The 490,000-nt window shown below is 38.4% G+C and overlaps 7 protein-coding genes across 8 annotated transcripts; 3 read left to right on the forward strand and 4 right to left on the reverse strand.

Moving 5' to 3' along the window:
* Positions 1 to 51,598: 51,598 nt before the first annotated feature.
* Positions 51,599 to 111,537, reverse strand: LOC139744998 (uncharacterized). Its single transcript, XM_071655403.1, has 8 exons — positions 111,019 to 111,537; positions 104,607 to 104,812; positions 101,804 to 101,911; positions 85,722 to 85,810; positions 70,684 to 70,832; positions 55,726 to 55,839; positions 52,877 to 53,020; positions 51,599 to 51,735 (listed from the first exon to the last, which is right to left on the reverse strand). The coding sequence occupies exons 1-8, from the start codon at positions 111,094 to 111,096 to the stop codon at positions 51,694 to 51,696; spliced, it is 930 nt and encodes a 309-aa protein (XP_071511504.1). The 5' UTR covers positions 111,097 to 111,537; the 3' UTR covers positions 51,599 to 51,693.
* An 11,147-nt stretch (positions 111,538 to 122,684) lies between these two features.
* Positions 122,685 to 140,536, forward strand: LOC139744999 (josephin-2-like). The gene is made up of 4 exons (XM_071655404.1): positions 122,685 to 122,817; positions 133,835 to 134,305; positions 134,875 to 135,000; positions 139,294 to 140,536. The coding sequence occupies exons 2-4, from the start codon at positions 134,190 to 134,192 to the stop codon at positions 139,592 to 139,594; spliced, it is 543 nt and encodes a 180-aa protein (XP_071511505.1). The 5' UTR covers positions 122,685 to 122,817; positions 133,835 to 134,189; the 3' UTR covers positions 139,595 to 140,536.
* A 12,382-nt stretch (positions 140,537 to 152,918) lies between these two features.
* Positions 152,919 to 185,702, reverse strand: LOC139745004 (4-aminobutyrate aminotransferase, mitochondrial-like). Its single transcript, XM_071655408.1, has 15 exons — positions 185,123 to 185,702; positions 181,082 to 181,182; positions 178,816 to 178,848; positions 177,561 to 177,678; positions 172,529 to 172,578; positions 165,910 to 165,990; positions 163,254 to 163,346; positions 162,338 to 162,397; positions 161,278 to 161,341; positions 159,943 to 160,091; positions 159,305 to 159,442; positions 157,439 to 157,606; positions 156,633 to 156,779; positions 155,137 to 155,248; positions 152,919 to 154,621 (listed from the first exon to the last, which is right to left on the reverse strand). Exons 1-15 carry the CDS (start codon positions 185,199 to 185,201, stop codon positions 154,503 to 154,505), a joined length of 1,512 nt encoding a protein of 503 aa, XP_071511509.1. The 5' UTR covers positions 185,202 to 185,702; the 3' UTR covers positions 152,919 to 154,502.
* Positions 185,703 to 199,803: 14,101 nt separating this feature from the next.
* Positions 199,804 to 233,971, forward strand: LOC139745003 (4-aminobutyrate aminotransferase, mitochondrial-like). The gene is made up of 15 exons (XM_071655407.1): positions 199,804 to 199,879; positions 200,418 to 200,554; positions 223,417 to 223,449; positions 223,706 to 223,823; positions 224,295 to 224,344; positions 224,856 to 224,936; positions 225,866 to 225,958; positions 226,913 to 226,975; positions 228,465 to 228,528; positions 229,010 to 229,158; positions 230,466 to 230,603; positions 231,133 to 231,300; positions 231,962 to 232,108; positions 233,201 to 233,312; positions 233,853 to 233,971. The coding sequence occupies exons 1-15, from the start codon at positions 199,804 to 199,806 to the stop codon at positions 233,969 to 233,971; spliced, it is 1,548 nt and encodes a 515-aa protein (XP_071511508.1).
* A 4,651-nt stretch (positions 233,972 to 238,622) lies between these two features.
* Positions 238,623 to 414,907, reverse strand: LOC139745005 (uncharacterized). Of its 2 annotated transcripts, XM_071655409.1 has the most exons (11): positions 414,678 to 414,907; positions 377,709 to 377,835; positions 348,685 to 348,927; positions 346,775 to 347,567; positions 276,626 to 276,691; positions 270,474 to 270,532; positions 249,370 to 249,445; positions 248,336 to 248,497; positions 245,508 to 247,504; positions 244,957 to 245,065; positions 238,623 to 244,183 (listed from the first exon to the last, which is right to left on the reverse strand). In XM_071655409.1, the coding sequence occupies exons 3-11, from the start codon at positions 348,832 to 348,834 to the stop codon at positions 243,441 to 243,443; spliced, it is 4,155 nt and encodes a 1,384-aa protein (XP_071511510.1). In that variant the 5' UTR covers positions 348,835 to 348,927; positions 377,709 to 377,835; positions 414,678 to 414,907; the 3' UTR covers positions 238,623 to 243,440. The 2 variants fall into 2 exon arrangements, with proteins under 2 accessions (XP_071511510.1, XP_071511512.1); XM_071655411.1 differs by lacking the exons at positions 346,775 to 347,567; positions 348,685 to 348,927; positions 377,709 to 377,835; positions 414,678 to 414,907 and adding an exon at positions 305,137 to 306,050.
* Positions 414,908 to 415,113: 206 nt separating this feature from the next.
* On the forward strand, positions 415,114 to 438,180 carry LOC139745000 (ubiquitin-conjugating enzyme E2 S-like). Its single transcript, XM_071655405.1, has 4 exons — positions 415,114 to 415,223; positions 423,435 to 423,585; positions 424,795 to 424,985; positions 437,289 to 438,180. Exons 1-4 carry the CDS (start codon positions 415,155 to 415,157, stop codon positions 437,580 to 437,582), a joined length of 705 nt encoding a protein of 234 aa, XP_071511506.1. The 5' UTR covers positions 415,114 to 415,154; the 3' UTR covers positions 437,583 to 438,180.
* An 18,697-nt stretch (positions 438,181 to 456,877) lies between these two features.
* On the reverse strand, positions 456,878 to 482,392 carry LOC139745001 (TGF-beta-activated kinase 1 and MAP3K7-binding protein 1-like). The gene is made up of 6 exons (XM_071655406.1): positions 482,163 to 482,392; positions 467,721 to 467,863; positions 465,480 to 465,720; positions 463,349 to 463,487; positions 459,900 to 460,128; positions 456,878 to 459,327 (listed from the first exon to the last, which is right to left on the reverse strand). Exons 1-6 carry the CDS (start codon positions 482,223 to 482,225, stop codon positions 458,439 to 458,441), a joined length of 1,704 nt encoding a protein of 567 aa, XP_071511507.1. The 5' UTR covers positions 482,226 to 482,392; the 3' UTR covers positions 456,878 to 458,438.
* Positions 482,393 to 490,000: the final 7,608 nt, after the last annotated feature.

Below are 490,000 nucleotides of genomic sequence, written 5' to 3' on the forward strand. Positions count from 1 at the left end.
ATCAACAGTTTCTGCCGTTCCAATGAGACCAACTACAGAGATTGTGTAAGTTGTTCCTGGCTGCAAATTATCGATCACTGCGTTCGGCTGGGTTGTTGTTATCAATGACGGGGTCGTCTGACCAGAAGCCAGATAATCAACGCGGTAGGACGTAGCGCCATTTATAGGAGTCCAGTCGAGGCTTACTGTCTGTGCACTGGTGCCCAACACATTTACCACAGAATTCAGTTCTGTTAAAAAGAGAGAGGTTCACACACACTGAGATGAATAATTTCTCAAGAAGGAGGAACGCACACAAACAAAAACCCTATGCCTTAAAAAAGTAATTGGCTGCCTTTCTTCTGAATATTACACGTACAAGCCATTTCGCAGGTCTGCCAATAAAACGTCAAATATTCTTTATCTTGATCGAAAAAGTAAGACCTGGCAATTTAAGAAAAAAACAACATATTTTTCTTGTACTATTGTGACATTCACGAATATTTTCATTTCAGCTAATTTCATTTATTTTCCATTGTAAACAATACAAAGTCATTATGAAGTCACAATACTCGTTTGTACAAGCACGTACAAAGGCATTTTTCGGAAAGTACAATAAAGGAAATAGAAATACGTATATGTTTATGAAATGTTTTTATGAACTTTTTATAATGTATACATGTACAAACGTACACATATATGCACATTACATAGACATCATAATAATCATTTTAAAACTTCGTGAAATCAATTAGAATTGAAGTAGCACTTATATAACTGCCCAATTGTCGAAAATTTCAAAAGACTTCAACAAATCAATTGATAGATAAGATTGTGATTTCATCTAATCGTGGAAGTATCATCATAGAGCCACTAAGTGGCACACAAACCACCCCTTCTGCCACGTAATGGCCTAAAATGAAGCCTCAGAATACCAGGAGAGGCTAAGTAACTCACTTACTCAATTAACCTCTCATCACAATTGTAGAGAAAAGGTTTGAAAAAAAAAACCACTTCAGGTTATAATGTGCCATATGAACATACACGCACACGTATTAAAAGCATACAGGTACAGTGTATATCATTGATAGGCAAATATACAGTTGGATACATTTGTGCCACACTTATGCATTTGGATACATTTGTGCCACGCCTATGCATTTGGGTTTTCGAAGAAACAGGTGAAACAGGTGCGGCTGTACAAGCTAATGCTTTTACGCAGGCCCCATCATATTTTTTTTCGCATTATGACCACAGTGTAATTCGCATGCATACAGACCTCGTGTTTATACCAAATCAAACTTCTGTACATTCTGATGAAGTCTCATCTGAATTATGTTTTGTATAATTTTCGTATTTATATACTTTATTGTGATATATGTGAGAAATATGAAAATAAATTGAAATGAAAATTGAAAAACATCTTATGTCGTGGATGTAATTTTTGTTATTGGGTATGATGACTTCTGTGTTATTTATATACTGAATCGATGAATTATTATTGTGTGTTGTTTAATTATCCTTTGTGCTTCACTTTGGATGGTGTGCTTTATGTATGGGTTATTATGTATGCCACTTGATTCATGAAGAGTTTCCGTTTTATGGGCAAGAAATGAAATGAAATGAAATGAAATGAAATGAAATGAAATGAAATGAAATGAAATGAAATGAAATGAAATGAAATAAAATGAAATGAAATGAATTAATATTTCGTTGGTTTCTTACATTTAAAGCACACATGTGTAGAAGTGATGAAAATGCCTTTGTGTACGATAGAGTATCCTCTAATAGTGCTGATGATTATGACATGCACAAACTAATATAATTAATCATATGAACAGGAACATACCATATACATGTAAATGGATAAAACCTTCATTCTAAATATCTCTTTGAATAGCACATTGAGCTTTATATACAGACCTTCATTACACCCATTTATCAATGTTTACATGGGCGTCACCAGGGGGGGGGGGGGGTGCGTTGGGTGCGGACGTACCCCCCTTCGGACAACAACAACAACAACAAAAATCACCACTTCAATCTGCGAGCGACATCAACGCCGGACGCTACATAATTATTCTTGGGGTTTTTCTTTTTTACTTTTTTTTAAAATGTTGCACCAGGGACAACAAAATCGTGGGCAACAACAATTCTCATCCTGGGCTCTGTCAGCACTCATTTTATACATATCAACGAGTATTCTACATCAGCGTTTACTATTCATCGACCGTACTGTACATCCGTACGGTACGGAGCACGTATACACGATTGCATGTACGTGTGCTACTTACAAGTATGTAGGGTCAGGGGCGTCACCAGCTTTTTTTCAAGGGGGGTGCGTTTTGACCCTAATGTAACGAGATTTTTTATTTTTTTTTTTTTTTGACAGACATTTGGAATATAGGAAGCTCTCAATCCCTAGACTTTTACTGTTTTTGAGGGAAACCAAGCGGGGAAAGGGCACCGGCGTAGCTAGGATTTCATCTTGGGGGGGGGGGGGGGGGGTGGTGTGTTAGCATGCGAGGGAGCGAGCAAGGGGGGGGGGGGAGGGTGTGGAAGTGCCTGTTGTCCACCCCCCCCCCCCTCCCACGATGAGAACTTTTCTTGCATTTTGATGTTGTAAATGGTGCAATTTGATGCAGGCTTTTTGCGTGTTTTTATCGACTTGAAACAGTCCCACTTATTTAAGGTAGCAGTACATTTTGATGGAATTTGTTGTTGAACAATGTGCCTATAAATCATTTCAATAAACCTCTTGTATTGATTCTTACATTGATGTCATGAACGCAACCGGGCCCGAGCAAGCGGAGAGAGCGAGGGGGGATTTGATGCATGTTTTGCTTGTTTTATCGACTTGAAACAGTCCAACTTGTTTAAAGTAAAGCAGTATATTTTGATGCAGATTAATATCGAACAATTTACCTATAAAATAGTATCATCCAAATAAACTTCCTGTTTTAATATTTACACTGAATATCATGAACGCGGTCAAGCAAGAACGAGAGGAGTGAGCGAGGGGGGGGGGATGTGGGAGGGAGTGTCCCCCTCCCACGGTGAACACTTTTTGCATTTTGATGTTGTAAATGGTGCAATTTGATTCAGGTATTTTGCGTGTTTTATCGACTTGAAACAGTCCCACTTGTTTAAGGTATCAGTACATTTTGAAGTAAATTGTTATTGAACAATTTGCCTATAAATGGTATAATTCAAATAAACTTCTAGTAATAATTCTTGCACTGATGTCATGAACGCGACCGAGCCCGAACAAGCGGAACGAGCAAGGGGAGGTTGTGGGAGGGGGTTGTCCCACTATAAATGAATTATGGAATGACGGTGTGAAACAAAAAATTACTGGCAGCATATCGGGAGAATGGCTTAACGATTACATGCGAGCGAGCGGAGCGAGCGAGCTTCAAAATTTTGACATTTTACAGTCCCAAAATTGCCGTTTGTAGCCATATTTTTTTGCCTTGGAAATTAAGGGGGGAGGACACACCGGGCGCAACTGCCAGCAATTACTGGCAGCAACATCAGGAGAAAGGCATAACAATTAAATGCGAGCGAGCTTGAATATTTTGACATTTTAGAGAAAAAAAAAACCTGCCGTTTGTTGCTCTATTTTTTTCGCTTTGTAATTTAAGGGGGGCGCATCTGGCGCAACCCCTAGCAATTACTGGCAGCAATATCAGGAGAGCATAACGATTACATGCGAGCGAGCGGAGAGAGCGAGCTTGAAAATTTTACATTTTACAGTCAAAAAGCTGCCGTTCTTAGCAGTATTTTTTCGCTTTGGAAATCAAGGGAGGGGGGCGCACCGGGCGGAACTGCTGGCAATTATTTTTGCAGCAACATCAGGTGAATTGCATAACGATTAAATGCGAGCGAGCGAAGAGAGCGAGCTTGAAAATTTTACATTTTACAGTCCAAAAACTGCCGTTCTTAGCCATATTTTTTCGCTTTGGAGATAAAGGAGGGGTGCAGGGCGCAACGGGCGCAACTGCCGGTAATTACTGGCAGTAACATCAGGAGAATTGCATAACAATTAAATGCGAGCGAGCGAGCGAGCGAGCTTGAAAATTTTACATTTTACAGTCAAAAAGCTGCCGTTCTTAGCCGTATTTTTTCGCTTTGGAAATCAAGGGAGGGGGTCGCACCCACACCGGGCGGAACTGCTGGCAATTACTTGCAGCAACATCAGGTGAATTGCATAACGATTAAATACGAGCGAGCGAAGAGAGCGAGCTTGAAAATTTTACATTTTACAGTCCAAAAACTGCCGTTCTTAGCCATATATTTTCGCTTTGGAGATAAAGGAGGGGTGCACGGCGCAACGGGCGCAACTGCAGACAATTACTGGCAGTAACATCAGGGGAATTGCATAAAGATTAAATGCGAGCGAGCTTGAAAATTTTGACATTTTACAGTAAAAAAAACTGCCGTTTGAAGCTATATCTTTTTTTGCTTTCGAAATTAAGGGGGACGCACCGTGCGCAGCTGCTGGCAATTACTGGCAGCAATATCAGGAGAATTTAAATGCGAGCGAGCGGAGCGAGCGAGCTTGAAAATTGTGACATTTTACAGTCCAAAAACTGCCGTTTCTAAAGCTATATATATATATATATATATATTTTTTTTTTTTGGCATAACAGTGAGTGAGCGAGCTTGAAAATTTTGACATTTTACAGTTCCAAAACTGCCGTTTGTAGCTATACTTTTTCACTTTGGAAATTAAGAGGGGGCGGGGGGGGGGGGGGGGACGCCCGGTGCGTCCCTCCCCCTGGATCCGCCACTGGTAGTCAAGGGTGTCGGTTTATGTTCATGACTGGGGGAGGTATGACCAGCGGGGTGGCGTCGAAGTGACCAAGCATGGGAAGGATGTCCAAAATCTATCTAAATAGTATACACTTGTACTAGTAGATATGCATAAAATCAGTGCTGCCAGAACCAGGGGTGCGAATTGTTTTTGCCCACTATTTTTTTTTCTTTTTTTTTTTTTGTCCCCGATGCGAAATTTAAAAAATGAATAAATAGATAAACAACCATAATTATTTAGGGTCCGGCGTTGAGGTCGCTCGAAGACTGAAGTTTTTTTTTTGTTTTGTTTTGTTTTGTTTTTTTTTTTTTTTAGGGTCTGAAGGGGGGTGCGTTCGCACTCAACGCACCCCCCCCCCCCCCCCTGGTGACGCCCATGAGGGTCTATGTACAGCACGTTACTTCTGACCAATCCATATTGATATGAATGCGAGCCCAAGTGCGAGCCTTAGCCTCATTTTAAAAAAAAAATGGAGGGGCAAGTATATCATTTTGCCCACCCCAATAATTCCCGAGAGGAGAAGATTTTCATGCTTTTTTTGCCAGAAAAAAAAGTTTACCCCCATAAAAACATTGGAAGGGCACGCATATTTTAATTTAGCCCCCCCCCCCATAAGAAATGATTAGTGAGATGAGATTTTCTTGCTTTTTTGACAGAAAAAAAAAAGTTGCCTCCATAAAAATTTTCGAAGGGCCAGCGCACCATATCTGCCCCACCTCATATGATTATAACTCCCGAGATGAAAAGATATTCTTGCTTTTTTGTAAGAAATCTGTCCAATCATTTCACCCAAAGTGTGCACTAGATAGCAGGTTGCTGAATTTCAGTTCTAAGCATTGTGAAGCAAAGTCTTTCTCGTGTGGGAGGGGGATACCTCTTCCCACACCTTCCCCCGTTCGGTCTATTTTCCATGGACTTAATAACCTATAGATTGACAGATTTACAAATGTTTCATCGAAAGTGTGCACCAAATCTGTCACTTTATTTAATGAATAAAAAATGCAAAAGTTCCGTCGTGGGGGAGGGGATATTATCTCCTTTCAATTGACAATTAACCCTCTTTCCCAATGGCGTAGCCAAGGGGGGGGGGGGGCGATGGGGCAGTCGCCCCCCCCTAAGATTTTGACCGGGGATTTGGAAGGCGGAAAAAATATAATAGAATATGGGAGAGGTATCTTACCACCCTCCCATTGCCTTGTCCCTTCTATATACTGATCGAGTACACTATGGGGAATGACAATTTCCGGATTTTCCACGAAAGGTATGCTTCAGATCGCTTTATTTAAATTCTAAAAACTCAAAAGCTCCGTCGAGCGGGAGGGGGTATCCCCCTCCCACATCCTCCCCCTAATCTCTACCTCACTATACTTTGTACATACACACAGATTATGCACACTCGGAATAAGAGCCATTAACATTTCACCGAAAAAAAAAAAACAACAATTTTTAAAAATGATTATTTTTGGTAGGGGGCTGCAAAAAATTCAAGTACAGTTGTATTGCACCAAAAGTTTGCACCAGATCGCTGAATTTCAGGCCTGAAAATACAAAATCATCTTCTTTTGGGAGGAGAAATGCCACTTATGTACACCCTCGTGTGCATGCTTTTTTCTGTTTGATTGCTTAACAGACAGCGTTCGTAATATTCAGTGTAAGAATTAATACAAGAAGTTTATTCAATTACACCATTTTATAGGCAAATTGTTCAATAATGATTTACATCAAAATGTACTGCTATTTTAGTGGGATTGTTTCAAGTCGATAAAACACGCAAAAACCAGCATCAAATTGCAACATTTACAACATCAAAGTGCAAAAAGTTCTCACTGTGGGAGGGGACAACCCCCTCCCACGCCCCAAACCCTCGATCGCTCCGCTTTTTCGGGCTCGGTCGCGTTCATGACATCCCCAAGAATTAATACAAGAAGTTTATTTAAATGATACTATTCTATAGGCAAATTGTTCATTAACAATTTACATTAAAATGTACTGCTACCTTAGTACATTTTGATGTAAATTGTCTTTACAAGTGGGACTGTTTCAAGTCGATAAAACATGCAAAAACCTGGATCAAACTGCACCATTTACAACATCAAAATGCAAAAAGTTCTCACCGTGGGAAAAGGACACCCCCTCCCACACCCCCCCCCCCCGCTCACTTCCGTTCGCTCTTGTTTCGTCGTGTTCATGATAACAGTGTAAATATTAAAACAGGAAGTTTATTTGGATGACACTATATTTTATAGGCAAATTGTTCAAGAATAATCGACATCAAAATATACTGCTACCTTAAACAAGTGGGACTGTTTCAAGTCAATAAAACTAGCAAAAACATGCATCAAATTGCACCATTTACAACATCAAAATGCAACTAGAAATGTCGCTAAGGCGACTGGTATGCCTCCGCCATAATGCACGATTCTCCTAATAGGTCTATAGTACATGTAGACAATGTGTGATTACATTTTTACAAAATTGGCAAAATATTAGAATGACAAGTTTGTCACAAATGTGTTGAATGTTCACCTTTCTTGACCTAGGTTTAATTGAATGAATAGGAGAGCATGTACTTGGGGATTTAAGGACTTTAACTTGACTTCATAAGTTTATGCATTGAGTAATTTTCAAGGTATGGAGAAAAAGTGCAATTTCTATAATGAAAAGTTCATTGTTACCATTTACATCTGGCCTTTGACCCTAAAATTCATAGGATAATCACTGTCAGGTACAACATGTATAAATATGTAGTAAGTTTGAAGATAACTTGAGCCACTTCTGAGATATGGAGGAAAAAGTTAGTTCGGCACTTTCCCTTAATCTTTGACCTTTTGACCTTTGAGGCAAACAAAAAAAAAGAAGAAAAAAGAAAGCTTCCTGAGAATCTCTATTAGTTTATACATGCATACACCAAGTGTAAAAAAAACAAGATAATCCTGCTGGCATTGCATAAATATGAGGGAAATAGTACAATTTGAAGTGTTGCCCTTGACCTTTGACCCCTGACCTTTGACCCATGAACCCTAAATTCTCTAGATATTCACTGCCAGTCACTACATGTATATATACTATGTTCCATGAAGATACCTTGAACAATTTCCAAGAAACGGAGAGAAAAGTTAAGTTTTAATATTTTTACTTGACCTTTTGACATTTGACCTTTGACCTCATGACCCCAAACTTTCACCAAAGAATTTTAATTGGGTAATACATGTATGCACTAAGTTTCAAGAAAATATCTTCAGGCATTGCATAGATATGGTGGAAATAGTGAAATTTTACGTATTTGAGCTTGACCTTAGTGACCTTTAACCTTGAGCATGTGCACCCAAAAGTTGATAGGCACAACTTCACCCCCTAATACACATACATGCCAAGTTTCATTAGGATACCTCAAAAGGTTTTTTAGTTACGCTGTCCACAAAATTCATTACGGACGGAAGGACGGACGGACGGACGGACATCCCGAAAACATAATGCCTCCGGCACCACTTCGTGGCGGAGGCATAAAAAGTTCTCACCGTGGAAGGGGGGACAATCCCCTCCCACACCCTACCCCCCCCCCCCCCCCCCCCCTTGCTCGCTCCGTTCGCTCGGGCTCGGTCGCTTCGCTCCCTCGCATACTAACAGCCCCCCCCCCCCAGAAAAAAAACAAAACAAAAAAACAAAACCAAACCCAAAAAAAAAAAGAAATCCTTGCTACGCCGGTGCCCTTTCCCCCCTTGGTTTCCCTAAAAAATCCTAAAAGTCTGGGGATTGAGAGCTTCCTGAATTCCAAATGTCTGCCCAAAAAATCTCGTTACATTTAGTGTCAAAACGCACCCCCCCCCCCCCTTGAAAAAAAAGCTGGTGACGCCCCTGGTTTATGATATTACGAGATGCAACATCCTATATTCTGACGCTCATTCACAAACTCCTACAAGCGCTACGTCATGTACATGCGTGTAAACACTGACCCTTTGCCGAGAATTAGAACCTTACTTCTGAGCTTAATGACATAGGCCTATATATGTCAGCATTGATGCTTTGTCTGGTAATTCCATTCAATAGCGCTCAACATCTATACCCGCCTTTCCATTCCGCCTACCTGTTTGTACTGTTGCCGTTCCAACGTTAACCGAACTTGGAGCATTGCCCAATACGTTCACTTGGTACTGGTTCCGTGGTGTCAAACCTGTCACTGTGATAAAATTGTCGGTGGTGGCCAGCTGCCGAGTGCCTTCGGGGCCCGACACAATAATCTGATACACGATGTTGTTCGGTATGGCTGTCCAGTTCAGAGTGGCGGTCGTAGGAGTTTGAGAAATGACTTCAAGCACTGGAACTGTGTTAACCAAAACATGTTGCGTTATACGGTCATTACCAGACAGGTGGCTTAATTTACGTTTACAGCGTTAACCCTAAGTTCCGTTAATAAGCAAAGGAAATAAGGTTTGTTATCGCGAAGCTTCGTTGATATGAAAAGGGAAAAGGGTTCCTTATTTCGAAAGTTTGTTATTTTGATTGTTCATTTTTCCGCAAAGGTGTTCTTCCTAAGGTTCTTTAAGCAGAAAATGAAAAGGCTCCTTATTCCGAAGGTTCGTTAATAGTATGAGAAAGAATAAAGATTCGTTATTCCGAGTTTTGATAATGAGAAAATGTAAGAAGACTTGGTATTCCGAGAACGAAACAAGGAATAAAGAACCTTCAGAATAACGCCACAAATGTTCGGAATAACAAATCTTTTTGTCATTTCCAGGTTAAAGAACATCTAATTAGAGGGAATTTGTATGTTTCGGAACAACGGTACGAACCTTCTAAATACCGAAAATCCCCCTTAAGCCCCCGTCACATTAGAGCGGATCGAGCCAACGAATGCCCAGCGGATCCGAAAATTTGCAGATACGCTCACATCCGTTGCTCGTCGTTCTTGACCCGCTTGACGTTCGTTGTATCCGCTAGCTGTTCGCAGAGATTCGCAGAGATCCGCCGGAGCCAAATTTTGATTTTGGACATGTCCAAAATCTTGAGCGGATGACGAACGGAATGACAATCCGCTCTGTGTTCGCTTAGCATCCGCTGATTGAAAGTTTTGGTCGCTCTGCATTCGTTTCTCATTCGTCCGCCGTTCGTCCAAATTCGCCCAGCAAATCTGCTCAGCAACACACGTTAATCAAAGGTAGATAAAAAATAGATATTCATATATAGCACACATAATAATAAAAATGATAATCATAATAATAAGAAAAAAAAGGTCTTATTTGTCCAGGGTAGTCTCTTCAGTGTTGCCACTGCTCTACCAGAGGGCCCTGCCATTATTATTACCCCAGCGTTGCCAGGTACCCATTTATACACCTGGGTCGAGAAGGACATCGTGGGTAAAAAAAAAAAACCAAACAAACAAATCTTGTCCAAGGATGTAAGCACTGGGCGGGATTCGAACCCGGGTCCTCGGTTTGGGTCAGTCGGATCCACTATGCCACAGCCCCCCCCCCCCCCCCACATGACATTTTATTATACGTATTCTGACATTAAGTAATAAGAAAACATTCTTCTAAACCACTGCTATAAAAGTCAACCTGTAGTAAATGGGAATCTCTGAATGGAAATTGGGAATTGGGAAAGTTCGACTTCAGTTGGAGGCACCAGACGCAATGGAGGATGTTGGACTACCAACATCATCGTCACGTGATCATCAGAAGGAAGTACACTTTTAGGGGAATCTTGAATGAGCGACATCAGGAGTACTTGGTGGTTACTTCTGCTTCCTTCTTTTTGGGGCCATTTTTACAGTCACAACTATCTAAAAAAGAAGAGTGAAAATGTTCAATCTTTAAGGAGTGAATAAAAGAAAAGAGTTAGTTTCGAGTGAAATTGGAGTGACTTTGGAGTGAAAATGTTCATTTTTCACTACTTTTGGAGTGACCTCAGGGATCACTCCAAAATCTTCGAGTGATCCCTGAGGTTACTCCAAAATTAGTGAAAATGAACATTTTCACTCCAAAGTCACTCCAATTTCACTCGAAACTCACTCTTTTCTGTTGTTCACTCCTTCATTAGTGAACATTGTCACTCTTCTTTTTTTAGAGAGACAACATTACTTGACACTGTCACTGCTCAAAATGATTTGGTAAAGTGTGCGTCATCCGAGATCCGTCACGTGATTGCCGCAGTATCGCTCTGCATATGTTGGGCATTCGCTGCTCATTCGCTTTGTCCGATCAGCATCCGTTGGATGGACTGTACGCATTCGCTTTCATTCGTTACTTTATCCGCTCGTCACACGGTTAGCATATGCCCATCATTCGTTAGGCGAACGTTCGAAAACCACACTTTGCTTGCGAATTCGAGCGGATTCGAACGTATCTGGACTTTGCCAAATTTTGCCCATCCGCTAGGCATTCGCTGATTTATACGCTGTAGTGTGACGGGGCCTTTATTTCACTCATGTTGACAGTTAGAGTGAGACAGCTGAAAAAAAAGAGAATAACAAAACAAAGCAAAACACTCGTAAGAATTCGCAAACGGTTGAATACAGTGTCGCTAACATCTTTTTTTATTCGCCACTGCTATCCAACAAGTAACCATATGGTTCCTATATAAAATTGACCCATTAAGAGAAATTTGTCATATAGAAAGTTCATGACTTTTGACATCTCCATCATGTAATTGCTACAAATGCTTTACATATCGACTAAAGTCTGTCCTCTGCAACAACCACTCTCTTTGCATATGTTGGGCATTCGCTGCTCATTCGCTCTGTCCGCTCAGCATCCGTTGAATGGACTGTACGCATTCGCTTTCGTTCGTTACTTTACCCGTTCGTAACACGGTTAGCATATGCTCATCATTCGTTAGGCGAACGTTCGAAAACCACATTTTGCTTGCGAATTCGAGCGGATTCGAGCGTATCTGGACTTTGCCAAATTTTGCCCATCCGCTAGGCATTCGCTGATTTATAAGTGTGATATGGCCTTTGTGAAAATGTATAATCATTAATGACTCAACACGATAAATGTGGTTGTCTAGTTTACTCACATGTTTTGTTTTGTTTTTAAATAATATGTCAGCCAACTTTGGGTCGTCACATGTTCGTTTTGCTCAAGGGAAGATGTTGGTTGAATGAAAATATACTCCTGCCTCGTGATTCAAGAGACTTACGTGTTGAAGCAGTAGCAGAGCCGACATCCATGCGATTGGTAAGAGAGCCGCCTTGTACTGTGAAAGTGTAAGTACTGCCCGGGGTCAAGTTGGTGATGGTAGCACTCGTCGTTGTGGACGGGACTGTGGCGCTGGTCACCCGTCTGTGTAGGTGATTGTGTAGAACGCAGTGCCTGCTATTTGATCCCACACCAATACAGCCGTGTCCGACGTTATGTTTTGAACAGTCACTGATGTTTGACGTTCTTGTGACAAAGCGATCATCAGAAAAATAACGAGAAGTGGATCGATTGCATTATTATAATCATGACCTTTTTCCCCTAGCTTTCGATATTTTTGTCCAATGTTATAAACGTTAAGTTCCGACTGAACAAACATAAGATCTATTCCTTTTTTCTTTTCTTTTTTGGCTTAACAAGGCGAAATTTGTCCCTGATCTTGCATTTCAGACCAGCAGAGAACCCCCCCCCCCCCCCCACACACACACACACATTTTGGCGTGAATAGTTCACCGGAGTTTGTGGAACGGAGATGAAAACTACTGCCGTTTTCCTTTTCTTTCTGTTTCTAGCGCGAAACATGTTAACGTCTCTCTTATTTTTAGCTTACACTCAAGATACACTGTACATCAGTTTACTCGCTCCTGAGAATATGGATATAAACGACTCATATCGCCATGCCATTTCAAACCTAATTCTCCTCAGTCGTGAAAGTTCGCTTGTTTGAATTTTCTTCACCGAGTGAATTATGAAAGATCACAGTCCGATGAATCCATTTGTGTTGGTCGAAAACCAGGTCTTAGAGTTCTAGACGTACCGGCATCAGGCATGATCCGATTATAGGCAAGATTGTCCGACATTTGAATCTAGCTCAGCGCTTAAGGCCCAATTCCACTGACCATCGGAGACTCATCTGATCCCCAAATGCCAAAAATTCGGCGTTCCGCTGAGTTCCGATGAAATCTGAGCCGACAAGCGGTATTTATGGGTCCTGTTTCCTAGCAAATCAAAAAAAAAAAGAGAGAAAGAGAGAGAGAGAGAGAGAGAGAGAGAGAGAGATCTGACTTTGATCGGGGTAGTCGGATCGAAGTCTGGTAGCCGCCTGATATCTGTTATCTGTTCATCTGATTATGATTATAGAGGAGGATCTGACGCTGACACAACACTTCCAACAATCGCAGGACACCAGTTCAACTAATCGGTCATATATCGAATGACAATCAGACTGAGACCAGATACTCGACTGATTTGCGCCAAAACCGTTAATTGTGTATGTAAGTGGGTTAAACAGACTCCAAACCAGTACACCTCCTGACGATAGTGTAAGTTTTATTTATTTTTATTTATTTCTAATCTTTTGTCAGGGTAGTCCATTCACCAATAAATAGTGGTCTTCCATGGAGCCCTGAATAATATTGATGAACATATGTACATTAAATAGCAAAACGTATATACAGAAGATGACATAATACAGTGTAGATACATACCAGCATACTGTACATTGCAAAGTAACATAAAAAGTACATGCCACAGCAAGAGTTCACCAGAATGCCGAAATAACAATTAAAAACGCTATTATACAGGAATGATAAAGCCCAGAATGAATTTCGTGTGTTACTTACAAATAGCAACTTTGCTTAAACAATCTCTTAAATGAATATATGGAAGAAGCTGATCTAATTGAATGATCTAGCCTGTTCCATTCAAGTACAGAGGATACGATTGGGCTGCACTTGTGACAATCAGAGCGAAATCTTGGCACACATAGATTTCCACTGTCTATTAGCCTTGTATGATGTTCATGTACATCACTAGGCTTAACTAAGTGCACCTGAAGGTACGAAGGTGCTAAGTTATGGACGCATTTATATATCATCATAACGCGGCTGAAATCAAAACGTTTGTCTAGTGTCATCCATTTAAGACTTTTGAATAAATCAGCCGACGGTGTGTCATATGTTTTGTCCAAAATCATTCTTGCTGCCCTCTTTTGAATTTTTTCTAGCTTAGTTGTATGGTATTGAAATCTGTTTGACCAAACAACAGAACAGTAATCAAATTGTGGTAACACTAGACTATTATAAAGTAATTTTAGGGATTGTTGGGGCAAAAAGGCCTTCGCTCTCTTTATCATGCAGACACTTTTTTGGGTACGTTTACATACATTTTCGATTTGTTTAGACCATTTCAGTTCTTCATCTATTAAAACACCTAAACATTTAGTGAACTGAACTCTTTTAATCCGACTACCATCTAATGAAATACTGAAATTTTCAATTTTCCCGAGATTAGCACGGGAGCCGATAATCATGACAGAAGTTTTGTCAGTGTTAAGGACGAGCCGATTTTTCTTAATCCACCCCATTACTTTATTTAGTGCAACAGTTATCTTTTCTTCTAAAACTGTTGCGTCATTAGCACTGACAGTGAGGGTCGTATCGTCAGCGTATACATATCTATAACACCTTCTGAAGTACACTCGGGTAGACTGTTGACATATATTGAAAATAAAAGGGGACCAAGAATTGACCCTTGAGGTACACCCAATTTAATAGTTGAAGGGTGCATGGGACTTGGCTCCTTTGAATTGCGTCACTTGCTGTCTGTCACTTAAATAGGATTTAAACCAATCTACAGTCGTCTTACTACACCCTATACACTTTAATTTATGTAAAAGTAGGTCATGATCTACAGTGTCAAATGCCTTCCGAAGATCTATGAAGGCAACTCCAGAAATTTGATTATTATCTATATTCAAAGACCACTGATTCACAAGTTTTGCAAGAGCAGTTGATGTGGAATGAAATGGTCTAAAACCAGATTGATTAGGGTGTAGTAAATCATTCGCATTCATGAATTCGCTCAGTTGTTGATGTACGGCCCTTTCGATAATTTTACTCACTGTTGGTAAGATTGAGATGGGGCGGTAGTTATTCAACGAAGAAATATCTCCCGCTTTAAATATCGGTACTACCCGAGCCTTTTTCCATTCACGTGGAACAACTCCCGTAGACAGGGATTTGTTGATAATATCGCAAAGAGATTCTGCAATAACATTCTTTGTCATCTTTAAAAGTTTGCAGCCGATGTGATCTTCTCCGGTTGCTTTATCTATGCCAAGAAGCTCGATCTGTCTCAATACAAAATCTCTCGTTATCATACTTAAATTAAATTGAGAATGAGATGGAACAAAGCCTTTGTCCTCATCAAATATCATTTGCGAAGTATTCCTCTGCAGGTCTTTTGTAATTTTTGTAGCATTAGATATGAAAAAATTGTTGAATGCTTCAGCAATACTTGCGTTGTCCGATACTTCTGCATCATCAACCTTTATGGTATTGGGAGAAATGGGTGATGATTTAGGCTTAAGTTCCCTCAAGCTCTTCCACATTTTCTTACTGTTGTTACGATTTTGTAAAATTTGGTCAGTGTTATACTGTTTTTTTCTTATTCTCATGAGATGAGTAACTTTGTTTTTTAGATATTTATAGGTATTCCAAAGATCATCACTATTGTTAGATTTAGCAGCTTTGAGAACTTTATCACGTTCCGTCATGAGCTTAACAATCTCATCAGATATCCATGGACATGCATGTTTTCTTATCCGCTTTTTGCGCAAAGGTACGTGCTTGTTGATAACATCATTGAAAAGAGTCAACCACATATCCCACGCATCATCAACGTCGTCTATATCTTTTATGACCTGCCACGGAGCGCTTCTCAAATCACTATAAAATTCCTCCTCATTAAGATTTTTGAATGAGCGAAATTCCGCACATTCAGATTTTTTATGGATCTTTGCACTGAAGTCCCGAATAGCATATACCAAATAATGATCGCTAATGCTAGTCTCAAATATTCCCCATTCACTGTAAAGTTCTTTGTCTGATACAAATATCAAATCAATTAAAGTAGAAGCAGTATTTGTAACTCTTGTGGCAGTATCAATTAACTGACTTAGTCCGTACATATTTGTATAAAACATAACTTTTTCGGCATTCACATCATATTGGTGTGGCATACAATTACAATTGAAATCACCTAATATAATACAACTCATATGTTCCGAGAGAGCACAGTCCAAAGTCCTGTCTAATTCGTCAAAGAAATCGACGTGAGAATTCGGAGGTCTGTAAAATTCCCCTACAAGGATGGAAGGCTTATTTGGATAATACAATTCAAACCAAAGGCATTCTAAAGTAGATGAATTCAAATCGTCTCTTATTTTATAGTTGAATCTTTTGGAAATATATACAGCCACACCGCCACCATGTCTTGTACGGTCTCTACGTAATAGGACATAATCATCGATATGCAATTCAGAATCATCAATCATGGAATCACAAAATGTCTCATTCAAACCAATGACATCAAGTGATGTATGTCTCAGAAGTAATCTAAGTTCATCAATTTTAGAAATTAAACTACGAATATTCAAATGGGCAAATTTTAGACCCCTCTTTCTGAGCGGAGGAATTGAACCATTCATCAAATTATTGATTTTACTTTTGATTAGTTCATGTGGTCGCTCCTGAAGAGAATTTTGTGCTTCGCCAGTGTTAACATTATCATTGCAATTCAAATTTTCGGTACAAACTTTCAAGGCACTGTTAGAAATTGGTTGTGATTTTGACTTCAATAAACGAGAACCCGCACAGTGTTCACCAAAGTTAGAGCGGGAGGTTAACAGCATGTTGCCGTCACGAGACGTAGATGCTCGTGCCAACCCTGTTGAGCTTTTGTCAGTGGAAGCCACGGGTGGGTGGGGGTCGATTTCAGCCGCCCTCGAGGTGGAATCATCCTGAAATTCGGTGTTGAGGATCCCACCACTTCAGCATACGATCTCTGTTGAGAAGATGCAGTGGGTTGCTCTCTGGGTCGCCTGATGAAATTTCGCATATTCGAAGCAAGAACAGCTTGCCCAGCCTTGTTGATGTGAACCCCATCTCGCCCAAGATGCCTATCACCGATGCTGTTGTTGTCAATGAAACCCCAGCTCCGTTCACGGGCAGCGGTATGCAGACGCTCATTCACCCCATCGACGAGGCGCCTCTGATGAGCTGATTCCCATCTACGATGCACGATACTAAATAAGGCAACTTCACATCCTTCATTTGAAATCCCGTCTGCTAAGGCTATGATGTCATCTGCGGTGGATGTACTTCCATTGCCATGCGAGGGGTGCGAAACGTTGTTTGACCCGATATGTAGAATGACGTCTCCTTTCGCCTTTACACCCTCGGTAACCTTCTTAGCGGAGATATCTGCCACCTTCGCACCCGGGTGTGGATGGCAGAACACTTTGCGTCTTCGACTCAGAAGACGGCCGTCGATGTGCTTTATCATAGAGTCCCCTACGATGACAACATCTGGTAACTCAGTGACATGGCGTTGTCTATTGTCTTCCGGGCACTCACTTACCTGGCCGAAATGCCAAGTGAAATGCCAATTCCATGTATCTCTGAAGTCTTTAGATTAAAAAGAAACAAAAACAATCCAAACAATATTTGTATTATAAACAGATACCTATATTATTATTCTTTATTCTAGTTTCGTAAACTCCACTGTACTTCCCAGCGCATAAGGGGTGACATGGACCAGAGTAGTATATCCTCCGGAGCCGTAGGCCTGTATAGGTGTGGAAGTGTTTGAGTACGATCTTGTCCACCGGCACTTAGGTTTGTAGTGGCGCAGGAGAGTCTGTTTGTTTGTTTGTTTATTCATTCACCGTATAAAATCACAAAAATAACAATGATACAATACAACTGGGATAAATGTCTGAAGAAAAACGGATGGATTGCCCTGCTCAGCTCGGCCTTCATGGCCGTGCTGGTCTTCCGAGGAGTCTGCAGTCTCTTAAAGGAAATATCCAGTCCAAATATGACTTAGTCTGATAAGAAGAAGTAAAATATTTCGAGTTAAACGGTAAGATTTTGATCGAAATCGGATGAAAACTAAGGAAATTACATGGCATTTTGAAGTTTCGCTAATTTTTGAGGAAACAGTTCTTGAACGGTCAATATGAATATGCAAATGGCAAAGTGAACATTTATGTCATTCCCTCACAACTTGTCATAAGTGTACATAAAATGTTGAAATTTTCAGTTTTTTATTCAAACACAATTATGCCCGAGGCTCAAATTCTGATATATCTAAGTGACCACAATATTCTGAAGTTATTCAACCAGGAATAACATGTTTGAGACTTCAATGACGCAAACATTGAATTTTCGTCATTTTTTGTACATGATCAATGACAAATTGTGAGGTTATGACATGGTCAGCTCACTCATTTGCGTATTTATTTCCACTGTACGAGAACTGTTTGGCAGAAATTTCATAACTTCCTTATTTTTCATCCAATTTCAGTCAAATGTTTACCTTTGAACTCGCAAAATTGTACTCTTTCTTATCAGACAAACTTATTTTTGGACTGGGTTTCCTTTATAAAGAAGAATGTAATTCAAACGTCTCTAATGCAGCAATATTAGTAGAGAACGTTAGTGAAATGATTTGGAGGAAAATCGTTCCATCACTTGAAAAGTTATGAATCCTCAGGTTTCGGTGCTGTTAATGCTGGATGAGAAGTCTGCAACATTTTGTGACGTCGCCTATGGAAAACGAAGTAAAAAAAAAAACATAAAAAAAGATGAAATTAAGTTATTTACCTCACAAAGAAAGCGCGGGGGGGGGGGGGGGGAGGGGAATAATTTTTCTCTTATCATATGTTAGCAACAAGTCCAGGGAATGTGAACTTTTCACAAAAGAAAATCAATTTTGTGGAATTGGCTATATTGTTTTCCCGTGACGTCACAAAAATAGTCCTCTTATCCATGAGTAGCGGTAGTAGCGGCACCGAAACTTTAACAATTTAAAACTTATGAACGGATCGTCCGATTTTCCTCAAGCTTTCTGTGATGTGTTCAGCTAATATTGCTACATTCATTCAATCTATATTTTTATTTACTTAAAGTGTCATTTCGTATTAGAACACAGAAGGGGACTTGTCGTCGACTCCCAATCTTCACAATCAGGATGTAGCTAACAGTTTTTGCCCAGGCGCCCGTGTTGGCTGACTGTGGGATCACCCTCCTTTTATAGACCGTTGGCCATCGGATGTCACTAGGTTTGTACGATGAGTGTACGATGAGTGTCGGGTGACAGTTGAATTGATAAACTTTTAACCTTTCGATCTCACAACAGATAGTAATCGAACGGTGCAGAATATCGTTTACCCTCTGATGAGTGTTGCATTGGGCTGGGCGACTCTCGAACACGTCGGGCAGACCGCAGATTGGAATCAGATGAGCGTCTGATGACGGTTGATTATCGGACACTCCACAGATTGTTGCCGGAAGTCAGCCAGAAACGCCCGATACCTGCGCAATACAATCTGACACACAACAGACTGACTCGACACTCATCCGACACTAATTCGACTTGCGATCGGGAAAGGCGTCCGATGACGATCAAAGCCCTGAGATTAGTTCCTTCATCGGACGATCTTGCCTCATCGGAACACACCCGACATGTATGACACTGACCCGATAGTCTACCAACACAAGTCGGATTCATCAGACTGTGATCCGATACACTTCGATGAGTGACTGGAAGCAACAAACCTTGCTTCCGACGAGTGACAAAAAAACACCTCTGTGGAATGGTGGTATCAGTTCGCCATTTGTCGAAAGTGTCGAACTCAATAGTGAGCGATCATCCAAGAATTACCTCCCCCCCCCCCCCCCCCCACCACACAATCAGATGAATCGGACGCTTCGGATGAAAGCTTCCGTCAGATATATCGGGCGGTTACCAGTCTTTCACCCGATAACCCCTATCAATGTCGAATCTTTACCGCAGGGCCCCTATAATATGCTTCTCGGCTCAGATTTTTTCGGAACGTTAAAAGTTATGCATTTAGGGGATCAGATGAGCCTCCATAATTATTGTCAGCGGAAGGAGGCATTAGCCAGATTAATCATTTCAATGATATGAAATAAGCAAGGCCTGTGCGGTTTTGATTTTTGTTTTTGTTTCTTATTTTTGTTTTCTTTTTTCTACCAGTTCATGAGTTTTATGAAGGGATAAGAAATTATTGCTTTGTGAAAATATCACACAAAGCAGTTGCAGTTGTCGCATACCTCTACGAAGCCCACGGGTAACAGGTGTTTCCGCGCAAGCATGATAGAATTATAACCTTTACATGGGTGGGATGGGGTAGTTTTAGTTTGTCTGCTGTTATCTATTAATCAAATTCAGCCTCCTTATTTCAAATAATTCCCCTTTCTTACCAGTAGTGGCAGTGTCTGTGCCAACCTCCAACTGGGAACCGTCATTTCTGAAAGCCACAACTCTGACGCTATACGTCGTCCCGGGGATGAGGTTACGGATAATGATTGAGTTCGCTCCGTCAGACACTAGTGAAGTCTGTGAGTTATCAGAAGTGTAAGTGATCTGATACACACTGGTATTGGGGACTGTCGTCCAATTCGCAAAAATTGTGGTTTCTGATGTCGCCGTAGCAGTTGTTCCCAACAAAATATCTGGAAAAAAAACACCCAATAATATGCAGGAACGAAGACAAAGAATTACGGTGGCTAATGAAGCCGGAAGAATGAGAATGCTAATCACTGGGATAATTCTGATGATGGTCATCATCATAATCGCACAAAACGGAAATGGAACACTTGAGCTGAACAATAGACACATTTGCCTTACCATCCATTGCTGTTACTATCTGCACTTACTTTTTTTACGCAAGGGTTTCTGAAATATGACGTAGTGATGAATGGTAAAGCAAATAACTGTGTTCATTGTCCAGGATGATGTCACAGCTGCAGGGGCGGATCCAGGAATTCTGTAAAGGGGGCGCAACTAATATTTCTGGTGCCACTTCCGGGTTTCATTTCATTTTTCTTTTTCTCTTTTTTTTAACGAAAAAATAAAGGGGGGGGGCGTGCGACGGTTGCGCCCCCCTCTGGATCCGCCACAGCGGCTGGAAAATGAATAAAGATAATCGAGAGGATTTTAGTTTTTAGTGGTTGGCTTAATCGTGCACAGAGGAAAAAAAAAGAGAAAAGATGTTGAACTAGAAATGTCGCTATGGCGACTGATGCCTCCGCCATAATGCATGATTTTCCCAATAGGTGTATGGTACAATGTCTTCACAATGTGTTATGACAGTTTCACAAAACTGACAAAATATTGAAATGACAGGTTTGTCAGAAATATCTTGAATGTTCACTTTCCTTGAACTAGGTTTGCTATAATTGTCTAAGAGTGCAGGTACCTGTATTTGGGGAATTGAGAATTTTTACTTGACTTCTGACCGACCCTTTTATAAGTTTATGCATTGAGTAATTTTCAAGGTATGAAGACAGAGTGTAATTACAGTATAAAACATATATATATTTTTTTTGCATTCAAACCTGGCCTTTGACCCTTAACCTTTGACCTTTGACCTTCTGGCTGGAAATTTCTCAGAGAATCTCCGTTAGGGAATACATTGGTTCTCACAAAATTTCGATATCACGCAAGAAAACGGCTGGTCCCAAGCATTACGCGTTCAAGAATATTTACAAGGCTTAGCTCGAACTTTATCGAATTTTACCAGTCTCACACGGCTCAGACATACACTTTTTCTTCCTCGACGTGTTCTCTGTTCACATTTATGCTCATGGAAAAATACACTTTTAGGGGAAACTAAATGCAACACTGTAGTCATATTATCGGCCCTCTCCGTTTTATTGTAACTCTCTTAGGTTCGTACTGACTAATATCTATGATGTTCTTTATGAACAAAAAGGGACGATGCTGGGTTCTAAGGCTGATACCGTTTGTCCATCAGACAGTGACAGATTTACCGCTGAGCTGTCTCCACTTGACAATGCACCTTCAATAAATATTGGAACGAATCCTACGCGCTATAATTTAATTTCTGTCCTGTTTCTTCCATGAATAGGATCTTAAGGATTGCATTAGAATAAGTGAAAGAATTATTGCATTGCTTGCATCACATGTTGAATGAATAGAAATATGCAAAACATTGGAGAAATAAATTTCGTTGCCATAAAATTGTTTTAAAATACTAATGAAAGCAAACAGAAAGGATGTTTTCATTGTTGTATTCTTATATACATTATATTCAAATGTTAGGCCTAACTGATTTGTATCACCCTTTCTCACCTTGGGAAGAATTGAAAGAGGGAGCTAGGATTTGAAGAGCTCCAGGCGTCCTTAGTCCATTTCTCTGACTATAAAGCTCGAATAGATAGTCAGAGTTGGCGATCAGGTTTGTAGCTAGGTATGAGTTTCTCGTAGGAGTGAGGTCAACACTGGTTACAGAATCTCCACTGGAGGTAGCAAAGACGACAACAAAGCCATCTACTCCTGCAGGTATGTTCCAGTTGACTTCAAAACTTGTCTCAGACACCTGTTGTACGGTTCCACCAGTAGGAGCGACCGGCAGGACTGGGTTAGACAGAGGTAACATTGATAAGACTCATATCTCTGATACAGACGATCCTCTCCAAAACTTAAATGAGAAACCTTTTGGACCGCCCCCTCAAGTTACAAGAGCGGGAATGACCTGTGAGAAACTAACATTTATGGTTCGACAATATCTGTGCATGGTATAATTCTTCTGTGTTCTTCATATACTTTATTTCAGGAAATATCGAAGATGAAAATGTTTTCGTCGACTTCATCATGCAACAGCAGTTTACAGCATGCAGCTTTATGATTGTAATGCTCCACCGATATTTTTCTGAAGCTGTTCTTGTTACAGAAAAAAAAAAACACCTTAACACAACGACAACATCGCCATCTGTAGCTGCCAGGGAAATGAGGATTATGAAAATGTAATTGAAACAATAAATATTTGAGTCTTCGGTTTTTGAGCTAAAAATGACATACGGGCGTAGACTGTAATATTCCATGCTAATTTCGTATTTACCACTACTCAGTTCACATCTGTAAGTTTCATTAGTACTAAACAACTTTGGCATTTATATACATTACTCATTCCAGGATACCTTTACGTGAAGATGAAGGTGGCTGTTGTGAGTGTCGACATTCCAATCGTATGATAAAGTATAAATTCAGCGATGGTGATTTTTTTTTTTTAATTTAACAAAGCGAATAAAATCTAACTCTGGATGCCTTTATCTGTTATCTCACGCTTTAAACTTCAAAATACAACTTACGACCAGCCGGCGGATTAGTTGTTATATCAGTGGCCTGCACGGAATTTTCTGGCAAGATACCTCCAGTGGTGATGGAGACAACAAAAACATTAGTAGGCCTAGCTCCATTTAGAGTTTCGTTGCGTAGTGTGACTGTTGTTCGGGTTCCATCGAAGATGTACTCGTCGAAGATGAGTACATCTGTACCTATGTTGTATTGCACAACGAACCCGATAACTGGGTTTACTGGGAGAGTCCATGACACTGTGAAGAAGTCGTATGAGTGGCCCTGAAGGTATGCATCCCGTGGAGCTATGACGACAAATAATCAAAGTAAACATTAAGGTAACGTTATTTTATTTTGAACTGTGAATATAATAAACACAAAGTCTTTGGGGATAAAAAAAAAATGATCACATGACTCTAAAGAACATAAAAGTATATAGGGAAAGTATGTTATTGTCAGGTGTATTGGCAACTCATGCCTTGAAGCAATTTTTGCCATTATTATGACTCCGGATCTCAATATCGCACGGTGAAATATAGAGTGGCAAATAAGTTTATGTCGTGAATAATTTTTGAAATATTTTATCCTTAGCATTCGTTCATCCTTCCATCTGGTTATCTTACGTTTCCCTACTGTTTATCTCCCGATATCTTACAATTTCATTAAATTGCGTAACCAATAAATTGTTTCCAAAACATCGCTGTGGGGTAGTTTACTATCTTTCTTTCGTCCAGGTATTTATAGATCTTTATCAAACTGTTAAGAAATGAAAAGAGAAGGTTCAGTACAAACCTTGTTGAGCCGTAACTAACCCTGGCAGAACTATTGATACCAGAATGACGCAGATTACTGCGCCAGACCGATGTCCCTTGCTGCAGGCATCCATTGCTCATCTCCAGCAAAGACAACTTCGATCCCCGTCGCACTGCCACTGTCCTTCCAGCTCCAGTAATCGCTGGGGAGTGGTCAAACCCTCTATTGCCAATACTATAAATACCCTTGTAGGGGTGCTAAATGCTTCAAGTACATTGTACTATCTTTCGTTTAATACCGTACATGACGTAAATGAATGCAAATCTGATGATTGGCGCGTGCGCAATACAAAGAATGGCGATACATTCACACGTCTGAACCATTTTCTATTTATGTCGTCCATTGGTAGGCGTTACTGCATGGGCTCCACTCTGGCATAAACAAGATAAATCAATATCTACTTATGAACGAACCAACTGCATTCTCTAGTTAAGATTGCGCAATTGACAATGAACACCTGTTAGTGGGAATAAAGTGCCCCAAAGTGGATAAAGAATGATTTTATCTTCCTGCCTTACACACGCCAGATCATATACAATTATTTTCGTGAAAGTTGCTTATGAAGAGAAATTTACCACAATGGATAAATATGAATTTATTGACGAATGCAGAAAGATTAGAAAGCACTTCACTATAGAGGTTGAGAGAATTTGAACGAGGCGGTCCAAAGTTATGAATTCTAAACTTTTTGTTAATCAATATTTCGTCATCGCTGGATAGGAAGGCTACAGTGCGTAATGTCATGGCAATACAACGATAGAGAGAAAATACGAATAAAAAAAAATGCATTTCAACGATACTTACATAATCCTACTTCCCCGACTTCTTGCCAACATTTATTATGGGTAATATAATTTCCTGATTTTATTCAAAAGATGAATCAATCCTTCAACTGATGTATTTGAGCATCGAGTAAATGAAGACTTGAATTTCGAGTAGGCTGCCTTGTGTAATGCTCGTATTTAATGTGGGTTTTTTTTTTTATTCATCATTGATAGAAACAAGTTGTTTTCCGTTGGATGCACTACCGCCGTACCACTCTAAGGCCTTCCCACGGATTTATTCGAAGTATTTCATTTGTGTACGGTATCGTGGGTCTGAGGGCCTGTTCACACATACGCAGACTGGTTGCCGACCTCCATCAGCCTAAAAATTATTGGCGACAAAACCCAACAATTTGGGATTGGCGGCGGATTGCAGACCAGTTATAGACCAATTACTGTCGACCGATCGCCGCCCGTTTGCAAGCCATTTGACGACCAGTTAGCGAGCGCCTTGCGAACATTTTAACAACAACAACAACAACAACAACAACAACAACAACAACAAAACCATAACAATCCTGATGATGATGAATTGACGACTGCTGGCAGAAAATTTTGCAAATGGTCAGCAACTGGTAACCAACTACATGGTCTGCAAGTTGGAAATTGGTTGCTGATTTTCGTTTGGAACTCGGCAACAAGTGCTGCAGGATTATTGAATTGGTAGGACTGTTGAGAAGAACTACTAGCTGTCAATGAGGAGTCTACAGGGTTTTGCCAAGACAAGTCAAGATCACAGATTGAGTGTTTACTCGCGGGGGGAAGAAGAGCAAGGTCATTTGTATGTCATTGTATGTAGGGATCGCTTTGTGTGATCTCGGGGGTGTTTCACGAAGAATTTACGTCTGGCTTAAAAGTTAAGATCGACCTAAAATTGTGGTATGCCGTTGGTTTCCCTTTTCAGTTTTATGATATGATCCACTTCAAACTTTAATCAAAATTTACAAAACAATCCTTTGTCTCTTACTTTATTTTGTTAATTGATGCCTGTACGAAAAAGTCTCCCAATTCTCATTCTTACGACGAAACTTACAAGACAAAGGAAGTCACACTCAGTCTACCATAATCTTAAGTTGGTCTTAAAATTTAAGTTTGACTTAGTTAATACGGTAAAAGTTTATCAACAACCGTAAATATTTTCCAAAATTGACCATATATATATATATATATATATATATATGTGTGTGTGTGTGTGTGTGTGTGTGTGTGCGTGCATTGAAACACATGCACAAGCACACACACATTATACATGTGAAGAACAGACACAATAAAGAATTTACCTTAATGTGTGTGAATGTGAATGTGTGTCCCCACAAAAGGATACGACAATGGCTCACTATACAACACAATAAGGAGAAATTTGGCAACTCTCAACCATCTATACGCACAACAAGACTACTGATGACATAGCCATTATAGACTCACGCTAGTTAGATTTATATTGTTACGAGTGTACCCATACGAGTGAGTCATTTTTGTATCATTACAGCCCTGATGAAGGTCCTAATGAGACCGAAAGCTCGGCAATAAACACGCACGTTGATCACTAGCTACGTCCACGAATGCTCTTCTTCTCGCACTGTATATATATATATATATATACAGGGCTCGACACTAACGGTGGCTCGGTGGCCCAGGGCCACCAAAAATGAAAATCGGGCCACTAAATTTCAAAAAAGGGCAAATTTGGTCGCCCGCCTCGGGCCACCAAAATTTTTTTGAAAAGTGTCATTTATTTATGTTAAGATGCTGCAACCCATGTGCCTGTCAATGAATATTCATACTTAGTCTTACCATTCAGCAGTCAAATTTGTTTAGAGGATGGATGAAAAGGACTGATTGAGTGCCTGAGAGTGAGTGTTGCGAGATTGTTGAGGTTTATTTATGAGTAGACATGTCCAGCTTCCAGTTCTTACTATGATAAAACGTAAATATTTGACTTATCAAAAAAAAAAGGAATTTTAATGTTTTTATTGTTTTTGGGGGGCCACCAAAAATTTGAAATTGATTATTTTGGTGGCCCCATCGGGCCACTAAATAAAAAAGTTAGTGTGGAGCCCCGATATATATATATATATATATATATATATATATATATATATAGACAGTATATGTGTGTGTGTGTGTATGCATATACGCATACATAAACATCTATATGATAAAGAGAGATACACGAAAATTAACACAAAGGTTGCCATTATTGTGAAGTGCTGAAATTCTGTTCTGCACCAGATAACTTTTTTTTTCTTTTTTCTTTATTCATTTTTCACTCATGAAAAGGATTGCCCTTTCAGCCACAAATATATATAATTTTCATTGGGGTTCCTGTCGTATATTCAGAACTAAAAAACAAACAAATGTAGGCTACAAATAACATTGTTTCATAAATAGAAATAAATATTCAAAATACAGCAAATTTCGGTGCAGTTACTCAAGATGTCGATACACACACACGAAAGATAAATACAATGATGCAATATTTAATACTAAAATCAAAAGGAAACCTCTACTATTATGCGAGTAAGGGGCATAGTACCATACACTGTAAAAACATCGGTGTTAGATTTAACACCACGGGTGTTAAATCTAACACCGATCAAACTTCAATAAAGGACCACACCCACAGGTGTTAAAAATGCACTGTGATGGTGTTGAAAAGTGTTCACCTGACACTTCGTGGTGTTAATTTGACACTGTACCTGGTGTTATTTTGACACTGTACTGGTGTCAATTCAAAAATGACACCACATGGTGTTGATTTGATATTTGTTGGTGTTAATATCAATGGTTTAACACCCGTCCAGCTTCAATAAGAGACCACACCAGCTGGTGTTATTACTTTGGTGTAAATTTATTTTCACATTTTTTCAAAAATCTAGTATTTTAATGTAAAATTCTTGATCGTCTTGTTTAAATTAAAAATCAACAAGAAGTGCAGTTACTAAGAAACTCTTCAAAAAACAGTTTAAAATTTGGAAATGACACCCGGAGGTGTTAATTTAACACCATAAATGAGCACCGAAAATTTGACACCAGCTCGGTGTTCACTATTTAACACCGGACTTTTTGCAGTGTACAAAAACAAACCTCAATCATACACTTTACAAAACAAATAAAATAGAAAAGTAACAGCAACTATGAAAACATAATATGTGAGAAAAGAGATGAATCATAACCTATAGAAATTTCATGTGGTGCATATTTTGTGCAAAATTAGGATTATAAATATGGTTTTTCATTAATACGGGCAGAACTGACAAATGTTACGTTTAAATGATACAATTAATACAGATGCGGACTCTGGATATTCGAATTCATTCCAGAGTTTCGGTCCTCTGTACGTGAGGGCTCTTTTACAGTAATTCGTCTTGGTTGTTCAAGATATAATTTCCTCGGGCCAGGTCGTGTACATTACACAGATTCTCGAAAACAACATAATTCACTCAAATAAGAAGGACACAGCGAATTAGTCGCTAGATACATTGTTCGTGCAAGTGTAGACCAACGAACCTGCAGTCTGTCTCGGGTCATACAAATCATTTGTTGGAAATTTGTAGTTTACATTCACCACAATGCGACGCGATTGTTTTGCAATACTTACATAGGATTTAGAGCCGTTTTACCAGACGAATTGCAATAATTAATTGTATGTATAACCGATACATAACCCTTTAGAAACTGAAGATTTTGCACAAAATGGCCTATGGTTCCCTGGAAGGCACATCATTTCGACAACTTTCTAATTTGATTAAAATTAGCTCATCGCATGCTTATTTTTGTCTATCATAAGTTATGTTCATTTGAAAATCTATTAAGACTTAACCAAGAGAATGGTGTGTTTCAGAAATATTTTTGACATACTTTTACTGATCTTTGACGTCTTACAAATTACATGATTATATATTCTATAAGAAACTAGAAATGTCGCTATGGCGACTGATGCCTCCGCCATAATTCATGATTCTCCCAATAGGCGTATAGTACAATGTCTTCTCAATGTGTGATCCATGACAGTTTCACATAACTGGCAAAATATTGAAATGACAGGTTTGTCAGAAATGTCTAGTGGGTTTGTTATAATTTTCTAAGAGTGCAGGTACACATATTTGGGGAATTGAGACGGACCTTTTTATAAGTATATGCATTGAGTAATTTCCAAGGTATGAAGAAAGAGTGTAATGACGGTACAAAATAGATTTTAATTTTTTTCTTTTTTTTTTTTTTTTTTTGGGGGGGGGAGGGGCATTGAAACCTGGCCTTTGACTCTTAACCTTTGACCTTTGACCTTCTGGCTCGAAATTTCCCGGAGAATCTCCATTAGGTAATGCATGTATTAAGTTTTGAAACAAATAATGCAAGCATTGTATATACTAGTATATGAGGGAAATAGTAACATTTTGAGGAGTTAACCTTGACCTTTGACCCCTGACTATTGACCCATGACCCCTAAATTCCCTAGATAATCCCTGCCAGTCAGTACATGCGTATGTACCAAGTTCCACGAAGATACATTGAACCATTTGCGAGAAAAGTGATATTGCAACATTTTCATCTGAACCTTTGACCTTATGACATGAAACTCTCTCTGGAGAATCTTTACGCAGCATTACATGTCCACACCAAGTTTCAAGAAAATACCTTTGGGCATTGCATAGATATGGGGGAAATTGCAACATTTGTAGCATTTGACTTTGACCTTTTGACCTTTGACCTCTTGCCAATGTCACTAAAATCTACTCAACTAATTGTCCCATCATATATCATCCTTGGACCAAGTTTGGTGAAAGCTGCTTCATCCAGTTTTGAGTTATCACGTAAACAGATGAATTTTAGGATATGACCTTGATCTTTGACCTTTGACCTCTGTCCGATGTCACTGAAAAACTAATCAAGTAATTGTCCCATCATACATCATCCTCCAACAAAGTTTGGTGAAATTTGCTCCATCCAGTCTTGAGTTATCGCGTAAACGGATGCAATTTCATGATTTGACCTTGACCTTTGACTTTGAACTTTAGCCGATTTCACCCCAAATCTAATCAAATAATTGCCTCATCATACTTCATACTTGGACCAAGTTTGGTAAAATTCTAGTAAATATTACTCAAGTTATCGCGTAAACGAAAGCGGACGGACGTACGGACGGACGGACAACCCGCAAACATAATGCCTCCGGCACCACTTCGTGGAGGAGGCATAAAAAATGGTAACGCATAAAACTACTGAATAAAACGGACGCGGGCAGTTTCGGGCGTTTTAGTGAATATAAGACAGGGCGATGGTTGATGAACTGACGTTATCTCTTCTGTACATTTTCTATAACTTTCTTCTTGATATGTTCGATATGATTGTGCCACGAAAGATTTTGGTCGATATCTACTCCTAGATATTTGCAGGAGTCCATCTTTTTTTATCTCATTACCATTCATGGAAATGCGACAACTTTCAATCTTATTAAAATTCAATTTTTAAGCGATGCACATTCCAATAAACAATGTTGCACATTTTATTATAAGCACCGTAAGCTTGTTGTTATATAACCAGTGTGACAATTTCAGTAAATCTTCATTCGACTTTGTTTCAATTTATCTTAGCTCTTTTGATGATATGAGTAAACAAGTATCATCTGAATACGTGTATAATGTTTATTCACCCGTTTCAACGCTACGTGGCATGTTGTGAACAAACATAGTAGATAACAACTGGCCGTTAATGACGCATATGACACCTGTAGCTATTCAAACCCACGCAATCCGTTATTTAGGCCTACATAGGCCCCTACTATTGTTTACGCATAGATTCTGTGAATTCAACATGTGTCGGGGGCAAAATAGTAGCAAGAAAAAATGTAGGTAGAACGGGGATTCCCAGTCTCTTTGCTAGCTGTGATATCATTGATTTTTGTTTTCATTGTTAACATTTATGTAGGATAATCAATGCTTTATTCTACCCTATACATTTTGCCCTACTTATTTGTTCTCAGAATAGCCTTAGGGCCTTTACACCAGCACGCGTAATAAAGAAGTATGGGGATGGGGTGAGGGCATTGTCTCACTACAAAGAATACTATTATGTTGAAGAAAAATTAAAGAGCCGTGATTAAAAAAAAAAGAAGTCCTCTGAACCAAATGCCACAGAGATTTTAAGCAACTGTTCCACTGACATCACTCTCTTTCAAATTGTGCATTTTGTATATGTTTTAACTTTACTACCACCCTCTTTTACGATGACATAGTGAGTTTTGAAGATTGTACCAGCATGCCTGTGTTGGTCACCAATGATTTCTGTCACAGAACTGAAATGTTTGATTTGATTGCTTTATGAAATTATCCTGGGTCAAATAAGCCAGTAAGAAGGAACCTCGCTGCACATGTTGATAGCGTACTGTCCAGCGATGTCGCACAGATTAGTTACCTCATGTCGTCGCTCGGGGCGCCCTATACGGAAACTCTCGAATGACACGTTCAAGGCCACCTAGAAAAGAAGAGAGAAATCATGAAGAAATGTTTTTGATTTTTGCATAAGGCAATTTTTCGGCAACACCGTGTTTTGTTTTTTTATAGATCATTTGACCTCTCAAATGAACAATGGGAAAGCGCCGTTCTACACTGAGGAAATACACTCAAACTCTAGATTAGTCCTTCGTTGAAACTACGTAGTGAGTTAGACCAGGTCATTGTTTATCTATTTATTTATTTTCTTTTCTTTTTTTAAGCCAGAGTGCTCTTCTATGTCAATTTTGTTCTTTACATGTCAAGATTTTTCTTGCACATAATCTAGAAGGGATCGCTTGAATATCGATATATCGATATAAGGGTATATCTCCGTCAAAGGCTATGAAATAAAAATACACAATATTATTATTATTATGTAAGAACGGGGCTAACTGGATTTTATTCCAAGAGTCCACGTTCTTGAGTACAGTACAATCTTTTTGTCAAACAGGGATGAAGTTGCATTTTAAGTGTTGGTATTATGACCCCGATGATTCCTATTTATTGTTTTGCATTTTCTAAATTAGTGTTAACCTTAACATCTGACAAGTAATGATTGCATGACAGATGCGATATTCTTGAAGAACACATAATGAATTAGGAAAGACCGGTAGCATAAGTGAAACCCACATGCATAGACCTATAAATCGCATGCCAGATGAATTTCAAATGAAATGCATTTTCTCTTTAATAACTTAATTCGATATATATATATATATATATATATATATATATATATATAATGAGAGAGAGAAAGAGAGTTGCCACGGAGCTGGAGGGCTTGGGGAACTTTGGTATGAAGTACATTTTTATCATAAAGCACAGCGCATGTTAAAGAAAGGACACTGTGTAATTATGATTCAGGGAAATGAAATCGCGTCGATCTCTGTGAAGGCCAACATGATCTCGAACGTGAGAATAACATATGTTATAGCACGGGAGAATAAATACTTGATATCAAAGAATACAAAGGTCATCAGCAGGGTCTCGGATAGACCCTGATGGAAAGAACACAGTGTTCCACAGTGTGAGAAACACAGTGTGAACACAGTGTGAAATCTTTTCACACTGTTAAATTCGAGCGTTTTAACAGTGTGAGCACAATGTGAGTCATCAGTTCACAGTGTGAAACAAAGCATTAGGAGACCACAGCACAGTGTGAAATCATCTTCACATGGTTAAATTCGAGAGTTTTCATGTAGTCGACCATTTGAACACACTGTGAACACACTGTGAACACACTGTGAACACACTGTGAACACACTGTGAACACACTGTGAACACACAGTGACCACACTGTGAACACACTGTGAACACACAGTGACCACACTGTGAACACACTGTGAACACACTGTGAACACACTGTGGGACACTGTGTTCTTTCCAGTAGGGAAACACGTTTGTCGCCACATCAAAATGATTGCAATTCTAGAAACACTTTCCTACGTGATCAGAGCACCCTTTCTCAACGTTTAAATATTCTTTTGGCAATCATCTTTAAGTTGACAAAGTCTGGCAATTTTGAAGGACATTTGTCATGACATGTGTGTACAGTCAGAAAAACGTACTTGCAATGGACATAAACCATATTACAGTCCTTTGTTAAAATAAATCTAATCTATGGATAATGCTCATATAGCTTGAGGAACACACTTCATAGCAGTATGAGTCTATCGAAATGACTTATTAGAAATCATACAGAACCACAAGAGCATTTGTTTTTCATAGAGATCAGTGACTTTTTTTGATCGGTACTCAATAGAATTTAAGAGTGATACGATTAGAACCGCTAGCTGCAATGTAAATTTCAGCCAAACTTTGACTATTTGGAGTCTGACTCTTACATGCTGAAGTTAAGGGATAATGTGAAAGATCAACATTTAAGTTAATATTAAATCATTGATATTCGGTCAAATAAGATAATAAAGACATGGAATCTCTTTCAGCAAGGAGAGAACCCATTGATACTTAAAGAAGCGTGAATTATATCGTTAATGCAAGTGGGGTTTTTTTCTATTCAAGGAGACAGAGAGAGAGAGAGAGAGAGAGATGCTCTTGTCTAGACAAATCAAGCGATGAGTTTCATATATCAAAATCAACATTGAGCAACGGTAATGATGATATTAAACTGATGTGAAGTGATCTAACTCCCAATTATAGCAACAGACATTGAATTCCACACAAAATATATTTGCCGAGATTTTCATATTACAGTACTACAGTGTGTATTGTGATGGCATTGGCGGTAATCAATAATTTTCTGACGCTGCCTATTTTAAAGCAGTAGGGATTTCCATATGAAATCAATAAGTTTAATAATACATGACACAAAAGGATTTATAGCATGCACAATCTTGTTTAAAAATGGTTGTTTCATTACATCTGGTCATGGTCGGCAAACATGTTTGCATTTAACCTCTGCGTAACATGCACTCACCAGATGAGATTTGATCGCTTGAAGAAGTCGAGGTATTGAGCTGTTTGTCACGTGGTACCTGTCTAGAAAACACGGACTGTCATCCATCAGGAATTCTCGAGGTTTGTAGACAGTCAGGTTCTGTAAGAAAAACATTCCAACAAAATGTACGCGTGTATCGGTTCGGTGTCATATACATGTACTTGATAACAGACATGATAAGCGAATACAGAGTAGTTCTATGACATTTGCTCCTGCGACAATAATTACTGTCATGAAATATCTGCATGCTGAGCCAAGCACAGATTATACCCCATAAAATAACCCTAACCCAGATCCTAATCTTCATATCAAACTAAACCTATAACCTTATCACAACCATAACCCTAACTCTAAGTCCTTTAAGAAAATAAGACCACAGCAGTTGTTGCAGGAGCAAAAATGTTGTGTCTTCTAAAGACTGACATACCTTTCGCCTTTAACGCTCTTTAAAGAATTTCATGTAGGTAGGAAGCAGCCTTTCAAATTTCTAGAATTTTACCTTTATACGATTCATACCACCGCATTTTTCAGAGGCGTATTAATAGTGCATTTAACAGATATTGTAATAAGAAAAGAACAATTTGATATAGTGTAAAATAAACACAATATTTAATGATAACTTACCACCCCCACCCCCTTATATGAAAAAAAAAAATCAATTTCCAGGATGACATTTCGGAGAGTTATGGGTTCGTGAATTTTATCATCCCTATTATCCATATTATCATTTCGATTCTTTTTATTCCTGTAAAAATGAGGGAGTTGGAGCCCAACCCCTCTCCCGTTTTTGCCCCCGATTTCAAATTGCACATACACATTCACAACATACCCCAAACTTAAACATAAGTGCTTTCCGCTTTGCCGATTGAAACATAATTATCTCGATACGTGTGCTCACTAACTCCATTCATTCCTGGTCCTACTCCTGCAGCAGGGGATTTATTTGAGATCATAACGCACCTTTATTTTCTTCTTACATTTTAGGCCATTATTTAAACCTGTCACCCCATGAAAAATACAGTAATAATCTTCACGTTTGGCGGTATTCAACGTTTTCTAACATCATTAGTTTTAGTCCTGTATATTTCGTTTCGTGTTGATCTCCTCTTCATTATTTATGTGTGTTCTGAAGCATTGGCGCAAAACACATTGACGAGATAAAATGAATGATGGAAGCAATGGTGATGGACCGGTGCATTTTTTTTTTTCTTCACAAGAGGGCGCCACTCCCCCGGTTTCTTACAGCCTCAGTAAGTCGGAGGTTGTGTTCACTACATCATGTATGTAGAGGTCACAAACAAGGGCGTACCGAGGGGGGGGGGGGGGGGGGTATTTTGGGTGTTCAAACACCCCCCTTTGCCAAAAGGGGGGTGTTTGAGGTGTTCAAACACCTCCCTTGGGCAAAAGGGAGGTGTTTGAGCTATTCAACACCCCTCTTCAGCAATGTCTAGATGTTGACAAATGAAACAAAAGCTGTCTTTACCGCTTTTATTTCCGTTTTGAATTCCGCCTTTCCTTTCTTTTGCTTTCATTTTCTCTCTCTCTCTCTCTCTCTTCCTTGTTTTATCTTTAATGTTTGTGTGGATGATGATACATTATGGAGTTACATAATATCATACGCACTAAAGAACTCGTGTACAGTACGTGTTAATACTACGTTACTGCACCGCGCGCGAAGCTGACGCGCAAACAGTAGACATTCCCGATCCCTGCTTTGCTTTCTGACCGAATCGCGAAGATACATTGCGCAATAATGTTCACCGTTTACAGGTATTATACCGTATACGCGGTACCGTAAATTGTGTATGATGCATAATATTATGTGTGTACAATGCATGCTGCGCTGCAGCCTATTTATAGGCACATTGCATGCTAAGTTAGTAGTATCAGCTACCAACAGTGGCGTATCTAGGGGGGGGGGGGGGGTTGGCAAGGGGGGCACGTGAAAAAAAAACGAGAAAAAAAAAAGAAGAAGAAGAAGAAAAAAAAAAACCCTCGCCCGGACGGGGGGAAGGAGAATGGGGGGGGGGGGGGGCAGAAAACCAAATCAAACAAGATAAAAACAAAACATGGATTCCATGTTTTGTAACGCTGAAATATGAAAATTTTCGGCTCGCTCGCTGCGCCCGCTCGCCAAAATTTATCAAAAAAAAAATAAATAAGAAGAACAAAACGTAATGATGACGTGGAAACATAAAAATTTCGGCTCACTCACTCGTAGTAATTTAGAGTATTTTTCTAAGTCCTTAGATTGTTGGTATAAATCGTTATTTATGAAGCCGTCACTATATCTTGATTAGAATTGTGAGATTTAATAACCAAAAAAATGACAAGAATTCCATGTTTTGTAAGCTGAAATACAAAAATTTTCGGCTCGCTCGCTGCACTCGCTCGCCAAAATTCTTCAATATCTATTACATTTGAATCACCCTCAAAAGACCCCTTCTAAGTGCTTGAAAAAGCATATCATGTGGACTTTTTTTAAGTCCCTACCGGGATGGGGTTGGACACTGTTGGTATAAATCGTTATCTATAAGGCCGTAACTATGATTAGAATTGTAATTCGAAGATTTAGTAACCAAAAATGACAAGAATTCCATGTTATGTATAAAGCTGAAATATAAACATTTTCGGCTCGCTTGCTGCGCTCGCTCGCCAAAATATATCAAAATTTAGGGTTGCCTATTACATTTAAATCACCCTAAAAAAAACCCTCTTAAGTGCTTCAAAAAGCATATCATGAGGACTTTTTTTAAGTCCCTACCGGGATGGGGTTGGGGTTGAACACTTTTTCAGAAATTAGGGGCGCAATTTTCGCGCTTGCCACGGGCGCCGTTTTCCCTAGATATGCCAGCCACTGACTACCAAGTACAGTCAGTATAGTAGCCTATACTGGAAGCAGCAAGCTCTGGAAGCTCTGGGAGTAGCAAGTTACTTGCTACTCAATGTAATTAGTAATAGCACATGGACTTGGTAATCGTTAGTAATAGTAGATATGAATTTTTTCAATGACTGAAAGTTAAAACTGAAAGATAACTGAGTGTGAGTCTACAAATTGTGGTTGGATGACTTTATTGCGCCTAAAATTCACTAGATATCTTGGTCTAGGAACAGTGGCGTAACTACGGGGGGCATGGGGGGGAGGCACGTGCCCCCCCCCCCCCCCAATCCGCTGGTAAAAAAAAAAAAGAAAAAAAGGGGAAAAAAAGGAAAAAAAACCCTACGAAAATGGTAATTCAAGGGTTAGTAAACTGCTTTTGAAATTGACATGAAAGGATGATCAAGAAAAAAAGATATTTTTCTAAGATTTCTTTTAACCATATAATTAAAGAGGTATAACATTGTTCAAAAAGCCCGGAGACGACAAAAGATTGTGATTCAGCGTGATTCCTGGTTGGCATATTGAATACAAGCAGGATGTGCGCAGTGTACTCAGAATATCGGAATGGTAAAAAGAGTCGCTGTAATGTTGCGCAATGTTTGATAGGTTGTACACATTTGCTATCAAAGCTTGATCATTGATTTTGCAGTGTTGCTTTACATACTAGTCTATATTAAAATGCCTTGCATTGCCAATAATAAGACTTGACCTTGGCTATTTCCTAACTTTTCCATCTACAAATGTATATGAAACACACACACTCACAAACACAAACAAATTAGGGGATGCTCTATATAAAGTGCAGATTTTGGACATCCTTCTCCCGCTTGGTCACTTCGACGCCCCCTCGCTGGTCATACCTCCCCCAATCATGAGAATAAACCGACACCCTTGACTACAAGTGGTGGATTCAAGGGGCGCACCGGGCGACCCCTCCCTCCAATGCGAAAAAAATATACATGCAGTTTTTGGACGGTAAAATGTCAAAATTTTCAAGCTCGCTCGCTTCGCTCGCTAGCATTTAACCGTTATATGCCATTCTCCTGATGTTACTGCCAGTAATTGCCAGCAGTTGCGCCCGGTGCGCCCCCCCCCCCGAATTTCCAAAGCGAAAAAATATAGCTACAAACGGCAGTTTGGGGACTGTAAAATGTCAAAATTTTCAAGCTCGCTCGCTTCGTTCGCTCGCATTTAATCGTTATGCAATTCTCCTGATGTTGCTGTCAGTAATTGCCATGCAGCAGTTGCGCCCGGTGCGCCCCCTAGATTTTTAGAATTTATTGTGGTTCTTGAGCAGAGAAACAGTACTTTCAAAAACCTTAAACAAATTACACTGAACAAAGATGATGACATAGGAGCCTCACATATATCAGAAATGTAGCAGTGTCATTCCATTACAATACCGCATGCTTGCAAGCTCACCTGTGTGTAATCTATGCATGCCTTCTTCTTTTGTTCTGCTTCCTTGAGCCACATCTCATGCATTCTTATGGTGAGGCTGCCATGTCATCATCCTTGTTCATTGCAATTTGTTAGGAACTTCGAAAACATTCTTATTTTTCATCCCAATCATTATAAATCCTGAAACTCTGTACCCAGTATAACTAATTTATATATGTTCAAATGTAAAAATTTGAAAATCATCCGGAGGTCTCCTTTAATCGTTATGCAATTCTCCTGATGTTGCTGTCAGTAATTGCCAGCAGTTGCGCCCGGTGCGCCCCCTACCCTTAATTTCTAAAGCGAAAAAATATAGCTACAAACGGCAGGTTGGGGACTGTAAAATGTCAAAATTTTCAAGCTCGCTCGCTTCGCTCGCTCGCATTTAATCGTTACGCAATTCTCCTGATGTTGCTGTCAGTAATTGCCAGCAGTTGCGCCCGGTGCGCCCCCTCCCCTTAATTTCTAAAGCGAAAAAATATAGCTACAAACTTAAAATGTCAAAATTTTCAAGCTCGCTCGCTTCGCTCGCTCGCATTTAATCGTTATGCCATTCTCCTGATGTTACTGCCAGCAACTGCCAGCAGTTGCACCCGGTGCAACCCCCTTAATTTCCAAAGCAAATATACTGTATATATATATATATATATATACATATATTATCATATATAGCATACAAACAGCAGTTTTGGGACTGTAAAATGTCAAAATTTTCAAGCTCGCTCGCTCCGCTCGCTCGCATTTAATTGTACAGTTATGCAATTCTGATGTTGCTTCCATGAGGTGCGCCCCCCACCCCCCCCCCCAATGTCTTGACCCACGGTACGCCACTGAACACCCCCCTCTAAAAAATCCTGGGTACGCCTATGGTCACAAACGATACGGTCTAAATCTAATATTTCGAATCGGAATAAAACTTAACACAAATCTAATTTTTTATAAGCAGCTATGTGTTTCAATTTCATCCTCAAATCAATAAACGGAGACAAGAATGCCAAATATTACTTATTTCCGACAAGAAGACGACCTCGAAGTGTTTGTAATCAACTGCGTAGCAAAGATAGGGTAAGTCTGTTTCTATTGTATGGTCAGGAAATGAGTATCAAGTTATATGTCCTAATTAACATACTGCACCATGATAACAGGACATCATATGAAATTCATATATCTATTTCCTTATAGATGGTGAAAAACTAAAAAAGGGTTTCACCCTAGTTCGAGGGTGCTGGATCCAAAGTGGACGATGCAACGTTTGTACCCATGGGGATTTTCACATTTATTCAAAATGGCCACCCAAATGACTGCAAAGATGGCCGCCAAAATCTGAAATCCAGGTGTACATGTGTGTAATTAACGTTATAAATCATGAAACTATTCTAGTTTTACTCTGCTTCTAAATTCTACCAAAAACACTCTCCCCACATCGGCCCACCCCATCAGACAGTATACATTAAAAACACACACAGTCACGGATCTGTGTATAGGGGTGACAGATACCGCCTGTTAGTTAAAGGTATCGTATAGTTTTGGTTGAGACCTAATTTCAGGTTTCTAACATTTTTTTGAGAGATAATGATAAACCACCTATAAAATATGAAAGAGCATGCATTTCCATGAGGAATTCAATGTTTATTTGATGGAAATTGGTTTTGAAATGGCTGAGATATCCAAAACAGAGCGATTCTAATAAAGACGTGAGTGTGAGACCCACCTTTTATTGCGATCGCTTTGTTTTACTTTGCTTCTGGATGTTTCAGTCATTCCAAACCCAATTTTCGTCAAATAAACCGTGGATTACTCTTAAAATGGTATGCTCTGTACTATTTCATAAATCTTTTCTTGGAATCTCGCAAAAAATCAAAAGCTCAATTATCATCTCCGCCAATACTTTACTATCACTTTAACTATTCATATTACCCTGAATATTCATTTTCCTTACTTTTTCGATTGGGAATTTTCCAGATTTTCCTCCGAGGGTGTGCATCAAAATGTCGAATTTCACTCCTAAAATGCAAAAGCTCCCTCCTGCGACAGTGGGATATCCCCTCCCTTGTGTGTCCCCTATATACCCCCCCCCCCGAAAACTTTCTGTGTATGGCCACGCATGTATGCATAATAGGGGTATCATATGCATACGATGTCACTCCCCCCCCCCCACCCCCCCTCCTCATTTGTTTCATAAAATCGCCGCCACTGATTGCCGCCATTTCTGGTGATGCTACAATATGATAACATACAAGTCTTATAAAAACACAAAACGAGTTTCAACATTTAAACCAAAAAAGTCACACAGTCATTGACACTAGCCGAAATAAACTTCACATCTTGGGAGCCATCTTGGCGGCCATCTTTTTGGCCATTATAAAGTTATCACAAACATATTTGTGTTCGCAAGTGTTGGAATGACATCTCTTGAAGAGGATGTTAACATCAATCATTCCAAGATACGCATGCAAACATCCTGACATTCAAGACTGGGAAATATTAGATTAACATTGTGGAAACTATTTTGACACCGTTCTTGCTGATTTGTCAAATTCATTAAACTGGAATGTAAATGAAATACCATCATCGGTTCCATCATTCGAATAACCCTATCAGAGCACAATGTTTCACCATTTGTAAGGAAACAATAGGCCTAAAGGAATTTTAGGTTTTAGAAGCCATGAGAATATCTCAAAACCTTTCAACATGTTCAAGGACAAAGGAGTTGCGTCGCCCAGACTCGGATTCAGCGCCATAGAAAACGGGTAAAAACTTTAATGTGTTTCAATTTTCACCATTTATTAAAAAGATAAAATCTTCAGATATTGAAGCTGTTTTGACGGCCATTTTGGTGACAAGCTCGTCGCTCATCTTAAATATCTCAAAACATTCAAAGATGAAAGAGCTGCATCATCCAAGTTCAGATTCAGTACCCGAAATAGGATTAGATTTTTTTTTTTTTCAATTTTCACATTTATAAGGAAATAATGGGAATTTCAGATTTTGGCAGCCATTTTGCGGGCGTTTCGTATATCTCAAAGCCCTCAGGGATGCGCAAATTGCACCATCCAGATTCGGATTCAGAACCCTTGAAACATGACAAACCCTCAGAAACCAGTTGGCAGAAGGTAAAGAGAGGTTCAACCTCTGGTACCCATACAATCTTTACCTGTGAATGATAATGAACTATACGAAGAGCGTCGATGGGGGTAGAACCAACGAAAGGAATAGCCAACAAGCTGATGTCATCTTCATCTATGGTGGAGTTCTCTGCTGTTGTACTATCAGGCATCCTGTACAATTTTGCGTATGAAATACGGGAGAGCTGCACAAAGAGACAAATCAAACATGTCGGGTCACGTGAAACCAGACTTTATGTGTAACTGCATTGATGTGCACTTATGAGGACTTGCGTCTAAATAACGAATTCTGAGGATATTGCATCTGTATCGATACTTGATTTTATTCTCAGTGCTGTATCTTTATTTTTACTCTTGACATTTTTCTCGTGACGTCTTTAACCAAGTTAACGCTGACATCTTTACCCCGAACCCACCATCCTTTTGTAAATCACTGCGATTTATACCCATTTTCGTTCTTTTCCCCCTTGACTTTTGAAACGAAACAAATTGCTATAAACTTGTAAGAACATAAGACTTCTCGAATATACAATGTATTGTATTTTGATATGGTCATCATTCACTCTGGGCGTGTTTTGATACGCCAAATCGGTCACAAAAATGAGTATAATCATAACTTCATAGGAGGAAGCATTAACTTCGTATACGTATCAGCTAAACAGTATTTTGACAAATAAGAACTGAAATAATACTCCATGAAATCCGTGTAAATGATCTTTCTCTGAGGCTTAATCCTTTATCCTCGTAAATAGGCAAAGTGACTTCCCTTTATTACCTACTGTGGTGTGTGCTCTTAGCAAGCTAAGTGTCAATCGATACCATTACGTATTGCCAATCTTTTAAACATTCAACCTCTTACACTTTCGTTTCTTCGACGTTCACATTCACTTTAAAAAGTGAGGTACTGGAAGTACCTCCTCACTTTCAGCAGAAGTCAAACCTGGCTATAGCGGCCACTCAAAGGAGAAAAAAACGCTCGTTACAGACAGGTGGCTGCTATAGACGCTGTCATAAACATGGCTTTTCTGGGGGTGTTATTTTTGATTGGCCGTATACCGCAGGGGTCGCTATAGACAGGTGGCCGTTAAGGCAGGTTTTGACTGCATGCAGGACTCATTCTTGGAAACCAAATCAGCCGGGATCGAGGTGTCCACCCTTCTCCGGAGTAGCCTGACCCACCAGAAGAGGTTTTTGGGTTCTCAATTTGCATCATAATCTGTTCGTCACGACTGCTATGTCTGTTTCTATCTTTCTAAAAAAAAAAACAGGATTGAGTTGAATTGAATTATTGATCTAGATCCCTTGCCATAAATTTCATTAAACAATGTACGAAGAATGTTATTGAAACTCTCATCACACCTTACTCATTACACATAATACATTGTAGGTCTACTTGGAGCACGTGGAAACGTTATCCGAGAGGCTTCGACCGGGGCTTCCAATGAACAGACAGTGTTGTATCCAACAAAAAGAATCCGGACATTGCGTATTCCTAACGATGAATGATTATTGAAGGCTTTGTTTGCAGATATATCATGCGAGCGCAGCAAGTCCGTTTTTACATTCTTGTACAAATTAAACTAATTAACTTACAAATAAAATCAAAGAACTTACTCTACTCTTCTTCCCCGAGCTACAGTAACTAAGTTCTGACTTTGTTTATATCGTTTTGGTTGGTTTTTTTTTTTTCTAAATGCATTCATAATACATAATACGGCTGTACTTACATGGCAATTAAACACGTCGATGGAATGTGTGTGTTGGCTGCACTCCGCTGGGGCAGTAAATATGACAGAGTACATGCGAGCATACCATATCACAGAGAGAAGCAGCGAAACCAACGTCACCATGCAAACGAATTTGACTGCCTTCAATTGCCCATGAACCAGAAGCTGTCAAGTGTGTATAGAGAACGACTTCAGTCAAGTCGGATATATCTGACACTACGAGTATGAATGACAATAATGGCGAGTGTGATAATGCTGGCAAAGGGAACAATGACGATGAAAAATGGTTTGAAATTTAGGGGGAAAAGAGAAAAAGATGGCGGTGTTGGTAAAGAGTAGACAGCGTATTTAGACGGGTTTGAAAGAAGACGTAATACAAATTGAAAAGGCAAAGTTGGAGACACTAAGGAAATACTAAACATACACAGCGAAAAATTCAAACCGCTTGCCATCATAATATGAACGTATTAATAACATGCAACACTAAAGATTACTAAAGAAACGGGTTTTCATAACATGTGATAACATTCTATTTTTCAAATCACGTTGGCAATAAAAACATCGTTTTCTAGTTAATTCCTAATGACCGTCGCTCCAAAATACATTTTACATAATTTCGTTTTCTTTTAATTCTGGACATAAAAGTTTACAAATACCGGTAATAACATCAGTAGACATGCAATGGCAAGCATCGTTGTATCACCTCAAACAATTATCTATTGAAGTGGGAAAATATATTTTGCTGAATTAAAAATAACATGCGTGTTGATTATTAAGATAGGATTGTCATCCTCACACAAAACACAATATTTGTCTTTCCGAAACAAGGATTCTGAGTCGACCGTGTCTCTTAACAAACGTAGGAAACGAATTAACGGTAGAAAACCTTCATAAATGAAATCTTGTCAGACCTTGTTATCAAATGTATAGATGAACTTACCTCTTGAGATTGACACTTCATTGTTTGCGATCTCTCCTTCCCGCGGTTTCTCGTAAGAGATGACGAATTAAAAAAAAAAGGCTTCTAGGTTATCTAGAAAAGCAAGATTGTGGTGTACAATAAAAGCTGTTTCGCGTTTTGACAACTTAGTCCACAGTCGTATTCTGTGTATATTCTGAAGGAGTCGCTAAGTGAAAACATCTCATATAACGAATGCTGAAAGCACCAAATAGGCTATGCTTTGGCTTTGTGCAAATTGCATGGTACGACTGACGTTGATACAATACATAGGCACATCATTGAATGGAAGCCATGTAGTGTAGGGATATGCAAATTTCTTCAGCATCTGCTGCAAACATATGGCTTCACTAAATATGGCTTTCTCCTCAGTACCTATATGAAAGTCATATGCAATACATGCATTGTCACACATCTTTCATGGTATAAGACTACTGTATTACATAACAAAAAACAATGACAAATTATATGGTTATAAAAGCAGTTATTATGCACTGATACTTCTGAAATGATACTCCTCGCACAATGTACATCTAGCATTACACTGTATATCCATTGATAATTCCTGTTTACCGGTACTTCTTTGAGAGACAACCCGTAAGTGTTATTCATTTTCGGTACATGTACGAAACAGATTTCTTCGAATATCCTCGTTCCTAACAATATTATTCTTGGTTTACTCCATAAAATTGCAGCTTCACTGCAAAAAGTCCGGTGTTAAATAGTGAACACCGAGCTGGTGTTAAATTTTCGGTGCTCATTTATGGTGTTAAATTAACACCTCCGGGTGTCATTTCCAAATATAAAACTGTTTTTTGAAGAGTTTCTTAGTAACTGCACTTCTTGTTGATTTTTAATTTAAACAAGACGATCAAGAATTTTACATTAAAATACTAGATTTTTTTTTTTAAAATGTGAAAATAAATTTACACCACAGTAACACCAGCTGATGTGGTCTCTTATTAAAGCTGGACGGGTGTTAAACCATTGATACTAACACCAACAAATATCAAATCAACACCATGTGGTGTCATTTTTGAATTAACACCAGTACAGTGTCAAAATATCACCAGGTACAGTGTCAAATTAACACCACGAAGTGTCAGGTGAACACTTTTCAACACCATCACAGTGCATTTTCTACACCTGTGGGTGTGGTCCTCTATTAACACTTGATCGGTGTTAAATTTAACACCCATGGTGTTAAATCTAACACCGATGTTTTTACAGTGTTGCATGTTATTCTGTAGTTAACTGTCTCTCCCTCTCTCTCTCCCTTTCTCCCAATCTCTGTCTCTCTCTCTCTCTCTTCTCTTTCTGCTCTGATTAGCAGATAAATAAGTTAGTTACTCTACAAAATTTAGCCTCATCGGATACTGTAGTTCTCAGGAATGTTTTCCATGTACGGGGATCATTGTTGAACTGAAGTCCAATCGAACCTACCGAGTGATAGGTTAGTTCCTAAAGAGATAAAGAAACTGACAGTCAATGAATACATGTCGTGTGATTCTTAACACGTCATGAAGTGATCTATGAGGGGTGGGCCACGGTCCTTTCATTCTCCGATGTAAAACAAAGTTGTGATAACATCGATTAATATAAATTTAGTTATATTCTTTAATTGAACATAGTGTAGGCTTGCATTCAAGGTCCTACGAGTGTATGCATGCATGATTGCGAAAACGATGTTTCAGAAATGTCTTCTTCTTTGGGATTGAAATTGTATTGGAAGTAAAACGTTGGTCTCATTCGTTACCTTTCACAGAAACATACACTCACACACAACATGTAGCGTCTGATAAGACAGTTCGCATAATTAGCCCAAGTGCACATTGGTACACGTCATGACCTTTCGTTTTGCTCAGTTAGTTAGGCACTTCACACGTTTTCAAAACGGCATAATTAATAAGCTCGCCAAATGTAACGATTTATGGAATTCATGTCAAAATATGGAATTAATTTGCGTAGACCAGATGACCAGAATGATCCGTCTATTAACTCTTGGAAAACATCCATTTCATTGGTATGCATAGAATGCATTTAACAAGTTGTTTGTTATATCAATATTGTCAAATATCAGGTTTAGAATCGTCAAGTGGATGTGTCGGCAAGCACCATTTATGTATAAGGATAACACGAATGATCATTGCTTCACAGATTCTTATTTCAGTAAATTTACAAACCAACATACATGTTGGCACAAACGACCTTTTGTTCTGCTCATGTACAAACTGTAACTACGATCTAGCTTATTCACACTCGGTTTCCCATGCCTCTCTCACCCCTCACTGTTTTACGCACATGAACGTTCTCCTCTACTCTGTCCTAACATGAAAGAACGACGGAGACAATTAGGATGGAATTCAAAGTATTTATTTAGAACAGTTCTCATTTGTAAGTCAATGTTACAGTTTTATTTAACCCTAGTATACAGTAATACAACAGAACAATTTGAAATAGTATTACTTCCAATTAAAATGTTCCAATAATTACATCTAAACGTCAGTTTCATTTGAAACACATGCATATCTTCAAAACTTTCATAAAGAAAATGCGTTGACAATTTTTATATATCTGATAACTTCTCATAAACTTTTTGAATACACTTCTTATACACATGCAAAAACATATTCAAGACAAACAGCGCTTGGCTGAGATATAGTCACTATGCGTGAAAACCAGATATTAACGTCAAGAAATAGTCTATGAGAGCGGAGGTTGCTTTTCCTTGAGAAACGAAGATATTTGGTGGAAAAACTCTTTACAACTTTTTAAACTCACATCACGATAAAAATGATCTATCCCAAATAGTTTTGTTGCTTGAACATTTTGTCACTGGATTAAAACCTAGAAAATAGACGTTATACTAATCTAAAAAGTGTAGTGTGTTAATCAGGATTGAAACGGACACGAGACAAATTCTTCACTCCTTACAGAGATGGAGAGAGAGAAGTAAAATAGAGATTAACAAAATAATGTGTGTCCCTCCCCCCCCCATAAAGGATCTTCAGGTAAGTATCTATGTGTGTGTGTGTGTGTGTGTGTGTGTGTGTGTGTGTGTGTGTGTCTTAAACATTCAGAACAGACTACCATGTACTGCTTTCCATTGAGGTACCTCAAAGTATCTGTAAAAGGATTTTAATAACATTTAAAATAACTTTACAATATCGTCCATCACACACACACAAACACACTCACACACACACACACACACACACACACACACAAATAAAAGATGAATTGGATCTAAAACAAATTTGGAACAAGAAATCAAGTCTTAATTTGCTATTATCTATCAATCAGTTATCCTATTGCCTGTTGGAAATATCACACACAGCTGGTATTACAAACCAGGCTCTTGAAGGAAAGATAGCCTTCAGACATCTGTGAGAATGAGGGATGGTAATTCATGACGTATCACTTTAAGCAAGCTGTGTATGCCAACATGTGTATGGGGATCACGAGTGCTTGATTAGCCTTGTTAATTCCAATGGCTACCGGAATTCAGTGTTACATGCTGAGGCCTATGCCTTTCTGACATTTCTGTTTCTGTGTTGAATTTCACTATCTATAAAATCCTCTACAATAACAAAAAGGTAATAAAAAATAAATATCAATCAGGCAATTTTGCTCTTCATCTTGATGTCATCATTAAGTGGTTTTAACAATTGGCAGTACTTCATTTTTCTCAAACAAAACTGAAACATCAATATTGCTTTTTGTTTCTAAAATGACATAGACATCACAAATATGTCAAGGTAGGATTATAAGTTTGAAGAAGCCACAAAAACAAACTGTAAAGAAAACACAAGAAAGATACATAGAAATATGCCAGTCCATGCAACTCCTACATTTCAGTAAGTGAATGAAATAAACAATAACAGCTGCATACTGCACAACACCAAAATGGACATGGGACTTTCTCAGGAAACGGTAGCAATCAATGAAATTTTGATGTTGTTGCTGTTGTTTTTGCTGCTGCTGCTGTTTTGTTGGCAAAACCTCATATCCAGTGATGCAGAAGGAAACAGGTTAATAGTGTTCACAAACATGCTTTACCTTAAATTTCAACAATTGTAGTACACTATTCAAATTCTTCTAGCATTTTGATAGGTATCAAGTAGCATTGTGACCATTTTATCAACCACGAGTTAATCAGGCATATGAATTTAACACAAACGACACACTGCCAAAAAACTATACAGGATTATTGATACTAAAACTGAACCCCTTATAAGCGGGAAAAGTAATATCAACATTGATGCATACTTGCTTTTAGTAAACAAAAGGTGAAAGGTATGTGAGTATTGAAGTATATTGTTACACTCGCAAAGAAAAAAACGAACAACAAAATAATTTGAAGCTTTTTTTATCTGCTGGTAGTTTTTACAAAACTGCCATGTTCATAGAGCAGTGAATTTTCTATTCAAATTTAGTTTAACATTACACTGAGGAGTGATAAACAGAAACACTTTAAATCTGAAGATTAAATTAACTTATTCCAAGATAACATAATCATTGAATTGCATGTATACAACACTTCTATTTTAATTGTACTTTGTACCAAGTTTTCGCATATATTTGTAAGAAAACGAAAATTGCACTTTTAATAAAACAATAAGAACATGCACTTGCTGTCAACAGCTATGATGCTAGCGTATCAAAAACTCTAAAATATTTCAGAGTTCATCCTATCATTCCACAGCAAACATATTGCTTTAGAGGTTGTGAAATGCAAGAGAATACTATAGGCAAGGTCTAAAACTGGAGTGGCAAATACCAAGTGAATGAAACTATTGTGCACACTCTTGGAATAACACTACTGATTACAGTTAACAATATTTGACGAAAGTTACTTTCAGCAGTAAAATCTACCAGGTTAAGGTACAGACGATGCAAACATGTTGAGAACTGCACTAGTACTTGTAGTTCCCATTCGTACATTGTTACAATGCTATAGAGCATTACCATTCTGATTATCCCTTTTCTGCTGTAAAAAAAAAAAAAAAAAAAAAAAAAAAAAATTCAAGTAGTTTTCACAGTTAAACTTTAAGAAGGGCAGGTGTCGTGGTCTTGCTGCCCTGAATGTGAATAGCTGAAAATGCCAATACTCCCTCAAAATTTTGTACAAATATAGCCAAGAGGTTTGCTATAAACCTTCACCTCCCAATAAAGTCATACCAGCCTTTTCCATGTTTGCTTATTTTACCAGGTCTATTTATTTAATTTTCTGTCAGTTTACACTTTAAGTTCCAAGAATTGTGGAAGAAGTTTTCAGTACTGATGCACTCTGAAACAAGACTCCATTTAGTAGAATCCAGTGTTTATCAGTGATAGCCTGAAAAAAAAGGTAATATTTTGTCACCAATTAACACCTGCATTAATAACTTTTAATAATATCACAAGCTCCAATTTCATGAGAGGTGCATATAGCCACCAAGGCAGGCTAAACTGTTATTTTAGATATGTGAACTGAGAAAAGAGGCTCTGAAGTACAGTGTCTTTTCAAGCGCTTAATCTTTACCAAACCGTGCTGGCTGTGCGATGAATGGGACAAAAAACAGGAAGTAAACCACCAGAGTGACAACAATGAAGGGATTATCAAATTAAACGGAAATTGAGCATGCCTCATTAACACATTCTGTCCATAATCAATGCCAACTTTCAAAGCAGTAGCACTATCTTTTCAAAAGTTATTAGAGTTGAAAGTGAAGAGTGTGGACAAGGTTTTTCAGAAATGAAAAAGGGATTCTAAAGAAACGCCTAATCACACTATTCTACCAAAAATGCTCGAGATAAACTGCTAAAAAACACACTTTCCTGCCCGTTTTATGATACCGAATTTTTGCATAATGTAGAAGAAGACCCGCTCTTTTAGAAAATATGAAAAAGTCAAGTTTGGCTAGGTTGACCCATTTCACTTATTTTCAGTCCTCACACAAAATCAGTGTGTGCGACTTTATGTTCGTTTTGAGGTGCACGGTCACAAATACTAAATTATATTGGCACAAACATTTTCAGATATCATCTCTTTCTTACACATACTTCACCCTTCAGGGTTGAGTATATCCCCCCCCCCCAAAAAAAAAAAAAGAAAAAAAAAGAAGAAAGATAATGATAGTGTACATTAATGCTCATGTTCAACCTGTTTGATATTTTCCATCAACTAGAAAACTATGTCCACTTGTAATGGGTACTTATAAAAATTGTTTCTCTTACAAACAATTTGTATGTTCCTTTCATACTTTTCAAATTTAAATCAACCAATTTAAACCGATATACCACAACAATCACCAACTCTACAAAATTCCATCCACTTTTCAATGATGACATTTCCATATATGAATACGTCAAGTAACTTTTAACTCTCAACTTGAAACTAGTAAACAACAAAATCAATAACTTGATAACTGAATATTATACAATTAGTACAATGTAATACACATTTTCTTTTCAATGTATATGTATTATGTATATATATATATTATATATATAAAGCTATCCTGTGGTCACACTTCTCTTATTGGTCTCTAAGTTTTATGAAAGCCTTTGATTATGAACAACTATAAACCTAAAATCACCACACAAGGTATGCTGAACAACCACACATAAATGAAATATTTGCTATCCTTCAAACTTTACTGCTGCAGAACTTACTTCATGAGATCTGGGTAAAATGCTCATCAAAATATTTGTGGCAAAAATTCAACTAACGTCTTCTGCAAATCTGCAGCATGTTAGCAATTTGAAAATAGAGAAATATCATCTCTTTAATAATGACAGATTACCATTTGCTATCTTTTTCTTTTATCCACACATCGGTGGTCAAACACTCTATTGATCACCAAACTATGCTGGAAAAAGGATAGCACTAGTTATTTCCCACATCAAATGAGATGGATAATCTAACTCGGTCAACAGAGTTCATCTTTGGTCACATGGTACCTCGCAGAAATATTCATCTCCAGACGAGTAAGCAATGAATAATTACAGATTGGACACTACATCCTTGAAACAGGACCAGAAATGCACCATTAATAAAATGGTAAAGAGAGCTAAAGTACCTTTTTCTCCAGGCTTTCTCCAGAAAACCAGCCTTGTTTAGATCTAGTGCAGACATCATTTTCAGCCAGGCAAGATAATAAGAGAAAAGGACTAAAAAAATCTTCAAAGATGAATTTAAGTTTACAAAAGAAAGACTAAAATCAAAGTGCAAAAACATAGTTTATCTCATCCCAAAGGTTTACTTGCATCTTGATTCTTTTGGCTTTGTTTTATGTTTTTTTTTGTCAAATATGAAAAACAATGCACTACTTTTATTTTGCACTAGGTTAGCACTGTCTTTCTCAAGCTGTTGAGTCACTTTATGCCAAGTTTCTCAAACTGATGCAATAAGTTTATACATCAATGCAAGTATTTATGCATTCAGAGAGTGTTTGTAAACTGAGATGTTCTTTACTTCAAAAAGTAAATCTAAACAATGAATGTCTTTTCACAATGAACCACAGATCATATTTGAATCTTTCCCTTCAGCAGATCAAATATATACTAAAAGTATGCTAAGTATCAACACTGATCAAAAGGTGGAAAATATCAACATTTTCATAAAACTCTGAATAGATCAAATAACTTTCTTACAGGTACCTTGCTATACAATGGCAGAGAGAAAGATTAATCATACCTGTGTCTTTTTCTGAAAAATTTACTTCAGCAGAAGACATGACAAAAACAAAAAGAAAAGATGTCAGCTATTAAATCTGGCATACTCCAATCAGTATTCTTGGAAGAATCCCAGCTGATGTGATGGATTCCTCTGTAAGTCCAGGAAAGGTAGACAAGAGAAGCTGAAACATCATTTCTTCTTTGATTCTTGCTTTGGTCCATTTCCTTGTGGCTGACAAAAGAGAAAATAAGGATGCAGAGAGAACCAGAGAACATGAAAATATACCCCCCCCCCAAAAAAAAAAAAAAAAAAAAGAGAGTATGGTGGACTTTTTCTTCTTTCTTTTCTCTTTTGACCAGCCACAAGATGTTGATAAAGTCATTGGTCATTTATGGCTGGTGTAGAATGAAGCAATTACCCCATACAAAGCTCACTGTGTGTTATAAACTAATGCATGCAGAGTTATTCTACCAACTGATATCAAAGACAGCAGGTTCAATGCCAAGAAAGAAAATGGCAATAAAAATGAAGTGCATGTGTGAATGGTGAGCTGCCTGTGCTGGATATCACTGCCAGCATATTAATATTGAGAAGTCCCACACACTACCGCCTACTGGTAGTTGGTAAATGTTTTGGTTGCACAATCGGCAATTCTGTCTGAAACTGGTATGAAAATATTCAGTCTGGTAGGGAAATGAAATCCCTGTGATTATCTCTCTAGACTTAGTTTTCATGTATATTAGACATAGATGACCAAAAAAAAAAAATGGAAGTGTTTTAGCAAATCTACACATGTATTTCCTGATAAACTGTTTCTGTGCCACAGATTTAGGACAGTGTGTACAATACTTGTATGAGGCTTTTTGTGCCAAACGGCACTCGAATCACATGAGGGTTTATCCTCAAGTTTATCCTCAAGTTCATCCTACTTTAAACAGGACTTGCTGGTGTGATATGTATGATTAAAGTCGTTTTCTATGAAAAAAAGAGAAAACGTATCAGAAATTCACCAAGAACTTTAGCAAAAATGTCATGAAATAAAAAAAAAAATATATATGGTTACTCCTTTCCTTCATTTAACATCTTAAAATGATTCAGAGCTTAACAGTCAGTAGGATGTTTCTGAAATTAATATGCCCAAATATCAAACTACAACAGTGGGAATTTTTTGTGCATTACACATGACATAAAACTAGCACAAAAATAAAAGCAAGCACATTTTTTTTTTTTTGTAATAATGAATTAAGTAATGATAATTCATTTCTTTGATTCCATGGAATAAAAGAAAAAAAATTGTTTTTCCGAACTGAGCACAGAAAATAACCCACACAAAAATGTTCACTTTAACAATAAAAGACAGATGCCTCTTTACCTGTAGAATGGAGAACGAGCATGTGAGGTCTTGTGTAACAATCATGACTCCACCGGCATTGTCAAACTCTCCACAGTAGTTTGGAGCACTGAACAGCGTCACCAACTTTCTTTTCTGGAAGAATTGGTAGCCATCCTCCACAACCTGCAAGAGAAAATACAGATGAAGATAATTAGTTGTGAAAGTTGCTAGATAAGAATTTTTAGCTGTCAGATCCTGAGAGAAGAGATTCTCAGCTTTAGTATAACTCATTAGCTTTGGAGAGCATTTATTATTGTAATTATTATCATTATCACTATTTATATCACTTGGCATTTCATTCGTCTCCACATATACAATCAAAAAACAAATTTAATTCAGCATAACAAACATCAAAATAAATCATATCATAGTCATTAAGAAAAAATGGAAAAATAGGCCTACATCGCGACATAACAAACTGGGCTGCCAGGGGCAAGAAAGGAAAACGTATTTACCATGACCCACAGGTCTTCTAGCCATCCAAATCAAATGATAAAAACTGAATCATGGTATGTTGGAATGCTACTTCACACTAGAAATATCACTGAAGGTGTTAAAATAAATACACCCTAGCAAACACTTCTGTACTGGTACACTGCTGACAATAATAAAGAGTGTTGTTTTACCTTGGAAACATTCTTTCAACTTCTATCAAAAGCAAGGTATCCTGCAGAACTACATATCATTATGATCATATGTGCTTAATTTCATATTGTTCAAAAATGAGGGAGTACAATGCAGTTTGATCGACAAGACTGTGATGTTTTGTATTAAAAATAGATGCTACTATGGCAATATATTTCATGATACTGACAAAAATGGTGTCTGTCACAACTGCTCAATATGGCAATCATATGTGTAAAATCCCAGCTCAACTACTTGAAAATTTGACCATTTCCATCTACAAGATTCACATATAAAATGCTCTAGCTTGCCACGCAAAAAATAAAAAAATAAAAAAATGTGTATTTCTATCAAAATTTTGTATGATTTTGATCGTATGTCCCGAATTCCATGTCCCTAAGTTTCTCAAAAAACTAAGAGTATTTTGATCAATTAAATTCTGTATGATTTGTATACAAAGTGCTGTCTGGAATGCACTACCTCAGCATGTTCATAATTTACAAAAAATAGTTACTTTCAAAAGGTCGATCAAACATATTCTATTATCAGCTTCACGCTGAACTCCTGGATATTATTAACTATTAAAATTGCTGTGATCATATATTTCCCCTGAAATCGACATTTGAATGGGATTTATGAGAAATTTAATCAATTTAATCATAGTCTGAGAGCTGGCTGCTGGTCAATTTACCCCATCAAGCCCAAAAGGTTTCACCCCTCAGAGTTGCTGGGGCCACCCTTCTCATTAAAAAAATGCCTGTCAGCCTGGTCCCTGAGGGCGGGTTCGGCCCCCAGGGACCCCCCGAAAAGGCCCTCCGGCGGGTGTAATTTACCCCATGGAGCCCATGGACCAAACTTGGCCTATATGAATGTCCTATGGGTGTACATAATCAAAATATAAAAACTGACAAAATATCTGGTCGGGAAAGGGGTTGCCAGACCGCTTGTTTGCAGGCATAAAACCTTGTTTTTGGTCAAGGTGTCTGCGCCAAGACTACACTGTCCCATAGGCCCTGTACTGTAGCGTCTCCCTACAGGCTGACGGACAGTGCCGGTTAGTGCATGTAGTAGTCTTGGCGCAGACTCCTTCACGCGAACAAGGGTTTGTGCCTGCAAACTACCCATTATACCCTTGGACCCAGGGTTGTTTGCATGCACAAATTGACCACACACACACACACACACGCACACACACGCACACACACACATTCACACATGACTCTATGTATACTAAGTATACCGTATTAAACACAAAACATGTTCAGTGGTTTCTCCATACAGCAATGATACCTTGCACATATTAAATGTCAGACCTATAATTATTATGTTCATAACTTTTGAATGTTTTACATCGATACTATCAGTGAACCTTCAAGCAGGAACACTGAAGAGATTTTGAAATTTGTGTGAAATTGTATTGTGTTTTAATGGCCACACAACCTGCTTACCCTTTATTATGTACCCACCATACAAGACAAACATGTATATATTATATATATACACATATTTTTGGAATATGCTGAAATAAACCCTTTGTTGTGAGTAGACTTCAGTTTCTCAAATCATGCATTATACTGTATGATAGACTAAAATGTGAAATTATGTTTGATATTATATGAAATAAATTCATGCCAAATACTGGTCAGTTCAGGAATCATAAGACTGCAACTGAAACATGTGCAATGCTTATTATGGGCCTACATTATACATAATTTATGTAAGCTTTAGTCTTCCATAGAGTATGATGCATGGTTTGATGTGTAATTGCCATGGTTTTGAATGGCAACTAAATTATAAATATGAACTAGGACCTGCATTGTAACTGTATGTGACACCCTGGAAGTATTATCTTTTTTTTTTTTTTTTTTTTTTTTGGGGGGGGGGGGGGGGTAGACAAAGTATCTCAATGAGGAGTTGACAAAAATTCTGATACAAAAGAGAACACAACATGTAAATGCTCTCAACGTGTATGCCATATTTTTTTTATTTAAAAAAAAAATGTGGTACTGATGCAGACAAGTTGGTAAGAAACTATGAAAATTCTTGTTTTTTTCAGTGTCTTTTGTTTTGTGTGCATGTATATATTGTGGGCATCTACATATATGTCTCTGTCTGGCTGTGCCCAATGTACCTTGATGAGTTTAGAGGTAGTGCATTAATTATCCAAAGCAAAAAGTAATTTTTCTGTCTTAGCTTGTGTTTACCTGGTGTGCCCTGACAATGAGACTGAGGTCATTCTTCTTCAGGAACTGTCTGACCACATCACCACCAAAGGTGTAGGAGACTCCTCGGTCATTCTCACCCCACCCTGTGATGTCCTGTCAGGGTAAGATGACACAAAGAAAATGTGAAATAACATTGAGACATCACACACTCATGGCATGCTGAAAAACAGGGGTGGTATTCTGAGACCGTTTTATCTCTGTTGTAAGTCTGTTGTAACAAATCGGTATTCTGAACACCGTTTTATCTCTGTTGTAACTTCTGTTGTAACTTCTGTTGTAAGTAGTGTTTTATCTTGCGCACTCTTTGCCTGCGCATACCATTGTCTTAGGGTATGCGCACGCGCGTAACAGTGGGCGCAAACCTGAACACCCATTAGATTACACGGTATTCTGAAAACTGTTTTATCTTCTGTTGTAAGTCATGCCCCGTGCAAATTTATGCTTCTGAGATAAAACAGGGTGGAAGGTGTTATAACTCCGTTGTAACTTTCGTTTTAACTTATGTTAGATAGTGAGATTATTCATCAACTCAATATTGTGGTATGCGAGTTCAAAATAAAAAAGATATACAAAAAATAAAAACAATGTATGTACAGAAAGGCATTTGCCTTTCTGTACATAGCAGTACATAGCAGTTTGACAAAACGTAAACTCATTCCACAATACAAAATTTGGTAACAGTAACATTGCAAGTACATACGCGTAGCATAATTATGCACATAGATAAAAACACAAACACATGAATAGAAAGGTTACCGGCACCGTCGGCACTAACTTGTTTTAAGCACTATCTATTTCAAAAATATCTTTCAAAATATTAAATATTTTTTAATATGATTTCACTATCTTCACCAAAAAGAATTCATTATCAGTACCTTTGGGTGTTTCAAAAATATTTATTGCTGGGGATGGCGCGAATCCTAAGAAAAGTATTAGAAGTCTAAGGTTCCATGATGGAACTTTACGCGATAATGCTCTCCAAGAGATATCTTGTGAAGATAGTGACAACAACAACAACAATAATAATATTTAATGATAATAATAACATGGCATTGCAAGGGCTTAACTTAATTTAGAAGCGTCTAGTTCCACATAAACCATGAAATTTGGGTTCCTCTTATGAACGCCAGATATCTTCTTATTTTTTAAACAAAATTTCAAATAAAAAGACTCAATCTGAGATAGCTTTGTGAATCCCCTACTGCACCAACTATCCGTCAAAACCGGTAAGAAGGCATAATGATCAAGCTTCTGTTGTAACTTTATTTTATCTCTGGCTCTCTTTACCTGCGCATACCATTGTCCTATTTGTGCGCACGCCAGAGAATGAGCGCTTGTTAAAACGCGCAGAGTTAAGCAAGGCGCACTTGCCCAAGGGAGAAATCTTATTGGTTGAAATGTCTTAGATGCTACTTCTAACAATATTTCCTATTGGATATGATTATTGCGATGGGCGTGGTTATCATGACTTACAACACCGTTAAAACAGTTTTCAGAATACCGATTTACAACTGTTTTAGCGGTGTTATAACTCACAGGCTTACAACACAAGTTACAACACAAGTTACAACAGAGATAAAACGGTGTTCAGAATACCACCCCAGCTGTCCAGCTGAAAGCAGACTTGTAATCAGTGTATGAATTAAAACAAGGCAATCGCCGAATTGTGTCTCGCCCATTCGCGTACAAGGAATTAATATTTTTTATAACTCCCACAAGTTAAATGACCTGCTTTAATATGACCTTTGACCTTGTGGTGACCTTCAACACCCTAAGGGACATTCACCATCCAAGTTTGGTCACAAACGGACAAAGGGATCAAAAGTAACGAGCCATAATCGAAACGTGCCATAAAAACTTAACATTGGGCCCTAAAGATTTGTTGACCCCTTTCTGTGACCTTTGACCTTGTGATGACCTTTAACTCCCCAAGGGACATCTACCATCCAAGTTTGGTCACAAACGGACATAGGGATCAAAAGTTATGAGCCACAATCAAAACGCGCCCTAAAAACATAACATTGGGCCCTAAAAGTTTGTTGACCCCTGTCTGTGACCTTTGACCTTGTGACGACCTTCACCTCCCCAAGGGACATCTTCCATCCAAGTTTGGTCACAAACGGACAAAGGGATCACAAGTTATGAGCCATAAACGAAATGCGCCCTAAAAACTTAACATTGGGTCCTAAAAGTTTGTTGACCCCTGTCTGTAACCTTTGACCTTGTGGTTACCTTCAACTTCCCAAGAGACATCTACCATCACCTAAGTTTGATTGCCATTGTAGCAACATGTGCTGAGTTACGTGTGATAAGAGAGTCTTGCAAGTAAACTTTAACGTATGACCTCAAATGACCTTTGACCTTATCATGTGACCTCTTACGGCACCATAACATGAAGGTACCCCCAGTGCATTCATCACCCAAGTTTGATTGCCATTGTAGCAACATGTGCTGAGTTACATGTGATAAGAGAGTCTTGCAAGTAAACTTTAACGTTTGACCTCAAATGACCTTTGACCTTATCCTGTGACCTCCAACGGCACCATAACATGAAGGTACCCCCAGTGCATCTATGACCCAAGTTAGGTTGTAATCCAAGCAACTTATGTGAAGTTATTTGTCAAAAGAGAGTCTTGCAGGTAAACTTTAACATAGAAAAGAGTCTTGCACATACTTTTTAATATATGACCTCAAATGACCTTTGACATCATCACATGACCTCTGACAACACCATAACATGAAGATACCCCTAGTGCTTCTATCACCCAAGTGTGGCTGCCATTGCTGTAACAGATGCCAAGTTATGCATCACAAGAGAGTCTTGCAGGTAAACTTTAACATTTGTGACGGACGACGGACGGACGACGGACGGACGACGGACGGACGACGGACGGACGACGGACGGACGACGGATGGACGCCATTTGGATCCCTTAGTCTCGCCTTCACCTCCGGTGGGCAAGACAAAAACTAAAACTTTAACTGATTTTTTTTTTTCTACTCACATCAGGATATTGTAATGTGTTTTACTGCAAGTTTCTATTTTTTCAGACCGAATTTACTGTTGGTTTTCTTTGTAATGCAATCAAACAAAAGCCAAGGATTTTGCTGAGATTTAAGGAAATATGAATCATACTCACTATTTTCTTGCCAACACAGATTACCATATCAGCATTATTTTAATACTGAACCTCAAGAAACATCACAGATTCAGAAATCTCACACCCTGAGAAGACATGGAGCTAAACTCTTTTCATTATTCCTAACAGAGCTCTGTCAAAACAGAGGATTTGACTTGCATATAAATGTGCTGTTGTATTTTACTATTGCCCTTGCATGATGATTGGATACAGTATGCTCCCCCCCCCCCCAAAAAAAAAAAAAAAAAAAAAATTACAAGTGGATTTCCATATAAATAACATTGCAAATAATTTGAACAATCTGAATGCTACTTCAGGGAATGAAACTATATCTTCCTACCCGCATTTTGCAGAAACCCCATTCATTTTGGTTAAGTGGTCACAGAGAAATGTGAATCTTTGTAGAGCATGTCATGGGTCTACTTCTTCCAAGTTCAGCACTTGGATGCTCTTGGAATTGTAAACACAATGGACAAACTTGGAGGGAAGGGATTCCTGACATGCTCTACAAAGATCCTCATTTCTCTTTGACCACTGAAGGTTCAAAACCACTAAATATGTACAATTTAGTGAAATACTTGTCGCAATAGTTTTACCAAAGAGAAAATAAAGCAACGACCGATTGTTATAAGTTTCGGGTAATAGTTACCGTTAGTACATTGTTAACTAGAACTGCCGAGAATTTGAACATCCAGTTATGATTCTTTCGGAAGTTATGCATTCATAAAGATGGTAAACCCGCCAAAAACAGCATGTCGCAAATTAATAGTTTTGCCGATATGTTACTATTATGCAAATGAAAGCATGATCTTTTTTCATTAAAACTTGTTCTAAGGCAAATTAAGCCATTTGCCTACACGTTAGAATAAAAAGAAATATAATTGAAAACTGTTCAGTTGAATTATTTTACAAGTCAAATTTGTCGCAAAGGCCTGTGAAACATACGTTACCATGATTTCAAGTTTTCCTTTAAAACATTCCCTGGGGTTGAAATTGTGAATTATCCGTCCTAAAAACTTAGAAAATGTCTCGTCCAATGCTGTAAACAATAGTTGTGCCACCTGGTTATCTGCTGCAGAGAAAAAGCTTCAAGCACTAATATGTGTCAGACCGTATGGTTAAGAAATGAAACATACGTTACCACCGCTATGGAAAATTAAAAATGAAAATGTTACAAGGAAGATGCCAAACATAGGCATACGGTACCCCAATCTCTCCACTGAGTTTTCAGTTTTGAGCCATTACTAATCGCTTGAAAAAGTCACATCGAAGGTCTGATGTAACTTACGTTACCGAAACATACGTTACCCCCCAAAAAATAATCTTAATTAGATTCACTAACATTGCAACCATTCATCGATAACAAGTGCTATCTAGAGCTATCTTACTCCATAGTTGCATAGAAACAGTCATTGCGACAAAATGGCACATCACGTTGACGACTCACAGGAAATGGACTGCACGAGATCTTTCTCAGTATCTGAGCGAACGGTATATATATTTTCAAAGTCATGTTTAGCGTAATCACATTCAAATATTGGTACTTTTTTACTATAAGCAAGTACTTTGGTGTTTGTTTTGTCGAGGAGAATAATAAGTTTACATCACACTCAGATATTTATACAACATTAAGGTACTTAAACATAGGGTCAATATTGTAACGTAGGTTTCACTTAAGGTAACGTAGGTTTCAATTTTACATATGCATGTACACTGTCGTGCTTTTCACCAAAGCTTTATCCTAAAAAAGACTAATATCCATAAATAAACAGATGAAAAACATATTTCAATTTTACGCTTGCACTAACCATTCTTTTTGGCGATAATCATTGTCAATGAGGCCCTGAATACCCTGGTAACGTAGGTTTCAATCACTCTATCAAAATCAATCCAATATGTATGTTAATGATATATGAATGATGAAAATAATGGTTTTCATTTTAATTATCATATCATTTACTTCAAAGTTACAGTGACTGTAGTCTACCAAATTCATTATGTGACACTTCATTCCTTGTAATTAGAGGTAACGTAGGTTACGTAATTATGTAAGAATATCTTATTACTGATTTGCAGTATGGATTTTCTGGAATCTTATCATTACTCCTTCGGTTCCTAGAGGTCAAAATGGGAAAATAAAGAGCCAAGATTCAGGCCGATTACTGAAGAAGGAAAAAGGAAAAGATTGGAGAAGAAGCCTTCCGTACTCTCTTAAAAAAAAATTGAGTGAAAATATTCACTCTTCATGGAGTGAATACAAAAAAAGAGTGAATTTAGAGTAAAATTGGAATGAATTTTGAGTGAAAAAAAGTTCATTTTCACTCATTTTGGGGTGACCTCAGGGATCACTCGAAGATTTAGGAGTGGTCCCTGAGGTCACTCTAAAAAGAGTGAAAATGAACATTTTTTCACTCTAAATTCACTCTTTTTTTTTATTCACCCCATTAAGAGTGAATACTTTCACTCGATTTTTTTTTAGAGAGTAAATCCGAGAAACAATGTGTAAAAAAGTATTACGTTCCTGTGGAAAATCTTAAGAGTTGGGAAAAACAAGAGCGCAGAAAAAAAATGAAAGAGTTAAAAAGCACAGAGCGTTCGGCAAGAAAATAAAAGAAGACTTAAACCGATCTCAGCAAAGGGTGAATGAAGGTGATAATGTCGACTTGATTGACAAGGATTGACAAGGAAATTGATTCACAAATTTAAAAATTTGCTAATGATGTATACTTATGTATGCTTTACAATGAAAGGTACTGTATAAAAGTGTTGGCTTGTAGATATCAAATTGAAAGGATGAAATATATGTAAATTTCCTTGTTTATGCACCGAAAATCATCCATGAAAATTTCTACCCAATCTAACTATTCCGAGATATTAATGAAAATATGAAGTTTAACCAAGAAAATAGACGAAAGCGTCATACTAACGCTCTTATACCAACTTTTATATAATTTCACTATAATACAACTCGCCACTTTTGCATTATTCTCTCCTATACACTGGCTCTTACCCAGTATGCCTTTTATTGAAAGTTGCCTTTTGCAGAAAAATACTAGATTGTGAGTTTACAGTTGTCTTTTATAATGATGTCCACTGAAAACATTTTATAGGTCACCGAACTTTTATTCTATGTAATGGAAATAGAAGAACTGCAATTTGTTCTTCTGACATTTCTATGCCTTTTCCATTGCCTCTCCCCCCCCCCCCAAAAAAAAAGGGGGGGGGGGGTATCCAAATTATGAAAGGTGCGCCTTTTTGTGTTTATCATTGTTGTCTTTATAGACTAGTGTGTCATAGGTCAGTTATACTCTCAATCTAAAACCGTGAGAAAGCTGTCTATTTACGTGACCACTCTTAAATTGTTCATAATTCTGTATTTTTGTGACTATTACCCAAACCATGCATTATTGTTGCTTAAAACTTACAGATTTTTTAGCACATTATTGAATAATGTGCCAAGAAATCTGTACGTTTTAAGCAACAATAATGCATGGTTTGTTCATTAATGAAACTTGTGATAATCATGCATTATTAATCATAAAGCAGTGCTGGTGTTTGCATTTTAAACTTCATAGGCTCGATGTGATTTATTTCACATTTTTCACTCTTATGCCTGATATATCTTATTGATGTAAACTTTAATATGCTAAACAGTTAAGTGCTGACCAGTTTGTGTACTCACACTGTGCAATGTTGTTTAGCGATGCATCATTCCTTTTTAATGCACTTTCCAATGCATCTCCACTTTCGAGTGATTAATATTTCAATCTGGAAACATTTGAAACATACGTTACAATTGTTTATAGTACACACTGATACATTTTAGGGGTTCTTGACAATGTCTTTTGTGACTCTTATATAAATGCATTCCTTTGGTTTTAAACAGGGCACTTCAACAGGTAATTTTGCAGTGAAACTCATGATATTCAGACAAAATAAACTCTTGAAATCTAAATATTGTATTCCAATTTTTCATTTTTGGCCAAATGTATATACTATCAGGACGATAAAATCAGACGACAATTAAATAAATCTGCTTCCAGAAGTACTGAAGGTCTTGCAACGCTGGTACTTTTGATATTTATTAGAACTCTTAAAATTTATCTTCTTTTTTAGTGTTTAATATATTCATGTAACATACGTGACTCATATGCGTAACAAACGTTACCAAGGTTTAAACAGTCACATTTTCATTTGTCATATGGTGACTGAGATTGTTTGAGAATATGTGCAGGACAAATCCATCTAAAATCATTTGGCAGTTTTCTGCAAGTTCTATGTGTACGAATAAAAAAACCACAGGAAACAATCTAACTTTACATAGTAAACAACCTCCATCATATCTATCAATATCTTAATTCACGGTTACAGCAACTCATCAAATGAATGGAAAATATAGCAGGCACATTGAAATAAGAATGGTCATATCTTCGAAACTATCCACCAATAGAAGGATAGTTAAATTGTCCATCCCTAAACAGAATGAATATGGTCAAAGAAAAATAAGCGCAGTAACGTAAGTTACAGTGGTGAAATTTTCATGTTCAACTTCAAATTTCAGAACATAAAAAGTTTGCAATATTTGTTGCTCATTTTTGTTTAAGTTGAAATTCAGTGTATCCTCTAGCAATTTTTCGTTGTCGGAATGTTTTTGAGAAAACTTTATTTTTTCAAAATTTCAAAACCTGAATTGTACATTTTTAATGGTTTTGGCCCTGAAGCACATCAAATGGGGTTTTCTGTATAGATGTAGACAGTAAATTATCATTCCTTGAAATTGCATTTGGATTGATTCACCATTTTTACAATTACCGGTACCGTTGCGGAAAGTCCACTTGTATTCTTTTTTTGTTCTTTTTTTTTTGGGGGGGGGGGGGGGGGGGTGGAGGGGGGAGGACATACTGCATAGTGCACACATCATTTTACTACCAGAGAATTAACATATGAACAATCGTACACTACAATCTAATTATTTAAATATTGACTTAACACCATATTTACAAGCATCGTATTGGGTTTTTTTTTCCCTTTTCAATGTAGGTACTACTTGGTTTAATGCCTTCAGGTTTGAGTCACTGTACACACCATATATTTAGCCAGTCTAATTTTTTCGCGAATTGGGACTTCCTGACAATTCTGTGAGTGGTTACATTTATGATTGTGTAGCACTGAACAGAGAAATGTATGCGTTCATGTTGCATTCATGTCGGGATCAGAGTTAACAACTTTGGGTGTTTTCAAATTCGCGAATGGTACCTGACTTGTGAAATTTATGGAAATAAAAACCTCTCATAATATGTGCAGTATACAGTACCTGACGGAATCTATAGCACAGAAAATGAAAAATAAAAATCAATTAGATTTGATTTTCACTTTGCAAAATGAATGTAATATGAAATTGGAGAAGAGCAGAAGGGCTTTGGGCAATATTTAAGCTTCAATCTTTCCGTGCAATGTGTTCCTGACTAAACTAGAACTATCACTCAATGTGATGAATACCCCCACCTACATGTAACACTGAGAGAGTTACGTGTAGCTCTACTAGCAAGTCAAATGCTCAAAACCTGAGGGAGCAAGATAAGTAAATCTGCAATTTCTATGATTTTCATTTTAAAAAAATGCAGTTACCATGGCAACACAATGTTTGACATAAACAAAAAATTAAGTTTGCACAAATATATATCATAGCTGTCACATGTGCCAAATTTCAAGTCAAATGCTCAAAAGCTGAGGGAGTTAGCTGAAATCACACTATCGCATGATTTTCATTTAAAATATGCTGTTACCATGGCAACATATTTTTCAACAATTAAGAAACATAAATTTTGCACATCTAGGTAATATAGTGGTCACATGTGTCAAATTTGAAGGCAAATGCTAAAAAAAAACTGAGTCAGCTGAACCAAAATTGTATAATTTTCATTAAAAATATACTGTTACCATGGCAACATATTGTTCAACGATGACGAAATATAGATTAAACCCTCGCAAAAATAACCACTTTATATAGAGTATACCCCCATACACACTATGTGTTGGTGGGGGTATAATAAATTGGTTATGTTCGGTTTCCAGATAAGGGAATATCAGGTATCAAACAGCATGCTATATAAACCAACTGGGCAGTGTTTCACAGCACACCTAGCATCAACATATACGCCACATCCCTTTGGAAGTTATGAGCAATTATCCTATAAAAGCTCTCTATGACAAATTAGCCAATTATGGACGATAGTTAATCAGCAGGGGAGGAGCTACATAAACATTGACTGTCATTCGGATAAAGTAAAGGTAACAGGCTTTTGACAAATTGGCACTTAGTCGAAGCAGCATTAAAGCAGCCATACCACAATTCACACTCCGATGAACTCTAACATACAGCACAATTTCATACTGTTCTCCTGCGGACTCTACAGAACAATGGCAGCTTATGGTAGTTTACATTTGGGAAATTCAATCTGGTCATTAAACACCAAAGTCACACAGAAATAAGATGGCAAATTCAATATTTTGCAATTGGTGGTGTCACCCTCTTGTGTTATGGTGCACTATGCTGGCCATGTCTGTGAGTTGCTTCCTGGAGAACTGCAATGAAATTGTTTAATTGTGTCCTTCTAAACTAGCATGGTGGCAGCAGCGAAATTGCAATAATCAGCATCAAACTGAAATGATAAAGGATTATGAGAACAAGCAGGCAATGCAATTTGCACTTAAAGGTAGAAATTTATGTCACTTTACATTTCAATTTAAGACACTTGTATGAATAGCTAGGGGATTTTTTTAATGTTCTAATTCCTTATCGTAACATGGACAGCACTAAGCTTTAATAGTATCCATCTAGATAGCAGAGGACACTGTTGAGGTATCAGTTATGTGCCAAATTGTGTAACAGCAACACAAACATTTCCCAGAATCAAAATAAAGAATTTAAAGCTAATAAAACAATTGCACAGTAGTAAGGTTTGTGGCAGTTATTGTCATGTTCACAGAAAATGCCTTCAAATGACACTTCTTCTTTACATCATGTAAAATCTTCATCAATTTCCCAATTCTTGCATTGACAGCTTTATAATACATATACTTAGACAAACTTTTAGGTGATGTGTGTAACAAGATCACAAAGTATTCAATGACTCTGCCACGACTAATCTTACTATAGACTGGTTTGCCTTTTAATAGGAGATGTAGATGAACTGCTGAGCAAAGACCATTTGCCTGTAGGCCTTGCCTTTCTCGTCTCTGTTTACATAGGAACAAGCTATATATAGCTGCAGGAGGACAGATACGTTTCTAGTATGCTCTGCAGCATACAATTACTTCTAGATCCACAATCATGTGATCAAATTTTTTTCAGGGGAAAACTATAGGACTGCCATACTGCATGAAAGTTGAGACATATACACCACAGTGAATGGTATAAGACCCAGTCAGGGGCCTGTTGATTCTACAAGTGTATGAATGCAGTGTTAATGCTCTGTGCATAAGTCTCCATTCTTACAGTGTACACATATGTTGTTCCTTTGTTAATTGTACATTTGTCCACAAAAAGGCCACAAAGCAAAATATCATTGCCTGAGAACAAGAAGGGTGTTACCCAAATTTGGGGGTATCGAGTTATTGGTATCACACTGTAAAGCTTAATCTCCTCTATGTCATAGCGTAAATTTTTGGTTGTTTTCATTGTCATTAAAATGCTAAAGATAAAAACCTACAAGAATAATATTTTGACTGATTTTGGGACAATGTTTATAAATCTACCCACTTTTGAGTTAGTAAACTTTTTATTTCATGAAAAGTGATTGTTCTGTTTTTGTTTGTGCTGAAATATTAATGCAATACTGCCCAACTGGTTCTCAGCTGATGATATGTGATTTAGTGATTTAAACACTCAAACTTGTAATGAAAATGTATAATTTTGACGGCAGTGAACAGGTGAATCATGACGCACTATGTGAGAAGTAAATGTGAGGACTGCAGCACTTTGGTCTCACCTTGACTGATGATTTAATTACTGGAGCTGTAGAGAGCTCCGGCACATTCAGCTTGTAAGCTGCTAGATTTGCAGTTAAGTTATGAGGGGATTTCTGTTTTTCTTCCAATATGAACAGTCACAATCATTAAAACTGTGCATGGAATTAAAGTATACTTTGACCACAGCACTTTCCAACAGCAGCAGAGGTAATTGAAAACACAATGCAAACAGAAGAATGTTTCCAGCTCTTTTAATAATCATAAGAACAAAAAAAACAAACCTTTATAATAAGAGTAGTATAATGTGTTCGAGCTTGAATTTCAATGTCTACCTCAAGGAACATGTTAATTTCAACAATCTTGTTTGAAGCATACACACTCAGTCAAAACTACACTGCATGCAAACAAGGCCAGAATTCCTTTGTGATGTAAATTCCCTCAATGAATTTAATACTGCATTTATAAGGTTTAAAAGCTTGCACGAACATAAGGTTCAAAAAGTGCAATTAGATGGCACAGTATTCTATCAGAAATGTGTATTTTGTCTGTTCAGCTGAGAAACTGCACGCAACAGTACTTTTCAAAGGAATTACCCATACTGCATGAAAGCCAATACTACTGCAGGTAAATATTTGACATTAGTGTGCATCTAAGGTCATTTCAAATACTACTGTGAGAATACTGCCATTAATAGAAGATAACAATAATAATAGTAATGAAGATTTTTAAAATTCCTAAAAGGCTTGCTAAAGATAGCATGTCACGTGATGGAAACAACTGAACTCATTAATGCTAGAAACTGACCTGACATTTACAAGCAAAATTCCTGCTGCAAATATGTTTTACTCAGGTACATTCAAATTTTTATCAAACATCAAATGCATTTCCCATTAACCTCAGCCCAAGGATACTCTGGACTAGTCTGCAACGGGTTACGGCCCTTTATTAGTCAGTCTCAAATCGGTTTGCCTGTTTTCCAGCCATGATGTGAATGTACAAACAGTACAATACTGTAAAATGTCAATTTTTTGCGTGATCAAAAACATATTTGCGGGTTCTTGAATTCTCAACCCAATCAAATGTGCAGAGAAAGTTATGAAGATATTTTTGCGGGTTTTATAAATCATGCTAATCAGAAGTAGCACAAAATATGCACACACAAAAATGTACCACAAAAATGTTTGTGTTTAAAGTAACCAGCAGCTATGAAATTTGGACATACTCATGAATAAAATGTCGCTACAGCATGAACCAAGTCTTCAGAGTGGGTAATTCCACTCATTGTTCCATGAACAAGAGTCTACTAAGACTCTTACATTGAAACTATCTATATAGAACTCCTGTGTAAGAATTTTCATGAAACATTTTGATAGGAAGAGAACATCCAGTCTGGATGAGTTAATTGAATATGATTGTAATGCTGAGAATTTTTTTTTTCTTTTTCTTCTTCTTCTTTTCAATTTGTCCTTAACTTAGAAGTCTTACCTGGCAGGATTTGTAGATTTTGTGATGCAGCTTAAGCACACACACACACACACACACACACACACACACACACACACACAGACATACGCATTCCTTCTAATACCTTTGAATTTAAAGCAAGATATTATGTTAAGAACTGCTTGCACTTCATGGAACAGCATAATATAGGTTCTTTATAACAAGCTGAACCTTGTTGTGTTTTGTTGTCTTTGTCAATGAATTTCAGACAATTCTCCCATTTGAGAAATGGAAACCAAGCAATGGTTCTCAGCTTATCAATAAAAGCTATTATATATCTCAATGTGTCATAACTAAAGCCCTTGCAATCACTCCAAGAGAGCAATTTACATCTGTTTTATCACATTTTTTCTCCATTGCCTAGGGCATGTCTCATTCCAACACACAAGACAAATGTGAATTTAGGTACATAATGACAAACAGGTGCTCTCTGTAAGACCTCAGAACTTTTACCTCTTGATCAATGGCCTATTTTTTGAAAATCTGCACCTTAAAGCCTTTTTCCATCAATCTCTAGTGAAATTGCTTTCTATTGAATGTGTACACATTCCTCCTTTTTTTCTGATTTTCTGAGAGATTTTTGTACTTCTATATAGAGCGTCCTGTCTGTCTTTCCAAATATGTCTCAACAAATGTGTAATTGTACACATTTGTTTATAAACAACTCTAATTACTGCAAAGTGTACCTATAATTTATGACACATCCTGCAGTTATTTTCATGTGTTTGTTCCCCATCAAATCTTTTTCATCACAAGACAGTAGAAATGTCTGTATGTTCATCTTGCAAGCAATAATTTTTTGGGTATTGTCTTCATATTTGGTTTTGAATCTAAATTTTGTGCTGGCTAAGATAGAGTTGTTTATCAATTGGTAACATAACATTGGTTATAAACATTGATTGTGAGCGCTTTGAGCAACTTTGTGTGGAAATGTTGTGCGTTACAAATGTCTAGAAATTATCATTATTATTATCATTATTATTATTATTATCATCATCATCATTATCATTATTATTATTATCATTGTTATTATTATTCTATCATTCCAGTATTAAGAGAAAGCACTTGCAGATTCTGTATCACCTTGTATTTATGCTGTATATCAAAAAAAAGATTTTTTTTTTTTTTTTTTGGGGGGGGGGGGGTTCCCTACCTAATCTACACAGAGAAAGTACCTCCTTTGTATAAACTGTTATACTGCTGTACACTGCAATACAATCCTATGGTGTACAATGGAGTTTTTTCCCCCCTCTCTCTTTCAAGCACTGGCTGTCATTTTAAATCCAGAGGTGCATTTCTCTCATCCAATCTATCCATTCCCTTGAATCCTGGCCGATACAGTCAATCCATCTGTCTCCCTTCCTGATGAGAGGCAGTGGGGTGTCTACTGCTATCTTGGTACCCTGCTTCTTTTCCCCTCTATGACATGACACATGTGGTAGGAGCAGCACACACCAGATATTGATGTTGGATTTGTGTTGTTATGTAGTATGAGAATCCACCAAACCACAGATGCAACTAAAGCAGGGTCCATTTACAAGGGTACTCTGCCTAAGCACAGTACACGGCGGCTTGTGGTTATACTATTCCCCTGTGGTGTACACAAATGCCCTGCATTCCTAAATGTCATTCCTTCACAAACAGGTATCTTGTTTCCAGATGGAACGTTGCAGTAAACAGGGCAGCCATTCAGCTGGGAATGATAACCACTGCATTAAACAATTTACACAGCATCGCTATCACCAATCCTCAATCACAGTGGTAAAATGTTTATTTGGACACGTCTGATACAGTGTGAAGTGCTTGCATGGTTAGGACTGTCAATACTTGGTAGCTGCATCTTTGAACATTCAAAAATTTATACCGTTTAAGCCACTGAAGCATAGGATACACTCTACATTGACATAACTTATGAGGTACACTGTATGCTACAGCAACTGTTGCACATGAGGCAATGCCATCAAACCATACTGATCCAATGAAATGTATCTACAGCATTGGTGATTCCTTGGTAGCTACATACTTATACCAAGGAAATAGTTCAAAATTGTACAAGATCAATTAAATGATTTCTCGAGGTGTTTTAAAACATTTGTGCAAGGATTGTTTTTTTCCTTCCTGTGTAGCACACTACCACAGAGCATGGAATAAAAGGCTAAAATTTTAAACTTCTCATTCATTACAATTGATACACAAACTGAAACCCTTCGACTATCAGCATGTTTTCATCTGAGTTTTTTGTGATTTTATTTTTAATAGAAAACGAATCTCCATACCATAAAAACCAAATAAAACATAAAACCATAAAAATCCTCTTTACTTACCTCATCTGGATCTGCCCAGAGCAGATCACACACTAGCCCATGGTCTGGGATGTCCAGTGGCCGGTTGATGTGTCTCAACTGATCAACATTGCTGAGGTCAGGAGAAAGACCTCCATGCATACAGAATATGGTCCCTTCAACCACAGCAGCTGTACAATAAAGAATCAATGTCTTGGCATTAGACAATCAATATAATATACATCAGTGGGCTTTATAATACAGATGAGGGGATGATGCACAAGAAACATGGATCCCACTCATGGTGAATGATATAAATTGAAATCATTTATGTCTGAGCAACTTTAATGTAATCAAGACACCACAAAGTACTTACCACAGTTACCATTTATGTCTGATAGGAGGAGGCAATACTCTCATCTTAAATAATGTGCAAAGCAAGTACACCACAGGTTCTTCTACAGCTGAAATGATACCGAAAAATTGGAGAGTTCACAGATGTCCAAAGTAGTTTCACTTCTATACAGCATGTTTTGCTTTCGTCTAGGAGTAATATTGTTGGAACTCAACAATAGATTTGCTCTTGCACAAGTATTTTTCCTCTGAATAGATGATATCTTCTAATGCCACGACAGACTGCCACAGTAGATTGTACATTGTTTCACATCTTCATTAGACGACAGCTACAAAAGTTTGTAACCACATAAATACTGTATTCCTCCTTTCATCTTTCAGTCATCCTTAAAGAATAAATATAATAGGAAACTACTGCACAATATGCAAACTGAATTATCTTCTCCACTCTGGACACACGAGGTATAATTTGTGCATAAATCTGCGTGTTTCCATAGCAGGTCTGTCATGACATCATCTTCTGACCATGGTTTCAGTTGCTGTTGCCATCCATCACACATGGTAGCACCTGCAAGTACACTAACATGCACGCGAGCCTTTTATCCCACTTCAACCATTGATGGACGTGTAAAATGTGATGGGATAGGGAGAGAGCCTGTTGATATGGATTAATATTGAATGCCTGTATGATTAACAATTGACACTGAGAAATTGTTACCAGGAGCCAAATGCAAAACACAAGCAAGCTGTAGCAATTTAACTGCAGAGACTCCAACTCTACTGCTTTGATGCCATTTTCACAAAATCTCCCACCCTCGTACTTGAATTTTTCCCTCTCTAGTTGTGTGTCTTCCACTTAAGACATACTTTCTCCCAGTTTTTTGTAAGTTAAATATGTGACAATGCATCGCAAAACCAACAAAGAGTCACATGCCCTGATTTTACAATAACATGAGGACTCAAAATAGGTGAAACAAGTCAACCTCATCAATCTTTACTTTTCATATATCCTCTGAACGAGCATTCTCCTACATAATTCTACGGTTTGGGATAAAGAAATTAATGGGAAATCACGTTTTTTGCAGTTTTTCTACAACACTTTTTTTTTTTTTTACAATAGCGTGATAAGATAAGTCTTTTAACAGAGGTACCACTTAGGAGAAAATCCGTGGAGCAGGCTTTCTAAAAGTCTGCATAGCAAGATATGGGACAAACGGATAAACAGCTCCCTAAATACAATACCTCTGGCACCCATTTGGGTAGAGGCATAACAATGAGAAACATCTCCTTTAGAGAGAGAATGAGCTGTTTGAATACAAGAGCTATCCAAATATATACTGTGTGACATGTGCTTAATGTCATGCTCGATATGACCCTTGATAGCCAGTTCTAATGATAAAGAATAAGAGTTGACAGCATTAGTCATATCAACTCATGAACATGACACCCTCATGTGGTGCTTCAACTAATGGAAATGGCTGAATTATTTTTTTTCCACTGTTTGATCTACCATAATTCATTTGTTTCTGCAAAAATGGAAAATCTTCAAGTAACTACAGATCTATCTCCTAGACACTGTTCTATTTTGATTTTTTTTCTTCAATACACTGAACCTGGTTTGATAAGTATTTTGCCCTTTTTCTGCTTTCCGCATTGAAGCTGCACTGCAAAAAGAAAAGTACTCTTACGTTGCATTGAAAAACAAACTGAACATATGGATCAATCATGCTAACAGTCAATCATTGAATGTAATTCACATGGCGCCAAACAGCTACATGTGTATCTACACCCCTTGAATCTCATCTTTCCTCTCTATTCTATACAACAGGAAAAGACGCAAACCACAGTGCACAGCATTACATGAACATTTGGCAGTGTTCATGGTTTCTTTAATGCCACCACTGTTTCTGTGTCAGTATACATGTACAGTTTTTTTTTTCATCAATACACTTAGTAATCATACATTAAAGACATACTGTACTTTGACTACTGGCTGTACATTTAAACACTCAAAAAGTGCTTTAATTAGATCACCGAATTGACAAAATAAAGGCCATAACAATGAAACACTATACATCAAACTCAGAAATCAATTCCCTCTCCTCCATTATCTTCAAAATGATGAATGTGGGAGGAAAACAAATCAAATGCATGGCTCTCCATTCTATCTTGGGCCGTGCAAACCTAAATAATCATGCCATAGCCCTCAGTGTCTGGCAAAGTCTAAGCTGCACACAATTTTACCTCTCCGTTTCAATTCACTGCATCATGAATTCCGCATTATTGCACCCCGCAGACCACGAAAGGCCGCTCTCAATTTTCCGGTCGAAGTATGAGAAGGTATAAAGCTGGCGGCCATGAAAGGCAGACTGACCTGCTTTGTTAATCAAAGGCTAGACCTGCATCATACACACAGCTCAATAACTGCCACCACCCCCTACTCTGAATTTTCAAATCAAATAATATCTATAATTTGCTGATGACCCTCCCCAACAAAGGACTGCAGAGCTGCTTTAAAATGTTTTTAAAAAAGTCGAATTTTTTTTTTGGTTGCTTTGACCCAAACCAAACTTGTCACAAATTCTCCATCATACTTTATTCCCATCTTTTGACCACTGACATTTTGAGACACTAAGCCCAAAACAGAATCACTGGTAATACAACTTCTATTTAGTTGGTAGCTTTTCTCAATATCAAACTTCATTTTTGACATGTTTCAGACATTACATAATGAAGAATTCTTGCAGAACTTAATTTTTTACTTCCAGCCTTAGACATACATTTTGTAGAAATGGTATCCCACTAAGAATATCTATACACATTTCTGACTTTTTCTAAAAGCTTGATTTGGCAGGTCTGTTGATCAAAATCTAATTAACCTGTTGAGGATGGGCTGATTTTGCTACAACACGCATTTCCCATTGACACTTGCCCGAGTATACTCGGGACTCGTCCTCAACGGGGTAAAAGCATTGTACAGAAAGAGAAATATAAGTCAAGACTTTGATTTGTCCAAAAATGGATGTAATTGATGTCTTGTGGTTTATTTAAGAACATGCAACTTTGTGATTTTGAATATACGGGGTACTTGTCTCGTTCCTGTTAACGTTTGAATGGGTTAATAACAAATACTGAAGCATAGGTGGACGAAAAACAGACATCCTCAAAATATGTTGGTATCACATGTCATATTACACATGAAAGACAAAAACAAAATCACTTCTAGAGTAGTTAATCTTGTGCTTAGCTCCCATTCTATTAAAGCCCTTAATATTGACACTTAGGGATCAATGCTTCAATTTCCCTCAACGGCTTCAGTACATTAAAGCAAATATGATCATTAACTAAAATAAGGTTTATACAAAAAAAAAAGTAGCTTGTTGCCCCCATGCATATTTGATTTTGGCTCTGCATCTCTCTCTTTTTTTTTTTTTACTATTTACTATTCTTCAAAATGCCAATGAAAATATTTTAAAAAAATTGTGTTTCATGTCCCTGCCCGCATTCTTTTTGAGTTGCCATCAACTTTATTCCTATTTACTGCTTTTGGGCAGCTGTAAAAAACACTGGAAATTCACCTAATGATTGTGATGTCATGCATGCATTCTGATCGTGTGCATGCACTATTGTGCTAGGCAAGAATGATCTACAAACCAGCCATGGTATGTAATGTTTGTGGGCATGGACGAGACATGCTGTAAGAGAACATCAGCACGTACTCAGTGCGTCGTGAATGGACACGTTGTCTCCACACACTTGTGTACATTGTATGCATATTATGAGCCTGGCTTGGTTACAATGGATATGATACTCATGCCCGCTACTGCGCTAGGACGCAGGGCCTCATGAGTGATTTTCAAACATGTCCAAACTCACCCTGAATATTTCCAAACCTATCACACTTGCATCTGAGTCTGCAATGTCTGGTAGAAGACACTTTAAAACTCTTTCACACATTACAGAATGACTGTTGTTTCAACAGAAGCTCTGTGCTGTACTGGGCAGTTAGTCATAGTATGATACCTGCTACCATGATTTATTACATGTACACGATAGTGCAGCTGTCAGTACAATACGTACAACGCAGACAGCAGCATTGTAAAGTTATTCTGAATGTGTAAAAAGTGTCAAAAGTGTCAAAAGTAACAGCAAATATGAAACTTTTACCTAACTTTTACCTACACATATGTGTAGTGGCTTCACATCTGGAGAATAGATATCAAATAGTTAAAGGATCTCCAGTATCACCTCTCTCCAAAAATCTGACAAGAAATTACTTTTTTAACAAAATTTGGTTTAACACAATAATTGTTGAATATCTGCTGTATGGTTATGTGAAAATGAATGCACACTAAAATTTCTCGAAAACATTGAAATGTTAGAATATTACCTCATCACAGAAATTACAAACAAGAGAGAATCCTCTAGAATTGGCCTAGCATGGTTGCTTAAAGGGCATTTGCCACCACGTAATTGGGATGCTGCAAAAGTGGATATTTTTGCGTTGTAGAAATTTTGATGCATTTTGTGCAACAGGAAACTAGTGCAAAAATAGAAGCACACAAATATATATATATATATATATTTCTTTTTTTTTTTTTGGTAGTATGATATACAAGCTTGTTACATACAACATTTATGACTGGCTCAAGTCTGTATACATGGCTTCCTGAATGCTGTTGAAAAAGCTAGGCAAGTTAAGCTTAGCGCCTGCACTCGTAAAGGGCTAATATGAACTTGAACAAGAATCACTATGCACAAATGTAAGAAACTTATTTCATCAACATGATAAGAAAGTTGGATCCTATGTACATTCCATGTGTAAAATGCATGTATGATTTGTCTGGCTGATACAGTGTATATCTCCATCAAAGGTTCACTTAACTATCAGTGTAATCTATTGATACAGTTACCCAATAATACTTTACAGACAGCAAAAAAAAAAAAAAAATTATAATGTAGTTATTATAATTGTATTCAAAGGAGAAAACTCAAGGACATAACAAATCCCATCTACAGTGTACCACTAGCATGCACAAATGGCCGAGTATTTGAAATGACTGAAATATCAATAACTGCGACTGCAAGCTGCTGTTAACTTCCTCCTCAAGAGTGCACTGACCTGCAGGCAGGCTAGAAGAGAGCTATCTGCATAAAGCACGCAGTAGGGCTGCCATTGCTTTGAATGACCCTTGGTTGTACTTGAGTGCTAAATTTGACAGCACTAAGCTGTATTTGATTCCCTCTCTTCCATGCCCTTTCCTCCACTTGTAAAAGTTGCTTTTATCCAGCATTCATGAATCTTGTCTGTCAAGGTTTCCTCATCTCCTTTCTGAACTATTTCTATTGACTTGTGTTATTCTTCTTGCAATAAACCTCACAAAAGACCTCTTTAAGGATGAAATCCCAGACAAAATTGTGAAAAATGCTTATTTATCATATGAACAATTATAAAAACAAATACAACTATAACAGTCATACATGTACCATAAGATAACTGTTAGATTATGTATGATTCATTCAGCTTCTTCAAAATATTAAATATTAATTTTTTAATCATTTTTTATAGACAGCTGAGCAATAAACATAATATCTCAATAAATTTCTGCTATAGTAACTCAGCGATACAATTAGTACATGAAAGTGCTTTATATCCAGTCAAAGTGTGTGAGGTCCAGACACTTAATACATAAAGCAATTGTAAACACTAGAGCTGAAAATACGGTGGAATTGATGATTTGGTTAAAATAAGCATATTATTATCTATCAATGTACTAACTTCTGAAAATAGACATTACACATTAAAGGCTTCTCGTGTGTCAAGTCACTTCCAGCTCAATGAAACATTTACTACTGATAAGAGTAGTCCGCAAAAGTCATTAGATAGCAATCTACAAAGGCACATGTTGTCCAGTATCTCCATGTTCTCCGGAGCTATTCCTCTCTGCTGAATGGTTGTGAATATGTGACCCGCTACAACAAAAAGGTCCTAAAGTCGCGCACGGTCGAAGCCGTGAAAATCGAGTTTGAAGTCAGAGCATTGAAATTGGTCAAAACTTACGATTTTCTGATTTTGATATACTATTGGAGTCTAACATGTCTTCTATCATCTGTCGAAATTTTGAAGCAAAATGATCAAAGGAAAGATTAAAAAATAGTGTTTTTCTGAGCCATGTTTTTTGGCGTTTCAACGAAGCAGAAACTGGTTCGAAAATTTGGATTGAGCACCACAGATAGGCTCCGCCCCTAACAACGACCAGGGTGATCTCATTGGTCAGTTTGCTGCTTGCTGCTAACCGAAGCGTGAAGCTCGCACACTGCCCAGTCGACTGGTGCGTGCGGGCGGGGTGCGCTATGCTTCTCACATCCTGGTCACTGATTGGTTGGTGAGGAGACTGCCGACGCTGATGTGCTTGAATGAACTCTTCGGGGGTTGCTAGGGCTAATACCGTCTATTGTCCAGAGGTGAAAAATGACTTGCGTGTCCCTTGATCGCGATTGCGTCAAAAGGAAGACTTTTAGGACGCTTTTCTCGAAACAGTGATTTTCTAGACGTCTCGACATGCTCATTTTTAAACATTGATATCTCCGCAGCCGATTATTTTTATAAAATGTGTTATATATCAATTTAAAGCACAATGATTAGGGGATTATATCATGCAATTTTCAAATAATCGACCTCGCCCGACTTTAGGATCATTTTGTTGTAGCGGGTCACATATGTCTATTACAATAGCCATAATCAGGTTTTCTGCAGTCTTTGGTCTCCAGCACTGGCCTCAAGGTATATCAAGACAGTGTGCAGCTTGGAGATGATTTTTAAGGTTTATCCTTTATTCTAATAGTTTGAAATCTTACCCATAAATCAAAAATTGGTACATGTATTAGCAGTGGCCTGGGGCCATCAGATATGTCTACATACATGTGGGTTATTTGTGAGTGTATGAGCTTGAATATGTACTCTTCTCATCAGGAAGATGGGAGAATCACAGGCCATCAAAATTTGGTAAGTGTGTACGTAGATTTTGTGTTTTCCTCATCCAGGGAGGGGGAGTAGAATTTATAACTCATGGCTCAGTGCATCATAACTGCATGCATTCCAGCAGCCGCAGCGAATAGTGTTGCAAAATAATCTTTAGGGCCGATCTCAGTCTGCTTTACAAGCTCTTTTTTTTCTATCTTTCCTCTAAATCTTATCTATCAAACAATAAAAGTTTATAGTCAATCCTACACATGTATCTTAAATATGATAATTTCATGAATATGTGGTGTCATGGATTCATGTTCATGCCTCCATTCAATATTAAACATCTGATGTTAGACTTAGCTACAGTAGACCTATAATGTGACATTTGAAGCCCCTTTAAAGAAACCTGTACTGACATTTTCTACTTGTCTGATAATTCTAATCTACATGTTTTGATGCCTACAACTGGAAAGAGAGGATTCTAAAACCCAGGATAAGCCTGTAATGATTTTTTGAAAAAAATGAAAACGAGCAAGCCAAGGAACGATCCACACAATTTGGCATACGTCACAGGTGCCAACCTCCGACTTTAGCAAAACGAACTAGAAAGGTTCTACACATGTCGATTTACTGATGAAATCTCACACGAAGTACTGCAAAAACTGTTATTTAGTAAAATTGCAATATGGAGCTGAAATAAACATGTTAAACAATATTTATTAATTTTTAAAAGGAATCTCTTCTAAAGCTTTTTATTTAGATCAAATTTTTGGGGAATATTCCAGATATGCAAAATGAAATTGGCATCGTTGTCCGAACATTCTGCCCATATAAAACTGTGTGTAAGTAACGTTGCACTAACTATGCATTGATGATGAGCGATAAATAATGGCTCGACATCACAGTTCAAACTATCTAACGAAGATGAGGACTGAGTGATTCTTAAAATCTAAATCCAAAAAATAGTCAACGGCAATCACGGTTTACGCCTAGTTAGAAGAAAACGGCACTCAGTACATATAGACTCTAGACTAGAACTAGGACTAGGACTAGTGAGCAGTCAAGGACCGAGAAGATTCTACTCGCCGCTCCGTCGACAGCTGTACGTGCACAGCGCTAATAATAGGCACAGCGTAAACGTTTCGTATGCAATACATAACCCTGCTGCCAGAACTTGAAGAAAGTCCAGACGAAAGTCCAGATTCCAAGGTCTAGCGTTGCCGCTAGAGGCCCTTGTGCTGCAGGCCCTGTTGTTTCTGTGCTGAATTTTGCAGGTAAGGTATCTGCTTTATGGATTTTCAATGTTTTTGTGGTCGAGATAAATCTCACGGTGGTCGTATTAACACCAAGGACTATTAGATCTAGTTTTAGTAGGACCCATACCTCGGAAGAGTGGCCCGACCACGTAGATACAAACAGTGCCACCGCTTCGCGATCCAAGCGCTGGTGTAGGCATAGTGCTAGTACTTCCGTTTCCATGTAGATATCTCAAAATTCACCCAACCAAATTGCAACAAAATCACAAGAAGTATTTTATGACTCATGTCCACTTGCTCACGCTAATTGGAACCAAATTGCAAGTTGAGAAGCGTAAGTGAAGTTGTCGACTTTCCTGTCGTCGCTAAAAACATCTGCTCTGTACGACTAAACAAGAGTGATCGCGGCGTAGTAGCCCTACTTGCCTGCGCACGCACAGACTGAAGTTAGCCATCTAATATCATGAGACAAATCTTTCAAGTAATCGGGAGCAAAAAATCAATTTATAAATTATTTGAGCGAAGTTGAATGAAAAATAAAGTTTGTAAATCACACAAATCGCTAAAATCATGACATTTTTAAATTTAGTTCCCGCATAAATTCCCCGTTCGCACAGCACTAGTCGGCTAACTTCAGTTCTAGATTGTGCATATCGCGTTTACCAAGATCTCTCGCGAAGAGTGAGGTTTTTTTTTAGTGACAACTTGAAATTCGGCGTCAATATTGATACTTCTCGATTACCGATTTCGTTCAAATATAATACGGTATTTTGAAATATGCTTAGAAGTATATCCTGTAATTTTGGTGCGATTTGGTTCAGCGAAATTTGAGACAGCTGCATGGATAGGACAGTACACATGTGCCGCCTGCTAGCTAAATTGGGCCTAAGCGTCGTCTGCTACTCGGCACGATTTAACGCACGCGGGCAAGTCCAAGATAATGCGCACGTTACGTATGGGACATTCAGAGACTTTTATGACCTGAAAAATAGTGTTAATGGCCTTTGATCATATTGAACTTTTTTATGGTGACTGATATCTAGGAGAAGTATAATCATGTAAAAAATGGAGAAAAATGACCTTGACAATTATATTCTAGAGGAGAAAATATGTGCCGTTACGTATGGGACCAGAAAAATTTTGTTTTTTTGAACATTTTTTTCAACCTCAAAACTCTCTGAAAGTATATCATTCTACGACTTGTAACTCACTGTGACGAAAGTCACAACACTCAAGATTATCACAGGTAAGTTTCATGTCATTAGGCAAAAAGCTCTAATTACAGGTTCTAATTAAAGACAGACATGACGTGTTACGTATGGGACAGTTACGTATGGGACAGTTTGTCCCCCATTCATTTAGTGTGTGAAGAACCATGTTTATGGGTATTTTGCATAATTATTAAAGTAAAATCAGTTGAAACTACTCAAATACTGATCCAGATTGTCAAGGAAACAATATTCCCCAAATATTCACCATCATAATCATATTCAATCATATTTTTATATTTTTATGACCAACCTGGGTATGCATGTCCTCTGTCCCCCATTCGTTTAGTGTGTGGAGAACCATGTTTATGGGTATTTTGCAAAATAATTTTGCAAAATACCCATAAACAAATTTTTGCATAATTATTGAGGTGGAATCAGTTGAAAATACTCAAATACTGATCCAGATTGACAAGGGAACAATATTCCCCAGATATTTACCATCATAATCACATTCAATCATATTTTATATTTTTTATGACCAACCTGAGTATGTATACCCTGTTTTTATCAGGAGAGTTACTCCTGAAAAATTGAATAGTTTAAAGTGTTTACTTCCATTGATGAAGGGCAGTTTGCCATTTAGTTTCATTCAAAAACAACTTGACACAAGAAATATTAAGTTTAATAAATAAGCAATACCTGCTGCGTGGAACCCCAGTGATCGAGTAGATCTGTCTAGCAGTCAGGTCATTGATTCGAGTCACACCTCAGTATGTATACCCATGAATTTTGTTGTGGCTACTACTGAAAACTGAATAAGGACAATTTGTGTATCACTTGCAATAAAAAAAATAATTTTACTTTTTATTTTTTTCTATATATATCACAACCGTTTCAAATTGGGTCTCCATCACATAAACTTTGAATTCCTCTAGTGTTAGGATTTTATGCTCTTAAGTAATTCATATAATTGGTTTCCAATCATCTCTTTAAATGTTGAAAACTGAATCCCCATTTCTACAAAAAACTATACCATCCCTTTAATACTGATTTTTCATCGTGTATTTTGCCATTTTCCCCTCCCCCTTTCTAAAAATTGTTCAGTCAAGTTCATGTATTGTTTCAAGTGTCTGTAACTCAAAAAGTAGCTACAATGTTGGGATGCTTTCTTCAGGATGATTGACCATTTGTGTACTGAGAGACCTTCCCAGCTAGCTACATGCATTCACATGCAATATGTATGAGGATGTCCCATACGTAACGCATTTGTCCCATACGTAACATTATTTCAATGCCTAATAAAAAATATTTCTTTTGCTTTTTTTTCTTTTTTCTCTGGTATTTAATTTCTCTAAACAATAAATTAGAACTTTCCAAAAGGGCATTAAAATAACCTTAGCAATTTCAGAAAAAACCTAAAAAAATGACCTCATTTTGTTACGTATGGGACATCTCATGATAGGACACGAGCTAATTTGCATAATCATTTGCATAATCCCTAAATTTTCATACAAAGTTAAACTATGTGATGAAGTTCTTATGTCCACATATTAATCAAATATCATTTGCTTTCCTTTGAATTAATATGAATTTTTATAAATGTCCCATACGTAACGCTGTGTTTCACATTTATGCAAATGAAGCCCTTGAAATTTGCATAAATTTACATAATATCATTTTTTCCTCTACGGAAATCAAAACTTCAACTCATAAGCTTCAAAATGATACCAAACTTGTCAATATTGAGCAAAGATGAAATTTTGCCTTCTGAGGGGACCTTATCTTGGACTTGCCCACGCGTATGCAAGGGCCTGTAATCAGTGAAACATTTGGCACCTGTGACATCACAACATCCGGGCTCTTCAGCTCATTAGCATAATTCTCGCCCAAAAATTTCCATTTTCAACATGAAATTACGGACTAAATTGTTATGAAATTTTGATTCTGTTTGCACCGCTGGGTCTTTTAGAATTAAAAGAACAACATATAAAAGAATAAAAAACCGGTACAATGCCCTTTTAAGCATACAAAGTACCTGCCAATTTTTCACATACATGTAAAAATAACTTTTTCATAATTTCAATGTTTTATCAAAATCATTGAAATTTTTATTCCTTACTTCTACTTCCTAACCTTTTTCACTCTTTTTTCTTCTTTTTTTTTTGTGGGAGGGGGAGGGCACCAAGAAAACCCCCCCACCAATCCAATGGTTTGGGTGGCCAAAAAAGAAAAAAAGTTCATGTCAAGCCTTACACGTGAATTTAAAGCTTCTGTGTGGCAATCAGTATATTTACGGGTGCTGTTCGGTATTCCGAAGGTTCGTTATTCCGAAGGTTTGTTAATCCGAAACACACAAATTCCCTATACCTAGAGGTTTGTTAATCCGAAAATGAAATAGGGTTCATTAATCCGAACATTTGTGGCGTTATTCGGAAAGTTCGTTAATCCGAAAATGAAATAGGGTTCGCTATTCCGAAGGCTTGTTTATCCGAAAATAAAAAAGGGTTCGTTATTCCGAAGGCTCGTTTATCTGAAAATGAAAAAGGGTTCGTTATTCCAAAGGTTCGTTAATCCGAAAATGATATAGGGTCCGTAACAAACCTTCGGAATAACAAGCTTTGTTTCATTTTCAGATCAACGAACCTTCGGAATAACGAACCTTATTTCATTATTGGATTGATAAACCTTCGGAATAGCAAACCTCATCACATTATCGGATTAACGAACCTTCAGAATAACGAATCTTCGGAATAAGGAACCTTTGGAATAACGAACCTTCGGACTAAAGAACCTTCGGAATAATGAGCTGTAACCATATTTACAATATGTTGAATCACGATATCTAGATTTTATGATTGTAACATAAAGAAAGCATAGAGGTACAACTGTACATGTAAGGGATTGCATTGCAATAGGAGTTAACACATATAATACCAGGAATGCACAGATGCCTATAAAGTTCCTAATAGATCACACCAGTATGTGGTAAAGGAATGTTGAATTTGGTGAGGATTTAATACCTTTACCTTGAATGATTTATTCCATCAATATACATTCTACAGCTTCTACTCCATGCGATTTCTCTTGTCAAATTGCAACAACTTTGCCTTGTAGTAACCGTGTGATGATACTCACTAGCTCATTACCTAGTGGTGAGAAAGTAATTACATTTCACACACTTCAAACATTCGTCTGCATCCTCTTTACTCATCTCACATGGCAGATACTGTCTTCACTGCTTGCCAGCTCAAAGCCATCAGTCACTCACTGGGATTTCCTTCCTTGCCTTATGACTCTATTTCAGGAATTTCCCCTTGCTGGCTATTAGGTCAATCTTTATTTCTCTCCATCACTATTTACTGCTAGTGTCATGCAGCTCAAAGGCTTACAAAAAAATAAAATGGATACCAAATCTGGCCATGGTATCCACAATGCACCTTGAGCTAGCATAGAAAGAGCATTTTACTGTGTTGTAATAAACTGTGTATCTAGATGGAGGCAGCTGGTTCACCTCATGACAATTTTCTGCCAAAGAGAGGCCTTTAAAGTGAGCTTCACTGTTTGGCTAAATCGTGTGTGGATGGGAAGAAAATTGAGTGGGAGGAATGAGGGAGGCTATAATGATAGTGGAGTAGAGAAGGAAACTGAGTGCACACTCACTGGGATATGGAGACAAGCCATAGAACTGACTGTCACATTGAAGGTATGTTAAGTGGTGTGGGAGTCTTGGAGGAAGAGGATTTGCTCAGCAAAATGTCACCAGAGTCGCAAATCTTACCCTGCTTTAGGCCATTTGGAAAAGAACAAGAAAACTGCATCCTGCATTTAATAAAACTGTTTCAACTTAGGTATTTATCTGGGGCATGATACTAGTTGCCTTACTTTTTCACAGTCACCAAGCCAAGGTATCACTTAATCATACATTCATTACACTTCAAAGAGTAATTTACCACAACCCTGAATAATTCATATTAATTCCATGAATGCAGAAAACTATGATGCATCAGTGAAGTTAGAGGAAGTTGAGAAAATCATTTTTTTTTTTCAGGTTTAAACTTATGTGCTGTAATCAGTGTATCATGTAGACTACAACAATCCATGATGCCAGGTACAGTAGCAGTAAAACAATCAGGTGCAAAATAACAAACAATAAACAAAAAGAAAGCAGGTTATGTAAGAAAATTCCACACATTTGGTTTTTCTAGCATAATGAAAGAGCACTTTAGATACATCTCCTTCAGAAGACAGAGGGAATACTATTTCCCAATACATGACAATAACTAATCAAGGAAATATGCACTTTTAATTAAAAAAAAAAGAGAAATTCTATGGAATTCTCTTGATATTTTCTTTATATCATTGTAATGTAATGACATCACTCATTGTTGTAGGCCACCAATCTAGGGATTACTGTACATAGATTCTACCATGACATCAAAGAATTCAGGACTGCATTCTTTTCTGCATGATGAATTCATGTTCATGTGAGAATTGTTGAATCCAAAGTATCTTGTGGACTCTCCGTCATCTGATCTGGGGGATACAATCAGCATGCATGCATTCATGTGATGCATTATTTCTCAAGTGTCAATGAAAGATTTATCAGCATCATATTAATTATATATCATAATTAGGAGAACCACTCTAAAGAATGATTGCCAAAGTATTGAGGGTCACTGAATGACAAATGGATAGGAGATGAGCATGCACAATCAACTCCTCTCACAGACTACACGTGAACATCCTCTGTATATTGCAAATCAAACCGTCCTCAACGTGTTAACATCGTGTAGATTGGTCACTTAGCCAGAAAACAAATCAAAACAAAAAGAATTCCAACTGACTGCAAATGTTGTGCCTGAATGATTATTAAAATTATTTCTGACTCTGTCTCAAATCATAGCAATGTGTTCTCAGTGTGATGCAGTTTAACATGACAAAGTTAATAAAGCATGTGATGCATGCTGTTATTCAATTGCATAAAACTGTACATTGCCAACTCTCAGGAGTGATTCAAAGTGGATCAGTGTGATACAAATTGGACATGAGATCTTTAGATTAAAATCCCTATGACTGCAAAATTGTCACAAGTGGTTGTTCGGATGTGCTATAAACCAATGCTGCATACTGGCACTGGTCTGATGGTCCCTAACTAGTAAAAATCACTGTCGGACCAGAAACTTTTTCGGGAATGGACCAGTAAAACATGGAAAAACTGGGTACCTACTGGTCCAACAGACAGGTTGGACCAGTAGAAAAAATGAGTTAGTGTGTAGCCCTGTATAAACTTACCAATTGGCAGGCAGTTGAAACAGTCTGTGAAGGTTTTCCATAGCTTGATGTTATAGCGCCGCTTGCATTCATCATAGAACCCATATATCCTGTGAAGCATAGAGAATTATATTTTCATGTTATTGGGAGCGAGGATGACAGCTGATGCATTTTGTGATATCAAAATGAGTACATTTCGTACACTGTTATGCCATGAATTGCTTCCATAGACAAAGGGATACAAAAAGGGGTGTATCCAGACTCTGATCTACACTGGATGTGGAATGCTTTTGCTGGACTGATGTTTGTTGAGATAAGACTATTTCATCCACCTGACTAATGGAGAGAGTCATTGCTACAAGCTGTATCTTGTGCATTGGATTTAACAATTTCAGTTTTAATCTCTTTTTCTGTTCTCAAGTCAACCATAGTTTATATCTCTTTTTCTGTTCTCAAGTCAACCATAGTTTATATCTCTTTTTCTGTTCTCAAGTCAACCATAGTTTATGGAAAATGTGCTGGAGATTAATTTTTTTTCTGCTGCAATGTTTATTATTTTGTTTAATAACATGTAAGCTGCTATCTAAATCCATAATAGCTGATTGCTTGCCAGGTATGATACTTACATGCATACGCAAACATTGATGATCAGTTCAAATTTAACTAGTTGTTTGTCAGGTACATCATTCATTGTGCCATCAAATGCATCACTTTACTGTAGGTAGTAAAGCTTAGCTGTCGATACAATTCACAAGCAAGTTTCTAAAGAAAACATTTTTATTCACACTGATGTATATCAACTGCCTGGAAATGATGCAGTGTACAGTATTTTGTGAGAATTGTCAGAATCTATAAGGATACAGCAACAACAATGAAAAAGAATACATTCAGTGTGCATGCATTCCATTTGTATGCACAATGCTGTTGTCCATTTAACCTGAAAGCATGGTTTTTAAGGCATCGTGTAGCCTTAAAAGCCTGAAAGGGAGGACAAAGTTAAGATGGATGAAGGTTTTGCAACACCTTTGTGTACAAACATGTAACCATACTCTGACAATACGAACGTCTGGGCACTTTGATGTAGTATGTGGGTAATTCCATGAAGTTGGGGCAGTGTCCATGTAGCATCGTGATATTTGAAAAATACATTTCAGCATAACTCAATATTAATTATGCTATACATTTATTGTTTGTAGGCTTTACATTTGCATTGAGGCCACACATTTTCCCGGAAATTTTGTGCCATTCAGACTCAATTTTGATGAAGTTATTAAACAATATGTAACGGTGTCCTGTAGCATCGTGATGTGTCCATGTAGCATAGTGAAATTTTAACATTTGGTCGTAAGAGACAAATTATGGCAATTAGCTTGACCAAAATTTGATGCAATATGCATATTTACTAGATTAGTCAGAAAGCTAAATATCTCAAATTTCCTGTACACAGTTTTAATTTTAAAAGAAAATTACAAAATGTATCACGATGCTACGCGGTGTCCTTTTTTGTTACATTTGGTGGACACCGTGTAGCATAGTGACACATTGTGTAATTTTCTTGTAAAAGTAAAACTGTGGAAAATAGAGTTAAGATATTTAGTTATCTGACTAATCTAGTAATTATGCATATTATATCAAATTTTGGTCAAGCTAATTGCATTAATTTGTCTTTTAGGACCAGATTTTAACTATCACGATGCTACATGGACACGTCACGATGCTACAGGACACCGTTACATTTTTTTTGAATAACTTCATCAAAATTGAGTCTGAATGGCACAAAATTTCCAGGAAAATGTATGGTCTCGATACAAATGTAAAGCCTATAAAGAATATATGTATAGCATAATTAGTATTGAGTTATGCTAAAATGTAACACTTTGTGCCCCAACTTCACGGAATTACCCTCGTATATCACAGCTTGTGGGTCATGAATAATACTAGATGCACATGACATTAACTTTTAGCATTAACATTTGACTAAGCAGTGTTTCATGATAAGGCACTGAACGCGTTTGCACTTAAAACTATTGGCGGTCTGTACTGTACATTTGCCTGAATACCATTTACATTTATATGCACATAATCTGGTGAGTAGACATCTTCATACTTTATATACCGTACCATGCGGGAAGCGGTAAGAATCCTATATGCATAATGTGCAATGTGGTGCAATGCACATGTTTTACTTTGCATGTTTTTTGTTCTCTCTATTGAAACAAGTGTATACCTAGAGCTAGGATGTCATTATACACTCGTGCCGTACTGTCCATGGATACCAGTACATGTACTTCAGTGTATACTCTTTTTAAGTTTAGAAGGGGAAAAAAGAACAGGGAATTGAAACACTCGGGGGAAAAAAAACCCACACACACACACACAAGATCAAAGAATTCTAGATCTGTATCCATCAACCAATGTATGACACTTTGTCTCATGGATATTTGGCAAGAACTAACAATCATTCTCCTACCCTTAAAATACTTACTTCTTGCTACTACAATTTTCATGGTGTAAAAACTGTTATTTTGGCGTACAGGATATTTTTACGAATGAGGTCACAGATATTTTCACGAGATGTTGTTTTTGTGACTTGACACCGAGGCTATCATAAGTGCACTAATGCCTTGTCCATTCACTCCACAAATTTAATGTGATCAAGATCAGGTGGTTATATTCTCAAGTGTTGTAAAAGTTGCTGCCCAACTGTGTTTTGCAAAATTCATGAAAATTAAATCCTCATGAAAATAAGTTTTTACACGAAAGTGAAATATATTAGGGTATACAATTAAAGTTAATCCTATGGCTGTACACGTACACTAATATTTGACCTGTTACTAGCTGAACTTATTTTCTATTTTGAAAAAAAAAAATCCTTTTCAAGACCAATGTGCAAGGTAATCAGAGCTCTTTATTCTCTGTAACAGCTGTAGAACATAGTGCAATTTAATGCACTTTTTCCTTTAGGTCCGAGAAAATTGTGGTACAGCTGTACACAAGACAGATGCAATATCAAGGCAAATGTTGTGGTTCACACATGATCATACACTAGCTTTATTGCTCTTCAGCTGCGAAAAAAAAATTATTATTATATTGTCATATTACCCCCGGTGCATTTCTCTTCAGGTTATAATGTTTTTACAAATAACCATCCTCTTCGCAGTCTCTCAAAATAGGAATGTCATACTGCCACAATACATAACAAGCTGCTGGGAGGTGTGACAATCGCTCAGGGTGGTGTACTGCCAAACATCCAGGCCGTGCTTCTGCCGAAGAAGACTGCAAAGTCCAGTTAGAGACTTCACGGCTCTTTTCAACCAAACGGCCCTTATCAGGGCCACCACATTTTCCAGAAAGAATACATTCAATTCATCATGCTATTTTGTGTTGTGTTGAGATTTCCGTTTTTTTTTCTTTCTCTCTCTCTCTCTCTCTCTCTCTCTCTAATTATCCTTACTTGAATCACATATAAATAGGAAATGTAGAGAAAGGAAGAAATACAATGATGACTAGAGAGGGGCCGTCAAAGGCGGCAGACCCACGCCTAAGTACAAAGTCGGGGTAAACATAATGTGCATTCGGTCATCTACCAGAATTCGGCCACTTAATTGCCAGTGTGCTTTATCACCAGCCAGTGAGTTCTACCAAAGATCGTACACTGAAGTGTACGATCTTTGGTTCTACAGTCACATCACACGCAAATCACATCATTACACATACGGTATTAACACTCATTCACGTACAGGAAAGTCCTTAAGTCTCCTCCAAAAATCCATCGAAAATCCCAAATTCCACCGTCAAAAGTGCAGAATCGGAACTTTTCCAAGCGCGCGCGAATTAAGAGTATTGTCTACGCGACGGGTCGCGGAAAAAGCGCTAAAAATCGAGAAATACGCCGTTTTCTTGCGGGATATTTTGATTATAGCAAGCCGAGAGTGTGATGATATCAAAGGTCGTATGAGTGTACGATCTTTGATGGTATCCACAAAAGCAAAAAAGAAAAACAAAATTTACGTACCCCCTAGGCAATTACCCCTATGATTAGTGTCTACGGGAATTATTCAATGCAAGGGTTGAATGCAAATGTCTACTGCACCAGTATTCGGCCACCAACGAGCGCCGCAACGTCCGCGGTGCAATTTTGCACCAACAGTGTAGAGCGCGATGCATTTTCAGCGGCCTTGCACACGCATTGACATTGAGCACGCATATCGTGCAGTGTGACTGCGACCGAGCAAAATGCTCCTCCAACGAAAAAAACAATCAATGTTAATTTGAAAAATCATCAAATATCAAAGGTCGTATGAGTGTACGATCTTTGATGGTATCCACAAAAGCAAAAAAGAAAAAGAAAATTTACGTACCCCCTAGGCAATTACCCCTATGATTAGTGTCTACGGGAATTATTCAATGCAAGGGTTGAATGCAAATGTCTACTGCACCAGTATTCGGCCACCAACGAGCGCCGCAACGTCCCCGGTGCAATTTTGCACCAACAGTGTAGAGCGCGATGCATTTTCAGCGGCCTTGCACACGCATTGACATTGAGCACGCATATCGTGCAGTGTGACTGCGACCGAGCAAAATGCTCCTCCAACGAAAAAAACAATCAATGTTAATTTGAAAAATCATCAAAATACGGGCCAGTTTGTGATGACGGAGAACGAACTTTCATAAATCTAGAAGGACATAGTCCCTCAAATAGGCCTAAACGTAAATTTTGGAATTCTTACGAACATTTGAGCAGCGAAGTCGGATCGTTGGGGAGTTTATGTTTTCGTATGGTAGCGGAAAATCGCAAAGTGAGAAACGGGAAATTTTCGGAATGGTCACTATACCATGGGGTCAAAACTTCAAGGTCACACAGAATTTGCAAGGGTCAACCGATTATCACCAAAATCTAATCGATTCTCACCAAAATCTAATCGATTCTTTCCTGTCATTATCCAAACATTCCCTGAACATTTCGTGCAAATCCGTTTACCCGTTCTCTTGTTATCTTGTACACAAACAAACAAACAAACAAACAAACAAACATACAAACAAACAAACATACAAACAAACAAACAAACAAACAAACAAACAAACAAACAAACATACGGAACCCTTTACATAACCCCCTGCCGATTTTCATCGGCGTGGGTAATAATATTGTTCCTACATTTGAGTGCAGTTTGTGACTAGGTGGCAGAATGACAAGTCCTTCAAAATTGAGGGTGTTGTGTAGACATGTTGTACACCGTGTAGCTCAACACTAGTGTCAGACAGAATGTATAATGTGACATGCCTTGAAACTGTTGAACTGATTTTGTTCTTTAAAAGAAGCATTCCCTATATATTATACATATGACCCCCAATTAAACAGTGATAATAGCATTAGGACATATATAATTTAATTGTATTTCAACCGTTTTTTTTTCTTTTTATTTCAAGTGATGCACATTTTCTTTAAATTAGAATAAAAGACCTCATGCTTTGTAATTTTACCATGAAAGCATACCATCAGGCTGAGATTTTGTTTTTGCAACATGACAGATACAACAATCAAAATCATATATCACATTTTTTTTTTCTTTTTTATCTCAAAAATTCCTACCAGCTTCACAGGACAACATTTGCAAAAAAATTTTTGACACCCTGTAATGACACATCAGTTGATGCAATCATGTAACATACAAACATAGATCGATATATTCTTCATGGCTCTGTGTGCTTTCATTCGCAACCAATGCAAAAGGAATGTCTGATAACATAACTAGTTTATATATCTATGGTACATTTGTGCCTGAGTTGTGACCCGATGTTCTGAGGCATGTAAACTTGGTGCTGCTCAAAATTACCCATGTTTTGTTGAATCAACTACACTGTATGTGACTTGTAAACAATTACACCCGTTCAAGAAACCTCTTTACGAGTATTGTTTTCTACATTACTAGCAGTCCCATATATACATTGTATTTGATGTCTGTTCATCAGAACTTTCACAACTGCATTCAATCATCAACAAATCAAAATCAACTATTTACATGGTCTGCCAAAGTGGTACACCTGTGATAATTCATACTATGCATTAAAAAAAAAAAGAGCACAGATCTATGAAAGTCTGAGATAGAATAAATGAGGGGAATATAAGACCTCAATATTTCCTTTTTCTACTGCATTTTGCCTACCTCTGCTGTTGTTGCAAAAGTACCAAGAGATGAGACACAGGTGAAAAATGCATGAATAGGAAAATTACACGATATTCACATATATATATAACTTGACATATTTGTGATAAATTCCGTAAATGTCATCGATCATCACCCTTTTTTTCCCACAGAAATTATAGCCATGCTCTATTTCATTGGCATGTGTTTTTAAAGCAAAGCTAAATAAACAATAACTCTTGCTTGGCCTGGAGGTCCAGCCTATAATCTAAAGTAGAATAAGGCAATAAAAATAATGACGAGACCATCTACACATGCACAAAATGATGTATCAGTGTAGTTGCTATTAGCTTGGATGCCAAAATTTGTATACTTATAACTTGCTCAGGGATCCTGTTGTTTAATAGACATAAAAGAATAGGGGAATGACATGCCTTGTGCACTTTTTGCACACATGATCACATCCACCAGTCAGAGGTAGCTACGTTTAGGTAGGTTGTATCAAATGTGACAGAGACACAAGGGATGAACATCATATCAAGCCACCTAAGTAAGACTAGCTGTGCTGGCCTGCTTTCATGGACAGAATTAAGGCTCATCTGCACAGAAATGTGCACAGTATACATTCAGAACAATAAAATGCCTAATCTTACATACTGGTACTGTATGTGTACAATATAATCTATCTGTTCAAGCTAGGCCTCTTGACTTCAGCACACATCATATGTACACACAGTATGTGTACATGTATATTTGGGGGGAAATGGCTATAAATCCAGACATGCTACACTGAAATAGGGTCAGAGAATAAGCCTACACAGGGAGCAGTTTCTGTGCACATAAACTTTCCATGCTCTGGCTGCAGCAAGCACCTGCTCAAACCCTGTATACACTGTAATGAGTTGATAACACATATATTTTTAAGATGCCCCCATTAATCCCATCAAACTCTGTGATAGTGTCCACGGTACTATAAAAAATGCACATCTCTTCCATCATAACTATACGGTACTGCACTCTCAAACACATCTATTTTTGTAAGAAAGAATTCTTTCATTGAGAAATGCTATTACCAGAAGGAAATATTCTTTGCAAAGCATAACAAATCTGTGATTTAAACATTGCCATATACGGCTGATAAGAAATAAAATAAGAATGTAATATTGATATCTTTAAATGGAAACAAACATCCATAGTTTTGACATACATTTTGTTACTGTTATTGACAGAAACAACAAGATAGTAGCAGCGGTAAAGAAACCAAAACCAACTGATGAGATTTAAATCACAGTAGATGAAGAATAAGGATATAAGATTTTTTTTTTTTTTTTTTTTTATATACACTGTATGTGCCAAAGAGGACAGCAGTTCAGCTGAATGGAACATAAAGAGGAGAAACATGGGTAGCTGAATAACTTTGTCTTTTTACTGCCCAAACATAGATGAGGTATGACATCTATACAAGCCTCCAGCATCCAGTACTGTTTCCGGCAGCATTTGTGGATTTCACAGGGCAACTAGCAAATGGACTATTAATCCAGTGCTCAGAGGGATAGCAAAACATCTGCCCAGATGCCTGTTGAGTTATACGTGACTTCTACTTGGTAACAACACTTACGCATCTGATATGTACGTCAGATGTGGGAAGAGAGGGAGGGAGGGATAGCAGAAGTTTCTGAATGCTCCTTTTTCTAGCATCACATCAAGTACATGTATGTGCCTGCCTCACATTATAATTGGATGTATTAAAATGCTACCCATGAATGTATAATTTACATCACAATACCATAGAGCAAATTTACCGTCAGTGTCGCTGATTAAATTACAGCTGTATGCTGAAAAGGTGGAAATTTTTGCACTCAGCTATTAAAGAAAGACAAATATCCCATGTAATCACATCAATTTCACATGCTGTCAAGACAATATGATATAGTACAGAGTATACTACAGTAGGAGAGCAAAAACCATTTATATGGAATAAGTATGAACTACATGTATATTAGAAGCGACATAGAAATTCATTCATGAAGCTGCAAATTGCACTATCAAGGTAACACATTTTTCTTCCCATTTATTATATAGCACATGAACTGTCACATAAAGAGAAGAATTTATGTCCAAAATAAACACTATAATAGATGTATGCAGTCGAAAAAGAACATACAGTGTACATGTATAATGTAAATTATAACAACCCATATGCATTGGTCAACTTCAATATGATCGTTTATATGACAACATAGTGTGCAAGATTTACAAAAGAACAAAGAGAGCGGATTTATAACAAACAATGACGTTAGAGCAAAAGCAAGTGCAGTTTATGTATTATGGTACAATTAGGGGGCATACTAGGAATGCAGGTGCCATAGTCCTGGATTGAAGAGTACCTTACATACTATTGATACTGTAATCATACACTGTATCTCAGGAGAGAGAAGTCAATGGATTGCATTAAGGACACAATCAATGGCTAGTGGTTGGGTCCGTACACTGGCACCATACGCTATGTGCAAATGAATGAGGTGATCTCATGCACCCGCATGCAACACACGGAGTCACACTTTTGTGGTTTGGATCACATACAGCAATTCCAGTAGGAAGAGCGAGTTTACTGTGCAGCAGGTACGGGCATGAGTGCACATGCAGTAATCACGTCTAATTTTTCTGTTTTTATCATTACTGAAATATTCTCACTTCTGAATAGAAATACATTTTTCCTAACACGTTGCAGTTACTACGAAAATCTACATTATTGCAGTTTCGAGATATTATATAGTACTCTGTGTTATTTGTGTATGATCAAAAAGAGCTTGTGCTGTGCACTAAACATACATACCGCGTACATCTAGTTGATTCATTTTTATGGAAATTTGGAAATTAAATAGTGCTGTCACCATTTGAGTTTATACACGTTGTATGTAATAGTGGGAATTGACAAATACTACCCATGCTAACAAATATGCCATCCATGATTTACCACTTATTGACTTTTGGAAGATTTGTGGCAATACTGTTTTAAACCAGGTCTGTGTGATGCACATGCAACTTGACATGGCTTTTCAGTTTGGCTGCAACGACTGAAGTGTATCTAAGCCGACAAGAGTGAAATGCAATGTGATATAAAGCTGAAACATAGTTCTTCTATTAGGGCTCAAAATTCATATACCACCATTTGGTATTTTCATGTAATACCACAGGACTCTATCAAAAAAAAAATCGTCTGGCTGATGTGCTTTGCCAGGATAATTAGTTGTTTTGGAGTGTTTTGGGATCAAAGGTACGAAATAATAACATTTGGTATACCCAAATTTTATTCTTGAAGCGCCCAGCCTGTTCAGTAGTGGGTACGTAAAAAGCTGCTAGTATGTAAGGATCAAATCGCACCCTGCCAGTAGTACTGAATTGCATGCTACTACAAAAGTGTATATATGATGCATCACGCGTTACCCCGGGGTACCGTAGTACCCCAGGGTACCACGTTATGTAACGCACCTCACGTCCACTCGAGGACAGCCACAGAGAAATGCATGCACTGTGTGTGCATGATTGTACAATTGTACATAGTCAGAGACTCCAACTCTCCCGTTTTCGACGGGAGATCTCCCGCCGAAAGCCCATTTTTGCAAAATCTCCCGTTCTCCCGCTTGAGATTTAATTTCTCCCGCCCTGGCTCTGTGTCTCCCGCTTGAAAAGATTTCTTACTTAATATCATTGTATGTTAAAAAATAAGCCTTAGATAGCACGAGAGAGCATCTAGAACCCTAGAGCTTCCAGGGCCCTTAAATGGGCCCTGGACTCCGGCCGCAAGGAACTTCACGCTTTGTGCTCGTGATGTGCGCTTCGTGCACATCAAGTTGGAGTCTCCCGTTTGCTAGGGGTTTCAGGCGGGAGAATCTCCCGATCAGAAGGTGCTTGGGGTTGGAGTCTCTGCATAGTCATTCCCATGCCACTGCATGTTATACTACGCATGCATGGCATGCTGTGCTAGCAATAGCGTGCAGTGACTGCAGTGCAGTGCAGTGCCTAGCGTGCGCTAGCTCCAGCACCAAAATAAATTCCACTTTTTGGCAACCCAGGGTATAACCTTTTTAAAAAAATAAATAATTCAACAAAATGGCCGATTTTTATTCGGTGCCTCGGGATACCATTTATGTCATCATATGCTGCACACAATGCAATTTATTCTCATATGTGAATGATGGATACTGCTATGGCCCGATAAATTGTTGTAATTGATTATGAAACATCACATAGAAGCCACAATCGGGAATGCTCTCAGACTGCGATACTTCTGGTGTACCTTGTGGGCAATGCATCAATTTTTTGTTCTCATTAGTCAAGTGAAATTGTGTTATATCCAACATTATTTCCAGCATTTCATATGCATAAGAGCATGCAAGAATCAACAGTTTCTGCAGTTGCATTAAAAATTTGTTTAAGCTTTAATCAATTCTTCAGAAACCTGCAGGGTTCCATGAAAACCGTTGATGGGATATTCACAATTTCCTTTTTTAAAAAAAGCAAGCAATTGTATGGTATGACCCCAGAATCATTTCCAAACAGCAGCTCACTTCGAAGTGCATGTCATTCTAAACCACATCCCTGAATCATTTTCAACCTATCACAGGTATGACTGCACTCATCATGATCGAGTCAAACTGCCATACACATGTATCATCAATCAAATCCAGCAATCATGGGATTATCTCAGTAGGAATCAGTTATACAGAAGACACACTCCTCTAAACCTGAACCTATCGAGTTGTAATCACATGCTGTATCTTTAGATATCTTCTCTGACAGTTTTTCACACTGATTCATTATTCTCTTTCTGCCTGCATACATGTGTGAAATTAAGGGTTCCTTGGATTAAAGTACCTGTTATTACTGTTAAAACTGTATGTGTTGTTTAATGCAATAACCTTTGAAGTAGTAAGTTCACCTCGGGAGGATAAATGTTGAGTTCATGTCTTCCAACTTTACAGGATCTGATATACACCTGCAAATAAAATGGAACATTCCCACCCCATTGCTTTGTAATTTACCAAATGATATATCACAGTCAGGAGATTATTGGTGAAAAATCAGTAAAGGAAAGGATAAAAAGAGACTGAACAACTGGAGCACTTTAAAGTGAAAACATAGTTTTGGTAAGGGTCTGAGAACCCGGCCGTCTAATTGCACCATTTCATATTTGCTAGCAATATATTGATGGAGTCTACCAAGAAACTTACCTGGCTGACGCGGTTTGCAAGGATGATGAGTTGTTTCGGAGTATTTTGAGATCAAAAATAAAAGTTGGTATACCGACTTTCATTCCAGAAGGATCCAGGTTAACTCGGTCTCAGGGACAACTCAGCCCTATTTCAGACAATTTTTATGCAGTTCGTAATCGCCATTATTCTATACATAGGCGCACGTTCATTTTTGTAGGCACACCAAAGGTTCTTTGATGCATGCGTTGAATTAACTCAGCCCCTAACAGCGACCAGCAAGAACGCGAAACACTTCCATAGTACAACACTGACAAATACAGAGGGCCGAGTTGTCCCCGAGTCAGCCTGACCCCCATAGGGTAAGTTCTGAGATGCGAACATTTTTAGTTGATATTTCGCATATTCGTCATTACCCAAGGAATATCTTGTTATTACAGCATTATTCCACTCATTTCTTAGGCATAAGTGTACATTTCGGAGCAAAATTTGACAATTTTGCTGGCGTACCAGAACTATGTTTCGGCTTTAAGCTTCATGGCACTCTGAGGCAAACTACTTGAAATATCTTGAGTTTCATGAAATATTGCAAGCTTCTTTGGCAATAATATCCTCCTAATTTGGGATATTAGGGCCCTGCCCTAGGGGCTCCCGAGGGCACTCCCATCATTTTAGTGTAAACCACCATCCTCTTTCCCTATACAACTTATGATTCCTGCCATGTATGGCCGAAATTCAGCTTCCAGCTGATGCATGTAGACAATTATGAAAAGTAGCTAATTTTGCACACTTCAGCTCTACCATAGGATTTGCAATTTGCAAAATTTTGACATCATATAAACCCACCTTTGTCACATCACAATAAGAATGCACAAAATAAGCTTTTGATTGATGGTACAGATTTCCCTTGACTTTGGGTAAGAATCAAATGGCCTGTGTGTCTGGTACAATACAAGAAATCCTTGAGCAGCACAGTCCATTTCATATTTGGACATGAAGTAAAAATCAATATCGACAGCTGCTACCATGACAACAGACAGGCTTTGATGCTTTGTCCCAATGAGTATAGTCTGGGTATTGATCATGAATAGAATACTAGGATGACAAAATGAAGGCTCAATTTACCTGTGCCATTATCATCATGACACAATTACACATAGTAGGGTGCTCTTTTCAGCTTTTTATTCATAACCACATGAGAATCTATACTGTATGCATGTTCTTAATGTTGGGATATCATAAGAGTAATACTATTCAACTACAGTTTTCATAATTCAAAGATAAATTGACTACATCGTGCAATATTTTCCACGACAAGAGATGTTTTGCACTCATCACCAGTTACGTATGTACATGTACTCACTGCATGGCCTGAAATTTGAAGCAATTTTCTGCATGTACACTAACAGCAGGTCCTTGCCATCTATGATATCTTACTGTAGTGAAGGTCAAGTCATTCCATAGAAACACGCACTCTGTTCCTACATATCCTATCTGTGATGCTGACAAACTTTGTTCACATTTCACATTTGTAGATCATACTCATATGATAAATGTAATTGATGAATAAAACAAGAACTGAAAATCCAAATTCTAAAGGCAGAGTAGGAAAGGAGAAAAACAAATTTCATGCCAAAGTCACAGGATTGGAATAGAAAGGTTGTTAAATTTGCCAATGTGTAATCCACTGTATGAATTCAATTCATTTTATTGACAGTTTATCCAAATTAAAGACAGTTGTCAAAACTGATCATTATTCTACATGGCTTTCATTACATCATCTTTCCTAGAAATGGTATGCTGGACAGACTCCATTTTAGTCTGTTCTTGTATCCACATGGCAATAATGCCTACCAATGCTTGGTAGACCTACACTCTTCAGAAAAAGGGTTAATTACTCTCTTACTATATACTGTGTACATTGTACATTCTCTTTATCACTGCAGTTGACACCAATCATGAATCCTTTTCATGGACAACCAGTTGTTTCCCTATTTTTTGCTAACCCTATCCCAAAACTGAAGTTTGAAATGACAATTATTAAACACATTTGACATTTAAACCTGAACATGTGTTGCTCCTATCCCAAGACAGAGTCCTCCTTCATGATGTAACTACCTTCCTTCACAGTGATAATGACATACACTTGACTGCTCATCCTGTTTTTAGATAATAGGGCATCATTAACTAGTCTCTGAAGACTTGTTAGATGTTTCTACTTTAAATATGCACACTGTACGACCTATCGATTGCAGGCCTACCGCCCTCTCTCAGTCTCTGAAACGATTATGTGATATAGACTGAGCAGGTGCAATGTATACTTTGAAATAATTCAATTGCCTAGGGTCTCAGCTTTTCTAAATATTGAGACCCAAAGCTCCATGTCAATCAACATCATTCTACTGACTTGCCTCACTATTGAAACTTGCCCTAAGGAATGCAATCCTGCACAGCTTCCTTTGAAGAAACTTGGAAGTAGACAAAGGAACATCTGTCTAGAGGCTTCCCTGTACTCCATCATTGTATACGTGCATGCATACATATGTGTGTATGTGTGTGTATGTGTGTGTTTGTATGGTGTTTACTCTACTAAATGCAATTACTGTATACGCCACATATCTAGCGGGTCTAGTTTTTCAGCAATCAAGACTTCTCGACAATTTCACGAGTGATTAAATTTGCTCTCAGTATGGAAATTGACATGTCAGTTTAAAATCAGAGACCAAAAAGTGCACATTTTTAATGTGTATGCCTGTGAATGTGAAATCTTTATGTACAGCTGTAGTTAGACATTAAATTTCAGAAACGTTTGCAAAGGTGTGTATTTCATAAACATCTAGGCTTACTGTGCAGTATACATTTTATCATGAAAGCTACAATACATGAGGAAAAAAAGAGTTCAGTAGATTTATTACTGTACATCACAAGAGTGAAAATGGATGATACCATTTCCAAGGTATCCTGATTGTCATGGTCAATCCTACTTGAGTGAATCACGTATGATAATCAGATCTGACGAGACGGTAACTAGCTAACCTGATTGTACCATGGAGCTGCTAGCTCCATGATTGTACAAAGCCATCTGCAGCTAACCCTTTATCAGGCGAAGATATGAATATGCTAACACTAGATACACTGTAACTCGTAGCTTGTACAAGTGAACATTGTGTATTATAACATCACATTAAGTGCCAAGACACAAGCTGCATCATGTATGGACATACATAGATGTACATTGTAGCTGGGCAATACTGCGCACATCTTCCATTCGGAAGCCCAGCAGGAATACACACTGCAAGCCTGAGTGACAGGATTTATTAACAGTTGACATCAGCTAAGACAGGTCTTCCACTATCAGTACATGATGTAGCCATGTCCAGTGTGCAGCTACACTGCACCATGCAGGTCATGCTGCACTGCAATCACATGCTGCTACTCCAACTCTGTACATACTTGTATTGACTGCCATGTTTTGAGGCAACACTGAATAAAATGCATCTGCACATGAGTCATACTCAACTTATAAAGTATGTTCATATTCACTGTTTTGGTAAGCATTTCTTTAATTAACATTACTGTGGCTACCGTTTTTTATTTCATTTCATTAGTTCAATGGTCATTCTGACTTCAAGTCACGGACATGTACATGTGAAATAGTTTAATCAGATTTTGATATGCATAAGACTCAGTACAAATTCATAAAAAATAACAAGAATGATATTCCAAAAACAAATGAGGTACAACGATGACACAATGCATTATGACGCCTGTACCAGATTTATCAAAAGCTATTGCTGACATGGCTCAGGCCTCGAAATAGGATTTTGGAGGGGCAAGGCCATTTAGAAAAGGGCACTTTTACCAAGAGGCCAGGGCACTTGGGTCAGTCAGAGGGGCACCAAGGCCACATTCGAAAGGGCATGTTGAGTGTTCGAATACGTGGTATGAATGCCCCATAGAGCTGTATGCTATCGATCGTGCTGCTACACTCCAGCAGCGCACGCACGCATAAGATCTCTCCGCAGCAGATGACGTTAGGCAGTAGGCCATACGCAATACGATGTAGGTTCTGTAATACAGTACGTTCTCAACGCACACGCCGTGCTCGCTTTGGAGCACTTCAGGCGCCATTTTACTTTGAGCATGCGGCACGGGTCGGGCGGGCATGAATGCAGAGGGTAGCGAGAGAGATGGCAATGCTCGCAGCCGTCCGACAGGCCTGGCATTTTTTAGCATGGCTTGCGAACACTTGCTCCGGTTCGCCGCTGCCTAGCTAGTAACTCTATGGCCGCTGCGCTGCGGAGGCAGTCGGGACGGTAAAAGCCGGTCGGGTGTAGACACATGTACGTACATGTCGTCTCGTATCTCGGAAAGATACTTTGAGTTTGAATCAGATATACTGGGACGCGAGTGAACTGAAGGTATGATATTTGAGTAGACTATGAGAAAGGGCATATTATACGTCATAAATGATAACTTTCATTCTAAAAGGGGCACCACTGCCACAAGAAATAGGGCACATTTTTTTGGCCGTAACTTTGATCAAGGAAAGAAAGGCATTGCGGCCAACGAGAGAGGCATCGACGGCCATGGCCATCGGTGGCCGTCAGTTAATTCGAGGCCTGATGGCTACTCAGAAAAATATTCAAGCTACTAGGAATGGACAATTTATATTTCACTGTTATTAAAAAAAAAAAAAATGAATATAATGTAGTACCCAACCATGACACTAGGCCAGTCTTACCTATTGATGCTAGCACACTCATGATTTCCACGCAGTAGGAAGAAATTGTTTGGATACTTCAGTTTGTATGCCAGCAACAAGCAAATGGTTTCCAGGGACTGCTTTCCTCTGCAACAAAGACATGGTAAAACAAGTTCAGATTTAGTTTTACTGCTGAAGTTTTCTTACGTCACGATATTCACCAGTATGATTCTGCAAGCAGAACTCACATCCTACAGTATGTTATTCTGCCTTCCTGGGTGTGAGGACAAGAGAGTACATTGCATCTCTTTCAATTTGTGTGGAAACATTCACATCTCAGGAGTCATCACATTAGATGGCAATAGATGGGAACAACAATCATGCAAGCTGGCCTCATACAAGTGTAAAATATTGCATGAGTTTGAAGCAAATATGTGTACCTACAGGCAACAATATTTTCTGGTATTTCAGGAAAGAAGATCATCCACTAAAATCATAAGTCCTTTTACCTCATGCTTTACCCTGTCAGAATTACAACTACCAGGTAGTTTTTCCCTTTTTCAGAGATTGAAATTAGCAGTAGGATATCAACATTATTTGCTGTAATGTACTGCATGTGTACAGGCTGGTTTGCTCATGTTATGGAGCAAGTCTGGACATTTCATACATGATCTATAACTCTATGGGAGTCCTATAAACTACCATAACACAGCTTTTAGGTGGCGACCGGGTAATAGTCACCCTAAAAACTCCACTATCTCTGCGCATGGATATTATGAGATAATGCAAAATATGCATGTACCACAGATGCTGACCTGGTAATTAGTACAGTGGTCTCTGGGGAAAACAGTGTTGTTATTCTGTCCATATTGCACATTGCTTTGACATAGCACACAGACAAACCAAGGACAATGCATACACGATATATCTTAACATATGATATAATAATGACCCATATTTCCCTTTTATGTTTTGTCCCTTTTATGTGCACAATTGTATTATCACGCAAAGCTCTTTCAATTTCTAAGTCAGACAATATCTCCAATGCCAAAGGCTTCTGAAATCTATTGGAATGTAAACAGCATATGGTACTGATTAGAAAACATTAGGCACAATGATAGTACTTTATGTTTGTGTTCTAAGAGAGTTGATGTTGCACTGGCCAGCATTGTATGCATCACAGAACATATTAGTACAGATAGTCATAGCAGTCTTCAACACCATGGTGTTCAGCATACATGTGTCATCTAACATGGTAGCCCATGCAATGAGGTCTTGCTGCTTAGTTTTTGCTATTACCTTCTTCTCTGCGTACCAGTGCAGTTTCATCAACACAGTCCTTCTTGTCAAGATGGTCATACAAGTAGGGGAAAGTTTGTTCTGGTTTCATCACTATAATTGTAAGTATGGGGTGAATATCTTCTGTGGGAGAATAATTTGTTCACATCAACTTTCTTGTTATGTATGATTTTACAATCAAAGCAACAGGAGAATATCTCCAAGTCATTAGAGGCACGAAAAATTACATATGTGTACACATGCATATCAGAATGAAATATTCTTGAACAAAAATGTAGAAACAATCAGCATTCATGCATTGTTACCCTACAAAAAATCATTTCCTCATTTGATGTGGCCATTAGTTAAAAAAGAAAGGTTTTAGCTCTGAAAATGAATGTGCATTCAATATTCAACATCAGTGTAGATGGACAGATTTCCTGCCTTCCTTTCAGTACTAGTCACTCGTCATTATACATTTGTGTACATGTCATCTGTCTTTGAGTTGTTTGTGTGCTTTGAACTGTCCTATGTGTAGCATGTCTCTTGCCTGCTACTTTATCAGTGGGATGTAGAACACTTTGAGGTTTTTGTCTCTCTGCTCAGCAGCACTAGGGAGCTTTAGATTTTGATGCGCGGACGTTTGAAACGACGAGTGCGCTGGACGTTCTCCTCTCCCCTGCGTCGCGTTGAAAAGTACCTTTAGATTATGCTGGGACGCAACGTATCAAAAATAAAATCGCGCCCCCATACGATCGGTGCATGAAGTAGTTCTCTACGTAGCAAACTGTGTGGACGTAAAAATAGCCCAGTACGCATAGTGAAAAATTCAGGCGACGCAAACTAAAAATAGATCGACTTGACGCGCGCTTCTGCGCACGCTCAGAACAAGTTTTTTTCCCTCTGAACGTCAGCGCGTCTAAAATCTAAAGCTCCCTACTGTCTCAACCTGCAGAACTTATAAATGATCAGGTTTGATTACCAGGTACTGTCCTCATCACATTGATGAAAAAACTGCAACAGGGGTATAGATATACCAATGTATAAAAAATAACAGAGGTCGGTACATTGCTGAATAGGGGAGACTACAATGTATGTTGACAGAGAAGCATTTTCTTTGGTATATCAGAAAATAATTGAGATAAGAAGAGAAAAAGCCTAGATTTTGTCCTGAAAAAGACTAAATATTAAAGTTTGATATTCCTCCCACAAAATTCCACTTAACTCTTGCAAAAGTGTTTTTTATCCTTTTGAGTTTAATTTTGATTTAATGTTATAGAAGACTATCAAATCTCTCCAGGTATTAATGATTAAATAAAAGAGTATCAAATTCAAAGTTTAAATTTACGCAAAACTGATCTGCCTGGAAAGGAGTGATTTCCTGGGATGGATACGTAGATTTAGGCAATTTGTACGACAGTAATGCATACAAACCAAATGTATTAGTGTGCATGACACAGCAGAAATGCCTTTATATTCACTGCACACACACACACACACACACACACACACTCACACACACAAAAATGCACCCTTACTTCTCTCCAATGCTAGCGGTACTCACCGATCAACATAATCACCCAAGAAGAGATAGTTTGTATCTGGCGGGAAACCACACTTATCGAAGTGTCTAATCAGATCACCATACTGGCCATGTATGTCACCTACTATGTTGACAGGTGCTTCAAGCTCAACCAGCATGGGTTCCTCCAAGAATTGCTCTCTGGACAGTTGGCATAGGTGTCGAATTTGGTTCTCTGGTAACTGAACCTACAGGCCAGACAGGGAAAACATCAAGCTGTTTTACAACCACAACATTCGAACAGAAGATCTGCATACTGCATGTGGAAGTGATTAGGCAGATTGATACATTAATACTGCTCTACAGGGACCTACCTAAATGCAAGTTCATAAACTCAGAATGTTGCAAGAAATGCAATGTTCACAAGTAATGACATCAACACATACACAATGACACTACATATCATGACCATGTTTTCAGACCTATGTTTGAGACACCTTGCAGGTACAAGGATTATGCGATGTTTGCACAGTAGTAAATGTCAACACATAGTTAAGAGCATAGCAACAGATTGGAGGATTCAGCATCAAACAACCAATGCATACAGTTCATACCATTTCATCATCCAAGAGGTAGACCTACCATGTGATTTATTTTCTGGTGAAGTCATCATTTCCAGAAAGTAAAATTTATGCAAAAGTAGATTTGATATTGATGTCTCCATAGTCAGTTCAAGCAGGATTGTGTTTGTGGAGGGCAAACAAGCAAAGACACTTAATGGAATGTGTGTTTGCTGTACATCTTCATAAAGGGACAAACTGGTTGTCACTTTAGGCTGTAACACCTTCACACGCTGCCCACCTGTGTGACATTTCATTTCAACACTACCTGCGCACTTCCAAGCTTGATGGTGTTTAGCTACCACCTTTTGAATGCTTGCTTTAAAAATATTTTCTAGGCATTGCCATTGACCACCATAGTATGCAAACTTGAAAGACAACAGACATCTTTGTATTAGAAGTATTAACCCGCTGAAGGCTAGTCCCGAGTATACTACCTGGGGCAGGTGTCTATGGAAAATGTGTGTTATATCAAAATCAGCTCATCCTCAACAGATTAAGACAAGATGTCATCTGTTTCAAACAGCATACTATGTCCTCCATAGTCCAGTTCCAAAGAAGACTGTTAAAATCATCACTTTTAAAAAGAGTTATCATTTTTCACTGCAATAATTGTATAATAAAATCCATGTAATTCATCATAACACAGACACTAAGAGCAGGTTGCAAATCATGCAGCCCTCTCAGTCTATATACAAATACACGTGTAGTGCATGCACAATCAAGCATCATATCCCTCACAAAATATTTCTTGTCCTCTGGTTTCTTGAGAGCATTGAAAGAGACAAAACATATTTCTGCCATGAAACTCCTTGTCCCGTCAGAGTCCAGTTAATTCCCTGGGGAAACAGTAAAAAGAAGACTATATCACACTGATGATTTACTATTAAATACAAAACGTACCAACAATACGTCAGACGGGCGTATTTTAGTGTATGAAATCCCGCTCATTGCATTGACACAAATAGAATACGTTTTTTTCCACCAACTCACGAGAAGACTGGTTAGGTAGGTTGACCCATAAAAACATTACATTTAGTATTGCTTTTGCTTCAATGTTCAACATTTGAATAACCCTAAAGATGCAACTAAAGTCAGTTGTGCATACTCTGTACATATCCTGTCCTAAGGCTGATTTTAGTTTAAAATCATGACAAGTCTTTGATAGCCTTAACTTACACACAAAAAAAAACTTAATGATGTATAATATTCTCAGAAGGGTTCAAAATTCATATTCCACCATTTGGAATTTGCTTGCAATACATCAAGAGGGTCTACAGCTGTACCAAGAAACCTACCTGGCTGACACAATTCGCCAGGATACAATGCAGGGTTCGAAATTGGCGATGGTCCGCTGGCCATTGGCCACCCAAAATCACGTCGGACTAGCTAAAAATCATAAAATTCTGAAGTTACTAGTCCGTCTGGCTAGCCAAAATATTGTTTCAGTGTCAAAATTGATTCTACACTTGTAAGTAGTCCGCCTGGCTAGTTAAAAAAAAAGTCAAGTGCGACCCCTGCAATGACAAGTTAAGGAATTTGTTTTTGAATATTTTGAGATTAAAGATGTAGAATTTTGATCGTAGTACATGACTTTTATTTCAGGAGAGCCCTACCCATTCAGCATTGTGGGTAGACCGTACCATACATGACAATCGATCATGTCCTAGCACTCATATTTTCCAACAAGCTCCATGCAATCCAACTAAGCACAGAAGATTGGCGAGTACTGCTGTTGCCCTATTAATACAGTATGTCAATTACCGATAATGTAGATAACAAACTAGAAATGTTGCTATGGCTACTGGTATGCCTCCACCATAATGAATGGTTCTCCTACAGAGGTCTATAGTACAATGGCTTGACAATCTGTGATGACAGTTTCACATAATTGGCAAAATATTGAAATCACAGGTTTTGTCACAAATGTGTTGAATGTTTACTTTCCTTGAACTAGGTTTAATTGGATGAATGACTACCGTATATTGTCCAAGTGCAGGTTTTTGGGGGTTTGAGGATTTTTACTTAACTATTGATCTTTTTATAAGTTTATGCATTGAGTAATTTTCAAAGTGTACAGAAAAAAAGTAAAATCAGTATTAAATAGTAAAATTTTGGAATTTAAACCTCGACTTTGACCCTTGACTCTTGACCCTATGACCCTAAAATTCCCAAGAGAGTTACTGTTGGCCCTTTGCAGGCACACCAAAACTTTCTCTCTTCGATAAAACACTCATCTGTGCTGAAAACCGCATGTTGATTCACCATTGCTAAGGTTTTTCTTTTCTCTCTCTCTGTGTAATGATGTGTTTGATTATTAGGCCTCCATTTATTCATTTATTTCTGATTCTATCTCAATTTTTTCTCACCTGCAAGAATTTCTAGCTCAGTTTGATTGCCATATCATGTTCCTCTTTTCTGTGTCATGTGAAATATGAAGTTTTGTATTTTGAACAACTTTATTGATATGAATTCAGTGTTTTGTATAATACATTGTAATAGTACATTTTTGATGAATGTAATATTGATTGATGTTTTGTAATAGAGAGTAAATGGAAGTTTAATTGTTATGATGAAAAATATGTGTGATTATGGTAATGATAATTTTAGGGAATAAGAAGAGGTTGAAGGAGGGAAAGTGAAGAAGAGGATGGTAAAATTTGTAGCAGCTAAACTTTTCTCCATTTCTGTCTCCTCCACAATCTCCCCCTCTCTCTGTGGGTCATTGATCCTCTCCACTGGTTCTCCTCAATGTAGGGCTATTATTTCAACATATTATCTAATGATGATTTGCGAGCCTCTGCTCACCAGTGTGTCTGTCCGCAGCGTTATGACAAATTCAATTCCTAATATTCTAAGCAGAACAAATTCTCTCCCACCTGACGTCCACTCGTCTCTTTTAGGCTGCCACTGTAATGTACATAAATAAGGCCACCCATAAATAATCTCAAAACAAGGTAATCGCTTGTCAACACTGACCACTGCTTTCTAACTTTCTTTAATCCCCTTGTTTTACCGCTTGATACCAGAGAGGTGAGTCACCTCTCTGCTGATATGCTTGTATAAATACTGTGCTCTTTGTGTGAAGATATCACAGTGTGTCACAATTCCATCAGTTACTCGTACTTGCTCCGACAACTCGCCTCGGTGCAGAGCCTCTATTAAAACCTCCTATCTACAATGCAATCCCGGAGTGCCTGATGTCTCATTTTTCTATATTCGACTTTGATTAGTGAGTAGGTGTTGTTGTGGAGTGTATACTTGCAGCTGTGCAATACGAACAATACACAAACACATACACATCTATTCTCACTAAAAGTTTATAAGGAGGGGAAAAGAGAAGATGAAGAAGAAGATGAGTAGATGAAAAAGAAGTTGATTTTTAGTCAGGTTATTTGTATAAACAATAGAGATTATTTATGAAAATAAGAACGGAGGTGTTAATAATTATAATTGTAATATTTGTTTTTTGTTTTGTTAATGGTAAAGGTTAGCTCTATTGTGCAATAGTTAATATTTTTTGAATGTATGTTTGTATATTTGAATGTATTCATGCTGATCCTTGTAAAATGTCTGCAAGGGATGTAATTCAGTAAATACTTTCAATCAATCAGGTAGAGCATGCATAAAATTTATACAAGATTCACAATACCTTGAGTCACTTTCGAGATATGGAAGAGGTGAAATTTAGCACTTTCACCTGACCTTTGACCTTTTGGCAAGAAACTTCCCAGAGAGTCTCTATTGGGTAATACATATCAAGTTTCAAGAAAAATCCTGCAGGTATTACATACATATGAGTATTAGATAGTAAAATTTTGAGGAGTTGATCTTGACCTTTGACCTATGACCCCAAAATTCCCTATATAATTACTGCCAGCCAATACATGTACATGCATGTACGAAGTTCCATCAAGATACCTTGAACCATTTGTGAGATATGGAGAATAAAGTGAAATTTAAACATTTTCACTTGACCTTTGACCTCATGGCTCAAAACTCTCTCTGGAAAATCTTTATATGGTAATACATATGTACACTAAGTTTCAAGAAAATACCTTCAGGCATTGCATAGATATGGGGGAAATAGTTGACTTTGACCTTTTGACCTTTAGCATGTCCACCCAAAAGTTGAAAGACACAACTTCACCCACTCATACAATGTGTACATATCCCCACATGCCAAGTTTCAGTAGGATACCTAATACATTGTCCACAAAATTGATTACGGACGAATGAAAGGACAGAAGGACGGACGGACGGACAGACAACCCGAAAACATGCCTCTGAGCGACACTTGATGGTGGAGGCATAACAATCATGTTGCAATCATCATCAACTATGCTCTGAGACTGCACTACGATCAGGGCACCTTTTCTGCTAGTATTTCACATTTTCGTCATTACCAAATGGAAATTGTGTTATTACCCAATGGAAATTGTGCTATTACAGCGTTATTTCACACATCATACATTTAGAACATCTATATGTATTAGTGCTAAAAAAATGGACAGATCTGCAGGCATATGAGAGCTATGATTTCACTTCGGGTGTCACAACAAAATGATTCCTTTTAACATCTGAATGATAATAATATTAAATAATAATGTCTTATTTATCCAGGGTAGCCTCTTCAGTGTTGCCACTGCTCTACCAGTGGGCCCTGCTATTATTATTACCCCAGCATTGCCAGGTACCCATTTATACACCTGGGTCAAGAGGGACATTGTGGGTAAAAACATGTTGTCCAAGGACGTAAGCACTGGGCGGGACTCAAACTCGGGTCCTCCGATCGGGAGTCGGGAGTCTTATCCACTATGCCACAGCGCCCCCACATGTAATAGATGGTTGATTTAGCAACTATTGATATTAATCAACATCAATAACTGGAGAAGCACTCTGAGAGTGCAGACCTCTGCCAAGCAGCTAATTTCCATCACTGATTTAATTCTTCCACAGAGATCAGTGATTTCTACCCAAACGTATGCATGCTGAAAATCGCCTGATTTCCCAATGTAGAAACCTTTTGTTACGTCATCAATGCCAGCTGCATGTTGTGCCATGCCCTGGACCAGAAACTAGTGCACGCCTCTAGTGCACGCATGAAGACCTCAAATATATGTAGCTTGAACTCCCAAGTTCATTGACCCTAGTCCAAAAATAAAAAATCCTTCATAAAATCAATAAAAATTCAAGGATCACTACCAAAATTCAATCATCTGTTTCTTGTGTTATCAACCTTTCCTGCAACAGTGCAAGTTGAGTTTATTTTGCACACTGACAAACAAACCAACCAACCAACCAACCAAAGGTAAGGAAAACATAACCTCCTCCCTTATTTTGGCGGTGTTAATTTTGTATTATATCTATAGGTCCAACTATACTAGTGGTGGTACCATCAGTGTTGTGTATGTACCCTGGGGTACCGTCGTAACCCGGGGCACGGCATTGTGTAGCGCCATCTTGTGTCCATTATTATACAGTCATGCAATGTTGTCATAGTGACCATTTTCTCATCATCAGCGCCGACATAAATCCACGCGGAGATAACGTAACACACACTTGATCATGCATTCTCTCAATGCAAGAACAATAATGAAAGAAAATGAGTAACACTGTCAGTTGCTGCATAATTACAAACACGAAACCATTTTTGTGCATAACTACTCTGATAAAAAGCACTGAAAAAATGATATAACAAAATGGTAAATTTTCATTGGGTACCCTGGCCTAGAGTACCAAATATCACATCAAATGCTGTGGCTAGACTGTATGGTATTTTAATACACGATTGTAAATCCTAACATACCAGAGCATTTATTGTTCAGCCTCACCTGCTTTCCTGGTGTGGACTTCACTGACAGCAGCTGTTCAATGATGCGGTCCAAATTGACATCAGCCTTGGTATTCATGATCGATGCCTTATTCAGTTCCTCTAATGTTACCTAAATAGTATATTGCTCAATCACTTTCCAATAGATTAGGGGAAAAAGTGAATGTGAATAAGAATTTAAATGTCTCGCTTGGCAAGGTCCCAAGGACCCCACAATTACAAGTTTATGGCTGGGTAGGCCTATAGGCTATGTAACGTTTCAGATTCAAAAGTTCCAAAGCACTCTTGAGATTCTGCACCTCACCGTATTAAATGCTGGTTTGCTCTTGGTCAACAGGTGTAGAAAGAAATGCTCTTTCTATTCTAGTGTTCACGGAAGGTCACATAACAGAAAGCCCGTTCGAATTCAGCATCAACAAACATCTCAATATTGCATTTCTGTGTCATTTCCAGATCGACTCACGACTACATTGACAAATGCCAGTGACAGTGTACTGTACGCACGTTTCCCCCAACAAAGTCTTCTCGACGAACGTCTACTAGTATCTCATGATCTGTATGGAACCTTAGAACAGTGGATAGACACTATGTTTAAGAAATTGATGCCATTCCGTTTTAAGCCTGCATTAAGCTGATCCTTCGAATGTGAAACTGCTGCTTTGCGGCATTATTTTGTACAATCACACTGTACAAACGCAACAATCCGTCACCTTTAGGGCTTTACTATCTTCATAAGATGTGAATATGCGCGTTGTTGGTGTCGTCGTACCCTTGCCAAGCATGCAACGCCACGGTATCGGATCTGCGAACCTAACCCGTCAATAATGCAAGCGTTGTTAGGGAGCAATTCCAAGCTTAACGTCAGAGATACAATCGGTTGCAGAAGTACAACAATGAGACATATTTTCCTTAAATTTCTCCACGCACCGCTGGGACTACTGTAACACACTTTGTTTGTGATCGCTTAGGTCCGTACCCTTCAAAAGAAGAGAAAAGCAGTCGCATGTACCAAATTCGTCCATCGGTTCCCGAGTATTTTATCCGCGCCTTTCTTCGTTGACCGACGACGCGACACGTTACACATATGCATACTGCATCCACAGCAGCTGTGTGAGGAGTAGTAGTGTACTCTGCATGCTGATTGCTAGCTAGCTAGCTGCTGCTAGGTAAAGCTCCAGCGCAGCGCCATCGACCATACCACCGGCCAATCATCCACAGTATACAGTATGTACACAGTACTGTATGTATCGCGGATTGACACGATCACGATCGTCCGCGCGTACGTACATGTGCATTCCCCTACCTACGTATCTCGATGGATTCCGACGGCGCATAGAAAGCCGTATGTATGTGTTGTAAAGTGGTGTTGTGGACGGGGAAGTACGGCACTACACCGGCGCATACAAAACGCTCATCGTCTGGTACACGGTGTACCACCATAGTACACGACGTATGGTCTCCGTCTCATCAGGCATCTCTTTGGGCACCCCATGCCCACACTGTGTGCGCGCTTTTGCAGTCCGCGGATGCTTTGTACACTGCTCTGTCGCGATAAACGTCCTATCAGTACACGGACTGTACGCATACCCTTCACCCCTCCTCCTTCTTCTCTTTCTCCTCCTCCTCCTCCTCCGCCTCTCCTCTAGCACCGTTCGAGTCAAGAAGTCTCAGATGTGTGTGTGTGTGTGTGTGTGTGTGTGTGTGTGTGTGTGTGCGTGTGTGTGTGTGTGTGTGTGTGTGTGTGTGTTTAGGCCGTTTAGATTATTGATTACTGGTTATTGGTTTTGTTCGTCTAGTTTACAACACTGTGAAAAAAAGTGTGAAATAATAACGTCAATAACGCCTGATCACTCTGGTGTTTTGTTACAGGTTGAACATTTGGTAGATATATGAAGAGTTTGTTCGCAAAAACCGATAAGTCCATTTTTGAAGATTTTGAAGTACTGTCTCTGTCATAAAGTACAAAATAATACCTTTCAAATGATATATTAGTCACTACATATAAAGGTACATTTTTGAAGTTATGATCAAAAGAAGCAAAGATTTTCTTATTATTCTCTTTATGTATCTTGACCTTTAATCGCAAATATCTCCATTTGGCAAATATGGACTTATCTGTTTTTGCGAACAAACTCTTCATATTTTGTTATGGTAAGTCATATTGGAAATTTAATAACAGTTTATGTATGGATAGAGAATTTGTTTTAAAAAAAAATTAGTGATGAAATAATTAGACTAAGGGAAGAATTGATTTTGAATATTCAGGATAAACGACTGTTATGGGATTTTATGAAAATGAAAAAGAGGGAATATATTATAAGTTATTCCAAAGATAAAGCAAGATTGAGAAAAAGTAGAATAGAGGAGTTAGAAAGGGACATTACAGACTTACGAGCTCAGAATACCACCCCTGAGAATCAGATATTAGTTTCATCTCGCAATGCGGTGATATAGAGAAGAAAAAAAATCGGAGTTATGAAAAATATATGAGTATTCTTGACAAGGTATGAGAGTTCTTTCTCGGGCCGAATGGTTTGAAGAAGGAGAAACAAAAACACAATATTTTGAACAATTATTGTTGAAATCTAATAAAAAGAAAAGTGGAAATATATGATAATAATGAACAATTATTGATAAAGGATATAAATGGAATAATGAAAATAATTAGGTTATTTCATGAAAAGTTGTATTTTAATAATGATGATAATTATGCTATATAGAAATTGTGTATATTTTTTAATGATATTCTGAAATAAGTGAGGAGAGTCGAGAAAGTTGTGAAGGGAAAATTAATATAAATGACTGTTTTATGGTTTTAAATGAAATGAAATGTATAGTAAAGCTTCTGGAAACGGTGGTTTCACAGTGGAGTTTTATCTTACTTTTTGGCCCGTTCTGGGGCAAATGGTCGTATGCTCTGAATGAGGCATATGATGAAGGGGAATTATCAGTATCAGAAAAGCAAGGTGCTATTACTTTATTAGAAAAAGAAAAATAGGGATGTATTATACATCAAAAATTATCGACCAATTACACCGTTGAATGTTATACATTATAAGATATTATTTAAGGTGTTGTCAAATAGAATTAAAGAAGTTCTGGGAGAAATTATTCATTTTGATCAAGTTGGGTATATTAAGAATAGGAATATAGGAGAAGCGGTAAGATTAGTAGATGATATGTTATTTCATTCTTTGCAATACACAAGTGGGTTGTTGGTCACAAAGGATTTTGAAAAAGCGTTTGATTCAGTTGCTCAAGAATTTTTATTTCGGGTTTTAAATAGGTTTGGATACGGCAATTCGTTTTGTTCCTGAGGTGCTTTATAAAGATATTAGCAGTTGTGTTATGAATGGAGGGCACTCTACTGCATGTTATTTCAAAATCAAGAGAGGGGTATAGGGTGATCCTTTATCTCCGTATTTGTTTTTATTAGTTATTGAAACACTGGCACAAGTAGTAAGGAAAGATAATGCTGTTAAAGGAATATGTTCGGGGGGAAATGAAATAAAGCAAATCTATATGCGGATGATATCTCGATGTTTATAAAGGATACGAAATCTTTAAATATGACAGTATATTTTTGAAACAAAAACAGAAACATTAAATTTTTTGTGGATGGGTAAGGACACAGAGAAACCTGTATTATCTGTATCTGGAAAATATGTTGATGCAGTTAAAATTTGGGGGGTTTATTTTGCACGCGATGTGAGGGGGAAGAATGAGATAGATTTTAAAGAAATATTAAGTAGAATAAAAAAGTTATAGGATGGTGGAAACAGCGTGATTTAACACTCATGGGTAAAATTCATTTGTTGAAAACATGCAGTATCTAGGGTTAAATCATGTTTCATGACTATTAGTGGTTCCTCAATGGATATTTTCCGAATTGGATAAGATGATTTTTGATTTTTTTTGTGTGTGTGTAATGGTCTGTTTGTGTTAATGGGGGACTGCGAATGATAAATTTCAAGCTGTTTGTCAAAACGCAACGTATTATGTGGTTGAAACGTTTATTGTATGGTGAGAAGAAATCTGGGTGGAAAATGTATTTTGATTTTAGTTTTCGATCAGTAGGAGGAAGGTTTTTATTTCTATGTGATTATGAATGGTTTAGATTGACACTGATAAACCCAGTCCCACCTTTTTATATAGAAATGGTTAAGGTATGGAAGGAAATTGATAAATGTAGGAATTTTGAAGATGAAGTGATGAATCCGGTAATATTTAATTATAGAAAAATATGTATAAAAGGGAAGAGTATTTTTTATTGCGATTTATATGAAAAGGATATTTATAATGTGATACACCATATTTTACGAGGAGGTTTTATTAAACCCTTTGGGCATTTTCAAAATTCAGGTATTATGGGAAATGGTGTACTTAAGATAAATTATATTTACAATGTTTTTCCAGAGAAGTGGAAAGAGTCCACAGGTAGTGTAAGGTTCCAGCAAATTGATGTACTAACTTATGATATGCAGGTGAAGATTTTTGGTAAAACATCAGAATTTCAACATATTAATGCGTGTGCCTCTCTGCGGGTAATCCCCCGCGACTCACCCAGAACAATTTTGGGCATGCTCAAGGCCTTGCCAAACCGTGTCTGGGGAAGCCTTGCGAGTTGACTGGCGTGGAAAATTTTTACTACCCGGAGCTCCCCGCAGTTGGCCCGCACCTGACAGTGCACGTATACTTACAACGTATCTCGTATGTAGTTGCCCGGAGGTGCGCACGCTGTAGTCCAATTTACCCGCAGCCAAGTTTTGAGCATGACCAAAACTTTTCCCAGGTGAGTCGAGGGGATTGCCCGCAGAGGTCCACGTGGAACACCAGTAGGAGGCCCGTAGCTGCCCCAAGTCACAAGCAGTTAATTGACGCGGCGCTTGAAGTACGTAAGTTGCCCGTGGATCTATATGCCTATTTGCGACGGGCATTCTACAAACGTAATACGGGTATTTTACTGGCGAAGAACGTTGTCGAAACTGGCAATATACGCGTAGCTTGTGAAGTTCTGCGTGCCATCTGAGGGTCAGTTACTGCCTTTCTGCTGGTGAGTTGTTAGAGTCGGCTGCGGCAAAGATAATGGCATTCTGTGGGAGTTCTGCTGACTGGTTCTGCCATATCAAATTCCTTCAGAGGGATTCCTTCACCAAGTTGTCAGCCCTCACTCGCCACGCGCCTGAGACGGCGCCTGACACGCAGGTCACATGAAATGCACGTAAGTAGAACGTGCGTAGCACGGGTCCTGCATGTAGAACGCACGCGAAACTCGTCCAAATCCTCGTCCGCCCGCAAAAATTTTCCTGCTTGCTGGAAAGTCCCCACACGCAACAAGCCCGAGTAGCTCGCCCGAAAGGTGTGACAGGGCCTAAACTTGACTGCGAGTAAATAGGACTTGCGTGCACAACGCCAAGTACCTACGGGCGAGATCATATTATACGCAAGCAAGGCTTGCCCGGAAAGGTGTGACACGGCCTTGAGGCCCTATCACACCTTTCCGGGCAAGCTATACGTGACTTGTTGCGTGTAGAGCTTTTCAAACACGCAGGATAGTTCTGCGGGCAGACAAGGCGTTTCGTGTGTATCTTACCTGCTAGACGCGTGCTGCTTACGTTCTAGTAACGGGCGACATACGGGCACTGCGAAGCATACAGGCCTATACCTTCGTTGCTGCTAACTGCGTGTTACCTGAGTGGGAGTTGTCTTCGAGGTGCTGCCGCTATGGTACGTCCTCCTAGTGTATATTTTATAGTGGTGTTCTACGTGGAACTCTGTCGCTGCGGGCAATCCCCGCGAATCGCACGGAACAGGTTTTGGGCATGCTCAAGGACCTGTCACACCTTTCCGTGCAAGCCTTGCTTATGAGTTGCGGGGGATAATTATTTTGCTACCCGGAGGTCCCCGCAGATGGCCCGCAACTGACAGTACCTAGCACGTATCTCGCCCGCCCGTAGTTTTCCAGAAGCAGTGGCGGATCCAGGGGGAGCGCACCGGGCGCCCCCTCCCCCCTTTTATTTTTTTTTGTAAAATAGCAAAAGTAATAAAAAGAAAAAAATGGGGGAGGTGTGCTGCGCCCCCTTTGATTATGTGAAGGCGCCCTCTCTTTACGGAATTCCTGAAAGCGCCCCTGAGAAGTGTAGGCCTACAGGCAAGTCATATTACCCGCAGCCAATCTTTATACTTTCACGCAATCCTCATTTTGTATTTGGACTTTGATTTCCTGTAGTGTCTCAGGCTGTATTATGTCTCTTGATATCTCCTATAGGCTTTGTATTAATTTTATTGCACTTTGGGCCCTAATTTTTTTCCATAGGGCCTATTTTTCCCCTCAGACTTTTTCATAATTTGTTTTCTTGGTATGATTATGCTTTTACTTATGTTCACTTGTACAGTGATTCGTTTTATACAGCTATACTTCATGGCATGTGCACTTTTTTTTTCACGTCAGCATAATTATGTATATCATATAGGCTTTTGCATAGTGTGCACGTTTGAGCCCCCCACCCCCCCCCCCTTGATTTTACTATTCTGTTCTTATTCTTTCACCCGCTTGATACCCATCATCTTCTATGTGAATTGCTCCTGATCTTGGGTGATCAGTTGCCTCCCCATTCATCCTTACACTGTAAAAACATCGGTGTTAGATTTAACACCATGGGTGTTAAATCTAATACCGATCAAACTTCAATACAGGACCACACCCACAGGTGTTGAAAATGTATTGTGACTGTGTTAAAAAGTGTTCACCTGGCACTTCGTGGTGTCAATTTGACACTGCGCTAGAGTTAATTCAATAATGACACCGCATGGTGTTGATTTGATATTGGCGGTGTTAATCTCAATGGTATAACACCCGTCCAGCTTCAATAGGGGACCACATCAACTGGTGTTACTGTGGTGCAAATGTGTTTACGCATTTTTTTCAAAAATCAAGTACTTTATCGGAAAATTCTTTATCGTCTTGTTGAGGTTCAAAATTAACAAGAAGTGCAGTAACTAAGAAACTCTTCAAAAAACAATTTTGAATTTTGAAATGACATCCGGAGGTGTTAATCTAACACCATGAATGAGCACCGGAAATTTAACACCAGCTCGGTGTTTCATATTTAACACCGGACTTTTTGCAGTGTATCCTGCGTATGGCCTTACTGATATTACAGTTGTACCACTATTGGGTCTTAGTATTGTGATTGCTCTCTCTCTCTCTCTCTCTCTCTCTCTCTCTCTCTCTCTTTCGTGTTATTGCTTTATCTCTTTCTATAACTGATTGGCTCCTTGCTGATGACATCCAATTTTGCCCTTTTGTTTTATTGTTCTGTGTCCCCAGCCACTCCCAGTCTGTCCATGTTCTCTTGTTGTATGTTTATTTGGGTCCCATTTGGGTTCCATGCTCCTGCCACGAATATTCTCATGAAATATCTGCATGCTATAGACCAAAACCTACCCACAGCATAACCCTGACCCTAATCCTAATCCTCACATCAAACTAAGCTTAATACCCTGTGACAACCGTCAACCTATATACTACCCAATGTCTTTGTGGATATAACACCGGCAATCATGTCGCATCAGGAGCTAAGTTATACGTCGTGTCACCGTGCGTGCAAGTGTGCCTTTTCATCTTGTCACTTTGTCTCTGACAAAGAGTCTATTTTGGTCGAAAGCCCGAGTCCCCTTTTCTCTTAAATACATACCAACTTATGCTAATCATTGTTGATTTGGTCACTGTTAAATTCCTCAACCATACAACTTTTTTTTTTTTGAAGTCGGAAGGTTATCATTTGTGTTTTTCAGTGATAATCCGTGATAATTGTGCCATACTTCATAATGATTATTGTAACCTGTACATGATACCCTCGTGGTTTGGTGTAACCTTTGAGCACATGCGTGGTCTTAAAGATCATGCTTCCCTTTTAAAGTCTTATATATTAACATCTTCTGTTCCTTTTTAAAAATGTTGAATGTGTTATGCATATATGAAGAGTTTGTTCGCAAAAACCGATAAGTCCATATTTGCCAAATGGAGATATTTGCGATTAAAGGTCAAGAAAAATAAAGAGAATAATAAGAAAAATTTTGCTTCTTTTAAAGTCTTATACATTAACATCTTCTGTTCCTGTTAGAAATGTTGAATGTGTTATGCATAATTATTTTGATAATCTATGTTCCATTTTTCACATAGGCCTATTCATGATTTAATATCGTGCTCTTAGAGAATGTTTGAAAAGTGGAGAAAGTGACCTCTTTTCTTATCTTTTATGAAATTATCCCGTTTTATATCTGTATCTTCATGACAACAAATTGATAGTGTTCGGGGTGGGGGTGGGGGTCCTTTTTATGAGGTGTGATAACTCTAGCAATCCGTATCGAGCTTTTTACTCTTCATTAAAACGCCTCACTCTCAACAGTAATAGTGCCGTAATTTTTACTGAGCTTTATAGGCCTCACGCTCCTAATTCAACTCGCGCATTGCCTACCGGGAAGGCAGTACAAAGATGAGGTAATGTTATTTTTTACCAAAAAAATCATTAAAAATCAGTCAAGTGGAAAATTGCCACTTTTGGTAGTGTTTGACATTGCTTGAGGACAGGAGCTTCTGCAGGTTATGAAGAAGTTGAATGAATCAGGGTTTTTGTATTTTTAATGATTTTTTATTGATGTATGAGGTAATTTGCTATTTTTATCATTTTTGAGAGTGACTGGATGACTAGTCTCATATGGAGGCTCTTAACTTTTTTTAGAGCTGGACAACATCCCAAAATATGTTGTTTGCTTGAAAGCAGAGAAAATCTCCCTTCATCTACTTCAATTTAAAAAAATTCTACGATTCGATTGATTTTTTATGATTCATGGAATATGCTGCATTTAACACAGGTTTATATGGGAGCCCGGAAAAGGAGCGTGAGGCCTATACTGTGAGACTGGTAGGCAGTGGGCATGAGAGTCGTCTGCTAGAATGCGATGTTCTCGCCAGCAAACGGCGTGCAGAGTGTACGGGAAGGTTACCGGGGTTACTGCCATGGTACCTGCTAGCTTACATTCGGAAATATTCTTTAAGGGGTAAGTCAGACCACTAGTAGACAAGTGTAGTCCTCTTTCTAAGGTAGCCCTTGCCCTCAACTCTTACCATAGAACTAAAGTTGAATCCATTGCCGACCCAAAGTTAGATTTCAGCCCCAAATCAGATTCTAACCCCAAATTTAACCCTAACATTAGCTTTTAAAACCCTTACCCTAACCCTAACCCAAACCCAAACCCTAACCCAACTCTAACCATAGCCCTAAAGTTGAATCCATTGCCGACCCAAAGTTAGATTTCAGCCCCAAATCAGATTCTAACCCCAAATTTAACCCTAGCTGTTAAAACCCTAACCCTAAAACCCTATTAACCCTAACCCTGTACTAACCCTAACCCTAACCTAACCCTAACCCTAACTAACCCTAACCCTAACTAGCCCTAACTAGCCCTAACCCAAACCCTAACCCTAACCTAACCCTAACCCTAACCCTAATCCAAACCATAGCCCTAAATGCTGACCCAAAGTAAGATTTCAGCCCAAAATCAGATTCTAACCCCAAATTTAACCCTAGCTGCCTAGTAATATGAACAAGGCTCAAATTTAACCCAGTCTAAGCTAGTGTAGAACTCTAGTCTAAAGTTAGACCGAGTAACTTACGCCCTAGCCTTCACCCTGCCTAGCTTCCCCTCGTCCTAACTGTGGGCCTATATCCTTAAGTTTACTTGTACACCTCAAAACTAGCACCCAGTGACAGTGTAACTGTATTGTTTTCACTTTTACTGTGAAAATGGAGAGCTATGTGTGTAAAAACTGTGATGGACGTGCTTGGTCCCATGCAGACAGTGGTTTTTTGTGTTGGAAGTTTCCTTGCTGTACGAATTCATGTTCACGCACCAGCCATGTGCCATTTATTCACCACTCATGGTCTACACATTCACTCCATTGCATTTCATTCTAACAACGAACTCAGCATCATTCTCTCAGAAAAATGTAGCAGGACTATCAGTTTTCAAAGTGTCATAGTCATTTACTGACATTTAATGAATAATATATCTGTGTTGCAGGTTGTCATACACAATATTCTGGTCCTGGATCTGAGGGAGCCAGCAGGTTTGTTCATGAACGTTTTTATACAACAGTGTTTGTTTGTTTGTTTGTTTCTTTCTTTCTTTCTTTCTTTCTTTCTTTCTTTCTTTCTTTCTTTGTTGTTGTTTTTTGAGGGGGGGGGGGTGTTTTATGGCGACAAGCAAGAAGATTTGGATATGAATGCGGAAGGGTGGAGCAAACATTATTCCAAACAGTTAGAAATTAAGATGGACAAGAGTGCGGGTGATGATCCAGTGGTATGCTGGCTTTTTACAGGCCGAGTCAATAAGGCTGTGACCATGTACAGTGTAAATGTGTTGGAATAATAATACTGGAGAACAGTGAATAAAGAACACTTGCATTCTGACTCCAGATCAAAGCAGTCAAGCATCTCACTAACCCCACAAAACATAAAATGTATAAACCTGTACTCATGCTCTCTGTTGTTGCCCTTATGTAGGGCCATTCTGTAGGCATGTCCTGGAACCCCCCCCCCCCCCACATTTCCCATCCTATCTTATTCTATCCTTCATATTCTAACCTCTGTGAACTCTAATCCCTACCTTATATCGAGTTTTACAGTGATATATATTTTAAAAGTACATCATAGTATATTTATGGCCTGGTGGTGGGCTCAAATGCTCCATGGAACAGTGAAATTGAACTTCCCTTTCTTGCTCATTGAACTTAAATATTTACCTTGATATAATATGAATAATTATTTTGATATTTTGAGAGGTTTTCAGGGTATCCAGCATTTAAACCTTCAAATTGGACTGAATGAATGTCATTGAATTATTGTCTATTTGGGCCCTACATCCAATTTCACCGAACCCAAGGTATAATGCCAGCAAGGGTGCATTGATTGGATTTCAGTACATGGTGCATTGTAGCTTGATGGGGTCCACTCTGCTGAAAACAAGCATGAAATGTAGAAAGTTTTATATCGTTGTAGTCGGAATTAATATCTCTACAAGATGAAAGCGTTCAAAAAGTGTTTGGAAGCACTTGACTGCTCTATAGGCCTCACGCTCCTAATTCAACTCGCGCATTGCCTACCGGGAAGGCAGTACAAAGATGAGGTAATGTTATTTTTTACCAAAAAAATCATTAAAAATCAGTCAAGTGGAAAATTGCCACTTTTGGTAGTGTTTGACATTGCTTGAGGACAGGAGCTTCTGCAGGTTATGAAGAAGTTGAATGAATCAGGGTTTTTGTATTTTTAATGATTTTTTATTGATGTATGAGGTAATTTGCTATTTTTATCATTTTTGAGAGTGACTGGATGACTAGTCTCATATGGAGGCTCTTAACTTTTTTTAGAGCTGGACAACATCCCAAAATATGTTGTTTGCTTGAAAGCAGAGAAAATCTCCCTTCATCTACTTCAATTTAAAAAAATTCTACGATTCGATTGATTTTTTATGATTCATGGAATATGCTGCATTTAACACAGGTTTATATGGGAGCCCGGAAAAGGAGCGTGAGGCCACTAAAGTGGCACTTGCTCACACATCCACACCAGAGAACGCCCTCTTCAGTTCGTTACTTGTCAATGATGAAAATACATGATGGAAGGTTGAGTAAAGTCGTCCTCCGTCACGAATGCAAACAAAATTGATCCTTCTTCTGAAAACATCAAGAAGCTGTGGCAGGAGTAACAACAGAGGCAGGGAAAACGGGAAAACCAAGGTAATGCTGTAGTGATTTAGATGTACTATATGTGAATATTGTATTTGCGAGCTTTGAGATTGAGTTGCACAGGAATGTACAGGGCTACAGTGTGTAAATACAACCCAATGAACTCTTCACACTCACAACAGGGCGCTCGTGCAGTGCCAGTCAGTTTGTAGTAGGCCAGTGCAGTGCAGTGGCAGTGACCATCGACGCGAGGCTGGCATGTTTTGATACGCACTAACCATGCTAACCGCTAACTCAACGCCCAATAAACAGTACAGTAAGCTCTACAGTGTGCTACTTGCTTTTTTTCCCAAAATCTGCCAAAGATTGGAACTCCCTCCCCCACTCATTAATTTCCATCAAGGACTCAATGATATTCAAACAAAAGCTAAAGAGCACACGGCTCGATTAGATACTGTTCCCTCACAGACCGCGACCGCTATCATTAGTATCAACATTGATTGAGAGGTTGAGTGATGTTCCTGATGGAGCTTTTCAACCGTGATACCGTGAAACCGTGAAACCGTGAGTCAGCTAATGTTAGATTTGACCGAAAGATCGGTCTGTATCTGTCCGTCGGGGAATGTTCCGCGGAGACTGCGTCTGGCTTCACGGATCCCCTCCGTATACAGACCGAAGTCAATGATCCCGGCTCCTGTGTGGAGCATCGCGCACCGATCAAACGTTACGATAAACCAAATTTCAGACAGCTTTTTTACATTCAAACAAGTTTGACATGACATGACACATTATGCAGCAATATTTGGGGTTAATTTCTCACATTGTGCAATCGAAATACAGTAACTCGGTTATAATGCAGAAATTTTATCCATATCGCAACATCGCCGTTCGCTAGCCGTAAGTCGCCATTTTGAATCTGTAAACCAATCACATGCGAGGTACGTGTTTTAGTAAAAAAAACATGTAGAAACTACCTCGCATGTGATTGGCTTATAGATTCATACTGTATATGTTTCTGCAGTTTGAACTTGACGACGCGAAGGGCTGGTTGATGTGTGTTTTACGTTGAAAATTCTACCGAAATGTTGGATTATTCATTAATCTGGTGAGTGTAGTCTATTCTTGAATAGTTGATTTAACTATACAAGCTTAAATTTGCTGACCTAGGGCCGTGAATTAGACGCAATCGAGAAGGGTGAGGTACCTCACCCAATTTTCCATAGAGACAGTGGTTAAGAATATCCACACAGCAATGGGTACTGGTACCTTCCGTCTGTCTACGGAGGACAGCGTTAATGGCAAAATATAAAAGAGTCCTCCGGACAGACGGATCTTTCTGTCTAATGTTAGATATGTTGGCACTAGGGACCAGATTGTCGGCTAGTAAACTTTACCACAGACCCAGGCCAGGGCAAAATCGTGATCGTGAAATCGGCCCCACCGCCTGCACCCAGTGCGCGTGCATGCCTTTGGCAAGCAAGGTCAGGTTAGGCCTAAGTTAGGGTTAGGTTCGGGTTTTATTTATGATTGAATTGGCCATTGAATTAGTCGAGGGACATTAGGGAGTCCTTCTGGGACTAAAAAGTTGAAGACCAAAGAAAAAAAGAAGTCTGACCATATCTCTCCAATACTTTGTGAGCTTCACTGGCTGCCTGTGCAATGCAGAGTGCAGTAGTAAGATCTACTGTAGCCTGACCTGACATGTGTTAGTGTTTAAACGTTGTAAACGATCGCCTTTTATTTTGTTTGATTTTAAGAGGAATGATAATTTTTACCACTCACCTACATCGTATTTTCCTGATGGTTGAGTTGAATTCAGCGTTTTGTTGGTATCCAGACCTTATTGTTGAATTTTTCGGAGTAGATTGTGCGGTGGAATCTATTCCTTCGAGAGCTTCACAAAATCAACAAACTACCACGCATGCAGAACCGGAAGTGGTTGCGTTTTACGTACGCCCGTGCCCCCGTGCGCCCGTGCGTTTTATGTGTTACGTACGTAAAGCTACAGCACTCGTATCCGCGCGTGCTGCGCCGGCAATGATTTGACCTTTTTATGGGTCATCCCGACTAGCTATGTTGTAGTATAGGAGAGTGAATGCCATTCAAATAACACGCAGATGAGGAGTGAAGCAATTTACGGACGTTTACAGACCTGACTTTAGCCACGGATTTCGGTGAGTTTTTGACGTAATTAAACAAAAAATCGCATACCGATTATTGAATGATTATGATAGATTACGGGATTCCTTATATTTTAGTTTTCCACGATTAATAAAGATATTCATAAAGGAAACGCACACCCACCGCTGAAAAATAACGTCTGCGAAGGAATAGACGTGCAGCCGCTGTCGCTTCACGACGATGGCGTGTGCTGTGTAACACACGCCCGAGATATACATACACACAGCATGCACACGCCCGAAATACTAGTACAGCATGTACACGCAATACTGCTCACGCTGTAAACGCCATGTGGCTGTGTTGCGTGTTGAATTTATGCATGAGCCTCAATACGGGAAAGTTACCATGGATCCTTGCATATGAAGCCACACCTACAACGTTTGCTGCAGCCGGAAAATCATTGCAAGGGTGGTTTTCAAGGCAAAATACACAGTCCAAGACGTGGAGGAAGCGAAAAACTAATCTCACCATTGGATTCAGCATATCCTAAACTGCTCACATGCTACACGCTGATGCAAGTACCGAAGCAGACGCTGAGATATGGGATTCATGTACCAGCGCTCTAATACGATATAGAGACAAACTTCTTCTTTCATATGATACCGAATTTGTTAGGATTTGATATCAGCATGGATTGTGTCAAATGCAATAAAGGCGAAATCTGGCTCAAAATCGCATGTCAGAATCGGGGCACCGCGCATTTGCACTGTGTCCTGTGGGAGTTGCGTGTTATAAGATAGGGCGCGCAAAACGTTCGAAGGTACAGTTTGTAGGAAGCACACGATCCGACACCCTACCCTAACCTTACGTGCTAACGCAGTGGATGCATGCGCCCCTGGGGTGGGGGCTATTTCACGATTTTGCCGAACTCTGGCCAACAAACCAACAAACTTAAGATGCCAAGTTTACAGCAGTAATTTTACCATAGATACAACCCTACACTACCCTAACCTTGCTCACTAACGCATGGATGCACGCGCCCTGTATGCGTTAGTGAAATGAACTTGCGATGTTAAGTCTCTGACCAATGCACATAGCAACAAGCACATCACTTCGTAGGTTGTTGGGTGACCAACTACGGTACTTACTCAGGATGGCATATTCTGCAGTTAACCCGTGTTCTGCCTACTACTGTAGTATTCATATCAGTCCGCTCATAAGCATCTATGTAGTATAAGCTTCTGCTCATAAGGCATTCCAGATACAGTATGTTAGAGATCTTCCCCTCATGAGCACCCCTGGAGTGCTGTGCTCATTTATTTGAATGAGACCTCTTGGCCTGGGATGCTCATGAGGCCTCCTCTTCACTTCTCATCAATCTCACAACTGACATAGATTGTCGCAAGTTTGCTCAGTGATTTGTTGGTGGACACACATGCCCACTTTCCATGATGAAAAGAAGAAAAAAAAAATTGTTTGTTCGTTTTGACAAAAATCAAGTTTTAATCAACCAATGGCCAGCGACTCATCAAGCATGGGCACTAGCGGGTTCGCTCAATGCAAGGCTGCCGCACCTATTGGCCTGATCCAACTCTAAATTTTGGTGTTTTTTTCTGCGGCTCTCACCTCTCCAGGCACGAATCAGCCCTATGAAACTGAAATCTGACATCATTTTACAAATATTCGTAAACAGAGAAATAAAATCAGAATTATCATGATCTTGTGCGTGTGTTCCAAATTACTATTTCACACTAATAGTAATAGAGTAGGTGGTTACTCAATTTGTCAGCAAACTAATCACTTTGCAGTGGTGGATCCAGGAGGGGGCGCACCGAGCGCACACCCCCACTTTATTTTTTGTTAAAACAAAAGAAATAAAAAAAAAATAGAGGGGGCGCGTGCGCCCCCCTTTAATTTTGTAAAGGTGCCCCCTCTTTACAGAATTCCTGGATCCGCCCCTGCTTTGTACGTATTGCAGGTTCACTTTCTTTGTGAATTCCGCCGTCCTTCAGCCTTTTGGTGCCTTTTGTGCAAGCGTCATGCGCATCCAGCAGTCACATAATTTAGGTTTCATCTGTGAATATCCTAACTGTAGTGCCAATGAGAAAATTGTGTATGCAGTGATTTCATGCTGCCTGTATTTCAGCAATGGCCTTTTGTTCTTTGCCTCATAACTCACTAGCAAAACTTCAAAAAGTTCAAATTGCAGACCCTGCTGGTGCTGTAACTATTTCCAACAAAATCACAATACATGCACATCACACCAGTTCTGAAATCTCTCACTTGGTTGCCTATAGATAAAAAAAAATGCATCGCTTTTAAAACTCTTCAATGTTTGCTTTTATTTCACTGTTTAAAGGACAAGTTCACCTTCATAGACATGTGGGTTGAGAGAATGCAGCAATTATTAGTAGAACACATCAGTGAGAGTTTCAGGAAAATCGGACAATCCGTTCAAAAGTTATGAAATTTTGAAGTTCCTGCTCAGTCACAGCTGGATGAGAAGACTAGTACATGTATAGCTTGTGATGTCAAATGTGTACAACGATATAAAGAAAGAATAGAGAAAATTCAACATATTTTCACTTTTCTCTCATAACAATTTAAGAATACTTGACTTCTCTCTTTCAGAAGACAGGGGGAATAATATTACCCTTAACATACGTCAGTAACAAGTCAAAGAAATGTGCACTTTATTAAAAAAGTAAAGTTTTGTGAAATTCTCTTTTTATTTTTCTTAAATCGTTGCACGCATTTGACATCATACACTGTAGTAGTCTTCTCATCCAGCAGTGACTGCACAAATACTTTAAAAATCCATAACTTTTGAACAGATTGTCAAATTTTCCCCAAACTTTTACTGATGATGTGTTCTACTAATATTGTTGCATTCACTCAAACCACATGTATATGATGGTGGACTTGTCCTTGAAATGGCTGTGTTCCACACAGTGTAACTTCAGCCTGGTTATCCAATGCGTCCCCTCTAGACATCTTCGTTCTCAGAATTCTGGCCTGCTTTGTCATCCCTAGGTTTCACACAAAGTGGGGGAAACAAACTTTTGCTTGGTAAACGCTGGGTCTTCAAAATTGGATCTCACTCCCTCAATTCATTCAACAGTAATTCTGTTGAAGTATATAAGAATAATCTCAAGAAGTATTTCTTAATTTGGCTTATATTGATTATGATTATTCCATGTACAGCTGTATGTCCCGTACTGTTTCACTTTGTCATTTCATTTCTCTTATGTACCTGCTTGTATGATGTATAGTTGGGTGACCCGCACCTCGCCATATTTAATGTTTATGCATATTTGAATCACATTTCGTCACTGAAATTCTATGAAATCCCACTCACATTTAACAGGAAAAATGCTGAAGATTCCAATAGAATCACAAGCTCACTGATCGATACCGGAAATTTGCAGCCATCGTCCTCAAACGCAAACGATGCAGACTAGTTGTGCGCTAAGGAAGGGTCCTGCACCTCGTCACCTGCGCTCCCATAGACAAAGCTCGTAAAAGACGTGTGCGGGTGACCGTGATGCTCCCATAGACAAGCACGTAAAAGATGCGTGCGGATGACCGTGATGATACTTACAACACATGTTCCTAATATAAATTTAAAATTTTCGCACAAAACTGCTCGGTTTCACCACAGTTTGCTTGGTTGTGGCAACCCTGCCGCGTTTCAAGTGTACTGAACGCAGTCCCAGGCATAATTTTTTGTTCAGTGCGTTTGTAACAATTTTAAGCAGGGTGGCGGTATTCGGGCTCCTGGCGAGGTGCGGGCACCTCACTACTAGTATATCTTGCACATGGTGCATGATAAGTCCCATGTTTATACTGTGATCATTATCTTATAAAGGAACCACTGTGTGTGTGCATTTAACATTGACAAAATTAGACCTTTTCTAGAACCACACGTTCATCTGACTTGGATTATTTTGTGTTAAACTTTATTTCATATGTAAATATCTTTAATGATTTTTTTATTATTTGTTAATTGTAACATATTTATTCATTTATTCCTTGAATGTGTGTGTATGTGGGAAGGGGGAATACTCAATAGGGCCATGACGGTTTGGATGGAAGATATGACTGCAGAAAAACAAAGAACAAAATATTTTCATAGGGAAGAACAAAGGGAAGGGAAGAAAAAAGTATTCGTCCTGGGATACACAGCAGACGTGTACAGGGTATCACTGGGAGATGTCTCACACCTCCCATGTGTGACATGGATTCATGAATGTTGTACTGCATCTCAGCATGCAGGTGAATCTTGTTCCAGTTGGGATCATGTGCACACACAGTTGTAATGGCCATTCACCATGATTCAGTCACTATGGCTTTAAACAGTTACATGAATCTTCTTCGTCTTCTTCTTCTTCTGGTAAAGTGCTGCCCTCAAATGGTCGAGGATGAACGCATTGTGGATTTGCTGAAATGTGATGATATATGACCGCCTAAACCCACAATGCATGTTTACAGTGATACTTTAAAGGAAACCCAAACCCAAAGAGCAATTTGGATTGAGTTAAAGCAGCAACATTAGTAGAACACATTAATGAAAGTTTGAGGAAAATCGGACAGTCGTTGCAAAAGTTATGAAAGTTTTGGTGTTGGAACCGCTGGATGAGGAGACTACTAGAGGTTATGACGTATTTGTGGACAACAATATAAAGAAAGTATAAAGAAAATTCCACAAAAATTGATTTTTGTAGCATAATGAATGAGCACTTGACTAACCGCTTTCAGAAAGCAGGGGATATACGTTTGTTATTGCTACCCTTAACATGTCTGTATCAAGTTGACGGAATGTGTAATTTTTATAAAAAATGAATTTTTGTGGAATTTTCTTTATATTTTTGTCCACAAATACAATGTGTACGTCATAATCTCTAGTATTCTCCTCATCCAGCAGTTCCAATACCAAAACTTTAAAAATTCACAAAAGCTTCATGCCTTGAATGTTTTTGGTTTTGCATAATTCACTAATCTTCAAATTCATTCCTCTGTAAAAACGTAGATCACTATCCAGAACAGATACATTGTACTAGGTGTTTCAAAAAACATTTCCCACTTTTGATCATTAATAGTTCAAAAACCATTCATCCGATTCAAAACTGTCATTGATATGAGTAATAGCTGAAAAGTGTACAATTTGGTTGGAGGTGATTTGCACGTGAAAGCATAAATCAGTTTCATTAAATCTAAGATTGATTTTGAAGTAAGGTTTCAGATTTTGGTCAAATTTTAACCCTCTGTACAAAAATTGAACTTCGCACAGGAACCAATGACGTGTATGTGAGTGTGTGCTGACAATGGCCCTGAACAATGGACATGCCTGAACCACCTGTTGACTAGGCGTCAGTCTCGCGCTCCCTGGCACATGAATGCTTAATCAATAATTCATGTGGATTGCCCTGGGCACTGCTAGTCTGAATTCATGCACGGTAAAGTGCTTGGAAACACCACATTTCATTCCAGCTGGCAATCATTTTCAAATTTTGCTTCACATATCACTAAATTTGGGATATAAATAAGCATAAATGATCTAAAGTTCCTCATTTTAATACAACTGTCTACTAATTAAATAGTTGGACAAATTTTTCATATTTGGTAAAGAGTTAAGCAGCATTTATCATTGGGGCGATTTGTTTCACAGTAGATTTATTTAAGGCTCCATATACACAAGTGTGTATATATACTCTAATTGATTTTCTTTACTTCCTTTCACCACGTTTACGATAGAACAGAAGGTATTGTAATTTTGTTTTTCAGAAGTATAATAGGGAGAGCACTGTCGCGACTCAACGACAGTATCGACAGGCGTTTGACTTTACACAGATACTGCCAGAGGCTGAATAAAGACTAGTTGTGATAGTGGAATTTCTCATGAATAAATAATGAAGCAATCAAACCCTAGGCCCATTTACACTTGCTTGGAAAAATCGCGATTTTTCTAAAATCGCGACATTTGGGTGTAAGTTGCTAAGCAACTATACCCAAACGCCCTCGAAACATCGCCAGAAAAATCGCCAGCCGGAGTGCGATTTTTTGAAACATCGCGAAGTTTGAGGCGAAGTTAGCGAGTGTAAACCCAAGCTGCAGAAATATCGCGATTTTTCATCACGTGACTCTCGGTATCGGATTGCACCGGGAGTTTACGCGCGCTCCCGATCCCTCTTTGGAACGTGTAAAGAGCACGTCGGTCACTGGCCAGAGTACTGTACTAGTACACGGTATAGACAGCTGTGTACAGCCACAGGTCTAAACGGCCGATCATCGGTCGGCTCGTGGTCTCTCACCTCCCCCTCCCTGATGAAACTAGTACACTGTACGTGAAAACTACTACTGGTAGCAAACCTGAAGTTCTCCAACCACGTATCATCACCCCATGACAACTTAACAAAATAATGTTCTCCCAGAAATGCGTTGATTCAGATTGTGGGAGTGCCCGTACTGCTCTCGATATATATACGTTGTTTGTGGAATACAGGACTCAGGAGTACGTAACAGGTGTAAGTTCTTGCTGTCACCTGATAAAATACCAGTCCTAACTTCCAAGTCTTACTTCCCACTTTCGTCATATCGGCGAAATTTCATGATCCTCCTGAATGCTGCTGTAGATGAAGTTTTACACACCTACTACATATGTGATCTAATATAGCAAGCTATATAGTTTTACCGTATGTAAACAGTCTGGAGAAGCACAAATTTATGTGTGCATTGTACTGATAAAAAGCCCTGGCTCAACGTTCCAACCAGCCAGCTGTGATCAAAATATACTGCACTCCACTGCAGTGAAAACGAACAGAATAGCGCGCGCTTCCACTCAGCTACCGTGTTGAAAACAGGTAAATTATGCATGCCCACTACCGACCAAAAAATCGTGATGTTTCGTGAAGCTCAAACTTCGCGTGCTTTTGCGCAAGTGTAAACGGTGGAACCAAAATATCACGATTTTAAAAATCGCGATGTTAGTAAGTGTAAATGCGGCTCCTGACTATTGTTCAGGACCATTGTCAGGGTGTTAACCACACACTCCCATACACACCCATTGACCCCTATGCAAAGTGAAATTTTGTACAGAGGGTTGAAAATAGAGCAAAGTCTGGAACCTAACTGTGAAATTAATCATGGATTTCATGAAACTTATTTATGCTTTCATATTTAAACCACCTTCAACCAAATTGTACACTATTCAGCTATCACTCTAATATCAATGACAGTGTTATCTGATGTATAGTTTTTGAATGATTAAGAATCAAAAGTGGGAAATGTTTTTTGAAACACCTAGTAAAAGGCCAGATTTGTGTAGTATGGCAGGGCTTTGGTGTATTCAAATTTGTAGACTTGGGGCCACTTGTGACTAGTTGTTTACAACTTACGTAGGCCTACTACTAAACACAAGTGGCCTATTTTGCTCCCTGCACGGATGGAGTGTTCAGAGGCTGGTGGGGGGGGGGGGGGGGGGGGGGGGGGGGGGGATGGACAACGTACACATATTTTGCATTTCTCACTGACAAGCGTTAGAAAATATTCCACAGGGTTGTTGTTTGTTTTTCCCCCTGGGAAAACCAGTTTGTTTGTTTTTTTGTTTTTTTGCTTCCACCCACATGATGGCTATGATTTGATATATGAAATATTCAAATATGAAATGTGTCATCTCTTGCCCTGATAATCCCTGAATACTGGCAGTAAAGCTCACAAATTTCTACCTAAATCATATGACCTTGGAGTCTCCCTGAAAGGGTCAACTCATTATGCCAAATAACTAGAAAGGTACTACCACTTACGTACTAAACATGACAGGGCCCCACCGTGTAGTACTGGGGTTTAATACAGCACAATCTGGATCCATCCTATTAAAGTTGGATCACTGACACTTTGTACAGTAATCTATATTCATATTATATGACAAGCTAGGAAATTGAATGGAGTGTAATTAAACTTAAAGGGCTACCTTTCATTGTTGGTACATTTGACTTGTTACAGCAATGCATTTTTTTTATTCACTTGCAATCAAATAATGTGAGAAATATCAATTCACTTTGGTATAAGTTACTGTAAAAACATAGAAGAATAGAACGTTCTTTAAAAGATAATTGAAATAATTATGCATCTTCATGTTTCAATATTATCAATTCACTTTGGTATAAGTTACTGTAAAAACATAGAAGAATAGAACGTTCTTTAAAAGATAATTGAAATAATTATGCATCTTCATGTTTCAATATTATCAATTCACTTTGGTATAAGTTACTGTAAAAACATAGAAGAATAGAACGTTCTTTAAAAGATAATTGAAATAATTATGCATCTTCATGTTTCAATATTAGAAATGAAACGGCAATAGTACAGCAATTACAGAAGAAAAAAGAATTGATGGTATATTATATTGAAGAAAAAAAATCCTCCAAAACAATTTTGCCTAGCTAACATAATTACCCTTCCTAACCATATACTATACTATTTAACTACAAAAAAATAATGGAAAAACATAAAAAGAACACCCTCCACTTTGTCTTTACATACATGTAATTACCTCTCCCTTCCTTCCCACCCCTACTAATTACAATTTTACTATTTACTACCTAAACACAACCACTCATAAAAACTCCAATATAAACAGGCACAATTAACAGTCACACACACACACGCTGTTCAATTTCAAAACCCGAATACAGTCACTCACTTAGACACACAATACACCTGCATGCATGTGTATAGCACACAAATCTGACTCAGTACAACTTAATGCTTGTATTAATGTCAGTTAGTTCCAGAATTGATATTTACTGGCTTGTTTTCTTTGTTGCATTTTGCACTGTTGCATCAGTCACCAGCTGTCATTAACACCAAGTAAAAGTCAGTTATGACTAAGGACAGTAATCTCATAAAAAATGACTATTTGATCATATGATGTCATTTTCCTCTGCAGGTTTTTCCAGATGTTAGGATACAGAATATTTGAGACTTAAACTCAGGGATCATCCGTCCATCCGCAGTGCTAACTCTGTAGCTCACCAGTGTATCGTGGCAGGGATTACCAAGCATTCACATTCCTCAGCTTGTCACGCCTCAAGCCTCATTACCTAGCAGATGTGACATGATAAGTGTGACAGTCAGGCTTAACTTGTCTCCAAAGCTATCGTCAAGTGTTCACCTCCCAACCAGTAACAACGACAGCAAATGAGAAATGACCATGAGAAGATAGCTGTCAACTAAATTGTGCTCTCTGCTTGCAGTTTGTGACTTTGACCTTTAACCTGTCGAAGGACAGTGCCATTGTGGCCATGCCAATCTATCACGAGAAACAGCGTTGGGAGCTGTGTGCCCTCCATGCCCTTAATAATGTGTTTCAGGATGGTAAAGCCTTCACCAAACAGTCAATGGATGAGCTGTGTCAAAGGTCAGTTCGCGTTCTGTCTGTATGAGAATTTCTAATGTCATTTGTGAAGGTATCTTATTTATTCTAACCTGTATCTTAAAAGGTTTTTTAAGGATTTATTTTTTTATTTTTTTGAGGGGAGGATGTAGAGATAAGTGTAGAGTTCATTTGTGGATACTTGTACTATGTAATTACAATTTTGTCTTGTAATGTGTGTAGTTATGTTTTATGAAAACTTTGCAAAACCTTTCAGAGAAGCCTAGCATTCAAGTGTTGATGTGATAAAAACATGTGCCTTTGATGCATGTGCCAAGTGTGGAATATTTTTCTTATGCTCAAAAGCTAATGTCTGTCTGGTTTCATTCATAGCATGTACAGGTGTAGTAATGACTTCGAGTAGGTTTGTTATCAGGAACGAGAAATTTGTTGATTTTAGAATTATCATTTTGTATTGATATTTTTGTTGTTAGCAAGTTTGTACTCTATGGAATAGAACATGACTTGTACCATTGTAGAAACGACTTTAAAAAACTATTTTGAAATGAGTAAAGAGCTAATAGCAAGAGGTATGAATGTCTTCCATCACACAGTCTGTCACCTGGGTCCGTCCTCAACCCTCACAAGAGCATGCTGGGACTGGGTAACTATGATGTGAATGTCATCATGGCAGCTGTACAGCGTAAGGAGTGTGAAGCAGTGTGGTGGGACAAGAGGAGGTAACACATTTCTCTTCTCAGGTTCCTCCCTACTCTCCCCCCCCCCCCCCCCCCCCCCCCCCGATAGTGAGACCTGGGGGCACTCTGAGAGATGTGGGGTGAAATGTTCTGCAAAACCAGAAATTCATATAATGCGTTTTGATTTCACAAATTTCATGAGAGCCAAGATCTGCAAAATTAGAATGCACCCAAAAGTCTACACTATTATACATTGAATGCCATTGGCAATTGCAAAAATTTCATGCCATGAAAAAGGCTGTCTGCTCCGATTCTTGAAAAATTTCATGCTGCGATTATTTTGTTTTTACAGTCTTAACACTAGTTGTTATAGGGAATTAGGGGCTGCATCTGTGAGCCACTGTACACAACACCACACACCTCTATGAGTCCCTAAATTGGTGCATTACCAAGGCCATATGACACAATGCACTGAAGGAGAGTCAGTCAGTGACTGAAGCTGTTCAAACATCCCTGATGCACTGGGAGATCCATTAGTGACTTTATGTGTAGCTCACCTGAGCCAAGGAGCCATGAGGAGGCTGTTCATCGTCCATTGTCTGCTTTTTATTCAACATTACATTTTCATCTTTTTCTCTGAAACAATGGTGTCATTGTAAGCAATCTTGGTTGGGATACATATAATGTATTAACAAACTTGTTCAAACGCTACCAGTGGCAGCAATAAGGGTCAGGAAAGGGGGCAGAGAGGACAGAGTCACCTGCTACCTAGCATTCAGACCCTAACTCATTTCATGATGATATACTTGGATGCCTTCAGTGACTGGCTATTTTCTCTCCATAGCAATTGCCCTTGAGCTACAAATATTATGTACATGCAGTGAACCTTACATGGATCAACAGACTATGAACACTATTAGCTCACCTGAGCTGAAGGCTCAAGGGAGCTATTGCGATTGCTCTTCGTCCAGCATCCGGCGTGCGTCGTGCCTCATTCGTCGTGTGTAAACTTTTTACATGTTCATCTTCTTCTTGACAACCCCATGACCGATTTTCACCAAACTTGGCAGGTAGCATCCCTTTGGGGATAGGATCTCAATTTGTTCAGATGGGCACCATGCCCCACCTAGGAATTTAGGAATCTTAAAAAATCTTCTTCTCTAGAACCAGAAGTAATAGAGCTACATATTATTTAAGTTAATAATATGAGGTAGTACTTTGATGACTGTAGTTTCAAGTTTGTCCATGGCGGAATCAGGTGTGCCCCCCTTGGACGTGGGGGAGGGGGGTACGAGGGGTCCTAATGGCGAGCCTAAATTGTACATTTTCATCATCTTAAAAACCCCATGACCGATTTTCACCAAACTTGGCAGGTACATCCCTAGGGGATAGGATCTCAATTCCTTCAAATGGGCACCATGCCCATTAAAAGATCTTGTGTTCAGAATTTCTCTAGAACCAGAAGTGATAGAGCTAAGTTAATACAGTGAGTTAGTTTATTGATGACTGTTGTTTCAAGTTTGTTATTTTTGGAATCAGGGGTGCCCCTTTTGGGACGGGGGAGGGGAATGGGGTCGTATGGGTCCAAATGGGGACTTAGCTTGTACATGTTCAACTTGGCAGGTACATCCCTAGGGGTTAGAATCTCAATTTGTTCAACTGGGCACCATGCTGCCCTTCGCCCCCCCCCCCCCCCCCAAAAAAAAAAAAAAAAAAAAAAAAAAGATTGAAAAAATATTTACAAATCTTCTCTATAACCAGAAGTGATAAAGCGAAGTTAATACCATGAGTTAGTACATTGATGACTGTAGTTCCAAGTTTATTCGTTGCAGATCCAGGGGTGCCCCCCCCCCCCCCCCCTAATGGAGCAAGGGGAGGGATCCAAATGTGGGCTTAAATTTTACATTTTTATCTTCTTTAAAAAAAACAAAAAAACTCACTTATTCACTGATAAATCTAGTACAGTTGTAGGATGATGTGACATTTACTGCTGATGTTACAAACTTTTTGAGTTCTGTAAGTATTTGAAGGGGAATTCCAGCCCAATTATAAAGTTAGTCTGAAAAGAAAGAGTAAAATTTAAAGCAAAACCGTGAAAATTGATCAAAATCGGATTTTTAATTAGGGAAGTGATGGAATTATGAAGTTTTGCTAATTTTTCAAAACGATTCTTAAACAGTTGATATGAATGTGCATATGAGTGAGCTGATGATGTCATCACCTCACAATTTTTGCTATTGATTGTGTAAAAAGTGTTGACAAAATTCAATTCTTTTGTTGTAAAACATGATATTATTCCTGGCTAAACAATAATGATCACTCAGATATATTTGAATTTGAGGCTAGGGCATAAATGCACTTTAACAAAAAAACTGGAAATTTCAAGATTTGGTGTATGAACTCGATGGGAAGTTGTGAGGGGATGACATCATCAACTCACTTATATGCATATATTCATATTGACTGTTCAAGAAGTGTTTAGTGAAAATTAGAAAAACGTCACAATTTCATAACTTCCTTAATTCTTATCCAATTTTGATCAAATTTGTTTTGCATATCAGATTTTACTCTTTTTTGATTAGAATAACTTTTAACAGTCACTGGAATTCTGTTTAATTTCTTGCCCTTTCCTTTGTGATGGGGAGACATTTGGAATGAAGAGGAAGGCAAGTGTAGCTACAAGTATGAGTCTCAAGTAAAAGCAGTGCATTCATGGACAATTGGTGTCATTTCCTATTACCTTGGTCACACCAATGCATTGAACCAAGATGCACTTCCATTATGATGTACATATACCAGCTGACATCTATCTTAGAATGTATGATGTAAGTTGGATCTGAAGTGATGCTGATCAACAGTTGTAGCGATGCTGTGTTTCTCATGCATTTTAAAGGAACCATATTAACATCAAAAGGGTCCATGAACCGTATCTGGGCAGTTACATGTACCCCCAGAGAGCAATTACCTCCGGTTAAATACTAGTAAGTGGTAAGGTTAGAGTCAAGATGAGGGTTAGGAGTTTGGGTTAGGGTTAGGATTAGGTTCAGGATAAGGATTGCAATTAGGGCCAGGGGAAGGGTCAGGGGTAATGCCCAGGGGGTAATTGCCCCTAGACCCCCATGAACAAACCTGTTCAAACCCCAAACCAAAACATGGAGTTTTAAGGTGTCTGTATTTTCAGTTGTTGATCAGCAAGAGTTTGGTGCCAATAGTGTGAAATTGACTGCTGATATTGTAGGGTCTGATAATTTTGTGTCTTAACTTTACATGTATGATCAAACCTGATGGACTAAGGTGAAAGGCAAGCATAGCGAAAGACGATGGCTCATGAAGTATATCAATCCACCTTTTGGCCAATATTAAACATAGTACATACGCAATCAGCTGTGTCAATCAACACTGTTTCTTGATCAAAACATACAAATTGCAACCATTTCAACCATAAACTTCCTCCCAGTCAACAAATACTCTTACACATCTGGCACTATTGTCAGTATTGATAAACACATGGAATACCTAGGGATTTAGGGATTTCCCCCAAACTCTCGAGTTTGAATTTTGGCTGAAATCAGCAACAGCTGAGCATGCATGTTAATGAACATGACACAGACACACAGACACACAGACACACATGCATACTGCACGTACATGTGTACTTTATACACATCATGCATTTTTGTGCTGGTGCAAGTCAACTCCTCAGAGAATTGAACCACAGTGCCAAGCAATTTCTTTTTGTTGATTTTTTTTTCTTTTTTCGTCAAAACAAAAATATCGTGGGACTAACTTGAAGAAATAGAAGCTACAACTGTCGGTGTTCCTCAGTTTGATGTATAAAATCATGTAGACATGTAGTTGTTTAACCAACTTATGTGTCAACTTATACACATATTGAAAGAATCTTGTGCAAAGTATCAAAGTGGTGAAAATTTGGATAAAATTGAATGGCAGTGAGTCAAATGATGTATTTGTACATGTTAAGATTGCTATGGTATTTGACCTTAGTGCCATCTTGTTTGGCATAAACTCGCTCTAGTTTTTTCAGAATTGTATGACAATTCCCTATTTGGCATGTGATAAATATGTTTTGTCCTATAGATGTTTTGTTATATTTTAAAGTAGTAATCAAATGTTCTGTCAAAGAGACTTTAATGGTTATTAGTTTAATGGTTTAATGGTATTAGTTATTAGTTTTAATAGTTAGTTAGTAGTGAGGCAGTGAGAAGCCTTTCTCTGTCTCAAACCCAAGTTGGGAGGCAAAAACACAGAGCTGATATAGGCCTCTGCCTGCCAACAGAGAGTAATGTGCTATTATCTTTATTCTTGTGTCTGTAGAAGCCTGGATCAACTAGAACTGGAAAACATCACTGGTTTCATCATGAATGTGCCATCTCCGATTCAGCTAGGCTTTGTCAGCGTGCCTATACGGCGCAAGCACTGGATTGCACTGCGGCAGATTGAGGGTGTCTTCTACAACCTGGACTCCAAACTTGGCAAGCCTCAAGCACTAGGCAGTGCTGCTGCCTTACAGGACTTCTTACGCTCGCAGCTCAAGCTAAAGGGCTGCGAACTCTTACTTATTGTGGAGCGAGATGTTTGCGAACTGCGCACCTGGTTGCGAGATCCAAGTTCTTGACTTCCTCCTGGCTGTCACCAAGATTGATTTCTATCCCCTAAGTGTAGGTGTGTATGTGTGTGTATGTGTTGTTGAAACACACTATTGTGGTCATGGAAGTGTGAGGTACAGACTCTGCAGTGTGACATGAACTCCCACAGTAAGAGGCATCAGCCAATATGTGCTCTGTCCAGTTACCATGTGGCGCAATTACACCACCCTCTTTCTTCTTTCGTATGCTTTATTTCAAGCTTGATATATACATATGTATATATACCATATGCATAGCTTAGAAGACTGATATTGTATACTATAGATTATATTAGGGGAAGATAGAAAGAAAAGATGATTATGACAGTCCTGTGTATTTGTTTTTTAGTTTTAGTCACCTATGAAATCCTTGCCAAAAGTGTACTGCAACATGCATTACATACAATCATAGAAGGTTTGATTCACGTGGCAAACTAGTTCATCAGTAAAAAGGTATTTGTAAAGACAGATCTACAAAATTTTTGTTTGATAATTGATAGTATCATTGCTTCTCATGAGTGAGGAGTTTTAAAAGTAATTTAAAGCTGTGAAGCTTAAAATGATTAACATCTTTTCAAATCATTCTTCAAATATTTGGTTATTTTCACATTTGTAAAATCATTCTTTCCTTTAGAAACAAATAACTTATACAGTGAGTACAGCTTATTGCTGTAGAATAAATGCTGGACATTAGGCCAAAAGAGTTACAACAGGATGATGTACTATGTTGCCCAAAAGAATATAACCCTGTGATGAACATTGCAAACAGCTCATTTCTTTGTGTGGCATTTTCTTTAAATCTTGCCATAAGCCATGTCAGTGCCACATGTACATCAAAAATATGTGTTAGTAGAATAGGCTGCTTTAGTTTCAAGGTAAATCACTGACCAAATGATGATGATATTTTCTGTGCAGGGCTCATAAGTAGGCCCTACCATTTGTTTTCACACAGCACCTTACAGGTGCTGTCCATGGCCACTAGATATATTCATATTCATTATGTCCATTCGTGGCAGCATCCAATTCCGTGTTTAGCAGACTAGCATTTTCCAATCTCCTATTTGCTTTAGGGTGAAGAGTGACAAAGCAGTGTTATGCCCTGCTAAAGCTGTAATGGTTTAAAGCATAGAATGAAGAATGGCAGTACAGTGTTATGTCCTACTAAAGCTGTATTAGCTCTGAGTACATGATAAAACAACACTAGTCAACAGTTCCCACTGTATCTATATTGTGTTTTGTTTGCTAATGGATATGTACAGCATACTGTGTTCTCTGAGACACACAAATGTGACCACCCAGCTCAAAACCCACAAAATATCATAGGTAAGGATTCTGTGGAGGAGACCAAAATAGACGTACCTATGGTACATGTATGTCATTTGGGTTGACTGACTGAAATTTTTCAAGTTTGATACATCTGGTGCAATAATTTTTTCTGTACTTACTGTCAAAATTTGGTGGCTTTGCACAAAACTAAAACTGAGATATTAGCAGTTTTTATGGACCATTTTTTTTTTTTCAGACAGGCATTGCTTTCAGAGTGAAACAAAGCATGTTTTCATTAATACCTTTACTTCTGCACAGCATGCCTGAGTGAGCCTAATCTTTATTAATCCTTTTTATTTTTTTTTATTTTCTATGAAGCTGCACCTCCTAACTCGCTCTTATGTTCATCACTTTTTGGATGGGTTAAGATGGTCCAGTTATAAGAAATATATATCACTTTAAAGCTTAGAACTTACTCTTTCTTTAAACTATTCAGAAAAGTATGAATTCATTTTGGCCTAATTTTTGTGGGTTTTGAGCTAGGCAGTCACAAGTGTCCTAAAACTACCAACAAACCAATGATGACAAGACAACCTTGTGAATCCCTAATGCATTTCACTTAAATACTTTCTTTGGGAATGGTGCATTGTTATACCTCAGTGGGTTTGTCCATCTAATTGTAAGCAAGTGAGTTCATTTATTTAAATGCCAACTAAATTGCTGGATTCGAAACCCTGCTAATAATTATATCACAGGCAAACAAAAGGTTCAAGGCTTACTCTGGTATAAGGCAATCAATTTTCTCTCACAGTCAAGTAAATGCAAATGTTCAGACAAATTAATCTCAAGAGCTTTGAACAGAAAATATAGCAAAATCTAGAAAATGTACCCCGTGAAGGGGAGGCGCCTTTACAAAATTGGGGGGGGGGGGGGGGGGGGGCTCTTTTTTTTATATTTCTTTTGTTAACAAAAAAATGAAGAGGGGGATGGCCCCTGAAAATGTCATGTCTTCTTTCCAAGTATCATCTGCCATACATGTATCAGTAACAGTCAGGGAGGAGTGATACTGGATAAAGCTTACAGTGCTCAGCTGCTTACTGGTCAGTGTGGTACTGTCATCAGGATGAAATTTGAAGCATTTTAGAGTGTTAAAGAGCCCTCTTTTATTGTACCCAGTATGCATGCAATGAGCCTTTAATCCACTTTAAGCTCAAAAGTCAAAATGTGTATGTGGACCATGAATGTACCAGGATAGAAGTAGGTTTGATTGTGTTACGCTCTGCAACTTCAGTCCAAGACCCTTGACATGTATTGGATGTTAGTGCCAAGATATATCATTTTATGGTGACATATGTGCAACCAGGCAGATGCTCAGGTTATTCTCTTTGTGGGACTCTTGTGTTTGTGTGTACATGTATGTGTGTGTGTGTGTGTGTGTGTGTGTGGGGGGGGGGGGGGGGGGGGGGTAAGTACAGTATGTTTGTGTGAATGTCTTTGTGTTTGTGTTTCATGAGAGAATGAGAGAGAGAGATGGGGGGGGGGGGGGTGTGCACTACTAAAGACCAACACTAGGAACTAAGAATTGTATTGAAGATAATAGTCACTTATTATCATTTTTTCTCTTTTTTTGTTTTGTTTGTTTTTGTTTTATGATTTTTTTTTTATTGACGGGGGGGGGGGGGGGAGGATAAGGGGCTCCTCTATTTATATAAAAGTACATTCCAGTGTGAGCTGTGATGTAATACTGGCTGTATTAATATATATGATAATAGAAGAAGATGAGTATTGAGGTGTATCACTCATGAGTACAATGGTAGATCACATACTTATAGTACTCCTTGTCATGTAACTACCGTAAAGTTCCGTGTATACGACGCACCCGTGTATAAGACGCACCCCTACTTTCGGACCTAAAATTTCAAAAAAAAAAAAAATTCCACGCAAATATTGCGTGTGTCATACATATTTTTTCAGCTCAAAATTTCCCTAGAATGCAGCATGTATTTGCTCTATTTTTCGTTTCCTTTTATGCTTTCTTTTAACGGTATTCATCGGACATCGGCAAAATATGGAAGACGCAAAGTGCGAGACTTGTCTCGGTACTCACTTGCTATTGTTTCGCCTTTCAATCGTGGTACATGTGTCATGCATATCGTACTCATGAGTGTACAGTACGATCTTTGCTATCATACATGGCAGAGGGTGTCTCACATATTGACGCATGTCAGACTGGAAGGTTCATTACGAAAAATAAGAAAAACATCAACAAGTGTAGCAGAGGGATCATACGGCGAGACGTACGGTGCGTACGGTAATTACACTCACTGTTGTTTCGCCCGGAGGGATTACCAGTACTAGTAACACGTGTGTCTCTTGTACCATGCTTGTATGCACAGGGCTAGCCTTTTGCAAAAGGCAGCTCGCTATAATTTCAGCACACGCACACAGAGAGCAATGGACTTGCACACACAGCGCGCAACGGGCAAGCGCGCTACGATCCGATCGCTGTGTGCACGCGAGTCCTTTGCAAAAGCCTCGATCTCTAGCTCTGCAGCAGCTGCTGCATGCCTTTGCCAAAGGCTTGCTAGCTAGTCTGCTAGCTAGCTACACAGTGTAGCTATGCTATCCTAGCTGGCCTCGTGAAATGAAGAGCAAACGAACGACACGGATATGCATGCATGCTTCACACATCGTTCATATTTACGGTGACATAGTGTCGATCCTACTCCATATTTTACAGCTTTTGTCTATGGCCATATTGATACTAGTCCATTGATAAGTTTTACGGTATTGGTAATTTAGTAATGATACCTGTACATCGCGTATTCCAGCTACTAGGTTGGCTGTTGGTAGCTTGGTAGACTGACATTGGTAGCATACAGCAGTGCTGTTACAGCTGTTGCCTATGGCCAGATTGATACATCGTTACTGCACAAGGCGGATCGTAAGTTTATCTCGTATTTGCAGCTTTTGTGTGTGTCCCGATTGAAAGATCGCTCATTTATTCGTAAGTTTTAGTGATTACTTACCTTCCAAACGTCGATGGGCATACATGGCCCCAAGTTGGCCTTATAAAATTGGGTGTACATGACAGATTTTTTTCCGTGATTCGACTGTACCCGTGTATACGACGCACCCCCGATTTTCAATGTTTTCTGACGAAAAAATAGTGCGTCTTATACACGGAACTTTACGGTAGTGTCATTTTGGGGAACAGAAAATACAATGAGATATTAGACAGATTTGTTGGCACTAATTTAATGTTTTGAAAACATTGCAGATGGTACAACTGCCATGGCATCTCACAGAATTAGTTTTTTTGTTTTTGTTTTTGTTTTTGTTTTGTTTTTTTTTGGGGGGGGAGGAATTGTTTCTCATTTGATTTTACAGGCTCAAATGTATCCTGACAGTGCATTTTAGTCACATCAATTTTACTTCCAATCAGGAAGGAAAAAACTGCATTAGATAAAGATGAATTTGTGAGTACTCCAGTCAGCAGAATTACAAATAATGCTTTTTTATTTTTTTTGACATGTAGCCTACTAACAAATCATGTATTAAAGGTTTGCAAGTCTTGCTTCTTCATTAGAAGTACATCCAGTGGAAAAAATATGGTTGATAATCCCATTATCATTTTTATTCATAAGTAAAACAATTTCAGACAAATGTGTAGAATGTGACATAATTTTATCAATTTATCGAGTGTTTCAAGAAAGTTCAGTCTTTATATTAACGGTAATCAGAGCACATTGCAATGATTAACATTTGTGAGTTGTCACTGTAGAGGGAGAGGGATAGAGAGAGAGAGGAAGAGAGGGAGAGAGGGAGGGAGAGATACTGGTAGTGAGATATGGGCTGAACTACACTTTTCCAGTGTGCATGGTTTGGAATGACAATGTCTGTCAGAATTGCCATAATGATGTCATATGTAGAAAGTGTGATCACAGAGTTATAAAAGGCAATGTATCATGTGTGGTGTAAGACAAATTATTGGAAATCAATTATCTGTATGCTGCCCAAGTAATGGATGGAAATTGTATCAACTCTCCTGGTGGATTTCTGTATGGTAGGAGATTTATGCAATGTACATATCTATATCTTCACTGTACAGGAAGTATGACTGCATATATTTGATAGTTGTGTAGGCATATATGACTCTAGTCATCGTTTTAAATCATATTACACACCTTTCATCACTCTATCATGTAGGGTAGTGGTGTATCACAGAGCTACAGTAAGAGTGACAGATGAATGGTGTCTGTCATATGTCAACCTGCCATTTTATTTCTGATATGTAAGTTGCTAGACTCTTTCTCTCTCCAAAGGGGTAAAAAAGAACACAGTCCAGTCTATACAGATGTCTGTAATGCTTTTGTCTCTACATTCTCATTGTTTATTTGATGTATCTTAAGGCAGTAGCAACAAGATTCTAGAATTCCCTACACTTCTTACAGGACCTACAAAGATTCTGCAGACATTGGTGGACTAAGAATTCTGTCACGTGATTATCATATCTCAGGTTTTACATTTTTCATATGACTTATGTAGAGAATTGCACAGCAGTAGAGAGACTGTGGAATTCACCTTCAGCACATTGATCTTAGTATAAAGATACTGCAGGTATGTACAGGCAGTTTGAGAAAGGGCAGTGACTTCTGATGAATTCTAGACCAGATCAGACTGTTGTGATTAGGGCTAGCCACTCCCTTTACCCCACCCCAATCCATCCAGCTGGGAGAGTGGTGTCCTATCCCATAATTCACCTGAGAGTGTTTTCACACTGGGACAGATTCTCCCTTGAATCTGAGCACCATGCTACATTACCAAGGCATGGCAAGGCTTTAATCACTGAAGAAATCAGCAGCGTGAGTACCATGTTATCAGCTATGGTCTTGGTTGTGTAATCTGGAGGAAACTGAGGGAAACAAGTCTCTCATGAGGGTCAAAGGTCATATCTTTTATAGGCTTCTAGTTCATTACCAATCAAAAAATCTATTGATTTATGATTTTCTTGACTGATCTTTGCATCACAACATATAAAATTTGTACCAGTAGTCTAGCAATACATGTAAAATACCATATCTAGCTCCTTGCACATACATTTCAAAGCAGCAAGCTAAGAAGAATCAACCATTTCCTTTGTCAGACTCAAGATTACCTACTAGACAAACTAGACTATAGATGCTGGCAACTTTCATGGCTTCTTTGTATGCGTGTGCACATGCATATCTTGTGCATGCATAATTTTTTGTGTTTATGCTTTTGCTTGCGTTTCCCAAGTTTCACAGAATCTGCTATAGATCCCTGACTTCCATACCATTGAGACAGAACCAATCAATATCTGAGAATTTTGTGCTTTGGTTCTAAATGAATGAAATGAAATGGCATGACCGTTTGAACTCCAGTGCTTCATCGAGATTTTCAAAGGGCAACATGTTCACCTTTTAAGAGAACAGTGTCTTGTGCCAGATTGTTGTACAATGCAGTCAATACATAGCGGAGTTTTGTTTTGCATTTCACATGCTTTTTAAAAAGAGGAATGTCAAGACTCCATTGAATTTGTATAGTTTTGTCAACTTTCTACTTTCACTTCTTGAACATTCTGTGAAATGTATGAAAAATACAGTCGCAAAGAATGTTTGTATTACTGTGGCGAAGATTGTCTTTCTACTCCATAGGCAGTTAGCAAACTGCAAAACCAGTTTGTTTCGATAATGCATATATTTGTAGTCACCAATACAAATTATCACTGTAGTAATTACTTTGGTATAGTCCTCTCTTTCCTCCTCTCCCTATCTAATATTTTACCATCATTATCATTATTACTAACATCTCTTTTTATTACCATACTATTAACTGCTACAAATAACCAATAGAAGTAGTATTGACAAAAAACTATTTGTGAGCTTTGCTCACAAATCTATTTTTATGAATTAATCTGTCCTGGTTGCTCTCTTCACCACTAAAATAACTCCAGTCATAAACTAAACTCTGTGTGCTCTTTGAGACCAATTAACATTACTCTTTAATTGTACTGTCTGTACCAACCCCGTCTGATTTACATTTAACAATAAGCAAAATGCTTGCTGTTAATCTTCCCTTGTATGTCATAAAGCAGGAATGTCAAATTAAACATGCTGTAGTAGGTGGTTGTGGTTAAAGTGGCTCATCAGTGTTTGTGCTTAAACCACCATGACTCTGTGACTACCCAGTGACCTCTGGTGTTAGGACCTGACCAGGAATGGACTCTCAAGCAACTTGATATCATTTCACAGTGATTGTTACCACTAGAGTTATGCAATCTAATAAGCATTGTTAGTATTCGTACTGTTGCAGTTACTATGATTACCATTGTGGTGTTAGTCATGATTATTATGATAGTTATTATCATTACCATTATTATTATTATTATTATCATTATTATTACCATTATTATCATTGTTATTATTTTATTATTATTATCATCATCATCACTATGTTTTTCAGGAGTTAATAATTAAGGCAACTCTGTTTCTGATATCAGATGAAATCACGTGTCATGTGATTTCATTGCAGCAATGTGCAACTCCCGAGTTTCTCCTCTTTTACTGTGCTACATCAGATTTATGAATTCCATGTTTATGGTGATGAAACTAATGTTATTTAATGTATGCAAGTGATAATTCATTGTGAAAGTGACACTCCCGGTTGAACTGACAAAGTTCTTAGTTTCTTAGCAGAAACTACTACACCATTTGAGACTGATTAATGTATTTAAGTGAGAACAAATCACATGTAGTAGCCATACTGTGCAAACACTGCATATGAATAAGAAACACAAATGTCTGTATGGTGTATACTTTGTGAAATTAATTTGCAGTTGTAAGGCTAAATAGTTTTCAAAAATTTTGGGAATTCCATATCTACCGGTATTTTTTTTTTTTCTTACATGCTTGGGCATAGTACATGTAAGATATATATGTTCAAGTGAGACCAAATTCACACGACAAACCAGCATACTGAGCCCAGTCCACACCAGAAGACAGCACACTAAGTCCATTCTTTTTTGTTTTTATGTGTTGCTAGTATGTTTGGTCTGCAGTGATATACACTCTGGTCCATTCTGAGGTCATTGCCTGAATTTTTTTTTTCCCCAGTACCAAATATAAAATCATACATCTTCCTCCAAGAATGATGTAAGAAAGCCCAAGACCACCATGTTAGAAGATATGTGCACTGACCAATTCATATAATTATTGACCTGTTGATGTGAACTTATCCTATGAACTGGTTTGGAATCCTCTAGAGCTGTGCTTCTCAACCGACGGGCCGCAAAACTCTCGCAGATAGGCTGCAGTGTCAGCCAAAAATTTAAGAATAAAAATATAATGTTCATATTTGATCTTGCTGGGCCTAAAAAAAATAATAAAAACAAAAAATGGTGGGAGCCAAAGTGGGCCTCTGGATGAAAAAGGTTGAAAAGTTTGGCTGTAGAGGACTGTTGAGCCACTTCTGAAGTGAATTCTGACTCATCTGAAAAAAACATGAATTCTTCAGCAAAATATTGACTGTGGCAGGGAATAATAGGAATAAATTTGTTTACTAGCGATGTCATCTTTAATAAGTTTTGTGATAGATGACTTAAAATGTAAAGATGCATTTAAAAGGCAACTGTCTTTGGCATGAGTAAATATTATATCATTAGTACTACACGTAGCAGTAGATCAAAACTTTGGTTTATGTGATGTATGCAGGAACAAAATATGTATGCCATAGTACTATTTGATTTTACAACCTTTACATCAATGAAAGTTCATGATGTGATTATTTGTATAGTAAGTTTTGTACAAACAGAAGAGATTATGAAATAAAAGTCAAAACATCTTCAACAGTATGGCAGCACCAGCGTATGCTCTTTCATTTGTTTTCATATCATCGGTTGAGAATGATAAGGACGTTAAGTTGCCACTAAACCCATAGTGTTCGAGACAACTTAACGCCCTTCTCATTCTCAACAGACGATATGTTTTTTTGATTTTTGCTTCGTTCCTCTTTGTATGTGCAGAACGTTTTCTATTCTTTAAAGAGAGAATGAGACAGAGAGGGAGTAATTTTGCACAGTGTGTATGGTCTCAGTTGGTAGAATAGACATGCAACACAGATGAAACTGCTTTCCATTCAAAAGGAAAGGAGACATTTGTTGCTAAAAGAACTGATAATTGAACGCTATCCTAAACATTGAATCAGCGTACGCTGATTATTTGCAGGTTGTGAGTATAATACATAATGTAGAGAGAGATGGGGGGCCTGGGGAAGAATGATACCATTTTTAATGACATACTATGGTATGGGAGTCACGACCTAAAAATCAGCAATACTCTCTTCTTTGATCACATGGGTAAATTGATGCACTATACACTGTATAACATATTGCTACCGTCTCCTGTAATTTAAAGGAGACCTACGGATAATTTTAAGATTTTACATTTGAAAACCTACTGTAAAACGAGAAATGTTCGCGTGCATTTTAATTTCGCGAATTTCGCGAGCGCCAAGATTCGCGAAATTAAAATGCACGCAAAATTTCTTATCTACACTATATGCATTGAACGCAAGAGGCAATTCGCGAAAATTTATTGCCGCGAAAAAGGCCGTCGGCTCCAATTCGCGAAAATTTCGTGCCGCGAATATATCATGTTTTACAGTATTAATTAGCTAATCTGAGGACAGAGTTTCAGAATTTATGATAATTGGGATGAAGAATAAGAATATTTTCAAAGTTTATAACAAATTGCAATGAACAAGGATGATGACATGGCAGGGTCACCATGAGAATGCATGAGTTGGGGCTCAAGGAAGCAGAACAAAAGAAGAAGGCATGCATAGATTATACACAGGTGAACTCGCCAGCAAGCAGTATTGTAATGAATTACACCACTACCCTTCTGAAATATGTGAGCCTCCTACATGTATGTCATCATCCTTGTTCAGTGTAATTTGTTTAAGGTTTTTCAAAGTATTGTTTCTCTGCTCAAGAATCACAATAAATTCCTCAAATCTAGACATGGACCTGTTGATTTATGTACTACATGATGTGAAATTATGGAAGTCGTCTGGAATGCCCCTTTAACTGTCAATGAAAACATAAAAAAGACATTGCATTTGTAATATGAAAATTCATCAGGAAATGCAAGTCGAAAAAAGTTTGACTTCCGCATAAGTAGAATTTCGCTAAAGTTGAAGTGTTTTCGTCGGTCCCAATAGATTCGACTTCGGCGAGGCTGACTGTATACTGCATGTGACAGATGCAAACATTCTATACACTGCATGGTAAGTGTTACCTCTAGGTAATTTGTGTGTGACAAAATACAGCATTCGCCACATGTTTGTGTATATGTAATGTATAAATAAAGGAAATAATCTAAATGATAAAATCTCTCATGCTGATGATATCTTGTATCCATGATCAAAGTATGCCGTACAATGCAACTTCAAAATCATAACAACTTTTATGTGCTTTTCTTCACTTTATTGTATGTACAAAACTGCTGAGTTTCCATCACAGTAAAGGGTACAATCTTGTAAAAAGCAGTCACAAGCAAAATTAGTCAAGATAAATTTCAAGTACAACAGTGAAGCATGGATGCAATTGAATCTTATGTACATACCAAGTTCATGAACACATCCAGTCAGATATGTCAATACACTGGACATTGCCTAATAGCTACTATAATATATACATATGCCTCTTCGCTAATTGGTGTAAAGTGGAGTTGGCTACACATTTTGTGACTTCAAAGTGATTTCATTCCCCATGTAGACAAGACTTTAACAATACAATGTACTAGTAGTTGGATGTAATCATTGATGCAATGTGTTCAATGCAAATATTAATTTAGAAAATAATACTCACATGGTAGTATGTTTTATTACAAGAAATATACAATTCTTGGCCAATGAGCAGATTAAGCATAAGCACTACAGGCTTTGATATATTCTCTCATCACATTGTACATCAGATGGGGGTAGAAGTATACACACATTAGATAGGGTAGAAGTGTACACACTGTAATATCAAGATAAATGATTCCTATATACCCCCTTCAAACTTTGTTTGGCGGGGGTATAAATACACAAAGCTTGTACACTGTGATAAAAGTCACTCAGGGCTATCCCGTATGACACAAAGAGGGAATATTACAAGGACATGTAGGCTGGTATGTGAGGAGGATACTGTCCCTCTAGAAGAACCACAATTTATCTCACACAGTTAGTTTACAGAACCATATCTGTCTCCAAATTTAGGTGTTAGTGTCTAGATGAAGTCCTACCATGGAGATGTACACCGATAATTCAGCAATGACAAATGCTGCATGTTAGTGTAACATTGTACACTGAATGAAAATGCAGAGGGGCGGGCTCTCGTCAAAACCTTGAAGTCACATGACTCATCATGTGACTTCTCTATACTAAATTATCTTTAGATTTTATTCTCAATTTCCATCCATTCTTAACACAAATCCTGAACACATCTACGTTATAAAAACATCAATGGCCTCAAAATGACATGAAAACCAATCAAAGCTCACTTCTCGTATGATAGGAATATTGTAAGAATTGTGATTACATGTTGTATTTATACTGCAGCCAGGATAGAAGGAAGGAAGCACATGCATGCATCCCAATGATAAACCTTTAGTGTAAATTAACTAAATGGATACAGTGCATATGAGTTTTACCATTTAATGTAGAGTACTGTACGAGCTGAAATTTTCGCGTACAGATATTTTTGCGAATTTCTACTTGGAGGACATTTTTGCGTGTTGTTAATTTCGCGGTTGGGGTCTAACTGAACTTGCTTATTCGCGCGTTGTTATTTTTGCAATTCAAAGGTGATTCGCAAAATTCGCGAAAATAAAACCACCGCGAAAATTTCAGCTCATAAAGTACATCAGTGCTGCAATACAACAAATGTAATCAGATACCAAGATATGGCAAGTCAATATGTACAAGGGTGGTGAAAATCTTCCAACCGTACCATGTCTCTTTCCATCTTTCATTTCCCCCCATTATTTGTGTATGGTGTCCATCTTCCTCTAATTTCAACAAGAGAAAACATGAAAACTGCTGAGTTCGGCTCTATCTTGGATATTGAACGTTTAAGCACAACACTGCCTAAACCAGCCACCAACTCCAAAGAGCTTCATACCTTCCTCGCGGACAGTTTGCTTAATCTGGAGCAGTGTGTGTTTTTTTTTAATAAATTGAAATTAAAATTACAATTACAACTACAATTACAGTGATCCAGCTTCAAAGTCCCTCCCTCTCCAAGTTCATCACTTACAATTCCACCTTGATTTCTTTCAGCCCTTATCCTCCAAGACATATTGATGGAAAAAAAAAATTGCCTCTTTTCCAACACTGTATCTTGAGAAATGAAACAGTGCCAAATACAAATTTCATACATTGATACATTCCCTCAGAATCAATAATTAAATGGGTTTCCTTCCTGAAGCCCCATCATTTGCATGCATTAATTCATATTTTCATCATTTTAGACATGCATGTCTGGCAAGTCACAGACAGAAAAAAACAACAACTTGAAACAAACAAAATGCCCCCTAAAAACAAACAACAACAAAAAACAGCCACACAAATCAACAATTTTCATGAAAAGCTGTATAGTTTCATGTATTACATACAACTTAATATTTCTCTCTATTAATATATCTGTAGATGTAAAGTACTAGGCTATACACAATTTTCCCTGTGGCTCTGCAGAAGCTAACTTGATTTTTTTTCTCTTTTCTACTGAATCATAAGAGCTTGTAACCACATGATCACTTTCATTTACATTTGTTATATGATAACTGATTTTAGCTTTTTCTTTTTCTTTTCTTTTTTTAAATCCATAATTGCAATGTACAAATTCACAAAGTACAAAAAATATGAATGCATGGGATGGCTCCATTTTTAAAGACACTATGTGTCATGGAATATACTTTAAAAATTTCTTCAATAGAAAATCTATTTCTACTTTGCATGCATACGTACATTTGTATGTTGCTTGAGGTACGGATATTTGGTAATGCTCTAACCTAAACAAGAGACCCTGATGATCCTCCTGCAAATTGTGTGCGTAAAGATGCAGTTTGTAAAATCAATAATTCATCCTTCATTTTAATCTTGGTAGGTTGAAGGAGGAGGAGGGGGGATCCTAGACCTAAGAGCATCATATAAGGTTGGTTTAGACGCATAGGGTGGAAGAGACTTGCCCCTTCACCAATTCGTTGTCAAGCTTGGGTACATTGGGTACACTGCTTGTCATACAGGCAGACAATGCAAACCTTGGAAAGGTCCTATCACATAAACACTTTATTATCCTCATGGAATTGAGTTACAGCTTAATGCATGATAGGTTCTTGAGTCTTGTGTTAGCAGTCTCATGAAGGATTTCTTACCACATGATACACTGCTAGCTAAACATCAATCATAGGATGTAAGGAAGTATCGGCATGATATCACGAGCTGTGGTAAAGCTCTTATCTCAAAACTTGTGATGGCAACAGAGCTGAGGGACCTGGAATTCTTTGTCTCTAAGTCTTGGGTAAATCTTTCATCTACTCCCTCCTGCTTCTTTTTCCTCCACAGCATTCCATGCAAAGTTAACTTGCAAAATTCCATAAACATTTTCTATTCTTGCAAAACCACAAGCTGTGGAAGAGGTACTGAGACATGTGTGTTACATTTTAACGGAATGCTTGAAAGAATTGAAGAGAGATTCCTGAACATGAGCACAGTGATAAATAAATGACAGACAAGTCTGTGATATAGCAGTATCAACAGTCATCAATCTGAAAAGGTATTTTGTCAAGCATTTTGTCAGATATTTTTTCTGATGAATTTTCTCTAAGCCGATTAGATGCAAGGATTTCAGTAGCTTAAAACAGTTTGTCAGGAAAAATATTTGACAAAACGCTTGATGAAATGACACCTTGATTCCAAGTTAATTCTCAAGGAAAAAGATGTTTACCACAATAAAATAGACAACCTGTAGTCAGGTTTCTATTTGCTCTATGGCATCTCAAGGATCTTTAAAATTTGAATCATTTTAAAGAAAATTAAGCATTACCTCTGTACAACACAGAAAATCTACAATAAACAGACAAGTACAAGGCAGTTAATATAGTCATACAATATATAGTCACACAATGTAACACATATCAATTCAATTACATGTAAAAAGGTTATTTCCTTCTTTCTTTACAAGTTCAAATTTCAGTTATCAAATCTTATAGCTTTGAAAACACAGAACACAATTAGTGAGCTTTTGTTCTTTAGATTGGAACCCTCAATACAAACTTTCAAAGCAAACTTGGTGAGTGAGATCAAGAATAGACTTTCATTTAAACTGATAAACAAGCAATGAGCAATAAAAAGGCATTTATAATGCTACTCCTGCATATCTTGCATCACAGTATACAGAATAGATCCAACATTTGGTTGTTTTCAAACCGGGCTTTGGCTGATTATGTGCAATTGGCTTAGTTCGCAGACTTTGAGACGTATTAGAGCCGCATGCTATAATACCTGTGGCATATTTAAGCCAAGAATTGGCAAGGTGGGAGACATCAGCTCTCAAAGATTCTTTCTCTCACACGTCAGACAAGATGTGGCTCAGTGTGTCCAGTAAGATGTCACCATGCTGAATCTGGAAGATGAGGGCGGGGCGCAGACGGATTGTCTGTTTGCCACACAGTCCCAGGATGATACCTGTTGGGGTGGGGCAAGGAATGGAACACAATGTACAGATATTTTTACACTGGCTGCCCCTTCATGATGTAACATGAAGATGAAAATCTTAGGGAACAGATATTCAGTCAGTAACTTGATTCATGTTGAAGAAATAAAGGTAGCACTACAAGTTGTCAAGTCCTTTGTGAGTTTTCGGTAACTGAAATCTAGCATCTTATGTTTTTATTTTCATTTATCCATTTTCAAACAAAAGAAAATTATGTTTTCACATATCCTGAATCTTTTTAATGATTCAAATGTTTGCTGACAAATTAATGGTAAAGGAGTATTTCATCATCAGTTATATGATCTACATGCCAATGTGAACTAAAATCCCTATCATTCAGGCAGGCATGATTCTAATATTCTTTGTTCAGTGATAATCTAAGACTTGTTTCAGTAACTAATGGGGTGCCCTGGTAACTTGTTGACTCTTATTGGTAACTTCTGTCATCAGAATCATACCAATCAATGTTTCTCTATTCCAATCTCACCTTGATTCTTGGCCTTAGCGACAATGTCAGCAGCAGTCTCAGGGGTTGCTGCATCAAACGCAATAAAAGTACCGATACCTCGTACTCTTGAGATGAGCTGTGGGTGTTTTTCCTGCAAGATAGCAACAAACAGAACTCCACAGTTTATGCATTGCAAATCAGATTTATGCTTTTCTTAAGCCTATATTGGTATCTCTATGGAATGAAAAGAGAAGTTACTCAAATATTAATATTGCAAAATAACTCCCTCTTTTTCAACTTCCCCTCTCTACCTACCTTCTCCCTCTCTTCTAAACTTTCTCCTCTCTAATAACATTCCCTGTGTTGTCAACCCCCTCTCATTAATCCTTCCTCTCTTTATCTTAACCTTTTGAGGATGAGTCCTGAGTATACTCGGGCAGGTGTCTATAAGAAATGAGTGTTGTAGCAAAATCAGTCCGTCCTCAACAGGTTAAATGCCTTCTCTTCTAAACTTCCAATCTCTACCAACCTTCAACCTGTACAGCTACACTCCCTTCACTACCAACCTTCTCCCTCTCTTCTAACTTTACCCTTTCTCTACCAACCTTCTCCCCTCTACCTACCTTCTCCCCTCTACCTACCTTCCACCTTTCTACAAACCATCCCCTCTCTACCAATCTTCCCCCTCTATCAATATTCCCCTTCTTGACCAATCTTACCTCACTCTACCAATCTTCTACCTCTCTACCAACCCTCCCTTCTCTACCAATCTTCCCCCACTCTACCAACCTCCCCTTTCCACCAACCTTACCCCTCTCTGCCAATATTGCCCCTCTCTTCCAACCTTACCCCTCTCTACCAATCTTGCCCTTCTCTATCAATATTGCCCCCTCTCTCTACCAATCTTGCCCCACTCTACTAATATTGCCCCTCTCTACCAACCTTACCCCTCTCTACCAATAGTGCCCCTCTCTACCAATCTTGCCCCTCTCTCTCAATCCTGCCCCTCTCTACCAACCTTACCCCTCTCTACCAATCTTGCCCCCTCTCCCTACCAATCTTGCCCCTCTCTACCAACCTTGCCCCTCTCTACCAACCTTACCCCTCTCTACCAATATTGCCTCTCTCTACCAACCTTACCCCTCTCTACCAATCTTTCCCCTCTCTACCAATATTGCCCCCCCTCTCTCTACCAATCTTGCCCCTCTCTACCAATCTTTCCCCTCTCTACCAATCTTTCCCCTCTCTACCAATCTTTCCCCTCTCTACCAATATTGCCCCGCCCTCTCTCTACCAATCTTGCCCCTCTCTACCAACCTTACTCCTCTCTACCAATAGTGCCCCTCTCTAACAATCTTGAACTTCTCTACCAATCTTCCCCCTCTCCACCAACCTTACCACTCTCTACCAACCTCACCCCACTCTACTGATCTTCTACCTCTCTACCAATCTTTCCCCCTCTATACCTGCCTACCAATCTTCCCTCTCTTTACCAGCCTGCCCTATTTTACCACCTTTCTTCTCCTGCCACCAACCTGGAGATCTTGCAGACCATGCATGATGTGTTCTCCAGTCTTCTGGGTGTTAGCCAACAAGTTGTCCCTCTTGATGACATAGACCACTGTCTCAAGAAGCATCAGTTTGGTGGGGTCTCCCATCCACGTGTTGAACACTTGGTAGGCCTGCAGAAGTCCAGCAAAGAGAAATGATAGAGTGACTATCTATGTGTAGTTTAAGGATATGTGCCATCCTTGTAAAGTGACGAAATTTCTCCTTATACAGAAGACTTGAAAAAAGTCCTGCAAAATTTTGATTTCATTCAGTGCAAAGCAAAGACTCCAGGCATGACAGTACATTCTGACCATTGTTTTTACATATAGTTCACTAAACTACACATCATTCAGGAGCGCAAGAAAACTGGACACATGTCTATTACATAACAGAACAACTCTCCAGACAGGTCTTGTGTTAGTAAGCCTCAAATGACCATTATCTTTGTCTTTTGGATGCGTTTTAACAATGATATCTGTCTATAGGAGGGCAACATCTTGTTACTAATGTCATTCTATCCATAGGAGAGAACATTTCAAACTGATGTAGTGGTGTACATGCAACATTCAGCAGGAAACAAATAGGGTATTCTTTAGAGCAAAACAAGCCAGTACAATTGGTGTGAAGACATCTCATTTCCATTATAACCAATTATGGATGGAAGAGAGTTCTCAGCCCTTTGTTTTTTATACCAAGACAGATAAAAGGTGTGTACTCATTAAAAATCTCGAATCCACTGTCATCATATGATTTCATCAAGATTAAACAGCTCCTTCAAGGGCCTGCCTACCTGCTTGGGGGCAAATTCTGGCTTGTAGTAGTAACCACCCGTGATAAGCTTCTTAGCAAAGGTGACAAGGTCAGGTGAGTCGGGAAGGTTCCACTGTTCATGGGCCCACATGGTTCCTGCCACGCCTCCCCCAGTCTGGACCTCATCCACAATGAAGGCAGCACCAGCCTGACATGGGACAATGGAAAGAGGACAGGGTCACATGACATGCCCACAGGCTTGGCCTTCAAGTTTAAGTTTCAAGTTTATTCAAAGTTTCCACAATACAAAAATTACATAAGAACAATAATATGTAACAAGGAATACATTGTTGAATATATGCGATTAAAACAATTTGCAGAATTGAATATAAATTGACAATGCATGTAGATGCATATAGATGTAAAGTGGAGGGGTCTTAGAAAAGCAAGCTTGTATAATAAGAACCCCTGGAAAGGCAAGTTAAGACATGCAATATAACAACTCACTACTATATACAAACATTAAAGCCATAGAATAATTCTACTGGAATTCCTCAATCCCTCACACACACACACACACACACACACACTACCTATGGAATTTTAAAGCAAAACATAATTGGCATTAGACTATGTTACTCAAATGGAAAGCGATGAGATGAAGTCATGTATGTAGAATTTAAAAGGAGCAGCATCAATGAGACTGAGAATATCGATGAAGCAAATACTTCCGAGCCAACACTTTAAATCTGGAAAAAGTGGTACTATCTTTAACATCTGAGGGTAACATGTTCCATTCTTTTATGAAAGACACATAAAAAGAATTTAGGGCAATACTGGTAGCTACACGAGGTAGATGCAGAAGGTTTTTCTGACGTGTATTATGGGAATGAACAACTGAGTTTTTGATGAACAAATCCAGAAATAAGGAGGGAGAACTGGACATGTGAAGCTTGTACATGAATGCCAATGAGTTAAAAGACACTAACTCGTTTAGAGGTAAACAACACAGCTGTAAGAACTGGTAGGCTCTTGGCCTAGTAAAGTGTGAGCTTGTTATTAGCCTGATAGCTCTTTTTTGTACAATAAACAATTTATGAAGATGGCTGTTATAAGTATTACCCCAGGCAACATTACAATACATCAAGTGAGGCATTATGATGCTATTATACAGTGTAGTCAAGACACTTTTAGGAACAATAAATTTTAGCTTATGCCTTGGTGTCGCCGTGTCCTTATTCACTTCAGAACTGGAAGTCATTCATGCAAACATGGATTTATTATATGGTGTGAACAGTAAGGTTTCAAGCCATAAGAAAGAAAAGCAATGCAGAGAACAATGACACGACAAACATACTCCATGATCCAACACTAGCTGTCAATCTACGCATCAATCATTACATCTTTCCTACAAGAGAGCTGTCTTATGTCACAAAGAGTAATCTTTTTAATCAGTTATTGTGGTAGCAATCATGTGACTTGGCATGTATCTCCTACATATTATCTATAGAAGCACTTGAAAATAATACAATAATTATCATAACGATGTCATATGCTTGCAACCTATCTTACACTGTATGATGGCATACTACAATACACTGAATACAATGACAAGTCAAATATGCAATGACTCATTATCTCTCTTTATCTAGCATCTGGGACTCATGTTTGACTTGTGCAAATCTTTGTCAACATAAACCTTTGTCTTGTAATGTCCTCCCCTCCCCCCCCCCCCCCCCCCCCCCCCTTTATCAGTCTCATGTCATGAATGCACTCATGCATAACCCTGCAAAGATACTTGTCTCTTTACAGCTGTATCTCTAAAAACTTCAGGGGTTGATTGCTGTAGTTTCTAATGAATTGATTGTCTCAGTATTGTTTGTTACAGCTCTATCACTGCATTTACCTCTTTGAGAATCTTCTGGAGCTCATTGAAGAAGTAGGGTGTGGCATGATGGTCACCCCCTTCTGCCTGGACCGGTTCCACAATGCAGGCTGCCACTGGGTTGCCCTTAGCCTTGTACTCTGCAATCTTGTCCCTCACCTGAGATTACCACAGAAGAAGAAATGACATACTTTTTATCTAGCTCTTGTAATCTGTGAAGCTTGACCTTTTCTTTCTCACCTTTGTGAAGTATGCAGTGTGTGCATGTGTGTGATTTCAGCTGATACAAACATTAGATCAAAACATATTTACTGTATAGGCTATGCCATATATTTAGCAAGTCTAATTTTTCCCGAATCGGGACTTCCCAACGATTTTGCGAGTGGTTAATTCATAATCGGGAGTGCAGTACTGAACAGAGAAATGTAGATTTCTATACATGCACATCACATTTATGTATCAGGAGTCAGAGTCAAAATTTTCACATGTCTTAAAATTCGCAACTGAATCGCAAAATTTGCAAAAATACAAGCCTTGTGAAATATGTCTAGGCCCCCCATAGTAGTTCACACATTAAACCGGGCCCCTTCACCAAGTCACAGTTTCCACAAAGTATGACTTCTCTTGGTACCAAAGGGATAAAGAAGATGTCCACTCACTCCTTGCAAACACCGGTCTTCTTCAGCTCGGTTTTCCTGGACATGAAGGTCAAGGGGGTACTTGAGGTCAGGGAAGTCTACACAAGGCCAGTCCATGGCTGGGACATCCACCTTGTGAATTGGTTTGGAGTGTGTCAGTGACAACATGCCTAAGAAGGAAAGAGTTAGCAAATTTAATTAATATTAATTTTCAAATAAGTAAATCCACATTAAGAATAACTATAATTATATTGTCATTGCAGGGGAAAACAGAGAATAAGAATAAATAGGCTTACATATGGAAGATAAACAAGCATTTACAGACAGAAGGATGGAGAGATTGATATATTTCACTAACACAATATTTCCACCTATTATTGTGTATGTCAAGACATGATGTTCTGTGCAGATCATAACACAATCTCCCATGCAGACCTCCACTAATGGGGCATAAAAAGAGGAAAATCCTAACAGGAAATCACTGATGCATGCACAAATAAAGTGGATAACAAGCCATCCTGTTTTTGCAACAATCTGTCCCATTTGGGATTGCTTATTCAGCAGTTACTCTGAGTGATAGATCTTCATATTCCTGTAAAAGGTAGGGAATTTTCATTACACCTATAACATGGTCCCCTCTGTTCACCTTCCCTTCAAGCTATTGACTCTTTTTCATCTTACGGAGCTGGCTACCACTGTCTGGTTATAGCCTCCATCAACATCTCTTACTAATGCAAAATGCTCCGGTGGTTTCTTTGTTTGTTCGTTCACCTGCTTTTCTTGCAATCATGTTGTTTAAGGACATGCTATGACTTTTGTAAGATTTCAGTGTTTGGACAAAAGCATTTGGCATAACCTGACAAAAAAAAAAAAAAAAAATGGTTTTGGATATACGCACACAGATACAACCAATACTAAGATGCATTACAGACTCAGTCACATGGAGATTAATGGGTGGCCCGATTCATTCGCTGCCCACTGGGTTACAGTAAAAAAAACACAAATAGCACTTGATAAACTATCCAATATGCATTGGAGTGTATGCTCACTGGTGATCTGGTGATGATTGACTCCGACTGAGATTCTTTGGTGGTATGTGTACTTACAAAGTGATCAGTGATAAAGCTGTACATAATTCATTATGGGGATTCTCTAATATCTGAGCTGGGCCAGCCTTCCCGTGACAGCCCCATGCTACAGAGTCTTAAACCAGCTGAGAACAATTTCCTCACACTAGAGTTCAAGATCAACAAGATCTCTGGCAAGATGTACAAGTCTTGCTAAAATCATAACCATGTGTTTTGGGTTGTTATTTTTTTCAGTGCAGATTATCTGTTGGATATGAAAGAAACTCACCCACAGTCCTGCCATGGAATGCACCATTGAAGGACAAAACAGACAAGGAGGGTGTGCCTGGAGCCTACAATGTTTGGTAGCAGAAGGAAAAAAAGGGTGAAAGAAGATTTCATTTCATATGTTTAAAATAAACAAGGATTATTTACCAAGTCACAAAAAATACATACATTCCCAATATGGATATGGAAGGTATTCTCACTGCAGCTGTCTGAGAACATGGAGTGCTTGGGTTCAATGTGCTTTTGTGGTAAAGCCTCCAAAGTAGGTTGCCAATTCATACAAAGGGAACAAAGACTGGTTCACACATGACCAATTTCTCCTGAATAGGGCTGATATGCCTCTCATATCCCTCCAGTAAACAGTAATCCTTTCAAATATTTAATGACATGTCACTTGAAATACAAGACAAAAAGAAAAGGCATCTGATATATACACAGAGCTTCATAGTACATGCACTGTCTCAAGAGCAAGTCAAATGTACAGATTTGCATTTACACTACATTTTGTACTAGTACTAGTCTAAAATGAATTAAAGTTCTAGAAGACACTGATTCATGCAAAAAGGGACTATCTTTCTTTAAAGGTCAAAGTCTACATTCTCAATTTTTACCAACATTATAGTGATGTCTCCTCAAATGACTTGTTTTCTCAACTAATCAATATCTAGATATTCACTACTTATCCAGATACATTAACCCATTGCGGACGAGTCCCGAGTATACTCGGGCAGGTGTCTATGGGAAATGCGTGTGGTAGCAAAATCAGCCCGTCCTCAATGGGTTAATTACATGAACAAATTAAACAAATTAACTAATTTCTTCAGGGTAGTGACTATATTGAGCAGAATCATAATGGATTATAATTTTGAAATAAATATTGAGGCAAACCTGTGAGTGCAAACATGAAAGCTGGAATATATTGGACCAAAAAGAACTAAAACCATGAAGACTCAAAAGACAACTGAGATTTTGCAGCTCTCACAAGACAGTGATGATACCAAAGCTTCCAAGGACAAGCTGGCAAGCTGACAACATCAAATGTGCCAAAAGGAGTGACTTACTTCATTACGCATTGAAGACTCATACTCTTCTTGACTTGGCAGGCCACCTCGTTCCTTCACCTATTAATTTGTCAAAAATAGAAGGAAAAAAAAGGACTGTGTACGCGAAACATCTTCCAAGTACAACATTTTGTGAATTGGGATGAGTAAGAAAATTTTACTAGTGTTTGACTTTGTGATTGATAACCACAATGATGGAGAGAGAAGAATTTTCATCACAACTGAAATATAAAATTGGTTATTTCCCACCATTACATCACATGTGGTAAATTTTATGTATATCAGTTGAGTCACCAATTCCACACACAAAACACACAAATAAAAACATTGCAAAATATACCGTATATAGTGAAAGAAAATCATGTTAACATTGAGCACCTTAACAAGGTCTTCTTTTTTTTGTCAATGGTATAAATGCTGGATGGTATAGATACAACACAAATTTTTACCTCCTGTAGACATAATCGAGTATACTGATTACTAGGTAAAGACAGTAACAGACCTTTTAGTACAGTAAACTTCACACTCAACATCTTAAGGTAATCTCGAGGACATTTGTACCACTACAATTCAACACAGTCTACATGAGAAGTAAAACAGAGTTACCAGCATTTTATAATCATGTTACCTGATAATCATCACACGTTGAAAATGTCTATTAATAATGAAAGTACAGCAAGTGGCTACATAACCAGGGGAGGATCCAGGAATTTGGTAAAGAGGGGGCGCCTTTAGAAAATTAAGGGGGGGGGGGGGGGGCACACACACTCCTCCAACATTTTGTTCTTTTTTTGTTGTTTCAACAAAAAAATAAAGGGGGGGGGGGGGTGCGTGCCCGGTGCACTCCCCCTGGATCCACCACTGATAACAGTCATATTCAGTGTGGGCCGATGCCAAGGCATGGCAGGTGTCTTACCCTGTACTGCATGAAAGCCTGTTTGATAGCATTCTCATTAGAACATGAGCCACACATCATGGTCTGCACACAATCCAGGCCCTTGGGAGCCACCTGTATCATAGCAGGTGAAAAACAGACAAAGGGGAACATAGAAAGAAGGAGGTATACAGAGGCAGAGGTATGCAAAGAGGATTAAAGAGATAGATAGAGATGATAAATATACAGAGATGTATGGGGAGAAAATAGAGAAATATATGGAGAGAAAATAGATTGGATGACAAACACACAAAGAGAATAAAAGAAAAAAAACAATAATAAGATATTAATGGACTCACATACACACAATAGAAGGTAAGAGAAGAGGGTGAGAAAGGGAAAGAAAAAAAAGCAATCAGATTTTTTGATAAAAAGTACAGACATATGAAATGAATCGGACAATATGCTCTATTTATGCACGTTGTACTCTCCATTTGAGCCATTAATCTACTGAACTGGCCATCAAAAAGCTCTTAAAATACACTTTTCTTTCAGGGAACAAGGACTCTGATACCAACCATGGCCGGCGGAGCCGTGGGGGCCGTGGGGGCTCGGGCCCCCACACTTTTTGTGCACATTACAAAGGAATACATAAGGTGTCATCACCTTTGGCCCCCACACTTTTTTAAAACCCTGAAGTACGTAAGTGGCACTAAATAGAAATAGATAGAGATCTTGAAGTTTGAAGTGTGAGCGCAGTATAAGTTACGTTTTTGCACTGAAGACCTTTTTTTTTTTTTTTTTTTTTTTTTTTTTTGCTTGTCAGCTAGAGAAACCCGGAAATGGAGGAGGAGAGATGAGCTAAGGACCTTTTTTTTTTTTTGTCAGCTGGAGAAACCCGGAAATGGAAGAGGAGGATCTTTCTTTTTTTCTTTTGCTTGTCAGCTGGAGAAACCCGGAATTTTTTTTTTTTTTTTTTTTGCTTGTTAGCTCATGAAACCCGGAAGTGGGCCCCCACTTTTGAAAACGCTCCGCCAGCCCTGCCAACAGTTATTATGTGGTAAAGCTATTAGTCATTGTTTACTGGAATCAGTTGTGCTACAATGTACCACTCCCAAGTGAAACTCAGAAATCTGGAAAGCAGGTTTAGTGAAAGTAAATGGGATGTTATGCACTGATAATGCAGCAGGCAATACGATTAGCTAGAGAGATATAAAAAAAAAGATGGTACCGTACTGTATTACTTTTGTCTCACAAAATTGATCACTGATTTACGAATACTGATAATTATCTTTACCTAGAACACAGACAGTCAGTACCTTCACCAACATGCCTCTTCATAAATGCATCACGTTGTTACAAAAGCCAAATATCAATTCACCAAACAACGATTTGACTGATTTTGTGATTTAGGCATTTTCAACCTTGCCAGACATTTCCAAATGATACGGTCTTGCCCTGTTTATTCTGAACAGCCTACCATCAAGATGATTTCAGGCTAGTCGCTAGCCAAGTCAAGTTGTGAACAAACAAGTCTGTCACCATACTAAAGTCAGTAAACTGGGGCTTAGGCATTTAATTACAAAAGGTAAATTCACAATGGATAGAGTGACAAGCATGTGATATGGTACAGCCGTTACAAACGCATTAGATTATCATGAAGGGTGGGGAATATTGTGATGGTAACGATCATTACAATTTTTGTTTCTGATCATTGGGTTAAGCACTATAATATAACAGAGATAAGATAAATTGAAAGGTTTTCATGAAGCTACATATCAAGACAAATATCATGATAATAATAAATGATAACAATAATGGTGGTAATGACGACAATATATATTGATGGTAATGTGATGATGATAATGATGAGGATTATAAAGATGATGAAGATGACAATAATGATAATAATCAATTTATTTATCTATTTATCTCTTCATTTATTCATTCATATTTTCTTTACAAATACAGGACAGGCAGATTCAGTTTGCTAACTGCTTTGCAATGGCACCCTGTATACATGTACATATAGATAAAATGGAATATGATACACACAAGAACAAAACAATGACACAAGCAAGAGAATAGACATAACTACATGATTATGTACATCGAAGGAAGAATAGAATTGGGAAAGGGGAGAGTGACTAGGAAGTGTCCAAGGAGTGTGATAAAGAAAAGTGAAAAGATTGAAACTGCTGGATTCATAGGGGAAAAAAATATTTAAGCATACAGATAAATCTTAACCAATTCATTTTAAGTATACTCAGAGAAGAAGTCAGCTTTACTGCAGTAGGGAGTCTGTTGAAAAAATAAATACTGGTGTATGAAAAGGAACATTTTTGTAGTCAATTTTAAAGTATTATGTTTTGTAATTGATGATGGAGATGATGATAATAAAGATGATGATAATAAAGATGATGATGAAGACAACGAAAAGAGAACTACCAGTGTATGAAGGAAGAGGAACTTTTCTTTTTTTTTTTGTAGTCAGTTTTGAGTATCGGGAAATTTGTAATTAAAGATGCAGACGATGAATATGATGACAGTGATGATGATGAAGATGAAGATGATGATGATGACGACAATGATGATAATGTTGAGAAGACTGTAATAAAGATAACAATAATGATGATGATGATGGTGGTGGTGGTGATGATAATAATGATGACGATGATGGTAATGAGAAAGAACTCACAGAGAGAAGAGCTGAAGCCATTCGTCTTGGGTACTCCTCCGATGGAAAGACACCAAGAGACGGTCTGTTTACCATGGCGATCTGCAGCACAAAGTAAAGTTCACAATGCCACAGATGAGTTTTACTCCATTAATCAACAAAAGTCAAACCTGTCCAGACCGGCCACCCAAGGGAGACAAAAAGAATAGCTGTTATAGACAGGTCATCGTCATCCACAATTTTGTGTGTATTGCACCAATGTACACATATATGTGTATGTATTATCGTTACATGTGCTTACATGCACATCAGTGTACATATATGCATGTTTTATACATTGATCATTATTGACTGAGTTATTCCATGGAGCTACACTAGCCCTGTGGTTATTCCAAATAAGCTTGCATTTTATACTGCAAGCAAGCTTTTCATGAGTTAATTCCTATGACTGACAAATGCATGACTATAACATGGCTGCAAATAAGCAGGAAAAAGCACTGAATTATTGGCTCTTGTACAGCTCCTTGTGGGTCTATGGCTGCGTTTATCAACTTTCCCCAGTTTAAATGACTTTCGAAAGCCCTTTCGATAGCCCTTTCGATAGCCCTTTCCATAGCCCTTTCGAAAGCCCTTTCCATAGCCCTTTCGAAAGCCCTGTCCACTCCCTGTACTATTAATATGCCGCTTGTTTTCGTCGGCTGCATTTATCAACTTTCGATAGCCCTTTCGATAGCCCTTTCCAAAGCCCTGACTGCCTGTACTATTAATGTGCCGCTTGTTTTCTAAGAAGGGACGGCGAAAAGCAATTACCATCATAAAGACATATCTTCCTTTGAGAGTGACGAGTCATGATACAATGGCACATGAATCAATTGTCTTCCTATTTGTGAGGCAGCTCCAGTTTAGCACATACTTCAAATATTTCTGAGTGGCGGCATGAGACATGGGATCAAAGGGAATGAGACTGTTGTTACTCTATTTCTCAAACCTTGTTGGTGAAAGAAACACCTCCTTGCTCCAAGCATATGCGTGCATTACACACAGCTGTATGTATACACCTGTGTACACGTACTCGTGTGCACTTTACGTGGCGCGCGTCTTTTCAGAAACTGGAAACGCATGGTTGCGTAACCGCAGTAGGGCGACCTAAAGGGCTTTCAAAACAGCTTTGCGTTTATCAACTTCGAAAGACTTTTACAAACAGGTTTCTGATAACCTGTTTAGGAAACCTGTTTGGATCGTCACAAATTTCGGGCTTTCGAAAAGGCTTTCCTAAAGGACTTTCAAAACAGCTTTGCGTTTATCAACTCGTGAAAATTCCTTGAAAGCTGTTTGGATAACCTGTTTCTGCCGAGAAAGGAGAGTTGATAAACGGACCCTTTCGTAAAAGGCTTTCCTAAAGGGCTTTCAAAACAGCTTTGCGTTTATCGACTCGTAAAAATTCCTTGAAAACTGTTTGGATAACCTGTTTCTGCCGAGAAAAGGAGTTGATAAACGCAGCCTATGGCTACTACACACAGCATAAAATCTCGCACAGGAAAAAATATTTGAGGCCCCTTGCAGCATAAGACAGGTGGCTGCTATGCGAAGGAGCTATGAAGTGGGTTTTCTCGGGGGGGGGGGGGGGATTTTCAGTGGCCATATATACGAAAGGTGGCTGCTATAGACAGGTGGCCTCTAAGGCAGGTTTGCCTGCACCTCCTACAGTAATTCATTGGGAATGGTCAGGAGAAAAAACTTTAGAACTTTTGCTTTTAAAAGCTGATCTCTTCCACACAACAAGAGCTAATTACTATATTTGAGATGGATTACTCCTGTGTTTGTCTTGCAATGTATCTGGCAGTACTATACAGGCGTATTCAGCATGTGATATAATAGGGAAGCTCACAGTATTGCCGCTTCCAAACTCACATTATTCAGTGAAAACTACAACTCAGACACATATAAATATACTTTTCTTTTCATCTTCTTAACAATAACATCTCTATTCCTAAATGCTGCATAACCATTCCTGCTATTAAAATTTACTTCACACTACAATGATACAATGTGCCCAAATTTTGAATGTGCAGTGATTTATAGAAAGGTGCCATTCAATAATTTGTACAAAGTGTAGGTTTATCTTGCAGCTTGCTCCATGTCATTAGATATCACTTTGCTGGCAAATATCCTGTTTGACAGACTGCCGGGCAAACTTCACTGGAGCCAGAGGTCCTAGATTGGAGGTTATGATCAATGAAGCATATTGCGGTGTTAGGAGAAGATCGATCAGCGGTGGATCTGCACTCATCTAGACTCCATTCTGAATGATAATACTGTAGGCCCCATGCACACCATTTAGACTCAGTTTGAGACTTCATATCATAGTTGGACTCAATAAAAAAGGTAAAACCAAACAAACAGATTAGAAGCAGATTTATCAAGATTTCACCTATATAACACAGTTTAATACAAAATTGATATTTTCCCACGTACAAGAAGTGGTGAAATTAGTTATAGACATATTTAGACATATTCAAATGTGTGACAATGTCATTTATCTCACACTTTTCAAATGAACAGGTCACAGATTAACACTTTAATAATTTTTTTTACATGAAATGTATAATAAGATGTGTCCTTAGCATCAGACTATTCTATAACCTCTATCCAAACAAGAAGAAAATAAAATACAGGAAAGGGGCTGCAGCTGCTATAATCATTGAAAAAACACACACACACATAATTTCAACATTGACATTTTTGTGTTCAAACTATCAGGAAATTCGTGAGGTGGTGATGTTATTATCTCTTCTGATATTTATGTACTTGGTGAAAACATTTGAAAATTCAAAATTGCATAACTTTCTTAATAACCTATTGTTTGATTGTGATGACACTTCTATCATTTTGCATGTTTGGTAGATCTGGCTTTATATTGAATTTATGAAAAACATGGTGTTGAACTGCACTTTAAAACTAAGCACCTGTCTTCACACACCATCACATTTAAGCTTTCTAATTTCTATAATCCAAGGCCTATTGTCTATCAACCACCCTTGCTATCCAGGGTATGTGTGCCGTCTGTGTCTATGGTTTGCGTGCCTCTATTGCTGATAGTTTACATCTCTAACAATTCAAAAGATTATGCATCCTCAGCACACAATTAAAAAACCAGTTCTGACTGGGGAAAAAGGAAATTGATCATAGAAATCCCAGGTATGGAAATCTTTTTCTTTGATCTGGGCCTCAGTTTTGGGGCCTCAGTGTATTGTCAAAATGAGAGCAACTAACCAAGAAAACTTTCACTTGCTAACTTAGTGTCCTTTACCACGAGGTGAAGGATGATTCACTCCAGAGCAACAACAACAACAACAACAAAAGTTTGCTTTGAGCGATTGAGGCACTGTGTACTTAGCCCTGAAATACTGACCTGATTTCATGCCACCCTGAGTATTCTGACCTACCAGCTTGTTGGTGACTCTCACACTTATAATATATATTAGCACTTATCTGAGGTGAAGGGTGATTTTTGCCAAATCTGGTTTATCTTTGAAGGATGTGGCAAACATAGGCATCATAAAGTAGGTTCTTCAATCTAATCACGTGTGTCAGGTCTCCTAATGAAAACACACAAACTTTCTACACAGGCAGATAGGCCACAATCCAGTTTAAACTGGTTCATTCAGTGAGGATTAGTCATCTATTGATGAAATCCTAGAAATGCACTTACAGCAGTTTTTTTTTCCTAATCACTGCTAACCCTCAAAGTGATTATCTCTAACACAAACAAACATCAAGAACACATTTCAAATTGAGGTGTGTTATCATCTGAAGAACAATGGGATGTATGACTGTATTGAGTGTCTTTCTTTTATCATATTCAATATTTGTACTGTCATAATATCTGAAGCGATCAATCAATTTACATCCTTGTACATCACAATTTACATCATTTACATCCTTTTCTTCCTCTCTTTATTGTTTTGTTTTCCATTATAAATGTAACCCTTCAATTTCACTATTTCTATAGTGTCACCTGCATAACATTACCAAACTAAACAATATCACATGTTCTCTGTAGTGGTCACTATGAAATGTCAACATACCATATACCCTGTCATAGGCAGAACACCTGAATACTTCAAGGTATTGCTTACCACTGGAAGCAGTGATTTAACAGATGTTTGAGTTATCATATTTGATGCATATTCTTATGTAGGTCAGTTGTATCACAAAAACATCTTATCATATAAAAATTTCAAAATAAAGCCTGATATAAGCATCTCTATATCACTATTTTTGTTCATAAACAAAAACTGTATAGACGGTTTATTCTAGAAATTCTCATTATAACTACTGTTCACATTTTGTATATTTAATGATACTTTACATTGATTATACTGATTAGAATTTTTAAATCATCGTTTATATCCCTAACTCACTCACATTTTAGAACTATTTTGAAGCACTGAACGCGTGTTTTTGTTTCACCTGTAAATGGTACATAATGCCTTTGATATGACAACATTGACAATCAATAGAATAAAAACAGTAGTCAGGGCTTTTGTTATTATTTCTAGGGTTTAATTGTACATTTCTATGTGGATGCACAGTACAGTGTCATAGATTATGAATGATGATTTTTGGATGAAATATCTGATGATGGGAATGGAGAGGACTTCATGTCCCAGATCTCTTCAGCTTTCTAAAAATAAGAGTGATGTATTCATTGGTTCAGACAGAACCAATTTACTGGTCTAGAGTAACTTAATTTAGATGAAGAAAGCATTGCAGACTATGACAATAGAAATATCTCCACTTTTCATCCAAACATGAAAATAATGTGATTTGATTGCTTGGATTTGTGTGTGTGTTTACAACTACAACTCTTCCGCACACAATGGTTAATAGTGAATGTATCGAAACCTGTGCAACCTTTACAAGTTAGTATCAGGGATCACTGCCACAAACTTCCTCACCTCTGATGTACCAGATAATCATATCATTGTGTTGGCAGAAAAGGTACACAGAACTTTGAACGAGTTTTGGCTACTAGTGCGACACAATTATGTTTTAGGTTCACTGTGCACTTTAGCAGTCACTAAAAGTAAGTCATTGGTATAGAACTACACATGTATACTCTACATGTCTTCTGAATACAATGCACATCTGCTCAATCCTAAACATTAAAAAAAAATCTTGACAAAGAGTTCCTTCAACTTGTACAAACATACCGGCTTTGTGAGGATATTCGCAGCCTTTTGAGGTTATGAGGAACTAGAGTCGGGTGTGATTAAAATCACTTTACAGTGGGATATGGACTAGATCACATGACTCCTCCACCTCCCCTCTTCCTCCCCCCGCCCCCGCCCCACCCCCTTCACCCTTTGATCTCCTTCTTCATTGTCCTGTTTGTTTGTCTCTATCTGGCTTATTCAATACTACAGTTTGTGTTGAGGGGGTACAAGATTTACATATTTGATAACTCTTTGTGAGGATCCCATAGTTGTGTACCTTTGCAGTGCACAGTGTGCAGCTGGGACATCATGCCTTAATCTAGGTCTATCGACTGATATTTTTCCCCCATGATAATGCCCACATTGCCCAAACCACATTATCAAGTAAATGTTTCCACAGTCTACACATTAAAGGAAATCTTCAGCTCCCGATATTGCCATAGTTGACCACTGCAGTGCACAAAATTTCACCATAGGATTACTTGATGTATGAATTACAGATTCTTTAATTCTAACAGACATTTCATAAATTTGTAGTCCTCCCCATTCTTTTCATAATATCCCACATAGCTATTAGATAATTGATTATGATACTAGAAACTTGTCACGTTCACGATGACAATCAAATACTACTCTGCTGAAGGTTTTAATCTTAGCATTATGCCTTACTCATGACTACAATACAGAAATTATGCTTAAAGGGACTGTACAGTACTTGTTGAGGTGGGGATTCAGGTTTATAACATTCCTAACTGAGATAATGAGAAACGTCTTATGAAATATGAAAGAGCATGTAATTTTAAGAAGGATTCAACGTTTATTTGATGAAAATTGGTTTTCAAATGGCTGAGATATCTAAAAAAGTGATAATAATAAAAGGCGACAGGCCACACTTTTATTAGGATCCCTTTGTTTCACCTTGTTTTTGGATATCTCAGCCATTTCAAAACTGATTTTCATCAAATAAATTTTTGATACCCCTTAGAATTGCACACTCTTTGACATCTCATAGAGTGGTTTCTGAATATCTCGCAAAACGTTAAAAGTTAAATCCTCACCTCGACCAGAACTGTACACACCCTTTAACATGTAGCCATATTAAATGACAAAAAGGAAAAAAAAATTAGTCTCCAACAACCCAGTGGTAAAGCCACAAGACACATTATTCAGTTTTCCACAGAAATTCACTTTTATTGAATGGCAGCAACACCATAAATTCCTCGGTGCTGTGCTAATGTATGTCGACATGCCATGAATATATCTTTGGGTGAGTTTATGCTTAACATTTTTGGGCAATGATCAGACTTTTGAAACACATCCACTTCAAAATGTATTGCTTTGAATGATATAAATGTTTTGTAAACACTGATTCAAATGCACAAATAGATGCATTTAGAATTAGCAAATGGACTTTTACTTACCGCATTTTCTGGATTCAGGACAGTTTCAAGCAGGGCAGGGTGGTTGTAACCTGAAATGAGAGAAAAATAAACAGTGAGTGAGAACATGTACGAACGCAACATGTACAAAAAATTGTGCAGTATGGGGACTCACATAATGTGAATGACACAGATTCAGTTTGTTAACATCAAAGCAGGGAAAAGGTCTCAAGAACTAAAGTTGATTTGATTTATAAAAGGTCTTCATATTCAAGTCTTCATATGTAACTTTATTCTCAAGAAAAGACAGGGTTTTAACCCTTTCTGGTAATTAAATACAAAGATACTTTATCAGGATTCAATACAATGAGTCTTGAGAGAGACAGAGACAAAAGGAGAAGGGAAAAAACTGAGAGAGAAACAGACAGACAGTGAGAGATACAGATTCAAAGAAAGAGAGGAGGAGGGAGAGAGAGAAGGGGTAGAGGGGGAACAAGATTGAGAAAAGAGGCAGGGCAAGTGGGGAAAGAGAAAAAAAAATCTGGAGAGTAAAAGACAAGTGATTTGGTAATTGCATGAGAAAACTAGCTACCTATAATTCCAAAGTGCCAACGAAGCGCTGTGATAGAGTTACTGGTATCATTGTCATGGTAATATCTTTTGACTACATGAAAGCAAACAGAAAGAAACTTACCAGAATGATTTGATGTAAATTATGAAAATGAGCAAAGAAAATGGGATTCCATCTGGTTTCAAACATGTAACTTCCTGATTGCTAGAGCAGTGCTCTTTTTACCCACTGAGCTATGGAAAGCCCTAGTTTGAAATCTTTATGATCAGTTTCCTTTTATTTGCATTAACTCAACACTCAAAAAACTATATCATTTGGTGATTCTTCATATTTGTCCCCAAGTTGATTCCTATCCTTTGGGTTTATGTCAGGTTTAAGTAAGCTTCTGACCATACAAACATGTAGATCGAATTATGGGGTTTCTGGGATGAACACTGTACAACCCCAACTTCTATAAGATTAAGCTAAATGTCTTGAATGAAGACTACATTTCATGTTTGGCGTCATCAGACACTGAAGGCTACATGTCTAATCACACATCACTCCAAACCTCATTTGCACCTCAAAGATTTGTCCTCACTTTCTCACTCACTTTCCATTAATAGATATGTCTGGTTACAAATTGGCAAAGTTAAATCATCTTGAAACACAACTGAGCGCTTAACCCATCTAAACTTCCCTCCAGGATTTGATACAGAATATGTGAATTAGGTGGAACAGCTAAATATCCAAAAATAATGGTTTACTACATTTTTAATGATATTTTCTATATAATTTTTTTTCACTGTTTACAATGCAGTTTTCTTTAATACAGGTAATAACAGCACATAATATGTGCCCTTAAGTAAAATGCATTTAATACATACATGTAGGCCTATAATATCACAAAATTTGTGATTGTATTTGGTACTTGATAGACTTCTTGGCTTCAATCCTCAAACTGAACTCCATCTCTTTTAACCCAAATTAGCATTGTCATGTTTAGTGCATTATAAAGTGCATCTTTTTGGCTTGTTCTTTTCCATTCAATTTTGATAGACACACATGCACATTCAGTATTGTATGCATGTACAATGTATGTATGCATGTATGTAGGTATATATCTCTTATGTCATCACCAAAGTTTTCCTTGAACGCTGCCAAATCAATAAAATTCCACTGGTACATTGCTTTATTGTACTGTAGTGCTATGCAATCTCTTTTCAGAATTGATCACAACTACCCAACTTTCTAAGCCTCTCCCTTTCCTTTCTTAATTCTTTTTCCTCTCCCCCCCCCCTCCCTCTCTCTCTCTTATCTCTCTCCCTCTCTCTCTCTTTTATCTCTCTCTCTGTCTGTTCTACTTCTGTAAGTTTTCTATTAGCTTCAAAAAGATATCATTTCTACCCAATATAGGTATGCAAGCCAATGGTGGAAAGAGCCAAGTTATTGACTAATTCATCTTAGCAGAACACATTTCTATGCATCAGAGGTCTGTGGTTCCAGGGAGCTATTTGTTCAGAAGGCCACTGAACCAACAGACCCTGGAGACAGAAACAATTGCAAATGTTAGAAAAACAGGAGCAGACTTGGAGACAAACTCAGGGCACTGCTGCATGCAGTGAATGCATCTTGAAATACACAATTCCCCCACTGTCAATATTCTACCGGTATTCAATCATCTATGTCTCTAAGTTTTAACAACTTACATATCCTCCCTTCTAGACAGCTCCTAAGTCTGTCATTCATATATTTTGCTGGTTTATTTTACCTTACATTTGTGTGTGTGTATGTGTGTGTGTGTGTGTATGAATACATAAAATCATTACAATGATTTATTCAGGTAAAATAAAACAATTTATTAGAAAACCATTTACAGTAGAATATGTCACTCATTTCTAGAAAATTCATCTTGGTAAAATGAGGTCTAATGATAGATTGATTTTATACCATATTGCAATATATTCTCTCTTTTTTGTGTGTTCAATTCCCTCCTACAGGTCCATTTACATTGCCTGTTACCAGAAGGTAAAGAGATAAATTTTCAGTTTCTGTGTTGCAAAGGCCATACTGCTCTCTATAGTATCACAGCTTATACAAATAATGTCTGGACTGTAGACAGTGAGTGGGTTCTTATCCACACTGTTCAATATGTCATATACTGTATACGCTATAATTTTCGCGTACATAAATTTTCGCGAATTGCCGCTGTCACACATTTTCGCGAGTGGTTAAATTCGCGATTGGGGGACCAGAGAAAATATGAAGTGGCAAAGAAAGTGTGAATTTTCAACTTACTAGCAAATAAGAATGATACTAGTTATACACCGCATGAAAAAAAACTTACCAAACTCTGCGAACTAGTAAGTTAGAATTCAACATTTTTGAAGTGGTTAAGTCAATTGCGCTAGACTTCTGACGAGTGGTCCCCTTGCGATAATGGATTGGCTCTCTAGTACAGTATTCGTAAGTAGACGTGGACATGTGCGTGCTATATGTACGTAAACAAGCATAGCCAGTACACTGTATGGTCTGTTTGGTAAGCCATGACATGGTATACTAGTACTGAAATGTTCGTATAATCAAGGCAAGGGATTCATTTTGGAAGGTAATATTTTCGCGTGTTGTTAATTTCGCGAATAGCTCACGACTCGCGAAATTCGCGAAAATAAAACCCCCGCGAAATATATAGCGTATACAGTAAGCACTGCACTGTCACTGGGATACAGAATTGATGTCAGTTATGATACACATACTTATGGAAACAAAAAGTTGGCTTGGAAATTACTGTAGTCCACCAGGGCACATAAAAGTGAATGGTTCGATTTTACACATGCACACAATATGTGTTGACAGACTTGAATAGAGGAAGCTTCAAAGACCTACTGTATCTTACACACCACTCTGTATACTAAGCTGCAGTATCTTGGTCACACAATGCATTTACAGCTGATAGTGACAGACAAACACAAACCTACCCCCATCCCTCAAACACACATACAATTTACACTACAAACATACATATACGCCCACATACAAACTATTTTACAAAGGTTTTTCAGCCTTTCTATTAAAAATAATGAATTTCATGCTTTTTCAACATGCAGCAGTGCCTGTGTATGAAATGTGGTATCCAGCATTCATACTTCACTGAAGATATGTTTAATACCATCACAATACAGCTAGCTCTCTTGCCTCGTCTCACGGCTAGTCTGATCGATGGCCGTCCACCATAACTGCATTAGTGGCTGCCAATGGTGCTGGAATTAGATTACAGCCTAATGACATCAGATTTGAGCTCAAGCAGACCCAGGCTAACGTGGCTCTGGTGTACACATCAAATTGGCAACACCTTTTCTCCTTTCTAGACATTTCCCTCCATAAAAATAAGAATTGGTCGTCCAGCGCAGTGTACTGCCACAAAATACCTTGAATCTAATAACCTACAGTACCTATCTTGGATTGTCATCATTCACTGTCATTATCATATCTTTTATAACACTTGGTGGAGCAATAGGCAAAGAGAACATAAGCTGATGCAATCCCAAACTTTAGTAATATTTGTGAATACTCCTGGTTATGAAAAAAAAAGGAGTTTTGGTATGTTTTAAACCCGAGGGGTGCAGATTGCGGAAGAAAAGACCTTTCTACCTCCCTATTATGAAGATGTGAATAGTAATCTAAAAGCTTTCAAATTTCCACATACAAATTCAAAGAAAAGAGTAGATAAAAGCTTGTTTGATGTGACAGTAAATCTCTGTCAACTTTTGAAGAACTTCTTCAACCAAACACTGAAATGCAGACAGTAGCCCTTAGAACCAGTATTCAGGAAATCAATTGATGTGAACATTTCTAACAAACTCACCAGACAAAGCTGAATTGCCTTCTAAATCATCCATTTGATGCATTGCCCCAAGCCTTAAGAAGGGCAAGAATAAAGTACCGCAGTCAGGTAGACCCCCTGTTCAGACGCAAGCCTGTTTATACATGTACCAAAACTCGATAAAGAAACAATGTACTACAGAATCATCCTATAGCCGACAGACTGTTCAGACACTAATTTCGAGCATTCTGGAAAAATGTCGTATAGATGTGCAGTTTTTCACTGCGCATGTTGTTCTGGTCATGATTGACTGTAGGTACGCGGTCACCTTTCGTGCTTGCTCCTATTAAGCCCCGCCCAGTTATACCATTCTATGGTCGCCATATGTTCAGACCTACAATGGACACAGTGGAATGCAGATTCATTATCGAGTTCTAGTTCGAAACAATGCTCTGACCACTGTTTCGCTATACGTTGTTTCTTTATATGTTGTTTCGTTAGTCAGCGTTCAGATGTATAAATTCAGCATATAGCTGTACCATTTTGGTATTGCGCTGTAGGCCCTACTGTTCTAGTATAAACTGTTTTTTTTTTTGCGTCTGAACACCCTGAGAGCCACATCACTAAATTAGGTACCCTGACCACTCTGAAACAAACACAAAGAAAATCCCAACCCCTCCAGATGAAGAAGTTTGACATACCTAGAGGAATGGATGAGATCTGAGTGAAACAGTCCAGAAACCTGTTTCCATCAACGTCTACCAGAAAGTTTCCTCGGCTGGCTTTGAAGTCTGCAAACAGTTGGATGGTTCCCGTGTTCTACAGGCAGGGAGAAAATATCACCATAAAGCCAGAGTACAAAAATCTATCATTACACTCATTTCATAAAGTTATTCTCTGTGTATAATACACACTACAGGGGTGGATCCACGAATTCCGTAAAGGGGAGGCACCTTTACAAAATTAAAGTGGGGCGCTCGCGACCCTCCTTTTTTCTTTTTATTTCTTTTGTTTTGATAAACAATAAAGAGGGGGCATGCACCCGATGCGCCCCCTCTGGATCCACCACTGCGCTAGCTGGAGGGATGATAGCTAGGATAGATCTATGTATCCTCCCAGCTATCTGATGTACAAGCTTGTAGATGAGATGGTAACATTGAGGTACAGGAGCAACAGCCTCAGCGTCATTCAAGCTATGGATTGAGAAACATCACCAATAACTCCATTTATTGCTGCAAAGATGTGTATCACAAAACACTTTTCAAATTTCTTTACAACTTCTCAAATTCAGAACTTTAGTGATTCATGATGCCTTTTCAATGTCAAAATTTATCAAACTGCATACACATGAGAATCAATGTCTTGTTGTATCCACTAATTTGAAATTGTTTGCTTCATAGTTGAGCACAAATTTATGGTGACTACACTGTAATTGATTCTAAGCAGAGGCAAGATTTTCTTCAGGTACATTAAATACTGGTAGGCCTATATACTTCCAACATTGGTGATCTGATCAGTTTTTGCTATCCATATTTTCACTAATCTTTATTTATGCTGAAGAAGATTCCTGGCAGGAGCATCCAAGGCATGTAAGCCTAATTTCTAATACTCACAGAGTAACATACTGTGTAATACAACATCAATATTTTTGTGTGATTAATTTTTCTTGCCGGGTGGCTCATAAACATACATATTTGCAGGTTCTTGAATTTGTGTTGAGCAAGTATCAACCCATCAAAATGTGCAGAATTGTGAAGATATTTTCACAGGTTTTAGAATTTGCACTCGCCACCTATAGCACAAAACATGTGAAAATTAATATAAATTTCCGCATTTACAGTAGAGATACAGCTGCCATCAGAGTGTCACGATTGGCCCTCAGACACACTTAAATGGGAATGTACATTGTATATGCTCAGATACTGAACATGATGGTTACAAGTCAGTCATTATTACCTTTGTTATTGAGTCCATATCCTGGAGGAGAGCCTAAAGATGTAGGAAAGAAAGAAAAATAAAACAGATAATTTCTCCACTAGTTCCTTGAATTGAGGCTATGGAATGCCAAGAAAGACAGCAGTGTAAATACTAGAGGTCCCTGCTAACCTCCCAGGCAAAGGCGTCCCATGGATCTTCCTTGTAGTCTCATTTCTAGACTTTGCAAACAGCAAGCCATCACAATGAATCAAAAAGAAGATGTAAAAAAAAAAAATTTAAAAGAAAACAAAAACATATTTATGAATGGATTACAAAACTGCACTTCTAACTGTAAAACTTCACAATTAATTTTTACAGATATGTTGTTCGACAAAGCTACAATATTGAGAATTGCATAAAGAAACCTCAGCGACTGACAGCCCATGACCCCCACAGACTACACTATAGTAGTATCCAGGGCAGAGCCATGACCTGAGCTGGCCAGGAGAGGCTGTAATGGTTTGGTGGGTAGGAAAAAAAGGACTGCAGAATAAATTAAGGTGAGGGAAAAATCAATCAATTGGCCCTGGCCCTGACCTCAGCAGCCTCACTGGTTCTAAAGAGAAACTTGGTGCACCATTGTATATCACATCTAGGATAGCTTGACACAGCTGTGCGGACATTTCTCTCACCAACCCAAACACCTTTTATCCATACCACACTCAGCAGACATTTGTATAACACAGTATGAATCTCTCACTGCACTCCGTACAAGACACAGCCTCATATTGCTAACTGGTTACTACATGTAGGGAATGCCTACATAGATAGCACAGTATCTGATGCATGGAGCTATAGTTCCATGGTATTTTCACTCGCCGAGAAAACTGTATCCATATCATAAAACAGCACGGCCTGTGACTACAACTTCCTTCAGACTTCTAAACAGATACCACACTTCCATTTCTCCCATTTCACAACTCTACTCTCAGATCTTGACATGGAGTCAGATTTCCTTGCTATTGAATGATTGTGACAATATGATATGATTTAGGCCTGTAAAGCGACATCTAATTCATACCGTGTATAACTTTAAAATGTTATTAAGAATCTGACATTTGCATTTCATTCCTATTTAAATGTGTAGTCCCCATTGCCATGACTATGTACTCAAAATATAGAATCTTTGACTTCCCATTCAACTTGCTGTCCCATCTCTGTTGTGGGGAGTAGAGATCTTCCCATAAGTGTCCTCATTTGCAAACATAAAATGAATTTCCATCGCTTTTTTGATTTTCAAAAATACCAAACCTAGAGTGTGATAGATTCCTTAAAGGTATAGCAATGCTACCAAACGACACATAATTATATATATGTAGGTTCATCATGGAGGAAAGATGGTTGATTAAGCTTTCACTTGGAGATTTGAAATCATGGCAAAAAGCATCAAACATGTCAAATCATAACACTGTTTTAAATGCTGTATATGACATAACATACTTTCCAGTTGAATTAACTCTCTACAAAGTGAGTGTGGATATGATGTGCTTTTCATTATTTGTTTCACAAGCAGAAATGATCCAGAAATTTTAAATATGTTTTTTTTTTTTTCTGGACACTCGAAGAAGATAACACCCTCCAGTCTCACTGATAATACTCAAAATGATTTCAGATATTCCGATATGAAGGAAATTCAACACATTTTAACTTTTCTTGCATTAGTCGAGCACTCGACTTACCGCTTTCAAAAAAGCAGGGGGAATAATATTACCCTTACTATTTTATGTCAGTTGATAAGTTGAGGGAATGTGCACTTTCATCAAAGAGATGAAATTTCATGGAATTCTAAAGATGTTTATCTCAGTTGTAAAAACATGATGTCACAAACTGTTCACAGTAGTCTTCTATTCCAGCAATGGCTGCACTTAAACTTTTACATATTCTTTATTCATCAACAGATTTTCCTCAAACTTCACTTATATAGGGTCTACTCTACTAATATTGCTACATTCACTCAATCCACATATATACATTTGGAATTCAAATCCCTCTTAACTGTTCAAACTTCATGCTGTACATATGAAATCTAAAGCAAAAGTTAATCAGACAGCACCTCTGGGCCATGATGGGCTGCACATGATTTTGAGCAGTATGTTTGAGAGATATATGATTCTACATTGTGCAGTTTGCCTTCACTTTTATACACTCACTTGATAAACACACACATGCTTCCAATACAGTTCTAAATAGAGTTCTTTTAAAGTATGAATGCTTCTCTTTATGGGAAGTTTTTGGGGACTCTCACCTTGGTTTTTGGTCCGGGTACCTCAGTGCGTACATAGGGCAGGTCATATTCATCTGGCACAAGCTTAGGAGCTGGTGCACTCGCTGAGGCCTTGTGTCGTACTGCAAAAACAAATTTTAAAACACATTATGTAGCTCATCAGAACATGTATTCTGGGTATTTTAAAAATGTAATATCTTGCACAGATCACAAGAGTAACTTTAAAGAGGCTGTACAGTTCTAGTTGAGGTGAGGATTTAGCTTAAATTACAACGTTTTGCGAGACATTCAGTAACCACTCTATGAAATGTCAAAGAGCATGCAATTCTAAGGGTAATCAAAAGTTTATTTGATGAAAATCGGTATTGAAATGGCTGAGATATCAAAAAACAAGGTGAAACAAAGAGATCCTAATAAAAGGCATGGCCTGTCGCCTATCACCTTTTTTTGATATCTCAGCCATTTGAAAACCAATTTTCATTAAATAAACATTTAATCATTTTTTTAAATTACACGCTCTTTCATACTTCATATTCAAAAGAGGTTTCTCATTATCTCACTTAATGGAATGTTATAAACCTGAATCATCACCTCAACGAGAAAGTACTGTTCAGTGCCTTTAAGATACAAAAGTTGCAGCATATTATACTATAGTCCTTGAATTCAAATTGCACCATACTAACAGCATGTTACAGTGTTTTGAATAGCACATGCATGAATTTCTTACTCAGCCAACAGTAACGTGTACTACTCTTTGGATTTCAGAAAGGCTACCCTTAAATGATATCAGAAGTATGTTATCATGCTGGCTATTTTTGGGCTTTGATAGGACATGCTTTACCATGATCAACATTGTACAGAGCACTATTGCTGTCATAAATTCTGTATTACAGATAGGGTTCAATTTAAATGGCCAACATTAAAAAAAAGCATATAACCCATTACTATAGAAGGCAATGACAAGCATATGATGCAGCTACAAGTCCACAATTTTTTTTTTTGAAATTTCAACATCATCTCAAATTTAATACACAAGATCATCCATAGATTTAATCAAACCACTGATTGCACATGACTAATTCAAAGTCAAATAAAATATACTTGATTTTCAATAAAGAATATAATTTCATACCTTTTGACAGCTACCATTTAGTTCCTTGAAAAAACTCACTTCTCTATTTTTTTAAAAAAAAAAAAGATATTTATCTTGTCCAGCCCTGGTATTTGTTTGTTTGTTTGTTTGATGTTGTTTTTGCTATTGTTTTGATGCCCATCCCGATATGCTCTTTGAAAGCTGCATAATTCCTTTAAGCTTTTGAAATGAAATAATCCCCTCACTCACAAAGGTTGCCATGACAGTTAAAATGCCTTTCTCAGCCACTTTGTGTGTGGTCTCAATGAGTAGTGACTTTCTACAATGTAATGAACAAACTGACAAGGGAAAAAGGAGGAGTGCTTCAGAAATGTTCCAGTGCCTGACTTTATGTATAAATGGGGTAGGAGTTTCTTTCTCAGGTCAGGTCAGGTCAGGTCAGTGCCTCCAACAAAAACAATTAAAACAATAACAACAAAAGTAAACTATGATGGACCCCAGAGGCATTGAAAAGATCTGATCATAGCCTTGATTAGGACTGCTTTGGACACAGATATAGGGTTACACTCAAGGTTCCTCTCAACCACTGTTGGTGCATTATGCTGGTATCTCTTTTCAAAGCTTAACAGTGTAAATCATCTATATGTGCACCAACAGTTCTACACAAGGCATGTATATCAGTAAACAACAGTGTGGGCCTTGAAGTCAGCATGCCTTGTTGAAAGGGTGTTCTCTCTGGTATAACTGTCCTGGTAATGACACAATTATCAAAATAACCAATCATTGAAAATAGTCAAAAGTAAGATCAGAAAAGATAGTCATGGTATAAGCCCTACACCTGCAGTATAATCTTACCACACCTGTATTCTTGAGGTACTTCATTGTTCAAATTTTGAAATTTGTGTTGAGATCAGGGTTGCATCTTTTTGATTCATCATTCTCACCTGCAGTATTTTATTTATTTTGTAGTGAATATGGCAGAGAGACAGTGGTAATAGGAGGCAGATATTTAGAAAACAATAGAGTGAGACAGATATATTGCTGTGCCTGATTTTTGCAGGAATAAGAACATGTCTTACTAGATAATATGGTCCCTGTTTAACACAGCACTGGTGGGAGAATGTTAAACAAAACACTCGGGATGACCAGCTGTGATTGGAAAATTTCATGTTTGGCCTTTTGTTTTATGTAGGCATAATTATAGTAATAATTATGCGAGTGTGGATATATATAGTACCAACACATATTAGAGCCAAAATCTCTTTGCATTCCCAATGTCTCACTCCTTTTTTCAGTCTCAGCTATATAGGCTTAGTGATAAAGCAAAAATGTACTATTTTCTCTGAGCACACAAAATGTACTAATCCATGTGTACATAGGAAATCAACGATCAAATTCATGAGTTATATAGTTAACCATGGTACAGTGCACTAGAGTAAAATTTGGCCTTACATGAGAAGGCTCTAATGTCTCATACAATATGTTACCTTTTTACACTACAATCTACTTTAGCATTATAACACATTCTATTGTAAATCAGAAATAGAAATGTTTAGATTTTTTTTCAAAGAGATGATTTTACAAGATTTGTAAAAAAGAATCTCTTTGTCTCTTTCAGTCAATTCATTGTAACATCATCTGAAATTCATTGAAGGGGAATTTCATCTGGATATTATGATGCTTTGTATGAAAACAAAAAAATCAGGAAAGTAAATCTGTTAAAATCTTAGAGAAAAAATCAGACACATAAAGAAGTTTTGAGTCAATAAATCATAAAAGTTTAGAGAGTACAATACCAAGGCAGTCTATGTGATGGAGGTAGTGAGCAATGTGTACAAACATTCATTTTGTCCAAAAATTTTATACTTGTTTGGACACAGGCAAAATATACATTGTGCTGAGGCAGACATGGAGTCTAAATGTACGTTTCCATGATAGATATACATGATTATAATACATGAATTTATAAGATATGTGGCATATATATATATATATATATATATATAAAAAGGAATGATTTTTCAATTGGCGGAATTTGATGAGCAATTTCAGCTGATGAATGAAATTTCAAATATTATCGTGTACATTTTTATGGAAGAAAATTGCTATAAAACACAAAAGGTAGGTTAGGTGGAGGGATGTATAAAAATGCACAACAAATTGCAACGCGATACCAGGAAAATGATTCCCAGATACACCCTTTAAATACCAATGTCAATAGGCTTGTTGATTTTTTTTCTTGGGGAAAAAAGGGCCACTGATGAATTTTTGCATACAAACCAAATGGAAAACTGCTCAACACCTGTCTCACACTATGGTGCTGATAGTCATGCTCTTCATTCAAAAATGCTTAAAATTCATGTTTATGTGTGTATGTGTGTGCACTGTTTGGATGGGTAGATCCTTTGATCATATTGTAAACCAGTTGATAATGTGTAAAAGAAATATAATGCAAAGCTGATCCTAAAAGCGTTGAATTGCATGCATGAATAGATCAGAATTCCTAAGTCCATTGATTGCAGAACCATTGTACTATTAAGTGCATGAAAAGATCTGAAATGGTAACACAGCTTTCATTTTAAATTTAGCAGCAATGCATATCAACATGAGTAGAAACATGAGTAGAAACACCAATGGCTACATACTTATTATCATAATATGCCACTTGGTGTGGCATAGTAACTATGCCACACCAAGTGGCATAATATAATATATTAATGTATAATGAATGAGACATTTTGTATTACCAGTCTTGTACTCTACTGGGTCACAGGCCTACATTGTACACGGCTATGATTATATTATATAAAATATTAATGTGTACAATGTACCATACGTGTGTGTGTGTGTGTGTGTGTGTGTGTGCATGCATGTATTTGTGTGAGAGTCATAACATTATTGTAAGATATTGCTATGAAAAATGCAAAAGTAATTGAATATTTGAATATGTTCAAAATTCATTAGTTTACCTGTGTTTGGGACAACGCTCCTCATCAGCTTCTGAAGTGCTGTAGGGTTTCTCGCACGGAAGATGCTCACGAATGCCATGATACCCAGAGTCTTATTCAAATGAGCTTTACAGTCGATAAATCGTAAATGGCGTGGAGATGGAGAATGAGTACGAGGTTTTCCAGGCTGTTTCCCCACCAGCGACACAGACGGCACAGCACGCAACAAAGCTCGATCAAGTCGTCGGATTGCTCCTACCAGATACCACTTCACTTCCACCTGTGTGTGATGATGCTTGACGAACGACAGTCCAGTTCTGCTCGCTCGGTCACACGATCCTCACCGTAAACAATGATTGTTCACACACAGCTGACTATCGGGCTCCCGTCACAACACGCACGCGTTTCGGATTAGTTGGTTGTAATTGTTGCTGTTGGTAGGAAAGAAAATTATGCATTTGATATCAAACTCAGACACCTGTAATCACACTCAGCAAGAGACCTCGCTTGAAGGCGACCTGACTGAATTCGGAGGTCTAACTCGCTAGAGTGCAATTTACCTGACGTGGTATCACGATACTGACTTCTTCTGCTTCTTCGTCCTTCCTAGTATCCTGCTGCAGCACTTGGCAGCGAACCCGGGCAAACCGGTACAACCCAGTTCTATTATCAACAAACGGTCTCTGATCTACTGAACGGACGCACGTTGCTTTGTTTACACCTCGAGCCACACTCCCTGCCTTGTGGCTAGTGTTGGCCTGCTGCCAGTCACAGTGACCAGCACGGGTTCTTGGATTTAAAGTGTTATTTGGCATGGTTTGAGGAAAACTTCTCATAATAGCATTAAACGACATAAAGAGATGTGTGTCAGATTTGTTATAACAAGTGCTGATCAAGCGATTAATGCGTCACGGGTTAGAAAAATCGGGTCATATTGTCGATCCGGGCATCACTGGAATGACAACTGCCGACATCCCAATCACGCCTGACGCTTCATAAAGCTAGAGATGAGTGGATTAGACTTATTAGACAGCCCTCATCTCTCTTCTCGTTATTTTTGTTCTATCCTACGTTTACCTGAACATTCTGGAACCAATGAGGAGAGACCTCTTCCACCCTGCTTCCAAGAGATGTTATTGGGAGTATAATATATCACTACATATCTCTTCGTAATTTGCCCTTCTCGCTCATTAACTGAACAAATTTCAATTTATGTGGGCCGATTAATGAAAGAAATGTGTCACTCGAGAATTTCTGCAAGGCATGAAAAATCTGCAAGCTTCTCCTTCCCGTTTTAGCCTATAGTTCGTTTTCAAAACCTTACTCCGCGGTTAGAGCTATTATTACCAAGCGCAACTGCATGAATAAACCCCAGGCTACAGAAACTCAGCATATTTTCACTTTCCTACAGCACTTACAGGTCTAACATTTCCCTACATACTTAAGAAGGCAGGGGAATGTATATATCCCTTAGATATGTTAGTTATGTCAATAACGATTCGAAGGAATGCGTAATTTTTTGTTTAAAGAATGGAATTATCTTCGTATTCTTTGAATCGTTATCCTTATATATTGTCACATCACATCTATAACTGCTTAACTTTACGATCCATAGAGACGGCACATGAATGTAACCAAAAACTTGGAAAATTGTAACTTTTTGAAAGACTTGTCAAATTTTCTTCAAAATTTACCAAAATATATGTTTAATGTTTCTGTATTCAGTGAATTCTCATACGTTTAGGTAATCCCCTACTTTAAAACTTAACAAACAGTCCGACACACATATTAGGCGAGCCTCAGGTCCTCTGTTTTAGTAGCCCCATGATATACACTGTAGCAGGTATAATTATGTTTCACTTATGTGCTAATCTGAATTAAAAGAGATAACAAAAAGATAATGGCAGAACGATATGAGAAGAAGCACAATATAACTTATGGCCAACAATATAAAATTATGTGTTCAGATTTACATCGACATTCTAATCGCGCAATTATGCAACACAATGAAAGAGTTAAATTATAGTCTATAAAAAAGGGAAAGGGATTGGGATTGAAGATTTGATGTTCTGAGAAGTTCTGGCTCACACCAGTTTCCCTGAAGCCCCGTGATTACGGCCTAGATTGCTTGTCCGGCTTCTAATCTATGTCCATTGTGTGACTGGCCAGACAAGGTTTGGGTCACCAAAGTGAAGCAGTCGAGGTCTCCGTTCAGAACGGCTTAACTCTAACCTTGACTTAAATCTACTCACCCAAATCGATGGAATCAGCTTCTTCTTCTTCTTTTTTTAAAGATTGTAGAATGTTTTCACGGAGTAAAATACATTGTGATAAGAAGAGAGGATGAAAAGGATGAAACTAAAAGAGAAAGTGTAAAAGGACTGGTGCAGATGTCTAGAGTGAGCTTGCTGCTGGTGATTTGCCTAGTATTATGTAATCGTATCATGAATAGATCCTCGTCAAATAAATATAATTTTATGTAATGTTTTAACTTCTTTCCTAGTTCTTGTTATTGTTGTTGATGATGTAATTATTTTCCAGGCCATACGGCATTCTGAGATCCCCCATTTGAACCAGGGAGATGCACACCTCCCTGTTCGAAGTCCCATAAGTCTGCACTGTAACAGTAATGCGATGTTGTCGATGAACATTTGCCTATAACATAAAACACAAGGAACGCAGTAAATTATCTTATTTGCACGAGCACTGATCTGTCGTTTGGGAGATAGATAAATTACAGTTATCGGTAATCAGTTGCTTTGGTGATGGGGGTGTGTTAGAGTCTCGATCATTGATTGGTAAATTAGTAGGGGCGTATTCTCTGAACAATGTGCGATTGGCTGATTTCTTTCCGCTAGACTACCCACACGCTCACTATCATGCAAAGTATGCGTGAGGCCTACCGAACAATAGAGTCGCCAGTTGCGAGAGTGATACTGGTGTGCAGCTTCTCTGGAGGGGACAGCAGTAATGTTATAGCGCCATCTACGGGAATTGGTGTAGTCACATATTCCTGATCTACCATGCAAGGATCATTTTGATGTTACAGTTTCTCAAATAATATAATAATGTTTCAATGTCTCAAAAGGAGTTAGCCTATTGAACAAGCTAGGACAAACTATGTCGAAAATATCATTATATGTGCTATAACAATTAGTGGACTATTTCATCCTTCCTTGTCTTACGGCATTATTCTTTGGGGGAAATTCTAGTCACAGGTAAGCATAAGAAGAGGAGACACCAAATCCAAGATCGCCATTGTCACATCAAATGTCTCTCAAGGCACCATGTTGGTCCCCACAATCTTCCTTTTCTAAGATTCTTCCAGAACAACGTCCCTTCTACAACCAGACAACCAGATGACAGGCGATGACTGTATGCTATATCGAGAAATTAAGAGAAGTATACACGCCAAGATGTTACAGAAAGATCTGAAATCACTTGAACAGTTCGAAAACGCGACATGTCTTTTACCCAATTAATTATAGGAAGCGCGTAGACCCGAGATTCTGCCCCTCACGCTCCTCAGTATAGTTATAACACTAACTGTTTTCTTAAATTGCGTACATCTTTAAAATACTTTCATTTATTTCATTTATTTCATTTATTTCATTTATTTCATTTCCAACAACATTTTCATACACAAAATAACACAACATCAATGCAATGTAGTAACAAAGAAAAATACGTGAAGTTGACAATACTACGCATCACAAAAGCAAAGTAAACAATGAAAATTGAATTGAAACTAAAGTTGCAGGAAATGGAGGAGACATGCTAAAAAGCTAAGCTTGTATTTTGCAGTCTCCTCGTGGACAAAAAGACTAAATAACATCAAAAAGCAATTAGCTAGACATAATATATCGGTGTACAACACAACAGACCTATACATATAAACAAACAAACAAACAAACAGACGGACAAGCAAACACAAGCAACCTCTCTTGTAAAGAGAAAGATAAAAGAGAAAAAAACAAAACACAGTAAAGGAAAAAGAGGAAAAGAGGAAATTGTTTTGAAAGAAGAAACAGAAAGAGACAAGAGGACAGGGAAAGGCGAGAAAGGAGAAGAGATGAAGGGTCTATACCAGCACACGCGAGGCACATGATGCGGTGGATCACCGAGGTATATGTACATAATGTAGGAAAGGAATAGATAAAAGAAAAGAGTGAATTTAACGAATATAAAAGAGAGCTCAGAATTAAGGCTAATTGAAATATAACTCATTCAACTATATAAGAATTTATGAACAACTTCTTCAGTTTAAATGTGATTCACTCTTTGCAGTAATTCTGAATTATCCAAACACTTTTGTTAAGGACCTCTTTGTCTTACTCTGTTATTGGATGTCTCAGCCATCCCAAAACAGATTATCGTCAGATAAGCTCTGATTTCCTTTCAGAATTGTATGCTATATGTTCACAAGTGATAATATATTACAATTATCTCACATAAAGTTCAAATCTGAATCCCTCATCTCGACCAAACTACTAGACCACCGGCCCCTTTGAGGTCCAGTATACCATGTATAGTCTACTCCTACTAGTATTTAGCGCTAGGAAGAATCTTAAGTCCGGTTTTTGGTAGTGGGTTGTTCTTCTACAACGCATGACAAAACTTATCACCATGCCCTTATAGAACAAACTACTTTTTTTTCTTTATGTGTTTTATTGATTTTCGAAAACAAATCATACATAAAATTAAAACAATCAAAGCAAAAAACAAAACAAAACAAAACAAAACAAAACAAAAAAAAAGCAGCCATACCAAGTATTTCACAAATAGGAGTTGTCACCCATTTTCACAAATAATGTAGGATTACGAGAGATGTCCCAAGCAAACCGCCGACAAACCCGCGAACATGCCAGCCGGACCGCCGCTCAATCCACCAGCACCAATCCGGGCCTCTGGCAGACTCCATTCTATATTCGAGTGTTACATTTTCAGTTAAACATGACAAATCATCCACCCACAGTTACGATACTCTTTACTCAACCCTTCTTTCTAGAACAAAATACTTTGAAAACTGATAGCTAGCTACGATGATGTGCCCGAGGCAGTTGTCTATAGCATATTTACCTTTCGACGAGTCTCTCAAGCTATTACTATACCCTGTATACGTTCTTTGATCACAGACATTGGAGGAAGGGATACTTCCATGAAATCAATTGCATCGCGCCCTCATGAGTAGATGGAATCCATTATAATTATCATTCATTGTGAGAAACTGAATTACATTGTATTATATAGACTTACGAGCCCTTTCAGTTTTTCGCAATACGTGATAAATCATAATAGATTCAATTACTATATATAGATGAGAATAGGGTGTTTCGTCACGTGTATTGCTGTTAACCCACCAAGGAAAGTAGGTCCCTACATGCGGTCATTATGTTTAAAATACAAGTACTAAGTAAGAACAATATTACAGCTGCTATTCCAGAACAGTGATCAGCCTTGTCCTCCATCTGCATATTCAGTGGAAACTATGCAAACTATAGACAGGAATGACAGTTGATTTTGAAAATCATCAAGCTCCATTAGTATGATCTACGTGTAGCCATGAAGTAGGACATACACTTTTACATTTCGATTACAATATTTTGTTTAACACTATAAATAGGGGACATGTATTCAAATTAGTCATATTATGGGTCTTTAAAGCAGAGATTCAAGATTCAAGATTCAAGATTCTTTATTGTCTGATGAAATACAGAAATTTCCCTTCCATAGGCAGATAAAAAATGTTTGGATAATTAGAGACAAAGACATTGTACGAGTGAATAGCTATTGACTGTCACATACATATTGGTATCAATGCAAAACTATATATCTATATTTTGTAAAACGTCTACACAGAAAACATTGATTAAAGACTTTATTACACTTTAACCTAACATGTATTTTATTTCAAAACTTCCAATTTATGGAGTTATTAACTTATTTTCTAATGCATTTCGTCTCCATGCCCTCTTTTACCTTTTGCAAACCACACACAATATATTGCGATGATTCTTCATTCAATCTTTGTTTTAACAACAGAGATTGCATATTTGTTATACCACACGACATTATGTCACTTTAACTGCAGTTATTGCGAGTTTGTGTTTTATCATCACTAAACAATATCAAAGAAGTCATTTCTTTTTTTAATGGAGCTTCATCTCATGGTTTGTGAGGATTAAAACACGATAGATAAAAACTGTTGGTGCAACAGGCACTGAAACCTGTATGTATTATGCTCAAAGAGTTAGCTAGTCTTATAAGAAATTTATCTTTTGATGGCCCAATCGGGTAACAAAGACTCAAAATTGATTGTTATATTTCCGTTTATTTTGGGCAACTCCTTTTTTTCCTGGCCACCCAACTTTTAGATATAAAGATTTGATCGACCCGAACGGACCAGCAGAGAAGGAAGTTGATGTCGAGCCCTGCATTATAACATCACGCTTTGTCTACAACATTATGGCGTCGGTTTTAGCAGCCCGGATTGATTTTCAATAAATGTATTGTTTCCAAGTTGTTGTAATGATTTTATTTGATAGCGCAGTACTAGTGTGACTGGTTTGCTTTTAAACGGTATCTTAGTTAGATAATCCTAAATTTTCATTGTAGCTCCCTCACTACCATTCTCCAGGGGTCTGCGAAGAGGGGAAAAATTACTTTTAACTATAATTCCTCTTAGTAGAGCAGATAAGCTGCAAAATTGTGCAAAATTTGACTAAAGCATGAAACTTTCACCAGTGTTAGTACATGTTATAAGATTCATTTTAATATCGGGAGGTAAGTCTGAATTGACCTCTGATGACCTCCAAAGGTCAATGACCTCAAAATTTGATAAAAATTGATATTTTGCGTCATTGATTAATGTTAAATATGGTAACGATGTACTAAAGACTCATTTTTCTTACAGTGGAATTGTCTTCATGTTCCATAGAACCCTGACAGGTTTACCTTGACCTCTGATGACCTGCAGAGGTCAATGACCTCAAAATATCAGAATGTTGATATTTTGTCATTGATTAATGATAAACACGGCAATGATGTACTAAAACCATTTTTTTAACAGTGGAATTGCCTCAATGTTCCGCAGATCCTTGACAGGTTTTTAGCGTTGACCTCTAATGACCTCCAGAGGTCAGTGACCTCAAATTATCAGAATTTTGATATTTGGTGCAATTGGTTGATGATAAACATGATAACGATGTCCTAAACATTCATTTGTGTTACAACTGAATCGTTTTCCTATTCCTCAGATCAAGGGAAATTATTTACACGTCTCTGCCTTTGACCGCTGAGGACTTTGACAGGTCAATGACCTCAAAATATCAAAATATTGATATTTGATGTATAATCAACGGTTAACTGTATACCTGGTGTGCAATTATGCATTATGCTATTAGCATTTATGCTACAAGAAGTGACTTCTCATCCCACAGAACATTGGTCATTACGGTACCCTATGTATATCCAACTTTGACCTCCAAGGACAATGTGAGGTCAGACTTTTAGAATATCAAAATTTGTGTAGGATTGCAAATATTGATGTTTGGCTTCATTGGTTTAATCCTGAATGTTTAATCATGTACAAATCACGCCTTGACGTTATAATCAAAGTATATGTATGCATATTCCACAGAGCATTGGTTCATAGTAACAGGTCTCAGGAATGTGAGCGGTCAATTACTTCAGAAATGAAGCTTACGTGTCTTCATCAGTGATGGCAGTGACCTCAAATATAATATTTATGTTTGGGTTAGTTATGCATACTAGCTTGCATGAAATTATGTGCAACATTATCCAATTTGCACTGGACAAAATTTGTACGCTTAAACATGGAAGGTGGGGAGAGGAGTAGGCCTACCATATTTTGGGTTGATGCTTAATAGTTTGTGAACAGGCATATGGCAAACTAAGTCCCTTGAACTGGATGAAAGGGTGACAGATGTTAACTAGAAAACAACAGGCCCACCTCATCAGGTGTACGTCACAAGTCAAACAACCCGAGTCGTACAACCCATGAGTTACGCAGCCCACGAGTCACATCCCGTGACCTAAACACTAGATGAACAAGGTCAATGAGCTCGACATCAAATATAATAGACCCACAAGCTGTGCGGTCCGCGAGCCCGACACTCGAGGAAAACAAGACCCACGAGATTAATATATGTATTACATCAGAAAGCTTAATCTATTCAGTGTAGGTCTTGTGGACCTCCCCCTCCCCCCATGTGTCGGACCCTTATGGGCCTGGTTTGCCTATACTATAAGCAGGGCTCGACACTAACGGTGGCCCGGTGGCCCGGGGCCACCAAATACGCACATCGGGCCACCAAATACGCACATCGGGCCACCAAAATTTCAGAAATGAAGATTTTGGTGGCCTGATCGGGCCGCCAAAAAATGTCGGATGTTTGCCTTTGGGCCACCAAAATAAAAGTTAGTGTGGAGCCCTGCTACAAGTGTCAAGCTCATGGGCAATGCTACCTAGTTTCGAGCTGGCGGGCCTGTGTCGGTCAGTGTCAAGCTCGTGGGCTGCATGGTTCCGATGAATAACTCATGGTCCTGGAGCATATAAGTGACGTCATGGACCATTTGGAAAGCGACATACTGTGAGGCATAACATGCATTCCACATGAAGCAACCCTGTGTCTTGCAACTTGCTATATTGTCATCCAATTAAGTTTGGGTCATTACGTCAGGCAATTTTGGGCATTTTTTAATGATCTCTTTAGGTACCCTCAATTCAAAATAGGAGTGGAACTACTATTTACTCCAATTGTCTTCTTTATGCTCGATACTCCTTAACACTTGGTTGTTTCCAATATGCCGCCATCCGGTTTGCATCCAATGTGTGAATCAGGGTACGCTGGCAGCGGGTAATATCACCTGCATGATCCGGTTAAGACTCTCTGCCAGCAAGTGATGATTCAGTGTAACCTGCTGAAATTGATCTAGATCCATACCCTTGATCTCTTTCAAGACAGGGCAGCATCTGCGTCTTCAGTGAAGCACGCGATCGGCACACAGGATCTCCTCCACGACTAAACTGGATAGACATCCTGAGGTCAGCCCAGCGTTCTTATAGGTGCACAGCCACTGTATGCGATCAGTCATCAGAGTCTTCCAGTGGCAATATCTAAACAGTTTAGGTGAAGGCAACCTTGTCTCTATGATGAGTGCATTGCACATAGAGTACAGGATGCACGAGATGATAAGAAAGCTTCTTTTTGATTCGCGGGATAGGCTACAATCCTTTCTCAGGCAGAGGTTCTGAATTATCGGGTCGTGCTCAGTCTGCACACAGTGAGCTGAACACCATATCAAGTATACGTGTATAATGATTGTGTGTAATGATATGGGAAAAATGCATGGAAAAATCAAAATACATGTTTATGTATTTTACGTGGAATCAGTTCCCGTCTGTTGTCTTGGCAGAAATGCACCAATCTTGCAATGCTGTTGTTTATTATTTTTCCCTCTCCATCACGGGTACCTATGGAACGTGTTGATCAAAGTTTTTGTGATGTCGGAAAATGCGAGGCTGTATTGCAGGTGGCCTATTGCAGGTGGCCTTCAAATTGTTTTTCACATTATATTGGCATGTGTAACAGACTGTAACTCACCAAGATGCCTCTTGAAATGTTTTGAAAAAAGTTCTGCTTGATTTCACATGAGCGATGATTATCAGTTGTCTTTCTGCTATCATCTTGTGTCAAAGTATTGTTTCTATTCAAAAGACAGCGTGCCAATTAATCTGCACTTACTGTTGGTGCTCTATAGGCCCTATCAGACAATCAAACCCACCTTCAGCCTAGACATTCGTAGGCGTTGTGGTGTAGAGCGGGATCTGAACATCTCTCATGAAGCGAGACTTCTCTTTTCTTTTCTTTTCCCCACTAACAATGTGAAACAAAGATATCCGTAGGCGTTGTGGTATGTAGACGTGGTCACGTAGAGCGAGACTTCTCTTTTCTTTTCTTTTCCCCACTAACAAATAAGTTTAGCAGGAAACATAGAAGCATTCGCACATACTATTTACATTTCCCATCACATGCTTTTAAATCGGAATTTTCATGTAATTTACACATTTTTGCCTGGAAAAGAATTACCAAGAACTTTTTAAAATGATTTGCCCCTTAACAAATCAGACTACATCTCTTGAAATGTCTTCAAACGTAAATTAAAGTAATTCCTCTTAAATGATTACTCTTATATATATATGTAGCCCAGTGGCTGCTAGCACACAAAATTGCCCGGTGACGCAAAAGTACACAGCCCTATACAGCCCCTTCTTTGAGTTTATGCAATCAGGGAGGTCCCTGATGAAATCCTTTGTTTTGCTTCCTGTCAGACTTCCTTTGTTTTCTCGTCTTCAATGCCCCTTCCCAAGAAAAGAGTGATTGACAGCAGTTTATGAGTTTAGCAATTAACTCCCCCATAAAAGGTCCATAATCTTCAGTACCAGAGCCCCACTCCAAATAACTGAACGTAACTAGTGTGAGGAGGCGCCTCACACCCTAATTTTCATGTGCACTGATTCCGGTGTCTTAAGAAGTAGTCAAACAAATTAGAGACCATTGGTGAGCAATGCATGCACTGGCTCTTTGTCTCCTGCCCCTTGTTTGATATCGTTAATTATAATTAAGCGGAAATTGACAGGAAACACTACAGAAGATTTTGCATAGAAAATAATGGGAGGAGCTAATGAGACTTTTCACCAATGGGGTTTTATTATTTTGTGGAGACTACTCCCAAAGATCAGATTTAACCAATGAAATAGTGGTAGGAAAAGAAAATGTGAATAGTTAATTAGGTATAAAAGAGCATGTTTGAGAGTTGTTTAAAAAGTTGGTGAGTGTCAAAACTTGGTGAGTGTCAAAACTTGGTGAGTGTCAAGACTTGGTGAGTGTCAGACTTGGTGAATGACTGAGCTGAGAGGAGAGAAGTGGCAAGCAAAATTCGACCGAGCTCCCACACATTATGTAGAGAAGCAATTAAGAGCGTCACAGAATTTGGGAACTTTGAGAGTTGTTTGAAGCTTGAGGAGACAGGAGCAGATTTTTGGTTGGAGACCACTAAGATAGAGTTGGAAACCCCCTTCCTTCACCCATCATGTCCTCTCCAAACTAATTATTAACCTGCACTGACACTGTGTACCTCGCTGACATAGAACTGTGAGCGTCATCACGATGATGTTAGTCGGACTGTTCACATGATTTAATTCGGTTCACCCAAAGTCAGAGTGTAATGAACTCGAGCGACAACTGGTTGACTGGCGTCATGGTCATGATGGTTGGAGCGTTCCATCCGACTGAGGCAAAGCATGGACCTATTGTGGTAGGTCCATGGGTAAAGTAAAGTGACAGCGACTGTGTTGATGCTGGACTCCCCACGCCCCTGGTGATGAACCGGTATACGAGTTCGTGATAAGGGCAGATTTCCGACTGGACACCCCAGCTCATCGACGATGACGAGATCGACATGCGGAGGAGGTCCTCATGCGTCGACCAAACAGACGTCGAGCTAAGTGGCCACAACTCACTAATTTCATTTTCCCAACTAACCAAACCCCTTCCCCCTCCCGTAGAGTAAATGGTCGTAAAGGGTCTCCTGTTAATGAGTGTTAAAGAAATGAGTGCGAGAGAGAGGTCCAGTTATATTATGTAATATTGATTAGTGTTGCAATGGTGACAAAATGGTGATCATTCCGTAGATATTTGCAGAAAATGTGTCATGAGTTGTAAAAAGGAAATTGTTTGTGAGCCATTCATTATTTCAGGCCTACGGGAAGGCCGGTGAATAAATATGCTGTTTGAAGCATTAGAGTTAATTATATAAAATTGAGCCCTTGTTTATACTTTGTCCTCACCCCTGTGGAGAAATATTAGGCCCCTTTTAAATTTTGGTATTGAAAGTTGATGATGATTGGTGTCTATGTGATTACCTAACCCCCGACCAGTACAGAGAGAAGCTAACAGACCAGACCAACATTTATCCGCCTCTGTACAACATTGGTCGCCCCCTTGAGACGATTTGGGGTTTGGGGGGGGGGGGGTTAGATATATATATATATATATACATATACATACATACATACACGTACTGTCCTACTTTAGCGGGGGGGGGGGGGGAGGGTTCAACAAATTGCTCAAATCCGATTTATTGATATTTTCCCGGAAAAAAAAATATGGTCAGGTCAGGTCAGGTCAACCCTTTACGCCCCCTGGCGTGTAGGGCAGCGACGAAGGCTCTCCACCCGTCTCTGATGCTGACCATCCTCTGTAGAGAAGCCCAGGACTGTCTGTGATCTGTGCTATTTTCTCCTTCTACTGTTCTTCTCCACGTCTGCTTGGGCCTACCACGTCTTCTTTTCCCTTCAGGTGTCCAACGAAGAGCCACTCTGGGGATGGAGTTTGCGTCCATTCTTAAGACATGTCCAATCCATCTCCATCTCTTCCTGGTGATTAGAGTCTCCAGGTCCTCAGTGCGGCATTGTAAGAAGAGGTCGCAGTTGGATATCTTGTTGGGCCAATAAATGCGCAGGATTCTACGCAGGCATGTGGTGTGGAATGCTGATAGCTTGGCAGCATCGCATCTGGTCATTCGCCAGCATTCAGATCCGTACATAAGGGTTGACAGCACGCAGCTATTGTACAATTTCATGTTGGTTTTCAAGGTGCACTGCTGTGATTTCCAGATACTGTTCATACTTCTCATAACATTTCTTGCCTTGTTCAGTCTGTTCCTGATGTCAGTTTCTGCTCCACCATCCTTTCGTACTATGCTGCCCAGGTATGTGAACTGCTCTGTTCTGGGAAGGTTGACACCATAGACCTTGACTGGAGTGGGGTTGTCACTATTAAGAATCATTGTTTCCGTTTACCTTTGGTTCACTTTCAGTCCCACCTGTCCTCCAAATGTAGACAGACGGTTAGTCTTCTCTTGGATGTGACTATGCGAATGTGACAACAGAGCCAGATCATCTGTAAAATCCAGGTCATCCAACACGGAGAAGAGAGTCCAGCGGATTCCTTTCTGCGATCCCTCCATTGTACGTCTCATTGTCCAGTCAATGACTAAGTTAAACAAAATGGCAGACATCACGCATCCTTGCCGAACACCCGTTTCCACCTTAAAGTAAAGGTCACTATTTCCAACAGTGCAGGAAAAATTTTTGTAGAAACTTTTGATGAGTTGCACAATTTTTGTTGGAATTCCATAATGTCGTAATATTTGCCAAAGACTGTCTCTGTGAATGCTGTCAAATGCTTTTTCAAAGTCAATGAAGTTAACATACAGTGTTCGTTGCCATTCTGTGCACTTTTCGATGATGTTTCTCAATGTGAAGATCTGATCTATGCAACCCCTGTTTTTTCTGAACCCTGCTTGTTCTGGCCTAGGAGCTCCATCTACAGCATCTGATATACGTTGTACAATAATCTTGGCCAGAATTTTACTACACACTGGGAGGAGAGTTATCCCTCGCCAATTGTTGCAGTCGTTTAGTGCACCTTTCTTGGATATTTTGACAATGATGCCTTTTGTCCAGTCTTTTGGCACTTGTTCTTCTTCCCAAATAACATCAAAGAGAGATTTCAGAAGGGTTGCTGTCACCTGTGGGTCAACCTTGAACAGTTCAGCACTCAAACCATCTCCTCCAGGGGCTTTATTATTCTTCAGTGTCTTAATAGCTGCAATAATTTCTTCTCTACTTGGGGGTTCAATACTGATGTCCAAATCATTCTCTGCTGTTTCTATAATTGGTGTCTCTTCAGGTGTAGCTCTATTAAGTAATTCTTTGAAGTGTTCCGTCCATCTTTCTTCTATTTGTCTTTCTGTAGTGAGGATCTTACCCTGTTTGTCTTTAACTGGTCCACTTCCATAAGTTCGGAGCTTACCACAAATCCGCTTTGTAATCTTCTAGAGCTCTCCCTGTTCCCCTTTCTGCGCTGCAGTTTCTGCTTCTGAAGCCAGGTTATCCAAGTATTCCCTTTTATCCTTCCTGACCAGTCTTTTCACTTTCCTGTGTACTTCTTTGTAATCCTGCTGACATTTTTCCTTCAGCCGAATTGATTTGGCATCCATCATTTTCTTTTTCTTGCTTCTTCTCTCTTTCATCGCTGTCCATGTCTCTTCTTGTACCCACTGTTTTCTCTTGTTCTCCCGCCTGTATCCAATGCATGTCCTTTCCACGCTGTATCACTATTTCCTGTGTTGGCTTCTTCAATCTCTAAGTCTTGTAATGCTTGGAATCTGTTTCTCAGTTCTAATGTGAAGGCTGATTTCACTTTTGGATCTCTTAATCTGTCAGTGTCAAAATGTCTCCTTGGAGTTTGCTGTCTTTCTGCTCTCTTGAGCTTCAGCTTGATATCTGCTACAACAAGTTGATGATCACTGCCAACATCAGCTCCTCTCCTAACTCTCACATCCTGTAGGGATCTTCTCCATGTGCCATTGATGAGCAGGTGGTCAATTTGGTTCTTATCCCTTCTGTTAGGAGAATACCAAGATAGCTTATAAATTTCCTTGTGGGTAAAGAGTGTTCCTCCAATGACCAGATTGTTCAGAGCGCAGAAGTTTGCCAGTCTCTCCCCATTTTCGTTCATTATTCCACATCCATGTGTGCCCATTTCTCTCGCGTAATAGGTGTTGTCATTTCCCACTTTCGCATTCATGTCTCCCATCACAATGATCAGGTCATGGCGTGGAACAGTTTCCAGTTCTCTTTGAAGAGTGTCGTAAAAGATGTTCTTATCTTCCTCATCTACATTATTAGTTGGTGCATAACATTGAATAAGTGATAAATTGACCTGCTTACCCCTCAGTCGAACGTTCATCATTCTACTGCTAATTGGCTTCCACTCTAAGAGGCATTTGTCAACCCCCTTTTTTAGAATCACCGCCACTCCTTCATGATGTTGTCCGTCTTCCCTCCCGGAGTAAAGTACTGTCTCTCCGGTTGTAGTCTTCATTTTGCCACTTTTCGTCCACCTGCTTTCACTGATTCCTAGGATGTGTAAGTCATACCTTTGCATTTCTGAAACAACTTGAGCTAGTCTGCCGGTGTCATACATAGTTTGTACATTCCAAAATCCTACCTTCATCTTCCTTTGGCTGTGTTTAGTGCTTCCTTGGTCGTGCCAGTAGCTTCCTCACGGCTTTCACTTCTGCCAGTCATACAAGTCCCAGACTGGAACTCTGGGGCACTGCCCACATCAGATCGAGTGTTTTTCCTTGTCGCTGTTTCCGTAAATTGAGATTTTTTCTGGGATAGAATTGTTAGTCCTATGCCCAACCCCCAATTAACCTGGAGGGCCAGTGGGTTACCCTTCGTCTGGTCTCTACCCTTCGACCAATCCGGCCTGGGTGGCCCTACCAGGAGTAAACACTCCCGCCGGCATAGCTCTCCGGGTCACTGAGACACTCAAGCCCACTGACCACTACAAGGTGGTAACCCATGCAGTGGCAATATCTAAACAGTTTAGGTGAAGGCAACCTTGTCTCTATGATGAGTGCATTGCACATAGAGTACAGGATGCACGAGATGATAAGAAAGCTTCTTTTTGATTCGCGGGATAGGCTACAATCCTTTCTCAGGCAGAGTTCTGAATTATCGGGTCGTGCTCAGTCTGCACACAGTGAGCTGAACACCATATCAAGTATACGTGTATAATGATTGTGTGTAATGATATGGGAAAAATGCATGGAAAAATCAAAATACATGTTTATGTATTTTACATGGAATCAGTTCCCGTCTGTTGTCTTGGCAGAAATGCACCAATCTTGCAATGTTGTTGTTTATTATTTTCCCTCTCCATCACGGGTACATATGGAACGTGTTGATCAAAGTTTTTGTGATGTCGGAAAATGCGAGGCTGTATTGCAGGTGGCCTATTGCAGGTGGCCTTCAAATTGTTTTTCACATTATATTGGCATGTGTAACAGACTGTAACTCACCAAGATGCCTCTTGAAATGTTTTGAAAAAAGTTCTGCTTGATTTCACATGAGCGGATGATTATCAGTTGTCTTTCTGCTATCATCTTGTGTGAAACAAAGTATTGTTTCTATTCAAAAGATAGCGTGCCAATTAATCTGCACTTACTGTTGGTGCTCTATAGGCCCTATCAGACAATCAAACCCACCTTTAGCCTAGACATTCGTAGGCGTTGTGGTGTAGAGCGGGATCTGAACATCTCTCATGAAGCGAGACTTCTCTTTTCTTTTCTTTTCCCCACTAACAATGTGAAACAAAGATATCCGTAGGCGTTGTGGTATGTAGACGTGGTCACGTAGAGCGAGACTTCTCTTTTCTTTTCTTTTCCCCACTAACAAATAAGTTTAGCAGGAGACATAGAAGCATTCGCACATACTGTTTACATTTCCCATCACATGCTTTTAAATCGGAATTTTCATGTAATTTACACATTTTGCCTGGAAAAGAATTACCAAGAACTTTTCAATACAACACATGTTCAAAAGAAACCATTTGGTTCATATATAATTTACTCTACAGAGTGATTCATAGGGGCCTACTTATCACCGTCCACGTACTCCAACAGTTTTCGCTAAAGATACAAGTATGTTTACAAGACTGCAAACATTAGAATGATTTGCCCCTTAACAAATCAGACTACATCTCTTGAAATGTCTTCAAACGTAAATTAAAGTAATTCCTCTTAAATGATTACTCTCTTATATGTATATACATATATACACGTACTGTCCTACTTTAGCGGGGGGGGGGGGGGGGGGAGGGTTCGACAAATTGCTCAAATCCGATTTATTGATATTTTCCTGGAAAAAAAATATGGCTTAGAAATCAATCCTGTGAGATATGTCATTGGAATCGCCAGCGCAATATTATTTTGTTCATTTATAAGAAATAAATCGCATTTGTCACTTGCTGCCTTTTGCCAGGGTGGGGCGGTACAGGTTTGACAGATCTGCGAGAGCATTATACAGTGTGATTAATATTTCTTCACCGGGGACATGGTGATGTGCACTTTACAATTTCATGTTCAGTTTTCCTAAAGAGTACACCTTAACTGGGGCGGCGGAATTGTGTGTGTGTGTGTGTGTGTGTGTGTATGTGTGTGTGTGTTTTTTTTTCTAAGTGTGGGGGTGGGGTAGGGCTCCGGGGCAGCGTTTTTGGCAAGGGTCAATGGTCGATTTTTTAATTATGCTTTTTCCGTTTTCAGTATGCACCAGACCAGATTAATGAATAGGACCATCCAATGCTCTCTATAGAACATCATCATGTTTACCATTAATCATAATGTCAAACATCAATATTCTGATAAGTAGAGGTCATTTAACTGTCGAGGTCATCAGAGGTCAAAGGTGGAAACCTGCCTGTGCTCTTCGGAATATATGAAGACAACGTCATTATTGTGTAAGTTCCCTAAAACTCCTTACTACTTTCTCCAAGCCGGCGACCAATTATTGTACAGAGGCGGATAGATATTGGATTGGTCTGTCACCTTCTCTCTGTACTGGTCGGGGGTTAGATACTCACATAGACACCGATCATCACCAAAATTCCAAAAGTAGAAGAAACTAGATATTTTTCCACAACACCAAATGCAAAATGCGTTAGAATGATAACATTTACATGGATAACACCAATGCTACTAACGGCATATTTATTCCAACGACCTGCCTTCCTGTAGGTCTGAAACAAAAAACTTCTTCACAAACAAGTTTCTTTCCTCACAACTTAGTTTAGCATTCCACTCATCACTTAGGAACGTCTTTACGGCTTTTGAGACCATTTCATATACCGTCTTATTCTATGGGAAATGGAGGGATTTAGTTAGTAGGGAGAAATGATGCTAGTGGGTGTGGTCACTTATCTCGACATCGGTACAGTCGACGAATGAGGTCCTCGTCTGCATGTCATTGTCGATCTCGTCAGTGTGGCTGGGCCGTCCGTTGAGTGGTATGCCGTCACGCTCTCATTAGACTCTTCGTCACCATCACTGTCCACTTTGTATCAGTCTGACAGGGCGCTTCAACATCTCCGATGACACCAGTTGACTATTTGGAGTTTGTAATTGCACTCCAAATTGGCGTAAACCAAAGTTTTGTCTTATCGTGACGCACAGTTTCTCCTCATGTGCTGCTCCTCGCCGATTCAGTTACGACAGTCAGATCCTCATCACATTCACAGCGTCGATAAAGAGTAGTTGATTGACTTGGAGGGGGCATGATGTACCAAGGAAGGGGAACTCCTGTCTTTATCTCTGTGGTCTCCAACTATTCTCAAAGTTCCTCAAAGTTCCAAAATGCTCTGCAGCCTTTGCTTCACTATATAGTGTGAAGCCGCTCCCATTGTGCTTGCCACTCTAACTGATTTCTCGGCTCAGACATGTTTTTTATAACTAATTTACTAACAAACTTCCTTTTTCTAAAGCATTTCATTGGCTCAATCTTATATTGGGGTGTGGTGTTTACTAGAAATCAATTCCTTATTGGTCAAAATGTTCAATTTGCTCCTCCTATTCGTTTCTGTGAGAATTCAATTTTCTAATGATTCATCTCAATTTCTGATTAATTCGCCCACTGTCTTTTAGTTTCTTCATTCACTTCTTCTCTGTAACCACTGGTAAAGACTTTATTGTTTCTTGTATATCAAAATGATAAACCAAATGGACATTAGTGTCCTTATGACAACCAACGTCATCGTTGTTCTGGGTCGTTGTCCCTGAATTTGTCTTTGGAGTTCCTGTTTGACCCACTACACTAAACAATAAATGCTAGAATAGAGGGATACATTCTGGCAGGAGGGCCACCTTCCAGCTCAGAGGGTCATTTATGTTTGGGGATCAGAGGGCAAAAACACGTCATCACGTTATTCCCCGTAATTTGGCGCGGGGCTTTGGGGATGGAGAGTGCTGACCACTAGCGGGGAAAGTAGCCAATGTCAAACTCATAAATTCCTTTCACCATAGAATTTTCTTGGGAGAGGGGGGTTTGAGAAAAAAGGGAACAGCTGGAAGGAAGATACTAGTAAACGGTTTTAAAAACTCCAAGAAGAGGAAAATACTTAGCATATTGGCGTCACAGGGTGTCTAGGAAAACGACTGCAGTGATCTGTTTTCTTTTACTCTCTATCCTATTCTATTTTATTTTATTTTATTCTATTCTATTTTATCCTTATATTATAAACATGTGCTAGTAGCCATCTGGGCTACAATTGTGTTTGTTTTGTACATCCTCTAAAGGTCACCAGAGGTCAAAGGTAGAGCCCTATCTGTGCTCTTTGGAATAATGAAGACAATTTCTTGTAAAACAGATATGCTTGTTTTGTACATCTTAACCATGTTTATCATTAACTAAGAACATCACAGATCAATATTATGGTATTTTGAGGTCATTGACCTCTAAAGGTCATCAGAGGTCAAAGGTAGAAACCTGTCAATGCCCTGTGGAATCAGAAGAATTGTAGTACAAATGCATATTTAGTGCAGCGTAACCAACGTCTACGCCTATCTTTCACAAATGCCTTCAAACATCAATATTCTGATATTTGAAGTTCATTGACCTCTGGAGGTCATCAGAGGTCAAATCAGACTTACCTCCCGGTCTTAAAATGAATCTCATGGTATGTACTAACACTGGTGAAAGTTTCATGCTTTAGTCAAATTTTGCACAATTCTCATGACTTTGAGGGCTTAGCCGCTCTACTTGTTCCGTAACATAGCAAAATGAGAATGACTGGATCATCGATGGAAAACTAACTAACAAGAGCACAAAAAAAGAGAAGAAAAAACTAAAACATTTCCACAGTATCTGCATGCTGCAGTCACTGTCAAACTTCTTTTTTTTTTCAGTGTGAACGTTTCGCACGACATGAATCCTTTGTTTTGTTTGGGTTTTTTTTTTTTTTTTTTGCCTGTTGTATAATACTATTTGACATTGTATATTTTGATTCCGCGGAATGTAGCATGTGAAAATCATCTTATACCCGACCGAAAATAGGCACAAAAACTACTTGCGAGAGAATGTCATTTTTCAGAGTTGCACCCAACCCTTCAATCTCTATAAAATGGGCATAACGATAAGGATTTTTAAACATGATTGATATGATTTGAAGATCATACTAGATCACACTATTTCAGAATTGCTCGTTCTCTCCCTGGTTTTGCTCATGCGAGGTGACCTTCATCACAGACTTGCGTAAGAGCCTCCTATTGTTACACCAAAATGGCGTCTCCCTCTAGCAACGTGTGCCTGTACCCCAATGAATGGCCCAATACAGTATTGATTCCATACCAGCAACACGCGGGAAAACGACCGGGTCATCGCTTGTCTCACCACAGCGGAGAGAGAAGTGGTCTGGACTGGGTGGGAAACATGCTCACTATTAAACGGATGTTTCGTATAATCGCATCCTGCGCCTACCTAAATATCTTTTATTCTGCTTTCATATATCATACAGATTCGCAACTGTAACCAGGGCCCTGTTGCATAAAACCCTTACCGCTGGACTTACCGCTCCTTTCTAGCGGTAAGTCTTCAAATTAGCGGTAAATTTTATAATCCTTGATGCTGATTGGCTGTGGCTGATTGGCTGTGACGCCTAATTTTGACGGTAGTTACCATTGAAATTCAACGGTAAGTTTTATGCAACGGGCCACAGATGATGATACCAGGCGAGGCACAACTAATACCTTGATAATCAGACAGCTCTCTAAATTCCGTGGATTGGAAGTCAATCTAAACGATTGTAGTCAGGGACCAATCGAAAATAGGATTGAAAGTTTCAATCGAATAAGATTGAATTCTAACTCTATTAGAGTGACAACTTCAATCCAACGTTTGGATTGGTCCCTGACTACAAAACTATTTCAATCTAAGGAATTTAGAATGTGGCGATCAAAAGAAGGAGGTAATGAAAACCCCTAGAAGACAAGTAAAGGTAGTTTGTTTGTTTGTTTGCGTTATTTTTGTCACGGAGTTAAAAAGTCCTCAGCCATGAAGCTGTTATTCAGAGAGGTCTTGAGAACATAAGCAGGACCATTCAAAAATATACGGAAACAAGACAAACCAAAACATCGAACAAAAGAAGGAATAAAATTACTAATAAATATGTCATTTAATGTGCTTGACTTATCGAGAGCAAAAAAACAAACAAAACAAAACAAAACAAAACAAAAAGAACACTTCAATATCAACCATGTGCTACATGAGTGTATGGACGCTTATAATTGAGACAAGAGTTGCTCTAACGACTTCATAGGAAGAGTTCGGTTTCAACGTTTATTTTTCAATCATTTCTATATTTTTGTGGATGTAGTACCTTTTGAAACCGAAAGTGGATGTAGTACCTTTTGGAAACCGAAATTTCACTTACCAGAGATAGAATCCGTTTGATGTCATGAGCTGTCTCGCGGATTTACTTTTTCCAGCAATGGTGTTGATGGGGATATGATTCGAGGTCAAGGGGGCCTAGTAATTGACAATGCCCTGCCCTATTAAGCAGCCAGAATAACAAGCCAATGTGCACAGCTAACGCCCAACTTCTTCCTTGCTGACCGATACTTTGAATGAATGATTGTCATTTTCGCAGATCTCAATGTTCTGGATCCATCGAGCATTGGGGGGGGGGGGGGGGGAATCACAGGGACAGTTAAGACATACTGTACCCATTGGCCCGAATTCACGAAGGTGGACAAATGAACCCATGGTTTTAAACCATGGACAAAAACCATGGAGCGCCAAGTGTCGCACGGAATATTTCGTTACGAAAATGACCGTTTCGTTAACGAAATTATGTTTTCGTGGACGAAATGTTCATTTAGTTACACAATGTTGTCATTTCGTTACAAAATAATCATTTCATCGACGAAAAGACTGATTTCGTAGCGAAATATTCCGTGCGACACTTGGCGCTCTATGGTTTTTGACCATGGTATAAACCATGGTTCCATATTTGTGCCACCTTCGTGAATTCGGGCCAATATGTTTCCCTAGACCCCTTTCTTTCCAACAGACTTTGTTTCCCATTTCCTTTCCACATCACCCCTTTCATTTTCTGTTTTCTTCCCTTTTTTTATTTTTCTTTTATTCTTACCAAATGATTGTTCTGTTCCTTTTTCTCTCTCGCGGCTTTGTCTCGTCATTTCTTTATTTTCTTCTTCGTATTTTTTTTTTTTTTTTGGGGGGGGGGGGCTATATTTCTGTCTGTGAATTCTCCCTTCACGTGTTTCAAGAATACTCTCTATTTATTATCTTTTTTCTTCATTATCTTTTTCAATGGAGCTTCGAATGGAAAAGGTGGAAAAGCAGCATGAATGTGCTGTATTTTCTCAACGATGTAATTAAATTCTTTACATGAATTTCATTCTTGAATTTCTTCATCAGGTAAGATAAAATCTGATAATCTAAAAGCTGATGAAATCAAGACGGTCGGTGAGTAATAGGAGTATACTAAACACACATTTGGTTTTACTTTTGTGACATTGTTGAAGTAAGATATGTAATTTGAAGAATAGATATGAATCTAGTGTTCAAAGCTTCATGCTACTACTTTCCTGCCCTGGTACAACACATCCTATCCACAGGTAACGCACTGTTGGTAGGGGTGTCAGAATTTCATGCCATAATACATTCTAAAACAAAGTAACTTTGCTTTCAGACTAGTTGTCACACATTTATATAAGCTGTGAAGCTATTTATATAAGGCATAGGCCATACCTATAAAGTGTTTGTACTTAATTTTGGGGACTAACAAACAAACAAACAAACAAACAACCAAACAAACAAACAAACATGAAGCATTGTATATGCCTATAGACGAACATGATTTGGAAGGTTGGTTGACACCTTGGGGGGAAAAAGCAATTTCGACTAGGCTTATACATTGAAACTGAATAACATGAACCTTGTATACGTCTTATTTGTTGTTTATTGCTATCTTATTGGTTTACTTTTTGCGGGGCTATGTGAGGTCATAGTGTGTCAGGTGGTCTTTAAATTGATGCATTGCCATTACGTGGTTATAGTGTTTGGGCGTTGTCAGCATGCATGCAGTATCATCAAGAAATATGATTAGATCGTCGTTGTGTTGTTTGGATGCACTGCTGATTAGACCTTGTAATGTAGATTTTTGGGGGGTGAAAAAACAAAGAATACATGAACATAGAACAATGTAGAACCTTTAAACAATAATAATTACACTATATGCAAGCATTCATTTGTTGTGTATGCCATTTCTCCTTTCTTTAAAAAAGTCTATTCCATTTTCCTCATTAAATTGATCGCACGAAGTAGGAACTTGATCGCCTGAAAATGAAATTGAACGCTCCAAACAAGCTCATCGGGACTATCACATGACTATCGCGTGAATTTGAATGCACGAGTAGGAAATGCAATGCTCGTATTTGGAAATTGAATGCCAAATTGTGATGATTTCACGAAAACGAAACAGAATGCCCCTAAATGAAATTGATTACTCGAATTCTAAATTTGAATTCCCGAATATTTCCGCGTGCGTGCGCTGTGTGAATTTGAATGCTCGTTAAATGAATTTGAATGACATAAATATGAAATTGACCAGGAAAACCTGTTCGTTGCCTCGTGCAATACTTCAAAGCTACCAGAGAGGCTTGAACTACCATGGATCAGTGTGAGATAAAACACCTGAAGTCGATCCAGAATATAATCTAAACTGAGGACAGAAAATATGATACATTACACTGAGACTGTGAAGGTTTCTCTTTGTTTTAAGTGATGCAACATCTATAAAGAGTGACATAAGGAACAACTGTTTTATTGGAGGAGGTGATAATATCACCATCTCACGAATCTACCACAAAACATAATGTACATCAATAGTGACTCAATTTCCTTTTCTGACATGACATGTATGAAAATACGTCTTGTATGAAATCATTGCAGTCTTGTTATGATCTGGCAACGATGATACAAGAATCCACCATGCATAGACGTGTGTGAGAAAGCATCCCCTTTACGTGCTAGCCTGCAGTTTACGATGTACCTCGCTCAGCCCATACCAATCTGATAAACTTACGAACCAATGTGAATTTAAAGTCGCAAACTCAATATTCAATTTATGCCTTTCTGTTAAAGGATAGTTGTTTTATTTGTGCTATGTTTCTTTCCTCTATCATATATGCTGTGCCCTCTTTGCCATAGAAGGTCACTGCTAAGCTTGAGCTTTGAGAGTGTTGATGCTATGTTTCGTGTTTGGTATGTATATTTTGGATTTAACCTGGCCCTTTGTATGTTTATTTCATTTCGTTCCCTTTTTCTTTATCATAATACTCACTTTCATTCTGAAAGCTAATTTGCAGTTATTTTTACTCTTGATTGCTCTTTTGTTTTCGTCCCAATGGTTTTATGCTCCCAAGTTGGATTGTGTTTTATCTATGGTTTCTGAAGCCATTACTTAACGCGTTTCAGTGCTTTGTCATCTATCAGTGTCTTAAAGGTCCTGTTTACCTTTGGGAGCAGTGACTTAAAAAAATGTTCAAGATATCACATTTGATGCATATGTGTAGGTCACTTGTATCACAAAATATCCTGTGAACGTGGGGAGGGAGTGACTAGAGCAGGGAGGAAGTACGTCAACGCACGACAATCGCACGGTTGCGCAGGGTGTAAGTACCTGGCCCGCACGCCACGTCTGGCCGTGAGGGGTTACGTGCATCGTCGTGGTAAGTGAGTTGTACGTGCTTACAACGTACAATCTCCGTGCAATTGCCACGTTATCTTGCGGAGACTGTAATTGCACGTGCTGCTCACGTACGATATCCCTACTCTCTCGCATGTTGTAAGTGCGTGCAACGGTGCAAGTGCGATGTTTTTTTCCCCCGTCAGATGTTGGGGGTAGGCCTATATAGGACCACCTTCCGAGATTCTTCTGATGTAAAATCTCACGTCTTCTCCATACGTGTACATGGCAGTTTAACCTTCTGTGTACCATATTTATTTCATGTCGATACGTTTATATGTGAAATACGTGAATATATGACTTACTGACAGAGAAAGGGTTAATACATCTGGGCCCCATATATTTCATTAAAAACTTGATATGATAGCAACTCTTGCTAGAATGGCAATTGTCATAGTAACGACAAGAATCCAGCTTCCTGGTTGGCTGTTGCTATTGGAAGTTGCAATTCCAGCAAGAGTTGCCATCCTGACTTATTTATAAAATGGGGCCCAGGTACACGTATAAACATATCATAGTGTATACAACGACATTGTAAAACATTATTTTGGTTTAAAAAGCCTAACACATTGACACTGGAGATGAGCTGAGAATATACGTTTGTTATTTCAGATGCATATGAATTGCTGTTATGAAGTCTGCCATCTTTACACCCACTTTTAGAGGTGACCAGTGGTTATTTCATCCATCCAGGCATATTTTGAGCTAAATTAACAGCATTTTGCTGCGACTATGGATGTAGACCTATGTTGTTGTTTTTTTCATTTTCTCTGAGTCTGAAGGTATCACGTTTGCAATTTATATAAGGTAATACTGTCATCATAGTAATTTCTTCCTTGCTTAATTTCAAAATATACACATTCTCAATTTCAGCTTAACTGAAATTGTACTGACATTATCACTGCTCTACAAAAAAAAAAATGATGACCAATGCATTTTAACCAAGCTTGTGCAAGTCTTGAATGTAACACCATTTCAGAACTCCAAAAACCTGGTTACTTCATGCACTGACCACTCAGAATTCAAGATTTCTCTTCTTCGAGCAGTTTTTGACTGTCTCTTATGTTCTGCAAAACATAATATCTATATTTGATAACTATAATCATTACTCATCGCTTGCCAGGGCCTGGCAGAGAGGTCCTATAGCATGAGATTTTGGTTTGTGATGACAATTCGATAGAGTTTCGAAAGCTCTTTCATGTAATCTAACAATCATTAAATTTTTCTGTGCATGCGATTTTTTTTTTCTCGAGGCAACGATTCTTATAGGGTATTTCTGCCCCCTAGTTGAAGTAGAACAGTACGAATATCTAATTGCCAACATCTTGGAGACGAAAATTAATGACGCTCGTCTGTCGACTGGGCTTGAGTGCTTTGCAGAAATCAGTGCGCACAACTTGCGTTGTAAGTGCGGAGCAGGTGCTTATTCGGTACGATCTGCGTGCTCTGTTGAAGAGTTGAACTCACGAAGTGCCGAATAAGCACGGACTACGTACTTATCACGTGCTCAACACGCAAGTGCTACGTGCGCCGTCCGTCGAGCAAGTGACGGTAGGAAGACGCACGGAGTCAGAGCGTTGTACGCACGTTTATTGTAGAGGGCACGCACGTTGCCCGTACTTAGGGTGAATCCGTAGCCCGAACGCAGCGAAAGTTCCTCGTGACATAAAAGTGCTACGGCGTGTCTGCGTGTTTCAATGATACTGAGGCAGTACTTACTACGTACGGATCCCCAAATTTTGTTCACGTTTTTGCAAGTAGGCAGCACGCACTTGCAAGTAAAGCCCTGGTCACAACTCGCCGTGCGTGCTTTTCGTCCGTACGTTCTTGGCGGAGGTCACGGCATTCACGTTTTTTTTTTTTTCTAAAAACGTGGGGAGGAAGTGACTAGCGTAGGGAGGAAGTACGTCAACGCACGACACTCGCACGGTTGCGCAGGGTGTAAGTTACGAGTACGTGGCCCACACGCCACGCCTGGCCATGAGGGGTTACGTGCATCGTACGTTGTGCGTGCTTACAACTTACAATCTGAGTGCGATTGCCACGTTCTCTTGCGGAGGCTGTAATTCCATACACGTGCTGCTCACGTACGGTATCCCTATTCTGTCTCATGTTGTAAGTGCGTGCAAGTGCGATGATTTTTTTTTCCCGTCAGATGCTAGGGGTAGGCCTAATTATAGGACCATCTTCCGAGGTTCTTCAGATGTATAATCATACGTCTTCTCCATACGTGTAAAGGTAGTTTAACCTTCTGTGTGTCATATTCATTTCATGTCTATAGGTTTTTGTATATATTTTGTTGAAAGAAAATGAGATTGAAATAAATGAACTAAATGAAATATGTGAAATGTGTGCATATTTGACTCACTGACAGAGAAAGGGTTAATAGGCTATAATTATCAGGTATAGGTCATAGGTTACATCACGTATAAAATGGCATTGTATTACCTGATGTATGCTAATAGGCTACTGTCAATATCAGGTATACAATGACATTGTATAACATTATTTTGGTTGAAACATCCTAACACATTGGCACTGGAGGTGAGATGCATAATGAAGTCTACCATCTTTATACCCAGTTTCAGAGGTGGTGGCATTTCAACCATGGAGGCATTTTTGAGCTAGATTTATCAGCATAGATTTATCAGCATATTACTAGAACAATTAGGCCTATGGTTTTGCAGATTTATCTGAGTCTGAAGGTGTCACGGTTGCAATTAAGGCCCTTTATAAGGTAATACTGTCACAGAAATTTCTTCCTTGCTTAATTTCAAAATATACACATTCTCAATTTCAGAGAATGGTACTGACTTTATCACTGTTCTGCATACACAATGATGGTCAATGCCTTTTAACTACGCTTGTGCAGCTCTTAAATGTAATTTTTTTTTTCAAAACTCCAAGAACCTGGTCACTTCATGTACTGACCACTTAGAGCTCAAGATTTCTATATGCTTTGCTTCTTCAAGCAGTTTTTGACGGTGTCTTATGTGCCCTTTCTAGTGATATAACAATCATTTTTTCTGTGTATGCGATTTTTCGATCCCATAATCCTTACAGGGCATTTCTGCCCGGTAGGTGAAATAGAACAGTATGAATATATAATTGCCAGCATTAGGACATCTTGGAGACGAAATGATGATACTCTTCCGTCGGCTCGGCTCGTGTATATTGCAGAAATCACTGCGCACAACTTGCGTTTTAAGTGCGGAGCAGGTGCTTATTCGGCAAGTTCGGTGCGGTCTGCGTGCTCTATTGAACAGTTGAACTCAGGGAAGTGTCGAATAAGCACGGGCTGCGCACTTATTACGTGCTCAACACGTACGTGCTACGTGCGCCGTCCGTCGAGCAAGTGACGGTGGGAAAATTTTAAAAGGCGCACGGAGTCAGTGCGTTGCACGCACATTCGCTGTAGAGGGCACGTACGTTGCCCGCACTTAGGGTGAATCCGTAGCCCGAACGCAGCGAAAGTTCCTCGTGACATAAAAGTGCTACGGCGTGTCTGCGTGTTTCAAAATCCGTACTGAGGCAGTACTTACTACGTACGGATCCCCAAATTTTGTCCGCGTTTTTGCAAGTAGACAGCACGCACTTGCAAGTAAGGCGAGTTGTGACCACGGCTTAACCCCACAAGACGGTGTTTGAAAGGCTAATCAATACCATCCAGGGGGTAGAATGGAAGAGAGATTAGAGAGAGGTGGGTAGGGAGTAACAAACAATGAAAGGGAATGAATGGAGGAAGAATATATAGGGAGAAACATGGAAAAGAAAGGCACTGTCTGAAGAGAGAGAACTATGCTTACTGTTATGCTATTCACTAATCATGTAAGTGGCGACTGAGAACCAGCTACAAAAATGATTACCAAATGTGTCAGACCAGGGCCAAAGTTGCACACTAATGTGGTCTGTAATGGTAAGGAAATGAAGGGGGGGGGGGGGGAGAAGTGAGATTATAGGAGTTACATAGTTGGAGAAAATCATGTAAGTTAGTATCATGCATGGCAGCAATGAAATAAATTTCGTCCACGATGAATTGTGGTCTGTTGGAAGCTAAAATGTGACACAGTATATGCGAAAACTAACGAGAGGTAAAAGTTATGTGACAATATAAGCCTACATTAGACGCAACTCATTTTCTTGAAGGTCATGAGTCATGTCTCTCAAACACATTACAGAAAACTGTATGAACAGGAATGACCATGATGGTTTCAAACCCCACAACGTAAAACGGTCATTCTGTATACAGTGGCGTACCTAGGGAAAACGGCGCCCGGGGCAAGCGTGAAAATGGCACCCCTAATTTCTGAAAAAGACAGTGTTCAACCCCAACCCCATCCCGGTAGGGACTTAAAAAATGTCCACATGATATGCTTTTTCAAGCACTTTGCTTGAAAGGGGTCTCTTGAGGGTGATTTAAATGTAATAAATTTTGATAAATTTTGGCGAGCGAGCCGAAAATTTTTGTATTTCAGCTTACAAAACATAGAATTCTTGTCACTTTTTGGTTATTAAATCTTACAATTCTAATCAAGATATAGTGATGGCCCTATAGATAACGATTTACAACAACAAACTGAGGACTTGAAAAAGTATACTAAATTAGTACGAGCGACTGAGCCAAAATTTGTATATTTCCGCGTTATCATTACGTTTTGTTCTTATCTCGTTTGATTTGTTTTTTGTTTTTTGTGCCCCCCCCCCCCCGTATGTTCGAAACCCTTGGCGCCCTCTTTTGATCCAATCGGCGATCGCTTCAAAACGAAAGAAATTGCAGCCGCTGCTCCGTGTAACATTTTGCCTGCTAAATATAAAATGACATGTGTGAACACAATAGATATTGTCATTTTGTCCGCGTCATCATCACGTTTTGTTCTTATCTTCTTCTTTTTTAAATATAAATTTTGGTGAGCGAGCCGAAAAATTCTCCCTCAATCGTCAGGGCGAAGTTGGTTTTTTTTTTATTTTCTTCTTCTTCTTCCTCATTTTTTTTCTTCTTCGTTTTTTTTTTTTTTCGTTTTTGGCACCCCCAAGGAGCGGCGCCCGGAGCACGTGCCCCCCTTGCCATCCCCCCCCGATACGCCACTGTCTGTATATCCTTTAAATATCAAATTAATAAGGCCACATGAATTCGCTTGTTGAGTGTCATCCGCTCTGCTTCCCAAGTCTTCATGGTATAAATCGAGATAAACCAAGGAGGTAGGCCTACATTACTAGGCTCGTCTATAGTACCTCCCCGCTGACACTCATGATTGCCACAGAGAAGACACGCTACTCCTCGTCTAATTTTTGAGCTGTTTGGGTCTGAGAAGACGAGATAAACATTGCGTCATCTCGACCGAGACCCTCCAACGGTCCAAAATCAAGAAGTCGAGATTTCACAACTCGCCTTGTCGTCGTATGGCCTGCCGCCTGAGAGATCAGGAATTTATTTCCTAAGAGATTGGCAGAATCCCTTTACTGACGTAACAATGTATCTCTCATGTGTGTGGTCGACATGTTACAAGATGACGACTTTTTAATCACATGCGATCTGGGTTACTAGTATGTAAATATAGGTCTACGGTCAAAATTGTTTAACTTTTGCCTTTCAGACTATTTAAGCGTGTATCTTTGGTGTATATGTAACCCTGCATCACAAAGCCGCCAGACATGGGTCACTAGTTAGGGGCAGATTTTGAGGGACCAAACTCTAAGCTTTAGAATTCTGTATATCGCAATTCTTAATGGACTCTCCTAACATATCTAAACGTAGAAAAGAAAAAACATAATCTGGAAAAGTGTTTACTGAAAAAAGAGGCTCTAGAGTATAAGGTCTATTCAAGCGCTTAATCTTACTAAGCCATGCTAGTTGCAATCGATGTTACAAAAATATTTTGTGAATCTCCGCAGCAAAAACAATGAAGGAATTATCAAATTAAGCTGATTCATCTTTTTTAGGCCCCACGTAATCAAGAGGTGCGACTTTTTGTTGGTTTGTGATGCACGGTCACATATGACATGCTCTATCTCCCCCATATTTTCTACATAATCTCATGTATATAATGTAATAAGAATCATTTTATGAAATAACGACTTATTGATCGTACGCCATCATAGCTGTGAAAAAAATAGTGTCAAAGGTCAAATATATTATAAACTGTATCATGGTCAGTAGAATTAAGCCTCTTTGGTTTGTGTTCCTTGCGGGGTATCACATATTTCGTCCCAGTGACGAGTTCAAGTCGTTGGCTGGGTGCATTCTTGTTATTTTAATATCTCTCCGCAATTTGGTTACACATGGCTGCATATTCCAAACATTTCAATAAAATGCAGCAAACAAAGCAGAACCCGCCAACCAAAACGTAAATCTCCGATAATATTCTCAGTGATAAAGGGTTTGTAGGGCCTACCCTTCCCTAGCCTATATAGAGAGGAATGTCATCAATAATGTCCCTCGTGATCAATACTGACAATACAAACTCCATATTGTCAGAGTTCTTTCGCTGAGGTCCCATCATAGTGCTTTTTGCCGCCTTGTAATTGAACAGATATAAGGCGGGAAAGCTTGGCTTCGTCGTTCATACATACGCCCAGCTTACTCGAGGGAAGCACCGAAGTAAGCCGTGCTCTCACTGCCATCCACTCACTGTAGTTCGTGAAGTCTTAAGGGTGCCTCAGGAATCCGAAATTTCGCAAGTTTTCTCACCATCATTCTGGCTTGTCACATTTGCTCTTTGGCGCAAGAAATGTCTTCCTTGAAGAAAGTTTTGAGGCTCAATGCTGCACAAACGTTCTTGAAAGGCAGGAGTCAGGAATTTCCGGCAACACCCCAATTAGGTAAGCCCCAATCGCATCTCTCTTATAACTATGCCTACTGGATAACTTTGTATACACCTGTGACTGAGAATCAATTAGCGCTTTCTTCATATTTTATATGGATACACAATGTACCAAGAAGTGAGATATCTCTTATAGAAGAGAAAACATAATTACATCTCTTAGTCGTTTGCGTTGACATGTTCTCAAGTATTATTCATAAATTGTGTCTATGTTTGATGCTGTCAAAAATCCACCCAGACCGTTCAACACCACTTTCTGAATCCCACACTTTATGTGTCAGTATTTCATCGTTTGTTTCTTGAAGCTATTCAAGCCTTATAAGATGGACAAAACATGGCAGGGGTATAATTTCCCTAAATTTAATCCAAAATTGTTTTCTCGAGATAGTTTTTAACTATACCAGTTTTGTCGGAACATGAAAAGTTCAAGCAAGGAGTATGAATAGAAATAATACTTTGAAAAAGTAGGTTTTTCGAACAGAAACTGATTACGCAGAAAGCTAGTTTTAGAGCGTTCGTTTTCATATTTAGAAGCAATATATATATAAAAAAATCAGAACCAAAATTAATGAATTCAGTCAATTCGCCCACAGTTAGTAAGAGCACGGTGCACGAAATGGTCGCCAAGACGAGCAGAAGGGCGTATGTGATAGGTCGATGGTGATATCCCGTCTTTTAGTATGGTGTGATCATAGGAGCGTTATGCGTTGATGTGACAGAAGTGTACTATCACCAAATCTATGGGATACTGTTGTTGACCTATTCATACGGTTTTCTGTTTAGCCGTTTATTCAATTATTTACTTTTTGGTCTAAACATGGATACTGAAAAAGGTTTCTCTTAGCTGATAATGCCCAACGTTTGACACAAGATTTTATACCCCTGCCATCAGTTCCTACTCGCATTATTATTAACACAGATTGGTTCGAACTTTGTGACACATGGATAATGTGAGATGTGTGGTATGTAATGTGAATCTTTAATGATAACCATGGTAACGGATGGACATTGTTTACTTCGTATCGTGTCACCTAACAATGACTTTGAAGTTTACAGCAGGTGGTACTTTGTAATCCACGCCCCTTTCAAGGCTAACAGTTATATCGCTCCATCAAAGAGCTCAACGGTCTTACAACATAATCTTGTACCACAATCACTTTAAGTATGTTTGTACGATAACAGTTTTTCGCAAACTCTAACGATTTTAATTTACAATCTAGTACATCGTAATGTAAATACTACGGTTAAACAATAAAAGTATACGGAATGTATAAGTACAGCTTGACAGTATCAAACAGTATCTGAAATCTGGTCACTCACGAATGCTACAGGGGCGCTGTATTATTCTGAATTAGAAGTATCCCATTGGAAATCAATGTTATCATACGACTTGATATTCAGAGACAATGGATTAAAATGTGTATGTATCCGTGCAGTAGATAGGTTCATGTCAGTTAACGCCTTTAAACAGCATTACAAAATCATGGAATTCAACGTAGCATGATTTAACTACTACATGAGGTGCATTCATTGAAGTTTCTTTTGTTAACAGCCTGCATGTTACTTTAGAGCGGCGTACGGGTGAGGCCGTTCCTCCTTGGTGGCCCTTTTCCCGACAGCGAGCGATCATGGGTGATAGAGGACTCGGCTAGCCTCATGCCCTGTCCTCTGGAAAGGATGTAGAAAGAAGGTGCAAAAGACCCGGCCGCTTCCCGGCCGCAACCACACTATATCACCACAGTGACTGGCCGCAGGGCGTGCCACTTTGCACTGGTGCAGACCCGTAAGAGTATGGTAATGATCATCTCAAGCCTGCAATGACATCTACTAAACAGTATGTTGTGTATAATCTTTTGAAAATCCATAACTTGTATATCATTAAAATTGTGTGTCTGTATTCAATCGGCAAGAAGCCGCGATTGAAAATCACATCGATCTATTATCTTTGATTATTAAGGGAACTTAATGATTGCTTGTTAATAATGCATGAGTATCTAGCTGTCAAGATAATTGATATAGTCCCTCGAAAACTTGATAGGTCCCTAACTGAAAATCTCATCGAAGTGTAAGGGTCCTGCAATATAAACATCATTAAGCGCCAAAAGCCTGTTGGTGGCGCGCTTGTCATTATGATCTGTTAATAACGCGATATCGAAACTTGTATGAATTGTAAAACTGTATGTACATTACGCTAAACAGTCTGAAATACACGAGTATACATGTGTGTAACTGTCTTGTCATTACAATCCGAGCAGACGGTTGAAATGCTGGTGGAGAGGGACATGGTCGGTCACAAACCCAGATTAAACTTTATCAGGAGCTCAGTTCCGAATGGTTTAAGGAGATCAAGGAGATCAAAAATTCTCTCTCTTTTCCTTCTTGTCGTGAACAAGAAAGTAAGTTGGATGAAGGATAAATTTTATGTCTGAAGGCTATAACTCTATATTAAATCGTCTAACGTAATACGTGAAGTTGAAAATATTCATAGACAGTGACACACAATACTTCCACGTTGGATGTACAAGTATACGACTGCAACTTGCTATTTATTATACACATTGATCCCCACGAATTGGTCAAAATGAAGTCTTGCTAATTGCTAATTTTGCAAAATGAGTTCATTAAATAATAAACATATTATTCCGAAACATGATTAAACAAAACTTTACATAGGCCTTATTCATTAACAAATCAAGAAGCAGTCAAATAGATTACTTCCTAACTTAGAAAGAAATCCACATTATCAGGATAAAACTGATGACGAACTTTTCGTGTATGGGTTTGTGGCGACCTGTCACTGAGATAATGTTCAAAGGTTACACGGCTCGGGTGTCGAAATTTCTCTAAATGCGGGGATTTGATTTCGCCTAAAACAAATTAATGTGCAGCAAAACCTTTTAAACGTGTAATTCCACACTTTGTTAGAATTAAGTTTGATAAACACAGTAAAATCAGACGAACAGGATAGGAGAAGTTTCAATAAGATTGGAAGTGCAACAAAAAAGATGGGAGGGGGGAGAAAAAAAATGACAGAGAAATTTCTTTCAAGCCGTGCGATGTTAGAGTTAATGGTGATGATCTGAGTGTAGAAAGAAAGTACCGGAGGATTCAGGCAAAAAAAAAACAACAAACACTACAGCTAAAAACCAAAAAAAAATATTTTCTTTCACATCTCAAGATAATTTACCCCTTAACAAACATCATATCCACTATGAATAGAGGCGTTTTGAAACACAGCTATAAGACGATCTCAATCTTCTTAAACCTTTGAAAAAATCATGTAAGGCCTACATTCATAAAATCTTTGGTGTATACTTGTGAAAGTTTCGACGGACTTTGTTATACACAACAAAGTTACCTTCCAAGTCACGAGGCCCAAGCATGAACGACTGATCAATGTTTGTAACGTTCAGCATTTCTATTGGTCCTTTGTTATACACTCTATGATCGATGCGGGTAATCGACCTCTATCGATCTACCGGCCGATTCACGGGGGAGCCTTTATTCAAAACCTTTTTGGAGGCCAGGGGACTAAGGAGTATAATACCTCCTTTGGTGGGGAACGAACTTTTCTCACGAGCATCACACGTGCATACTACGAGAGCATGATCAAATTACGTAACATCTTGCTCTATGACCCGAAATACTGATCGTTTACCTACACTGTACCGGTCAATAATTGTCTGCTCTTCAATAGGTCGCCGTTTCATCACCAAAGCCAAAATATTACTAAAACAACTCATCTCCTCTTCATTTTCAGTCTTGTTTACATCGTTCAGTCCCGTTCTGTTTTTGTTTTGTTTTGTTTTGTCTACTCCAAGGCGAGTTTGAAGAAGGAGCTTGATACTGTTTTTATGTTTCATGTTCGATTGTCACACTGATGTTGCCAATTTGAACTCAATTTGCAAAGGGAGTGCAACTTAGACGACAATCTTTTTTTAATATTTTTTTTTTCTAACGCATGTGCTGATGGAGAAACGTGCTGTGCAGTGATGCTGTAGACAACGTGGCTAAAATCATTCTGTTGCCATCTCAGTGACTAGAAGGATGACGATGATGAGAACGCTGCTGATAATGATAATGATAATGATGATGATAATGATAATGATGATGATAATGATGTAGTTTTATGGAACACAAAATCAAATGTTATTATCGTTGCATCGCAAAGTATGTTTGATGATAATGTTATTTCATACTGTTGGTGAGAATGATATAACTTCAGTTCAGTTCAGTTTATTTTATTTGTGAGAATGATATAACTTGATTTTGTTCTATTTGTTAAATCATCGCTGTGCTTACTTCTCTCTTTTTTCCCTACTAATTTTCTTCCTCGTGATAGCATGAAGTCCATGTGAACCAAGGAAATTCTGTAACTTTCAGTGATGTTCACAAGTTGTGTTTGGAGATAAGAAGATTCATTGCCCTGCTTTACCCCCGCCCCCTCCCACGCACACACACATTTTCGAGCATTACTGAATCTGGCATGACTGCAAATGTGAAGTCATCTGTGTGATGCCCATTTCCCTCTGTAACACAAAATTATATAATCTTGACGTGGGAATGGTATATCAAAAGTTTTCCTAAAATCATTCAATCCATCATAAGAAGTGTGAAATCTGATTTTAGAAACTTGTATCTCTGAATATGCTAAAGCCGTTGCTCTATTTACAAGACACTGATCAGCGGCGGTCTAAAAGAGGATTTCCTATTACTACGAATATCATGAGGCAATTACAGAGCCAGTCTTCTCTTAATGTTGGTTGGTTTTACAAAGCGTAGTGACTGTAAATCAGATTCACATGGATGAACAAATGCATATTCCAGAAACACCATCGGGTAAATGGGAACTTTTGTTGTCATGATGCTCCCTTATTATTTTCCTTCAGGAAAATTTATAAAAGCTGATAAAAGCAAATAATAATGGTGATTAAGATGATGTCAAGGATGATGGAAGCAATGGAAACAGTAATCATGATAACAATGGTGGTGACGATGATGGTGATGGTGATCAAGATGATGTAATTAACTTTGACGATGACGATGATGATGGCGGTAATGATGATGATTAGTATTATGATGATGACAATGGCGATGAGAGTATTGATTACGATGTTCTGTAATGATTGCAGAGGTGGAAGTCAGATGATGGCTGTCTATGATGAAGATACTGTGATAGCTGATGAGGTGGACGTAATGATGGTGATGGTGATCATGGTAGTGATAATGATAGTGATGATGATGATGATGATAATGATGATGGTGATGACGATGATGATGACCTTGATAGTAACGTGAGATTGGTGGTGGATTTACAACCACTCTTTCTGTCAAGGCTGTAGTATGAAGAATATCAATTAGAATGGAGAAAGTGATAGCTGAGTCAGGGATAAAGCGGCATTAAATCATAACTTTTTTAGTGTTAGAGGGAAGATAGAGAGATAAACATTGAGCACAGATATAAAATGAATGCAACACAGAGAACTTTAATAAAATTGCATGAAGCTAGGAAGTGTGAAAATATGTAAGAGAGAACTAAAACATCCAAATTAGAGGGACCGATATATTTTAAGGGACATTTAAAAAAGATGTTCGAGCAGAGAAAGGAATAATTCTTAATGAATTTTGTTGAAAGAAAATGATTGACAGCAGTTTGAGATCAAATAGTTAATGCTTCATAACCAGTATAAGACATTTGGACGTCACAAAGGAATCTAGAAAGGATCATTAAGTGTAAACGGAGAACTCTAATACTCTTCTCTAGGACTGTCATTATCTTTTCTAAAAGAATTTATTGTTTTCAACTCTATTAACATTAGAAAGAATAAAAGATAATTCAGTTCTACTTTATGTATTGCACAGGAGTTTGTTAAGATTTGATCGATAACAGAGAAGGCAGATACTGACACAAGGTTTTGATTTAACTCCACAGTACGTGTGCAAGGAACCTCAGCCGTGGAACATGTCCTCGCTCAGACCAGAGACCACTTTGATGGTCCCCTCGTCCGCACGGCCATACCAGGGCCTATGACATCGGTGAGTAGGTTTGTAGCGGATAATGACGATAATAATATTTGTGTATGCGTTAGGTTTATTTACGTATTGATGCGTGTTCATGAATGTATTGTCAACGTAAATTGGCAAGACAAAGTAGAGGAAAGGTTCCCAAGTCAACCATTAAAATAATTCTCGTCTACAGAAGGTACGAGTTTCAATTGTTTCAGAAAAATTGTGTCGCATTGCGCTGAAATCTCCAGGGTGATAACAGAAGGGTGATGTTCTTTCTTCCGAACGTTTAGGATAGGCGCACAAGGTGAAAACAAAAAGTCCGCCTAAATACTCGCTTTGACGACCATATTTCTTTCGTATTATGTAATGCTGTTTTAAAGTACAGAGGCTCGGATTCGAGTTCCAAATGTGTCCGGATGTGTCCTACTGTACGATAATGAATTTTCTCTTGTTAAGAGGAATAAACTTACTCAACCTAAACCTCTCATGGTACGTGGTATATGCGAGTGACACACTGATCTCACCTTTGAATAGTAAAACACACGCTCATAGACATGTGATGATAGACAAGGGAGGGAATGAGCATAAACACTCGTGATTCGCCCTGGGTTTAACTAGCAGTAATCAGTGAAAGGTATGAACCCAAATAAATGAATAAAAGTAGATGAGTCATGAACTAAACAAGGTCTGTTGACTAGCCTTGTAAATTGTAGAGTATAATTCGGTTCCTCTTATGGTTCATATATTAACATTTTGGTTCAACATTTTATTCTACGTTTTGCAGAAACACATCAAGCACTTGGATGAAGTCACTAAGGTAAGCTCATTTCGTATTATTTTTTGTTTGTTTATTTGTTTGTTTATACTTCTGAGAGAAGAAATAAACTGAGAATGAAGAATATACTAAGCATTCTACACTCCCATCTCCAGCAACTTGAAATCATTACCTCCAACATTTGTACAATTTAAACAACATCTGCCCACAGGATTGTCTTATATACCACTTTCACTGGCAACCACTGGAACACTGCTATAACCATGATTTTTGACTCTCATTGTTCCCTGATGTCTAGAATACTTACACTATGGAAGTGTTTGCGGATTACCAGGCCAGCCAAGGAAACTACTTGGTGGATGTGGATGGAAATAGACTCCTTGATGTCTTTGGTCAGATTTCTTCTGTACCTCTAGGTAAAGCTTTTATATACAAACTTATTCGGTCAGATCTATTCTATATCTCTAGATAAATTCAACTATCAAATCTGCTCCCATTAATTTGTCTATCTGTATGTCTGTTTAACTGCCTCTTATATCATTTTGGTCTAATCTGTCGCGTGACATCAGTTACTTTCTCCTAATAAAAAGCTACAATATTATGCAAGATAATTTCGTTTAGATAACTGGAAAGATTAAAAGTATGACACATTCAATAATCTCTTTCTTGTTTGAATATTCTAGAAACACCTATCAAGTTCAATGTTAAAGCTATTGAAGGCATTCACACAACATTCTGTGTCTCTATACATTGAGAGACTGTTGTATTTTGTGAGGATGATGAGACTATGTCTTCGATACTCATGAACATATCACAAATATAGTCATCAGTATAATATCAATCATTTCAGCTCTTTTTTTTTTGTGTGTAATTTTTTCCTTTACTAGGATACAACCATCCGGCCATCATTGCAGCTGTTTCAAATCCACAGAATTTAGTAAGTCATCATCACTTTTTGCTCTGTCAATAATAATGATTGCGTAACATCATGGTCATGTGACTAGCTAATGTGCGAGCTGCTCCTGCTGACACACACGGAAAAAGCAAACGTCAAAATTTGCTCTGATGTTTATCAAAATGGAAACTTCCGTGACTTTGTCATCAAAGCTATCGGTTTGAGATTAATAATAGTACACAAATAAATACTTATTACAATTATACGGTAAAGATATGAAATGATATGATTGTTTTGTGCGATATCTTTTGAAAAAAAGTAGTATCAATGTCTATTTCATTCCCCGTGCGATATGAAATTTTGTAGTCTTTGATATGGCACAAATTCTTTATAAGGAAAGCCAAATTCGAAGGAAAAAAAAAGGAAAATGGAAAAAAGTGACTATTAGAGAATGAAGCTTTTATATTTTAATCAGATGAAAACTAGACAAGAGATAAGAATGCCTGATGCTGAAATGACGTCATTAATGCTCTCTGTTTCCATGTCCCTACAGGCAGAGATTGTAAATCGCCCGTCGTTGGGTCGATACCCATCCGTAGACTACCTGGCCAGGATGTCCAACACTCTTTTGTCGGTGAGAGCATTACATTTATCTGACTTACACAAAGCTGCGACTTGGGAGGAGACTTCTCCTCCCTGTATCAGTATCCCTGTATCCCTATATCTGTACCAACTATCAATAGGGGAAATTGAGTGGAGCAAAGATGTTTCAGTTCAATCGCATAAAAAAGAAGGAATGTTAATTTACAAGTGTACCTCAAAGTTGGAATTGTGAAAAGGCAAGGACTCTTCAATTTTGTTAATTTAAAATTATTATTATTATTATTATTATTATTATTATTATTATTATCATTATTATAATTATCATTATCATTATTTAAGGTGTATGACCTGTCAGACCGAACATCAAGGTCTTCATCATGTGGTTTCACCTAACAAGTTTCACAAACAGAATAATGAGATCCACACATTGACTGAGACCTTGAAAGCACCGTAAACAGATTCTTTAAATTCATTGTTTCTTTAAACCAGATAAAGTACCCGATACAAAACAACACATTATTATATTGACTACTACCTGCTGAATGCGACTCTCTATCACTTATCATTTTCTCTCTAAGCCTTATAATAAAGTAGGTTAACAGTTCCATTTCAAACCTTTCACATAATTTTTTAATGTCATCTTACCGAAGAGCTTTGTGACATTCTGTAAATGACAGATTTGACATTCTGTAACATTCGATATGTGACAGTATGTGACAGATCCGTTCTTCCCAAGGTATGCAGTTGGAACTATTCATGTGGAATCGCTAGTCTAGAAAATTTTCTGTGGTTGTCTAAAATATGTCTGCTACAACTAAATCTTTTTACAGATACAGACTTCTGTCTAGCACAGATTTGTCATACTTACTTTATTAGTCTCTTAGACTGAAGGAAATCTTGAATGATACTACCTTGACATGGTTGTTAAGAAAGCTTGTTCGTTTCTCTTATCTCCACCAGGTGGCTCCCCCAGGCCTCAATCACGTGAACACACTGATGTGTGGAGCATGCGCAGTGGAAGCAGCCATTAAACATGCATTTCTCTACAGCGCGGTATGTTTCTCCCATGTTACGATACATTTGCAATCAAATTCGCAAACAATTTTCATTGTAGCAAAGAAATTTTGATCGTACTCATTTTTTATTTTATTCTTTTTTTTGCGATAATAAAAACTTCACGCGATGTTGAAAACTGTTATGGTGAATTTAATTGCAACTGTTCAGAAATTTTATTTTACTGTTTACGAACAATGACAAATTCTTAAATTCATTGAAATAATTTGTTACGTTCGCAAACACTAGCACCTCATACACAGTGAGATAACAGTCCTCCCTTTATACTCTGCCGGACACTCTGTTCCTTCACTGCCATAAAAATCATGATATAGGCCTTACACAATGTACGCAGAGCTGGATTCATAAAATCGCAGGATTAAACTGTAAAATACATGTCGATTCCATCTATTTCACTCTCCCCTTTCTATTGTGTGAGTGTTCGTTAATATCTATCTATCTATCTATATACATACACATGTATTATATATATATATGTATATATATATATATATATATATATATATGAGAGAAACGAACAAGATATATACATATATATATATTATAGTATACATATATACATACATACATAAATTGATTTTGCTTTCGGTCAAATGAGTTATAATGTTAGATTGACATACAGTGTGCAATGTTTCGTTTTGTATTTGTGAATGTGAATTTTGTGGCACTGAACGAAATTCAAATAAAAAACTAAAAAAAAAAGTGTCCTCGCGTGTGTACATATCGTGTATATCCACGTAATGTGGAAGCTTTATAAATGGGGCAGTTAATATGTGAAAAAGATGCTCACATCTGGGGGAGAGTGTGAAATTTTGGTATTTTGGTATTTTGGGGCGTAGATTTCAGCTGGTTCACGTAATATGGTCTTTCTTAAATGTTATTAATGATGGCATCAAAGTGTTTCTTACTGTTTTCCCCTGGTGTATTGCTTAGAGAGATGCTCGTGGTACAGCCCTACCCACTCAGAAGGAGCTGGATTCAGCCATGATGAATCAAGTAAGAATCCTTCCCCCCCCCCCTTTTTGGCTTATCCCCTCCTTTTTTTTAATCCGTATCAATGTGCACTAACTATAGAATGGTGCAATATAACATATTTAGCTTCTTTTGAGTTTGTATAACGCGTGCATATGTGTGTGAAAGTATGTCTACAGGCGTGTGTTTGTCTACAACGCTTGGAAATACTCTTAGTTAAAGGACAAGTTCACCTTCATAAACATAAGGATTGAGAAAATGCATCAATATTAGTAGAACACATCAGTGAAAGTTTTAGGAAAATTGGACAATCGATGCAAAAGTTATGAATTTTTTAAATTTTTGTGTTGGAACCGCTGGATGAGGAGACTACTACAGCTTGTGAGTCATATGCGTACAACAGTATAAAGAAAATATAAAAGAAAATTCAACATATTTTCACTTTTTTCGCATAATAAAAGAGAAATTGACTTGCCTCTTTCTAAAGGCAGGGGGAATAATATTACCCATAACATTTATCGGTAACGAGTCAGGGGATTGTGTACTTTTTTCAAAAGATGGAATTTTGTGAAATTCTCTTTATATTTTCCTTATATTGTTGTACGCATGTGACATCTAAGTTATTCATACACTGCAGTAGTCTTCTCATCCAGCGGGTACTGCACAAAAACTTCAGAAATTCATAACTTTTGAACGGATTGTCTAATTTTCCTCAAACTTTCAATGATGTGTTCTACTAATATTGCTACATTCTCTCAATCCTTATGTTTATGAAGGTGAACTTGTCCTTTAAAGTCTGTGGGAGAAGAGGGCAGTAATGATAGATGAAAGGTAGATAGATAGATAGAGAGAGAGAGAGAGAGAGAGAGAGAGAGAGAGAGAGAAGTGACTTGGGCGAGAGCAAGAAAGCAGAGAAGACAGAAGGAGGTTTTAGCTTTGTACGATAACTGTAAAAGCAATATCTAATAAGTAACCCCTTAAACACTTTCACCAAGAATCAAATCTCAGCATCACTGAGTGAGCCGCTTAAAGGAAAACTCCATTAGATTAGATCATGTAGATTGAGGCTGACTTGAATGTATACTATTCTGTTGATATTCAGTACATTACCTGTTGATAGAAACAAAGGCAGATTACACTGCCTCTCAGAATTACCTTGGAAATCACCCTTGAGGTACATCCCTTATTGCCTACCAAAAGACCTCAATTTTCCCTGTCTATGTCAAATGTAATTCCGAGTAACAGTGGAATAAATCAAACTCTCTTACTCTCTTTTCTTTGGGTGCAAGGCAATAATGTAAACACCTATTGACCGATGCAACAATGCACCAATGGGAGGTAGATGATGTAGGCCTTATGACCTCTTTATAATAAATGTGAAACATCGTTTGAGGTGTTTTTGGAAAAGTAGTCGCAAAGAAAAAGGGAAACCTGTTGATAAAATCCAGTGCTAATACAGTTGTCAGTATTTTGCTAACTAAATTTTAACGTCTTAATCAATTGCACCCCCTAGAGTCCGGGTAGGTCAAGCTTCTCGGTTCTTACCTTCGTTGGGTCTTTCCACGGCAGGTCGCTTGGTAAGTATATCCTTTACAGCTTATAATTCGCGAGCAATAAACACAATAACTTATTTCCCATTATAATTACTCCAGAAACTCCCACGCTTGTGACTCTGATTGCACGAACATGCGCACAATATCAAGTACAGCGTAGTTATTAGAAGGGGAAATTTTTGAGAAAATGGCCTTAGAGCGAGAAATTTTCTCCCAAAGCGAGCAGGAGTTGGAGTGTCTGTATGACTAACTGTTCCAAGAGAAGATGTTCGAGCAACACTTTACAAGGACAGGGGTAAAAAAAATAGAACGCCCAGGCGTTCATGGGGTAGCTTTTATTTTGAAAGGCTCTGTTAAGATTCATAAATGGAATGAATGTTTCAATTTGATTTTGTTTAAGATAGGTAAAACTGATCATTCTCACAAAATACTTTACGATTTCGACGCTGACGTCATATTTTTACGATATGGTATAATGCTGGGTATCACTCTGTTTTACTTGTAGGAACGATGTCGATGTCGAGATCAAAGGCCCAGCACAAGGTCGACCTCCCAGCCTTCGATTGGCCTATGGCTCCTTTTCCTCAACTCAAATACCCCTTGGAGAATCATGAGGCCTTTAACAGAGCTGAAGAAGAACGATGCCTCGCAGCGGTGAGTTGACCCTAATACCATGCCCTTCTTTCGAGTCATTGTACACTGTTATACAACCCTCCTTTCTGTCTTTTCCATTCTTTTTGTATCTGGTTTATCATCGTCAACATCGTCAACATCAGCATTTCATCCCCCCCCCCCTCCCGCACCTCTCTCTGGTTTACTCATAGCTGGTTGAAGTACTGATTATATCCCTGTCAGAAAGAAGACAGCGTCCCACAGTATTTTCACACATTTTTTGAACACACTTTAGAATACTGTGTTCACATTGTTAAAATGTTCCAATCTAACACTGATGTGAACGTTGTGTTTCACTCTGCATTCTTTCCAGCAGAGATATCTCTATTATTGTCTAATAATGAAGTGTTTAAAAATAATATTTTGTGTTTCAACCCATTGATGCTGATAATGTTTGTATATATATGGGCCTATATATATATATATATATATATATATTTTTTTTTTTTTTTTTTTTTGGCTGAATATGTAGACCTATCATGAACTTTATCTATAAATCACACTGTCACAAGAATCAACCAAGTCTTTTCTACCTAAAGAATATCCGAATTTCTGAGTTTAGGTCTAGCTTGGTATAAGGGTATATTCAATAAAAGTTTTACTTTTCTTTCAGGGCGTTATCTAAAAACCCATCAGGGTGAAGTTCTACAAACAAACTAACTTACAATACAAATTCCAAAACAAATTCTGTGTTGCCATCTGTACATAGTGTACATTAGAAAAACAGCAGATGATCCACTGAAATTGCAAACCAGATTTGAAATTATGTAAGTTGAATGTTTCACATGTTTCTATATTTTGGGATGAGAAATGAACCTAGCAAATTTTCGACTAAAAGAGGTATTTTTAATGAGGTCATGAGATGATGACATCATTTTAAGTAAGTCAAGTCTTTAATCATACTAGAGAAGTTAAAATGTATTTAATTTTGTCATAAACTTTTGTCATGTCATAAACTGAAGTAGTCTCCTAATCCAGAGATGAAAACACAGAATCTATTATAGTTCATTAAAAAATGTCCGATTTCCATCAAACTTTCACTAATATGCTTTACTAGTATGCTAGATGCTGTTTTCACTCAATCTGCATTGGTATCCAGGTTTTAGTTTCCTACTTTTAACTGTGATTCAAAAACCTTAGTATTCTATGTGCAATTTCATGTAACTTCATCACTCTGTTTGTTCAATTTTGCTGCCTTATTAAAATTAAGTTCAACAGGAAGAGGGAGTGCATTTGAAATGGTAGATTGTGTACGATTTTTAGTCATCATTGTTAAACCTTTCCTACAGACACGGGAAATCTTTGCGGATTGCCAAGCCAAGGGGCAATCAGTGACGGCCTGTGTGGTAGAACCAATTCAAGCTGAAGGAGGGGACAACCATGCCACGCCCTTCTTCTTTCATTCACTGCAACGAATCTGTAAAGAGGTAGGTTAACACCATTCCTTTCCTCCATCCTTCGCAGTGTTGTTTTCTAGGTGGTTGTCACTTTTAAAGAAAGCCCATGCGATCAACCAAACTTTTATTCTCTCGTCTCCACAAATGATGCTCTGTAATTTCAGGACGGTTGCAATTTGTATACAAACATCCAGTGGAACTATTATGTTCAGACCAGTGCCGTATATAGAATGGCACTCGTTCAGACCATAGACAGACACCCAAGCATTGTCATGTATCTGTCAAGAAAAAAAAAAGGTTACGGTGGCTTAAACATCATGTCCAAGGCAAGATTCGAATCCATGCTCTTCTTTTCAGAATTTCCAATACAGCTTATACCACAGTGCACATTTTGTGTTGGGGGAATGCATTAGATTGCATAGATATGTATGCTGCTTTGCCGAGTTCAATAGCTCTTACTATTCATTGTGTATGAATGACTGCTCCAATAATGAACCAAGCAATGTGGACTGAAAAAAAAAATGTCTACATGTGGATCTGTCCATCTCATGTTTTGCAGTACAATGCAGCATTCGTTGTGGACGAGGTGCAGACCGGTGGAGGACCAACCGGTAGGATGTGGTGTCATGAGTATTGGAACCTACCTGAACCAGCAGACATGGTAGTCTTTAGTAAGAAGATGGTAACTGCTGGGATCTACTACACACCCAAGTATGCCCCTGTTCTGGTAAGTTTAGTATCACAAGTGTGCTAATCGTCTACTTTGTTGTTAAACCCTCACAAGTCGTGTCTATTCAATTCATTTATTCTTTAACCACATATTAGGAAATGAATATTTTATCCTCTTTTACTTGCCTGCATATCCACAGCAGGAATGACACAGAAAACTTGAACTATGATCTCACATTAGATATGCCTGGCTCCCAGTAAAATGTCATATACAGCAATTTTACTTTAGCATTTGAATGTTTTTATGAATTTGGTCCACACTATTTACAAGAAGTACTCAAAATCTTCACATTAGAGTGGAAGCTTCGTTCAAAAAGCATGGACTTATTTGTTATTCTAAACAGATGAACCAAATCTCATGGAGAATAAACATTTGCATAAATTGATGTCTCTACTAAGGAGTAATCCACCCTAGAATTTAAGACAAATTACCAACATTGGCCAATTAGAGTCTGTTTTAAAAATGTGTATTGCAGTCTAAACAACATGGAAACTTTGTACCATTGCAACTGCACATATGCTATCATAGTCTTTCCTTTTCTTGAGCATATAATGACATGTAGTGCAACATACAACTATAGGTGTTGCTAATTATCATTGTTATCATGTCATTCTCCCAACATGCAAACTGGACATTCCCTACTGACCATCAATCACAGCCAATGCAAATCACCAACACATGGATGGGAGACCCAATCAAACTTGTCATACTGGAGGCTGTGATTGACACCATCAGGAGAGATGACCTACTGGGCGTGGTCAAGGAGGCGGGGTCTACCATGGAGGCGGGACTTAAACATCTCCAGGTAAGCTAGTGTTCTGATCTTTACTCTGACCAACAGTTGCAAAAAGAAGGGATTGACATCATCATTGTTTTTGTCATGTATGAAATAATTACAATGATTTCTATATGAAAGCAAAGGAATGCCCATGTAGTATTCTTGAAATGTCATACTTTATGAAGGTTCTATTTTCATTGCAAAAGTTCTTATAATGAAGTCTTGTAAATCAAATGTCAAGACAGAATGTCACAGCTGTCTGAATCCTTTTTTTTTTCAAATCTCACCTACTTATTTACATATCAAGTTTTTAGTTTTTGTTATTTTTTAATGAGACAAGTAGTGCAGAGGACAAGAAGAATAATAGCTTGGATTTCCCTCCATCATTAATGGATTGATAGACAAAAATTCCAAAACACAACAGAAGCTGTGAAATGGCTATTGCATATTCATCATCAGAAAAAAAACCCCAGAATTTTTGCATTCTTATTCCTAGAATCAAAAGCACGGCTAGACAGTTTCTCATATAATGTAGGTCAAATGCCAGGGTGTAAAATATTCTTCTCATACATGTGGGAGCAAGAATTTATTGTTGTAATAAATTGTATATCTGTCAGCATCTGTAAGAATTTAGAAATCTCATTTCTTTCCATTGCTCAAATGGGACATGAAATTGTCCTTGTAGATATCACTGAAAGGCAAAATACTTTCATTTTTTTTTTTCTTGTGTGTTTGGCTGAATTGTAAATCCATATCCCAACAAATCTTGTTTACCTGTTTGATGCTTTCCATGAACATGGTGCTTCTAATGTGAATACTGCTTAAAGCTGCCTTCATCTGTGACAGTCTTAAAATTTCAGAGTTTAGACTGCCTGTAGCTATAAAGAACAATAATCATTCTTGCTTCGGGATTTGGTGGAGTGGTGATAACTAAAAGGAATGACTGCAGACATGGGACTCCAGTCAAATCAAACAAAGTGACTCAAGATCAGTCATATGAAGCAGACAATTATCATATAAAGAGGACAAGACTTTGTAGAAAACAATCCAACTAGATCATTTGTTTTTATACAATAATTATGACTAATCAGAAAATAATTTGCTCCTTGTTTTTACCAGGACAAATATCCCAACCTGCTGTCCAATGTCCGAGGTGTAGGGACCTTTTATGCCCTTGACTTGCCGAATAATTCCCTTGCCATGAGTATGGTAACAAAGACTAAGAATGAAGGTAAGTTTCATTCTTTTGACTATTCAGTGAAAACTTCATCTTTGTGAAAGCCAAAATCATTCTCAAATCAATTTCATTAATGTCATAGTGTGGAAGTATATCTCAAAATAAATGTACATAAGGTACATACAAGGGAAATTAATGATGATATATGGGACTTATAAGGTGCCAAATCTGTCTAATAATTAAGTGCTCTAGGCACAACCATGTGCAAGATACATTTACAAAGTGGTACACAGTAGAAGAAAACAACAAAGTGAAGCAGTACACAACATATAAGAAATGTCATGATGTTATCAAACAATACAAAAAGGTATTCCTGTTGTGAGTCAATCAATTCAATCAATTCAATCATAGTTTATTTCCAATCAACGATTGAGTAAAGATATGAACAATTTTACAACACATTCAAAACTGTAGGAATCATTTATTCATCAGAGTTATCAAATATCGATCATTTTGGATGAGGACAAAATTCTCTTGCATAATCAGAAGTAATTTTGAAACGATTTTGTTCTTAATGATTTAATATTTTTCCAGGTGTGATCATTGGGAACTGTGGACAACGCTCAATCCGTTTCCGACCTTCCCTCATCTTTGATTCAAGCCATGCCAACATTCTGGTAGATGCCTTAGACAGAGCCCTTGCAACTCTGTAACAAACGTGAACATCAGAGCACTCTGATGGCTGTATGTTAAAAATAAGGTGTGGTAAAGATGTGTCTGATGCTAAGATACAGCATTAGTGTCCTAAAACAGAGAGGATGTCTTAAAATAGGTTCAATTCTACCCCATTTTAGAGTAATATTTTGATGTGGTGGATATGCCTTGCAGTGCTGTATCAAATGTATTGCCTATAAACTTCAGTATGCTTTTAAGTATGAAACCTTAGCTCAGGTAAAATATGATCCTTATATAGTGATTTACTTCACTCATACATGTTTCATACTCTGCATAAATGTATAGAGTGAAAGGTCTTCACAGCCACAAACACACTGTCATACTGTCACAGGATGTCCATGACTCTGAATACATTTCACATTTCCTAGCTGCATTGTCTCTGACCCCCATCACTGTTGACCAGTCCTACATGAACTTTGACCCTTGGGTATCACTGATGACCAGTCCTACATGACCTTTGACCCCTGGGTATCATCATTGCCAAGTCCTGTATAAGAAAGGATTACATGTATGACTGCTACAAATGGCTCTGCTGAGTAACATGACATAATACAGGCAAAATATCTATATAGATGATATGCTTAAACATGAGCAAACATTTGAAATAAAACTGTGCCTAAATTAAGCAACCTGAGGGAGGAATAGGTATAAGGTGCTCCATATTGCTGTCATGCAAAATGCATTCTGTACATCTGAATGCTGAAAGAGAGAAATGCCCTGTACAAATTTTGTCATATGTCTGATAATTTGTCTAACTATGGCATCTTATTGAATTGATAATTTGGCAGAAGTTTGAAGTATGGCATTTTTAAACCACAACAATACAATTTTGATATATGCCCTTCAATTCATAACATAAGGACACTGCAATGGAAGTAGAGGAAAAAAAAGTTAGTGAGTGATTGCTGAAATCAGTCAGGAAGAGAAAGAGAGAGTGAGAGAGTGAGAGAGAGAGAGAGAGGTAGAGATGAAACTTTATCTTTTTTAAAGTTCTTCAATGATTACATATTTGATGTGAGAGCAAGTTGCTGTGGATGTGCTGTCATTAGACACTGTTATGTGCTTTCTGATGAAGTGTATTTCTCTAGGAAATATAAATATAAATCCCTGATAAATATCAATTTTTTTTTGATGAACCACGGAGCCAAATGTAGCTCTATGGATGAACACACACAGATTGTAAATAGTAGGCCTAGCAGTGTTATCTAAGATGGGCACTCCTGTAAATCTCTACTTGCACCTTAACCCGTTGAGGACGAGTCCAGAGTATACTCGGGCAAGTGTCTATGGGAAATGCGTGTTGTAGCAAAAGCAGTCCGTCCTCAACGGGTTAATACTGATTTTGCAGAAGAATAGATTGTGTACTTCAGTTTTGTGCTTTATGAATAGATACATTGATAAAGTGATTAATACATTATATATGTATTGGTGTGTTCTAGAAAGCTCTTGAACGTGTTATTCTTTGGTCCTGTTTTGCAGTCTTGTCAAATGAACAAAAGTGACAATGAGAAACAATATTTATTGCTAGATAATATCTAAACTTACAGCTAGCATAAAGCTGCTGTGGATTATCATGTATCCAAGTTCCACCATGGGTCCTTTCCCCTTCATACCTCAATGAGCAACATCTTGCTCTGCACTCTGTATAACTCATGTAAATTTTTGTAATATATCAGAATAAAACTGCATGAACATTTTGGAATTTTATGTATAATATCTTTTATGTGTACATACTCACTTGTTGTTCATCAACCCACTCTGCTACTTTTAGAATTATTGATTGATTTTGTACAAATGAAAGAACATAGTAATAAAGGTGTTTGGGATGCAGTGTCAGCAATACTGTATAATCCTATGTAATGGCAAATATGCAAAGTAAATGCTAACAGCCTGTTGAGTGGGCAGAAATATAGTGTAAAGTCTACACCTAATAAATGAATGTACATTTTGAAATATGAGAAACCTGTATGAAGACTTGAGCCTTCCTCTGTCTCGTCAGCTTGCATGACATTACCATTTCAGACATCACAATGAACTACTAGTATTGGCAATCAGTGGGTGATGGCAGTAGACACTTTCTTGATTTCCACCCTCAACACGTCCGCTCACTTTTAAGACACTAACACCATTAATGACACAGTGGATAAATTACACATGGTGTATTCCAATGCAATAGTAACTTGTGGGATGTTCACATACACGTATACTGTAGATATCAATCTATCCCTGTTGTGTTTTGGAAATATTAAGAAACTTGTTGCATTTCAATTCTTCCTCTAAATCACTTGGCTGAAACAAAGCATGCACGGCTGAATCTTTACATCTATTTCATCATCATCATCATCCAATTATCATAACCCACTGAGAGTAATCTTTCTCACCATCACCATCCTCATCATTTCATCTTTTATTCATCATCACCACCAAAATAATTGGCATCATCCCCTTCACTGCAGTCTGGTTTTATCTGTGCCTCAGCAAGAACAGCAAAATGTGTACGACGAAAGAAACAAGTGATATTATGTGACTTTTAATTGCATGAAGCTTTTAATGTATAAGCCACTACTCCACTGCTGGTGACAATCAAAAGGGAAGTCTGTACAGTATAGCAACATTTCATGACAAGTCTTTTTCTCTTTCCTTCCATTTCTTAATACAAATCAAAACTTCAAGGCCTTTTTTTCTTCATGAAATACGTACACACACACAAGGGTGCAAAAAACATAAATACAGATGCACACACACATATAAAAACAAGTAGATATATTCAATGGACATCATAGATCATACCATTGCAATTGCAACTGTATATTTGACTATAGTCTTTCCTTTTCTTGAGCGCATAGAGACATACACATCAGGTTATGCACTATTTAAGTGTTGGTAATAATAATTATTAGTATGATTACTATTAAGATTATGATGATGACTATTATCTTTACTATAATTTTATTATCATTATTATTATTATCATTATTGCTATTACTATTATCATTATCATTATTATCATTATTATCTTTATTATTATTATTATTATTATTATTATTATTATAATTATCATTATTATTATCATTGTTATTGTTGCTGTTATCATTATAATAATCATGCTTATCATTACTATCATCATAACTCTCATTACCATTACCATTATATATCTTCCATGTTTTTGCAACATCTTACATTATTATTATCACCTAATTTGTTCAGACAGTTGTGGCTTATCAAAATCATGATTTCTTGTCTTCCACAGAAAAGAAGTAGATATTTAGTGTCAAAGTCAAAAAATTCTTCCTTATTTCCTTGATACCACTGATATACTCAAAATTAGTTCTTGAAAAGGTACATTTATCCTTCTTTTTATTTTCCCCTACTGAATTACCTAGTGTGTACAAGTGATATGCAATGAATCTAGCTCCAGAGCATATGGGGCTCTTGCCAGAATTCCAAATTGAAGCAAAGCACTGAAAACAGTGAAAGTTATGAAGTTTGTCTTCATTCACTTGATTAAGGACAAGCACTGACTATTAACTTCATGCACAAACATTTCTTCAAAATATTTTGAAGCAACATACTGTATAAGTGGTTTCTTTCGCGGTGGCTTTATTTTCGCGCTTTTTGCGCTTTGAGGTTGAACCGCGAATTTAACATCACGCGAAAATGTTTTGAACTCGTAGCTTGTTACAACGCTATCATTACCGACCGCGAATTTAAACACACGCGAAAAAGTCGGCACCGATGGAAACCGCGAAAGTTTCTGTACGCGAAAGAAACCACTTGTACAGTAATGATTGTCCTACATATGGGTATGATACACACATTAACTTCTCTTCTTAGACTTCTAAAACTTCACAGAGCTTTACTATGTTACATTACTCTGTTTCAATGCAAATACACTTGTAAATCTAGACTGGTAACTTACGCTTTATCGGAATAAACCTTCAACCTCTACTATTATTAGATGTATTATCATGGGTGTTGGGATATTTCCTCTTTTTATTTAATGTACAAGAATGTGCACTATGAAACAAATGAAACATGTACAAAGCAACAGAAAATCTTCATCAAAAATGTAAAATGATACAGGAAAAATATTGATGAGGTGTTCTGTAAGGATCATTTAAAGAGTATGGGATCCTGCGGCTTTGTACAATGACTTTATAATAAATTCCTTATTCTCTTCCAAGAGGGGAAAGTCTCAAGTTGTAAATTAAGTATGGATAAATCTTCCTGTCACAGGAATGCAGGTTTTTACACAGCTAGTTTATAATGATCTCCTTATACAAACAAAGGGTAGGATTTGTGCTTCATCTCTGGAAAGGTACATTCTTTTATACCATGGTACATATAACTATGCAGAAACTATAATTTATCAGTAGGTAGATAGATAGCCAGTTCCTACTTACATGGGTCACTGTGGTAAGAAAACATAATGTATAGGAGCTAATAGACCATCTCACATTTGCCTTAAGTTGGTAGGGAGACAAGCAGATTTCACTATTTGCTTCTAGGATTTATCTATTCATTTATCTATTTATTATTATTTATTTATTCATTTACTATTATTATTATTATTATTATTTTTTTTTTTTGGGGGGGGGGGGGGCTGTGGGCAAATGGCTTAGAGAGCCATGTGTGGTTCTTGTTCACTTTCACCCAGATAATTAACACAAAGTTGTCTGCCAAAGCCCTTTGACACACTTATATTTAAGGAGTATTAATATCCCAAAAATGTGACGTGGAAGAGGCCCTTAGAGGTATTCCAAATAAACTTCTCATTGCTTTTGAATTTCCTCCATGATTTACTAAACATTGATTTTAAAGCCAGTGCTTATGAAGTTCATTCCAAAAAGAATTTCATAAATACCCTTTCCATGTGTGTCTGTGATTTCCTTGTATGTATCCACTCATTGCAGCTAATACAAAATCATCAAAGCTGTGTAATTGTGAATGTGAATGCTGCATGCATGCTACGCACAGTACACCCCCATACATTGCAAATTGCCTCAGTACCACGGAAAACATGAAGTGTCTGAACCCCGCACTCAGCATACAGTATTAGGTGAGTGTATGGTATGTTGCTACAGTTGGCCAAGCCATTGTGCACATATGTATACTACACGTAAAGATCCACATGAAAATATCCAATCTGTGCGATCATTGCCTACTGATATTGCCTGTTGACAAGTAAAAATTCAAGACACATACATGTTTTAGAGCAATTTGGAATATTCTTCTTATACTCTTTCATGTCACTAAATTGCTTTTCAAGACATTGATACACTTTCAATCTAAGAAGCCCATTGTGAACAAAAGGGTGTATTCATCAAAAAGAAATAATGTAATACTGTGGCACAAACATAAGTTTTTCTACTTGAAAAACATCTTTATATATGGGGATTGCCACCTTGAAACTCAGTGTTTATTTACACTGGGTTTGGCTTTAATTTGCAGAAATGCTAGCAGACACAAAACTATTGTGTTTTGTTCTTTTAATGATAGGATATATTCAATGTTGGGAATGTGCATGCTTTCATGCATCACCACAAATAATTACTAATAAATTCTTGAAAGAAACTACTTCTATTGCATACCACCAATATTTATAAAACATATATTGCAGTACTTGATTGGTTCAAAATAAAACTTTCACCTCTTAAATAAGTCCTTCACCTCCAACACTCAAATAACAGTGGAATTCCCAACAAACCACGAAGTGACACCACATAGACTTGCACAGTGAGCACACTAATGATACCCACTCTTCATTGATGATTCTTTCTCAATTCTAGAAATGTCCTATATTATTTATATATTACAATATCACACAAAATACGACAATTAAAATATAGCAAAGTGACTGTGGAAGACCAAACAATTTGAACATTTTGTTTGTTTCTTTGTTTTTTTCAAACTTTTTCTGTCTTTGATGGTGATGTATCTGTTTGCATAGCATTTCAACACCAAACTAATATCTACAACTTTAGGCCGTCATTTGATTTTGATGAGTAATTATAAAAAGAAAAGAAAATTAATCACACTTGGTATATCACAGAGTTCTATATACAACATCTTACTTTACATATTCTGATACAACATATACACCTCAGAAATATACTGGGGGAACTCAGTCTTGATGCTTTCAAATTTCTGAAAAAAATTACACAAAACCACCCCAAATTTTTTACTCTATTCTTATATTCATTATGATTAATATCGATATTCATGATAATACTCATTTTGTAAACTTACTCTTATTTACAAATTATGTGAATTCTATTGGACTGGAAAGATATGCATGAGATGATAAATTAAATAGAGACAGTATATCGTCTATCAAAACATATTGGAAACACAAAGAAAAGAGAAGGAAATAGCTACCTGAAATGCATCAAAGCTGTTGAAAACCTACAGAAGTTCTTGCATTCCCAACTAACCCACATCAAATCCAAACACCAAACAATCAACAATTGAACACATGTTTACAGAACCTTAAACTGCAAATAAATAAACAAATAACAAAATAACAAATAAGGGAGGAAAGAAATGAGAGAGAAAGAAGAAGAGATAATGAAGACTCAAATATGGAGGAGGAATCTGAAAAAAAAAAATGAATACGCAGAGACTGAACATAAGACTACCTCTATACTTGGCACAGAGGTGGAATGCTTGCTAGATGAATCATGTTTGACAGAATTGGAAAGAGAGAAGATAGTAACAAAAGAATCACCAACCTTCTACACTCCTCAGATGGAAACATCAAGTGTTCCTAAACTCAAATATAACGTTGCTACTATCTAAGCATGACAGGATAAAGAGCCAACAAAGTTCACTCAAGTCATCATATCCTACCAAAAAATCATACTAGAAGAACAATACAAACAACATCAAACTACATATGAAAAAAAAAACCCACCAGCATAACTTCCATCTTGAAAATATCTACAAAGGACCTATGTCCCATGGCAAGGGGTGGTTTTAAAGTCAGTATTTCAACAGTATTTGCAGTACAGAGAAATGGTATCATGTTCACATGGACTCATTATGCATTACCATTACTTTTCACAGATAGACTGCATGCAGCGACTATCTCTGTGGTTTGTAAAATGATAAAAATACATATTTGTTGCAAAATGAAGTCTTGATAGCCATATCATATCTCTTGTGAAGAATGCTAGCTACAGGAATTAATTGACCCCTCCAACTAAGGGAATCACTCGGTACAAGTAAGATGACATTCTGAGTCAGGTATGCCCTTTGCACTCATAAATCTGGTGAAAAATTTGCTATGGTCCGGGGTTAATAGATTGGTAACCAAACACTATTGGTTATCACCATACTCATCACATTATCTAGGGTGTTTTTCAAAGAGCAGCCTCACTTACAGACAATCTAAAGAGAGAGTGAGATGGGTAAAAAGAGATAAGTCTGTAGATTCAGGTGGTAGATCTAATTGAACACAAGAAAATAATAGCTGCATTCACACACAGCAGTGAGTTTTTTTTTCTTTCATCCCAAAGTGAAAATCAAATTGATTTTGCCCATGTTCACACACAGCGAAAAGAAAAGGGTCACTTGGCTCCAAATGATGCACTTGAATGTCCAGACTGTGCATACATGTACCTCAACAAATGACAGGAGGGTGATCCCAGCACCTGAGTGTGTAACCTAGTGTGTTGAGTTGCATTGTGGGATGAAAGATTTGTTTAATTTTTATTTTCACATCGCGCGGCAAAACCAAAAACCGAAAAAGAAAAAAGAGAGAAAACGATAAGTTATTTGGTGTGTCTGAATGAGGCTAATGTATTCTCTTACATACTTCATGTGAACAGGTCTCTCCTGAGGCATGAAATCCTGGGGGGCATTTTCACCGACAAATTTGCTATCAGCCAATCAGACGCAAGGATTTCAGTAGCTTTTAACAGTTGTCAGTGTAAATCACTGACAAAAAGTTTCATGAAACGGTCCCCAGCTGTTCATCTCAACCCATCATGTTTGTATTTTTCCCCTTTTGTTTCATTTTTTAAACACGACATATGAGTGCAATTCTTTGATGCTTTGTAATGACTAGGGTAAAAGGTCCAATTATGTTTGAAGCTATTCTGTTAATCTCAGGGAGAAAAACTGCCCCAGAGAGGTGGAAAATTTGATGAATTCCCGTATCTAAAAAGTACATGTACACGTATATGTCCCTCTAAATGTGTGCATGTACCCAAGATGTTGATTTTCTTTGTCTTAGGATATTACCTCAAAGTTCTATACACACAAACACACACACACAAAACTATGTCTGAACTACAATGCAGAAGTGACTCATAATGCAACTTCAATATCAAGTTCATCAGACAAAGTAAGACATTTCCACAAATTTGGGGGTTTTCCCTCATTTTGTTGTAGCATATTTCCCTAAACTGCAAACTGCAGTATTGCTAGGCATTCTATCTGAGGAGGGAGAAAAATAAAGAAGTTACAAATCATTGATATCAATCCAAATATTCATCACCACAGGTCTTGTAGGACAAACTTTCAACAAAATCTAACCCTAGTACTCCTTTACATGGGTAGATACAATGTAGTCCATAATGCCACTTGCAGTAGAATGTTCTATTGCAGGATGGTCCTACAATTACATGCTGCTGGGTCATTTTGAGTTCACTTCTCTTGCTGTTTTTCACTTTCAAATCGTTAAACATCTTCAAATATCCATGAACACTTGAATAGCATAGAATAAGGATTGCAGATATTTGTGCATCACTATATAATAAGTCCAGAGACTCTGTTTTTAAATCTTAGTTATTTACTTCATACACTAGCACACACCCTCCATTCACACAAAGACATAAACTTTTACAAATTGCAGTTGTCCATGACATTAAGTAAAGATCACCATGTATCTAAAGCTTTTTCAGAGCCAAATGTGGCTTTCACAAACTTGGTGCTGACCAATGCTAAACTGAAACATATACTATGCGGTGATCCTTGCCTGAACTGTGGCTCGTCTCTTGCCTAGAGTAAGAGCCATGGTATGACAGACAGGTAACACAGCCAGTCAATCAGTAACCTTGATAAGAGACTGAATGGTAACTAAGGTGAATGCCTGCTGGCATATTTCTCGCAACAATGTCCATCGCCTACAAAACTCTTGACACCTAAAACTCTCTCAAAATGACAAAAACATGAGAAAAAGGAAAATGAATTTGGAAATGTCAAGTCTGTCTCATTGTAATGAGCAAAAGAAACACAAAAGTAGGAGAAATCCAGAACTCCCAAAACAGCTCCAGGGACATATGAATGGGAGGTTTGAACATACAGCCAAAAATATTGAGCAACATACACTGCAGTCTCTGTTGCACTGACTGGAAGTATCGTGATGTGAAGGTAATTTGTCATATGGAATTTGTTAAACATATTCATAAAAAGAAATAAAGAAGATGTCATGAGCATCTTCTATCAGTCTGTTACATGTATGTCCCAAGCATCATCATTAAGGTCAAACAGGTTGAGAGAAAATGGCTCCTTTCCAAGGGGTGTCCCCTCTGCCCCTATACTGGTTGGTGGAGTCACACTTACAGGTGTGAGACCTGATCCTGTAGAGGGCATCATGAGGTCAAGCCAGTTCATCTCTGAGTCACTGCCCGATGGCTGGCCAAGCATACCACTACTAAGTGATGCCCCGTCCCCACTCACAGACCAAAAGTTGGTATCACTGTCTACCTGCATACTTGGCAGATCAAATGGTAGCATGTTACCATTGTCCTTATCAGCGAGGCTGGAGGATGCCAGCTGGTTGTCTCTATGGACATCCTGCTGAGGCTTACCAAGGTCCAGGGAGGGCAGTGCAAGATCAGAACCATCAACATCCATTGGAAGCTCCACTGGTGATGGGGATGGTGCTGCTGCCAAGCTGGTAGAGGTGTGGGGGATTGTGATGGGTGTGGCAGGGTTGGTAAGCTGTTGTTGCTGCTGCTGCTGCTGTGGATGGGGAGGAGGGGGAGGTGGAGTCTGGTGATGATGTTGATGGGGATGATTTTGATGGCTGGTAGTCATCGATGTTGATGGGCTGCTTTGAGTGAGTCTCTGTGCACTGGTAGTTGGCCCAATGCTCAGTCCAGGCATGGAGGCATGAGGCTGAGGCAGCCGTGTTGTACTAAGGTTAATCATATCCTTGTTCTTTGGAGTGGTCGGAATTTGATCTAAAAGTGGAGTAAAAGAGAAGTGTAACATATACAATAAAATGTCTTAATGATCACAATTACAAGCATAAGTCAATGATCTATGACCTATGATTAGAAAGATTCTGTTCAGTCTTCTGGATATGTATCACCCATCAATCACTGAAGTATTAGCATTGTGCTGCAATTGCCAACACTTCTGGTTCAGATTCTCCATTATTTAGGCAGGTATTGATGCAATACTTCAGGTGAGAACATTCTTCTCTTTTCTAAAACGTTCTCTATGTCACACATCTAAAATTGCGATAGAATGTTTTTGAAGAGGTAACACTTAGCAATTTGCAGGTTTTTGATAAAGTGGCATACGTCGGATTGTATACCAAAGGTTTTCATAATCACATTTAAAGGGTAGTGCCAGACTACGGCTTGTGAATGTTATATGACAGATACACCACCATATAACAACTATTCTTATCATATATATGCTTACTGACTACACAAATGGAAAATATTCATGCAGTCTCTTGCCGGTTTGAGGCTGTGTAACGATACATCACTTGGTGTTATCTTGCAATATAGAGCCGTATATGGCTCACTCCTGAATACACCCAGACAAATCTTAAAAAGGTCTCCTTTATTACACATTACTATACATTGGATTATTGAAATAATTTCTAGTACACAGGAGAGTTCAAAGTTCAGAGATCATGCGATTGGAATGCAACCAGGAACTGGTTCTGTACAAGTGAAGACTGACAAGTGAAATAAGCCGTAAGAAGAGTCACACTACTTACAGCCATGATCCACCAGCACCTCTAACAAGTCATCGAGGTCCTGACTCTTTGTCATTCGTAGCTCTCCTGACTCAGTGCTTCCTGGGTTCAGCAGGTTTCCCAGATGGGCCTGAAGAAAGACACACAACAAACATACCAAAAAACAAATCATTATAAGATTGTAGGTGCATTCATAACATCATGTTATTCGCTATGCATTTTAATTTCGCAAATTTCGTGAGAGCCAAGAATCACAAATTTAACATGCATATGGAAGTTATTGTCTACACTAAATGCATTGAATGCCTGTCGCAATGCCAGCGGCAGCTTCGACAGTATACACTGAGGACTGAAATCTATCAACCTCAACTGCACTAAACCAGTCAGAGAAACACAGAACAGATACACATTTGCATGAGCAAATACCAACTGTTTTACATTGAGGATTCTATGTTCATTGCACTCCTTTACTTCTAAGATAAACTGATTCCATGACATACCTGTTCCTTCTAAGATAAACTGATTCTATGACATACCCGTTCCTTCTAAGATAAACTGATTCCATGACATACCCGTTCCTTCCTCTGTCTCTCCTTGCTCTGTCTCACAGCTTCTTCATAATTTGGTGGGGGACTGCTGAAACCTGCCCCCACACTGAACATGTTCATCATTGCAGGATCTGTGGGACTGCTGGGCAGAGACGAGGATTTCTGTCCTGACACAACTCCATTAGCCACCATGGCTGGCTTAGAATCAGTGGAGGTCTTGGCAGAGAACTGGAAAGGCTGGCTGTTTGGGGGAGGAGTGGAGAAGGAGAAGGCTCTCTGACCTTGGCCAAGGGAGTGCAGTAAATCCTGTGCTTGGAACACAGGTGAAATGACCTGTTTAGGTGGAGACTGGGACTTGACTTGGCTGGACATAGGAGGGGGAATGGTGGTAGAGGTGATGGTGGTAGGAAGGGACATGGTAGAAGACAGGCTTGAAGGCAAGACATTCATACTGGATAGCTTCATAGGAGAGCCTGTGGGAGATGACTGGCTAACAGCGGCTGCTGCAGCCACTGCTGCAGGATGAGGTGGTGGTGGGGGTGGAGGTGGTGGTGGGGGTGTTGGCAAGTACTGCGTCTGTTGTTGCTGTCGCAGTTGGAGCTGTGATAATGTCAGAGCTCTCTGAAGTTCCTCTATCTTCTGTTGCTGCTTTCTCAAGATGTCACTGTCGACCTGGGATGCTGCAAAGCCCAATTCTGCCGACATGTCCATCATTTCCAACCGCAAGCTGCTTTCACTGCTTTCTGTAGGCATGGTGTGCTTTCCTGTGACTTGTGAGAGCAGTGAAACAGGGGGAGTTGCTTGCTTCTGCTGGGTATCAGAACCCTGGCTGAAGACTGAGGGTGGTGAGGATACTGGAAGGGAGGAACAGGAGCTGGGAACGGTTGTCTGTGGGGCCACTTGGAATGTGATTGGGGACATGGGATCAAAGGCACTGCCTGGGGAAGGTGGTTCTGATGGCTCTGATGACACTGAAAGAGGTGATTTAAAATCAGGAGGTGACACTGGAGGGGAACTCATGGATGGCCTGGCGCTGCTGGTCTCACTGGCTACCTCCTGGCCCATGTCTGTAGAGCTGGTAACCTTCGTGCCTCCAATAGAACCAGTAGAGGAGGAAGTCACATCTTGATTGGATGTGGTTGCCGTGGAAATGGGTGACATTGAAACATCGGCATATGGGCGTAATCGCTCCACTAGTTGTGGCTTTGTGCCTGACACATGAAGTCCTCTGTTTTTTAGCTCCATCTTGAGCTCTGACACTTTCATATCTTCAAGGTTGGAAAGAATCCGTGTCTTTGCGTTGACTGTGCTCAGTTTGTCCTGAGGCACAGGTGATGAAGAGCTTGTTACAGTAGTGCTACTTGGAGACTGTGCACCTGGGTTGATAGGAGAGAGCTTTGAGGAGGTCATACTGGGGGCATTAGGAAGGATGAGTTGGTGGTGCTGCTGCTGCAGGAGCTGAAGTTGTAAGAGCAGCTGTTGCTGCATCAAAAGGAGGTTGTAGGGGTTGCCATTGTTAGGTGGAATAGACAGTTTGCTGGCTGTCTCATTAGGTGGCTTGTATTCATGAAACTTGATCTCCTTGGGTTTGTTACGCTTTGTCTGCTTCTTTCGAGCATTTCTGGAGTTTGAAGATGAGGAGGCACTGCTCTTACCACTAGAGGGAGAGGAGGAGGTGACGTTAGCCACACTGCTGAAGGGGGAAGGGCTGGTCACACCTGGCTCCTGCTTTATGGTAATTGTTGATGATGGTGTTGGAGGCATCTTGATGTGGCCAGGACTACTGGATGTAGATGTGATACTGTAAGTGTTAGCTTGCTGCTTGTCATAGTAGGAAGTGAAGTCAGGTGGTGATGGGACGCTGCCAACACTGCTGGGAGGGTTATCTGACTGCTGAGAGTAAGACTGAGGTGGTGAGAGGGGATCATCACTACACCCTTCTTGACTATCTTCATCAAAGTTGAATGCTGATGTGTCACATGTCTCCATGCTGCTGGTCTTCAAGAATTTCACCTTGCCATCTGCATTGAAGCGAACAAGAAAAATTGACTTCATTCATTGAATTGTTGCAAATGTGACATGTATCTGTAGTTAGAGTGCTTTCAGCCCTGAACATTGTAAGCTACTGACAGTCTCTGAGTCCTATCACTGTCAGTACTGAATATCATAACTTTTACAGTGCCGTGCATAATACCATGGAAAACTTTGTCCAATGGCTGTCTATACCTCTACCTCCCAGCATGACTTAGTATCATTCCTTTTTAGAATAATTCTTATGACAAATCAAAGAAAGCTAACTTACTGCACTGGTTACTACAGCCCTGTTTTAACAGACTTTACCCTGACAATGTTGGGAAGCATGGAGAACAAATTCCTCGCCTTGGATAATAACACTGCAAGAAAGAGTGAGGGGTACTGTTTTAACAGACACACACTGAAAGCCTTCTCCAAGTAGGTTTTTATAACATCCCTTCCATTCCTGTGCAAAGGGGCATGGTTATACTCCATGCTTGTGATTGGCAAGCGGTAGGTCATTCGTTTGGACTATTGGGCATACGTGTGTTGAGTGTATCAAAGGAAGGTTACTGCAATAGCATTTTAACAGAAGGGTTGTAGGGGCAATTACCCGAGCTGACTACGATAAAATTTGGAAAAAGTTACTGCAACGGTGTCTGAGCAACATTTTGCGGGGATTGTTGTAACTGGCAAGGTAAAAAAAAAAAGACTGCTTGGACACAGTTGAGGTAACTCTGGTTTGAAAGACTCTGTTAAAACAGGGCTTGAGTTACATAATCTTGTCATGAAAGATTCGGGCTTGAGTTACATAATCTTGTCATGATTGCAATCCTCACCCTTGACTGCTTGCTCTACAAACTGCTCTGCCTTCAGGATATTTCCTTCAATGAGTTCCAGTGGTCCTGGTCTATTTTTGATCTTGCAGTCCAAGTCCTGTTCTATCCGTGCCCTCTTTAGTCTCTGATGGGTAGCACTGACCATTGGTTCCATGGTAGTATCTAGTCAAGAATGAAAACATGTAGGCACACAGTGAGTTCATGAATGTCTGTTTGCATGGGTGAAATATGTGTTTGTATGGGTAAAATGTGTGCTTGCATGAATGAAATGTGTGTTTGTATGGGTAAAATGTGTGCTTGCATGAGTGAAATGTGTGTTTGTATGGGTAAAATGTGTGCTTGCATGAGTGAAATGTGTGTTTGTATGGGTAAAATGTGTGCTTGCATGAGTGAAATGTGTGTTTGTATGGGTAAAATGTGTGCTTGCATGAGTGAAATGTGTGTTTGTATGGGTAAAATGTGTGCTTGCATGAGTGAAATGTGTGTTTGTATGGGTGAAATGTGTGTTTGCATGTGTGACATGTGTGTTTGTATGTGTGAAATGTGTGTTTGTATGGGTAAAATATGTGTTTGTATGGGTAAAATGTGTGTTTGTTTGAGTGAAATGTACATTTGTATGGGTGAAATGTATGTTTGCATGGGTAAAAACTTACATGCCATGCATGCAAAGGAATAAAAGACAGCTAGGTTGATAACACAAGATTTCAAGTGTAAAATCCCAACATCAGAGATCATAATCATCACAGTATTGCCAATACTATTACTTCCTTCACATCAATAGTATGATGATTACCAGCTATGGTTACTGATGGTACCATCACAACTCATCACCCTCACCATCATTACTGGCTTCCCTAGTGTCATGATCATTAGAAACTACCACTATCTATATTCTCATGGGCATTATCACCCCCATAGCCACTACCACCATCACCACCATCACCACCATCACCATCATCACGATCCTCCTCCTCCTCCTCCTCCTCCTCATCATCATCATTTTGTTCAACATCCTAAGAAAAACACCACAGTACCTTCCAGAATGTGTTGATGTACCAGCTGGGCCTTGTCTGGTCTCAATCTCATTTTCCTCTGTAGACTATCACCCACCTGGTGCACAAATAAGTGAAGAGAGTGACACAGAAAGAAGGGAAAATATTATTAACAAAACAAATAAAACTAGGATAGTTGTGTACAAATGGCAGCAGAGCCACATGATAAAAATGTGTCATCATTCATTTGAAACAATCATGTGTGTGTGAATAGATGGTGTATTATCCATGGCACAGCATTGGTGCATTTATCTCCTGTACATGACTAGTACTGTATGTGAGATTCTTGTCCACTGAGACAGGTATCATGTCCTGTTCAAGATTCTGGTGCAATTGTAATATGGAGAAAAATACAAATTGACACTATCAGCAGAACCAGCCTAGGACTGATACAATGAACTGCAGTACAATTGAACTACATAAATCTTCCACTTTGACTGTTATATTAAACATTGTTTGCACAACAGAAATGAAAGAAAATAAACCTGATTGTCATGTTGTACTAAGGAGCTCACCAAGAGATCAGTTCTATATTCATCCTGAGCTTGACCCTTGGACCATTTTCCTCCCACAGTTTTTATCTTAAAGGGTGTGTACAGTTCTGGTCGAGGTGAGAATTTAGCTTTTAACGTTTTGCGAGATATTCAGAAATCACTCTATGAGACGTCAAAGAGCACGCAGTTCTAAGGGGTATCAAAAGTTTATTCGATGAAAATCGGTTTTGAAATGGCTGAGATATCCAAAAACAAGGTGAAACAAAGAGATCCTAATAAAGTTGTGGCATGTCGCCTTTTATTATTAGCACTTTTTGGGATATCTCAGCCATTTGAAAACCGATTTTGATCAAATAAACATTGAATCCTTCCTAAAATTACATGCTCTTTCCTATTTCATAAGAGGCTTTCATTATCTCACTTAGGAATGTTCAAAACATGAATCCCCAACTTAACCAGTACTGTACAGTCCCTTTAAACTTATATTTTGATTCCCGAGTACAAAGTGACTCAAAAGATTCCAAAGTGTTTGTGCTTTCATAAAATATTCCCCGGCAAGTTGAGCAAGTCATGTATAGTGCTGATTTAGCCTCAACCTCCTAAAACAGTTTCTCCTTGATTATCATTAACACAACAGACAATATCAGGACTGAAACAGTTATGACAACACAGTGAGTAGGGAGCCCTATGGGTGGCATGCTAAAAGCACAGATCCTGATAGGTAGAGGACAGAGTCATCTACCTACTCCAAAAGAAAGGAGAGAAAGAGAGAGAGAGAGAGAAATGGGAACATAGTGAAAGGTGGGAAAGCTGAGGGCATTATCACTAGCGGAAATGATTATCTTCTAAAACTAATACACAGCTTTCATCTGCCTGTCTCACCTATTGCAGGGAAGAAAGGAGCAGCACTGGTATGAGATAACCATAGTGGTATTCACTCTGGTGTGAATTAGTAGGATACAAATTTTGAGATTGGCATTGTGATCCATATCTTTAATTTTTGCCAGAGTGAACATAAAAATCTTACTCAATAGCACATCAACATTCCAATCCAAACCAAAATCCCAAGAAATTTTGTGATTATTTCAGAATTATAGCCATTATTTGAAAAACAGTGCAATAATTTACACCGTAGGAAGTAAATAATCTTTAGATTTTTAACCCCATCTTTCAAAACACACATCATAACAGCACATGAACACTAGGGAAAAGGTCATTTTGGGCATGTGCAGATTGGTCGACATATTATCACAATCGGCAATTAGTGGGCTATTTTGTCTGTGTGAATGACATTACAAAGGTTGAAGATCGCACTTAGGTCTAAAGAGAGAAATGCTTATCGTGAAGGCAAGGGAAACTTGCAGACAGGTCAAGCAAGAACACAATGAATAACATTTCATGAGATCAATACTTTTAGAGAGACCCCAAAAAAAATTAATCTAGTAAATTATTTCATTTAGTCAGTCAATCTCTTAAATCTGCTTGGTATGTACAATATGTCCTGCTAAGATGCCCCCAAACCTACCATATGCCTCAGATAGTTAATTTTGTTTTGTAACATTCATGGGATAAAAACAGTAGGTCTATTTCTTTTCAGCATTGAGACAAATTGAATTGCTTGCCACTCCTACATTAGTAGCCTTAAAAGAGGAGGGTGTGTAGGAAGACTGCCGGGACATTACTTTCTACTTTTTTTTTTTTATCTCTCTTGAAATTATAGTCAAAGCTTTATTCAATGTCAGAGGTAATCAATTCCATTCGAGAACAATCAGTAGAGGTAAAATGATATCCATCTGAAGTTTTAAAACCTATCATACCCAAAGCCATACAATCTCTCCACACCTGGATATCATTAGCAAGCTAGGAAAGCAAGAAGGACTTTCATTTTCTCACTCAGTCAAAGCTGCTAGCAGTATGGGTCAAGACTCACATGGCATGCTATTGTAGTATGTATCGTGCTTGCTTGTTTCATCACATTTCCTTGCTTCCTAATCTATCATCAGTTAGCAATGGTTACACCAGTACAATCCAAGAATAAACTGTTATTGATTACCATGCAGACCCATGCTCATATTAGAATCAGATATATGTAGGAAAGATGGTCACTAGAGGGTTTAGTGATATGATTCAATGATGGATTTAGGACTCTTCTTCAACACGACGACAACTACCACAGAACATATCATAGATAATTTACAGGAAATTCTTCTTTGGGCATTGAAAGATGTTTCCTGTAGACATCTGTGAATAACTCTAGAGGTGCATCAACATCAGAATTATTCTGGTATTAAATACCATGGGAATTTTCTGGCACTAAAAACAAAACAAAACAAAACAAAACGAAAAAACATGGTAGAAGATACAGCAGTAATTCACTTAGTAAGAAATACCATGGTATTCCTGGTATCGAAGCATCGTGCACTGTGCATATCTTCAACAGGAAAAGACACAAAGTGTGCCACGTATGTCATGTGAAGAATACACTGCTGTACGATCTGTTGTATTTCATGTTACTACTCATACTCAAATCTCACACACATATTTTGGGTAAAGTCTAAATCACTAACCCTACATATATTTCAGGATGTATTTTGTAGCATACATATATTTCATGGTGCATTTTCATTCACATCATGATATTCCATGTGAAATATTGCAGTATATCATAGGTAATATGGATGCATCTTCTATAGAGGAAAACTCAAGAATTTTTTAAGTATCTGCGCAGTCACTGCTGGATGAGAAGACTACCACAGTGTATGATGTCACATGCGTACAACGATATAAGGAAAATAAAAAGAGAATTTCACAAAACTTTACTCTTTGAATAAAGCGCACATTTCTTTGACTTGCTACTGATGTATGTTAAGGGTAATATTATTCCCCATGCCTTCTGAAAGAGAGAAATCGAGTGTTCTTTTATGATGGGAGGAAAATAAAAATATGTTGAATTTTCTCTATACTTTCTTGTTGTACACGTGTGACATCACAAGCTATGTAGTCTTCTCATCCAGTCGTGACTGAGCAGAAACTTCAAAAATTCATAACTTTTGAACGGATTGTCCGATTTCCCTCAAACTCTCACAGATCCATTCTACTGATATTGCTGCATTCACAAAAAATCCACATGTCTATGAAGGTGAACTTGTCCTTTAAGAAGGAGAGTTAGTGAATAGACACTGAAGGTTGAAGTCATCCTGTATGATGAGGATGGGTAGTCTCATCTTGGAACCATTCTAACAGTGAATGAGTGGGTGGTCTCATGCTAAGATCTGCCTCTAGTCAAACCAGACTGGTGGGATCAGCCTACAATGTCGATATTTGACCATTTTCAGGAATACTCCTGGTCAGCCTAATCTCTTGTTGTACACAAGTCAATATATCTGTGATAAGCTGTGGATTTAGAAATGTGCATGCCTCCCTCCCATGTCTCATCCAAGATGTGTCTCTTTTCATCCCTCTCTCTTCTGCCAGTTTCCTCACTTTTTGGCTTTTTCTTCTCAGGGATGTCCACATGACTCCATCAAGCATCATTCTTCCTACTTGCCCTGCGAAAGCTTTCTTCTCCAATTCCAGGAATGAAATTCATGGGGGAAAAAGGAAGCTAAAAATTCAAGTACTAGTGCAAACTTTCTGAAGTTTTCATCACACACTGTTGTAGTTTTCCCTTCGAGGGGAAAGCTCATGACATCAGGCTGTAAGAACTGAATGATCCAATCAGAAATCATTACAATGAAAACAATGTCTGGATGCAATGATAGTCCAACCATCTCCCATCCTTGTTTCATAGAAGGTGAAAGCAGCATGAGTGCTAAGTCAGGATATCAGTTTGTGCTTTGTTTTCACAAATTGCCAGTGATTAGAGGAATTCTTACTGCTGACTCTTTCCAGGGGTCAAAGGTCTTCAGCACCTGACAGCATGGATCCTGTCTATAATTGGAGGATAGCTGCAAACAAACCCTGTCTCTCTTCACCGACAATCACTGGTGACAGAGCTAGCATCCGCCATCTTGTACTCTCTTTCTGTTGTTGTTTTTTCCTTCAATACACCGCACTGTCTTGTTCATTTTATCAAAGCATACACGAATATTGAAACATATTTTGTGTGATGTACGAGAGTTTTTGTGTACCCAGAGGTATTTTGCATCTAAAGAGAGGGTACATCCTATTTGTGGTTAGCGACAGACAACAATTTCTTTCTTTCAAAGTAATCTACATGTGTACACCATTCCTGAGACTCCTTTTCATTTCCAAATTCCATCTGCACTCAAAGCTGCAAGTCCCCTTCATATGAAGTCATCTCACTAAACCTCATGTGTCTCTTCTAGTCAAAGTTTACCATGGGAATACTTGTCATCATAGCAAACACATGTATAATCCTTGAAGAACAAATTGGGGATGAACAAGGTATGATGGCATATGACAGCCATCAGTCATAACTGGACAACTACACTCTATAAGAAGAAGTAGTTCTTGGCTTGACAGATAGAAAGGCATACAGCATTACAGGCAAATAAAGCAGTGCTCATTTCTACTTAGCAGCATGTCATGTGAAGGGAGCATAGTTTAGAAGCATTTTGTATTCAAATGTAAAATAATCCCCATCTATCTCCCACGTCTCTTCATTCATGTATAAATCCAAATCATACATGGACTTGAACCCACTCAATTCATATTATTTACATCAAAACATCTTTCGTTTTTTCTCTCTCATATCATTCACTGTATCTCTCATTTCTATCACTCACACTCCTGGTGGCTGCCACTTGCTCATCACCTTATTTTTAGCCTTCATTAGTTTTTTCTCCTGCTTTGGAATGTGTGTACAAATATTGATTTCTTTTTCACTTTGTACATTTATTAAAGTCTCAAATCTGAGGTAGGGTTACCTCTTTCTTTTAATTCAGTAGTCAAAGACCTACACACTCATATAAAACAAAATGTTCTTACTTTCCTCTGTTTTGTTTGCAAAAAAATGATAACTATTATTTAATGATTACACTCTCAACCATTCAGTCTTTCTGGTGATAGACGATCTTTGTCACTGTGTTTACCTCTCTCTCTCTCAACTCCCTCCCTTGTTGGGGCATGTTACCAAAAAAAGAAAAGAAAAAAAAATCAAACTCATTTTATTAAGGAAGAACCTTAGAAGATCCAGACTATCAATAAAAGTCCCCTTGCGGTCTACATCTACACCATTGGGAAGCTATTTCTGGCCGTTTCTGAATTCTATTCTGGCATACTGCAGCCTCAATTCATCATGCTTGATCTAAAAACTGCTTGGATCTAATCGCCTCATGTCATGGTAAGCCCCCAAATACTCCAGCATTGGCAAAGAAAACAGTGCACAGAAGCAGTAAATACAGGCATTCATAAAGAGAAGACTACATTGGAGTTGTGCAAATCCAAAATCAAACTAAGCTCTAACAAATAATGCAGAAAATGTGCTTAAAGGGACTGTACAGTACTGGTTGAGGTGGGGATTCTTGTTTTGAACATTCCTAAGTAAGATAATGAGAAACCTCTTATGAAATATGAAAGAGCATGTAATTTTAAGAAGGATTCAACGTTTATTTGATGAAAATTGGTTTTCAAATGGCTGAGATATCCAAAAAAGTGATAATAATAAAAGGCGACAGGCCACACCTTTTATTAGGATCTCTTTCTTTCACCTTGTTTTGGGATATCTCAGCCATTTCAAAACCGATTTTCATCAAATAAACTTTTGATACCCCTTAGAATTGCATGCTCTTTGACATCTCAAATAGTAGTTTCTGAATATCTCGCAAAAAGTGAAAAGCTGAATCCTCACCGCGATCAGAACTGTACACACCCTTTAAGGTGGGTGTTCACACTCACAATGTCACTACGAGATTGCAGTAGCATTGCAGTATGAACATTTCCATTTTAACAATATAATGCAGGTACATTAGAGCAATGAGAAAAAAAAAATGAAAGAAAGTTGGTATTCTAGTAAGCTATAAAAATCAAAATCTTGAACATTGTCTTCGAAATTATAGATCGCAGTTACCAAAAGAGCATACCTTTCTCTCGTACCTACTTCATTAGGTATCTCTTATCAATTCACTTTTATACCCCTTCTGAACAGAGCTTATTGAATTGGAATTACCTCAACAACGTCTAGACAAATCATCCTATTTTTGTCTTGATGTCACAGTAATTGTCATTTGTCAAATTTTACCGTAGGCTGTCAGGGGAACTACCCTGACATTTCTGATGACACCACAACAATACAACCCTTCTGTTAAGATGCTCTTGAGATAAGATTTCACTGATACAAACAATATGAATGTGCAATAGTCAAGGCAGAATGACACTACATGCCAAACACAATCATACAGGGATCACAATCCCATCTTGTTTACAAACACTGTTGCCAAGTCTGAATATACACATTTTAGATAGACATTTATCCTCTTCATCTAGAAATCCTTCTTCTTTGATGACTTTGTCCTTGAATGATTTGAATTCGTATCATTATGTTTCTTAATAATTTTTTTTTTTTGTGTGTGTGCATCTGAAAGACATTATGATCAAAGTTATCAACCACAAATCCATGTTAAATACACCAGGGATGTAACTGTGTTCCCATCGGACAGCAACACTACTTTGCTAGAAAATGGTGTGGCTAGGTTACGCTCGTCATTCCAATTTCCCGCTGTAGGGTTGGAACCCATGAAAATGGTTAGGTTGCTATGGAAACCTACCAATAGAAAGCTTTTCTGTTTTTGTCAGTGTCATACTAACACGGAGGAATGTTACCCTGTGTTTATTCTCTGGATGTTGTTGCGACTGTTAATAAAAGGGCTTTACACCTCTTTCACTGTTCACTCCAGGGATCACCAGGAGATTCAAAGGGGAACATCCGCCAAAAATTATTTTGTACTTGTGAATGAGCAGCCCAATGAATTTCTCCAGTTCGCTCTTCTGCAGTGCAAGCACATATTATGGTGCATGCGGAAAATGGCTCAAAAGACACTATTGCTTTGTTGACCTCCGCTTTTCACCTGGGGGTTTACCCATGATGCTTTTCATACTAAAGCATCACCTGGGAGTTTCTGGGAGATCTTGGGTAAAATTTGCTAGGTGTGAAAAGTGTATCAGATGTGTAACTTCTAGGAGACAGTTTTATGTGCTTTGACTGTGAATTTCCCTGACTCTTAACTCCAGGTTACATGGATGGTCAATACTGAGATTTTAAGCCTGCCTGGCATTATTCTCAGAAACCATCTACTGTAAAACATGATATATTCGCGGCATTAATTTTTCGCGAATTGGAGCCGACAGCCTTTTTTGCGGCCTGAAATTTTTTGCGAACTGCTACTGGCATTCAATGCATATAGTGCAGACAAGAACTTTCGCGTGCATTTTAATTTCGCGAAACTTGGCGCTCACGAAATTCGCGAAATGAAAATGCATGCGAAAATTCCTCGTTTTACAGTAATATGAAAATCCCAACATATTGTGCAGAAGCCAGAGAGGATTTATTCCTACCCATATAGTGGGCATGTGTCATGCACTCCGAGCTGGCTAAAATAAGTGGCCAATTTGAAATTCAATCAAAGGGGGGGGGGGGGGGGGATGGAGATTGCAAGCAAGCTGGAGAAAGGAATACAGAAGTATGCTGGTTGTATCCCAGGGGCCATGTCAAGCTGGGAGCACCAATATTTGGGAAGAGAAAGAGGATCCAGTGGTGATGGGTAGGGTCGGTGTGTGATATCATATCATCTACCACACGTCTTCTTGATTGTCTTACAAGACACAAGTAGGACCCCTCCCATTGGTCGCATTCACACTCTCCTTTTAACTGCTCCACAAGCAAATCACTGTCAAATGAACTAGATCTCTTTTGTCAATGTATGAACACTGAAACTTGGATTAGAGAGCCTAAATTTGGCAGTGGTTGTTGCTACTCAAAGTTAAAACCTGATCCTTACGGGAACCTAGTATACCAGGTTCCTGTGGCATCAACTCATAAACAGGGACCTGTACCCAAAATATAGACAAGAGTGTCTGCGTTCATGGCCTTGTGTTATGCTGACTAAAAGAATGACTTCGAGTCTCTTCAATCAATATCTGTTCTTTTTCTGTTTCAAATCCGTGTGTATTTTGTCTAATTTACCTTTTTCCAATGTAGTAGTGTGCGGGTTTTGCTTTAAAACTCGTATGAAGACATACATAGCATTCAAGGATGAGCTCACTAGATTTTGACTTTTGCTGACCCCATTCTGGTGCCCTTACATTGTGTAACAAAGAGTTTCTGAGCCCATCAGGGCACACTCTATTCATACAAAACCGTACCTTATGTGTGATTGATATTTTGCATTGTTCAATGACACATGCCGGTGACCGTGGAAATGAGATACATGTAGCACTTGACTGCTTTTGCACTGGTGGATTAGCAACCTGTCCGGCTAAAGAATCTTGATTGGGGGCACTGAAGGCTCTTGGAGAATTGCTTGACGAATGGGTTAAGAGACAAGTCTGCCATACAAAAAATGTTGTTCTACAGGGGAAAACAGATTCCCACATGACATTTGATTTGATGGCTACCATGGGTTTCCTCACACTATGACAAGCCTCTTGTCTTCCTGGTATTCAAGATTCCCCCTTAACCCTAATCAGGCTGGGCTTTTTGGCCATGCCCCGAGATCTTGGCCATTAGTGGTGCGTAACAAAATTTGGCAAGTGCAACACCCACCTTGTAATCTACAAGATTGTGCCTTAAGAGTATTTCAAATTGTCAATGTCTAATTTTAATTGATTAGTTATGCAAATTAAACCCACAATCTCATTTTAGCACGTTAAACACTAATAAAAAGCACTGAGAGTCCAATGTTTGGTTTGTATATCTTTTTATACATTTTTAACAATTGCACATCAAAAAAAAAAAAAACCTTCCAAAAGTTATTACCGTTCTTATGTATTTTCTTGTTTTCGGAATTTGTCATGTATTTCTTGTTTTTCATTTTCAGTTCTTTTTTAATTGGAAATTGTCACTGACCACTTTTCTACTATATATAGCATAAAAATAATCATTCCAACTGATAAATAATGAAAATAATTGAGTTTTTATGAGTTTCAAGACAGGGCACTGTTTCCAAAGATCTGGGCTAAAATGTGTTTCAAAACAACTGTTCATTTATGAACTATACAGAAATGCACTTCTGGCTCAAACGCTTTTGTGATCACACTTTTTTCCGAGTTGAGTTTTTAACCACATGATAAAAACAGTTGTGTGTTTATTAACTGTCCAAAATTCCCTCAAAGTGGTTTGGAAACCTTAATTTTGCACTAGAAGTGAGTTGATAAATGCACCCTTAGAATAAGATATAATGGCTTATGAAAAAACACACACAAAGACAGAAATAAAATCAGATGTGAAAGTGACCAAGCTCTTGCATTTTTTTTTTTTTAATATCAGCTTGATGCACCTCTCCTATACTGCATTCTTGAAGATTTGTTAGGGTCATCAACTCTGCATCAACTAAGAGACTAAAAAAAAGGGGGAAAAAAGAAAAGAGACTCAGATACTTTCCATTGCAAGTTTCAAGTCTATCATCAAGAAATAAGAGAAGGGTTTCCATATCTTGGGACCAGGAGCCATACATTTTTGGGATTCATGGAGAAACAGGAAGTTGGAGAAACAATGGTTTTCTTTGAGATTCACCTGAAAACTGACTCCAGAGGAAATGGTGTGTGGATCAGCTTTCAGATATCTCAAAAAGTTTCAAGGAGTCAAAAACTGTGAGACCACACCCCACTATACACTTTCCCTTGGCCTGGATTGCTCTTTTCTTCTTATCCCACAGTTCATCACACTACTAATGGAGCATGTTCTTCATTTACTTGTATTGCAGAAGAAAAATCTAAAAATTTTCAAAACATTTTTTTTTTTCTGGTGAATTAAGCTGGTACAAGATAACAACACAGACAAGGAATACAAACTATCAAGGAAAGCCGCTCATAAAATGGCATTGACGCTCACTGGCTTTGTCATAGACAAACATAATTATACTCTTCACTGGTCAGTTGCTTTTCTCCATCACAATAACTTAATGGCATATGACAATGTGAGCCAACACACTCTTCGTTGCACAGTTGTAGTGGCCTTGCAGAACTACACATGTGGCAAAGGTATACTGACGGACCCTTGCATCCAGCAGCCAGCTATAAATTTCTTTTGATGATCAATTATGGGTATTATATATCCAGCATGTCTCACTACTTGTCCAATATCTGTCTTATCTTTGGCATCACTTGCCCATGAGAGTAACTTACTGCTTCATAGATTGAATGTTATATGAAATATCCATTGGCCTATACATACTGCTGAAATACTAATTTTTGTACAGTTCATTTCACACTGAAGTGGAGTACTATGAAGTTTGCATGCCTAAAACTTTGCTAACTTGATGCATTTCTGGTAATAGTGCACATTACCAGGTAATATGGAAACAAAAACAAGGAGGATAAACCTAACATTTATTTGCAGCTTATCTTTCTTTGTTGCTACTTTTGCACATATTGTGAAAACATTTTTGTTTTTTACAATGCAAAATAATCACACTCAAATATGAAAGTAAGCGGTATTTCAAAAGCTGGCAAACTACTGGTAGAATGTAATTCCTTTTGGAATTCAGCTTAAAAATCACACAAGGTAGTAAGCTTTTTGGGTAGGAAAACCTGGTGATACTAGCCCCTTCTAAAACTGATATATATAGGCCTACTGACTGACACACAGGATGGAGCTAGGAATGCAGAAAATAATTTAACTCTACCATTGAAAAGATTCTGAGGTTGTACCACCTACATGTGTTTACTTCTTCTAACTAAAAAAAGTAAAGAGATTAATGCAAACTTCAACAAAACTTGCATCCATCAGATCTTTTATATGAGGACTAATGAGTCAAATTTCTACACAGCTTACCATAATATACCCACCTACAAGAAACTCTCGCTGTTAGTTTACATACAGGGGACATGTGATTCTCATAGTTGAGCTTCACTAGATTAAATTACAATTTATCCTTTCTACCTTCAATCCAACCAAGGAGCTCCACGAAGTTCTTTGATCTTACAGAGTTCTTGCTGTAAGATGACATGATGAACACACAATACCATATTACCACAACCTTGTTATATTTGCTATCAATTTTTGCATAACGCAAAGAATCACATCTGGTCAAACTTTCTAATGTTCCACCTCAACTTTTCTGCTATATTCTTCTATAACAGCTTACAAATCATCTGTCAAACATTTGTTTCCTATAAAATGTTCATCTAGCTGCCCTAATTCATCATACTCCTACTAAGACTGCAGTTAGGTGTATCAAATTTTGGCCAACACAGCTGGATACAGCAATCACACAACATTAAAACCCTTAGGTGTGAGGTTTGTTTTCCATTTATTAAAAAAAAAAATTGTGAAAGATAGAAAAGGGGGCTGGGAGAATGGGATGAGAGGGACAGACATAGCAGAGAAACTGTGTGACCACTTGTGTAGTGTTGCATTGACTTATTAATCTATTTGCACTGACAGAATGCAGCAACTGACTTTGAGGGCTCCTGGTAAGAGTGTTCTCTTCAATCCTGGTAGGTCTCTTGGGGTAGGAGGGGCAAGAGAGGAGTGTGGGATGCAGTCCAACTCTCTTTAGCTTTCATACACCTAGCCTCTACCAAGCCTCCATACAACAATACTAGTTATCATGACCCCAGCAACCGCATAGCTCAATCAAAGGTCAAGCGAGATACCTCATGATGGCCGCATAATTGGATTACAGCTAAACATCCGCAATGGTGTAACTTTGCAGAGCAGGTATTCGGTCATCTAGAGATTAGGTATAAGCTTTGGATCCACCCAATGGGTATGTCTGAAAAGAATGCAATTTAGTTCTCTATTGAATGCAGTAAGATTTGACTAATCATGAGTTGCTGATTCTGGTAGCATTTGAATATCATTTTGAGTCAATGAAAGCATCTTCTTGGATTTGACATTCTCTTCATATATCTCAATCTGTCAACCTGTTACTGTCTGTTTGTCTGCCTTGTCTGTTTATCTAAATTCCATTATCACAGCACTAGAATAGCATCTTCTTTTCATTCAATGTAGCAAAGAAATGTAATAGAAGCAAACCTATAGAGGCACAAAGAAGACTGAAATGACAGTCAGTTGAACGAATCTGGAGTTGTCAGTCACTCATACACCCTATGGGATATCCAAACTCTCTGGGCAGTAACACTCCATGACTTTTTCCTTAACTTTTATCTTGGGGACAAACCAGGACTGCCACAGCTAATACATCATAACATCACACAAGACGGCACGGATCAGTCTGTTACAGCAAGATCAAACATCCATTAGAGTGTCAAAATGTCAGTTTGGGGATAGAAAGAAAAAACCCTGATGATACAAGAAGTGACCGACATCACCGGCTCCAGAAGGTAGTCATCTCGCTGGAAACAGAGCGCTGGTGAAAAGAAAGAGAGTTATACCACCTCAAACAACAGACAATGGAGAGAGGAGATGGAGACCACATCTTTACTCCACAGATATCTTGTCTCTATAAAGTACAGAGAAAGAGAGAGAGAGAGGGGAAAGAAATGGATTAAGAGAATGGGAGATGGAGTGACAGATAGATAGATACAGGGAAAGATAGAGAAGTGGAAAATGACAAAAGTGAGAAGAACTTTTTGGTTGATCCCAGTTCTGCAGGGTGCTTTTGTAACACATTCTTGGATAGATGAAACAATATTATCCCTAAGGTGGGATGTATCCCTAGCCTTTGGGTGTAAAACTGGTAGCTCAGGCCAGGCCAAAGTGATTTCTAATGGGGTTAGAGACACTGGCACTGACTATCAGCATGGGATTCCGATCTTGATGATCGACATATCTTAGTCCCCTAGAGAGCTAATGCAATCTATAATAGTAACTAGATGAACTGTATACATTGAATAGGAAAAGGCAACAACAGATCAGTGCTGAACAATAATTCCATGCATCCAAATGTTAATTTCACAAGAGAGATACAAGGTATATGTGACAAATAGACGTATAGTGACTTTCACTTTCTCTTTCAGCCAAAGTGCTCACATTACACTTGCCTGCGCTTTTTTATCCCAGGGCTAGCGATATTTAGACCTGCAGACATATTTCCTATGTCAACCTCATTGTAAACCACTCTCTACATAAAATAAATCATGTGTAAACAATCAGTCTCTCATTCCAGTCTGGAAAATGTTGAGAATATGGAAAAAATAAGCAAAGAATGTGCTGGCAAATAAGAATTCTATGTAGAAGTAGCGAAGAGTATCCCGCTGCAGAAGCCGCATGAAAATGATTGAGAAATGGCTCATTTCCGAGGACAAGCTCAAATTGGGCATCTATTAGTAAGGCCTGTTCCTTGTGGCTTTTATTTTCAGCTAAATTGGGGAATGCACTGCCTGTGGGTACTTTCATTTCATGTGAACCATGGTTCCTATCTACACATGCTCTACAGCAGACAAAATCAGGAACGGGTAACAATTTCAGGCTGCCAGCTCCGTAAAATAGAGGAAAGGAGAAAAATGTGGGGATAACAGCTGTTTCTGCATGGTTATACTGAAAGTGGATCATGGCAGAATTCAAGCCATACTTTCTCCTAAATCTCTTTCCCCCTCAATCATTATCCACCATGTCAAATTGTCTGACACCATGGAGCCCTGATGATGCCTAGCAACGAAAGGTAGAGGTGGGTAGCTGCTGGGCTGGATGAGTGATGCCTGAGTTCTCTGGGTTGATGTGATGAGCTCTCTTCTCTTGGTCCCACTGCTTCAGACATGGGTGTGGTAATATACAACTAGTGACAAGTGACCACAGAGGATCTGTTGTGGTCACATGATCAAAGAATATTGGTATGATCAACCACATGGACACACTGGATTTGCAGAAGAACAGCTTTGCGGAAGCAAATTGCCGTGATTAAATGAAATAAACTAAACTGAACTGAACTGAACACTAGATTGGTAGCAAGAAGTAGCAAATATCTCTCCATAAGATGTATGATAGACTCACCATAGGAAACTCTATTTTCAGTTCAGTTCAATACTATTTATTTACAGCAAACAATATACATGTATGCAATGGCGGATCCAGAGGGGGGCGCAACCGGCGCAAGCCCCCCCCCCTTTATTTTTCGTTAAAAACAAAAGAAATTAAAAGAAAAAAAATGAAATGAAACCCGGAAGTGGCACCAGAAATATTAGTCACGCCCCCCCCCCCCTTACAGAATTCCTGGATCCGCCCCTGTGTATGTACATGTCTGTAGGTAAATGTAACAATAAAATAATTTTGAACATGCTGGGGGCAAATATCTAGATGTAAAAAAAACCCAACAACAAACCAACCAACCAACCAACCAACAAACAAACTAACAAGAAAAAACAACTAGAAACAACCTGTGGTGAGAGTGCCTTGAACATAAATTAACATACATGTAATGTGCAGTGATATACAAAATGATGACAGATGGAGATAGAAAACAGTGATAGGGAGTAGGGACAAGGACAGAGATATAGGGACTAAGGACAAGAACAGAGACACAGGGACTAGGGACAAGAATAGAGATATAGGGACTAGGGACAAGGACAGAGATATAGGGACTAGGGACAAGGACATAGATATAGGGACTAAGGACAAGAACAGAGATACAGGGACTAGGGACAAGGACAGAGATATAGGGACTAAGGACAAGGACAGAGATATAGGGACCGGGGACAAGGGAACAGATATAGGGACTAGGGACAAGAATAGAGATATAGGGACTAGGGACAAGAATAGAAATACAGGGACTAGGGACAAGGACAGAGATATAGGGACTAGGGACAAGAATAGAGAGTTAGGGACTAGGGACAAGAATAGAGACAGAGACAAGGAGACAAAGACTCTCTTGTTGTTTTATTTTGTTTTTGTTTTTATAGAATTTCTAGATTCACGCTATCCTTTTGTTATACAAACCACTTGGGTGTTTTGAAGACTTCCCTCTCAGTGCAATGAGACAGATTGTACTTTAAGCACCAAGAGAAGTGCATGAGATTGAGTAGTCCATGTAATATGTGACAAAGTAACTGCCAGCAAAGAAACCCAAGGTAAAGAACAATTAAGTGTTATAACCACTCTCTTTCCTACATCACAACATCCATAATGTTAAACACTTGTACAGCTCCAGAAACCATCCTGTAAACTGACTGTATAAAAGTATATAAATCATACCACTGTCAAATTCCTTTTCATTGCGGCCTATGACACCCATTTCTATTGAGGTTCGCCACAACAGAAGAGTAAGTTGATATCATTATGGTGACTTAGTATCAACAACTGGAATACATTTATTTTCTCTACCCTCTACTGATGGCCTACTCCCCACTGACAAGATGATGATCAGCAAATTAAATCCTCTAGCATCTACCAGAAGCATCCTAGAGATAGACAGCAAGCCATCTCACTCCGTGTAACACCTTTCTCTCAGGTGCCCTAGTGTGTCACCAGTCATGGTTTCATCTCCTGTCCTCTGATACTATTTTGAGAAGTAGGATGGTGAGGCACAGACAGAGCTAGCGTCGCAAGATTAAAGGAGCACAGTAAGATGGCAAAGATAATGACATGCACACAAACTACAAACCTATGACATAGCAGGCCACATTCATAGAAATCTAGCCTTTTAACATCTCTTGTAGGATGCTATTCCTTGTTGATTTATCTATGAGTACTATATGGAAAGCCTCGCTAGGTCCCTAAAAAGCTTTTTCCAAATATGAACAGATACCAATGAACTTGTCAAAGGGGTGACATTATACGTAGCCTAAGTATCATACCACCTAGCTACTCTCCCTTCTGGCCCCATACCACCAAGAGACTCATCCCACAAACTGTCCTAGTTACATCAGTTCAAAGCCTTGCTGTTGTAATTGTTACATCTCTCAGTGAGCTACACATGTCTCTTCTAACCAAGGCTTGGCCCAACCTCCTCACTGATGTCAGCAGTACTTCAGAGACTAGCACAAGACTTTGGGAAAGGGAGAACAGGAATCTCTTCTAACTATACACCAATTTTCTAATTTTAAGCCTTCCTTCAGTTCCAAAACGTCATATTCGAAAATAATTTTGAATGTTAGAATCCCATGACTAAGTACACTGAATTTTCCAACAACTCTTGCTAAAGAGTAACAGTTAAAGCAGCATTTGATCCCTGAATGAGAAGGAATGTACTGTGTTTGCTAGATTCAAGATCATATTCATTCTGCTTACCTTACCCTCATCACTTACAGTAGGGGCATATACACTGCTATAAAAAAACCCTAAAAAACAAAACAACAACAACAACAACAAAAAAAACCTATAGTTTTCAGAACATTCCAGTTTTTTTGTTGGAAGGTGATGGGCAACAAAGGGTAGGGGCCTATAAGAAAAAAAATATCCTTAGAAGCATACTTTTAAAAAACTTTGTGATTTCATTATGATTTCTTGCCGGTATAAATATATAAATGCTCACTCCTCAGCTCACCAAACCTATTCTGGTTTTTGGTCACATGGTTTTTGGTCAGTGCTGAGAATCTCCTGCTTATCTGCCTACACGTAAAGACAGCAGCAAGTTACTCAAGTGCACTACTTACCCAAAATATGAATATTTCTGTTTTTTTTTTTTTGTGCATACACAATTCCTACAAAAACACAGAAACATTTCTTGTTTTCCTTGCACTGTGAATTGCATACTGAAAAACTCTGCTTGGTTCTTTCCCTTTTTATTTTTCAATGTAAATGCACCTAGCGGCAATTTTCCTATTATTGCCACTGATTACACATCTGTATGCTCAGATGTCTGTGAAATTAGCATACAAGTTGCAACTGTTTCACTGAAATACAATTTTGTGCAAATGAGGGTTAGTGTCTGGTTTGCTGTGTATAATAAAAAAATAATATCACAGCCTCAAGAGATTGCAGTAAAAGGCCTGCAGTTGTAAATAACTCCATCGTCTTCTTAACATTTATGAAGTGTGTTGTACTTTTGTTGTTTCAAGACAGCTAATTTTCTTAAGGTGTGCAACATTAGTTGGAAAGCTGCAGACCTCACACTTGGAAACCTTGGCATGTCTACATCAGACAGTCAAAAGATCTAGCTCTGAAAGGCTTGCTTTACTCCAACTCTATTCATGGATAAACTATAGACTATTAACTATAGACTATAAATTATAAACTATAGACTATGGATAAACTATAGACTATTTATGGATAAACCATCAATCAGTTTCACTTGTCCTCATGTGAAAAGAATATCTAAAAATTTCTGCAGCTCAAGACATTCATTATAGAAAAAAGGTGAGAAAAAAAAAACAACCACACCCCACAAACTGGGAGAACAATAGATGCCTCTTAAAATAACCACACTATTTTCTCTCTAGGTAAAAAACATACTTATTTTGGACATTCTTTAAGTCCTATATGTGTTGCAGAAATTAACTAAGTATTGTTTTTAATCACCTTTAAATTCTCTAGGTTACTCTTGGTTCTTTCAAACAGATGGAATTTGGATAGTAGAAGTCCAAATGTTCAGCCAGATGGCCAAGAATGAATTCTGTGTTGAGAGGCTGGTGCTAAGGACTGTATTTGAGGCCATCCACCCAGATATTCACACCACATCACATCTGTCATGTATGACCATTTGGTTCACTTTTTAGAGGAGAGCAAAATGACCTTGGGTTTGACTGGCTTTTGCTAAATAATCTATTTTCCATGCTAATCTCAATTTCTGACACACTACTGACTACCAAACTACTACTTTGCACACAAATAGAGGTATAGAGTGGTTTGGAAGAAAACGGGGGGGGGGGGGGGGGGGGGGGGGGAGAATGAGATGTACAGAGGGAGAGAGAAAGAAAGAAGATGACTGAAAAAACACAGAAAAGAGAGGGAGAGACCGAGAGTAAGGAGAAACGGAGGGAGAGAGACAGATTGAGTGGGGATAGAAATGGAGAGAGAAAGATAGAGTGGGGATAGAAAGGGAGAGAGACAGATAGAGTGGGGATAGAAAGGGAGAGAGAAAGATTGAGTGGGGATAGAAAGGGAGAGAGAAAGATAGAGTGGGGATAGAAAGGGAGAGAGACAGATTGAGTGGGGATAGAAAGGGAGAGAGAAAGATTGAGTGGGGATAGAAAGGGAGAGAGACAGATTGAGTGGGGATAGAAAGGGAGAGAGAAAGATAGAGTGGGGATAGAAAGGGAGAGAGAAAGATAGAGTGGGGATAGAAAGGGAGAGATGGTGGCAAAAGTGGTAACATGTTTCCTCTGTTTCATCAAGCAGTGTTTTGTTTTTGTTTTTGTTGTTTTGGGATGGTGGAGATAAAATTCCAAACTGGACCTCTGACAAATGTCCTTTTCATTCCCTCATCACTATGGCATGTTGTCTGATGACATGTTGTCTGATGACATGGTGGGGAAAAAAATCAAGCCACATCAACAGGCGAAAGGAGAACACTATCAGAAGCTTATAACAAACATGGTACCCCATTCTCAGAGTCACAGCATTTTGGAACAGTTTATGGAGCTAGACCAATTCTTTGGCTAGAAACCCCCCCCCCCCCCCCCCCAATGGATAGAAGAGTAACAGTTCAAAAGAGTGTTAATGACTGTTGGCATGGTAACCAAGGAGTAACACCAGTGAAGGACAGTTCATCAAGACAATACAAGAAGGGGCAGAGGGGACATTTTAATGGTGAAGCAGCTCTTTCTAGCTTTGAGACTGGGCAGCAGAGAAAATGAGAAAGAGAGAAGGGGGGGGGGGAGGGAAAGCACACATAGAAAAAAAAACATAGACAAACACACACACAGGAAGACATCTTTGGTTTGTCTGTGAGACTCTTTCTGCTAAGCACTAAGACATGTTATATACATTTAATTGCAACTTTAGCTGCAACTGATATTGATATCAGCAAGGAGACTATGCAGAGTACAAATATGCACAACTTTGTGTGTGTGCAAGTGTGTGTGTGTGTGTGTGTGTGTGTGTGTGAGTGTATGTGTGCCTGAATGCCAGTCTGAGAAGCGAGGCACAGGTGAACTGCCCATATTATACTAAAACTGGACCATGATTGGTTGGTCATCCATCTACAACATCCTGGGTATCAAGCTTTCCTTTCAGCCAATCCATGATGGCAGCATGCTTTGTGATGATTGATCTGCCTTGAGTATTTTGGTGAAAGTTGGCAGAAAAAGAGAGAAAATATCTCAAGATGGCTGCAAACTTGCTTGATATGTACACAGATCAGGCATTTGGCTTACTCAGGGAGATCATTCCTGTAAATATCTGCAATGTGGACAAAATTTAGCATCAGCGGATTTGCTGTTAAGCTTCTCAACAAACCTGGTACTACTTGCAGAGAAGAAGGGCTGTGCAATATTGTAGTTGGATTTCTAGTGACTAATGATTCACATGTGGCTTGCTCTCTGGTGGTTCTTCTCCTACTTTGTGTGCAAGAATTGCCTTCATAAAATGATTGCAAAAATATAATGTATACAATGTACCAGCAATGTCTTTTATTATTATCACTTTTTTGGATATCTCAGCCATTTGAAAACCAATTTTCATCAAATAAACATTGAGTCCTTCTTAAAATTACATGCTCTTTCATATTTCATGAGAGGTTTCTCATTATCTCACTTAAGAATGTAAAAAACATGATTCTCCACCTCAATCAGTACTGTACAACCCCTTTAAAAAGCAACGATGTAAAAGTTGATTGATTAATGGATGTATACATGGTCCTGCAAAAACCAGCTGCCAAATCATGTGATTTTAATGTTGCTTGGCAACAAAATATTGTTCACATGATTTGTAAATGCCACAAGTTTCAAACTTTCCTAAAAAAACTTAACTCATTGACCCTGCTCAAGTGGATACTTTGGAGTTTATACATCCATAAGAGTTGTGGAGAAAAAGTCTTTCAGCAAATACTGAACAAAAAGTGCTTTCCGGACATTAAGTTGAGAGTGTAAAGAATGCTTGTGTCATATTCTTGATATTACCATGGCTTGTGCAGATAATGCACAGGACACCACATAGAATTACACACTGACTCTTTAGTAGTCACATCATTCTGACTATATGTCCATTTTGTTCAAAACTTGACTAATCTACTGAATTTACAGTATTGTTTTCAGTAAAAACATGTAGCTAGGGGCATTTCTCTGTAGCCTCAACATCATCTCATCAAAACTACCTATAGCATTATGATATCTATGAACCTCAATTGGACAGCAAAAAATCTACAAAAGTTAATAAATAAAGGATATTGGCTAGCATACTCGCTGAGGAAAGATAGGTTTACACACACACACTTATAGTGTATTGACAGGACATAACCATGTCAACAAGCATCAGCATGAATAGGAGATATCTATCCAAAAGGACACAACTGATAAAATATGGATAAATCGTATAAGTAAAGGATTTGATCACATACACATACATCATTGGACAACAATATATTCTTGTTTAAATAGAACACAAGGTAATTAAAAAAAAAAGCTCAAGTCAGTTACCTTTGCTCTCTCTAATCTCTGCCTTTGTTCATGGAATGCTGGTGTGGTGGTTTTGAGGGCTGCAAGGAGAGAAAAAGTAGTAGACAGGAACAAATATTATTCTGATTCTTAAAGCATTTCACTGCCACAAAGTATGTGGCTTATTGTGTAGAATGGAATGAAAATGAGCTGTGAAAGTCAGTCATTGCAATGCCACACGATATCTTGAAAAACGTTGCGAAAAGTAAAAACAACTTGTCAAGCAGTGATGTTCTTCATTATATTCAACCTTCACTCACTTTCCTCTGGTATCTGCACGTGAAGACTGATCTTAAAATCCATTTTGCTGCACAGACTGCTCCATCTGCCTTTGGTAACATAATGATAATATCCAATGATATATGACATCCAACAAAATGGCACTAATATGGTGAAAGACAGCTACTGGTAAAATTCTTAGGTAGGATGCTGTCATCCTGTCCAATAGATGGACACTGATGTACAGCAACACTGTTGTAGGAGTGGTGGTGGTGGTGGTGGTGGTGGTGGTGGCTATAAGCTTCTCCTCCTTGAGATGGGCTTCTAAACAAGCTACATCTTGGAGGAGAATGGATGGGAATTCCATGTGAAGGAGACTTAAAGGAGGAAGAGCTGCTTGTTGTAAATGAGACTGGTAGGTGAGAAGAGATGCCACAGAGTGCAGCATCTCCACCATCATGGTATCTTAGTTTGGAGTCATTAATATCAAGCTATTATTTACCAGCCAAGACGGCTGGCTGCCATTGCAAGGTTTAAGTTTGTAGATAGAGATGGACAGAGAGAGGTAGGGGTGGTCTGGAGGGTGGGATAACTGTGTGCGGTATACAAAGATGAAAAAAAGATTTGATGATGTATCGGCATCAGATGTCTCAGACTAGATAGTGTGGGAGGAGAGATGGGAGATGGAGAGAAAGAAAGAGACTGAGATTTGGTGTGAGGTGGAGGAAGGAAGGGGGTGTGGCTACACTCTGTGACGTCTTTCAGGAATGCATGTCCTTGTATGACATCCCTCTGTTGAGACCATAATGATGCCATGATACCAGAGGCCCAGCTCTCTTCTTGTGACGTCATAGTGAGCCATGCTACCTCTATGACATCAATTTCTCCTTTTCAATGCTGCCGGCTTGAAATCAATAGGTCATTGTTTAAGCACATCCTTTACCATAGTAAAGACATTAAATGACTGGTAGAGATTGCTTAATAGGAAAATGAATCCAAGAAGGAAGGAAAGGGAGAAGGGAGGGAAAGGAAGAAGAGAAATCCTGCGTGATTTATAAAGATAGATTGAAAGTAGGAATCGGTGAGAAGGATAACCCCATCCTCACAAACAGTAAGAGAGAAAGGAAAGGAAAACGGGATAAGAATTGGGCATAAACAGCATGTAAATAGAGAAAGAAAAAGACAGAGAAAGAGACAAAAGGACAGACTGACAGACATTTATACCAAGATGGAGGGAAAGGAATAATTTGTAAGTATGTGAGCAAACACAAGGAGACTAAAGATAATGTGATAAATATTACAAGGAAAGAGTTACAGCAGGGGTAGACAGCATGTATTCTCTAGCAGAGCTAGGATATACTAGATAGCATCCAGAATGCATACCCTGGATGACGTCAAATGTCAAATATTTTGACGACGACTCTCAGATTATCGTGCAGTCTATTACTGCTGCTGCAAACTTCACTCAAACTTCTCATGGTAGAAGAGAGGAATGGCAGAGATAGTTGGATGACAAGAAGGCATACATAATGATTGCACTGCAAAGGGAAGATGAACAATGAGGAAACATGGGAAGGTGATTGTGAGTCATAGGATTAACAAGGATATAAAGGTTGCTCTCAGCTGCCTTCAAAAGGGACCACAGTGAGTAAACCAACCTGGGTTCATTCTACATTCTGATACAATTACCACTGACTGCAATGAAAGTATCACAGGATGACATTCATACAGCATATGTGCTGGCCATGCAAACTTTTATGAAATGTATGAGATATGTGCATATGTTAGACTGACAAAAGTAACTGAAGAGAGGAGGATACATGATAGGATGGAGGGGAAAGAAAGAGATAAAAGGTATGCAAACTGGCTCATCTTTAGGATAGCACAAGTATGAGAGGAATGTAGGCCTGAGATGATGTCACATCGGCATGGTAGAAAAATGAGCTGCCCTCTGATACTGCTACCACCCCATCCTTACAACTCCTGAGGCCCCATCCAGATCTCCACCCCTACCCCATCAACATCAGCCCTATCCCCATCATCAATATCACTACCACTCTCTGGTACAAGGAATGCCATGTATTTAGACATGCACTCTGACAAGACAGTTTTAACATGTGTAATCTTGTTACACAGCTAACGTGTCATCAGCTAAAATTAGCGCATACTTCATGTTTTACTTACAAGCCACTCTACAATACAGTGGAGAACTCTCCAAAGAGTTCCTTCAGTCTCCATGAGAGAACTCTCCAAAGAGTTCCTTCAGTCTCCATGAGAGAACTCTCCAAAGAGTTCCTTCAGTCTCCATGAGAAAGGACTCCTACGCAGGCAAGTTAGGACTGCTTTACTCTAATTAATCTGTTAAATTACCTATTTTGTCAGCTGCTAATGATTGAAATTACCTTCACAAAGAATGTGTTAAAAATGGAATAAAAAAGATATTTGCTTTCCTTATCTATATTGTGTTCTCTGTTTAAAAAGTAGTTTCCACATAATTGTGCAGTGTAAATCTTAGCTTGTCGATTGAAACATACAACGGGATTAAAATGCCATAGTGTGTGGAATTCAGAGTTGATTCCATACACACAGTGGGTGTTAATCCTACCCTGACACCTTCCTAGTCATGTCTAATCCTTCCCTAAAGCCAGTCTTCTCACTATTTCATCTCATCTCTCAATCTAGTTTGATACACATACAGCCTCTCTTTCCTATCATAGAATTAGACACACACATGGCAGCTGTTACAGTCAAAAATACCTCCTAGCACAGTACAGGCCTGCATAAATGGTTGCCTGGGAGAAAAAGACTGCTTGGTCTTTTCTTTGAAAAAAAAAGAATATTATAGTGGAATGAGAATGAAGTAGTATTATCCAGGTTTGCCTACCTAGTACCTGTGAAACAAAGTCCTCACTATGGACTATGGAATGCTTCTTTTATCAAAGTAATCTCTTCGGTTGGCTATGAATGGAGCTTTTTTATTTGTCTATGGTTACTTTAAACCAGAGTAGATTTCCACTGATTCAGATAAGCATTGAGCAAGTGGCATCTCAGACTGACATCAGATTCTATGTCATGTGGAGTATGGAACAGACATGGGTACACTGAAGTTCCAATAAAGTGATATTGGGATTATGATAACACATGTAGTATCATATTTCTATTCAGGTAAGAGCAAAATATGATGAATGCACTAATATTGATTATACAATGAACACAATCGCTCTCCTTATACATGGACAGGTGGAATTGTACCGAATTGTATTCCCTGTATACTTCCATAGACAGCATGAGTATAGACATTTAACAAGAAAAAAAAAACCCTACCAAACCTAACCCACATGTAGCCTATAAGTTAGTACAGTGAATCCACAAAGAAGAAGAAGAAGAAGAAGAAGAAGAAGAAGAAGAAGAAGAAGAAGAAGAAGAAGAAGAAGAAGAAGAAGAACATCCCTATGAAGTTTAAGGAAAATTGGACAATCTGTTCAAAAGTTATAATGATTAAGTTTTGTCTGAATCCATGTGCCATCATTGCGAGATAAAAAGGCCACAACAATACACTTTATTCTATTTAATTTTTATTTTTCATTGCAGCACTATTGTGACATTTATTAAGTGACAATAGTGCAGCAGTATATAGAGAAACAAAGAGAAAATTCCACAATATTTATTAGTCTTGATAATGACATTCGTTAACCTTGTTGCTGTCATGTGTGAAGGGTAATATATCATTCCAACTTTTCAGGAGGGAAATCCAATGCTCTTTTCAGTATGCTAGAAAAATGAACATACTGTAAGTACTATTACCTCTATATTGTCTTATCATTACATTGTTAACACATAACAAATTGTTACAATTTTTTATCTAGCAAGACACCAGACTGATTTGACTGAAACTCACAATTTTTTTCAAACTGTACTGACACATCTGTCTCTGCATTCACTGAATACACATAATATTTGAGTAAAGTCATCTTTATTGAAATAAAGGGAAAAATTCTGAGATTGGCAAATCAATTTTTTATGTTCATAACAAATTTTATGGTTGATGCGTCCACTTCTGTGGTTTTGTTTCCACTACCATGATTACATCTTCATTAGATGGTACATCTTCATTAGATGTTAAAGTTGAACAATAGTTTTTTTTTTCTGTTACTTTATTTCCTCTAGCCATTGACACCTGCTACAGTGTTGAGGTGGGGATGTCTTTAATCAGTCAGGAAAAGACAGAGAAGTCTCATATCTAGGTTTGTGGCAGGTAATTTCTTTTTCTTCAGGCTTATACATCTTAGACAGATCACAAAAAAAGTGAAAGAATTTAGTACACTTTCCGTACCTCATTTCCTGCAAGATAGAATCAAACCCCCTCTCAATCCCCCCCCCCCCTGCATCCAGCCTTTTAGTTTGCAATGGAGAGAATGGCAGCATAGAGATTTGGAAGTACAGAGGGGTGCTTGTCAGCATACACAGGGGACCAAAGAAAGCCCCCTAGAGATGGTTTTTCCAGCTGAGGTAGATGAAAGTAACACAGGTGGCAAACTAGATCTAAGAGCGCAAAGTGACTCCATTGGTCACCTGACTAGTTCACTTCTAATTGGTGGAGACGTGTTCTGTTCAATTTTTTTTTTCCTTCTGCAATCCAAAATTCACTTGCTTCCCCTACACTGACTTTTGACTAGTATCCTGTCATCCCATTCTGGGCTACAACAAGTCAATCCATGGATTTCTTGTCATGATCTCATTCCATTCCCTGCCCCTCCCCCTCAAATAAAAGGGTTAAAAAATACCACTCTTAAATCTTTTCTGGCAATGGTATCTAAACTTGTATCTATTTCTAAAAGCCAAGAGAATTATTAACTCTTCACACCTAAAATTAACGAGCCAACTAACAATCAATCACTTTCATTGTAAACCAGGTGAGGAAGATGAATCTAATGTGAGTAAAAGCACACATCAGAGTGTATCCCATTTTGTTTTTCTCTATCCAGACAGTTACAGATGAGTTCTGAAAAAATGCAGAGACAAGTGAACAGGTAAACTGACAAACTGGACAGGAACATAAAATAGGAGATGGGGGAAGAGATGGCTAAAATCACATCCACTGAAAGCATTTGTTCCTACTTACTTCCAGTGGCATACAAGTATTACCTGTGCCTATTAATGTTTAACCATATTCTTGGTATATCACAGTGTATGGATGACTGTTTCTATGCTAAGGAAATGCCCCAATATCTCATTTGACTTTTCAAAATCAATCGCCCTCTGACTGAAAACTTCATAGGCACATTGATGACTAAATTGCCTGGAATCTTTTTCTCACCGTGTTTCTCAAATGAACATCTAACAAGCCCAATTTTTATGGAGGCAGTCAGGAGAAGCCAAAACTATTTTCTGACTTACACTAAGTTGAAAACATTCTGTGAGGGTGACAAACCCTGATACAATTGTTGAAGTTTGGACAATCATTACAAAAATAAAATACAGAACCCCCCCCCCCCCCACACACACATATAGGTTGAATGTTAACATCAAAGCTGGGTCAAATCCAAGGCTAGCTGTAATCACTCTTCCAGATGTGGGTGCTCAGCCAGCTTACTTCTTGTCAGAACTTTGAGAGAGAAAACATGGAGTAAACAGATGTAGAGCCAGGGGCAGGAAGTTGGCAGTTCATGAATTAGCTGCATGATAGCTGGCAAGACATTGTATGAAAACTGGCTTCTTAGATCTATTCATATAATGACTGCCTCTTTTGTTTCTTTGTCATACAATACTAGTGCCATCTACAAACATTCACGAGAAATGAGACGATATTTCAAACTGAAGACAGTAACACCAGTTACTGGTATACTCTGCAGATACTTTGTATGACCAATGGAGTAAACCACTAGAAAGCAATTAAGGGCATTTGGATGACTTACGGGGCATGATGCCTTGGCTGACAAGCTCTTCTCTTGGTCTTCTTAACTTGAGTCGTAGTGCCAGCACTGTAAGAACAAGAAAACAGAGTAGAGAGACACAATTAGGAGCAAGTTGTATAAAGATATCGATCTTCAACAAGTTAAAGTACACACATCAACAACAAAATTTCACCTGCCTTTGTGAGGTCAAGTCACTGTGATATATGAAATATTCTTGTCCTGTAGAAGAAATTTCCAATCAAATATAAAACAAACACCAAGCACATACAAAAATATCTGCAACAAACAAGCAAACTAACAAAACTGTTAACAGATATTTTACCCGCACCTTCAGACCACATGTGATAAATGATACAGAGAAAATTACACAAAAGAGATTGCCTGAAAATGAAATCCAATGAGACTCTGAAGACAGTACACATATCATTGATTCCACGTCAACTAAAACTAATAATACATCTACAATGACATCTGAAACTAATGAAAGGTAATTTCATTAGTGGAAAACCCTTCTCATGTGGCTAAAAACAAAAGAGTGAGTATACTGTAGGAATCTCAGACAGGACCTGGAGGGTATATCAGATAGATTGCCCGGAGTAAAATTGTGTCTGCATTAGAGCTTAATTTGTCCATTTGTTGGCACCCTGCAGAGAGCCTGGCTGCCCTGTCCCACAGAGGCAACACCATGCTATTCTACTGTCCTCTCACTGTTTCCTTTGCCTTATGATGCGTGGGTGTCAGAAAAATGACACAAGAATCAGAGGAAGCACGAGAGAGGACTCACATGTATGGCAAGTCTCACAGAATATGAAAGCAAAGGAGAAATGGAGTCCAAAAGAAAAAAAAAATGATTGAAAACTTTTGACTCATAAAATTGAAAGGTTAAGGAGTGGCACGTGCTTGCTTGGTTGAAAATGAAGGAGTGATGCGGCCAAAACAAATGAAAATGAGAGCTCAGTGGGGTGCTAAAATGAGGCATCAGATTGAAGCAGACAGACAGGACTATCAAATGACTATTTACAGGCTAGGGCATGGTAACTGGCTAAAAGGTGATACTTCATGTCCCTTCCTATACAGTGTAAAGTAAAGAAGAAGAAGTAGGGCAGGAACAGTGCATGACAAAGAAAGAAAGAAAGAAAGAAAGAAAATTAGAATAGAGAACTCATGAGAGACAGAAGGTATTGACAGAAGGTATAGAATCTGAACATCTACATCAGGACTGTGAAGTAAGTAACGGTGTAGGTAGGAGACGTGTGCTGTATATATTACTAGTTAATGGCTACGGAAGGAGAGATGGGCATTCAGATCTACTGTGGACTCAATGTGCTAGTGACTAGTATGCTCATGCCTCCTTGACATCTGATAATCATACAGGAGCTTCTGATATTATGTGTTGACTACTGTGCAATTAAACAACAATAGCCTTTGCCAAGAAAACAAAGGGTACTGTTTAATTTTCCTTCAACACAATGTTAGACAAATGTTATCAGTGCAAAATACATCTACTCTAAGATATGTTTCAAGCATCTTCTGTTCTGTCATGAAGAAGTTCTCATACATTAATCTACATTGAGGTCAGGATAGTCCCAAATCTTGGCTAAGCTCGGGTGGCTGGATGGGTGTATCAGTGTGAGCAGGCATCGATATAAACAGGGATTCTACAAATGTACATCTCTCTGAATTGTTAGATATTGGTATCTATGATCATGGGGATCCTAGGCTGATGACGGCTTCGCCACTCAGTGATTAGTCGACTAGCCTGAAAAAAAATGGATCAAAGCAGCTTGTAGTCAGAGGTAGCCTGGTGAGCAAACTAAAAAACTTCAGTGTGCTCATTGACAGTTGCCCCATCTCACTGACCAGCTGTAGAAAGCATCCTTACCCTGGCTACCTCCTGCTGACCAGACCTACGTTGTATAGAGGGCAGCATGGCCCTGGTGTAATCTACTTTGGATGTGGTTTACTTCTCAGAGTGCCTGCACCATGGGTTGGCTTTCTCTACACAGAATCAATGCTCATCTTACTTCCTTGTTAAAAAAAATGAAGCAATGCCAAGAGTTTAGTCTGAATTTTAAGACTCAGAAAAAAGATTTACATACTTGATGATTCTATTATTCATCCTTAAACAAATTAACAATACCAAAAAAGAAAAGAAAAAGAAGAAGAAGAAGTTAATTGCATCTAGAAATCTAGTGTCTAACAACATGACAATATATAGGCCTATATCATAAGGTTCTGTGTGTGTTTGTGAGTGTGTGTGTGTGTGTGTGTGTGTGTGTTTAGTAAATTTCTCCACTTCCTGAAAAAGTACAAAACTTGTTTCTATGCTTGTTAAGTAGGCCTATAGGTCCTACTCACATTATCACAGTATTATATTTTGTGTACTTCAGAAGGCACACAGTAGTGGGTTTTGTAACCTAAAGTCTTGTTTACATGTCTATTAGTAAAACTCAAGCAGAGAGAGTATGTTGATGTTGTCAATGTAAATGGACCCTGACAAGAAACACCCGACTATTGGCTGAAATTGCTAATCAGATTTGAGGAGGTAAAATTATTTCCTGTGCAATATACAATGTTCAAATTCAAATTCAAATTCAAATTTGCATAGCCTGTCAATTAATGTAAATGATAGTGTCAATGAAATCATATAATACCAATAGCTACAAGATGAAGACACAATGGAGACTTCTGCATTAAGTGAAGTTCACACAAGAAATATAGCTGTCTTGTTTGACATGTTTCATACTCTACTCTGTCACCAGCATACCACACACATCATACTTTGACAGACTTGGTGGGGTATAAATAGTTTGTTTTCAGCTGATTTCTGCCAATGTGAGGCAGAGCTTTGAAATACAAAATCTTGCCTTTTACATGCACCATTTACCACAACCCTAGACAAAAGAAAAAGAAATACCTCCTGCTCCTAACCACTAATTCTTGAGGGAGAGGAAAATATGGCAAGTTACATGACAATTTTGTGATTCACAAAACGATACCATTCCAATATTTTGACAGTCAGAATTGGAGGATATTGTGCTAGTCTACAATACATCGCAAGATAATTTACCTGCAAACACAATGAATACAGAAATTCCATGTATATTCACTCATTCATCTCTAATTACGTAGTTTCTGTTTTTGTCTTCTGAGAGAGAAAGCAATATGGCAATTTAAGAATGCTGTTACATTACAGAATGTTGATTTTCATATATACACCACAAGTACAGTGTCTTGAAATTGAGACTAATTTGCACAGCCTGTCAATGCTGTAAGACTCTGGAGGCTGGACCCCTTGATTTGGGCTGGGTCACGCGTAAAACTGAGCTCACTCAACGCTTATTGCCAAATTGAGTTGTCAGCAGCAAGAAATCTGGTCTCAAGGTTCTGTAGCATGCTGGCCTACAGTTGATCTTTCATCCTGAGACTGACTGGTGAGACTATCTCTAACATGATGTCCTGATATGATTGTTTGGGAATATACCTTCAAAATTTTAAATTGATATTGCATGGTGGAATGAGACTAACTGAGTTAAGAAAGATACTGTGATACTACCAAAAATAACATGATAGCAGGAGAACTGACCTCACAGAGAAAGTAATTTGGATCGCAAAAATGGAACACAAAAAATGAGTGCAAATAAACAAACATAGGAATACATATGGAATGTCGTGACCCACTCCTACAAATAGTGGGAAGTCCCAACATTTGACAATAGCCATATTGGCAATGTACATAATATCTACTGTCTTAAACAGTACTGTCAATTGGCTGCAAAGAAAAATGTCATTCACCTTACTTCATATAATTATAAAGAATATTTTTGTTTTTCAGTGATGCTGCTATGTCTTAGACAAGTTTTCCCAGACAAAGGCTGATAAGAATGTCTGTAACTCAAAAACAGTTCCTTTTGATTGGTCATTTATCATTTGAAGCATAGTAGTATTAGGCAACATCATAAACAATCTCTGCTGCTATATGACATTCAAATCATGTTGAGAATAATTCTTTGGGGTATATCACCCTACATTACACAAGTTGGACCACAGAATGAAAGTGGCAAAACAAGATATAGGGAACCCTGAAAAAAAAAAGAACAAAAATCCATCCTCACCTGCATATAGGTCTACATCTGTAAGTATAGGGTATTTAAACAACTCTTAGATCTCATCCAATCTAATATCACAGGCTGCTATATTCTTTCTTATCAGACATCTTCTGTCTTTCTATCAACCAAGTAGTTATCTACTGAGGAGAGCTTGAGAAGAGAGGTGGGTCTAGGGTTTCATCCCACCAACGGGTGTAATCTGGTCTGATCATGCCTGAGATACCTGATAGAAGTGGGGTATGAAATCAGAAATCCAAGGGGCACAAGGGTAAAAGGGGGAGGGAGATGTGAGAGCTAGGGACGTCGATAGTACTGGACTGCTACTGATCCGTCATACTGTCTAAAACAGCCCAGAACAGAGCCTACAGAAATAAGGAGAGTAAATCTACATTTGGTACATCCCTTCCACATAGGGCAGTTTTTAAGAAGTGCACAAAAGGGCAACTGCTGAATGCCTTTGGTCTGAAAAACCTCCCTAATCAACTGCCACTGATGAAATAGCAATGAATATTTGAGCAAAAGACACCTCTCTCAGGTCCAGGCTAACTCTCTCTCTCAATGGTTCAATGGTGATTCAACAGGAGACACCAGTCTGAACAGCTTTCTTGATGAAACACCAATCAATTTGTACAAGCTGGCAAGTGGCAAAGCTTGCACTACATTCCTACTGTGCTTGCAAGGTGACATTCAAATAGACCCATAAGTCAGAGCTGATATTATAGGTTTGTGTTCTGGTGCTTGGGATTTCAATACAGATTCAGTACCTTTTAGTCTTGGAGGAAATGATACGGTGATTACAGTTCTCCATATCACTCAATGGGTAACCATCAGGGAATAATGGTTTGAAAGAGGGAAATGCACTAGATGCTTGATGGTTCTTTGATGGTAAGTTGCTTATCATATATAGGCCTACTACACTCTATTCTGAAAACATGAAAGGCAAGACAGAAGCAAACCTGCTCTACCACACACACCAGGGTACCATGTCTACAGCCTTGCTCCACTGAAGAAAGATGGCTAGGGGGATAAACCCGCAGAAGGCAGTGAACCACACTAGTCATGCCCCACTTGCTTCTGCATACAAGGAATGTCCTGATGACCGCCCATTAACACATTCTGGCCATGTCCTATCAACTTGGCCATGTCCTTAATAAATAAACACTGGCACGTGCCGATATGGTTGCCAGTTTCTTTTCTTCTCTGACCTTAATTTTGACCAATTATTCCCGTTTTGGAAGGCCTAACCAGGGGCCAGTATAAAGCCAGAGGGCAGTCTAGGAGATCACAGGTCAGGCACTGACAGACATGATATCTGGATGCTTGTCTACTTTTAGTTCTGCCTTTGATAATCTTTAAGTGGCAAGTCAGGTGAACTAGAAGGCTACATTAATCTTTAAAATCCATTGTTATAATTCATTTTGGAAATGATTTGATTTCCCTGTTTTTAGATTGCTTTTAATACTAGAATAAAGAAAAAAAATGAAAAGTCTATTAGTTAAAAAAAATTCAGAATTCAGTCAATGAGGAGGTTTGCCTCTACAATAGTGATGTCAAAAGGTTTGCATTGTATAGTGTTCTGGAAATTCATTACTGGCAGGATTCAAGCTTTGCTTTATGGAAGAAACAACCAAAGCTGATCATCAGTGACTGTCTGTCATAATTCAACTGCCTTTTACAGCTTAATATCCAAAAGACAATAAACAAAATAGTTCATTCTTTTTTAGTTCTCACCTTGCTCAAGCTCACGCAACCCTCTGTCCTCCCTTTCTCTCACCCCCTCCAAAAATGGATATCACATATTGTAACTATGAATTTGTTTGGCCCCTTAAAATCTACACATTAAGCAGTCAACAATTAGCAAAGATTAATATGGTCCTTTGTAAAAAAGAAAGAAAAAAGAAATATGAACTGTGATCCCAAAACACAAATTTGCAATGAAACATCCTGATTAAATGACAAAGTTTAATTCAAGACAATGAAAGGGAAGAAGCCACAAAAACTAGAAAAAAAAGAGGCATGACATTTATCACTGCCACTGTCCTGACATATTGTCCTGCCAGCATTGTGCATGTTACTAAAAATCAATATGAAAATATTTCAACCAAACTTTATTTCTTTTCCAACCATAAACACAGCACTGCACACCTTGACATCTCAAACACACAAATCAACATCAAATGAAATAATAAAAACCAACTACCTTGATTTACATCTTACATTCAGTCTTTTGTGAAAACAATCCATGTCTGCAGTGAGTGGAGAACTCTCTAAAACTTATGGTGTCAGGAAAACCATTAACCTTCTGCATCCTAGTTAAATATTCTCACATTTATCTTTGTCAGTTGAAATGAGGTGATATAGGATTGTAAGAGGCATGGCATTTACCTTTGGCATGAGTGGGTGGAGGTGAAATACATTATATCTGTGATTGTCACGAGAGTGAACAACATTGGTGGAAGGTTCCTTCTTTATAAATCTCTCAGGAATCATTGGCACATATTGGTTGAACAGATTAGAATTTATTAGCACTTAACACAGACATTCTATTGCTTTTCTAGCAGGATACTGATGGGAAGTTGGCAGGGTAAAAGATGAGGTTTATACCTTTAGAACACAATCATGTCTTTCATTATTCATAGTCTGTGTGTACTAGCAACGTTGGCATTGATTCAGTCCTCGGAAATTATGGCTTCACAACAGCACAGAGACAACTTTAACCCTGACATTTGCAATGAATTAAAAGCCTTACATTGAATTAGAATAATGAAATAAATAAGTATGCACTATGATATGTAAACATACTTATTTATCATAGGTGCATGATGTATGAAAATGTAATTTCAAAGCATTCCATGAACAATGTAACATGTACGAATGAAGAGGAATTATCTCCTGAGTATAAGTAAAAAACATAAAATATGTGAGAGGTACTGTGGCTCAAAACATATAAAATCAGTAAAAGATTGTATAGAGGATGAAATGATTCCAATACTTGATTACAAAAGAATCCTTAAGGAGGGGTAATAATGATGACATTATATCATTACCCACATGGTAGGGAAGAGACCACATAATGGGGAAGAAGCCACATTTTAACCTTAAAAAATGATGTCCCTGTCCTAGACTTGGTATCTCTGAATGCATCGAGTGATGACTACACCATGAAGCTATCGTGGCTCCGTGACTACAGCAAGACAGATGCCTCCAATAGGACTGCTGGAAAGTGGAGGAAAAGAAGGAGGAGGAGGAAAAGGAGGAGGAAAAGGAGGAGGAATTGGAAGGGGGAGGAAGAGGGGGAGGAAGAGGGGGAGGAAGAGGGGAGGAAGAGGGGAGGAAGAGGGGGAGGAGGAGGAGGAGGAGGGGGAGGAGGAGGAGGAGGAGATGGAAGAAGAGGAATTGGAGAAGGAGGGGGAGGACGAAGAAGATGAGGAGGCAGAGAGAAAAGCTGGACTACAAGCAGAGTGACCGAGGCTAAGGACAAGCTATAAATTAAGGGGAACACATTGCTGTAATGAAGATAATTTCACCAAGGGGCTATAAATGTAAGCCAGGGTCACCAAACATAGCCATGAAATACATCAATGGCTGCACAGAAGGATTGCTATACTGAGTCCCAACAGAGTATTTGAAAACTTCCAGATTAAGTTATCTAGCTCAAATTTATTTGCCTAAGAACAGCATGAAGTCATGAGCTACCCTTTACTACAAGCTTTAGTTTTTCCTGATCTGTTTTGAATGTCTGCCTATTCCAATGTTTTGGTTATCATAAATAGGTGAATTCATTGCAGATGTTAAATGCTTTGATCAAAGGCAGACATAGACATACTGAAATATGGCAACACAATTACCCACATGTTTGCATATCAATGCCTCTTAACTATTGTTGCTCTGTAATACTGTACTGCATTGCAAGGGCTCTGTGGAGAAAGCGTACTTCACGATTTATCTTTAGCGGGGGGGGGGGGGGGGGGTAGGGGGAGGTAACACATTTTGTAGAAACAGGGTGCTTCTGCCACATACAAGTGTCTCACAAAAAGAGAATCAACTCTTTGCATTTTGACATGTGTGCATGTTACACACATTCTTCTCAAACCTACAGCTGGTACGGTAATGGTATGCTTTTGCAGCACATTGGGAAGTGGTCTACTTTTGGTTCGGTATAGTACAGTAAACTTAAAGAGCATTTGAGCCCTCCTCTTGTGCAGATATGGTATAGTACGGTACTAGAGCACTTGAAAGCACCCTTTGCCTCTGACAAAGGTTCAGATAGGATAGGAAGCTCAGGCCCCCTTTGATTCAATGCAACTTTACTCTTGGTACACTGCTTTCATATCTGACTGATGTCATGCTCTAAAAACCACCTCTGTACAAGAATCTTTCATAGCTGAATGTGCATCTCTGTCACCATGCTATGGAAGTTCTAGACAGTTTATGTTTCCTCCAGGAATTTGATGAAATTGACACCTTTCCCCTTCCCCTGCTCAGAAATGAGATGGTATACTGAGACTATGGCTTAGAGTGACACAAAGAGTAGACCACTTGACTGCATACCACTGATGACACTCATGTCATAGTCTGCCACGTTGGCTGGCCCAGAGAGAAGACTCATCCAACAGACATTGGAAGTATGTCTGTCTCTTCAACATCTCAGCATCTCTTCAAGGATGCAATTTATTTTTGACAAAGATGCAATAAATCCTTTAAACATGATTACCACACTATGCACTCATGTAACATCCATCCAAGTAACCACTCTTTCAAAGTCATTCTTACCATTTAACTTGTCCATGATTGTGATGGGAAAATGATGTATGTACATGCTTGGCAAATTTCATCTTTGCAGCATGTTGGTATGGTAATGGAATGTAGGTTTGTACTCTGTGATGTTAACACTCTTCACACAAATCTCCCAGCCCTCGCGGCTGCTGATCTGCCAAAGACATGATCTCCTTTTAAACTATGGGTTTACACTTCAGTTTGTACAGTACATTCATCGGCATGAACTGGTAAATTATACTGTTTCAAAGAGAAGAACAGGTCAGAGTCATAACAAAAGTCACATTGGTAGGGGAGCAGAGGTAAATGTGAGTTTTGGAGACAGTTTGAGAGAGGAAACATGCTGTAGTATTTTGTAGTGTTAATGCTAATTCACCGTGAAATACATTGCAAAATACCGTGGTATTTAGGGTGGTAATTCAAACCTCGCAGGAAATATACATGTGAAATTTGAGTGTGAAACATATTTCTCACATGACCCGACACACTTCCTGTCTTCTCCGTGTAGGAAATATACATATAATACACAGTGCTTTCCTCAGAATGGTCTTCTTTCTGGCTAGAAATAACACAGGATTTCAAGAATGAGAATGGTATCAACTGAAATGCCATGGTGTCTATTACCATGGTATTTAGCCAATTTTGAAGAGTGACAACAAATTAGTGTGGTATTTAATTCCACTGTGATTCTTTAATGTGAATACAGCTAATGATAGTAGAGTGAAGAGAGCTCATATATCAAACTCTGGACTGAACACAGCTGACCATAACTAAGACAGACTGCATTCCTTGCTGCTACATGCATCATCCACTATCCCCTACACATTATCATCATTTAACATTGCACTGCCTCATTACGGATCCACTCGTTAAAGTCCAAACCTTATGCTGGATGGCTATCACTGACTTCAATGTCTTACTGGGGGGTTGGTACGCTTTGAACGGTTACCAACCTACAATGTACCTTGATATGGTCATCAGGTGCTCTGTGTGTACAAATACACGCACACACACACAGACACACACACATGCCAATATCTACATCTATATCCCTGCAAATATTCATATAATGCGAACACACATACACACATACACATACATATCTATCAAGGTTGACTGTGTTTTTTCATTTAAATCATTTCTTGTATTTTGTTAATGTATTCAGTTTAAATCAAAACATTTATGAGAACAAAATAATTATTTGTCACAAACTTCAATAAACTGCCCTCAAGAGGGTACATCTGTACTTTCCTCATTGAGGCCCTTGAGTCGAGAAATACGATCAAAGTTTGTGTGTTCATCAGTACTAAGGGAGTGTCCATCTCTTTCCTACCAAGTTTAACTTCAAGCAATTAGTCTGAAAGGGGTGTGTTGCACGACACATTTCAAAACAGATCAATTCTCTATCACATCTCCTTGACAGAGAAACAGTCCATGAAGCAATGAGCCCCCTTCCCCTTCTCTCTACTAGAGCTCTTCTTCACATGAGACTAATGGGTATGATCTCCATGGATATCTTGATACTTCTAGCTCTGAGTCTGAGTTGCAGCGTGCAATATGACAGACTTAAGAGTGATTTGTCATAAATTAATGAGTAATTTGGGGCATGGACAGACAGAAAGAAGACTGGAGTCACAGATCAAGACAACATTCTTATTAGTCTTATTCAACCTTATCTAGGTAGCATTCCATAAACTTCAGCATCATTCTATCTAAACCATGATAACATTGATTTGAAGCATGTCTTTACAGAGATCATTGCAAAGCAGAGTTAAGGAAGAACCTATCAAGATCACCAATGGAAGAGTTATGAGAAATGATTGTACTGTACAAGTTAAAACATGAAGACACATCTCGCTGACACTGACTTGTAGTACATAGGGTAACTAACCCTCTAACTTCGTGCCAACATCAATTCGTTTGAACCCAGAAAGTTCTGCCCTCTCTGCACATATATACCACTCAGGACAGACCATTCCATTACACACTGCCTTCCACATCTATATATAAACACCCCTTAATGTCCTTGGCATTCCAAACTGTATGTAGCATCCAACAGACATGACAGTCTAGAGAACTTTGTGGTTGTAGCTGCGTGATTGACTGTATGATTCACAGGGTGGGGAATAAAAACACCAAGTACCATACCTCTAGCTTCCTTGCATGAAGATGTCATCTTAAAGACAAACATCATGCTCTAAACAGACAAAGCAAACACATAAATAACAAACAAACAAGCAAGCAAACAAACAAACAAACAAACAAACAAAGCTACCATCCTGTGCTCTGTGTACACTTCAAGCTTCACAGAGGCAAGATAATGCAATTGCTGCATTACTGATGATAAAGATGATGATGATGGTGATCATCATCATCATCATCACAACAACAACAATCGCAACTTGTACGGCGCTTCATACGGGTGTTTCTAGGTGCACTGAAGCTATCTATACAAGAAAACTAGAAAACACAATAACATAATGATAATGCAAAACCTAAATAACAGTAATGAAAGGAAGAAGACAAAAAATGAACAACTCAAGATTTCTGAATATATGCTTAATCACACAAGACCTCCTTTAATATTGGACTATGGTACTTGCAACACTGTCATGACACTATCTTCCACAAACAAACAATAATCCCAGTCTGGTAGCCATTTACACCAGGCAAAACAATGTAGAACACGATATATTTTGAAGTAGAATCAAATGCTCAAGGAATGAGATGCAAGGTACACGTTTATGTGACTCCCATGGGAGGTGCTTTGAAAGCATCACATCCTTTGTGTCACTTTGCTTTGCTCTGCTACAAAAAGACATACAGTAGAGGAGATGATAGTGTCTCTTCCTCCTCACACTGTGAATCAAAAATGAGTGCATTTGTATAAAAATGAACTCAAGATTCCGCCACTATCATATTTGATACCATGTATTTCTGTTTGTTTTTCAATACAAACTTTGTAGTCCCAATGATGATTTAATGTGGAAATAAATGAAATGAAACTAAATGAACAACAAAATTGTGAGGTAAGCTCGCTTTAGAGCATAGTGTATTGGTTACTGTGGATGGTTAGGAAAAATGGACACATTGTACACACCATGTATTACATAAAAAAGTATTTTGATTTTGATGTAAACACACCATTGTAGTAGGATTTCTTTCCAGATTATATATGAAACCTTTGTATGTCATGAATGGTGAATCTAAGTGACTGCTGCCCTCATAGGCTCACCCAGTGGATTTTTGGCAAGTATACATCATCGCTATGACACTGTGGTCCCATCCCATGGGCTTCTGCGTGGTGTTTATAATGATGCATCTGATTTCCACTGATAGATATAGGTACCCCTTTAGGGATTGAAAATGGTAGTTTGTCCTTTGCACTCTATTCTCTACCTTGTACTTAAGCTTAGATATCTCAATCAAATAAACAAAGTAACTAGACTAATAGACTGATCATTCTGACTTTTTTATTTAATATCAATTGAGCATGAGATATAACAGAAATATAGTTAGATAAATCAGCACTAGACATATGGAGTCAAGTAGTACTTCAATAATGGAAGAAAATACCAATGGATCAATGTACATGGGTGTGGGAAATATGAGCATCTTATTGGTGAAAATCTAGTATTACACAGATCTAAAAACTACTATTTGATCACTTATTGGGAAAGATACCAGAAAATATTTCTCCCAGTAAAATTCTTGTGACATTATGTCAAAACAAATCAAACATTTACCGATCACTTTTTTAGCGTGACTCTAGATTACTTTTATGTTTCCTAAAAATGCAAAATTTTGTTTCATAACTGCTCAGAATGTGCTCATTCCCATAATAACACTTTTAGAAGATAAAGTTGGTTTCTTCACACATAGTTGGGACATATGTTGATAGCACAAATTAATACTTTTATGCAAGTGCTCTTTCTTGTCTCATTTCACAGCTCTCGCAAAATTTTTCTGTGAAGAAAAATGAGAAGATGATGCAGAAAAATTGAACTTTATTCTCTACCTCTAAGGAACTACTTTATCATATAGCCAAAGGATCAAGTAATATTAACCTATGAAACATAGTCTGAATAAAAGCATGTACTTCCTGCGCGCAAACACTGTACATTCAGAATACCGTCAGAGGAAGACAAACTTGTAAGACAAACTCCTGCATTCCTGATTTATCTGGTCGAGGGCACAACAGTCAAATTTTGAACATAAATTATGACATCCAGCTGATAACGCCTCACCCTAACTCAGACAGCAAGTGAGGAGATAAAAAGGCTGTCCAGCTTGAAAAGCTTCTCTTTTCCTATCCTTCTTTTTTTTCCTCCAAGCACTGAGTAAAAAAGCAAACTGAGAGATGAAATGGAGGGAGCCCTGATACCAACTGCATTCTTTTGTTTCAAGCCCCAGGAAAGAGAGTAGGATCTAGATGGGCAAGCACTACAAATTTATTTTCTTTGCTACACAAACATGGAGGCCTGCGGCAGTGGGGAGAGTTGATGGGTTAGAACTATAAACAAATCACAGATATATTATATCTTGATTGCCTATAATCTTACACTGTAGAATAGAATCAAAATCTTATTCCCCTCTCTCCCTTTTCCTTATGGTCTGTTCTATCAAAATGTGACCCATTTTTTTCCCACTCACAGGCACAGAAAGATGTCAGTTCACTTTAAAGGACAAGTTCACCTTCATAAACATAAGGATTGAGAGAATGTAGCAATATTAGTAGAATACATCATTGAAAGTTTGAGGAAAATCAGACAATCCGTTCAAAAGTTATGAATTTTTGAAGTTTTTGTGCAGTAACCGCTGGATGAGAAGACTACTGCAGTGTATGTATAACTTAGATGTCACATGCGTACAACAATATAAGGAAAATATAAAGAGAATTTCACAAAATTCCATCTTTTGAAAAAAAGTAAGCATTCCCCCGACTCGTTACCGACAAATGTTATGGGTAATATTATTCCCCCTGCCTTTAGAAAGAGGCAAGTCAAGTGCTCTTTTATTATGCAAAAAAAGTGAAAATATGTTGAATTTTCTTTTACATTATCTTTATACTGTTGTACGCATATGACTCACAAGCTGTAGTAGTCTCCTCATCCAGCGGTTCCAACACAAGAATTTTAAAAATTCATAACTTTTGCATCAATTGTCCAATTTTCCTCAAACTTTCACTGATGTGTTCTACTAATATTGTTGCATTCTCTCAATCCTTATGTTTATGAAGGTGGACTTGTCCTTTAAGCAAATGTATAGACCTATACTTTGTAGTCTTCTTTCTTTGACTTTTCAGGACATTTGGTAACTTCAACATCCAACCACAGCAACAGATTAACTACACTATATGCCTCATTCATGTGAAATAATTAAGACAATAAGTCATACTTTGAATTCTTCCGTCATCAAAAACTGTCATTCCTAATGACAGGTGTTTTCATTTAAAATTGTGATTGTACAAAGTAAGGAATCACATGTTGTTCTTCCTTATTGAATAAATGAGAATGAATAGACAAACTTGTTGATAATTTTCCTTTTAAATTGATAGCTTGATCTTTTGAATATCTAAATTCTATACAATCATTTGGTTTATTAATTTTTGGCATTTGATACCACATATTATGATTTAATTTTGTAAATCTACTCTTCATTGTGTGCATAAATAGTTGTTTAACCTATGGGGGAGGAGGATGGTGGGGGGGGGGGGGGGGTTGGAAAAGAGGAGGAAAAAGAAAGTGAACTGTCACTTTCCCATACAGAGTAGAAATTCAACTCTTGGACTGGACATATGAAAGAATGGTCTGTTTCTTATTGACAGCCTCATCATGAAAACCTCCTCCCTCACTATTTGTATCCATATGGCTTCATACCAGAATCTAAAGCTACCATTTCCACAGTCAAATCTTTTCTACCCATTTTCAAATCTACCAATTTCTCTTCATGCTACCAAAAACTTTACACTCACTTCGTATCCAAGCCCCAACCTAATCTCACTAAATATTTGTCTCAGAATCAAAGCATCAAAGCATCTACAAATACATGATCCAACATAAAATGCCGTTGATAATTGCCTGTCATTCCCTCTAATGCTGCATACGTTAACAACTCGATCGCTGAGGACGGTTTATTCGGCATTCGTCAGAAAAGCAAGAAGTCTCTTGGCCTTGACTTTTTATCCAATTGATATCCCAACCATGATCACATCAGTCAAACGGTCCAGAGTTCACTCCAAACATCCAGGAAAGACATTGGGAATTTTGTTTCTTTCCTTTTTGTCTTTGAGGCTACAATATAAAAATCCATCTAAAAATCAAAGCCACTAGTTTGGTGACATGTTCAATGGACCAATCTGAAGTGTTCCTAGACGACAAGGCAATCTTTTCCTGCCCTCAATGATGCTACATGCTCAAAGTCAGTAGTGATGGCAAACAAAAACAAAAAACAAAACCAAACAAAAACAACTGCTGACATCTGATAAAATGTGGAAATGTGCAATATCAATATGGAGAAGTTGAACATGTTGAGTAGTACAAAACGAACAAAACTCCTGTGCTACTGCCATAACTAGGGTGATGTAAGAAACTTGTGAAGACCATATATTTATCATACTGTCTTAGTACAAGTGGTGAGAAACAGCTACATAAAATTAGAGAACATGGAAAAACACAGACAAAAAGCAGAACACATACACACACACATCCAAAAAAAAAAAAAAAAAAAAAAAAAAAACACAACAGACAAACCATCAGACACAAGAGGGCAAGAAATGCTAGGGCAAGAAATGCTATGGCAAGTGGTATGACTGGACAAAAGTACATGTAGAGCTGACTTCAACCGCAGTCAGTAGGCCTAAACTGAAATCATTCAGTGGATGATGTGAATATGAGAAATTAATATACTATTAATGGAAAGGGATGAAACTCTTGACATTTTAACCAAAAGAATTTGGAAGGGAAATGAAAAGGGGAGGAAAGGGCCATTTGATGGTGTAGGAAGGGCAAGATTGAAGCTACGATCCCAGACAGGGTAATAATTCACCCTACTGGCTGCTGAATGTGGCATTGTGCCTACCTCCTGCTAGCTAAAATGGGGCAGACAATGCCTCCCGTGTGTTGTAGAGAGAGGCGCGTGCCTGACGCGTGTGGGGTGAAGGAATGGCTTTCAGATCAGCCTTCCACCCACATCCCTGCCCCAGCCATTTTCCTCAACTCCAAGTAATGGGTGGAAAAAGTATATTCAGGAAAAATTAGGACCAAGCTTGGTTGTATGACAGCACAGTTGGGGGATGGGGGGGGGGGGGGAGAAAGTGTATGTTTGGTGCATCTGTCTGGCTTAACTGGCAGGATCAACGTTGGTACTGAATGTTTTCAGACATTCAAAAATGCTATGTATGGACAACATAAACACTGTGCAGCAGTACATCTTGGTAGAGTTCAGCAGGGTCAAACTCTGAGGGATCAAGCTGGGAAAGATGAACATTAAACTATTCCTAGGGAAAAAAATATGTAAGAACCATCAAGATATATTGCTCTCCATAAAGAAGTTGGACTCACTTAGAGTCATACAGATACTGGTACTAGTGGCAGTCAAATCTCTTGGCTATAAGAAGACAGCATGACACAGGCATGTCATATTCTGACTGGTTTTATCAGTCATTGATAACAGTGGTGTGTAATTCATGTTCTTAAATTTATTGACTTGCCCAGTAAAAGAAAAACAATCCCATGTACACTCTTGAAAATGTTACAGTATTAGGAGATGTGAACCCACTTTATATCAGTATGCACCCAATGTAATTGCCACTGAGAAATTGATATCTGAAGGTCATATGTGACCGTGCACCTCAAAACGAACATTAAGTCGCACACACTGATTTAGCGTGAGGACTGAAAATAAGTGAAATGGGTCAACCTAGCCGAACTTGACTTTTTCATATTTTCTGAAAGAGCGGGTCTTCTTTTACATTATGCTAAAATTTGGGATCATAAAACGGGCAGGAAAGTGTGTTTTTTTAGCGGTTTATCTCGAACATTTTTGGTAGAATAGTATGATTAGGTGTGTCTTTAGAATCCCTTTTTCATTTTCTGAAAAACCTTGTCCACACTCTTCACTTTCAACTCTAATAACTTTTGAAAAAATAGTGCTACTGCTTTGAAAGTTGGCGTTAATCATGAACGGAATATGTTAATGAGACATGCTTAATTTCAGTTTAATCTGATAATCCCTTCATTGTTGTTACTCTGGTGGTTTACTTCCTGTTTTTTGTCCCATTCATCGCACAGCCAGCACGGTTTGGTAAAGATTAAAGGTCCAGTTTACCTTTGGGAGCAGTGATTTTAAAAGTTTTCGACATATCATATTTGATGCACATGCGTAGGCCTGTTGTATCACAAAACACCCTACCATATAAAATTTTTGCAATAAAGCCTAACATATAAAGAGATATCAGTATGTTTCTTAGTAAACCATAACTGTAGACGGTTTAGTCTGGAAACATTTTAATTATAACTATTGTTCACATTTTGTGTATTTAACACTACTTAACATCAATAATACAGCTTCAAATTTTTACAGTGGTTGTTTCTATCCCTAACTCACATTTTAGAACTACTTTAAAGCACTAATGCTAAGTTTTGTTTCATCTGCAAATGGTAAATTATGCCTTTAAGCGCTTGAATAGACACTGTACTTCAGCGCCTCTTTTCTCAGTTCACACTTTTCCTGAGTTTGTGCTTTCTTTCCAATATTTAGATAGGTTAGGAGAGTCCGTTTGATTTGAGTTATACATCATTTCAAAGCTTAAAGTCTGCTCTTTCAGAATATGGTCTTAACTAAAAATTCATGTCGGGCGACTTTTTGTTTGTTTTGAGGTGCAGGGTCACATATGTAAAACTTAGATATCACTACTAAGCAGATAAATTTGATTTCCAACATATACCATATTACCCACTTACTGGTTAAAATCATGCAATGCAATTATTTTGAGTGAACTCATGACTTTTGCAGCATAATATTTTCTAATTACAGTAAAGCAAGAAATCTTTGGGCATGAAATTTTTGTACATTGGGGCTGGCAGCCTTTTTCGCAGCATGAAATTTTTGCAAATTGCCACCGGCATTCAGTGCGTAAAGTGAAGACAAGACCTCTCGTGTGCAATTTAATTTCATGAATCTTGGCTCTCACAAAATTTGCAAAATCAAAATCCACGCAAAAATGTCCGGTTTTACAGTACTGTCGTCACAAGGAAGTCTTTGACAAATATAAATGCAGATTGAGAATGCATCAATAGAGAAGAGAAATTTTTTGAAGCAAGCAAGTTTTAGGTGTTTTTCTTTTCAAAACAGAAGTAGGAAAACCAAATGACAAGACTCTTTGCTTTTTCTTCCTTTTGAATTACACTTTATCACACTGCATCTACTCTTTAAAGAACTGAATAACAAGTGATTGTTCTCTGCCTTCTAACTTTTAAAGCTCATCTCTGCAAAGTCAAAACTCAGGCTGACAAATAGAACTACTATAAAACTGGTACAGTCACATCCTATCTGTTTCTACATTCATCATCTTTGTAGTCTAATGGTTGATGGAGCAAAGCACCTATTTGTAGTCATCCACATTAGCATTACATTAACAGCTTTAAAAGGGTTATAGGAAGAACACCTAGCATGAATTTTCAGAGTGCATACAGCATTAATTATATTATATATTTACAGAGAATAATGTGTTTCATCATATGAATGTGTGTTGCTTTGTAAAACTGCTTTGTTGAGAGTTGGTCAAGTGTCCCAGGATTGGCTAGCTAACTTAAATGTGAAGGAGAGAGGTAAAAGATTGACAAGCAAACTTCATCTAGCTTGGCAGAGCACCAAGTGAAGGATACAATCTCTGCTAACCTTCCTCTCCCAATCATTGAGGTCAAACACAAGTTATGACCCCTAGCAGCTCTCTAAACAAGTCAGACCTACCTACCTACCACCAAGTAGGAGGTGGTGGCTCAAAGTCACCAAGGTTCTCTTAGTCCTGTAGATAGTAAAGTTCACATTAATCTTGTCCAACTATAAGACTGAAGGATGTTCCCCTCTTCATTCTTTCATGACAATATACTAAGAATAAAACTTGAGATAGTTATTTTCCCTTAAAGTTCATTTTGCATGTCAATCTGTTTACATCCCTTACAACGCACACAACTTCAGAAGACACTCCTAGAGATATGCATATTGTTGTGTTTTGTCTTTCTCTTAAAGTTTCTCTAGTTGACTGGCGGTAACAATAAGGGTCTTTCTCTGGTTACAACTTCTCCACAATGATTAACCCCTTCTGTACGGGAACCTGATGGCTTGCATATTAAGTCTATGGGTTATGGGTATTTCAGAATCCAGTATGGAATGGGTTAAATAGTGAAGGCCTGTGACTGAGGCTACATTTGTAGTTCAGATCAGCAATGGTCAGCTAGTGAAGGCAGTAGAAGGCAATCAACATGGACAAGAATAATCATAGTTAATGCTCATGATCTTCCTGAAGAGATATAGCTGAGCCACAGCACATAACCTTACATGCATTTGTTAACTAGAAATTGACTGTCTGCTGTCTTTGATGGCTAACATAACTGTCCTAGTACAATGCTCTCTGAAGATTAGGTCTTTATGTACATTGGTATTTGTCTATGATTGCAATGCATGATTTTCAAGAGCATCTATACCCATCAAGATGAATTTTTTCCCCTTACTTTGATAGGGAATCTTCCTTTTTTTCTTCGAACCACTGTTATCTCTTTTATTTCAACATAAACACAGAATTTGCCAAGTACGAATAAATAAAGATGCAACACACACACTTGTCTGATGAAGGATTGTGAAATGTTTACATGGATGCACTGGAAACCAGTAGAAGATTAGACAGACTTAGAGATGAAGAGAGGATTGACAGAAGGTAAAGTAATTACTGGCCAAGTGTGATGTCCCCATCATGTAAGCAAGACAAACATGTCATGGTGACTGTCTACACCACTCACATGGCTTGTAAAGAAAATAATACATCCCTCAGACAATGAGACTTTATTGGATTACTCACTACCACTCGTCTCCCATAAAATGTATGAGTGGGGGTAAGTATGGCTGTGACCTGGGGTATAGGGGCCACTATCCAGGGCACAAAGGTGTTGGCCGGGCAAGAGCTTACTGCCACAGTTGTAGCATGGAGCTACAACACTCCACGGTTGTAGGTATTTTGTGGTACTATGTAACTTTCAGGCAATCATGTGATTATCCACCTTTGATAGCTACCTGGTCTTTCATCAGTACTAATTTTTAACATACATAAAAAGTTCATAGATTTACCAGAGATAGAGATGAGTATTGCTTCATGTCAGCCTACTCATGTGTTTCAAGAAGGCATGGTAGTGTACCTAACTAGAATGTATCTTGAAATACAGATATTGTAACACTCGACATCCCTGCAGGAGTTATATTTTCCCCTAAGTATCTCAAGAAAAAGTGTAATTCCCAAGGGACTTTCAAGTACATGTATTATATCATAACAAAAGACAAGATAATATCTTTTATATTACATCAGTATGGTCTATAATAAAACATAAATCATTTCATTCCAACCCTGTCGGCAGCCACTAAAATTCTGGAGTTATATTACCTGATGTGATGTCACTATACAGGCTATAACAATTTTGATTTTGCCCGCATACTGCATTATGACCAATCACCGACCAGTATAGCAGATTATTTATCATAATGTGATATGCATGCTTGTAAATATTAATCAACTGACTTACTTATCTCATGATACGATATGCAAAAGTGAAGGTCAACAGCATACAGTAAGCTATGGACTAAATGTGAAACTATTACTGAGAACTGGAGCCATCTAAATAGAGGAACATGGGGACAAGTAAAACATATAAAATAGTTCATAGACTGTCTGTGATGCACAATACCCTGGAAATACCCTACATATCCAATCCATTTTGTCCCATCATTCTCTAAAGAAAAACATAAACAAAAACAGAGGAGCTCAGTGAACTTGTGACTCAGAAGGCCTAAATACTGTAGCCATGTCTCTCCATGTCTTCCTAGGCAAGCCTAACCCAATTTAAGAAAAGACTACAGAAAAAAAAAAACTAAACAACATCAAAACCTCAGCTGTCTGCATAGCCATCTTGTCTACTTAGCTGTGCCATTTTACTGAGCCCTAACAACCCTTCAGACCCATGTATAAATCCTTTTTCATCAACTTCAGACGCCACAGCCGGAGCAGCTGCTACCAGATTCAAGGAGCTCCCTGTATGTCCACTGGGCAGGCAGGCAGGCAGGCAGGCAGGCAGGCAGGCAGGCAGGCAGGAGGAGGCTTCTAGCTGGCAGACTCACTCACTTATGAAAACACTCAACCAACAAGCACACATCAGGTTTTAGTTAGTTTAAATAAAACTAGTTGAAATTAAAGGTAAGTTGAACTTAGCAACTTTGATGACAGTTGTGCCCCAAGGGACACTAACTTCGAGTGAAGGAAGGAGTAAATGATCTTGTAGTCAGCTAAACTCTTGAGGTATAAAACTTGATGAGAGCATCCCTCACGGGATATCATAGTTAGTGGGGACCCATGTAAACCCAGTTATCGACAAGTTCATGGTTTAAAGACCAGGTAGCATATGGAAACTTGGGTGGTGTGATTGAATCGGTGTTCATTCACTACCCACTGAGGTACATCCAAAGCCACTAGACTATGTCAGCCATGTGTCAGCGAATATGTGCATCAAAATGCTTAAAGGGTGTGTACAGTTCTGGTCGAGGTGAAGATTTAGCTTTTTTAACGTTTTGCGAGATATTCAGAAACTACTCTATGAGATGTCAAAGAGCATGCAGTTCTAAGGGGTATCAAAAGTTTATTCGATGAAAATCGGTTTTGAAATGGCTGAGATATCCAAAAACAAGGTGAAACAAAGATATCCTAATAAAGTTGTGGTATGTCGCCTTTTATTATTGGCACTTTTTTTGATATCTCAGCCATTTAAAAACCAATTTTCATCAAATAAATGTTGAATCCTCCTTAAAATTACATGGTCTTTCATATGTCATAAGAGGCTTTTCATTATCTCACTTAGGAATGTTCAAAACATGAATCCCTACCTCAACCAGTACTGTACAGTCCCTTTAACAGTAACGTGTTGACTCCAGTCAAGATTCTTCGGCTGTGTACTTACATAGAGATCAGTGATAAAGCTGTACACAACTTATATAGAGATCAGTGATAAAGCTATACACAGCTTATATAGAGATTGGTGATAAAGCTGTACACAACTTATATCGAGATCAGCGATAAAGCTGTACACAACTTATATAGAGATCAGTGATAAAGCTATACACAGCTTATATCGAGATTGGTGATAAAGCTGTACACAACTTATATAGAGATTGGTGATAAAGCTATACACAACTTATATAGAGATCAGTGATAAAGCTATACACAACTTATATAGAGATCAGTGACAAAGCTATACACAGCTTATATAGAGATTGGTGATAAAGCTATACACAGCTTATATCGAGATCAGTGATAAAGCTGTACACAACTTATATAGAGATCAGTGATAAAGCTGTACACAACTTATATAGAGATCAGTGATAAAGCTGTACACAACTTATATCGAGATCAGTGATAAAGCTATACACAGCTTATATAGAGATTGGTGATAAAGGTGTACACAACTTATATCGAGATCAGTGATAAAGCTGTACACAACTTATATCGAGATCAGTGATAAAGCTGTACACAACTTATATCGAGATCAGTGATAAAGCTATACACAGCTTATATAGAGATTGGTGATAAAGCTATACACAGCTTATATCGAGATCAGTGATAAAGCTATACACAGCTTATATAGAGATTGGTGATAAAGCTGTACACAACTTATATCGAGATCAGTGATAAAGCTGTACACAACTTATATAGAGATCAGTGATAAAGCTGTACACAACTTATATCGAGATCAGTGATAAAGCTGTACACAATGCAATCATGCAGATGTAAATTTGCCACTTTGGGGGCACAATATTCTCTGGAAATTCAGCAGAGCAATCCAGCTTTTGAGACTAAAGAGAAAAAGAGAGAGAATGGGAGGGAGTAGAGAGGGAGGAAAATTTGAGAGAGAGAGTGGAGATATATGTTGTGAGGATAAAAGGAGGAAATTGGCTGGAACCATCAAGGGAGAACAGGTGTAGACTGGAGCCAGGAGGAGAGGGTAGGGGAGGGGTAAGATGTGGATCCCACTGATTGCCCCATTCATTCATAGTCTGCTGGGAGCCTTCAAATATCAATCTCCACCTATTAGCACCTTTTCAATTTTCCTTCTGGTACAGACTTGTGACTACCTCTCATCTTATGTCAATCTCCTTACAATGATTTTTACTCCTATAGTTCTGTTTAAGCACACACACACACACACACACAAATGCTTTCTGTACTAATGCCCTCAGTTTCACACATAGTCTCTTATTACTGCCTTGAAATCAGGATGAAACTACATTCACAACCATAAAATTTGTTGAAATTGGTCATTGATTTGCAAATGCATATCTTTTTATACTTTTTTTAAAAAATAAACAGCACTGAACCTATCTGTCACTTTCACAGTCATCATAAAATCACCCTCTGAATGAACCAAGCAATGTTAGCAAAGACGACAATGGCCAAAAAAGTCTAAAACATCATGGATTTTCACATGAATTGTTTTTGTGTTCTATCATGAATTTTATCATAACTAAAGAAAATACTTCCACACATGCTACTTCAAGACACCTTTAATACACTTCATAATACATACTGGCATTATTGGACTTTTTTCTTGGTGCAAAAGTCAATACATCTGTCCTGTTATTTACACATTTCTGTGTATGTGACACCTATATAAGGATGTACTGATGTCCCACAAAATACACAAGAAGTTAAATGCTCTATTAGCCAGCTATTACTGCATGATCATCTTTGTTAGATATGAACAAATTTTACCAGCAAATAAAATGTTGCAAAGACTACGATGCTCTAACATTTATCTCATCAAAAAGAAAATTTAGCTTCTGCACTTAGCCTCAAAGTATAGAATTTGAATACAATCATTCTAAGTTGAGCATTATATCATTGATTACATAAAGCAGCTGGTTCCTTAAACGTTCCATGGTGCACAATGCCTTGGTTATGCTGCACAAAACAATCTACCCAACACACAGACAAAATGCAAAACACATAATCAACACATATTTTACCCTCGCATATATTCAAAATAGCACCCACATAATCAATATCTTAAAAAGTATACATTTATCCTTTTAACCAATTCTAAAGACACATACTGTATACACCAAATATTTCGTGAGGTGAGTATTTTCATGTATTTCGTGAGTTGGGTGATAATTGGGAATTTACAAACACACCAAAATATGAACTCTAATCCCGACATGAATGTGACTGGTGTGCATACATTCCTCCCTTCAGTGCTGTACTCGACAATCACAAATTTAATCAATCATGAAATTGACAGGAACTTCTGATTCATGAAGAATCAGACTCGCTAAATATAGGGCATACTGTAAACAGGAATATTTTCGCGTGATTACTTTTTGGCACTGAGTGGCTCAAAAACATATTTGTGGGTTGTTGAATTTGCGATGCGCAAATGTCAACCCATTCACAATGTGCAGAGAAAATTATGAAGATATTTTTGTGGGTTTTAGAATTCGCGCTAGCCAGAAGTACATGTAGCGCGCAATATGCGAAAATTAATGTACTGTGGGGATTTCTGCGTTTACAGTATATAGTACACACACAAACACATACTCACACACACACAAATGCTTAGTTTAGTCGTGGGAAAGAGACGATACAGACACTATTGGGGACATACAGAGTAGAAGCTAGCAAAGGGCTGGTGCTGCTGATGCAGAGGCTGCCTAATGATTTATATGGGGCCTACACAAAGTCATCAACCAACAGAAAATTATACAATTTTGACTTAAAATGCTACTATAACTTGCAGTAGAAATGCCAACCAGGACCAGGGCTAGAGTGGAGTGAATACCAATTACATTTCCAGGAAAGCAAAGCTTGATATCTTGATGAGTTAGGACTTAAACAGTGGATGTCATTTGCCTCCTCTGTTCAGTACAGTCCTCCGAGTTGCTGTTTCTCTAGGTTGTGTCACTGTACTAATGATGGACAGGGGGCCTGGAATCAAGGCTTGGATGGGATGGAGCAACACTCTCCAGGAAGTCCTTGGTCAAGTAAAAGTGATGGAATGTTGAAGCATAGAATCCTGGATTTGATTTGAGCACAAAGAGCCCCATGTTTCAGAGATGGAATGTATGGAAGAGGTTGAATGGAACAGGCTTACTGGAAGGACAGAACAGATGTGAAAAGAAGGAAGGGTGTGGGGAGATAAATCAATACTATGAAAGAGGAGAGAAAGGAGAATGGGTGGGGAGTGGGAGATGGCAGAAGAAAAGAGATACAAAAGGAAAGAAAAATCTAGGGCATGAGGACATGACTTTGAGAAGAGAGTCAGGTGATGGGATTTACATTTGTATGACATGTTATGTATGCAAAAGCTGCAGTAACTGTCTTTTCCCTTGGAATTACTCTCAAATACGATACATCTACATGTCTCATCTAAAATATGTTACCAATCAAATTTGTTATGCAATTAGCAGAAAACCTAGTAGGTCTGAGATTACCCTGGGCACAGCAGTGTCACCTTTAGACTCTGCTAGGAACAGTCACGGAGTTCAACAATGTAAACAAAACAAATCCAAGTCAACTCTGAAATTAAAAGGGAAAAGCCAACCACATACCTGTGATTTAAAGAGTTAACTTGACCATGAATTTTTAATTGTCATCATGCTAATTGTTGTAGGCTTTTCCAAATGATCACTTACTCTCTAAAAAAAATCGAGTGAAAATTTTCACTCTAAAAAGAGTGAATACAAAAAAGAGTGAATTTCGAGTGAAATTGGAGTGAATTTTGAGTGAAAATGCTCATTTTCACTCAATTGGAGTGACGTCAGGGATCACTCCAAAATCTTCGAGTGATCCCTGACGTCACTCCAAAATGAGTGAAAATGAGCATTTTCACTCAAAATTCACTCCAATTTCACTCGAAATTCACTCTTTTTTGTATTCACTCTTTTTAGAGTGAAAATTTTCACTCGATTTTTTTTAGAGAGTACTCCTAAACCCTAACAGGGTTATACTGAGACAATAAATGAATGACCTTTCTTCTTCCAGCAAGAAATATACACAATGCAAACTTGGTTCTGACAACTGGGATTTTAAGAAAGAATTTTAAAAATACAGCATCATTTGAAAATGGCAAGAGTGGCTGCAGGAGGGTGAGGCTCTTCCTGGTGCTCAACTGATTTTTTTTTTCACTCTGCTTTTCCTAAATTCTTCCAATGCTTTAATCAAGAAGATGAAGAAATTGGAAATCCTGCCATTCATGCCATTTCCAGAATCATTTGGGGCCTTCTGAGGGACCAAACTCATTCACAGCAGCTGCTGGTTTTCCACCAAACTGAAGTTTCACGGTAAAGAGCACACTATGTGGCCTGAAACCTCTTTGAAAACTTGATATTCCTTCTACTGTGGATGATTCTGACAAAACTAGGTTAAAATTAGGATGGGGTTTATCACAACTTGTTATAAATGATGGTCGCAGGAACAGTTCACATGAGCCTCTCACTTCTGTGAGCAAAGAAATTGTACAGCCACATGTATGATGTACTATATCCTCTCAAATGTTTACCCTATCAGCAATTAGGAAATGACTTAAGTCATTCCTTCCAATACTACAATGTCCACTGATTCCATCAGATTCACATAGCCAGTGGGTTACACAGATTGCTGACCTGTCACATAGGTTTTTGTTTTTGTTTTTGATTTTTTTTTTCAATTATTTTGCAAATTATTTACTGTGCAATACCCCAGCTCTGAAAATTGTGTTCACTCCACAACATGGTAAATAAAACAATGATTATATCTTCCTTGTGATCTTCATTCTTCACGTGTTGTATCAAACACAAAGCAGAACTATATAGTCTCCATCTCAATAGATGTTTTTATACAATAGATGTATACATAAAATATACATCATCTGGCTTCCTGCCAGATCTCATTGCCTTTTCACTCTAATGCTATCTTAGCTACCTTTTGTTGTCTACCTGTCATATGAATTGATCTTTACAGGAGTGTAAACAGTCATGTTTTAAAGCATTATGCAGACGAACAGAAATTTTTACAATGGACATCTCCCATGAGGAACACTTCATGGCAAATTAAATTCATTGCTTATATTCAACCCTACAAATCTGAGAGATCAGTGATTTAAATGATTTGTTAATGTAGACGTGTCACTCTAGGCATTGCAAACCAGGTCAAAAGCACACTTGTAGATAATGCAATCAACTATATCCACCATCACTTTTTTAAAATTTGGAAAAAAGTAAACATATTTTTCAAAACATCTCTCACATACAAAAAAAAAAGTGGGGGGGGGGGGGTGAGGAGAAGCTACAAGTATTGATTACTGATTGTTAATTAGAATCTTAATCTTTGCATGTTTATCTAGTGCTCACCTTACCTGCAATGTAGATATTATTATTACTATCATTATCATTATCATTATTATTATCATTATCATCATCATCATCATCATTAGTATTATTATTATTAAACTTTATATGGAAATACAGTTGCGATATAACATACAACAGGGGTACATGTATAAAATGTAAGGGAGTGATACATGGACCACGGCTCACAAAAGTTAATTTCTTATATTAGGGAGAGAGATACCAGGAAAGTAAAACCATACACACAGGAGCAACAGTTTAGCATTCTCATGGTGGTAGAACTCTAAGAACTTGAGCTGGAAGGGTCATATGCACTGTCAGGGTCTGTCAACATCCAATGGTCAGATGGGAAGAAAGTAATGGAAAAGACAGACCACTCCTATTCACAACTGGTCTTCACATGACTCAGTACCGCATGACTCCCTGGGACACATGGCTTTTACATCACTTGCAAACAATCTTGCCATTTTAGCTTGCAAGCAACACTGATCAACATTCAAGTTTCTTGGTGCTTGGACCATGGCAATTCATGGCTTCACTTTACCAGTCATGTTGGCATTCTCCTCACTCCTCTCAGGCTTATTTCACTGTGAAAAGAAGAAAGTAAGTCCCTTCCCAGAAAAACAGAACATGATGTCAATTGCTAATAATATCTCTTTTGAATAAGAACACAGAAAATGCACTCTGATTTCAGTAGTTCTGGGGACTGTTTCATGAAACTTTTTGTCAGTGATTTACACTGACAACTGTTAAAAGCTACTGAAATCCTTGCGTCTTATTGGCTGATACCAAATTTGTCGGTGAAAACCTCCGACGAACTCGTTGATGAAACACCCCCCTGATCATAAACTCTTAGGATGAAACTGTTCGGTCATGATATCAACATGAAATAGAAAGTGAAAGAGGGAAAGCAGTAAAATGAAGCAACTGTTACAAAGGTCAAAGGACATAAGAGAACGGGGATCGATGACTAGAAGGGATGCAACTTACACTTCTTGCTTTGTTTGGCTTGCTTGTGTTGTTTGCTGGAAGATTTACTCGATTTTTGTTTTTTCACCACCATAACGTCCTTGTGCTTCTCACTCATGTGCTCTTCACAAACTTGAACGAATCACAAGTGATGTATGAGGCCAGCACTAGGATGACATGGGCACAATGCTTCACACTCAAGCAATCAAAGATAGGTCTTGTTGCTATGGAAACATGACATTAATATGATGCAGATAAACAGGTTGTCATCTTCAGACCCACCGTGTGGCTTCTCATAACATTTCCATAGAAGAAAAAGGGTGTTAAGGCACAGATTTGTTGCTATGATGACACAGTCACAATTTGTTCCAAAATAAGAAAGATTCCACAAAATGTGACTTCTGATAAAGAGTGAGTAGTCATCTAGTTTGGAAAGAAGATGCCACGCCAAACTTGCTATGGTTGAGAACAAGGAGCGCAAGAAGAGATGCAGGTATCTTCTACTTGGTTTCGATTGGTGGAATGTATGTCGGCTTGGAAATGTCAGTCTCTAGTTTCTTTCCCCGGCTGGTCCCACCTGAGGACCTGATGGATGGATGATGAAGGGGCCCCTGTCGTCAAGAGAGACCAGCTCGCGCCAACAACGAATCCCCAGCTCCTAAGGCAAAAGGCTATCATCCAATGGTCCAAACCAAGGCACACAAAAGCAGTCCAGACTCCAGGCTATCAGGGAACTTTTCACCACTGAGTTGCAATGTCATTCAAAATTCAGCAGTATCCGACCTAAGATGTTTTGGAAGTATTTGTATTTTCTCTTTCTAGAAACCAGGAATGTTAACGAACAAAAGAAGGAGAAATGCATGGGGTTTATAGAGGCACATTAATGTTTATGTAAGTACAAAATATAAAAAATGATAGAGCAGGGCAGGCTTAGGAGACATTTACAAGCAGTTGGCCTGCACACAGCTACACTACTCTAGATATGATACAAGGCATACCGAAGTAAAAGAGGCAAGCACACACACACACACACACACACACACACACACACACATACACACACTTGTACACGTATACAGGCTGCCAACTGATCTCTCTTCATCACTAGAGGAGGGGAGGGAAGAAAAAAAAAACAGATGTTGATGAAGTTTATTATACCAGGGATGCTGTTGGGGACCAAACATTCCAATGCAGAGGAAAGCGTGCCAGTCTTGCGCAGAGCGAGACCATCCCCACGAGCTGCCTCACATTGGAGGGGCATTAGCATACTCAGGTAGAGAGATAAGGACTTTGGGAGCTGACTGCCATGCGACCTTCCTCTCCATCTAACCAATCAGAGCAAGGCACCCTGCTGTCTGAAGTGTGTCTAGGAGCGTGTCAGTGGTAGAGTGGGACTGTTTCTACAAACCACAGACCCACGCTGGAGGCCCAGGGGGTAGCAACCCATCATGGGAGAGGCAGAATATTTGCCCTGAGGGCTGAAGGCTCTTTGCAAGAACAAAAGGGGGGGGGGGGGGAAGAGTTTTAGGAGTGAGGACGGTGGAGCCACACCCCTACACCTCTGCTACCAAATTCCAACTCCATTCCCATTGGTGGTTGAAGTCCCCTCTATGCAAATGAAGAGTTGTGGGGGGCAGGCTCAGTCACCACCCACTGGGACCTATACTAGTCTATGCATACAGGCCCTGTATACCAGGGCAAATAAACCGTGATGTTGTAGAACCACAGGTTTACCAACGCATGACCAAGTGTGCATAAAGACCATTTTCTCACTGTGTGAATAATTTGCTCCAAACTGAAAGAAAGCTTCTGAAATATCAGCCTCTCCTCCCTTGTTCCTTGCACGCAGAATCTTACAAACTTTAAACATATTCAGCCCGAGTCATTTTCTACCTCAAAAACTGACTTTCAACGTTTTGTATTGTAAGGTTTCACCAGAAAGAGAAAACAATTTAATGTCAAATAAAAGCAGAAAATAATCAGTCACGACAAACTACACTTTTACTATGACAGTCTTCAGGAAGAGACTGATACAATATGCAGCTTGGATCCCTACAAATGACATATCACATGAGGAATGTGACATAGTCTACCTACTCTTCTAAATAGTATAGGAGACTAGACTATGTTTGCCATGGTAACTCTCCCCCCCCCAAAAAAAAAAAAAAAATTGAGAGAGAGAGAGAGAGAGAGACAGACAGACAGAAAGAGAGGGAGAGGAGGCTAAGAAAAAAAGGAAAAAAAAAATCACAAAGGCTGAATGGCACAAGAGCGGCACAAGAGTGGCACAAGCCAGGCACAAGCTGGTAGACCCCCAGCAAAGCTGGGCTAATGAGGAGCTTGTTGCTTATCCCTTCAGGATGGAACTACAGCCCTCACTAATCAGTTAGATCAGCCAAGGAACCCCTCTTGCGTTACCTTCCCAGCCAATTACAGTGACACAAATTAGAGGCTTAACTGAACCTACTGCCCCACCCCCAATCTTCTCTCCAAATGCTGCTGTCCTGGAACTGTTTCTAGATGATATGGTATTTTGACAAACACATAACAAACTGAATAGATATTTTGGCAATCATTGTTCCACTCACAGATGCACAACAGTAAACACAATTATTTTCATGTACAGATATGTTTGCGAACAAGGAGGTCATATACATTATTTGGGGATGTTGTTTTAGCGATTTGACGCTATTTGAGGTAATCAAAAGTATACAAAGATAATAGCACATACCCCCTAGCATGTGGTGATATATTTGTGTGTTGTTTAAATTCACGGCTCAACAGTGATCCTCAAAATTTGCATAAATCAAACCCTGGTAAAAATATGGCTTTCACAGTATGAAATAGATTGTTGTATTTATCTTTAATGCTTCTGATGAATCTGAAGGCTCAAAATAAAACATTATTTCACTAAGAACTCATCCTGAGGACTTGGTCTAACTATCAAAAAAATGAACACAAAAGAAGAAACAAACAGGAGCTGTGTAAGAAATGATAACAGCAATGTTTCACACTTTTCTCTTACAAAAGATAAATGGTCATGTTCTTTTTCTTTTTCTCTTGTTTATACTACACACCACTAATCATGAACCCTATGCAAGTATTCAGTCATATTAACAAGTGATATGTACAAGTGTACCTCTCAAATTTTTAAATTCATTCTGTCAAAGGATAGGCACAATACAAGAAAATGCATGTATAATTCTTTCACTTGAGTCCTTTATCATAATTTGAATAAAATGAGTCAGCTGGCTACAGGGTGTCTCCAGTGTATACAGCATGTTTACAGTTCAGCATCTCATTCTTAATGGTTTTAAATGAACGACAAGATAACAGATTTCATATAGCAATTAGAAAAACAAGGAAAAGTAGAAATTACGCGGTGCGTAACATATGTCCCCGCCGGAAGTAGCATTTTGTAACAAAATGTGCAATATAGGTAAAAAATCAAGGTCAAAGGTCAAAGAAGTCAAAGGTCAAAATTCTGTGTAGAAGTTTTGAAGCCCTCACCTAGTGCCATCACATAAAGCAAATGGAATCGAAATTGGGTTAGAAATGGCGAAGGAGTAGCATTTTGTAGCCAATGTACAATATAGGTCAAAAATCAAGGTCAAAGGTCAAAGAAGACAAAGGTCAAAATTCTGTGTAGAAGTTTTGAAGCCCTCACCTAGTGCTATCACATAAAGCAAACGGAATCGAAATCGGGTTAGAAATGGCGAAGGAGTAGCATTCTGTAGCAAAATGCACAATATAGGTCAAAAATCAAGGTCAAAGGTCAAAGAAGTCAAAGGTCAAAATTCTGTGTACAAGTTTTGAAGCCCTCAACTAGTGCCATCATATAAAGCAAACGGAATCGAAATCGGGTTAAAAATGGCAAAGGAGTAGCATTTCGTAGCAAAATGTACAATATAGGTCAAAAATCAAGGTCAAAGGTCAAAGAAGTCAAAGGTCAAAATTCTGTGTAGAAGTTTTGAAGCCCTCACCTAGTGCCATCACATAAAGCAAACGGAATCGAAATCGGGTTAGAAATGGCGAAGGAGTAGCATTTTGTAGCAAAATGTACAATATAGGTCAAAAAATCAAGGTCAAAGGTCAAAGAAGTCAAAGGTCAAAATTCTGTGTAGAAGTTTTGAAGCCCTCACCTAGTGCCATCACATAAAGCAAACGGAATCGAAATCGGGTCAGAAATGGCGAAGGAGTAGCATTTTGTAGCAAAATGTACAATATAGGTCAAAGGTCAAGGTCAAAGGTCACGACTGAAATTCTGTGTAGAAGTTTCAAAGCTCCCATGTAGTGCTATCATATAAAGCAAACAGAATCAAAATTGGCTCATAAATGACAGAGAAGTAGCAAATTGAAGATTTTGATCACACACGGACGCACACACGGACACACGGACACACGGACGGACAGACGGACGGACGGACACACGGACACACACACGTACGGAGCCCGTTTCATAGTCCCCTGCTCGAACTCGTTCGGCGGGGACAAAAAAAAGCTACTGGCCTCTGATTGATTCTAGGCTGGCTACAAGAAAATAAAGTATTATTGGTTTTATGCAACAACTGAAAGTCCATTATTTGCTACAAATAGCTCACGAGATATACAGGCACACATAATAGTGGGGTGGCTTAGTGAAATTATCGTGACACGGCGGACAAAAGCATGATTTTTTCACCAAAGGTACTTCATGATGTACCTTCTCAAAAAATAGGGTGCTCCAAGAAAATTGATGCTGGGAAGGAGGTCAGAGGTCAAAGGTCAATGACCTTTATTTGTGAAATAGGTTTTTTGGCTATTTCTCAGGTCAGGAATATCCAATCTGGATAAAACTTGGCAGGAAGAATATTGAGAACAAGTAAAATATTTTGATTGAATTTGGGGTGAATTTTCCAAAGGTCAAAGGTCAAAGGTCAATGAACTTTTTCTAAAAATCATGTTTTTGTTTATTTCTCCAGGTAGGAAGATTCAATTTTCACAAAATTTGATATGAACGTTATATAGAAGGTACCAAGAGTATAAACCAGGGGTCAAATATAATTGTTGATTTGTGCGTTGCCATGGCAACCCAAAACGAGGGTTTTTGATTGAAGTTAGTTACAGGAGGCTATTTTCCAGTTTGGAAGAGATTCCATTTGAATAGGTACAACTGATCAACGGGATGTATAGAGGTTTGAAATACTTTTCATTAGTGTTAAGTGGTATGTTGCCATGGCAACTACATATATAGATTTTGGTTAAACTTAAAGGAGACTTCAGAACTTATGAATTTGAAGAGATTTCCATCAGGGTTGGTATAATTGATCAACAAAAAAGTCGCCAGACAAAGATTTGTCACCTTTATAGCATGTGGGTTGAGTGAATGCAGCAACAATAGTAGAACACATCAGTGAGAGTTTGAGGAAAATTGGACAATCCGTTCTAAAGTTATGAATTTTTGAAGTTTCTGCTCATGCAGTCGAGGCTGGATGAGAAGACTACTATACCTTGTAATGTCACATGTGTACAACGATATAAAGAATGAATAAAGAAAATTCAACATAAATTATTTTCGCTTACAAAAGGATACTCGACTTCTCTTTCAGAAGGCAGGGGGAATAATTTTACCCTTGACATACGTAAGTAGCAAGTCAAAGAAACTATGTGAACTTTATTCAAAAAGTATGGTTTTGTGAAATTCTCATTTCATTTTCCTTAGAATGTGTGCATGTGACATCATACACTGTGGTAGTCTTTTCATCCAGCCGCGACTGTGCAGATACCTTAAAAAATCATAACTTTTGAACGGATTGTACGATTTTTTCCAAGCTTTCTGTGATGTGTCCTACTAATATTGTTGTATTCACTGAATCCACGTGCGCATGAAAGTGGACTTGTCCTTTAAGGACAGATTCTGAAAGAGCAGACTGTAAGCTTTAAAATGATGTATCACACAATTCAAAGGGATTCCCCTAACCTATCTAAATAATAATACCGGTACTGGAAAGAAAGCACACACTCTGGATAAGTATGAACTGAGAAAAGAGGCTGCATTGTCTATTTTAGCGTTTAATCTTTACCAAGCTGTCTCATGTCATTATGTTCATCTTTTCTTCCCCCCTCCAATTTTCATTTGAGTTTGCCATTATTAATTTTTGATGATAAGAACGATGCCACAAGGCATTGTTTCTTAAAAATGCTTCAACTGCTCCTTCAGGTCCAAAATCTACATCAATATATATTATTTTCCTGATCTCCTCAACATTTTCCAAAAATAAAGCATACACCTTTTATGCACTGAGTCCTCCTTTTTGTGGATAATTAAAGGCAAAAACCCAAAATTAGTGCTTGAAAATTATTCTTAAGTGTAAGTTACGGATACAAAGAACCTCTGTAAAAAATGAATCTGTATAATCAATGTTAAGTATTGTTAATAACACAAAATGTGAACAATATTTCTATGATAACATGTTTCCAGACTAAACCGTCCGCATTTATGCTTTAATGAGAAAAATACTGATATCTCTTTATATGTTTGCTTTGATTGCAAAAACTGTATATGGTAGGATGTCTTGTGATACAACTGGGGGGCATTTCATGAAGCGTTTTGTCAGATATTTCGTCTGACAAAATGTTAAAAGCTACTGAAATCCTTGCATCTGATTGGCTGAGAGCATTTTTGTCCGACAAGTTGTCGGACAAAAATGCTTCATGAAATGCCCCCCAGGGGGGCATTTCATGAAGCAGTTTGGTCAGATATTTTTCTGACAAACTGTTACAAACTACAGAAATCCTTGCATCTGATTGGCAGAGAGCAAATTTGTCCGACAACTTGTCGGACAAAATGCTTCATGAAATGCCCCCAGACCTACACATATTATGCATAAAATGTGATATCCTGAACATTTTTTTTTTCAAGTCACTCTCCCAAAAGTGTATAATATAGGACCTTTAAGTTTTTCTTGTGTTTGTTCCTGGCAGATTACTAGTACACAAATGCTCCAATCCATGATGACCTAACGGAAATTAAGGAAATTAAAATGAATATACTGAAAACCAAAACTACAAATACTAATAACTTACTTCATTCTTCTCTCCCCACCCCACCCCACCCCTTCTTTTTGGTTTCTTGATATACTCGTAGATCTAGCTGACTTTGATAATTGTCATTATGTAACATCATCTTCAATTGACAAGGCGATAAAACTTAACAATCATTTCATTATGCTGCTCGACTAATGGGGTTAGTTGAACTATATTGTTTTTAATGTACTATACTTTTTCCTCCTATCAATCACATGTATTTTGGGTGGAATGTATTTTGACATAAAGCATCATAGAATCAACCGCCTTTGGGGTCGGGAATTTTGTCATATCATATTGTGATTTAGATTCTGCTCTATGCCGATTTTGTTTTATTTCTATCAACTTTTTAAACTTCCCCATAGACTTTGTTCACCAGCCAACTACATCCCACCCTCTTTGGATAATGTGAACCAATCAAACATTGCTTTTACTTTTTAATAACATGTCTATACATAGCTATCAGACCAAAAATATTCAAACCGCTTTAAGTCTTTATGAGTGAAATTACAAATATCAATATATTTTTAAAAATATTCAAATTGTCTAAATTCAACTTCATCTATGAAAATAGACTTTTAACCTTTTTAAACATTTGAATAACCCCCACAAGAAATAAGAAACATATAAAGAGGGGAGGTGCGGACTATAAAAATTGCTTACGGGAACCAGGTAATCCCTGCGCTAAACCTATGGAATTCACACAATCTTGGAGGAAACGGGTTAAATTTGTTAGGAAATATGTAGGTCAATACCCAAAACCTTAAGTTCTCAATGGAATATGCAGCTCTTCTACTGGTAAACTAGTAGTTCTGGGAGAAAAAATGAACTGTGACATAGTCCTACACCTGGCTCAGTCATTGCCCAAGATTTAAAGTATCTGAGCCAGAGTCACATGTCACTCTTTGCCATTTCTCTACAGGAGGTAGACAGTACTAAAAAAATCCTTTACCAGAAATTATAGGAAATTATTTAATGAAAAGGTGCTTAAGAAAACTGGACTATTCCAACACACCTCCCTCAGGTCTGCAACACAGACTAACCACCTGTTACCATAGGAAAACCAGTAAAAATGGTGTATTACTGTAAACATGCACACAATATGTCGTATTATGGGTCTGAATTTTAAGACTAGCAACCATGTACATTGCATTGCATTGTACAGAAACCTGGCGAATGCCCTGTGTATAGTCTTTGAATTTAGACACTATTGTTATGTACAAATTAAGGGCATTTTCTCATCTTTTCTGTTAGCGGATTTCTTGGAGCACCCCCTAATTTTGATCCTCATATATATACAAATGTCTGAGGAAAAAATGACACTTTTGTCCGGCGTGTCACGATTATCAGTATATTTGTCACTAAGCCACCCCACTATAAGATGTAATGAAATATTACTTAAACTGGTCTACCTCTAATAAATATCTTCTGCTTAACCAACTTGTTATATAAAGAATAAGCTCTTTTTTGTTTTTAGTTTGAAATGGTAATCAAAGGACAAGATACACAAGAGCTGTGTTGCAATAGGGTTTACCATTGTCAGTAGGACAGATTGGAAAAAGCAAACCACAGTAGGATTACTGATATTCACACTGGTATGCAAACTGTGCTTTGGGGTAGTTTGTTGCTGTTGTTTTCATGGCAGACAAGTTCAGGAGTTGGGTAAATGCATTTTGCAACATCATAAAAAGGGGAAAAAAGGTCAAAAGTTATTCCACACTCCCTTGGTTACATGACAACAAGGTCGCCATGCCCCATTGTGATTGGCCAAGGGTACATGATGCCACGCGCAGCAGTCATTATCCATGTAGATTGGCTCCACCACACATTAGTCTGGTGTTCAGTCCTGGCATGTCACATAGATGCATCACTCACATTGTCTTACTTCACAAATCTTCTGAAGCAAAGACTAATGCACCTACACTTCACTGACATGCTTAGAAATCTCACTAAAAGTTCAAACATATTTTGATTTAGTTTCATGAATACATTGAACAAGGTTTTAACATTATTTTGAGCAAGAATCCAATCACTGTGTGGATGATGAAACTATCACAAAGCTCTGTGAAAGAAAGTGAAAGGCAGAAAGAAAGAAATAAATGAGAGTGGAGGAATGAACCTTCCAAAGCGGGTGGGATAAGGTCATGATTGTGGCATTCCGGGAGCAATTTGATTTCTCTTGTCTGGTCTCTACCACAGGTGCATCCCAAGTTAGACAAGAGTTATGAATACTGGCATGGTTTGATTCATTTCTACCCATCTAGTGACACGTGTACTCCTGTAAAATGTAGACTGTTCAATAACCCTACTGTATTTGCGAAGAGATATAACACACAGAGAGGAGAGGAGGAAAAGATGTAATAAAATAATATATGTTGCATACATCACACTTGAGCATTTCCATTCAATTCTACAAAGTTTCTGAATACACACCCTAAAGATGTACAGGCCCTGAGATAGAGTATGTTGAGTATCATAGCAAGACATTTGAGAGCCTAAACTCCATACAATGAGTGTGAGAGAAAGTAAAACTACAGCCAAAAAGGCTGCATGAATAATGCCAAACTTTAGCAACAATTTCCTTGTACAACAAAAATAACAACTATAAATTCATTTCCCGGGCCAAATACTTATACAGCTACATTATTGTTGTTTTATGTAAACTAAAAGTATTCCTTGACTTTTAAGTTCATAACTGCATTGAAGATGCATGCAGCTCAATATCTACGGTAATTCCTTAGCTTTATAATGTCACTGTCATATTATCAAATACATCAAAAACATTATAAACTTTCCCTACTGTGCAAAGTATAGTTCCATACAAATGTAAGATCAAAACAAGGTGGCATTTTCCTTGGTCATACCATGTTAAAAGAATGATCTGTACTTATTCATTCTTGGTCAATGGCATGTATTCACTGATAACAGATCCTTTGCAAATTCACTGAATTCCTTCTTATACTAAGTCTGGTAATGTTGCTAAGTTTGTGTTCAATCACCAGTCATTGTATACTTCATGTCACAGCAAAAATGTTTGTAGGGATTTTGTTTGCTTGTTTATTTGTAGAAATGCAACTCAGTATTATTGATCACAATTGACTGAAATCAGTTAGCTTACATTAATATGTATGAATTGAACAGACTATTTGTCCACAATTGTCTCTTTTCACAAATTGCATCACACTCTCACACTTCAAGAAAACATTACAAATGTAACACACATCTATCTGTTTGATACAAGTACAATATGAACCAACATCTAAAGACCTATTTCCTCAATTCCTAATTACTAGGCCTACTAGAAAAACAATATGCTTTTTCTGCTTCAGGGGAAATATGTTCTAGTGAAAATGTATATACCACCCTACAGCCAGACACGTATGCCAATCAATTCAAATTGCTACAGAAACAAATATTTTCCTATAACAAAACATGACTGGGGGTGAAGCCATATGAAGATCAAGAAAAGACAGTGACAGGGCTGCCATTATTCATCTATCAAAATGAGAGAGATTCCAAATAGAAATCAGGGAGGTACTTGTGTGTTACAAGTATCTCAATGGGCAAAAAATAACTACCTAATCTGGGAGATTTCTCAAATTCTCCTTTTAAAACATAAAAAAAATATTGAAGTTTTCAGGAAGTCTTCTCCTGAATCAGGAAGACTTGGCTGCTCTGTAGTGAGTTGTGATCCTCAAACGTCTAATGAGCAATAGATGACTTCTATTTATACGATGCCTCTTACCGACACTGATGCCTGCTCTCCTGGCCAGAAATCTACAGACGCATTTAAACTTGATTCAAATGTAGGCCTACCGGGACATCTTCCAATGCACTTGACCTTCTATTGGTCTGACCTCCAATATACCTTTAAATGTGACATTGACAAAGTAAGGGCAGAGGCAAACTATTACAGCTGATGGTGGCCTACAGCCTTTGATTAATATTAGAGGAGAGGAAGAGAGGACTGAGAACCAGGGCAGAATAAAGGTTTCTACCCCTGATGAACACTGCTTCATCTTTACACTGAAAGTACTCTCACAGGAATTGTTCTTCTATCATTGCAGGAAAGGCAAGAGTACAACAGGACTTTTAGAACAAAAAGACAAGAATCACAAGGACAGGCAGATATGGATGAGTATTTGAGTACCATCACAAATGAAACTCTTAACTTACACAAGATGTCTGCACTATACGTGATATCAAATCACTATAATTATCTACTTTGACATGTGGATATGTGGACTCTGCATCATAAGGGCTTTTTACACTTGTGTTTCTTAACCCCGGACTTTCTCTGACCCAGGACTATCGTTAGTCCCGTACCAATTTTTTCAGCTTTTTACACTCGCCAATTAGTCCCGTACTATCTCTTGTCCGGGGCTAAGGAGAAAACTGACCTTTTTACACTCGTATTTCTTAGCCCCGGACTTTCCAAACCACATGAATATTCATAATTACGCTGTGTACTGTACACGTACACGCACGCACCGGCAGCACTTGATTGCCTCGTTTCTGATTGGTCAGTGAGGGTCAGACTTCGTCTCCGTCGCTTAGCCCAGGATTATTTTTTCGTTCTGTTTACACTCACTTGCTTGGCACCGCAATTGCGGTGCTAGCACCGCAATTGCGGTGCTAACCCCTGCTATTTTGCAGGGCCAGATAGTACCGTACTATCGGTGGGGCTAGCCCACTTTGGCAAAAACGAGTGTAAACAGAAAGTGGGCTAAGGATAGTCCCGTACCAACGGTGGGGCTAAGGCCCCCCCTTAGCCCCACCGATAGTCCGGGGCTAAGCAAAAATTTACAAGTGTAAAAAGCCCTCTAGAAGACTGAAGCAAAGCAACAAGCATAACCATGAAATAAAAACATCGTCATTACCCAAAGATTATGATCATTCTGCTTGACATGACATCTGTCATTCATAACATATTTTGGAGGTGCAGTCCAAAGCTGCAATTATGGCAAAGGCAATGATCTCATGATGTAACATCACTGGTAGGAAGAGCACTGCTGTTATCTTATGTATGAAGTGCATGTGATTTTGTACTTATCTAGTGGTGAAAAACAACAGTGTTCAAATGACAAAATGGCACATGACCGTGCAAGTTATAAGATGAGGGATCTTAGAATTCCCAAAGAGTTGAGCTGAACTGAGATTTCATGAAGATCAGTGGCAATCTTTTTGATTTTCTTCATTTTCTGTCTTTATTCATGCTGACTGATTGAAAAACATGACTCCTACACCAATATCAACAAAATGAAAAAGAAGAAAGTGAAGTGGATGCTGCATATCAAGTGTGCATGTGTATTTTCACAAGTAAAGGTAACTTTTTTTGCTGAAAATTCCTCTTCTACTTGGAGACACTGGTTATACTTGCAGCACAATTTAGGTAAAATATTACTGATCAAAAGTAAGCCAGAGTATTGTTACAGAAGGAAATTCATGAAGGCATACAATGTTTGTGATAGAAATTGAAATATGATACTGCCCAAATCTGGTTTGAGTTGTCAGGAGATAAAGCACAAATTTATGGGCATGGAAGCAATGTGTAACAGTGCATTTGAGCCAGAGAATTTATTGGAGGAAGCTAGAAACTGAGACAAGCTTTATGAGTTGCAACCCACATTGTAAGAGTCAGGATGTGTGCATAGTGAGTCTTGAGAGACAGCTAAGAGGTATCTAGGGAACAACTTTCATGCTGATCAAGAAATACATGACAGTGCATAGGTGATGAGTACAATAGAGCAGAAGTGTGTCAGTTCAATATGAGCTGCTGAACTAATAGTACATGTAAGCAAGACATTTATCTATAGGGCTTTTTACACTTGTAAATTTTTGCTTAGCCCCGGACCAACGGTGGGGCTAAGGGGGGGCCTTAGCCCCACCGTTGGTACGGGACTATCCTTAGCCCACTTTCTGTTTACACTCGTTTTTGCCAAAGTGGGCTAGCCCCACCGATAGTACGGTACTATCTGGCCCTGCAAAATAGCAGGGGTTAGCACCGCAATTGCGGTGCTAGCACCGCAATTGCGGTGCCAAGCAAGTGAGTGTAAACAGAACGAAAAAATAATCCTGGGCTAAGCGACGGAGACGAAGTCCGACCCTCACTGACCAATCAGAAACGAGGTAATCAAGTGCTGCCGGTGCGTGCGTGTACGTGTACAGTACACAGCGTAATTATGAATATTCATGTGGTTTGGAAAGTCCGGGGCTAAGAAATACGAGTGTAAAAAGGTCAGTTTTCTCCTTAGCCCCGGACAAGAGATAGTACGGGACTAATTGGTGAGTGTAAAAAGCTGAAAAAATTGGTACGGGACTAACGATAGTCCTGGGTCAGAGAAAGTCCGGGGTTAAGAAACACAAGTGTAAAAAGCCCTTATGGGACTTTGCTTCATTGTGTACAGCTTTCACAAAAGAAGAGCAACTCTTTGGCAAACTTACAAATTGATGTTATCAGTATTTTACTCTGGTCACTCTATTTTCTGGTTTGGTCATAGTCAACAGGTAGGCAACCTACTTGAATATGTTTTAGAAATACATTTCATACAATGTATTCTCTCATAGCTAGTCAAGGAAGATAGTCACTGTGTTCAGTACTATGATATAAAATTGGTATGCAAATGAGTGATTTCAAGTTTTGTGCTGGTTTTATCTCCCAAACAAAAGCACTGAATCAAGCTCAAACATAGATAGTCAAATTAATGCAAGCGATGCCGATCACAATTACTAATCCCCAACACCTAGTGTTATACCACTGCGAAGGCTGCAGGATCGAGCTGGAATTGCACGATGAAAAAAGAGACAGTGCTGCGTTCACGCCCAGTATGAAAAGATGTAGCGGGGTGGGGTTGTACATCATAATTTTGAAGTCAACCTGCTAACACCACCTGATTTCAAGTTCAGAATATTGCTGGAGCTAGTGTTGAGATGGTACTAACACTAGCATTAAACCTGAAATCACCCATAGCATTTTGTTGACTGCATATTATGACATTTTCAGCTAAAGTAAGCTGAATTAATTTTGAAATGTAACTCTATAAGCTCTTGCCCATATTGGTCTCTCTCTGTACAGCTCTAAAGCTAAATTGTCACTTACAAGTGACAAATGACAAATTATCAGTCACTGAAACCAAAGATTACCACTACATAAATGCAGAACGATCAGTTAGCTATCAATTTCGTTGACAGTCTAAAAAGAAGAAGAAGACGAAAAAAAAAATGGCTGACTTCCGACAGGTAGGTGCAAATTCACACTTGAAGCAAGAAAATAGGAGTTAATATTTTGCAGAGATTTTCTTCATACTGAGTGATGTGGGCGTTGAGTATGCAGCGGATGTTATTCTAACTTATCAGTGCTAAATAGAATTATCAAACATAGGATTTGTGACAGGCAGAGTGACAGGCAGCTTGGAAGGATGAAAAAGAGAAATTAATATTTGTTTTGTCTGAATGGCCCGGACAAGCCTCACACTAGCCTCAAAGCCTGTGATGGACGGGCAGGACAAACTGGAAAAGGAGGAAGGAGGGCGGGGCAGAGAGAGAAATGGAGTTATCCTCCTTCCGGCCAGCTATGATCCTAAGGGGAATACAATTTCTGGCCTTAAAGCCCTCTCAAACAAAGCTGGGTACTTAGTACACACATTTAAAACGCTTGTTCTTGCAAAGTACAAAAGATAAAATACTGTTCCTAATTAAATTCTTGCACCAGCAATTATAAGCTATTGGGGTCTAGGAGATCAAGGCCTGGCAGCAAGAATGCAGGAGAGAGACTCCATCTACCTAGACACAGTTATATACCAGACGTTTCATCAGAGAGGGGGAGGGGGAGATCTCCTGGTTTACTGTGTCTAGTAAACAGGGTCTCTACCATAGACGTGGAGCTGAGACCCCATCTACCTATACACAGTATACCAGAAGAAGTTCCCTCTACCATGGAGATGAGGCAGCAACCCACCTACCTGGACACAGTGAACCAGTAGTTTCTTCAGCCCGGAGATGAAGCAGAGACCCCATCTACCTGGACACAGTAAACAAGGAGTTTCCTCAACCAGGAGATGAGGCAGAGACCCCACCTACCTGGACACAGTAAACTAGGAGTTTCCTAAACCAGGGAATGAGGCAGAGACCCCACCTACCTGGACACAGTGAACTACAAGTTTCCTCAACCAGGAGATGAGGCAGACACCCCACCTACCTGGACACAGTAAACAAGGAGTTTCCTCAACCAGGAGATGAGGCAGCAACCCACCTACCTGGACACAGTACACTAGGAGTTTCCTCAACCCGGGGATGAGGCAGAGACCCAACCTACCTGGACACAGTAAACTAGGAGTTTCCTCAACCAGGAAATGAAGCAGAGACCCCACCTACCTGGACACAGTGAACTAGGAGTTTCCTCAACCAGGAGATGAGTCAGACATCCTACCTACCTGGACACAGTGAACTAGGAGTTTCCTCAATCAGGATATGAAGCAGAGACCCCACCTTCCTGGACACGGTAAACTAAGGGTTTCCTCAAATTGGAGATGAGGCAGAGACCCCTCCTCCCTGGACACAGTAAATCGGGAGTTTCCTCAACCAGGAGGTGAGGAAGAGACCCCACCTACCTGATCACAGTAAACCAGGATTTTTCCTCAACCAGGAGATGAGGCAGAGACCCCTTCTACCTGGACACAGTAAACCAGGAGTTTCCTCAACCAGGGAATGAGGCAGAGACCCCACCTACCTGGGCATAGTAAACTAGGAGTTTCCTCAACCAGGAGATGAGGCAGAGACCCCATCTACCTGGACACAGTAAACAAGGAGTTTCCTCAACCAGGAGATGAGGCAGAGACCCCACCTACCTGGACACAGTAAACTAGGAGTTTCCTAAACCAGGGGATGAGGCAGACACCCCACCTACCTGGACACAGTGAACTAGGAGTTTCCTCAACCAGGAAATGAAGCAGAGACCACACCTACCTGGACACCGTGAACTAGGAGTTTCCTAAACCAGGAGATGAGTCAGACACCCCACCTACCCGAACACAGTGAACTAGGAGTTTTCTCAATCAGGATATGAAGCACAGACCCCACCTTCCTGGACACAGTAAACTAGGAGTTTCCTCAAATTGGAGATGAGGCAGAGGCCCCTCCTCCCTGGACACAGTAAATCGGGAGTTTCCTCAACCAGAAGGTGAGGAAGAGACCCCACCTACCTGATCACAGTAAACCAGGATTTTCCTCAACCAGGAGATGAGGCAGAGACCCCACCTACCTGGGCACAGTAAACGAGGAGTTTCCTCATCCCGGAAATGAAGCAGAGACCCCACCTACCTGGACACAGTGAACTAGGACAGTTTCCTCAACCAGGAGATGAGGCAGAGACCCCACCAACTTGGACACAGTAAACCAGGAGTTTCTTCAACCCGGAGACAAAGCAGAGATATGTATTATGCCCAACACACAATTCAAATCTTAAACTTAAATGTACTGTATTCCTCACGATCTGACAATGCAAGAGCTATAGCCACCAGGCCTCATATTGACATACACAAATGCTGTCTTTACAGTAGTCACACAGAGATTTTCTGTCAATTTGAGGAAAATATAACTGTTCTGAATTTCATCAGCATGGATTAAAAATGTGTATTAGAGTAATTTTCCCCCATTTGTTGGATGATTCTAAAAACTGAACACAGTCTGTATTGAATTGTGTATAGTAATCAGCTTCTTTCTCTCATTCTTTGTGACATTTGCATCCAGAAGGCAATTCAAGCCTTTAGACACATATCATCTTGATACTTTAAATTTGTGAAAGAGCAGACAAAAAAAAACAAAAAAACTCTTTGATAATGTCATTAATACACAGACACTACACATCCTGTCTAAAACTCTACATTATCAGTTTTAGTGAAAATGTAGGCATACATTGGGGTACACCAGGAATTCTGGGCACTGTGTGTAGATTATGACATACACTGATGTGGGACGTGTACAGTCTGCCATTGATATCACACCCTGGGTCTGGGGGAAAGTGTCTTTTATCTAAACAACTAGCATTCCCTGCCACTCTTGTTTATTTCCACTAAATTTCAGCACTTTGCAACAGCTTTCCTATGGACATCTTGACAGTCTTCTCCCCCCTGGCTGACATCTCTCTTTCTACAGCCAACTTGCACCCCTCTTTCTCTTTGCTCTCTTCTTCTAGACATTACCATGTCCTCATGTCTTTATCATAACCTACACTGCAGCTAGTCATTCAGCTGTTTTCAGAAGAAGAAACCACCCCAAAACATATACGTGGGATTAATCCTTCATATATACAAAGCCACAAAATTGATAGAACTGACAAAAGGGCTTTAGATTACTTAGTCTAAATGTGACCGGCTACAACGGTTTCAGGCAAAAGTCGGGAATTTTGAAAATTCACTTTTTCATTGAATTACATTGCCCATTTCCTAAGCTTTGCATTGATATAAAACACTTGTATTCTCCGACACCGTAAGTGGGCATATAAAGCAAAATATAGTGCACTTTTTAAGTTGTTAGCCCGACAAAATTACGAGAAAACGAGCTTTGAAGATTCACCTCTTTCTCAAAGACTAATGTCCGAACGGCGATGCGAGGTGATAATCACCCATCCGTATGATGGTGCCAGTCGAGATTAAGCTCCGCCTATAGCAACCACAGCGCCTTCTGATTGGCTCACTGAGAGAGTCAAATTTCCCGGGCACCTTCCTCGGAACTCGGCGTTTCGTGGCTTGGAGCCGACATACACAATGCGTTTCACTCGGGTTTGTTTACCAGTACGTCTTTCAAGATGGCGGATACGATAATCGCATGCACTGAAGCCTAATGGTGTACGTGTGTATGGTGCACGCATTACCCAATGGCAATAACACGCCATGTCCGTGTGTAAACGTAACTGAGCGGGTGGCGAATCCGTATCTACATCTTTATAGATTGCGTTTTAATTGTGGTTGATTTGTCTTTAAATCATTGGGGACGTTTCGCAGGCAGAAAAAATTGCTAGAGCTGGCAAGGGTCACGCTTCCTGTTTTGTTTTTCAAGCCATGAATGTGTGGTTGTGCGGTAGTGTTTATTATAAAAAACACACAAACAAACACGATTAGTTAGTTTTCTGGTGCAATCTTGATGTGTAGTATTTGAATATTGGTCAATTGTGACCGCTCCTTTCCTCTCATCTAATGTCATTTGAGTCAACCTGCTGTCATGATATTTACTACAAGTTGACAGTATCAAGAGTATTGTAAGTTTTTTTTTCACACAATTATGTTACATCGCAGCAATTGACGGATGAGTTTGTGATCGTATGTTGCACGATTTGGGTGGTGATTTGCGACTCTGATGTGATCAAACCATGTTCCCCATGAATCTGTTTTCACGTTGAAAGTTAGCGCTGCCGTTCACTTTTTGTTCATTCCGTTGTCAAACAATGCAGTAGTGAAGCGTGGATAGAAAGCCAAACTAACAGCATACACTACAGAGCGAGCGTATCCATTGTAGCAAGAACAATGGAGCATAATGTATGCACGCGTCGACAAAACATTCCCGAAACGCTCGAGACGTGTCTCCGAAAGCCAAACTATGTAAATGCGTGCGACGCACCAGCCAGTCGCATACAAGACCCTGCGCCGTAGCAACACTGGGCATATTGGCGCGGCATTCGAAAGAAGCTCGAAACTGACGAGTGCAATCCAACATGGGGTGTTTAAAATTCCATTTTCCATAGGAAAATCTTAGTCTTATGATATGAAATTTAGTGTAGATGTAGAAAACATATCAAAGATTTGATTTCTGTGAAAATCCAAAATTGACAAAAATAATGGTCAAAATCTTTGTACCCCGCCTTAGAGAGAATTTGCTCTTGCGACTTTTGCCTGAAACCGTTGTCGCGGGTCACAAATCATGGCAGTGAAACATCTTGCTGAATTGAACAGTAATCAGGTGTTAATGTTATTTTTATTGGCAAATAGAGAGTACTGGATCACATGTGTACATGTCGTACTTCCTGAGAATGAAAATGATAAAATTGTATCTCTGACAACACTTTGTGATGAGGTAAGAGAGGTATCCAAAAGTGCCTCATGTATTTATAGCTGACACAACTGGATAACATTCCAATGATGATAACCTGACATCGTTTTGCCACTCCCCCTTATTTCTGACTTGGCTCCATTATAGTTATACCAACATACACTATTGTGGTCCTGGACACACTATATATCTGGGTCATTTATACGACATGTGTTGTCTTCACTGTGTTTGCAGGGATTTCTGTACATGGGGCATTCCTCCAGAATAACCCCAGTGGGACAGGCGGAAACAACTCAATGGCCCACAAAAAATACCAGAGAAATCTAGTTTGGATCTTCACTGTCACATGACTTGTAACAAGCTGCGTGCCTCACTCATCTCTCAATGGTCAGACAGAACATGCTATGGTTTAAATAGAAGTCTGCAATAATCCTTCATGAGCCATTCATGGTCCAGTCACCTACAGAGAATAATTCTGAACCTGTGTGAGAAAAAAAATATATTTCTGTGTTTGATAAGAGAGAAAAGCAAATGTATACTTTCATACAACTAATCTCTCATTGTTTACATCAATAACTCAGATCATGATTATAACTAGAAGAGCCAAACACCAGTATTTCATCAAAATATTAATCAGAGAACTTAAATCAACAAGGCAAACTGCAGTAACAAAAGTTTCTATTCTTTTGTGCAAAACTACTTTATGCTTTCATTCTGAGGTTACCAGCATATGCAAAGAAATATGGAACATTTAATGCAGAGAGATGCTGAAACAACCCTCCCCCCCCCCCAAAAAAAAAGAAGGGAGTATGTTCCAACCATAATGCAAGAATGGTTATCACCCTCATTCATTGCTTGCTGTAAAACTCAGCTGTGTAACATTCCAAGTGATATTTTCTTCATTCCTACGTATACAACACACAACCAATTGCCTTACAAATGATGTGGATAATCACCACTAGCAGAACTTTTTGCATTTCTATAGATTCTTACTCTGAAATATTCCAGACTGAAAGATAACACAAATCCAAGGAAAGCAGCACTTCTGACATAAAAAAACATATCATTTTGCTGCTTTCAAATGTGCAACTACCCAAAATTTTCCATCATTTTTCATACTTGTGTTCCATCACTAGTACTGTGCTATCTCACTATCCCCCCCCCCCCTTCCTCCCTCCCTCCCTTGCCTCTTCATCTTCCTCCTCTTTTTCTCGTGGAATTTCTTGCTTATCACCCAAACAAAGAAACTCCTCATCCTCACTAATTCAAGCTGTCTCACAGCTGCAGACGTCATGGTTGCCACAGCAACTGGCAACAGCCATTTTGTCAGGGCTATTTGTGATTGGTTAAACAAAACTCCTTCCATCAAGATTTTTTCCCCCTCTCCTTGCAAAATTCCAGAAGTTAGTGGTGATAGAAGTAGCAGAAAGACAGACGTTACAACAAATGTAGTGGAGAATGGAGTCACTGACTGATATGAACATTATCACATTTCTTAATATCTGAGATCAAGACAGCACCTCTGACACCACAGCAAAATACTATATTGTGAAGCTATACTTGACAAAACTAATTGTAGAATGTTTTGTTTTGCCTCTATATTTGTACATCATGAACTCACAGATCTCAAGCAAACTGGCCTGAAGTGAGAGTAGGAATGCCAGCTTGTCTAATGTTGTATATGATATACCTTTTATATTTTTTTTCAATGGATGAGATGGTTCTTCTATATTTAGAGTCACTTTGCAGCACATGACATATCTTCTAAAGGTTGTCAAAAATTCCAGCATCTCTCCTGTTGCCTTGGGACCTGTGGGAATGTAATATCTCAAAAAATCAAACAATTATCTGTAATAATGTGATGACAATCTTCTAGGAGAGAAGAGAGTAGACCACTAGAGAATATTTACTCACTGTACAGCTGCAGTGAAAGGCTTTCAGAATAAACATCATGAGTACAAAACATTTGGCAAATTCCAAATTGTTTCATCTTTTTAGTAGGATTGTGTTCATCAACAATCTGCATAGGCTTTTTGTGCGGGTTTATTTTGTGCAGCATAAATGAATCCCAGTATCTATCGATCACAGTGTTGCCATCCCATCTGTGCCATTGAGGTGGAATTAGGTGGACACTTCTGACTTTCACTTTTTTTTTTTGGGGGGGGGGGGTAATATGGATCTGACTTCATTTCTTCTATTTCATTTTTTATGAGATGCAATTTTCGATGTTTGTATGGATGCTGTGAGCAAGACGCAATCCATCATTCACAAATTAAAAAGTAGGCCCTACGCTGCAACAAATGAGTCTTCATTAATTCCCAATTTTTTCTGACTCAGTATTTATCACATTTGGCCGGAATCATGTACAGTCAAGGAAACCTTTTGGTTCAGAATGAGAGCAGTACACAGACTGTTATATTTACATCAATTTTACAGAACATTCTATAAAAAGTTGAACTTTCCTTCTAAAATTTGTACTGCACTGTCTGTTCTCTTTCCTCTATTATATGTACAATAGCTGTAAAAATGGATATTTTCGTGTGACTATTTTTTTTTTTTTGCGCTTGGCCAGGTAAGAAGAGTTTTGCATGTCTTTAATTCTGCAGAATCAAGATGCCAAGTACAGGAACATATGGCAAGCAAAAATATTTGCATGATTTTATTTTTGTGCTAGTTTCTGGTTACGCGAAAGGCGCAAAAATTTCAACACTGTGAAAATTTCCACTTTTACAGTATTCAAGTGTACTTACCATATACAAGGGTAAACTACTTATCATTTCTTTTCATGTTTGAAGCCATGATACATGGCTCGAGCATTTGGTATAAAAGAGTTTTCTACATGTTTCAAGGTAGGTACATTGTAGAACACATTTGTTTGCTTTCCATGAAGTCCTTAATAATTACTGCTGTCCACTTCTTACCACTCCTTATGTAATTTTGATGTGTTCATTAACTTAAAATATTGCATGTTAACTTATAAAGTACATTGTCCATGTTTATTCTTTCACTTGGGCTTATAGTCTCTTTTCTCTACAAGTCCTTGGAACGTCTGTCTACTCGAATCTCCAACTGTCATTAGTTAATGTCATCTCTGTGCTCTTTAATTGTGCTTACATGATTTAATTACAGTTATCATTCACTATCACAAGCACACATACATAAACACAGATATAGGCTCTACAACATGACTGGGAGAATATTTCTATCTATAAGAATGTGCTTCAGTCAGTCTCTTGTATCTATCCTTTCTATGACAGAATGTGACTTTTCTGATTCTTATTCCTCACCCCCTTCTCTTTTATCCCTTCTCTCTCTCTCTCTCTCCTTCCCTCAACAGCTCACTGCCTTTTTGACCATGTCACTTCCACACTTTGGCACCAGATGAAAGATTTTTTATTCCCTCATGATATTGTGTCAATGTGAGACTAGATATTGCCTTTCCATCCAGACTTAGAACACTAGTCTTGGCAATGAACTGCTCTCTTCTATAACTGGTAGAGATTGTGGACTTGTGATAATTGGTTCACGCTTCAGTATGTATTAGATGCCTGGTTTACAATCAAAAAAAAAAAAAAAAGATTTGCCAAACTGCTTACTTCAAAATTAACTTTGAAATAATGAACAATACAGTCAACTCTGAAAAAGGCAACGACACAAATGCAAAATATTGTCAACGTCAATGAAACCAAAAGTCAGTGAAGATAAAAAGTCCCATAAATTCACACCTTGTGTAGCCTTATGGGTGTTATTCCTTTGTACATGCAGAAGTCAAATATCACCTATAAAAGTCATTGCTTTTTCCTCAATCCCTAAAGATAATGCAGAGTTGATAGTACATTTTTTTTAAAGTCAAGTAAGCCACATACAGCAAACTTTTTGGTCAGAGTGTCCCTAACTTAATACTGTAAAAGTGGTTATTTTTGCGCGACTAATTTTTCACGCTTGGCCGGGTAAGAGGAGTTTCGCGTGTTTTTATTTCCGCGGAATCAAGACACCAAGTACAGGTACATATGGCAAGCAAAAACATTCGCGCGCTTTTATTTCTGCGCTAGTGTCTGGTTGCGCGAAATGCACGAAAATGTTGACTTTTACAGTATTCTATAGTTTAAACATTCACTTACAATTGATGCCATCATAAAATAAAAAGGTATCTATTGCCTGGTATGATGCAATTTTGAATCCTATTTGGAAATACTGATGCCCGGAATTTTTGTTTTAAACAATAATGTGTGCATCACAAAATATTACCATAACCCAGTGTTTTGGCAAGGTGACAACACAGGACGATCAAATGAATAACATCAAGTCCTAATCTTAAGGGGTGAGATACAGACAGGATGTTCATGCTGAAATTAGATTACAAAAATTCAATTGTAAATCAAATAAATATATGTAATTATTCCTTCTCTATACCATTGTTTCCATGCACACTCCCTAAAGTATGCTGATGGCTTTTTTCTTTTTGAAATTTCTATTTTCTGATCTATTAATGTTAAGTGGGGAAAATCACACTTACAGTTGTACTTGCAAGCTAAATTTCATTGAAATACCAAAGAAATCCACTTCACCTGGAGCAACATGTGCTGTAAGATAGCAACATTCAAACTAGAATCAGATTAAAGAGGTAGAGGAGCATCAAACTGCAAATAATGAAGTTAATCAAACCACAGTCTCTCTCCTCATTAGGTCCTGGTATCTTGACTGCAATCTTTCCTCATTACAACTCAGACAAAAAGGTCTGGGCTGCGGAAGTAGAGCTACATCAGTAGGATAGCCTAAATAGACAACAGACCTGTACACTAGACTTTAAATCCCTCTGTGCTTAAAATCAAGCATCACTTTATCATTGTAAGTCAATGTCAACAGGATCAGGGGTGTGCTTCTATATCAGAATGGATGCCAAATATTTGTATACCTCCTATCATGAAAAAGACAAATATATGTAGTGTATGTACTATCAGTTGCTCTAAAAAATAATAAAATGCTCTGAGACAGCTGAATAAAAGAGAAAACTAATTGGAATAGGTTAAAGAAGAAAACAGATTTCTCATTGTAGGGTGGAAATGAAGTGTACGTCTTGACCTTCCTTGTTGACATCTCACGACAGTCATTCTCTCACGAGCCCCTTCATGACAAACATGCCATTTCATCTTTCACCCTTTTCTCAGTATTCTTTTTGTTCATGCATTTATGTAATATGCATACATACACTCTCCAGGATAACAATATAACAACAAAATAAGACAACTGAACTGACAATAATGACCAATCACCAAAGAGATGATAATACAATCAGCTTACAAGCTGTGAGCAGGATTTAGAGAATGTAGCTCTAGTCACCTGTTGGGAAGTCACAGTGACAGAAAATGGAGAATAGCCCAGAAAATCACAAAACTGTATGATTTATAAATGAATATGAAAAAAGGACATTAAAAGAAGATTGCAGCATAACACTTATCATTTGTCAAATACTAACAGAAAATATAAATTGCAGGATAATTGACTTCTATGATGTTCAAGTTTACTGTCATATGCCTTGCTAAATATTCAACCAGTTATCAGTCTTTGAAGTAGGTAGGGGAGGGGAATGGAGAAAACACATTGTGTGGGGGTCAGGCATGGTATAGGAGAAGACGAAGGGTCTGGGATAGAAGTCTCAAGAAATGCCATGCTACAATTATGATGGATTACCATCTCGTGCCAATCTTGACCCCCTTTTGGATTATGACATATCAGCAGCGCCATGGGAAGCTGACACGTGTTCCTCTCATTGGTAGGAACTCTCTGACAAGCAGGCCGCTAGGACTTGCCTGACAGAACTGGATTTACTTGGTGTGATACCACTTCTCTCACTGTGCACTGACCACTTCTCTGACCGTGCACTGACCACCAAATGACATGCAGTAATTCCAATCATTACTCACAAAATCAGTCTGATACTTCTATACAATGACTTCAAAACATAAAAGCACACGACAATATAACACCACTTTCCAAAACAACATTATCAATAGATCTCAAAATGGGCAGAAAATTAGGACTAAAAAAAAAAATGATGTAGAGGAAAATACAAAACAAAGATGCATACATGGTACTTCTCATCTTGCAATATTACCTGTCCGTATGCACACATCAGCACTGTCTATTCTATCTTCTTTTTTTTTCCAACTTCATATATCTTTATAACCTTTTCCTTTTTTCCTCCCGGAATTCATACTTTTAGGATGAAATAGCTGAGAGATAAAGAGGTTTACCAAACACTTCCACTGAATTCATCCATAACCTGCACAAAATTTGGTTGGAAATGCTAAAAATAAAGACAAGTTTTTAGATTTGAATGTGTACACATATCACTTGCTCTTATGGCAGTAAAGGTAAACATAACATGTCCAGCATTGGGAGAGCCCAGTGAAAGTCTAACATATTCCTTACTGAAAATCAAGACTGCCTTCACTTCACAAGAAGCTTTCAGTTCAGGATGGCACACACAAATGGCGCCCAAGGCAGGCTGGGTAGGATGATAGCAGTGTCACTCTGAGACAAGCTAATAAAATGTATTTGGCAAGACCTGTATGTCTGGTCCTTAGATGATAGCAATGGGGTGTAGAAGCAACCGCCGTGCCTTCCTTGGAATGCTGGGATAGGGATCACTTTCCTATGACACTCCTAGCCAGCCAGTGTAAATCCATCATGATACCAAACATGATACCTTGGCTATTGGATTCATATTTTTGGTCAGAGTTCGTATAGAGTGCAAGAAAGTAAGGGAAGCCTTGGCCACACACTCTGTTGGGACTGGTTATGCTGTCTTCAAGTTACATGTTACATGTATACACTTGAGGTAACAAAAGATCTTACAAACTTTATGCCATACACTAGCTTAAAGCAACAGAAAGATATGCACAGGTTGACTCTCATTTCTTGCATATAAAGTGCTGTAGTTTCTGGCTTTGTACCATGACAAAAGTTTGAGAAAATTCTATATATTGGCTCTGAGAAAGATGTGATCAGCTCCACACACACAAACACACACACACACACACACACACACACACACACACAAATGAACATGTATCATCTATTTCATACTCTGCTTTTAAAGCTAACTGTTGTGGATAACGCAACCTTCATAATTATGTATACACATTAACTCAACATATGTGACCGTGCACCTCAAAACGAACATAAAGTCGCACACACTGATTTTGCGTAAGGACTGAAAATAAGTGAAATGGGTCAACCTAGCCGAACTCGACTTTTTTATATTTTCTGAAAGAGCGGGTCTTCTTTTACATTATGCTAAAATTTTGTATCTTACGACAGGCATGAAAGTCTGTTTTTTTAGCAGTTTATCTGGAACATTTTTGGTAGAATACTGTGATTACGTGTGTCTTTAGAATCCCCTTTTCATTTCTGAAAAACCTTGTCCACACTCTTCACTTTCAACTCTAATAACTTTTGAAAGGATAGTGCTACTGCTTTGAAAGTTGGCATTCATTATGGACAGAATGTGTTAATGAGGCATGCTTAATTTCAGTTTAATCGGATAATCCCTTCATTGTTGTTACTCTGGTGGTTTACTTCCTGTTTTTTGTCCCATTCATTGCACAGCCAGCACGGTTTGGTAAAGATTAAGCGCTTGAAATAGACACTGTACTTCAGAGCCTCTTTTCTAACTTCACACTTTTCCTGAGTTTGTGCTTTCTTTCCAATATTTAGATAGGTTAGGAGAGTCCATTTGATTTGAGTTATACATCATTTTAAAGCTTAAAGTCTACTCTTTCAGAATATGGTCTTAACTGAAAAAATTCATGTCTGGCGACTTTTTGTTTGTTTTGAGGTGCAGGGTCACATATAGTACATGTATTAATAAAAAAATGTAATTCTTTAAAAGATTCTGTAATTTGGGGGTTTCCTGGGTCCCCAAAGTTGGGCATAGTGCCTGTTTGTAAAAAAAAAACACACCAGAAAACAAAAACACACACACACACACACAAAAACAAAACCAAAACAGCGAGAACAACAACAAAAAACATCCCCCCCAAAAAAAATATATATACATCAATCTCTTCTATCATCCTAACAAAAAATATAACTGTATCTACTAAGTTTAGTAAAGAGTAGATCATGCATTTTCAAGAGGGAGATGAAAATGGGAAAATTGGGACCCAACCTGGGACGCCATAGGGCACTCACTCCCAGATTCGTCATGAACAAACTTGAAGTTACAGTTAACAATGTACTTTAATACTCATAGTACTAACTACCAATAAGCTATATCACCTCTAGTTCAAGAGAAGATTTTTTTTTTTTTTTGTGGAGATTCTTTAATTTGGGGAATATTTGGACCCCTGGGAGCGTGATAGTACTCCTTTCTAAGGATAGCACTGTGCATACATATATTTCCCTCCCAGGAAAAAACAGGAAGTGTGTCGGATCACGTGAGAATACACTGTAGTATAATGTGTGGTATTTTGTGACATGATTCACACTCAGATCTCAAATGCGTATTTCGGACTGTGACAGCCGCAGCGGACGACTATAATTAACTCCCCCGAAACCCACAAAACGTTTTAAATTTTCAACCGTCATCGAGGCAGTCCGAATCGAGCATTCTCATTTTCACCTAAATTTCACCTTCTCATATCTCCGCTATACACTGACCAAAATTGCTCAAACTTTCAGTATTAATGTAAAATGATGATTTCTATCCACATACCAAAAATCACAAGAAAAGATTGAGAATTTTTTAAGTTAGTCAACATTTCATGTTTCGCTGTCTCGAAAAACTACCCCCCACTACTAAATATTCATGAAACTTAACATACATATTCATAAGACATGTGCGGACGTTAGCAGAGTGCTGTTTGCTTTGCCGAAGACCTATTTATGAAATTACAAGTGAAAATAAATGAGGTTTTTTGTTAGAAATCTCAAATTGTGCAGGAGCAGCAAACGAGAATACTGACGTCATATTCTACGAAAAGCTGATTTGCGCTTGTGCAATGAATGGACTTTCCCATGCTGCACTGATCCAGCGAGCTGACTGGTCGATGCGTACTGTTACTGTGCGATGCGAGTGGCTGCTGCGGATGCCTAGTACACTGTACATGAGAGTGGGCGCCCGGCTGTGGGGTGTCGATAAGTAGCAGACTACCGCTGAGGACTTCGCCACCTCATAAACAAGCACTTACTCTATCAGAACTGGCCTAAAGAAAGAAGCCAAAATGTGAATATCTACCAGCTATGTGCCATACCACTTGTAAATTCATGACATTGGATTATTCGGACTTTACGCAGATTTTACTGCACTAACAATACAACTACGAGTTCCCGGTACGAGTTACGATCAGAGTACAGGTGATGTGAGCGCCACAAAGGTGTGGGTACGTGGGACTGTACCCTGTCTTCCGGTGTGGGAAAGACATTGAAATTTTGAGACATGAAATTTCGTGTTCGGAACGAAGGTAGAAAGTGCATCTCTTGCGATTATTTCCAGACATATCCGGACGCATGACTTCTCGAATGTGATATTTTAGAGTTCCGTTATGAAATACATGCTTAGTAATATACTTATAAGTTTTTTGTTGTTCACGAAGCCAAAATGTGAAATTTTAGCAACGATTTCTGACAATTATTTTCTGTATTGAGAGTGAAGTTCTGCGCCATTTTGGAATATTTTATCATTGTTATTTAAACAGGGTAACATAATGGCACGTTAAAATGAGGTTTTTACTTTTCATAACCGTTTGGATTATCAAAAAATATGAATCAATGGTAAAGTTACAGCAGTTTTGCTGAGACACTTTCCTAGCGGTTTTCGTGCGAAACGTATTCATTCAAGAGGAAAGCGAGGTCACGTCAAAATGAAAACAGCAAGTTAATTGCACCCGTCCACTGCGACTGGTGAGGTTTGAATTGCTACCCTAAAAACCATGGTATTTCATAACATATTTCGCAAGGAATTTTGTGGTGTATTTGCATTCACATTATGAAATATCGTGCTAAATATCATGCAAAATACCATGGTGTTTAATTGTAAGTGTGAACGGGCCTTCTATGTGTTTGATCCCTCTTTCTAGGCTTGCCAGTCTGCAGACTGCAAAAAATATGACAAATATTTGAGAAGAGTTCCAGCAACATCACATTCCGGCATGAAACAAATTGGGGAATGTGGTAACTTTCATGGCTCCTTGTCTGAAAAGGGCCAAGTGACAGGCATTAAAAACGTCCCATTATCACATGATAATTGGCTGCCAAAGGTCAGAGATAGATATTCCTCCCCGGCCATTATTATTTCTAGATATACAAATACAAAATAACATTGGACAAATATGTCAAGTCTTCTGATTCCTCAAACAGCCATCATACTCACTACCATGGAATAGATATACTCGACTTTCTCTTTATACATTTCGTTCAAAATGTTGATCATGTGTTGGGTGATCAGATGCATCAATATCAAAGCCTGTGAATGCAATTGCATTTTCATTCTGAATATGACTTTTTTCACATCCATTCCTTTCAACCCTCCTTCACTCTACTTTCTCTCCCCATTCAACTTTCACTCTTTCTTCATTCTTATCATTCTTGTTATTACAGCCTTTTCATTTCTTTCTTTGTTTTGTTTTGTCTTATTGTGTTTTCTAGCAAGGGGGTTTTCCCGGGACATATATAGGTATATCTCAAACACCAGTACATTTACTCCATCTGTTCCTGATATACTGCTTATGTCTAAATCTTTTTTTATAAGATTCCATACAGACCTTTTGCTTCCCTTTCCTTTACATATAAGAAATTACAGAAAATTGTCAAAGTAATGGGATTTAGATCTAAAACATGTCAAAGATCTAAATCCTTCAGCCAATCAGGAATAAATATTTGCCTTCCTGCTTACAAACACAAACAAATTGATTCACAAATGTTGTCTCGCTGCTTTTTTTTCTGTTGTTCTTCCCTTTAAGAAAAAAAAAAATTGAGCCCTTTTTCAAGTACTACTGTGAGACAGCAGTGACTACAGCTTGGCTGTGAGGCAACCAGCTCTGCCTATATGACTCTGGCCTCAAGAGGGAGCCATACCATCCCCTCTTGGTGTCTTCGCCATCATAATTATTATAGAGGGGCTGGTTTTCCACAAACCACTGGCAGACAACAAAAAGCTAGATAAATGGAGAGAATCAGAAAGCACAAAGAAGAAAGAGAGAAAATTGCTGATTTGGTAAAGGCACAAAATTATTTCAATTGCCTGACTACAGCAAATGAGCATTCTCCATGAAAGAGAGACCTGTCTAAAGAAGAAGCTCATGCCTGAATGTAAATAGGTCCTACAGCATAAGTCTTTCATATCATGTCTACATTCATTCAGAACATTTTCAACAAAGCACTGGCATGTTTGTTCCAAGACTTTTTTTTTCTCAGAATGTCCTTTTAACCAATCAAACATGATTAGATCTATGATCTATTATATTTGCTGTTTTCAACAACACAGAGTTTTATCTCTCATTCAAATTTATATCATCAGTCAGATCATCCTAGCAAGTTGCCAACCTATCCAACAAGACAATTTACAAAGGTGAGCTCTGACTGAGAAGTGTACTGGAGTTCTCCTATTTTTGTTAGACTGTGTAGTACAATTTTTTGTTTGTTTTTGTGATCTGTTACCAGTTTGCTTTATTTCTCCACTAATGTTGGTCTTAAAACATACTGCATAGGCCATATATTTAGTCAGTCTAAAGTTTTGCAAATCGGGACATCCTGGCAATTTTGCAGTTGGTTAAATCCGGGAGTGTGGACAAAAACTCTGAACGGAGAAATGTATTCACATTTTATGTCGGGATCAAAGTTAATATTTTCAGGTGTTTTTTAATTCACTAAAAGCACTGAACTCATGAAATTTGTGAAAAAAAACCCTTGGGAAATATTAGGCATAAACATCTTTATACAGGACCATATATTGTATTGTAATATACAGGTGGAGGATACCTTCATAAATAAGATGTCTGCTTGACTGAGACCATGGTCTCAAGAGTGACATGGCACTTTGGTAATTTTGTGCTTTTGTGGAACTGAAGGAATAAAAAAGGCACAAATAACTTGAACCTTGAAGGGCGTCAAGTTAAGGTAAATGAAAGAATTCCACAAAATTTCATTTTTCATGAAAAGCACACATTCTATTGTCTTTTCATTGACATACACTAGTTGTACAGTGTATGTTAAGGGTAACATCATTTCCCCTGCTTTTTGAAAGAGGCAAGTAAAGTGCTCAATATTTCATTATGCTAGAAAAATGAAAATATTGTGAATTTTCTTTATATTTTCTTCACATTGTTGTCCATAATGAGGTCATGAAGTGTAGTAGTCTTCCTATCCAGCAATGATGCCACAACATTCAAGCTGAGAGACAACCAAGAAATGAGTCATCCTTTTCCCACTGCTCCAGCCTCAAAAAGAACTAACCATTTTATGTGAGAACTGGAATCTCTAGGAGATGCTTCTGACAGAAATATAATACACTTGTCATATACAAGCAGGGTAAATTACTGAGTTCAATACAAAGTACCATGAACATCGTGGAGACTTGTTTCATCTATATAGTAGTAACCATGTTTCCTGCTTGGAATCCTTCAAAAAACTTTGAAAATAATGGCTGCCAACCTGATACACTCCACTCTAATAATATCAATATGATTGTACCTGTTTTTAGAAATGCCATTGGATAGCTGGAATTTCAATGTCATGAATGTAAAAGTGTCTGATTAAGTGGGGGGGGGGGGTAGAGATAGAAAGAGAGAGAGAGAAAGAGAGAGAGAGAGACAGAGAGAGAGATTCCCTATTTCTATTTCTTTTTACAAGATTTAGGTGGAATTTGAGACTGTGGTGGTGCTTAGGGCAAGCATTAGGGCAACATCCCTGGTGATCTTGACGGACAAGAAGTCACATACTGAGGCCCTCATTGTACAGCCAAGGCTTTATGGAGAAGTTCCTTGGCACATTAAATAGCACAAGCTTTTCAGCAGCTGGTACATAGGAAAAAGAAAACCCAAAACAAAACAACAACAACAACAACAAACTTTTTGATAATTTTGGGAGATACTTGAACATAATATTATGTTTTGTAACATTTGTGCCAGCTTTTTGCTAGTTCTAATAAGAAGGGATAAACAGTTAATGAGTGAAACACTGATAATTCTATACAAACCTTGATATGATTGCATCACAGAGATTGCATTTACAGACATCACATAGCTTATCCTAGTACAAGTAACATGTTAACATGTAAATTTACTGAATGACTCCAATAAGGTGCCTTGAAAGCAAACACATGATGATGTTTTTATTCACAAGTTTTTGAACAATTGCTATACGGCTACCACATGTATATAAAAGACAAAAATTGTTATTGCTTTAGCCTTATACTACAAGTCTCCAATTGACCTATAAACATGCTATGTCTGCTATAATCACTTTTTTTTAGTCATAAAATAAATGAAAAACTTGAAACTGTCTGTCCAAATTATGTTTTAACCTTAGAATGATAACAATTTGAGAGTGAGTGTTTGTTTCTAAATCGCTGACCAAAAGCATGTTTCTAAAAAATAAAATTTCCATGGATATATTACTTACTTCATAATTTAAGTGAAATAACAGTTTTAATTGTTATTTCCTGAAAGTATCTTTATCTTTTCCTTTCTTTTTTCTTTTTAACATCGTATTATCCTTACAGAGACAATCATATCATTGTGTCTTAGGATGGGTGTATACAGTAGGTAGGAATGCATGCATGTGGACAGCGTGTGTACTGCCATAGCATTGCCGCAGCTTTGTGGGCAGGCACGGTATAGTAAGCATACATGTAGGAATGAACACTGCATGAAGAGATCTATGGTTGGAAGTTGTACAGGTTATAACATGGAACCCTAGACTTCAAGATTTCATTGGGTCATACATCTAGCATGATGAGCATTATGTTACACACGACACCTAACACAATATGACCTAGGGGATAACGCACTGGGCACTTAGGGTCTTGAACTTAGGAATGGCCTCATAGGTAGCGGGGATTTCTTTCTTGCTCAAACAGGTAGAGTTACAAGACGTTCTTACCCACCATTCACTCGGTGATCCCAGAAAGAGAGTTATAGCATACAAGATATAAGGCAAGAGAGGGCAGTATAAACAATGCAATATAACTTTACACTCCACAGATTTCCAAATGTACACTTCAGCATGGCTTGAACAAAAACTTCACTTCACACTCATAGGGCATTGCATGCCATAAAAAGCTGTTATTTTTGTGTGCAGATATTTTTGCAACTGAGGAGGTAACAGAAATTATTGTGAGATGTTGTTTTGGCAATTTGACACCAAGGCTATTCTACGTTCACTTACGCCGGCCTGCCCATTCACTCTGCAAATTTAATGTGATCTACACTTTGTAGCTCAGGTGGCGACATTTTCGCAATGTTAAGAAATTTGCGGACCAACAGTGAAAACAGCAAAATTGATGAAAATCATTACATAAACAGTAACCAGTCTACGGTTCAAACAGGAATAACTGGATTAAGCACTTATCACAGTTATCTAGAAAATGGTATTTCACATCATAGTTATATAATACCAAGGAGGTACTAATAGTACCTCCTTGATAATACCATCCTCACAATCTGAAAGAGAATATAATCTCAATACTACTTTTATGATTAAAGAAAATGACAACAGAAAAGAGATCTGATAAAGAAAAAACAAACAAACATCCAAATGTGACTTACTATCCACCATTCTGCTATGTGCTGGTGTGACCAACAACAGCCAAGGAAGTCTAGCTGGAATCCTGACTGATGACTTATCCCAATCAGTGGCATCCACTTCACCATTACCTGTCCTCCTCTACAGCCACCCTCTGGTCCACTTTGCTGCCCCCAACATGAGTGAGACTGGTTTCAACTTCTTACTATCTTTACTAGCTCATCACCAACTAGCCTTGTATCACAGCCCCACTCTGGTGTATTGGAAAGCTTACATTTACCACACACAAATACATTGTATTATACAGATATGCACGTAGGGTAGTTTTGAACACCTCTTATTGCAATCATCTGTTCTGGTAAAAAATCAACTTCATTTACAGACGATAACACTAGTTAGTATTTTTGACAAAGAAAATGGAACACAAAGGATACTTTCGCAATCTAGTATACCACAAAGCCTGTAAAAAGATAAGTTCTTCATGTGTAGAGAGACAGCTTGCAGTGGCCAGGGTTATAACCACATCAAGTACTAGTAATCAAAGTTAAGAAATGCTCAATTTGATACCTGCTAACAGATTGGAAAGAGTTATCTCTACTTTTGCTTTCATCTCAAGAGGATTATGCCATGTTTTGTGCCACGGCCTAGGAGAGTTCTGTTAATGTTCATAGTGGTTGTTAAAAACTGCCAGTCCTAATTGAGGTCTAAGTGACGAGACTACACAGTGGCACTTCTGCTAGTTGGATAGAGTTACACCCTGCATCTCATCGCCAAGGAGATAAGCAGCTGTACAAGGCATCCTCTACCCTACTCTCATTCTTTCTCTTGTAATTCCATTCAATTCAATTCTACCTTACAAACTCATTTCTCATACCTTCCTCTGTAATGAGACGATAATATACTTCTGTAAATCATGCTCATTTGATCCAATAACATACTCTTTTATGAATACACAGGATTTCCTTTACACAGTGCATTAGTTCTCATGCTCTCCCAAGCAGAGAATGCTGACAAAGTATGGAAAATAGAGTTTATTTGATTGATGATCTATTCAGAAAAAACTATTGTCTTCTGAAAACCTGGTGTCTATTGCACGAGCAAATAGACTATTTCAGTGATAGTAGGCCATGCCTTATGGTATTCAATGTACACTTTACGAGAGCAGGATGGGCAACAAGATTTTCAAATGGCGTGTAACTTGCGAAGTATACTGTCAAAGGAGGTATGTTCTCGGGCATTTTGATTTCGCGAATTTCGCGAGCCAAGATACGCAAAATTAAAATGTACGTGAAAGTTCTTGTCTACACTATACGCATTGAATGTTAGAGGCAACTTGCGAAAATTTTATGCCGCGAAAAATGCCGTCGGCTCCAATTCTCAAAAATTTCATGCTGTGAAAATACAGTGTTTTACAGTAACTAGTTTGTGTATGGGATGATATTTCCATATTCATATGAAAGAAATGTAGTCTTGTCATGTATCTGGAGATACAGTAGCATTGAGGAACACTGTGTCATCAAATAATGCTAAAATGTTGATTGATAAAGACAATTTCTGATGTTCTCATAATACTTGATAATCTTGATCCTTGTTATCTCTGCCCAGTATTCTCTGACACACTTTGTCAAGATGTATGAGTGATCTAAGGAAGATGTGGAATGAGGTCAGAGGTTACAACAAAAGAACTATACTTATCTGTACACATAGTGAGAGACTATCATTCATACACTGTATTTGGGAGTTTCAGAGAAATAAAAAGTGTACATTCTTTTCTCCTATGTGTGTTTGTTAAATAGGTGTGACAATTGGTAATAACCCTGCATTATATCTTCCAATTAGTACATGCTTATCATTAAAGAGGGAATTCATTAAAACACACACACACACACACACACACACACACACACACACTTCTCAAATAATGCAATTTAAATAAGGCGGTGAGTTGGTTCAGTCGGTAGCGCGTCTGTCTGCAACCCAAGCAACCCGGGTTCAAATCCAAGTCTGGACTGAGCAATGTTGTGTGTAAACATACCGTCCCCTCTAGCAAGAGGCAAAACACTCTGTCTCTCGGATAGGACATAAAATGGAGGTCCCGTGTGTGAGAGAGTCACAACTCATGCACGTAAAAGATCCTGCTTCATTCATTCATCGCAAAGAGCAGGGTGTTTGACCCGGTGAAGTGGTCCCACCTCACATCCAACTGGACCCCATGGAAGACCAGCTTAGCATAGCTGAATATGGGCTATCCAGCCATCTTCTCAGATGGAAAATAAACAAACAAACACACAAAATCAAGACATCCAAACTGAGCAGCATAAAACTTTCCCCAGCAATCATGTCTTACATGTAAAGGGAGTCAAAAGTGGCCTGAGCTTTCGATCCTAGCAGAATCTTTGTGAGAGGCAAAATGACAAACAGGCGGAAGAGCAATCACATATAAGGACTACACACAAGAAGAACAGTCAAGGGAGAGCTGGGGACACAGAACAGAGAAAACAAAAGGGATGGGTAGATGTCATGGGCAAGGAGCCCAACAGGTAAAAGAGGGGGATTAAAGCAGGAGGGTAGACAGACAAAAGGCAGAGGTGGGTCAGAGATGATCCCAACGATCAAAGGGGGCAACCTGTGATGGATAAGGCTCATGGTTAGGGTCTGAGAGAGACTACAAGAGAGACAAAACTTGGTGAGGAAGGTTGACATTTTTACAGCACTCATTATCTTGGTAACATGGAAAAATACCCTGTTTTATAAAATATTGCCGATAAATTGACTGTCTGGTAGCCTAGGTACAATATATTTGTAAATTTGTAATGAATCTAAACTTTTTAATGGGGGGAGACACAAAACTCTTGTAAGATACAGAGTGAATTTCATGATATTGATAGGCCATTAAAACACTCCATGATTTTATTTGGCTAAAAGAAAAGAACCCGATCGAGCGTTGCTGACTGCACTGACAAACAAATCTACAGTCTACATTGTGAGAGTCACCTAGTGGCCACTGACCTCAACAGACATCATGTTCACCTATTAATGTCTACATGAGTTGTTGGCATACAAATACAAGGTTCAGTATGTGCCATATGTATGGCTCATCATTTGAACTGCTCACACTGCACTTCACTTGTTCAACATGAAAACTTGAAAGCCATCACATTACATCTTCATGTACCCTCATATGATTAGCCTTGGTATTTGGAAACATCTCCTTTTTTTTTTGTAGAGTTCACGGTCATCTTTATCAAATGTAAGTCAAACTGGAAAAACATTTTTCTGTACAAGCATAAGAAAGTACCTGAAGGCACATTTGACATTTATTAGTGACAGAAAGCGACTAGTTAGACTTGCATTGTCAGTTACTGTGAACTTACTCTATCTTACACGTCTTTCTATACCCAGCATATTTAATGGAGTAACAGGAAACAACAGTAAAATAAGAAAGGGCAAGTCTTCATGTTTTATTTTTATTTTTATTTTTGTTTACTTTTTTTATTCTTCCTATATCAAATACAGTCATGTCACCATCTAGTTACAGGCTGTAAACAGTCTTTATGTGTATGTTCTTAATTTACAATTGTACTTCAGAATAAAAAATCCATTTCATCACATAATTAGTCTTGCCACCAGTGTAGATTTACGGGAGCACAAAAATGCAAGTGGAAAGACTACACGACTTTGCAGAAGAAAAAGGAATCATTATTAATTGATGTTGGCCTGGGTACTGCTATTCCCAGTAGTCACAAATTCATCAAGGCCTGTCCTATCTAATCAGGCAGAGATTTAATAATGGTGTCACAGACTTACCTCTCATCAGTCAGAGGTGACACTCATTCTAGTAAAGGGGCATATCAACCATGGCAACAGACTTTAAACACAGCTGCTTACTATATCAATCACAGGATCTCATGTGATGTCTTACAGATTAGTTTCAGAAGAGCATGATATTATTGATTTTTATTTCCTCATGTCAAAAGGCATAGATAAGCCATAACACTGATTTCTCATAAATGAAACAAATATCACTGAATTCTATCACTAGTCAGACAAGCAGTGATATGAAGTTTCCTCTTATTTTTGGTGGGATGATGAGGTGGCAAAAACCCAGAGAGAAGACTAATGAAGCCTTATCTTTCTAGAACATGATGGAATCTTGGACATTTCTTGTATAGACAGAGACCACTTGAATGAGGAGCAAAATGAATACAATATCCCTGTCTGATAAACCAGCAGTAGCCTGCCAGAACAACCACAGCAGTGCCATCTGCACTGAATTGACCTGATTTTGTCATCATGCCTCCCCTGCCTACACAGAACGTGCTACTAGTGAACTGGTATCCGCTGTGATGCAACTTGCTCTCCCCACATCTACCCCAGGGAATATGCATCTGCTTGGGTCATCATCAGTACAGACAGCGGGGTGTGTTTTGTTTTCAGGTCTCCTGGACCAAGGCTGAAAACACACTAGATTCCAAGCAAGTGTGTTGTTTTTGGTTTCCTTTAAGTTTACTGCTCTTTCGATTATACAACCTTACTTCCAAGAATTTGAAAAACAGTTTTGCTATGTATAATATTGTAATACCTTAAGTACCCATAACACAGACTCATCCACCTCAAGATGGTATGCAGCTCAGAGTACGCACTTAAGTTGCAATAATACACATGAAATGGTTTTCTTTTGTTTATGAGCATATTGACATCTTGTTGGTCTTCACCCATATGTTCACACAGTTGACTGACATCTGTAGGTTATGTGCAGTACTTGTGTGGTGTGAGTTTGGCGGTCATAATTCAAATCTGTAGAAAGTTATTGAGAGTACACCACAAAACTGTGAGTACAGTGCTTATCAGGGCAAGTTCATCAACCTTTTGACCTTTGACCTTGTTGAACTGCATTGGTATTTGAACTTGACTGGCATCTGTAGGTGATGTACTGTAAAAATGGATATTTTTGCGAGACTTATTTTTCGCGCTTGGCCGGGTAAGAAGAGTTTCACATGTTTTCAATTCCACGGAATCAAGACACCAAGTACAGTAACATTTGGCAAGCAAAAATTTTTGCATGCTTTTATTTTTGCGCAAGTTTCTGGTTGCGCAAAATAAGTGAAAATTTCAACACTGCGAAAATTTCCACTTTTACAGTACCTGTGGTGTGCATTTAGTGGTCATAGCTCAAAGCTGTGGAAAGTTAGAAAGAGCACACAAAATTGTTAACGACGCCATCTAAGCTATCGCCATCAACGAAGATGACAATGGAAAAGTGATGAAAGGTGGGAGAAAATCATTGGTAAGGAGCAGTAGGTCAATTCTCAATTTTTCTCGGAATGATAAAAGAAAAAATCATAGATTTTAGTAGCTTTATTAAATTTCATTGCAATTTGTATTCACAGGTGTTAGGACTTGTTGAGCAGCAGTATAGTGAGTGGACATCATTTTATAATATCTCCCTTTCATGTGAGGGTTGTTTCCACTCTCAAGTAGATGGCTTTTGTCAAGTTTTCTTTACTACTAACAAAAAGAGTCTTATTTGTCAATAGAGTAACTAGTTTGTACAATGTATGCCATTGTTTGATGGAATCAATCAATTCGGCTCTCTTTATATATTAATCCAAATGGTTACTTAGTTGTATTTCTTTATTGCACTATCAGCAAGCTTATGTCTTAGGTATTTGATGTAGAGGGAACTAGCTCTTTCACCTATCACAAATATTTCCTGTTTTTATTTGTGTGTGATCTGCATAAGATATGAATGCATAGCTACAAGTTATGAGTTAAACTACAAACACAGCTCCAGCCTCCATTTTGAAGGCATCAAACACCAAGACAGAATCCAATTCACCATACTTTGTCAATATCCAGTCTGTCAACATGTAGCCATACAATATTCATGGCAGATTTTCTCTTGATATTGTTAACTGTTTTAATTTGGAAAAACAAAAGGAAGAAAAATATATCAAACAAACATAACTATCCACACCAGACGAAATCCAATGACCTTCAACCTGAATATAATACAAACTACTCCAGTATTAATTGAAACTGAAACAGGTCAACAGAAAAAATATATTGGACAGATATTAACATGCATTCCTGGACAAAGTGAAGGTCAAGAACAGTGTAAGAATCAGTTAAGCAAGGGGAGCACCAACCACTGTCATCCAAACGTCCATTTCATACTGTGTCTAAAATATGGCTGTATTTACATGTAATGTTTTGAAAAGCTGTTTCCTCTGGGTGTGCATACATAGTACATGTTTGTATAAATTAATGTTTTTCTACATGGTATACAGAAAAAATAAGAACATGGATGTGTCATTGTGCATTATTATGTGTGTATGTGTTTGCTATTGCATGTGTGTACTTATGAGTGCATGGTTATGTGGTAAAAATGGGGAAAATGCCTGTGGAACTTTCACACTTATGATCAAGCACTCCAATCTTAAGATTTCTTGGCTAAAGCATTAAAGGTAATGTGATGAAGTGAAATATCCATTTGAACTCATACTCATTTCACCTCTTTCTAGTTCTCATGTAAAATTAGGGTGTGCGACGTTTTGTTAGTTTTGTGATTTTTTTCTCACTTATATGAAAATTTGTCAACATTTGAAAATATTGTTCCTGACATACAGAACAATGTGTATGTGTGTGGGCATTATGGTAAAAACCCAATGTTATGGGTTTTGTGAATTACCCATGTCAACTTGCTCTCGCTAAAGTATACGCAGTGTGACTGAGAACAATGACGTGAACAAAATAAACTACATGTATGTCACCAAATGTCTTTAAGGCCATATTTTCTTCACGATATGCTTGTAAGACATCAATTTTGAACTTCATTTGCATAAAGATGGCATTATTTTGACTAAATGTTCTTTTAAAACTTGCACACAAAATTTGGACACATTCAGACAAACTGTGTACAATCCCAGAGATACAAAACAAAGGGAAATTGTGTGTGTGTGTGCCTGTGTGAGTGTATGTCACTGCTGTAAGCTTTGTAACCTTTATCTAGCCAAAGGATTTTGGTATGTATAAAGAAAGTCAAACTATGACACTAGATGTTTTAAGGGCTCTCATCACCTTCAAATCTAGCTTTTGAAATAAGCTGTACAATTTGGTGTAAGTCAGCAATTTTGTCTGTATACTTGCTTTAACAAATGAGAAAAGGGGAACAAACCATTTACATGTTGAAAGTGGTACATCTGGCATTCGTGTACAGACTCATTTCTCATTCAGGATAATTAAGAGTAATTGAGGTAAAGAAATGCTCAGGTGGAAGAGACTTTGTATTCACTACCAGATGACAACAGGGTACAGTTGCTAATTGGGAGAACATATTAGATTTGTGGTAATTAGTCCATGTGAACTGAAATATACAGGTACGAAGGGGAAAGAAAAAAAAGATGACCTCACAGCGGAATGGAAAGGTCCATAGATCTAGTTTGATATTTAAAGATACTGCATAAAACAGTCCAACATAACAAAACACTATCTGATCTGGCATTCTCCTGTGTCAAGTGAAATGAAATGTGAAACTTGGCAGGCTTATAGTTAATGCACCATTACAACATGTTGAACCTATCAAATACTTCCTCTGAGATCTTATTTCTAACTTTAGTAACAGCAAAATAACAAGAAACTACAGCAATAAAAACAGAAAAGCAAAATACAAATAATAATCAACAAAAACAACATAATGCCTCCCGCACATGTACCCTTTCATGGCAGAGGGGTTAACAAATTGAAGATTGAACTTAGAAGACATCTTAGCCAGACAATCAATTTCTAATAAAAGAAAATGACTTACTATCTTTGTTCTTCTCCATTCCTTCCATGATAGAGCTCTCTTCCACCACAGCCTGTTGTAATTCCTCTTCTCTAGACTCACTTGTCTCACTGCTGCCTTCCACATTTTGAACAACAATGTTTTGAGGCATCTCCATATGTGCTAATCCTGTGCTTGGCAATGGTAATGTCATTTGTAATGTTTGAACATTGAGACCAGCATTTGGAGCCTGTTGCAGCTTCATTTCACTTGATGAATCGGAGACAGTCTGAACAGGTGTGGTTGATACCATGGTTACTTGTGGTGCTTGTGGTGCTACCGCTTGATTTGTGGCAAGCATTAAAGCTCCATTTGATCCTGCCAAGCTCGGATGTGTAAGAAACAGTGTATTAGGACTTGTGTTAAGGACGCTTGAGTTCACAAGGAAGGCGGTGTTGGTGACCGGAGTTTGCACTACCAGTGGTGCTCCTGTTGCACCCATATTTGGATTCAAGAAGAAAGTCTGCATGTTACCACCAGGTGTGTTTGCATTTAATAAGAATGTTGTATTTGGTTGCATGTTCGTGCTAGGATTGACAAAAATCTGGGGAGCACCAGCTGTGGCTGTTGTGATGTTCTGGTTAAAGAAGAATGGTGCTGCCACTGTGGTAGGGCTTGGTGCATTTAAGAGGATTGGTGTGGTGGTAGCTGGGTTTGCCAACCCTGGTAGCATGACATTAGATAGACTTCCTCCTAGAGATGTGTGTAATCCTTGAAGTGAAGCAGCCCCGTCCTGAGTCATAGCTGGAACAGGAACAGGTTGCATCTCATTCTCCTATTGATGTTCAAGAGAAGAAGAAGATCATGGGCAAACATTTATAGCGTATACTTACCTTTCTCTATATAATGTATGAAGAAACTGCAAGGATACCAGATTGACTCACTCTAACAGTATGACATCATTTTAAAGGAACACATCTATAAACCTTATTGAAGAATATTTCAAATAAAGTGGTGCATCCAGAATGAAAGTTATCATCAATGGTTACAATGTGTTGAGGGCCAAGAAGCCACTGGCTTGCTTCCTGTTACACTTTTATACTCCTTGGTGAGAGTTCTACACAACTAAAATCACAGAGAATGACTGTCCCTGTCATTTCACAAACTGGTATTTCTATTAAATTTTTATTGGTGATCTATTTAATTCATTTCTTTATTTCTTCTTCTTCTTCTTTTTCTTCTTCTTCTTCTTCTTCTTCTTCTTCTTCTTCTTCTTATTATTATTATTATTATCATCATTATTATTATCATTATCATCATTACCATTCTACTGTTATTGTGATGATGATTATTTTATCATTATTTTAATCATCATTTTAGCGTCATCATTTCCGAAAACATGGGCTTTGAGTTCAGTCTATTGCGCTGTGCTACAACATGTACGAAAGATTATTACATGAGTTTGTAACACACACTTTGCAGGGCTGCTATATTGACTTTACAAGGACACACATGCAGGTATTACAATACCCAATGACAAGACAATTCTCTGTAGCAAATAACATTTTCTGACTTAATTACTCTTTTAGTCTCACTCGAAAGATGATGAATAACAAGATGAAAAAGAAAAGTTTCATACCAGCCTCCATTTCACTTGGCTTTACTTTGATACCATCCTTCATTTCACTTGGCTTTACTTTATCAAAGTAACTGCTCATTATTACAATGCTAAATGAAATTTCATTGTGTCATTTCCTTGGGGATCATAATAATTTACTATTGAAGCATGATATCATTCCAATGTCTTTGTTCTATCATGACAGGGTTTACTTGTGTCTTTTTTTTTTTTTCAGACTGTGCGAGTGTCTTTTGTGTTTATTTTTCCAGGTACCCTACAGGTGATGAATAAAGCCAAGCCAAAGACCACTTGTGCACTGGGAGAGGCTACATACCTGAGGCTCATTTTCAGCTGGTTTTGGGGACATGGTGAGTGTGTCCATAGACTCTTCCACCAGTCCCATCATCAGCCTTGAGGACTGTGGGCTGGCTAGGACGGATGACGTCTCCATGACAGTTTCCCCCATCGGTGACAAGGCCTCCATATTGGAGCAGTGGGATGTTGCCAGTCACCGGCACCTGCCTGTAGAAAGCTTCTTGTGATCACACAGGGCAAGGATGAAGGACTGGGCTCTTAGCTACAATGATGTTTTGATGAGAGGACAAAGAATATTACCAAAAAACAAAAGATTAGTTAGTAGCAAACATTTAAATGACATGAAGACTGTGCAGACAAAATTAGGTTCTGTAGCTATGACCTGAAGAATACATGTTTTTGTTGTTCATTTATATGCCACTGTTTTGGTGGTACTGTATTTGTTCTCACTGCATATTTCTCAACAGATAAAATGCATGAAATGTAGGTGCATAATCTCTGTTTGTCTTTAAATAGAATAAACGTTTAATGCGGACATTGGAAGAAAGTTGATTTCAGAAAAATGGCCATTTTACCACTTCCTCATTCCTGAATATCATTGTTTACGTAGCTACATTTGGATGATAACTAAATTTTCAGAGCTTGAATCAGTGTGTGTGTGTGTGTCTGTGTGTGTGTGTGTGTGTCTGTGTGTGTGTTTATAAGAGGTGCCTGTGTTGATTATGAGAGCATGCATGATGTATTCGGTATGGATTTGGGTTGGGAGTAGAGGTAGAGAGAGGGGTTCAAGTGATGTGCTGCTAAATTTGTGACAAATATTGGCATTCAATGTGCAATGACTTTTTTTCAATCAAATTCAATAGCAGGACTAACATGGAAATGCATAGTTTGTGAAATATCTAATAACTATATGTGTTGCAAATGGCACCTACACTTGTCTGTACGTGCAATCCTTTGTATAGGTACATTTTATTTCAAATCAAGTTGAATGTTGGTGTTTTTATTCAGCTTGTACAATTGCATTCTCACAGAAAATACAATTGAAATATGATTAAAGTTTGCATGCCGGTACAGTTGTACCAAGCGTCTAATGATTAATGTTCAAATGACATGAAATCAAGAATAGTAGTGATAAACAATTTTCTTAAGCCTTTTCAATAGGGAAAAGAAAGTAAACTTTGCCTATTATGTCCTGTATCTACATGAGCATGCCATGCACATATAAATTTATAAAGGAGGAATAACATGTCTTGAAAAATATCACTCTGCAGTATCCATTAATTAACTAGAAATGTGGCTATGGGAACTGGCATGCCTCTGCTGTGTCACATTATTTTCCCAAATGTGCACAGTACATCTTGTCAATGTGAGAAGACAGTTTCACATGACTGACAAATCATCATTGTCTGGGAATAATACATAAATTTTCACGACAATACTTTGATCCATTTTCAAAATATGGAACAAAAAAGCAATTTTAGCATTTTTACCTGATCATTGACCTCATGGCCCAAATCTTTCTCCACATAATTACTATGCTATAATGTATGCACACTGTTAATTATACATATAATACAAGTTTAGTGTAAACAGTGGAAGTGTATACATTGCATAAAGTCATTTCCAAGGAAGGAGAAAATAGAGTAGTTATAGCAATTAAACCTGACCTCTGACTCTTGACCTTTGACTTCAAAACATCCCAAGAGAATCATTGTCCGACAATACATGTACCATGTACCATGTACAGATGGATAGACACATGGACAGACAGAAAACTCAAAAACATAATGCCTCCTGTGTCACTCTGTGGTACATCCTGTAAAGGCATAAAAACTTCATAAAGCAGTTCCCTATATTTCACAGAGCATTCAAAATTCACTATAGCACTTAATGTGAAATCCTTCTGTGCACCCCTCCCCACACACACACCCAAATACCTAAAGCAAAACAAAGTAATGTGTATTAGATGAATCCATTTAGCTGAACTACCATAATAATAACCTCTCATACCCCTGGCATAAAGAGAGTAGAACATTCTTAAGAGGGTAAAAACCTGATGAGGAATGAGGATAAAAAGAAGGCTAGGCCTCATTGAGATCATCTGTTGCTCTCCCGCTGTCTGCCTAAACCTCCTATTTCTCTAACTTTGAATTGCTGACAGAGCCGCCCACAACCATGGGTTCAAGGCTCTTTTCAAGCTGCAGTCATAGCACACAGTTTGAAGATGGCCGGAGGGAAGACAGCGCCCCCTACCTGCCACTATTTGATATATAAACAATGGCATGGCTTCATGTCTGGCCTGCATTGACTGTGATGGCTTGTAAGTACAGGAGATTGCTTCATTTTTGTTGAGAGCTATCAGAAACATTTTGCATTCATTTCAGGCCAGCAGCTGTCAAATGAAACTGACAACGCCACTGGCATTTCATTTCAGGTCAACTACAGTAGTAGGAACTAGGCAACCCATATTTTTTTTTTGCTGTCTCTTTCCTGTAGAGCTCAGATGTCTCTTATATGTAAAAGGACAGCACCTTTCTTTCCACATTCTTTTAGCATTTCCAATAAAGATTTCAGCCTTGTTTAGAATTTAGCACAATCTATACTTTGTGCAATTTAAAACCGAATCCATAAACTGATTAATCACTAAGAGTATGAGACATAAACTGTTGGCCTCTTGTGGTGGTAAAGCATTGCCTCAAATTACTCTTGATAAATAATTCAATCGCACACTAAACTAACATATTATTGGGTACTCAAGATAATTGATATATGACAGCACAACACTTTGAATGTAAGTTCTGGTGCAACCTGGCAAAGATATTGAATCCCCACTAATCTAATGACTCTGAACTTACAGGAAAGAGTAACTGACTGACTTCTGAGAGATGGCTCTATTATTCCATCATACTTGGAAAGGTTACTTCATGCATGCTATAGAATCATCCCAGTTGCATAAGAATGAACCAGAGTTAACAATCTAGCTTTTAAAGCAGTTTTCCTTTCTTTTTTTTTAAATCATTGAAAATACAGATTATAAGATTCTAGTGTGTAGTGATGGCACCATATCACAGTCTGTAGACTCTATTAGTTAATTATAACAAACCCTAACAGCTGGTGCAAGATTTTCGACACTTTCCTTTTATGTTTTATTACACTCAACAAAAGTCAGTGCCTTTATGCACTGCTAAATTATTACTGCACTACTATCGGTAGTCTTCACCATTTCACTGCAAGGTGAGTGCTCATACTAGACGAGGGAAACGAGTGCAATCTTATACATCAGAATGTGAACATCTAATGCTAAAACACCTTTCCACTATGTCGTTGGAGAACTACTATACTAGTAAACTTGCTTTTATATTCGCACATTATTCAGCATTAATACTTAAAATGTACTTAAACTATGGGACAACATAAGACAGGGTGAAATCTCATCTCTGCCATAAATGGTAGTTAGCATGAGAATGGAATCAATAACTCTCCCTCGTACCATTGGCAGAGCAATGCCTAGACAGGTATGACATTATTTCAAAGATTTGAATACATGTGGTATCATATAACCAAATTTCTTGTATTGTCATGGCTTACATACAATACCTGTAACTCTCCTTTGTCATAGTCCCAAACGACAATAAGATAAAAGCACAGGGAATACGTTTTCTTGTATCACACAGAAAATTTTTAATGCATTTTGGATAATGCTGCTATGCAATATGTCATTTGTGTAGCAAATTCAGTTACACATAATGGTATACCTTTTTTTTTCTTCAAAGTATCTGTCCATCAAAAGGGAAATTATTCCCTGAAGAAGTATCTAGTTCTCATGTCCGGCAAATTTGAATTGCTGCTGTGCAGAAAAAGAAAAGAAGATCTAATCTAGATGTGATAAAGGCATACTATACATGTATATATATATCATTGCTATTATTAATCTTATTGGGTTTTTTTTTCATTATCAGCTTGGCAAAACACTGCTAAAGAAACAATGTTGACTGTTTTATCAGAACCACTGCTATGACATTTAGTTCACACCAAACTATCCCACCCTGATAACAGCATGTACATGAAATCAGAAATAGAGACAGGAGGTATGAACAGTTCCAGTGCACACAACTCATATTTCATCTGCTTGGAAATGAGACACACAGCTGAAATTATGACAGCTATGCCAGAAGAAGGCTGATTAGGGGGAATTGTGGACTCCCCAACTGTCACGAAATGGCCTAAACAAACAATTCCTGGCATTCTTTGCTACACAACATCACTGGCTGGGACTCAGGGAGGTCAGTTTTCAGCATGTGTGAATGCACAAAATTTTACCAACTTGAAGAAAACATGTCTTCTCCATCTGCGACTATTTATTCTAACAAATAGGCCAGTCTTTATAGCTTTACTAATTTTAAGATAGTTGAAGTTATTCCTCTGTAAAGTACCTCATATTTACAGGCTTCATGTTCCTACAATATATACTTGATGTAGAACACGAAGAAATACTGAAGTCTTGTTACCTTTGGCATCAATGTTGTGTAGAAAATATGGCAACATTCATCACGTTGTTATCACTAAAGAGAAAGGCTTACCATCTCAGACATAGATTATTAGGCATCTTTAAAGTCCATAACATGACCATAAAGTGATCACATCTAATGATTTGACAACTACAATAAAAAGGAACAAGCTTTATTCATCTTCCCATCATCCTTCTTGTTGGCATGATATTAAACCCCTCGGATACAAGAATCTTTATGGTGAATAAATTCACAATTTATAATGATATCAAATGTACATGTACATACAATGGACATAGAAGGTCCTACCTTGGAGTCTTGTCTGGAAACTTCAACTATGTGTAATGTGTTTTTTTTTTCTTTTATTGGAATCTTTGTCTTTCTGTTAATTATTCTGTGTGTGTGTGTGTGTGTGTGTGTGGGTGTGTGTGAGTGTTTGTCTTTTTTTTTTGGGGGGGGGGGGGTGGGTGGATGAAAAGGTGGGTGGACTGTAGACGGATTAGTAGACTTTATAAAAAAGAAAGAAAAATGTTCTTCATCATACACCACACCAACTGACACACATTCTTCAGTCCCTAATTTTAGACATACAAGTTCCAAATTTTTGCCACGAAATGAGGAATTGCCCAAGTTTGTTATGAGGCATGTTCCACAGGGCCTAATAGTCTTGCCTCATCTATAAACCAGTCTCTGGAATCTCTGTAGTTCCATGAATATCAAATTTAAAGTTCACCAGATTAGAAATTCTTGTGACACTTTGTCATCACATTAAAGCTTCAGAGTGTTCAGAGTGAATTACTGCCAACATTATTGCACAAATAAACAGTTGAGTTTACCTACTGAGCCTTACTCCTTGAGTTAAAGAATGAACCATGCACACAATTGCCAACTCTCCCATCCATCTGTCCATAAACTAGACAGCATAGATTTCAAGTTCGGCCAAAATGGCCTGACATTGCCACTGCCATGCCTCACACAAGCAAACCCATAACCCACACACATTCCTTCAGAAAAAAACTAGAAATGTCGCTACAGCGACTGGTTATACCCCCGCCAAACAACATTTCATAAGCTTTGGTCAAAACAACATTTCATAAGCTTTGGTAAAAAAACTGAGGAAGTAGTTAAATCCGCAAGATCTTTCCTTGATCTTCTGCCATTAATATGCCGTTACCATGGCAACGTACTTTCGGGTACTGTCGAAAAATGCGTCTCGCACATCTACAACCAAAGGCACACATCTGTACCAAGTTTCATGGAAATTGGGCAAAAACTGAGGAAGTAGTTTGCAACACAAAATTTTCCATCATTTTGGCTCATAATATATGAGCTGTTACCATGGCAACATACTTTTTGTCACTGTCAAGAAATGTGTCATGCTGACCTATATGCTAAGACAAACATTCAATATGAATTCCATGAGAATTGGAAGAACACTGATGAAGCAGTTTTGCCATGAAGCATTTTGCCCTATATTCTACCAATAACATGCCGTTACCATGGCAACGCACTTTTTGCCACTGCGGAAATATGTGTCTTGCACATTAACATATTCAGATGAACATCTGTACCTAATTTCATAAAAATTGATCAAAAACTGCGAGAGGAGTTCGCGACGCAAGATTTGTACCCATTTTTGCCCATGATATGCCGTTACCATGGCAACGTACTTTTGGGTACTGTCAAAAAATACGTCTTGCACATCTACAACCCAAGGCACACATCTGTGCCAAGTTTTATGGGAATCGGTTGAAAACTGAGGAAGTAGTTCGTGACGCAAGATTTGTAACGGACCGACCGCCCGACCGCCCGACCGTCCGCTGATTCCTATATCATACCCCCTTCAAACTTCGTTTGGCGGGGGTATAAAAAAAAGCAAACTAGAAAAGCACTCTGAGAGTGCAGACCTCCATCAAGCAGCTCATTTCCACCACTGATCTTGTTCTTCCATAGAGATCAGTGATTTCTGCCCATACATACATGTATGCATGCTGAAAGTCATCCAATTTCGCAATACAGTAAACCTCGCTGAAGTTGACATCGCGTAAGTCGACAACTCACTTAAGTCGACACGATAGAAAAGTCCCGATATTTGCCTTTGTTATTCCTTGAAAATTTCCTCATCTTAGCCAACATTTATAAGTCAACAACTCGCGCAAGTCGACATGATTTTCAGTGTCAGCTGAGCTGAAATACGTGTTAATTCCCTCGTCTAAGTCGACATAATTTTTCACTCAAATTCTTATCGCCATTCTCTGAAAACCGCTCCAATTTGCAGCATATCTACTCGCTAATTCACTAGTGTATGGCGCGGTAGCGTTCGCGCCATGCATCCATCTTGTATGCCTGAATAGAAAGGGCATACACTCATTTACACTGGAGTACTACACAAAGTATAAGGCAGTTCACTTTCGCCCTTTTCTCCCTCTCTCATTCTGAGTGTTTGTGTCTGTGTGTATCGTTTGGTGCAGGTCAGTGTGATGCAACTTACGGTGCAAACGTGGAGCTAAAGCTGCATGGTCCAATGAGGGTGTAACGGGAAATTGTTCTTGAACATTTTTTTTCTCGCTTTTTGTCTCGTTTAAAATGACATGCAATGTACCTTGGGATGTACACTTGTCTACTATGCTAAGTCTAAAAGATATTTTGTGTGATTACAGTCAGTAACGTACACAATTTTGTCAAACATACTTATATCACACCTCCTCTCTGCACACTCATTATCAAAATAGTTGTTCACGCAGTTTGCAGGAATATGTTTGTTACGCGTGATTTTGTTTACCCGAAAATGCGATGAGGTTCGATCATTATTCTCAAAACGCACAAATTTTGTACATCTAGGTCCTAGTAGATATTCATTATCTGAACATGAAATATTCCTTTTCGTTAATCCGAATATTCTAACATTAATTATTCCAAAGCCATATTAGAAACCTGGGCCCATTTCTAGAAACTTAATTTAAATGCAAGTAATTAAATGCAACTCAAAAAATCAAATGCAGGTGTATCAAATCACACACAACTTTGCATCAAAATGCATGTGAGTTGCTGAAAAGACTTGCATTTGATAATCGTATGGAACTAGAAAATAATTGTACGAACCTGAAACTCCAATTGCGTTTAAATGCAACTCTAAATATTAAATGCAAGTCCATCAAATCACACGCAACGCTTATCTAAATGCAAGAACGTTACAGAGAAGACTTGCGGTTTTCGTACGAAACTAGAAACTGCGTTTAAAATGCATCTCTACAAATCTACGAAGTGCATTATTGTTGAAACAACTTGCAGTATTTTTTTATTTCGCACGCAAAATCAAAGATTAAATGCAACTCTGAAAATCAAATGCAAGTCTATCAAATCAAACGGAATGCTAGAAAGACTTGCGTTTGATAATCATACAAAACTCGAAAATTCTAGGAAACTAAAACTCAATTGTGTTTAAACGCAACTCTAAAAATCAAATGCAAGTCCATGATATCAAACGCAACGCTGTATTTAAATGCAAGAGCGTTGCAGAAAAGATTTGCGGTTTTCGTACGAAACTAGAAACTGTGTTTAAATGCATCTTTAAAAATCTACGGAAGTGCGTTATTGAAAAGACTTGCATTATTTTTTTATTTTGTACGCAAAACTAAAATATCAAACGGAACTTTCGCCGTGACCGAACTTAGTCTGCACTACCAGGGGAAAGACATTGCAACATTTACACCTTTCAAACTGCCGAAACGCATACTGCTTCATGAAATGTCAGTAAAAAAATGGTAACAAATTATTGTTACATTTCGCTACGCCGAAGGTTTAAATCTCAGTCCAAAGTTAAATTAGTCCGACAATGGAAAGAGGTTTGCTTTAACGAAAGTTAGTTGGTCCGAAAATAAGATGTCCCTTTCGGATTAACAAACTTTTCTTCTTCTTTTTTTCAGACCGGCCCGCGCTGAACAGAGCGGTAATGTTACGAATCGGAGCGTGAGAACAATATTTTCAGAGTATGGCAATAGAAATTTAAGAAAAACAAATATGGCAAGTTAGGGAAGGAAAATCATTTCAACTCAGTTGGCACTGAAAAATCATGTCGACAGAATCATACGAATCCACACGCATATCTTTGCAGCGACGCACTTGAATTTGAATCGCAAAGTTGTATGCAATTTTTGGGAATTTGCGTTTGATTTTTCAAATCAAATTTAAAACGTAAAGTGTCTAGAAATGGGCCCAGGTTTCCGATCCCGCTCTCTCATAATCTCTGTAGAGATTTGGGAATTGTGCGTTGTCATTACTAATCCGCGCAAGATTTATGTATGAAGTAAAACATTGTTGTTGCTAATGTCAATAGGCATGTTTTGACGGCAAAAGGAGTAAGATTTGGATAGCCATCCGCATCATGATCCAAATCTTACTCTGTACAGGGGAAATTAGTTTTCATTTATAAGTCGACAAAATGTCGACTCACACGGAAGTCGACTTTCGCGCAAGTCGACGTGTTTTACTCAGTCCTGATTATGTCGACTTGTATATAGAAGCCTTTTGATACATCATCAACTTCCAACTGTGCGGCAAGCCTCACCTTAGCAGAAACTAGAGCATGCACTTTAGTGCACATATGCAAACCTAAAAAATGTGCAGCTTAAACTCCCAAGTTCATTGACCTGCCAAAATATCAAAAATCCTTCATAAAATCCATGGTACACAAATTCTCAGATCGCTACCACAATTTAATCATCTGTTCCTCGTGTCATTCTCAACCTTTCCGGCAAGTTTCATCCAAATCTGCTCACAACTTTTTGAGTTATTTTGCACACAGACAAATAAACCAACACACAAACAAACCCAATGCGGATGAAAACATAACCTCCCCTCTTGGCGGAGATAATAAAACAACATTTTCTACATAAATCACAGGCTTATCTGGAAATGTATCTATTTAAGCCCGCCACACACTGTACGACTCACGATCTTACGACTGACAGACTTTGGATCCGAAATAAATCACAGTATCCTCAGAATAATCACCGCTTGTTTATTTCAGATCCAAAGTCTGTCAGTCGTGAGGTCATGAGTCGTATAGTGTGCGGCTGGCTTAAGATACATATTGGACAGTGTGATGCAAGTTCATGATTATTTTATTGTACAATTTGTTCATGTCATTTGTAGCACTCAGGTTGCATGTAATTGCTCAAATAAGCCCAAATCTGTGCCCTCTATCTGTCTGTCTGTCTTTACCACTATCCCTCTCCCCTCTCCTCTCTTCTCTCTCTACTTCTCTTTCTTTTGGTGTACTGCATGGAACTCATTTCTCACCACTGACACAAGTGACACAATGCCCCCATTACTCTCAATTTACTCTACATCAAGATTTCTGACTGGGTTTAAGTCCAAGACTGTCAGCATAAAATTCTTCTTTGCACCAGCCTCTGTAGTCTCTGTCAAAGATATTCCCTTCTCAATAAATCCAGATCAATAGTCTAACAATATTTAATTGACTACATAGAAGCTTGGAATAAAATATAGTTCAGAAAATATAAATTAGTCATTACTACTTTTTTACACGATGTAAATGAAGATGTGATTGACTTTATGATTCTACATCTACAAAAACCATTTGTACCATTTGTAAAATTGTCCATCACATAATTGACCTCATGTGACAAGGTTCTGAGATGTCATACTGACCCGCTTCATCAACAGGATCCAAAAGTCACTGACAGCTAGGCCGAGAAAATCAAATTTAGAGGCAGATCATCAAAATCGGTCAAAACCATCAAATTTCTGTTTTTGACATAATTTTGTAGTCGGATGTTTAATCTACCATCTGCTGAAACTTTGAAGCTAAATGATCAATGGAAAGGCAAGAGATAAGCATTTTTCTGAGCCACGATTTTCCGACTATCAATGGAACAGAAACATGTCTGAAGATTTGGATTTAGCGCTGCAAATAGACTCCGCCCCTACCAACAAAGAAGTGATCCTATTGGTCTGTGCATGGCATCTTGGTTACTTATTGGTTGTGCATAGACTGCTGATGTTAAGCTTGAATGAACATCGTGGAGGTTGCTAGGAGCACACCTTCTACTGTCTGGAGGTAAAGACTGTCTTACCTCCCTTGATCACGATTGCATCGGAAGGAAAACTTTAAAGGTGGTTTTCTCGAAACGCTGATTTCCTAAAACGCTGATTTCCTAGACCACTTGACATGCTCTCATAAACTCATCGATATTTCCACGACTGAGTACTTTTATGAGTCATGTTATATATGAAAGTAAAGCAGAAGAGTAAGGAAATAATGTCATGTAATTTTAGAAAACTGACTTCCCCTGAGTTTTGGATTCTTTTGTTGTAGCAAGTCACATGACTGGATGTACAAGTCTATGTACATGATGTATGTCATCTAAAACCCACAGATAAGTTGGAAAATACAATAGAAATATCTATTATCATCTGATCACTTAACACGTTTGATATTCCTATATTCCAGATCACATGGTTGTGCATTTTTTTTTTCAATGTCATTTTTGTTCTCCAAATGTCTGCATCCATCAAAAGTAAAAGAAAAAGAAGAAGGCAGAATGATGATTGTTTGGAATCAGTCAATCAAGGAGGCATAAAAAGCCCATCCCCATTTCACGAATTAAAGCAAAGCAAATCAAAACCAAGTACTAAAGTTTGATCCTTGCAGACAAATGAAGTGATATCCTGCTAGAGTTCTCAATACAGCTGTACCACCTGATGTATTTGGGATGACTCAGGAGTATGACTTTTGTCTAGAGTTATGAATTAGCCACTGTTTTAACTTGGGAGCACAAGCCTTATACCTACAAGGGCAAAGTTTGGGCAACAGTGAGTTTATCATGCTAGTGGGTTACATTATACACTGGCTGGCGATATATCCTACACTAATAGGCCCAAATTTTAGTCCATGGACTAAACCAAGCATGAAATAGGCATACGTTTGACATGCGCACATCAATACATGTCTGTTATTATGTTCAGTTAACCTAACCCATTGAGGATGAGCTGATTTTGCTACAGCACACATTTCCCTGCCCAACTATATTCGGGGCCTACTCTTCAACAGGTTAATAAGACTAGCAAATATGGTAACTATTCCAATGTGCAAGATTAAGCTTTTGCTGTAGTTTTACAGGGTAATCTGATTTTGCTTCTTCGAATTCCAGTCCCATGTGCTTTGTAAAATGTTGGAAATCTTTGATGCGTTTACAAGGTAGTCTAGACACAAGAGTCCAATGTAAATTAGACGATCTATAGTAGATAGTGAACTAGTCAACAGTTAAGACTTTCAGCTGATCAGTCACAGATCAGTTGGGAAGTGACAGTGACTGACCCTTCCAGCTTTAAGACATAGATACTCAGTGAGGAATCCCACAGAAAAATAATCTAAAAGTGACTAATATGATGAAATGACAGGAAGAACTATCTTTCATGCTGAGCGGCTCAAAACATATAGATTCACGGTTTCTTGAATTGCATTGCATGATCGACACAGGGGATTCAGCGCATTCCAAATTTGCAGAGACAATTGCAAAGATCGAGTTTAGAATTCATGCCAACCAAAATTTGTGCGAAATATGCAAAAATTATGTATCGCGAATATTTTCCCATCTACAGTAGACCATAACTATTTTCAGTCTGGTCATACACAGTTGGAGGTGAATAGCAAAGATTCTGTCATAGAACTGGCAAGCAGGGGGAATTACTGTACAGCTCCCCGACGAATGGGCTACAGTAATGCAAGTAGCATTGTGCAAATGAAACACAACAACTTCTATGATCTTTGAAAACAGTTGAGAATGCTGTTGGCCAATCCAAAGATACCACCAATGGAACTGATAACTGGCTTCAGAGTGGCCACATGCTATACGTGAAAGGGGAACCCTTTGTAATGATACTCATCTACTGAAAACTCTCAGGAGATGAGAGTAAGTGAACATCACAGCACTGCTGCTGTTGACCACTTAGGCTTGACCACTTAGGCTTGGCCACTGTAAATACACCTCTTGGCATCAGCAAGACCAAGCATGCAGATCTGCTGGACTAGTGTAGGTCCAATGTCATTCCGAAGTGTCACCACATATTCTACAAACAACTGGCTAATTTCACTCCAGTGTGAAAACCACAAAATGCACTTTTCATGAGTGTACAATCATGCCCGAATGATCGCTGAACTGTTTGCCATGCATAACTGGCACAACTGCAAGACAGAAAAAAAATGTTGAATTATCGACTCGGCTGTAGCTTTGTATGAGTCTGTTGCTGCTATTCAGAGGTTAAAGTCTACTGTTGGAGACAGAATTAATAGTCACTAGCCATGTTAGACATGTGGCCACTAAACACAGGTTTTTAACATGGCTTTCCTCCTAGGATTTTTCAGTGGCTGTAAGTGGCAGGTGGCCATATGACAAGGGGCCACTGAGGCAGGTTTGTCTGTACCAAATTCAATTCAACTGTATGCAATCAGTAATTTCTAGGGTATAGAGAAAATGTGAAATTTCGGCATTTCAACCTGACCTTTAACCTCATGACCCAAAACTTCCCAAAAGAATGAATGTCATGCAATTATAAAGTTTCATGAAGACTCCTTGAGCCATATCCAGGTTTCATGAAAATATATCAAGGCATTGCAGACATACCTAGGGAAAAACAGTGAAATTAGGATTCGAACCTAACCTACGTGTATGACCTTTGACCTTGAGCATGTGCATCCAAAAGTTGTTAGACACAGCCTCAGCTCAGACATACATACATGCCCTAAATCTAATTCGGATACCAATGGAAGGATTGGTCGACGGATGGATGGACAGCTCAAAAACCTATAGGCTCTAGTGACACTTTGTGGCAAAGGCATAACTTGCACTCCTCCAATATTGGTTGCACATGGTGATTTCAAATCAAGACTCTAAATATAGTGACACTGGGGGTTTACCTTTCTTTAAGCATTAGACATATATATGCACTATATCATCCCCCCCCCCTAAAAAAAATAAATAAATAAATAAAATAAAATAAAATAAACAAGCACTTGGTGGTTCTAAAATCTATGCTGATGGTGAACTGGAATTCAGGCTTAAATTGCTCTGGATATAAACTTAATGGGGGCAGAGGTAAAGAGCAAAGCTGTGAAAGGTGCTGGTTAATGTACTTTAAATGAGGATACACTTCAACACGGTAATGAATAGCAGCAACTGCAACTCTTACATGCTCCAGCCTATATTCCATGTCTTGACCTACAAATCCTCATTATGTATTCTACATCTGGCTACATCCAGGTCATTCCGTGCCCTGCATACCAAACTAACCTGATGGCGACAGAGAACCAGTCAGCTTCATGGCACACCTCTAACCTGAAGGAGAAAGAGAACCAGCAAGCTTCATGGCACACATCTAACTAACCTGATGGAGACAGAGAACCAGTCAGCTTCATGGCACACCTCTAACTAACCTGATGGAGACAGAGAACCAGTCAGCTTCACGGCACACCTCTAACTAACCTGATGGAGACAGAGAACCAGTCAGCTTCATGGCACACCTCTAACTAACCTGATGGAGACGGAGAACCAGTCAGCTTCATGGCACACCTCTAACTAACCTGATGGAGACAGAGAACCAGTCAGCTTCATGGCACACCTCTAACTAACCTGATGGAGACAGAGAACCAGTCAGCTTCATGGCACACCTCTAACTAACCTGATGGAGACAAAGAACCAGTCAGCTTCATGGCACACCTCTAACTAACCTGATGGAGACAGAGAACCGGTCAGCTTCATGGCACACCTCTAACTAACCTGATGGAGACAGAGAACCAGTCAGCTTCATGGCACACCTCTAACTAACCTGATGGAGACAGAGAACCAGTCAGCTTCACGGCACACCTCTAACTAACCTGATGGAGACAGAGAACCAGTCAGCTTCATGGCACACCTCTAACTAACCTGATGGAGACGGAGAACCAGTCAGCTTCACGGCACACCTCTAACTAACCTGATGGAGACAGAGAACCAGTCAGCTTCATGGCACACCTCTAACTAACCTGATGGAGACAGAGAACCAGTCAGCTTCATGGCACACCTCTAACTAACCTGATGGAGACAGAGAACCAGTCAGCTTCATGGCACACCTCTAACTAACCTGATGGAGACAGAGAACCGGTCAGCTTCATGGCACACCTCTAACTAACCTGATGGAGACAGAGAACCAGTCAGCTTCATGGCACACCTCTAACTAACCTGATGGAGACAGAGAACCAGTCAGCTTCATGGCACACCTCTAACTAACCTGATGGAGACAGAGAACCAGTCAGCTTCACGGCACACCTCTAACTAACCTGATGGAGACAGAGAACCAGTCAGCTTCATGGCACACCTCTAACTAACCTGATGGAGACGGAGAACCAGTCAGCTTCACGGCACACCTCTAACTAACCTGATGGAGACAGAGAACCAGTCAGCTTCATGGCACACCTCTAACTAACCTGATGGAGACAGAGAACCAGTCAGCTTCATGGCACACCTCTAACTAATCTGATGGAGACGGAGAACCAGTCAGGTTCATGACACACCTCTAACTAACCTGATGGAGACAGAGAACCAGTCAGCTTCATAGCACACCTCTAACTAACCTGATGGAGACAGAGAACCAGTCAGCTTCATGGCACACCTCTAACTAACCTGATGGAGACAGAGAACCAGTCAGCTTCATGGCACACCTCTAACTAACCTGATGGAGACAGAGAACCATGCAGTCAGCTTCATGGCACACCTTTTTGCAATCTTGACCAACAGCTAATGTTTAAAACTTGAAACCATCAGTCATTTCACAAGCAGCTTTGATATTGATTCCATACAATCATAATTTTGACATCTCATATCCGGCCATTTTCTGTCTTATATGATGTGTGTCTAGCCATATGGCATAGGACTCAAGCAACCTATGTATCATTCAACTGTACATGCCATGCAATGATCAACTAGAAAAGCACTCAGTGAGCACACACCTCTGCCAAGCAGCTAATTTCCACTGCTGATCTTGCTGTTCCATACAGATCAGTGATTTCCACTCTATGCATGCTAAAAAGCATCAAATTTTCTAGAAGTCTTTTGTTTCCATCATCAGCTTCCAGCTGTGCAGTGCCTTGCCTGAGCAGAGCACACACTTGAGTGCGTGTATACATGCAAGTACCTGAAATACACGCAGCCTGGGGTGGTATTCTGAACACCGTTTTATCTCTGTTGTAACTTGTGTTGTAACTTGTGTTGTAAGTCTGTGAGTTATAACACCGCTAAAACAGTTGTAAATCGGTATTCTGAAAACTGTTTTAACGGTGTTGTAAGTCATGATAACCACGCCCATCGCACTAATCATATCCAATAGGAAATATTGTTAGAAGTAGCATCTAAGACATTTCAACCAATAAGATTGCTCCCTTGGGCAAGTGCGCCTTGCTTAACTCTGCGCGTTTTAACAAGCGCTCATTCTCTGGCGTGCGCACAAATAGGACAATGGTATGCGCAGATAAAGAGAGCCAGAGATAAAATAAAGTTACAACAGAAGCTTGATCATTATGCCTTCTTACCGGTTTTGACGTATAGTTGGCGCAGTAGGGGATTCACAAAGCTATCTCAGATTGAGTCTTTTTATTTGAAATTTTGTTTAAAAAATAAGAAGATATCTGGCGTTCATAAGAGGAACCCAAATTTCATGGTTTATGTGGAACTAGACGCTTCTAAATTAAGTTAAGCCCTTGCAATGCCATGTTATCATTATCATTAAATATTATTGTTGTTGTTGTTGTTGTTGTCACTATCTTCACAAGATATCTCTTGGAGAGCATTATCGCGTAAAGTTCCATCATGGAACCTTAGACTTCTAATACTTTTCTTAGGATTCGCGCCATCCCCAGCAATAAATATTTTTGAAACACCCAAAGGTACTGATAATGAATTCTTTTTGGTGAAGATAGTGAAATCATATTAAAAAATATCTAATATTTTGAAAGATATTTTTGAAATAAATAGTGCTTAAAACAAGTTAGTGCCGACGGTGCCGGTAACCTTTCTGTCCATGTGTTTGTGTTTTTATCTATGTGCAAAATTATGCTACGCGTATGTACTTGCAATGTTACTGTTACCAAATTTTGTATTGTGGAATGAGTTTACGTTTTGTCAAACTGCTATATCATTTGCCTTTCTGTACATACATTGTTTTTATTTTTTGTATATCTTTTTTATTTTGAACTCGCATACCACAATATTGAGTTGATGAATAATCTCACTATCTAACATAAGTTAAAACGAAAGTTACAACGGAGTTATAACACCTTCCACCCTGTTTTATCTCAGAAGCATAAATTTGCAAGGGGCATGACTTACAACAGAAGATAAAACAGTTTTCAGAATACCGTGTAATCTAATGGGTGTTCAGGTTTGCGCCCACTGTTACGCGCGTGCGCATACCCTAAGACAATGGTATGCGCAGGCAAAGAGTGCGCAAGATAAAACACTACTTACAACAGAAGTTACAACAGAAGTTACAACAGAGATAAAACGGTGTTCAGAATACCGATTTGTTACAACAGACTTACAACAGAGATAAAACGGTCTCAGAATACCACCCCTGAACTCCAAAGTTCATTGACCCTATGTACCAAAAAGTCAAACCTCCATCAAAAATTCCAAGATCTCTACCAAAATTTCATCATCTGTTCCTTGTGTCATTATCAACTTTTTAGGTGATACGGTAACGGCGTATCACCTATTGTGTTTGCTCAAAATTTCCATTTCTTTCTGAAGAATTTTGTGAACAAAAATATCTCAATAATGACTTGACCAATTCACATGAAATTTTCAGTCATCATATCTTATGATAATATCTCAGCACAGCACCATTTTCATGACGATAACTTATCTGTGACTTCATCTAGGCGCCATTTTGTGACTTTCAATGATCGATCATAACTTCATAACTAAATGTCATTTCTCAGGGAATAATTTTCCAACTCAAATTTGATTAGCAAATTTCAGCTGATGAACAATATTTCACATGGTATCCTGTACATTTCTATGGAAAAAAACTGCTACACAAAAGATAGTTTGTGTAGCAGTGGTGTAAAAGTGCATAGCAAATTGCGATGCGATACCAGGAAAATTATTCCCTGTTTCTTTATCATTTTCGGTAGACATAAAGTTCAAGTCACGTCTGATCATCCTGCACTATGCTAATTACCCAGGTCACCATGACGTGCGCGCATGGGCACTTCAAAAATTCAAAATGCTCAAAACGACTTCCCGACTGGTTTTCTCGAGGTTTCAGACAATTTTAAGCATTTCAAAAAGTTCCGCGCGTGCACGTACGTCCGCACGTTTTTACGTGCACAGCGCGCAAGCAACATGAAAATGCACTTTTTTCGACTGATTTGGATTCCTAATACATTAACAATATCCGTTGATTTCCGATCGATTTTGACCAATAACAGTGTAAGGAATGCACTGGCGTCAAAGTTAGAAATCCGCACGCGCGGCTTTGTGCAAATATAGTGAAAAACATGTCTTTGTTTATTTCGCCATAGCTCTTTAAAATGTCCGGTAACCCTATGTGTGCTCGTTGAGTGCACATAACTAGCTATTAAATGAAATGGGGGAATTAAATATCCAGGGGTGGACTATGGCCGCCCTGGCCACCAGCGATAAGAGCTGATGCATTGTGGGCTTAAAAACATTGATGTTTAAATCACCATTCCGATGGGACACAACACAGAACAATCATTGTGATCACTAAATTATACTGAGATTTGGATCATGACTGAAGTCTCATTCCCGTAACGCCATGTGAACCTCCTATTATTTTGCTATTAGTCTTTCAAGTATTTTCATGAAATTCCAGACCTACATACATGTACCATGGAGCTACAACACATGTCAAATCCTTTGAACCTATGCATGGCACTGCTGCATTGAGCGACCTTTGAGGGATTATCTAATTAGGTGCAGTTTGCTGCCAGAAGGGTCGCATATCTGCCAGTGCTGGACCAGCACATTGCATTGTGGGAGTGTTTGGTTGTTGTTTTTTTTTCAATTGCCCAATATGGTAGTTAGTGAATCTCTTACGAACCCTCAAATAAGTAGCCCCCCCCCCAAAAAAAAAAAAAATAAATAAATAAAAAATAAAAAATGAATAAAGCTAATCAATGAATGGAAGGGATTGGCGTACAAACTTTTTTTTTCATGTAAACTACTTATTGTGCGCAAATGTCATGAATAGGAAAGAGTTTTGTACTTAGAATTAAAGTGAAAATGTAGTTGTGCTCATCCCTGATGATTAGAGTATTAAAAATTTAAAAGAAATATATCAAGCTTTAAAAATACAGCTCATTTACCTACATTCAACAAACATAAAATCATATCATTCTAGCCCCAACTTTTTTTCCCCTTTTGGCTATCCATTCATTATGAATCAGAATCCTGTACCATCCATTTCCTTATATTTTACTGCCCCCCCCCAAAAAAATGTGTTTATCTATTGTACATCAAACAATACAACTCTCTCAGATGTCTTGCTTTGTTCTTCAAATCATCAATTCAACGTCATTGCTTTTAATGATAACCATCTTTGAACTGAATTTAAAACAAAATGAAGAAATAAAATAGCAAATTAGCTAATTTGAAGGATGAATTTTAGGGTTTGAACCAATATCATCGATATAAGATATGCTGTCTTTTCTACGGGGATCAGTGTCACGGACACCACATATAATGATAATTACAGCACCAATTTCAAATGGCAATCATATTTCCTTTTTGTTTTCTTTAATGATTTGTGCCCTACATGAAAATTATAGCATGAAAATATATATCAACACTTTCATATCCTTATTAAAATGATATGAAAAGATCAAGTAACTTCTTCTCTTCTGAGGCAAAATATTCATATTTACTGGAAATCAGCAGGAATTCTGATTATAGGGTACATGTATAAAAAAAAGTCATAGAACTATTACATGGAAAAGAGAACAATGTAAGTCACCTATTTCAGATCCAAAAATGGTGTTGTTAGTAGTCTTGTGTAGCACACGGTGTTGGTAATGTGATTGAATCACACTCACATGTTGCAGGTTGCAGCTACTAGTTGTACATATCATGTTCACTTTGAAAGTCGCAGCAAGATTTCAGGAGCGAATGTCAATAGACTGCCTATTTCACTGTGCCAAACATGGTTCTTCAAAGGCAATGGACTACAGAGTTTGTTAACTTTCCTCTGGCAGTGAAGTGTTTGAGTTTGACGAGACATCACAGTTTTACATTTTTACCTCTGGTCACATTTTATGGAGTGCCCGTTACTTGTGTTGTAACTCTGTGGACCTAAAGTAAAGTCTCATGGTAGTCATGCCTCAGGGGTCTTTCTCATGCTTACTGTCAAAGTGGACATTTTGTGTGAGTAATCTTTTGCACTCAGTCGAGTTGAGGTGAATTTTGCATGGTTTTATTTTAATTCTGTGGAATCAAAATATGAAAAATTAAATTAATTTCTGGTCAGTTTCCCTTGTTTGGAAGTTAAAGTTGAACTATGAACTAGAAAATTAAACTCATTAATTCTAACTCACTATTATGCACTATACTGGCATATCCCCCTCCCCTCCCCCTATGGTTTTCATGAACTTGGACACCATATAAAATATGTGGTATGAATGCTTACAATGGCAGTGGTTACAAAAAGGTAAGTCACAAGAGGGCAGCATTCCATTATTATAAGAGGTAGAGATCAAAGGATGTACAATGTAGCACCACTGGCTTGGGCAACTCTGTGTGCAGTTGGCAAGCTTTCTATGAGGAAGTTCCTCAGTTAAAGTGAAGTCCATGTCATTTTCTTCAAACTTTCCATACTGTAACTTTGACCCTTCCGAGGCCCAAATATGTAAATAAAACCACAGGTTCATGTGCTTGTTTTTCTTCTACGGGACTTTGAAGAATATGACAATCTGCCGTCCAGTACTAAAATGATAGCATTACAGGATCAAGACCATGATTGGCAACAAAATCTGCAATGACAAACTTAAATCCCATAATTCTTTCAAAATCCACGTTATTTTCTTCAAATTTGCAAATCTGCAGAGAAAGGTACCCAAAATGAGGAGAAGGTTTTAAAACCCATGTCATTTTCACGAAACTTGACAGAATTATTGAAGAAGGCTTACTAATTCCAGAAAAAAAATTAAAAGTGGGGGTTCATGTGTTCTTTTTTGTGCTAGCAGCGCCCATGTGACATATATCATTGTAAGACCCCCAAATCTAGTCAGGAACCTATGCAGGGATGCCCTGACGTGGGTGGGTTCATAAATCTCAAGCTGTACCATTCAAAACCCATGTCATTTTCACGAAACTTGACCAAATTGTAGAAGAAGGCTAACTAATAAAACAATAAAAAGTATGGGTTCATGTGCTTGTTTTTGTGCTTGTTTTTGTGCTAGCAGCGCCCCCATGCGACATATATCATCGTAAGACCCCAAAATCTGGTCAGGAACCTACGCAGGGATGCCCTGACAGGGTGGGTTCATGAATCTCACGCTGTACATTCAAAACCCATGTCATTTTCATGAAACTTGATCAAATTGTAGAAGAAGGCTTACTAATTCCAGAAAAACAATACAAATTGGGGGTTCGTGTGCTAGATTTTGTGCTGGCAGCACCCCACATATGATAGAAATCATCCTAGGACCACAAAATCTGGTTATAAACCTATCGTGGGTGCCCTGATTAGGTGGGGTTCATGAATGTTATGCTGTATATTCAAAACCAATGTCATTTCATGAAACTTGATCAAATTGTAGAAGAAGGGTTACTAAATGCAGAACAACTGTAAAAATGGAGGATTCGTGTGCTCGCTTTTGTGCTAGCAGCACCTCCTTGCGACAGAAATCATTGTAAGACCCCTAAATCTGGTCAGGTACCATTGCAGGGATACCCTGATAGGATGCATGAATCTCATGCGGTTCACTCAAAACCCAATGTTTTTTTTCTTCCAACAACAACAACAACAACAACAACAACAAAGTTTCACAAGTTGCAGTGATAGGGTAGAAAAATATTCATAAAGGAAGGTCCCTTACACAGCCATAATGATATTATGTGGACGCTAGCATGGAAAACTCCACATTGACATGCTTGGTTGTTTTTTTTTTTACCCACTTGCTGTAACCACGTGCAGAAAGTGCTAGTACTGGAGGAAGAAGAATAAATATAAGGAAATGGAAGTTTTGGCATTAGTCTGACGGTCCTCCAAGGGAAAAACCAATCTTAATATAATGGTGTTGATTGTAGATTGCATTTGTTGGTTGTTGCAGTGGTTGGTAAAGTGCGTGTTGTAAACTATGGAAATGTACCTTGTCTGTACCTTGAGTCCTCCCCCCCCCCCCCACTCTCCGAAAAGAAAATCTGTGTAATTCTTTGATTCTCCTTTTGTTACACTAGATTTGGTAATCAAAAATTAATATCTGAATGGTGAACGCAATAAATACATGTTTGGTAATACTTTCATGACCTTGTATTTTGTAACCAGAAATTAAAAAATAATATTTTGTATCAGTAATGACAAGTTTAGATCTAATTTAGATTTTAACAGAGATACTCAGATTTTTTTAGTTGTTAAACCTAAAGATGAAATGTGTGTCATAATGTTTGTTGTTGTTGTTGTTGTTGTTGTTTTTAACACCTAGTCTAGTAGACTAGCAGTCCCCGACTAGGGCCTATAGGCCCTTGGTACTTTAGCACTTGACTTGACCATGTTGATGAACAGATAATGAACTGCATGTCACAAAACAGATCTATATGGATTGAAAATGAAAACAGCTCAGTTCCACTTCCAAGCTTCCTGATTCCGTCGATCAGTGTTGTGCTACCACGACCATGTATTATGCGGCTCGGACCGCTGAACTTCGCGTAGTACGTACAGATTGTATTGTGTACCAGTCGGCACGCGAGCCGAGCAAGGCCGCCCAGCGTGGCCGCGGTGGGGAGCTGTCGGGTATCCGTATGTACAAATTGTACTACACTCTAGCTCGATCTAGTAGCAGCTGCTCAGCTCAGCTAGCTCAGCTCATCACTCGTGCGTGCGCTTCTACGCTCTTTGTTTCATCACTGACCAACCTGCTCAGCTCAGCTAGCTCAGCTCATCACTCGTGCGTGCGCTTCTACGCTCTTTGTTACATCACTGACCAACCTGCGCAGCTAGGATGTGCACAAACATAACTGAGGAACGTCCTTAAGCACACAACTCCTTTTTCTTCTCATAACTTGTACTTTAACAACAGTCCTCATCAATTCCTATCATGCTCACACCAAGCACATGCCATATGAATACATTTGTATCAAGAAATGTAACAAATACAGCAGATGTGGTTGATAGGTTGATACTGAGCAACTGCTGCCCACTCTCTAAAAGCCATTACCGCATGGTGACAGCAACACATACTTTTCTCATAAACTTTTGTTTTATTTCACAAAACATAATGCAGTTATGAAGAAATGAATGAGTCTCTTTTTTTTTTATTGAATGCCCACAACAGAAAGTAAATCAGACATTTCTTGTTCATCACTACACAGAAATCAACTAACTCAAGGAAACTTAAAGAAAATGAAAACCTCCCCCTCCTAAACCTCTCCTTCTACATCTTCAAAAGCTTCAAAAGTCCATACTTCTCTAGACTAACAGTCAGAGAATATGAAAGAACCGCCACTGCTCATCATCATTAAGGATTTGTTGCTTGAATGCTTCCATTTATAGCCTCTTTTTATTACAGGGTAGAGTGTCCAATTGCTCACATATAATTGTAATGTATCGTCAGCTGAGAACCAGAAGGGCTTTATTGCAATTTGGGGGGTATTGAGATATTGGTATCTTGTTGTAGTGCTCAATCTCCTCTTCATTATGGTGTCAATTTTAAATTATTTTCATTTTCAGTAAAATGTTAAAAATCAAAACCATAAGGTCACTACTTTACTATATATTTGGAACAATACTTATAAATCTTCCCAACCTCGATGAAGTGAAAAACTGAGCAAAGAAAATGGAATTCAATCGTAATTCAAACCCGAGACCTCCGGATTGCTAGCACGGTGCTCTACATACTGTGCTATAGAAAGCCCAAGAACAATGTTCGTCCCAGAAACCTTTAATTCTCAATGCTATTGCAATATGTGTGTGTGTGTGTGACACACACATGTATTATACTTAAACCTGGCATAAACCATAAGGATGTAAATCAACTTGGGAATAAAAGCCAGGAATCTCCCAAGTAATGCAGCTTTTTAATCAACGCAAAGGTAAACTGACCAGAAATGTATCTACCGTAGTTTATAAGTTTAATACTTAAAACCATACATTTCTGGTCAGTTTCCCTTTTTTTGCATTTATTACTCCTTTGATTAAAAAAAACTTTTTATTTCAGGAAAATTGATTGCTTTGTGTGTTGTGTTTGTTTTTTAATGCTCAAATCTTAAAACATGATACAGAGACTCCAACCCAAAGCACCTTCTGATCTGGAGATTCTCCCGTCTGAAACGGGAGACTAGCAAACGGGAGACTCAAAGTTGATGTGTGCGAAGCGCGGAGTTACTAGGGTTCTAGATGCTCTCTGGTGCTATCTAAGGCTTATTTTTTTCAAAATACGATAGAAATAAGTAAGAAATCCTTTCCAACGGGAGACAAAGAGCCAGGGCTGGAGAAATTAAATCTCAAGCGGAAGAACGGGAGATTTAGCCAAAATGGGTTTTCGGCGGGAGATCTCCCGGCGAAAACGGGAGAGTTGGAGTCTCTGATGATAGTATCCTTCTGGTTCTCAGCTGACAGTATGTGTCATACATGTATGTCACACAACATGATACATTGTGTGTGGAAAGTCTCCAGATGTCTGAAGGTACTCATATCATTCCAGGCAAATAAACAAAAGACAGAGAGAGAGAGAGAGAGAGAGAGAGAGAGAGAGGAGAAGAGTAAGGCACACTGAAAGGAGGGAGTACTGAACATATCTTAATGGGAAGAGATAAAGATCTTACATAGTGAGGGTGTACTTGCTATTAAATGTGTAGGACTACTGTCAGAGGAATGGGGGCATTACTGAGCATTAGGGGAGCCTGGTGCTTCTAGAAAGTAGAGTGGCTAGAGGCTACAGTGACTCAGTATTCACATTGGCCACACGTCTTGCACCAACTCTAGGGCTGGTACAAGATGACTGCAACAGTGAGCACGTCCTGCATGGAGATGCATATCAACAGGCTTGTAATGATAATAATGATAATAATGATAATGATAATAATAATAATAATAATAATAATAATAATAATAATAATAATAATAATAGTGACAATAATGATAATAATAGTAATAATAATAATAATAACAATAATAATAAAATTAAAAAGATAAAGTTAATGGTTAAAAAGTCATCTTTTAAAGTAATGCATTCTATGTTTGAATTATGTTATGTTGTGATTATCACTTTGTAATACGCAGTAGAGTATAATAGTAGCTACACAATATACAATTGTAAATGTCCTTTATTATTATCATCATCATTATCATTATCATTATTATTGTTATTATTATCAATGATAATGATAATGATAATAATAACAATAATAATAATAATCAGTTTACTGAGCTGTGAAATGCTGAAATGGATTAAATACTGTAGTCCATGAAGGGCTAAAAAGTTTGGAGAAAAAAACAAGAGGAGTTCCTGCTGTTATGGGCAGAGTGGTGCCTGGTATTCAGTAGTATCAAGGAGGTATAAATACCTCCTTGGTAGTATGAGAAGTTACTGGCATTTACAGTAAGGGAGATGCTTTGTAAGAGGAGTGCCCAGAGCTCAAAGACAGAGAGATTCCTAGTGATTATGGTTGAAATATGGGTTCCTGGTGTTCATGTACAGCAAAGCAGGGTGCTTGGTGTGTTATGAGGGTGCCTAATTACTGTTGAGGAGTGCTTTGTGGTTATGGGAAGAAGGGACTTGGTGTCTGTAGTGTAGAGTTAGAGTGTCTGTGACATGGTGCATAATGTCTGAAGGCAGGGTGCCCTGAGTTTAGAGAACAAGAGACCCAGGGGTCTTGCACTCACCTGAGCATTGCAAGTTCACCTTCCATGCATTCTTGCAGACTCTTACCTGTGAACATTGGAAACTTGGGAGGGGGCAGCTTTGAAAGCTGGGGGAATGGTGTCCATTTGCATATATTCTATCACACTGGTAAAAATACCTGCCAAGTACACTGTATGTAGAAAGTTTGATTATGCAGTTTGAAAAAAAAAGGACTTAAAAGTAAACTCTATTACGTGTACTTCTGACTCTAGAGCATATTTTTGAATGTTTCTTAATTTGGGAGGTTTGGGTCCCTAAGGGCCCCCAAGGGAATCATGGTGCCCATTCGAACAAATCAAGATCCTATTCCCCTACAATGTAGGGATGCTACCTGCCAAGTTTGGTGAAAATTGGTCATGGGCTTTTCAAGAAGAAGATGAAAATTTAAAATGTTTACGAACGATGGACGACGGACAACGCATGACGGACGCCAGACAAAGAGTGATCACAATAGCTCACTTGAGCCTTTGGCTCAGGTGAGCTAAAATGGGTACCATGGTCTTTATCTATTGTGCCTTGTGCCTCATGAAACAGTGAGAGTGGTGCCCAGTGCTTATGTATGAGGGTTGCCTTGTGTAGGCAAGAGAAGTATCTTGTGTGTATGACAGTGGCTGGTATCCACAGTAAGATGGGAATTCTGGTTTCTGTGTGGTTCTACAGTAAGAGGGGGGATTCTGGTTTCTAAGGTAGAGTGGTGCCTGGTATCTACAGTATCTACAGAGAGGGGGATTCTGGTTTCTGCAGAGAGTGGTACCTGGTATGATCTACAGTAAGAGGGGAGTCTGGTTTCTAAGGTAGGAGTGGTGCCTGGTATATACAGGAGTCCAGATGGGAGTTCTATCTAGATTCTGGTGTCTGCAGAGAGTGGTATCTGGTATGATCTACAGTAAGAGGGGAGTCTGGTTTCTAAGGTAGGAGTGGTGCCTGGTATATACAGGAGTCCAGTTTCTATTAGATGGGAGTGGTGACTGGTATCTACAGTAAGAGGGTTTCTAAGGTAGGAGTGGTGCCTGGTATCTACAGGAGTCTGGTTTCTAAGATGGGAGTGGTGCCTGGTATCTACAGGAAGGGGGATTCTGGTGTCTGCAGAGAGTGGTATCTGGTATGATCTACAGTAAAAAGGGGAGTCTGGTTTCTACAGTAATAGGGGAGTTGGGGTTTCTATGATGGGAGTAGTGTCTAGTGCTAAATGTAGGAAGGTACTGGTAGTATCTCAAACAGGGAAGTCTAGTTTCTTTGGTGAGGGTAGTGCCTTGTGTTTCTAGCAAAAGTGTGTGGCAAATATGATTAGAGGGATGCCCAGTAGTTAATGTATAAAAGGGTGCATAATATTAATAGTACGAGCAGTGTCTGATTTTTTACAGCAATATGGTACTAAGGTCTACTGTCAGCTATTCATACCTAGTGTTCACAGCTAACAGACACTGGAGCTGTACAGATTGAGTTGCAATCTATTTTTAGCAGTGCTCACCATCATACTATTCATAAGACATACGTTGTAGTGTAGCCACAGAACACCTTTCCTTCCTCATCCATGGCAATCAGCTTTGTATGTGACAAGTCCACAATAAAGTCAGTCCAGTCCAGATAAGTTGGATAAGAACTTCTAAGAATTGCTGATTTTCCAATAGAACATATCACTATAAGTATAATGTCTTTCTTTAATACTCTTTGGCAAGATATCTGAGAGTCTCACAGGTTTGTGTGATTTCAAGTTTTACTGAGCGCTTTCTCTATTAATGAGGCATGGTTCTAGTAGGGATCACCTCATTTCATATTCTTATATCTGTACCAATACGTTCTGACCATCAAGGTATTAGGGAGAGCAGTGAAGAGAGAGAGAGGAGTTACTCTGCCCCCCCCCCCCCCCCCCCCATGAAATAAGATGCAGCATTGAAAGTCCTTTCTAGTTATCGGAATATCCTGTCAGGCACAACTTCCTTCCTACACAGTATGAAAGTTCACCTTTTTTTATACCCAGGTTGATCTTTTGTAATAAATGCCTAGCTGCACGGCTGAAAGAATCATTATCATTATCCCTAAAGTTTCTATCAATTTATAATCTCATAACTATCATTAATTTTACATTTACTCTACCATTCATATAATTACTCTAATTTTTTATCATCACTGACACCATACATTGTAATGTGTACTGCATGACTAAACAATATTGGGCATTATTAAAAAACTGAATAGTAAAATTGAATGATCTCATCACAACATTCAATAGCTGGAACACAGAAGCACCTGTGTGTTATATATAAGCTACGAACAAAATGGTTTCCGAAAGTATGTGTTAATGTATGAGTTGTATAGCTATGGTTTCTTATCAACTCATGACTAAAGCCACTGTCACAGGGTATCAAAATGCACATATGTAGCTAGTGTCTTTACTATGATGGAAACATCAATGTACTAACTCCTTGTATTAACTTAGCTCTATCACTTTTGGTTCTAGAGAAGAAGATTTTAAAAGATTTTTTTTTTTTTTTTTTTGGGGGGGGGGGGGGGCATGGTATCCATTTGAACAAATTGGTACCCCTTTCATACCAAACTTCTCCAGACGTCACCCGAGCGCACTCTAGACAGACGTCTGGGGTGTGATTCGTTAAGTAAACACGAGGTCCGAGTAGAGTACTGTTTCATACCAGAGCCTAGTCTAGAGTGCGCTCGGGTGAGCTCGGTACACGTTGTCTTTTAAAATTGTCTCTTCCTGTCTTACTGCAGCATAAATTACACCCTTAAAATCAAGTCAAAATATTAATTGGGGCTTTGAAGATTAAAAGGTCAAAATCACACTTCTTAATTTCTATCACAGACTATCAATATCGTCATCATTGATTTTAACGCCATTACCTGCATTCACATTGCAGGCATGCATACTGTACAATGAATTGTGTGTAGGCCTACACGTTAAATGTACGTAATACAAAGCGTGCTTATGAGTTCTAAGACTACCGGTTCCGTTGACATCCACTGTTCATGCAGGCGAAACCTTCCACACCAAAACGACATCCAGTGTTCATCCACTGTTCATCTACTGTTCATCCACTGTTCGTGGTAGACGGTCTAGCACGCATCGCATCCACTGTTCATCCACTGTTCACCCAGGTGTCTTTTTCGGTATCCCTTTCATACCTACAGGGGTCCAGGATGAACAGTGGACGACCTCCGGACATCGTCCCCCTTGGCATGCTACCTGCCAAGTTTGGTGAAAACTGGTTATGGGGTTCTCAAGAAGAAGATGAAAATGTGAAAAGTTAATGTTCACTGGACGCCGGGCAAAGAGCGATCACAATAGCTCAGGTGAGCTAAAAAGCCAGAGTATAAATAACACTTGATTATTTACCATGGACAACAAAAAGTCTCTCAGTTTACCTCATAAACATCACCTACCAGTGTACATGTCCGTTGTCACATCACACCACCCACAGTATGTTCCATTGCCCTGATGTGTATTTTCTGGTAGGCAGACTGTGTGGAGAGCACAATTTACTTTTCTCCTTTGCTGAGTTCCAAAGTTCTGCAAAAAGACGTAAGAAAGAATTGAACAGTAATATCAGGCAAACCACCAGACCACATCATATGAAACAAGGTTTCATGATATTCAGTGCTATACAAAAACACCAGCTCTTACTTCGGCAAAACTCTAGTCAAATAAGGATGCTAGCTTTATAGAAAGTGTTTGTTTATTTCCAAAGTGCTTTTTGATTCCATGCACATGGTGCCTTTCATAATAAAGGAAATTTATCAAAAAGTCAAATACATTGCACACATTGTCTTGTTCATAAATCTTCACTAAATTGTGGTGGAGAGGGTTTAAATGAAATTGAAAAATTAGAAAATGCTGTAAACTATAGAAATTGCACCATATTATTGACAAGTTGTGTGTGTAATACATACAGTACTAGTCGAGCAATGGTGTCTTTCAGGGGCCAAGGGTTATAGTTTCTAAATCATCATCCAACTGCATTCTTGCAATTGGGTATACAAACCAATTAGGAGAGTTAAAAGGAATTTTGTCACCATTACCTCCTTATATGGACAGGGTACAACAAAAACATCTGTTTGGAGAAAACTTTAAATCAAAGAACTTCCTTCTTTCCTGTCCAAGTTTGTCACACTTCTACCATTCTCTGTAATTTTACTCGTAACTGTATTCAGAAGAACCAACAGTGGAACTGCACAATGTTACAAAAAAAAAAAAATCTTCCATATATATTTGAATCAATGTTTTCAAAAAATCAATCTGTTCATAATTATCCTACAAGGCAATCCAACGAATTTCATTTACCATTTTTTAGGACTTTGCTGGCTCAGCAAACCTTCATCTACGAGGGGCCTAAGTATTGGAACTCACTTCCCAACGACATAATAACAGCACAAACTTTGAATTCTTTTAAGAATAAATTAAAATTCTTTCTGTTGAAATCTTATGATATACAACCAAATTATTTTCGGTTTCATTCTCTCAATCAAGTCGTTTGTTTGTTTGTTTGTTTGTTTTTACAAGTATTAAGATATCACACAGAAATCATCTTTTAAGGAAAACAATCTGTCTAACATAAGTTTACCTCAGATATTTATTTTATTGTACCAGTAACAGTGAGTCTATTCTCTTTCTCTTTTTTCTTATATCCGTTCCTATGCATTCATACCGGCATATGCACCCAATCAATAGCAATTTCAAACCAGGGAGCGTTGTATTGTTTTGTTATTGCATTTTAATCATGAAGTACAGTATGCTCGTGTCCACGATGGCGCGTGTTGTACCATAGTCTTATTTCCCCCTTTTTTTGTTCTTTTTTTTCTTCTTCTTTTTTTTTCCCCTTCCTAAGTTAATTTCATGTCAGTTGACATTGGTTTCTTTGACCTTGTGTACGTATTTTTTGAGGGTCCCATACCCTACAAGCTTTGCTTTTTAAGTGGGACCCTCCATTTCCATTCTAATCTTTGTATTAGGTATATACCTTAGAAACGAAATTCTGTTGTTACTCGTGACCACTTGTACGTTTTCTCTGAAATTGTTATAAATTTGTTCTGTAAATGTATTGTATATATTTTTTCTGTTTATTCAATGGAAATGGAAATAAAATTGAATTGAATTGAATTGAATTGAATGTCTAAACTTTCTTGCTCTGTTTCTTACTGTCCGTCTGTCTTGCTCACTTTCTCTTTGTTTTGCTCTTCTTTCTTTAGATATTTTATCTTTTCCCCGTCTTGTTCATTCATCTACACTCTGTCATCTAAACTCTCACAACCCACTGAATTGTCATAGATTTAATCACAATAGTACATTGTTATCACTTGTAATTCATGATTAAGTTTGGTTATACAAATGACCAACCAACATTTGTTACATTCACACACTGTTCCTAAACTTTAAGGTTAGGTAAAAAACGTTCAACTCTTGATGATTTGCATGTAGTTTAGCGCCTTGTGGACGCACTCGAAAGTTAGCAATCTTAAAGTTTAGTCGATGATTAGAACCACAAGACATCTGACGGTTTACGCTCTATCCACAAGCAAAGGGGGAATCCCACTCACAGTTTCACTCCGTGTGGACACAATAATCAATGAGCTTGTGAGTTAGCGTGAACTGCACAATAAGGTCATAGCGAAGACTCTGCACTTCCGGTATAATCATCGAGCGAAATTCACTCGTAAGTTGTATATCTATAAAGTTTAGGTGCGTGTGTGCATTCAAGAGTAGACCTAATCATCGGCAGTTAAGTTTTCGACCTAAACTTTATGTTTGGTAACTTCTTGTGAACATGACTAATGTAGAAATCAGAGAACAAGTAGTCAAAACAATTAAAAATGCAAACATTATGAAAGATAAGTCACAGTCCAATGTAAAGAGATGTCTGGCGTAACATAGTGGACTTGACACTTTGGTCTGGCATTAAAGACACTTCTGACTTTCACAGCTTCCTATGTCAGTGAGACAATACACAGTTGTGTCATAGATTTGAAAATTTACAGCATGGGAAATACATAGTTCCCTGGTGCACAATATGCATGCAGTGTTCAATCACTATACAATGACAATGTCAAACATTCTTCTAGGAAATGCTCTCATGATGAAAACCTACACAAAAACCTTTGAACATGACAAAAGTCTACAATATTACCCACAATACCTACTTACCAATCATTATTTTCATAGCAATGCTCTGTTCCTGAAATTTGTTTAGGGTGATCATGATCATGATCTGATAGCTATATGTTCACAGGGACAAGGACTGGAATGAACAAGACTAGAATACAAAGAGGGGAAAGTAGGAGAATGTCTTATCTACAATGTACCCACAGCGCATAACGTTTCAGGCAAATGGACCTGCCATGGCTGCCGGGAAGATGGTGTAAATGCAGCATGACAAAATGACAAATGTCTGTCAGTCCACGCTGTGACCAAGGAGGTACAAGAGCGAGAATTCAAACAGGCTGTGATCATTTCATGCTATGTTTACACGTTTCCGGCGGTCATGATATCCCTGTTTGCCCGAAACATAGTGCGCCGTGGGTACATGACATACACACATTAGAAGAACTCTTGTTTTTCCCCTCCGTATCATAGTTTTGTTCACTCCAGTCCTCGCTCTGGTAAACATGGAGCTATGAGACACAATTCTCGAAGCATCTGGTTAGGCTGGACTACACAATATTTTCCATTGCATCCCAGTACGAACCTCTAAGTTTTGTTATGGCCTATTACAGCAATGTACACTACTGTCTGTTCTATTATAGTTGACAAGGTTTCTCATTAGCCCCGGAACTGCTGTGGCAATGTTTTTTTTTGTCAGTTCAAAAATCAGACATGGTATTCACGGCAATCATGGCCTGTCATGTTTGCCCATCCCCCCCCCCCCCCCCCCCCCCCCCCCCCCGGTTGTGTTTTCGAGGGGTGTAAAAAATGAGTTTCACAGGTGCATATGTGCCTTTGATGATCAAGGTTAACTGCCGTTATCTTTTCTTATCAATCTAAAGATTCATTTTGAATTCTGAAATAATGACTGGTATATTTTACTTCTTTCTTTGTTTCAAAAACTGAACTAAAATTCACCTCATAAAACATATGAAATAAAAGTCACCCCCTCCAGAAATGCGTGCAAAAGTGTAAATCAGAGCTGAATTTAAAGACCCAGTAGTGTGGGATGTACCATGAGAGTGGGAAGGCTCATCTAGCTAGCATACATAAAACATTATATCTAGATCTCTTTTTATAACTAATAGTGTCATTAATTTCTCTATAGTTATACAATTTGTTCAAAACTTTTACTAAACATGGTTAAAAGAGTTAATTGTAGGTCTGTAATTCAATAAATGACATTCACCATTTATATGAACATACAAATAACATGTATAACGTATGGAAACTGATGCATGCACAGTGTATGCATATGAATTCAGCCATACTAGCATTGATGTACAATACATTGTATGATTCATTCTGAAGATCAAGAACAGTTTGTAAAGGGAAGGGAAAGTTGAAATACACGCGCTACAGTAATTTGCACTGCCAGTTACAACAGTTACAACAACAACAGCAGCAACAACAACAACAACAACAACAACAACAACAACAACAACAACAACAACAGATCAGCAAATCTCCTGTTCATAACTGTTCTCATTTTGGTTGGGTAGTGCAAAATCAAGGAAGCTTCAGGATTAGAAACGTATAGACTGAAGTATTTCCCCAATAGATAACCTACAAGGTATGATGGTATAGTAGTAGCCTCTTCATGGCATAGAAAATAGAAGAACTGAGGCTAGACTGTCAAGAGTACATAAATTATACAGTTAAAAAAAATAAATGAATCGAACATGTACAAAATCTTGGTTGGAGAGGAACACTTTCCACTAGGGCGAACAGAATCTTGAATATCAATGCAGCCATGCGACACAAGCATCTCACACCATTGAAGAGCGAAAGAAGCTGTAAGGGATGGATGAGACTGTTTAAGGTACAATACAGCTACGTGTACTATCTGTGCAGCTACAATGTAGCATGCTTTGAATCAATGCATGGGGCACGGGGGATAATTCTGCATCTCTACTGCAGTCATACAGGTAAGAAACCAAACCTCCATACTTAGGCTTTGTACACAGTGAAAGCACACACACACACACATACACACACAGAACAAGAGGTGACAAATACCATAACTTAAATTCATTCACAATTGATAAACTGAATATCTGTTTTTTTAACTTTTTGATTGAAAAATGTCCAAGCATTTCACAAGAAGTGTGAGCCTGATCACTGAAATCTACTATAATTTCAAAAATGCAAAAGTGCCCTCATGTCTGAAGGAAGAAACCTCTTCTCACTTTCTCTCCCCTACCTCCATAGACTTAGTGCAATTTCTCTTTCTCTCTCTCTCTTTCAATGATCATGCAGTACTGCTGATTTCCTATCAACTACAAACATACAGTGAATAACATTATCATCTGTCACCTACATGTGTGAAGCGTGTTTAGCGTACATGTGATTAAACCTACAACCGTGTACACTTGTAAACAAGTCTTATACCAGCATGTGATAATACAGCGTCGCTCAATAGCGATGTTTGCTACGGAATATGACCTCTTCATATTTTTCTGTGGATATCTGCTTTTATTTTTTTCAATTACTTGATGAATAAATTTTTTGGAGTGTTGAATAATCATGTCAGACAAATTTACAATTTGCTGTTTCTATTCAAAGCCAAAAGTATACAAAAACATTGTGTTTGCATTAATCTTTCATTGAGACTAGTTTCTCAACATTTTGTCACTGTTCTCATGCTGCAAGATATCACACATCTTGTAAATTAGAGCTTGAAGAATGTGCACATGTATATATAAAGGCATACTTCTTCTTTTTCGGTGATCCGAGTATCCTCTCGGATCACCTTCTGTATCTGTACGGATTCTTTGTTCTTCTTTCTTCCTTTCTGGACAAAAGTTGTGTTTCGATTAGCTCAGAAAGTACTCTTCCTATCAATGCCAAAATTATACCATATATGTATCGTGTCCCAAAGACGACAAATCAAGTAAAATCATTGTGATCAGTCGGCCGTGACGTCACTATGACGTCATTATATGAAAACATATTCTCAATCATATCTCATTAATGGAATGGAATTTTTCAATGAAATTTACGTCACATATAATTCAAGTTATGCGCATTCTACTCATGTTCTCAAAATTCATATTTTCTCTTAAAACGTGCGCATACGCGCGCGTTGAAATATTTGTATGCTGAAATCGAGCTCAAATGTTTTTTTGCACACGTTTCAGACCATTTGGAACATTTTTTGAAAAATTGAAAAAATTGGACGGACGCGTACGCGCGCGCACATATACGCACGCACAGCTCATATGAAATAGAAATTTCCCGTTTTTTCACTCTTATCGGATGCCTGAAATGTCAAGGAATATTTCTACCAAGTTTCAAGTCAATCCGACTCAATATGACGTCATACGGGCCCGTCAAAGTTGAAATTCCGCGCGCGCTCAATGGCGATATACATTGCAACGATGCCAAAAAACCGCCAATTTTAACCCCGATGTTACTTGTCAGGATGGCCGGTGACCCCCCATTTTCTTCACATATTGTAAAAGCTGATGAGTTGTACATGTTATTTCATGGGTTGGCGAAGCTGGAAAAATGATTAAAAGATATCAAATTTCTTAATAAAGTAAAAAAAGCAAATTTTCAAAATGACGTCATCGAATTTCAAGTTCACTCGAGCGTATCTCACTTATCCTTTGCCAATTTTCACCCAGCTTTCGGTATGTTGTAGCTAATTAAATGCTCTTTCATTAATGTAATAACAACATTTTGATTGGATGACGGCATCACCTCGTAAAAATTGATTAAAAGTAATCTTGTCGAATTTGACCAGTTTACGTGTTATCTCTATGGGAGTGCAGTTTTTCTGGAAATGAAAATTGACATGACTGTCCTTTTCGAGCACTAGCTCACTTATGCTTCGGTGAATTTCTCCCAGATTTTAATATGTTGTAGCTGAGACTTTGGGCTATCGTAAATATGCCCTTTATTTTTTTCATACGGTGTTGGGATCACGTCCAAAAACTTGGTTGAAATTAAAGCTTATCGTTGATGTATGTTCATATTCCTTTCTATTTGCAACTTTCTTTGCAATAACTCACGAAAAACAAACCCTATCAGCCCAATATTTTGCACATGTTTAGTTCATGTCACGTACATCATTTCATAACATAACAACTACTTGATCGGACACCATCTTGGGTATGTAAATTAGGGTCAAATGTCATGAATGTTTTATCCTGTATCTTGGTGAATATATGTCTTATCTTTCCCATATTTTGCACACATAAAGACCTTGTTACAAGGATCATTTCACAAAATAACCACTTCTTGCTCAGATGCCATCTTGTCTGTGCAGATCGGGGTCAAAGGTCATATGTACTTCTTTCTTTATCTTCGTTATGACGTGTTATCTCTATGGGAGGGAATTTTTCTAGATGTGAAAATTGACATGATTGTCTTTATCGAGCACTAGCTCACTTACCCTTTGGTGAATTTCTCCCAGATTTCAATATGTTGTAGCTGAGACTGCGCGCTATCGCTTGTGTGCCCTTTGTTTTTCATATGGTGTCGGCATTACGTCCAAAAACGTGGTTGAAATTAATGCTTATCTTCGATGTATTAAGATATTTCTTTCTTTCTGCAAATTTCTTTGCAATAACTAAAAAAGAACATACACTATCGCCCCCATATTTTGCACATGTTTAGTTCATGTCACGTACATCATTTCATAACATAACAACTACTTGATCGGACACCATCTTGGGTAAGTAAAGTAGGGTCAAAGGTCATAAATGTTTCATCCTGTATCTTGGTATATACATGTCCTATCTTTCCCATATTTTGCACACGTAAAGACCATGTTACAAGGATCATTTCACAAATAACCACTTTTTGCTCAGATGCCATCTTGTCTGTGCGAAGTGGGGGTCAAAGGTCATATGTACTTCTTTTTGTATCTTCGTTATGACGTGTTATCTCTATGGGAGGAAATTTTTCTACATGTGAAAATTGACATGATTGTCTTTATCGAGCACTAGCTCACTTAACCTTCCGTGAATTTCTTCCAGATTTTAATATGTTGTAGCTGAGACTTTGCGCTATCGTCAGATGCCTATATTGGAATCAGGACTCAAATCATTGATTTTCGAAAAGATCGGATCACCTAATTTGTCAGTGTTGACAAATTCCGAGTCTAGTTTTCTTTCCTTTTTTTGCAAAGGCCTCCCCTCCTCCCATCCAAGTCTGACACTTCATCTGCCAAGAAAATCAATGCCAAGTGCTCATTTTCTTCATGTTCTCCTTTAAGTTAACAGCTGATCATCATTATGAACATGTACACATATATTGGCTTGTAGTAAATGCTTTTGTATATATATGCGGCATATATGGCAATGTGAGGGTCTTTTTGTTTGTTTGTTCATTATGCAAGGAGGAAAAAGCAAGACAGACAAGAAGAGAAGTGAAAGGAAGGAAACACCTGCTCAGCCAGCTGTCTTTTATAGTACACAAGCATCAGAATATTACAACTATCTATTTATTATTTTCAAACTCCATTTATGGGGTGTATATCTCTAAAAAGAAAGTGAACATATCATTTGTTCCCAACTTTAGCCCTTGTCACAACAGTGTCATGAACATAGGAATGGTTCAATCACTATTCTTGTACTTCTAAATCACAAATGTCAGAAATGACTTCAAAGTTGTTTACGATTTAAGTTACCATCCATGTGACCACTTGCATGGTTAAGCACTATTAAACTTACGAGATATTTTTTAAGTTTTTATACTTGGCACATTTATCCACAATATTTTACGGGCAGCTCGATGACAATGCAGACACTGCTACTTGGGTACAGACCAAAAAATCCATGTGGGTCTAATAGCGACCCATGTAAAAAATGTCATTGAAGAGCCTGTAGTTACTGAGTACACAAGCCTGCTTCCTGCAGGCACTGAACTACGGGAAAATAAACACCTTAAAAAGATTTGTATGCACACGAGTAAGATTCTAATATGTACATGAAACATTGTTAAATGATTATCACTTAAGAAACATGTTGTGCTCATAGTCATAGTTTTTTTTTTTTTTTAATGAAAATTGACACAACTTCATTCAATGAGCAGTAGGTCATTAATCTTTGTACAGTTTTCTCCCAGCTTTTAATATGTTGTAGCTGACACGTTTTTTGATTGGAGGTCGGGATCATGTCTAAAAATTTGGTTTAAATTGATACTTTGGCTTCGATTGAACGAGCTGATGGGAAATCGTATCACGTAGCTGGTATAGCTGGAGAATAAGAGGCGCTGTCATCCCCATATTTTTACACAAGTTGTTTGTAGACTATGTCACATGCATTATTTTATGAAATAACAACTTTTTGATCAGACGCCATCTTGGATATATATGTAGATTAGGGTCAAAGTCAAAAATACTTTAGTCTGCATCTTAGAAAGTATATCGTCGCTGAGGTGACAAGACCTTGTATCTGAAATTTTGGTGAAAATGACTTTTTTGGATTAATGGTCAATTAATCGGTTTAGTGATGTCCTGTCCAAATCCTAACTGTCTTACCCCCAAAATGAAGCCACCACAGCATGTCAAAGGAAAGGCTCTCCCATTCGCTATAGTGCTTTGGCTGCCATGTTTTTTTGGCTCTCCTGAACATTTGACATTTTGTAGATATGAGGTCTTGTCGCCCCAGCGACGATATGCTCTATCGCCACCATATTTTGCACACATACAGACCATGGTGCTCCGATCATTTTATAAAATAACGACTTCTTGGTCAGATGCAATCTTGGCTGGGTAAGTAACTGGGGTCAAAGATCAACCATGCTTATTTCTGCATTGGAGAATAATTAGCATGCCTCTTTGGAAATACATGCTATACGCCCGCCATATTTTGGACACATGTAGACCATGTTACCTGGATCATTTCATAAAAAGCGATGTCTTGATCAGACGCCATCTTGAATATGTAAATTAGGGTCAAAGTCTAAATTTCTTAAATCTCTTTATTAATAAACAGTATATTAGAAAGTATATGGTCTATTGTTCCCATATTTTGCACACATACCTTGTATAGACAATGTTACTTGGATCATTTTATTACAAAAAAATGACTCCTTGGTCAGATGGAATCTTGGCTATGCAAATTGGGGTCAAAGGTCAACAATACTCATTTCTGTACTGTAGAATACACAAAGTGTATTAGTGTAGTGTCTTTGGAAATACATGACCTATCTGCCTTATATTTTGGACAAATGTGAAGTATGTTACCGCGATCATTTCATAAAATAGCGACGTCTTGATCAGACGCCATCTTGAATATTGCATATTAGGGTCAAAATGAAAAGTACTTATTACTGTATATCATCCGTAAATACATAGCCTGTTGCCCTAATATTTGCACACATCTAGACCAGATAAATTGATTCATTTTACAAGATGGTGACTTTTTGATAACAATTCTGTAGTATTGTTAGTCCAAGTCCCTTTGATTTGTGCTTTTTGCGGCATATCACCTAACTCGTCCAAGTAACGAGTTCAAGTCTAGTTTTACTTGATTTCATATTCTGACTTTGTATCTGCATGATGTACATTGTTTGATTCACTCTCTAGATGTATGATAACTTGAACTGTGTAAAACTTGTTTCCGTTGGAAATCAAAAATTGTTTGTTTTTTTTTTTTTAGAATAACCCACCGAAATAAAGAAAAAGATATCTAATGTGCGATTTGAAACAACATGCCATAATACTTTGTAAGCCAGCTTGGTGACCTGTACAATGTGTAACAAGTATCATGGCTATAAAATTTAAGGTGTACACTATCACGATCATGTTGACTCTTGATACTCCCAGTAAAATCAACAGAACTGTACACACATTTAAAAACAGCAGAATTTGATTTCTCTCTAATTACAATTTGTAGAAAGAAGCTGTGGTTGACTTGTGATACTTTAAACGTAACATTCTCCTTCACTGCTCTGATTACTTTATTTGTTTTTGATTGCACATTTCTACAATTCACATTTTTGTAAGAAATTTCGAGTTCTGGGCAAATCAATCAAAACCTCTTTTCCTGTTTCTAAAGAGACACAGCATGAAGCCAAGTATTGATAGTCCAAACACTAACATTTTGTGACCTATCATGCCTTCAAAATTAAAGCTTTTTATCCAAATCAGACTAAGTGCAGTCTAATTGGAGTACTGTTCAACAAGTTTGCAGGAAGCAAGAATCCCACAAGCAATCTACTCATCACCAAGCCAGGCACGATTTACTCCTTACATTTGAGTATGTGTAATCTATTGATTATCGTTGACTCATTCAGCATGTGCTACTGAGGACGCCATGTTAGCTCATTGTAGGATGACACACTCTTCCAAACCTTTTCAACTTCTGCAAGCCTTTCATGACCCGTCTGATATGTCAGGTTCCTCCCCTTCCCCCTCAAAATTCATACTCTGGACAGCATACAAATACCTCATATGTGAGATACAGTAACAGACGAGACATGAGACAATATTTTCAATGCATGCAAAATAATGTGTCAATCCATTGTTTGCTGTGAAATACACATTGTCTATGGATACATACAAAAATTATCAAATGAGAATATTTTCAAACCAACAAAACATGACAAATGTCTGAATCTTGGATATTACACCATATCTGTTCAAGGACTACACAGTGCAATGCCATGATCTGGTGTATGACAGTGTGGTAAACTCCTGTGGTGAAATGTTAATCAATTTGTCATCCACTGAATCATACACTGGCTATGCATGGTTCTTTTCCTAGTACACCGCTCTGTGAATATGTTATGCCTGCAACTCATGGCATGTTGTTGAAGATACAGTCAAACCTGTCTATAGCAGCCACCCAAGGGACACAACAAAAGTGGCCACTATAGACAGGTCAGCGGCCATTTTGAATTTGAACATGTGCATTGTATAATAGCATAAAATACCGCATGTTATTTTAAAAAAAACAAACAAAAAAAACATGTGTAGCTATGGTATGGGGATTGTTTTGTACAATTTAATTACTTCATTTAATTTTACCCCCTTTTTTTTTTTGCCTAGTTCCGTTATTCTGATTTTGAGAAATACATGTAACACTTCGGGTCTGAGGAACTGCACTGGTTCGTACTGCTTTACATGAATGGGGTTTATAAGTGAGTTCGAGGGATTCATAATGTGCAAAGCTGACATAAGCAACAAACAATACCCAGACAAGTACCCTATCATCCTTCAATATTCAAAGGGATTTTAATCACTAATAAGTTGACATCTTGGTAAAATTTTACAATGGTATTAGGAGCTGTCTTTGTTTTTGTAGCATCTATTCAGGGTGGCATTACTGAAGCCTAATACGTGTTTACTAAGTTTCTTGATGGAATTGAAAAATTTTGTGCGAGTTGGTTAAATGCCACTCAGATTAATATGGGTTAATACATTACTTTAAAACATTGTTGTTTATTAATAGTTATGTTCTCTCTTGGGTGAACATTACTAGGAAAAAAGAAGAAGAAGAAAAACAAAAACATGCTAATTCATAGAAGAGTGCTAATTTTCAGCATAACTGACAATAAATGTTCATATTGAGGTGTGAATTTTCTTGAATTTGTCTCCGTCTACAATTGAAATTTGTAAGATCATGACTGTTGATCTATAGTTTAACAAACATGTCAGAAAAAAGGAACCACAGGACTTGAACCTGTCATCTACAGCATTCCGGGCAGCAACACTACCACCAGGCTATCCCTGGTTGCCGGCAATGACATGATGAACTTGGAACAAATACCCGAGCTCCCAAATTCTGACATTGTTATGTACGTGGTCCAAGGCAGACAAGGCATTAAAGGTCTAGTTTACCTTTGGGAGCAGTGATTTCAAAAATGTTCAAGATATCACATTTGATGCATATGTGTAGGTCTGTTGTATCACAAAACATCCTACCATATGACATTTTTGCAATAAAGCCTAAAATATAAGGAGATACTGGCAGTGTTTTTCTCAATAAACCGTAATATTTAGTCTGGAAACATTTTTAGTATGACTATTGTTCACATTTTGTGTATTTAACAACACTTGACATCGATTATATGGATTCAAATTTTTACAGTGGCTGATTCTATCCCTAACTCACATTTCAGAATTATTTTAAAGCACTAATGCTGGGTTTTTGTTTCATCTGCAATTGGTAAATTATGCCTTTAATGAAAGCAAGAGATTAGCGGAGGGGTGAAGGTGGAGGTGTGAATTTTCTTCAGTTTGTCTCCCTCAACAGTTGTGATCTTATAGATATCATTTGTACAGGGAGATGAACAGAAGAAAATTCACACCTCAACCTTCATCCCTCTGCTTGATCATCTCTTGCTTTCAATGTCTATATTCTATAACTAGCAGCACCCGTGGAAATCCACGGGTCTGAGGAGTTTTGTTTTTTTCTCATAATACAATTTTGCACATTTCTATTGAAGAAATAAAAAGAAAAGTTTCCTCATTCTTTCGTTAATTGTGCTGTCTTCAAAATGACCACCCTTCCCAGAAATTTAATATTACATTTGTAGTACGTGCCCGGCGATCCGGTCCATTGGTTGGGATCGTTCCCGCCACTTGCTTTTATTATAGAACTTGAGTTTCGATGGGTTATTTGCACCCGTTGAAGTCCAACAGTTGTCTTGTTGTCCCTCAACCCCCCCCCCCCACACACACACACACAAATATCTATCCCCGCAGACCAAAAAACAAAAACAAACATTGAGGGAAAATTACCAAAAACGCAAATGAGATTCCCCGATTCCCCGAAAGTTCTGCCCATAGATTCTTCCCGTCGAAACGGGGAGATATTATTGACACTATGACTTTGATATTAATTACTCCCTGCTCTTGCATCCATGCAGGCACCAGAGGGAATCCACGGCTGGTCTCAAGGCCTCATTGTTGGTTTTTTTTTCATTCATATTTCTTTTCCCACGTTATGAGAGAAAAATAAAATATTTTCGTCTTCATTTGCTATCTCCTTTTTGTTTTTTATCACCCAAACTTGGTTTGATAGATCATAGAACCATCTGTTTATCTGCTTCAGACTGTACATTATCATTATTATCATCATTACTCTTATCATTATTATTATTATTATTATTATTATTAATATTATTATTATTATTATTATTATTATTATTATTATTATTACTCTTATTAATATTATTATTATTATCATTATCATTATTATGAAATTATCACTATAATCATCATTATTATTTGGGGAGGGGGAGATCATAGTCATTAGGTTTAATAGGCACCCGTGGGAATCCATGGGTCTCAGGGCCTCATATTTTTTTTTTTAATATTTTTTTTCCAACGTTATGGGAGAAAGAAGAATATTTTTGTCTTCATTTGCTCCCTTTTTAAAATTTTTATCACCAAAACTTGGTTTGATAGACCATAGAACCACCCATTTTATTTCCACTTGTAATTTAAAAAATAGGCGGTCAGCAAAGCGAGGTTTTCCCCCTGTCCGCTCTTCTTATGGGTGTTACAGCAGCTATGCAGTAAACGAATGGACAGCGGCGCGTGTAATCTGATATGGAAGGGCACGATCGGCAAAGATATTTAGCCGTCCTAAACAGTCTGAGTACAATGATACCCGACTTGAGAGCAAACGGCGAGCAAACTAAATGACCTACCTGAGCTGCATAGTATCTATAGCCGTCCTAAGCAGTCCTAGTACAATGATAGCAAACTTGAGAGTAAAATAAATGACGTACCTGAGCTGCATAGTATCCTGCAGTTGTGCAAAATACAATAAAATAACGGTTTCATGACATTTGCTCCTGCGACAATTACTCCCATGATATATCTGCATGCTAAGCCAAACGTAAATTCAACCCATAAACATAACCCTAACCCTAATCCTAAGTCTCACATGAAACTAAACCTAAAACCCTATCACAACCCTAACCCTAAGTCCTTAGAGAAAATAAGACCGGAGCAATTGTCACAGGAGCAAATGTCGTGTCACCTAAAATAACAGCATTCGTTGTTTTCATTTGGGCACGCCAATGGCGAACTGTACGTAAATGCCCTTGTATGACCGCACCGTGTATTAATATATGAGAGTCCATGTAACGCGCACGCAGAGAGTGTTTCGTGTACCTCCTTTGTGTAACCATCGTCAAACACAGGCGCAGGCCCAGGCCACCCACTGGCATACCCGCGAGTATGCCCTGCATAAGCAATCACACTATGCAGGCCATAGATGCCCATGTGCAGCGGCGGCAGGAACAGCTGTAGCGTTTTGTGTAACCATCGTCAATAGGTCAGGCGCAGGCCAGAGTACATTGTGTGTGTGCATGCGTGTCCGCCGGAAGATGACCGAGATTTCGCTGCACCCATCATCTTTAGCATCCCACTGTCTCTGCAAGCTAAAAGATGGACGATCGAGAAAGCAGGAGTCCAACGCAGAATTCGGTGAATATTAAAACGCTTGGCTCTTTGGTCACGCACAAAAATGCATTATGCATCTATCTAATTAATTTTTCTTTGTCGTCCTCGACGTCGCCACGAAGGCAGAGCGCGGATGAAACCCGCGCCGTTCGATGCAGGATACTCTCCCGCGGCTGATGGCACCGGTCGCAGCGGCCCGGAGCCGACGGTTTCGGAGGAGATAGACAAACCAGCAACGCCCGAATAAAACAGGAAATACATAAGGCCGCGACAACAACAATGACTTAGCGTATTATAGTATAGGATGGTTTCCAACAACCACAACTTGCAATGCACTATCACTACCGTACTGGTATACTACATGTACATGTATATGATGGAATTCAAAAATGCAGCAGCGGATCTCTCAGGTTGTTTCTAGGTTGTCACTGGCATTCCAATATCTTTGTACTCAACCTTGACTTTGACTATGTATACTTCCCATGTGAATTTCCTTTAAAAACACTTTGGATGCCAAAGAAACCTTAGAGACAATTGGTCAATATGTATATTATGTTGTAGTATAGGATGCCTATCAATGCATCATATGTGACCATGCATCACAAAACCAACAGAAAATCGCATCACAAAACCAACAGAAAATCGCATCACAAAACCAACAGAAAATCGCATCACAAAACCAACAGAAAGTTGCATCACAAAACCAACAGAAAGTCGCACCCCTTGATTTTACATGAGGACTCGAGAAAGGTGAAATGGGTCAGCCAAGTCAATCTTGAGTTTTTCATATTTACCTTCGCCAAGGGAGGAGGTTATGTTTTTGTGACCGTTGGTTTGTTTGTCCGGGTGCAAAATAACTCAAAAAGTCATGCATGGATTTGGATGAAACTTGCAGGAAAGGTTGAAAATTACATAAGGAATAGATGATTAAATTTTGGTTGTGATCTGGAAATGTTTATGGATTTTATGAAGGATTTTTTTATATTTTGGCAGGTAGGGTCAATGAACTTGGAAGTTGATGTTTTCATATGCACACTAAAGTGCATGCTCTAGTTTCTGCTAGAGCGAGGCGCGCCGCGCAGCTGAGGGTTTATGACGTATAAAACGAAGACTTCTTTATTGGGAAATCGGGCAATTTTTCAGCATGCATACCTATACCTATGGGTGGAAATCACTGATCTCTATGCAAGAGCAAGATCATCAGTGGAAAGTAGGTGCTTGGTGGAGGTCTGTGCTCTCAGAGTGCTTTTCTAGTTTCTGAAAGAGCTATCCTTCTCCTACATTGTTCTTTAGTTTGGGATCATAACCGGAAACGTGTGTTTTCAGCAGTTTTTCTACAATCCTTTCTTTGGGGAAAGGAGAATGATCAGGTATGTCTTAGAGGCCCCTTTTCATTTCTCAAAATCCTTTGCACACTCTTCACTTTCAAGTCTATTAACTTTTGAAAGGATAACACTATTAAAGTACTGCTTTGAAAGTTAGCATTCATCATGGACAGAATATGTGAATAGAACATGCTCAATTTCAGCTTAATCTGAAAATCCCTTCATTGTTGTTACTTGGGTGGTTTACATCCTGTGTTTGGTCCTATTCATCTCACAGAGATGCTAGTACAATGTATGGCTTGGTAAAAGATAAGGCGCTTGAACAGACCCTGTACTTCAGAGCCTCTTTTCTCAGTTTCCACTTTTCCAGAGCGTGTGCTTTCTTTAACTCTTAATGTGCCATGGTTGCCGAACGGCGACCTTAGTCCTGAGGTGCCATGGTCGCCGATCGGCGACTAAGAACAGCGAGAAAAGCATTGATCATTTAAGTTCTTGTGGTACCGTAATGTGTTACACCAAGCAACTGCCAATGATATGTACTGGTAGCTGATTAGCATAGCCATAGTTTCCACTAAAAATATGAGCATGCTTACATTGGAAAATTTTGAGTAAATACACAATTTTTCCGCTAGATGTATTTTTCTCACATCGGGAATGTCCGCAGCGGGTGCACCCTCTGCGAAATGTGTATGGATCAAAAGTCTCATAGGTAAACCACACGTGTGTATGCTATTGACTCTGCGTGTATTGTCTAGATGCGGTTCGTATCCACTCGCATCGTTCCGCTTGGGCGCTGTCCTGCGGGAAGCTGCTTTGATTTTGTCCCTCAAAGAAGGTCAGCTTTCGTTCGTCAGTCAAGTCTTTCATCCTTTTGTTTTGGTGAACGTCACTAATCATCCCCACGCTAGCATAGGAATTGCACGTGGACAAAGGCCTGCCGATTTCAATAGAGTACGCCCGCCCGCGGTTCACGTAGACAAAAGGAGGATCAGCAGGTTCTTCCTTCTCAGGTGGACAAAAGACACTATTCCAGGGCCCGGGACAATTACTTTAGTTTCAAATACAGGATCTGGGACTAAAGGACTCAGTTTTGGGAATGAATTACTGAGGCAGAAAGAGAAATTGCCAAGACAAAATAAACTGCTAGTATCTTTGGAATCATACAATTCTAGAAGGCAATTTTGTTATCATTTGAAAGAGGAAATGTTGCTCTAAAACTTTCTCACAGAGTCAAGGGAGCATTCCATTGAAGAAAAAACAAGACTGACTCTTTTTTTCCATACTACACAAAAATTTATATTTTTTTTGATGTATCAAATATTTCTGCAATATTTCAAATTCACATAGATATTGTGGCAAACTGACTGCATGACACGAAAGAGCAAACATTTCTTGACATATGTTGTGTAGAACTCAATTCAAAACAGTCAATAGTTTCAGAGATATGGCGGTTTTAAATTTCATTGTCAGTCCAGTCTCGAAACGTTCTAGCGTTAGGTAAAAACCTCTGGCACGTTAGGGGTTTTGGGCCTGGCACATTAAGAGTTAAGTACATTGTATTTAGATAGGTTACGTGGGTCCATTTGAATTGAGTTATACAGTACATCATTTTAAATCTTAGCGTCTACTCTTTCAGAATCTGCCCTTAACCCGTTCCTTGCGGGCACCTGATGGCCTGTGTATTATGTCTATGAGTTTTTCAGAATTCAGTAGGGAACGGGTTAACTAAAAATCCATGTCTGCGACTTTTAGTTGGTTTTGTGATGCAGGGTCACATTTACAACATTTGATTTCTCCATGACCTACATTTTTTTTTTTTCACTGAATGCCCAGTGATGTTCAGTTATTCATGGTGATGTACATGACATCTGGAAAATATACATAGTATAAAACATCTTTCATTTTCATGAATAATAGCAAAGCAGTATACTCCTCAACTCCTGCAGTTACGGAGAAATATTTTGGTGTGATCTAGATGTACAATGTAGGTCCCTACTATATGAAACACATGAAAAACTTTTGTTTCTTCAGATATCAGAGAGATGATGACCCACATCATTTAGCCTGGTATGAGGAGATGACAAGCAGACTACACCAGTATTTGGTGTAGGTCCATGCTATCATGCAGGCAGGTAGGCAGGCCATCAAGCCACACACATATTCCAAGCCACACTCACCAACAAAGTATGCACACTGGCTGATGTGTTGTCAGACATATTAGCATTATATATTAAAGGTATGTATTGGGAGCAGATGATTTCAAATCAATATTGTTACCCATGTTGATTTGTAGATTGCAAACCTCATTGTACTTTCAAGCAGGTGAAGAGAAATACAACAACACATGATTAGTGCACTTGCAAAAATAAAACAAATCATAAAATTATTTTGTGGTATCTCCATTACTATTACATGCATTCTTATTGGGAAAGTAATGGGCGAGTTAAAGCCTTTTTTAACCTTTTCATTCATGCTGCAATGAAAATCTGCACTATCAAAAAAAAAAAAAAAATGATTGGCTTTAAATGCTTGTTATTGTATGCAACTGCATCAACAGCTTTTGAGCATTCTCAAAGCTAACTTCATTTCAAGGAAGAAATAATGCACTCCAGTTTGATTTTTCCAGCAAAGTATAGGGCAGTTTTCAGTACAGATGCCCAGCAACTTTCTTCAAAATATATAGTTTTTCTGAAGTTACAACATTTCACATACAGTGCTATTGACACTTTGGAATATTACATCAAGTGGAACTGCCTCAAAGAAACCCTTCATGCTTTTTAGTAATGAATTATATAGAGTCTGAAATTCCCAGGGCCGTGATGTCATATTACTTAATTAATAAGAAACTGTTATCCAAATGTTGTTATTGCAATTCTGTGTTGGGTTTTTTTGCAATACCTAGATGCTTGTCTTCCTTGTCATCATTTTAGGAATGTGAACTGGATACAAATGGACTTAACTGAATTCAACTGACTGCATTTATTATACAACACCTACTTAGAATGTCGCTATCTGATTGGTCGATAGCCCATCACGTGACATTTAGTGAAAAGTTCCATTGCAAGCTCTACAATGTGTAGCTGTCAGCAGTGCAATTTTGTTTGAGCAAAATGTTCCATTGCACGGCTCTGATGCATTTGCTCTGATGTCACAATAAACAAACATGTGCCGCGCACTTAACAATTACAAGCGCGCTTACAAGCGCATACATTTGTCACTCATTTTTGTAAACAACTTTGTTTCGCATACGTACGTACACGGTGACTGCGACTGTGAGGCTAATCATTCGTCTTTCACGGAAAATGGTTGCCATTTCTGTGCTAAATTCAAGAATCTGTGAGTACGGTACCAAATCTGTTGACGTTCAAGGTGTTGTATAAAACAAATAGTGTATGGTCTACTCGTGCAATGGAACCAGATTTCGCACGAGGTGAAAGATGAGGCGCACTATTCAACTCCACTTCGCCTCGTTGAATAGAGCACCTCTATCTTTCACCTCGTGTGTAATCTTGTACCATCGCACTCGTGACCATTCACTATTTGTGTACTATGATATAGAAGAGGCAGAGGTGACATCCCAATACTGGATAACATGTCTTTCTGCAAAACAGGCAGACAAACTACAATAAGACTGGATAGAGAACTGAGCACTCCTTTTTTTTTTCCTATACAGTGAGTAAAAACAACTACTACCTTACCATGAACTCAAATCTTTTTTATCTAAGCCAAGAAATGTGAAATTTATATCCTTTTTTTTCCATCCTTACATTTAGAAATGCACATTGTAGTCTAACCACAATTTTTGATTCATAATATTGTATTCAAGGTAAGAAACTCTTAGCTTTTCACTTGACTTCTGACTTTACATGCCAATTGAGTCATGGATTATTTCAACTGATTGTTTCTTCGGATTGAAATAATAAATTTCCATGTCTGCAATTCAAGAAGAAGAGGAAATACAAGAACAAACACACAGACTTTGACCTTGACCTTTAAAACACTCATGCTATTTGCCTGAAATTACTCTATCTTAAAGGCCGTGTCACACCTTTCCGGGCGAGCTACGCGGGCTTGTGGCGAGGAGGTAGTTTCCAGCACGTAGAAGATTTTCCGCGGGCGAACAAGAATGTTTGCAATTTTCGCATTTATTTCTTACCTACTAGACGCGTGGTACTTAGCTTCTTCTTGCGTGCATTCCGTGTGACCTGCGTGAGAGCCAACTCCTGTGAGGTGCTGCCGGTAAGAGTCTCCTACTGGTATTCTGCGTGTACCTCTGTGAGCAAACCCCACGACTCACTCGGAACAAGTTTTGAGCATGCTCAAGGCCTTGTTATAGCGTATCTGGGGAAGTTTTGCGGCTTGACTTGCGGGGAAACAAATTTGCTCCCTGGAGCTCTCCGCAGTTGGTCCGCACCTGACAGTACCTAGCGCGTATCTCGCCTGTACTTGCCCGGAGGTGCTCATGCAAGTCCGATTTAACCGCAGCCAAGTTTTGAGCATGACCAAAACTTTTTCCGGGTGAGTCGCTGGGATGCCCGGAGAGGTCCACGCAGAACGCCAGTAGGAGGCCCTTAGCGGCAGCACTTCACACGCAACTCACACGCAGGTACTTCGCAGTCCCCGTATGCAGCCAAGATAATGACATTCCGTGGGACTTCTGTCATTCCCTCAGAGGAATTAATTCACTGAGTTGTCAGCCCCCACGCGACTGGTACAAAGGTCACACAGGATACCCGCAAGTAAAATTTAAGTAAAACGCGTCCAGCAAGTAAGACACATGCACTGACTCGCCCAAATCCTTGTTCGCCCTCAGAAATTCCCGGTATGCTGGAAAATCCCTACACGCAACAGAATGCATAGCTTGCCCGGAAAGGTGTGACAGGGCCTAAACATGGTTGCGGGTAAAAAGATCTGCATGCACACCTCCAGGTGACTACGGGTGAGGACACTGCCTTATGGTATTGCAAAGTAAGATATCTGCGCCTCCAGACAAGATACAACATACACATGGTTTGCACGAAACCGACACTGCGCAAACAAAGCCCACGAGACCGACACTACGCAAAAGAGGCTCGAGAGACCGACAGGATGAACAGCGTCACCTATAGACCAATTGATTGTATAGGGTGTCCAGATAATGGCATAAGGAAGATATGAGAGATCTATGGGAAAAGGTTGCCAGGGTGTTACCCCATCTGTTGCCCTCCCTCACCCCCTAAGAAATGTTTAAGACCTTTAATTGTCTTCGTGTGTGTGAGTGTTTGTGAAAAAATAAACAAAATTCAGTATAAGCATGCATTAGATCTTTCCACATGAATTAAAAAAATGCCAAAACACCCTCATTTCCCTTTCCGCAAAACACAATATACACTTACTCGGAAAAAAAAAATAATGTGGACATTCAGATCAGCCAACTAGAAAAATACCTAGCTGTGAAATGAAGTTTACAAGGAAATATTTCGCAAAATGGTCAATGTTGCAGTGCACACCTGCCTTACATGATCTGGAGGGGGCATAGTCATCTGCAAAGGTATTGATTTAGTATTTATAAATTCACAGAAAATAAAGTAATCACCTATTAAGGTAGCATTAAGGATTTGGAAAAAGGAGATGCATCCATAAAAACAGCTATTCCATTTCATCAGAAATGTACCGTTATGAGGAGAATAATTTTACAAACACAAGCCACAAATCGAGGTGAATCACAGTGATATAAAATGTTATCATCCATTGAATGCGGATACATTATAGTTACAGGGGTAAAAATTGAACTCTAAAACATCTTAGCAGGCAGGTAGGATATCTAATAAGGCCTACTTAACTAGCGAAGCAAGAAAGAAAAGGGGAAAAAACTTAACACCCATCCATCTTCTACCTAGAAAGGGGGAAAGCCTATTAAAAATAACACAATGGCATTATTGTATTATAATCGCAGATCTAAAATGAAACCATACATTGTTCTTGCCCTCTTTTATTCATTCTCTTTTTTTTTTCTTTTTTTTTTTTTTTGGGGGGGGGGGTTCCCATGAAGAGTAGGCGTACAATTTTATTCAAAAAAAAATAATCGGTTACAAAGTCGCTCCCGTAGCGTCATAGAACTGCTCCCTAAAAGCCACATGTGTAGAAAAAACATGCTTGATGCTGCTGATATACTTAGATGGTGCTGTTCAATTACAGTTGAACCTCTCGTATCCGGACAAGTCGGGACCGGGGCTCATCCCGATAAGGGATTTAGCCAGATACGGGAGACTCAATGCTTTATACATGTACATATACATACACATGTACTGATGTAGCCCATTGTACCACTTGTAGTAATGTGTATACTGCAACATTTTCATTGTTACACTCAGTAACAGACAGCTACTACCTAATACCGTACCGGGCCCAAGGTTGTGTGTGTGTACTGTGTGTGAACAATTTTTGAGTATTCAATATCATTCGTTGCTCAGCCAATGACTCGAAACAATGCATGTCTATCTAGTCATATCGACGGCTGTGTATGGACCTATATGTGGCAATGCGATATGAGAGGACTCGAGCGCATAATCTGTTCATGTTCTTGCGATGATTTGGGGATGTTTGGGGATGTTAAAATGTCTGAAGGTAAGCAATTTGGAAGGAAATTTGATGTAATGTATGTTAATCATGTTGGAAGTAATATGTACGGTAATTCATGTGTATTTGTGTAGGAGTTCTCAAGGAGTTGGGAATCCCCCTTTCCTCCCGTAATTATTTAAAAAAAAATCACGGCGAGATTGTGTCCGTATAATAGAGAGATCCGGATAAAGGGAGGCCGGATAAGAGAGGTTCAACTGTAGTTACATGTACAATCTCTCCCTCGATAGCGTGACAAAATTGCACCCGCAAGTTTTTCCCCTTCATGGAACACCCTGTACAGAGACATTATGGACTTGTAATTGACATACATGTACTGTATACGCTATAATTTTCGCGTACATAAATTTTCGCGAATTGCCGCTGTCACACATTTTCGCGAGTGGTTGAATTCGCGATGGGGGGACCAGAGAAAATATGAATTGGCAAAGAAAGTGTGAATTTTCAACTTACTAGCAAATAAGAATGATACTAGTTATACACTGCATAAAAAAACTTACCAAACTCTGCGAACTAGTAAGTTAGAATTCAACATTTTTGAAGTGGTTAAGTCCATCACGCTAGATTTCTGACGAGTGGTCCCCTTGCGATACTGGATTGGCTCTCTACAGTATTCGTAAGTAGACGTGGACGTGTTATGTACGTAAACAAGCTTAGCCAGTTGGTCTGTTCGGTAAGCCATGACATGGTACAAATTGTATACTAACGTTAGTACTGAAATGTTCGTATCATCAAGGCAAGGGATTCATTTTGGAAGGTAATATTTTCGCGTGTTGTTAATTTCGCGAATAGCTCCCGACTCGCGAAATTCGCGAAAATAAAACCCCCGCGAAATATATAGCGTATACAGTAGATGGCACTGTTCATCCTGTTGGTCTTGTGAGCCTTCTTTGCCTAGTGTCGGTCTCGTGAGCCTTCTTCGCCTAGTGTCGGTCTCGTGAGCCTTCTTCGTCTAGTGTCGGTCTCGTGAGCCTTCTTCGTCTAGTGTCGGTCTCGTGAGCCTTCTTTGCCTAGTGTCGGTCTCGTGAGCCTTCTTCGTCTAGTGTCGGTCTCGTGAGCCTTCTTTGCCTAGTGTCGGTCTCGTGAGCCTTCTTTGCCTAGTGTCGGTCTCGTGAGCCTTCTTCGTCTAGTGTCGGTCTCGTGAGCCTTCTTTGCCTAGTGTCGGTCTCGTGAGCCTTCTTCGTCTAGTGTCGGTCTCGTGGGCTTTCTTTGCCTAGTGTCAGTCTCGGGAGCCTCCTTTGCCTAGTGTCGGTCTCGTGGGCTTTCTTTGCCTAGTATCAGTCTCGTGAGCCTTTATTGCGTAGTGTCAGTCTCATGGGCTTTGTTTACATAGTGTCGGTCTCGTGAGCCTGTTCTGTGTAGTGTCGAACTCATGGGCTGTATGACTCATGAGCCGTATAACTCGTGGGCTGTATGACTCATGGACCTATTTTTGATGTTGGTCTCGTGGACCGTATGACTCGTGGGTGTCGGTCTCGTGGGATGACCCCATGAATCATATCATAAACACACCTTATTATGCATTTTGAAATGACATTTTGAAATAGCGTTGCAAAATGAGCACAGACACAAGTCCACGTTTTGCACTAATCATGTTTCAAAACGCTGATTGTGGCCCCAAAAAACTGAGCATACATGTAAATGTACCAAAAGAGGCATGGGAAAGAAAATGTTTGCCTGCTTTTGTTAAAAGATTAAATATAAACACTCATTACTGCTCACAGTGGTTTACAAAGTCTATAAAATTTGTAGATTTGACTTGGGTCTCTACTACTTGAGAAACAGATTCCAGATGGAGAAGCAACAATGTGCAGTACATGTCCTGGTTACAAATGTGAGCCATGACTGTCTGCATGATTTATCAGATCAGATCTGCCTTCATTCTGACGGGGATAAAGTGCTGATACTGCAACTCTGCCCGATGTGATATTTTTATGGTATATGAGACTACTTTAGACCATACACTAGTTGATTGTGTTTCTATTTCAATGTAAACAGTACCTGCACAGTCATACGCTGGAATGTATCAAAAAAGCATGGAGTCCATGTGGATCAGGACTGTCAAATCTTAAACACACACAAACACACACATGTGTGTATGCGTCTACGGCGGTGGAAAGTGAGGACCTGTTTTATCCATAAGAATTTTACCATATAACCGAGGACCTGTGTGTAAAGGGGTGATCACACATCGCCGGTTCAGATGGCGGTTCATGGCCGTTCTCAAACCGCCGTGAACCGTGAACGATGGCGGAAAGCACTCAAACGCGATGTGACCAGTACGTTCTCATAATGTTTTGAACAAGGCGCTAATGTGGATTGGCGCGTTAGTAACACGAATCTCCCCGAAAGGTGGAGGAGTCCATACCAAGCCCTTTTAGTTGGATGCAACCAGAGCCCTTTCACTCGTCTTCAATGGGTTACTACAAGGAGGTATTGCTTTTTTAGGTACAAAAAGAGAATTTCAAAAGAAATTGTGAAACGTTGTAACACCCTCTGTATAACAGATTGACATAGGTGATGCAATAAGCAATTGTCTTTAAGTTTCAACATGCTTTTTTTCTCTCTCTTTTAACTTTTAAAATTAAAAAGATGTCAAAGCAGAATCCAACATAGTTTACCGGTACAAATTTCCTGTTCATTTACAGGTTTATTATATCAAGTGATGTAGAAGTACTTGCTTGTTTCAACATCTCTTTTTTTCCTTTCTTAATTAAGTTTTCACATATCTCTAACAACAGTCAATAAAAGGACATGCCATACATACAAGTACATAGTATATCAAAGAAGAATATATATAGTTATATATCTACACAGTTTCCTGTTTATTTACAGGTTCACAAAACATAATATTGGTGTGGTTTTTTTTCAAGTTTCAACATCGCTTTTCCCTCTACTCTCTTCAGTTTCAACATGTCTGTATCAACATATGATACTCTTACAAAAAAGCATACATAATCACAAAAGCAGAACCAAACATATTTACATAATTTATACAATGTAAGTCTTCTGTGTATGACTTACAAGTTCACGTAGCTGGCCATCTTTTAAGCTATCAAGCTTTCACAAAATTATGCACACGCCTTTTAAAGTAACTAATGTACAGGCTACTATTCAACAAACCTACCAACTTTTTGAATATTAAATTTTCTGTTTTACTCCATGTGTTAAAATAAAAGAGTAATGAAACTTTAGCATTCAATACAATATTTACCCGATCTAGTATTATAGGTTCATCTTTGCTTGTTTCCCCATTTTTTTATTGCTCCGCCATGAAGTGTCGCCGGAGACATTATTCTCTTTTAAGTTCTACATTTGTTTCTGCATGAAAAGTTATGGCGGTGTTGACACAGTATTATCACGGATTTTGCGATGCAAACACGGAGGAGCCGTTCTTTACACGGTGGATGGCGTTTTGAAAAGGTCCATTTCTAACCGCCAAGACCACCACAAAAAATTAAACATAATGTTTAATTTTTCTGGCGGTTCTCCGCTGTTCTCCAGGTTTATGGCGGATGAGTGACAGATGATCAGAGTTTGTGTACGGTGTGAACACGGTCTTTGGCAGCGCAAGACGATTTGCCGAACCACCATGAACCACCATGTAAACCAGCAATGTGTGATCACACCTTAAGTAGGACTCTTGTCAACCGAGGACTCATACCATCCAACTGAAGACTTACTACAATAATGCTAATCGAGGACCTACAAACATGTGCCCCTACATGCAAAAGCATGCAAAAGCAGACCGTTTGGAATGGTCTGCGTACCAAGGATGTCCTCGGTTCTCTATCAATAGGGCTTTTTACACTTGTAAATTTTTGCTTAGTCCCGTACCAACGGTGGGGGTAAGGGGGTGGGGGGGCCTTAGCCCCACCGTTGGTACGGGACTATCCTTAACCCACTTTCTGTTTACACTCATTTTTGCCAAAGTGGGCTAGCCCCACTGATAATCCCGTACTATCTGGCCCTGCAAAATAGCAGGGTTAGCACCGCAATTGCGGTGCCAAGCAAGTGAGTGTAAGGGCAAGTCCAAGATAAGGTCCCCTCAGAAGGCAAAATTTCATCTTTGCTCAATATTGACATGTTTGGTATCATTTTGAAGCTTATGAGTTGAAGTTTTGATTTCCATGGAGGAAAAAATTATATTACGTAAATTTATGCAAATTTCAAGGGCTTCATTTGCATAAATGTGAAACACAGCGTTACGTATGGGACATTTATAAAAATTCATATTAATTCAAAGGAAAGCAAATGATATTTGATTAATATGTGGACATAAGAAGTTCATCAAATAGTTTAACTTGGTATGAAAATTTAGGGATTATGCAAATGATTATGCAAATTAGCTTGTGTCCTATCATGAGATGTCCCATACGTAACAAATTGAGGTCATTTTTTTAGGTTTTTTCTGAAATTGCTAAGGTTATATTAATGCCCTTTTGGAAAGTTCTAATTTATTGTTTAGAGAAATTAAATACCATAGAAAAAAGAAAAAACAGTAAAAGGAATATTTTTTATTAGGCATTGAAATAATGTTACGTATGGGACAAATGCGTTACGTATGGGACATCCTCATACATAATGCATGTGAATGCATGTAGCTAGCTGGGAAGGTCTCTCAGTACACAAATGGTCAATCATCCTGAAGAAAGCATCCCAACATTGTAGCTACTTTTTGAGTTATAGACACTTTAAACAATACATGTACTTGACTGAACAATTTTCAGAAAGGGGGAGGGGAAAATGGCAAAATACACAATGAAAAATCAGCATTAAAGGGATGGTATAGTTTTTTGTAGAAATGGGGATTCAGTTTTCAACATTTAATGAGATGATTGGAAACCAATTATATGAATTACTAAAGAGCATACAATCCTAAGACTAGAGGAATTCAAAGTTTAGTGATGGAGATCCAATTTGAAATGGTTGTGATATAAATATTAAAAAAAAATAAAGTAAAATGATTTTTTTATTATTGCAAGTGATACACAAATTGTCCTTCTTCAGGTTTCAATAATAGCCACGAAAAAATTAATGGGTATACATACTGAGGTGTGACTCGAATCAATGACCTGACTGCTAGACAGACATCATATATCTACTCGATCACTGGGGTTCCACGCAGCAGGTATTGCTTATCTATAAAAATTAATATTTCTTGTGTCAAGTTTTTTATTGAAAGGAAATGGCAAACTGCCCTTCATCAATGGAAGTAAACACTTTAAACTATTCAATTTTTCAGTAGTAACTATCTTGATAAAAATAGGGCATACACTTGTACATACTCAGGTTGGTCATAGAAATATAGAATATGATTAAATATGATTATGATGGTAAATATTTGGGGAATATTGTTCCCTTGTCAATCTGGATCAATATTTTAGTAGTTTCAACTGATTCCATTTCAATAATTATGCAAGAATTTGTTTATGGGTATTTTGCAAAATTATTTTGCAAAATACCCATAAACATGTCTCTCCACACACTAAACGAATGGGGGACAAAGGGCATGCATACTCAGGTTGGTCATAAAAATATAAAAATATGATTGAATATGATTAGGATGGTGAATATTTGGGGAATATTGTTTCCTTGACAATCTGGATCAGTATTTGAGTAGTTTTAACTGATTTTACTTCAATAATTATGCAAAATACCCATAAACGTGGTTCTTCACACACTAAATGAATGGGGGACAAACTGTCCCATACGTAACTGTCCCATACGTAACACGTCATGTCTGTCTTTAATTAGAACCTGTAATTAGAGCTTTTTGCCTAATGACACGAAACTTACCTGTGATAATCTTGAGTGTTGTGACTCTCATCACAGTGAGTTACAAGTTGTAGAATGAAATACTTTCAGAGAGTTTTGAGGTTGAAAAAAATGTTCAAAAAAACAAAATTTTTCTGGTCCCATACGTAACGGCACATATTTTCTCTTCTAGAATATAATTGTGAAGGTCATTTTTCTCCATTTTTTGCATGTTTATACTTCTCATAGATATCAATCACCATGATAAAGTTTAATATGAGGGCAAGTCCAAGATAACGCGCACGTTACGTATGGGACATTCAGAGATTTTTATGACCTAAAAAATAGTGTTAATGGCCTTTGATCATATTGAACTTTATCATGGTGATTGATATCTAGGAGAAGTATAATCATGTAAAAAATTGAGAAAAATAACCATGACAATTAAATTCTAGAAGAGAAAATGTGTGCCGTTACGTATGGGACCAGAAAATTTTTGTTTTTTTGAACATTTTTTTCAACCTCAAAACTCTCTGAAAGTATACCATTCTACAACTTGTAACTCACTGTGATGAAAGTCACAACACTCAAGATTATCATAGGTAAGTTTCATGTCATTAGGCAAAAAGCTCTAATTACAGGTTCTAATTAAAGACAGACATGACGTGTTACGTATGGGACAGTTACGTATGGGACAGTTTGTCCCCCATTCATTTAGTGTGTGAAGAACCATGTTTATGGGTATTTTGCATAATCATTGAAGTAGAATCAGTTGAAACTACTCAAATACTGATCCAGATTTTCAAGGAAACAATATTCCCCAAATATTCACCATCATAATCATATTCAATCACATTTTTATGCTTTTATGACCAACCTGGGTATGCATGCCCTTTGTCCCCCATTCGTTTAGTGTGTGGAGAAGCATGTTTATGGGTATTTTGCAAAATAATTTTGCAAAATACCCATAAACAAATTTTTGCATAATTATTGAGGTGGAATCAGTGGAAATTACTCAAATACTGATCCAGATTGACAAGGGAACAATATTCCCCAGATATTTACCATCATAATCACATTCAATCATATTCTATATTTTTTATGACCAACCTGAGTATGTATGCCCTATTTTTATCAGGACAGTTACTACTGAAAAATTGAATACCTGGTAGTTTAAAGTGTTTACTTCCATTGATGAAGGGCAGTTTGCCATTTAGTTTCAATAAAAAACAACTTGACACAAGAAATATTAAGTTTAATAAATAAGGAATACCTGCTGCGTGGAACCCCAGTGATTGAGTAGATATGATGTCTGTCTAGCAGTCAGGTCATTGATTCGAGTCACACCTCAGTATGTATACCCATGAATTTTGTTGTGGCTACTACTGAAAACTGAATAAGGACAATTTGTGTATCACTTGCATTGAAAAAAAAATCATTTTACTTTTTATTTTGTTTTCTATATATATCACAACCATTTCAAATTGGATCTCCGTCACCTAAACTTTGAATTCCTCTAGTCTTAGGATTTTATGCTCTTAAGTAATTCATATAATTGGTTTCCAATCATCTCTTTAAATGTTGAAAACTGAATCCCCATTTCTACAAAAAACTAAACCATCCCTTTAATGCTGGTTTTTCATTGTGTGTTTTGCCATTTTCCCCTCCCCCTTTCTGAAAATTGTTCAGTCAAGTTCATGTATTGTTTCAAGTGTCTATAACTCAAGAAGTAGCTACAATGTTGGGATGCTTTCTTCAGGATGATTGACCATTTGTGTACTGAGAGACCTTCCCAGCTAGCTACATGCATTCACATGCAACATGTATGAGGATGTCCCATACGTAACGCATTTGTCCCATACGTAACATTATTTCAATGCCTAATAAAAAATAGTTCTTTTACTTTTTTTTCTTTTTTCTCTGGTATTTCATTTCTCTAAACAATAAATTAGAACTTTCCAAAAGGGCATTAAAATAACCTTAGCAATTTCAGAAAAAACCTAAAAAAATGACCTCATTTTGTTACGTATGGGACATCTCATGATAGGACACGAGCTAATTTGCATAATCATTTGCATAATCCCTAAATTTTCATACCAAGTTATACTATGTGATGAACTTCTTATGTCCACATATTAATCAAATATTATTTGCTTTCCTTTGAATTAATATGAATTTTTATAAATGTCCCATACGTAACGCTGTGTTTCACATATATGCAAATGAAGCCCTTGAAATTTGCATAAATTTACATAATATCATTTTTTCCTCCACGGAAATCAAAACTTCAACTCATAAGCTTCAAAATGATACCAAACATGTCAATATTGAGCAAAGATGAAATTTTGCCTTCTGAGGGGACCTTATCTTGGACTTGCCCGTGATCAAAAGCCATTAACACTATTTTTCAGGTCATAAAAGTCTCTGAATGTCCCATACGTAACGCGCGTGTTATCTTGGACTTGCCCGTAAACAGAATGAAAAAATAATCCTGGGCTAAGCGACGGAGACGAAGTCCGACCCTCACTGACCAATCAGAAACGAGGTAATCAAGTGCTGCCGGTGCATGCGTGTACGTGTACAGTACACAGCGTAATCATGAATATTCATGTGGTTTGGAAAGTACCGGACTTAGAAATATTCACGAGTGTAAAAAGGTCAATTTTTTCCTTAGCCCCGGACAAGAGCTTAGTACGGGACTAATTGGCGAGTGTAAAAAGCTGAAAAAATTGGTACAGGACTAACGATAGTCCTGGGTCAGAGAAAGTCCGGGGTTAAGAAACACAAGTGTAAAAAGGGCTAATGTGTCCTGGGTTTAAATGTAAAGTTCGTAGGTGTCCTCATTTTACACCATGGGTAAGCACACACACACACAAACAAACAAACTAACAAGCAAACATAAACTTTATGCAGACATTTTCTATCACATTGATCAGAAAATAAAATAATTCACAACTCTTATATTGGACATGAACTTCATTTATCTTAACAGTGCAAAGTCATGTGTAACAATTTTCAAGAAATGGAAATATTCATGTGCATGTATCAAGAGGAATATCATCAAGATGAACACGCAACCTTCATAGCATAATACATTTTTATGTCAATTCAAATGTCTAATTCCTGTTACAGGTGTGCAACAGGAAGTAGTTTCAAATAATGTCTCAATCAATTTAGCAATAGCAAGAACTTTACACTGTAGGCCTACATGACATCTCTCCGTGCTAAAAATTGCACTTTTTTTTTTACATGGAAAGTTCTTGTGATGCATCCTTACATTTTCTACTGTACAATGTAAAAAGCATCTACACCTGTGAAAAGATGACAAAAAACATATCTTGAACATCCAACAGGAGTCCTGACATGCAAAATGCAGACTGTTATTGAATCTCTTATTCAGAGTACAAGGAAGAAGCTTTCCACAAGGATTGTAATACAGGCATGAAATGACCCCACAAGGAAGTATAGGCACACAGTAAAGGGATCATAGCATTATAGCCTAGCGCATGCCTAATTGATTCTCAGCTCATAACCTGACAAAAAAAAACCAAAACAAAACACGCAAGGTCCTACCATCAGAGTTTTATAATCACAAGGCTCTTCTCTTCCATATCAGTTACTTCTCTTGTCTCTCTTAAATAAAATTTAAAAAAACAAACAAAAAAAAAAACAACAAAAACAGGACTATGTACAACAGTAAATACTACAGTAACCAGGAACAGCCAGTTAGCCATACAAATGTGTACATGTTGTGGATATTGCACTTTAAAGGACAAGTTCACCTTTGATAGACATGTGGGTTGAGTGAATGCAGCAATATTAGTAGAACACATTAGTGAAAGTTTGGGGCAGATCGGACAATCCGTTCAAAAGTTACAAATATTTTAAGTATCTGCACAGTCACTGCTGGATGAGAAGACTACTACAGTGTATGATGTCATATGGATATGCGTACAACAACATAAAGAAAATAAAAAGAGAATTTCATAAAACTTTACTTTTTGAAAAGAGTGCACATTTCTTTGACTTGTTACTGACATATAAAGGGTAATAATATACCCCCTGCCTTCTGAAAGAGAGAAGTCAAGTGTTCTTTTGTTGTGCGAGAAAAGTGAATATATGTTGAATTTTCTTTAATCTTTCTTTGTATGGTTGTACTCATGTGACATCACAAGCTATAGTAGTCTTCTCATCCAGCCCTGAGTAAGCAGAAACTTTAAAAATTCATAACTTTTTAATGGATTGTCCGATTTTCCTCAAACTCTTACTGATGTGTTCTACTAATACTGCTGCATTCACTAAACTCAAATGTCTATGAAGGTGAACTTGTCCTTTAAAAACTGATTGCAATAAAACTGTTGTAAGACTGAAGGATTGTAAGTTTCTGTCATGGATTCAGTTCATTACCAACTCCTCCACATTTATACAGACATGTACTGTAAATCATGTACATACCCTGTACATATGACATACAGATATACTGTATACGTGACTTGAATGACATGCATTAACCTGTTCCTTTGTATTACAATATGTTCACACAATTTTTTCCTCTCAGCTGAGTAAGACTAATTTTGTGAGTTTTTAGTTCCGTAGAATCAAGACATTATGAAGTGGCAGATACAGCAACCACACATATTTGTGTGCTTTTATTTTCACACTAGTTTCTGGTCATGTGAAATGCGCAAAAACTTCCACGTCAATAGGCAAAAAAAGTTGTGTTTGGGGCCATTGAAGATTCTTGGTCTACAGCTTGTGTCAGTGTTCTTCCAGCATTATGGAAAGATGTTTTTTTTTTCTTCTTCTTTTTTTCTTTAAATGCTTGTTGAGATCACAAAGACTTATAGCCCAGGCCTCCACATATACATGGAGCCTGATTCTACCTCTGCCTCTATGCTCTTTAAGAGGCAATGTGCACCAAAGCCCAGTATGTTTGTTTTTTAATACTAATAGATGTTCCATGAGATCATATTGTATTTCATTAATGTTTTTCTGATCGCATCAATTGAGACCCCTGTGTTGGTGTGCATCAGACTCTACTGCCTGCATATCAGAGGGGCCTAGCCGCTAAAATGATAACGCACTGAGAAGTCTGTTGGAGGCAATGAGCCAGACTGGCCAGAAGATATAACTTACCAGGTACCAAGCCAAGCAGGCAACTAGATAGCTGACCAAGGACCCCTAGTACTAGTTAGTACAGGGAGCATGGGATCATTAACACTCAAGAGATTACAGCCCATTTCAAAACTAAGCAAAAAGGGGTTCTAAAGCCTTGTGGTAGATAGCAACCTCGAGCAACCTCGAGCAGCCTTTCAGCTCAGTATAAAGAGACAAAAGGTGATCCAGTCAGGTCCGATCAGGTCAGGTTCTGAGATCACCTACAGGGTCTGGTATCAGAGCTTGCTATTGATAATGGCTCAGCGAGAAGTCGCTTTTTAGCTGACCCGGAAGTTATCATGGAAGGTCATCGCCTGCTAACGTAAACAACCCAGCCGTCATGACCAAACCTCTCTGATGAAACCTGCACAACCTGCACACTTATGCACAAAAACCTGCGCTGTGTATCAGAGGAGAGGAGCCGGGTGGGCCTTCTAGGGTCTGCTACAGGCTCAGTGATACGGTGAATTCACTCGCCAAGAGCTTTTGACCTCGCTACCTGATTTGCATAAAGTAAACAATGTGTTTATGCAAAACCGCCGGGGAAGTGTTGCAGGACAATCCCAACATGTCACCTCAGAAGCCATCAAATGATAAAATCTATACAGCAAATTAGAAGGAGAAACTATTCTCTAACTTGAAATGTTAGTTATTTTGAGTTTGACTGAGGATAAACGTGTGAAATTAATGTCGAAACTTACTTTCCAAAAGAGAAAATTTGGTGTTTATTAAAGTATTATTTTCTAACATTTTTCTTCATTGCCCAAATATGAAACTTCGGCATGTGACTTGTGGTAGTATGTCCATACTGTGTTCCAAATATCTTTTCTGCATTATTTGTCGCACGGTTATGTAGGGGAAAAATCAAGATCACTGTCATTTTTGACCAACATAAAATCCATAGCATAAGCGTTATGCAGTCCCATGTATTGGTTTTCATGCTGCCTCAAAAAGTTAACACACATTGCATTGTGAGGGACATTAGGAAGTCTTTCTGAGAAAAGTAGGGGCAAAGAAAAGGAAGAACAAAGGACAAAATGGGAGAAAGGAAGGATGAAAGGTGCTATGCTGTGGAAATCAGCCCCGCCGCTGTATCGATCGCAAGTAGTGCATGTGCATCCATATACGGATGCTTAATAGCAAGCAAGGTTGGATTAGGTTTAGTGTTAAGGTGTAGGGTTGCATTAGGCCAAGGTTGTAAACGGTTAAATTAGTCAAGGGACATTAGGAAGTCTTTGCGAGAAAATAGGGAGAAAGAAAAGGAAAAAGAGAAAAAACAAAACAAAAGGTCTGTAGAAAGGAAGGATGAAAGATGCTATGCTGTGGAAATTAGCCATATAATCACTGTATCAATCGCGTGTAAACGCCGTTTGGTGGGGCCGTACTCACGAGTAAGCTGTGGAAGAAAGCCCCACTGCTGTTAAAATATTTCATGTACCGTTGAACACCACATGATGGGGCTAAATTCCGGGATGAGTATAGGCAAGCCACCAAAGTATTAGTATAGTACGGACATACAGTGGCAGGGCCTATGTCACGAGTGTGCCTAATCTTTTTGACCCATGGTCCAATGGACGGGTCAACGGCCTGGGCCTACCTGGCCTAGACCACCTATTTTTAGATCGACCACCCTCATGCAATCAATGGCTTTCTCGCGTATAAAATCAAAAGTACAGTAGACGTGGGACAAGGTGCAATACTCTGGCGTCACTGCACTGGAACATTCGAACATGAGTTCATACAAATCAAGAGAAATTAGAGGGGGGTATACTTGGGTGACCCGCACCTCGTCATAGTTAATGTTTGCGCATATTTGAATCACATTTCGCCACTGAGATTCTTTGAAATCCAACTCACATACGGGAAAAATGCTGAAAATTCCAATGGAACCACAATTTCACTGATCGATATCGAAAATTTGCTGCTATCGTCGTCAAACGCGAACGATGCAAAAAAGTTGCACGCTAAGGAAGGGGCCCGCAACTCGTCACCCACGCTCCCATAGACAAAGCACGTAAAAGACGTGTGCGGGTGACCGTGATGCTCCCATAGACATACACGTAAAAGAAGCGTGCGGGGACAGCGGTGATACTTATAACACGTATTCCGATTAAATTTCAGATTTTCGCGAAAAACTGTTCGGTTTTCACCACAATTTGCTTGGTTGTGGTAGCCCTGCAAAGTTTCAAGCTTACTGAACACAGTCCCGGGCATAAATTTTTGTTTAGTGCGCTTAAAACAATTTTAAGTGGGGTGACGGTATTCGGGCCCCTGACGAGGTGCGGGCACCTCACTATAGAGTCTACAGGTAAATAACCTGAAGTGGTCAATGTGTAACTTGTAGACTACAGTTGTCTACGGAGGACAGCGTTAATGGCAAAAATATAAAAGAGTCCTCCGGACAGACAGATCTTTCTGTCTACTAGAACCCCTGCTGGATGCTGGTATCTAACAATCACATAGACTTCTACTAGACTAGTAGACTAGAATAGACTAGACCTAGTCCAGTTCTAGAACTTGAGAATACAGTAGCACGGCCTAAATCTATTATATAAATGAATTCCTGGGTAGTTTCTCCATCAAGCAGTTAGGGCCGACTTAGATACTAAAAAACTACTAACGTTACTAGATAGCATGATTAATCGCTCCGTCCAAGCTGACGCTTGCTGTATTGTAGAGCAGCCAGAATTTTAGCAGACGGAGTCGATCGTCAACGCCGGCCCCCTACGGCCCTTTCTACCCGCTGGTATGATTACTACCTACTCACTCCGCCTGCTATGACTTAATTTCTCACACTCACTAGCAATATTTCATGTAAACCAGGTAGGGTATTATTGAGGAAAAATAGGGCATTTGCCCATTTCAGCGGGATCCGTGCCAATTCATCAGGGTGTACACACAAGTGGGTACACCCTACACAGAGATAAATTTTAAACAGGAGATGTGAAGACGACAGAAATCAGTGTAAACAGCTCGAGACAACTCACCTTCCGTCTTCAAATGCGGGTTATCCACGGGCGCCATGACAGATGCCCGGATTTATCACACCAATCCCACTTTTATCGATGACATCATTCTGTGCACAAATCCATCGACTCCATCTCTTTTTGGGCTAAATGCATAGCTCAGCAAGCACGTTTACGGAAACCAGTTTAAAAAATGATTGCTAAAAATCTCAGTCTATTATATCTTAGTCGATTTCTACCATCTCTTTCAATGTAGCTGATAATGAATGATATTAGTGATTAATTTTGTTTCGGTGCTCAGGGCATTTGTTTCATTTGGCCTTGCTGCAGACGTCCTCTGCTACGACACCCGGAAGTGCGAATAACGCATCCAGTAAACGCTGTCCCGATTGGCTCGTTTGTAATAGCGTCTGACCTACCGTGACCCAGCCAATGTTGTTCAATTTCGACGACCGACGTAACGTACATGTACTATAGTACTGCTAGACTACAGGCTGCATGATCAGCTCCAGCTTCTACATTTTCCAGAATATTGGTGCAAATCAGTTAACAATGTCGTTATCAGGGGTAAGCCATCAATCTAGACAATTGCCAAGTCCATTTTCTTGTTCAAATTGATGGTAGATTTCTGTTGATACGTCCAACATGATGAATGAACATGATGAACCTAAGTGCCCTAAGTAACGTAACCGTAACGTTAGCCTGTAAACTTGGTGGTAGTGTAAATATGTAGACGCTAGTATAGTAAGGCTAAAGCTACATTGTACCTTTTTATTTTAACTAGATCTAGTTGGAAAAGCCGGCTCGGCGGTTCTCGGCTTCATACAGTACATATCAATCAGTAAGCCTGTATGGAGTGGTATGGTATTGTATTGCAAGCTATAATGTCTACGTTATGCGTAACCCCAGGGCGCTCCTTGTAGGGTTGGGGGTACCACGTATCGACACCCTAAGGATCTGTAGCTTGTTTATTCTAAAAATATAATACAAATCCGCCTAATTCTTACCTCAAATATGCCATAAATACTGCAGTTTTGAATGTCGTGACCGTCTCGTTGATTATGAATCTCCGTTTTAAAATAGCGCAATTTTAGTGCGTGCGTTCCGTTTTCTTCGCGCAGCTAAAAAGGGAACCTTGCGATCGACACCCCCTCTCCTCCATAGGTATACACGTGAATTTCACAGCATAGGTATACACGTGAATTTCACAGGCCATAGGTAATACACGTGAATTTCACAGCCATGCGTCGTTACTGATCGGATGTGTAATTTTTAGCTTGGTTTGTTTGAGTTTGATTTTCGTTTCTTCGTTTTTATTGTTTTTATAGCTAATGACACTTAATCCCGCGCGTACTTTTTTGTTCTATACGCAAACAGCCATGATACGCAGGGTGTCGATGGGAAGGTGCCCTGTCGATAGGTGGTGCCCCAACCATACACAGTAATTCACTGAAAAACCTGATTATTAAATGATAAGCAAAACAATGATAAATTTACCGTACCGGTAGATTATAGATCTAGAAATGCAAATTGAAAAAGCATCACATGCATTTCACATGCACCCGTATTGTCAATGGAGCTGGAGGGAGGGTAGCCCCGGAGACCGCGCCGCCAGGCGCGGTCCTGGCGGCTTCCCCGCAGTTTCGCTTATGTTATAGTTCAAGTATTCTATGCGCTTGTGCAAGTGATTGTGAATTCTGTGAACATCGGTGAGCTGCTTATAAGACATCATTTTGTGCATCACAAGCAATGAAATGCATCAAACAGTCGCCGATGATAGTCATTTAGGTTTCATCGACCCATGTAAGTATTCCTAGTAGTTTCTGTTGAAAAATTAAGGAAATATAGTGCCGCAAAGGCACCCGTTTGTTCAACATGAAGATCTTTTATGGGAGCACGGCGCAGCCGCCACACTGCGTGTGGCGGCTGTCGCAGTTAGAGGGAGGGTAGATTGTTTTCAAAACTACGGCGCAACTGAGTGCGTCAAAATTAACAACCCATGCGTTTGAAGCAGTTGGATCGAGCGTGTACTGCAAATCGCATAATAATGAGCGCTTGTGCATTAACTTGTTAAGAGTATTTTCTTTACATGTGAGTAAAATTTTAGGCAAATTGTTAACCCCGGCCACCGGGGCGCTCCTGGCTTAAAGTTGTACACATGTACTGTAACGCGTAGCGTTGGGAATTGGGGCTGGTGGCAGTTAGCAAATTGTGAGATATTTACACTGTATATGAAAAACATTCAATTAGGGTGTCGATGTGTTGGACACCCAACCAGTGTAAGTCCACTACTCGTCAACCACCTAATACTGATAGATCGTCCACCCTTGTGCAATGGCTTTCTCGTGTCAAACTTAAAAGTATGCGTGGGACTAGGACGGGCGCAGTACGCTGGAACATTCGAACAGGAATACAAATCAAGAGAAACTAGGGGGATACAGCCTGGTAAATAACCTCGGGGAAACGGGAGAAAAAAGAATTGAAGAAAATCTTCATTAGTAAATACACGTACATGTAATTCTTGTTACATGTATTTGCCCATTTACTGGATGAACATGCTTTTCAATGGGAAAGCGGGTGGTCGATGAAAATGAAGAGCTTGTGCAGGTGCACAGTGCAAACTGTTACTTGTGATTTGCGCCGAGAATTCCGCGCGTACGGTACGAGTCAATAATCTGAGCCCAGGATATGAATATTACAATGTATCAATGCGGTATTTTCTGCGTGGAGTGGAATGAAATTAAGGTGAAACTGAAAAAGTCAAAAGATGGGTCAAGTCGAAGAAAAATTCTGCCCCAAAATGTGCTAATTCTGTATTGTACAAATCAAGAGGTCCCCGTGAATTTTATTTTAAATAAAGACAAGGTCGAATGTATTTAACTGCCGTGACAAACTTGTGTCAAAAAATCAGGAAAATCCAACAGCAACTTCTTTCTGCATTTCATTTTAATATCTATATCAATCTTAAAATGTAAATCAGTGGAAGTGTACAGAATTCATGGACAATGCACATCATGTTATTGACTTACAACTTTATATGTGACAGTGCATCACAAAACGAACAAAAACTCACACCCCTTGATTTCACGTAATGGACCCAAAAAAGATGAAATGGGTCAACCAAGTCAATATTTAGTTTTTCATAGTTTGTTAAAGAGCTAAGATCCTTCTTTTACTTTATTCTTAAATTTGTGATCATAAAATGAGTGGGAAAGTGCATTTTCAGTACCGGTAGTTTTTCTACAACCCTTTTTTTGTAAAGGGGTGAGATCAGGTAATGTTAGAGGCCCCTTTTTATTTCTTGATAACCCTTTGCACACTCTTCACTTCCAAGTCTGAAAACTTTTGAAAGGATAACGCTACTGGTTTGAAAGTTGACATTAATCTTGTACAGAATATGTTAATAGAACATGCTCAATTTCAATTTAATCTGATAATCCCTTCATTGTTGTTGCTCCAGTGGTTTGCATCCTGTTTTTTGTCCCATTCATCGCACAGCTAGCACGGTCTGGTAAAGATTGCTTGAATAGACAGTTCACACTTTTCCAGCGTGTGGGCTTTCTTTCCAATATTTAGGTTAGGAGAGTCCACTTGAATTGAGTTATGAATACACCATTTTAAAGCTTAGAGTCTGCTCTTTCAGAATCTGTCCTTTACTAAAATCCATGTCTGACTACTTTTTGTTTGTTTTGTGGTGCAGGGTCACATATGTTGGTACTGCATTTGATTGGTTTAGTCTTATTTTAGCAACTGAGCACAGAGTGTGTCAGTTAATGGTACTGCATCTGCCCCTTATGTTCTCAGACAAGGGGTTCCTCAAGGTTCTGTTTTGGGACCACTGTCTTTCATAATGTACACAGCTCCATTGTACAGGATATAATTGACAAGTGTGGCACGAGTAAAATTACATCAATGCTGATGATAATCAGATTTATCTTTCATTGCCAAAAAGCACCAATTCTGATGCAGTGGTTGGTCAAATTGAATCATGCTTCAAAGGTAAAATTCTATAAGATTGGTCTCTGCAAAATGATTTGAGATTGAATCTTGAGAAAACTGAAGTTGTGCATGTAAGATCTCGTAACAAGTCCTCAACAACTTTATCTGTCAATGTTTGTAACATTCCTGTGCTGCCAATTTCTAAGGCACGTGACCTTGGTGTCACTGTCATTATCCAAAATGATCTTAAGATGTAGTGTGAAAACTCACATCAATAACATACCACAGGTAATGCAAATCTGCAGCCATAGGTCTACACAAGATTGGAAAATTGAGACACTTTCTCGATAAAGCAAAGTACAGAAAAACTGATGCGTGCGTTTATTTTAAATCTAGTCATTTGGATAATAATAATGGTTTGCTCATTGGAGTTCCAGACTCTCAGCTGAAAGGACTCCAATGGACACAAAATTTAGCCACGAGGCTTGAAGTAACACGCAAAAGGAAATTTGATCATATAACTCCCATCCTTCGTAGTCTTCATTGGTTGCCCATAAGAGCTCATATCAGGTTTAAGATTTTGACCCTTGTATTTGAATGTTTATCATGGAAATGCCCCTGCATACCTCAGTGAACTCATCAAGCCGTATCATCTGTGTTAAAAACTCACCTTTTTGAAACCTTTTGTTAATTACATACAGTGGAATAGAGAAATATTTGAAAGATTTTGTTTCCATTTGTACACGCATAGAGACTGTTTATGGTATTATGAGCTAAGAACTGTCATTATTATTATTCAGGGTACTATAACTTTATTTTGCCACTTGCCCGGTTGGGCGAGCAGATTTTCAATTTTGCTGCAAAAACTTGCCCGAACATTGATTTTACTTACGTCAACAAGTGAAGTGAGTGAAGCGCTTTAGCAGCTCCTCTGTCACCTGTGCGTCAAAATCTGTGATTTTGAGGGTCTTAGTGAAATCTGACTTTCTACTTTGGCAACAGGGCAAATCATATAACCCGTGGATTACGCCGGACTTGTGATCTGGACATTTGGTGTTATTGGTGATGAGTATCAGCAAATTACTTTTTTACAGCCTGTCTTCATTTCCAGTAATGTGCAGCCATCATAGCCAGGCACTCTACTATACTTACCTTTGCCTGTACAGACTTCACTGCCCTAATCCTGCTTTTCATAGCGGAGTCTGAAGACCAGGGACAACAATGGGAACACTCCAGTGGACACTCTTTGTGATCATTGTGCTGCTCTGCCCTGACCGTGGACTAGGACAATGCACGTATTCAACTGTTGCCAATGTACATGTCAGGCACCCTGTGCATTATAGCAGGAAACCAATACCATATTACAGCAACACTGTGGCTACTTTCCAACTACTACTACTACAGGCTGGAGACATTAACCCAAATCCTGGACCAGAAAATAACTCTTCAAGAATCAGTGATTTCCCGACAGGTCCTTCCCATCAATCAGTGACCAGGTATGATACAAATTTGCTGTATAAATTGAACCCCCTCACATCAGATGACACACTGCAAAGGCTTCCCCACCAGCTTTGGCGCACAATCTCATCCCTCGGCATAGGAAGGAAACGCAAAACACGGCGTGGGACCAGAGGTGGAGCCAAACGAGTAGTTGCTGATCAACCGCCAAATCTGCATCCAGAGTCTGCGGACATGAACGATGCCATACCATCTGCAACTAACGGTGAGCCCCCTTGCAGTACAGATCACACTCAGCACCCAATAAGTGTATTGATTACAGGATATTTGCACAGGATAAGAACCAATAACATGGTTCGATCAGTCAATCCTTCTAACCTGGTCCACATGACAGCCGCAACTGCTGTAAAGAAAAAGTCACCAAGGTACAACTTTCCTCGTTTCCTTATGAGCAATGTGAGATCTCTTAAAAACAAAGCTGATGAACTTCATGTAGTCATGATGAATAATGAGATAGATATATGTGTCCTCAGTGAAACATGGATGACCAGTGAATCAGTAGACTTCTTCGACATAAATGGCTTCACCCATTTTAACAAATACCGCGCAGAGAGGAGAGGAGGAGGTGTATCAATTTATGTGAGAGACAATCTATCCCCTAAGCATGTACCTGAAATTTCAGTCCCGAGAGACATAGAGGTGGTCTGGTGTCATATCCGACCTAAGCGCCTTCCACGTGAGGTATCCAGTATCTACATTGCCTCGGTGTACTGTCCACCCAACTGTGGTATCAAGCCAGACTTGACTGACCATCTCATTACCAGTGTCGACACAATCCGCACGCAACACCCCGATGCTGGCTTCGTAATGCTGGGGGACTTCAACCAACTGGACACTGATACCATCTGCCAAAATATATCACTCCAGCAAATTATCAAGGTCCCTACACGTAACAATGCGCTCTTGGACAAGATAATGACAAACCTGATGCGATTTTACAGAAATGCAGAGATTACATCCCCTCTTGGACTCAGTGATCACAATGTTGTCTTGTGGTACCCACAACTGAGCTCCCTTCTACATAGGAATGTTGTTCACACACGAGTAGTTCGGCCCATGCGAGACTCCGACATCCGAGCATTTGGTCAATGGATATCAAGCCAAACCTGGAGTGAGGTCAGCGACGCCAGTGAGACAGCAGGAAAATGTGATGCTTTCTACGCAGCTCTGCATTCAGCCATCGATCGATTTTTCCCAACGAAACAAGTGAAAACTCATCAAAATGATAAGCCCTGGGTGACACCTGTCCTCAAAGCACTGATAAATCAACGATGAGTATGCCTGTCCAGTTTGGCATCCCGGCCTCACTACCAAACAACGAAACCAGCTAGAAAGGATTCAAAAAAGAGCCCTCAGAGTCGTGCTTGGACATTTATATGAGACATATGATAATGCCCTGCAAATAACCAATCTCCAACCCCTCTATGAAAGAAGAACGGATTTATGCAGTCAGTTCGCAAAATCATTGTTAAAATCACCCCATTTTCGAGAATGGCTGCCCGCTCCTAGACAAAACCCATACACTAGCTCCCTGAGGAGTGCCGTCCCATTCACTGGTGTCAGATGCAGAACGAATAGGTACAAGAAAAGCCCCATACCATTCCTAGTGGACCTAATGAACAAATGGTAATGTACAGGTATGCGCATTGATGCACATTGTATGCTGAGTTTTAAAGTTGCAGTTTCTTGTGTATTTATTATTTACATGTCATTTTGTTTTTGTATATCTGAAATTAGTAACGTTTTGTGATTTTACTACACAACTCATGTCAGGTTTACTCCCGTCTGATGGTATAGCGCATGATTTTCATGAAACACAATGCGTTTACACACTTGTATTAGATATCAGACTTTTTTTGGGGGGGGGGGATGGGGGCTTGTGTCATTGGGTCAGAGTCTAAAGGTTAACGGTTAAGAGAATAGGAAGGAAGCAAGTTATGTTTATGAAATCTTCAATACACGCATGTATGGTGTGAAGATCTGGTGACATTTCAAGACTCAACCAATAAATGTTGGAATCATATTATCATTACTGTTGTTGCATAATAATGTTCAGATTTGCTTAGTGTAAATATTTTGGTATATATTTTGACAATCAAAGAACTGGTACGAAGATTGAAAAATTTGAAGTATTTATATGCAGAAGTTTACATAGAAATATGATTGTTAGTATTTGTCCTTCAACTGAAGTGCAATATAATATGTGCTTACATCTGTACGTCCATTTTGTTTGAATTGTCTTGTTTTTATATTTATCCAGACGCATACAGCTTCTTTCCCTTTCTTTCCTTCCTTTCCCCCTCTACGTACTCCTCTTCTCCTTCTCCTTTATCCTTACATTCCTCCTGCTCTCTCTTTGTGCCTCCCTTTTCTTCTCCCCTAGCCTTTGTTTTCTTTGTTCTCCTGTCTCCCCTTCACTCTGTTCCTGTCTCAGCCTCACACTACATGTAGCATCTTCTATCTCTCAACAATCCTCATTCCACGCCTCCTCCCTTATCCTTCTATACCCTTTTTATTAGCTTAAAGGGTTGTGATACGTCACTAATGGAGGATATAAGATACATGTATGTAAAACGGTTTTTTTTTCACTCAACTCTGTTTTTGTTCCAATATACATGTAATTTATATACTGAATGTACTTCCACTACTGATGTACCGATGATTTGTTTTGTTGTTGTCATAATGGTTGTATTTTGTTCGTGTGTTGTATACAAATGTATGTAAGTTATTTTGTCTCACTGTATTTTTATCGATGTAAATCAGACACAATTCAGCCGTTTGGCTGCGAAGTTTGATCAATAAACCATTCCATACCATACCATACCATACTTACCGGAAAAGAAAGTCTAAAATATAAGGAAATAACAGAAAATCATGCAATAGTCAAGGTTTTAATAATTTTAAACACATTCATTGGAATAGACAGCAAACATTGATTTGCACTCTTAAACACAATGGATTTAATTAACAAACTTGGTCCGATCTTGAAAGTGTTGCCGTTGCATTGCATTCAAGTTTCTTTGAACATGAAAGTGTTGGAACGTATCCGGGCAATTACCCCTAGAGGGCAATTACCCCCAGGCAATCACCCATTACCCTGCACACATGCACACACACACCCAGCCACATTGTACAGATGTAAGTCACCTATATTGTGCTTGTCTCATGTTGTCAGATTGTTATTTGTGAACATGTACAAATTATTGATTCCACCATGAAGTCAATAAAAATGCATGGGAATGATGCTAAAAGAGGAAATTGATCAACTAATCTTTTCTTCTTCTTTTTTTAATATCATTTCTCCCTCATACGTGTACCCAGAGCTCATCAAATGTGGAAAACTTCTCTCCCCAAACCATTCGTCAGATCAGCAAAGAGATCAAGGATTTGACTTGTAGTCCACCAGAGGGCATCAAGGTTTACCCCAGTGAAGAAGACATCACTGATATACATGCGTGCATTGAGGGTCCAGGTATCTCTTTCTATCATAGTGCAAGACAAACACACTATTAATTCTTTCAGATTTTTTGTTTTTAATCCCAGATCACAGTGGCTTTACTTTTTAAGACCACATGCAATAAGTTTCCAAAGGACGTGAGTGCTTGTTTGCATTTTACCGTCTTATTAAGAAGTGTTGATTTCCAATTGCCAGTCATTTTTGGGGTGTTGCACCAAGGAAAGAACTTTGATGAGACATTGTGTCTGAGTGTTCAGTGCAGCTGCAGAATGGGAAAGGGAATCATGATGTAAAAGTGGATACTTGCACATACGTCATTTTGCGTGCTCAGCTGTGTAAGATGAACTTTGCATGTTTTTAAATCCACGGAATCAGGACACCCATTTCTGGAACATATGGCATGTAAACATATTTGTGTGCTTTTATTTTTGTGCTAGCTTTTGGTTGCGTGAAATGTGCAAAAATGTCCTTACCGTGAAATTTCCACCTTTACAGTTAGTATTATGATTCACAAAAATGTCCTTATTTTAACTGGAATCTCTTTACAACCAAGCTCATTATAAAGGAATTATTTTGCCATAGGTTTACATGCTAAGGAAAATGCAGGACTGACACTATCATCTTGTTATATCAGCAAACTCATTATAACTTTGTTCACTATACAAATTGTGTACCATATATCTATAGACAAATGTCAGTGACAGTGCCTGATCTGTGAACTTGCTACCCAATGTACAGTGTACTAGTAAACATTTCTTTTAATTCTATTCTGGATACAAACCAGATAAGCCCCTCGGGTCATACAAAGTTGAGATGACAAGGGGCAAAAGCAGTCCATATCTGTGTGGATACTACATCTCAGCAATACATGTTATCTATTTGGCCTGATGATTTGATAAAGTTTTTCAGGTTATTATTGGATTATTATTTATCTATTTTCTTTTTTTTTATCAGTTGTGAATAACTACAGACTGTCAACCTTGCTTATTAAAGGTGAATCTATTAGGACTGAAGAAATAGCTCTGACTTGAAGAAAATTTGACTTGGATCAAAATCAGCAGAGTATAAAGAGGACTTGAAAGGACCTTTGGCTTAGACAATTATTCACTTATAATGTGAGGTCAACTTTAAATAAGCAAGGTTGACTGTACGTAGTTTAAATTTCTTGGAAGAAGAGTTGAGTAAGTATTCAGCCATGTTCTTATGTGTATTCACTTCATGCAGCTGGAACACCCTATGCAGCAGGACAGTTCCGGGTAAAGCTCGTTCTTGGCAAAGATTTTCCTAAGGCACCTCCCAAGGGGTTCTTTCTTACCAAAGTGTTCCATCCCAACGTAGCAAGCAATGGTGAGATCTGTGTCAACACCCTGAAGCGGGACTGGAAGGCAGACCTAGGAATCAAGCATCTTTTGTTGGTATATAACATCAATCTCTTCCTCCTCCTAGCCATTATGGACTGATGCCTTTCAAACAATTTCTAAGAAAGAGTGCATAAGGAAAAACTCCTTGGTAGAAAGAGTTACAAGGGTATGCAATAGTATTTTGATTTATTCATTTACAAGCAAAATTTACTAAGGAAGGTTAAAGCAAATGGAGACAGTGATTTTCTCTAGGACCACGTGTAGATGTAAACATTTATTGCGTGAGGATAAGATTGCAAAATTTCTCAATAAGTATTGAGCATCCCCATGTAAATCAAACACTACATAAACCTTTCTATAGTGGCCACCCAAAAGAAACGAAAAACATGGCCATTATAGACAGGTGGCGACTATAGACAGGGTCTTCAACATGGCTTTTCTCTCGGGGATTTTTTTTTTTTTAATTATCATTTGGTTTTTTATGGCAGATGGCTGTTATAAGGCAGGTTTGACTGTATGTTAGATTGTAGCATATATTTCTTGGTTTCTCAGTTTATATGAATCACAGAGATATTAGCTTTCCCAACATCCCAGGTCAGACTGTAAGAAACTATGAGTAGTTTCAGTTTCCAGTATTGTGCTTCTGTAGTTAAGACAGTCTGGCCACAAACTTCTCAAAAACTTACCAGCAGAATTTCATCTGAAACTTCCTGCTGGCATGACACTCACATGCTCACATGTCACTATTTTCCTTGTTAACACAAGACATTTGTGGCTGTACCAAACTTTCAAACTTGTCATTTCAATTTTTTTGTCAATTGTGAAACTGTTATCTCACACTGTCAAGATGTACTGAAAACCTACAGTGTATCGGGAGAACAAGGTGGTATGGCAGAGGCATAACAGTCACCATAACAACATTTCTAGTTTGCCATGTGTTAATACTGTAACATATGTATGTATGCGTGTTTGTTATGCACATTATAAGATGACTGGTGGTGGAGGGAACATACCGAATGTTCAACCCGAAAGGTTTGAAATGCTATTGAGGGAGGTCAGAGACTCCAACTCTCCCGTTTTCGACGGGAGATCTCCCGCCGAAAACCCATATTTGCAAAATCTCCCGTTCTCCCGTTTGAGATTTAATTTCTCCCGCCCTGGCTCTTTGTCACCTGTTGGAAAGGATTTCTTACTTATTTCTATCGTATACCCGTTGAAAAAGTAAGCCTTAGATAGCACCAGAGAGCATCTAGAACCCTGGGAATTTCGCGCTTCGCACACATCAAGTTGGAGTCTCCCGTTTGCTAAGGGTTTCAGGCGGGAGAATCTCCAGATCAGAAGGTGCTTGGGGTTGGAGTCTCTGGGAGGTTATAAGTCCCAAGACGAAGTCAAGGGACTTATAGCCTCCCGAAATAGCATTTCAACCCCTGAGGGTGGAACGTTTGGTACATGTCCCCGACAACAAACGTCATCATCTGTTATATTATATGGGTTAGGCAAATTTATCCTTTAGATCGATTGCGTGAAAAATATGATCGTTCAATCGTTTGGTATCGTTTGTCAGTGTGTGAAAATGTTTTCCCATGGGAGAACGTTACAAAAATGTTCTGCCCATGGGCGAACATAACCAATGTGCCTCTAATGCGTGACTGTGTTTAGCCAATCACTAACCGGTATTTGACTAACCCATTTAATATTGCACTTTATTTTGCTCATTGTATGGTGTGCATTTGCATGCTTGATATGCTATTAAATTTCCCACTTTTTTAGCTCACCTGAGCCAAAGGCTCAAGTGAACTACAGTCAACCTTGCCTAAGTTGAATCTATTGGGAACGACGAAAACACTTTGACTTACGCGAAATTTGCGTTTTAGTCTGCAAAAATCGCCAAACGAATGCGGGAGTTCGGAGGCGTCGTCAATTGTTTGGAGATGTCGTTACTTCGGCAGGAATTTCAAAACTATTAGATTTTTCTGTGAACCTTTTCCGTACAATGAGTCATGATTTGGTCGTGATTTGGTCTCGAAAATGTCTTTAAAGTCTCGTCTATGTGCGAAACCTTTGTCAGACGTGTGCGATGTTCGCAAAATCTTTGTGAATCCCCAAACAGCCCCCGAAACTTTGGAAAATGTCTCATGTATGTTTCGCGAAATCCGTGAAGTTCTTCCGATCATTTTATGACATACAATCGTAACTGCAATACCTGTTCATGTACCTTTTGAAACATTCTCACGAACGTTTGGGGCATGTTTGATGCATGACCTCTTTAATAAACGCTCTATGTTTTCTGCAAAACAAAATCATAGCATACTACATGTAGTACATCCACACATCAAGCAACTACAACTATATGCACTGTATTATTATGAAAACGAAATTTTTGATATTAAAAAAAAATCCCAAAATACACTTGAAATTACTCCAATGCACGCGGAAATTATATTTGAAACTTAAAGATAATAAAAAGTTTTGGTACCTCAAAAGTTTCCTTGAATTTCCTTGTCTTGGTTTGTGTTTCACGTTAAAGTACGTTGTCTGTGAGAATTACTCGCCCCAAAGTGCTCTCATGTCGTAGTAATCATGCAAAAATGGTTTCGTACCAGAGCCGTCGCCATACAGCGTTGATAAATATTGTACGAAACCACTGACTGCGACCAGCAGCGTGCAGCCCATTGTACGCATAGCTAACTGCGACCAGCAGCCCCATACACATAGCGTAATGGGGCTTCGCATTGTAGCATTCAGGATAATGACAGAATTAGTATCGCGGGTAAATGTCAACTTAAAATCCAAAAATTTCTTCGATTTGAAGACTTACCAATTAAGTTGAAGTTGTATTGAAAACAGGCTTCGAACAACGTTTGGTTCTGCCAATAGTCTCTTTCTTTTCGAATTGATGACTGAATGTGACCCGGTCGAGAGGACCTTGGGAGAGCTACATACACTGACTACTACGGCCAGCGTATGCGCACACAAACATCTTATCCATTGATGGATTTGAAATTTGTGCGCATGTGATGTGTTCGCATGCACTGGCTGTAGTATTCAGTGTATGTAGCTCTCCCAAGGTCCTCTCGGCCGAGTCACATTCAGTCATCAATTCGAACAGAAAGGGACTATAGGCAGAACCAAACGTTGCCCAAAACCTGTTTTCAATACTTCACCTTAATTGGTAAGTCTTCAAATTGAAGAATTTTTGGGATTTTAAGTTGATATTTATCCTGCGATACTAAATCTGTCATGATCCTGAATGCTACAATGCGAAGCCCGATTACGCTATGATGCGTATGGGACTGCTGGTCGCTATGCGTATGGGGCTGCTGGTCGCAGTTAATTGCATGATTACTAAGACATGAGAGCACTTTGGGGCGAGTAAGTCTCACAGTGTTAGTTATATGAAAGGTACTTTAACCTGAAACACAAACTAAGACAAGGAAATTCAAGGAAACTTTTGAGGTACCAAAACTTTTTATTATCTTTAAGATAATGTGTGGGGGAACCTAGAAAAATAAACAGATGCTTGTGAATTGTGGGGTAGCCTAGGTCATCAGAAAAAAAACCCAAAAAACTAACGGTCTACACACACGTACGCAACGGAGAAATGAAAGGGAAAGAAAGGAAATACAGGAAAGAGAAACTCTTCAACTCAAGACAACTATCAATCTCCTTGGAAACATTATTCTCCAATGATTATTGAAAAATTTGCGTGGTTACATTTTTGTCGCATGTTTTTCATTTACGTATCTGGCTGTATTTTAGCGAAAGTACACGCGGCATTTACACATACATCATGCATTATCGGAACAGAAAGTATAGATACACATGATATGTAGTTTCGCATCAGTCTAGCTACACGCAGTGTAATCACATGCATGAACTAATGAGAAGTGGTCGGGAAGTTAACTAAGTATACATACTTGTAGTTTCTTGTACACATGTGTTCTGACTGGGGCTACAATAGTAGCAATTTTATAGAACAACATTCATGATGTCCTCCAATGAGCTTTTTGACAAATGTACAAAACTGACCATACATACAACTGTAATAGTTACATGCATTATTCAACATACTGTAACATGGAATACCATCATCCATGGGTTAGTGTTGTATAGTGCCACCTCCTGTTATTAAGATGTGCACTTGCATACTGCTGTCATAGCTGCCAAACTTTGGCAATGAATGATAATAAAGCTAAGGCCAATTCATCCCTGTTATGACATGATACCTATAATTACAATAATGAAAATAACTTTTGTATTAAATACATGTTTATTCCAGAAACATGATTTTTTTACAGTATTTCAGAAAGAGACTGTTTTGATTCACAAACCCGACCCATGATTGATTATTTTATTCTGTGGACTTGTAATTCATGGTACAAAACAATTCATTTTTATATTTTGTTTTGCACACTTACAAACTATAACTTTCGCCACAGTGCTTTACATCACATGATAATCTAAACATTTGTATAGTGCAGCTGCTATATACATAAATACTGCACTGCAATGAAAAACTCATGTCTGCTTAATTTCTCTTCAAATCATATTCACCCAAAACAACAAATCTGAAAACAAAAGCAACTTATCAAAATGATTAAACAAGTGGCTAGGTCATGTTTTCTACAGTAATCAGAAAGAGAGAGAGAGAGGAAAAAAATACATATAATTAAATTACAGGATATGTTAATGCGTTTATCCTAAAAAGGCTGCAGGGGATCAGCCAGCCCCACCCCCCACAGTTAAGATAGGGTTAAAAGAATTGTTACAGCATTTATTTTTTTATTTGCATTCAAACTCTTCAACTACTCTACAACAATTAATGTCATGAGGACAATTAGACACAAATCAACATTACAGTGCTCTCCCTTTATAACGAAATGCTCGGGACCGGCAGTTTTATTTCGTTATAACTGAACAAATACAATATATAACGAAAACAAGGAAGCCACTCATATCATATTCTGTTTGTTGAATACTCGTCATACACTGGAAAGCTATGTGAACAATAAAACAAATAGTTATTCAATTTCAGATTATTGTATTACAATAACGCAAGTTTCCCTCGGAAACTGTGCGTGACACACCAAGCAAACACACAGTCATGATGTGACGCGTTCGCCCATGCAGAGACGCTATAAATGCTTGTTCTGCTACGTATTTTCGAAAGCGATCCTCATTTCGTTATCATGGAGCACATTTCTTTTGTTTTTCTTTGTCAGTGGCGCTCTGAAAAGACTTCGTTATAATGAAATTTCGCTATAACTCTGTTCGTTATAAGGGAATTTTGTACCATAGACTTTAACCCTAAAAAGACTGGGGGGGGGGTCCTCAACATTTCGCGCGATTACTCTGCAACACGCAATGCTCTCGCCGCGATGTTCTATGACTTTTTTCTTTCGAGTTTCCCGCACATTTTGACACCAAATTTGTGACGCCCGGGGGTACGGTTCTGAAGTTACATAACTTTTTGTACATGCACGTGAGGCCGAAAATGGCTCAAAAATGTGATTTTGTGTACAAAGTCAATGCAAATTGAGTTTTTTCACATGGTTCATATAAATATGCTTATTTTTACTCTCAATGACTAAAATTAATTTGTTTTAGGAGTATTATGCTTCAAAAAGTGTCTGCCACAAATTTTGTTTAAAAAAATAACAAAAACAAAAGGTCAAAAAAACAAAGAAATACATAAGAAATTCATAAAACAATAAAATAAATAAGAAATTAATTTTGATACCGAATTTTTTTTCAAGTACATTTGCTGAGAATGCCACAAAGAATAATTAGACCAAAAATGAGCATTTTTGGAGCTTTATTTACTGATTTACATCAAAGAGTCTGATTTCTTGCATAAATTAGCATAATTAATCAAAATTAAATAAAAGAAGACTATTTTGTCAAATTTAAATATACGATCTTGTAGATTACATCGCACACTACCATTGTGCAAATTTCCGCGGCGATCGCACGATCCACGGCCGAGAACTTAAGGGGGGGCCCTTTAGGCCCCCCCCCCCCCCCCAGTCTTTCGAGCTATCAAAATGGTTCTAGGAACAGTACCCCCTGGAAAACCACCCTCCGGATAACTACCACCCGGATAATTACCCCCCAGGACAATTCCCCCCTAGGGCAACTACCCCCCGGACAACTACCCTCCAAGGGCAATTACCCTCCAGGGTAATTACCCCCTAGGACAACTACCCCCCGGACAACGACCCTCCAAGGGCAATCACCCCCCAGGGCAATTCCCCCTTAGGAAAACTACCCCCTGGATAACTACCCCTCGGATAACTACCCCTGGATAACTACCCCCTCGGATAACTACCCCCTGGATAACTACCACCCGGATAACTACCCCCTGGATAACTACCCCCCGGAGAACTACCCCCTGGATAACTACCCCCCCCCCCCCCCCCCCCCCCCCCCCGGAGAACTACCCCCTGGGTAACTACCCCCCGGAGAACTACCCCCTGGGTAACTACCCCCAGGATAACTACCCCCCGGATAACTACCCCCCGGATAATTACCCCTCGGATAATTACCCCCCGGATAATTACCCCCCCGGATAATCACCCCCCCCCCCCCCCCCGGATAATTACCCTCCGGATAACTACCCCCCCCCCCCCCCCCATAATTACCACCAGGATAATTATCCCCAGGTTAATTACCCCCTCCTCCGATAACTAGACCCCAGATAACTTCCACCCGATAACTACACCCTCCGATAACTTCCCGAGGATGATTACCCCGGATAAGCAAGCCTACAACTCCCCCTCCCCTATAACTATCAAGACGAAAATTACCCCAGGACAGTGCACCACGCCAATTACCCCCTGGGTAACTACCTCCCGGGTCATTGCCCCCCCCCCCCCCATCTTACCTTTAATAATTAAAGAATATCATTACTACAGGAAACGAAGTTCTTTGTATTATTTGCCAGGAATCACGGAGATGCCATACTGATACATCATTTTATGAAAACAACATCTTAAAGATTTACGATTTGTATCGTTTGCACTTAGGACAATTTATGTAAAAGCTTAATTTCTCCCTCGGTATTTTGACTCTATGTTCATAAAAAACGAAGCTGTCCCTTCATATCCTACCCGGTAATCCAGTAAATGTCAATGCCTTTAACCAAACTATTTCGCTAAATCTGTATTTTCTTTTACTGTTCCGAAATTTCGGATTTCTCTTGATAGTATATTTTTCATTTCATTTCATTTTATTGTTTCTGTATGGCACAATATAATCAACTCTGATCACTTTCAGAAATAAACATATGATTCATAATAATTCATGGCTGATTTTGCACATGACAGGTAATCAAATCTTAGTGACAAAGAACAAAGACATAATGATAATAAACAAAAAGTCATGGTACCATACAGGAGGATCCCCAGTAAGCCGAGCTTGATATTGGGGCCTCATACACAGATAAATGAATAAACAGTTTCAACCAACTGTCGGTTCACTTAACTACAACAAGACAAACTAGTTTTACACAACAAAACAGTTACATAACAAAACATACACGGACATGTACGCAGGTGATGCTAGGAAAGAAAAAATAAAGAAGAAGGGGACAGCGATAATGAAAGATGGTGAGAAAGAACAGGAGACAGAGAGAAATAGAAAGACTCCTCGTTCGCTGTACAATAACACACTGTGCAAATACAACACTATTGCAGGTGCATACACCCTGTTGCCAGGTAACGGCTGGGTGTAGCAACATACGGACCAGTTACATCTGTATATAAAAATAGAGAAACATTCCATGGCATGCCTACAACAGAAGGCAGAGTACAACATAGAATGAAGATGCTTCAAGTAACAAAAGAAATTCATGTTCTGGATATGTTAATTAAGTCACTGATATTTAGCAACAAGCATATGTTTAACAAATCTTTTGAAGGAACCAATCGTGCGAATTGCACGGGACTGAGATGGTAAAGAATTCCATACGTCTGGGCCAGTGTGCCGAATTGATTTTTTAGCTAAACAAGTTCTGGGATTTATAAGATGAATATTGGAGGCATTTCTTGTAGGGTAGGAGTGGATTTGTTTATTGAGTTGGAAAATATTCATGAAATAAGAAGGTAAACACTGAATGGTGTATAGTATAAAAGAAGTTTTAAGTTTGAATGCCTTTACCATTGAACTAAAGACATTTTGAAGAAATGTTACACTTCAGAATGAGTTAAACTTTTTGCAATATTTTTTAACCACAATTGTCTATCGTTTACCACAACTCCATGTAACACTTCTTTATTTTGAGGAGCTTATATCTCATGCCTCACGTGCCCTGGTTTTGACCCATCATCTTCCTCTTCCCTCTCGCTTTTCTCTGTCCACTGTGAAGGTAGTCTATTCCTGTCATTCATAACTCACCTTTCCTCTTTCTCTCATTACAAGGGATTTATCTCGTGTGTGTTCATGTGCAGTGCACTCCCGTTAAAACGAAATGCTCAGGACCGGCAGTTTTTTTTTTTCGTTTTAACGAAATTTCGTTGTAACCGAACAAATATAATATGCAATGTATAACGAAAAGAAGGAAACCACGCATAAAAAAAAATTGTTTGTTGAATCCTCATCATACGCTGGAAAGCTATGTGAAATGGGAGAACACCTTTTTAATTTCGTTTAAATATTACATTTTAAAAAGAGCATAAAGTTGTTTGTGTTGTCACACATGTGTAGAAAATGACGGTGTAGGATTTGGTTACAGTTCGCTATTTCAAAGGTTCTTTTCTTACTAAAGTACGTTACTCCGAAGACTCCTAATTCCGAAGTTTCGCCATTCCCGGGATTACGATGGTTTGTTTATGTGAAGGTTCGCATTTCCGCAGAATCATCATTCCGAAAGTTCATAATCTAGATCAAAATAATATATTGTTCATTTTCCGAAGGTTCGTTGATCTGAAAATGAAATGAGGTTCGTCATTCTGAAGGTTTATAAATCAAAAAAAAGAAAGAAAAAGGTTCACTAGTCAGAAAGTCCGTTGTTCCGAAGGCTTTTTCATCCGAAAATGAAATAAGGTTCGTTATTCCGAAGAAATTTTGTTAATGAAAAAAAAGATGAGAAAGGTTAGTTATTTCGAAGATTTATTTATCTTAAGACGATTATAAAGATTGCAATTCTTAAGTTTTGTTAGTGTACTCTCCTTTTTCCACCATGGATTAACGATACTTTTTGTAATGTTCCGATTAACGAACGTTTTGAATTCCTATCATTTTCGGACTAACGAACCGTATAAGAATAAGAATAAGGACCATATTTTATTATCGAATTAACGAACCTTTGGAATAACGCCAAAATGTGCTTAATAACAAACCCTCTTTCATTTCCGAACTAACGGACATTTAGTTGTATCAGAATCTGTGTGTTTTGTATTAAAGGACTTCGGAACAATGAAACAAACCTTATCCGAATTCAAATTATTTTATTACAACAACGCAAGTTCCCCTCGGAAACTGTGCGTGATACACGGAGTGAACATTTAATGATGCGTTCGCTCATGCAGAGACGCTTTAATAATGCTTGTTCCGCTACGCATTTTTGAATGCGATCCGCATTTCGTTATAATGGAGCGCATTTCTTTTGTTTTTCTTTGTCAGTGGCGCTCAGAAAAGACTTCGTGATAACGAAAATTTTGTTATAACCGTCTTCGTTATAAGCGAATTTTGTACCATAGACTTTAATGGCGATAATTTTGGGACCAGAAGTTTTGCTTCGTTATAACGAAATTTCGTTATAACCGTGTTCGTTGTAACGGGAGTGCACTGTATCTTTATTTGTGTACTTCGTCTCTGTCTTAATTTGCTTTCTTTGCATTGTTTCATCAATTTTGTAACTATTTTACTGTTATACCGTTAACGCTCATTTCAGAATTGCCCTACTGCATTATTGGGCATATTAACAACTAGTATATCAATGATGTGGGAAGAGATTGTCACCTCCTTGGTATGATCACTGCAGAACATTACCTCCCTTGACAATTACTCCTTATTAAAATTAGGCTCCAAACAATCACCCCTCTTACAATAACTCTCCCCCAGAAAATTACGTCTCTCATTGTTATTTTCGAACACATTAGCTATTTGAATTGAAAAAAAAAAAAACCCAACATTTTTTCATATCGTCTGGTTTTGGTCGAGACCTAACTTCAGGTTTTAAACATCTTTTGGGTGAGATAATTAGAAACCCCTTACGAAATATTAAAGAGCATGTTATTCCAAGAAGGATTCAATTTTTTGAGAAAAAAAAATACTCTTGAAATGGCCGGGATAAAACAGAGCAGCCCTATAATGTAAAAAGGATTCTGTCAACTACAACTCTCCCTAGATCTATTCAAAAAGAGGGTGCAGGACAAAAGACTTCGTTAACAACTAGGGGGTGTTTTGTTAAAAAAAAAAAAAAAAACCACCGTTAAACTCGTAATATTTTACTCTTTCTAATGAGACTAACTTATATTTGAACTGGATTTCCTCTTAAAGTGTCGAGAACATTTAATTTGAAAACTAGCACAAGTCTACTTGTATGTAAAACAAGCTGTAATTTTACTCTCATGACAGATTAGGGCATCTTTTGATAAAAGTTGCCAGTTATGACATCATGTTAGTATCTAATAATTTCAATAAAACCATGGGTTCTGCTTGATTGATAAGCTCGAGTCACTGACTTGTTACCATGGACCTGCTTTGATCGACCTACAACGATTGGTAATTGTGTGGAACTGACAGCTTGTCAGGACTGATAACTTTCATAAAACCGTGCCCGGATCCTATCAGAAATTATGGCTTTATATCGAAGAGTCCCTCGCTAATGTTAAGGGAATATGAATTGCAGTGAAATCAACTCTCCTTTTCTTATGTTTATCGTCTATCATGTGTTATAACGGTAGAAAATAAATGACAAGCCAAAAGAGTGATGACAGTGTAAGAGAAAGGTGCATCTTCTGATATGGTGTTATGAACTTATGGAAAATATACGACGGGTGGTAACTTTCGGGGGGCGGGGAGGGAGGGTTGTCCAGTAGGTAAGTATCAGGAGGGGGCGGGGGGGGGGGGGGTTCGGGGTATTGTAAATGGGGGGGGGGGGGGGGTAGTAATCCGGGTGGTAGTTATCCTGGGGGTAGTTATCCGGGGAGTAATTATCCGGGTGGTAGTTATCCTGGGGGTAGTTATCCGGGGGGTAGTTATCCGGGGGGTAGTTATCCGGGGGGTAGTTACCCAGGGGGTAGTTCTCCGGGGGGTAGTTATCCAGGGGGTAGTTATCCGGGGGGTAGTTATCCAGGGGGTAGTTATCCGGGTGGTAGTTATCTGGGGGGTAGTTATCCGGGGGGTAGTCATCCAGGGGGTAGTTACCCAGGGGGTAGTTATCCGGGGGGTAGATGTCCTAGGGGTAATTGCCCTTGGGGGTAGTTGCCCTAGGAGGGTAGATGACCGGGTGGTAGTTTTCCTAGGGGGTAATGGCCCTGGAGGGTGATTGCCCTGGGAGGGTAGTTGTCCGGGGGGTAGTTGCCCTAAGGGGGAATAGACCTGGGGGGTAATTATCCGGGTGGTAGTTATCCGGAGGGTAGTTGCCCAGGGGGTAAGTGCCCCGATACGATCAAAATAGCCCAGTCTTTTTAGGGTTAAGAGCAATAATTTTGGGACCAGAAGTTTTACTTTGTTATAACGAAATTTTGTTATTATACAAATGATGCACAGGATAGAGTGTGTTAGTGAAGGTGCGGCGCACTCGAGAGTATTGACAATGGTGCAACATGCACGAGGCGCCGCACCTTCACTAACGCCACGAAATAATCCTGTGCATCATTTGTTTTATAAAATGGGTCGAAAACTAACAGCATTTTTCACGTACCTTTGTGGGTCAATACCAGTCGGCTACATGTAGCACTCGCTCAAGAGTCAAGATGTCCGAAGATGTTTGTCCCAAACATTTACGCACGTCGCAATCGGAAATCCCGCACATATACAATATAAGTACTGTACGTATAAGAGTATACGTACGCCACATGTTATGCACACAAGAAAGGCCGGCTGGCAGCCCGAACTAGGTCGAGAAGTTGTTTACAGGATTGACAGCGCGTATAGTAGCGCGCGACGCACTTTTAACAACTGATTGAGTGCGCACTGCTAGTGTAAACATTGTGACCTCAGGCCGTGCATGTTAGTGAGACATTAATGCACGCACACGTGACTCATTTCAGCGCTTCCAATTGGCTACATTCTTGAACCCATTTTATAAAACCGTGTTCGTTGTAACGGGAGTGCACTGTAGTAATACACCATATGTTTGTACATTACAGTAGATTGTAATGGGTATATTCTTAATTCTCTCCTTTGCAGACCATCAAATGCCTGCTAATCTATCCAAATCCTGAGTCAGCACTGAATGAAGAAGCAGGCAAACTCCTCCTGGAGCAGTATGACACTTACTTTGCCCGAGCTAAGATGATGACAGAGATTCATGCACAACCCCACCGAGCATCCAAAGAGTCACGGGAAAATGAAGACTGCAACCCTTCTACATCAGGGGCTAACTCACATGGACCGGCAGCTAAAAAGCATGCAGGAGAAAAGAAGGTTGCTCTCACAGAGAAGAAGAAAAAAGACAAGAAACGAACACTAAAGAGATTATGATGCATGCCCAGTTATTCTGGATTTACATATTTAAGAAGAATTTTGTACAGTGTGTGTAAATGAAAAAATACATAGCATATCCTTGCATTGTAAGCACAAAAATCAAATGAGTGACTTCATGTAGTCAAGAATCCCTACACATTCCCTCCTTGTCTTCTCTACCACCACTGGTGTATTTCCCTATTACCTTTGGACACTGGTGTATCTCCCTATTACCTTTGGACACTGGTGTATTTCCCTATTACCTTTGGACACTGGTGTATATCCCTATTACCTTTGGACACTGGTGTATCCCGCTATTACCTTTGGACACTGGTGTATTTCCCTATTACCTTTGGACACTGGTGTATCTCCCTATTACCTTTGGACACTGGTGTATCTCCCTATTACCTTTGGACACTGGTGTACTGTATCTCCCTATTACCTTTGGACACTGGTGTATCTCCCTATTACCATTGGACACTGGTGTATCCCCCTATTACCTTTGGACAGAGAACTTCTTCCTGCCATCAGAATAGGTTTCTTGTGATTGCTGAACTTTTTAACCTTATCACATATATGGCTAGAATTTTTGATCTTCTTCACGAGTTGTTATATTTGTGAGGGCTTTTGTGACAACCATCAAAAGTCAGTCTGTCAAATTACTGTTGATTCGTTGGATTCACAGCTATGTTTTGCGTGTGCACAGCAAGCACAGAGAAGTTAAAGATAATATAAAGTTTTGGTACCTCAAAAGTTCCCCTGAATTTCCTTGTCTTAGTTTGTGTTTCTGGTTAAAGTACCTTTCAAATAACTAACACCGTGAGACTTACTCGCCCCAAAGTGCTCTCATGTCTTAGTAATCATGCAATAATGGTTTCATACCAGAGCCGTCGCGGTACTGCGAGAATCAATATACAGTACACGTATTGTACGAAACCATTCCTGCATGCATGATAACTGCAACCAGCAGCCCCATATGCATAGCGTAATGGGGCTGGGCATTGTAGCATTCAGGATCACGACAGACGTAGTATCGTGGGTAAATATCAACTTAAAATCCAATTTTTTTTTTTCAATTTGAAGACTCACCAGTTAAGTTGAAGTACAGTAGACCTCGCCTAAGTCGACATCGCATAAGTCGACAACTCGCTTAAGTCGACACAATAAAAAAGTCCCGATTTTTGCCTTTGTTATTCCTTGAAAATTTCCTCGTCTTAGTCGACATTTCTAAGTCGACAACTCGCGTAAGTCGACCTGATTTTTCAGTGCCAACTGAGTTGAAATACGTGTTAATTCCCTCGTCTAAGTCGACATAATTTTTCGCTCAAAATCTTATCGCCATTCTCTGAAAAAGAATTGTTTTCCCGCTCCGATTCGCTGCATTTCTACTCGGTAATTCGCGAGTGTACTTCGCGGTAGCGTTCGCGCCATGCGTCCATTGTCTTGTATGCCAGAATAGAAAGGGCATACACATTTACACCTGGAGTATTACATGTAGTACCCAAGGCAGTTCACTTTACCCCTTTTCTCCCTCTCGTTTTTCTCAAAACGCAAAAATTTTGTACACTTAACTATGTCCCAGTAGGTATTCATTATCCGAACATGAATTTTTTTTGTAAATCCGAATATTCTGACGTTAATTATTCCGAAGCGGTATTAAAACCTGGGCCCTTCCTAGAAAATTTATTACAATGCAACTAGTAATAATGCAACTAAAAAAAATCAAATGCAGGTGTATCAAATCACACGCAACTTTTGCATTTAAACGCAAGTGCGTTGCTGAAAAGACTTGCGTCTGATAATCATATGAAACTAGAAAATAATTGTACGAACCTGAAACTCAATTGCGTTTAGACGCAACTCTAGAAATCAAATGCAAGTTCATAAAATCACACACAACGATGTATTTAATCGCAAGAGCGTTGCAGAGAAGACTTGCGGTTTTGTACAAAACTAGAAACTGTGTTTAAAAACATCTCTATATATCTACGGAAGTGCGTTATTGTTGAAAAGACTTGCATTACTTGTTTTATTTCGTAAGCAAAATTAGAAATTAAATGCAACTCTGAAAATCAAATGCAAGTCCATCAAATCACACGGAACGCTGAAAAGACTTGCGTTTGATAATCATACGAAACTAGAAAATTGTAGGGAACTTTTTAAAACTCAATTGCGTTTAAACGCAACTCTAAAAATCAAATGCAAGTCCATCAAATCACACATAACCCTGTATTTAAACGCAAGAGCGTCGCAGAAAAGACTTGCGGTTTTTGTACGAAACTATAAGAAACTGCGTTTAAACGCATCTCTAAACATCTCCGGAAGTGTGTTATTTAAAAGATTTGCACTATTTTTTATTTCGTAAGCAAAATTAAAAATTAACCGCAATTCTGAAAATCAAATGCAAGTCCATCAAATCACACGGAACGCTGAAAAGACTTGCGTTTGATAATCATACGAAACTAGAAAATCGTATGAAATTTAAACTCAATTGTGTTTAAACGCAACTCTAAAAGTCAAATGCAAGTCCGTCAAATCACAAGCAACGCTGTATTCAAAAAGCAAAAGCGTTGCAGAAAAGACTTGCGGGTTTTGTCCGAAACTAGAAACTGCGTTTAAACGCATAAAAATTTACGGAAGTGAGCTATGGTTGGAAAGGCTCGCATTATTTTTTATTTCGTAAAGGAACTTTCGCCGTGACCGAACTTAGTCTGCACTTGCAGGGGAAAGACATCGCAACATTCACACGTCTGCCGAAACACATGCTGCTTCACAAAATGTCAATGAAAAAATGACAACGAATTATTGTTAAAGTTCGCTATGTCGAAGGTTTAAATCTCAGTCCAAAGATAAATTAGTCCGACAATGGAAAGAAGTTTGTTTTTACGAAGGTTATACATGTAGTAGTCCGAAAGATGTCGTTTTCAAACAAACTTTTCTTCTTCTTTTTATTTCAGACGGGCCCGCGCCGTACAGAGCGGTAATGTTACGAATCGGAGCGCGAGAACAATTCATTTTCAGAGTATGGCAATACCAATTTTAAACAGAACAAATATGGCGACTTAGGGAAGGAAAATCACACATATTTCAACTCAGTCGGCACTGAAAAATTATCTCGACAGAATCATGCGAAATCACACGCATATCTTCGCAGCAACGCACTTGAATTTAAATCGCAAAGTTTAATGCAATTTTGGGGAATTTGCGTTTCATATTTCAAATCAAGTTTAAAAAGTAGTGTCTAGAAACGGGCCTAGGTTTCCGATCCCGCTCTCTCAAAATCTCTCTAGAGATTTGGAAATTGTGCGTTGTCGTTACTAACCCGCGCGAGATTTATGCATGAACTAAAACATTATTGCTGCTGATGTTAGTAGGCATGTTTTGGCGGCAAAATTAATAAGATTTGGGTAGCGATCCCCATCGTGATCCAAATCTATACTCTGTACAGGGGAAATTAGTTTTCATTTATAAGTCGACAAAATGTCGACTTACGCGTAAGTCGACATTCGCGTAAGTCGACGTGTTTTGCTCAGTCCCGATTATGTCGACTTACGCGAGGTTGACTGTATTGAAAACAGACTTCGGGCAACGTTGATTCTGCCAACAGTCCCTTTCTGTTCGAATTGATGACTGAATGTGACTTGGTCGAGAGGACCTTGGGAGAGCTACACTGAATCGACGGCCAGCGCATGCGCACACAGACATCTTATCCGTTCATGGATTTGAAATTTGCGCTGACCGTCAATTCAGTGTAGCTCTCCCAAGGTCCTCTCGACCGAGTCACATTCAGTCATCAATTCAAACAGAAAGGGACTATTGGCAGAACCAAACGTTGCCCGAAGCCTGTTTTCAATACTTCAACTTAACTGGTGAGTCTTCAAATCGAAGAAATTTTTGGATTTTAAGTTGATATTTACCCGCGATACTACGTCTGTCGTGATCCTGAAGGCTACAATGCGCAGCCCCATTATTACCGTACGCTATGCGTATGGGGCTGCTGGTCGCAGTTGATTGCATGATTACTAAGACATGAGAGCACTTTGGGGCGGGTAAGTCTCACAGTGTTAGTTATATGAAAGGTACTTTAACCTGAAACACAAACTAAGACAAGGAAATTCAGGGAAACTTTTGAGGTACCAAAACTTTATATTATCTTTAATTGCCAGCCTTGTGTTTACATGTGGCATGATTTTCATTCTAACCATACTTTGGTTGCACGGGTAAGCTGTGTGGAGTATCAGTATTTATCATTTGTTTCCATGTGATAGTAAGAATGTGTAACTTATTATTGAAGACAGTGTTGAGTACGTGGAATGGAGGATCCCGTTGTTTAATTGTCAAAAGGTATCAACTAACAGTGTGTCATTTTACTGCACTTATTTAAAGCCTTATTCCTCACACCCAAACAGTGTCTGCCAGTCACATTTGCTGTAGATAGTGAGTGTGGACATAACACAATGACGAACCATATTGTCAAGTGATTGTATAACTTATGTTTTCCAAATGTCATTTCAGCGTACAGGTTATGCTTTATTCTCCGAAACCAGCCTGTCATGTGGTGTAAAGGGGAATGACAACACTAGTAATAGCCTCTAGCTTTGCCACAACACAGACATGTTTGAATACAGCGACATATTGGCCGTCAAATGGCACTTTCTCTCATTGTAGCATGCTACTGAGAATATTAGGTTTAAAATTTTCCACGATCACTGTAATTATTTTCTTTAAAATGCCCATTGTCTCGTGTGATTTATTGTAGTGATGCTTTGTCTACTTCCTAAGTGCTGCCATCACTTGAAAACAAACAAAAAGAATAGACCAATTTCTTTTTCAATAGTACCCTTTTACTTCTAAAAGCATGTAGGTGGTAGGGAAGCCGTTTTGGTTGAAACAGATTTTGCTGCCTCAGTTCGTGCTGCCCTGCTACATGCACTCTTGCATATCAGAGTCCTTACATATACCCCTCTTACATTCTAAACTGCTGTCCAAGAAGGCCAATGCATACACCTAGTCCCACAATGAAGGAAGGCAGAATGTGTGCAAAAATGGGAACAAAAAAACATTTCTTATGCCATGATTTGTACTACCTTGTAAACACGCTCTTGGTCGGCAAAATAATTAATCCCTGTTCATGCTATTTTGCCTACACATTCACCTGATTTGTGTAAAAGGACTGTTGTATCATCAGATACATTGTAATGCCATCATGTAAGCAAGGAATCTTTTGGGGTAGGTTGCTGGTTCTCAGTTAATGAAATGTTTCATGACACCAATTTTTTGATAGGAGTTGAATTTTATTCAAGCAAGTTCAAATAGGTGCATAAGACCATAACAAACAAACAAACAAGACTCCAGTTGGTTTACCATCTCATGGCAGATATCTCCCCCAGTTAACTGATATCTTCTCTGTAGGTCACATGTTCCATGATGTCCAGTTGATATTCCTATGTTTGGCATGACACATTTCTTGCTACAGGGAAACCCTGTTATAATGAGGTTGCTAGGACCACCTATTTTACCTCTTTAGAACAGGCACCATGTAAATGTACACATGTACTAAACACAATACCAGCTAAATACAATTGAAAATTGGGGCCAACGAATTCACCTCCAGAGTGAAAAGCGGTACATGTACCTCATTGTGTAAAGCAAGCTTACAATGTATTATGGGTTTCCTTGTACGATGTACTGTAAACCACTGTTTGTGTGAAACCACTAAATGGCATTTGGCATGTATAGGCTACTGCCAAAAGCATTTGTTACATGCAAAGTTATGATTGGAAGCATAAATCTATATAATTTTGACAGTTCGTAGCTCAGCTGGAAGCTGGGGACAAACTATGCTGACAACGAAAAAAAAAAATAATGAAGCAGAAGAGAGATTAGATTGAAGAAAAATTGACGGATCTGTTGCTTTTTTTTATTGCGGGTGTATTTATTATTATTATTATTATTATTATTATTATTATTATTATTATTATTATTATTATCATCATTATTATTATTGTTGTTGTTGTTTGGTTGTTGTTTTTTTTACTGAACTTTGCAAGCTTTTCTGCATTTGTGTATTTTTCCTTTTTATCTTTCAAAAGACCATACTGTGAAACCCTGTTATTTTGCAGTGTGGACATTTTAAAGGAAAACTCAAGTTTTATTTTTGAGTGTATATAAAAGAAAGAAAAGGACAGTGGCATTGAACACAACAGTAATGGTTGCTTAAGTAATTGGGGGGGGGGGGGGGGGGGGGAGGAAGCCAGAGAATGTTGAAGTTTGTCACGTATTTGATAAAGAGTGAAATAAATCATTGTCAGCTCTACAAGTGAGATAACAATGTTGTCCTCATCTATAAACTGTCTTGGTATCTTCCTTGTCTAAATGTGTTATCAAATCTTTTTTTTACTTTGTCATCATTTTATCTTCTGGAACCCCCTTCAGTTACCAAAGTTACTATTGCTCAATGATAAATTACTTTGCATCCGTTTGATGTGAATACATGTAGTACATTTTTCTAACTGAAGATACAGTATGTAAAAAAAAAAAGCGAAATCATGCCCACGCCAAGATTTTTTTTTTGTTTGTGCCAGGAAATACAAGATTTATGAAGTAATTACCAATGTTTTTGTTCTAGATAACAAACAAAACTTCAAATGTACATCACTTTTTTTTCTCTTTAGTTTCAAGAAACTGCAACTTGTCATTTGTTTTTACTCTATTAAAGTCAACTTGAGAAATGGATGATTTTCAAGCTGATGAATATCAGCAGAGAACTATAAGTGTGCAAATAATGTTACATTTTCTTGTTTAGATCAGTATATGGTCTCTAGCAAAATGATGAACTCATGAAATAAATCTTACTTGACCGAGTGAGAGTATTAAATTTGCAAGATTGTTTTGCAGGTTGAATGTCAACTGAGCGTTGTTTTCATAAATTAGTTACCATAATCTAGTGATTCCGTGTAAGACGTCATCATAAGCAGTGCTCATTCAGTATAGATGGAGTGAACTCAAAGGGTCCAGTGCTTTCATTTTTCTCTTTATACATTAATTATCATTATGTCACTTAACAAACATTTTTGACATTGTGTGTCTTTATTATTTTTTTTTTTTAGCCTAGCAGGAAAAGCAAGGAAAAAGTTATACTGTAGGCCTACTGTACAGTTATAATCTAAGGTAGCAGCTGACCCCAAAGTGCATGTTGAGCAGCCCGAGACACACACACACACACACACACACACACACACACACACACACACATGCACACAAGATAACACAATCTGTGCCAGGGAATGCATTTCACACAATCACATGGCATTGCATATACATGTAATGTATGCATGTTGTATGTACAATGTGTACCTTCACCGTGTACAACTTGTTAACTTTGGGTTATAATACATGTAGTAGGCCTACATAAAACATTGCTTATGGTTGAGAATTTTTGGTGTGTGTTATTTTGTTTTAATAAAACTGAAAATACCGCTCAACGTAAATGAGGCAATTAATACGGGCTTTGCAAAGTTAGGACCAAGAACTGACGACATACAATATATGCTGCATTGAAAATGTTAACTTACATTGAGGAATTCAGGGAAGTAAAACAATTTTTCATTCATCAGCAAATCAATATATTTGTGGAAATACATGTATGCAAGGTTTTCTGTATGCTCATTGATTTGTCTTGACAGTACAGACTAACCTAGCTTCACTGCACCTACCAAGATTGCTTATAATTTTGAAACACGATGCAGTGCACTCCCATTATAACAAACACAGTTACAATTGTATAATGAAATTCTGGTTGCAACGAAGTAAAAATTCAGGGCACAACATCAATTATCCACTCTATGTATTTTTATTGTTTATTAGTTCGGTTATAACAAAATTTCAATATAACAAAAGAAAACTGCCAGTCCTGAGGACTTTGTTATAATGAAAGTCCACTGTAGTAGTGAAGCAACACTAGAATTGTGCTTAAAATTAAGCATTCTTGCTGTGTGAATGCAAACTGGAATCGCGGAGGGTGATTTGAAACCTGATTCTAATCGTGTTTCATGATGGTCCGGAGGTGTTTTTCAATCACAACCATGTGAACATAATTGACCCCAATCGTGTTTTTGGGGCTGAGATTACGGTGACCTTCCAAATCACTCCTGCGGAAAGACAGCTCAGGAGTTATTGATGGGAACTAATTGGAAAGAAGCCAAACCCCTCCTCGCTCTGAAATTCAAAACCGCAGAATCTGTGAAGCCTTCCTTGTTGGTGTGAGAAACAATTATTTGAATCATAATTGCAATCGTGTCTGTCATTCAGCATTCAATAAACAAACTAATATATCCTATACATGGAAAAGCAGCTTTTGAGAGATGGCTTTTTAAGTCCTTGGCACTATTTCATAAAGGATGTTAGGATAGCAACTTGCTAGAATAGCAGTTTCCCATAGCAGAGCCAATCAGGAAGCTGATGGTTTTTCTTGTTTTGTGAAATGAGGCCTGATCGAGCCACGTGTTTTTTTAAAAAAGGTATGGATCACTTTTTCAAATCTGTTAAGATGTCTCTCTGCATCTCAACAGCAAGGTGGAGGGAGGGCCGGGGCTCACATAATCTGACATAGGAAGATGTCATTCATGAATGTACACTGTACTGCATCAATTACGTGTTCACAAATGTATGTGATTTTCCACCTTTACCGGTACTTTGTAAATGTCCTTGTGTTTGCCTATAGACACATTTACAAACACAAGTAAAGACACAGACACATGTATGTGAATTATAGATGCAATATTTGTTTTGTGTGTGTGTGTGTGTGTGGGGGGGGGGGGGGTATCCCTGTGATTTAAGTGGTAAGTTGTATTAAATTGTTACCTTACGCTGTTGAGAAATTAAAACAGGCATATATTTCACACATGTCCCTACATGACCACTAATACCAGAGACTCCAACTCTCCCGCTTTCAACGGGAGATCTCCCGCCGAAAACCCATTTTTGCAAAATCTCCCGTTCTCCCGCTTCAGATTTAATTTCTCCCGCCCATGCCCTGTGTCTCCCGTTGGAAAGGATTCCTAACTTTTTGCCATCGTTTGTTGAAAAATAAGCCTTAGAAAGCACGAGAGAGCATCTAGAACTCTAGAGCTCCCAGGGCCCATAAGCGGGCTCTGAAACGCGGCCGCAAGGAACTTCGCGCACATCAAGTTCGTGAAGTCTCCCATTTGCTAGGGGTTTCAGGCGGGAGAATCTCCAGATCAGAAGGTGCTTGGGGTTGGAGTCTCTGTAATACTGTATACAAGTACACATCTGAATTTGGAAGTACAGTATCCCTCAAAACAATTTACAGTGTAGCCGTAACGTGATCCAAGCTATACTATAAATATTAGTTCGGTGTAGATTTTCTCTGATTTAGAGTAACTGTTACAGTCTTTATCACAAACTGCTTTACATTGTACTTAATGTGCATATTTTTCACCTGTTCAGTATTGCTGTTACATTGTATCATCAGTAAGTTGAAAAGAAGATCAAATGGCAGAGGAGGGCAGTTTTACAATCAGTCATTATTAAATCATCAGTTCTGAATGCTGATACTTGTGGGTGTTTTGTTTATTTGTTTAGTGGTTGATATAACAACTGTATCTAATTTGTTCATTTATTATTGCATGTTATACAGTGTATTTCAAGATGCCAATAAAATAAAAGCATTTAAATATCTGACTCAAGTTGGTAAAGTGAGTCATTGTTATTTCATATCATAACTACCTGCATCATTAAATGCAAGGCTTTTAAATTCCTTTTTCTGTAAATCTTTCCTGGCCACCATCTATGAATAGGACTTTTGTATCTAAGACATTTTCATCACTTGGCAATAAGGCATGCAACAACAGAAACTTTTCCATTTGTAAAATTTGAAAGCTTTCCTAAACTAAGAAGTGACCCTTTTAAAAAAATTATTATTATTTCAGTCCACATCATTGTGCCCTACCCAAACGGTGACAGGGATATAATGTACAGTTAATGTGTGTGAGTGACACCAGATCCTGTAACTGGTGTCTTCCGGTCTTTGTGATATTTGGCACAGTACCACATTACATGGGCCATAGGGTGATGATGGACAGGACTTTGGGCACAAATCCTCAAATGCCAGAGGTCATTGAACTTTGGCTGCAAATTAATGTCTGTTTCCAGTTGTAATTTCAGCTACATACGGTGAATGGTAATATTTTGTAGAAAGAATAAAACTAAATAAACAATTATTTTAATAGATGAAATGTTAATGATGAAAGGTCATGACACTCACTGATTCTCAGATTAGCCTATGGTAACACGTGGAAAGAAATAATATACAGCTGTAGTAGATAATACTAGCCTACGCTCTAGATAAGGTGCATGTGGGACAAAATGTCAAGCCAAGATCATTGAAGAAAAAGGAATATAAGTGAAAGCCATGTGGTTTGATATACAGTCAAACTCACCTAGGACGAATCCAAAGGAACTGAATAAATCCTTTGACTTACATGAATTTTTACTTTAACAATAGATCTATGCAAGGTCAATATACAGGTGAGTTTGACTGTATATTTACAATTTAATCCTATGACAAGGTGGGAGGGTATTTGTCCTTTCACTGCCCTGGGTTTCTAGAACAGGATGTGTGATGTACAAACGTAATTGTAACTCATTAAAAGTCGGGTGTCACTAAAGGACTCGATAGGCAAATACCCTTTGACAAATATACTTTTAATTCTTTTCTCCACGAAAGAGGTTTAGATATCAGAGAGTTACACATGTATTTGCATTATGTCCTGTCATGCCCTGCATTGATAAATCTTCAGTACAGTACTGTATTATACAATTTTCCATGGCCATGAGATGGCAAAACAGCGTATGAGGTTATGTATTTGCAACCTCGTCTACAGTCAAGTTTACAGTTTTGCAAACATACAGCTTTTTGTGTTTTTGTTTCATCCATTTTCATATTTTACCTCAGAAGGACCAACAGTATGAATAATACTGTTGAATATCAAACTCATTACACAAGGTCCCTTATTTTTGGAAAAATTTGCATTACAGTGCACTCCCGTTATAACAAAAACGGTTACAATGTAACGAAATTCCGGTTACAACAAAGTAAAAATTCAGGCCGCCAGATTATCTACTCTATTTATCTTTATTGTTTATTTGTCCGGTTATAACGAAATTTCGATATAACGAAATAAAGCCGCCGGTCCAGAGGGCTTCGTTATAACGGGAGTCTACTGTAAACAAAACATGTTGTTTTACTGCATTAACCTATAGCCAAGCTGTTGCTACAGCAAAACAGCATCCGTTGTGTCATGTCCCACAACGTCAATCCACTCATGGTTCTGTTGGCTGTGTTCAGCCTACAGCCTTTTACAGCTGCATAAACATGTATATGGCAAAACAACTTATTGCAAGTACTGTACACTGTTTTGCCAAATTCATAATGGACAAGTGTTGAGAAGGGGCCAGCAAATACACCGTTTATGTTGTTATGCCTACAAAATTCTATTCGATATTTTCCAATGGTAGAGGGGCTTCTTATCTCAGTAACAGGGTGCGGTCTGATTTCAAGATTTGGTTTGGAGTAAGATTACAATTGTATGTTGTTTTGCCATCTCCTGGCCGTACACTGAAAGCTGTACGTAGTCAAATCTCATGCCCCTAATATTCAAGAAAAAGTTGCTTGTTGAACCTGATGAAATGAATTTAACCATCACTTCTTTCCTGCAGGTAATCAGCAGCTCAGTTTGTACAACTTGCAAAAAATACCAGTACTGCATGGAAGCTGTTATTGAGCAATGATGTAAGATGATGCTATACACATTAGTGTACAATTTGTAGCAGCATACATGTGTAGGCCACTACATCACATACAATGCTATGCATGAGTTGTTTGTACTGCTATCAGCAAATAAGTCACAGGAAGTGTTATGGTTCTAACCTCCATACAATGAGTTTTCCTCTACCACCTGGGTACTAAGGGTGGTATTCTGAAATCCTTCCTAGGAAGAAATTTCTTCCTAAGTCAGGATTTTTCCCTAAGTGGTATTCTGAAAATCATCCTAATTTTCTTCCTAAATTTTTTTTCCTAAACTTAGGAAAAAACTTAGGAAGGGGGCGGGAGATGCAAATTTCTGAGTTAGGAAGAAGTTGGTATGTATTCTTGAATGCACTTAGGAAAGAATTTTAGAAAGATACATTGCATTTAGGAAAGCTCCACCTCTGTCCTAAGTGCGTTGTTAACCCGTTCCATATGGGAACCTGGTAGCCTGTGTATAAAGTCTATGGGGATTTCAGAATTAAGTATGGAACGGGTTAAGAATAGCAAGCTGCAAAACATTGTGATAGGCGCGCTTGTCATTCACTGCGTGCAACATGTACTTTGATGCGCGGAATGAGCGTGAGAAAGGGGACATGCCGCGCACACGTGTATTTGACCCTACGTCATAGTAATATGCGATTGTCATTGGTTGGTACCTTTTTAATATGACACTGCATTTTGTATAGGCTTAAGAAAGGACGTGGGCGGGGATAAGGAGGGCCTAATTTGCATTAAGAAGTTCCTAGGAAGAAATTTCAGAATACAGTGTACCAATTCTGTCTTTCCTAGGCACTTCCTAAGTTTCTGACTTACGAAGAAACTTAGGAAGAAACTTAGGAAGATTTTCAGAATACCACCCTAAGTATGCACAGTGTACAACTTGTACTAGTTTTTTGGAAATCATACGTGAGATGAGTCACACACAAAACAATTACCAAAGAGTATACAAACTTATAGTCACTGAAAATGTTCTGACAGTTCTGCACTGTAGCAGTTCAGTCTTCATGTTAACAATCCCAAGTTTTTTTTTCAAAATTAGAATGATGGCTACTAGTTGCAATGAAGGATTAGATATGACTGGATAAAAGTTTCATTATTCTATGACAAAACAAACATGCAAATCTACAGTGTGCTGCAATTAAGTAATTTTGTCACTGAAAAAACTCACACTTTTTGTACATATAATTACACGTCTTACACACATATTGCGCAACCGGCTGAGGTGTGGTTGCAGAATACAAAGTTAAGTATGAAAATAACCTGGCCATAACTTGTTTCACAAGATCTACAATGTACCTGCACCTTGCAATATTCAACATCAATTCGCAGCTATGAGAGAAATGCTAAAGCCATAGGCTAACCTCTCTTCAGCGTGTGTGAAGTATTGTTATTTCAAATGCCTACTTATTTATAGGTTTGATGCACGAGTCAACAGTCAGTACTGATAAGGTCTATGCCATGCAAAATGTGAATGCAATTTTTTTTTCAAAACATATGATTATGATAGCACATTAATAAGTGTTTACAAGGCCACTCCATGTTCAGATTAATTGGCTCCATTGAAAAGACTTATACCAGACAGTTACTTTTCCTGGGTACTGGTGGTGGTTGGGGGGGGGGGGGGGGGGTGGAGGGGATACCACTGATTTGTTATCACAAGTCACCCAATACAATGTACTTGTTAACTAACAGGTGTAGCCTGCTACCAAGACTAGGGGATCATGATCTAGGTGGACTCTGATACATCCACAAAGAAAAGGAAACCAGTGAAGAGAAAATCTATACATGTATGTGAAAGAAAGAAGATTGCCTCTCTTTCCAACTGTACAGCAATCTATCAATATCAAGGAAAATTCAGTCTTTGACATGTGAAGGGATATCATCACATCACTACAATGTACTTTCATTAAATGAGAAGCATGTTCCATTAGAAATTTATTTAAGCTGTTTCAAGAAGGAAGAAACAAGCCTGGCAAGCCCACGCTTCAGCCTACCCAAACAAAAACTTTCACACTCTATGTGCCATGTTGGCACGCCCATCTCAGTTGACGGCGTGCCAAGTTCGCATATTTTGCTCAAACACACAAACCCGCCCAAACCAGTTGATAAATTGCCAAATGCCACAGTACAATGAGAGCATTTCTTGCGATTCCATTCCTGTCACATATATATACCTTGCAGTTTATGTAGCGATTGATGATCAGGGGTGGTCCCTACTGGATTTGCGAATAATTTCTCAGTTTCTGTCACTGTTTTGTGTGCAAAAGTCATGCCTCTACGATAATGTACAAATTGTAGCTTCTGGTCATTTAAGAGAGAAAAAAAAGTCATACATTTGTTGTACAATTTACATCAAGGCAAACAAAGCCTGGCATTTTCTCTACAACTTTGCTCGTTACAAGTTCAGGGCAACAGATATCTATATAAAGTTACATAGACTTGAAAACAGAATGTTTTCCAAACCATGATTACATTGCCCTTACAGCTTAATGTGGCACAAAGGGGGATAATTAAGAGTTACGAGATACAAGGAGAGGAAAAATCTTCACAAACTGCATGTAGGCCTAAATTAGCCTTCAACAACTAACATCGTATGTCAGTGACATCCAAAGTCAAGAGACCTCAATAGATCCTAAACATTTCTGGAGTTTCAATAACAGGAAGAGAAATGACAAAAGTGGTACGGCCCGTCTGAAAGTTTAAACCAGAAGAATGGGGACAAATAGTGTGGACATTGAATGGCCAGATCTCTTCTCACAAGGATGACGACCTGACAAACATTACAGACAAAAGAGAGAACCCATATATCCACATACACGTACAGTAATAATGGATCCCATCCAGATTTTCCCAGCTGGAGTACAGATGTTACTTTCAACATTAGAAATACACATGGCTACAAAACAGGCCCAAATAGAGTTCAGGTATTCAAGGTTACTGATAACAGTTGGCAAAGCTTACACCTATTTTCACCATTCTCTTCAAAGCATCGGTTGATTAGGCATAAAGAGTCATTGGTAATGACGGGAAGAAAGCTGATCTTGTTCATATCTTCAAAAAGGGTGAGCATTGCAGATGAGAGAATTACAGACTTATCTCTCTTACTTTAAATGTTTGTAAGGTATTTGAGCAGATTGTCTGTAGAAGCATCCTTCAGTACCTAGATAACCATGTCATACCTAATAATGCTCAAAAGGCTTCCACATGAAGCAATCCTGCATGCCTCAGCCCATATTTGCCATGTAGATTTGGCCAAAAGAATTGGTGGTGAGCAGCTAGATGTCATTCTACTGGATCTGTCAAAAGGCACTGACAAATTTTCCCATGGCAGACTCGGGTACAAAACCAGCTTTGTGGGATTCAAGGCAACACTTGCACTCATTCCTGGAAATAATAGAGTTTGTCCACAAACTGTTTTCAGAGGGAATAACTAGTATCTCATTCATCGCCTGTTTTTTTCAGGGGTTCCTCCAGCTAGTGTAGTGTGCTTGGTCCCCTCCTTTTCCTTCTGCTGATCAATGATCTCACAGAGTGTACATTGTATTTCTGCCCAGACCATCTCTACCCTCCCCCATCCCCTAATTATGACATTTCTGCAATCAGTCCACCTCTATCTGGGAAGGATTTCTGATTTATTTATTAAAACTGTAACATTGCTGGACTATTCAATTATTTGAAAAACAGGAGTATTTATGAATTTTCAGTCAATAATACAATAGCAAGGCTGCTTAAGGTAACTTATAATAGTCACTTTGAACATGGTGAAGAATTGCACTTTTAAGAGTTTGTCAACATGATTGACTCAAAGATAGAATATTCAATATGATGTTCATGATAATATTCATAATATGAAAAACAGTCAACCTCGCATACCTCGAATTAGTCGGGACTGAAGAAAATGGTTTGACGTACGCGAACTTCGAGGTCCGCATACGTCGAATTTTCTTCAACTTACCCGACGCTTCTTGATGTTCAACATGGTATCTGTTATAGTGCCTACCAATTGTTTGCATGCTTGTCAATTGGAATTGAATCGACTTCAATTGAATGGAAATCGATGTTCTTCTTTCAACACTATTTTCTGGTGAACAATTAAATCACCTATCACCATAAAAACAAAAAGAAAATACCAGTATGTAATCGAGTGCAAGACGGGGTTGCAGAACATGCGTGCTGAAATGTACATTGCGTGTGAATGACTGTGGTGTGTCTTGACAGCCGCAATCAGTAATACGTGCAGCACACAAAGGATGAGCTACTTGGTTGCCAAAAAATAGTAGTGAGTAATATTGCAAGATCAGATTCGGGCTTCTTCTGAGTACAGCGCTATTACTGCAATTATAAACATTTACCGAAGAGGATTGTTCGCATAAAAAAAGAGAAACAATCTTAGGGGGCCTGTACGATTGCGATAAAAGAGGAAAAAATTAAATTACCGAAAACTTAAATAAGATTCAAGTCAAAACAGGGGTAAAGTAAATGATGATTTCTTTTTTTTGTCTGAAAATCGTACAGCGTATCATTCCGTAACATCTAAATCTATCAGAATAGACTGTTGCTACATCATATCTATTCTTTATTATGCTAGGCCTATACTTCCAGATCATATAATAATAATAATAATAATACAATACATTTATAAGGCGCTTAATACAGATGTTTCTAAGCGCACAGTTTACCGGAAAAATTAATATTTATACCAGAATAATACCAAAATACCAAAATACAAGTACACAAATACCACACACACAAAAATAAATACAGTGTATAATTACGACAAATAATGAAAATCAAAATCAGTGTGCCCCTCCATCGACCGACCAACAACTGGACTATTCCAAAGGACTATCTACTAAAAAGATAAGTCTTCAGCAAAATCTTAAACTGATTAACAGAAGTGGCTTGATGGCTTGATATACCACACTATTTTCATAATCGCATTGCTAAAAAAAAAAAAAAAGTATTCAGTGCTTGCGTTCTCGGGGGAGAATTAATGAAACAAACTTCGTGAAAGGAAAAAAGTTAGAAAAGCACTATGCAGGAGATTGATAATAATAATAAGTACAGTATTTGTAATGCGCATCGATCTAGTAGCCTATTCTGAGGCGCAGAGGGACGTAATTATAAAGAGACTGATGTTTGGACAGTAGACCGTGATTAATTCCAAAGATATAACTGTCAACACCTATTTAAAGCAGGTGCGCCATGACGGTGAAGAAATCTATGCGCACGGCATGACTATCACGATCGCAAATCAGAACACAGTGGTTAAAGAAATTTAAGAAGATGCTGGGGCAGAGCGTAGTGCTATCGTAAGCACTCCATTGGCACGGGTGCTATGTGCATACCGTACTGTACTTGTGTAGGTAGGTGTTGGGGATTTTTCTTGTCAGCTGTGTACCGAGTATTTCTTTGGGCGCACGATCATTCTGGTCTCAGAATATTTACAATCGAGTGTGAAAAGATTTGTGACATGTCTTCACTGTCCACGCGCACTTAATCGGAAATGCTGAGTGATGTTTGCAATTTCAATTCGAGCAACATGCTGGGAAAAACAATAAGTTAATTAAAATCGGGACATTAGATTTCCCTTTGAGGTAACCGAACTTCGAGTTTTGCGCCCGAGGTACATGTACGTGATATTCGGCTAATCCGACGTCGAGGTAAGCGAGATTGACTGTAGTGAAGCTATGAGGGAAACCATAATGGTAAAAATTTGATTCTTCAGGCAATGGAGAAAAGAGATGGATTTAAAAAAAAAATACAAACAAACATAGTAGAGCTGCATTCTGTCCACCAGATAATTACAAGTAATGTACAAGCAACATACTACTCATACCTGAACATCCGACATTAACACAAAGATATCACTTGCAAATACTGAACATAGGGGGCCTACAATTCATTTTCAGTTAACAGATACCTAACAAATACCTTACTAGCATTATAGATATTTTGGTAAGTGTTTTTTCCATCATGAAATGAGGCTGAAATATCTTGGTAAAAAATCTCAGCATCTCACTAGCTTTTGATTTTGAACATAAAACAATTTGGCAGCAATTTGTGACATTTACAGGTGGTCAATCAGTCAACTGTCAACCAGTTGCAATGAACAGGTTGTATTGCAGGAGACAACATGAGTCCATAAAATCATTTTATATAATTAACAAATGTCTTTGAGACATTAAGGTACCATGCTCTGTGGCACGTAAGACTACAGAATGAACCCCTGCTTCAAACTCCATCAAAACCTGGATAGCAAGGAACATACTCCATTCCTATCCTATGGAGGTTTATACTGATTGGACGTTCCTCAATTCAGAGCAATATTATGTAGTCTTTCATAGTAATCAGTGATACACAGGGAAGGAGAAGACCTGAGTACATGTAGATTAGACCATTTTTCTCTCTTTCAAGCTTTGAGCAAATTTTAGAAACAGCTTTTCAATGAGATATAACATTATAATCAATTAATTCAAATCAATTATCTGTTTTTCATAAAGAGATCTGTAGAGAGTACTGGGTCATCGCTCACATCGTGACATGGCATGCAGTATCATATATAAGTAGTAAAATCAAATCAGTGTTTTGCCTGCAGTGAAACACAGCTACTCTCTACACTATATCTATGACCACTGAAACACAAATAATGATATAAAACATTCTCTTGTAGCACATATTTTAAACACCAATGGTCTCTAAGGATACAAAAGAGCAGAGATTTGATATATACAGGATATTTCTTTCAATTACATATCTTTTAAAACAATGATGGATATTAATAAGAATTTCACAATTTCAAGGATTGGCAAAACACTTACAATATATAGAATACATCGCCACGCTATTACGTATCCATTACAGAGAAAAATGCCCTGAAATAAAGTAAATTTGCAATCAAACCATTGACATTCTACAGTAAATGCAATAAAGAATAACACTTTTCATCCAGTTTCATTTGTCAAATACAAATGTTTACTAGCCTAAGTGGCTTTAAGTAATGTAAATGACAGTGAATTTCAACACAGAACAGCACTATTTGTGGTGATAAAATGCACAGTATCAGATGCAGGATTTACTTCTGAAATCGTACTAAAAACACAGTGCGCCTATTTGTGGATTTTCATTTCGATAGCTGGTCTATCATTCATACATCACAATACCAAAAGGAGATACATGTACATGTATTAGTATATGATGGGCCTCTGACTATTCATAGGGAAAGAGACTTAGTTAAAGGGATGGTACAGTATTGATGGAGATGAGAATTGGGCTTTTAACTTTTTGCGAGATACCAAGAAAACACTTATGATGTAGTACAGAGCATACCATTTTAAGAGGAATTCAAAGTATATATTTGATGAAAATTGGGTTTGGAATGACTGAAACATCCAAAAACAAAGTCAAACAAAGCAATCGTAATAAAGTGTGGGTCCCACACTTTATTAGAATCGCTTTTTTTGTGTGTGGATATCTCAGCCATTTCAAAACCAATTTTCATCAAATAAACGTTGAATTCCTCATAGAATTACATTCTCTTTCATATTTCATAAGAGGTTTCTCATTATCTCACCAAAAAATGTTAGAAACCTGAAATTAGGTCTCAGCCAAAACTATACGATCCCTTTAACCACCATCAAACTGAAATTTACTTATGTGATACTAATTTCCTTTTGTTTCTATGATCTAAAATCAGTCATGATATGTCTAAGATGTGAGGTCTTAAAATATGGCAGCATACATCTTACTAACAAAAGTTACCCTCTTCATTCAGGTTGGTGCGACACATTGAAAAGGGAAAAGATAAACACATCATGTGACCAGGCACCACAAAACCAACAAAAAGTCAGGCTCCCCCATTTATGTGAGGATGTAAAACAGATGAAATGGGTCCTTCTAGTCAATCTTTACTTTTTTGTATTTTCTAAAAGAGCAATCCTTTGTCTATAGTCTGGGATCAAAAAGATGAATTGGAAACTGTTCTTCTTAGCAATCTTTTTAGAACAGGTTTTAGGTGAATAGTGTGATTAGGTATGTCTTCAGAGTCTTAACATTTCCTCAAAGGCATTTACACGCACTCACTTTCAACTCAGTAACTTCTGAAAAGTTAATGCTACAGCCTTGAAAGTTAGCAGTAGCCATGAATAAAATGTGCTCAATGAGTGTCCCAAATTGCAGTGTAATCCCAAAATCCCTTCATTGTGATTGTCCTGCAGTTTTACATCCTGCTTTTTGTCCCACTCATTGCTCAGGGCACAGCTTGGTGAGGTTAAGCACTTGAATAGGCCCCAAACTTCAAAGACTCTTTTCTCAGCAACATTTTTCCCCAGTGTGTACTTTCTGTCCATTTTTCAAAGCTTTTAAACATGAATAATACTTCATGAAATTGCAAATAGGGTTTCAGCCAGCCCCAGTTATTACAATACCCAACCTCACAGGAAACATTTGTGCAACCTAAAGGGAGGAGAATACCATTCTCTTTTTTATTTCCAAACCCTACTGAAACTCTCCGAACACACCTGATATTTGTGACATCAAGCAAAATCATACTACGCCCTACAGACAACGCGTATGTTCAAAGTGTAACTGTTTTCCTTGGTGAACGTTTATTGGTATATAGCCGGGATAAATGCCATACCAATGCAAAGTGAATCTAATGCCTTTCTGCGTCATTTGAATAATCTGCTTTAAAAAGAACAACAGTAATGACAATCTTTCAAATAGAAGGTAAAATTCCATGTTTCTAAGGCACTTGCTCGCCCCAAACACTTCGGCAAAAGTCATTGTCAGCATTCGCTTGGCCTTGCTAGTCTAGAGTCTGCTCTTTTAGAATCTACCCTTATCTAGAAATCCATATCCGGCGACTTTTTGTTGGTTTTGTGATGCAGAGTCACATATGTTGCCAGACCAAGACATATGATTGTTAACTAATCAATAAAGCTGTTCAAGATAATAGGTAACTTGGTAACAATATGTCCACAGCATATCCAATGAAGGGTCCAGACTTATTAAATTTAGGACTTTACTAGAAGAAATTGTAGGTGTTATGATGTGACAGCATCTGGGCAAACAGCTTTATAGGCAATGAAGAAGTCTGTGAAGTCCACATAAGGATCTATGAGACCATCCTCATCTGGCTCTGCCTTATTTTCATCATGCCGATTGAAGTCAAACACTCTCTGTGGCTCCCCATTGCTGCTGCATGTATTTGAAGTTGTACTACCACTTCTTGTGTCCTCTGTATTTTCATCTTCTGCCATTTCCTCATCCTGACTGCTGGCTGTCTGGTATGGGGAGGGGCGGGGTGTGGTATGTGGGTCATCCTGGTTAAAGTAGGACTGGTGGTTGCTTGGCTGAGGGGTGAGGTCACCTCTGATGGCACCAAAGGGAGACCTCTGTGGATCACTAGTGCCGTTATCCACCTGGATATACAGGGGTGTTGTGATAGGGATGGAGGTCTGTGTGTCAGCTGGTACAGGATTCACACCAGCTGTGCTGATGGTGAGACGAGGAGGCTGGGAGCCAGAAGGCAAGAGAGGTGAGAAAGGAAGGCTAACCTGGTTGAAGGGTGTTGTGCTTGTTGGACTTGATATACGACTCCCAATGGGGTAGTTAAAATTGCGCACTATAAGTGTGATATCTTCCCTCTTCTGACACATGGCCACACGTTCACCACCTGAGAGATAGGCATCATGGTGTCTCCGAACTACCTTGTCCACTACAGCTTGTGCCACGCCACTAAGGGTAGCCTGGACCTCAAACTCTGCCATTGCAATGTATGCTAGGTCAAGATTGGCCTGAGTGGTGCCAGTAGCCTCAATCAGTGAGTGGCTGAGACCATTGGAGTACATCATCAAGAAGCCTGTCATATGTCTCATATCTAGACCTCCAATAATGTCAGGTTCTGCAATAATGGGTTCACTCTTGGCATCACTGTGGAAACAAAAGAGGCCTCATTAGAAACATGCCAGAGAAAATGGTCACTTCTTCCACTCATAGATATTGAGAGAAAATTTCATTTTAAATATTTGAAAATAATGTTAAAAATATATGGAAGTTGTAAAAGCTTCAAATATCACAGAAAAAAAAGTAAACTTGCGAACATATAAATTCATCCATTAATCGTGGTTTTTATACTGTTGATAACTACTCCTATGTTATTTATTTTGACAAACTTACTTGATGAACTACATGTCCCTTTCTACCCGTATGTCAGAATACATAAAACGCATGTTATGGCAGAGCGTACAAACGTGGAAAATGGATGTGAGTCAAAATATGGCAAAAATACACAAATAAATATAAAAAAAAAAATCAAATTATATTAATATGTGAGAGATGACTGTGTTACTGGAGGAAGAGCTCCAAACATTTAAAACAAATCCAAAAATGATGTAACAAAGGGTTTGCACTAAACAAAAAATTTACATTGTCTTGGCTCTCAAAAGACTTCATTAGCTAGAAATAGTTGAGGAAAGATGAGTAAACAATGCTGCCAGTCATACCGAAAGACTTGCATGTCTCTGAAGCCTCCTTTCACCATGTAGTTGCCAATAGTTCTAGTAGCATTCTTGTCACCAAAGAGCTTGCAGGTCTGTATGACTGTGGTATCCACACCAAGCTGGCTCAGCCGTAGTAACTCATCCTGGTTGAGGACAGTGTGGTCCACACTCAGCTGGCGTACCTTGGTGGTGCCATCTGGTTCCAGAGTGCAGAGCAGGGCATGGGAATCACCTGGTAAAGGACACAGTTTAGGTTTATGATCAAGACCACAGCCTAAGAATTCGCCCAAAATGATATAAGAGTCATGTGCATGTAATTATGTTGGTTTAACATCCCTTACACAATTTAGTGATCATCAATTGAATATGATTAACCTTACATAATTATCTTAGAAAAAATATTAGAGGTGGCTTATTGATAAAAAAACATATAAAGTAAAACATAGCATCAAACAGACCGAAGTGCTTCTTATACTTTGCAATGAGTTAAAGTTACATACCAAAAAGTCTTGCAAAATTACTTGCAAAGAGAGCTGTTGGTGACAGTTGGAATATCAATGTTACATATAAACAGTGAGGGAAATGGGAATTGATAGGACAGAGAAAGGACGAGAGAGAAAGAGAGAGAGAGAGAGAGGGAGAGAGAGAGAGAAGTACAATGTAATAGCAATTTCTCATGAGTTATTGAGTGGATTACTTAGAGCCTTTTATGATTTCTTCAGTAGACGAATCATGTACAGTATTGGGCTATTCATATAATGTTCAGTTTTACAAAGATCTCTGTCAATTTGTTATTTCTTTGTAAGATATGATGTAGCTCGAGTAGCTGGTAACCAATACTGCCAGTTCTACACAGAGGACTTCTCTTCAATCACAGATCACAACCTCAAATCACAAACTCAGATCACAAACATGAAGGGCATATGAAACATACGTACACAAGATCCTAACATGAGGTGACAAGCTCTCTTGTAGATGTTTTCAATGTCATCTATGGTAGGTATTTGGGCAAGAGATAAGCTAAAATTCAGAACTGGTGCACAGTACTCTAATACAGGTGTAAGTAATATTGGTGGAATGTAAAAGAAAAAAAGATATTAAATAAATACTTCAAAAGGCAATCCGAACCCACTGAGAATCCTAAACATGTGCAGCATATTTGCTTTCTTCACAACAGTTATGATCAGCGGGGATCCATAACCTCGAGAAAGCTATCGTAGAGGATACTGTAAAGGTGGCTATTTTCGTGCGACTGATTTTTCACGCTCAGTCTAGTACACTTTTGCGTGTTTTTATTTCCGCAGAATCAAGACATCAACTACTGGAACATATTGCAGGCAAAAATATTCGCATGCTTTTATTTTCGGGCTAGTTTCTGGTTGCGTGAAATGTGTGACCTCTCCATGAATTCAGTTCCCCCACCTCCTGCATTTTTCTCTGCTTCCAGGTCAACCTCCTGAACATAATACACTATACCTGCATTGTGCTTGCGTGGATGGAGTCCACACACGTCACACCCTTGTTAGTTCCGGGGTCATCGTAAAATTTCCGTTTCTGTGGTTTTATCATTGAGTGGGACTCGCTCACAGTTAGAGGAGGCAGTGAGCTTATCCTCTGGGATAGCTGCCATCGAGGATAAGCTTCGTCATTTGAACACGTGGTATAGTTAGGGGGCCAGAGCTTATCCTCAAAGATAGCTATCCTTGAGGGATCATGGTCTGCTAGTCTCTGCAACATCCCTAAACATTCCATTTCAAATCTTTTTTATTGTCATCCCTAACAACTTAGCTCTTTATGTGCCACATTCGCACGTCCGACTCAAGTCGACGGCGTGCCAACTTCGCATACTCTGCTCAAACGCACAAACCCGCCCAAACCGATCAACAAATTGCCAAATGCCAGAGTACAATGAAAGCGTTTCTCGCTGTTCCATTCCTGTCACACGTAGCTTGCATTTTATGTGGTGATTAAATATCACGCAGAGTTACTGGATTTGCGAGTAAATTCCAACTTTCTGTCACTGTTCTGTGTGCAAAAGTAATGCCTCTACAATGATGTAGCTACTGCTCATTTGAAAGAAAAATAATCATAGATTTGTTATACAATAATACAGCAAAGCAAAGCTTGGCATTGTCTATACAACTTTGCTCATTTTGTCATGTCGAGGGTAAGAAAAATCAATAAAAGTTACATAGACTTGAAATACATTGTTTTCCCAAAGCATGACTGCATTGCTGTCTCAGACTAATGTGGCACACAGGGGGTTTACATCATGGCACATAAAGAGTTACTGTAAAACAAGGAATGTTTATGTGCATGTTAATTTTGCAAATTTCTCGAGAGCCAAGATTCGCGAAATTAAAATGCACAAGAAAGTTGAACTTGTCTACACTATACGCATTGAATGTTAGAAGGAACTCCCCAAATTTTCATGCCGTAAAAAAAGCTGCCAGCTCCAATTCACGAAAATGTCGTGTTATACACTAACTTGCTCAATCTCCCTCAACTCTAAAGGTGGTAGTTAACTCATGAAACATATGGTCTTTGTGGATCCAGCTTCATGTTGTGCATGCGAGATCATGTTTTAAGGTTGTGTAAATCAGTCTGAAGAACAGAAGAGGAGGAAATACTTCTACTTTCTGCCAAAGTGAGATCGTCTAAAATATATTTCAAGCAGATGACAGACATTCCTTGGCACATGCCATTGCTGACGGGGCAATCGTTAACGGCCCTTTGACGATCGCCCCGTCACTGTACAGGCATGCTAACCTGGAAACATTAAACTGCACATTACTTGAATGTGAGACCATTCTGAAGCAAATGATTTTCACACAACAATAGATATATAATGTACTCTTAAGTGAATCCCACAAGGATTGTAACAATCATCCCTCACCATTCCCACTGATTCCCACTGATCAGTTACTAGCCATCCCCTTTAATCTTTGACCTCCTGACCCAACACTTTCCAAGAGAATAGTTGTCAGGCAATACATTATGTACGGTACTTTTAAACTTTCATGAATATACCATGAGCAGTTTCCAAGATATGGAGAAAGACATGAAATTTTAGTGTTTTCACTTGATCTTTGACCCCATGGTCCAAAACTTCCCACATAGCATCTATTTCCAGTAATACATGTATTCCCTAAGTATCATGAAAATACCATCAGACATTGCAGAAACAGGGGGAAATAAGTGAAATGTTAGAATTTGAACTTGCATCAGCTTTGAACTCGAGCGTGTGCACCCACAAGTTGATATAGTGTATGCACAGCTTTGTAACTCATCAGCAAATACATGCTAAGTTTCATTTGGATGTACTTCAACGATTCTTTAAAGTTACATCATCTACAAAAATTGATAATGGATGGACGGACAGATGACCTAAAAACATAATTATGCCTAAGGCAACACTTCATGGAGGAGACAAAAAAGGGAATTCCACTTACCAACATTGGCAACATACAGCTTGTCACCATGGATAAGGGTTACAATAGACGATGTTCCTCCACTGAGTTCTTCCTCCATAGATTGAAGTTTGTCCATCTCCCCTGGAAACTTCTGATAGAGCTCGTAATCAGTGAGGCCCTGAAAGAGAGCATGGTAGTATAAAACTGCTGCAAACCTACTTCATATGACACAACACACTGTCAGTGTGTACAATCAGCCCTCTCTGGCATGAAAGCTGTACAATCAGCCCTCTCTGGCATGAAAGCTGTACAATCAGCCCTCTCTGGCATGAAAGCTGTACAATCAGCCCTCTCTGGCATGAAAGCTGTTATAGTGATTAAAACACTACTTTGCCCAGGCATAATCAGTCACATTATTTTTTTGTTTATTGTGATTAATAATCAGTAATTTTTCATCTTATTCTTTCATCTATACACGTATTACAACTTTTATTGCTTGGAAGCAATTGCTACTTTTTATTTATTTTTTTAATGCATATGGCCCCTTATCTGTTCCTGATGCAAACATTATGCAAATAACTGCAGCGTCAAAATTATGCAGGTTACTGTAAAACATGTTATTTTAGCAGCATGAGATTTTCATGAAATGGAGCCGACGGCCTTTTTCACGTCATGAAATTTTCGCGAAGTGCCTCTGGCATTCAATGCATATAGTGTAGACAAGAGCCTTCACATACATTTCAATTTTGCAAATCTTGGCTCTCGCGAAATTTGCGAAATTAGAATGCACGCTAACAGTACTCTCCTCTCGCTCCAATTTTATGACCAAGTTAGTAATGCTGATATCATCTGCATAAATGAGTTTATGAAAGGGGTAGGGGAGAGAAGACAAAAAGGAACCAATCTTACATTTCCTCATAGTCTTTGAGAGCAACATTGCATCGATTAGTCTGTATTAATTGGAATACCAAGTGAAAAAATGGGACCAGCCTGGGATCTAAAGCCGGACAAACCCTCACTCTAACCATGACCATAACCATAAACATACATGTAGTTTAACTCTAGCTTACTGTCTAGCAGGATGCCATTCACTTCAATGACAAAACAAATATCCAAATATGCAAGCAAATATCCAAACTAGAGAAGCACTCTGAGGGCACAGATCTTTGCCAAGCAGCTCATTTCCACCACTGATCTTGTTCCCCAAATGAGATCAGTGATTTCCACCCATATGTATGCATGCTGAAAAGTGCTCGATTTCCCAATATAGAAGCCTTTTGTTACGTCATCAACTTCCAGTTGCGCAGCGCACCATGCCCTAGCAGAAACTAGAGCACACACTTTAGTGCGTATATATGCAAACCTCAAAAAATGCGCAGCTTGAAGTCTCAAGTTCATTGACCTGTACATACCAATATATCAAAAATCCTTTGTAAAATCCATGAAAATTCCCAGATCACTAACATAATTATATCATTTGTTCCCTGTGTCATTTTCAACCTTTCCTGCAAGTTTCACCCAAATCCGTTCACAACTTTAAATTATTTTGCACATAGACAAACAAACAAACCTACTCCGACACAAAGAAAACCTCCTACCTTGGTGGCGGTAATGTGTATCATACTCAATGAACACGTAATATGAAAGAAAACACCTGAAACAATAAACACGACACACTACAAGAACTTCCAGAATGTCATATAATCTAATGCAATCACTGACATGATTTTGAATGACATTGTATCACAACTCACAAGAGATTATATTACTGTAAAAGTAGAAATTTTCACTTGAGGAATTTTACACGCTTGGCCATATAAGATAAATTTTTTGTCTTTAATTCCACTGAATCATAAAATTAAATAATGTTACATACAGCAAGCAAAATATCCGCATGTGTTATTTTCACACTAGTTTCTGATTGTGTAAAATGCTCAAAAATTTCCACGCTGCGATAATGTCCACTTTTACGGTACCTGTATGGATAATTGTTACTACATCCATTTGATTACTGTGATCTGTATCAAGAGTCTTTCGTTCCCATGGGGTACACAATGTCATCCTACAGACCATCTGGGAGTTGTAAAACTGGACAATCTTGCAATTTTTTTTTTTTTTTTTTTTCCAAAGGCAATGACTTTAAATAGGATAAGTAGCAGAAGATTCTTACATCAGGTAGGGAGAGTTTCAGGTTGGTTCTCTCGGCTAGAATGTGGTCCAGCTGCTCAAAGTAACACCTTTCCACTGTTTCAAATGACTGTTGTAGGATGCGCTTCACCTCTGCATCATCCTGTACATCCAGCAGTTGTCCAAGCAGAAGCTCTGCTGGCAGTCGTTGGTGAGCAAAGTTGGCCACATGCACTCCATCATATCCATCAAAGATGGCGTACAGATAGTCATTTTGCTCTGTCCTACGACCAAGCAAATGGAAAAAGAATTGTCAACATATAGACTTCACCTCATGGTTTTAAACCCTTCTTTCTCCTGATGAGTTTACAACAGAGAAAATTGTTTGCATGTTTTAGACATCAGAAACTAACATGGCTAGGACAGAGCACTGAAAATGATAACAAACATTATGTCTAGCCCCAGTCATGACAATCCCATATGTGTGCTAATGTTTAAAAACAATAACACTGCAGCTCCATTAGTCATCTGACATATATTACAGGAGAATGATTAGAACATTTAAAGGGGAAGATACCACTATGGATTCAGTGAATGTAGAAATATGATAGCAATGAACTTTGAGGAAAATTGGACAATCTGTTCAGAAGTTGTTGTTTTTTTTTTTTATAAATATGAATTTTCGAAAGTTTGATTAATTTCATGTGCCCTTATCATTGAAAAAGACAACAATTGTGATGTCACAGTATGGCTACATTATAAAGAAAATTTACAGATAATGAAACATACTTTGATTCTTCCAGCATAAGCAAATAGAGAATCTTTTAGATTATGTGCTAATTACGATTATCATTATTATAACAAGGAAAAGTAGAAATTACGCGGTGCGTAATATATGTCCCCGCCGGAAGTAGCATTTAGTAGCAAAATGTACAATATAGGTAAAAAGATGAAGGTCAAAGGTCAAAGAAGTCAAAGGTCAAAATTCTATGTAGAAGTTTTGAAGCCCTCACCTAGTGCCATCACATAAAGCAAACGGAATCGAAATCGGGTTAGATATGGCGAAGGAGTAGCATTTTGTAGCCAATGTACAATATAGGTAAAAAAATCAAGGTCAAAGGTCAAAGAAGTCAAAGGTCAAAATTCTGTGTAGAAGTTTTGAAGCCCTCACCTAGTGCCATCACTTAAAGCAAACGGAATTGAAATCGGGTTACAAATGGCAAAGGAGTAGCATTTTGTAGCAAAATGTACAATATAAGTCAAAAATCAAGGTCAAAGGTCAAAGAAGTCAAAGGTCAAAATTCTATGTAGAAGTTTTGAAGCCCTCACCTAGTGCCATCACATAAAGCAAACGGAATCAAAATCGGGTTAGAAATGGCGAAGGAGTAGCATTTTGTAGCCAATGTACAATATAGGTCAAAAATCAAGGTCAAAGGTCAAAGAAGTCAAAGGTCAAAATTCTGTGTAGAAGTTTTGAAGCCCTCACCTAGTGCCATCACTTAAAGCAAACGGAATTGAAATCGGGTTACAAATGGCGAAGGAGTAGCATTTTGTAGCAAAATGTACAATATAGGTCAAAAATCAAGGTCAAAGGTCAAAGAAGTCAAAGGTCAAAATTCTGTGTAGAAGTTTTGAAGCCCTCACCTAGTGCCATCATATAAAGCAAACGGAATCAAAATCGGGTTAGAAATGGCGAAGGAGTAGCATTTTGAAGCAAAATGTACAATATAGGTCAAAGGTCAAGGTCAAAGGTCACAATTGAAATTCTGTATAGAAGTTTCAAAGCTCCCATGTAGTGCTATCATATAAAGCTAACAGAATCAAAATCGGGTTAGAAATGGCGAAGGAGTAGCATTTTGAACATTTTGATCACACACGGACGCACACACGGACGGACACACGGACGGACACACACACGTACGGAGCCCGTTTCATAGTCCCCTGCTCGAACTCGTTCGGCGGGGACAATAAATGAGCACTTAACCACTCTTTGTGGCATTTTAATCTGTTTTTTCTCATCATGCATCTTAAACTAAGCATTCATAGTTGCACTTTAATACATTTGACATGGACTATTAAATGCAATAATTTTACCCAAGATGCAGTTCCATCTACATCCCGCAGATTTTAAAGTGGTGGTTTTCCAGGATCAATAGTGATAATGATAGTATCTTTTGCATCAGTGTTAGAGCATAATCTAATGCAGACTTTGTTTTGTCGATGACACTAGCACCAGCTCCAAACTTGAAATTGCCCAGTGTAGTGCACTATTTTCTCCTCTTACTTGAAATGGAAGAACTTGTCCTCAAATTCATGGTCCTCATTCCTGCCGCCATCTGCACGGTAAATCTGGTTATTTGAGTAACCAATGCCAGAATGCCGACATACAGGTAAGTCATCTGTCCAGCTTGTGCTATGGAGGGAGCTCTGAATAATGGAAGTAAGAGAGTTTAGTTTTAATACATATTCATGGTGAACAACTGTTCACATATATATTTGGTATTAAGACTTCTACCTGCATTTCTTTGGTATCACTTACTGAATATCAGGTGACATCATGTTTGTTTCATTCCTGTTTTGGTCAATAATGACTATAGAAATATGTTTATGGGGTAATAACAAAAAATAATGGGCTTTTCTACAATGCATTCGTGATCAATTTGTAACAAATCAATCATCTGTCAGAATAAGCAGCCTGGAATACTGTGATTTAAAAAAACAAGAGACCCGCGGGTCTAGCGCTCACCTGAGTATCGCAAGTTCACCTTTCACGCAGTCACTAATCTAAATTATTCACAGCTCTACCAAAATTTGACCAGGCATTCTGAAGTAGAAGATGAAAATGTACAATAAGGGCCCAAATTTTTAAAGATTCCTTAATTTGGGGAATTGGGGGCCCCCTGGGGCCCTCTGGGTGGGGCATGGTGCCCATTTTGATAAATTGAGATCCTGACCCCCTAAGGATGCTACCTGCCAAGTTTGACAAAAATCTATCATGAGGTTTTCAGGAAGAAGATGACAATGTACGATTCAGGCCCCCATTTGGACCTTCCTAACCAACCCCCCCCCCCCCCCCACCCCTGCCCCCAAGAGGGGCACCCCTGGATCTCCTATGAACAAACTCGAAACTACAGTCATTAATGTACTCACTCATAGTATTATCTTAGCTGTATAACTTCTGATTCTAGAGAAAATTTTTAACGATTCCTTCATTTGGGGGGTTTGGGCCCCCCCTGGGGGCCCCCTGGGTGGGACATGGTGCCCATTTTAACAAATTGAGATCCTAACCCCTTAGGGATGCTACCTGCCAAGTTTGGTGAAAATGGGTCATGGGGTTCTAAAAAAGAAGATAAAAATGTACAATTTAGGCCCCATTAGGACCCCTCCTCACCTCCCTCCCCTGGGTCCCAAGGGGGGCACCCCTGATTCTGCCATGAACAAACTTGAAACTGCAGTCATCAATGTACTAACTCATAGTATTAACTTAGCTCCATCACTTCTGGTTCTAGAGAAGAAGATTTTTAAAGATTCCTTAATTTTGGGGGATTTGGGCCCCCTGGGGGTCCCCTGGGGGCCCCCTGGGTGGGGCATGGTGCCCATTTTAACAAATTGAGTTACTAACCCCCTAGGGATGCTACCTGCCAAGTTTGGTGAAAATGGGTCTTGGGGTTCTCAAGAAGAAGATGAAAATGTACAATTTAGGCCCCATTAGAACCCCTCCCCACCCCCCTCCCCTGGGTCCCAAGGGGGGCATCCCTGATTCTGCCATGAACAAACTTGAAACTACAGTCATCAATGAACTAACTCATAGTATTAACTTAGCTCTATCACTTCTGGTTCTAGAGAAGAAGATTTTTAAAGATTCCTTAATTTTGGGGGGTTTGGGCCCCCCTGGGGGCCCCCTGGGTGGGTCATGGTGCCCATTTTAACAAATTGAGTTCCTAACCCCCTAGGGATGCTACCTGCCAAGTTTGATGAAAATCGGTCTTGGGGTTTTCAAGAAGAAGATGAAAATGTAAAAAGTTTACGCACGACGCACGACGGACGACGGACGACGGACGACGGACGACGGACGACGGACGACGGACGACGGACGACGGACGCCGGACGACGGACGCCGGACGAAGGGCGATCGCAATAGCTCACTTGAGCCTTTGGCTCAGGTGAGCTAAAAACTAGAAATGTCACTAAGGCGACTGGTATGCCTCCGCCATAATGCATGATTCTCCTAATAGGTCTATAGTATATGTGGACAATGTGTGATTACATTTTCACGAAATTGGCAAAATATTAAAATGACAAGTTTGTCACAAATGTGTTGAAAGTTCACCTTCCTTGGCCTAGGTTTAATTGGATGAATAGGAGAGCATGTATTTGGGGATTTAAGGACTTTAACTTGACTTTGCCAATTCATAATTTTATGCATTGGGCAATTCCACGGTAACTGACGTTACACGTAAGGATTTTCATGAAATTGTTTACCTTGTAGTTTTGTGAATGAAAGCACCTTGGACTTGCAATTAGCATTGATGAATAAGTTCATGAGAATGAAGAAATAGGTGGAAAGTTTTTCTCTCAAACTGCATTTCTTATCACATAGCATGTGAAAATGTGTCGGTAACTGACGTTACGGAAAAAGGACATGGGAAATTATGGTGTAGATGTAAATGGAAATATCTCATGTCCCTGACTTTTAGCCTTTATGTGTTTAATATGGCAATACACCTAGGTTCTTAGGAACAGGTGTGCAAAATAATGTGCACTTCAGTTGTCTCCTTTTACCACCATGCCAATTTCAGTGAAGGCATGACGGTAACTGACGTTACGTAACTGACGTTACGCTTACATTTGCCATAGGGTTTACACATGCAAAATCAAGATTGGGAATAGCTGTGTGATATTTCATAATTCTGACCATTCAGAATGATTTCGTTGATATAGAGTCATACCTTGGTTCATTAGTCATAAATACACAATGAAATGAAACAGTAGTCCATTTTCTTTGTGTTCTATGAAAACTTAAAGGTAAACATGTCAGTAACTGACGTTACGTAACTGACGTTACACATTCTTTGCCGTGGGGTTTATAGAGAACTAATTTATTTAACAGGTTATTATACTGCTGCAATGTACCAGTGACAATCCCAGGCAACTACAGCAACAAATTAAAACAAAATCTAAAGACACAAATAATATTGGGTGGGCCCTTAGGGGGCACCCCCCCCCCCCATGCCATAGCACAGTTGGGCAAAAATAATGTAAATGCACAAGAGGATATTTCTTGACATTTGTCTGAAGATTTAATTTTTATTCAACATTTATGATTACACAGAGCCATTAATAGATTAAGCAGTTCCAAGTATAAATATATTGACATGACTAAGGGCTTTTTTGTTTGTTTGTTTGTTTTTTAATGAACAGGAAAGTTTTTATCTACATAGAGTGCTCCACCCATTATACCTTGTAGTACTACACAAAACATGGATATTTTTGTGCTTGAAAAAAATATCAAAATATCTTCCAGGTCATGGGGAAAAAAACACGTATCAACTCATAAATATGCATAAATATGTATGAAATCTATTGTGATATATTTCTCCTTCTTTTCTTTATTTTACTCTTGATGATCTCCATCATCAATTGATTTAAATGAAAAGTGTTGCACTTTTAATATTTCTCTGTGAAGAAGAAAAATAAATGCTTTTTTGGTCAAAAGAGCATTATTGTTTTATTGACTAGCTTGAAGTAATTTAACTGTTTTTCTTTTCCTTTTCACTGATATTCTGAATCACGGCTTGCAGAGACATTCGAGATACCAAGAAATCGGACTTTGCAACGAAAGAATACTAAAATCAATATAAAAAACTCTTCCTGTTCATAATTATAATGTGTTGTGTTACAAAATGTCCCTGCATGAATAGAATAAAGTAATCAACAAATACACACAGTATGAACATTTAAAAAAAAAAAAAACCCTATAGAATCCTCTCTCACTTTGAGCAATATCAGTGTTAAGTTTCAAACAATAATGAGTACATGCCTTACGTACCATGATAATACAAGATGAGCCATGTTAACTACACCACACATTTAAGTGCAAGAGAAGAAATATCTGTTTGTGCATTTGCCTTGAGGTAGAAACTTGACTAAGCTTCCTGAAAAAAAAAAAATGCCAGCAAAAGCAAACATTGGTGAAGATTGTTAAACTGTTGGTATACAGCTGTGCAGAAGTTTGTTTGTTTGTTGTTTTTTTTAATAGAAAATGTGGTTAACATGCAATCATGTCACTGATTAGGCCTACAAACTTTGGTAGCTTTATCATCCCGTAGGACTGGGAATGTACTAATTTGAGTGCATATACTGCATGTGGCAAACTAAACTTCCAGATGATTTAACCTTAAACTTGTGCTGAATCAAAAATCGAAAGCCCAAGCCCCCCCCCCCCCCCCCCAAAAAAAAAAAAGGTAATCATGGTAAATGAATGAATAAATGAATTTAGAGATAAAATAAAATATAAAAAAATATCCATGGACATAACATGGTAATGACATCATTTCCTATGAAAGGGATTGCTGCTCTTTGTTGTAAGTTGACTTCCCAGATGTATTGAAATGGCCACAAGTCAAAAAATTTGCCTCAGTTATAATTACTGTCATGGTAACTGACGTTACATACTCGTGTATGACGTTTCGGTAACTGACGTTACACATTTTGTAGTGTTCATTTTGACTCTCCAGTATACCAAGTATCCTTATTTCTGGTATTAAAATAAAGGCATATGGGCATACATTAGAAATCCCAAGTTACATCATACAGCTCACTTCCTTTGATGAATAAACTTAAAAATTCCTTGTTTTTGGTAACTGACGTTACATCCATCATTATCAAAGTAATTAACAGTTTTTATCAAATTCTTTAAAGCTACCAGCTTTTTTTTCTATTGTGTGGTAAAAGACTTCTCTGGTAACTGCATACATATGAAAGATTGTTGTTTAGAGTACTAATAAAGTGGATATACAGAGAGTAAGTTATGCGACAATACACTCTTTTCACCATTGAGTTATAGGCATATTTTGGCAGCCATTTTGAAAATCAAAATGGCCGCTTTTAATGAAAAACATAATGATTCTTAAAACTTCAACTCAAGTACTGTCTGAAAATGTATGGTGTTTGCAACAAATATCATTTTGAATTTTTGGCACCTGTGTCCTAGTTACCGTGGAATTGCCCATTGAGTAATTTTCAAAGCATAAAGAAAAAGTGCAATTTCTGTATTGAAACGTAGATGGTTACCATTTTCATGGGCGTAAATCCCACGGGGATGGGGGGATATATCCCCCCCCCCCCCTGAAATGGAGGAGGGGGGGATGGCCTGTACAATCATCCCCCCCTGAAATTTGAGAAAAAAAATGGAGGAAGCAGAAAAGTGATTGTATCAATTTTGGCATATTGCATGACGTTCGTACGCCCGCCTTCAGACAGCAAACAGAGCTGAACAGTATTCTATCTTGTAGGATAATGTATACATAATTTTCTTAAGCGCTCGCTCCCTTCGCTCGCTCGCGAAGAAAGTAATATCGACATAAGGTATGGTCCAGACGTTGACAACGTCAAATAGCATAGGCTTACATGTAAACATGCTATGACGCGAGCAACACGGGACCATCTGCAAATTATGTACGAAAACAAACAAACAAACAATAACAAAAACTATACCGCCATAATTGAACCCCCCCCCCTCCATTTCCTGAATCATTCCTGAAACGATGATGACTCTGATACATCTATGGGCATACCCAGGGATAATCAGGGGCGTCAAATCTATCTCAGGGAGGGGGGGCAAAGGGGCATTTGCCCCGCCCCTACGGAAATGTTGGGGGCAGACAAATCATTTGTCCCCCAAGCAATTCCCGAGATGAGGACAAATCTCGAACTTTCTTTATGGAAAATTGTCCAACTACCGCCAGAACTATGCACCGGATCGTTGAATTGCAATCATAAATATGCAAAAGCTCCGCTACTGGGTCCCTTTCGATAGACTTTGTACACTTTTGAGATTGACGTATTTCCTTATTCTATCAAAGAGTGTGCAGCAGATCTTTTACTTACAAAAGCTCCCTTATATGCAGAGGGGTCGATGGAGGGGGAGGGGGATGGTTCCCCTATAAAAGTATTGGGGACAAACATATCATTTTGCTCCTCCTCGTAACTCCCGAGATGTGGAAATGTTTTTACTTTATTGATAGAAGACTGTCTAAATATTTCACCCAAAGATGGCTGAATTTCAATTCTGAAAATACAAAATCTCCCTCGCGTAAGAGGGGGATAGGCCTAACTCCTTCCACACCCTCCCCGTTCAGTCCTTTCTACTTAATGCACTTTAGATTGACAAATTTTAAATTGCTTCATCTGGAGTGAGCACCAGGTCTGTTTCTTCAGTTTAAGAAAATGCTAATGTTCCGTGGGTGGAAGGAGATATCTAGATACTTTCAATTAACGGAGGGTTCCCCCCCCCCCCCCCCCCCGTAAAAAATATACATAGTATACACTTCTGGGATGGAAATTTTCCCAGATTACATCATAAATGTGTTTACGAGATAAGAGGGGAGGGGCAAACATCATTATGATCCCCAATGATTCCTGAAAAAAAATTTTCTTGCGTTGTTTGATAGAAAACTGGAAGGGTTGTGTTAGCACTCGCCCACACTTTCTCCCTGCTCGCCCGTCCTCCCCCCCCCCCCCCCCCGCTCCTATGCATACAAGTAGACTGTGGTTACACTTTGAACATAGACAGTTTTCCAAATATGCCACAGAATGTGTGCACCAAAACGTTTAAATGCAATCAGAAAATACAGAATCCCCCTCGTGTAGGAAGGGGGAATAGGGAATAGGGCTTATCCCCTCCCGCGTTCTCTGATTGACAAATTTTCAGGTATTCCAACATAAGTGTGCACCAGATTGTTGAATTTCAGTTCTAAAACTGAAATAAAGCTCCCTCGAATATGGGAGACATATCTTGCCACCCTCCCATTGCTTGGTCCCCTCTATAGACTTAGTATACTTTGGGGAATGACAATTTCCGAATTTTCCACAAAAAAGTGTGCTTCAGATTGCTTTACTTCAATTCTAATAATGCAAAAGCTCCGTCTTGTGTTCCCTCTCCCACACCCTCCCCCCTAAGCTCTACCTCACTACACTTTGTACATATAACACAAAGATGGTGCACACTCGGAATAAGAGCTACATTCCATGATTTTAACACTTCCCTGAAAAAGCCCTTACTATTTATTTCTTCAATTATTATTTTTTTTTTGGGGGGGGGGGGGGGCGCTGGAAAAACATCCAAGTATTGCACCAAAAGTTTGCACCAGATCGCTGAATTTCAGGTCTGAAAATGCAAAATCACCTTCGTGTGGGAGGAGAAATGCCCCTTATCCACACCCTCGTGTGCTTGCTTTTTTCTGCTTGAATTGCTTAACAGACAGCGTTCATGATAATTATTCACCGTAAAAATTAATACAATGAGTTTATTCAAATAATAGCATTTTATAGGCAAATTGTTCATTGTAATCTACATCAAAATATTCTGCTACCTTAAACAAGTGGGACTGTTTCAAGTCGATAAAACACCCAAACATGCATAAAATTGCACCATTTACAACATCAAAATGCAAAAAGTCCTCCCCCCCCCCCACCCCCCACCCCCCACCAAAATTTCACCAAAAGTGTGCACCAGATCGCTGAATTTCAGGTCTGAAAATGCAAAATCTTCCACGCTAGGTCGCTCCGCTCCCTCACACAGATATTCCAACTCCAAGTCCCTCCCCCACCAACCATTCTTAAAACGGAACGATGCCCCTGGAATGATTGCTTTATTGACTAAAATCAAGAAAATTGAAAAATACAATTAATAGCTACAGGAAAATATCTACTACGTCATTGCATACAAAGAAATGGATATCCATATTACCATTTTATTGAATTTATTTGGGCATTATTCAGGGCTGCGCTACGTTTTTGAAAGGGGGGGGGGGGTGTCAAAATCGCCTGTCAGTAAAAAAGAAAGAACATCAAAAGACAAAAGAAACAGTAACAAAAAGTCTTCACACTTTTAAGGTCTGATTTTTCGCCGAAAGTCGGCTGACAAGCAAACAACAACAACAACAACAACAGCAACAAACAAACAAACAAACTAAAACAAGAACAAAAAGTCTTCATATTTTTGCTGCCACTTCCCTCCCACTTTGCATGCAAAAGAGTGGGACATTTGATCCCTGTAAAGTGTGTGTGTGTGTGTGTGTGCATGTGGGGGGGGGGGGGGGAACCAAGCTTCTTCCCCCCCCCCCCTCCCCAGGGCTGCACCGGTTCGGTTATGAGCTTGTAATCGTGGTGATGGTGACTATCGCCGATCATCCCCCCCACTCCTCAGTACGGATTTACGCCATTGTCATCTGGCCTTTGACCCTAAAATTCATAGGATAATCACTGTCAGGCAGAACATGCATAAATATGTAGAAAGTTTCAAGATAACTGGAGCCACTTATGAGATATGGAGGAAAAAAGTTAGTTCAGCACTTTCCCTTGATCTTTGACCTTTTGACCTTTGAGGCAAAAAAAAATAAAGAAAAAGAAAAAAAAAATAAAGTTTCCAGAGAATCTCTATTAGGTTATACATGCATACACCAAGTATAAAAAAAATAATCCTGCTGGCATTGCATAAATATGAGGGAAATAGTAAAATGTTGAAGTGTTGCCCTTGACCTTTGACCCCTGACCTTTGACCCCATGAACCCTAAGTTCTCTAGATAATCACTGCCAGTCAGTACATATGTTCCATGACGATACCTTGAACAATTTCCAAGTTATGGAGAAAAAAATGAAGTTTTAATATTGTTACTTGACCTTTGAACTCATGACCCCAAACTTTCACCAGAGAATCTTAATAGGGTAATACAAGTATCCACTCAGTTTTAAGAAAATACCTTCAGGCATTACATAGATATGGTGGAAATAGTGAAATTTTACGTATTTGACCTTGACCTTTTGACCTTTGACCTTCAGCATGTGCACCCAAAAGTTGATAGGCACAACTTCACCCCCTAATACACATACATGCTAAGTTTCATTAGGATACCTCAAAAGGTTTTTCAGTTACGCTGTCCACAAAATTCATTACGGACGGAAGGACGGATGGATGGAAGGACGGACGGACGGACAACCCGAAAACATAATGCCTCCGGCACCACTTCGTGGCAGAGGCATAAAAAAAAAACACTTATCAAAGAGTAAGAATACCTTGATATGAAAAGTGCGACCTGATAGACTTACCGTATTACACACATGATCAAATGTTTCACTGACATTTGATCTTTACTTTGTATGATAGGAATCAAAAGGGCAACACATCATCAAGAAGCATCGGCTATGTTACATACAAAAGTGGCAAACATTTTTGCATGCTACTTTAACTTCTGAATAGATGTGAACATATTGTGTGATTGGTCATAACATCATCTTTATCTAGAGTCTGAAACATCTTTATTTGTGACCCTGCATCACAAAACCAACAAAAAGTAACTAGACATGGATTTTTAGTTAAGGGCAGATTCTGAAATCTTGAGCAGACTTCAAGCTTTAGAATTATATAACTCAATTCAAACCGACTCTCTTATCTTATCTAAATATTGGAAAGAAGGCACAAACTTTGGAAAAGCGTGTACTGAGAAAAGAAGCTCTGAGGTATAGAGTCTAATCAAGGACTTAATCTTTACCAAGCCATGATAGCTGTGCAATGAATGGGACTAAAAAAACAACAACTAGGACGTAAACACCATAGCATTAGCAACAACAATAAACAGATTATCAGATTAAGCTGAGACTGACTATGCTTTAAAATTAACACATTCTGTCCATGACAAACACTAACTTTCAAAGCAGTAGGACCACCCTTTCAAAAGTTATTAGATTTGAAAGTGAAGAGCATGTAAAAGATTATTAAGAAATGAAAAGGGGCCTATAAGACATATGGTCTAATTACACTATTCTACAAAAAGTGCTCTAGAAAACACTGCTCAAAACACTACTTACCAATTGTTTTATGATCACAAACTTTGACATGTGTCGAAAAATTGCTCTTTCAGAAAATATGAAAAAGTTAAGGTTGATTAGGTTGATCCATTTCACATATTCTGAGTCCTCACGTAAAATCAGGATGTGCCACTTTTTGCTGGTTTTGTGATGCAGGGTCACATTTATAAAAAGCAAAAAGAACTAAACAGAACTTGTAAAATTGTAAACAATGTTGTGGAGTCACAGGGAAATTTCCCAGAAGAAAGTTGTACATGTACTTACATGAAATTACAACTTCACCTTTTCCTCAAATAATGGTGACAAACAAATTAAAACACATAGTGCTCATGCATACAAAATGGAAAATACCATCAAGCATGCAATTTATGATATTCAAATTGTTGGTGTTTGCTGCACAATGTCAGGAGTGACAAGCATACAAAATACATCATACAGCTGGCAATATTCATAAACCATGCAGACTCACACATGGACTGGGTATCATGAAACATTGTCATATCATCTCATGAAACAACTCTAGAAAGTTTTGAAACAAGTTGCAGTTTACAATTAAAGAAAATCAACATTAAAGAGATTTGAGAGATTACTAGCAATGTTAATAGTGATCATGAGTTTACTAAATGTCTGTTTTATGAAAAAAACCCAAATTATAGTGATTTAATTTTAAATTGTAAATATTGTAACTTAAGCCAATTAACCTGTTGAGGACGAATCCTGAATATACTCGGGTAGGTGTCTATGGGAAATGCGTGTTGTAGTAAAATAAAAAAGTCCTCAACGGGTTAAAATAAGGCCAAATTACTCTGAATGCTACAATTTGTATGTACTGGTTTATTTCAACTGAGCGGGGCACTGACTCGGGGTAACCTACTAGCATACAGTATAAAGTCCAGCTGTATTAAAAATCATGTGGTTAATGCCAAACATACTGGTGATGTACTTAACATGAATTAAATCCATTAGACTCGGATATCCATCATGCCCTGCTGTTAATATTATAACTGCTCCCATCATGTCAGGCTGAAAACGTATGAAGATGGTAATAATAATATTACAATTTAGGTAATAATAACGACAATCTATGAATAAAATTTCTGTAGGCATTCGGGAAGAAATTTGTTTTGTGCAACTAGATCACATCAGCGTCATATAAACACATTTGCTGTTCTGGTGTCTTGCATACCCGCTTGGTTGCAGTTGGTTACAACGTGTATCTCCCTCCATTCCCCACCCCATGCCCTACAATTATCCAACATTCATGTTTTTCGTACTTCAAAATGTATCAATAATTTCTTGGCAAAATGCAACTCAAAATTGTGTCCTTGTAAAAAATATGTGTGTAATAGATGGTGTGGTGACCTTTATGCTGAAATCAGATAATGGAAGTGAAAGAAAAATTATTTTTGAAGTACCAAGTAACTCACTTTTGACCTCAGAATGTGTACATTGACCACAGATATAAGTAGTACCGTTTTACAAACAAGACAAAAAAACCAACACAACAACTTTAAACACAAACAGCATCGTCATGCCACAGTTTTACCTTGGAAGATGAGGCTAACATTAGATACCTTGGACTGAGGTGCTTGTGGATTTAAAACTGAAGAGCAAGCATCACTAATCAGCACAACAGACAAGCAAACATTCTTCTCAGTGAGTGGATCAAATACATTATTATTCATGTTGTCTGCTTTTTTTTTTTCTACAGCAAAACTGCCAGGCCTCAAAGTAATGAGTGTCCTGTATACATATGTATGATTATTATCCATACAGAGGATTTTTAGAGCCCAAATACAAGTGTTATTTTGTCGACGCACCTCATAACCTCCAACCCACTTAAAAAGTTTGTTGAACTCGACCAATATTTTTTGCCGAGGCGACCAATATTTAAAATATTGGACGGCAAGAGGGGGATTCCCCAAAGTTTTTATAAACTGCACCGTGATTGGTTGAGATATATACGAGATGACCTGAAATAAGAAGTAAAAACGTCTGTGATTGGTCAATCACGAATTAACTAGAATATCGTTTCTTCTAAAATTCTGTGTTTATACAAACAAATTTCATATATCAATTAGTTGAAATTGTTTTTCACACAATTTTTCAAAATATCACTTTCATATCAGGAAGTTAAATTTAGGTTTGATGAAACCAAGTTGCATTTTTTTGTGCATGCAGGCGCAAGGCGACGATTGATCTGCAGCTCTGCATGCTCAGCGCTACTGCTAGATAGCCCGCACGCGATATAATGTACAGTGTAGCCGGTCGCCGCCGCTAGCGCGCTGCGCTTACGTTTGCATGCGCGATGTGCATATTACAGTTACTATACTGTACATGTGTACGTACGTGTGTACAAGTACGTTATATACAGCACAGTAGGACTAGAAAAGTTGTGGTAGTAGTAGCCTAATTCGATCTTTCACGATCTACGGTAGATGTGACGTGAATTGTTTCTCAGATCTCGGATACAAATACATCTAATTCTGGTCTAAATTAGCTAGATCTCGGTCTAGCAGTAACATGACGGCAACCTTGGATACATAGATCACTGTTTTATCAGAGACTGACCTGAAGTGGATTAACTTGCACTGAAGAGTGTACATGTACCATACCCCATGTCAGGATCACTACACAGTAGGAACAGCGCTCGGAGTCGGAGACAGAAAGGGTAGGCCTAAGTCAAGTGAAAACATTCTTTGCTAAAATCCTCTGTAGGATAATAATGATGATATTGAATGTCCTATTTTCGATTAATACAAGGAAATATTGGACTCGCTAAGCAAAATATTGGACTCGTCTTCGACTCGTCCAATATTTGTGCATAGCTCGTCCAATATTTCCTTGTATTAATCTCAAGGCCATCCAATATTATATAAATATGATGTTACAAGATACCGTACCATGACTGAGCATTGCTCCATTGCAAATGTACATTGTATTTTCATTATGCAACATATTGCTCGCAGAAGATATTTTTGCATTCTTATGAGTAATTTTTTTTCACGCTTGGCTGGGAAAGATGAGTTTTGCATGGTTTTAATACTGCAGAATCAAGACATTTACTACTGGGACACACCGGCAAGCAAAAATATTTGTGTGCTTTTTTTCCATGCTAGTTTCTTCTTGCGTCAAAATTGTCACATTTTGAGTTAGTCCAGCATGTACCGACATGAATATCCACTAGAAAGTATACACAAAAATGAAATACTGTATTACTGGGTATAATTTTCAATACAAGCATGCGCAGTTATCAAATCTGACTGATCTTTTTGAGTGGAATCTTACAATTTCCTGAATTAAAAAAAAAAAAAAAAAAAAATCTCCCAAGGATAATTTCCTTTCATTAACTAAAACTGCCATGATGACATAAATCAAAGTACAGGTACAAAGTCATTAACAGTGAGCTTGAACCTGAAGCTCATACTCATAGTATACAATAGATCTAGAGAGCATGCCATGGATGCAGCAACTAATGACTAGATGCAGTTTCTATAGCTGGCAACTAGGCCCTACTGTAGGTACGGTAGTAAGTAGTAACATTCCTAATTGACATTCATGAGTCTAGTAGTGCAATTGTGCTGGGATTGAGTTGAGTGGGAAACTGAAATGCAAGGCACATGGGTATCAAGAACACCATCCTGAAGTGGCCTCTATGGCACTGGAAAGCCTATGTAGTGGCTATGGTGACTGCAATAAAAAAAGGTCAATTTTGTACAGCTGTTTTCTAGACCCATGCAGCTCGACTGCTACGACTTGAGTGCTGGTGGGTGGAGGGTAACTGTGACCAGCCCGAACGCCACAAAACTGTGTGACGGAGCACCAAGAGGTTATATGATGGGGGACCCTACCTCGAGTCTAGGACCTACAGTACTCAATATTACTACGACTACTACAGATGGATACTAGTTCAAAAACAGTCTCAAAACGTACTATACGCTGCGCCCATCTACCCTTCTTAATCCACATCCCAACCTGAGTAATGACAACATGTCTTGCAGCTACTTTCTAAGGGGGTATTATACAAAGTTTACGGGATGAGTTTGCACGTTTTCTGTATTATACTGATATAGTGGCTAGTACTTAGATGTCCAACACATCGACACTGTGCTCTGGAACCGACACCCCTCTCTATCAATCATTGCGCGTACCGGTAAAGAACTTTCATGCATGCGACTATGCGCAGTTGCCAGTGGCTTTGCATTCTTCACTGGGGATTTGAAGATATCCAAATATTACTGAAAGACCCGATAATAAACGAGATCAACAGCAAAACAATGATACCGTAGATTATAAATGCACATAGAATAGGAAAAGCATTAGGTGCATTTCACACGTATTGTCAAAGGGTAGGGGTGGTGGTTTCAAATAGATCGAGATAGTAGTAGATTCGGTAGGCCTACGGCGCAACTGAGCCGAGTGCGTCAAAATAACAACCCACGCGTTCGAAGCAGTTATCTTGAAGCGTGTACCACAAATCGCATTTTCAATGCGCGCTTGTGAATTTAGAGTATTTTCTTTACATGTGAGTAAAATTTCAGGCAAATTGTGAGATATTTTAAGCTTCTATTAATAGAAAAACATTAGGGTGTCGATGTGTTGGACACCCACCCATACGTAGTCCCACATGTCCATATACCTGTGAGTGCGAGCTTCCAAGTGAAGGCGTATTTCGACGCGGTGTTCTTGAACTTGAAGTCATATTTTTTATGACATGATCACACTCATCAACGAACTAGATGGTAAAAATATCGACAAAGCAGCAGATAAGTCGTATACATGTCACCAAGTTGAAAGGACAAAGGTCCAGAACCTGCAACCTCAGCCTCCCTCAGTGCTACAGCAGTCCTAAAGGTTAGGTGTTGTGTACTATAGAAATGCCAAGAGCTCTAGCTATACGTACATGCAGCTCAGACGCACCACCGGCGATTTTTTTTTTTTTTTTTTTTTTTTTTTTTTTTTTTTTTTGCTTTGTTCCTTTCAACTTTTTGAACTTTGAACTTTATTGAGAATAACACCTTTTGGTCCCGTGGGGGCATATAAAGGCTTAAACGTACAAAACATAAACATAATATAATACTGTCACGATATAGAACATATTTACAAATAGTATACAAAATATATACATGTATATACAGTTGTCAGCCGTCACTCAATCTGTGAATCAAGGTCTATACTTGGCAATAAGCAAAATTAATTACTTAATTACTTAAAGGGAAGGTTCAGCAGTGGGGTAGAGGGAGGTCTCAAATAAAAAAAAAAGAAATGATTTATGATATCAGACAAAGACAATTATCAATTTTTGATACTTTGTATTAAATTTTGGTTGTTTTCAACAACTATTTGAATAGAATTAATTCTGATACAACATAAATAACCAAAATATGAAGCTTAAGATTTTGTTTGTGGCCGCTGCATTTTGTTCAAATTCAAAAGATAACTGTTAGATACATATTATAAAGGCAGTATCTTTTCCAGGATGCCTGACATGCAGGTATGGTGTCTCAGACATGTAAGAGGCCACATGAAAACACTGCTGCATTTTCCAATGTCTGGGTGTTTTATGAATATATTTGAGGTAAATGGATCGATTATAAATTAATCGATTTACAAATTTTTCATCACTTTTGAATTGTAAGTTCTCTAAAGACTAAGACAAAAATGCAAATAGGTTCTAAAGTAACAAAGTTACATTTTAATCGGAGCATACAATAACAAAGGGTTTTTAAGACAGTTGAAAGCTTCGATTTTGTTCCACTATTGAACCATCCCTTCAAGTCGGAACCGGATATATAGTGATGGTGCATAAGACATTATAGTTTCTAAGTAAATCAATAATATTAAGAGTCATGGAATTAGGAGGGAAAAATGTATTCTACGGGGAGGGGAAGGGGAGAGATGGGGGTGGGGAGGAGCTAAAATGGTGGCTTAGAGGACTTGAATTCCACCATTATAATAGCATGGGCAAAATTGGCAAGTATGATAAAAATCTTTCTATCTGCAACATTAAACAGCTTTTCCATTTTATAGGTATTTGGCTTAGTATAATAATAACTTGGTAATGATTCTGACCTGGTATTTTCTAATGAACTGCATTAAAAAAGGACATGAAATTCATCACCATCAATCTTTTCACTTTTACACAGAGTACAGTACCTTTCATCATAACTAGTATCTCCAAATCTTATAGTACTACGGGAAGATGGGTAAAACCCAATCTGAATTTAGTCAAGTTAACGGCATATTTTCGTGGGAGTATTAATAAGTATTTCTCAAGGCTAAATTTTTTCTTGAAAATTCTATAGTTTTATACAGGCACTTGATGATTCAATAGAAGAATACCAACTTTGGATGTATTGGTCATCCAATCTTCGTTTAATGTTGGCTTTCAACCATGAAAGGTTACATGTTTGTGATGACTAAACCCCACTAAAACCACAATCTGAAAGAGTTCTTCTAACACATTTTAACCATTCTGACTGATAACCTTGGGTGTTATGCATCTGAAAAATAAGACTATAGATGGCAAAAGCAATATTACTCTCGCTTTTGTGTATGAGTTTTGCCCAGAAATTAACCATTCTGTACCTTATGTGGTTTGCTATTGGATAGCGTCCAAGTTCACCTGACACCATGCAGGTAGGAGTTGACAATTTACAGCTAAGAACTATTTTACAGAATTTCAGGTGGAGCTTTTCGGCGAGGTGACGATGAGAGTAGCCCCAAATCTCACAACCATAGGTAAGAATTGGTAGTACTAGACTATCAAATAAGTCAAGTTGGATATCAATAGGGAGAGCAAGTCTCCTACATCTAGCTATCAACGAGTACATAGCTTTGCTGGCTTGATCATGCAGTTTTTTCTGGGCTTTTGCAAAGCTCCCATTATAATTGAAAGTAAAACCTAGATAAGCATACTCATCTACAACATCTATGCATGAGTTTCCTATGTGAAATGAGGGGATATTTCTCACCTTGCCTTTTGAAAATATAACAACTATTTAGATACATTTATATTCAGGTCTTTTTCATTACAATAAGAATAAAGAGTATCTAATGATTTTTGCATATCTTCTTTTGACTCTGCTAAAATTATGGTATCATCAGCATACAAAAGTGTAATTAAATTTAGGTAAACAACTGTATCATCGGTCTGGAGTATATGTGAGGTTTGAAATAAGGGAAAGTCCCTTGCAAGAATTCAAGAGGCACCATTCAAGATCATTCAAATAGATTTCAAAGAGGCATGAGGGGTGATAAGTTGTCACCCTGTCTTACTCCAACTAGTGATGGAAAAAGTTGTGATAGCTGGCCAGCGTTGGACTTAACACATGATCTGGCTTTCTCAGTTGTATAAGTTAATAATAACATTCAGGACTTTACCATTTATGCCAATAAGCGATAAGTCGATTCCACAGTTTGACCCTATTTATAGAGTCGAAAGACTTCCGATAATCAATAAAAGTGCAATACAACCTCTTCCTTTTATTGAGGTAAAGGTCAATTATTGATTTGAGGCTAAATATGTGATCGAGTGTGGAATAATTATGACGAAAACCAGCTTGTTCACTTCCAAGTGAGCCAGACGCTTCCAGAAACTGGGAAATTCTATTATTAAGTAACAAAGTAAACAGTTTACCGACACAACTGAGAACAGAAATGCCTCGATAATTATCAGGATTCAGAGGTGAGCCCTTTTTAAGTATTGGACAAATAATACCTATTGACCATTCATCAGGAGTACAATCAGATAATAAGATAGCATTAAACATTTTTGTCAACATGCTTAACATCTTTTCTTTGGAGTATATAATAAATTCATCAAGTGATTGTCTATGCCAGCGGCTTTATTATGTTTTAGTTGGCAAATACCATTTCTTACTTCTACTTTAGTAAAGTCCTTATTAATAATTGTATTAATTGAATCTAGACTGACCTGAGGTATGTGGTCATTACAAACATCATTTACACAAAGAGGGTTATTCAGTTCCACAAAATGCTTAACAAGCAAATCAAAATTAGCCTGGTTAACTTTCTTAGAGGTTGGGTCTTTCAGAAGTTTCCAAAACTCCCTAGGATTCTTAGATTTCAGTGTCTTTATTTTCCTCACAAATTTCTTTTCGTAGCTACATTTAGCTTTTCTAAGTACTTGTTTATATAGCTTACCCATGTCATTCATCTTCACATAATTTGTCTGTGATTTATTATATCTGTATCTGACTTTAGCTCGATTTAACCTTTTTCTAGCTTCTTGGCAATTATAATTAAACAACTTATTATGTTGATAACTGGAGCTACCATTTTTACTTTTATTACATGTACTAATTCTATGTTTACTATTTTTAATACAACCCGTCAGTTTGGCAGATGTTATAAACATATCATTGATTTTTCCAATTAGATAATCTATTGCATGAGAATCAATTGACACAGGCTTCAGCAGAACCTTGTCCAGCTCAGCTTCTATTTTCATTATCTGATCCACACCAATGTTATCAAGAATGGGTATTTCCATAGAGGTATTCCAGCAAGGTTTAACAAACGATGGAACATTATCCTGATTATCTTTATCTTTTATATCAGGTTCAGTAGTTTTGCAAGGATCAGAGTTACTGTTGTAGAAACTGAGCAGGACAGGGTTATGTACATCAGATAAAGTGATATCAAAATCTGCAATCTCAAATCGCAAAACAAAGGGCATCATTTCAGGAGACATAATAAAGTAATCCACAACGGAAGAGTTTTTGCAGGTTGGCCTTCCATAATAGCGATCATATCCTAGCCTTCCATTTGCGATGTAGAGATCAAGATTTTTACACATCTGAATAAGTCTCAAACCATAATTATTGGTAGCATTGTGTGAAGAATTACGTTGCAGCTCAAAACCGAGCGTATCAATAGTCTCCACGTTAACAATTTGATGAAATATATGAAGAGTTTGTTTGCAAAAACCGATAAGTCCATATTTGCCAAATGGAGATATTTGCGATTAAAGGTCAAGAAAAATAAAGAGAATAATACGAAATTTTTTGCTTCTTTTGACCATAACTTCAAAAATGTACCTTAATGTAAAGTGACCAATATATCATTTAAAAAGTATTATTTTTTTATTTTATGACAGAGACCGTACTTCAAAATCTTCAAAAATGGACTTATCGGTTTTTGCAAACAAACTCTTCATATTTTCATCATGACCAACATTGAGAGTTACATCATTATCAAAACTAATATAGTCAGGTTTTCGGCCTGTCCACGCATTGAAGTCTCCACCAATACATACAGGTAACTAATTGTTACCACCCTTTACCGAAAGATTAACAATGTCATTCTCCCAAGTCATCAAATAATGTTATAGAAGAGAATCTAGAGGATTCGGGAGGGATGTAAACAAGGCCCAATAAAAACTGGAAGCCAATAACCTTCTTGTCTACTTGGAACCATGTCGAAATTGCCAATTGCGTCACTTTAGCAAAAACTATCAGTGTACAAGTTGGTTTTTGTACGCATGTGCGTGGACTTGCATACTGTATACACATAGGCAGTTGGGAATTGAGTTTGTACTGCTATACAGTTATATACACAGAACCATTGGCATGGTCGTCTGCTAACCACAGAATCAGATTAGAATGTGAGAATGGCACGCCGCCTTTCAAACATAAACATAACGGGTTTGTGTGTATGTGTGTGTGTGTGTGTGTGTGTGTGTGTGTGTTTCAACTTCACATGTCATCGCCATCGCGTTCGGCTTTGCCTTAGGTGGTATTTCTGTAGTTTTGTTCGCCGTCTGCTGACACTTTTCCTGTGTCTCGCGAGACTTGCGTTACTAGGATGCATGCAAACTCGACGTCGTCATTAATATCTTGCAAAAAGTAAATTGGAAATCTAATTGAAGCTTGAAATAAATCATAATCAAAGTATTATATATACGTAGCGACACGTAGCGGTATATAGGTTAGTGAAGCAACCTTCTTTGTCAAATTTGTAATCTGCTATTTACATGTAGATTAACGTCTGTATATCTTTTCATTTTACTCCAATTTGTATTCCCATATACACTATAATCTTGTATATCTTTTGTGTCATGTGTAATCTTTGAGTATTGTATTCACTGGTTTTGTTATCTATACTCTTTGTTTGCTACTCTCATACCCCGAGAGGAGGTCGAAAGAGTCAATAAAATTCACAAAATTCATAAATATTTAGGTCTGCAGCGATTGCTATTGTTAACATTGATCATGTTTATTAAGCCCCACAAAATCAGATTCGAAGAGGGCATTTGGTCTTGGGTAACATGGATGAACTCCTGGGTTAATTTGGGTTTATCCTCCAACTTCACAATGATTCAGAAAGGCGTAGTATAGGCTCCTTTTTAGTTCAGGTTCATATATATCAACGTATATGATTACATTCTCATGCAATAACATCCATGATGAAGATGGGGGAGGGAAGAGAAACTGCGGGAGGGGGTAGCTAGTAATCATCGATTTTGATCGATGAAATCTCTCTATAGATATTTCAATTTAATCAGCTTTAAAAAGGCATTTTGGATCGGCATTTAAAAATCAAAAGATGTGCTATTTCCATCAAAATCAATTCATTTTTCCAGTCCATACATGTGCAAAATTGCTCTAGTATCACGGTTTGAATTGCTCTATCAATAATTTTTTGATGTTCACTTTATCATTGCCAACCCTATAGTCCTGCTCATCACTTACCATCGTCACCTCTAACATCACGACCATCATTAAAGGAAACCAAAACCCAAAAAGAAATGTGGATTGAGTGAAAGCAGCAACATTAGTTGAACACATCAGTGAAAGTTTGAGGAAAATCGGGCAATTGATGCAAAAGTTATGAATTTTTTAAGTTTGGATGTTGGAACCACTGGATGCATGACATCATGTGTGGGCAACAACGTAAAGAAAATATAAAGAAAACAAACATGTTTTCACTTTTCTTGAGTAATGGAAGAGCATTTGATTAACCACTTTCAGAAAGTAGGGGGAATGATACCCTCATAAGTGGGTGCACGTCACGAGACCGACACCCACGAGTCATACAGCCCACAAGTTATACAGCTCACAAGTCATACAGCCCACGAGTCATACAGCTCACAAGTCATACAGCCCACCAGTTATACAGCCCGCGAGTTCAACACTGAGTAAATAAAGCCCACGAGTTCGACATCAAGTAAAATAAGCCCAGGAGTTATACGGCTCACCAGACCGACACTACGCACAAAAGGCTCATGAGACCGACACTACGCACAGAAGGCTCATGAGACCGACAGTAAGCAAACAAAGCCCACGAGACCGACACTACGCTTTAAAGGTCCACGAGACCGACGCTACGCACACAAGGCTCACGAGACCGACATGACGCAAAAGAGGTTCACCAGACCGACACTAAGCAAAGAAGGCCCACGAGACCGACAGGATGAACAGCGCCACCTATAGACCAATAAATCGTATAGGGTGTCCTGATAATAGCATAGGAAGATATGAGAGATGGAAAAGAAGAGTTGCCATCTCCGGCAGGGTGTTACCCCATCAGTTCCCCCCCCCCCCCTGAAATGATCAGGATCTTTAATCGTGTTTGCATGGGTGTATGTTTGTGAAAAAAAAATGAACAAAGTACAGTAAAAGTGTGTAACAGATCTTTCCACAATAAACCTGCGAGGGTGTTGATTTAGTATTATAAAAATAAAAAATAACGTAATCGTCTATTAAGGTAGCGTTAGGGATTCAGAAAAAACCAGATGTATCCATGAAAACAGCTATTGTATTTCACGATAAAATGTACTGTTCGGAGGAGAATAACACAAGCCACAAAATTGAGGTGAATTCCTGCGATAAAAAACGTTTTAATCAGTAGAATTACAATATAGTTGCAGAAAAAATTACACATAGATCTTACTGCAAAACGTCAAAGCAGGAGGGTAGAATATCTAAAATAGAATAAGCAACTAGTGAATCGGGAAAGAGAAGAAGTAAAATTCATATCTTGTCCATCTTCTAGCTAAAAACTGGGAAAGCCTATTAAAAATAGCACGATGGCATTATCAAAGCTCTAAAATTAATCCATACATCGTTATTGTCCTCTTTTAAATTCATTTGTGTTTTTTGTCTCTTTTTTGGGGGATGAAGAATACTAATTCTTCTATTTTTTAGGGGGGGGGGGACGGGGGCATGAAGAATACAATTAAATTTTTCTACTTGATAACAATGTCGCTCCCTGACACACTTGCCCCCCCCCCTCCCCAGAAGTATGTAGAAATACATATTTGATGACGTTCATAATTATGTAGATGGTCACCATGTTTCAATTGATGGCGTTACGAAATTACACCTGCCAGTATGTTATTTCTCCGTTCATGGAACACCCTGTACAGGTGATTGACATGTAGATGGCGCTGTTTATCCTGTCGGTCTCGTGGGCCTTCTTTGCCTACTGTCGGTCTCGTGGGCTTTCTTTGCT

This window comes from Diadema antillarum, unplaced genomic scaffold (genome assembly GCF_040938485.1).
Source record: "Diadema antillarum isolate AM-2024a unplaced genomic scaffold, OU_Dant_1.0 seq00001227_RagTag, whole genome shotgun sequence".
Lineage (NCBI taxonomy): Eukaryota > Metazoa > Echinodermata > Echinoidea > Diadematoida > Diadematidae > Diadema > Diadema antillarum.

What these genes read in the sequence shown, in the direction of transcription:
- LOC139744999 (XM_071655404.1), top strand. Translation starts at nt 134,190, where the DNA reads ATGCCAATCTATCACGAGAAACAGCGTTGGGAGCTGTGTGCCCTCCAT. An exon ending in ATGGATGAGCTGTGTCAAAG is followed by an intron (nt 134,306 to 134,874) that starts GTCAGTTCGCGT and finishes TCCATCACACAG; the next exon opens with TCTGTCACCTGGGTCCGTCC. An exon ending in GTGTGGTGGGACAAGAGGAG is followed by an intron (nt 135,001 to 139,293) that starts GTAACACATTTC and finishes TTGTGTCTGTAG; the next exon opens with AAGCCTGGATCAACTAGAAC.
- LOC139745004 (XM_071655408.1), bottom strand. Translation starts at nt 185,201, where the DNA reads ATGGCATTCGTGAGCATCTTCCGTGCGAGAAACCCTACAGCACTTCAG. An exon ending in TGGCTTCAGCTCTTCTCTCT is followed by an intron (nt 163,347 to 165,909) that starts GTGAGTTCTTTC and finishes GCTATGATACAG; the next exon opens with GTGGCTCCCAAGGGCCTGGA. An exon ending in AGGCTTTCATGCAGTACAGG is followed by an intron (nt 162,398 to 163,253) that starts GTAAGACACCTG and finishes ACAAATTAATAG; the next exon opens with GTGAAGGAACGAGGTGGCCT.
- LOC139745001 (XM_071655406.1), bottom strand. Translation starts at nt 482,225, where the DNA reads ATGACTTCAAGTTCAAGAACACCGCGTCGAAATACGCCTTCACTTGGA. An exon ending in GACAAGTTCTTCCATTTCAA is followed by an intron (nt 465,721 to 467,720) that starts GTAAGAGGAGAA and finishes GCTTGGTCGTAG; the next exon opens with GACAGAGCAAAATGACTATC. An exon ending in AGAGACATGCAAGTCTTTCG is followed by an intron (nt 459,328 to 459,899) that starts GTATGACTGGCA and finishes TTGTTTCCACAG; the next exon opens with TGATGCCAAGAGTGAACCCA.
- LOC139745000 (XM_071655405.1), top strand. Translation starts at nt 415,155, where the DNA reads ATGATCAGCTCCAGCTTCTACATTTTCCAGAATATTGGTGCAAATCAG. An exon ending in TAACAATGTCGTTATCAGGG is followed by an intron (nt 415,224 to 423,434) that starts GTAAGCCATCAA and finishes ACGTGTACCCAG; the next exon opens with AGCTCATCAAATGTGGAAAA. An exon ending in TGCGTGCATTGAGGGTCCAG is followed by an intron (nt 423,586 to 424,794) that starts GTATCTCTTTCT and finishes CACTTCATGCAG; the next exon opens with CTGGAACACCCTATGCAGCA.
- LOC139745005 (XM_071655409.1), bottom strand. Translation starts at nt 348,834, where the DNA reads ATGGAGGCCTTGTCACCGATGGGGGAAACTGTCATGGAGACGTCATCC. An exon ending in ACATCAACACATTCTGGAAG is followed by an intron (nt 248,498 to 249,369) that starts GTACTGTGGTGT and finishes ATTCTTGACTAG; the next exon opens with ATACTACCATGGAACCAATG. An exon ending in GGTGCTGGTGGATCATGGCT is followed by an intron (nt 244,184 to 244,956) that starts GTAAGTAGTGTG and finishes CTCCACTTTTAG; the next exon opens with ATCAAATTCCGACCACTCCA.
- LOC139745003 (XM_071655407.1), top strand. Translation starts at nt 199,804, where the DNA reads ATGGCGTGGAACAGTTTCCAGTTCTCTTTGAAGAGTGTCGTAAAAGAT. An exon ending in TGTCCAACACTCTTTTGTCG is followed by an intron (nt 224,937 to 225,865) that starts GTGAGAGCATTA and finishes TATCTCCACCAG; the next exon opens with GTGGCTCCCCCAGGCCTCAA. An exon ending in TGCAACGAATCTGTAAAGAG is followed by an intron (nt 230,604 to 231,132) that starts GTAGGTTAACAC and finishes CATGTTTTGCAG; the next exon opens with TACAATGCAGCATTCGTTGT.
- LOC139744998 (XM_071655403.1), bottom strand. Translation starts at nt 111,096, where the DNA reads ATGAATACCAAGGCTGATGTCAATTTGGACCGCATCATTGAACAGCTG. An exon ending in AGTCCACACCAGGAAAGCAG is followed by an intron (nt 104,813 to 111,018) that starts GTGAGGCTGAAC and finishes TCTGGCCTGTAG; the next exon opens with GTTCAGTTACCAGAGAACCA. An exon ending in GAGTGTGCTAGCATCAATAG is followed by an intron (nt 85,811 to 101,803) that starts GTAAGACTGGCC and finishes TATGCTTCACAG; the next exon opens with GATATATGGGTTCTATGATG.